General features: G+C 44.0%; 14 protein-coding genes, 2 long non-coding RNA genes and 1 other non-coding gene across 38 annotated transcripts; 10 read left to right on the top strand and 7 right to left on the bottom strand.

Moving 5' to 3' along the window:
* Positions 1-6,399: 6,399 nt before the first annotated feature.
* Positions 6,400-24,100, bottom strand: PITPNB (phosphatidylinositol transfer protein beta). Of its 2 annotated transcripts, XM_048322817.1 has the most exons (12): positions 24,038-24,100; positions 23,028-23,058; positions 22,017-22,162; positions 21,307-21,398; positions 21,173-21,180; positions 19,969-20,043; positions 18,743-18,826; positions 12,316-12,393; positions 11,726-11,836; positions 11,073-11,195; positions 7,903-7,987; positions 6,400-7,063 (listed from the first exon to the last, which is right to left on the bottom strand). In XM_048322817.1, the coding sequence occupies exons 1-11, from the start codon at positions 24,055-24,057 to the stop codon at positions 7,940-7,942; spliced, it is 816 nt and encodes a 271-aa protein (XP_048178774.1). In that variant the 5' UTR covers positions 24,058-24,100; the 3' UTR covers positions 6,400-7,063; positions 7,903-7,939. The 2 variants fall into 2 exon arrangements, with proteins under 2 accessions (XP_048178774.1, XP_048178773.1); XM_048322816.1 differs by lacking the exon at positions 7,903-7,987.
* Positions 24,101-26,691: 2,591 nt separating this feature from the next.
* Positions 26,692-141,448, bottom strand: TTC28 (tetratricopeptide repeat domain 28). 3 transcript variants are annotated; one of them, XM_048322325.1, is made up of 23 exons: positions 141,310-141,448; positions 135,422-135,700; positions 74,800-74,947; positions 73,053-73,325; positions 71,940-72,070; positions 59,488-59,995; positions 55,532-56,873; positions 54,665-55,188; positions 52,858-52,967; positions 52,513-52,642; positions 51,882-52,100; positions 49,779-49,944; positions 46,932-47,072; positions 42,805-42,949; positions 41,725-41,904; positions 39,933-40,653; positions 38,128-38,252; positions 36,848-37,079; positions 36,359-36,435; positions 34,259-34,282; positions 33,318-33,447; positions 32,683-32,790; positions 26,692-32,200 (listed from the first exon to the last, which is right to left on the bottom strand). In XM_048322325.1, the coding sequence occupies exons 1-23, from the start codon at positions 141,391-141,393 to the stop codon at positions 30,579-30,581; spliced, it is 7,419 nt and encodes a 2,472-aa protein (XP_048178282.1). In that variant the 5' UTR covers positions 141,394-141,448; the 3' UTR covers positions 26,692-30,578. The 3 variants fall into 3 exon arrangements, with proteins under 3 accessions (XP_048178282.1, XP_048178283.1, XP_048178284.1); XM_048322326.1 differs by lacking the exon at positions 34,259-34,282; XM_048322327.1 differs by lacking the exons at positions 135,422-135,700; positions 141,310-141,448 and adding an exon at positions 108,110-108,254.
* Positions 141,449-141,625: 177 nt separating this feature from the next.
* On the top strand, positions 141,626-155,053 carry LOC125335383. 2 transcript variants are annotated; one of them, XR_007207434.1, is made up of 4 exons: positions 141,626-141,821; positions 143,721-143,829; positions 144,770-144,808; positions 148,290-155,053. It is a non-coding gene; the product is annotated as an uncharacterized LOC125335383 (long non-coding RNA). The 2 variants fall into 2 exon arrangements; XR_007207433.1 differs by having other exon boundaries at positions 144,770-144,813.
* On the bottom strand, positions 143,567-156,889 carry CHEK2 (checkpoint kinase 2). Of its 3 annotated transcripts, none has more exons than XM_048322950.1 (15): positions 156,833-156,889; positions 155,165-155,419; positions 154,522-154,646; positions 154,110-154,257; positions 153,262-153,352; positions 152,154-152,262; positions 151,056-151,109; positions 150,421-150,482; positions 149,808-149,907; positions 149,236-149,322; positions 148,365-148,528; positions 148,034-148,149; positions 146,618-146,703; positions 144,373-144,453; positions 143,567-143,790 (listed from the first exon to the last, which is right to left on the bottom strand). In XM_048322950.1, the coding sequence occupies exons 2-15, from the start codon at positions 155,412-155,414 to the stop codon at positions 143,695-143,697; spliced, it is 1,569 nt and encodes a 522-aa protein (XP_048178907.1). In that variant the 5' UTR covers positions 155,415-155,419; positions 156,833-156,889; the 3' UTR covers positions 143,567-143,694. The 3 variants fall into 3 exon arrangements, with proteins under 3 accessions (XP_048178907.1, XP_048178909.1, XP_048178910.1); XM_048322952.1 differs by lacking the exon at positions 156,833-156,889 and adding an exon at positions 155,645-156,457; XM_048322953.1 differs by lacking the exons at positions 143,567-143,790; positions 146,618-146,703.
* A 41-nt stretch (positions 156,890-156,930) lies between these two features.
* HSCB (HscB mitochondrial iron-sulfur cluster cochaperone) lies at positions 156,931-160,695 on the top strand. Its single transcript, XM_048322957.1, has 6 exons — positions 156,931-157,145; positions 157,212-157,308; positions 157,705-157,794; positions 158,287-158,431; positions 159,314-159,361; positions 160,533-160,695. The coding sequence occupies exons 1-6, from the start codon at positions 156,946-156,948 to the stop codon at positions 160,622-160,624; spliced, it is 672 nt and encodes a 223-aa protein (XP_048178914.1). The 5' UTR covers positions 156,931-156,945; the 3' UTR covers positions 160,625-160,695.
* A 562-nt stretch (positions 160,696-161,257) lies between these two features.
* Positions 161,258-171,951, bottom strand: LOC125335378 (solute carrier family 2, facilitated glucose transporter member 11-like). Of its 5 annotated transcripts, none has more exons than XM_048322944.1 (13): positions 171,753-171,951; positions 171,367-171,456; positions 169,597-169,695; positions 167,894-168,054; positions 167,063-167,187; positions 166,690-166,819; positions 166,035-166,183; positions 165,013-165,200; positions 164,393-164,503; positions 164,181-164,282; positions 163,570-163,645; positions 163,001-163,128; positions 161,258-162,084 (listed from the first exon to the last, which is right to left on the bottom strand). In XM_048322944.1, exons 1-13 carry the CDS (start codon positions 171,768-171,770, stop codon positions 161,866-161,868), a joined length of 1,596 nt encoding a protein of 531 aa, XP_048178901.1. In that variant the 5' UTR covers positions 171,771-171,951; the 3' UTR covers positions 161,258-161,865. The 5 variants fall into 5 exon arrangements, with proteins under 5 accessions (XP_048178901.1, XP_048178902.1, XP_048178904.1 ...); XM_048322945.1 differs by having other exon boundaries at positions 171,367-171,437; XM_048322947.1 differs by lacking the exon at positions 171,367-171,456.
* A 110-nt stretch (positions 171,952-172,061) lies between these two features.
* On the top strand, positions 172,062-178,901 carry CCDC117 (coiled-coil domain containing 117). Of its 2 annotated transcripts, XM_048322955.1 has the most exons (5): positions 172,062-172,508; positions 173,205-173,255; positions 173,617-173,850; positions 175,245-175,382; positions 175,917-178,901. In XM_048322955.1, the coding sequence occupies exons 1-5, from the start codon at positions 172,216-172,218 to the stop codon at positions 176,167-176,169; spliced, it is 969 nt and encodes a 322-aa protein (XP_048178912.1). In that variant the 5' UTR covers positions 172,062-172,215; the 3' UTR covers positions 176,170-178,901. The 2 variants fall into 2 exon arrangements, with proteins under 2 accessions (XP_048178912.1, XP_048178913.1); XM_048322956.1 differs by lacking the exon at positions 175,245-175,382.
* A 2,858-nt stretch (positions 178,902-181,759) lies between these two features.
* XBP1 (X-box binding protein 1) lies at positions 181,760-184,823 on the bottom strand. Its single transcript, XM_048322954.1, is given in 6 exon segments — positions 181,760-182,771; positions 183,489-183,596; positions 183,599-183,652; positions 184,180-184,317; positions 184,398-184,494; positions 184,567-184,823. Coding segments are annotated over 6 exon segments (1,164 nt in total). The 5' UTR covers positions 184,776-184,823; the 3' UTR covers positions 181,760-182,213.
* A 237-nt stretch (positions 184,824-185,060) lies between these two features.
* LOC125335572 lies at positions 185,061-191,507 on the top strand. The gene is made up of 3 exons (XR_007207486.1): positions 185,061-185,308; positions 186,177-186,388; positions 186,974-191,507. It is a non-coding gene; the product is annotated as an uncharacterized LOC125335572 (long non-coding RNA).
* A 3,252-nt stretch (positions 191,508-194,759) lies between these two features.
* ZNRF3 (zinc and ring finger 3) lies at positions 194,760-264,605 on the top strand. 2 transcript variants are annotated; one of them, XM_048323243.1, is made up of 9 exons: positions 194,760-195,161; positions 234,077-234,202; positions 250,617-250,691; positions 253,985-254,116; positions 255,077-255,187; positions 256,123-256,290; positions 258,140-258,242; positions 258,963-260,708; positions 261,748-264,605. In XM_048323243.1, the coding sequence occupies exons 1-9, from the start codon at positions 194,922-194,924 to the stop codon at positions 261,789-261,791; spliced, it is 2,745 nt and encodes a 914-aa protein (XP_048179200.1). In that variant the 5' UTR covers positions 194,760-194,921; the 3' UTR covers positions 261,792-264,605. The 2 variants fall into 2 exon arrangements, with proteins under 2 accessions (XP_048179200.1, XP_048179201.1); XM_048323244.1 differs by lacking the exon at positions 250,617-250,691.
* On the bottom strand, positions 264,576-296,106 carry KREMEN1 (kringle containing transmembrane protein 1). 2 transcript variants are annotated; one of them, XM_048323247.1, is made up of 9 exons: positions 295,174-296,106; positions 284,898-285,060; positions 281,917-282,008; positions 277,152-277,276; positions 276,557-276,710; positions 274,775-275,107; positions 274,015-274,173; positions 273,048-273,132; positions 264,576-272,317 (listed from the first exon to the last, which is right to left on the bottom strand). In XM_048323247.1, the coding sequence occupies exons 1-9, from the start codon at positions 295,697-295,699 to the stop codon at positions 272,155-272,157; spliced, it is 1,800 nt and encodes a 599-aa protein (XP_048179204.1). In that variant the 5' UTR covers positions 295,700-296,106; the 3' UTR covers positions 264,576-272,154. The 2 variants fall into 2 exon arrangements, with proteins under 2 accessions (XP_048179204.1, XP_048179205.1); XM_048323248.1 differs by having other exon boundaries at positions 294,887-295,263.
* A 547-nt stretch (positions 296,107-296,653) lies between these two features.
* SUSD2 (sushi domain containing 2) lies at positions 296,654-315,785 on the bottom strand. Of its 2 annotated transcripts, none has more exons than XM_048323246.1 (16): positions 315,713-315,785; positions 313,831-315,140; positions 312,351-312,555; positions 310,859-311,010; positions 310,189-310,356; positions 309,769-309,943; positions 308,083-308,284; positions 306,948-307,033; positions 306,472-306,740; positions 305,343-305,486; positions 304,805-304,960; positions 303,648-303,896; positions 302,288-302,560; positions 301,592-301,774; positions 297,252-297,342; positions 296,654-296,944 (listed from the first exon to the last, which is right to left on the bottom strand). In XM_048323246.1, the coding sequence occupies exons 2-16, from the start codon at positions 313,895-313,897 to the stop codon at positions 296,920-296,922; spliced, it is 2,445 nt and encodes an 814-aa protein (XP_048179203.1). In that variant the 5' UTR covers positions 313,898-315,140; positions 315,713-315,785; the 3' UTR covers positions 296,654-296,919. The 2 variants fall into 2 exon arrangements, with proteins under 2 accessions (XP_048179203.1, XP_048179202.1); XM_048323245.1 differs by lacking the exon at positions 315,713-315,785 and adding an exon at positions 315,497-315,692.
* A 16,738-nt stretch (positions 315,786-332,523) lies between these two features.
* On the top strand, positions 332,524-410,703 carry ULK1 (unc-51 like autophagy activating kinase 1). Of its 4 annotated transcripts, none has more exons than XM_048322551.1 (29): positions 332,525-332,943; positions 334,274-334,424; positions 335,244-335,336; positions 335,434-335,475; positions 349,701-349,733; positions 350,537-350,573; positions 357,412-357,585; positions 359,304-359,377; positions 361,529-361,630; positions 368,991-369,049; positions 372,769-372,851; positions 375,751-375,801; positions 382,160-382,248; positions 384,320-384,485; positions 385,725-385,785; positions 386,058-386,147; positions 390,089-390,214; positions 393,624-393,775; positions 394,601-394,684; positions 395,259-395,521; positions 396,095-396,279; positions 397,076-397,191; positions 397,726-397,869; positions 400,411-400,598; positions 403,198-403,376; positions 403,517-403,635; positions 405,208-405,365; positions 405,576-405,711; positions 407,534-410,703. In XM_048322551.1, exons 1-29 carry the CDS (start codon positions 332,834-332,836, stop codon positions 407,587-407,589), a joined length of 3,321 nt encoding a protein of 1,106 aa, XP_048178508.1. In that variant the 5' UTR covers positions 332,525-332,833; the 3' UTR covers positions 407,590-410,703. The 4 variants fall into 4 exon arrangements, with proteins under 4 accessions (XP_048178509.1, XP_048178508.1, XP_048178511.1 ...); XM_048322554.1 differs by lacking the exon at positions 332,525-332,943 and adding an exon at positions 333,712-334,075 and having other exon boundaries at positions 334,215-334,424; XM_048322553.1 differs by lacking the exon at positions 332,525-332,943 and adding an exon at positions 333,713-334,075.
* A 4,636-nt stretch (positions 410,704-415,339) lies between these two features.
* Positions 415,340-422,673, top strand: PUS1 (pseudouridine synthase 1). Of its 4 annotated transcripts, none has more exons than XM_048323140.1 (6): positions 415,340-415,704; positions 416,177-416,401; positions 417,270-417,407; positions 417,677-417,779; positions 418,033-418,730; positions 420,781-422,673. In XM_048323140.1, the coding sequence occupies exons 2-6, from the start codon at positions 416,186-416,188 to the stop codon at positions 420,829-420,831; spliced, it is 1,206 nt and encodes a 401-aa protein (XP_048179097.1). In that variant the 5' UTR covers positions 415,340-415,704; positions 416,177-416,185; the 3' UTR covers positions 420,832-422,673. The 4 variants fall into 4 exon arrangements, with proteins under 4 accessions (XP_048179097.1, XP_048179099.1, XP_048179098.1 ...); XM_048323142.1 differs by lacking the exon at positions 415,340-415,704 and adding an exon at positions 415,732-415,787; XM_048323141.1 differs by lacking the exon at positions 415,340-415,704 and adding an exon at positions 415,784-415,869.
* Positions 422,674-429,631: 6,958 nt separating this feature from the next.
* On the top strand, positions 429,632-429,770 carry LOC125335593. The gene has a single exon (XR_007207494.1). It is a non-coding gene; the product is annotated as a small nucleolar RNA SNORA49 (small nucleolar RNA).
* A 3,453-nt stretch (positions 429,771-433,223) lies between these two features.
* On the top strand, positions 433,224-481,054 carry EP400 (E1A binding protein p400). Of its 2 annotated transcripts, XM_048322400.1 has the most exons (55): positions 433,224-433,329; positions 435,180-436,532; positions 438,647-438,757; positions 442,372-442,462; positions 442,885-442,992; positions 443,691-444,070; positions 444,293-444,598; positions 444,747-444,932; positions 446,284-446,424; positions 446,532-446,610; positions 446,888-446,934; positions 447,966-448,023; positions 448,685-448,774; positions 449,972-450,079; positions 451,031-451,224; positions 451,414-451,591; positions 452,034-452,170; positions 452,527-452,696; positions 453,127-453,301; positions 453,694-453,830; positions 454,445-454,631; positions 455,563-455,729; positions 456,572-456,726; positions 457,247-457,489; positions 458,543-458,707; positions 459,533-459,700; positions 460,888-460,967; positions 461,653-461,951; positions 462,374-462,576; positions 462,676-462,845; positions 463,065-463,261; positions 463,735-463,846; positions 464,347-464,490; positions 464,772-464,930; positions 465,157-465,240; positions 466,237-466,368; positions 466,490-466,534; positions 466,647-466,800; positions 467,221-467,459; positions 467,977-468,150; positions 468,394-468,441; positions 469,450-469,586; positions 470,089-470,145; positions 470,264-470,342; positions 470,924-471,118; positions 472,140-472,185; positions 472,277-472,386; positions 472,982-473,186; positions 473,682-473,845; positions 474,203-474,409; positions 474,709-474,904; positions 475,218-475,348; positions 475,780-475,947; positions 476,695-476,772; positions 478,552-481,054. In XM_048322400.1, exons 2-55 carry the CDS (start codon positions 435,210-435,212, stop codon positions 478,822-478,824), a joined length of 9,390 nt encoding a protein of 3,129 aa, XP_048178357.1. In that variant the 5' UTR covers positions 433,224-433,329; positions 435,180-435,209; the 3' UTR covers positions 478,825-481,054. The 2 variants fall into 2 exon arrangements, with proteins under 2 accessions (XP_048178357.1, XP_048178358.1); XM_048322401.1 differs by lacking the exon at positions 438,647-438,757 and having other exon boundaries at positions 460,876-460,967.
* A 134-nt stretch (positions 481,055-481,188) lies between these two features.
* Positions 481,189-489,064, top strand: NOC4L (nucleolar complex associated 4 homolog). The gene is made up of 15 exons (XM_048323152.1): positions 481,189-481,318; positions 481,415-481,538; positions 481,628-481,734; positions 482,002-482,109; positions 482,247-482,396; positions 482,973-483,072; positions 483,349-483,383; positions 483,485-483,535; positions 484,060-484,171; positions 484,805-484,865; positions 485,396-485,506; positions 486,741-486,904; positions 487,270-487,352; positions 488,084-488,197; positions 488,504-489,064. Exons 1-15 carry the CDS (start codon positions 481,223-481,225, stop codon positions 488,618-488,620), a joined length of 1,533 nt encoding a protein of 510 aa, XP_048179109.1. The 5' UTR covers positions 481,189-481,222; the 3' UTR covers positions 488,621-489,064.
* Positions 489,065-510,520: the final 21,456 nt, after the last annotated feature.

The raw sequence follows: 510,520 nt of genomic DNA, 5'->3' as shown, positions 1-510,520 counted from the left end.
GGAGGGAACCTCAGCTCACTTCTCTGCGGTGTTTGCACTCCCAGCTCTCCAAAGATGCCCTGCCATTAGTGCAGCCTCAGGTACCTTGGTTGGAGTCACTCCCCCTGTCCTCCGTGGTGCCACCAGCGCCTGCTCCATGTCACACAGCAGCCCCCGTGATGGGCCCTGTCCCTGGAGCAGAGGCTCCCAACAGCCACTTTGCAAAAGAGCTGATGGGTTTCTCTTGGCAGGGATTTCTCTTCCTAGCAGGGATATTTGGTGAAAGGAATTGGAATATATTGAAAAATAGGTCTCCCAATCTGGCAGCTGTCATTTTCAGGAAAGTTTTCAGCATTTCTGCCTGGAACAGTTTAGGGAAACTATTACATCTCCTCTCTCACAAACTACAGCGAACGTGGTGGTGGAATGGACGCAGGAGGCAAATGTGTAAAATCATTAGATGAGCTTGTGAGTGCAGGGAACACAGAGCCAGCTCCCAAGGGAAGGCGTCGCTCCACAGGGGATCCTGTCAGTCTGTGTGCATCTGCTTGAGCTCCCGAGAACAGAAAGACTTTTGGGTGTGGAAGGGCTCTGCTCTGGGCAGGTCCCAGAGCCCGGCATGGTTCAGGCTGTGCCCAGAGCAGGCTGAAGGCTGTGGGCAGAGGCTGTGGCACATGGTGCCTCACAGGCTCCCAGGACTTGCTGCCAGCACAGCTGCTGAGCTGGGAGGCACCGGCTAAAAGGCAACATGTAGGGACTTCAAGTGATCCGACCTCTGTCACTCCTTGGCCTTCGCTGCTTGAGTGTCTGCAGGTGACATGGTTAGTAATTGAGATTAAAGACAATTTCATCTGTGAAACCTGATTTGCATTCAGTTTCTGGGAAGTTCACCTTGCCGGTGTAAAGATTTCATGCTTAGTTTTACCAACAATGTGGTTTCTGGAAAGACCGAACCAAATTCCTTCAGACACTTTACTGCTTCCCATTTTTAAAAATGCATAGCTGAATAAACAGAGTTAAAGGACTAAAACCACCTCAGTCGTTTCCCATAGGGATCGAGAGCAATTTCAGAATTTTTCCCTTCACAGGGATTTTCATGTTGGGTTCTTCTACAAGGTTGGTCAGCTGGTTTAGTTCCTTTACATGGCTGCAACCTTAAACTGTGTATTTTTCCTGTTTGGGCTTACAGGTACCTCAGTATGGATCATGATATTTTCACAATATTCGTAGAGTTCTCCATTGCTGCAAACAGCTTTTTTTCACCAATTTAGTATATTGGGACCCATTTATGCCACTTAGGTGAAAACATTTGCAGAACATGGGGCACTTTGGTGTACATATAATGAACACCAAAATACATTTTGGTTGGATGATGAAAAACCAAGATATTGCTAAAATCATACAACACTGAGAGTGTACATTAGTAAAAGCACAGGAATCCTAAAGCAATTTTTCCTCTCCATAGCACAGTCCACTGCTTGGGCTTTTATTTTTCCCCTTCAAATTCCCATCTCTAAATCACACATGTAGAATCAGACATTCCATTGGGAAGGGGATATTAAAAAAAGAGAATTTTTTTTTTTAATATATATATATATATATATATATATATATATATATATATATATACAGCACAACAGAAATAGACAGAAGTAGTGAATTAGTTTGGCTACAGGAACAGTAAAAGTTTTATGTTTCCTAAAATAGCTCAGTGAAACAAATAAAAACTGGCCCCTCTCTGTATGGCTAATGGGTGTTTAACTCTCCTCTGTGTTTTATGGTGGAGTTTGTGTGACCAACTTTGTTCTGCTGTTTTCCTAAACTTGAACCAGGTGGGAATTTATGTAAGCGTGATGGAGCAGGAACAATCTTTGAGCATCTGGAAAGTCTGGCTCACTGTGGGTGATGCCAGAAAACCACCAAAGTTAATTCATTTTTCATCATCTTATAAATTGAATTACTGTGAAAGGAGAGAGCCAGAGGGTGTTTTATAAAGTCCTGATGACTTAATTTCCCCTAAGCATTAGATTCACGGGAGCACTCACCCTGGTGCTTCTTCTCATCCTGCCATCCCCTGGGATGCCACACGCCGCAGTCCTGTCCTCCCCTTGCCTCCCTGTCAGGACAGTGCTGAGCACAGCGGGGCCACTGGATGCGGGTTTGGAGGTCACTGGTTCACAGGATGTCACCCACTGGGCACCAGGTTGGCTTCTCCTGGAGAACCTCCCCCAGGGCTGCGTGTCCGAGCATCCCCCATGTTCCACTGTCCCCTGCTGACCGCTGCCATCCATCCCATTCCGGCCGCCAGGGCTGGGGGACACTCTGGTTCCCTGTGTACAGCCCCTGATCTCCTGGCTCTGCTGCAGAACACACTGCACATCCTGGGGTGACAAGGATGCTCTGTGGGGCCCAGAACTCAAAGCCACCAGGCAAGTAAAGCTGCTCCTGTGTTTATTATTTATCATGTTACTTCATAAGGCTTAACAGCACGACGTGTGTTCCCAGGCCACTGGTGAACCTTGGCTCACAGTCCTGACTTTTCCAATTTAAATCAAGTGCCCCTGCCCACACACTGCAGTGAAGAGGCATCCCAAGGCAGCAAGCACCACGTCCAGCAGCATAAATTCACCTGCCCCACTTAAGGAATTATTTGCTTTCCAGCAGGAATTACTCTGGCACTATTGCCTGCTCCCCACAGCTGCCCCTGCCCCTCGCCGACAGCCTCCCCCAAACCTCCCATCTCCCCGACAGAGGCACAAAGGGTTAACGATCTCCTGCTGCCCATAACCATCGCTCCTCCACCATCACGGCCCCTCAGCATCTGTACAAAGGGCCTGATTTAATCCGGGTTGCAGACGACTCACATTGTACTCGCAGCCTCGGAGTGATGTCGGGTGATCAGGTTTCCAACTCATATCCAAGGCACAGCCCGAGCACTGAGCGGGAACAAAGGCACCTTTGTTACTGAAGAAAAAAATCCCCTGAAGATATTAGCAGTGCAGTAGAGTTCAAACTGTTAAATGATTCAAATATTATTTAATGAATACATTTGAAATGAGGTCTCACAACCCAGAACACTTTTTAGATCATCATTTACAAAGAGCCGCCTCTTCGCTTACTTCTTTATGAAGTTGCTGCTTTCAGATTTCAATTATGGTCATTTTGCTTCCAGCCTTTTTCAGGGACTTCCCATGTTGGTGTAGCTCGGTTCTTTTTATGGTACAGTTTAGCCAGTGACTACTGGGTTTTTCAGAAGTGCTGCTAATCACATTCCCTTAATTTACCTTGGACCGTGTCTCTGTGTGAGAAACAAGGGAGACAGAGCCTTTTGCAAAAGGAGCAAGAGCACTAGGTGTTCTAGAGGGTGCTAAAGCCAAGCTTATAAAGCAGAAATTTGGTAAATTAGCGTATCAAGATTTTAGCTGGGATTGGAGAAGCTCTACAAAGTCCAGATTCAACAAATACCTCGAATTTCTTGTGTGTCTTGGATATGCAATTCTCAACCAGAAAGAATGCGTAGTTTTTGGGAGAAAAATGAAAGAATAAAGGTAGATGGGGTTCAGGACAGAAACACATCTCCAACCTGAGGAAGAAAGTTTTAAAATTAAATTAGGGCTTACTGTGCTTATAGCAATGAGAAATCCAAGGCTCCTCTGAAGCATGGATGGCAGATATTGTCCCTAAAGGGTAACAGCAGCGCATCTGGGGCTGTGCTGGTGCCTGCTGAGAGGGTTTTAAAAAATACAGCATAACTTGCAAAAGTGGGGAAAGAGCACCGGAAGAGAGTGACTACAGGAACAATTCTCAGAACAAGTACCAGCAGAAAAAGGCACAGGGCAGTGGCAGAAATACCTCCAGACTCTGTCATCAGGTGTGCTGCAAAGCAAACCACATCCCCTCACACCAGGCACCCTCCTGGCTTCTACTACCAGGACCTCAAATAGCCACTGAGGAGACAGGGACAGCAACACAGGATTTCACTTAAGTGACATTAAGGGTCCTCATGCAGGAAGCATTCCTCAGGTGGAAGCAGTTGAAAATCTGCCTCCAAAACCTGGGCTTGACACATTATCATTATAATCTTTAAAACTACTCTGCATGCCAGAACTTTGTGGTAGGGTTTGCACGCTGAATTCTGCCCACAGCAGGCAACAAGGAGAAGAGGAGGCTCCCAGGAATAAAATGTCTGCAGCCATCACTCTCTGGATAATCTCTGCTTCCCAACAATTATATGCTGTTGATTAAAATTCCTTTTCCATATCAATTCAAGCAAGTAGAAAGTCTTTCATAAAAAGTTACAAAACTTCGAAGAAAATCTTTTCCTGATGATTCTATTGAGACACAATTCAATGGAGAAGACTCTCAAATTGTATGAACTGAGTAAAAACCACAGCAACAGCCCCGTGCCTCAGACTTTGCCATAAAACCACGGCACTGCACTGCCAAGGATGTGATGTAGCTCCTAAACATGGCTGAGTCGAATGAGGCTTGGAAATGCAGAGTAAGTTGTCTTACGGGACATTTTCAGATTGCTCAGAGAGTATTTAGAAAGACCTGAGGGTGGAAGATCCCAAAAGAGCCAAAATCTCAGCAGATTTTTTTCCTGATGTTTCTCAGTCTACACGTAAAGGCAAAAGACAAGAATCATTCCCCTTTCTCTTCAGTGATTAAAAGTCCTCCAGAAGAAAAAGCAAACTCTTACAAGTCCCCTTTAGAACACACTCGTGTGCAGCCAAGTGATGGATTTCAAAGGTTACTGCTGGAGTATGGCTCACAGCAGTCTATTGCAGTGAGTAACTATCACGTTTACATATCCATTATATCAAAACCACGTTACACTTCCACTGCTTCCTGTTGGTTTGCCATCTGGAAACTAAACAAGCTGGTAGTAAAGACAGAATTCAACTCTGCATTTACCAAAGGAGCTGTACAAGTCTCCATTTGCAGCAGATGATTGCACAACCTGAGCAGGCAGAACCCTGCCCCAGAGCCAGCACTGGGCCCACCCTGAGGGCAACTCATCCATCCAGGAATGGGATCAGCCAGGGAGGGATACCCAGATGCCCCTCAGCATCCCTGGCGCCCCGTGGGAGGCATCTCCCACCTGCAGCCCCCTCCTCCTGCCCTGCCCAGCCCAGCCCCTTACAGTGGGCAGCCACAGCACACGAGTCCTCCTGGCTCAGGAGCATCAAGGTTCCAGGTGCACGTGCTGCTCAGCCTGAAATCCCAAACCAAACCCAGCCCCAGAGCAGCCTTTGGGACCCCAAACACCAGCTCAGGAGCAAAATGTGAGTGCCTGAGATAAGAGACAGAGCTTTTTATGATCAAATTTATTTAATTAAATTTCATTGCCTGCTTTACTGTCAGTCACACCAGAGACTGCCAAAGGAAACTAAACATTGTACATTCACGACAAGATTCTCTCAAATTTTCACAACTAGTCCAAATCCATGGAAGTCACAGGGCCCCTTTCCCTCTGTGTTACAACACATTAACAATGGCAGGACACAAACTCCAGCACAGAGGAGACCTGAGCCCTTGGGTTCCAGGAGTACTTCAATGACCTCTGTGTGCCTGCCACACCTCTGCATTTACCAACCCAACCTCCTGGTGGTACAGGACAAATAACCACTCAACTGCTAACCCAGTGAGGAAACAAAACACATTACTGGTGGGGGGCTGGAGGGTGGGCAGGTGCAATGCACAGGTGAGGCACCAGAGCCAGGCAGGTGTGGCAGTGCCAGCATGCACAGCACCAGGACAACACGCACAGCACACCTGGCCCACGCTGCCAGTGCAGGAATGTTTTGTCACTGATGGTAACAGAAATCAGATCCCTCCTGGGAACTCAGGCAAGGCTTGCCCTGCCAAGGGTGCTGGGAGGAAACCAGGCATTAATAGATCTTTATCTAACTAGTGCTTTTAAAATACTTTCTCTTTGATCTAACAAGCATTAGGATAATATCCCCCTGTTATGTGCTCTGAATAGTTCCTTAAATATGCTGAAGACCTTTTCCCTATGGAGTTTCCTACAGGAGGCATTTGTTATCCCAGGGGCCCTTGCACATCAGCCCCTCACAGACAGCAGGGAAACATGTCAGGGGCTACAACTGAAACTGTCATCATAACTGAAAGTCTACATTTCCCAAAGTGTATTCCCAACATGAAAACAGCTAAAATCACAATTATATTCCATTGCTCTGTGTAAAATCCAGACTGCTTGCATGGGTTCTAAAGAGAAGCTCTGGAAAACAGCCACTGCACTGGCAGGAGTATTCCTGGAGGGAAGGGCTGTCCCTGTCCTCACTGCCCAGCCTAAGATAGACTGGAAAATGCTCTACAGGTACTGTCAGTGTATTTGTCTAAAAAGCAGCTTCTGGAAAATTTCAAGTTGCAAATTACTTTATAAATCACAAGCCATTTTTCCTTTATCTTGCCAATTTTAATGAAGAAAAACGTTAGCATTTCAATGTACAAAAGTCCAATAAAACATGATTTTTTTCTTTTAAATCAGTGAGTGGGTAAAGTTTGGGTTAAACTTATTCAACAGCAAAAGTCTTCCAATTTCCACTAATAGAATTTTTTTTCTGATTTGACTAGAGGATAATGACAATCCAGAAATAAATAGCTATAAATACATTCATTGTTCCTATTCCAAAAACTCATCACATAGGGAGACATAAAACTGAAATTAACTTGTTTGAGTGTCCCTTTACAATGAGAGATGGGCGAGTTAGAGCAGAGTGACTTGGACAGGAGAGAAAACAAGTAGGGCAGAAATTGGTCCAGTATTGACATTCATGAACATACCAGTTAGCAAAATTCATCCTTTAAATGACACTACTCAGTTGATTTTTTTTATTTGCTTGGGGTATACATAATGAAAGCAGTTTCCTTGGAATCTTTGCTAGGACAGGTATAGCACCCAGAGACACTGTAACCACCCCTTCTGTCTGCATGTGTGTGTGTGTAGTTATATACAGTCATGCACCCACACACACATCCAAGATCCGGCATCGGCGTCCGTCCGTCGTCACTCGTCATTGGCAGCACTCGTTCCTCTCACTTGGCCTTGGTTACGCAGCTGTGGAGAGAGGAAGGGCAATTTCTGCATTAGCAGCTTCTTCAGACAGAGCTCCAAACAGGCTGGGAGATTATCTCCAGGGAAAAGCAGGACAGGGACTCAGAACGCCACCGGGACTGAGAGTCACACCAAAGCAATGCCGGCTCCTGAGGGAATCTCAGTGGCAGCTGTCCTTGGGTAGGACCTGCCCCCAGGGGTGGGAGCAGCTCCCTTCACTGGGGAGCCCACACAGATCAGCGGGAAGTGGCACCCTGGGGCTGGGATGTTACAGCAGTCCCTGTGAGGAACAGCAGCACCAAAGTGCTGGGCACAAGCACCAAGAGCCTGTAACTCCTGGAGAATCTGCTCCCGCAGTAAGGGCTCCAACACAGTTTAGTGCCTGTAAAGACCAGGTGGAACTGGATTTCAAGAACTGAAAGTGGAAGGTGACGCTCCACAGTCTCCCTAAGTGACATGGACCAAGTCTACAGATCGCTTTGCCACTGCGTGTGCAGCAGAGCGATGCTGACGCGTCTGACTGGAGTCCAGAAGGGCTGGGCACCAGGGCTCAGTGCCATCGCCACGACAGCAGCACATCCCACACCTCGGGTGTCTGTGCTGGGGAAGCATCAGGCACCAGCAGGAATTCTGCCCCCGGCCCAAGCACCTGCATCAGTGCCCACCTGGTGTGTCCTGGGCACCATGGGTCAGTCCCACCTGCTGATCGCCACACCACTACCGAGCAGGAGGAAGGTAAGGCCCACATGGGTTATGTGGACATTAAGATGATTTCTGCTAGCAATTCCCATCCAAAAGAACATTAATCCCTCTTCTCCTTTTCCATCCAGCAGTTGACTTACACAGCTCGCTTTGCCTCAGAACCTACAGAGAACTCCTCTAGACGTCCGCAGCCAAAGTGCCTCGAACGGAACCCTTCTTACGCATCTGAAGTGAAATAAAAGGTGAGCTCCACACACAGAACCTGCCGCGCTAGAACCGTGTTAGTATGAGAGAAGGAATGACCTACAGGGCCAGGAACTGCTTCTCCCTAGCCAGGGCCAGGACCAGCTAAAGCTCAGGGGGTTTGGACATGGCATGGCATTTCTTTTTGGCAAGGAGACCTGGGAACTGGAGAGTAGCTGTAAAAAATGCTGCTTGGATTTCTACCAAGGCCACGATGCTCCAGCATGGAATCACTGCTCAGGATACCCGTGTGGCATCTCTACCCTCACACAGGCATTAGAGAGGTTGGTCACAGGGCTTTGGCTGGACCAGATGTTTTCCTACTCTGCACTGATGAGCTGATGCATGTTTCATGGAGCAGAGGTGCTTCTCATCTCCAGCAGCCAGAGACAGAACCCACCAAGTGAAACATAAACAGTGAGAAAAAGATGGACTGGGATAGAGGAACTCTGGAAGAACACTGATGAGGATTCAGAGAGTAACAGAAAGTAAAAAAGCAGAGATCCTGACTATAAAAATCGACTGAAGATGAAGCACAGGAGCAACAAAAGAACTGGAATGTGCACAGAATCCAGAGAAGGATCAGCTCAGAGCAGAAGGAAGAAAGGGTGTTCATGAGAAGGGGAAGAGTACCAGGACACTGTGTGGGAAAGAACATGCACTGCCAGCCCTGCTTTGTGCCTGGTTTAGCTCTCAGCATCACAGAACTGCCTAGTGCAGCCCTGTCCATCCCTGACCACTCTGCAGGGACAGGAGCATGGATGTTACCTGTGTCACACTGAGCACCTCATCCCTGAGCACTCACTTCCCAGAGGTCCTGGCCATAAAACACACTTTGTGGTGTACTGGGGATGTAATGGCAGTTACTGGTGAGCACAATGGATGGAGTAGTTGAATATGAAACAAGATGACAAATTACTTTGGATAAAACCAGCATTCATATTATTTGGCAGTGACATTTTTGCCCTTAGGTTGTTCTCCAATAACGCACTGAACCCATTGAAATTACATCATTTACAGGTGTTTGTAGATACCCCTCTTGCAACAATTGAAAAAACCCCAAGATAGTAGGTCCCCACTCCTCTCACATTTCACAGTATCCACAGAAATCTGGGTTAGTGTAACATCAATACATTTATCTTGTGGGGAAAAAAAAAAAACAAAACCAAAACAACCCAACTTTTTCAACAATACACAAATTCCTGACACTAACATCTTGCACAACAAGCTATTTGCAAAAAACTGTTTGCCTTTGCAAAATGAGAAAATATTAAGTAAATACGTTTGATGTTTAAGAATGAGGATAAATGCTACACCCAGAGACATGTGAGCTGGGTTTGGCTTAAGGTAAGAACTAAAAGAGCAGCAAATATTTTGGAAAAAAAAATATTGAAAAGGAGCTACTTACCAGTGAGAAATGTGAAACAAAACATCCACAGTCCACAGAGACACAAAGGGACAATTTCATCAGGCACACAGGTGTGTCAGGTTCTGCTGCCTCTCTCCAGCACACCTCTGGTGTGCAGTCCTCACTGCCACTACCCTTGCTCAGGGAAACTGGATAAAGTCTGTTTCAGTCCAAATGAAGAACTATGAATGTGCAAAAGGGAACCCTTCTGGCAAAAATCAGTCTACAGAGGACAGCTGTTACGCTTCCTCCTTCACAGACACCTGGCAACAGGTGGCTCTAGGAACAGGATTAGGCATAAATCAGAATTCAAGAAGAAACCCCCGTGATTTGAGAGAACAACTGCCAAAAATCCCCAAATGCCCATGAGAGAGCACAAGGTCTGCAAGAGTGAGTGAACACCAACCTCATCCAAAGCACATTCTGGGGCTGCTGACCCAAACCCTTCAGCTTATGGGAAAAGAACATTTGCTGCTACCAGCTCAGCACAGGATCATGAAGAAACACTTCTTCCAAACCCAGGAAACATCCCTACACAACACAGGCTGTTCCACAGCTTGGAAAGTCCCTGGAGGGCACAAGTGGGAAGGGAGGAGCTGCAGCTGGCTTGGTACCAATAGCAAAGATGCACCAGGCACAGACCACGGAATGTGTCACAGGGCCCCTGTCCACAGCTGGTCTGAAGCCTCGGGCAACCAGGTTAGAGGTGTCTGGAATGAGTCAAAGCATACAAACAGCAAGCTGTAGCTGAAGACACTTTGTGTCTTGGAAGAACCAAGACACTGGAACTGTCTGGGTAACCTGACTGGGTTTAGGGCATGAAGCAATTGTCAAAATGGGAAGGAAATACAACTGCAAATCCACAAACTGCAAAAAACCTGCACAATGCCAGCAGGATTTAACATGGGAAAGGTTCATGCCAAAGGTCATGTTCTGGAAAGACTCTACAGAAGACGGCTTCTTTCCCACCCTGTGGTGGTCCTCTACCTCTGAATGGAAAGAGCAGTGACAGTGCCCTGTGTCTGAGCTTTGTCCCAGACATCAGCCCGCGACACGTCAGGCCACACAGATTTGGTCCTCACAGCCACTAAAGCAGGAAAACTGACATGATCTCAGTTGATTTTACTGACTTTCTCTTTGGAAGTAAAACTTTGGTTTGGTGTGCTAATCAGAAGTGGAACAGCTGACACGTGACACAAACTTGCTTGAAAACATGTTTGAAGAGAAAAAGAAGAAGAAAAAAGTAAAAAGTAAAGAGAAAAAGATCTAGTGATGACTAGAAATGAAACAAAGCAAGACACGTGATGGAACAGGACAGTGACAGCTCTGAGCTCCAACCAAGTGACAAAAAAGCCCTGAATGGGACTTTGTGCAATGGGTGTGGTGCCATAAACACAGAGGCAGTCAGGGCAGACATCCTGCATTTAATGAGATCAGAGCTACCTACCTTACAGCCACTTGCAGCTTGACAGCACAGAATGCAGGAGCTTGAAACACATGGGGCTGCACTCAGGGGGCCACAACGCTCATCAGCAGTTGCTCAAACACACACACACACACACACAGGGATGGACACCACACAACCTGCCTCAGTTTCTGAACAGCTAAATCTGCAGGTAGAAGCACACACACCTGAGCCTTAACAAAAAGCGTTCTTACCGCTTCCAGCTCCTTCTGGGTTTCATCCTCCATTCTCCTAATGTCCTCCATAGTCAGCTCAATCCACTTGTCAATCCAACAGAACAGCTGGCGATGGAAGTTGGTAAATATCCTTTTTTCTTGCTTTAAGAAGATAAACAAGCATTAGATCATAGGTAGGACTTGTTAAAGGCTGGAAAGTGATAGCAGCTGCTCAGTTTGAAGAGTTAAAAATCTTCAGGTGAGTGCTGCTTCACACTGCTACAGGTTCAGCCCCTGCCCCACCCCTGGATCCAATTTAAATTCACCCCATTTCTCAAATGCTTTAACATGGAAAAAAAATGAACAAATACCACTATCAAAAAAGAGTTTCAAGAAAGCTCAGCCATTCACATTACTTGAAAATGATGAAGAACATTGTTAAAATCTGTTCCAGCTCCAAGGTGGCAGCAGTCAAACCAGAACAGCCAATTCCTGAACACTGTGCTTTTTTTTGGTAGAGAATTGTTCTGGTACTACCAGTGAAGCCCCACTTGAAGCAAACCAAGACATAAATGGTTTGACTGGCTGAGGAAATGGACAGGAATTGCCTGGCCGTGAGCAACAGGAAACTGCACTGCTGTTCCTGCTCAACCCCCCACATCAACACAGCCCCACAAGGCAGAAGTACTCACCTTTTGTATAAAGTTTTCGACTTTGTTCTGCAGTCCCCACCACTTAAATTTGATGGTCACCAATTTGTAAGCACACATTTTGGGACACTCCTCATCGGTTGCTAGCTCCTTCTGTTTGGGGTAATAGAAAAGAAGTTTTAATACTTTAAAAGTTTAATTATTAGAAATTATAATTCTAATTAGTGTTTTAGGATGATAAATAATATCATTAATTTGCAGTAAAACAATTCAATTTAACTATGTTGTTATGATAATAAAATAGAATTCTAAGTATTATTACAGAAAAACAACATTCTAATCAGTAACTTGGGGCTGTTGCTGAAAGACTCCCTGTGATTCACTTCCAGGGGCTGCTCAGTTCCTGTGGGGATCTCTGGTGTGGCACACACAGCCCATTCCCTCCTGGGATAGATTCTGGTTGGCACAGGGTACTGGCAAGCTTTGCACAGCTGTTGGGGTGCCACACAGGGGATGTGGTGGGCCACAGGAAATTTGTTCCTCACTTGAGTTGAGCCAAGTTCTGAAGGAACCATGAACTTCATTCTTCACTGATAAAGACTTCATCAGGCTGTAACAACAGTTCCTAGTACCTTCCAGTTTGGCCCCAGAGGTCCTCTCTTCGTCTTAACTGACTGGAATAATGCAGGATCTTCATCAGCTTTGTAGTCCTGTAATATAAAACACTCTGAGAGTCAGAAAACATCACCAGATTCAATATCTCACTGTGTTAAGCTTCTGCTCATGGCTGCCAAACCAATTCCTTGAGTGCTGTGGAGCAGGATGGGTGCAGCAGAGCTGCCAGGCTGACTCCATGGCTCCATCACACCTGCTTCCAACACCACAGCTCTCCAGGGCTGCTCCAGGCCAGAGCTGCCCTGTGCTGTGCACACTGTGACATCTGCACTGTCCCACCGGGTCTGTGACCCCTGAGGGGAGGAGAAGGCAGTAATTCAGCAACCAGAGTCTAATGCTTTTCAGGCTGCAACACATGTCCACTGCTGGGGAGGCAGAACAGCAGGGAAAGAGGCAGAACACGAGGGAAGAAGGCAGAAGCAACTCCCTCACACAATGAGAAACTCTGAGATCCCAGCCTGAGCGAGGGGCAGAGCCCACACAGTACTGCCTCACTGTGGACAGCTCTGCTCACCCCCTGTGTATGGGGGGAAAGCCAATGGGTACAGAGCTGAAAGGGACAAATGCTTCCAACAGATGGATTTACTTAATTTACTGATGAGGGGCATGAAAATGGTTATTTGATAAAGATGCTGCCATGGAAACTAGGAAAGGATTAAAAATTCTGGGCTCAGTGAAAACAAGTAAGGTTTATAGTGTATATGAAAAACCTTTATGCAAGATTACCATTACACCCTCACAACCCAACTGTAACAATTTAAGTTGCTTCAAAGCAGAACAAATGCTTGGTAGGTACTACAGAAAAGCCCAAGAAATTTTAGCAAAGTTTAAAGTCTCATTTTTAAATAAAGTTACAGTGAGGACAAAATCTGCAGAACATGGAGTGAAAGAAACACCTCCAAAAGAAGCAGCTCCTGGCTGCTCAAGACCACATCAGTTTTCAGCTCCATATTCTTCCATCAGCACAGAGAAACAAAGGCTACTTCTAGACTAAATTCTGAATCCACAGAGAAAAGCTACACATATTAACAGCTAATGCTTCCACAGACATTCTGACATTTACAAAAACCTACTGCAAGCCAAATGGAGCTGAAAAATCTGGGAAGTCCTCTCAGAGGAATCCGATCTCACTTACAGAACATCAGCTGTCACACTTTCTTCTCCCCAGTTTTCTCTCATTGCTCCCAGTTCTTTTAACATACCTACCTACACTGTATATTAAAACAGACTGAAGAAACCCTAATTTATCTAGGAAGCACTACTAGGTGTTCAGACAAACTTCCATATTGAGGACTCAAACATATATTTTAGGAATTGAGCAGATATTTCCTAGAAGCAGCCAAGTGAGTAAAGACATTTCAATCCCATTGCTAATCAGTGTTTTATGAACTTCCACAAATCAGGAGTCTCCTCTAGTTCTCCCTCTAAGCTGAAACAACATTCCAGTTTGAAGAACCCTCACAAGAGTCAGCCAGTCTCAGCAGGGGCTGCCATGGTGCTCCACAACCCTTCACCTGCCTCAGAGGACAGCCCAAAGAACCAGCACGAGCACTGCACAGAAACACTTAAACATTTAAAGTTTTGAATTATTATAATTGCAGAAAGACTACAAGCCCTATTTGTCACCTGAATTTTAGTAAAACCCACTTATTTATGATTGCACTGTAATAAAGCACATGTCCTTTCCACAGACATCCCAAAGAGCAAATACATAGCAGAACACAATATTCAGGCCTGACTCACTTCCCAGTGCACTGAGCACAGCACTGAGCCAGAGCCACTGGCTGTGTCTGAGACCGACTGCTCCGGAAGCCCTGTGGGGAGCGAGGGAGCCACAGAGCTCACAGGGCTGGCCACCAGCTGCAGACTTCTCATCTCACAAGCTATTTCCAAATACTGTGGGAGAGGACAGCTGCAGCCCACTGGAATCCTCAGGCTCTGCATTGTCCTGGAGGCTCAATGTGATACGCTTCTTAAAAATTATTTTTTAACAATCCTTGCGTGGAAAAAAAAAAGTAATCTTCTTTACATTTAAATCACCTTTAAGATACCTATGCAAATGCTGCAGCAGAATGTTTTTACAGAAATATATTGAATGTTTTAAATTACTGATCATGACTGCCTTCTAAAAATTTCACTCAAGCACTGGATGGAAGACATGGAAGTGGATCAGGCTATAGCAATGGATAAACAATTTTGCTCTATGTCACTAATTGCTGGCAGAACTGCTGCTGGTTTGGGGCAGCCCTGTGCCAAACAGAAACACAAGAATCCCACATCTTAGTGCCACTTGCAAACAAAACCAGGTACTGCATTGAGACAACCCCGAATTTATTTTCACTGTGTGAACATCCTGCCAAGGCAGAGCTCACACTGTGGTGGTGTGGGGCATGAGGCATTTCAACTCAGCTACATGTGCAGCCTTGGTCTGCCTGGTTTATGGAGGGGAATGATTTGTCTGGATACCCCAGGGACACTCAAGTCCACGTGATGCTGTAACCTGTCATCCTACCTCCCACTGCACAGGGACACTGGTAAAAACCAACTGTGCTCTTGCATTTAGGACCCACATACAAATAACCACAGCTGGAAACACTGGGGAAGAAAATGTTATCTATGAGTAAAACGTAGGAGTGAAAACAGAAATTCCAAGAAAATAGATGAGTCATGGTAACGTTTTCTATGCTCGAGGCAGAAGCTTTGAACCAAGACCTTTTAGAACTCAGTTAACCCAAATCTTGTTAAGGACAGGGAAAACCCTTTATAGACTAAAGCCTAGATGGACAGGAGAGCATTGTAGGAACTCTTCTCTACACACAGATCCTACCAGCTTGCAGGGAAGACGACTGGACTAGAGCCAAAGTACAAATAAACAACAGTTCTTTGCAGAGTTTAAGGAAAATATCTGTGCAGCAAGAGCTTAACTCCTGACAACAACAAGTCTTTCTTAGGAAGAAAAACAGGCAGCTGCTGGAGCAAATATTACAGCTCAAACCCCTGAAGCCCTCTGGAAAGGCAGACAGGCAAACATCCGCCGGCAGCAGCATAACAAGACAGAGGAGCAAAACTATTTCAAAGAAATACACAAATATCATTTCACAGGCAGTTTCTGCTCAAATTCTCAATATAACAGGCATGACAGCAATCATCTATTATAAAGAATGATTAAGAGAGACCATGAACCACATACAGTAAAAGTAATATCACAACAAACCCAGAATCTGGGCACTTCTTTTTCATTCTCCTGTCTCATTCTCAGTCTTTAGACATGCTCAGTGTAGTAACAGTGCTCCTGAGAACTCATGGTTCACTATCAAGTAGTATAATTATCCAAGTCTGATGCCTGATCTGCAAATCCATGAAAATGGAACTGGACATGGAGTGGCATCACACTAACTAGATAGGTGGACACAAATTCTGACTTTCCAGCTCAATACTGCATTAGTGTTTTAAACAAGAGAACGTACATAGTACTGGTGTTATTGACCAAAAACTCACATACAGTTCCTGTGGAAGGAAACACCTACCAGCACTTCCCTCCAACATCATCCACAGCTCTGTGAGTGCTCATTCACAGCACAACAGATGATCAAAATCAGGTTTATCCAAGTATGTCATATTCCCAACTCAGTGCATGACTCCCATGGCTTATAACTGAAACAGTCACCAGCACTACTGTACACTGCACTGACACGCAGCCCTGTGTTTTAGGTAGGTTTAGCTAAATGGCTTTTAATAAAAAATGTCTTGCAATCACTCCCATCTCCTGAAGAGTCCTGCAGCTACAGCACAGCTATCAGGGGAGCCATTGCCTGAAATCACCTTTAAAAGAATGCCAAGGTTCAAATGAGAAATGAAATCAGCCTGGCTATCACGGACACACATCACGGTGCCGTGCCCTGAACGAGAAGTTAAAGGTCTCCAGGAAGGAGGCTGGAAGAGATGAATATTTATAAACACCCAGGACAGGATGCAAAAGCCTGACTTAGGGATAGAAAACAAAAAGAGGGGCAAAAAACTAAAAGCACATCGTATTTATACACAGATAGGCTGTTCAATGGGATGTCATTGCACAATGATTCCAAGGTTCAGCACTAATAACGTGGAGCTGTTTAGCTGCCTATCATGTGATAAATTAAGTCTGAAATGGGACAGATCCACCTATCAAGCTCTTTCACTTGAGAATATTTTAACACTTCCTTGCAGACTACAGAAGAGCATTTCCTATATTCCAATATATTTCCTTAAACTGTAGAACAAGGGTTAGCACACAGAAATCCAAACTCTTAAGGCATGTGTAATTTGATTTGTACAAAATCGTAATTTTAGAACTTTCTTTCAAGCAATATAATAAAGATCCACTACGACCTAAACAAAACATTTAATGTCTTCATTAAATACAAAAATAGCTATAAACCTACTTTCAATTTGTTTTCACTACACTCTACTTTTCTACAAATTGTTTCCAAAAACCACAGCCTCTTCTGATGTTAATTGAGTGTTCATTTTTGCTTACACTTTAAAAAGTCTTTCTCTCCTGGGAAGTCACTTCTATATACAAACAACACAGAGTGACACAGTCTGCATGCTGGAGATGATTAAAAGGCGGCAGGGTTAAATGTATATCTCAAGAAAGTCACAGATGTCACCCACATTATTTCTACACATACTTAAATGAGCATGAGCCAGCACATGCATGCCATTAGTAGCTTAAAAAAATTGGTATTTTCATATTTATCCTGATTGTAGCTCTGAAACAAGTTAACTGCTGCACCACAGGAGGGTGGACAAGGTTCATTCACAGAACAAAAGGATACATCTGGAATACATGAAAACTTTTTCAACATTGCTGGATTTTATACCTACATAGTTCTGTTCTATAGTTTATACATATACATAGTTCTATTCTTTCAGTTCTACTGTTACCCAAGGTCATACATTTCAGTTGCTTTTCCAGGTAAAACTATGTTTGAGAAGATAAATGTACAAATAAAACTTTCCTTTGGCAACACTGACTATTCTTTTTCCCTAAAAAATGGAGCAGACAAAAAAACCCCACCCAGCCACTTAGAATGATAATTCTCAAACAAATATCGTAACAAAAAAAACACCCAAAAAACCATACAAAGCACATGATTTCAGACCTCACCCCACAGAGTGAACTGGTTATTGCTTGACTATCACAGAACAAAGATGCAGAAACTGCAGGAAAAGAACATCTGGACAAATAGAACACAAGAAAAACAGATGATGCTTTTTAGGGGACATTTACTTTCCAAGACCAGCAGCCTTCTCTGAAGGCACAAAGCCAGCACATCAGTCTTGGCAATTTTGTTATGATGTAGCTGAACTTCCAAAAAAAAAAAAAAAAAATTCAAGTTCCATTACCTAAACTTGATGAAGATATCAGCATAAATATAAAGTCTCTCCTGAAGTCTTAAGAATTGAAGAGAGAAAAGATAAAGGCCACAAAATGCAGACCTTTATAACAGAAGAGACTCCAAGTGTGGGTGCCAGAGAATTCCTGATGTCTAATCCCAGAAGGAGAAAACAGGTAAACAGCCAGGTATGAATCTGCAGGGAACTCGGAGTTACCAGTGTCTGCTAAGAGTTTAAGCACAAAGCCAGGCTTTGGTTAATGAGTTAGGACTCTGCAAAACTGAGTTTCTGCGAGATAAAAAGGAAATAAAAACTTGAATCACATGGTGAAAATTAATCCCAAGTATTCCTACACAAGAATGGGCTATACTGTGAGTTTGAATCTGAAAATATCTGCTCAAAATATTTGCGAAAAGTGGAAATGGTGCTAGAAGTTAATAAAAAGGAAATAGAAATGCAGAAACATTAGAAGAGACTTAAGACTCTTGATGAGACCACTCTGCACTCAGTTTTGATACTCTGTAGGTCAAATACACAAAAGAAAAAAAAGAGGATAATGTACTGAAAATAGTTCCAAGGAAGTCCTCTCCCCAGAATGGAGGATATCCAAGTATCTACTTTCAAAAAATAACAGTTAAATAGTATAAAGAGTCTCTCCTTGCACACAACCACAACAATCAAATCACACTTATTGTGCAAACACAGTCTCCATATTAGTGCCTACCATCTCCCTACTGTCCAAAAAATATTGCACATCCAACAGTCCAGCTGTTACAATTTAACAAACCAGACAACAGCCCCAGCAGATCCAGGTGTGCAGAAAAAATCAGCAGTAAAAACAAAGAAGTAACGCAGGCACATAAATGAATGATTCTGTTCAAGACACTTTTCATGTCTCTGTTGGGTGAAATCCACACCATTTTAGATTATTCACTATCAACACACAGCTCAAGTGGAATCAGCTGCATGCTACATCCCAATCCCAGTAGCTGAACATTTACTTACTCCTGGTTCTACTTGAGTTCTATCTGCAATGTCAATATGGACAACCTCAACACTCTTCCATGTGTTTGGATCTAAATTGTGAACCTGCAAAAAAACAAAAAGAAATTATTCCCATGCTGGGAATCACCATGTATGTGCCAGGGAGTTTTTCAGGATGCTGTAAAGGCAGCATTCTCCAAACCTACCCTTTCTTCCTCTGCCTCTCTCAAAGAGAATGATCTCCACAATTACAGTTTAATTCACTCGCTAATCAATTTTAAACCAGCACAAAGCCTTCACTTCTTGTGCATTCAGGAAACCTGGATTTAAGATTAAGCTGTATTCATCTGTCACATTTGTTAGCGCCAACGAAATCAAGCTCTGATTAGAACCATTACCCGTTCCACAATCTGCAGGAACTTCTTGAGCTAGAAAGAAGTTGCATAAATTCCAATTGCAAATATGCAGATTCCAATAACCTGAAGGATCTCATAGGCTCCCTGAATCATAGGACTGCCTTGAAGGTGGACCAGGTGTAGTCTGAGGGCGTATCAAGGTCTGAGGACAGAATCAGCTCCACACCTGTGGTCTGTCCAGCACACCTAAACTCAGTTACAGCCAGCAGAGCTGTCCAAGGAACAATCCCCCTCTGTGCAGCACACCGAGGGCTACAGCTTGCCCAAGCACTGGAAACAGACTGACAACTAGTCCTCTCTGGATGGTTTATCAATGTTTGTCACTACAGATCAAAATTTTCCTGAAGTGACACGTGAACCAAACTGACTGTCTGGGGAGGAAAACAAGAATGTTGCCAGCTGGGACAATTTACAGAGGAAGCTTCAACACATAACTGCAGAGTGTACACAGATCAACCCCAATGGTCTTGTGAAACCTGTTGTAAAACCTGCTTTCAAATAAACTTGTCAGGCTAACTATCAGTAGCACATCTAAGGTAAAAGAACATGAAACAAAAAAAAAAGGATTTGCTGAAAAGTTACTTAAATATTTGAATGAGAATCAAGCATCTGTATTGACCTCTAAACATAAAAACCAAACCCCTTCTCCTGTCCCTGGACCTCCTTGGATGAGACAGCTTGACCTGAAAAATGCTTTTCCTGCTTTACTCGCTGGTCAGGCATTGAGATGCCTGATTTTGCAGTAATTATCCAACATTACCAGGTATAAAATACTTTATCTGGACTAATTGTACAACTGCATTAAGGTTTGGTATCCAAACCCCAACTCACATTCTCTGTTGTTCCCAAATCTGGTTTATGCCAGGTCTCAATTTTTATGAAGAAGTCATCTTTCATGTATTCATTCTGTAAGAATTAAAAGCAAAAAGCACAAGTCTGATTACACCTCTCTGCTCTAAGTTTAGATAAATGGTATCTACATACAAGCCCCTACTAATCTCCAACTAGCAACACAATCTACTTAAATTACCAGAGAAACAGACCCCTTACCTACACACAGAAATAGGTACATGATAATCTTAAACTAGAGCAGTGAGTACTAAATTAAAACCAGTCATGTTTAAGAAATCCAGCTCTACCTGTGCACATCAATAGAAATAACCCTGCCATTTGCTGTCCTGCTTCCTCAACCCTGAAGTTCTTTACCTCTATATTCAATGAATTTTCAAATTATTAATCCTGCAGTTAGATGTTACTGTACAGCACAATTACAATCATAAAGCTGGATCATAATGGTCCAGCTGCCACCAAATTGTTCATCTAAACACAATGGCAGAGCCCTGCTGATTCCAGAAGTCAGAGGGCACACACCTGTGAGCACAGGTATCATGATGAGTCAAGCTCAACAGTTCAAACTCACTTGCTACTCCTCGTGTCACATCCACCTAGTAACAATCTAAACCATGTTTGCAAGTGAGCAGATAAAGAAGTTTAACATTTAACTTAGAAGTTTTCATTAAACAGGTCACCAAAACATGTAAAATGGCATTCTTAATGATGTGCCTGTCATGCATCTTAAAAAAACAAACCCAAATCCTGAGCTGTGCTGATCCATTTAAATTTCCAGTTACCCCCTTTTAACTGAGGCAGGAATTCACTTGACAGCAGTGGCATTTCAGACAGGTAAGGACTGATTCCATTTCACTGCTCTTCCTGCATTCAGGAGTGTAGAAGCCTCTGATACGTTGCTTTTCCCCTCCCACTTTTTTTAGCATTATATCTTACCAGGATAGACATTATGCATCTGTAATGGTAATTAAAGGCATAAAAGAAATGAAAATGAAATCATTTCTCTGACAAATTACAGTTCTAATTATAGCCACATGCAGACAAATAAAGTAACAGGGAGGTCTACACCAGGAGTCCTAGCAAGGCCCATATGAAAGGCTGGAGCCAGGCAATTGTAGTGGTAGTAGCAGACAAAACAGATCTCAAAAAACCCCAATATACAACTGGTAGGATTTCAAATACTCACTGTCACAACTGGTGCCGTCAGAAACACGTGCAATGAAAAGGAAAAGAAAACACAGAGCATTATTAGATACAATTGTTTCTGAAAGGTCTCACACGTAACAGCACCAACAACAGAACACACATGGGGAGACTCACTTGTTCTACAGTAGGGATACGCATTCCAGGCCTTCTCATGGAACACCAGGGAGCCTTCTGGAGCAATCATCCTTACAAACCCAGGGACTTTACTGGGAAAACAAATATGGACAACGTGTTTAAAGTTCTGCCAGCTGAAATTCCTCATTGGTTTCTTCCACTCCAATAAGAAAGGCACATTCTAACCAAGCATTTGAGGGGTTATGATGTACGTTGTCACCTGCAGTGAAATACAGAGGAACTTCAAAAACCTTCCTGATCACAACATAATTAAGAAAATAAAGGGAAAGGTAATAATGAGGCAATTGTGAGTGAGCTGTGTGATCATGATGAAAGCTGTGCTATCCTTCCTCTTGCAAAGCAGTAAAGACACCTGCTGAGGAAGAGCAATGCACAGAGCTCTCACCTCCAGCTCCCTGGCAAGCAGCTCCTGACCTGCAGCAGGAACCTTATGTCTCACTCATTTCTGACTCCAGTCTAGAGCAAGCAAACACAATTTGTCCCAGACAAATCTCCCACATACTTAAAATCCACCGCATTTCACATTTTCCCACTCACCAGAGCACTCATGCACAATTCAGCAAATTACAAAGTGGCAGGAAAACACAGGCAAGTGTCCCAGAATAGCAAACAATGCAAGGCTACCTTCACCTTTAAACATTTCTTGGTCAATATCAAGGGATTACAACGTGCATCAAGGCTCTTCTCACCTCTTTAAATGATAGATTTTGTGAGTATATTGTCCCTTCTCGCCATCCTTTTCATAAGGCTCATTTTTTAAGACCTGAATTCCTTCCCCACCTCCTGTTTCGTTTTTGCTGGCTTCTGCCACAGAATAAAGCTGCCCAACTTGATACTGAAAAGGGAAGAGAAGTCAAATGTCAGCATCAAAGTTGGCCAAAATTTCTAACACATAAAAAAAACTAGCTGTTTCCTGTGAAAATTGGGTAGTACAAAAAAGATCATCAACAAAGTAAAATACACCATATAAAAGATATTTAGTAAACTCTGACAACTTTTTGGCAAACACCTCTCTGCAGCTCACAAACACCAGGTCTGCACCCAGGGTGTTCCACAACAACCCAACACTTTGGTGCACACCATAATTGTTATGCTTCATTTTTCCTATCCTAAGAGCAAAGTGTATTTGTCGCTCTCTGCCGCATCAAGAAATATCAATTTCGAGTTTACAGATTTTGAGATGACCGATTTCCAGCTCTGAGCCTTCCCAGTTCACACTTTCAACCAACTAAATACTGCCCTTCCAGGCCCCAGGAAATGCACACTGCAGAGCAAGTGTAATGTTTCCCTCAGAAGTACGTTCGACGCCCTGTCGTGACAGACATCCTATCACGACTCTCGTTTAAATGTACCTCGGTGCCATCTGAATTGCTGGCTTCAGATCTGGGAAGACAATTCCTACACCTGTGGCTTCAGGAAAAGGCTTGGAGTCCCTCAGTGCCAGATCAGCAGTAATGTGCTGCCCCAGGGCACCACTGCATTGCTGGCAGTGGAGGGCTCAGAACACCGCAGGGCTCTGTGCTGCATTTGCTTCCTTGGGAATTCCTTGACCAGAGCAGGGCTCACACCTGTGTCACTGGTCTCTGTCAGGCAGGGTAGCCACAGCACAGGGAACGTTTGGACCCAGGCTGGTCAGATTTCTGACACAAAATCCCCTCCCACCCCTCAGCCTGAATAAAGCAGGGAGGATCAGGACATACCTCTTGCACTGAGCAAGGTAAAACCACTCGGCTGAAAGAGGAAAAGAGAAAATTCAATAAAATTAATCATTAGACTTCACCTGCAGATAACAGATATAACACAGATGTTCAAGAAAGAAGTGTCAAAAGGAGCCAATTCGAGTCTTCTCTTCAGAAATCTCTGTGACAGGGGGGCTTTGGATAAAATGCAACAAACCCAAGTGAAATTCAATGCCAGACACACTACAAAACGAAAAACAAGGGGTGGAAGATGGTAGAAGCTGCACAAAAGAGCCAGGAAATCTGGGTTCTACTTCCAGCTCTGTCACAATAACTTTGTGTTATGCTAAATTTGTTTATAAACTTTTGAACCTACACATTACCTTTACTGCCAGTGAGGCTACAGTTACAGGACTTTGCAGTCATTAGCAGCCAAAAGGTGGGACAGAGAAACAAACCAGCTTGTAGTTTGCGGCAGGAGCCCCCACGGGAAAGATCTACCCAGCGGCGGGGAGCTCCCGGTGTCACCAGAACAGGGAACCGGGAGCGGGGAAGGGCTCCGGCCCCACTCCGGGGCTGTCGCCACTGCCACCCGAGCTGCTTTCTAAGAAAAACGGGGAGGAATCTCCCGTGACCCGTGCGCTCCGCAGGGACCCGCGGGATGGAGTTCGAGGAGCTGCCGGTGCGGGGCCGCGGCTCTCCCGCTCCGGGCAGGGACCGCCCGGCACCGCTCGGGCCGCGTCCCCGCGCTGTCGAACGGCCCTTCCCGTGACGGCGGCCCCGGCGCACGGAGGAGCGGAGCGGCCCCGCGCCCCGGAGGGAGCGGCCACCCCGGGGCCCCACGGCAGGAGCGGCGCGGGCGGGCCCCGGCGGCGGCGGGCGCGGCCGAGGGAGACCCGGCGGGGCGCGGCCCGGGCGGGGCGGCGGCGGTCGCTGTAGCGATGCCGGCGGCCGCGATAGCGGCGGCCCCGGTGCCGGCCGGCCCCGGCGCCCTCCCCCCGCCCCGGGCTGTCCCCGCCGCCCCCACTCACAACTCCTTGATCAGCACCATCTTCCCGCCGCTCCGCGCACGCGCCGCTCCCGAGCCAGGCCCCGCCCCCGCCGCTCGGCCAATCGCGCTCGCGCCTCGCCCGGAGGCGCGCACGCGCTGGAAGCAGCCAATCCGAGGGCGCGCAGCTCCCGCGAGCGCACACCTCACCTGTCAGCGGCCAATCAAAACGCGCCGCCGGTGCGCATCGCCATCTCGTAGTTGCCGGCGTAGTGACGTCATCGCCCGGCGCCGCACGCGGGGGGCCGGCGGGGGGGCCCGGGGCAGCGGGGAGGGAGGGCGGGGCCGGGCTGAGCCGGGCTGGGACGCGCTGCCGGCGGTACCGGGCACCGAGCACCGAGCGCGGCCCTGCACGGCAGCGGGACGGGCCTTACGCACCGCCCAGCGGGCGGGGAACGGCCCGTGCCGGACACCGCAGTTTGCCCCCTCGGCGGTGTCGGGCCCTCACTGACCGGCGCCGCTGCCGAATGGGGTCACCCCAGCGCCTTCCCAGCGTGTGGGAAGTGAGAAGCTGCAGTGCTGATGAATTTCGGGGAGCCCGGGTCCCTGCCTTGGGTCCCGCTGTCCCCCACGGCCTTTCCCCGCTCTCACACCGAGCACCGGGTGCGGCACCGTCGCTGCCATCACCATCGCTCTGCCGGACACCGCCTCTGCCTCTGTCACGCGGGGGGAAGCTAAAATTCCTTTTTGCAATCTGTTGCGAGCAAAATCCTTTACCCGCGGGTCCCTGTTAACTCTGGAGTGCCCCTGTACTGCCACGCAAATGAAACCACACCGAAGCTGTAGCGGACTCGGTTTCCGCGGCCAATGCCGCCCTCTTGTGAGAATTTCTGTTCGCCTCCCTCGCAGTCACAAGAAGGACGACAGGAATAAGTAACGACCACACAAGGTACGGCCGTGCTGGGGCTTCGACCTTCAGCTGGCATTAAAAAATACAAAATGAAAGGAGTCTGCAGGTCTAAAAGCTCAGCAACATTGAAAGAAGACTGAAATCAGCCCCAGGTAGAGCCCTTCCAGGCTGTGAGGAACTTGGAACACCGCTCCTGGAGGAGAGGAATTCCAGCGGTACCTCGGTGCTGGGGCAGTGACACCAGCCAGTTGGCAGGGACAAGTTCTCCCGAGGCTCCTGCTTGAGGGGCAGGAGGATGGGACCACCCAAGGCATGTTCTGTGTGTTGAATTTGGCTTTATCCTGGTTTCCACAGCGATTGAAGTTATCCTGTGGCAAAATGTTGCCCTAAGAACAAAGCAGCCAGGGAACATACTTCCACTTTGAGGTTCTTAAAAATTGTAATTCAGGTAAAACTACAGGATTTACTTAAAATAATGTATTCTAAATATACTGATTTGCTTTCTAGTTCCTGAGCATTCGCTTTCATTTTTTCCCCATTTTCCACAGCCATGCAGACTTTTGCTTTCCCTCTGTTTGAAATGCACATACAAATGCAAAACCAGGTAAACTGCCAAGAAAAAAACAACCACAAGCTCCACACTTGTGTTCCCATGGCACATCCTTTTCCCCAGAGGTGACTTGTGACCCTCTCTGCAGCCCCCTGGCTCCCCTTTCCTGGAGGAGCCATCCCCCGCATTTCCTTTGCCAGGAGCCAGAGCTAATGAGACGTTTACACAAAGGAGAGCAGAAATCCAGATAAAATTCAGTGTTGCCAAACACTCCTCCCCCACACCAATGGCTGTAAGGAAAACCCTCGGCAGGCTCTTCCTATGGACACATATTTCCATGGAAGTCCTTGAACGGTGACTCAGGCCTGTACTGGCTCTGGCCGTGAGGCACAGCAGTGATCAGGGCCGTGCTGGGGCACAGTGGGAGGGGGTTGTAAATCTCTGTTTCCCCAAGCATTCAGGGTTTTCCTTTATTTGGTTTTTTAAAATGCTGGCAGCGTGCAGTCCCTGCTGCTGCTCCTTCCCCATATGGACAACACTTGTCTCGTGTGTGCTCACCCCAAACCCTCTGTCTACAGCTGCATCCTGCCACACACGACACCATCACCGAGTAGCCACATCCCGCTGACTCCAGACCCGGGACACACAAACCACTTGAGCCCAGCTCCACCACAGCCCCACTCGTGGAGGGAATGCTTCCCCAGGAGCTGCTCCTCAGGGCAGGGCTCCAGCCCAGCCTCAGCCTGTGGCAGAACCAGCACTGCCAGTGGCTCCTGGCTGCTCCCAGAGGCTGAGTGTGCCAAGGTCCTGTGGCCCCACTACAGCTTTGTGTGTTTAGTTTCATGTGTCTCCAGCACTTCCCCTAAGTACAAGGGCGCCTTTCACATGGGGGCAGAAGGAAGGTTTAACTCATCAAGTTCCAGCTGGTGTTGGTATGGGGAGAGTGTCTCCTCCCTTTAGCACTGGCTTCTCCCACCGGAGGGAGCTAGGTGAACCTCAGAGCTCCTCCCAGCCCTGCGTGTCCTTTTGCTGCTGACTACGAGAGAGATTCGAGGAAATACTGCTTCTCCCACCACCTGTCAGGAAAAGGAAAAGCAATTTCCAGTGAGCACTAGTAACAGGAAGACTACACTGCACAAGAAGGGGAGGAAAGTTCCAGAGGGAGCTGGGCGTCGGCAGAAAGCGGTGAGCCAACAAACACCCTTCCCCAACATCCTTCCAGATCAAGAGACTGAGGCACTGAGAGAACTCATGCTTTAATAGACACGGAAATCACAAAGAAGAAAGGCCAAATGCCTTAGCAATTTCAATAAAAATATGAAAATCTTTTTACATGGTAAATTTCATAATATAAAAAGTTTAATGCTGTCTGGAAACAGAGTTTTAATTTACAAAGAAAGTCCATAGAGGCCAAACATGGCTAACACTGCACATAGGGAGAGCGAGTGCTGAAGGGCTGCTGCTGGGAAGCCTCTGCTGACCATCCTCTCTGGGTCACTGTCTCCAGCGCTCTTCTGCAGCTGAGGGGACGAGTGTCCACACACCCGTGCAGCCCTGCTGGGCAGCATGGCAATGCAATGAACCCAAAACTGCTCAAACCCTTTATCACCATCCAGCTGAAACTACCAGTGCTTCCTGACAGATTCACAGACACCTCTGTGCCCCTGGATTCTGTTCTGCAACTTGGAAGAGATGTTCACAGAACGAGCTTGCCCTAATGAAAGAAAATATGGCCTAGAGTGATATGCGTGGGTGTAGCACCCCCTCAATGTTTTTTTCCTTGTTTCAGTAAGGTATGATTAAAGAGAAGGAAAACCAATTATCAGGCCAGAGGTACAGGCTAACCAACAAAATCAAATTAAACTAGATTTTGATCACAGGGGTTGTTTACTGTTCCCATTTAGCTGGAGCTAAAGACAGTCAATAAAAAAATCTGAAATCTCACACAGTAAAACGTACAGGGCAAAACCAAAACATTCTATGGCCCTGGGGAATGGTTGCATGTGGCAGGTTTAATGTGAAAGTGGTTAATACCTAATTGTTATTGCTCACTGTATTACGCAGTGTTGTCACTTGTACCATGCACAAATACAACAACGACAAATGCATTAAACCCACAGAAGGAATTCTAATAGCAAATGGAAAATGTGTGATTTTCATTTCCTGAATTTCTCCACATATTGGGCAAACCTGATAAAACTCTTTTCCTCACAAAGGGGTTGTTTCTCATTCAGGAGGTGGAGGAGTGAGGGACAAGGTGTGCAGTGTCTCCCAGCCACGAGTAAGCATGCATTTCATGGCTCCCGGCAAGCCAATGGAAGTGACCTGTGCCAAGTCAACGGAGACCTATTTCCCAAAAGACTTGTTCTAGTGACACTCACCTTCCATATTTATACAACATCAAATTCCCAAATACTGAACTTTCTCTACATCCAAACCCTTCCCTGCTTCTAATGCTCCCCCCTCCTTAAAAACAACAACAGAAGAACCACTTCCCCGCACCCCCCACCCCGATTTAGCTCTGTCTGAAAGCTTTAAGCCAGCATGAAACCTGCTGGAGCACAGAAATGGGTTGTAACAAAATGGCAGCATAGAATTTCTACAGGTTAAAAGATCCTTTAGTTATGGAAGTAAACTACAACGAAGAGGCTTATTTCTGGCATGTTATGCAGCACTACAGGGAGTATTTGCTGTTGCTATAAACAAAAAGCTGCCCACTTCCATCCTGGGTGTTCCTGGGATGTCGTTTCAAGAAGTTTATGCTGGTTAGAAACAGAGCAGGTCACACGTAGTCTCTCAGCAGTCCTGTGACCACAGCAAGTGGCATGATCAACAGCATCACTGTCTCCACAAGGGGCAGATGCTGTGCTGACTCATTTTGGCCCACTAGTCTAATTTTTCCTGCCAAATGACACAAAGGTGATGTTTAGCACCAAACCATCACAGGAAGATGTCATGTACAGACAAATAACTTGCACCATAATGACTTGAACAGATTGACTCAACTGTTCTGCTACATTGTGTATGAGTAGGTAACTACTCTTTCTCTCTGCACTGAAAACTTTGGTGATCCCCCCTCGTTAGCTGGCTGTTAACAACCCAGCCCAATATCCTTTGCCTTTAGTGCTTGTGTTCATTTCTTGCAACAATAAAAAGGAAAACATTCTCCAGAAACCAGCAGATTCCAGAATATTCTCACAGCAAGCATCTGATTATGCTGTGAGCTGAGCCTAAGCAATTTCATGTTTCCGTATCAGAACTGAATTCTCTGCCCTGCTATCATGCTTCTCCTCCAAGATCCCTAAGAAAATCTCCAAGTATCAGATCCGTGTTTGCAACAAGAGCATCCAGCCATGCTAAGTACACAATTCTCTGCATCAGCAACATACCTCTGGTACGTCCACAGAGCCACCTGCACTCTCCATTCAGCTGCAAGGCTGGAAGTTGACTTAAGATCCAGCTAAAACTCAGGGCCTAATGTATTCAGCCTCACAACACCTCTGTGAGGTAGGTAGGTAAGTATTACTATCCCCATTTAGACAGAAAGGGAAGACGAGGCACGGAGAGGTGAAGTGATTAGCCTTCAGTCACTCAGCCAATCCTGGGAGTGCAGAATAGACACCAAAAGCCTTGGTGATCCAGTGCTCTGACTTCATAGCCCATGGCCTGTGAATACCTTGCGTGGATCTGAGCTCACGTGGCGGGGCTGATGCTGCCGCACGCCCACGGCTTCAGCGCATGTAAACGATCACTGGGATCCTGATCACATCACTGCATTGCACAGCCGCTTAGAAACCATCTCCAGCCTGACCCCTAACTCCTAAACCCCACCTAGCCTAGGGAAGCTGACTGTACACATCACCCTGGGGGTGCTCTTGGTCCCCTTTCCTCCACACGTCAGAGGGCACTCGGGTTCTGCATCCAGCCCCTCCGCTTGCTGCCTCGCGTTCTGGCTCCAGCTGCACCAACAGCTGCTTCCACTGGTACACCTGCTCCAAAGGAAACTTGTTTCCACACCTGCTCCGAAGGAAACCTGCCTCCACAGCAGGGAAAAGGTTTGCAGACCTGCCTGCACTGAGCCCTGGCAATGATTTAGCAGGATCAAGGAGGGATTTTTTTGGTCAGGTGATGTCTGAATCACACACACTGATGTCACATTCTTGCCTGTCATGGAACTGCAAAATAACGTTCTGAGCTGCAGCATCTGTGATCCTTTTCTGTGCCCACTGAGCCGACAGAGACTTAAGTACTGCCCAAATACTTTCCAGGATAAAAAGTTCACCTTCACAATGTGGTGTGCCAGAGAGACCAGAGCCCTCAACAAAACCAGAACTTGTCTCTCTGACACACACTCACTACCTCACACTCAGGCTCACCTGGTTTTTTAGGCCCCAAACATTTCCTTTGAGCAGACCAACCAGCAAAATCTCATCTGAGGGGTTTCCATCCAGAAAAGTTACCTGAGATGCATATTTTAGAATGGGGCACCTCTCTCCTCTTGTCTTTGTTTCACCAGCCTCTAAATGATGCAACAGAACTGCCAGATCCTGCTGCTATGGAGTTTTACTGACAGCAGTTTCTGGTTTGGCCAACCTGGCAGAGGTATCTAGAGGCATGTGGTCTTCTCCTCTGTCAGCCTTTGAAAGCAGTCCAGTAAATGGCTCATCTTTCTCCAGGCAGAGACTTGTACATATGTTCTTTGTGGTACACAGGAATGTTCTGCCTCCTCTCCCTTTCCTCTCCAACCCCTGATATGTATAATTTCTGTATAAAAAGCCAGCTGTAAAACTTCTGGTTAAGAAATACAAGGAGGTGGCTTAAAAGCCAGTATTTAATGAACAGACAACCAGATGCTTTGCACCTGCTGCTGCAAATACTGAATACTACAAAGAACCTGTTATAAGGTGAGTCTGGCCAAGGTTCTGATAAGGGAAACAAAAACCCATGTGTGTGAGGCCGTGTGCCCCCACAGTGACAGCAGGCCAGCCTGTCCCATCCCTGGGCACTGCCAGCTGAGGGCATGACCACGGCTGCTTAGCTACTGATTCTGTTTTTGTAAAGGCAAGTGGGCAGAAGCAAATACTTTAACAAGACTGTAAGTCATCAGCTGGTACTTGGGACATTTCAACATTTGGAGGAAGGGAAAAATCTTCCTGGTGACAAAAATTTATACCCATTACCAGCTGGCAGTCTCAGGGGACGCACGGCTCCCAGAGTATTGCCAGGTGAGGAATGAGCTGATGTCATGGCATTTGTGGTTTCAGGGCGTCTGTGTCCATTTGGAGGGATCTTCTGTGGCGAAGCAGCAAGGTGTTGCCCAATAGACAGGTCCTTCAGTTCCAGCTTCTCTGCACTTTCTTCTTTGCTGTGCCGTGGAGATAAATTGAGCAAGCTGAGGACATCTTTCTTAGAAGTCATTGTTCCAGGAGCTCCTCGGAGAATCTTTATTGGGCCAGTGGAGTGGTGGGGAGTGCTTTGCCAGAACATCTTTAAGTTGTGAATCGCTTGCACTTTCTCATCGATGGCAGCCAATTTTAATTTGTCTATGTCTGGGGCATCAGCTGGGCTTGAGCGAGCAGAACCAGCTGAGGAATAAGAAAGAGCAGGAGATGGAGTGCTGCCACCAGGAGACTGATGCCCTGAGCTGGGAGAGATATTTCTGGGTGATTTAGAAATATGAGCACTATAAGGAGAGCTGGGGTACTTGAGTTTAAAGGGAGGCTGCTCAGTTAGCGACCCATGTGAATCACAACCTGGAGATGGCTGCCCACTGTACTGGCCTGTGCCTTCTCTGTTTGACATCTCCGATGTTGTGGGGCTGTTATAGCCAGAGCTCACCTTCTGAAGGGATGAACTCCTCGTTGGAGGCTTTGGTTTAATTGCAAGAGGTGAAGATTGATTCCTGTGGCTGGAGCTGACGGGCCGGCTGAAGGCGCTGGTCTCCGAGGAGCGGAACGCGGACACGCCGGCCGGGCTGGGAGCCCCATCGTCCGAACTGTTGCTCTTGCTGATCTGGCTGCTGCTTCTCTGAAGACGTTCAACAGCAATGAGGTGACTCTGAGTTTCCTCCAGAATTTTTTGGGCCAACTCTTGCGGATCAAGCTTTGGATTACTGTCCTCCTGGGATTTGACGGTGCTGTCAGTCTCAGTGCTAGACTGGTCAGATTCCCCAGTATCAGAACTTGCAAGTTTCCCAACTTTTTGGAAAGGTGAATTTGGGCTGGGGATGAGAGTCATTTTAACAGGAGAATTTGGAGTACTTATGCTCCCTTTGGAGTTGACGGACACTTTAATGCCTCCATTCTGACTAGTTTTGGGCTGTTTGTGATCAGGGGAAAACCCTGGTTTTGTGTTTTCTTGGTAATTGGCCAAAGGCTCATTGCTGATTATAGAGAAACCTTCATACTCTTCCTCATCTTTGCTGGCTGCAGTGGCTTGTGGTGACAGCTGGCTCTGAGCTGCAGACCTGTGTGGATAGATATTCTTGGGCCTCTCATAATCCTGGCGTCCTCTGTGTCCTGCCCCATCCAGCATGTTTTCTGGCTTGGAAACAAAGCTCATGGAAGAAGCAATGGAGCTCAGGCTGTACACAGAAATGGCATCTGAGGCAATGCCTTCTGGACAGGTAGGAGAGAATGGAGGGTTTTGATACTGGGGTACAGGGTTGGAAACAGACTGAGCAGAAGCCAGTGACTCCAGTGATGAGGAACTGTCCAGGCTAAGGCGCTTGGGCAGCTCTGTAGAATCTAAAAAAGAAAAGACAATAGTATGTACAAACATGCCCCGAGATACAACATAAAAATCAAATAAAACCAGGTAATATTCTATCAGAATGAAGAGAAAATGCTACAAAACACGCCCTCAGGCTCTATGCTACCACAGAACAACCAACTACTACTTAGGTAAGGAAAAAGAAGTGCACAGCCCAGGCAAGAACCTCTGTCCATGAATCCTAGATGGAAGTTGTCAGCTCATTATCATTTTATATCTCAAAACCAAGAATGAGTTATATGTCCTCCAGCTGCTGGACTCTAACTCCAGCTTCTGCTCAGACGAGTCTTTCCCATACAAAACCAACATTTGCTCCAGTGTCTGATCACATTTGGTCTGTGTGACACGGGTGCGATGTGTGACCTCTGCAAAGGTGCGAGTGTGAGATTTCAGCAGAAGCCATTCTGATCAAATCATTAGATGACACAAGAGCAAAAACTACTCTAAGCAGCTTTACCAAAAAGTGCCAGCAAGGATTGTAGAGCAAAGTGCATGGTCCTCCTGGTAGCTTGTTTCCCAGTTTTCAGAATGACCTCCTCTTGGCCAACTTCACAAAGGTCAAAACCTGTAGTGGGACATGGAACAGAAAATCACAGCTCACAGGAAGACCCTCTGTCTCAAGTAAAAGCAATCTCATTTATAACACAGAACAGAGAGGTATGACAGCCTGCAGCACCCGTGGAAGGATGACGACACCTCTCAGTGCAGTTTGTTGTCTGTTATTTATTACTGTTTAGCACACCTTCTCCAGGTGTTGGGAGCTTTGTGGTGCTGGACTGGGAACACAGACACTCATTAACAAATCACTCCTGTCAACGCTTCCTTAGCTGCAAATTATCTGGAGTTGTCAGGGAATGATATACCAAAGACATCTCAGGGGACAGGGTTCTACATGCCAAACCATTTACTATTAATTCCACGTTTTCTCACAGAAATGGAGCTGAAGAGCACAGTCCTTGGAATTTGGCAAATGCATGCTGGGCTGCAGGAGGCAGACAAAAGTGAAGCTATGAGTTTCATCACTGCTTCAAGCCCCCACATGAGACACCAACAGTGGGTTTAGAGAGACAACAGGAAGAAGTGTTTTCCTACCTAGAGCTGCCAGAAACTCATGACAGCCAGGCAGCCTCCAGAGCTGGACACTGATGGAGACCTGGATTGGTGCAGAGGGGAAATCTTGCTCCTTCTCGCCTGCCTGAAGTTGAACCAGGACTTGATGCAGCTGAAGACAGCAATACAAACATTAGCCATTCCTTACAACTCACATCACTGCTTCTCTTACAGCCACAGATAAGGCAACGCCATTTCCCTGGACACCCTTTCCCTGGACACCCAGTTCAGCTGCTGCTCCTGAACAGAGCAGTGAGATGGGAAGGTCTGGGAAGAAGGACAGTTCAGGGACAGCAACATCAGACAGACTGGAACAGCAGCAAAGGCAGGGACAGACCAGGGGTGAGGGCTGGGGGGTGGCCAGTGGAAACTGAGCAAGAAGGAAGCACAGCAGGAACATCTGTGAAGGTAAAGAAAAGGAAAGAGATACTGTGGGGCTGCTCACAGTAATATACCAAAGCCCATTCCATGACTGAGCCATACTCCTTATACAAATCCTAAGAAACTCATTAACTGGGCAGAACAAGTCATATGAAACCATGGAAGACTTTCCTAATATCTCCACGGCCTCCAGGAAAGAAGTTTCTCAACTGTGCCCAAGGGACAGGAGTAGCAAAAGCTAGAGAGAAAATGTGTTTATGAAGATCTGACACAAATTAAGATGCCAGGATCCCGTGTAATTCACCAACACAGCCAGGGGAGCGATGATGGAAAGCCATTAATCAGGGGCCAGCTAACCTCAGGACCACCCATCTCTCACAACCCACAAAAGCTTACACAGGCCTTTTTCCACAGTAGCTCTGTGGAGCAAATCCCAGGCCTGAGAGCGGGTGCAGACACGTTGCAGCACAGGGCATGGGTCTGCAGTGACCCCGGCACGTCACCCTGCACCGCAGTGTCATCCCCGTGCACATCATACTCACCATTCCCACCACATTTTTAACAGCCTTCGGGCAGCAGGTAACAAGGAAGGAAAAGAGGAGAAAAGAACATGGGTTACTCTGTGCTGCAAAGTGCCTGTGCTGAGGAACCTTGCAGGGACACATCTGTGTGGGAACCAGCACCCTGACCGCAAGATGCTCTGTCCAGAGAAAGAAGGGAGCAATGGGAACGGCCTGAGCTGTGAATCCAACAGCACGGGAACAGGCAGCTGGAATCTGGGAGTGCCCAGCTCATGACAGCTCAGACACTTAGCAGGCAGACACTCAGGCCAACCCACACTCTGGCAGGAGGCTGAACATAAAACAGCCCTTCTCTTGTTTCCTCTGGGACACAGTACTGGCGCTCAATGCAGTCAGCAATCCCTAACTTTTCCTTGCACATGCAGTAGTCTCAAGTTCTCTCTTTTGTGGCTCCTGCCTTCTCTTTTACACTCAAAATAAGCATTTTCTATCCAGTGCAGCTGCTCAGGCTCCCACCTTGCTGCTTCACTAATGCCAAGTGCACCTGCTCCCCTATGATGCCGGTCACCCACTTGGGAAAACCAACGAGCAGCACCCACTGACCGAAATGTCTGACATCCTGCTTCTGTCTGGAAAAAAGTCTGCTTTCCTCTGGGACAGGCAGAGCCCCAGCTGCTCACACCGTGACTGCCGAGAGGCAGGAGAGGAAAAAAGCAATAACCACAGAGGAGGGGAGAGCTGAGCTGAAAACCAACATGGAACAGGATAGACTGGTGCAAAAGGGAATTCTGCCAGGGGTCCGGGCTATGGAAGAACATCTGCAAACCCAGTGCAATATCCCTGCCAGTATTTACTCTATGGGGCAGTGAGGAAAGGGTGAGCGTGTCTTTTGTTACTTGTGCACAGCCAGCTGAATGTTTTTCCTTGGATAATTTAATTATCTGAGGCAGGGCAGCAATCATGAAGCCACCTCATTAGCACTCCAAGGCATTTTGAGCCATGGGAATGCTGTCCTCTCCTCCTCACACCTCTCAGAGCTGGCCTCCCTTGGGTGGCCATTAGGGAGATAACCCCACAGTTAACCACACACATCTCAGGCACTGATGAGAGCCAAGGCAAGAGGCAAACACTACCAAGGACACTGGTCACCAAGGTCATTGGAAATATCTCATACTCTGCTGCAGATCCTAACAGGATCCTAACAGGAACCCTTTCCTTGGAGCAGACTCATCCTAGCGGGCTGCCAGAGCCACTCAGTGGGTAACAGAGAAGCTGGGGCTCTTGTCTGGCTTTTTGTGCAGACTCCATGTGACCGAAGGAAAGGCAGCCCAACACCACACAGAGCCAGTCCCAGCTCCCCACCACAGTATTGCCTGGAATGCTTCTGCATGGGGAAAGGGGAAAGACAGTGAGATATTGGCCCATTCCCTGTGTGTGTGTCCATGTACTAAAGCAGGCAAGTGATGAAGAGAAACCTCATTACAGGAGCACTCAGGACAGTAAGAATCATGGAATGGAAAGCAGCCAGGCTGGTGGCGCAGAGAAAGGTCAGGTTAGGCCAGGCATGCTCCAGAGACTGGGGAGAGGGAAGAGTGTGAAGGAGGTTGAGGGGAGCAGGGAGAAGTCCCATCACCATAGATAGCACTGCCCTTCTCCTAAAGACCAGAAATCGTTTCTGCAGAGCTGTGAGCACACACAGGAGCAGCACAGGCTCAGTGAGTTTTCTGACAGACCTTGCGTTGTCCAAAGTCAGCCATACCTTGGGACTTCAGTAAATACAGCAGACAAAGAGCAGCCAACGTGGGCCCTAGGCAGCATGGCCAAACAGCAAGTAGGGGCCTGTTACTCAATTTGCCCACACTGCTGTAGGGATCATCCTTTCACTTGTCACTGAACGGGGAGTCCCAGGGCCACGCAGCCCAGTAACCCACCTGCATGTTTTCCTTCTGGACACACACTTTCATTCACACAAACAGGCAAGTTCAGAATTTCAACCTTCAAGTCTCCTAGCAAGCTCTGGGTTGATAAACCAGGGCATCAACCGTTCTGTGTATTTCTGAATTTACTGACCTGGGAAGAGCCATTTGGAACCTGGTACTGGAGGAAAACCTCCCAACTCACCCTGTTGATAAGCTGCTCTCCTGTTTCTGAAGCTGTGATAAGTTTACAAAGTGCCTGAAGTGCAGGGTTAGGCAAACCTGAAAAACATCAGCAGAAACATCTGTATCTGTTTCTTGACTGCAAGAAATGCAACAAACCTGAACAGAACACACACTCGGCTAATTCCTAAAACCTCTCCCCCACATCACTGGACAGCTCTGGAAGCAGCAGCAATTTCCAGAAAGCAAAAGGTCTTCCCACTTTGCATCTGATGACAGGTTTCCTGACTGAGAGCTGGGAGAGAGGAACAGTCACATCATGCTTACTTGACCCAGTAGCAAATGATTCTCATCTGTGACAAAATTTTCAGTTAACATTTACTTTTAGAACTTCTTCCCAGTCCAATACATTGATTTCATTGACGTAAAACATCCCTGTTTCACATGCTGACATCACAGAAAGGTGGGAAAGGCTGATGTCAGGGCCCACAGCTGCCTCCTCTCCTCTCACCTAGGAGGGACTGGATGGTGGTGCTGCACTGCTGCAGCCGGTCCCCAGGGTCTGAGGTTGGGAAGAACACTGCTGCTGGGAGGCCACTGGCAGGCGGGTCCAACCGAAATCCCACCGCCGTGAGGAGCGCCTGCCAGCCTGGAATGCCACCAACTTTATTCTCCACACTCTGCTGGGAGGTGTACATGGAGTTGTGCTGCCCGTTCTGGATTCGCTGCAATGATTTCTCCACCTGTGGGGAAATGACATCACTTATTGTACAAGATATTGTTGCTGACTGCCTCTTTTTACACCAAGAGGCTGGAACAGCGGGCTGGGGTCAGCAAATCCAAGGTTGATCCTGGCCTGTCTCACACAGGAGGACATTAGTGCCTTGAAAACAAAAGCTCCAGTAACTCAGCATCCACAGCTGTAACATCACAGGGATGAGTGTCAGTGCTCTCTGCGACTCTGGGAACAATAATGCCCCAGGGAAACAAAGTAGCAGGTTGTTTGGGATAGTTTCCTGTCAGCCTGGCAGCTGCATTTCTCCCCAAAAGATGACTCACCTTGGGGTTCCAGCCTGCTTATTACCAGACAAAGAACCTGCAGCCACACGGCAAACAGGAAAGAGAGATGAATGTCCACAAACCCAGCAACTGGGAAGACCAGCAACATTCACAGGTTTCCATCATTCTATGGGTACTTCACACTCCTGTGAGACCACAGATGATGCATTGGGAAGAAAAGTATTAGAAGTCATGAGCGATCATTCCAGCCACCTGGCAGTTGGCTCCAGTCCCACTGTTCCCCAAGACAGACTGGTGGCACAGATGGGGACAGAAGGGCCTCTTATCTTCCAGATCTGCAGAGACAGCAGTGACTGTGCTCTGTGTTTCCATGACTGCCATGTTCGTAGCTACTTCCCTGTATAAACAATTAATCCCAATACTTACCTCTTAAGCAGAAACCCAATTCAACAGCTAATGCAAACCAGATGGGTCTGGGGAGGATTCTGTCACAATACAATCTAAGATTTTGCTTACTTCGCCTCTTTTCGCACTGAACACTTCCTTAGGTGTCCCAGTCTTTCCACACCGACCCAGAGCTTTGCAAGAGGCTACATCGTGGCAGGGGAGATGGGATGAAGGCACACATATATTTTTTCAAGTGGGAGTGGCTGCACATCAGGGTGCTGCTGCTCCACTCATGGTTCCACTCATGCCTACAGATGAGGGTGTCTCAGGACTAGATGGGCTGCAGTGCCCCTCATGGCTGTGACAGCGCTTCCTTTCCCTTACCAGATGAAGCAGGACACGCAGAGCATCCCGGGCCCTTTCAGGGTGCTGCAGGATCTCAGTCAGGGCCTGTCCTACCAGCGAAGAAGGGCTGTTCAGCTTCATATCACTCCCAATAAGCATGAAACCTACAGGATTCAGAATGAGAGACAGTCAATCTCCTGTTGTTATGGAAAATGTTCAAACCAGACACAGATGTCCTCTGCCCTCAAGACTAGTGAACGACGGTTCACTGCACCCTGCACGGGGACATTCTCTTCCCAGAGCAGCTGCCCACTCCCTGCCCTGCCCAGTGGCGCAGACTGAACTTCCAGAAAGTTTCTAGATACTTCTTACCGTCCCCTGCTATTAAATCAATCACATCTTCCTGTTCAAGCAAGCAGAAAACCACTGGATTGCAGCTAAACTTGTCCAGGCATGTTCCAGGTCTCTTCTACAGCCACAGAAATCAACACATGCCAACAGTGGTTGTAGAACAGAACTGAGAACATGAAAAGTTTTCGCTGTCCTGGTCAGAAACCTGTCCTGGCTCATGCACCATTCAATGCCAGACTCCCCAGATGTCAGCACAAAGAGCTCTACATTTCCCTTCTCATTCCCACAGCAAGGACGCAGCTGCTCCTGGCTCTGGTGCTCTGTCCAAGACAGTGCCAAGGGTCAGCGGTGGAAGTCAGGGACTGTGTGTGATGAACTTGCACAGTACCATGGAAGGGGCAGTACTGAGACAGCCCGAGCAGCTGAAAGTCTCTGCTTGCTGGCAATGCCAAGCACCATGTCCATACTCATTCTTTTTTGCCTAGGAAGTGGTCACTTCTGGGGCTTTTTAGTGCTCTTTTGAGACAGAAAAATCTTGGAAGGAAAATAAAATCCCAGCTGAACTGTGGACTGTAACCTGAACTCAGCTCACACCTGGTACTACCTGAACCACATCCTAATGCTGGAGTCAACATGCCTGAAATCACTGTCAGCCTGACTCATTTTAACAAGTTCTCACTCCTCCAGCCACGTGCAGTTCACACCAGAGCCATATTCACCACAGTTTCCTGAGCTAAATAACATGGTTCTGCTGCCTGTGCAAAATCAATTTGGGGAACGCCTGCAGCTTTCAAAAACTGGGCCTCGTGCCAGGAAGAAAAACTAGGTTATCTGTACATATCCCTGTAACAGCACTGCTGAACTCCAAGCCTTTGCCATTCCAAATCTCAATGTATAGATCTAATTGAGAGGGAGCAAGCACTAGCACTGCACAGGGAGCTGACACTGCTGAGACATTCCCAATGGAAGCAAGGGAAACCTTTCTCCTAAAAAGAACAAAAGAATAAGCCCTACAAGGTTTATGTCACAGAAATCACAGCTACTTGCTGCTCCTGCTTCTAGCAGCACTACTCCTGCCTCCTGTTGGAAGTGCCACTAAATTCTCCATGGAATTCTCCTGTATGTGTGCTCCAGCTGATTCCATCCCAAGGACACAGGAAGCGTGAGCCTGGAGATTTCAAACATAGAGAATGAGTTGCACTGCACTTCACTTCTTTCCAGTCATGAGACACACTTCACCTCACAACTGCTTCCAATTATACCCAATCCATACCCACCTACTGTGCACAGTGAAATGCCAGTGAGTCCCACAACACTGACATTCAGCCACACTCAGCTGAATCGGGGTCTGAGACACAGGGGCTGAATTCCAGGAAAGCACAGGGCACATGCTGCTCCCAATTACCTGCCAGCACCGCTCCTTGCTTCGCTCATACAGTTTGGCAGTTCCCTAGAAACCACATCTCATTTGTCCAGAAGAAGACTGTTCCTACCTGCCCAGTTGGCTGGATGGGAGAACTGCTTGCTGCTCTGCACGGTTTTCATCGCTTCTCCGAGGGCTGCGCTGGCTTTCATCCCGTTTAACAGAGAGGAATAGAAGGCGTGCACAAACATTTTGGAAGCAGCCACAGGAATGGGCCAGAGTGACACAAGGACACATTGAGCCCCAGCAGCCAGGAATGCTCTTGTCAAGCCAATGACTCCATCAGAAGTGACTTTGCTGTTGGACTCTTGGTAAGAGCCAAGAACCACTAGCTTGACAGGAAGATGCAGATCCAGCACATCAGCTGCTGTAAGCAGGAACTCCTGAAGAGGAGGGCAGTCCGAGATGCTCTCCACATCACTGGCATCATCCTGCATCCTAAGAGATTCTGGGATTGTGTAGGGGTTCCCAAAAGAACTCTTGCTGCTGGCTGGATTGCTGTCAGTGTTGGGTGTCAGGACCAAAGCAGCCAGTTTCCAGGAGACGTGGGTTGCAAAATGGACACATTCTGCCTGAGTGAGGGCACTCATGACTCTCTCTTTTGTTGATGAGCTGCCAACTAGGGGCTGGCAGCCAAGTAACTCAGATACCATATATGCTTCCTCTTCTGCAGAGGGCATAGGTCCCCACAGCCACCTGTCCATAACTGCTGAAGGGAGTTTGGGATTTCCTATAACAGCTGCCATTGAGGTAGAACTGGAGTAAGCAGGAGTATTCTTCCTCACATGGGACTACACAGAGAAAGAGAAAGAGAAAATGGGGTTCAAAGATACAGTTTTTATAGTGCTGGCAATAAAATATCCTGTCCCTTTTGCTCTAAACAGAAGTCTGGTTGTCATAATTACACGAAGACTGCATTTCTTTAGTTTCTTCTGTTTAACTATTCCAAGGAACACCTCCATTTGAGTCTGGTCAAAACTTCTGTCCCCAGATCTTGGGTGAGCAGATGGGTAAGAACAGAAAGCAACAGATATAGCCCAGGTCCCTTTGAGGGCTGCAGCAGAGCTAAAAGCATAAAGAAGATTCCAGGTTCTCACATTACGGGAACACTACCTGCAATCACTCACTAAGTGGCTCCTCGCACCTGTATTTCCAAGATCAGTGTCAGCACTGCCAGCAGAAGGTGCTGCATGCAGCTGATACGGAATGGAATAGCAGTAATGCTGACAAGGTTCAGACCCTTTTGCTGCTCCACTGACTATGTGTAACCCAGGGCAAACCAAGATGTGCAGCAAAACACTGCTCAGCAACAGCAGACGTGACTTGGTGCATTCTCCTGGAGACCTGGGCACTAGAAATGCTGCTGCCAGACCTCAGCATCAAGATACTTCTGATGGATTGACCTATGGGATTTGCTTTCCCTCATAGCTTTGGTGTCCTGAGACATTAGTGGCCTTCCCCACTCAGAACACTAAAATGGAGGTGAACATACCAGCAATGTGACAGGACAGTCAGCTTGGCAAGGAAGCTCAGCACAGATCACAGACACCTACATCTCTGTAGTCTGCCATGTAGTTCCACACCCAGCACATGCAATCCTTTAGAGGAGGATATCCAAATGATCCAATCCCCTTGTCCTTCCTGGCATGCCTGGGGCTGTGATTCTGTGCTGCAGGAACTACATCAGAACCTACTTCAGAGCTGTGGTGCTCAGCGTGCTCCTCAGACCCAGGGTGGCCTGTTTGTGGTTTCTGTTCTCGTGTCTGGCACAGCAGGACAGAACTGCTGCTTTCTGAGCATGTACCAGAACCTGCACCCACAGGAGAGGTTCGGTGAGAGAGGTTTCATAAGCAGTGTCAGACCTTGGAGCTGGGATTCAGTGACTGGATGGACGGCACTGCAATGAGGCTGAAGCGCTCATAGAGGTACTCATTGGAGGAACTGCCCTTCAGGAGAGCAAAAGGAATGAGGTACAGTTCTCCCTCCAGAACCAGGATCAGCTGACGGTGGCGGCCAACAGGCCCACTGGAATGCATCAAACCCTGAAAAGAAAGGAGAATTAGTCTGGACCTTTCACTCCACCAGTGTCCCCACCTGCACTTCCCAAGCATCAGGCTCTAATCTGACCCCACGTCAGGTTTGGAAACATCCACATCAGAACCCCACTCTGTGTGACAGATGAGCACATGTCCTATGCAGCTGGACTGCTGCTCACCTATGCCCAGCCAGCTCCACTGAGAGGAGTGAGCGCTGAGCACACGGACCCTTACGGTCTGGGTCATCATCCTGGCCTCAGCCCATGTGGGGCCCAGCCTCACCCTGGTACTGCAGCTCCTTCCACTCCAGCCTGAAACCTTGGCTAACTCCAACCACCTGTATCTTGTCAGTATTGTCATCACCTTATGTTTTGCCAGAGAATATTCTTTCTGATATTGAACTTCTAAATAGCCATTTCCTCTGAAGGGCGAACAATCTACAGACAGATTGTGTCCATGGCCTGCACTTCCACACACTTGACATAGTCATCAACCCAGAGTCACCAAAAGATCTAAAGCATCTTATGGATGGAGAAGTGAAGCAGAGCTATTAGTCAATAGGGAACATGCAGCTGGACACAAAATGTGGCAACTGCTCCTGGTCTGATGTAACCGTGGAAATTTACTAATCTGGTGTATCATAAAAACAATGTTTTCACCCCAGGAAAGAGTAACTTCAAAGCACTGAAATTTGCTCCAGCTTAAACACTGGAAGCCCACAAAAAAAAAAAAGTATGCAGGACTAGATCCTTGTCTCTAGATTCTCAACTCTAGATGGTCTCTAAGGCCCCTTCAAATCCAGACTGTTCTATGAAAATACCACGCTTCAGAAACCACCCCCAAGCTGGCTGTTCTTGCTTTCCCACACCGAGAGGGTTTTGGTAAGTGTCTGTGCCAAAGGCTTACTCCTTCCATGGGTCCTATCAGCAAGTCGTAGAGAGCACGGAGTGGGGGTTTGGTGAAAGAAGTCTGCCTCCTTGGAAGTGATGATGTTCCATCCTTAACAGGAGACATGGTACTGCTGAACAGGCTGGTCATGCTCTGGCAGCTCCTGTGGACAAAAGCCAAGGGAGAGGTTAGCTGCAGGAATATGAGCTGCCCTCTGGCTGCCCTGACTTCTGACAGTGACATGAGCTGGGCCGTGTCATCCAGGGGACTCTGCTCTGTAAGATGGTTCATGGGAGGACTGTAGTGAACAGTGGCATTAATGGCAGGATGAATCAGCTGCAGACAGCATATGACATTGCTAGGGAGTTTCTCTGAACACTCCAGTGCCTGAAGTGCTGTTCCCAGTTGCTCCTACACACCTGAGAGTTGCAGCTGTGTGCAGGCAGGCATGAGACCCACTGACAACTGACCACAGTCACAGGAGGATTTGCACTTGGGTTGTGCACCAACTGACCCAGTGTGATACCCAAGGAAATGTGACAACAGGCAAACCATGAGATATCAAGATCCTGCCTGCACTTCTGCCACTGCTGGGCAACACCTGGTGCCCATTTCTGATATTCACACAGAGTTCTGCATGCGATCTCCTGGCATCAGCAGCCACAAGTTACTGCCCTGCTGAGGAAATGAAGTTGCCCCATTCCAGGCTCACAAGTCCAGCAGCTGTGCTCCCCAGGAATGTTACCCTTGGCTTGGGGCCATGAACAACCATTTTATGTGGAAAGGGTAACTTTCCAGAAAGTTTTAGCAGGTGGACCTCAAAGAAAAGGTAGGGAGGCCTGGAACATACCTCAACCCTTTGAGACACATACCAACACACAGGCTCAGAAAATTGCATTTTCCCCTCTCTTTCTCTCCTCAGCTGCTGCAATCAGCCTCCTGACCCACCTAAAACCTATAGTTCTCTGAAGAAAAACATGCTCTTACCACCCACAAGGAATTTCCATCTTATGGGCACATAGGAATAACCTCAGAATGTCAACAGAAGCCTGGTGTCTGACTGCCCATGCTCTCTGACCCAGAGATTCCAGTGACAGTACCAGTATGCTGCTGCTTAGAGCTGCTGAAAACTCATCTGGGGGATCTGTGCAACAGGCTTGGCACTGTGTGCTCCCCTCAGACCCATCTGCCTGCCTCACTGCAGCACCCGACTGAGCGACCATGCTTGGCAGGGTTCAGCTCTATGGAGCACAGATTTTAAAATCAGATCAGGAAAGAAAATTTGTGCAGGGATACCCCAGTCCTCCCTCAGGACCTGGTGCCCTGATCTTCCCTGAGCAGCTCGTTGCCAGCAGGCAGCACTTGCCAGCCCCACAGCCCACGTTCAGCGATTGTTACACACTCATTTACTGCAGGGAATAGGGGCTTGATTACTCCAACCAGCAAAGCCCTCCTGCATCTTGGGTTTCCCAGCCAAGCAGCTCTAAATTTATTTCTTCACCACTCTGATTGCTTTTTATGAGAACAAAACCAAGGAAGTACCATAAATCTCTCACATCTCCTGCCTCTGTGTGTGTATACAAAGAGTGAGCAAATCCACAGGAGAGGATGGATAGATCTCTTGTGGCAGGTGGAGGTGACCAGGAGCCCTGGCCAGCCCATCCCTTCCTCCCAAAGAAGCCAACAAAAGGCTCCAGGTGCACTGATGATTTCTCCTTTGCTCTTGCAATGCAGAGGATCCACTGATGTCTGAACAGTGAAATCTCTCATTTGGAAGCCTCTGCTCAGACTCTGCAGTGCTGCTGATTTATAACCCTTTGTACAGGCAGCCTGGCCTGCAGCAAGCAGAGAAACAGCACAAACAGCCGGGCTTAGCTCTGCTCCCTCCCTTTGTCTTGGAGATGCAGGAACAAAGCAAAGCCCCAGAGAACAGGGGAGAAAGCTGTGTTGTGCAAGCCTTGGGTCAGACTGACCTGGCTCACCACCAGCCTCACAGGTGCTGGCTCTGCCTGCTGAGGATGAGTGGCTGGGCCCAGGCAGGAAGGAGGGGTTCATTGCAGAACCAGCACGGAGCTGCTCCTGCCTTGGCACTAATTAGGACTTTGGACAAGTCAAATACTCCCCATGGCCAAGCACAGCCATTGGGAGGGCTGGGAGTCAGGCCTGGTGCTGCAGGGGTCTGACGGCCTCGGGAAGCTGGATACCCATCCAACCTTCCTCAAAGAGACTCCTTCCTGAAAACACAGCCCTAAATCCACATTCAGGGCCTTTGACACACACACACACTGTACAAAGCCGTGGGAAGCTCCAGAGAACAGTCAGATCTGAGCTCCCTGTGGATCTTTTCAAGGATCCACAAGTATCTCCAGAACCCACTAGTGGTTGCAAAAAACCCACAGCCCACCCACAGCACTCTCTGCCAGGGTGGTCTGCATGTCGGCAGCTGCAGCACTGCATCCTGGATGGCAGAGAACCACCACAGGAAGGACTCCCCAGCCCCCCAGGGATGCCCCCACTGAGAAGGTCAGTTGTATGATTCTCCAGGGCAAGCTGTCAGGCCCTGAGGACAGTAAAAGGCTTCAGTGACCCTGACCAGTTTGCCCTGCCTAAGGAGCAGAGAAAATAGAAGCTGCAAGAAGACACGAGCCACTGTGGCTATCTTGGTGGCTGTACCAGTGCCATCCTCAGCTCAGACAGCCTTTGCCCAGTCTTGAGATCACCACAGTGTTCCCTCAGTGCTTCTTTCTCCTCCGAACTCCATTTATTCTCAGAAGTTCCCTAAGTGAACTGCCAACCCTCCAAGTTTGCTTTTCTAAGCAGAACTGCCAAAAAATCATACTATTCTCTGCTTAAAAGCACGTACCCTGAATTCAGGGCTCAGCAAGCCAGCTGCAAACAGATGTGGCAGTCTTAGCTCCATCCCCAGACCCCCACTATACCCCCCTCCACCAGCAAAAGGAGAGGGGCAGGCAGGGAGGCCATCCAGAGGTGTCTCCTCATCTTTTCATCTCAGTGCTCGTGGCAAGAACATCACAGACACGGCTGCTTCTAATGCTCCCCCTGATTCTCTTCTGAGGGTGCTTTTAGTTAAATGCCCAAGATGCCCCATCCCTGGGCTGCTCCTAAGAGCTGCAAACTACTTACTTGACAAGGCACCTGAGCTAAGCTCCTAGGTTTGGATTCAAAGTAATATATGTGGCTCCTGTGAAGCAGAAAGACAGAAATGCTGCATGGTTGGCCACTGCAGTGTTCCTGAGGATTAGCATTCCCTGGAACAGAATCACATCCTATTTGCCCCTGTAATCAGAGGGACAATCTCCTGTCTTTCTAAGCCTGATGAACTAGCAAAATATCTCAGCAATTCTGGGGATCTGCCTGTGTGATCCAAAACTGGCAAGTACTCATAGTCCTTCATCAGTGCAGCAGCTTGAACAGATATGCTTGTGGATTCTGAGAAGAAAACCAGGCCAGTTGCTGGTGCCAGCAGGCAGCTCCCAGTTCCATGGGGATGCTGCAACAGTTCACAAGCTTCAGAGGTGGTTCACAAGACTCCAGGCTGATCACATTTGCTTTTCCAGCTGAGAAAGGCCTAGGGTATCCTGTGCTCATAAACCACAGATCCAGTCAGAAACCCTGGGTTGCATCACGCAGCCACACTGGAAAAATTCTGTCTTCAATTTTCTTTCCAAATGGTTGCCCTAAGCCGTAATCAGCACAGTCATGTGAAAGGCTGAGAACAAGTTCTAAGAGGCAGAAAATGAGTGGAGACTTGCAGCTAAGTACAGTCCTGTACCTCTGGAAATGCAGCATATTCCCAGCTAATTGGGACAGAGATAAACAGAAACATGTATTTCCGTAACAAGTGTGCAGGAGAGAGCTCCAAGTTCCACATCTCACACACAGCAGGGACAAAACAGTGCTCCCCTGCAACTGCTTGGAGTCTCAAAATCAGCACCTAGCCAGGAGAAGAGCAAATTTGGAACAGCTGCTCCTTCGGACAGTCATCAGTTACAACTGGAACCAGTCCTTGCTGGCTCTCCCCTTGAGCACTGGCACTGGCTGCACCTAAACTTGCAATTTAGAGAGAAGCCCATCACCAAGACGTATCCTGCTTGCTGATCCCCACAGCAGTGCTGCATTCTCACCTGTTTAATAGGTTGTTCCTGCTGACCATCCTCAGGAAGCCAGTTGGATCAGTCATGGAGTTCAGCTTGTTGTTCATCTCCTCAAACTGCTGGTCCATGATATCCCCAGCTTCACTCTCTGTCTCACTGCTAGCACAGGCTCTGGGGGGGAATCAGTGAGAAGAAAGGGTCATTGATGCAAGAAAGAGCAACAGCTTGATGACAAATGCTCGGCCAGTTTGAGAAAAAATGTTTTTCAAACAGAAGCTCAACCAAACACTAATGCCAAATCTTCCCCGACTTGCCTTCTGTCAGGCATACAAGACATTACCAGCCCCATCTCCTCCTCTTCTGGGATTCCTCAAGGTTTAGTGAGTGGCACACAAGGGTGGGAGTGTAGGACCCAATTTCTGTGCACTGTAGGCAGGGACTTCTAAAGCTGCAGCACAACACTGAAAAGCTGAGTCTGCAGCAAACACCAACTCAACCCTTATCTGCCTGAGAACACGTGTGAGCACATCCTTTTCAGATCTCCACAGAAACTTCAAGCTCCACATGCTTCCTTCACTGGCAAAGAGTGACATAGCAGAGGGAGCTGTGTTGCCACTCCTATTATACAAAGAGGGAAAGCACAGAATGATTTACTCTGTCAATGCCCCAAGTGCAGCAGCACTACAGAGAAACAGCCCAACAGTTCTAAATTCCCAATCTCCTGACATTAATATCTAAATTTTCTCAGTGCAACTGGGGTGCTCGTGGTGGGCTGGGTGAGGCTCAGTGAGCATTTCGCATGTGAATCGTTCTTTCTGTTTTGTACATTTCCATTATTAATGTTGTTGCTGTTACTGTTTTCTTGTCTCATTGCTATTTCCAGTAAATTGTTCTCATCTCAACCCATGATATTCAGCTTTTATGCCTCCAATTCTCTTCTCCATCCACCAGAAGGAGGAAGAGAGAGGGAGGGAGCAAGCAAACAGCATTGGGGTTTGGAGAATCTCAGTGGGAAAACTAAACTGGGGAGTACCATTCCTAAACCGTAACAATGGAACATCACAAACCTTGGAATTTGTACACTTAGGATAAATATACATCCTACCTGCTGAAGCCTCCTTGCATCTTATTCCTGTTTCCTTTTCGGTTCCTGACAGCTTGGAGCCTCTCCTCAAGGGCATGTTTCCCAATAAAGGGTACAGGAATTAAATGAACACACAACCCATACTTGTGCAGGCAACTAGAGCTGTACCTCTATTGCTGTATGGACCATGGATGTCTTGTTAGTGAATTTCCCAGTCAATGTGATTTATAACCTGGTAAATCCTGACAAAAGCCAATCACTTCATGAACACTGAAATGGGGACAGCTGAACCACAGACAGGGGGATTAAAAAAAAACCCAACAACACAGGGGAAAAAAGGGAAAAGAAAAGGCTGTCAACAGCTTCTCCCTGCACATTTTTCCTCCAGCTGAGGCATGCTCAGCTCTGAGTCCTGGCACAGTTTGAAGTAACACTCATAGCTCCTTAAAGAGGCAAAAATCTTGAGTTCATGAACCCAAGAGGGCAGGTCACATGCTCTCCCTAAAGAGAGCAGAGTCTGTTCCACTCAAGTTCAAGCAGACTTTAAAATCCCTTACACTTTTTTTTTTTTTTGCAAGAATGCATTACTTTGAGGATTAATTAGACCAGCTGAAAGACTAGCAGAACCTGAAGGCTGCAGTGTGGAACTGAGCAGCCTGTGCATCCCTTCCTCTCCAGAAAGCATGCAGACATGCTCTGGAGACACAGCAGTACCTCTAACCCTGCTCACAGCAGCGTGGACAGCACCAACTCTTCAACCTGAACCCCAGAGCACTCCAGCAAGCCAGGGACTGAGCAGTCAAGTTCCCTCACGTGTGCTGTACATATTCACACCCTGCTGCTCTCCAGTGCTGGGCACAGTGCTGGGACTGAGGCTGACAGCTTCTGCTGGGGCCTTGGGGAGCTGGAGAGCAGTGGAATCAGCAGGGCTGGGGGGAAGCACTTGAACCACATGGAGAAGAAGTTTCCAAGTAGAAAGTGATGTTCACCCACATGGAACAGCCAAGATTTGTTTGCTTGATTCCCTGCGCATGATTTTGACATGGGGAACAAATGTCTGCCTATGATCATACCACACTAGTCCAATGATCTTGGAGACAAGCATTAAACCCAGAAGCCTTAACCAAAAACACACCCCCCACCATCACCATGAAGTGAGGAAGAAGCTGACATTCCAGCAAATTAAAAACTCATCCCAGAACATGAAGACTGAAGGACTGCCTTTGCCAGGAGGAGAGTCTGTGGTGACAAATAGTTAATGAAACTAAAAACTGTATCTGCAAAACTGCTGCATGAGGCCTAACTGCAGATTTCAGTTGTGGATCTTGTGTATCTGCATGTCTGCAGGGTAAGACTCAACAATCAACATGTGGGTTCTAAATTATTTACTCAGCTATAGCCACAAGCCATACTGGGGGGGTGGTTAGAATTCCTATGGTATTTGCAGTTTTTCAAAGCAAAACATTGAAAGAGAATTCATTACACTGGAAACTGTAAGCAGAATGAAATCTGTCCATATATAGCCAGACATGGCACCTGCCTCCTCGTCCAATCTACAGATTCACCACACAGCCTGTGGGTTTGGATCTTATTTGTGTGCGCATAGAGTTGTTTGGCAGGAAAATAATCATGGATACAAAAACAAAGCCATTTTTTTGTTGCTGCACTGAAAATTTGCCCCTTCTCTGACTCTCAGTTCTCAGACTTCTCAGCCAATTAGCTCATTCCAAAATGTTACAAATTTAGGTGGGAGAGCAGAGACCATGATGTTAGAGCCCGTGATCCCAACACACCTGGTATAGTAGGAATCCACTCCCAGAGCCTCCCGCACGCTGGAGATGTGCTGCTCCAGTGCTGAGTTTGTCAGTGTCTGCAGGGCCACACTGTTGGCTTCATGGAAGTCCCCAGCATTTTCTGTCAGGCTGTCACCCAGATAATACTCATGGAATTTCAGAATTCCTGCAAGGCACCAGAATCAGGAGGTTATTTCTGCAGGGCTAGAACAGTGCTGCCAGCAGCTGTCTAAGAAAATGGCACAGCCCCATGCATTTGGCATTTCCAGCATAACTGGGGCAAAGTGTTCTGTGCCAGGTCTTCACTGAACCTCCAGCACTTTCAGCCTTGTTTTTAAAATCTGGGTTTGTACTTTGCAGATAATGGCTCAAAGGCACAAAAGCAGAGGAAAGCTTTTACGAGATGCTCAGAATGCCTTTGCTATTGCAGCACTCATATAAATTATAAACCGTATCTTCCATACAAGCCCTTACTAGAGTAATTCACATTTCAGTTGATGCACACAAAAAATACCTATGAATAGCCTCTGAGCAAATTAACTGAATGCACAAGGCTGAACAAGAGTGTTGTTACTACAGCAGAACCTCCTCACATCACACACAGTGAGGAAAGAAGATGGATTAAAGCACAGTGAATTATTAAAAGATAGCATTTCAGAATGGGTAAACCAGATAGGCCACTTCCTGTTTTGCTGAAATTCCACTGCTACTGCAGATAAAACCTTCCTACTTTCAGACTGGTCTATTCTTCCTGATATAATTAATTCTGCAGCCTGTGATAAACAGTAAAAGGCTGCTCTGGATGCCTTAGCAGCATCAATTATTACACCAGTTAGGGAAGAGCGGAGGAACGAAGAATAAAGCAACTCCTCCTGCAGCAACAGCAGCAAAAACAGCAACAGCCAAGAGGTTCTGAGGGTTCCAAATCAGTGGGAAAATGAGGACCCTGGGCTGCCACTGAAGCTGCTCCCTCTGTCAGTGAACAAGAACAGGTCACCATGGCTGTGCCAGGGTCACTGCTGAAGAGCTGCCAGCAAAGCTTCTTGAGCAAACCCCTGAAATACCACAGCTTGTCCCCTTCCTATCACCTGACAGAACCTTCAAAGAGGCAGTCACAAACCCATGGACTCAAACACTGCAACTGCTTTTCTCCAAGACTCACTTTGGGCAAGGAGGAGACTGATCACAAAGACCAGTGGCAAATCCTACACTTGATCCATACAATTTTAATAAGCTCAGCCTGATTGTGGTACTATAGAATTATTGGCATTTTATTGTGCAAACTACAGGCCTGAAGAGCCAATTAGTAACTGGATGCAGGACAATACCATCTTACACTCAGACATGCAACATGGCAAAATGCCCCAAAAGGCATCTCTTCCAACCACTGTCATCCCATCTAAGTCAGGCATGTGTGTTTGCTTCCCTTCCTGAAGCATTTTTCGTGCAATCTAAATAGTGCTTTTTATCTCTTTAGCTTTGTCATGATGAAGGGCTGCAATTATTAAATTATATCCAGAAAGAACTTGTTAAAATTTACAGTCATCACTTTATTAGATAATGAATAACAGCTGTCTGCAAAAAGCAATCCTCTTCAAATTAATCCTCCTTGCTCCTCTGTGATAAGTGTTTCCACATTCATGTGAGGATCAGGCAGTTCAATGGCATATCAGGAAGTGGGGATGCCCTTCTGTTTGCTGCAATCCACTTCAGTGAATAAACGTCAAAAGCTTTTGGAAGAATAAAGCATGGAAATATAATTAAAGTAGGGATTCTTATGCACATAAGATTCTCACAGAGCCAACATACTTGGAATTTCATTACTCTTCTATTCTGCCCTGTGGGAAATATATACAGATTGGAGATTGAAAAATGGAAATACTAAACATGTGAAACATTTCCATCTCCAGGTGAACATCAAAGTCCTGAATGAGCACTTCTGAGTCATGACTGCTGTGGCTGTGTTGTAGCTTTTAGTCTATTCGGCTTTAAGGTACTAGATGGAAATTATTCCCTTCCTACATTCACTCTGGTCCCAAATTCATTCCTATTCTCCCTTTGTAAGGCCTGTTCCCAGGCTCTTGTGTCCAAAAAGGAGCTCACCTGCCCCAGGAGCCAGCAGCCAGCTGTACAGATAACCTGCAGCCAGTGAGTAGTAAAGAACAAGTCCCCTCTGGCCATTCACAGTCTCCAGGACCTGGTCAAGGGTCACGGGAGAATAGGGATCTGAGTCCTGCTGCCCAGTCTGACGTTCCACGAGCAGGTCAGCAAAAGCCCTTGTTCGTCCTCTCTCTGCTACTGCCAGTGCCTCATCATAGTGACCTGAAAAGACAAAGCCATCTCTCAGACCTGACACAAGTGTGGTCTGCAGTGCCATGTTCATGAAACAGGGACAGTTGCCATCCCAATCCCAGTGGAAACCTGGGGAAGCAGTGTCACCTATTTCCCAAAAGAGCAGTCTCTGCGCTGGAACACAGCCCCACAGAACATGTTTGCTGCAGGCAATAGCACAACAAGCCACAGAAAGGCAAATCAACAGAGGAAGCATGGGAAGAACCAAAGGTGCCCAAAACCCAAAGACAGACACCCATATTGCCGTCCAGGAACAGAAATGCTGTTTTATGCTGGACAGCAGTGGAGCAAAGGGCATATCAGGAACTGCCACCCCACAAGTCCAGCTAAACTCCTGGCATGAGCCTGGAGTTCAGCCTCAGTATCTGAAGGCATCTCTTACCCAGACTGACAAGCACTCGCTGCAGGGCCTGATAGGAGGACGTCTGCAGGTCGAAGAGTGACAGCTTGTAATCCGTGCTCAGCTGCACCTCGTGTCGGATGGTTTCAAACAGTGCAGAGGCCCGGTAGAGCTGGGAGGGAAAACAGCCACAGTGACTTCCTCATGGACACTGTATACAGTACAGAGCACTGGCTGGGAAAGCAGGATGATCCAGGGCCAGCATCCCCTCGGGTCTGGCTCAAACCTTCCCTGGGACACACCATACATTTTCTTCCCTGAGAACAGGAATGACCCAGAGGGCTTGGAGGACACAAGCCCCACAGCATGGGGCAGACCATGGTGTACCTGGTGCTGGGACTCCTCCAGGTTCCCACTCGCCCAGAGGGAGAGGCCAAGGCCATGACGGATTTTTGCTTCATCTTCTCTGCGTCCCAGCTGCTCTGCCAGCCTCAGTCCTGAAAAGGAGTCAGAGTGAGAGAGTGCCAGAGGGGAGAAGGGGCCACAGCCCAACCTCTGAAAACAGCCCCAGCTTTCTAATCAAGCCATGTTATTTCTTGTTGGCTCTTCACCCTCTATTTTCTATTTCTCTTTTTGTCTCCTTCAACTTATTTTTCTTATTTGTGGCCTCAGTCCCACAGGGCTCCTGTACAGGCAGAGACAGCTGTGGAGCTGCCAGCACTGGGACAGCAAGTGGGGCAGCGCCAGGGGTGGGATGGTGAGCAGGGCAGGGACAGCACAAGGATGACAAGTGGGGCAGTACCAGTGCAGGGCAGCTGCTGCCAGCCCTCACATCAGCACCAGCATGAAAGGTGACAGACACTTCCATGGACTGAGCCCTGCCTAAGTGAGGTTAAAGAGGCGTCCCCTGAGACGCACTCAGTAAGCCTCTATGAGAAAGTTCAACTTTTAAACCCTAAAAGCCACACAAAGAAAATCACACTGAGCTGTCAAACACTGCCAGAAAAGACACCTCTTGCCACATTACTGGCTTGTTTCCCATCAGCTCTCCCCAGCCTTCTGGCAGGCTCTGCATGGTTTTTGTGCTGAGCCAGAGCAGAGGGCAGGGGCCTGGCCTGAACGATCTGGAGCTCATTTCACTTCCAGCAGCACATTCTGTGTTGTCCCCACTTCCACACACTCCAAACCTCTCGCCTTGGTGACCTCTGCTGACAACAGGGACACCTCCTCTGAGGCACCTCAGGTTTCTGGGCTCTGGCTGAAACCACGAAGCTCAGCAGCAGCTAGCACTCCCAGGCCATGCAGGAATTCTGCAGCACACCAGGAGAAGGAGCTGCGTTTCATTTCTCCCCTTCTAACAGCATACTGGAATCCTGCCAAGGTCAGTTTCATGAAAACAAAACTAACTGATGTAATACATCCTTTGGCCTCCAGCTTCATACATTGCCCATGTGGATGAGCTACACTGCCCATCGCCTGCCTCAGAGCCCATAGCTTCATCAGCTGCTGCCTGCATACTGGAGCCCCTTGCAGCAGCACAGCTCCCAGCCCGTGCTGACCCAGCGCTTAGCAGTGGCAGATGGCTCCTGGACACCTCAGGCTGAATCGCCCTCACCCCTCTATCAAACAGCACTTGTTTTTACTCAGACTTTAGAGACACTCACCCACTTTGTCTCACTCCTAGGTGAACACATTAGAAGACCCAGGTGGCTACCAGCAAGGCATAAATCTCTCCTAACAGACCTCTCAGGATCAGAGAGATTCATCATAATCCCCTGTTGTTTTCCCAGAGCCAGATCCTGGTATGCAATGCCATTTACAGAGAAGGTTTACACCTTCTACGTTCAGGCACAAATGAGCTTTACAAAGAGCCTCTGCTAGGTACAGTCTGGATTCATGCTCTGAGGTACCTAAGATGCCCCCAGGAAGGCACAGATCATGCTTTGTCTAGGGGACACCAGGAAGGCTCCAACTGAGATGGTGTGCTGACCGTAACAGCTCCACAAACAGCTGCTCACACAGATGCTCAGCAGCAGCTACGGATGTTTGCAAGAGCTTCTGCATCAAAGGCCACTGTCAAACACATCCCGTTAGAGCCATGTTTACAGTACCTCACCTCTCCATGCCTTCAGGTCTCCCTTCCACCCTTCTGACCCTACCACTGCATGCTCTGTTATGTAACTCAGCCTCTTACCTTCCTGCAGGTACATCACAGCTTGAGAGTAGTTCTGTAAAGCATGATGAGTCCTCCCCAGGCTGCTGTAAGACACCGTTTTGGCTACAAGGTCGTTCATTTGTGCTGCAATGCTGAGGTGCTGTTCCTGATAAACCACTGCCCTCTCGTAGGTGCCCAAGGACTCGTAGGTAAGGCCCAGGTTGCCGTAGGCCCGGCCCTGGCCGGCGGGGTTGTTGGTCTCCTCGGCGATCTGCAGGTCCAGCTGGTGGTACTGCAGGGCGGTCTCGTATTCGCCCATCTGCTGGTAGACCCCGCCAAGGCCACAGGCAGCATCGCTCTCCAGGGCTCGGTCCTTCATCTCCCGGGCGATGTTCAGCTGCCGCTCCAGGCAGGAGATGGCTTGCTCGTAGTTGCCCAGCTGGCTGTGCAGGCCTCCCAGCTCCCCGTAGGCCTGGGCTTTGTTAAATGCCTCCCCCAGTTCATGTGCCACTACAAGCCTCTTCTCAAAGCACACCAGAGCCTGCTGTAAACTTCCCATAGCCCTACAAGGCAAGAAAACAGCAGTGTTTATTTTGCTGGTGTTTCCCTGAGACGAGGTGTTTTGCCATTTCCCTGGCAGGCCAGCTCAAACCTTCCAGGCAGAGGCTTTCCCCAAAGAGACATCCCCAGCACTTTTGAATCAACCTGCTCCTCTCTGGGCAGTGACATCAGTTTCATAATTTGAGCTGCCAGCATAGTCCTCAGCACCCACAGGACTCTTAACTCGTTCCTGTGTCACATCCCTGTGCATGTGTGCCAAGGCCCCCAAACACACCCCATCGGTACCACACCACATTGACTGTACTTGTACTTCACTGGCATCAGAACACACGTGCAGCTCCTTACCTGTGCCCACTGCCCAAGCCTCGGTAGGCCTTTGCCTGATCTTGCATGCGGTTCAGGCTTTGAGCCACAGACAGGTACTGTTCGTAATACTTTATAGCTTCCTCAAAATCTCCCAGAGCCTCATAACAATCTCCCAGGTTCCCATATGCTCGGCCCCGATCTAACACGGATTCATTCCCACTGAGCTGCTGCAGCATGGCCAGCTGCTGTTCAAAGTAGCCAATCGCTTCCTCCATGACATTCATGTTCATCTTGGTAATGCCCATGTTACCGTAGACCTGGGCTTCGATGCTGGGGTCCTTCAACTTCTGCCCCAGCTCCAGCTGTTCTTCGTAGCACTTGAAGGCCATGGTGTACTTCCCAAGTGACATATACACTGCAGCAAGGTGACCATGTGCTCTGCATTCACCCGACATATCCCCCAGCTCCTGGTACACCTCCAGCTCCTGCGTGTGGTAACCTAAAGCCTTGTCACACTTCTGTACCATCCTGTATGCAGAGCCCAGGGCCGCATAGGCATTGGCTTCCAGTCTCCTGTCTTTAACATGATGGGCTAAGCTCAACTGCTGCTCATAAAATTTTATTGCACCATGTACATCTCTTTTACAGACAAAAATATCCCCCAAGTTCCCCAGAGCTCGGAATTTGGCCTGGGAATTGTTCAGAGACTGTGCCAGGGACAACAGGTACTTTTGACACTCCTCTGCTTTGCTGAAGTCCATCAAGGCTTTGAAGGCCAGGCCCAGGTTGCAATAGGCTTTGGCTTGGCTCAGCTTGTCATGAAGATCCTTTGCTAAGGCAAGATCCTGCTCGTAGTACTTAACAGCTTCCTCATAGTTCCCGAGGCAATAATGGGCATAGCCAAGGTTATGGCAAACTTTCCCCTCCCCTTCCATGTCCTGCAGCTCTGGGGACAAGCGCAGGTACTGCTCATAGTACGGGGCTGCCTGCACGTACTCTCCTCGCGAGCAGTGGAAGTTGCCCAAATTGCTGAGGGCTCGCGCTTCACTCTGGATGTCCCGCAGCTCCCGGGCAATGTTGAGATGATTTTGGTAGTGCTGCAGAGCACGGTCATGGGCACCCAGCGCCTGATAGGCAACTGCCAAGTTCCCGTGTGTGGATGCCTGAGAAGCACGGTCGTTGACTTCCATGGAAATCTGCAGCTCCTGCCGATGGTACTTGACAGCCTGGTCGTACATGCCGAGGGCATTGTAAGCGTTGCCCATGTTGCCGTAGGCCCGGCCTTGGGCCGCGTAATCGCTCAGCTCCTGAGCTATGGACAGGTGTGTCTTGTGCAGCCGCAGCGCAGTGTCGTAGTCACCTTTCATCTGGTGAATGATTCCTGAAAAACAACACGAATGAGCTCAACAAACACACCACCCTGCACCAAGCTTCTGCAGTACCCTGCACACCAGGACTGCCCGCAGCCTGGCCCCTTCCCTGGCTCTTCACACCAGGCAGCCCCATCCCTTCCCCAGAGCACCGTCCCAGCGCGGGGAAGGTTTAGGTTTTATGTTATGCTAAAGCACACATTGACCACAACAACTGGACAGTCTGGCCTTATAAAATTGCTGTTTTTTCCATAAGTAGTACCTGGTGGCTCCAGAGCTCAGAGTCAACACATTGAGTGAGACAGCACTTGCAGCTGCTTTTCAATTTCAGTTGAATCATCTTGCATTTGTTATGAGACATGGGAACAGCAGCTCTGATTCTGCTGATGATACCACCTGCACTTCAATTAAACTCTGTGCTAATAATGCCTGTGGCTACTTTGCAAACACCTGCGAACAAGCCTGGAGGTTTGGAGCCACTGAAGGAGGCCCTGCAAATGTTTTTTGACATTAATTGCAAAAGCTTCAGGAGAAAATATCTGGCATCTTTGGGCAACATGATGAACACATTAAGAGAGGTACAGAAGTTCTCTTGGAGCTGCAAAGAAGCAGCACCGAGAGACTTTAAATTGTGTTCTGTTAATAATGTGAAGTGTCTTCTCTCCATCACAGTGGGAACCCTTAAAAGCTGCAGAGTCTGGATAACCAGGTCTCCACATGGAGCCTGAGTGCTTGGAAATACCAGATGCTTTGCAAAGGTTGAGAATCTAAGACTTCTGGTTAAACTCCACATCTTGTTGTGAAAGGCTGATAGCTTGTGCTTCACCCTCAGTCCATCACCTCCCGCTCAGCTCGTCCCAGAGCACACAGTATCTCCCTGCAGAGCACTGCAGCAGCTGGGCTCTGTTACAGCCCATGTCTGCCCTGCGTAACACTGGATCGTACACTTAAGGGTGCTTTCCATCTGCATCAGGGAAATGCAACAGAAAATGTCTGCTGCTTCAGCAGAGAGGCCAACTCTAACATTCTGGCCTGGAAACACACATTTAGATACATTTTTTTGCCTGTCAGCATGGTTATTTTGATGAGGTTTTGTTTTGCATGTGGATTAGATGAAAGAGACAATTAAAACTTGACTTTTTGATTGGTACTGGATGCATTTTAAACAACAGTAATAGATTGTCTCAACAAGAACTGCATGTTCCCTTTCTCCAGTATAAGTTAACTGTGACAGAGAAGACAAAAATATAGCCAAATAACAGCTGAAACGTGAGACCCTGTGCTCAGACGCTAGGAGAACTAACAAAGTGTGGAGTGGCTGAGTCAGCATACCAACTGAAAGTTATATTTAGGCTAAAATCCAACACTGAAAAACATTCTCTGCTGCAGCAGTCCATCTCTCACATCTCTGCGCCTCTCCAAGACTGGAGCCACAGACTCCCCAAGACAAGGTCCCACACTGGAGCAGAGATGGGGAATGTAGTTTGTGATTTGCTCTTCATGCTCCCATCCCTCCTGCCTGCTGGGTGCTGTCACACTAACAGAAACTTTGTCCATGCTCACTGCTCTCTCATGCTAAGCTGCCCACAAGCACTTTTGCCTCACAAACCTATTTTGCCCCACGGATCTGCCTCAATTTGTGTAAAGGAGGAGATGTGCAACGCTAATTAAAAAGCTGTGACTGTTTTGTTTTCTGCAGTTCCCCTTATCTTCTTTGTTCAGCTCCTGAAGACTCAGCTACTAAAAGAAATTAAGTAATTCATCAAGCTCTTTTCAATTACCTGCTGTTGATAACATCAGAGTACAATTAGCATCTACAAATGAACCAAGTGCCAACTGCCAAGCAGAAACAGGAGCTGATTTACAGCATGGGGCAGCCTGCAAGGGCTGGGATTCAGGGGCTGCCAACAAACACTTATTTTGATATCCCAGCACCAGCCCTGCTTTGCCATTCCCAGCCAGCTGAGAACACATCTCGAACGACAGCTGGAACATTGGCAGCACAACTGCCACAGCCACGGCAGAGATGGAAATGCATCCTTGGTCGTTCCCACATCTGGTGCTGTGAAGCAGCAGGAGAAACAGGCTTCACTTGAATGTAACTCAGTCTCTCCCAGCCTGCCAGCAGCATGCCACTGCTGCTCCTTAGGAGAACATAAGACTCCTCCACCCCAGTATTTCAATGAGTATATTCGGAAAACAAACTTAGTTAGGATTTGACCGATGTGTCTCTCAACTTACAGGACAGCAATATATCAACATACCCTGCTGACAAGCTCCCAAAGAAATGACCAGGTAACAAATCACATTTCTTCTTGCATTAGTGCAAGAATTATATTTATTCCTGACTCCTAAAGAGATCCTCAAATGCATTTTATCTTTTAATTTCCCTTTTGCTATTAGTTTGTGCTTTCTAATGTTTTTCTAAGGAATTTAATAATTGAACATGGAATACATTACAGCAGCACACAATCTGCCAAGGACCTGTTTAATTTATTAAGGCAGTCTGGTGAAACTGGGATTTCACCAGAAGAAGACAGCACACAGCAGATCTTGGGCATCCTGGCAGCAGCTCTGATAGTATCAGCACTCCTTGACAAATTCTACTCCATGTCAGGGCCTTACCTAGATTGGAGGAGGCTCTGCCTTCAGCAGCTCGGTCCTGCAGGCTCTCAGCAATGTGCAACTGTTCTTCATGGTACTGCTTAGCCCTCTCCAGATCTTGCATACATCTAGCTGCGTGGCCCAGGCCAGCGTAAGCTCGCATCTCAATGGACTTCTCAGCCAGCTCCTGGGCCAACTCCAACACATAGTTGTGGTAGGACATGGCTTTGTCGAAGTTCCTGCGGTAATGGTAAGCACTGCCCAGGTTGCTGTAGGCTCGAGCTTCCTCCCGCTTGTTCCCCAGCTCCTTGGCGATCTTCAGGTGTTGTTCGTGGCACTGCACTGCATTTTCAAAATCCCCCATTGCAATGTACACTGCTCCCATGTTGCCCAGCTCCCGCGCCTCGGAGAGCTCATCTTTGGACTGCTTGGCAAGGAGGACACACTGCTTGTGGCTAGCCAGAGCATTTGGGTAGTCCCCGATGGCTGTGTACACGTGGCCCAGACTGCTCAGTGCTGAGGATGCTGCCTGCAGGGGTAAGAGAGACAATGGAAGTACAAGCATTCATGGAAGCAAGTCAGATGGCCCCAATCCTAGAAATCAAAACCATGAGAGGCCATCCTGGAGAAAGAATGTAACTACCAACTAGAAAACCTGCCCTCTGCAGCTCTAAACCCCTCAGGGCAGCTTATGTGGAGGCAGCAGGAATGGATGGGGTTGACTCAGGAGGACATGGGTTGGACTACCTCTTTCTTTGAAGTGTGCAGTGTGTGTTTGTACCTGGCAGAGGGGAAGGACGGCACCACAAAGATGCAGAGACTATTGAGGAGACAGCGAAAGTGATCGCTGCAGTTACCAACATCCTTCCACACCTCTGCTTCACCAAGCACACCATGCTCCAAAGAACACAGTTCTCATTGTGCAGCATCAGGGTCCTGAGCCCCACACAACCTTGGGAATGCAGCAAAGACAACAGCACTTCAGTAGCTGGAGCCTCTGTCCCTTAGGTACATCTCACCTAAATACAGCTCTGCGAAAACCCGAGTTCTTACCACTGAGAAACAGCAGTATTTAATAAGAGAAATTATCTGAGAATCAGATTCTTTTGCCCCCTGCATCTCCCAGGATGCAGACCTGCCTTCTACCTGGCAGAGCCAGAGCATCCAGCCAGTCAGCAGGGCAAGGAGCCAAGGGCAGGGAAGCATTCCACATACGCCTGCTGCCTCAGCAAGGCTGTTCACTCCAGCGTGCTGACCCCGACTCCTCTGCGGTTCCTCCACGTGCATTTCCTTTGCTACCCAGCTGCTGCTGTGACCCAATTCCAAACCTCCCAAAAGGAGTTGTCAGGGTGAGGGCAGCAGCTGGCCATGGGCTGCTGCTCATGGCTCCTGGAGGGCAGTGCAGGGGGTGGCCCCAGCCCCTCCTCAGTGCAGGCCAGACCAGCTGCTCCTGGTGCGGCCACAGGCAGAGCTGGGACTGGGTCCTGCTCCATGCTGGTCAGACTGGCCACAGAATTCGGGTGGTCTGGCCCTGGACAGGCTCTTCAGCTGCACAGTGACATAACTTCTTGGCTGACACCATGAGGGAAAGCTCTTAGAGGGTCTGAGGGGGCCTGTTTGGAGGCTGCTACAAAACCAACACAAAATACATCGCTCTGAATTTTAATCCATTTTTACACAAACCTTCAAGAAGCTTAATATACGCGGAGTATTGAGTCATTTGCAACTTAACTAGGGAAAAAAGGGGACAAAACCAGATACATGCAGCCATCTCACACAAGTCCAGACCAAAATACTGAGTGGGGCCCATTACAGGCCTCAAGATGCATTGGAGCTCCCTTCATCCTGATAGGGAGCAACGTTCCCACTGCTGTGGAAGAAGGCAGCAGCACCCCCCGGGCCAAGTCAAGCCCAGCACAATGCTATGAGAACTGACCCAGCCTGGAAGTTCCAAAGTTCTGTAAGACCGGCCACCACCAGCAACAGAACTTCTGTTCTTACTGGGAAGAGAATAGAAATGTCTTTCTGGAAAACAAGGAGTCAGTGAAATCTGGTGTCTCCTGGGGCTGCTAAAATAAAAAAAAGTGGACATCCATGCGTGCAGATTGCTGAGGAGATGAGCTCTGGCCAAGAGCCATCAGGCAGAGACTCAGATGATGTTAATAGGCTATGGCTGGGGAAAAAAGGCATAAATGGAAAGCAGCAGATCTCAGATTGTCTGTGTACAAGAAAAACTTGACAGAAGCAGGGAATGCTCATCCCTCACATGGGAAGAAATCTTTAGGATGTCTCCTAGAATGGGAAGCAGATGATAAGAATTGAAATCTGTGAGGCTGGAAATGTTTCTTTTCAGGGCTCCTAATCCCTTTGCCCAAGAGCATGCCCAGGCTCACATTTAAGACCTAGAATGAAGGGTACAAGCTTGACAACCATTCTCAGAGCATGCAAAGACACTTGGCTGACATGCCTGAGTACCCAGGGCTGGATCGTCCAAACTAGGATGTGGCAGGAGGACTAGTGAAGCAGATAAGAAAAATAAGTTGAAGGAGACAAAAAGAGAAATAGAAAATAGAGGGTGAAGAACTGACAAGAAATAGCATGACCTGATTAGAAAGCTGGGGCTGTTTTCAGAGGTTGGGCTGTGGATCACCCAGACAGCTAGACTGTGTAGCTAGAGGAAGGCCACCTCTACCCTCTGATGTGCCTGCCCTTCACTCCAATGGTCCTCACATTTTATTCTGCAGCAGCTTCCACTGTTACCTGATCCAAGAACAGCACTTCACAATCCTCTTGGAGCCTGCATGTGCCTGTGGCACTTCTGGCTTCCCCAGGCTGGGGCTGATTCATGCAACAGCAGTCCTCCAGCAAGATAACCATCAGTGCTCTATTTGCTCTGGGGGTAGTCAGGGGAGCTTGCCCTTACAGCAGTGCTTAAGAAAAATTTGGTGATAACATCTGCTGGGTGACTCCAGAGACTCACTTCAGGGGATTAGGAATAGGATTCCAGAAGATAAATTCATCACTGTATGTTTAATAAAATCCTCCACATAACCCACACTGGGAACCCCAAGTGGCTCACACACTGGGCCAAGAGGGATGGGGTGTTCGCACGTCACTGGCAGAAGAGCCCTGTTGTGGCAGGGAGAGCACACGGCTGACACATGGCAAACAGACTCCATCTCTGCTAGCACAAACCTCTGCTTGGTAGCAGGGTGATGGGAGACTACAGCTCCATACCACAAGGGGTTTGTATCAGCAAACAAAGAAAATCAATGTTTTATGTATCTGACAAAGACAAATTTTACAGCGGGGGTTGCTTACACCTCCAATTAAGCAATTTATCACTTTAATAGAAAGCAGATTCTTCTGCCACTGAGCTGAGGCACAGAAGGGAGTTCTGAAAAAGGTTCCTAAGTGCTCTCTTTTTCTCAAAAGCAACAGCCAGCTCAGGTTTTTCAGCTGAGTAAGGCAGTGTCTGATGTTAAGCAGATGTGCATCACAGAATGGCACCTGGCAATTTGGAGAGATGCATTCCTTAGGTATTTCACCCTTGCCGGAGAATGGTCATTTCCCAATCGTTACATTTAAACAAGTCATCACCTGACTGCACAGCCTGCTTAAATAAGAACACTCTATAATCATCCAAAAATGGGTGAGGTGAAAATGCTCTGCCTGGTATCTCACTGTAGGTACCCTTAATCCCTGAACACAGACACTAATTAGGACTGATCAGAGATGGAGCATGCCCCGCTGCATGCTGTTTCTTTCAACTTCCCTTCTCCCTCTGGGCACAGAGTAACAGCAGCCTGATCCTACAGATGTAGTGGAACTGTATGTAGCAGATTAGCCATATATATTCATCACAGCTGTACTGGGGGCAGGCAGCAGCACCTCTGAAAGCCAGTGTACCTCCTCATCCGCATCACCCCCTCACCTGCACCCCTCATCTGCACACCCTCGGTCTTGAATGCAAGCAAAGGTATGCTGGTTCAGTAAGAGTGCTCTGGAGGTACTGAGGAAAGCAGATTGTTCCAGAACAGACACACACACAGAGTTCTGAAAGCACAGGCTAAGTTGTGTGGGTGTCACCATACACAGTAAAATCTCGCTGTGCCCTACAGTGCTGTAACTGCTCCAGGTAGGAAGGACACAGCTTAACTGACACCATTACCCATCCCAGCTCTTTCTGTACAGGAGCTGTTTGCTTCACAGGTAAGGACCAAGTAACGGCTGTGCACACAAGCAGGACAGCACAGTGATGGGGGTACTTTCAGCACCTACTAAAATGATAATTGGCTGTAAATTGTGCTTTATCTCCACTTATATTAAGCTCCTTCATCATTTCCTCAGAACCCACAGATATGCCTCAGTCTGGCTTGGACAACTACTGATTTATGCACTAAGACAAGTCTTGCATCAGAATGGAGCAGGTGCCCCATCAAAATTAAAACTTGTTCTTCTCTCTTCCCTTAAAGGTGAGGCTGATGTGCCAGTACCACATCTAGCTTCTTCCTTTGTGTGCCACGCTTTCAAAAACAGGAAAGGAAGCAGCAGGCAATATCCCTCCCTCTTGTACATGATCAGTACACAGAAAGAAGGAAAGGATTTGCTTTTAGGTAATTATTTCCTGGGGGAAAAATACACTGAAATCAATATCCCTGCCAATCAATATCCCTATTTATTTGTAGAAGGTGTCAGTCTTTTACATAGAAGCTACCAAAGAGCAAACCCCAAAAAAGCCAAAACCATTGAACAGAAGCACTAGTATCTGAAAGCCTGAAAGGAGCTTTTAAACTACTAACTGAAGGGGAACAACCAGGAATTAATGACAGAACAGAAAGGCTGAAAATGCACAGCATAAAGAGATGGTCCCGGCCCCGACTTGATTAATGGGTAAAATCCACAGCTCTGCAAGTGTCACAGAGCTGCTGCTCATGACAGAGGCTGCCATGGACTGTGACAACAATCTGCTCCCAGTCCTCTCTGTTCATACTTGCTCAGGAAATTTGTAGTATTTCAGAGGACTTCTCATTCTCCCTGTTTCATGGCAAAAGCATCACACGAAGTACGTGAATCCAGGCAACATGAGCAGCACCAGAGGCTTGACAGCCAGACCATTCACAGTCAGTCCTCTTCCTCAAACAAAAGGCTTCAAAGGGAATGCTGACTTTCAGCTGCTCATGTGGAGATCAAAATAATGCTGCTCCATTCCAATGGAAAATCCATTGACTCTATCTCCTCCAGTACCATTTAGGTGTCTAGTTCTGCCTAGAACACTTGTTCTAGGCAGAACTGAGCTACACCCTTAACAGAAGAGTTTTGCAAATAGTTTTGACCAAGTTAGCAGGGTTTTGCTGGAAAGCAGAAGCAGCAACTATCCCAGTCCATTTTTTAAGAGTAAGTCTGCCTGTCACTCGTACTGACCAGGCTGTTCCTGTTCACTGTGGGAACTGGTGCAAAACCCCTCACCGTGTGGTGCTGGGGACCTGGAGGAGTGGGCTGCCTTTCTGGGTGGGCTCTGCATCACTCCACTCATTCTGCAAAGAAGTCACACAAAATACACCAGCCCAAGAATGCTACGAAGGAGACCTCATCATTGAGCCTACACACCACTTGGGGTTGATGATTCTTTACCCCAAGCAGCCCAAATTTGGTCGCTTTCTGGACATAGTCTGAAAGGCTCCTTTGTGCAATCACTTTAGGGAGGATGGCTGACTTGACATTTTTAGTGGTGATGTAAGTAGTCCTCATTTAAAACCACAAGCTGCTCCATGGTGGTGACCCTGAGGAGTGACTCATGCCCTGGTTAAAGTCAGTCAGGAAGAATAAGCCAGCAAGTCACAAACTTGGATCTCACAAGTTCAGAGCAGGCAAAGAAAACTCCAACTCCTACAGCAGTGTGCTGACTGTGCCAACCCTTGCTACTCTTGTGCATAAGCTGGACATTGCCTCACTGCAAACTCTTTACAGAGGAGAAAAGCTTTGGCTGAGGTGGGCATCCTGAAAACCCAGAGAGTGCTGCAGCTGCAGCTCTTGCATGAGTTTTCTGCTTCATTTCTTTTACTGCAGCCAGGTCCAGGCCTCAGCAGCATGCTGAGCTTTGCAGACACTGTGAAAGTAAAACCAGAAGACTGCATTTCTTTCAGCTAAAATCCATGTGCTGTGGAGGTCAAATGGGGACATTCAAAGGAGATCCTCAGGAAGTATTACATTTCCCCCTTGAGTCACAAGTCCAAACAAAACAAAGCATATGGCCTTTTAGTGCATTCCCAAATTTCCTGCACCGGTCAGATTTCCCTTCGTTCTGCTTAATCCTATCACTTTTGAACCAGATGAATCTGTATGAATCCTGTCAAGCTGACTCTAAAAAAAACCTGCTAAAGACAGAAAGGTAAAGAATTTATACTCTTGCATAGAAATGCAAATGCAGAAGGTCAGGCACTAAGGCTCATTCACATCACTGAATTCATCCTTTCTGCCATGCAGGTGATTCAGTCCAAGCTGTAATGAAGCACTAGTGGACCCACAATTCTCAAGTAAACTCCAATGGTAAGTGTTCTGCCAGCAGCTGGCACTCAGCCTTCCTCCAGGGTACAAGGCAGTCTGCCCTGGATCCCTAATAAAGCAAGACTGCTGTCTGCACTGAGAGGCTGGAATCATTTCCCCATCACAGCCTGTCTCTGACATCTTAGTCTGTGTTTCCAGGCATGACAAACTGCTTTAGCCTGAAGACTCTTTCCAATTCTCATTTGTGAGGTATTTATATCCTGCCCTCATTTTCCAGATTGTTTGCAAACACAACAAAACAACTGTGGTCATAAGATTTTCAGATTTTTCCTTTCTGAAAAATGTGGCAGCCCCAGGGCCAGACCACCTCTTCGTATGGCTGAGTGCCACACACATCCCACAGGCAGGGACGCTGCCGTGGGCTCCATCGAGCTGCAGCTCATGAATGGACGGGAGTCTCCACATTCCATCTGAGATTGCTGATAAGGAACACATCCCCCTATGAGATCTAACTCAGAAGAACAGAAAAAAACCCCCACTCTGCTGCCCCAAACCAGAATTCATAAAAGTTCAGGGAAAAGGCTGAATCCATACACCCCTGCTATTGACTGAAGATGTGGCTTTACAGACAAAGCAGGGTTGGAGGGACACCTGGAATGCATTTCCCCTTCCCCTCAGGAAAGGGCAGAAAACCTTGGTTTTACAGAATTTACAGATTTCATTAGAAAGGAATGATCTATCTTTCCTTCTGCATCTCCTTTTGGAAACAGGAAGGTGAAATCTGATCTTTGATTTGCACAGCCTGACAGCGAGGAGCTGCAGTTTACCAAATGTGGGAGCTTTATACTGAGTTTCATTGCTTTGAAGGGGACTGGGAAAAGCTACCAAACTGCAAACCCAAATAACCACAGTGGCTGAGCTGCTCACAAAGTATGTTCAGACAGTTGCAGAATCTTCAAAATCCCAACAGAATCCAACCAGGGATTATGTCTGTCCCAGTAACCATATTCCCAAATACTCCTCCTCCAGAGATGCACAGTGGCTGGTGACCCCTCCCAGCCATGGCTCCAGTCACAGCCAGCTCCATGGCAAAGCCCTCTGCAGCAGGAATCAGAGCACCCAGCTGGCTTCTGGAGTCTCTTGGGCTGCAAGCCCATGATTTCTCTATACAGTGGGAATTTCCACATTCTGATGTCTCCCCTGCCACACAAGAACCTTCATAGATATGCCAGAGCAAGGTGACACAGAAAACCTACCAAAGCCTGCTTAATAAACATCTTTCTTCTGGGCTACTTAACTACCCAGTTCTAATTATCATCTTCATCATCCCCATTTTCTGCAAATAGTCAGCCTTTCTGAACAAAATCTGCTGAAGCTGCAAAGATGAACTCTGCCTTACATTCGCAATCATTTTAGGAAGCATCTTGAGACAGCAAAACCTGGCTCATCAGTTACTGAGCACACCCACCTGCTGCAAAGAACTCCCAGAGCCACAGATGCTCCAGGAGATGTCCAGGGGCAGCAGCCAGAGGCTGACATAAAGGGTCAGTAACAAGAGTTCTGCACCTATTCCTTCCACAAAGAGCTGCTTCCACAAGGAGGTGGGGGGAAACCCCTTCAAAACCAGGCCAGGAATGATTGCTGCAAGCTGCTGGTCATCATGAGTCAACCCAGGGGCAAGACAGTATTGACAGAGTCCATCAGTCTGTCCTCAGCTCTTACCCCTTCCCTCAGCCCCACTCCTGAGAAAAGGGGCAGCAGAAAGTGCTCAGCTTCATCCCAGCCCTAGGGAGAACTCAGGGGTGGAGACAATCCTCTTTCTCACCCCACACCTTCTGTTCAACTCCTGTGTGGCGAAGAGAGATGCTGCATCCTAAGGAAAGGCACAGTTCAGCTCGGAGCATGCCTGCCAGACAACATAGACGGGCTGCCAGCACCCAGTGGCTTTCTGGCAGCAGCATCCTTCCCAAGAGCTCCACGCTGGCAGCACAAGCACTCATTTCATGATGGTTAGTTTATGATCTTGCCATACTGCCCTGCTATTTCTGAACAGCAGGGCTGTAATTGAAGGCGTCTGAGGGCCCAGGAGAGAAGGCAGCTATTACACTGCAGAGATCCTGTGGTGTCCGTGGCCTCTGCATGGCAGGATTCAAGCACAGCCTTTATGAGGGTTTGGACACTGGACCCAAGAAGGGGCTCCACAGCTTTCCCTTTCCTGTCCATTTCTGCTTGTCAGTTCCTCACAGCTCCAAAACTCAAGCATTTCTTCTCTAAATCAAAGCTCCTTCCTTTGGAAGGAATGCAGGGTCTTCAAAATGGTCATCAAAAAGGGCCATCCCAACCCATCCCAAGAGATCACGGATCACTGGCTCTACCTTGGCACTCTGGTCTTACAGACTTCCTAGACAGTTCTGAACACCTGAGGAGCAGCTAGCAATGAAAAGGGACACAGGAGACTAGTGTGTTACAAGCATTGAAAGCTTTAACATTTACATTCCATTCTTTCCTCTGATCCTGGCATAGCTCATCAGCTGCATAACCCTTGTCTAAATCACAGCCTGTGACTTGGCATCAACACACCCTACCTATATGAGTTACCTGATGGTTTCCAGAAGATTAGGTTACCTGGTGTTAAAAACAAAGCAATTAATTCAGAAATAGAGTACAGACATAACATTCAGCAACTCCATTATGTGCTGGCATAACTGCAGGCCTTAGTCCACTCTGAGAAGAAACAGGCTGCAAGCTTCCACTATTCATCAGAGGCAGCTTTTGTGACAGGAAAAAGACAACAAGCTAAAATAAAGTGATGCAATCTTCCCTGCTAACATCATCTGCCACTCCTCCTCTGGCACATTCCAGTACCTTGGCTGCTGCTTTAGGGAACCTCTCTTTGTACAACTCCCAGCACTTTCATGAGCAATAAGCAGAGACTGGAAAAAAGAGCAGCAGCCCAAGCTACCAGAATGGGATTTCCTCAGCACATGAACTGCTGGACAGTATGTGCTGACATCTCAGTCACAGAGAGCACGGAACACGTCACAAGAACATGAGGTTGCTGCCACTCTAGGACAGGGCTGCAACTCTTTATCTATCTTCATCAATCAGCAAGGAAGTAAATTTCACTCCACTGCAGCCAGGTCTGCTCAGAGTGGACCCTCTCGTTCCTGTTCAGTGGCACCTACCCCTGCACAGGCAGCAGTTCCTTACTGCAGGACAGGAGTGGGTGAACTCCAACAGCCTGCAGCCAGCTCTGAATGAGCAAGGAAAAGACAAGCCTCTACACAGGGGCCCCACAAGCTCAGGAAAGTTTTATTTCCACCTCTGCATGAACTGAATGGGTCTCAGAGCTAGTGCCAGTAGTGCCCAAAGACCAGCTCCTGAGGTGCACACATGCACTGAGCCAGGGTCCTGCAGCCCCCTGCCCATGTGCTCCCTCTGCGTTCAGACAGGCTGTGCAGCACCCTCCTCACTTAAGAGGGGATGGTTACACTTTGTGCTGCTGCCATGGGGCTACAAGATGACTGATGCCCACCCTGACACCAGGGAGATGGCTGAAGCAGGGACAGCTATATCCACAGAACTAGCTCATTTCAATTTCCTGACCAGCCACTGCAGCTGGTCAAAAAATCCAACCCATTCCTTACCTGAGATGGCTGTTTCATGGTGCCCTTCACAGCATCTCACTAAGAGCCAGTCTTCTCTCTCATCTGCACAGACCAAACCCACACATGTGTTCAACCCCCCAAATTTCAGATACTACAGGTATGCCAAATCCCCGTGACACCTGCCCCATGCTCTCTCTGGACACAAGAGTAACAAAACAGCTCAAACTTCTCCCCACACTGACTGAAAGAGCAAATGGCCTGCCTGGACACACAGCCTGTGCTCGGCACGATACTGAGCTTGTAACAGAACTGCACAGACTCCCTGTGCTAAGGAAGAAAAACATGTAAAATCTTGAGTCCCTGTGAGCAGCTGAAATGCTTCCCCATCCAGCTGACAGCTTCCCTTCTCCAGGCCTGCACGGGGGAGGACAGACCTCAATGCTCCAGACAGACCCTCTGCAACCTCCTCCTCCATTTATGGGTGACACTATCCAGCAGAAGCCCCTGGTACAAACATTTGCTCCAGCAGCCTCAGAACCCAAAAGTCCCTCCAAAGACAGAAGTATCCTGCACAAAGGAGCACTTTCTACCTTTTCTGCCAATTCTCTGTACAGTCAGGGGTAAAACAATTACCTCATTACAGTCACACACCAAATTCCCTTCTGCTGGAATTCACATCAGCCCTACTGCAACTTTATAACATTTGCATTATAAAAATGTCTGCAAAGGAGGCCAAGAAAAACAGCTTTTTGTTCAGAGGAAGCTCTGTGGTCAAGATGATGTCATCAGAAAGCGCCAAATTAATTTCCTGTGGTTACATCCTACAGGAAATCCAAGAAGCTCAGCTTTCTTGCTAAACCAAGTAGTCATTTGTTGTCAATAACTGTTAATTATGTGCCCAGATGTGTCATGAACTAAGGACTATCACGATTAGCCCTCGCTCCCTGGACTCCCCCCAGATGGACCAGTGAGATCTGTTTAAATCAGTGGCCTGAAGACCAGGCAAAATGCTCTGGCCCCACGTCCCAGGACAGCCTGGGGTTCTGGGGCTGCTGTGCTCATGCCAGCACATCAACTCCCCTGCTGCTGCCTCCAGGCCCCACAATGGGGGATGTTGGTGCAGAAACCCCACAGAAGAGCAGCAGCCACACAGGTGTACCCTGTTAGCAGCAATGGGGACCCCGATCAAGAAAACTGTACAAACAATGACAAGTAACAGCTTTTCTCCTCTTCATGAACAGAAACAAGGAAATCAGGAGTGATTCAGGAGGTTTTCCAGCTGGTAAAATAATCAAGGAACTGCCTAGGAAGTCCCTCCCCCAGCCATAGTCCTTCCACAACCTACTGAAAGACGCATTTTTCCAAAGCTTACTTGATATTTAACTTACCAAGTAAGTTAGTAAAGCACTAAAGCACTCAGCAAATTCTAGCAGATCATTTCCACAACTTACCAGTGGGAAACGATCTTCCTCAGTTTTTAGATCTCCCCCAAAACTACTTGTGCTTACATGAATTCTCACCTGCCCTGCGGCCTCCAGCTCCTTCCTGTGCCTGCCATGCAACTACCAGTCTCCATTTTCCCACTCACAGGAGAGGGGAATCCCTGGAGCAGGGGGATAGGTTTTGTATCTGTGCACTTAAATACGATTCTGTCCTTACAGTGAACTTTCAGTAGAAATCCCTTGGGACAGCCTCCTCAGTCCGTGCAGCCCACTTCCCTGCACTGGCAGGGAGCCCAACATAATAGCTCAGGAATTGAATGGTCAAGGCAAAGCAGATCCTGCACAATCTGTTTTCAGGTTTGCATGGGTTCTTTTTGTTTTCACTGGTGTTTAGACTAAGTGTATTTTATGCAAACACTGGGGACACGGATCTTGCCCATTTCTTGTCTGGAAAAGGCACAACTTAAGATGCAGCTTAGGTGAGTCCAGATCAGCAGCACCTGTAACACTGGGAAACAAGCTGAGGACAGCGAGGGCTCAGCTTCAGCAATGTGGTACTGATGCTGACCCAGCAGCAGCTCCTACCCCTGGAGCCCAGAGCCTCTGCGCTGCGGGAACACAGATGGTGAGAGAGAGGGAGGCAAAAGGCCCTGCTCAGAGCCCAGAGACTAGAGATGGGGGAGGCAAATGGACAAACCAAGCACCCTGCCCCTTGCACTCACGTACTGTATCTACCGGTACAAAGACTTTCCTTAACAAAACGAAACAAGCAGACACCAGAGAAGAGAAGTCACAGAGCTTCCAAATTCTTGGGGTAAAATGGGGCAGACAGACAAAGCTTTTTGATATGTTCAGATGTGTCTGGAAAACCATGCAGTGCAGACTACCAGCTTGGACTATTTAATAAGCTTCCTACCTCTCTGTCCTTGAGCTTCATGGCAAGCACCAGCTGATGTCTGTGGTTAGTAAGGGCTTCCCGGTAATTTCCTTTGGAGAAGAATGCAGAGCCCAGATTTCCATGAGCTCGGCATTCTCCCGTCTGGTCACCTGTGTCACATGCAAATAAAACAAAGGTTAGCTAATACAGGCACTGCTGGAAGACTGAAACACAGGGTACAAATGATAATCGGGCGTGAGAATCAGCATTAGAACAAACTCATCTTTATGTTTATTACACAGCCAAACTTTTCTCTTTACTGGCCTTCAGAAACATCTACAATAGCCATCAATCTTATTTTTAGAATTGTTTTACTTTCTTCTGTGGCCTAACACTTGGCAATTTTCCATTCCTCCTTGTTTATTCCTTGCTTGGCACTGTGAAGGTCAGTCAATGGCCAAGGCCTAGAACAAGCACAAAGCATGCCAGCTTTCTCCAGAACACAATTCAGCTCAGATGTACAAAGTACACCTACAGCCATCTTCAAGAGAGCAATCCCTATGCTCTCAGTGAATGCTCCTGGCTCAAGCCCTCAGGCACTGCCTCTCCAACTCTGCACAGTCAGGCCTTTGTCCCACACCTGTCTGCTCTCCTACAGCACCCCAAGAAGCTGAATGCTCTCCCTGTTGTGCAGGGATTTTTGAATTTGTTTATTTTTAAACACTCTTTGTTCATCATTGCCTCACTACTGATTTGTTCCTTCCCTGGTTACTGCCCCAGAATCTCAGACTGAGTACTTTTGTCCATTGAATCTTGGAAAAGCAGATGGCTTCATTTAAGACTCATGTAAGGTTTTGAGCCCAAGTCTACACAGGGAATAAGAGTAGTTCCCACATATGTGACATCAGGAAGTTAGAAGACCCTGTAAAACCTTAGCACATCCATTGACCATCTGCCCCTACACACAGGCAAGCAAACAGGGATGCACAAACCCACAGTCTGCACATTTCAGAAGCTTCAGATTGGATTTAGCAGCTTGTGAAAACCTACAGAAACCTGAGCATTCGAGAGAGATGCTGACCATTAACCTAGCTCTTGATTTGTTCCACCAGTCCCAACCCTGCACTCCAGGAGTCAAAGGAGGATTCTTACCTAAACTCTTGGCTACGTCCAAGTCCTGCTGCATGTATCCAGTGCTTTTCTCTGTGTTCCCAAGGGACCAGTATGCACTGCTCAGTGCAGAGAACACTGATCCCCGCAGCTTCAGGCTGCAAGTGCCAATCTTCAGGGCAGCCTCTAGCACCACCACAGAGGCCCCGTGGTGGCCTGCAGTCAGGAGCTCCTGGCCAATCACAGACACCACAACAAAGGGGCTCTTGTCCAGCTTCATCTTCTGCAGTTGTTGGTAGGTGGGCTCCAGGGACTCTGAAGCACAAAACCAAAGACAGAGGTACTCAACAAACCAAGTTATTTGCATCAGGAATCACCTTCACAACTCGATCTTTTCATAACCAAATGACACATGACTTAAGGGCCACACAGTCCAAATCCAACGACGATTTATTAAGGGAGCTTGGGGCTCAAAGGTACCATCTAAGATCTGGCAAATCAAGACAGATCACCTGGCAAGTTGCTCCTTGCCTTGCAGAAAGCACTTCGGGAAGGCAGCATAAGAATAGAGCTTACAGCAGTCTCCTACATAGCACATAGCAGTTTCATACTGAGCTCTGAAGCCTGGCCTAATGGCAGAAGGAATACAGAAGATACCTGTGGAATTTTGCAGGAAACTGGAAAGGGGCCATCTGCAGTGTCTAAGAGCACTGCAGTTTTTGCTCTTTCAGCACAAACCTTCAAATAAACGTCTGCAAAGTCTGTGCCTGTCCAGATACCCAAGTACATGATGTGTGTCAAGAGAGGTGACCAAAACTGCAGAAAGAAGCTGCTCCTTCTGCAGGAGACAGCGCTGCCGTGCCATGACAGCACTGGGGCTGCCCAACTGCTTCGATTTGTCTAACTGCAGCAGGGAGCACAGCTGATACACAGCTGCAGGGCAATAGGCCAGAGATCATCCTGCCAAACTGGGGATGCGCCCACGGAATACCACATAACCTGCATTCTAAGTAGCAGCCTTAGTACCTTTGGGTAGCAAATGAAATTACATTCACCAGGTTAACTGCTATATAGGACAGAAACTTCCAGATGGATTCATTTTGGAGGATGGAGAAAAACACTGTAAAAAAGGAAACAGCAACAAGGATATTTTTTCATTTCAGTGCTCCTTGGCTCCTAAGCCCTGTGGCCCCCAACACCATCTGCTGAGGATGAGACTTGCCATGTTCCCTCCTGACTAACAGCATTAGGGCATTGCAGCACAAAGCCTGCAAGAGAAACAGCTAAGAGGAGACAACCCTCTTCCTCTTGAGAAAAAAATCCTGGAAACGGGAACATTATGAAAGAGAGGCAGAACACTGCACAGCTCATATGGCTTCAAGGTGCCTGCGATTTCAAACACTGCCTGAACAGAAGCGAATTAGCAGAGCGGCCTTTTTGTCTTCTGGAATTCTGTGTTTGGAGAGACATTAGTACCACAGAAAAGCTGCTGATGTGCTCTTCAGGAAAACACTGGCCTGGAGCATTTCAGATGTGCTGTTCCCAACCAGTGCCCCTCAAGCTGGCTACCACCATCTTGCTGTCCCACTCAACCAGAAGGACAGTTTTTGTTCCTCCTCCAGCTTCAGGCTCCACTCTTGGCATCCTCCTGACTCAGTAGAGAAGCCAAATCTTGAAATCTTTCCCTTCAGGCCTCTGAGTTCTCCTGTCCCCAGATGCTGGGACTGAAACTCCCACCTCTGGCTACCTCAGCAGCAGGTCACACCCCTGAGAAACCCTGTGTGCTTACCTCTCATGGGAGACTTCATGGCGGCCTCGACCATGCCGACCAGAAGCTGAAGGCTCTTGGGATCCTGCGCCAGCCCTGACGCAAACGCGGCCAGCGCATCCGCATGGCGTCCCAGGTACTGCAGGGCCACGCCCTGTCGGAAGTATGCCTGCAGGAACAGAGGCAACAGCAATGCCCATCACTGAACCATCACAAACAGTCACAAATAACACAGCTGACCTCGTGCTGGTGGACAACAGGCCACACCATCGCACTCTGGCTCCTCTGGTCATGCTGGCTACAATCAGTGCCACCCAACACCACAGTCCGGTCTGTGAATGGCACCACTGTGCACTCCCTCACTGTAATCACCTTTTCAGTTTTAGCAAGGCCTTTGAACTGTTTTGGAGACCAGGGTTGGTCACTACTAGTAAGGCAAAGCTTTCCCCTTGGACTTGGCCAAATACTACTTCTTAACTACTTATAAGCAGATGATTTTTCTCAAGACCCTCCTATCCAGTTTCGGCCCACGCAGCACAGAAGCAACCCACTTCATCTCTCATCAGCTCTTGCCAACGAGTCCAATATCAACATCCAGCACTAGCAGGGCCAAAAACGTACTGAAAGCTCAAGCTGCAATGAAACACAACACAAAGATGCAGCCAGGAGCTGAGCCTTCTTTCTCCACGCACATCCACCGATGCAGGCATTGTCCAGCACTGCCCCACTTGCTAGGTGCACTACATATATAACACACACACATACACACATACACATTTATACATAGATCTATACAAGCTTCTTAAACTGAGGCAAGACACTCGTAATTCTGAACCTGTTTACAAGAGCATTTTTCTTCATTTCTTTCTTTCCCAGAAAACCATTTATGGGAACCTGCAATACCTTCGAGTAACTTGTATCTCCTGTCACCATGTATTTCCATTTCTACATCAGCAACATCAATATGCAACAGCAAAGCATTCCCAAACAGAGCTCTCACATCTCCATACATGGCATACCAGGAACCTACACACAAAGCAGGAACTTCAGACACACGTTCTGCTCACACAACGAGCACAGGCAAAGCCTCGGCCCAGAGGGTATCCAGAGCTGCCTGGGAGATACTGGGGAAAAAGACCACAGAAAACACAATCCAATATTTGTCAAAGTACTCAGGTATTTGTAGCATACATATCTGGACACCGTGTTACAAAAAGGTCTTGAATCTTTAAGCACCTCTGATGTCTGTTACTCAGGTTTTATCTTCATGCCCAGCTAATACCTTTCTAATGCAAATTTTGCTGCACTTTGAGTTCATTTAAACCTATTTCAATAGCACATATAAAGAAGATAAAGCATTATTTGTATTTCTTTAAAAGTACTTTAAGAAGCAAAATTGCTCCTTGAGATTGGCTCTCTTGGCTAGGACCTCTTCACTCTCTCTTCTCCCATAATAGCACAGAGACCTGCACTCAGGATACATTAGGTACATGTCTGTGAAAGCCTTTTTACTTAAACAGGAGAAGTCTTTAATTAATTTTTGAACTCATTAGAGCATTCAGGCACTTTTGGACTCCAATCCGGGAAGGCAGAGATTAAGGAAAATCAGAAATTATGTGAGAAATTTAGAGACATGAATATTTAATCTCTTTTCCATTAGTAAGTCTTGATTGTAGAAGCCCTTTTAATGAATTCAATGAAAGCAAAATGCTTTTCATTAACCTTTAGTATAAATGTGTTCTTATTGAACCAAACAAGCCACTGTACTGGAAACCCAATTCAGTGTTAACTAGATTACAAGCATGAAGCTTTAAATCAAAGAAAATACAAAGAACTAACAACATGCAGCAGTCACCAAGCACAAGTCCTCCCAGCAGAGTGTGAGCTGTCGCCTAAATCATGCTGTACACTTTTAAGTCTTGTTTTTGCAGAATTACCATCTAATTACTTTCTTTAACTGCCTGATGACAGAGGGAGTTGGACATAGCACATCTCTGACTGGGACCTTTCCAGCCCACAAGGCTGGTTGGCCCAGGACAGCCGTGCCTGCCTGATTCAGCTCTCCAGAAGGTGGGCAAGGACACGCAGCCGCCAGCACTGTGGCATCACAGCATACACCACTGTGGTGTGTGGGCATCTTCAGCACCTTGTGCTTCACTGGCACATCCTGAATGCTGAGAAATGAGAGTCTCCATCCTCTGAACCCCGCACATGGAGGAGACACACAGGCTCCAGGTGACGGGAAGAGACAAGATGGAGCAAGACCCACGAACATACAGTTCAGTTCCGCACATTCTGAACATCCTTTACGGAAAGGGTTTTTATCCGCTCCCCACATCTATTCCTGGAAGTGCCCCTGGAAACCACTTCATTTGAATACAAACACAACATTCAAAGCCCAAAAGAGAAACCTATTAATCATAACAGAAAGGAAGATTTCGGCCTATTTTTCTCCTGCAAAAAAACCCTTCCTTCCTCTTCCAGTTTCCAGCATACACAAGAATGCTCTCCGCACATTGTGTTGCCCATGGACCTTTAACTAACTAAATAAAAAGCATTCACATCACCTATTTCCTCCCCAAGAGGCATTCACAAGTTAGTTTAGCATTGGAATGAAGACACTGTATCAAGGGGAAAAGTCTGCAAAGAGGAAATGGTGAGAATCACCCTTTGGAAGAGGAGAGGAAAAGGGAAGGCAGGGAGCCAGCAGCTGCAGCTGAAGGAATGAGCCAAGGAGCGACTCCTGGTCCCAACACAGACAGAGCCTTCCCCTGCTGAGTGAGCTTTAAACTTTAAATCACATTATGTGAAGATACTACAGTGCTCACTCTACAGTAACAGCTACATTAATTTTCCAGTGATCCCAAATAAGAAAAAACGATCAATTCCTTTTAAGAAGATTAAAGCAAGGAGAGAGACAATGTTTCACTAAAGACAAGACAGAAACAGCAGGTGTTTTCTAACCTGGCTCTCTGCATCCTCAGTGTAATACAGACAGCTGGAACCATCTCTTTCATTTTTGCAGTCTCTGCGTCACACTTCCCAGGAACAAGGCACTGTGCAATAAGAAAGCCTAATTCTCAGCTGAAATTTGGCACCAGATGCATCTCCCTCAATGGGAACTCTTTTCTCCTGTCCTTGTGTTAGCAGGATGGACACAGCTGTGCTATTCCCACCTCCAGAGTCACAGCATGTCAGGGGCTCCCAGCACCTGCACCCACCCCTTCAGCCTGAGCTCTGCCCAGCACACCCGCTGCCCGTGGAAGGACAGGAATAGCAGGGATGCAGCTCTTGCCAGCAGGAGCCTTTCAGGAAGGGAAGAGGATTAAAGAGTCCAAAGCAGCTCTGTGAAGCAGCCAATCTCACCAAGTCCCCGATACTCTGTTGGAGAGGCTGTTAAGTGAGCATTCCCACACATCTCCAAAAATCAGGCACCAGTGCGGGCTCACGCAGCCAGGTGGGCCCAGCTGCGCTTCCGCCTGGTTACCCAATTTCACGCAGCCAAGAGAAGGAGGGAGGACAAGGAATAGATAGTGCTTTTCATCCATAATACCTTTGAAAGCACTGTTGATATTCTGGAAGCAAAAATAAGTTATTTTAATTAATTAACTGGCAAAATATATCTGGCACTTGAGACTTCCAAGCCATGCAGAACACTGTCCCTGTAACAGAGGTTGCTCACGCTGCTGGCTCCAGGACAGAACCCAGCAAGGTAAAGCAGCATCGCTCCAAGCACAGGACCTACCCAAAGGGAAATAAGTCTTCCCATCTCATTCAGGTTTTGACACCCATTTTTGCAGACTTGCCTCTTTGCCCCATGCATTTCAGAATGCTCCGTGTCTTCACGGCTAGAATAAAGTTTTTTAGTGCTTTTCCCTACCTTCAGCTTAGTTTCACAAAACTTGTATGAACAGGAGAAGAGCACAGAGACAGCCCTGCCCCTCAGCCAGGGCAGTTCTGTGGGGGCAGCTGGTGGCCAGGTCACAGCACAGTCAGCATCTGCCTAGCCAGGCACAGCCCCTCTCTGCAATTCTAAGCACAAGTCCTATGTTTTCTGCTCGATTTACTGACCCGTGTAGTTTCTGTACACACCAGTATTTTCCATCTGTTTATTATAGCCCATTTAATGGAAAGGAGAATTTCTATCTGTCCTATTAGGAGCTGCCACTGGACTGATGGCTGCAGTGTCTAGGCAACACAAATAAACATGCTTATTAGTTTTTTGATCCTCATCATCTAAGATCCCATCTAGGTAACTGTCTAGACCCTGAATATTAGATTTCCCTGTGCAATCTGAAACAGGATTAGAATGCAAATGTCATAACTGAATGGCCAATATCAAGAGGAGTGCTGAAATTTTTATTAAATCTTCTAACATCAATATGCAAGAACTATTTTAGGCAACAGTAATTGGTTTATAATTAACACAAAATATGCAACGAAGATAAAAATACAGTACAAAAAATAGCATGGGACTTTTAAGTTCCCCAAGATTTTGCTGAATAAAACCAAGCCAAGGTCCTGCCCACAAGGAATGCAGCAACAGATTCTACACTGGCTTTGGGATCTTCCCTCCCTGTCCAGGAGCTCCTGTGACTCGCCTGCACCCCCCCTTTCTGCAGGGATCCCACTGCCATCACAGGCCACAGCTGCACTGCCCTCCTGCCACATTGCCCTGCCAGGGCTCACCTGGTCCCTCTGCCACCAAACCTCAGGCCACAGGCTCGTGCACATGGCACAATGCTGGCCAACATTAACTGGATAACGGAGACAGAGGAACAAAACTGGAACAGCATCAGAAGCACTCGGAGCAGAAAATTCCTGTCAAATAAACATGGAAAACTTGAAAAAAAAGCACCTCAGTCTTAGACAAAGGCTGCCATTGTACACAGGGGAGGAAACTCAAACCACCTTCACACTGCTGTCAGCTTCAGACCCTGGACAGCTGGCCATCGGGGCAGGAAAGGCAAACACACAGAAAATGCTTCTTCCATAATGCTCCCTTGGTTTGCCAGATCAGGAGACGATGCCAAAAATAGCAGGAATAATCTATGATGCATTTTATGCCTGCTCTCAGTCTGCAGAATATCTCTTGTGCAGTCAGACCCGCTGCCCCTCATGGCCGCCCACGCCAGCTGCGCCCACGGCTGACCAGCGCTATGCAAGGGACCAACAGAAGGGAGGCAATGTGTGAACAGCTGCCACAGCTTCTCAGGGCCAAGCACCAGGTTGAATCTGTCCTCTCCCCTTGTAACTGTTTTACAGCCAAATTTTAGAGAAAAATATGGACAAATCTCTGCTGTGGGATTTCAGGAATGTGAGGAGAGGGAAGACTGCACTTTAATTCAGAACACATGTAGCACACGCATAAATACTGCTGCTGACCACACGAGCTAAATTCCTGCTTTCCCAAAATTAAGGTTGCACCCCAGGTAACACTTTTCCTTCACAGTCCTACACCTGGCTGACACCTGAACCACAGCTGTCAGCCTGCCCTGGAGAATCAGCACAACAGATTTGTTGACTCTGCTGCTTTGTTTCTTTATCTTCTACCTGTTTCCAAGGTGCCTCTTACAGAACTACACTACTTAGAAATGGAAATTTCCTCTTAGCCCCACTGAGCCTATAGAGAAAAACAAGATGGGGGGGTGTGTGTGTGTAAAATATCTTGCCTTGCTTTACCCAAGAGCATTTAATTGTTCTTATTAATGCTGCTTCCACTGTCTGCTAGTGGGATTCTGTGCACAGCTCACTTGCTCACCTGAAATAAATCAAATTTTATCAGTAAATAAAGAGTCAAACTTTGTTTACTTAGTTGAAGTAAACAGACCAGCTTTTCACAGAGCTTATCCTTGTTGCTCCATTCTCACATGCTTCAGGCTCACTCTAGGAACAGCAGCTACATCCTGGATCCCCTCTTCAGAGGACATCCCTCTCCTTCCCTAACAGCAGGTGCTGACAGACAATCTTCCTGTCTTTATCAGCTACAACTCTTAACCCTCATTTAACAGCAAGAACCAGCCACAAGTGGAGGAAAGTGCTCTAGAGGAATAACAACTAACCTGTCAGTCCCCAAGTACAGCACAAGGGAAACAACCAGCATCCTCTAAGGTGAACAGGCGCAGCAGCGCAGCATCTGCTACGGCTCCTCCGCAAGTCAACAGGGACAGTTTGGCACAATTTTTGGTTAAACAACTTCTTTCAGAAATGGCAGAAGAAAAGACAGGCCACCTTTCATCCTGCTCAGAAGTAACACCAGTCTTCATAAGATTAGAGATTTAACAGATACAGAATTATACAAAACCTAAACTAAATGGATTAGCTGACACCTGTAGGTGGCTCCTCGGGAAGCTTGGGGCAGAGGCAGGGCTGGTTTGAACACCATTATTACCTGGTGCTTAGCTTACTTTCAGCACTGTCCCATGATTTACACTGTAAATTTAATTCTTTTCTCCAATCCAGGTACTGTTCCTCTGCCCCCAGTACTGGGTCCTCTTGGCTTCACACTCCACCGGTAAAATCCCTGTATCTTGCACTTCCCAATCATCCTACCTCCTCCCGGTTTCAGCTGCTGTTTGATTGCTGTGAATCTGAAAAGCATTTAGGGTTGTTTTGGAAATGCTCTTGTCTGCACTGAAGGACACTGAGATACAGCAGAGGCCATTTAACAACCCTTTAGCTACGCTGGCTTACCTTGACAAGGTACTTCATGCAAATGACTCAAAACCTCTGTAACTGCTGAAAGTCAGATAAACTTTGATCAGCATCAGATGCAAATGGTGATTTGCGTGTTACAAGAATAAGTGCGCTGAAATATTTTAAACCAGCATTTCAGGATTTTAACACAGACAGTTTTTCCAACACAGGAAACAGACTCCACAGGAGCAACAGCTCTGCATACAACCAAACACTCATAGAGAGGTGAAACACACTCTGAGAGCCCCCCGAATTACACTGGGCTTTGTGGAAGACAAGCCCCAAAGCCACTTCCTTATCACACATCTCCATGGGTCCATTCTGAAGACTGCCCTGATCTTGACCTACATCCTATCTTACCAGTGAAGTAGAAAAAAAATCTGATCAGTACAATCTCCAGGAGAGCAGAGCAGAGACAAAGGTAAGATGAAATACACAGTAGTTACAGGCAGGATAATGGTGACTGCCACGTGTTCACAGGTGGGTGGCTGCAGTGTACCTGCAGCAGGGAGTTGGTCTGTATCCCCTGAAGAAGCACCTGATGCTCAGCAGGGACTGTGACAGAGAAGCCCAGCACACACCTACTGCAGACACGGGCTCCTGCCTCTTGGCTCACCGTCTCCCTGCCAGCGCCCAGCCAGCACCGCCTGCCAAGGACAAAGCTGATGACAGAGGAAAGGGGAAAAATCAAATTTGCAAAAGTACTAAACATATAAATCTCTTTGGCCCAAGTGAACGTGGGAAAAATTCTTCAGCAGGGGCGTCCCATTTAGCAAGTTTTGCCAGATCATTACTCTCGTAATGCAAAGGGGAGAAACATCAACACCATGTTTCCTTACAATGATTCGCCTCCTTTATCACAGATCTCTGAAGCACCAAGTAATTTAGTAGTTGCTATGGAAACTGCTAGTTTTATGGAACAGCCCTGAAAGGGTCAAGAGGTACCATCAAACTGGCCAATTGTAAATTATTTTCCTGCTAAACATCTGCTTTGTTTTAGTTGCCCTATCACTTCTCTGTTTTGCTGTTAGAACACTATCTGGATGGACTCCAGAATAGGTGTCATTCTTCAGTGGGGCTGCAAGAGCCAAGTCCAAAAATAGCAATTTTCATTTTCTAATTCACTCTAAAATCCTTCACACAAAGGAGCCCTACTGAGGGCAGAATAGCAAAGGACTGGGGACTCTTCCTTCTCACACACATCAGCACCAACTTGAGGCAGTGGTAACCAACAAAAAGAGCTGGTTTTCACCGTGATCCCCGGGGGCTTCACACGGCTGCTTGCACCAGTCACGAGATGAACAACCCATTAGACTGATCCACCTGTGCCTTCAGAAAAGGGACAAAACAGCAGTAGAAGAGCGCCCTGCCCTTCTCAACAAGTACCCAGCTCTTCTCAGCTTTGCAGCCCCAAAAAAGGAGAGTCTCCCTTGCCAGCAAGGTCTGGTCTGTGCTCTAGGAACACAAAACATTGCATCGCCTGTACCAGACTACCAGAAAACAATGTAATCTACCTTCCTTTATTCGTCATACAGAAAATGGCACCAGAGATTCCAAATGCTAGTTAGCAGCTTCCATTCCTACAGGCCAGGAGAACAGCAGGAGTACTGGCTGCATTTCCAACTTTGCTATTGAACTCACTGGACTTGTGTCAGTTCCATAAAAGTGCCAAATTTCTTATTACCCCATTTACTGAATGTGTGACTGTCGTAAACCCAAAAGCACCAGCAGAAACCAGAACACAGGAGCAAGGCTTCCTCTTTGGAGGACATGAGCAGCTCCCCTGTGCAGAGGCACTCTCTATGTCTCTTCCACAGACAGAAAGCTGCCCCAGGCAACATCACCTGGAAGTCCTTATTCCAACATCTTAAGTAACCTTTAAATTTATCTTTAAGTAACCTTTAAGTTACAACTGTACTTAATTCAAATAACTGGAGTGGGCAGGAGAGAGCATTTTATTACAGAACATACCTGAATTTAAGAGGCTGCATGCTTTCTAACGACAACCATGCCTAAGTTCTGTGCCCAGGGCAAGCCAGTAAAGGGCAGGCTCTGTTCCCTCCTCATACATTCTCTCCATTCTTCATCTGGCTGAAATTATTCAAGTGATGACAAAGAAAGCAAAAGCTCTGTCTATATAGACAAGTTCTGGTCTTTCTCACATATCCTGTGAACTCCATTACTTGTGTAAAGTCTTGGCTTGGAAGAAAATATTCTAAGTTCTGAGGTATTTGGCATGCCTTGGTATGGAGACTCCAGCCTTGATTCAGACTTTCCATCCCCAGGAACCCCAGGAGAAATCAAGACATTTTTCTGTACATCCACAGGAAAATTTCTCCTTCGTCAGGCAATGAGTTCATAGTATTAATTTCAGTTCTCTTTTCTAAAATTATCTACCACAGACTAAAATTTCCACACACTGAAACACAGCAGATACCAGAGCACCACTCTGTTGGGATACACTCAGCAGAAGGGCTTCTCACAAGGCCAGGGCTTGCCTGCCTACAGAGCTCAAGTCTGGACTCCTGAGAAAGTTATCAGGACTGTATAGAAACTGCAAATCATGCAGACATAGCTACAGACAGATCAAAACCAAAGAGAAATGTTTGATGTGTCACAGTTCCTTCCAGCTACCAGGAACTCATTACATCTGGACTCTGATGCAGGCAGGTGCCAGGTGGCAGAAGAGCTTCCCTACGTACAAATATGAGGGGACATACTAAGCCAAGAAAGATCTTGCACTTCCAGAGGCATGGTTTGGGAATGCTGGAGGAGAAACCCAAGCAGTGCCCTGCTTGAGGACCATGGCCTGGCCAGCGGACAAGGGAGTCCCAGTTCACTGGAGCTGCTTAGCAGCAGACTCATCTGGTGTGTTAATTCTCTCCTGACTAACAGACACAGCAACTGTCCCCACGAAACCAACACCTTGAGGATTATGGTACTGAGAATCCGTTTGGCATTCTGCAACACAGCACCCCACGGTTACAGCTCTGCTCCAGCCAGGAGCCCCTCGGCACAGGCAGAACCCCGAGCACCAGGCATGCACCACCACCAGCACAGGCCTCCTCTGTTGTGCCCCTGAGGACAAATCCTTCCTTAAGTGCTTCCTGCAACTTCCTCTTCCGCTGGCCTCTCTTTTGGCATTTCCAAGAGGATGTTCTGACGACCAGGTCACTGCTGTCCAGCTGTGGCATTCGTGCAGGATAAATGCAGTCACAGTGAAAACCCTCTAGGGAAGGAGAAAGCTCATAATAATGACAGTTTGCTGAGAAATCTCCAGCAATAGGGATGGCTGTCGTCTCTTCCCTGTCTGTGAACTATTACACATTTGAACTTTGGGTGAGAGGTTTAATACAGTAAGCACCAGGCAAGCCTCCTCCACAAGGTACCAAGAGCAAGCAGGAGAACAAAGAGGATACTAATATGCCTGCTGCTTGCCACTGGCCTGCAGCCCTGTCAGAGTGCTGGGAGGGGAACAAGCAGGCTTAGTGAATAATTGAAGACACAGTGATGAAATCTCAGAATGTCAGAGGCATAATACAGGTTTGTAGGTTTCATCATGAAGCCTTGAATTCCCAAATAAGACACACTGAATAATTTATCTGTGTCAGTACTGGGTCATCAGCTGTTCACCCACAGCATGCTTCAAGACACTTGAATGGGTCTGAACAGACTAAAGAATAGGGTCCAGAGGGAAGAAGTGATGAAAACTCTACCCAGTCACTCTTCCAAACACTAAGCTCAGATAAAAATGTGTAGAGCCCCTCAGTCATGCCCTGTGCATGAGGTCCCACAGGTTCTGCCCAGCTGCTTTAGCACCACTTTGCTCCTCAGCACAAGAGACCAGGGAGCTCTCCTGTGCTGGGCTGGCTTCAGGTTGGCATCATCTCGGGCTCATCCAGCTCAGATCCAGAGGCTCACCTGTCTGTAGCATCTCGAAGCCCCCAGCCACAGCTCTGTGGACCAAATGCCACTCACTCACCAGAGCAGGCAATGAACAGTGCACAGCCTTTGCCCAGACATCATTTGGAACTTGCCAGGTAGCACTGTGCACTCAGATTTTAACAGCTGATTTTATTGGTTTAGTGTTACTTTTTTCACATTTTTAGCATTCATTGCTGGGCAGGTGCCTGAGCAGCAATCCATACCCAGCCTGTTTAATCAATAACTGTACGGGCAGGTAAAAATCCCTGCATTTCCAAGCAGAATTCTACAATTGCCGCACCCAACCACCCATGATGGGATCAGAGAGCACAGCTCAATCTGTCTGGGCAATCTGCTTTCCTAGAAATCTGCTTTAGATAATATGAGCACACAGGCAGGTCACACACAACAAAGCTTGTAGGATTTAAATCAATTCTCAACTATCAAAGACTTTCCCACATACTAATATCCTGAAACGGCCCCCATCAATACTGACTGACCTGGTAGCATGAGTTAATTACCTCCTAGTTCATCCTTTAAACGACAGAGGAATGCTTCCCAGCTGAGCTATTCCCCCGAGCATCTCCCTGGGAAGAAGGAGCAGTATTCAGAAGCAGAGCTGCATGCCTGTAGCTTTCCCTGTGGAAAAGGCAAGCAGTCACCAAGGAATTCCCCTTTCCACCTATGCTGACAGGAGTTTTGTAATGTATCAGATTATATGAGGGGAAAAAAATTAAATGTAATACAACTACACTTGCACATATTCTTTTGGCTTTCACAATAATAAATGTTTTCTATTGTTTCTCTTAAAAATATCAGTTAAGTAAAAAAGTCTAGATTAAATTGCTGTAAATTTCCTGAGGCATTAATTACGTCCATTCATTATTTGTAAGACACAATAAACTTTTCAAAGACTCTTGAATGTCACCACTGACACAGTGGGATTAGTGCACCAGTGATTGTCAGTAACTGGATAGAGAGTCAGAAAACACCTGGGTACTAGAAAGGCAGGAGAAATGTTTCAAAAAGAAATGGAACATGACACTTAAGAGTCTGGAAAGAACTGGTCATTTAAATGACAACGTGCCAGACAAAGGCAAAAGACAAGGAATGAAGAATTCAAATTCATTTAAGTGAGCACGTGTGTGCACTCATGCATATGCAACAGAAAAAAGACAGCCAGCCACAGATCAATCATGCTAACACACCATATGAACATCAGAAAATGCAGCTCTGAGGCAGTGCGTATCCAGTGGGATAGAAACAGAGACATAAGGAAAGGTACAACTGCCACAACTGCACCAGTGTCACCATGTCCCTGCACTGTCCTGCAGCAAATTTTTCTGCGGATCAGTTAAGCAGTCTTTCATTTAATTCTTGCATAATCAAGCGAAAAACCAAGAACATCATCCCTTAGGTCTTTGTTAACACTTCAGTAAATAATTCCAAGCTTTTCTCTTATTATATGACAATCTTTCAAGGCATCTGTTCTTTCTCATCACACATCTCGGAATATACTTCCAATCAGGGTGCCACAGCTCAAGAAGGACAACACCGTGCAAGATGACAACCACCACACCGTGTCTGACAAAAGCTCCTGTAGACCTGCTGGTGATTCTGGCCACAACCAGCCTGGATCCCCTGGGAGGAACAGGACAGGCACGCAGTCCTCAAAGCCCTTCTCCACACTCTCCCTATGTGTGACTCAGTACAACCTGGAAATGAGAACATACCCTACTTTATTCCTTCTGTGTATTTTTAACGCTTTTTGAAGCTATACTGCTTTATGTTTCCTCTGTGGCACAGCTGCCCACACCTGTATGCTACCACAGCTGCTGGATGTGAAGGACATTGCTGCCCAGGAACTCAAGGGAGACTGGCAGCAAGAGCTCCTCCAAGACAAGAGATGTCTCAAACAGAGGCGTAGTGAGATCCAGCCTCTGCAGCTGGAGACATCTCTGTCGCATCAGGCACCTGGATCTCACAACTGGGGACTCAGAGAGCCCAGCCAGTGTAAGCACAAGACATGCCCAGTGATGTGCTCACCAGACAGCAGAGCTGGCTTCACAGACACCCCAGCCAAGTCGCTTCTCTCTGTGCTGCTCAGACCTGCGGAGCACAACACTTCCTTTATTTGCACAGAATGCAAGACCCATGCATGAGGAAATGCTCCAACAGCTGTCAGGCAAGACACAGGAGCTTCATCATAGCCCACAGCTTTGAGTGGGACAGTCCTGCAAAGCTCCATTCTTCAGTTAACCAGACAATGAACAAGTGAAAGTTAAAAACTTCTGAAAAATGAAACAATTAGGAAGTGCCTTTTTCTAGGAACATGCTGCTTTCACGGCAACATGACAGAGGTTATTTTGAACTTATTACTTCCACTGGATTCAGCTGTACGTAATTAAATTTAGTCATAGCAGTCTGATCTATAAATGGAACCTACAGAAGCAATTACCAGAGCTTCCACTGGATCAGGAAGCAATGGCCTGCTCTGTTTGATGTAAACTGAAAAGAACATTATTTATACTGCATGAGAAGTCACAGTAACAAAGTCCCCTTGCAGAGAATTGCTTTGAAAATTACAGTTTTCAGTGAAGAGAGCCACAGGTTATAAATTCCAGCCATGCTCTGCTCCTTCCACTTTAACAATCTCGTGGACAAAAAAGACAATCATATGACACAATTTAAAAGGATTGTTTTGGCTCCTGTTCTATACTCAGAAACCACATGACGGAGGAGTTAATTAAACATGCAAGAGATGGGGTGACTAAGCACCAAGATTTTAAAAGTAATATATTTTGATACCTCGTTTTGGTCTGTTTGGAATCCAGACTATGCAGAATCTGATGGATCTGTGAACCCAGTGGGTCTCTCTCAGCCCAATCCCTGAGCATGCATGTTTCACTCCTCAAACCACAACTGGACTTGATCAGGAAAAGCTTGCAGAATTGTGCATTTCTGAACACAGTGGAGGAAAGGTGCAGCCTGAGAACGTTTGCTGAGGACACCAAACTGAGCGGGGAACTGGAAACTTGGGAAGGGAGAGCCAGCCAGCAGGAAGACCTGGATAGGCTGGAAGAATGGGCAAACAAGAACCTTACAAAGTTCAGCAAGTTCAGTAAGGTCTTGCACCTGGGAAAACAGAATCCAGGAGTGCAGCAAAGGCTGGGATCGACCTGCATGGGGAGCAGCTCTGTGGAAAGGGACCTGGTGGACACCAAGCTCAGTGTGAGTGACCGGTGTGCTGCTGCGGCTGAGAGCCAGTGGGCTGCTGGGCTGCATCAGCAAGGGTCTTGCCGACAGAGAAAGAGAAATCTGCCCTCAACATCTCCTTGACCCCTCCATTTTCTATATTTCTGCACAGGCAAAGACACTGAAATGCAGTGACTTGTGCAGGAGAAACAGCTGAATCCTGCTCTCCCTTGTCAAGAAGATGAAGAGCCTGCGTGATGCTAGAAGTGAGATGTGCCACATGCTCATCGAATTTGAATCCCCATCTGGAGTTGCAACCCAGGTAGCAGAAGGTCATCGCAGTAAACTCCTCTGTGCTCAGACATCAGCACTGCTATCAATATTTCAATGCTCCCCTTCATGGTACAGGCAAGGATAACAACCTACGCTTCATCACAATTTCTTTTACTTCACAGAGGAAAGCAGAAACAATAGTTTGTTAGCAAGTACAGCACAATTAACAGAGTAGTAATGATCAGAACTACTGTACCTTGTAAAATCTTTGCTTGGTTATAAAGAATTCTTTGACTACTAATGGCATTGTGCAATGAGGTCTGCAGCAGCTTGGCAGCCATTAGCAATGATTCACTGCCACAAAGCACTTCTCAACCAACATAGTTAGGAATCACAATTCTGAATGCTTTTCCTGGTCAATCTCTGGGCGTAAAAATATCAGAAAAACAGAGGATCTGTGAGGAATGAACACAGATCCCCAGACACTGAATATAATATAAAGAGTTGTTATAATTATGTTATAGGGCATTATCAGATGCTCTAATTTTTTCTGTAACACAAAAAAATCGATATTTTGATATTTATCATTTGATAAGGAATGTGCTAGGGCCATCCCTTACTGGGACCAAACACACAGATTCTGCACATGTTTATGCTATCGTGTCAAAATTGCAAACACACAGCCAAGCTCTGAAAAACGGCCATGTGAGAGTTCTCGCACAAGGGATTCTACAACCAGAAAATAAGTCAAACATACTTTAGCAGATCAGGAAATCCTCTAGCAGTCTCTTCAGGAAAATTACTCTGAGCCTGAAGCCTCTTAAACCTGACTAGGACAAACCTTTTTGAAGACCATCTTGGTATTTGCATTCTGATATTGTGTTAGAAATCTCTCCATAATAAAAACCAAAAAACCCAACAACAACAATAAAAAAAACCCACACACAAAAAACCCCCAAACAACAACAACAACAACAACAAAAAAACCCAACCAAAAAAACCCCCCAAAAGCACCACCAAACCAAAGCAAAAACCCGCAAACAAAAACTTCTAACAGAAAATGTGAAAAACTTCCTGTCTGGGAAAACCTGCTCCCCATAAGACTGCCTGCTTGTCAGCCCACCACCAGCTGCTGTCCTACACTGACACTGGCAAATACCCCTTAGACACTTGGCACTTCTCACACAAGATCCTTTCTTTGAGGAAAGCAGTTTATAAAAAATGATGCTGACGTGTAAGTCTGCGACTATGCATTTCATATACAGCTGGGAGATTCGATATAGCAATCCAGGGGAAAAGCAGCCAACAGCCACCATATCCCCAACAAGCACATCTGCTCCATGCCCAGCAGACACAGCAGTTCCAACCACAGTCAATTCTCATGCCACATGCAGCACCTCACCCCTGCCACCTCTCATCTCTCATCTATCCTAGGAAGAGATGCAGCAGTTACAGACCTGGGTAGGGGTAAACGTTCCTTCAGTACTACAGTCCCATTTGAAAAAAAAAAGAAAAAGTAATTCAGCAGGGTTTGGAGGTTTCAATTTCAATCATTTCCCCTTTGCCCTTTCACGCGACTGTTCCCAAAGGAAATCCTGCTTCGAGGCATCACTGTTTCATGTACCTGAGTCAATAAGCCTCTGCTCTGAAATACACAATACCAAGAGAATACACTAACCCACTGCCTTTAAAGACACACACCCCTATCCTACACATGAACACTGACCCTCTCTTTTGCACACTCAAGACTCAGTACATCACCTGCCAAGCGTCTCCTCCCATCAGGCACATGCATGACCTGCCTCATCATCCCCCAGCTCCTCCTGGCTCGTGCCAGACCCCGTGTGGCTGAGCACAGGCTCTGAGGGCAGGGACAAAGCTGACCCAGTCGGGCTGGCACAGAAGCACAGGCCACAAAGCATTGCCTCAAACAGGTTTTTTATTATTCCCAGCTAGGCAGGAAAAAATAGAGTACTCTGAGAGTTTATATCGGCAAAGATATGTTAGATAATGTAAAAGATTTGCTTTAAACTAACAACAAGGTAGAAAATGCAGTTAGTGATGATGACAACCCTCCTCCCAGGCCTTGGTATTATAATCAGGCAGGAAAGAACTTTCAAGCCACCACTTCAGTTAAAAAACATTTTTAGCTTGAAGCCAAAGAAAGATGCAGCTGCAACTGAAGTCTGGAATTTCCAAAACATGTTTTGCATTTATTAAGATATTATTAACATCAGTAGAGAAGATAACTAGTCAATTCATACAGCAGCCCAGACTCATTTAAAGGTTGTTAAGAATGCAATTCAGTGGGAGAGGTAGGAATGTAGCTGCCATGAAATGCAGACCACAGACACCTGGCAGAAGGGATGAAAGCAGCATCCTGGAAATATCATCTAAAATATCACTAATTTCTGCAATTGCTGGTTCTGGAAATAAGGTCCTAGATCCCACTTTAAAGTCTAGGCAGTCCAAACTGCTGAACCAAAGCAACACAGCTATTGACTCTGTGAGTATTCATCCTCTGAAATCCCAAGTACCTGCAGCAGGACAGATGCCACAGAGAGGTGACCTCTTGTCAGCCTGATCACATTAATCTGATGGAAAAGCCAGGAAAGGCCTTTTTCTGATGATGCCCCATTCGCTGCTCTGTTCAGTGAGTCCCACCCAGGCTGGATGGAACCTGCAGATGCAGCCACAGAGGCCAAAGGGACATACAACCAGAGAGCCATTGCTGCACCAATATTTGCTTTACACTCCTACCTCTATTTGAAACATTTTATGTGCATTTATCAATAAACTAAAAAGCAATAGCTCAAGTCACTGGATTTACAGCAAGAGACAACGGAATACCCGAACTCATTGTTGGTAAATTTTCCTATTTAACAGCTATTTGCCCCTTTCTACTGTAATTCCATTTCCCCCATCACCCCACATTAAATAATCTCTCCCTGACACATCCCTGTTTATACACATTCCATAATCACAGACTTTTATGTTCCCCACTCAGTCAGTTATCCAAATGATACAAATTCAGCCCCTTTGATCTTTCCTCATACATCAGTCCCTCTAGGCCCCTAATCACTTTTTTCACTCTTCTCTGAACTCCCTCCAGTAATGATGTGATTCTAATCCTCTGAAAGGAGAGGTTTTTGGCTCCAGTTCTTCACACAGATGCGAGCAAACTAATTCAGAGAGACTCCACAAGCTCTGTGTGTAGCACTGTCACCAGCCACCACACATTAGACCGTGACAATGAAACAAAGATGGAATTGTACTGCGAACACCAGAGAGCCAGAAGCTGAAAGGAAACACAATGAAAATTAAAACAGTGAACTGATCAGTGTTTCATAGAGTCACCACAACTTTAGGGCACAGTTTCCTGCCAGATGCTCTGAAGAAGCCAGGGTGACTGTCCCAGGGTTTTACAGAACTACAGGTCCTGTAGCAGCTTCATGATAAATAAATACCTCAGGAAAACGGTGCACAGAGCAAGGCCAGGGCCCTGCCCACAGCCTGAGAGCTGTTTCATAGTTACCACAGGCCACCCTGCAGCAGCTGCAAGCGATATGAACTCTGCTTATACTGATCAAGTGTCTGGCATCCCACCAGAAGAGGAGACACTATTCACACCTCCACCAAAGGCCCTGGCCAGCGTGAGAGCCTCCAGAGGCTACACAGGACCTGTCTGCCATCATTCAGACCAGTTCTGAACAATTCCCAAACTGAACTACAACAAATTGACTCCAATTTGACAGCCAGTAAGTAAATACCCTTTACATTCTGTCCACAGATGTGTTGCCTGATTAGTGTATTCTTTGCTACAGTTCTGGCAAAGGAAGGTACCTTCATCAGAATCAACAGGACTCGCCTGTTGCAGAAAACTTCCCATTTTATGCACGGGGATTACACTGGGTCCCTAATCATACTGGAATTACAGGCACCCCAAGCTGATTGGCTGGATCCCATGGGCACACCACCGCCTCTCCTTTGGGGAAGATACAGATCTCCTTACTTCTTACACATCATGTGAAAGCCAGGGGAAGCCTTATGCAAAAAACAGATGGCAGAAACAGCTCAAAATGCTGCATTTCAATGATTAAAAGGTATCAGAGTAAGAGAGAGACAGCTTGTGTTGGGCCACAAAGCATTGCATCCGAGAATGTATGTCTGGAAGGGCACTGTGCTGTGAGCATGGAGAAGATGGAATTCATCAAAGCAGGATTCAAACCAGAAAAATGCTGATGGAAGCAGGATGATGGGAATTGCAGGCACAGCAGGAGCCGCCATCTCAGCACCACTGTAATGGCCACTGGTGATGCGTCTCCATGGCAGCGGGGGCTGCGGCGGAACCGCTGCAGGAGAAGGGACAGGCCTGATCCCGGGGGACAGGAGGCCAAGCAGGACACACTCCAGTAGTGTGTGACAGGCTCTTTCCCTCACGTGTTCCTAAATGAGAGACTTGAGATAAATGGAAATGAAAACCCTCCTGAAAGTCAGTCCATAACAAAGCCAGTTACTGAGCCTCAGCACCTCAGACTTTCCCCTTCAGATGGAGGCACAGTGGAGAAGAATGAGGCACATGGCTACAATGTGAAAACCCCAGGATTAGAACTCCTGAAACAGGTCCAGGTGGTTAAGTGACAACTGATTTCAATGCAGCTTTAAGTGACCTTTTGCACAAGACAAAAGCATCAGTGCTGTCTGCATTCGAACTGCCTAATGAGACCAGGCTGAACACCTCAACAGATTCAATGCTGGTCAAGTGAGAGCCCGAGATTAGTTCAGTTGGTTAGAGCATGGTGCTAATAATGCCAAGGTCATAGGGTTCATCCCCACATGGGCCATTCACTTAAGAGCTGGACTTGATGATCCTTCTGGGTCCCTTCCAATTCAAGACGATTCTGTGATTCTGTGAAAGATTTTCCAATGAAAATAAGTATCAGGCAAGGAAATGCCTGTGTCCCACTGCGCTGGATTCAATTGGATTCAAATGGATTCCATTGGACACGGCAGGTGAAACAGCAGCAAATACAGAGAGTGGGGATACCTTGTAATACCTCCATTTATTGTAACAAGCCAGACAGACAGGGGGTACAGCTCCACATGAATGAAGATAGTGATCCTTAGGACACTTGGTACAAATGGCATGAGAGACATTCTAGCTCCAAAGGGATGAACCAGTACATCTGTATACATGGCACCATTACCTTGGGGTGGGGTACAGGGTTTCTAGGATTTACTACAGAAGCCACCCATTTTTCATCAAAGTGGATAGTTCAACCACTATCAGGACCATAAGGACTCCAGCAGACTCGCTAATAATGTCTCTGGAAATGCCTGCAAGATCTGAGGTCACTTTTACTGCAATGCAATGCAAGTAAGTACAGATTAATATAGCTAACATTTATAACGGAGTGAATCCTAGCTTCAACTGCTTATTGGAACAAAAACATAAATCAGTCAATGCTGAGATGATTAACAAGATAAGATTAAGGTTAAAACTAGAAAATCTATTAACCTGTTTAAGAAGTAAACGTGGCACCTGGCAGGTCATCAGTCTTTTAAGCCTCGAGGGTGTAGATGCTCTAAGCAAACAGGAGACTGACTGAGGCAGCCAAAAGCTCTGTGTGAAGGCTAATGGATCTGTTACTGCCTTGCCACATCAGAAAGGACTTGACTTCTCCCTAAACTCAGCGGAGTGAGCCACAGACCATCACCTCAGCTTCCACTGCCACAGACACAATGTACCACAACCCCTGGATGGGGTAGGAGCTGGGAAGAAAGTCAGTGCTACTAAGAGGTTCAACATACACAGAGAAGCACAAAGAAAAGAAATCAGCATCTAGAATGGCAGATTCAATTTCATGTCTATATCCTAGCAGCTGTGAATTCAGCTCATAACAAAAGTTTTAGTCAGAAAACTATATTCACCCATTCTGCTTGTCCTAGTCTGCATATATGCTTGTCATTCAACTGTCACACTTACCCATTCAGTGTGTATTGTGAAAATAATTGTAAAGAATTTTAATTATGCCTCAGAAGACACATCTTCTCAAGGAGACAGAAACACATTGCCCACCTGCATCTTTGAGTCTAATTTCCCTTAGGAAAATTTTCCTCTAATGCATTATTTCACAACAGACAGCCTACTACACAGAGGAACTCGCCAGACTGCACTAATTGTTAACAGTTTGGGGTTTATCACGTTCTGCTTTTTAAAGCCATGTACAGAGGCAGGATTGTGAGAGCCCAAAGACAAACTATTCAGAGGGATGCTGAACTACAGAAGTAAGAAAACAAATGCTGAAGATGAGAAAATGAAGACAAAAAACACAGTGATTCAACCTATATCCCAGAGCCTCGACTGTAACTGGGCAGTTCCCACCTCAATGCCATCAAGTCCTCCTCTGAGATCAAACTGAACAGGGTATTTTTGCTGCTAAGACGTTGGTTCTGCAGTAGTGAGAACCTAAATGCATTCCTACTCTCCCAGGACTAATTCTGTGCATTGAAGAAAACTAGGGACAAACTGAAATAACTGTGGCTTTGGGGAAATTTGTATCTCCCTCACTGAGTGCCTGTGCAAATTATTAAATATTTCTCTACATTTCTTTACCCACCAAAACACAGTTCTAGTCATTCTAATCACTGCACAAATTAATATCCAGAACAAAAGACTTCTAGACTTGCATGAGAGGGCATTTCACAGGCAAAAGGCTGCAGAGGACAGTACCCAGGCCACTGGAGCTCCTCCTTACTAATTATCCCAGAGCGTCCATTTGCTATGTAACCAAGGGAGAAGTGTGTCAGACTGTGGCAAAGCTGTCTTCAGCAGCTTATGGAATGTTTCTCTGAGCCCTGATGCAATTAACTGCCAGGAAAGTGCTGAGGCAGGCAGAATTAGGAAGCTATAACAAATCAAGTATATAATCCTACACCATTTACATTTAAAACAGCTGAATTGCTTTTAACTCACAGAGCTATTGCATGTTTACAATTTCATTTCATAGGATCTAGATGTCCTATTCCCCAACTGGGACAAATAAAAAAATCCAGCTTCGAGGCCAAAATGGGAAAAGACTCAAAAAAAATGTACAGCTCTCCAGAGCTCCCTGACCCAGGTGGCAAGACCGGCCATCCTGAACCACCAGCACACCCTCTGAGTCACTGCAAACACTCAGAACCACTAAAAAAATTCATTATTACCCCAGAAGCTCTTATGTAGCTCATAGGAAGTTTGAGTAATGTACAATATGGAGATCACTGGGTCCAGGAAACACTTTCCCATAGAAACAAACATGCACAAACTCCAGTATTATTGCTGCAATATCTAGTTAGCTGCAGAGAGAGCAAAGCAACTGCTGTTAAAGCGTTAAAAAGCTTGGTGGTGGGAGAGGGGGGAGGTATGAGGGGAAACGGACATTTCCATAGATTCTGAAGACTTCTAAGGAGGTCTATTAAAAAAACTCCAATAAACCGCAATCAATCACACACACACAAACCTGCTTCTTAAAAGACAGTAAAAGCAAGGTTTAGCAAGGTCCTAAGCTTAATCTACAGTGTCAGAAAAATAATATATACTCCTCAACACTAATGTCTTCATCAATCCTGGCATAAAAATGGTTGGGCAGACCCAGATCCAACAGCTACTGAGGAAGATGGGAATTTCTCTGCTAACTTAGCTGACTTTTAGTCTGGAGTGCTGGATGAACTTTGCTGCTACTGCTCAGAAGATAATGCCAATTAGAAAGGAAAGCAGCATGGAGAATGCACCAAATGCTTTTAACTTTTGCCAGCTACACAAAGAACAGAATTAATGTCTAAGAAAAACATATAAAAGTCACACCTGTACTCAAACAACTCATCACCATCCAACCAGCTGCATTACAACTGGGACACCCTGTGAGCAAGTGCTGCCATATTTTGCTGATTCCCACAGCTGCCCTTCCCACCTTCCCCAGGACAGGAACACGCAGGATACCCAGGAGCGCTGGCCTTCCTGCCCAGCACTGCACAGCCACTGGCACTGCTTCAGCAGCAGGAATGCTGCAGATTTCAAAGGATCATGTCCTTGTTTAGAGTCACCGAGCTGGAGCACAGCTGGGGCTTATGCCCATATGGCAGATTTCTCTTTTTAATCCAACTTTGATAGCGAGATGTGTTAAATCTTTGATTTTATTGGCAGATACTGACTGTATGTGCCTAACCTCTGAAGCCTGATGATTGACAGTGTTAATGTACTTTTTAATAGATGAAAAGGGAAATGACAGCTTTTGGCTCCCTTTCAAGCACATTTCTTCACTGCAAAATACTCTACAGCTCAACCTGCTTTTCATACAACCTAAGAAATCTATTCTTTATAGTGTTGCTAATAACTGGTGGCATGCTGAAGAAAACTGTAGCTCAATAGAACACTTACTGTGGGAGCTACTTTACTTCCTGAAAGGAAGATGTTTTCTTCCTTTCTTTAATCTCAGCTGCATTGATCTGATCTTAGAAAATCCCAGACAGAAGTTAAACATTACTTCAAAATGATTTCTCAACTCTTTCTACACCAAACAAAGCTTACCCCCAGACTTTTCAAGAGCAGCAGTTATGCTAACAAGAAGCTAGTGGTTCCAGCATCAAAGGTGATCTGTTACAGACTGCCGAGGCTCAGGGACTGCACTCTTCCACATGAAGAAAACTGTTCCTAGAATCACTGGTTCTATGGCTTGGTCTGGAAGGGAGTTAAAGGTCATCCCGTTCCAACCCCTTGCCTTGGGCAGTGACACCTTCCACTATCCCAGGTTGCTCCAAGCCCTGTCCAACCTGGCCTTGGACACATCCAGGGATGGGGCAACCACAGCTTCTCTGAGCAACCTGTGCCAGGGCCTCATCACCTGCACACAGAAGAATTTCTAGTAAGTCAGTGGGGGGGGGAGGAGGAAGCTGTGGTATGCATTCATTACACGTTGTGAGAGACTGGCAAAAGGCATTTCTCTGCCCAGATATCCTTGTCATGAGTCTGCATCTGAGCAAGAGCTAATATTCAGAACCTAGACATTCATAAGAGGGCTCTCCAACCATAACAGAGTAACATTTCTATGGAAAATGGGATGGTGCCAAGTCATAAGAGTCTCTGTAAAGGCCTAATTAACATGAATAACACAGCTGGATATTTTATGTATCACCTAAGTCCCTCCTTCCTGCCACTTAAGAGTAAAAATAGTAGAATGTTTTATGGAGGTTAATTCATGCTTGCTTAGGTGTGATTCCACTCTAAGAGAGGGCAGAAAAGCCTCTTGCAGCCATCTACACAGGAGGCACATGGACAGCCTGTCTAAATAGTGTTTGCTGAAGGAAGTCACAACATAGCAGGTTTGTCAGGGAAACGTGGAGAGTTGCCAGAGTATCAAAGGAATTGCCTTTCCTTCCATTCCAGACTTGGGTTTCAGGGTAGATGAGCTGATATCATCATCTGGCAGGTTACAAGATAATCAGAAAAGAAAAAAGTAATGGCAAAGTACAAAGAAAAATACAAAGACATCTAAAAGAAAAGCATAGTTTACCAGGAGATCAGAGAGTTGGTTTTATCCCTCTGATGGTTGTTTAGTTCAGAATATATTTCGGCACCGTTTTTTACAAATACACAGCATCTCAATTAATCTGAGGCGGCAGCAGCTCCAGACCTGCACAATCCCTTTGGACCCTGCACCAGAGCACTGGCCAAGAGAAGCATCTTGGCCACCGAGCCCTTTGCAGTGTGTTACCCTGGGCTTCATGTCCACCTCTCCTCCACCAAGCCCAGGCTGCAGAACCCACCTCCTCCAGACACCACTAAGCCCAGGCTGCAGAACCTGCCTCTCCCAGGCAGCTCTGAGCCCAGGCTGCAGGACCCACCTCATCTGGGCACCACTGAGCCCAGGCTGCAGGACCCACCTCATCTGGGCACCACTGAGCCCAGGCTGCAGAACCCACCTCATCTGGGCACCACTGAGCCCAGGCTGCAGAACCCGCCTCCTCTGGGCACCACTGAGCCCAGGCTGCAGGACCCACCTCATCTGGGCACCACTGAGCCCAGGCTGCAGAACCCACCTCATCTGGGCACCACTGAGCCCAGGCTGCAGAACCCACCTCATCTGGGCACCACTGAGCCCAGGCTGCAGAACCCACCTCATCTGGGCACCACTGAGCCCAGGCTGCAGAACCCACCTCATCTGGGCACCACTGAGCCCAGGCTGCAGAACCCACCTCATCTGGGCACCACTGAGCCCAGGCTGCAGAACCCACCTCATCTGGGCACCACTGAGCCCAGGCTGCAGAACCCGCCTCCTCTGGGCACCACTGAGCCCAGGCTGCAGGACCCACCTCATCTGGGCACCACTGAGCCCAGGCTGCAGAACCTGCCTCCTCTGGGCACCACACATGCCCAGGTCTGTGGCAGATACAGGCCTCCACTGAGCAGGCCCATGGCCACCCCGCATCTGGCCACTGAGGAACTTTGCCCTTAAGCCTCCCCACAGCACCCCAGCAAAGCCTCTCCCTCTGCACCCGCAGGGTCTGCCCAGGCTCAGTGTCTGAGTGTCTCTGCCTTAATCCCTTCTGCTTTCCAGGGAGATGTAAATATTTTGGGCCCAAGCTGGCACCCAGCCTTCCCTGGCCACAGTGGGGACACTGGCCCAGCTTGGGAGGCATCAGCTCCAGCTCAGCTCGACCCACCACTGTAATACCCAACTGGTCTGCTGCTCCATGGCAGGCCAAACAGCAGCTTGTATCCAGGACAGATTCAATGACTTGTACACTAACCACAAAAAGTGCTTTTACAAACTGTTTTCCATTAAAAGGACAGAAATTATTTGCAACTGAAGCCACTACGCTTAATTCTGATTCCAGAGTTTCAGACTAGCCCATCCCATAAACATTCCCATCTCAGCTGTGCAATTTTGTTTCAATGTAGCACATATCAGGCAAGAAACTAAACAAGCCTGTATCTGGGTTATTCAAATAGCTGAAGGCACTGAATTGTTTGTGCTCCCCTGGAAAGCATATAACCATAGTTTGCAGTAAGTTGTCACGCTTAGGTTCATCTCACAATCCTCATTTACTGCATTAAATGTAGTAAGATACTAAATTATTAAAACAAGAATAAAAGAAACAATCAGTAACTCTGACAGGAAGACCTGTATTTTCATGTAATGGAAAAAACAGGTTTTTTGAAAACACAACTTACTACTCACTATCCAAAAAAAAGAAAAAAAAAAAAATCACATCAGTAACACCAAGGCTCAGAGTGCAGTGAGGTGCCGAGGAGCCAAGCCCCCTGCAATCAAACACTTCCCAAGGGTCACTCCCAAGCAGCACAGCCACTGGATCCACACAGCATCAGTGCCTGCCCCAGGATGAGCGGGGCAGGAGCAGGGAGCAGCTCGGGCCAGGCAGGCAGCCGTGCTTTTGGGGAACAAACCCAAGCTATGCTGACAGCACAATCCATACAGCTTTAATAAATATCCCAGTAGGAATGTTACTGACGCTTTTAACTGTGGCTAACCAAAGAGTAATGGTCTCAGAGATTATTCCAATTCAACTGATAACACAGGCAGGCATTTTATTATTTATAAAGCCCTGGTTTTCTCAGAATAGGAGAAAGCAATCTGAGAACATTTCCCTATTCATTACTCCAAACCTTTTCAAACCAGCATCTCTGCAAAAACCCCACTATGCTGGGCTTCTGCTGTTACGCCACATTAGGCCCAATTATGAACCACTGTGTTTGCCTCACATAGGGAATCCTCTTCCATTCCTCCAGAGGCAAGCTCTCCTTCCCAAACACTCTATGGTTGAACCAGTCCATCTAACCTGTATCAAGGAATTGTACAATTTCATTTTGCCTGTATTTTCTCAGATTTGTATGCTTAACTGCTCCTGTCAAACTAATATTCCAAGTTCCAGTTAAATATACTTAGCAGTACAAGCAGCTGCTGTTCTTACAAATTGACCCAGGAATCCCTTTAACAAGGGTCGATTTACCAGAGCAGGGTACTTCTGCTCAAATAAAGTAACACAGAGGAGAATGTTACAAATAGCTAAAAAGCCCTAATGTCATTTGGCAGCTGAAGACCTCACTTTTTCCACAAAACATTGAGAAGCAACATTGAAACTTATCAGAAAGACTGCAAATCATTAAATTCTTTTCCAGTGTTGAATTCAAATACAGAAGTCTGACAAACATATACAAATACAGCAAGATGATGAGCTGTGCAGAGCAGTGCTTACAAAGCCAACCCGACTCCAGGGTGGCTCTGCACACGAGGACAGACACTGGCTCTCACATAAACAGTAGCTCTGTAACACAGTGCCATGCAAGCACCTCAGCCTTGCCCTGAGGCAATCTGAGCACCTTGATCACATCCCATTGACCCCAGATTTCACATGCAGGCAGAGCAGCTTCACAGTCTCTCCAAGCAGAGGAGGAACATGTTGCACCGTTCTAGGAAAGACTCTCTAATCCTGACCTTTCCTTGTACCATTTGTTTATTTCATCTTGATATTCTCCAGTTTTCCCTGCATGGAAAAGGCTTCCTACACACCCTGCATACAAACCACACTCGGAGGTTTTGCTTAGACTCGATGTCCACAATGACCAGAACATGCAGGTACAACGTGCATATCATGCACCTTTGCTAGAAGGTGTAAGTTCTGACCTAAGCCAACTATCACATCCTCTTCTTTCACCTTCACCTACATCTAACTTCATGCTCATTTTTAACTTCTTTTGTCAGCTCTCGAAGTAACAGACCCAGTTTAAGAGAAGCTTTGTGCATGTCATAGATTTTTCTTCTAAACCAAAATAAGCTCTAGTAGAAATTCAAACACGAGCAGGACCAAAGGGATGATTTTAGGTATATCAGAAGGTTACAATGCCCATACACAGGAATGAAGGAAGACTGCATTAATCTTCTAAAAGGATTCAAATATTGCAAGTAGAGCAATTCCATTTCTGAACAGGAACAAATTCAAACCATTTCCCTTGCAGAAATTTCCATAATTACAAGTAATTATCTTCTACACTGAAGTTCTCCAGCACAGCACTTACCGCAAAGAGTATTCCCATCAAATGCTCTATTTAGGAAATAAAGGAGGAGTATTTGCTTGGTGAATTGTATGTTGCCATCCCATTGATTAACCCACGGTTCTGCTCTGCCAAAATATGCATCTATCTTTGATAATATTAACAAGAAACCACAAACCCTACTTAATGACCCTATCGTTAGGTTATCATGAAAGCCTCAAAGACACAGATTTTTAGAAGTGCATGCAGAGAAGAGGAGGAATAAATCACATCCACAGATTACGTCAAAGGAAGATCAGTTATAACACTGCATTGGACATACAGTTCTTTTCTGCAGAGGGAATCAAAGACTCCAAGACAGCATTTGGATATGCATTCTTCTCGGGCAATAAGGACAAGTATGGCGACAGCTGCTCTAGTATTTGCAAAAACTGTATAAACGCAAACAAAATACCAGAGGTTACAAGAAACTAATATTTGCATTTGTTGCTTTTGTGCATAAGGAAAACGTCTGTCAGCTGTTCTTCTTGTGCATAAGGAAAATGTCTGTCAGGAACATGTAATGTTAGTTATTCACCATTTTTCATAAGGAAATATGTACAATCCCACATCTCTTGTGACCAACTGTGGGAACAGAGTCCACTGGACTGCTGCTGCCCCTGCACATCTCCGTTACCATATAACATCCCAATTTAGCCTTTCAGCAGTACAGCAAAATCGATCCTGCCCCAAGACTGTGGAAAGAGAAGCACAGTGTTCACTGATCTTCTGCAGCACCTGAACCATCAGAGATGGGCCGAGCTTGCTCATAGCACAGCATCTTCCAGGCATTGCAGAACATGAGTTTTCAAAGCAAGCTTCTCAGAGCTCACGACTGACCCAACAGTTAAACAGGATTATCAAAGAGTGTTTAGTGGGTTGAAAGACTCTAAATGGTCACAGACAGGTGGAAGTCAGTCATCCATACAGCAGGAGACCCTGAAGCACAAGTACAAGAGATGACAAAAGGCAACAGCAATTTAATAGTGAGGGACAAAATTACCATGTTTTGGGGGACTGTGCCACCAAAAGTTGCTGGGTCTTTGCTGTACACAGTACAAGAAAAGAGGTTGCAACACCAAGCAGGTGTCACAAATCTTACTATGCCTATAAGACTGGAAGTCTATCAAGAGAAGATGCAGAAACTCTTACCAGATATAAAAAACCTTACATAATGCACTGTAGTTACAAATTGCACATTTCATCACAGAAATCGGTGGGAAATGGGTTAAGACCAATCAGGACCTGGTAGACTTTTATACTAGGTCTGGAAATACCCAAATCAGCCCTACCAGCCCCATTCCCACCCAGTCAGCCTTCCCCTCGAGGAGGTGTCCTCATGCTCTCCCCTCTCTGGAAGAAGCTTTTTGATTTTGGTCAGTGTTAAGAGGAAAGCAGGACAGTGGTCCATCACAGCAGAACGACGGATTACCAGCTCAGATTCGCTATGAATTGAGGCATAACATCATTCCAGAGCCAAGGACTGTATTGCCTTAAATGGAAAAGATCTGCAATATTTAACAGGTCAGGAACACTATCCATTTCTGTTTATTTAAGCACATAAGAGGGTAGATTTAGATTTTTAAAGTGTCTTTAAGAAATATAAAATAGGAAAGCTCATGAGTACTCTTCTGATAACTGCCAGTTATGAAAGTGGGGGAAAGAAGCAAAGGTGAGAAAGGAGGGGAAAAAAAGGAAAGCGAAAAATATTTTTTTTTTTTAAATTGCTTGTTTTCACCTAACATGAGCAGAATTCTGAAAAACAGGTTTGATTTTCCAGCTCAGAAAAATCATGGCATTTGCCACACCAGTAAATCCTCATGCAACCAATCCCAGTGCTGCCTGTCACCTGTCAACCTGCCCAGTGCAGGACACCAAGGTCAGCTAAGCTCATGCTCCTCTGCAGGAATTATCAGCCTTGCAAGCATTTCCCAGTCCTTTTCCACTGCATAACTCATTTCACTCCACAATACAGAGTGAAAAAGTGACTTTTACACCAGAAGCCCACCCGGGAGCCAGCCCATTCCATTCCCTATGGAAAAGAACTCTACAGCCTGTGACATTTTAGCTGCAATACAATACAGATTGCAATCACCGTAGATTCCCCACAGTGCTTCCTTGTAAGAGTCACACAGACATCATTACTGACAAGGTCACAAAAAGGTATTTCATTGTTTCTAGTGAATAACGGAGGTTGCCCCAGGAACCCAAACACTCCCATTCAACCCCACTTCAGCTCCGAATGGCACAGCGAGAAAACAGCTCCTCTCCCATGCAGAACGCGATGTGTGTGCCCAGATTCAGTAGCAGCAGGAACAGATGGAGCCAGGAATGGTGGCACAAAGTTACAGATTAAAAGGAAAAAAGAACAATATCTGAGCTTTTGGATCCTACTATTACACAGTGACCAAGATAAAATGCACTGTTCTAATCTTGAGCACGTACTGAAAATCCGAACAGAGGACTTGGACTTTCCATAATATACAGATTCAAAAAAACCAATACAGATCTCCAAGAGAGTAAGTTATGGCAGAGAGATAATGAGATTTGCATTAATTTACTAAGAGCGTATTTTCTACTCCAGGAAAACTGAAGAAGCTGTTTGCATACAGAGGTGTTACACATGAATGAACTTCTCACTGAAATGCTCTTGGTAAATACGCCTAACTTGTGGGAGTCAGAAACAAAGGGATACTGCAGCTCAGCACTGTGTTGCTATTGATGATTTACTGAACCCTTCATGACATCCACACCCAACACAGTCAGTTCAGGTTTTGTCCAGCATTTAATCACAGAATTGATTAGTAAATGACTCCTATATGCAATTTTGTTTAGTATCTAAACCAGTTGCTGTTATCAGGCTCAAGCAGGCAGAACTTCCCACACTGCTCCAACGTAAAAACAAGGTACATTTCATAAACTTGAAGCACCACTTTATACAACTTGCTAGCTTGAACAGTTCGGAAAGGAGTGCTCTCATCTGAACTCCAGTACCCCATCATGCACTCACAAGTATAATGACTTTCGTTATTATAATTCATAGATTCACTATTCTGCATTAGTTAACATGACCACACCACCATCCACGCCGTTCTTTTCTCCCCTTAGCCCAGAGGCTGCAGCAAATCCTAGTCAACAATGGGTCAGAGCAGCCCGAGGCAAGTCCAGGGCAGTGGGATCCAGCAAAAAATCACCTTTTCACTGATGAAGGAGCTGCCTGAGCCAGTATCCTGAAGGACAGCACACATGGCTCTGCCAGCAAACTGAATCCCAGAGCTGAAGGAAGCTTCAAAAAGAGGATGTGATAAGGGAAAGATTTAGTTCCAGAGAACTACATGACTGTCAGCCTGCCCTCAGTGCCAGAGAAGATCATGGAACAGGTCATCAGAGAAGAGAACAGAGCTGGGAAAGTGTCTGATGAGGAGCAGCTGAAGGAGCTGGGGGAGCTCAGCCTGGAGAACAGGAGGCTCAGAGGGGGATTTTCTCCCTCTCTACAACTCCCTGAAAGGAGGTTGTAACCAGAGGGGGGGGGCTGTTCTCCTGAGTAACAAGTGACAGGACAAGAGGAAATGGCCTCAAGTTGTACCAAGGGAGGTTTAGGTTGGATATTAGGGTAATTTCTTAATGGAAAGAGTTGTCCAGCCCCGGCACAGGCTGCCCAGGGCAGCGGTGGAGTCATCCCTGGAAGTGTTCAATAACGTGTGGATGTAGCACTTGGGTACATGCTTTAGTGGTGAACATGGTGGTGCCTGGACTTGGTGATCTTGTCCAAACATAACAATTCTACGATTCTATGTAATTCCTGCAAACTGAGCCATGAACACACTGGCATGACTGATTTTATGCTTTTCAAAGAATACGATCAATATAACGGATCAGTCATAGCTGCAGCCAGATCCTATATAATTACTGGCTCCTGCGAGACGGTCAGTGCAGTTGTGTTCACCCAAATGCAGGGGATGTCTCATGCTGGAATTCCAGCCTGACTTCCCAAGGCAACAGACACACACACTGCACCGGCAGCCCCCAGCTCCTGGGCCCAGTGCCTGAGTCCCAGGGCATCAGGCCAGCATGGACCTTGCTCTGGCCTAGAAAACAAGGATGCAGGCAGAACCTGGAAGAAAGTGGAACCAAAGGTGAGTCACCAAAGTCCACAGGAAAAGTCTTCATTAGTTCTGATGCTTGTGGGAAAAAATTAGTAAACAACAGTCATTTTTTTAAACTTAAAAACACACATGGTTTATGACAGAACATGAGTATTTCAGGCACAAGCAAATTTGGTTTTTCACTTGCTGAAGGCAAGAGAACCAGTTACACGTTCCAGGCAATAGCTGTATCTGGGAATCACCAGACAAAGGAGCATACTCCAGGGTTACACACAGGACTAATAAACTGTATGAGATTCTATATAGCACAGTTTCACAGCTGTAAAAGCAAGTATCTCTCAATGAGCAAAACACCTTAAACATTTAATAATAAAAACATGGCTAAAGCAAAAGAACACGAGTATAAATAAATCAAAGGAGACTCCTGATTCAGTGAAGCAGCACATGCATTCAACTCTCTTATTTGGGTATTCTAATAGGGACAAGGCATGCAAATGACTTCTCAGAAGCCACTTGAGCAAAGGACCAGCAGTACCGGGGCCTACAGTACCACTCATTGCTGCACTGTCTCATTTTCTGTGCCACTCAGACCTGGGGCAGCAGAACCTCCTGCGTGGGTCTGCACGAGCCCCTTTCCTGAGGCTACTCTGTGCAGCACATGACGGCAGCACTGCAACGGCACCAGGCCAGCAGAAATCCCAGCCGCGCTCACATGAGGCTGCTGGCAGCACGGACTAAATAACCTCTGCTGAGATTCGCTGGGACTACAGCTGAAAACAGAACCTAGGCCGACATGAACATAGTTTGCATCACATCACAGCAGGAATAGGAATTTTTTTTTGCTCAGATGAGTGAGACGTCTGACAGTTCAGAGAAGTTCAGCCATCTCATGTACCCTCTGCACAATCAAATTTGGTTGCCCAAAATCAACTCGATTTGGACACAGACAATAATGCAGAGAAAAAAAAGAACCATCTGACGTGGTGATTTAAGCATAAGCGGGTGAGCCAATACTGCCAAGTGAATCCTGACACTCTGAACAGAATCTTCCAGAGCTGAGGAGTCCAGCCAACAGCCAAGAATAATATTTCAGTGGTTCAGTCAATACAGCTGTAACCATGGCCTGGAGGGGTTTCCACAGCCGTAACCACAGGAGTGACTGCACATTCACTTGAAAATAGTAAAAACAGACATTTAAAAATCTACAGCTTGTAGACATCTTAAAACCAGCTCGAAAGGAGGCACAGAGGGACCTGAAAAATGCATCGACACTCCCACTAAGCTTGACTGTCATCTGTTTATCCTTCTTATGAGACAGTGACTTGAAATAAGAACTCCTCTCACTAGGTACAATCACCTGCTTGAAAAAATCGTGAAGGAACAGCTTCAGACTAGCTGAAAAGAGATGTGGCACCAGTATACAAAGCCTGACTGATCACCCGGAGCTGCAATGGCACAAGGCACGTTCCAACCAGGACGGTCTAACACCGTTTATTCCTGTCTCACACTCACAGCCAGAGACACTCTCATGCCTTTCACATATGATTTCTATTTCTTCCCTGATGTAAGACACAGTATCACACAACATGCTATAGAAGGAGCCCTGCTGGTTCAAGCAGGCTTTCCCAAACGAAAAAAAAAAAAAAAAAACCAACAAAATGGGAAAAAAAAGAAAATAAAAAGTTTAATAGTCCACAGCTGCTAGGAGCAAAGGGTCACTGCCGCAGAGGGGCGGCACAGCACTCGGTTTGCTGGGTTCTCCCTTCAAAGAATACCCATAAAATGCACTGCCAAGCGCCGTGGAAAAGCGTCCTGCGCCGCGTCGAACGCTGCGGCCCCGCACGGACACCGCGCACCGCCCAGCGCGGGGCCCACCGCGGGCACCGGGACCGGCGAGCGCCGCGCCGGCCCCGCAGCCGCGTCGGGGCGCGGCCCGAGCACCGCCCGCATCCCGCCCGCGGAACGGAGCGGCGGCGGCACCTCCCGCGGCAGCCGGGGCGGCCCCGCCGGGGCGAGAGGAGCGGGAGCGGGCCCTCCCGGCACTCACCTTCTTCCGGGGCTGCCATTTCATCATATTTGTAGAGCGGGGACGTGCAGCATCAAGGTGGCGCTGGGGCGGCGGGCGCAGCGGGGCCGAAGCCCGCGGTCATGCTGCCCGGCCCCGCCACCAGGCCCCCGCCGCGTCCCGCGGGACAGCAGCCGGCCCCGCCGCGCGGGCCATGGGCGGGGGCTGTGCCCAGCCGGCGGCTCCGCCCGCACCGGTCACGCCCGGGGCCCGCGGAGCGCGGCCGCTCCCGGGCGCATCGCGGGCGGCGAGACCCGAACCAGGACACGGCCCCGGCCCGGCCCGCCCGGCGCGCGCGGCAGCTCAGGGGCGGCACCGGCCCAGCCCCGCCCCCGCCGCGCGCCCCGACCCCGCCCCCGCCGCGCGCGAGGCCACGGCGGGAGAGACGCGCGAGACATCGGGCCGGCAGGGGGCGCTGCGCGCGGGAGCGGCTCTGGCGCCCCCTGTCGGTGTCACCGGCGGTGCCCCCTGCCCGTGTGTCACCGGCACTGGGACAGCCCCTGTGTGACACCGGCACTGGGACAGCCCGTGTGTCACCGGCACTGGGACAGCCCCTGTGTGACACCGGCACTGGGACAGCCCCTGTGTCACCGGCACTGGGACAGCCCCTGTGTCACCGGCACACAGGGACAGCCCCTGTGTCACCGGCACTGGGACAGCCCGTGTGTCACCGGCACACAGGGACAGCCCGTGTGACACCGGCACACAGGGACAGCCCCTGTGTCACCGGCACACAGGGACAGCCCGTGTGACACCGGCACACAGGGACAGCCCCTGTGTGACACCGGCACTGGGACAGCCCCTGTGTGACACCGGCACTGGGACAGCCCCTGTGTCACCGGCACACAGGGACAGCCCCTGTGTCACCGGCACTGGGACAGCCCGTGTGTCACCGGCACACAGGGACAGCCCCTGTGTCACCGGCACTGGGACAGCCCGTGTGATACCGGCACTGGGACAGCCCGTGTGTCACCGGCACACAGGGACAGCCCCTGTGTGACACCGGCACTGGGACAGCCCCTGTGTCACCGGCACAGGGACAGCCCGTGTGACACCGGCACACAGGGACAGCCCGTGTGACACCGGCACTGGGACAGCCCGTGTGACACCGGCACAGGGACAGCCCGTGTGTCACCGGCACACAGGGACAGCCCGTGCGTCACCGGCACACAGGGACAGCCCGTGTGTCACTGGCACAGGGACAGCCCGTGTGACACCGGCACACAGGGACAGCCCGTGTGACACCGGCACTGGGACAGCCCCTGTGTGACACCGGCACACAGGGACAGCCCCTGTGTGACACCGGCACTGGGACAGCCCGTGTGTCACCGGCACACAGGGACAGCCCCTGTGTGACACCGGCACTGGGACAGCCCCTGTGTCACCCGCACTGGGACAGCCCCTGTGTCACCGGCACACAGGGACAGCCCGTGTGTCACCGGCACACAGGGACAGCCCCTGTGTCACCGGCACACAGGGACAGCCCGTGCGTCACCGGCACACAGGGACAGCCCGTGTGTCACTGGCACAGGGACAGCCCGTGTGACACCGGCACACAGGGACAGCCCGTGTGACACCGGCACTGGGACAGCCCGTGTGACACCGGCACACAGGGACAGCCCATGTGACACAGGCACAGGGACAGCCCGTGTGACACAGGCACACGGGGACAGCCCGTGTGACACCGGCACAGGGACAGCCCCTGTGTCACTGGCACACAGGGACAGCCCCTGTGTGACACCGGCACAGGGACAGCCCCTGTGACACCGGCACACAGGGACAGCCCGTGTGACACCGGCACACAGGGACAGCCCGTGTGTCACCGGCACTGGGACAGCCCCTGTGTCACCGGCACACAGGGACAGCCCCTGTGTCACCGGCACTGGGACAGCCCCTGTGTCACCGGCACACAGGGACAGCCCGTGTGTCACCGGCACACAGGGGCAGCCCGTGTGTCACCGGCACAGGGACAGCCCGTGTGACACCGGCACTGAGACAGCCCGTGTGACACCGGCACACAGGGACAGCCCGTGTGACACCGGCACAAGGAAAGCCCGTGTGTCACCGGCACACAGGGACAGCCCGTGTGACACAGGCACAGGGACAGCCCATGTGTCACCGGCACACAGGGACAGCCCCTGTGTGACACCGGCACAGGGACAGCCCGTGTGACACCGGCACACAGGGACAGCCCCTGTGTGACACCGGCACTGGGACAGCCCCTGTGTCACCGGCACACAGGGACAGCCCGTGTGACACCGGCACATGGGGACAGCCCGTGTATCACCGGCACACGGGGGCAGCCCCAGTGTCACCGGTACACGGGGACAGCCCATGTGTCACCGGCACACAGGGACAGCCACTGTGTTTGAGCACGGGGACACCGCTGTGTCTGGGCACAGGGACAGCCGCTGTGTCACCGGCACACGGGGGCAGCCCCGGTGTCACCGGTACACGGGGACAGCCGCTGTGTCCAGGCACGGGGTGTCCAAGGATGGGGACAGCCGGCCTGTCCTGTGCACACAAGGAGAGTTGCTGTGCCCCAGGTGCAGGGAGAGCCGGTCCTGCAGGTGGAAGGGCTGTGCAGTTCCAGCTTCAATTGTGTGGTTGAAGGCTTTTCCCGTCGAGCTTTTGCTGCCAGTGCTGGGGCTGCAGACCAAAGGCAGAGCTGGGTGCTGTCACACTGTGGCCATCTCCAAGGAGCCAGTTATTCTAACATCACAAAGCTTCAGCTGTTCTGAGACTGTTCTAATAAATAAACATAGGCTCAGGAGAGTTACAAATCCTCAGGGCATGAATGCAACACAATTTAACTCTGGGCTTATATTATAGAAATGGTGCAGAGGTGTCATTTTCTTTGCTGTGAGGAATGACCAACACTGTAGCATCTCAGAGGTAAACAATAAACTTAATGGCAAATGTAATATCAAAACACAGATCAACAAATATTCACTGCCAGGTCCCTTGGAAATACAACAGTTGCTTCTTTCCGTTGCAGTTCCTCAGTCCTGAAGGACACTGTGCCTTGGGTCGCAGGGACGCCGGAGCACTGACAGGGGTGTTTCAGCTCTAGCCTTGATGCTCAGACGTCGCTCCCTCCCACAGTGACTGCGTGTACTCTGCAACGAACACAGAGCTCAGACACCAGCCCCAAAGCTGCCTTCAGCAGGTCCCATCTTGTCCCACACTACCCTCAGACACCAGCTCTGTGTTTCATGTTTCTGTTCCCACACCTTCCCCTGGATTATTGACAATGCATGTGGCAGCACAGAGATACAAGTGACACATAAAGCTTTGAGAAGCAGGTAGGGACTGAAAAGAACAGGTGTGGCTGTGCAGAAAAGGAACTCCTGCTGGTTTTACTCCCCAGAGCTAGTGTCTCACAGAGCTATGCCCTTCTACTACACCAACAGCAGAGTCAGTGGGCCCTGAAACTCAAAGATTTCCATAAATTGAAAAACTGGTATTGACAATTCTGACGAGTTCTGTACATAGCAGTTGGTGCTTGAGTCAAGAAAATAAGTGCTCAGCATCGGACAACGTTCAGCATCAGACAATGCCATTCTCCACATTGCTGTCAGAATGAAGCTTCATCAAATTCACAGACAGATTACAAAATGTGGTGTTTTGACATAATCAACCGGAGGTTTTTGAAATTCTTCCCAAGTAAAGATAATTAACTGGAAGCAACACAGGAGCTCTTGTGAGAGGCTGAAATGTTACAGTTAATGGCTTAAACATTGTTATGAAGGACTTTTTGCCCATTATGGCAAAACGGTATAAAGAAGCTGCGACCACCAAAGTCCACCCCTCCCTGAATCTTCCTCCTGACTTCTTACTCCAGTGATTGGCATTTCTGCTGTATTTACTTTTTTTCCTGCTGCTGTTGATAAAACGAAATAATGTTGGCACTATTTTCAAAGCCATAGAAAATATCCACAATAGGGGCAGTATAAATGTCTGGTGTCTGGGGGAAATGACAAACGCTTTTCATTCTTCCAAAGTCAGGGAGTTACCAGACTTCCATAAGATAGAAGAAAATGCAATATGATTTTTTTGGTTTCATTTTTAAGATCCCAGTTTCTCTTTCCAGATCGAACGCTCTCAGTATGCAGTGATTCAATTACCAGGAAATCCCTAAACCATCCTCTTATGCCAGCAACTTCCAACTCTTCCATCATGAGAACAGAATCCTCATGTCCATTTCAAAAGGAACCAATTCATTCTCTCAAGTAATCAGCAATGCCAAGAAAATTCAGGTGCTAGAGCTTCCTAAAGCTCAGTCTGAACCAGCGGGAAAGCTGTAACTGTTAGAAAGTTGGTATTAAGGTAATATTGGCCCATGGAAGTCAAATGCTCTCAGTTAACTGAAGTGAAATGGCTGAAAGCAGTGCTCAGTCCCCCATTAGCCCCTCTGGCCCAAAATACAGCTTGTGGCTGGAGAGCCCCGTGCCAGCACTGCCCAAAGAGGATTGCACCCCATCCCTAGAGCCTGTCTCAGGGTACTGACACCTCCATTAGAAACAGCCTTATGAATCCATTCTGAACTGGTCAGACTTCAGGACACTGGCAGGAGCTCCCAGGGAACAGAATTTATTTTTCCAAACATATGAATAAACATCTTTTATTCCTTTTACTACTTCGGAGTGAATAATAGTCATAATTTTGGCTGGTTGGCACAAAATCATCCAGCAAAATGACAGGTTACACCAATACCTTTTATTTTTTACTTTCCTTGATTTACTGGTGTTTTTAAAATTTGCATTGTAGGTCTGACAATCCAGTATATGGTCCTCCTTTCCTGCAGTCAGTGAGTAGCCAAGCAAGCTGTGCATTATTAGACATATCTGATAGCTCTCAATCTTAAAACTCAATGGATAAAAAACCTTTTAAAGTGTCTTCCTCAAATTAATCTTCGGCAAGAACCTAGAACTATCTGATGTACTATCACATTTCTTGCATAATCCTTCATTTTCAATAACTTCTAAGTTGGTATCTTTGTTACACCTTGAAATTCCCTCTGCTCAACCCAAGTGAGCTTCACCCAGAAGTAACCACACTCTGCAAGTAGGAAAAGGTCCTGTTGTAGGTAGCTTGTTGATAAGTTTGCTAGTCAGGCTATCCAAGCAGTATGAGAATTCAGTTCATTGTGTTATTCTACTCAGCAGCAGCAAAATTGGACAGTATTCAGCAGGGATGTGAAGACTCAGAGTAACAACTTGCACTTCTTCCACGTACTGTGTACTGCCTGGGCTGGCAGCGTGTGGGATGCCAGCACTTTAATAACACCCACACAGCCAGAGCACTGCACACCAAGCTCCTAATCGCTGAGTCCCTTGGCAAATTCAGGAAGGGTAATAAAATCAAGTCCTTTTATTTCTGAATTTATTAAAGCAGCTTTCAATTCATTACAGTGATTCTGTGTCTGTCATTTGCCTCCCTCCAGCCAGAGCACTGAAGGCAGATACAGGATCTTGCAAGGGTTTACAGATGAGATTCTGCATGAGGGACTGAGCTATGGCAGCTGCTGATCAAGTGTGGCCTGCAAAAGGGAGAAAGGAGTTCAGAAAATTCTGGTCTGGGAGGAGGGAACTCCAAGTGCAGGAATTAGGTATTCTCCTTTAATTAATGGACCAAGCCTTATGATGAAACTCCACTTATTTTGCACCCTTTAGGAAACAGAGGGTCAAACACTCCATCATTATCTATGCCATCCTTTGGAGTTCCAAATGAAAGCCCTACTCCATGCCTTGGGGTAGAGAAGGGAAAATGGGGAAGCAGTGGTGGGAAGAGAGGTGATTATGAGAGAGTGAGAGATAGACAGTGAGAGAGAGAGAGAGAGAACAGCAGTGTCCACAGTGTCCTGTTCCATCGTCCTTCCCTTCAAAGCACAGTGAGAGTCTCTGCTGGCACCTCAGCTGGGACTCTATTACATAAACATGATGTGCCTGTGAAATATCCGCGTGATAGTCCTATGGCAAAACGTATTTCTGTAGTTCAATGGATATGAAACATATCCTAAATTTTAACTGTATCTTACCAAGGAAGGTGTTTGCTTTCAAAATTGTTGAGACTCTGTTATTGGCTTAAGAAGCTTCAGTTCTACCCTTACATGATCCTGAGCAGAAAACCATGTTTGGGACCTGCTTCTAATTATGACTTGCCCCTCCTTTTTTCCATAGGAAGCACAATTACTGCTGCTATGGAGACAAGTGTAATTCAGGCAAGATGTGGGTCAAAGCAATACTTAGGAGGCAAAGGTTCACAGAAAAGTACCCTTTTTGCTATCTGTCCTGGAGAAGGGTCTTCTCCCAGTCTTCTCTTGCCAGCTTCCATCACCATCTGCTGTCTCAGGTAAGAAAGAGCCAAATAACACCTGAAACTTCTCACCAAGAGAGCTGCTCTTCCTCTCTTGCCCCCTCCCCACTACCCAGTGACTCCAGCCATTCACAGGATCTGCCAGCACTCACACCATCAGCATCTCTGTGGGCATAACAGGCTCAAATAAGCTCTTACTAGCCCAAAGTGGGAGACTTTCATTAATTTAATGGAGAAGGATGTATAAATTTTAATTGCTTTTTAGGTATACTCACAATGTTATCAGGTTCCTAAACCAAAACTTTTATTCCCCGAGATCCAGATGAATTCCCTTTGCCTGCTCCTCACAGTACACCTTAAACATATTTGTACGAATTCTTTCCAAAAAACCCAGCTGCAAGCTGTATTATCTTACATGCAGACAGTAGTGAGATTGAAAACAAACTTGCCCTTCCCTGTATGATGCTGCTTAGATTAAAGGCCAGAGATGATCATTTGCTGGAAGAGGCAATTGATTCAAAGGAAAGGTTTGTGTTGAAATGAAGGAATTCTGTGTCTGAATAAGAAATAACATCAAGAAGGAGAGAGGATGGCTGTGGTACCTTTAAAGAAACTCCAGCACTGAGGAAACAGATCCATCAATACACTAGAGGAACCAACAACCTCCTAAACCCTAGCAGCAAACTAAATGTGAAACCTTTCAATCATGGTTTAAAATCACATCCTCACTTAGACACTTCTCCCAAAGAGGTGGACTTCAGACACACCTGACAATGACATGAAGAAACTGAAAGATAAAAAAAATTAGAGTCAAACTGTTCGATTTAACAATTAGCTCTTCTGGAGTTCACAGGTTAGCAGGGAGGGAGTTAGAGTTTGGTGATATACTCTGCACATTAAATTTGTCCTGTTTTTCAGGACACAGAACATACTTTCTAAATTTAAAGAAATCATAGAAGCACATGCAAAGTTTTAATAAAAATTCTTTTTTAGCTTTGTCTGAAAGGGCTACACAACAAAACTATTGTATTATAAAGGATCTGTTTTGTCTATTCAAAATTTCTCTTCCACACACTGGAAACGTAAGTACGTTACACAAGCTATCCTACTCCTGAGCCCTGAGATACTCAACAAAAGATCCCATGACAGTCAGAAACAGCACTTAAAACTCTCTGAGGACTCTTCTCTTACTCATTTAGAATGATAGGCAGTTCACCTGCTGAACTTTCTTGAAAAATGTGTACCAGGAATTTTGTTTGTGTCTGTTTGCATTTTCGGTCAGGACTGTATGAATAAGAGATGTGACACAACTTATCCATATGCAGCACCATTTCTTCCCAAAGCACAGCATGCTGTATCTCACAGCTGCCCTTTTCACTGCTGCAGCAGTAAGAGAACAGAGGAAAGAAATAAACTGAACTCCTCTACAATGACAAAGTGTCTACAGACAGCTAACAAGCTCTCAAAACCAGAATCAGATAAATCTTCTTCAGAAAGATAGATGTTCAAAGAGCAATTCCTTCTGTGGGCTACAGTTATTCTGAAGAATACCTTGTCACTGCCATATCAGAGAGAACCATTTCAAAAGCGGGAAACAACCTCAAGGTGCTGTAAAACTCTACAGTATCCCTGAAATCATTGGCGCAGAGACAATCTGGCCTCTCTGAGAAGCCACATCTAAGATGCTTAGAATAGAATAGTTCCAGTTGGGAGGGACCTAAAACAATCATCTAGTGCAGTTTGCTGAGGAGAAGCATCTCCAGATGGAGGTTTAACTTGCACTGTTCTCATCACTGACACCACTGTCAGCCCAGGTCTATTCCCAACCTGCCCACAGTGAGCAGACACATCCAATCTCACAGGCTGCAGCACTCCCCCAACTCTCATGGAGCCCATTCTCTCCAAAAGGGAGTGTCTCTTATCAGACAAGCAGACACAGATGCAGTCCAGTACAATTCAGCACTACAATGAAGAGTTTCTGATGCAGTTTTAGTTAGCTTCACTATGTCGGACAGTAAAATTAGGAGAGCTGACCAAAATAAGAACTTGAGACCCTGTCAGTGACCAAGGCAACCTCAGTTAGCTTTGTCCTACAACGGTGAAGCCAGCGCACTGCTACATCACACAACTTAGTCAGAACCTGACTTCAGTGGCATTTTACTGCATAAAGTTGTGAGAGCATTTAAGAGTAACTAGGACAGCTGTTGGCTCCAGCCTAAAAATACAGAACACATCTGCTTCATTTACCTTCACGTGCTCAAACATCCAGCACTGAACAAGCGTAAGGCTTAGAGTGGTACTAAAATTTTTCTACATGGAGAAGCAGGAGCCAACCATGCAGCAGTTTCCATTCATCTCTGACAGAAAAGGTGAAGGGTGAGCTATTTGCAAGAACCAAAAATAAAAAAATATTCAACCTGCACCTACATAAAAGTGTTTACTGATGATAAGAGATCGATTTAAAATACTTTTTTGAAGATTATGCAAATGGAAGTTAATTACTACATAGTAATTACTCCATAATGTATTTTTGCAATTAGCATCTTTTCTTACTGAAGTTTTGTTACAAAAGGTGACCCCACAGCAGACCCAAAAGCACAAACCCAGTCTTCAAGAGTCTCCTGTACTCATTTCACCTTTCTTTTTCTCCAGCACAGATTTTTCCACTGTAAAAAGTGAGATTATCATCAGATACCTTAGAAACAGAGGCTTTTTGCACTGGCACAGGGCAAACAGGAAAGAATAACATTATCTGATTCCCCAGAATGTCTCTGCTGACGTGTCTGGAGCCCTCGGAAAAAGGACTCTGGTGACACCCACAGACCCCAATGCCCAGGCCCCACCATGCAGCACAGAAAACACAATTAGAACTGACATGTAATTAAGTAATTATAGCTGGAAAAAAGATTGTGGTAAATATCTTTAACCTGATACACAGTAGCTCTGACAGCAGGTTCTGAATGTGTGTCAGAAATATTAAAAAAGCAAGTGTGGGAAGGAATTACCGGAATGATATAAGCCAAAATAAGAAAACGGAAGAATTAACTAAAAACCTTTCAATTTATTAAGATCTAGGAGAAATGGAAAAGACTCTACAGATCTTGAATTACACTGCTACACACGATGCCTTCTTTATATGCTGCATGTACAAGCAATGACAGACAAAAGAGAGACAAATTAGTTTGATATATTCCCTCTGCCTGGGCACAGACTTTCACTGTTCAACATGACATCGTAGCAGGCTGTCAGAAACACAGTGATTGTCAGGTTTTCACACTGCTACCCAACCACCATTCTATAAGCATCAGAGTTTAGGTAAAATGCTGCCAATAGCCCATATTTACGCTTCAGAGAAGTGTACTGTTATTCTTCTAATTAAGCTGTGTAAAGGCTTAGGCCTAATAACCATTACTTTAATGTCCTAAAACTGAAACAATTTTACAATGGCTTATTCCAAATAATTCCAGGCTCAATGAAAATCAATAAATTAAGAAAATAAAATAAAATAAAATAAAATAAAATAAAATAAAGAATTCTTGTTGCTAGCCTCAGCTGAGGTGCTACACGAACCCGGTATCAGACAGACAAGTTGGTCCCTAAATCTGACAGCCTGGCCTATTAAATCAGTCATTTATCTTCCTGAGCGTCCTGATCATTCTAACAAAACAGACAAAATCTGGGAACATACCTCTTGTAGATCCATCTTCTACAACATGAAGAAGTTAGCAAATGGTACATCTTGTTTACAAGGAAGAAAACTCCTTTCTGATGACACTTGTTAGAAGTTTATGCCTTGGAGTCTGAAGTCTGGGAGCAGCTATCACACCTATCCAAGCACAGGGACACTTACAGGGCTGTGCTCTTCCTTATTAAAATGGCACAGAACACAATTTGCCTCCTGAGTTTTCCAGCTGGAGAATCACCATCACATGCTGAGGACAGGGTCTCGCTGCCAGCACTAGTCCTCACCAGCAGAGCAGAAATGCCTGGGCATTCCAGACAGGAGGAAACAGATCCCTGCTGTGGTACAGTCTCTGAGCTCAGCAGAACTACTCAACAAGTGTATGAGATGAACCTTCTAGCAACTCACAGATCTCGCATTCCTCTGAGGCAAAGATCAGAGTACCCTTAAGCAGATCCCTCAGAACGGCACAGTTCCAAAGATTCCAGAGTGGCAATTTACCTGTTTGACTACTACAGGAGACTTCTTTGTAGTCCTGTACACAGACCAGCAAGAATATAACGCTATTAGTTACCAAGGACCCTTTTAGCAGGAAAAATCATCAGTAAACATAAAAAAATATATAAAACAGAAAAAAAATCTCTCAAGCTTGAAATGTTGTCCCATTTAGATAAAGAATTCCTGACTTTCTGTAGGCGTTCTCCTGTTGCTGCCTTCCAGCATCTCCCCTCCTCCCTTTAATTAGGGCCTGTGCAAAAGGAGGGAGAAGCAAAGCTATATTTAACTCTCTGTACACCAATAACCAGATAATGCATTCTGTACTGAATACAAATATTTCTAGTTGACCTCAAAATCTAGGGGAAAAAAAAATCTAGAAAAAAACCCCAATGTATTTTTACCCTGAAATACAGAAAATCTTAAACCCACCTTTGGCTTTATTGCATGTGAAGCACTGTTGGGTAAGAGATTCAAATAATTCCTGGAGGCCAGTTAATCTGCGGAGAGAGCTGTGCATCAGTAAAGAGAGCAATATCTGGCACCAGAGCCTCTGCTGGAATGTGGAACCACTCTTAATAGGAAGTAAAAGTGAAAACTGGAGTTAATAGATTCCTTTGATTCTCCTCTACTGCAAATAATTCCTATGAAGAAGCCCTCAATATGTTTTCTGGATAAAACAGGAATTTCTCCGAGCTCATCTCTGAACAACAGAAGAACACTGGGAAAGCCATTCTACATGGACTGCTCCCGAGAGCAGAACTTGGGCTCCAGGACTGAGAAACCCCATGGAGCATATTTGTACTCAGCACATACTGTGGCTGAGACCAGGCTCAGCACAGGACATTTCTCAGCATCTTTATAAAGATGGTTTTTCCATTTTTCAGAGTGCGTTCCAGCACACACATCTGGCAGCGCTGCGGCGCAAACAACAGTTCCTGGCTCTCCGTGCATGTGTTCTGCATCCCATGACATCATGCACTCCTCAGCTTGCCAAAGCGCAGTCTCTACTGTACAGACCACCAAAACAGAGCCCCAGCATCCCTGTGGGGAACAGGGCTAACTTCCAGACCCAAAAGTTTTCCCCTCGCAAAATCTTGTTCGATGTTTCATCTGTTGTGCTGTGTTCTCTCCCACTCACACCCATTACTCAAAAACAGTTTTCAAATCATTCCTAAATTGCTCATATTCTACCCTGCCTGTAAAGATCTTTTCTTTGCACAAGGCTGTAACTACTCAGTTACTTCCCAGCAGAACAACCCTTTTTCCTTTTATTCACAGTGGGCTTTTAACTCTTTAACAGCCTGAAAACTCGGAAATCTGTATTTCCCAAAGAAGCGTACGCTTGTTTTTCTTTGCTATGGGTAATAGTAGGCAGCACTGCACAGATTGATTGTTCTCTGGAGCTGAGGTTAATGTCTCATCTTGTGTCATACTCATTACTTAACACTGCCTCAGCAGCAAGGAAGCTCTCTGGCACATTTAAGAAAATAGGTTCTACATTGTAGGGCAAATCAGAAGAAAAATAATTCTATTATCTGAAAAATGTTCATGTTCAAAATCCTGCAAAACCTTTTAAAGAAAGGCAGACAAATGCCAGGACCAAAGGCCCATGACTTACACACTCACTGGGGGAGAGCTCTGGAGTCAAGAACTGCTGCAGGATTAGACCCTGGAATTTACCAAAACTGGCCCTCTGCTCCATCTTGTTTTATCCATCCCAAACTAATCAGCCAGAAGGAAATAGATGTACAGATACTGCAACAGATAACAAAGTCACGATGAGAGATAAGGCTGTAAGATTTCCCTGCAATAATTTCTCTAACAGAGGTAAAAAACAAGCTTTCCAGGCCTGATTCCACTCAAAGAGGGCTTAACTGTCAAAAGGTGGAGAAAAATTGCAACAGATTGATATTTCAAAATAAAAATTTCATGCAAAGTGGTCTTGTGCAAAAGAGCCAACTCACTCATGAGGCAAGGGTCACCCAGAGGTAATCCACAGAAACAGGACAAAGCCAGAAGCCAGGTCTATCACAAATTACCAGGCACATTGGCTCGAGGCAGAGGCAGCCCATACATCCGTTTCTCCCACGACGGTATTTGCATTTCTAGATAAAGTGATTCCACTGACATCTCCTTTGCTAGCCACCAGAGCATTTCCAGATATCACTCTAATGTTCCAGAAGAAAAAAACGAGGGCATTCGTGTGATTTCAAGTCACTGCACTCCCAAATGGAAAAGCGATTTTTTCCTACTGCCTGCCCCCCTGCCTGAAGGCTCCCAAGCCCAACTGCTGGGTTTGGCATCAGGCAACTGCACTCAGTAATTGTGGCTACTGCCACTCACTGCACAGCACTCTTGGAAAGGTCACTACAGAGATCCAGTTAATGCCCTTGAGTTCCGTTTCATCCAGTATTATTATTAAAAAATAATGATTATTTTAGTATTTTTTTCCAGTGATGACCAGTGTTTAAACTAAGTAATTTGCTTTATATTAGTAGGGATTAAAACATGCTATATACACATAATTCCGTAGTGTTTCCCACACTGAAATGTACATGTTTTCTTTATGCTACCTCTTCCACTGGAAAAATCTCAGATTAATTAACTGCCACATATGATACTCCAGGGATAATGTATTTTCCTATTTACTTTTGGAAGGGAAATATGTGATACAAAGAGAATCCCAACTGCAGATAAAGTAAAAGACCTTAGAAATATCAGATTTAAAAGACACTGAAACAAGGAAGAGTCAACCTGGCACTCCTAGTCTGACTGTTACAGGGTGGTTTGTTTTAACTCAGGGAGTTCTGAATATTTCTGGTCCTTCCTCAGTTGTAACAGCAATGCAAGGAAATTTATGTTCTTGAATTTCAGTTCTGTATCATGGCAAGTTACTCCTGATGGAGTCCTTATAGAAGCTTTAAAGAAAAGTTATCCTGTGATCATAGAGATGGAGCACTAATGAGTTTAATTAGAATGCAGTGCATCAACCCTAGATTGAGACATAGCCCTACATGATTAATTACCCTCTTGGAATGGCTACAGCAAAATAGAGGGGGCTATCAAGGCTGTGCCCTAATAGCTGTGTCCACCCACCTTCTCCACCTGCCTGAAGAGGTGTTCTCCTTTCCTGCATGCTTGGCTACCACTGTGACAGCTGTGGGTGGTGCCAGTACCAGCTCAACAGACAATAATCTTAATTCATCATCTTCTCTACCAGCAATTACCCTTGCTCATTTCGAAATCAAGGTCAGTTTTATTTAGCGTATTTATCTTTCAGAAAAGTGTCAGTGTTCCAAGTAGCATGAGTTATTCAGCATCAACTACTATTCAGTTATGTAAAAACTGGAATCCTATTTCCCAGCTAAGCTTATAATCATGTCCAATCAAACTAACTCAAAAATTATCTCAATTAATCCTTTAAAATGCATCAGCCAGTTCCCCAGTTCACACAGTTATAACAGCATCAAAAAATGAGTTGAAAATGTATTTACTCGATTTTTTTCTTTTCAGAACATCTTGAAAAGACATTTGACTACAAAGACAACTGAAACCTATTTGGAAAGCAGACTGCAGGTAAACCTACAGCTGCTTAAAGTTTATTTGCATTATTTTGAAAGCTGTCACTTTCTGTAATTCTAAGATGCCCCCAATGAGGGTTTAGCCATGAAATATTAAGCACCTGAACACACTGGCCATGTGCTCCTCAAACATTACAGCCAGCAAACTGCATGCTGAAGGAACAGGTCTCAGCACATGTCCCAGGCAGGCACCAAAATTTAAGTTTTTCAGTTACAAAATCTCCTCCACATCTTGTTGTTCCACAGCTTATTCCACCTCCTAGAGATGCACATTTGCTTTAAAGACATTTAGACTTGATGGTCTTTAAAGATCCTGTCCCACCCAAGCCATTTCATGGGAATTCGATGCTACAATAAGCACAGAATATGGACTTGAAGTTCCCAAAGGACCGAGTCTTGCACTGGTATGAACAACAGAAATTTCACAATAGTCTTCCAAGGGTTTCCACTATTGAACATGCCTGTGATGTGTGGCAGAGGCCTCCTCAGCAGCTGCTGACCTTGCTCTGTGTGTGGCACAGGCATTGCTGGGATGCAAATCATGCTCACACATTCTGTTACTTCTGATACCAGCATCTCCATGCCACTTACGATTCTTGGCTCTGAGGGTGCTGAGGCCCTGGCACAGGCTGCCACAGAAGCTGTGGCTGCCCCATCCCTGGGAGTGTCCCAAGGCCACGTTGGATGGGGCTTGGAGCAACCTGGGATAGTGGAAGGTGTCCCTGCCCATGGTGGGGGGGAGTGGAACAAACAGACTTTAAGTTTGCTTCCAACCCAAATCATTCTGTGATTCTAGGAAAAGTACTACTAAACATTACTGTGTCTCTCAGCAGCTGCCAAAAAGCTGCAAGCCATACCAGCCCCATTTCAGCTCTTCCATTTGTAACACTTCTAATGAGCAGATGGTTAATTTTTCTGAGCAGGGAATAAAAAACAAAACAACTTTTGTTGGTGCAAGTGTCTGGGAGTCCTTTAGGTTACAAAAACCAGTTGTTTTGGACATCTGCTTAAATTTTTGACTGCAAATTAACCTTCTCTATACGACTAGACAAATATTCATATCCTCCATTTGTTTTCAGGTAAAATAAAAACCTGCCAGCTATTGTTCAAGGGTTTTTTTAGCTATTTAGAAGTCGAGAAAATTTCAAGAGTAAAAAAATTTTATTGTATCTGCCTCCTGTGTATTCCCAGCAATAAAATTTTGGCACCTCCAGATCACAAACAGTATGTGTTTCTCCACCTTTAGTACTGCCACCCCACTAAAAAACAGTAGAAGAGGTTCCCACACAACTGTGAGTACCTCATGTTGAGAGCCAATTCCTCCAATACAGTCTCAGGCTGAACCTGAAGGCTACACAATATTGAAAGTGTAAATATTTGAACAATGCTACTGCTCACTTCAGAGGCCAAGGGACTGGGGCAACCCCAAAGTAAGGGAAATAACTAGGTAACAAGCTTTCTTTATGTTGTACTGTTAGAATTTGGGGGGGCTGTAGCAATATAGAGAGATTCGCATAGATACCTAAAGCAAAACGTAAACACTACCTTCTTTACCACGATAGAAAGCAAAAAATTCAGTTAAATGTATATAAGAGCCCTTCAGAGGCCTCAGCATTTGAAAGACCAGTGAGCTCACTACATTTACCTTCCTGGCAAAACTATCTTCAACTCAGATTAACAGAATAGAGCATTGTAGATCTGCTACATTCAAGTTGCTTCTTTCTGTTCTACAGAGTGATTTTATGAAGCATGAATTCACAGAAGCTACAGTAAATTTTTAATTAGTGAAATACAGATGGTTATTTTCATACAAATTTTAAATTTTCCTGTTTTTATTAAGCACCAACCAAACCCAACACAATGTGCACTGCATTTACAAATGCATAAAAATATTTATAGTTCCAGATATGATTTATCACTGTACTTACCAGTACTGAGCACTCTAAATTACAAACAATAAAAATTACATTTCTGTGATTTTTTTTTTTTTGTCTAGTATAAACACAATTTTGTGTGGGGACACAGAAGAAAAAAGAAGAAAAGCACTGGTATTTGGGAGGGGAAATTGTGTGAGAGCACGAGAGACAATGGATGTGTCTGAGCCAGGAGTGAGTTGCTGGTTTGGATCATTAACTAAGAGCTCAATGCTCGCTGCTGCTCCCTCTGCAGACTCCAGGATCAGGATCCTTGCTCAGTGCAGCCTACGTGTGAGATCAAGCAGAACAAATGTGGGAGGGCACAAAATCATACAGGCAACTGATTTCTTTTTTATTCGTTGGAACACTAATTTAGGCTCTTTAAAAAGCTACATTTACTATACACACTCCTCTTATTCACATTCCTTTTCTGCTGCATTCCCTATTCTGTTACAGCTTTCCAAAGCCTCAGTAACTGTACCTTGCAATACCAAACACTTCCATCTGAGCTAAGTGCACATATTTTCTGCTTTAAGCCTAGGAGGGCTCAGTGCAGTAGCTGTCCTTTCCCAAACAGTCAAAGAACCATTATTTCTAGGCACACTTTTAGAGTGCAACCAAATCCAAGAAGCTGACATTTTTTATTTAGTACCCATGGGCTATAACCATGAAAAATTTACTCCCTGAAATACAGTTGCATGCATTTCCTATCCACCCTACTCATGATAAAAAGTAATTTCCTTGCACAGCCTGGTAACAATGGCAACTGAATGAGATGTATCACCATAAAATAAACATGAGCACATCACACAGCTGAATTCTCTGGAATGAGACTACTACTTTGTGTTCCCAGCGAAGATTTAAATGAATAAGAGGCCTTGAAGCTTGACATGTATCTCTAAAGGCACGGGAGAGGATTCAGGGCAACTGCCATTAAAATTAATCACGATTAGTGATTACAAACCTCCAGTAACACTGTGGCTCGCTGCAGGGGAGCTATCAGGGCCAAAACAAGATGTCTAAGCAATGAAAACTAAAAGCTAATCAAGATTCTTACAGATATTCCTGTGTGATAACTGAGGGGGGTTAAGGGTTACACTTACAACAAAATCTGATATTAGATTGTTTTCCAGTTCCTACTCACCTGGTAAAGGAAAAGCAAAGGACAACCATTATTTTGTATTTTGGACCAATGAAGAATGAATTACGGTGCAAGAAAAAATAGAAAGAAAATAAAAATAAGAAAATACGTCCAGAATTCCTATCCTGAGTTATCACAAAAGTCCAACAGCGTGAGGCAGGACCCAACCATGCTCTGCCCAACTCACGGGGGAGCTGTCCAGCAAACACAGAACTGAATGTTACCATGGTAACAGAAAAAAAACCACGTTTTACCAGCTTTTTCACACATTTAGAAAAATTATGAAACTGAATTCTACTAGATGGTATGGTTTCATAGGACAAATGGACTCAGAAATTCAGTTCCTGAGAAGTCCATCAATGATAATGAAGATCCAACAGTTCAGCTGTAACCCTGACAGAAAGCCCCGGAATCTCTGACAGCTGTCTGACATGTTTGCTAGGAAAACAGTCCCCACAGATCCTGTTTCCTTAAACATCTCATACCCACCAGAGTTTAAACTCCAGAGTGTGGCCCTTCAGTCTCAGCACAGCAATTCTCACGGAGGAAGAGCCGACACTTTCTATCAGCTGAAGGGAACAAAGCTCTCAAAGAGACAGAAGATGGCTATGTATGATTCTATGGTTCTGTGATACATGGCTCCTAGAGCTTGTGAGGATGTGGGTTTATAAAATCACCTTTAATTAGGTAAATTATTAATTATTAAATTATCATTAAATTATTTAATTATTTGTTTTGTATCATTCACATTCCCCTTTCTGCTGTCTTGCACTGCTTTTTGTGCCTTATTTGTGAAGGACAAAAGCCTGCAAGCAGATAGCCACAAGGAGTAAAATACAGACCACCTAACCCATGGCAAAAATCAAACCTTCTTTTTCACCCTGAAAAAGGTTGGAAAATCATGCCTGAAGTACCCATTTAATACAGTGTTTCAAGAAAGTTTCTTTCCACTTCCCATATGAGACGAGCTTCTATTAACAAATGTTTCATCAAAGTACATTCTCCCTTTGTTAGCATCCAGAATATCAAGGGCTTGGTACACATCTTTGAAGAAGTTCATTAAAAATGAATCATAAAACCATTAATTTAACACTTGTCTAAATAAAAAATTAATTTTCTGCTAGGGAAAGTGAGCACTGTATTAGTTCTAGCGCAAGAAAAACTAAAGGAATAGTTTTCAGTTACAGACCTACCAAGCACATGGAACAGAACTTTGAGCAAGGCCCCTGACAAGACTAAAAAAAGCCATCAGATACACTGCCTAGGGAGAATAGTCTCAAATACTGGACACTAAGAAAAATGCCTTTATTATATCCTTTTTATATACATCCATATTCATATGATCTATTTTTTCTATGAGCTGGCTCCTCAAATGTTTTAGAATGAAAAAAGCAATAGAGGAATTTGCATACCACTGCCAGCTTCTGGTAATGTCATCAGAAATTACAGAAATAACTGCATTGAAGAGCATAAAAATTTTGTGTCTATAATCAACTTCTAAAAACTTCTAGAGAAATTCAGTTATTTGACTTCCAGGACAGAAATTTGACATTCCTGAGTCAAGGGAAGAAAGGAAGAGTTCAAAACTAACTTAAATCCAGAAAATAAAATTGAAACTAGAGTGTCTATTCACTATATCATAGAAATCACAGTATTGTTCAACCTTTCTCTTAAATTTCAGGGGTAAATTCTCTGTCAGTGGATAATAGCCAAACTATCAGTCATTTATTTCTATTGTTCCATATAATACAAAGGGCTTTATATTTTCCCTTTTGGAGCCAAAGAGAAACCACGTACAAAGATGCTTGCGGCAAGAGGGAAATGTCACCTGCTCTGTCCAGCAGTTCACACCTCAGTGCCCTCAGACACAAATGGAGCAGTGACTCAGAGAATGTGGTTATAGAAATAAAAATAATTGCCACAAATCTCTTCCCCGTTTGCATTAGTCTGAACTGTCATCATGTTCTTGTCTCAGAAAATGCCTCTGCTTAATGCAGCAATTATCCCTGTGCTGCATTTCCTGCTTGTACATGATCACAGACACTTCACATGCGACTTGGCTGCAGGGAGTGAGATGGAATGACCTGAACAAACCCCTGTTGGCACTATAAGGCCAGGAAGATGGAATGTTAAGCCCTGGATGTATTTTCAGCTGTCAGGGAGCTCTGAGCAAGGCCCCTGCTAATTGCTTGGGTTTTTTTGCCCTTGGCACAGTGCAGCACACTGTGTAAATGGTATCCTTGAGTGCTTCCTACTGACTTGCTAGTCAAGGCAATTTCCAGCTTTCTCCATTTTTAGTATTTTCTCCTGTCTACTTGCTCTCACAAACTCTCCATTTAACTTAATTTCCTCAGAGACTGGTTGAGATTACAGGTCTGTGATGAGGATCCAGCATGTCCAGAAATGCCATGATGTATTGACCTGTATAACCAAACAAGAAATGCAGGTCTATAAAAGAATTATTATCTATTACAGAGAAACCAGGCCCAGCATCCTTGAATCCCCTCAAATCCCCTCCTGTTCTTTATTGTCACTCAGCCACTGACGGGCAGCTCTCAAAGGAGAGGAAGACTTGATGCACTCCTCATAATTCACAATCTCTTAGGCAGTGCTGGTTAAATTCTAGTCCTTGGCCAACCAGAACTACAGCATAAATTCAGAGAGCTGGGACGAACCCAGGATGGCAAATCCTAATGAAAACAGGACTATTTGCTGCAGAACAAACCCAAAACCATCTGAGACATGGTTGTTGGTGATTTGATTAATTCAAGCAGTAAATAATGTAATTGCAGCAAAAGGAAAAATAGATGGGGATAAGGGGCTTACAGACACTAGGGTAACAAAATCAGAGCAAACAATTAAAATGCAAAGAAACCCAAATGTGTACAGATAACATGAGTGTAGAGCAAACCACTCCAGAAAGCAGAGCACAGAACAGCTGCTCTCCTCCTGCTGCCGAGCATCAGTGACACTGCAGCCTCAGGAGCCGGATCTGCCAGCACTGCCACGCCAGCCATTCCTGCCTGATGTCAAACAAACACAAAGGGCAGCATGAACAGCACCGACTGTGGAAAGAAATTAACGAAATTCCACTTAAAAGTATCCGAAAAATGTGAATATGTGCATAGAGCTGAAATGAGATCCCAGGCCCTGCTGAACGCCTGAGCACAGAGCGCCCTCTCATGTGCTTCACTCATTTCTCCGTGCATCACTCCATTTCTCCACACATCACTCCAACCCTCCACAATTCCAGAACTTCAGAATGAGTCACCACTATGGTAATATTAGCAAAGAAATTAATCTCCAAGATGAGGAAACTCAATCATTGTATGCTGATTAGAAACAAGGAATATATGTCTCATTCTTAAGAATAACAAAATTGAAGGAACAAACCACTGAAGAACTAAGAGTAGAAAAATCACCTGGCAACTAACTCCTCAAGGTTTGGGTAGGTGAGAAAAAGAGGTAACAACACATGCTAAGGTTTTAGTCTAAAACTATGGGGTATAAAATCCAGTACTATGTAAATAAATAAACACAGTCCAAATGTCTTAAAATGCTCTCCAGTGGTAATGCGCTTGAATCTCAATGAGCAGGTAACAAGATACTTCTTCTTAATTACCACTCTTGCAGATCAATCTTCACTTCTGCATTTCAGAATTATTTCTTCATTTGTGCTTTGGATACTCAGATACATGAGGAATAAAAACCACTATACCATTCCCCCCTAGTAATATAACTAGTTCCAGTGGCAAGAGAACTGTGGGGTAAAAAATTAGCACCTTCCAGGAGAGAAATTTACATTACAGCATTTCGACTAAGTAGAATAACTGCCATCAATTCCATGAAAGAAAATTTTAAGTTGCTTTATTCAATATACAAAAGGGTTCCAGAAAACCAAAGAAGGAATAATGAAACACTACAGTAAATGCTTGGAAATTTTGTGTTGATTTGTTGCATGCTGGGACTGAAGTACCTCTTCTTTTCCAATTCTAAGGCAGAAGCTGATTTCTTAGAAAGGAGCAATTTTTCCTGTGTATTTGCCTAAGACAACCATTACATGTATGTATTACATATATACATACATACAAAAAAAAATACATATGTATTTTTTTTTAGGATGACATAATTATAGTGTCATCCATCCACCATGTCCCCATCTCCCACGCTCATGTTGCACTGCTACTGCTCTGTAATTTTAAGAATTTAGGGAAAGGAGAACCTATACAACTTATCTGCACAGCAGTTTTTCCCCAGCAACGCCATAACCATCACTTCTGGTGCAGAGAATACCTCTTCAGTGAACTTGACTGTTGGGAAAAACATTAACTCCATAAATCTGTCAAAATACTACATGATGCTCATTATTTATATATCTAATTGGAAAAAAAAAAAGGGACGAAGCAGAAAACTTTTTGGTGAGGGTGGTCAAACACAGAAACATGTTGCCCAGAGAGGCTGTGGAGTTTCCACCCTTGGAGATATTCAAAACCCAACTAGACAGTATCATGGACAACCTGCTCCAGCTGACCCTGCATTCATCTCCAGGGGTCCCAGCCAACTTCAACCATGCTGCAATTTTGCAACACGAAAAGACAGAAAGAAATGCACAAATCTAACGATAACGTAACACAGCAAGTTCTAGCAAAGTGAAAAAAGTCTGTTAAATGGTTTTATGTCTGAAAAACTGGAATGCAACTTTCTGCAAATTAAAGACAGATTGTAAGCTGAAGGACAGGACTGGAAAGTTCCTTGCTCATCAAATTAAAAACAAGAGGTCTATTCATGAAAAAAGTTATGTGGTCAAGTCACATTCTTTGCTCAGAAGTTTTACATGCAACCCACGGTCGGTACTCTACTCGCCACTCATGGAGAAGCTCTGAGGTCGTTAGGGATTCCTAGAGCACGTGAAGATACGTTTCTAAAGGTGGGCAAGCAGTCAGGAGAAGTGCAAGAGGACATGCAAGTGTCCCTTTTTCTTGTAAAAGTCCTAGTCACATCACCGACAGCTGGAGTCACTTAATAAAATACCAGTGCAAGCTATTCTGCCAAATTCCCCTAGAGTGAGATGACAGCACCTAAACCCCTCTTGCACTGCAAACATCCAAAGGCTTCACGGCCCACAATGCCCCTTTCTTTCTGTTCTTTCATAGTTCTTCTCCACTGCAGATGCAAAGCCACATTTTTAAATTGAGACAATTAATTTTAAATTAGGAAAGACAAAGACCATAAGAGAAACGTGTGCCTGATGAAAAGTGCTGTAATTCTTCCTAGTTACTTCTGGATTACATGTGCACAGGGCATTCCTTTTGCATCAACGACATTCTCCAGACTGTTCAATTTTTCTCCAAAAGGTGTTTCAGCTCTAAAAAAGATTCATACAATAAGGTGGTCCTGTTTTAAGAAGTAACATTTTTCCCTGCCTAGTGGCTTGAACAGCTGCAATAATCAGAGATCAGTACTGAACCCTGATCTTCAAATCTGTAACCCACTGTGCTTTTCAGGGAATGCTGCTCCTCAAACACCAGTCCTGGGGGCTTCAAACAGCACACTGTCACTAAATGGTACAGTCAGCACCCTTCTACTCACACAGGACAAAGAAATCAAATAAAATCAAGGTACCCCTCAGAGTGCTGAAAACATCCATCTTTGTGATTCTTGCTTTCATTTATCTTAGGCTGTGAATGTTCCTGTTAGCCAAATGTATTCAAGTCTGACAGTCATTTCATCTCCTGTTAATGAACAACTTTTCTGCTGAGAAATTAAGAGAATAAATCAATGCCAAAACCCAGTTAATTGTTCAGTAGCAGGAGGCTGCTTGTACATTTTGTTAGCTGTTGCAGCACTGAGCCAGCACTCAACTGGTAGTGAAATCTATATTTTAGCATAGAATGAAGTCAAAATTCAAATCATTTAAGCCACAGCATATTTTTCCTATAATGTGAGGATTTAAAAATATCTCAAAATCAGCAAGAACTAAGGAGAGACTGTTCAGGTGTCAGAGTCACATAATATATATACCTCCATTTTCATGTACCATGCCTAAGGCTGCACAGCTGTGAAGAGAAATAGAATAAAAATTTTCTAGAGCATGATCAACAGCAAAACAAAGAAAACTTCACTGAGAAAACAAAGAACAAAATGAGCCTGATCTGATTTGCCTCTTGGATATTACCAAAATGCAGTTTAATTCCTGAAATATCCTGTTATCTTTGCGTTTCTCAGTGATATGTACACAAAATATTTTTCAAGTAGCAGAACTCACAAGGCAGCCCTCTCAGACGAAGCCCATGAACAGGTTTATGTGCTGTTGTAATAAACATGTTTCAGCTACACACAATAAGTTATCCCCGTCTGTAAGAGATCTGATGTTTCTCTCTGCGACCACTTTCCCATTGTTCATGCCTTGAGCTGCACAGATAAGCATATGCATTTGTATAAACATACTTGTTCATTACCCCACATTAATTAATGCTGTAAAGAAAGATTTTGGGGTGGGGATGTTAAGAGCATGACTTTCAGCCACAGATTGTATTGAACGGATGTTAACAAGCATTAAGTGGAGTAGAGTAGGAGCACAAAATAAGAATTAACAAACTGCACACCCAAGAAATGTAGTTTGTACCCAAAGAAGGAAAAGAAATATAGACATTTACATTTAATAGTTCAAATCTCAAAAAAAACTGCACTGAAATTAATTTTTCAACTTCCTAAGTGAAAGGAAGTCAGGTTCCCTATTTAAAACTCGGGCCTTTCAAACCAAATACCAGTTGTCCCTGCTAAGCTCCCTCTCCTGGCTAATTAATAAACTCACTTAGATTTTGTATGCAGAAACTTCAATCTTCCTATTCTGTTCTATCAATAAATATTTTTTTTTTAATTGGTAAAGAAACTTTGATATTGAAATATACAACTTAAGTTTTCAACTTCAGACAGAGCCCTCCTGTTGTCTCAGGCTGACAAGTTACACACACACACACACAAGGAAATAAACATCCCTGTACTGCGTAAGGACAGTCTGCAAACTGAGCCTCACTGACACTCCACCATCTGCACCTCTTTTAAGCTTCTAAACACCACTGCCTATTTTCTGGTATCAGACACTCTTGAAATACCTGTGCTCAAAACATACCAGACTAGTTAATTAGTTCCCCAAAGTACACCTTTCCTTGTTCTAGCTAAAATTAGGATTAAATATGTAATAAAAATACAAATACACCTCTTAGAAATTGTAAATGTTGAAAATGAGGAAAACTGAATCACAGAATCACAGAATAAACTAGGTTGGAAAAAACTTTTGAGATCATTAAGTCCAACCTGTGACCTAACATTACCTTGCCAGCCAAACCACGGCACTGAGTGCCCGATCAAGTCTTTTTTTGAATACCTCCAGGGACAGTGACTCAACCACCTCCCTGGGCAGCCCATTCCAACACTGAACCACTCTTTTTGTGAAGAATTTTATTCTACTATCTAGCCTAAACTAGAAGCAACCAGTCCTCACCAAACTAACACAAACTCAGGACACAGAACGAAGACATAGTGGCAGTGAATGGCCTCAGTGTCCCAAGCCAACAGCCACCCTCATCGTGGAGCTGACAAATCAGTAACAGAGTCTGGTAAAATTTTTCATTCTCTTCTAAAATCCAAGTCATTGCAGATGATTTGTGGAAACAAGAATTCAAAGTGAAAGGGAAGCACTATGTAGAAGGATGTGAAAATCACAGCTCCACTGAAATGAACATGCAGAGGATAAAAAAATAATTCATTCAGCTGTGGGTTTTCATTATCTCAGTTACTGTAGTAGCACCATGGCTTCTTTCTAAAAGCCAAGCCATGCTCCCAACCAAGCCATTTTTATGAGACTTCCATCACAACTGTGCCAATGAAGGCAGGCAGCACAGTCAAACTCCAAACTCTACAAATTATTTCTGCTCAACACCTTTTTGACCTTCAATCCAGATAATGAAAGGCCTTGGAGGGAAATTCATTTCATGTTTGTATTTGCTACTGTACCTTCAGCCCAAGTGAAATCAAAAATCTGTTTCTACATACAAAGTCTTAAAAGAACCATGACAACAAAAGATGGCCCAGACACAGCCTCTGAAGCAAAATGCTGAGGGATGATCTGACAAAAAAATCAGCACTGAATCTTTAAAGTTAAAAAACAGAGACAAGGTTCCAAATGGGATTATGAGGGTTTGGGAGAAAAGAGGGAAGTGTGTGGTACACTGACAAACTAAAGATACCACTGTGAAAAGATAAAAGGGAAGATACAACCAGTGACTGTGGTTGAGCTTTATTCAGGACAGGATGCCTGCAAACCTACGTTGACTCTTCCACTGCCAACTGATAGTAACTTTTGAAGTATATAAACATTTTGTATCATACAGAAAGATATCCTTTACACACTGACAGAATAAAACAAGAACAGATGCTATGTCATCACAGCAACATCACTGAAGACTTCCAGTACTTTTTCCACCAATGAGACTCAAAATGTTCTCTAGAAGTGGCTCCTGACTTTTTGTAAAACAAGAATAAACAAAGAAACAGAGTTCGCTCAAGGTCAGGTGGACATGTAATAGCAGAACTAGAATTGAACCAGACTTACATCATGTTTTTAAATTCATTGATACAGTCTACCTGAAAAAGTCTCTTTTTTTTATTACTAAGAATGTTTTGGGGTTTTTTTAATATTTCACCCGAGTACTGCATCAATACATAAGTCTATTATCTCTGTATTTAACTGACTGTTAGTAATGTCTTCATTTAACACAGATAACGTTTTTAAGCTCATAAATCTTTTCCATCTTATCTTCTATTTTGATCCCTAAGTCTTTTCCACTGATCATTTCAAAGGTAGTTATACTTCTGCGACTGGCATTTTGAAAGTATTCTTTTATGAAACCTTTTCACAAGTTTTCATCTAAGTCAGCTCTGTAGTAAATCTCTACCAGATTTCTTAGAACCAGGATACAAAAGTGAGCACAGGCACCCTGGCTTTTACAGTCCTCAGCTGCCTGCAGCCAACCAACCTGCATAGCTAAAGTTAATTGACAGTAATGAAATTTTCTACTTTTAAACAGAGTCCTTGATACAAAATCTTTTATGACATCAGTAACACAAACCAGTTCATGACCAAAGAAACACCCACAAAAATCCCTACGCAACAACACCACAACTTAGAAGTTTACAAATCATCTCCCTGACAAAGCAGGAGTTTCTCTAATGTGGACTACTGCAAGTCTTAAGGACGCATATGAAAAAGCTTTTCTAGAGGTTAATAAACAACTGCAAGTCAAAATACAAGACCTTGAGTGATCTGCTTTGAAATAAAAGAAAACTTAATTTCAATAGTTTGGAGCCCAGCTGGGCAGAGCACCATGCTTGCCACCTGCTCTAATTTCTGAGGAGAGGAACCTGGGTGATGAGTCTGCTCTTAAACTGCACCTTTAGCTAAAATGGCTCATAGGGATGCATGAGGGATTGACAGGAGAAATGGAATATGGGGCAGATGCTGTTAAAACCAATTAGCATGCAAAGGGCTGGCCCCGGACTAGCCAAGGCAAGGCAGCTACTGGAGCAATCAATGGCAGCTGGTGGGAAGCAAGCCCAGGAGGAAGAGGCAACCAACATAATTTACTCTTTACAAATATTTCCTTACGTAGTCAGATCTTACTGAGAATGCCAAGATACACATTTCTTCAAATGTTTGTCCAAAATATACTACACACAAACACTCTTTGAACACTATTTTGAAAGGCCTTATCGCTCTAATATACTAGCAAGAATCTCTATGCTACCTCTCAAACTTTTGGAGCCACATGTTCCTGGATGCTGATGAATGCTGACTACATTATACATTAAAACAGATGTCTGGTCTTCACAACCCAGGAACCACGCTGTGTTAAAACAGTAAAATAGTAGCCTACTCCCATTGGGGAACAGTATGCTTACACAGAAAACTGTTTAATACCCAACAGGTAATTCAAGTCAAACAACTTTTAAACAGAAAATATATTATTATCTGGAGCTTTTAGCAAAACCAGACTTTAGTACAGAAATATATGCACTCGTTTACACTGGGTGTTACACATGTGACCAATAATCCCCCAGGGAGTTACTCCTTCCCCAGAAGAAAATACACGTCCTTACCTTCGGCCACTTGGGATTGAGGAGCCGTGCTTTGATGGCATCATCCAAGGCCTTGTCATACTGGTGGATTTTCATGTAGGCTGCAGAGCGGTTGCTGTAGAGAATGCAGTTCTGAGGGTCGACCCCCAAGGCCTCGTTGTACAGCACGATTGCAGTGTGGAAATCGCCGTCATGGCAAGCCTGGTTGCTCTGGCGAACCTTCTCAACAAATTCAGCTTTGCTCAACATGGGACTGTCAGGACTTTTTCTTCTGAAAGATTTTGATCCACAGAAAGAAATCTGGGAAGGAGAAAGGGAGAAATTATATGTTAGTGTTAAGAAATGCTACTCAAAAAAGGAAGAAAAGACATCAAACTATTAGAAACTCTACAGCAGAAACTAAAGCCACCAGCATCGTTGCAGAACAAATTATGAATTCAGAACCAGATTCTTTAAAAAGTAAATTGTTTATCTATTGATTCCCTCTTTGAGGGTAACAGAAAGAGTCTTGCAAAACATATCATTCCCTATGAATGATGTCTTCTAGACACAAGAGCAGTTGCAGTCTGTTTACATATGCTGCACTCCACCCACTTAGAAATGTTTTCCTCCTCAGCCACACTATTTGATTCTACAGCACTAAGCAGAGTTACCAGGTTGAGAACAGGTGGCAGCTGTGAATATGAAGATGATGCTGGTACATCTGAAGTTTGATATGCAGATCACACAGAAGCACAGGCATACATGGACAATGGAAAAACGTGTAAGATCTGTTCAAACAAAAGAACCTGCACCACAACCTCTGCTCACAAACCTCTACATCCAGCTACATGCAGCTGCAAATTGTTCATAGCTGGGAAGAGAAGCATGAGTCTTTAGAACCACGTACACTCACAGAAATAAGTGGGACATACAATTCATCTTAACAACAGAACAGTCATCCTTGGCAGAGCCACCCTCCCACATCAACAACTTCAGGTAATACAAAATAACAAAAAAAAAAGATTTAAGCCTTCTAATTGTAAGGCATTATTTAAAGTGAGCCTAGCTCCATTGACTCTGGAACCTTCTCCTTATTTAACTTTCTACACTGCACATTTTCCACAACCAGTCCTTTGTAGTCAGTAACTGTTTCTGTCATGCAAACCCTACTCTCTCCCAAGGATACTCAAGAACTCAGCAGGAACATCTTAGTCCAGCTCTGATCACAAGGCAGTTGGGAATTGTGCAGTAATAGTATTTGGCAACAGGCAACACAATACATATGGTAACATAAAAAGTACTTGAAAATATTCATTAAAGGTTTAGACTACTATAATTAAGACTGGTGTCATCTAGTTTTAGTCCTGCAGACTGAAAAAGTTTAAGAATATCACATATTGTTACCACAACACAACAACCACAGGGCTTAAATACATTACCAGAGCCAGCTGAGGCATATTTTTAAAGGTGGAAAGGGAAGCAAGCTGCAAACTGACATCCTGTCACAAGAATCAATTGGTCTATAGACTTTTCTTTTTTTTTCTTCCTTAAGTCAAACAACAACAATAGAAAAGCATCAAGTTAGAAACTACTGATTTCTTATTTTTCTTATTATATCCATTTTTTTCTGACAGTGTTTGGTGTTTGTCCAAACTTTTCCTAAACTTCTCTACTGAAGGAGATTCCATGCTTTACTCAGGCAATCTCCTTACACTGCTTCAGGATTTTCATCATTAAAATATTTTCCCTAATATCCAAATCTCCTTTGTGTCAGTAAATGTACTGTTTCTTGTCCTGTAGTAGACTAAGCTATAGTCAATTGCAGACTGAACCAAAACCTTTTTTCCTTCCATCTGTGTCGTTGCTTTTTCTATAGTATTCTTGCTAATCCTACCACTGAACACGTTGCTTCATTCGAGCAGTGCAATAAGTCACACATCTGTGAGCATCCAACAATAAACTTCATTACATGGACCCTTTGTTGTGACCTGAGGGCAAGAACTGAATACGAAGATTCAGCAGCTATTGCATGGGCACGTGTTCAAACACAAAGATGAGGAAACCCTGAGAAAGGTAATTAGTCACCAGAAGGCGTGAAGGTACTGCAGGAAACGGGGCTGGTGAGTGTGCAGGTGCCAGGGGCAGCACTTTCTTCATGTGTCTTTAAAGGTGGCTGCTGTCTCCCTCCCTGTGTATTTCCTGGTCACTGACCTGCATCAGGGACAAGGAAAAATACCAAATGTCGTATAGTTCCCATGCTTTTATCACATTCAGAGTGAATGACTGCAGCTTCCACAAGCAGTACCACAACTAGCCATGAACTTAAGTTATTCAGAAGACAAATATTTTGAGAAATAGATTCCTCACCAGCTGTGGCAGGGTGGCAGGGGCAGCAGTGGCATCTCACCCACCCCCTCTGCCTGACCACAGGGACTGTGCTGCTCAGCCTCACTGGAGCTGCTTGCCCAGGACCACCACGAGCTGTTGAGCCCTCAGAAGTGGGGCCTCTGCAAGGGCACAACACACCCAGCACAACCTCAAGGAGCACCAGCGAGACAAGTCCAACAACAGCTGTCTTTTCTGGCAGTTTATTATGCACAAACAAATGAACACACAAAGCTGTTAACGATCCTTCCAGAATCATACTGTGAGTCTGTAACAACAAGGAGAATCCATGAGGAGACATCCTCTCGGTCCAAGTGAAGTGGTTTCTGCCTCTAATATCCTGTGACGCTAAATAATCTCATGAAAAAAAAGGAAACTATGATGGAAATTTGTGGAATATGTTACTATTTAATTCCTGCTATCATGAGAACTACGTAAGGCAGTAAAACATCATGAGGTAAAAGAAAAAACCCTAGAACAGTAAAACTGAGTCACTCTGGCACTCAAACCACAAATAAAAAAAGATTATGATTATGGTACCAACTCACAAAAAGTACTCATTAGAAAGTCATCCCCACTTTCCAGTGACCACTGCTCTTCTCCTGTTAATACAATGGAAGGTGATGGCAATGCACATATTTGGGCTAACATTTTATTATAGAAGGTGCCTGCATGTACCAAACCAACACTAAAGGAGGAGTTTCTTAGTGCAGCAGAACAAAAAAGGTTCTAATGAAGTGCAGAAGAGAATCTAGTGAGAAAGTCTGAGTTAGAAGCTCAAGTATTTCTAATAAAGTAGAAGATGGCATGAGCTTCTCAATGTTACTTCTCCAAACCAGCGTAAGACAGCAGAAATCAGCTCCTACTACAGAGGTCACGTCAGACAGAAGCTTCCACAATATCTGCTTCAGATCAGACTCAGCGAAGAATTTCCTCCACTGGTGAAAAAAGCCTCCTCTGGCAGAAGGTGCTCAGGATTCAACCCAGCTGACCATGCAAGTGCAGTGTTAAAACACACACAACCTTCTTTGGTCTTTTTCTTTTCAAGAAGAAATGAACTCCCAACTGCCCCCAAAGCAAACAGGAACTTGAACACACACTAAAACTTACAACAACTTTTGTCTTCACAGATCAAGCTTGTTAAACTTAGTCCTCTCTACAGAACAGTCATCAAATAAAAGAAGTGCCCGCACACACTGAAAGATGTGTCTGAACAGCACACTGCTATCCAGAAAGCCATAGGGAACAGATTCCCAGTAAGTTCCAGTAAGATGAGTGAGAAGAGAGAACAGCAAATGCAGATTCTGCTCCAAGAGGACTAAAGTAAGAAATGTGGTACAAAAGTGAATTTTTTATCAAAACACTAATGTTACACCTCAGAGCTTCTTGGTTTGTGCGTAATTCCTCTTATTTAATGCTACATAATGCAAATAAATATGCCTTATGCAGATGATGTCTTGGGTGGCAAGTCCATAGTTAAGACACCATTTTAAAAGGATTCTTTATAAAAAAGATACAGTAAGTGTGATATGCAGCATTTTCATCTTTTAAATTATCTAAATAGTTCAAGATACTTATTGAAGCACCAGGAAGAGGGAAAAAACAAAAAGAGGCAAGCAGAAAAACTGGCATTCCTAATGGATTCTGGAAAGAGTGACAGCAATTTATGCTAAATACAAGTTTCCAAAATCAGCTTATATCTGTAACTGAGCTTCCCTTTCTATGAAAACTTCTATACAACTTCTTATATTTTAATCTTTAGAGTTGTTTTATGTTTTCTCTCCATATTCTGGGGTATTACTGTTTTTCTGCAATAGAAATTGGCTTCGACAAGAGTCCAAGAACATATAAAGCACATGAAGTCTGTCTCTGAAGCCTCCCAGCAGCCAGCACTTCAGCCAGGCTGTACCAAACTTCTGAACAGATATGAAACCTTGCCAACCACATGCAACCTTCCCCTAAACAGAGCAGAATTTCAAAAGAAATAATGTGGAAAGAAATGAAAGGCCACCAAAACTGGAGGTTTAAGCCACCACAGGATGATATGAACTTATCAACAGGAAAGAAACAGATTGTTTTTCTTAACTGGAGCTTATACTAAATTTTCTATAGAAAACGTTTTTCCTAAAGGATTTTTTAAAAATGAGAAGGAATTGTGAGCTTCCAAGACTGAGCTTGGAGAGATCTGCACTTGTGACAGTAGTTAGATCCACCCTGATTTAAGCTATGCTACGTGTTGCTAAAAATTGTAGTAAGAGCTATGCAATCCATAGTTAAACTTAAACAGTACTTTTTGGTTAATACATAGTTTTTAAAGCTAGTTATTGTTAATAGTAATTACATATATTATTAAATTACAAACTATCAATGAAGAAACAGACCTTTCCCTCTGATCTGTTAGTGAGCCATAGGGAGACAGAGACAGCAACGAGGGAGTGATGAACCAGTAATCCAGCAAAAGCCAGGCATGAACAGCAACCTCATTCGAGGAACACCTGTTAGGGCAACATTCAAGGCACATCCACTCATCCATTTAGGAATTTATCCATTCGCCACATATGCATTTCAAAGAGTCTATAAAGGGTTCCTTTAGCACCTGAAGAGCTCTTGTTTCACACCAGAAGAAAGCACATAAGAGATATTATCTAAGATTGTGAAAACCTCCAAGGAAAAGGAAAGACACTAAAACGATGAACAACTCCAAGAAAAGAAGAGGAAGAAGGACAAGAAGGCACAGGCACCCAGCTCTCTGGATTTCAACTTTCTGTTCACTGGTAACAACCAGGGACATGCCTATGGCTGCAACATCAAACTACAGGAGCGCAGGCTGCTGCCCGGGGTAATCCCGCGCATCGTTGATCCCCAATCTGTGTTCAGAGCACGGGCAGAGCCACATTCGGGACATCTGCTGTCATCCACGGCGCACTGACTGAATCCAAGCTCCAGGTTCTAAGTTCCGTCAGTAACAAAGCCCTTATAAGCAAGTTCAGAACAACTTTTTGTACCTCTGAAGCAGGGTAAAGGAGCACTGCAGTGCTGCCAAGTACACCTGACACGCCTACCTTCAAACTTTGCAGATTTTAACGATATTCGGGTTTGTTTACGGGGGCGCCAGAGCGAGCACAATGCCCATGCCGACATCCGAGCTCTCTGCTCGCGAGGGTCCCGCTCCAGCTAGCGGCGGCCGAGCACATTCGGGGCACACAACACCCGCTCCGGGGACAGGCCCGGGCCCTCCGCCGCTCCGCACCGCCCCAGCCCGCGCAGGACCACGGCCGGGACTCCGGCGGGACCCCCGCCCGGCCCGTTCCGCCGGGCCCGGGGCTCCCGGGAAGCGGGGTCGCTGCCCCAGCGCCGCCCGGCCCCTCACGGCGCCTCGGGCCACCGGGCCTGCGCCCCCACCGAACTCGCTGCCGCTCCGTGCCGGGACAGCCGCCCGCCCGCGCCCCGCAACTTCCCCCGCCGCCCGCGTCCGGCCCGGCCCGGCGGCTCCTTCCCGCCTCCCCGACCGCTCCAGCACTGCCAGTTCGGCGTCAACTCACCCGGGGAGGCTCCGCGTCCTGCTCCCGCCGAGCCCGGCCCACCGCCACGGCCCCCGGCGGGGGCGGCAGCGCCTGTTGCTCCATCGCGCTCCTCCTCCTCCTCCTTCTCCTTCGGGGGCCGGGGCCGCCGCCGCCCCCGCCAGGCCGATGCCGATCCCGCTCCGGCCCCCGGCGCCACGTTCCGGGCCCAGCTGAGTGGGACCCGCACTGCCCCGGCCCCGCCCCGGGGCTGGGCTCCGCCCGGACCCCGGGCACCCCCGCCCGACGGCACCGGGCCCGCGCCGGACGTCCTGCGGCTGCTGCCCGAGCTCTCCCAGCCGCGGCGGCTCCGGGCCGGGGCGGCTGCTCGGCCGCCCCTCTGCCGGGCTCCGGCAAGAGCAGCGCTCTGGTCCGCCGCCTCTCCGCGAATACGGACGAGCTCCGTCCTCTCGGAGGATACAGCTCCAGCGTCGCTCTGTCGCCAGACGGGTGGGGGACCGTCGCCCAAAGGCAGCGGCAGCCTGAGCTCGAGAGTAAGCGGGGCCCACATCGGACCGCAGGTGGTGATGCTGGTCACTAATGACACCGCACTGGCCAGGCACAGCAAGCCTCAGCACTTTGGTTAACCGAAGCCTTCCAAGTGCTGTGACCCATCCTGCCTCTTGAAATGAACAGGCAAAATGGATTATGAAGGCTGAAGGCTCTTGTGCTGCGGATAATACACGATAAAGAAATAATTTCTTAAGTGAAAATTGGATGCCACTTCACCTAGTGAAACTTACTCTTCCATAGAAAAAAATGAGTCTGAAACTTCAGAAAACTTCCTGTGATCGAATGATGAACACATGACCAGCAAACCAAAGTTTAGCCATCAAATAAGCAAGATCAAACTTAGGACATCATTAGAAAACAGGTCTTAAGTCAGGAACCAGGGAAAGGACCCAAGCAAAGCAGTTACTGATTATCTAACCACCATGGGCAGTAAAAAAAGATGAAGGAATAAATTATAGAATATTCCTATTTCTATCTGAAGACAAATTGACAGTATAAGTAGGAGCTAAGGAATTACTTTCTCATTGGCAATGATGCAGGTCTTTTTAAAGTAACTGGTAACCAAAGCCCAAAGGTATCAGCTTTTGCAGGACCTGGCCCAAACACACCACATCCTTTGATTCTTTGGTGTAGCAAATGGCAGCTGAGTGTTCCCTTCTATTTCAAGAGCAACCAGAACTCCTTGAGGATGCACCAGTCACAGATTTGTACCAAAAGGACATGTCCTCAAGGACAGACACACCTTCGTTCTATCACACTTTGTGTATCTGGAGTGGACTGGAACCAGTGGTGTTGTTTCCATCCAGATGCTCATGGATGTTCCTCCATCCAATCCATTAAGAAAGGTATCAGTGTACAAAAATTAGCATTTTATCATTAACGTTGGTTATAAATATATCGAAACACACAAGGTCTCTGCAATAGGAAATGTGACTCATGAGTATCTTCATTCCTACCTAACATGGGTTTATTCCATAACACATTAGGTTTTATTCTTTACAAATCAACTTACAGTAGATGCCTTTAACCAGAAGATGCATGCTGGAGAACAGTTACTAAACTGTTCTTTCAGTCAATAAAGAAATATCCTTTAGTAAGAGGCACACAGTTCAAAATTTTCACCTAAACAGGCAAGCAAGTTTTTTGCCCTCAGTTCAATTCCTAGTTCTTCCCCAACAGGAATTTATACATCTTCATTTCATCACTTGTTATCACGTTTTCTCTTACTCATCCCTCCTCTGGGAAATAAACACAGGACACACATGTTAGAAACACCATGCATCTGGTAACTGTTGCTTTGGAAGCCAATCAGCCCCTTCCCAGAGCTCAATGCTGTGAGTCTGCCAGTCCAGCATTTACTGTGGAGCTTTACCTGAAGCCCAGAGGGCCTCAAGCTCCATCAGAAGTTTTACATCTGAACTGAATAGTCTAAGTGTCCTCAGAAGTCTGTGGGCAGCATTGTGTCAGGTAATGCTCTGTCTCAGGCAAAAGCTCAGCAAGCTTAGTATTCCTTCTTCATCTGTTCGCACTAGCATTATTTCCATGCCTAACCTGGAAACTGGAAAAGAACAAATAGAGAATGTAGGTGGGGATGAAGCTAGCCTAAAAATTTGTTAGTAACTTAGTTTAGGAGTTTTTCTGATACTTCCCTTGAGTCAGACAGCTGGATGGACTAGAACATGACTAATTGTGCAGATTCTCATGCATACACAGCAGCCACTTCAGTCTTACGAAGATTTTTTTATTTGGAAATTGTATCTTCAACCATTATTTCATTATTAAGATTTTTCTTAGTAAAAAATTCTGCTTTCCATAAAAAAAGTTGTCATTAACGAAGTTGTTTCCTCTTGCTTTTCACCTGATTTTCTGAAATGACGTAGAAGGAACAGCACGCTTAGAGGAGCCATATTCTTCCTCATTTTCATGGAGACGCTTTCTCATTGTGGTTGGCTGGAAAAAAGACACAGTAGGATGGCTCCAGGAAACCAGGTAAGGCAGAAACTGTTCTGCTTGTTCCAGAACTACAGGTATTGGACAATGTGACCAAAAAAGCAGCATGACTAACCCATGTTTCTCTACCAAGATCCATCTAATTATATTTGATGGTTCTCATACAAGACATTGCTCCCAGCTTGAAACAGCTACTGTTCACAATTTTCCTAATTAGCATCTGGTGATGAATGGAACAATGCCATCCTAACCTTGCACCAGCATGAGAATTTCTACTTTAATACTAAACATAAGTGATTTGAATCCATTAAAAAAAACATAGATTCAACAGTGTTATTCTAAATATATGAATAATCCTTTAAAGCCTAGGAGAGTATTTCTATACATTTAAACCAAGTGTTGACAAAGCACATTAGTCCACTGCTGCTCTTCAGGAAGCAACCAGCAGGCTGCCACATACAGCCCCCCAAGGGTATATTTCTCTAAAGTCTCAACATTAACTGATTTTCTTATTAAAGATTACTTCAAAATCTAGTTTCTCTGTGCATCATACAGTCATCTCCACACATCTATTGCACATACCATTTTTGATGTTTCTGGTGGATTCATATTGGCACGTGTCTGAGCAAGGAGCTGTTGAAATGTAGCCTTCATATATTCATCCTGCAAAAAAACCCCAGCATCTAAGTAGTCTATAGAACACTTAAGGGAAAAGCAAAGATTGGGAAACTCAAAGAGAAGTGAATGGGACATTCACCACTAGAGACAATTAGAAATAAAGACCACTGAGCTCCTAAGGATTTCAGCTGTTTTAACTGAGTTTTTTAGGTGAAAGCAGTGGAGAGATTCCTTTTCCTAAGCAATGGAGTATTGCAGTATCACCTTTTTTTATTTAACTATTCTTAAGTAGTACAAAAAGGCCTTGACCTGAATATCCATTTAATTTTATATAGAATTTTGACTTGTTTTTATTTTCCAGTGTCACCTGATTTGATTGTGGCTACATTTGAATTGATAGGTAAGGTAAGATAAACATTTTTCCATTTATGTAACAAAAACCTGAGTTTTTTCTTCAGCATGCAACCAAATCTTGTGCCATTCAAAAGACTTGAGTGAAGATTTCAGAGGCAGAAACAGAAATTAATTGTTTATATGCCTTTCAGAAATGTTTTATTAAGTATCTGGTAAATACAGGTAAGACATTTCCACTGAGTAGTACTTAGGTTTACTCAGCTCAACAAGTTTTAAAGTTGTAGATTTAAGCAAAGAAGGGAGTAAACAACACATGTTTTGAAACCACTGATTTGAAAGCAGTACTACTTTAAATAAATCTGCAGAACATGCTTACTTCTAGTATCTGAAAAATTCCCTAGTGTCCCCAAAATCATCACAGCGGTATCAGGCATCAGCTGGTCAGATAGAGAATGTGGTTTTCCCTGCTGACTTGTAAAGTCAATACTTCCAGACAACACAAGAGGGAGAGAGGAGCCAGTAACTCCTCACTACTCATAGGAACAGGACTCGGGAGCTCTTTTGGTGGCAGTATTCGACGTGTGTGATATCTAGAACTGAGCATGCTGGATGCTGGCCTTCCAACCAGGCAGTATACATCACCTATGAACACCTGACACTCTTAGTAACAGCCCCTGAAGGGAAACAGTTTGAAGAACAGCAGCTGAATGCTGGATGACATCTGGATTTGTGGCTATGATGTTTTCTGGAACCTTCTGTCCTGTCTTCAAAATTAAACTTAACAGTAAGAGATGTCCCTATATGGAATATATAATCAAGTTAATAACACCTTAAGTTTATATACTGAAATATCTCAAATTCTTAACTTGTCTAAATCAGTCATCTATTTCCCCTTCCCCCTTATGCATACCAGCAATTTTTAAAATCAGTGTCGCATGGTTTCTGAATAACTTTCTCTGATCAGAATTATAATTTAAATATAAGAATCTATATCTGATTAACTCACTGTAGATGTTACACGCAAAACTACAGTAAGTAAAAGCCATGAATGCCAGGAAATGTTTCCTGATGCCCAGGAGCACAATCAAGACAAGTTAATCACTTAAAGAGAGTCATCCACACATGTTTTTTGTCTCAGAACACTGTCAGCTGTTAAGCACTGAGGGATACTCCCTTGTTTCCTCCCTGTTTCTTATGCTCTTGACCAAAGCATCTGAAATTCTCCTGTTCCCAGCAGAGGAACAGGAACAGCATTGTGCTTGGTGTGAATAAACCGAACCTGTTGCATGGGTCAGACGTGCACTGGGTGACTTTTCAGCCTCTTCAAGCAAATATATTCAAGAAAGCTCATAGGTCCAGTGGGCACCTCTGGAGTACCAAAATTAAGAAAAGACCACTTACAGACTATCCCTCTCAAACCTAACTAGACTGTAACAGGAGGCAAGGAAACCATCACCTCCTCCTCAGAGGGTTCCCAAACCAGGGATACTTACTCCTACTCAGCGGAGTAAAAACATAGTAGTATTGGATGCTTGCCAGAAACAAACTCTGCACTGCATGCCCACACAAACATCCGAGGCAGTGGGGCTCTGTTACAGTGCTCAAAGGAAGAGGACCATCCTACCAGAACCACAGGGACACTTGGGCTCTAAAACACAAATCCTGATCCTCACACGTGAAAGAGTTCTGGGAAGAGGTGTCTCAGAAAGGATGCAGAAGCTGCTTATTGTATTGAAAGTAGACAACTCCATGCTACTTTTGCAGTCTCTCTACAGGGACTAAATCTTTGAAAGCACAATACATCAACAAGTTATTCCCCAAACAACCCAGCTTTCAGTTAAAACTCAATTCCTACCTGAAGCCAAGGATGCTCTAAGGCTTCCTCTGTGGTAAGACGTTTGCTTGGATCCACTACTAACAGCTTCTTCACAAGATCCAGAGCTAAGGTATTAAAATGAGCTGGTTGGCATGCAATCAATACATTAATTACCTGAAATATGCCTCCACCAAAGCTGTGTGTGACAATGTACCTTATACCCCTTCAGAACAGTGCACAGAAGTACAGGCTGGGCAGATCACTTCTCTTTTTTCTATGCATAGGAAGGGCTGCAGACTGCAACCGTCTTTCCTTCACATGCACACAACTCAACACTTTTCGGTATACCAGAATTATCCGTAGATTTATTTAGCATGTACACAATTTATATTCTGAGCGTGCACAGGAGGCTCAGCATTTTCCTAAAGGCTTCAGTATTACTGTGGAAAAGCAAAGACAGCTTAATTTATCCTGGTTTACAGTGTCTTGGAAAGCAGATTATCCATCTGGGAAGGTGGGAAAGAAGAGGCAGGACATACAGATGTATACTCAACATAATCTCAAACTTTCATCTTCCTAGGAAGCTGCTTAGTAGACACTGTAAAAATATAGCATTTGTGTCATTTTATTACTCCAAATCTCCTCTAAAGGAATTTTGGCAAGATTTACTTTTCATTTGATCAGATTATTCTGAATACATACCAGTAGGACTAGGGAAATTATGTTAAGGTTGTACATTCTCATGAATTTCTGACTTATTATTGAATAAGCTTCAAACTATTCAGGAACGAGTTATATTTGATAAGTTTATTAGACAAAGGATGACCACATCATATATTAGAAACTCCTCTGCACATACAAAGAAGTGTCCAAGGTAAATATTACAATTACTTTGTGCATACAAAATGTCCTGAAAAACTAAAAGCACACAGACAGTAATTATCATTTTAGTTTTCTATGCAAAAATTGTTTCACAGACCACTTACAGTGGGCCAAACACAATTGATGATTCCACAAGTGTGACTGACACTTTCAGCTCAAAGACTAGCAGTATGAAAGGACTCTTGTGGAACATTTGGTTTTTTGGAATTCTAACTCATGTTCCTTAAATTCCTGGCGTTTTTGGTTCAACACTTGAAGAATCTTTAGGTAAAGTCTGTAGACCAGCTTGATGAAGTCAGAAGAAAAAGTGAAAAGAGGAGAAATAGATGTATGTGCCTACAAACTCTATACTTGTGTGGTCAGTTATGCTAAATACTACTAAGAAATCTCTTCAATAAAAAAAGTATGTGCCCTAATGCTTTAACTATGAACGTAAATAATTTTAATGCATTAGTTTAAAAAACAAAACATATTAACACAGAATGTGCCATGCAGCTGAAAGGAGGATAAAGGAAAACAAGAAGTACTAGAAAAGAGGTAGATCTTTTACTACCCACTGTGTTGGAGTCATACCCATGTCTGACACATGCTTCCATTCTTTTGCGATGAACGTGTATTTTCCACGAGTGATTTGATCTTTCAGAGAGAGTTGAGTATTTTGCTCATTGAATGGTGGATATCCACACAAGCTGTATAAAAGAAAACAAGTGAAATAACACAGATTTTGTCACAGCAGATGAAACACTGAAATCCCACATTTTAAGGCATCTGCTATCGTAGTGTTTTTATATGTGTAGAGTTTTAAACACACTTTCGCTTCCTCATACAGATACTGAAGTTGCCAAGTCTCAAGCCATGTATGTCAAAGACTGTCCAGTGAAGGTACATCTACACAATATCTTACCATACAAAAAGAATAACTCCTAAACTCCAGCAGTCCACAGCTCGGCTGTATCCAGCAGTCCCAAGTGAATTTAGAACCTCAGGAGCAAGATACATGGGAGTACCACATAATGTTTTCATAAGAGAAGCTTCTCCAAGAATCTTGGATTGTCCAAAATCTGTAATCTTGTATTTAAAAATGGTAACACCACATTACATATTAGGATGGACTGTACTAGAACACATCATATTGTAGACATACATCAGGAGGTAGCATTAAGTTTCTTTCTTCCAAGCCACTTCCAGTACATGACTATGAACAAAAGTCACCCCAAACATTATTAAGTGAGAATGGGAGAGGTGGAAGAGGGAGAAATATGACAAAGGATCACACTTTACACAAGAAAAAAAGTACTCTCAGATTTGGATGTAAATGGACAACCACAGAATAGAGGCATTGTAGCCTATTAGAAGAGTTTACTTGAAAAAGCAGCATTTTAGCGTGCAAATCTATTCAATGCTTTCTCTGGGGGGAAAAAAAAACCAACACAAAAGAAAATCCACAACCCTAATTCCCACCCAAAAAACGCAAAAAATCCCTGTCACCATACAGCCTGGACATTTGTGGGAATGCTGTCTGTAATTCAAGAATTTAGGTTTTATTGGGGAAAAAAACCACTGACATTTGAAATTACATATGCAGTGTATGGGTTGAAATATCCATAAAAGTAAAATTACAATTATGAAAAAAACAACCCTCTATGTTTTAAGTTACTTCATGGTTTGTATGACTAATTCCGTATCTTTTTGGCTATGTTTAATGAAATATGAAGAATGTGAAGGAACATTCCCAAATTTCCCCATTAACAAGAAATGTAATTACGTTTCCTTACCTTTATAAGACATGTCTCTTCAGAAGATGAAAGTAGCACATTTTCTGGCTTTAGATCTCGGTGTATAATTCCATTGTCATGAAGATACTAAATACATACAGATGGGCAATTAAGGAAAAACAGACTATTAACTAGTTTTAAAATGTCAGCTTTCCATTTTTTCTCATGGCAATGGCAGAATAACTGGAAATGGCTGTGCAAGAGGCAGGCATGCATTTAAAGCTCCCTAACTTATGACTCTCCCTTAAAAAAACAAAGCAAAACAAAAACAAAACAAAATGAAACAAACAAAAAAAACCCACACCAAAACACCATCACAAACAAAGGAAAAAAACCACCTTAGAAATCATTATGCTTCAAATGTCACATCTCAATGCAAGCACAGTGTGCAGATGCAAATTCTGTGTCACCTTTGCAGGAATTCTGGTTTTCTGCCTCTCTTAACTTCAGTAAGTTGTTAAACCAACTTATTGAGAACACTGTGCTGGTTGCTTGCATGGGTTTCAGCAATGACAAATGTCAGAAGAACTCATCTTACTACATTTTTTTTGGTAGAATTCATGATTATGTACCTTTACTGCCAGAAGCATCTGATAAAAATACAACTTGCAGGTATCTTCTTTCATCTTGATTGGCCTTGACACTCTGTCATACAATTCTCCTCCTTCCATCCTAAAATAAATGCAGGTTAACAAGCTAACATACGACTTCCTAAAGATTCATCTCCTTAGACAAGACTAAGAGACCAAAACATTTGGCTATTCTGGCTACAGAGAAAGAACGTATTTCTGAAAAGGAAAGAGCAACATCCTAAACACAGCACGTGCATGGCTGAGTTAGGGTCAATCTCCTGAGTCTTCACTGGGAGTTGTTACATGATTATTGACCAGCCCCCTCTTAGAAGCTCAAAAACTAAAAAAAAAAGAAAAAAAAAAATCCAGCAATCCACAACAGCAGCAGAGCAAACAATATCCAGGCACTGAGTGCCCACAAAGCAGAGAAGGATGATTTCTCCTGGTTATCCCAGCTCCTAATCTTACAAAGGTTTCAAAAAACAGTGGAGGCCAGCAAAAGAAAAACAAAATAAAACAAGCAAAACCTCCACAGTTCAGAAGTACATACATTCATTGTGGCTATGAAAAAAACATTTCATTTTATGCATTTACTTTCAAACAGGTTACTTACAGTTCCAAAACAATGTAGTAATCCTCTGCTTCAAAGAAGTTTTTGATCTTGATTAAGCAAGGCTAACAGAAAAGGGAACACAAACGGAGACACACAAAAAAGTAGAATAATTTGTAAAAATTAATCCTAAAGTTTTTATTTCAGTATTTCAAAACATGTCACTTAAACTAACACTTAAAACAAGTGACTAGTGAGCACCCCAAATTTTTTCCAGTTGTCAGTTACCATACTCTCAATATTTTATTTATTTCACATGCAGAGGAAAGAGGGAATACAAATTCAAGAAACTGCCAGTGAAAACTAGTCTTTATATTTAGTTATTTCACAGCATTTACAAAAAACTTGCATCAAGGAAAAGTTTCTGCAGCAGTGGCTCAGGTTAAAACTTCTCCTGTGATGATGTTTCTTCTCAAATTCACATCTCAGTTATCCAAAGTTTTAAAATCTCAAATCTGCTAGGATATAATATATTTAAAAGAGGAAAAAAACCCCATTCAATAATTTACAAGAAAAATTATATGCCTCCTTTAACACATTTCTAAATGGATAAAATTGCTCTTTAGTTACTACACTAGGGTCAGTAAACTACACAAGTACATATGGTAGGGAGCAAAAAATAATAAAAATGTACTCACGTGATCTATTTTCTTCAAAATTTCAATTTCTGTATTGATATTAAAAGCTGGGTTCTATTAAAAGAATCAAATACCATATTGGGTAAGACAGTGCTGTTCTGGAATAAGACATATGAGAAATAAGAGACAGTACCAGAAAAGCCTTCATTTCATGCCTTTTGCTACTGTGACTGTAACATACAACTTTTTCTATAAAATGATCAGGTGCCTTTGGTGAATTAAATAAACAGTGTGCTGTCACTATCTGGAGCAAGATACTGCTCCAGACATGTAATTTCACTGCAGGTTAGAAATCCCCAACTAATTTCCAGATTAAAAAAAAAAAAAAAAAAATTCTTTTTACCTATATACCTGTATTGTCCTTTGAACAGCTTTTCTCCCTCCAAGATGCTTCACAGATGGGCCAACCTAAAATTACATGCTACTCTCTCCTATTTTGCAAGATAACATAACCAGATCCTTTTAATCTGTGGCTTAGGCTCAACTCTCAAAATCAACTCAGCAGGGATTTTCTTTTTTGCTCTTCTTCCAATCCAAATCAATCATCTTTGAACACACGACATTCCAGATATACTCCTGTCTCTGTTTTGTACAATAGCATATATTAGTAATCCTAATTCACAACAGCATCTTAAGCCAGTGTTCTTTGTTCTTCTCCAAATCCTGGCTTCTGCCATGAAAAGCCCTTCCCAAAAGGCTTCATACAATTTTCTTAAAAAGCATTATGATGGAGCATTCAACAAAATTAGCTTAGTTGGTACATTTTTGGTCAAGACTCTGCTGGTTATGATGTGTCTACCTGATGCATTTCAGGACATAAACCAGACCCTACAAGACTCTGCACCAGCCTTTGTACACATCCCATTAATAGTCCTAACTGATGAACCTGATGGAATGTGGTCAAGGAACGAAAGGAAGCATTTCCTACGGAATTCTGTACATCATACAAGATCAAAAGACATTTTGAAATTAAATACAGAAGACATTAAGTAAGAAAATCCTCTTTAGTTGAAGATAGCTGAGAAGTCAGAGAAGTTACCAAATATTCCATGGCCACTGCAAGATGGCCAATACAGACAAACAAACCAAAATACTTACTGTCTCTCTCAAGCCACTTGCCACAAACTTCCGTTTATTGATGATTTTCACTGCTACTTTGTTACAGGTGCTCTTCTCAAATGCCAGTTTGACTTCTCCACAGGCACCACTAAAACCAGAGCACAGCTCTTGTCAGTGCTTACAAACACTTGTCAAAAATCTGTGTAACAAGTGCAGGCAAATGAAAGCATAATTTGGTGCTGCTGCTTTCTAACTTTCTGAATATGGCACGTTGCCTCTTCTCAGGAAGTATTCAACTGTTAGAAAGTCTACAGTACTCAGGAAACATTCAAGAGTTAGAAAGTCCATTTAAAGAGCAAGTGTTATCAAGGACCATTCATTCAAAACTGCAGGAGTAAATATGCAGAGCAGCTACTCTATTTGTACCAAAAGTACTGGCAGATATGAAGGACAAGCTCTGTCAGCATTTCCTTCATGCAAAGGCATTTAAGAGAAGAGAACTTAGGAAGGGTTCTCTTAACACTGGACTGCACAAATCTGAGGAACAGGAATTACAACACTTGTATTTTTACTAAATAGCCATTCTATTACAGAAAGAAATTCTTGTATTTTCCACTCTGATTTTTTTCTACTTAATTATTCACCTCCAAATTGTTCACTGACCGTTTCAAGAGAGAAAAAAATAGCCCCCATTTAAAATAGCCTCTCTCTCCTTTTTCCTGGACAGTTCTTTCCCTTTTTGTCTGAAGGCCTCAATAGTGATATTGTAGGAAGCTGTATTCTGACATAAAGCTCTTCCTTCCACTTCCAATACCTGAGTAAATTAATATATAAGCTTTAAAAACTCATTAAGAATTTACAGACTTCATTCTCTTCTACAGAAAAAAAACCCCACCAACCAAAACAAAACAAAAGCTGGATTTTTGCAATTGGTGGTAGGTTATTAACCCCAAACCAATTAGAGAGACAAAGCCAAAATTCCTGTTTAAATTACTGTTTAAGCATGTAAAGAACATGTTTACTCACGCTATCACACTTTTTTTTTTCCTTTTTTTCTTTTAAAACAGCAGCTCAGTTAATACCAGCACAGTGTACTGACAGTGATAAAAGAGTTAATCCTTTTTACTGAGGGAAGAAGGATGCTTACCTTCCCAAAGTCTTTGACATGATGTATTTCTCTCTGAATTCTTTAGGAAACATCATCTGATCATCCACCGTAAGATCAGAAAATACAAACACTGAGAAGACAAGTTGAGATAATTTTCCTATTGTTAAATTTAAAATTTTTGTTATAACAAACAGCTATGTTTTGTGAGCTTTTATAGTCAACCATATAACTGAGAAAATAATGCCTGCTAGAGTCAAAACTAAACATATGCTATAAATTACACCAGCTATGGGTTAGCAAGGTGATCTTATTGCTGAAAAATTACATTTTGGTGTTAAATTCGCAACAGCCTTTAACTAATTAACTACATTTAAGGACAAAATGAGCGCTAATTTCAATGCCCCAGCAGAGATCAAAGATAAGTAATAATCAAGAAGACAGCATCTTAGTGGAAAAACAAAGACAAAGAAACAAAAGCCCAGCCCTGCTAATTTTTAAGAGGATTTTCTATTTATTATACACCATCTGATTAAGTATCTGGGGGGAGGGGGGGTGTGTGCAACTTTTCTTGAATAGTCTGTTTCCCCTGTTCCCACCATCATATGCACAGCCATTGAAGCCCAAAAGTGTTTCAAAAATAGGAAAACAGCTATCAAAGATTATACTCTAGTAAGGTGCTATCTGATGCAGATTTTTTAAAGGGTTTTTTTCTATTTTTTTCCTAGGGTTGACAGGGACATGGATAATTTTTATGTCAGTATTAATACACCTATTAATGAGCTGTGCTCATGAAGCACCTCAGCTCCCAAGAAATATATTCAAATCAATGCAGAGAAAACCTCTCGGTCAATACATGAAAAATCTACTTAAGTTAAAGCACATTTTACCCTTATTGGTCTGTATAGACAGTGCAATTTCAGAGTTGTGTGTCAGTGGAAGCCTCCTTCCTTTTCCAATGAGCTCTCTATTAACAAATGTCCCATTTGCACTATGGTCTTCAATGTAGGCAACAAAGGAATTTTTTGGACCCATTTCCTGAAAGAGAAAAAAAATGGGAAAGATGACAGTAAAGGACAAGTGACTTTACAGTAAAGACATGACAGACTAGAAATTTACTATTGTTGACTCAAGAAACGAGACTGTGAGTTTATTTCATAAACCACGTGAATGGGGCATTGCCAGGAGTCTTGTTAAAGGAGTCAACCCTGAAGATACTTTGATTTCTTTAGGATTTCTGCCCCAAAGTCTCTTTTTGAATTATGCCAAAATAGACAGAGAGTTAATGTTTTTAGCACTTACCCTGAAAATTCGGAAGTGCTTCTTGCTATAGTTTTGGTAGAAGCCAGTCTCAGACAATCCTAGCTTGGAAAAACTGTAATCACAGCTTTTGTCTCTCCCAAACCAGTATTCCTCATTCACACAGTCTGCAGAGGAGAGGAAAGTACAGCAGAGAGAGAACACAATGTTGCAGGAAGTTTCTAACTATGGCACTACAGAACAATGCCAAATGATAATGAATAGGATAACAAAGACAAGATTCTTCCCATAGAATCAAGTCTGTCTTAACTCATACAAAGCACCACACCTTGTCAAATCCTTTAATAATTTTACCCTCTTTAGCAGTGGTAGTTTTCAGTTCACCTTCAGCAATATAAAGACATATAACTAAACACAATCAATTAAAAAATGTAAAAAAAATGAAGCATGTAACAAAGAACATGAACACCCCAGAAATTCTGTAAGTCTATGGAAGCTGTGTATCCAAGTACTCAGTGTAAACACTGGGATGTAGTATGGAATAAAATATTATTGCAAAAGTTGCATACCTAAATTTGCTTGTACTTAATTTGAAAATGAAAAGACACTGCTCTTCACCAAGCTGCTCAGAACTTTTCTGAGATCCTACAAAGAAACCAAGAGGTTTATTACAGTACGCACATACCACAATTGCTGAAACCTTTTCCAAGTGCAAAGAGTCGACCCCAAGGCTGAGGAACCAGCTCTTCAGATGCCTGGTCCTCAGGGATCGATGAAAGCTCCTGAGTGGGAAGAGTGTCCAAAGAACTGAGAGTCCCAGAACTTAAGGAAGACTGACTAGTGCTCTGTGAACCACTGGAAGAGGAACTGGTACCACACTGTGACTGCTGGGCACTTTGAGACTGCTGTGCTTCACTTCCAGTCTCTCGAGACATGTTGGCTTCAAAGAGAACGTTAAAAAACCACAATTACTACAGCAAAGTAAAACTGGCAAACACTCACACACTGTACTATTAAATGTCCAAGTCCATTCTCAGTAAAACTTCCAACCAAAGCGTACATGTCTGGGTTATACGTAAATTCCCCGTAACTTTGCAAACTAGGACGGTTTTCCTTTTAAAATACAACGTGGAGCGGCCTCTGCTGGTTCCAGAACAAAACTAACCCTTATTCCCGGATTGCTTCCGTGAACTTCAGCGCTCACACTCAGTCACACAGGCATGGATTGTGCTCTCACAGAGCATCCCCGCACGGAGCAAGGGAACACGGCTGGTCCCCCCAAAACAAAGAGAAAAACTGAAAAGAGTAAGAACTGTAAAACGACATACATTTTCCTGAAAGTGCGCGAGGGATTTATCACACCTGTACTCAATGAATGTACAAAACTCTGCCAGATTCAGACACCCACCACAGCCCCGGCAGCTGTCGGCACGTGGCGAGAAACAGCGTCTCCCTGCCGCGTTACAGCCCGGAAATTCATAGCGTGTCGTGCCTCCCTCTCCACTTAATAAATGCTCCACCAGCCAGCCCATCCCTACAGCCAGCCTTCTCCAACACACCAGGGCTCACCGGGACTCCTGGATCGTCCATGTGCCTGCCAATCTTACCGCCTCTATAGCGGGTTTTTAGCTTGCCATACAGTGTAATGTATAATTCTCCTTATCGGTTCGCTACATTTCATTACGAGCCATAAAAACACAACAGCTCCCAAGAACCCTCCCACGTCCCGTTTGTTACGGGTGTTTACAAACACAGGCGGTGCTGGTGCAGCCGCCCGCAAACCGAACAGAATCACGGAACCACGCGGGCTGGAAAAGACAGAGGCCATCGAGCCCAGCTTCCTCGGCAATGCCAATGCCACCACTGACCCTGTCCCCTGGTTCCACATCCAGACGGCTGTGGAACCCCGCTAGAGATGGTGACCCCACCTCTGACCTAGGCAGCCCTTGCCATAAAGAATTTTCCCTCGTATCCAACCTAAACCTCCCTCTAAACGCCCAGACGGCGGGGCCGGGCCGCCAGCGGCCGCCTCGCACCGTGCGGAGCGGCGCAGCCGGGCCCCCGGGGCGGCACTGCCGGGCCCCCGGGGCGGCACTGCCGGGCACCCGTGCACTCAGCGCCCGGCCCGGCCCGGCCCTGCCCGCCAGGACACTGCTGCCCCGCGACCGACACCGGCACCAGCGGCCACGCCGTCCCGATTGAGCGTTGCGGCCCCGTCCCCAGCGGCACCGCGCGAGCATCCCGGGAGAAGCAGCAGGGAGCAGCCTGCGGCGGCCTCGGGGCGGGAGGGGAGGGCAGGGGAGGGCAGGGGAGGGGAGCGGCGGGGAAGGGCCGGAGCGGGACCCGAACTCACGGCTCGCGGGGCTCGCGCTGTCGGACCGGGGCCGCCGTGCGCGCTGTGCGCGCGCCCCGAGCGCAGCCAATGAGCGAGCGGCGCCGCGCGGGGGCCGCCGGGAGCGGTGCGCGATGCGGGCGGCGCTGCGGGCGCGGCTCGGGTGGGCGCGCCGGGCGCTCCGCGGGGCCGCGCCGGGCCGCGCCCTGGGGCCGCCGTGCTGGAGCTGCGGCATTGCGCTCCCCGGCAGTGATGGGCCGCCGCGCTTCTGCCCCGGCTGCCAGGCTCTGCAGCCGCCGGCGCCGCGGCCCGACCTCTTCCGCCTGATGGACTGGTGAGTGTGGGCGGGGCGGCCGCGGGCCCGGCCGGCCGCGGGTCTCACCCGCCCTGTGTCCTGCAGTGACCGCTCCTTCCGCATCGACGCTCAGCAGCTGCAGCGGCGGTTTCGGAGCCTGCAGCGCGCCGTCCACCCCGACCGCTTCGGCCAGAGGCCGCCGGTGAGCCCCGGGCCGGGCGGGAGCCCCGGGCGGGGGAGCCGGGCCGGGAGGGCCCCGCGGGGCTCGGTGACCGCCGGAGGAACCCGCCTTTGGCTGCGTGGCGGGGTCACAGCGTCGAGTCCCCGCCGCTCTCCCGCTCGGGGAGTGAGGGGATTCGCCCGTGTTTGTCTTTCGGTGCTCAGAAGAGACTCTGCCATGGATTTGCGGTGGAGGTGGACCGTGAGGGGCCGCTGCGGTTCGTCAGGCCTTAGTTGAGTGCAATGACACAGTTCCCAGGTCCGCAGAGCCTTTTCAGTTTCACACACGGACTGGTGTGGGGACGCTGTTTATCCGCGTGTAGCAAAGTGTATTTTGCCACTTGTTGTTAGATTCCAATTATTTGCCCTCCGTTTGCAGAAGGAACAGTACTACTCTGAGCAACACTCTTCCCTGATCAACAAGGCCTACCAGACCCTGCTGAACCCTCTGAGCCGAGGCCTCTATCTAGTAAGGTCTCCGTTAGGTATTACAGAGTTCCTATAACTAACCGCGGGGGCTGGTGGTGCTGTTAGGGATCGCACCTTCGATTCAGTCCTTAATGTGCTAATTTGGATTCCTCTGAAGACGATCAGCAGACGCTGAAGGGAGACCAGAACTAAGTTTGTTCAAAAATTAATCAGCTTACCATCTCATTTGCTACTCATCTTACACTAATTTGTTTTTCACATCACACGTTTGATTTGGCTGTGGCTGCTCATTCAGAATTTCAGTCTGGCCCGTGGCAGCCTTTTTTATGTTTTTTTGGATTTGGGTAACTGCTGATTTTTATGGTCAGCCTGTGTATGGAGTTAACTTTCAGACTGACTCTGTTTATGCCCTGGAGGTTTATCGGATATGAACCTGAGTGTGCCCCACTAAAAATCTTCATATTAAAGAAAATTATTCCCATTGAAATAGATCTAAGAATATTTATTTTCAAATTCCCATTTCCTCTGCCAGCTGGAGCTGAGTGGAGTGGAGCCAGCACAAGAGACAGACTGTGATGCAGACTCAGCGTTCCTTATGGAAATCATGGAAATTAATGAGAAATTAGCAGAGCCCAAAAATGAGGATATCCTTGCAGAAATTGAAACTTTAATTAAAGGTAGGTTATGATTTGAGGAGTTTGTACGGCACGAATACCCTGAATCTTGTGTAATGTAAGAGTCTGAAAGCTTTTAACTGTTTTGGAATATTTCTTGTCATGTCTTCAATTTGTGTTAGTCTGGAATGGACTCACTGCAAGAGCTTCTGCCCTGTCCCCCCCCCCCCTTCCCAATGTTGTCTTTACCCATTTATGCACTTAAACGTTACATCTGTCTTGAGAACATTTGTATAACAGAATCTATTCTGATGTCAAAATAAGCATATATAGACAATAAAAAAGAATTTACTCAGCCTTCATCAGGTGAGGGCTAGTCAATTGTTCCAAAGAAAAAACCTGTCAGAAGGAAGTTGAATAAAATGCTTGTCTGACCACAGTAAATAATGTTATTTATGTAGACATTGTAGTTCTTTCACCTCCTTCATCTGGCAGCCATTCTAGTAAGTGGTTATTCTCCTTACACAAGCAACTTTCTTTTTATATTGTTGGTGATACCAAAACATTTGGTTTATTGATGTATTTAATTCTTTACAATAACAGCCTTGTGCCAAAAGCAATTAGAATAACTAGAATAAAAACTGAGTAGTGCAGGAGAAAATTAACTATAGCAGGGTAAACTGAAACACCAAAAATAAGTTAGATTGCTGGGAAATTAGTGACTGTTGATGTGCATTGGAATTGCTGTCAGTAAATCTCTTTAAACAAAGACATAAATGTTTGAAATGATAATTTAAAAAACATTGACAGCAGTATTATGAAAAACTCGCTTGGCTCCCAAAGGCTGAGACTAGTAGTGAACTTTCCCACCACAGGCAGTCAGAATGCAGTGGTATAAGATATCCTAAGAATAGCAAAAAGTAAATTAAATAATTTGTTTTGCAGTTAAACAAGAAGAACTGACCAGAGAGGTGACTGCAGCTTTTGAAAGAGGTACCTGTTTTTATTAAGTTTTTAGCTGCCATACATACCTGCCAAATGCTTAAAGCTCCACATTCTCTGACTGGCAAATATTTCCTGAGCTATGGAACAGAAATACTGCATTAACAAGGGTTTTTTGTTTGGTATTAAGACTAAGTACTTCTAAACTGACATTCCTGCTGATTTGGGAAATTCAGGACCTCACATTAACAACAAAGTCCAGTACAAAAGTTCCATTCATCTTGCATCTAAATAATCGCTTTGAGTGGGAATGTAAATGCTAAGGAACTGTTAGTGTGTTTCCCAGAATACTGGGAAGGACAGACTTCATCTTAGACATATTCTGAGGTTTCACACTTGAATTTGGGAGATGATGTTATGCAGTCCTGGAGCTGCAGCGGAGCAGTGGGTGCTGTTCTTTGTAGTGAAAGACACACAAGCTGTGTGGCAAGTAAAAGCCTGTTCAGCCTAAGATTTTGGGGAGTTCCTGTGCAATAATCAACAGAACTTTATTCTGCAATGGATAGGCACAAACTTGAACCATTCCTGAGCTTCTGAAGCCGGGAAGGAACCTTTGTAGTTCTGTGCCCGGATGTTTGTCAGCGGTGGGTGTGTGTAACTGAGAACATCAAAGTAGCGCTGGCTGGGAGTGCCGGTGAGGAGTTACATTCTGGTACTCTGTGCCATGAGAAGGACTGTGTTGCATGTGCCTTTGTCAGTAGGTCATAAACCACCCTCCCCCTCCAGTTGTTTAACTGAGGAGATATTGTTTCAATATCAGTTTTGGAATTGGCACTATCCAGACCAGACTCCTCCTCATTTGCATTTTTCAGTTATGTCAGTTGGTCTATTTATACATGTTTAAAACAAACAAAAACATTTGTCTTGCCTAGTGGGTACATCAATACTCCAGCCAGTTTACAGAAGTCATTAAACGGTATCCATTCATATTTCTTTTCCAAATTGTTCATTGTTACATGTTTAGTGGAACATTTGATTTGAGGTGTTCCCAAACCATCAGAGATTAAAACAATAGGCAGCGTGGTTTTAATAGTGTCTGAGTCCTTGCAGCTCACAGCTTTAAGTACTGAAGCAGGTGCTGTCACTAAAATCTTGAGATTCATTTTGAAAATGTAAATTAACTTCTCTCTCTGTAAAGCAGTAATGTTTTATTTCATTTCAGATGATCTTCAAGAAGCTAAGAAGCTTCTAGCAAAAATGAAGTATTTTGCAAACTTAGAGGATAAACTAAAGGCCAAGAAGATCCCTTCCTGATGTTGCCTCCTTTGCTATTAAGAGTCAGTGTTACTTTCAATTAAACAGATGGTTTAGTTATCAAAATCGGACCAATGGTGTTTGTTTCCTATAATTCCATTAAAAGCTTTAATTCTTAGAGGAGGAAAATAAATGTAAAATAAATCCAGTGCTTGCTGCAGCACTTCATTAATAGATGGAATTTGGAAATGCTTACAACCAGGAAAAGTTGTACTGGATAAGGTGGGCCACTGTCCTGGCAGCCACAGGTATGGAAACAAGTGTCAGAGGCACTCAAACACCAGATGTGAGATTTCTTACTTCCTAACACATGAAGAATTTATTTTAAGTTGAGAAAGAGCCCAGGAAAAAATGCTGGAGATGGGGCAGAAGGCTCATTCAGTATGTCCTACAGGCTCTCTGTAGTCTCCTTGTCTGTGTTTTCTCAGGCCATCTTTAAAATGCTTTAAAGGTGAAAAGTATTTAATTCCTGCCCTCTGTCCTCTCCGCTACTTCATACGTTTTGGTATCCAGATCTCAGTCTGATGGGAACTAACCTTCAAAACTAGAAGTTTTACCCTTTTGCTTATTTTAAACTGTTAAGATGCTAGGTTAGGGAAAAAAAAAATAAATCCAAATTAAAACCCCAAGAACTCTTTTATCAGGATACAAGCCTTTATTACAAATACCAGTAGTTCAGAGAGGTGCTGAACTGTTGTCATACAGTACAGTAGTAGGACTGGATGAGGAATATCTTGAAGGCTTTCAAAGTTACATAACTGAAAAACAGAAACTAAATACCCCTATTTCTACATAAACAGGAGTATTTCAAATATCAGTTCTCAGTAGGTCAGTTCTTGTGTGGGTTTTAACAAGAACACAGAATGTTACACTCAACAAAGCATTTGGATGTGCCCGATGACCCAAACTGAAGGCAGGACTTTGAAAGGCAAGAAGAGTCACTGAACTATCTGCAGAAATCTCCCAGAGGGGTTCATTGAACATCCTCCCTGGCATTTCTGCGTCCATTTAGCACCAGGTTACAGCTAAACATCAAGTCTTCTATGGCTAAGATAATATGTTGTTAATAGTATTTCAGCAATACACATTTTAACAGCATTTCTGCCCTATTTAACTTGCCTTTAGTTACACTTCCTCTAAATACACAGGAGGATTTAATAAGCCACTTGATCATGTATTACACTCCTAATTTAGAATACTACGTTCATAATTCTCACTGAAGTTCTGTTACATTTGTGAAATTATGCAGAAATCTTTAAAAATTCATCTTGAAGTTGTGTTCTTTCATGAAGCTCCGTTTCCTTTTTTCTGGCATTTCTTCCAAAATTAAGCTTGTGAAATTCCTTTTTGATTTCCAGAAAAGATTTGTTTTTTGTCTCAGGAATTATGAGGAAGATGAAAGCAGCAACAAAGAAGCACTCCAGTAAGAACACCACAAAACAATACTGCTGCAGTCCATTCTGAAAATAAATGTGATTGCAACATATTTCAAGTGTAATAGTAGGTTTGAGAAAATAAGCTTTTTGTTTCCACTTACACTTAACATTGCTGCTCAGATATTTTTTAAAAAGAGTCATTCAACCTATTCTTTACCTGTAACTTTTTTAAATTTTGGTTTTTAGATAAAAAACTGTCAAGTGCTGTGCAATTACTGGGTAGACTTTTATTTTAAAAATAAGATAAACCATTTAAGCACTAAAAAATCCACAATCTAAAGAGAAGTCAACATTTGATACTTAGCTGTCACATATTTTAAGATTATATAATTTAAGTTTTTATTAATGTTATTCAAAAATTGTCTTACTGACAGAGCAGAGCTGAACCATGAAGAAAGGACAGGCATATCCAGATACCCTGATGCATGCTGTTCCTGTGGGTTTTGCTGTCAAGAATATGTGCTAAAACTAAAAGTACAAAGCTGGAGATGAAAGCCTATCTTGCCTTTCCTAATAATCTTCTGTTTACAGAACTCTGTCAGTTCTCAGAGGTGTGACACACTGGCCACAGGTACTACCTCAACTTTACTTTGCTATAAAAGCAGAAGGCACTATTAAGAAATGTTTTATCTAGATCTCGGTATCTGATTAAATTTTTCTGGTTTTGATACTTTCTCTCTTTTTTTAATCTGAACATGAACATTGCCCCCCAGTGCATTCCTTTCACTTTTCATTTATCATGTTATACTGGGGTTTGTGCTATGTAAAAAATATGTTTAAGAGGGACTGGATGTAGTTAAACTCATTTGAGGGGCAATGTGCATCCTGGTCAGGTGTCAGTAATGTATAAAGTGTATATAATACAATATAAGCAATGGCAACCTGGGAGCAGATGAAATGGGTGGTGAGACCATTAGGAAATTGTGCTGTGCATACTTACCACTATGAAGGGAAAGAGCATTCCAATTGTGAAGAAACTAATCCAGCTCACAGTCCCTGCAATCATCTGGGCAGCAGGACGTGAGGACTGTACAAATAACTCAGCTGTCAGGGTGTTTGTTATGCCACCTGCGGATGGTTCAAAAACAGAACAGAGAATTGTGCTAAAAGTCCATTTGAGGTATTTCCAATACTAGAAAAAATTGACTTGTTTTTGAATATGCCATTAGCTGATCTATTATGATTCCTAACAGCACAGTTCTTAGACTACTACCCTTGCAGGAAGTGTCCCACTAAAACACAGCCCCATTTCAGCAGCACTGATCAGGCAGCAGGCCCCTTCTGATAAGTGTACACCCCCTCTGCTCTGAAGGGCAGAACTAAGCCCTCCTTCTCATGTAGCTGCCCCAGAAGTGTGCATGGTAAGCCTCAGCTGCAGGCTACAGCATGGCCTCACCTGGGTTCCTCATCCAGAGCAGCAGCAGCTGTGCTGCAAAGGCTTCCTGCCTGTGTGACACCCCCACCCCTCCCAGACCTTCCAGCACTCGCACGCGCGTTCCTGTGCAATACCTGGTCCCAACCCAAAGCTCAAGATGAAGGCAAACACACACGTCATGCTCATGTAAGGCACCCAGGAGTACAGCTCCTGAAACAGAAGACAATGAGAAGGTTTAGTTCAGATTTTGATAATCCGGTTTTAAAGTCTGGCTTAACAGTTGTATTTCCTTTTGTATTTTATTGCAACTAAGACCAGCAGTCTTTCATTACTCTTTTACAACTAATTTATGTAACAGTACTGCTTCAGAGAAATTAAATAGTGTTCATTCAATAATTTTTACTAAATTGTATCATAGAGTTATGTAATTGTAGTGTGGTCTGGGTTGGAGGGGACTTTAAAGCTCATCCCATTCCACCCCCTGCCAAGGGCAGGGACATCTTCAACTACCCCAGGTTGCTCCAAGCCCTGTCCAGCCTGGCCTTGGACACTTCAAGGATGGGGCAGCCACAGCTTCTCTGGGCACCCTGTGCGAGGGCCTCCACACCCTCACAGAGAAGAATTTCTTCCTGATACCTAATCTAACCCTACTCTCTTTCAGTTTAAACCCATTCCCCCATATCGTGTCACTACGTGCCCTTTTCACTCCTTAGTCATATCATGTAATAGGAACGAGTCCTTTAACCTGGTAAGTCAGAGAGAAGGTCAGAACAGTGCACCAGAGCGTCATGAGGACATAACCCCCAATGATAAGGCATCTTCTTCCCACATGGTCTATCAGTAAACCCTGTGGACAAGATACAATCTTCTGTTAATATACTGATCTAATTTTTACCAATATCCTTCAAGAAGAATCATTACTCTTTATACTGGGAGGTAGAACAAATTGCTCCTTACACAAGAGAGGGCTGTGAGACATTCACAAATTCCAGTGCCGAGTGTTACATATGGGATTTTTTCTGCCAAGATCCCAGCTTGTTCAAAAACGTAAGTTGCATAGAAATAAATCTACAACAGAAAAAAAACCAAAACAACCAAACAATGAGGTTTTTCTGGTATTTAAAACATTGTCTGGAAACAAAGTCATGTTCATACTAAACATACAGATCAATATATTTTATATTGTGAGTTACTAATTCAACATAAGCAGCAATAACAATCTGTTAAATTCATGTCTAAGTAAACATATTGATATCATAAAAGCAAATAGGATTATTCAACTTCCTGAACATGCTTTATATTCTTAAACCAGACACACTGGGATAAGCTGATCCACCTTTAATTACTTTTTCAGAAGAATGTAAAGACAATTATCAAGTCATTTTTTTAAAAAGTTTGCATACTAGAAACACAGAAATGAGAAAAAATGAAAAAAAAAAAAATAATGCAAGGATATTCTTTCCCACCTATCCCATTTCTCTGAGCTTCTCTATGTGGATCCTTTGTGTTAATAAATGGTTGAAAAACAGGTGGAACTTAAATAATTATTTAAGCTCTTTGTTCATATGAAATCTTACAGCATTAATGCCACTGAGCTGCTGGCCCATTGTCATCACAATGACAGTGATGAGCTGCCATCTCACACCACGGTCAGTGAATAATTGCCAGGGTTTCTTGGGTTTCTCCCCATCTAAGGCAAAACATTCTTGCTGGATGTCTTCCATCTCCCTTCGATACTCTGAAGAACCATGAAATCGCTTCAAAGCTAAAACCAGAAAAAAAAAAATTTATGTTTACCTATTAACCACAACTCCTGGGAAATCATCCTTCCATAATAACCTGGCTTTTGCTAGGATATGAAAACTTTGCTTTGTGACTTGTTTGCTCCTTGCTGATTTTTCAACATTTTTTGCTGTGGTGGATTTGGAGAATTCTGTGGCATTTCTTTGCTTCTTTTTAGAGGAATATCTGACCTTGAAATATTCACCAAGCAAAATATTTTGTATCTGAACCTCAGACTTTCAAATAGTCTTCTCCTTAAAGGACACTCTTACCAGTTTGAAATGTTTTGCTTAAATTCTAGGTAGATACTGAGTCCTTTGTTATGGCCCTGACTTTAATGTTGCCAGTGGGATGCAGCTAGTGAGCAAAGACAATAAATCCTTCTCCTAAGGCAAATAGAAGTCATTTGGATCCCAAACTACAATCTTTACAAATGGTCCTAAAACTTAAGAGAGTATACAGCATCAGTTCCTTTAAAATCTTCATGATTAAATATATTTCAAGTGACAATTTGTCTTCCTAAGGCCAACAGTAGGACTTTTGATGATCCTGATAGCTAAGTTTCCACTAAGAGTAACCAGCTTGAAGCTCCAGTCAATGAACTTATATTCAAAACAGAATAATAAAGTTTTGTTCATAACCCATTATAGGCTCCTGAGTTCCACAATCCCTTTTTCCATATAAGCTCATTGGAGGAAAAACATGAGCCAAAAAGATGATATAACTGCTGTGTGGATAAAGATAAAAGGAGAATCTGGAACCCAGTATACCCACTGTACCCTTCTGAAGAACAGAAAGTATAGATGCTGGATATTACCTTTGGCACAGCTCAGCTCATCACCTCTGTCAATAAGAAGGTATCTGGGACTTTCAGGAAACCATGGAAGGAATAAAAGCTGGGCAAATGCTGGAACACAGCTGCTGGATAGCAACAGAGGCAAATGCTTTTCTCCACCTAATAATTCTCTGTGAGAAATGTGGAAAAAGAAGGCAAAGAAAAGTAATAATTAGCTATTGGTTACTATGTACTGCAGTCTCTGTTCTTGGAACTTCTAAGTTCCAGCTGGATGAAGGCCCTAGCAACTCCCTGTGATCACACAGGGAACAAAAACAGTGGCGGTGCTATGATACTGAAACACGAATCCTTTGCTCTCAAGTCCTGTCTTGCCAACATCCACTGTCTCCAGCAAGAAATTGGCAGAAAACATGAACTCAGCACAAATGTACATGCTTTACTGATGCTCTTCTGGTGACCCATCTAAACTGAGACTACTTCCCTGAGGAGACAGCACTGATGGCTGGCAGTTGTAGGAATGAGGTGACCCAAGCAGGATTTTCTTCTTCCAGGGGAACCTTGTGTGAATTCTAATGCTACAATGGCACAAGGAATGTTCTGCAATGAGTGGTAGGAAATTGGAGTTCTTTACATGGGAGTAACACAAAACAGGAAATAAAAAAAAAGCATTTCTTGCCTCAAACCAATTATTTGTCCTGTCAGAATTCCCCCAGTCAGAAAGATGGAAGTCCCCATGGCCAAGCCACCTCTTAGATGTTTTGGGGCAAACTCCCCAATATAAAGAGGCTGCACACAGAACCCAATACCTGCAAGTAAATGGAAAAACATTTTCCTATCAATCAAAATTGCTTTGCAAAGAGTTGCTAAACCAAAACACATAGGAAATGGGACTTAATTAATTTCCTATTAATTGAGCTGTCTTCAGATTCCAAGCTAAACTACAGAACATTTTCATCATTAACACGTGTCATAAAACCTAAAGGATCAGAAGTAACAATAATTTATCATTCACCATAGTTTATTGATAGTAGGAATAAGAAGTCATTCACCTGAATTTATGCCAATCAAAAACCTTCCAGCAATCAGTAACTCAAACAATCCTGTAGGAAAACTGATCCCCATTAAAATGGAGGCTAGTATTGCTATAACATTATTCATCAAAAGAGCTCCTTTCCTAAAGAGGAGGAGGAACAAAATAATAATAATAATAATAATAATAATAATAATAATAATAATAATAATAATATACAACCACAGAACAAATAAACAAAAAACTATTAAAACAAAAAACCCCCCAAAACAAAAAACAGCACACTCTAACCAGACATTAAGGAAATCTGCAATAACGTGGTTTTTTAAACAGTTTTCCTTTCTGATAATGTGGGGAAAAAATGGGCTTTATACTGAAGAAACATGCTATTTCCTGGAAACCCAGATATCTGATACAACTGCTCATGTTTTTTAAAATGTTTAAACATAAGAATAATGTCTGACCAGGTAGGAATGGGGTCTGTTCATTTAAACACACGAAGTGCAACAGATGAAGCAGCATGTCCTTACTGGCACAAGGGCTGCAAATGTGTCGGCGGGGGGGGGGATCTCATGTTTTCACCACACTCTGTGTGCATTCTCCTACTCAGATTGCAGTAAATGTAATGCAAAGACTAAAGTCAAAGGTCATAATTCAGGGCTCATCCTTGAAAGTCACATTGGAATAAACTGTAAAATTCTACTAGAAAACTCAGTTTTAAAGTGAAAAAATATGTATGGGCACCCAAGGTACTCTTTTCTCCCACTCTTTTTCCATTTATTGACTTTCCATTTCTGGGGGAAGGTAGGAAAAGCAAATATGTTTCTATATGCCTGCTGCTGCAACTGACCTGCCCAGCCGGATTGCCATGCTGCCTCCAATCAGGGCTCCACACAGGCCTCCAAGGGAAAAGACAGAAGCAATGACAGACCAAAGAAAGGTCAGCAAATTTGGATTTAGTTCCTTGTGATAACGACTACTCCAGGTCTCATTTAAGAACTTGTGTATATGCTGCAGTAGAAAAGAGTGATGAATGTGTAGCATTTTATACAGCCCTACAGCACAGCAATACAAATAACTTGCATCCCAATCCTGAGAACCAGTTCTGGGAGTTAACAAGAGGTATCATCTGACTGGCAGAATCTTCCTTGACCACAAGGAAGACCTTGTGTTTCCTACTCCCCACACACCTCAAAGGCCGCTGAGCAGCTTTGCTTTGTGCTCTGCCTCAGGTACTGCACCAGCAGAAAAACACCACCCTGACACGCACTGCCACGAGAGAGCGCTGAGGTCTTTCTGAACAAGGAGGGGAACAGGGTGGATGGTTGGCCCTACCGTTTTCAGAAACATCTCAGAGCACAGAGGCCTTGCAACCTAATAAATTTTACCGTCAGGGGACTCATTCTGACACTTGATCTAAATCTCCCTGCCTTAGTGTAATCCAAGAAGTCATAGTAAAATCCCTTTTTCAACTCTAATAATACTCCACCTTTTTTATAGTATTCAGGTGCCAGAACTTTTAAGCTGTTATTCCACATGCTTGGTTTTCTAAAATTTGCCTTTAGAAACTCTTGAACTGACGTATCTGTAATCAGAGGCTCCTGTTCTTCACCTGCAAATGAAGACTACAGAAGAACAAACTCCTTGGACTCTCCCTCTGTTCCCAGCATATGACATGTTCTTTCACAAACAGCTTCTTTTAAGCTTTGTAAAAAGCATACAGTATTGTAGCAAATTTCGTGTTCACAGTTTCCCAAGCAAATAAATCAGCTGGTGGCAAAAAATTACACCCATTACTTTCACAAGATCATTTGCTCATATCCTTGAGTCATCTGCAAAATATGCAGAATCCTGGAGGCCATAGCAAAGAATGCACAAGTAAGAAGCGAAAATACCTACGAGTTACTCAGCCACTACAGATGCAACTGTTTATCTCTCTAAGATCGTTTTCAGTAACCTGTCTTGTGATGGACAACTGTTAACTGTCCTTTCTCCCTGTTACCCAGTGATAGAAAGAATGGGAATGGCTCAAAGCTGTGTCAGGGAGGTTTAAACTTGACATTTGGAGAAACAGTGGGGATACCCTACAGAAAGGGTGGTCAAAGAGAGGAACAGGCTTCCTAGACAAGTGGTCAATGCTCCAAGGGCATTTGGACAATGCCATTCGTAACATGCTTTAACTTTTGGTCAGCCCTGAAGCGGGCAGCTGAACTAGATGGTCATTGTAGGTCTCTTCCAGCTGAAAATGTTCTGTTCTACCCATAATGTTCTGGGCTATTTTAATAACTGAAAAACGTAATACTTATTCAGTTAGTCCTTCTAATAATAAAGGTATTTACGTGGCCTATTTGGCACTTTTGTCTGACACAGAATACCTCTGATGGGAGGTACTCACAAACAAATTCACATGAAACCACGTGGGAAATTAACAAGATTCCTTCATATGAGAGGAAGACTGCTTTAGTTCCCACTGCGATCACAACAAAAGCACATTTGGCCTCTTGGCCGAGTTCAGAGAGGAAACAGGCCCGTGAAGAAAAGATAAGCTTTTACCTGCGTGGGTGCATTGATAATAGAGACATTGTACCCATACTGAAAGGTCCCTCCAATTCCAACAGCACAAACAGCCAGGAACAAGGTCCAGCTGGGGAGCTAGGGAACAAAAGAAAGTCATGGGCATGAAAAGAGATAGGACCTTGAGCCCACAAAGGTGTAATATCTAAAAGAAAATTATGGTGAAATACATCATGTATTTAGTTTTGAGCAGTGAAAGTATTTGTTTAAAAAACTGCATGAATTCCCAAGCACCTGCAGCAGGAGAAGCATTTCAGGCTGGCTTTGGCCATGATCATTAACAGCCTTTAGAAATACCACAATTACAAGTCTCCAGATTAAGTGTATGCAACAAAACCATTACAACTTTTATTGGAAACTGAGTAAATGCTTTTTACATAAACCACACTGCTCACAGTGTCTGTTTTTAATGAAAGAATGCTACGACTGTTTATGTTTGGTGTTAGAGACATAACGACTCAGTATAAGAATTAACCAAATCCCAATTTTTGTGAGTCTCATTTTAACCAGGATGTGAGAAGTAACAATATTTTATTTCCCTTGAAACAATATTTTAAGTCCCTAAAATGATCACTCAATGTCTGCAAGTTGGCAGGTGCAAAGCCTCAGTACCTCAATCACAATAATTTGTTCACTGACAATAATATTCAATTTAAAGTTTATTGACACATTGGCATATATTTTTTAAATTTTTCAATATCTATGACCTAGTTACATTCTCAAATCAGTATTTACAAACTAAAATTCATAGATTCACAGATTCACAATGTCTCCTATATTAAAGGCACTTCACAGTGATCAAATTTCCCCTTCCTTCATATATAAAGACTGCACATATTTCTTTCGATAAACCTGTACTCCCTGAATTTCTCATTGTAAGGTATGTAGGCTAATTCTTCATCATTCTCATTCTTGGTCCAGTTCCCAGAAATGCTGAGTTATTCCAGATACGGTACTGTATTCTGACAGAGCTGTCTCCTTCCTAAAGATAATTCATCAAAACTTACTTCCTTCCTTCATGACTGAAATTTGCAAGTTGAAATGGATCTTTATTAAAGTAAAATCCAAGTGACATTTCCTTCCGGTTTCCAAGTATAAAAAGTTGTTCTCTGAATGTCAACCAAAGCAATGAATTGAGAGTAGTAAGTAAGGGCTGCAGTGAGTATGGTAGAAAAAAATAAAACTTGATGTGATAAAATACTGCACAGTCAGACCCTTTATTAACCAAGTACTGTAAACCTATTTTGTGTGTCTTATGGCTCTAGCCTGGAATCTAGAAGAGACAGAAAATAAACAAACAAACAACCCAAAATCATTAACATCTATCACATAACTTAGGTTTTGTTATGACAGATCTTTTGTTCTTCCTGCTCAAATCAGCTGGGCTCGTGACACTGGCATGCTGTCTCACACTGGAGCTTGGAGAGAGCACAGATAACAGCCTCACATGTTCTGTCAGCTATTGAACTCCTGACAGTTTAGAAGTGTGTTCTCCTCAGAAACACGACACAAAATTCAATTTGTATTCAATGTAAAACATGAGAATCAAGAAACTGCTTTTATAGCTTCCAATTTCTAACACAGCTAGGTGTCTAAGGAAAGCACAAAACTTCATGAATCTAATTATGTAATATATTTCTATTCGAAAGCTAACACGAAATACCCGCACATTTCACATTTGTACATCATTGCTAAAACGACAAACTCCCTGCAGGATCCACCTTCAGAGGCCAGGATGGTTCTGCTTACCTTGCAGGGTGAGCTAGACCCTCTGAGCAGGGGCTGGTGCTCCATTCTGAGCATGGGTTGATTTAGATTTCCTTTGCAAAATTTAGTAAACTACGTTACAGAAAAAAAAAGGTGCCAAAGAACTTAAGTTACTAATGTATTAGGACACAGCTTTACTTCTATGTTGGTTTCTGGGTGGTTGTTTTTTTTTCCCCCGCCCATTGAGACTCTCCTCAACAGTTCAGAACTTTTTTGTGACACGGATGTCCAACTTCGGTAAAGCCTCACAGCAGCCACAGGGAGCTTTCCCACCTCTTAACACTGTGTACATGCATTGTCCTTCTCTAACTTCGCGCAGAACCCGCATCCGCAGCCTCCCGCAACTAAACACAAGGACGGGCGGTTACCGTGTGCCTGGGTGCCATCCCTCCCTCCTGCCGACCGGAGCTCAGCTCCGCTCGCCACCTCCCCGAGGCCGCCTGAGCTCCTCAGCTGACCGGGATTTGCCTGCCGGGCCGGGCCCGCCCCGCTGCGGGGATTAGGCCGGACCACGGAGAAGAGCGGGGCTGTCCCGGCCCCCTCACGGCCATGGCGGGGATCCCGCTCCGACTGCACCTCCCACAGCACCCGGGACTACAACTCCCAGAGGTCCCGGGGTGCCCGGGACTACAGCTCCCACAGTGCTCGCGGGTCCTTATCCGATCGCGGCGAAAGGCCTGGAAGGAGCTGGGCTGTAGCGGCGGCTGCAGCCGCGGGCCCGGCTCGGCCCGGCTTTCGTGCGTGGCTCCTGCGGGAGCTCTCGGGCAGGGCCGGCGCGTGGCGCAGCGCGGATTACGGCGTTGATGTGCGCTTTCTGCCCCGCGGCAGGAAATGGCAGCGCTAGGCAGATCCTGCCACGGTATCCCGGCGGGCTCGGCCGTGGAGCTCCCCGCGGCTCCGGCCGCTGCCCCGGACCGCCACGGCCCGCAGCCCTTAGTCGGCAGCCACGGCCGTCTGCAGCCGCCCGGGATGGTCATGGCAGGGATCGGAAACGACGGCGCCGATGGATCCTCCGGTCTCTGTCTGCAGAGCAGCTTCGACCTGGCCTCCCTGGCCGCGCTCGGGAGCCACAGCGAGGGGCTTACGGTGGCCCCGGTGAGCTCCTTCAGCAGGAGCCGCAGCCAGTAAGTGCCGGAGCCGTTCCCGCAGGGCCGCGGCCGGAGCACCGGCAGCGGGAAACCGCGGCGGGCGCTTTGCGAGGCGGCTGGAATTTGTTTCCTTGTAGCAGTGTTGCACTGGTGGGAGGTTAGAATTGTGCTCGTCTTAGGACCTTGAAGCTGGCTGGTGGGGGATAAAGGAGCCTTTTAAAAGGCAAGAACGGTGATCGAGTGTACTAGCATCTTCGCACACTTTCAAACTCATGTATTTTTTTTCTTTTTGTTTTTTTTTGTAAATTTTAATCTTTCTTATATGTGAGCACAAAAATCTTAAATTATTCTATAAGACGTTGAGTTTTGATCACATTTGAGTATGTCCCTGTGATGCAGTGTATTACGAGACTCGAGCTGGATCATGTGTTGTTTCTTGAAGCATTTGAATTTTAGCAACAATTGGTCTTGCCCCTTGTGGAAAAATAAATAACATAAAGGAGAAGAAATTAGCATGGAAGAAGTTCAGAGAACTGAGCAATTACAGCCGCCTTTGACTTCCTTTGGAACAAAGTGGTCATTTATTGTTCCAAACTTTTACTCCCTTCAGAGCTGGTGACATACTGTGACTGTTGATCTTAGCTGAAATTTTTAAAGGGAGGAAAATATTTGAAAATATCAGTGTAATCAGAAGATACAATTTGAAGCTAAGTAACTGTTTTTCTTTTGTAGTGTCTCTGTGCGATGTGGAAAGAAGCATAAGCTAGAAGAAGAGGCAGAAGGGTAAATTAATTTGTCTTTTATAGCCTGAAAAATCCTGATTTGCTTTTTGTTTTGTAAAAGATTTGAGCACATCTCACCTACAGTACAAACAGGAAGGAAATCTATCATTGTTTCCATTTGGAACTCTTCCCTTGAATTGCACACGAGCCCGAATGCATTTCTGTTACCTAATTAATTGTGTGGCACTGATTCTCCTGAGTAGGTACTCACATTTTACTAAGAGCAATGTACATTTATTTTCTTTGTTGAGGTTGCATTGCCATAGTGTGTCAAAGCTGCTGAAACACGTTTTGTATAACATTTGTTCCTGTAGAATGCCACATTTCTTTTTTGACAATTGTAAACTTACTTTGTTTCCTAGCTGTCCTGTGCGGAAGAAGAGACTGACAGGAGCCAAAAATTGCCCTTTGAATCCCAACACTGAAGAATGGATTCTTTGTGCAGGTCAGCAGGCAGCTGGGGAGGTAGCAAGTCAGTATGGTGGCAGCGGTCCTGAAACTGCCATGTTAGAAATTCCCTGTGAAGAAATGGATCAGACAATGGGGGAACAGCAATGCGAGGTTGCTCGCAGGAAACTTCAGGAAATTGAGGACAGGTAAATGCAGGGATTGAGTAGCCTGGCTTTGCTGAGCTTTCCCTTTTTTGGTGGGCATTTAGGGGTAAATCTAGCCCTTAGCAGTGTGATAACACTGCTGTAAATCTCAGGTGAACCTGCTGTTCAAATGATTTCGTTTTAGGCTGCCTATGGTCCTGTGAGTCTTTAGGCTGATAATGTGAAATGAAATTGAGGGTGCTAGAGCAGGAGATGCTGAGTAAATAGCACCCTGCTCACAATCATTGTGCAGCTTTAATACACCATAATGGGGTTTAGTGCTCTTCTGTGAGCATCCAGAGCTCAAATTCCAACAGTTACCTGCTCAGACTTGAGCTCATTTTTTTTCAATCAACCGCAGCTTGTTCTGTGATTAATACTTAAAATAGATGTGAATTTGTCAGTGTAGAGAGTAGCATGAACCAGAGAGGTCTCTCTGCACATATGCAGTAAGGCTGAGATTCTTCTTGCTGGTGGTGTGATGTGGGGTAATGGGGTGGCTATAGACAGTCTACTGTAGTCATTTAATAAATTTCCTATGCATTCTGGCCCTTGAAAGATTTCTGGGAATGGCATGTGTATGTATCAGTTGATTGCAGTTGAGCTGGTATTCCAAAATATCTAAAATGACCACTGCAGATGATAAGAAAAGCCAAAAGTTACAGGAATTGAAAAACAAGATTGTTTTGTAGATTATTCCATAGATGATGCATGAGGAGAAGCAAGGTGCTGTTAGACTGTTATTTTTTTCATGGATAAATCAGAGTAGTGAAGTGTGTCTCTATTATCTGTTTATGTCTGCCTTGGGCCCCTTGGAGGATTGTTCCCTGTTCCCAGCTACTCTGCTAAATTTTCTATAAAAGGTTTACCAAAACCAAAGGAGATGCTTCCATTTGTTCTAAACGCTTCAACAACTTGTGCCAATTTAATCTCAGAAACTGGTGCAATGTTGTGAAAAGTGAAGCACTGTTTTCAGTACCTTGGCAATCATTCTCAAAGCCCAGTTATGGGGAATTGAGAAGGTAAAGCTACTGCATAGCTGAGACTCACCTGTGTAATGTGACTGAATGGTACAGTTTGCCCTGGAGGGAATTTGTTTATTTTCTCTCAGTGTATGTCTGCACTGACAGGGCTGGGATAACACAGAGATAACCAAGCTAGCTCAGGTACCAGAAGTGGCATTGCTGCTCCAGTGGCTTCTGTGGTAAGAGTCCTTCTCAGGGTATTTTGGCCCAAGAGAGGCTCGTGTTAACATGGCCCTGCTGCTTCTGGTACCCAGCCTAGGTCAGAGATCTGCACAGAGCAGAGCACGTAGATGTGACTATAGTCTGCAGTGGATGTGCCTGATAACAGTATGCTCAATAGTGTTTATCTCCCTCTTCCCCCTCCATTCCTAGGATAATTGATGAAGATGAGGAAGTTCATGCTGATGGAAATGTTAGCAATCTGCCCACTCTTATCCTGTCAGATACCCTTAAAAAAGGGATGAAGAGGGATTTTGGTGAAGTCCTGACAAAGAAAATAATAGAATCTATGTAAGTTTTGGAGGAAATCATGGTGCTATGTAGCTAACATGTGCAAATGAAAAGAGAGACCTCGTTTCATGTTTATGGAGATGTCCTTAATTACTGCATGATGCAGCCAGCACTGTATAACAGACCATTCACCTGGTTAAAAATGGGAAAAACTGTCCTAATGTAACAAAAGAAACAAGTGTAACTGTAGTGGTCATCAAGTGTCTGTTTTGTACTCCTCATTTCTACAGATTGAAATTTGTTGAGTGAACCATTATAAGTTTTGTTTTTATGTATATGAATTTTCAAAATGAGAAGGTCCTGAAGTGTGACCAACAGTGGTCAAGTTTGGTGCAAAAAAGAGAGAAAATACAGGGTTAGAACTAGAAATAATGGAACTGGTTAGGGAAGAGGAAATTTAATAGGGGGGAAAAAAAGGCTTATATTTTCTGGAATGCAGTTCCAAGCTAGCTCAAAAGATGACGATACAAGTCTTCTGCATTTAATAGATGTGCTTTGAGAACTTAAATTTTACTGAACCTCCATCCTTTCTAGGAGCCGTCCTTCTATGGAGCTGGTGCTTTGGAAACCTCTTCCTGAATTTATGACAGATAAACTGAAGTCTGTTTCTGTTAAAAACTTCAAGCAGCAAAGTACAGAAGGGTGTCAAGCTAAGCAGCCATCCCCAAGAGCTCCTTTTGACCCACAGACTGAAACGTTCCCTGGATCGCAACAGACTGCCATGTCTCCAGATCCATATGCTAGTTTGGGAATATCTGGGTGTGCAGAAGAAGAAATGGAGTTGTAGATGCCAGATTTTAGACTGGAAGTGGTGAGCTTCTGATGCTTATTGTTGGTGGTTTTTTATTTTTTTTTTCTGGTTTGATGTGTGAATCTGAAGTTATATTATTTGGTTTTTGTTTTCTTACTAACCATCATAAGGACATGGTTTGGCCAGGAAACACTCTTAAGATTTCTGTGTTCCAATCTGTTAAATATTCTTACTTTTACTGAAAAGGTAATTTAGAGGCCTTTGGAACAGGGAAGTAGCTTTCCATCTTGCTTAATGGTGAAATACCCTCTTAATTGCCCTTGGTAAAGTATAAAATCCAAATACTGAATGTAACTGTGGCTTAAGCCACACCTTTCTCTTACTGAGCCATTAAGACCGGTGCACATACTATGCTTGGCCATTTGGTTTAATTTGAATTACAAAAGGGTATGTAAAGGAAGAAATACCTAGTAATCTAGTATTGGATAGAAGAGCAATTCCTCTGGTAGTACAGCTTTTCACACCATCTTATGTTTGGACTTGACGTAAACTCAAATGTAGAAATTGTACAATCTGTGGGGTGGTAGGGAAGGAATGTTACAGCTGAGCATTAGTCTTTGCTTTTTAGAAAGTAAAGCCGGTGCTTATAACTTGCAGGATACCTGCTCACTTCAGTCATCTTTGGTTCATTGGCTTCTAAATTTTATTTGTGGGTTTTTAATGTCCTCCCCAAACAATGCAAAGTCTGGAGAAAAGTGGTTCTCAGCAAAGAGATTCACATTTTACATTGTGCTGAGATTCTTTTGATGCACTGAGTCGGAAAGTCAGTTGAAGACAGTGTAGCTTTTGATGAAATGAATGGCATCCTTTAATTTGGATAAACATGGTAAATAAATCAGATACCAGGGAGCTGCTTGCTGCCATAAAGAGGGTCAAATGCTTGATTATTGTCTGTAACCGAGTCCCAGCCTTTGAGACTGCTGGCATTGGTGGTGAAGTAAAGGAGATGCCTGTCTTCTTTCTGAGAGAATCTAGACTTAAAATTTAAGCCACAGTATGTGCCAATAATGTAGTGTCACATTTTTTTATACAGATGTATGCCAAAAGAGTTTTCTACCCTGAGCAGGGTGCCAAGAAAAGGAATCCACAATTGCTTGTACCTTTTCTCAATGCACAGCAGTTCCTTATGCTTGAGGTTCTTTGACTTGTTGAAGCATTTTATCTTTTGTTCATAAGTCCTTGAGCTTTCTCAGAGGTACCTGAATTGAGGCTTTTCCTAAGAAATTCCTTTCCAAGTAATAGGTTCTGTTCAGAGTCCTACATCCCAATCTGGTTTTGACATCTTGCTAACATGAAGGAGCAAGTACACAGTAATGCAGCTGCTCACATAAGAAAATCTACTCTTCCTTTGCACAGCTGAGATAATCTTTGTGATGATACTCCTTACTGTTGAATAACCCATAGCTGAAAGTTTAAAATCAAGCTTCTCTTTTTGCAGTCATCCTTTATTTCCTTTTGGTTGTTCAGAAGATATCCCTGTTTGTTAAACCCTGTTTATCTTGCTGCTTTTGTTGAAGGTTGTCTGAAATTTCCTGTCTCTTGATAAAACATTTCAGAGCTTCACTAAAAACACTCCAACATTTCATTAGGTATTACTCTGGAAACCAGTATGCACCTGTACTTATTCTAGAAGGTTTATTAAGTTGAAGAACATGTGCAGTGTATCTTGTTATAATGTCTAATTTCATTTCAGGGTCTGCTATAAATCTCTTGCATGAACTGTGCAGAATTTCTTATGTATTATTAAGCTGCTGAATGTGCTTAAAACCTACAGCCTTTGACTCACTCCAGTGTCTGAGTAGAGTGTAAAGCAACACAGTTTGGAGAAGGCTGTAGTCACTGCAGGTAGAAAACGTGGTGCCTCCAAGTAAGTAACTGGTTTTCAGCTTGCTGGATTATAGTAAAAGTTCAAGGTTGGAAGTATTTTAGGTGAAAGCTCTGAATCCTAAGTAAACTGAAAAGAAAGAAGGAAAATTTCAAAAATGTGATGACACCATCTCAGTGACACTAAAATTGCAACAGAAGATGTAAAAAATTGTAGGAGGCCTAAATACATCAAATGATGCAGTTGTTTTCCTCTTAAAACCACCAGATTGCATATCAGATTTGCAGAATAAGAAATTGTTGTAGATGGCTTTTAAGCACACGTTTTTTCCTGCTAGGTTTGTACCAAAGGTTGTCCTTCCTCTTAATTCAGTGTCGATAGGGCATCACTGACCTGTTACCTGCTATCTAAAACAAGAATATAGTGGTGCACTATTGACAAAGACCATGAGATGGAGAAAAATTGTCTTAAGAATTTTGCTTTGACAGAAAACATTTGCTTTCATTTTTTCACAACGCATTTCTGCCCTTGTGAAAGGAGACAGTGGGGTTGATTAAACTGATGGAAGAGTGGGCTAGAGTGGGAACCAACTGTCAGGAGCACTGAGCACGGTCCTCACTACAGCAATCACTTGCAGAGGGTGATTGGATGAGAGATCAAGCTGTGGGCATTTACAGACTTCTGTATTTGTGAGTTTCATTTGTTGTTGTCTTCATTAAAAGACTTTTATTAATGCTGTTCACAAACGGGATGGCAGATGCGATGCAGTATTAGGAGAAACCTTATTTTGAAATACAGAAGATGCAATTCTGGTCTGTCTTCTCTTGGGACCAAATCACCCTTTGTATGTCAGTTTTCAATAAATTTTCTAAAATATTTTTTAGATGGCTGTTTCATTCCTGGTAAGAGTGAAAAAACCTTGGGAGCCTATGTCCAGTCCTTCAGCTGGACAGTAAAGTACTCTTCCGGCTTAAGGAGATTGAATTTAACTATGTCATCTCAAAGGCATGTCCCTTTTTTCCTTCACAGTATTCAGCAGGACAAGGGAAGGCAACAGCTGGGTAGAATAAACCTGAAGCTGCCAGAAAGGAAGAGTTGTTTTAATTCTGTCACAACCCAAAGGCCTCTGGCAAAGCAGTAGGGGTACCAAGAAGTGCTGCTGTAGTTTGTGCTTTCAGATCTTTCATTTTACTTCAGAATAAAATTATTCAGAACTAAGTAAGCTAGGTATTATTAAATTGTAAAAAAACTTGAGAGTTTTAAAACAAATTCAGATTTTAATAATTTTGTTGGAGTATAACACTTTGCTTTTCTGTTTACCATCTTCTGTTCAAGAGTTTTTGAAACAGCTGAAGGAAAAAAGGTTGGCGTGGTAGACCAGTATTGCCTTTGCTTTTAGGACAGAAAAATAGCACTTCCAATTTGTATTAAAAAAAACCAAAAACAAACCAGTCTTTTCTAGGCAGGGCCAAACATTGACTTACTTATATTGTCCCTTGGGCAATGGTGCTTCAGTGCAGAGGAAAGGAACGGTGTGAAAGCCAGCCCATGTAAGATTGTGTAAGGTTCTCCTGGCTGGCAGTTGTGAGGGGGGTGTGGCTGGGAGGTCATAAGGACTGGAGGAGTATCCCAGTTATGGGGCCAACCCTGTGGTGAGGTACAGAATTTATTTTGGTATGGGCTTGGAACTGGACTTTTAGTTATTCCAGGCCCTGTGTCTTGTATCAGTTAGCTAGAGCAGATGTATGGCTTCTGTCATGGATCATTTATGTGAACCACAGCGTCTGGATCCCTGTGTCTGAGCCAAGTAGGACTCCAGGAGACTGAGCAACTGGAAAGCAGTAGCCTGCAGGAAACATGCTGCAATGATGAAAGCTGCTGCCCTCTGCTACCCTTCCCCTGCTGCCCCAGCTTTGCCTGGCTTTAGTTTAACTTGGCATCTCTCATCTACAGGAAGAGCTCAGATTACAGATCCACAGTTCAGAGTTTAGATTCTCACACTTTAATCTGGGGAAGTTCACGGTAGTGCATTTATTTAAAAACCCCCCTCAGTCTGCCTTGGTAGCACTTAGTGGACATGATTCTAGTAGAAAATACTAGTGCTTCTTGGAATTCAGAATGGTATTAGGCTTCTAGATGCCAAACAAGAACTAGTTCTGTGCTTTTAGTGGAAGAGATCTCAAATATTAACAGCTTGTCTTGGGCCCCAGTGCTCGTAGTAAGTCAGGACAAAGCATGCCAGGATATAACTGTTAAGTTGAAAAAGGGGAAGCAAAACAGTGTAAAGACCATGTTCTTGAGCATTTGTCTCCTGTGCTTAACAAGGTTGAAATGGTAACACAGCCCATGTTCTAGTGTGATGGAAAGGACACTAACTTCTTAATAACACACACACTTCTTAATAACAACACACTTGGATTTTTTTAGCCGTTGAAAATCGCTTGCTCGTAGTTGCCACGAGGGGCTGGGGCCCCGTGGAAGGTGGGCAGGGGCTGTGGGTGGGGCCGCTGCTGGCAGGCTGGCCCTGCTCGGGAGCCACGGGGAACAGACCCTGCCGGGAATCATCTGCTTCACCCCTGGCACTGCCCTCACACTCCACCCCGGACACGGTCACTGTGAAGTGCCTGGGGAGAAGCCAGGAACAGGCTGTACCTGCAGAGACTCAGTCCCAAACATCAAATTCTCAGGAACACACACACTTCCTGCAAGTACTGCAGTACCAAACAGAGCCACTTCCATCAATTACTATGTTTACTCACGTATTGCACTACTTAAGAAGGGAATTTAATGTCATACAAAGTTCCAATAATGCTAACAAAAAGTAATGCAAAACTACAGATCAAATCCTCTCTTCTATTTGTTTTCTGGACTCGCAACAATTTATTTGATAGTCTTACAGCCATCCCTGTTCCCCACCTTGAAAGTAAAGCAACTTATTCTCTAACTGCTTGGATTTTCAATCTAAATTTGTTTTACTATACACCTGTAATCTTTACTTCTATCTACTATTCCGATAGAATCCTTCATTACAAACTAGGTTACCCAAGCTTGTAATCCAAAGCAGTCCTATCACCTTTAATATTAGTGACTGAAACACCTCTGGTTTTCTTTCCTTTCCTGCCCCAAGTTATTTTTGCCAAAATTGAATGCAAAACATGAAATAGTACTGAAACCAAGAACAGCTGCACCAACACCTGCAACAGCTCCCTTAATTTCAATATAAAATTTCAGTTTCTTCTGCCTCTCCAAGTCATTTTAATATTGTAATACTGGAGCAAATGGACGTGGACAATGAGGAGTTGTGCTGTGGTATTTGAAATTAGCTCCTGACAAGTTCATTTGATGCTTCAGGATTTCCAGTGGTAACACAGAATCTGCAACCTTTTTCACACTATGCCTGTCTCGTACCCACCTCCCTTCGGACTGAGCATTTTGGACAGCATTGCTGGCCACCACGGTGCCACCACTGCCATGACTTCTGAATACTCAAAACTTGAAGCTCATGCCACCTGCCTGCCTTATAGAGGCTGAAGGTCTTGCTCTAGTGGCTCTGGCCTTCACACAAACCTCTCTATCACATCCAGTGCCCCCAAAAGGAAACTGAAGCATCCAGCTGCAGACACCATATGAGCACTGCTCATCAATGCATTGTGGCAGGATGAGACACCGAGAGACCTGAACTTAAATTCTCCAAGGCCCAGATACTGTCCCCTCCCCACTGAGTTCTGAGGCACAAAAAGGTCAGTGAGCTGCACTGCATTTTAATTGCAACAATACAGTTAAATATTAAATGGAGAAAGCAACTCTACATAGCAAATGGAAAAGAAGCATTTAGTGAAGCTGTAAGACTTAGAGATTATTAAGGTTCAGCCCAGTTGTCAATACATGAATATCCCACTTAAGTTTTTGGTGTTAAAATTTTAACCTAAAACCAAAACATTTTCGGGTTCATACAGAGTTAGCAAGTTACTGAGAAATAAACCTGCCTCTCTCCTAAGCCAACACTGATTGGGGGGAAGCCAGGGCAGGACAGAACACCCCAGGCTTTTTCATACCATCACGCCATCTACTAGCATGGGTAAAAATTAGCAACACTTTTCTGAATGGACTTGATTTTCCCCACACACACCCCTCAAAGGGGCATATGCTGGTATCTTGCCAGGACAGTTATCCAAGGGGAGTTAACACTACCAGGTTAGACACTGATGAGCTGGGGAAAGAGTTCCTTGGCAAAACTATCCTCCCACGCATGGTCAGTGCCAAGCGGAGACGATGTATCACTGAAGGGCGACAGGGATCCTTCATACCCAGAGTCACTACAGCCATCCAACAAGTAGCTTGAGGCTTCAAGATTATGACAGGAAGAAAGCAGATGAGAAATGCCCAGTTCAGGCATGAAGCTGTCTACAGGTTCCTTCTTCACAGACACTGGGACCTCAGGGATAGCCTTGTCGTCAGATGAAGAGAGATTTTCTTTCTCAATTTTCACTAGCATATTGGTTTGGTTGCCCATTTCAACAGGAATCTCCACTACCAGGGGTTTTGTATACACGTGATCAAACCTTATGAGTTCATTAATGGCTTCCAGCTTAGCTGATGGGGACCCCAAAGAGGGAGACAGGGCAGTTGGTATGGAATTTGTTTCTCCAGAGATCTCTTCCTCCAGCTTTTCCAGGCACGTTGACTCTGAATCAGCATATCTGAGAAACATCTCTGGGTCCAGACTGTCCAGAAAGCCCAATAGGAGATCAGACTGCAAAATGAAATACTATTTTAGAGGGACAGTTTATTACTGTTACAGCCAAACACCAAACAAGGCATCTATTAAACCCCATGTGGAAGTTAAAATACACTAATGCAATTACAGTTGCTTTCCCAAGAACAATGGTTAATGCAATTACTTATCTTGCAGAAATTCACAGAATCTGCCAGGTCAGAAGTGACCACACTAGATCACATCTGGTCCAACTTCCCTGCTCAAGCAGTCATCCTAGAGCACATGGCACAGTATTGCACCCAGACGGTTCTTGACTATGTCCAGTGAGGGAGACTCCACACCCTCCTGGGCAGTCTGTTCCAGAGCACACTCATTCTTTGTCCATCATACACGCATTTGAGATTCACAGCCACTATTAGAAGCTCCTTGAGATCTTGTACCCATCAAGTACAAACACCACTGTGCCTGCCAGCTACACAAAGCATAGACCAAAACCTGGCTTAGGCAGACCTGCACATGACCAAAGCTATGGGGGCTGGGTTTTTTCATGTGGGTGTTGTTGAACTCCTGTACTCACTGGATACAGCCTAACAGCTGTTCTGAGCCACAGGTATGACATTCCAAAACTTGGAAAACAAACCAACTATAAATGGAAATCATCAAATGATTTAACATCAGGAAGTTATAACACTAGTCTTAAACCTACAGTGGTTCCAAATTTCATGGACAGTTTGTATAGGACTTGATGCTCACCTCAGAGTCTGAAGAGTCACTGCCACCAGAATCCATGTGGAAACTATCAGAAATGGTGACTGCTGGGCCTGCACCTGCTGCAGAGGAACACGTAGTCTGAGTGCTGCGGACTCAGCGGACCCGGTCACCAATCTAATCTCATCCACCTGGGATTCCTTCACAACCTGTACCAAGACAAAAAAACTCAAGTCACTGCGAATGTTCTTGCAGGCAGTACAGGACATAATCTTGAAGATCATGATTTTTCTGCAAAGGTTTCCTTCATTAAATTCTCTATTTACTTGTTCTGTAGAAACCTGAAGGTAAGACCATTTCCAAAGTTAACTGAACCTACCATATACTTGCGTATTTCTTTTATTTGCCACTTTGAAATGAGAGCCTCACCCTCCCCACCACAACTCCTGTTCTCATGAGACACGCCTATATAACAGCTTCTACTTCACTTCTATAACGAGACACAGAAAAACAGATAAAACTGTCTTAAACCAGCTTGGAACTAGTCAGCTTTCTACCTCCCACACTACGAGTGGCACCCATTTCGACTTGGCAGCTGCTGAGTTTCAGGAGAGCCTCCATTTGGAGGACAAAGGTATTTCCGGCATATCCGTGCCGACAGCACCGAGGTTACCCCGGGAGGGAGCGGGCCAGCTCTGCCCAAGCAGGGGGCGGACACAGCAGCAGCGCGGCTCACCTGGAACTTGTCACCCTCCTCCTCCTCCTCCGTCTTCAGAGCATCTAAACCCAGGCGGCAGCGGAGCTCCTGGTTCTCCCGCACGAGGTTACACGTCCTTTCCCGCAAGAGCTGGTTTTCCCGCAGCAGCTTCTGGTTCTGCAAAGAGCCGTGAGGCAGGGAGACCGCTCATTACCACGTCCTCCTCCTCCAACCCCTTACCTCCCCCAGCCCCTTACCTCCTCCTCCAGCTCCACCACCTGCTGCTCCAGCTCTGTCATCCGCGCCTTCTTCCTGTCGCGGGCACTCTGGGCCGCCACGCGGTTCTTCAGCTTCCTGCGGGGCAGAGCGGCCATCAGCGCGACGGGAAAGCCGGAGCCTGCCCACTCACCGCTGCCCCCCACTCACCTGCGCAGCGCCTTCTCCTCCGGGCTCAGATGCGTGAGCCGCTGCCGCTTGCGGGCCGGCTGCGTGGTCTCCATGCCCGGGAGGCCGGCGTCGGCTCCTGCCGGCAGGACAACAGAGAGATGCCGGGCAGCCGCGGGGCCGGGAGCCTCGGCCGCTTTGCTGGGGATGAGGAGCAGCCGCGGGGCCGCGGCACCGGGCAGCGCGGCCATAGCGGAACGGGAGGACGGCGCACACGCTGCCCGACGTCACCAGCGCGGCCGGCTGCGCCCCGCCCGCATTTCTACCATCGTGGCTCTCGCTCATTGGCTGGGAGTCGTGACGTCACGGGAGGCAGAGCCCGTGATTGGCCCGAGGCCGAGAGCAAGGGGGGAAGCGAATTGCATCAGACAAGGGGGCGCTCGGTGGGGCGCTGGCACGCGGCGGGGGGCGGGGCTAGCGGGGGGCGGGGCTTGCGGAGGCCGTGGCTTGCGGAGGCCGTGGCTTGCGGAGGCCGTGAGGGGCCGCCCTGGCTGCCCGGGCCGTGCTCGCCCGCGGTGGCGGTCGCCAAAGTTGAGCAGTGCCGTGAGGAGGCGGTGAACCGGGCCTGGCATGGCGATGTAGCTGAAATCTCTCTCTGGTCTCCTTTCCGGAGCCGGTCTGTCACAAGCAGTCCTAAGCAGAACACAAGTGCCGAGAGTGGAGCTGTAGCAGATGCCATGAGAATGGGCTAAAAACGGGCTAAGAAGACCGTAAAAGCAGTGAGGTTAGTGATTGATGAGCGGAAGTTGCAGGAGATTGGGCAGAAATCCCTCAGGGGTGTCACACCGCTGCCCCCAGCCTGTTCCCGAGGAGCAGCAGTGCTGTGTAAGGAGTGAAGTGAGCATTTCTGTGGTGTCTGACGAAGAAAATCACCCTGCCGCGATGGGTTGGTGTCAGATCTGATAGATCGTGGGTTCAGACAAATAAAAGTTTTGTAGGTAGAAAGCCTCGAAATACTGTGCCCATGGGGGAATGCAGGTGTTCAGCAAGCTCCCAACAGCAGCGCACAGCCATGCAGGGCAGCGAGGGTGTTTGAGCTGCCGACAGCTCCGTGCCTGAAGCTTTCCAAGTTTCCACTTGTGACAGTTGCCAACGACCTGAATAGTTATGAAATGTCGAGACTTTGGCTGCTCACAATTGTTTCTGAAAGCCGTTTGTACATTGATTTTAAATTAGTTGAGATGTTAAACACTAAAGGAAAAACATGAGCTTTAGAAGATCAAAGACACTGGTGTGCTGGTTTGGCATTACTCCAGCGTTGGAGTTCTGCCAGGCTTTCATGATACAGAGAACAAACTGCATTTGTAAGCTTGTGTTTGTTCTTTTCTTATGCACTGCAGCATGACATTGAGCTAAGGCTGAAAGTTCATCTTTCTACTTTGACACCTTTGTGAAAAATATGGCAATTTTTCGATAAGCCTTTTAATCAAAGTGCAAAAAATTGTTTGTTCTGGTCCTGCTAAGCCCCTTAGATGCTGGCCATTGAAAACTATCTGCTTCTCTTTTGTGTGTCTCTTCTGGATTTGGACTCATGTTTCTTCTGTAATTCTAATTCCCAATTTAAAGTGTTACTGTTTTCTACCCAAATGTAGGTTCAGTATTAATAACTGCTTCAGATTTCAGACATCCATTTCAAGTTGCCCTTACCTGCAAGAAAACTGTTGAACAGCTGCCTTGCATTGCTGATTTGTAATATTTACAGCTATACTGGTGAGATCTGATTTATCATGCTACGTTTTGTCATAAAGATCTCCAGATGTCTTGGTATTTTGACTGAAGAAAAACCCTAACTTTCTGTCTGCAGGTGATTTAATTTTCCTATTCAATTTTATATCGAACCAGAGCCCATGTAAAGCACGTTTCCTTTTGCAACAAACACTTGTGATCATGAATAAACCACAGAAGTGCAGGGACATACATGCTAGTAGTGGTGCCTGAGCTGCTTCGCAGCGATGTGTAACCAGACACAGAAGTGGAAGCTGCCCTTGGCACCGGTGGTGCCCATTGTTACTGAACAGAATAAGGACATCCATTAGCATGTCTGGTGTTGGCAGTAGTAGCTAGCAAAAGAAGGGCATGACACCCTGCATTCTAGTCCTGTTGAATAGTTTTAGTAGTACTAAGACTAGCTCTGGTGCCGTTGCTGAGAATATATTTAGGCTCACAAATATTACGTTACTACCATTAGGATACATAAAGAGTTTTATTAAATATATGCTTGAGTCACTGGGTAAAAGAGTGCCAACGAAAAGGCCCATAAAGCTGGTGTTGCACTGTGACACCCTTCCAGAGAGTTTTAATGAAAAGGCTTCAAGTTTAATTCTTATTTCCACTTTTTTTCCCCTTCACTGTTTACACATTCCGGTCTTTGTATTTTTCTTTTTTTCAGTCATTGGATTTAATCCTGTGATCCGTGTGACTCAAGAATGCTTCTCACCCTGCCTTTCACCCCGCTGGGGAGTTCAGCACTACCACCTAGGATGTGCCAATGAGGATACTCTTGGCTGTCCTGCCAGAAACAACATTAGTTCCTGCTAAAATAACTTTATATTCCAGGTGGCCCACCCATCAGAGGAAATAATTTTGTTTAACGAAGGTGGAGAGGCTTTGCTCTTGTGTAATATCAGATACAGAGAAAGAAATGTGTGTTGAATGTTATCTACATATGAAAAAAAGGAGGGAGGTAAAATAGAAGAAGGGGGTGTAGAGAAAAGATTAACTGACAATCATAATCTGAGAGAGAGATTGCTTTGCCAAATGTATGTCTGAAAATACTTGGAAAGTGGCCCGGGCCCCCAAGTTCTTGACAGCAGCTGGAGTGTTCCCATACCTGTATCAATAGCTGATTAAATGAGAAGAGAACCTGTTTTGCACCCTAAAGGTTATTCAAAACCTGTAAAGTATACTCATTTTGCTTATTCTTAAATTTTGTCATTACACACTGGGATTCAGGAGTGCATCTTTCAGAGTTTTAGTGCTCTCAGTCTCAGGGCATATGCAGAATCTGTATCCTCTGGCTACTGCATGGAACTGCCACCCTGCCTGAAGCTCACCTTGGAACTTTTTTGGACAGTTCAGTTCCATTGCCCACATTCAAAGAGGTTGTGCCCTATTCCAGGTTTAATGGTAGCTTAGTAGCAATAAATTTCAATGCAGTACCTCGGAAAAAGGGAGATGGGAATCACACTGCCCGAAGGCCAGTTGTAGATGCATGTGTAGCAACTGATTAACTTGATTTTTAGACAGTGTGAACCTGCATTGTGGCCTTCCTCTGTAGTGACCCCTTTGCATCACAGATTTTTTGGCAACAAAATCATCTCATGTTTCACAGCTTCTAACATTTTGTGTCTGTCATTCCTTTTTTTATTGTTACAGAATACAAGATGGGAGATTTTTCTTAAAATGATAATGATATATTGTCTTTTAAAGAGTGATAACAGTAAATTTGAGATCAAGCAATCTCTATAAAAGGCTCAGAACGTTCCTTGCATCTCCATAGTATCTTTTTTCCTCTGAATTTCACTTGCATTGTAATTCCAATCTGCTTCATTTTTAGACTCCTCTGAAACTCGAGAATTCATTGGTCTCAGGCAAGACCAGAAATTAACAAATGTCTATAATTTTGTAGCAGTTGCAATTTTTTGCCAATTTACTAATTTTTTCAGAAAACTGACATGCTTGTTAAGCAGCAGAGGTGCCAGAGTAGGGACAGCTTCCTAATCCCCCTCACACTGTCACGGAATGCTGATATAAAGGGAAAATCTACCTGCTTACAAGGACATGGCAGTATTTTGAGATAAAGATCTTTTGATTTCATTCGTTCTGTCAGACAGAGAAGCAAATTTCTCTTGCACATTCAGAGCTTGGAGCAAACCACTCATGGGAATTTAAAAGAAGACAAGATATCCACACCACAGTAAACAGAAAGGCTGGCAACCCTGTGCTACCAGTTCTGTAAAAGTGAAATGTTACTGGAAAACTCTGCAAACATTAGTCACGTAAACAGATCTTTATACATAGCCACCGGATGCCCTTGGGAAGGTTTATGCCATCTGCCAGTCCTTGAGAGACTCCAGCTGGGAATCAAACAGTATTGGTCACTTGGCCAGGAAAATGGGCTCAGGCCAGGTAATCTGTTTGATGGGCACCCCTGATGTCTGCAGGAATCTCGCAGGTCAAGAGGAGGTTGTGGGTGTTAGTTGTCATTTGGGCATTGCTTAGTTGTTCTGGCTTCTGCTTCCAAACACCTTGGCCTATCCCCTTCCCACACCATTCCTCAATTCCACTATTGATTCTACTTCCATTGCATGGATTCCCTTTCCCTTTAAAAGGCCTAGCTGCTGGTACCTCTGGTGCTTGGTTGTGGTTTGTCTGACTGTAATGCCTATTTCCATGCGTAGTCCTACTTCAGCTCTTTGGCTTTTCTCTTTCTAGCTTGGTCCCAAGCACAGTGTTCCCCTGCAAAGTTCTCTCATCCTGCTGGCAGAAAAATGTGGACCAGAGAGTTATGCAGATTATGCAGAATTTGGAGGTTCTGGGAGATGCCACAGGAGTTGTGCACAGAGAGGTGTTTGCTCACCTGTGTACACTGATGCATGATGATACATTAGAGGGGTAGTCACAAGCAAAAGAAAAAAGGTAAAGGTCCTACCCTTACTTGAGATGATGCAGCAAGTGCATTGTTGGGGGCAATGCTGCAGAATGTGCTTGGGCAGTACAGGAGAGACTGAACTTGCTGCTGTGCTGTCCCAGGGAACTGACAAGGCAGTTCCCGGTTTTGTGCCAGTGTCTCACATGTTGAGCAAGCGCTCTGAGGAAAACACTTAACTTGAAATCTCACATGCCTACAAGCTCCTGTTCCAGTAAGTTTTTCTGTTTGCACATCCTGGTTCAGCACTGGAACCTCTTCTTGGAAAATACCCAGGGAGGTAAACAACCATGCTTAGGAAAACTTGATGGCTACTTCCTGTTGGCAGAAGCTAGCTCTTCTTTGGAGCAGTGCCAGCGTTTGAAAGGAAAAACCTTTTCTTATTTCTTTGGCATTCCCTAGGCTTTGAAATTCTTTTAGAAGTCCAGAGCCCCTGAGAGTCCTGGAAAGAGTCCTTTCTCATTTTGTAATTTTGAATTCGTTTCCTTATCTTCTTCCATTTGGGTGCCCTTTTGTATGCAGAACCCTGTCTCCAGCTGTCATGTGACCCTGTGTGAAAAGAGGAAATTATCAGGAAATGTCAAGTTAGGAATCAGTTCTGTCTCAGAATAGGTTCAGCACGACCTAAAATGTGTGTGTGGGGGGGAGGGGGGTGTAGTCAGAATCATCCATCTCTTGCTTCCTACATTTTTGGTTTGCTGACTCCTCAGAGGGCACAGGCTAGCAGCTGGTGTTCAGAGAGGGACAAGTCTATTATGCTTTCTTTCTGGTAGCCTCACTGATTTGCTCTGTTAGTGCTGACTTTAATGATAACTCTTATGTAAACAGACAGGGACAGCTAAAGCCCTTTACCTACTAATTAAATAGATCCTATACTAGTAGTTGAATGTGGAAAATGAGTGTTTTAAGGTGATAAATTAAAAGTGCCAGTCAGATCTTGTTACTTAGGTGAGTCCTTAATACAACAGATAACCCAAGATGGAATAGAGTAAATAGTTGCTTAACTCACCATCGCATGAACGAATCCATTGTTAATATAGGAATTCCTTCATTTTAGCCAGTAACATTTTAAGAATGTTTTTTGCTTTTGCTAGTCACAGATGGTGAAATCTGTTTTCTGGCTTTAGCATAGAGTTCTTCCTATTGCAATTAGTATTAGCAGCTGATACATCATACACTTTAACCACGTGCTTCAAATATATTCTGTGATGTTTATATATTGTTCATTTTGTACTATTGCTTGAAGTAGAGCTTCATGAACAGCAACTTTTACCCTATATTTACTCCAGAAACACTAATAACTATGTTGAATTAAATATAGAAGTGTCAATATCTAGGTTGTATATAAATATGATTCTGTAAAATATGCAGAGTGTGTTATTTAGGTATTATTTACATTGGCTGCTTATTCAATATCATGAGTGAAGAAACTGCTAAGCACTGACATTATGAACACATGAAATTAACAGTAATCTAGGATTTAGTGCGACTCTAACTGAAAGTGAGTAGATGTGATACAGAGAAATCTCAGGAACACAAGAGCACAGTGAAAGACATTTCTATGGATGCATTTGAGTGTCTTTCTTGCAGAATGGATACTGAGAATTGTGGAAAATATGGCTCCAAATTTTTTCCAAATCCATTCTGTTCCTGTCAGCCCTTGCAGAGATTTTAGTCGATCAAAAGGCATATATCAATAATTTCCTAAGTTTGTTTCTTAGAATTCTTTTTTCTTCTTTTAGTAACATGATCTGCTGTGCCTGCCTGGTGAGGGCCCTGAAGGAAAGCATCAAGCGTGGCTTGCAACTGTCTTGCAACTCTTATTTGAGCTTATACTGTATATTGGGCAATAGTTTGCAAAAAGAAAAGGCTGCAGTTATCTAAATAAGTGTATTTTCAGTACAATTTACATAATTCAGTTTTACAGACCTGATTCATTATTATTTTTTCCCTTCAGTAGACAATTACATGTACAGAGAGGTGAAGGATTCCCAAATTACTATGTTTCCCCTTCTTACAGATTTAAAAGACTACATATTGTTTAAAACACTGGAAATCCTAACTATTCGAACATTAACTAAAAATTTTGTTCGCAAAAATTTTTTATAATTAAAGTTGTTGTGTCTAGTCAGTTGGTTAAGTTGCTTTGCTTCGATGCTGGTTTACTTGGATGAATTGTGTTTCCAAACCTTAAATATCAAGAGGCAAAGCCACAGTTGCACGACATTTTTTTCTTACTAAAAATATCCACTGACTTCTCTTTTTGGTCTTTAATTAAGCCAACAAGTTACAATGGTTTGTTACTTTAATTTAGAATAATTGACGATAATGACGAAAGCATCATTTTCATAAATATTAAAAAAAAAAAAAAAAAAAAGTTGTCCATTACAACTTTCTGTTATAACTGCAACGGCAAAGTTTGCCTGCGTGAAGATGCAGGGCTGTGGGAGATAGCTGTAAGGCATCTCCTGATGGCAGGGATGTCAGAGACATCTCCAGCCCAGCTCCGGCTCCGCAGGCGCCCCGGACGCGCCCTGCAGCCCCGGGCGGGCCTCGGGGGACACCTGCTGGTGGCCGTGCCGCAGTGCAGCCGGCCCCTCCCCGGCCAGCCTCCGGCCGCCCCTTGGACCGGCGTGAGGAGCTGCTGGTGCTCCTTCAGAGTGAGAACTCGTCAAGCACTCGGGTGTGTCCGAGTAATGCTTTAAGTCAGTCCTAAAACAGAATTGCTGTGCAATTCTGTCTCAGAGAAAAAGGGCAGGCATGTACATGTCCTTGAATTTACTGGAAAAAGGACAGCACTTGTTCCTATTGCTTATTAAGAGGTACACCAATATCATTTACTTATGAAATAAGCTCTGCAGAGCACGGTGTTAAAACATGTAGGGAATGTGGGCAGTAGTCCGAGTTATCAGTTCCTGAAAACACCTGGACAGGCATATGTGGGTATGTGAATGAGACAACCAACTCTCTTTATCCTTCCTGTAGACAGCTGCTCTGAGGAGATTGTTTTGGGCTTTTTCTATAATGTTCATCACAGTATTATGTGCGTACTTCACTAACTTTGTTTTCTCTTGAGCAGAGGGAGAAGGGTTCTATAATAGCCATTTCTTTGCAAGGGGAATGAGATGTAGGAAGTTCAGTGTCAAAAGCATCCTCTAGTGTTGATTGCCTGCTTCTGAGATAGAATTACAGAATTGTTTATGTTGGAAAAGATCTGTAAGACAATTGACTCCAACCATTCCCCCAGCATTGCTAAACCACTAAACCATGTCCCGAAGTGCCACATTCACACATCTTTTAAATCCCCCAGGGGGTGGTGACTCCACCTCTATCCATGGCAGCCTGTTCCAATGCTTGACAACCCTTTCCCTGCAGAAATTCTCCCTAATATCCAATCTAAGCCTCCCCTGGTGAAACCTGAGGTTTTTTCCTCTGGTTCTGTCACTTGTTAACTTGAAAGAAGAGACTGAGTGCCTAGAGAATGCTTTCTCAGACCATTTGGCATTGCACATAATTTAGTTAGGCTCAAATCACAGCTCTCACTGTCCTCAGCTGTAGTTATAAATGCTCGAGACTTCTGTATTCAGACCCTGGGCCTCAGTTTGTTATTCAGGGGGAAAAAAAAGAAAACATATCTGAAGTATTATGGCATAACTGAATTGTGAACTGTATGCTGCCAGCTGGGCAGGATGCCAATTAGAAATATTTGATGCTTTAATGATAGACAGTCCATTCTCTTCCTGTAACTTCCTGCTTGGATTTCTGCCCAAGTCGAGGGAACTTGGTGACCTGAGACCTAGTGCCTCATGTCGCTCTCAGTATTTGACTGTGAGGCTGCTTCAAGGCAATTTTGTTGTGTTTGTAGTCCAAGTGGAGTGGATCAGATCTTCAGCAACTCTTATTTTAGGCGTAGGATGCTGTCCACTTGGTATATAGAGCCCCATTTACATATTTTTCCAGAGGTAGTTTCCAGACAGTTTAAGCTGTTCCTATGTTGATTGTGATGTAGGAGACCATGTGTTGACTAAGCATCAGCCATTTGCCTCATAGGTGAAGGAAAATCAAGTAGAGGTAGTTTGCACTAAGGGATTAAAATGCTTCTGTTTAGGACACTAGATGCCATGCATTTCTGAAATCATACTGAAACATACCTAAAATCTAAAATTTCCACATGTTAACCACATCTAAGTTTGCATAGTGCACCACAGTGATGTCCCTTCCAGCTCCCTTTCTAAGCATGCAATAGTTTTGTGGCCTTTGCTCCACTGTACCATAGTCTTAGGTGGGTATTTTGTGTCTTACTGTAAGAGCCCAGAGTGTATGGTCCTGTGATCCCTTCTTGACCCTTTGCCACTGAAGAAATCTTTCATGATTTGATATGCTAACATTGCTCACTGTGTCATGCTCAGGATACCACTACCTGGTCTTCCCCTATAACAAAGTATATTTAAGAAAAGATCTGGCCATTTGTAGACTATGGTACTATTTCTTGTCAGTGAGTTAGGGCTGGGCTTTGTTTCCAAACATTGTGTTTCATAGCCAACAAGGGATCTTGGATCAGTTTGTCTCAATCCTCCTTGTCACTGGGTTATACTTTTAGGCTGCGTAACATCATGTATGTATTAATGAGTTCCATGACTTGGCTGTACATACTTCTGACGGGAAAATGTGTAATTGGCTGACATCCAGTACTTCTGCGAGACTGAAACAAAAATCATTACCAACAAATTTTCCCCCCATCATTGATGGAGGTTTTGTAGACTTGCACTTGCACCCAAGCCAAAGAGCCCAGGTAACTCAGCCTCCCCTAACTGAATTTCAGGAGACTGGAATCAGGGGGCCGATTAGCCAGTCCTGCCCTAGACACAAACGAGAATCCCGCTGGCTGCCGGCTGCAAATAGTTGGCACATCCGTCCCTCGGCGCAGCGGTGCCTCTCCAGAGGATAGGTGCCCGTGGTACGTGTGTTGACAGAGCACTGCTCCGCCCGCCGGGGCACGTCCACCCGGTCTGTGCCACCGGCGGGGCTGCACCGCGCAGCCACCGCACTCGGGATCCGTCCCTAACCCACCCGAGCATGGCCGGCGGCCCCGAGCCGCGGTAGTGCCGGGAAGCGGCCCGGCCGACCCGCTACAGACCCCGGCCCGCAGCCCGCGGCTGGGCAACGCGGGAGCCCCGGCACCGGCGGGCAGCAGCCTGGCGGACGCGGGCCCGGGCGCTTGCCACAGGTCGCCGGGGCTGCCCTTCGCCTCCCGGCCCTGCAGGCCCGGCCGCGTGGGAAGCTGATCCCGGCAGGGCCTTCCCGAGTGCCGCTCGCTCTCAGACCCATGCGGGGCCGGGTGGGTCCGGGCCGGACCGCCGGCAGCCACGGGAACCGCTCGGCTCGGCCGGGCCCGGCGGGGCTGCGGGTGGTGTGTGCACGGCGGGAGGGACTGAGCGGGTCAGCGCGGCGCGGAGGGCGGGGATAACCCCGTGGTGGCCGTCACGTGGAGCAGATGAAAGGGAAGCGGCTTGGCAGGGCGGAGAGGAGCCGGGGCGAGGGAAGGGGAGCGCGGCAGCGAGGAGCGGGGCGCAGCGCGGCGGGAGGGCCGCTGCCATGGGACGCTGACCGGCCCGGGACCCCGGCCCCGGAGCTGGAGCCGCTCGGGAGAGATGCGCGGCGGCGGGGCGCCGCTTCCTCCCGCCGCGCGATGAGGGGCTGCGGGGCCGGCGCGGGGCTGCCCGTGCCGCCGCTGCCGCCGCCTCTGTTGCTGCTCGGGGTGCTGCTGGCCGCGGCGCCGGGCGCGGCGCTGGGCAAGGAGACGGCGTTTGTGGAGGTGGTGCTCTTCGAGTCCAGCCCCAGCGGCGACTACACCACCTACACCACGGGGCTGCAGGGCCGCTTCTCCCGCGCGGGGGCCACGCTGAGCGCCGAAGGCGAGATCGTGCAGGTGAGCGCGGCCGGGGGGCGCCGCCTGCCCCAAGATGGCTCCGCGGGCCCGGCACCTGCGGCACAAAGCGGGGCCGGGCCCCGCCGCCCCACGTGCGCCGCGCGGCCCGGGGACGCGGTGACAGATGCGCGCCCGCGCACAAAGGCCCAGCGCCGGCCTCACCTCGCCGGGCCGCCTCGTTTTGACAGCCGGGCGCGCGGCGCGGTCTCTGCGCGGCGGCAGCGGGCGGAGCCGAGGGCCGCCTCACACGCGCGGCGGGCTCCGCTCCGCTCCGCTCCGCTCCGCTCTGCTCGCCCCTCCGCTGGGCGCGGGGCCGGCGGGCGGGCGGGCGGGCGGAGGCGGGGCCCCGCCGGGCGGCCCCTGCCGGTCCCGGAGCTGCCGGCGGTGCGCGGCCGGAGCTGTGCGGGGCTGCTCCGCTTTGGGGGCGGCCGGGCCCGCACTGAAAGTGCCGCGGCAGCAGTGGGTGCTGCGCCCTCGGGCTGTGCCGGTCGCTGCCCGCTCCGCGCCCGGCGGCGCACGGAGCTGCGCGGAGCTGGACCCGATAGTGCTGCGCTTGGGGCTCCCCCGGAGCCGGGCTTCCACCGCGTCACATTTCGTACAGAGCTATGCTTGACTTTCTCACCAGAGTAATGGTTCTTGTCTTTGACCGAACGCTACTATCCTTTACTCTTATTGGAACTCTTGAAGTGCTCATCTAATTCCTTTGTAGTCGCTTGTAATTGCCGTCTTTATTTTTTTCCCCCCTTTGGCTAAGTAGAGAAAAATTACTTGAATGATGTTCTAGTAAGTTTGACTGTTAAGCAAGTGCCAATAGCAATCTTTATTTCTCTTTAACAGCTGTGGGGTTTGTTTGCGTTCCATATATGTACACATACACACACACACAAATATACATATAAAATTTAAAAGAAACTAAGCAATTAAGTTCTAAAAACAACTGTTAAAGCTCTACAAACGCAAATACATTACTATCAAAATAACTTTTTTTTTTACAGTAGAGAATACTGATTATGAATGCTTAATATTTCACAACAGTTTCAGCTGGGAGGATTTCTTATAAAAGTTCTTTTGAAGGTAGAAGAGTTGTGAGGACAAATTGCTGATGTAAGGTAATTTTTCAGAGAAAAGAGGGATGGACCAATGAAGTTATAATTATGACATTTAGAAGAGGTGGTGCTAGTAGGGGCTGGAACAGACATGGACATCTTTTAACCTTCTAGTGCTTTTTCGTTTTAAGACTTAATAGTGTCTTTGGGGCCAGCAGGAGACTTTAAAGGTTCCTTTTGTGTCACGTGTTAGTATTAAAAACAGAATATAGGCCATTTACTGAGGTCATACTTTCTTGGTGACTGTAAGTAAAAGCAGAGAAAAAATAAACTGTTCTGTTAAGACTCAGATTTGCACAACTTGAAACAAGTTGTATTAAACAGACTTTTTCAGGCCTTATTGTTTGTAACATCACCTGTCTGCTTCCTCTTTGTGCCTGAACAGACAGCACCCCAGATAGCAAAGAATACTGTGAGAACCACGTGATGTGGCAAATCTGTTACAGTCATTTGTCACTCAAAAATTGATTTGCTTATTCATCTGGATGCATGCTAGATAACATACATCATGGACAGGTTTGGGGTTGTTTTTTTTTTTGCTGTTTCATGAGCTGTGTGCTGCTGTTTTTTTCAAAGGAGAGAACCTGGCAGATACTGTTCCAGAGCATCTAGACTGAATGCTATCAGTTGTGTTTTCACTGTCAAGGTTTTAGATTGCATATAACATCCCTTGTCAGTGCCCTGCTTCCTCTATCTCATCCTGAAAGTGAGTTTATCAGAGCCAAAATTGATAAAGATTTTTCACAGTATTGTCTTGCCTCCCTTTTTTCAGCTAGGCTGTGTTTTTGTAGAACATTATGAATCTGCTGTTCTGGATCATTGTTTAAAGTTCACTGTGAGGCTTAGAAAACTCTCATGAAGCTGTTGCCACTCAGAACCTTTCAGCAGCAGCTAGTTGTACATCAGTCACAGTACATCTTGGCCCCAGCCCCTTTGTCAGTGCACACAGCTCTTTCAAGAATAAGATGCATTTTTCTTTAAAATGAAATATTAGAAATTCTTGAAAATCAGGCACACATTAAAGAATGGATCAAAGGAATTGTGGTTTTGGGACTACACAAAGACTTACTTTTGTTTATGTTAATAGCATCAATTACTCATTGGTCTTGAAAGTCTGAACAAAAAAACCCCAACCTTAAGAAACAATGCACTTTCAGCTTTTGATAGGTCATACATCCACTCCTAAACTGGTTATTGGTCAGATTCCTATCCACTAGTGGTGTGCTATTACATTGTTTCTCATGTTATTGTGAATGAATCTTATTAGGGTCAAGTGTCTACCCAGAATAACTCTTCAGAGAGATGAAATGTTCATATGTCTTCTTTCATGTGGCCACAGTTTGTATTCAGCAAACTCATCCTTATGTTGCTGTGTCAGCTGGTCCTTAAACTGCTCGAAAGTCTAACCATTTTGGTGGTATCTGGCATACTGGAATATTCCATGTTTCTGGGGGCAGTATACTGGCCATTGATATGGTCTAGAGATTGGAAGTTGCAGATGTTTGGTTTGAGAGTGACTGTGAAAACCAGACTTTGTTGAAACCTCTAAAATGATATATTGCTTTAAAACAAATTATGACTGGAGAACTCCTCATGGTTGAAACTTCTCGTACCACTCAGGGCAAAAGTTCAGATGTAGTCTTGTCTCAAACTCAGTCTTACATGGCCACAGACTGACAGTGCTCGGACAGTAAAAATCCCTGATTTGACTAGCAGTGGCTTTATTGCTCAGAGTGAGATTATGTGTCTCAATTCTACTTGAAACTGGCAAGATCCTGTCCCTGTTGTGTTCAGCTTGATAGCTAAGGTGTGGAGCATCTAATGTCGTGTTTCTTATAAATTTGTGGTTGTAATGGAACTGCTCAGGTGAGGTGCTTGGGAAAGAGGATCGAATTTAATGCTTGCCTTAGATTGCATTAAAAACAGTGATGTATCAAAAAATTTTATATGATACGCATTCATCATTGTCAGTTTTCTCTCCGTCTTTCTTTTTTTCGTACTCCTTCCTTAAATGTACTGCTGAATACAGTAATGTGGGTGTATATAGATACAATTTTGGAGAGAAGCAGCGTGGAGGAGAGATTTGAGAATATTATGCATGGTTTTTCTTGTGCAACATAAGTTTGTGTTTTGGTTGGTTTGTTTCTGCTTGAAAGCCTCAGCAGGGAAATGATGAACTTTATGTAGCCATTGAACTGGAGCAGTTTGTAGATGATGTAATAATCTCCACTTGCATGTATTTTTTGTGCTTAAAAGGTAACAGTCTGGGGAGAACAAGCATAACTCAGTGCTTTAAACTCCAGGAAGAAAACAAGTGGGACACTTCCCAACTTCTTGCATGACACTTCCTAGTAGCAAATTATTGCCCATCCTTCTCTTGTAGAAGGTGGGGAGGCTTCACACTGGAGTGCAAGACAGTGTCTTGTGTGTTCCTTCTTTCTGTCTCCTTCCCACCCCTTATTTACTTCAACGGCTTGGAATCTTTCCTCTGTTTTCTCAAAATGCAAAAGTTAACTAAAGGTTGCAAACTGCACTCTGAAGCATTGGCAGACTTTTTAATGGTGTTGAAAGGAGTGGCTCGAAATAACTGTGCAGATACATAGATGTCTAGCCATGATCAGAGGAGGCGAGTCAAGAGAATGTTTGCGTCCTTTGAGAGTGGAAAACAAAAATACGTATTTTTGGGGTTTTTTTTTGGTTGTTGTTTTGTGATCATGCAGGTTAAGTTTCTTCTTGCTGAGTGCCTGAAGGCCATTCAAAATGAGGAAGTGGAATTATTTGTGGCTTTGAGTCACTGTCTTATTGAATGTTTTCTTTGCTAGTTATCCTCTTAAAATATGAAGACGCCTGGGATTGGGTTTGCGTTAGTTTCCGTACCTTAACTGTAAATCTGTGGCGTGCAGTAATGATCCTGAGGACATCAGGCACAATACATTTATCTGGGCTTCAGGTTTGCTTTGTCCTCGTGTCCTTAAAGGAAGCATAATTTGCTTTCAAAATAAGAGATGACTTAGTCAAAGACTTGCATAGTTGTTCTACCTGGACAGCCTTTGTAGAGTATAAGGCACAGGCAGCTTTGCTCGCAGCAGAGGTCTTGTCTTGGGCTTGATCTCAGGACAGATTAGTCGAGCTGTTTCATAGTTTTATCCCTCCCTCTGTCCTTTTTTAAAAAAAAAGTTTCAATCATGCTTTATCCTGTTGTGTCCTGTGATGTGTGGGGAGGTACCCGGCGGGAGTTGAAAACAGCCCATTAAGGTGTTCTGTTTAAGCCTTTATCCTCTTGCACTGTTTCTTGTTGACACTGAATGCTGTCCTCACACCCTGAGCTCCAGCCCAGTCACATCATTGCTGGCTTATTTCACAAGGAGTTGCCTGTTCTTACTGGCTTCTAGCTGCAAGGTTGTAAATAAGGATGCTTGGTTTTTATTAATTCTTCAACATGGCAATATCCAAGATATCTCTTAGAATGGTGGTGAAAAGACATGGGAGGGGGCTAATCCAAAGATGAGGTACAAAATTCAGTGACGAGTTACTGGTTCTGGAGGAAGCTCCAGTGTCTGTGGTATTTGCACACAGCTGCAGCAATACCAGAATCCTTCTACCAGAACCTTGTTGCAAGACTAAGGCAGTCCCTTGAGGAACAGGTGGGAGGCACAGTGTAAGAAAATGAGGTAAAAGATATTAAAATATGGAGAAGGTACAGTGGAAAGAGCAAAAAATGCTAATGTGACCCATTTAGAGGAAGAAGACTAAAGTAGGTTAAGTAAGTAAATAAAAGCAGAAAGCTCACAACACTGGCTCAATATGCAGACCAACCAGTGCAATTTCTGTACTTCCAAGTAAAGGTAGGGAATCAGGTGGGTAAAATAGTTTGTGGGAGTTCAGGTAACTTTTCTGCATATGTCCATATGTTTAGTTAGACTTCCTCACAGACGCTGAAGGTCCGTACTGTTGAAAACTTTGCCTTTGGTGGCAAGATGCTGACAACTTCCTTTTCCATGTGCTCCTCTTGCTTCTTTGGGGGGTGGAAGTAGGAAAAAATCCCAGAGAGGAGTGGTGCTTAAAAATTGTTAAACACGGATCCATTTGGAGAATTTTTTTCATTTATATATATTTATTTATGTTTAGACTGGATCTATGTGACTACAGTGGTTTATATATAATTACAGCCTACTTCACAGTGTTACCAGCAGTTGTGGCCAGCCATGCCCCAAGGGTGGAACTGGCATACACTCCCCCTGAGCACCTCGCTGGTCCTCTTACTGGACAGGACAGCTTTTTCTTCAGTGCTTTGCCTAGTGCAGGGCTTCTGAAATGGCACCAGGGTGAAGTGTGTAGAGGACATAATTCAGTGTGACAAACGTTAAAGGGGAAGAACCTCGGGCAGCTCTGCTGCAAGCAGATCTTATAGGAAAGTCTTGAGTAGTTGTATAAAACCATTGATTAGCATACATAGTAATTTTCTTCCAGTTTATACCGTCTTGTGGTGGAGTGTGTATTTAAAAAGGCTCCCTTTTTTTATTACAGTCTTCTAGTTCTTGTTTTGGAATTGCAAAGTGAGGCCCTTCTGAACCAAAATAACTTTCAGAAACAGTTTTTCAAAGTATGAATGCTTTCAGGAGGCCAGCATTGGATTGGTTAAGGAAAGATAAGGTCTGGATGCAGTAATCTGCTCTATGTTCTACCCAGTTATGTAAGTGGTACATGTATTTGCATTAATACACTTACTACATTGGAAGTGCTCAATTTAGGAGGTATTAACTGGTACATACTATCTCTTGTTTTGGGCATCTGCCCTTCAGTGTTCGAATATGTTCAAACCAGAGTGTGTGCCTACACATGAAAACAGAATGAATGCACGTTGAGTGCTTAGCCTTATTCCTCGTTTCCTGGCTTAAAAGGAGGGCCCTTCACACTCACAGAGATCAGCAAAGGAAAAATAGATGGTTTTTAAACAAAGACGTGGTTTGAAGCTGTTAAAACAGCAACAGAAGATGCATGTTAAGGAAAAAAGTAATTCTGTTTTCCACAGTTTTCTCAACTGCTTGGCACAAACCACAGGTGACCAGGGAGGTGTGATCTTGCGGATACCCAATAGAGACTCCCAAAAATTGCACTTCACTGCACTCATCCCATTGGTGAAGCTGTGCTTACAGTAGGTTTGAGTAGTAGTGCTCAGGAAAACAGGCCTCTGGTGACTTAGGGTGTCCTCTTCACAGTGGCAGACTGCTTTCATTCATTTTTTTGAATTTCCTTTTCATGCTGCTTAGAGACTTTCGTTGTTGCACTTGGCTTTAAGATGAAGAGCCAGTTTACAAAGGTTGATTAGGTGCCTGTTATGTTCCAGACACAAGTACAACCCTAAATATGCAGCTTAATATATGCAGACTCTCTAGGCTTCCCAGACACATGTTACTCTGTGCATTAATGTGAGGATTTTAGTTGTTTTCTAAAGCTGATGGCCAGCTTAAGCTTTCTGTTGGTTTCCTTGAGCTTAAGCTGCTTCATTATTTTGCATAATTTTCAGTAGTAAAGCAAATGGAAGAATCAGTGAGGAGGTGACTGGCCTGAGAAGAACTAAGGGGCATATTTTAGAGTCTGCAGTCATGGTTTGAGTACAACTGTTCAATTAGCTGTACAGGCATGCATGTTGCAAGTATGTGCCTCCTACTGTGAATTTATTGCATGTGCTTGGTAAGCAACTTTCAAATACTTCTGATTGTAGTGTTTGAAAAATTGCTTTTAATTCAGAAAAGAGCCTACTTTGTGCCAAGATCTGTTTTCCTACTTTGAGGCTTTTGATGCTTGCCTGCTTTAAAAAAATGCAGACAATAAAAAGTGTTTTAAGTGTGGCTGCGAAAAATCCTTCTCTACTTCTCGGTTTATCCATTCTGCTCTGCCTCTCCTCCCCCAAGCAGAAGAGGCTCAAACCAAACTTGCTGTTGAGTTCACCTTTGGAACTGCAGGTTTTGAGCTTTTAAACTGTCCACTTTGATGACACATTAAGAAATGTACATGTGAAAGACTGAGTTGGAAATGCAGAGGGTATTCTGTTTGGTTTTTTAACAGTGATGGGTCAGTTTCACAATTCTGTAGTTTATGGACAAGAACCTCTTTTAAAGGCTGTGGAGTTCTTTAAATTTTATTTTCTTTTACTCACAGATACTGCCCTTGAAGATTTATAGACTTCTTGTTTGGGCCTGGCTAAATGGTGGCCCTCGCAATTGATTGAGCCTTGATTGGTTTTATGCTAATAACAACAGCAACAATAATAATACCTGTATCTCATAGATAAAGCATCAATATTATATATGCAGCATGTCAGTTGTGTGCACTAGTGCTTTCTGTCCCTGTTGCATGAGGTTTTACCTATCCTTGCTAGCTTTGGTGGTAAGGATGGAGGTTAGGATATGCAATGTAGCAGTTGCTGTCCTTTTCTTAGGTGCACTGGGTTTTCTCCTTTTTTCCTAAAGGGTGTGTGTGATATAACAGGGAAAGGTATTGGTTATCATTGCAGTATTGTATTTTAATAGAGTCCAGCATACTTTGTCATACCCAATTGGTATTTATTTAGAAGCCTTTTAGAGCAGATGTTGTCTTGTCTGCTGTGAGGATGAAGAGTAGATGAACACTTTAGGTCTGGATGCCAAGCTGGCAGATATCCTGGATGATGTGTAGCAGGGCTGGGAGCAAGAAATGTACTCTTGAAACAGTGCCAAGAGATGCTGCTGAGTTCAGTATTTAAGAGGAGCCAAAGTCTGGAGACCTCTTTTTGCTCAGAGACAAGGTATCCCCAGTCTGGTAGCCAGCAGTGTTTTGCCTCCTTAAAAGATACTATCTATAAGATACTATAGTATCCCAAAACTGTATCTGAAGAAAAGACTATGTGGACTAATTAATGCAAAAGAACTTCCAAGGTAGGATCATATTTTGGTTTTCCACTGTTTTATTTGAGAAAGCTACTCTGCCAGAGTTCCCCCTGCCCCCATTCATAACTGTCAGGGATAATCTTTTTGGGTTTGGATACTGGGAACTGACAGTTTTTTCTACAGTGAAGTAACGGTTGTAGTTGCAAATTGGGATAAGTTTCTCACACCAGAGTTAAATCTCCTCAAATAACAAAAGCCAAATGAAGTGGTCTGCTCTCCTGTTGTCTACCACCCTTGGTTATCTTCAGGCAGCTGTGAGAAGGTGATTTGAAATCTTTCTGGACAGCTTTAGTATTAAACATAGATCCCTGATGTGGAATAGTCAGCCAAAATGTATGCACACATCTATGTGTGAGGTATGCAGTATGAGCAGAATCTCTCTTTCCGAAGTCTGTGTTAAGTGATTGTTTCAGGGGCTTGGATAGGAACGTTCCTGGAGTCCAGAGACATCCCAGCCTTGGAAGTTGTATGGAAAGAAGCTACTGTCCTTTTCAGTGAAAGGGCTGATGTGTCCTGAAAGAGTTAAGCTCTACTTAGCTCACTCGTAAGGTATTTAATACCCTTATTAAACTCAACTGCTGGTTCTCTTTTTTTTCCTCTTCTTATGTTGAATAAAATTTCTTGAAGAGCTGAGCCTCTGCGTCTCAGATCAGAGGCTCACATGTTGAAGCTGGCAGTGCTAGAGGCTAGTTCCTATCTGTGTGACAGCATTTTTAATTTAACAGGACCGGCTTTGATGTTCTTGAATATTTATAGGCAGCTTCAGATCACTCTAGTATGTATTCTTTTTAACTGGAGCAGAAGTTCTTCTTCACACAACAATTTCTTTCCCTCTGTTTACTCTTCGGTCTCTTTTGGATTTGTAGCCATCAGAGTGGTTTTATGTTACAGAAATATTGCTTAAATACTTACAGGAGGAGCCACTTGATTTCCTTTCTAGCTCCTGCAGCTTGGGGGTAGTCCAGTAACTGGATCTTAGCTCTTTGTTTGAGCCTTGCTACAGACACATAGTAAAAAAGATAGATGCAGTAAAACAGAATTTGAGCAAAACCCAGTTACGGTGAATCCTTCTCCAATATCTCTGTAAACTCAGGTGGTCTGCAGTGGGTCCTCAAGCGCCCTCAGGAATCACAGAAGTGTTTGTCATAGACCTTAAGGAAGGAGCAGGTTGTGGTTTGAAGAGGAACTGAAAACTTAGGATTTGGCTGCAGTAGGAGCTGATCAGAAATTATGGAAAAAAGTTTTAGAAGGAAATTGCCACTTGGATTGTTGAACTTGAGTGGAACTTTGACCAGACTTGGGCAGGAGTCTTAAAAAACATACCTGATGGGTGAACTATCAGTCAAGTTTTAACCCATCTCAGGCTTCTTTGCCTCAGAGACTTCCCTGCTCCACTGGCCCCCAGGCAGTGGGCTGCTCAGGGCTGGCACTGTACTTTTAGAAACAGAGGTGTGGGGGTTTTGGCACTTAAAATGCCACTGGCTTTGGTGTCTTAGGCCTCATTGTGATTTGAACCTTTACCTTGATTTTGCCACAGGAGGCAGCATGTACATCATAAGAAAGAGTTCCCTCAGCTTTTGCTGTGGGCTTCTCTTTTCCTCCTTCTTCTGCCTTGTTTCCCTTCTGCTTTATCCTCTCAGCCCTGTGTTGTGGATGTCCTGTGGACTCCCCTATTACTGATGTCCTGACCCACAGAAACTGCTGTGGCCAGCTGGGACAGCAAAGCAATGGCATTTTTTCCTGGAACTTCTCTGTGTGGGTGCTGGTAGTTCAGGCAGATTCCTGTATCCTGCTCTGCTGCACTTGCTGTTTCTTGTGAAGTTCTGTACACTTTGTGTTGCAGGATGATCTCCTAACTAAACTTGGAACACCGTTATTGAAGTAGCAGATTTTTCGTGTATTATTTCGAAGGGTTTCACTTTGTAAAAAACTTTGGGTGATGATAATTTGTTTTAATGCACAGCCTACAGAGGAAAAGGTTTGTGGGTTTAGACATTTCTGCTGTAGATGCACTTCTCTGTTGGTACAGCCTTTTGTAGTTCAGCAAGTGAAATCAATATCACTGCCTAGGTAGATAAATAGCACTGGAAATCAGCCATAGGAGAAAGTGTTTGCTTGTCTATTTGACATAAGTAGTTTGCTCAAAGAATGAGGCTTCTCTTACTCTAGAAATTCAGCAGGGAAATAGAGACCTGTAACTTACTAATGTAGCAGTGAGACTTTCTAAAATACACCAATAAACAGAACTTTATAGTGTACCAAACTAGAGAAAGAACTTGATACTGCTTTTTGCAGAAGGGGAAAAAATCTGCCTGTGGCATCTAAACATCGGATTTTCACAGTTAATTTTAGGGGAAGACCTATTTAGAAAGTGAAGCAGCTGTGTGGTATCTTCAGGAGTTGTGTGTTCATGTACCTCCTGTTAATGCTGATGGGACATCATTGCCTGAACTCTATGGCTGCTGGAGTGCCATTTCGGTGTTTGTGTCTAGGGACGGGTGGATGTAATGGTGACTTCATTTTTCTTTAGTTCCGTCCTCCAAACTGTTGTTAACAAAGGTAGTTTTCCTTCTCCCTACATACCCTGAAATATCCTTGTGAGACAGGAAAATTTATCAAGTGTGGAAATACTCAGTGCTTCTGTCTCTGGGAAGGATTTCTCCAACAATCACAAGTTGTGCTAGGGGAGGTTTAGATTAGATACTAAGAAAAAAATTTTCACACAGAGCATTGGAAGAGACTGCCCAGTGAAAATGGTGGCGTCACTGTCTCTGGAAGTGGATGGGGCCTTCAAGGACATGGTTTAGTGATGAACATGGGGGTTTGGGTCAGCAGTTGGACTTGATCTTAATAATAATTCTGTGATTCCCTCTATCATTGTGCTGTTGTCTTAGTAGGAGCTAATAGACAGTAGCATATATCTAGTTAAATGTTATTGCAGTGAGAATCTTTGCAAATCAAATTATTTTGCCATCTTTAAGTTGCACTTGGTGTCTTGGAAGTCAAATTGGTGAAGCTGGGAAAATATTTGCTTCCTATTGTGTAAGCACTAAAACTTGCTGGGTGGTAAGGATATTGCTAGTGAATAACCTCATAGATAAAGATACTTGTCAGGCTAGGTAGCACTGCTTGGGAAGCCGAATTGTACATATATTTTTTTAGCGGTTGTACTATCGAAGTACTGCTGAATGTTGAAATCTTGTCATAAACATATTCCACATAAAATGGGCTATGCAGTCTTCAGAACAGAATACACAAACTGGTGCAATCTGTTCTTAAGACAGCAGAATTCTGACCTAGGTTAGGACTAGTTCAGGTAGGAATGACTGAGAAAAGTAATAGGAATCCTGAGTATCTGTCAAGGGAAAGTTGTGGGGCAGGGAACTTGACTTTTTTATAGCATTCCTGCCAGAAAAAATGCCTGGAACAACAAACAAAAGAGATGCTAAGAAGAACAAGAGAGAAGTTGAACAAGCCTTAAAAGAAAGCCATCCTAAAGCAGTTGCTGGGGTATAGCAAACTGTAAACACTGCCCAGCTGGGGAATATCCTCTAACACTTTCTCTGCCTTCAGAGGCGTGGTGGTTATGGCTACTCTACTTTAAGGAATGGTTCATGAACTGTGTGATAGAGGAATTTAATCTTTGTCTCAGTATGATAATGTGGCATATCCGTACCCAACTGCAGGGCTCAGTTTCTCAGCACAGAATAGCATTTCTTAGTCTGAAAGAGAATCTCTAAGTGAATTCACAGATTTCTGCTGTTCGTGTTTTAAGGTATTAACATTACAAACTGCCTCTGGAAGGAGGAGTTGGTTTTATTTACCTTTTCAAGCTGAGACAGCTGCTAGAAGAATACAAATTTTAAAAAAAAGTATTTAGAGATAAGGAAACTTACATTTACATTAAAAATACATTTATTTTTTTAGAGTAATTGCAGGCATTTTCAGTGCTTCTCCTTCAGCTTACTTCTTAAGGATACAGAGTACCTTTATAAGTGTGCAGTAATTTTCAAAGCAATTAAGAATGTGCTGTTCAACTGGGACTTTAGGGGTACCTGTGTTTTTTGTTTTGTTTTGGTTTTTTTACTGTCCATTTAGAAACCTGTCGGTGAATGTCCTTGCAGATGCTGAGGGATGACTGCTAACAGTGAATGAAGCAAATTACTGCAAGCATGAACAAAATGGGTTAGAACAAAACATATGCTCTGCTTTGCAACAGGTGAGCATATGCTGCCTAACTGAAATGCTAGAAAAGATTGCTTTGAAGTCATGCATGTTTTAGGAAAATACTTCTGTCTTCTGATGTTGGCCTGTTCCTGCCTCTCGTTAGCTGGTGGGGAATTGATCTCTAGTGTTAAGACTCTAGGATCATATTTCTAGTACTGAGGCAGGTACTAGATTATTCAGTGGGTGAATAAACTTCATTCATGGTGTTTAAAATTTGGCAGCTAATCCTGGCAGAGCAGCAGCCCTCCCCTGCTGTCCTACAGGTTGCTTTTCCAAACCCACGTTGTTGCTCTCTGGGGTGGATGGAGAGGAGGTGGGGAGCAGCTTTCTGAAAGGGCTCTGTTGCTGGTTAGAGCCTGAGATGTGTTGTTTCTGGGGCTGGCAGCATGGTTACAGGAGCCCTGCTGGACAAGTAGTTACTGATCTTAAATCTGGATGGGTGAACAAAGGAGAAAAAAAATTAGGTTTGACCTCTGATTTCTTTCCTGATTGCCTTTTTCTTTCCTTTGAATTCTCACTTTCTGATTCCTTCTAGTTCCTGTGTGAATTCTCACGGCACTGCCAGGGACACACACAACTGTTTCTGAACTTCAAGGTGGAAATGATCTGCAAGAAAATTAATAAAAGTTCACGATCCTAACGTTTCAACCCCACACTTCTATAATAATTAAGACAGGAAAAAATTATAATAACCTCTAACTAATTCAGAATTAATCTTTATGTAGCTGAATTTCTCGTCTCATTTATCTTTGAGGGTAGAGAAGGAAGATTTGGTTTGTTTTGAAATGTGATTGTTGTAGTCCTGCAGTTGGAGGTATTTGATAAAAGCTCTTTGCCTTTGTTATATCTAGCCACAAATGTGCAGTAAAAGAAAATTAAATTAACAAAGAGAGAATTTCTTACATGTGATGCTCCTTAAATATTACTTTTAGTATGCCTTATCTCTGGTCGTGGACCAGGTCTCCAAGGACACCGAAGGGAAATGCCAAGGTGGTGTAGAATCTTGGAATGCCCAGCCCTGCAGGGTCTGTTAAAATAATCACTAGTGCCTGAGTCATGGTTATCCTTCAGGACAATTTTATAGGTGGCACTATTTCTGTCATGTTCTGATATTTCATGATGAAATTATTTACAGATGGTTTGCAGGCCGAGAAACTAGGGTTGGTATTTTTTATCTCAAGAGACCTTACCTTTCTTGAATAAAGCTAATTAGTAGTGCTTTGGAAATCAGTTCTTTACCCTTCTTAGGGTCAAAATTAGGGATTCAACAGAGAGGATTAAAGTGCAAATGAGCAGATCCAAAAGTTGGCTATTCAGACACGTCTCAAAGTTCCAGCAGGATTTACTCTTTTTTTGCTCTAATATTGACCAAAAGATGGGTCATGCATAAATAGTTGCATCAGTGTGCTAGTCTGTTAGGTTAATATACTACTTTTGTAGTCCATATAACAGCAAATTTGTCATCAGCTTTATTTTATAGTACATTTTGTGATAAGAAGTATTTGCCAACCACCTTTCCCCGGCCTGCCTGCCCAAAGTTTCTGAAACTGTAGTGTGAGATTTTAAGCTGCTGGCTGCATTGATTGAAGATGTTTCTAGACTGAAAATGAGAAAGGCAGGGCTTCATTTTCCCTCAAATATTAGAACAATCATTTAACTTTCAAAATATGATTTAATGGCTTTTTTGGGCCTGACACATCCCCTTGCATCAATCACTTGTGCAAAAATGTTAATATAAAGTTAATACTGCTTCCAGGTAATGGTGATCTGTTATCAAATATTTTGGATTCTGTCCAGTCTGCCAGTTCAGCACTAGTAAGGACTGGGCATGACAATTGATCTTGAGCACTGTATTGGACATTCAGCCAATATTCAAGCACTGCTGCATGACATCCAAATTCCCTGTGACACACTTTCCCTTGTAGCTGTCAATTGCAGCCCCAAAGTTCTGCAAACAGACACAGCTGTGTTTTCATGGTACAGCTCAACTGAGTTCTCTGGTTTATCTGTATGGGAAACCTGCTGTTGTGATTTGCCCAAGCTGTTTCCATAGTATTTGGAAAAAAGAATGAAATTTTGGGTCTCCTGTCTATAGTGTTTGTGCTGACTCTTCAGGCTCTGCTGGTGAGTGAGTGGTGCAGCTGTTGCAAAGATTAGCCAGTAGTAGTGAAGTAATGCAGCACCTAGAACATGGAATATTTTGAGTGGGAATTCAAAAACCTGAATAATGTAGAACTGGCTGTTATTTCTGTATATTGTGGTGTGAGTTGCTTACCCACGTTCTGTAGAGACGTTCACTGAAGGAGCTATTCAGGCAGCCATATGAATCATATATATTAGGGATGCTTTTTAGCCAGTTTCAGGTTTGCACAGAATTGTTTGACAGGTAACTTTTCAACTTGCATTCAAATAAGAAGTTCTTATAGGTGGTAACCTCTCTAATTTTTTAGCCCTCACTCTGTCTGTCCATCTTGTGTACTGAGAGAGATCTTGCAGAAAACTGTCATCATGAAATTAACAACTTTGTCACATTAAATGCTCACAGAGAGTCATAATTTTACAGGTTCTCTTCAGTTCTGACTATTCTTAACTTTGAAACCACTGTTTTGATACCATAGAGAGGTCGGAAGAGGCAGCTCATGGGCTGCATGTTAAAGATTCCTAAGAGTTTCAGGAGAAGAACTCGAGACTGTTCCTCCATTCAGCAAAATCAAGTGAGGCAAAAGCACTTGGCTGTACTTCATTGCCTTGCACATCCAAAGTATGTGTGTTTAACACACACACACCCCCACCAGTTTTACCGCTTGTGTTTTCCACATGCGCACCCCTGACTTTCGTAATGGTAGTTCTGTCCTGCTCTCAGAGCTTTGGGACCACCTTGAAATAAGTGAGACTGCTGAAAAGAAGGGAGAAGAAAAGAGAAATTTTAATGCCACCAGGCAGAAGGCAGTGTGGGAATGCAGCTATTTACTGTGTCAAATTCCAAATCCTTGTTACTAAAACTGTCATAATACATTCTGAATAAATAGCATTCAGTCTGGAGAATGATAAGAAATGAAGACTCGTGGTGGTGCTGCTGTGGCAGTGCTGCAGCAGACACTGTTCATTTTATCCTTAAGAGGAAGGGACTTACCTTTATATACCTGCAGCACTCCAAATGAACCCCTTCTCCATTCTGCAGATACAGGATAACATCTGACAAAGCAAGGAGGAGTTGAATGTATCCGAGCTTTCATTCTCTGTGTTGGTAACAGAGGTGCAGTTATTTGAAGTATCAGCTAGCTGTATGAGAGAAAAAAAATATTTCAGAACTAAAATGTCCAAACTAAGAATGCAGCAATATCTTATCCTGTGTTATAATCTGGATGAAGGTTTTGGCAGCATATCTACCAGGTTTTGAGTGTTTTGAATACAGATGTGCCTTAGTAAAGAAGATGCAGCTTAAGTTTGAGTGTAGCCTTGTACAAATACAAGTCAGACAAGCTCCAATATAAAAAATAAAGTGTAGAATAAAAGCATAACTAGAAAAATGACATGGACAGCCTCACTGTAAGCAAGAGTCTTGTGTTTAATTAGTAGGCAACCTCTGTTGTTTAATACCCAAGTAAAAAGAAGCTTGTATACAGTAAATCCCAATGGGTTTTGCAGATTCTGTAATTGAAATATATGAGTACATATGCTTGAGTATATATGCTGATGTCAGACAAAATGAAGTGGTTTCTTTGAGATCAAAGTTCACCCATCTTCTGTTAATGTAAAGATGAGTACCTTTCCCTGGATCTCTGTGTTGGTTAAAGGTGGGTTACAAGTGTTTGTATACAACTGTGAACCATCTGGGCCTGAAAAAAAATTGGGACCCCGGGAAACAGGAGGGGAATGGTGGGCAGTGGTCCACTCATGTACTCCAAGTGGTAGGGAGACAGCTGCTGAGCGTGGAAACTCAAACTTCATGAGGAACTTTGGAACAAAAGTAATTAAATTGGTCCTGTTTTTAGTTTAAGAACAGCATCATTTAGTGTCTACCTTTACAGTTGTCTCTCAGCATAAAGACAGCCAGGCTATTTTCATATTTTCTGCAAAGATTTATTTGAGGTTTCTTTTGTGAGGAAGCCTGTGCTCCAGCTTGTCACTACTGTGAGAATGAGTGGGAGGCCAAGGGAAGCATTTAGTTTACTGGAGCTTGCTGGATTTGTGGGATCCTTTGGCCTGACTTCAGAAGGTATTTAGGTAGTTATAGCTGACTTGACGTATTGAAGAGAAATCATGTCTTCTAGCTGTTTAAACAAAATTGTAATGTGTTATGGAAAGTATCTGTGTGATATGATGAAAAAAATCTTTACTTTGAGGCTAGTGAGGCACTGGTACAGGTTGCCCAGAGAAGCTGTGGGTGCCCCATCCAGGTTGGAGCAACCTGGTCTAGTGGAGGGTGTCCTGACCATGGCAGGGGATTGGAATGAGATGAGCTTTAAATTCCCTTCCAAGCCAAACCATTCAGTGATTCTATGGCTCTCACAAATTCATTTTAGTTCTAAGTTTTCTGACCTCTTCCTCCCCTCCAAAACAAGAGGGAGGGGAAATGGGAGGATGACTATTGGCATGTCACTTTTTAGTTAAGTCATGAACACAACAGACTAAATGTTTAGGCTCCTGGTAAATTTTTTTTCCTTACACAGACATCCCTTGCTGAGGGCAGAGGATATTGGGTACTTAAGAGTTAAATAATCTTGCTTTGGAAGCAGCTGAACAGTTTACACTCCTTGCTGGGCTGTACAAAAATACTTTTCCTTTGAAGTACTAGGAGGAGCGGCTGAGGGTAAAACCTGGAATGGGGTTGTAGCTAGCAGTTAGCAGTGGGCTTAGCTTGGAGCACGCAGCTGCCTGCAAATGCAGTGTGAGATGGCAGAGAAGGTCAGCGTTTCTTTCAGTCTTGCCATCACTGTCTCAGTGTGAAGGCTTTCTTTCTGAAGTTCTTCAAATGCTATCTAGTTCTTATAAATTTTTGCATTAGGACAGATTGCAAGAAATACAGATTAAAAATATCCTTTCCCATAAAAGCGTGAGAAATATAGGGGTCCAGTGTTGGAAGTTCCTCGCCTTCTTCTGATGTGATGTGGTAGTGAAGTACACACTGCTGCTGTCTGGGATGAGAAAGAGTCACCTCTGCCGAGTGGTGTAAAGCAGGTCGAACTCTTGTCTGGCAAGCGCTTTTGGAAGTTGGCTGGAACCTCAGGCCTGAAATCTCAGGCCTGGTTGTTACACCTTAGCCAACCTGAGCTCGAAGTGTAGCAAGAGCTGACAGGAGAACGACAGTAGTGGCACTTGCCCCAAATGGAGGAAACCAAACCATGATGTTTGTAAGAAAAGCCACTGGGTTAATAGTGCTGTACAGTGGGAAACTGTGTGTATCCTCTGCTGTGTGCAGAGTGCTGCAGAACTGTGCGCGGCACTGCTGGATGCTGCTTCTGGAGAGCAAACCTTGCCATGGGCAAAACCTGATGCAGACTGGGTCTGATACACGTGGTGTCTCCTGCCAGGACCAGCAGTGGAACTAGACAGACTGAAGTTGCTCCCTGATTTTCTAGGGTAACACTTTGTCTCTTGGATTAATAATTTCTTGTCAATATTTGCACGATTTTTTGGGAGATGCCATTATATGAAACTGAGGAAAACAAATTTCCTTCTAGCCATGCCACTAAAGGGACAATCCAAAACAATTCACCCATTAGCTAATGAGGGGTCACATTAAAATACCTGGCTGTATCTGTTGAAGAGACGATGATAGTAGTGCTGTAGGTCAGATCTCCAAATTTCAAGTTAGAGTTATCTTTAATAAGAAGGAGAAGAAGAAGAAGCAGTATGTCCTTTCATCTTTACTCATTTAAGAATCTGACACTTGGCTGTTGGTAGGATCTGTGTTTCTTTCCTCGCTGCTCTGCCATCAGTCTTTAGCTTTCTACCTCTGACTTTTTTTTTCTTTTTTTAACCAAAAATGTGTCAAGAATTTAGTTGCTAAAATAGGCAGTGTTTTCCTCTAGGGTTTCTGCTTGTTCCTTTGCATGGCTGAAACACTAACCATCAGTTGTCACGGCCATCTATTCTTTAAGAGGAGTGAAAATGCAGCCGCTAACAGGAGGGCACAGGCAGCCTGCCCACATGTTGTTCCAGTGGCGTGTGTGCAGACTGTGTTTTGTGTGTCTGCTGCTCTGGGATCACAGGGCACACATGCCGGCTCAGTGTGTTCACAAAGCTGCTCTTGGACAGGAATGGGTGCTGCTGCCTTTTCCAAAACTGTGGAGGCAAAGCAGATATTATCAGGGCTGGCCCTGGGGCATAAAATAGAAAGATCAAAGGAAGTGGCAGCAGCACACAGAGGCTCTTCAAAGCCTGAGTAAGGGAGGATTGATAGAGAAAAGGAGAATGCTCTTGCTGATGTAATCACAGCCTGTGAGACAGGTTGGTTTTTTCTTTTTTTTTCTTTTTCTTAATTTAAACAAAAGCACAAAGACAGTCCTTGTTTGTTTAGAGAGGTGAAGCATGTGCCACAGAGATAGAGCAGGGACACCTCAGTATATAGAAGGTTTTCATGAACAGCATGGAGCTCAAACATTTTGAAGTGACTGCAAAGTTGCAGTTTTTCTTATTTTACTTCGCACAACTTCTGCATGTGGTATTCTCTCACTTGTGGTGTCCATGTGGAATGAAGTAGGAAAATGGCAAAGGAAGGAATGCTTGTTTTCAGGCTGCCTTCCTTATTAAAATGGAAGCTTATTTTGTTTTCTCTTGAGAATGCTGGTTAAAAATTTCTGGGATTTGTATGAAAAGAAGTTAAGCACAGGCAAGGTAGAGTTGGAGGGGAGGTGATAAGCCAGATCCATTGTCAAGAAGCGAAGGCTTGTTCAGGCACAAGCTGTGAATGGGAAAGAAACAGTTGTTCTCCCCCTTTATCTATGTGGAGAGGGGGAAGAAGAGGTGTGACTTTTCTGGAACAGATGTGCAGGGGTGGAGGGAGTTTTCAATCCTTTTTGTTACAGACCTCACTTTTCTTTATATGCTACAGCTGCAGAAGTGTGTTTCTGAACCTTCATTTTGCTTATAAAGGTCCCACCTTTATAATTCAAAGGGAACATTGTGAAGTTGTGAGATAAGCTGGACTACCATGCTCTTCCACCCAAATGTGTGTGTTTATGGTGTACGGTCAATGACCTGAGCTAGCACAGTCTGATACCCAAAAGTTACATGTGGGCATGACTCAAAGCCTGAATGAGTAAGTACTACCAGAAAGGCACTGTGTATCAATTAACAGAGTTGCATTGATTTTACACATTTGGAGCTCAGGCAGGGCCAGCTCTTCAGCTTAGATGGTGAGCAAATCCTGCATGCATCTCTTGGTATACACTGGAGGTCCTTGGGAGGGAGAGTCCCTCCGTAAGTCTTTGGGGAGCTGTTAACTCCAAAACTTAAAACCAACTTCACCGTTTTGCATTGTTTCACTTATTTTTTACCTAATGGGATTATCTCAGTCCCAAAATGTATTCCAGGATGTCAGAGATCAAAGTGGTTATTTCTGCTGGCAAAATCTACAGCTTTCCTTCCCATGTAGGACTGAGACCATTTGTAGGGCAGTTCAGATTAGTATATAAAATCGTGGCACTCTGAAGTCTGAAAATCTATCATGAGGGAAAGGTGGCTGCCTATATTAACTTTAATGCTTTCTTCTGGGGTCAAAGCTACATTTGTAGTCTGCTGAATCAGTTTATTACCTCAATAAGGCAAGCCGTAAAGTCCCTGCTGAAAAAGGGATTCATCCTCTTTGTTGTGGAGTATGTGGGATGATACTGGCATTCTTGTGTTGCCTCAAGTGGAAATTTCTAAATTTTGCTGGTCAGCATCAGACCTTTTTCTCTTCACCCTCCTGCGCCTCTCTTCTGCCATGCTGCTTCTACAGATGTGTGATTTGATACTTGACACTAATAGAAAGTGCTTCAATACACTTAAAATACTCTGATTTTGGTTTCTACTTACCAAGCTTCAGGCACCAGGAAATTTGCACATCTTACAGAGCTGAGATGGGCTCTGACTTGTACTTGTGTTACTGCTGCAAGCACTTTCCCCTCACCATACACAGAGGCTAGAGAAAAATTCTGGGATGGGAATCCTAGCAGTTACCATGGCTTTCTGCTTTAAAATACATTCTTTTTGGAAATCCCATCCGCATATGTGAAGGACAGACTGTTCCAGTCTGTTGTAGAAGACAGCAGTTGATAAAGCAGAGGTTTCTCTGCCCATAGAACAGGATAAATTGGTGAGTTCTGCCATCAGTATGGCATCCCCATTCTTTGCTCCTAGTGAGCAACAGAATGAAAAAAATGCGGTTTCAGCTGATTTCTTGTATGCTCTTCTGAGTTTGTGCAGCCACTTCTGCCAGCAGTATCTGTGGCCTTTCGATTAATGCAACCAAGTGAATTAACACAACTGCCATGCTGAGTTAACCAAAAAAGTTCCTGTGCTCCAGTGACTCTCTGGCAGAAACCAGTAGCAGATACTTGTGAAGGAATGTAAGATTAGAGCAAGCAGATGGTGAGAATTCTGCAGTACATGCTTCCAGACTCTGCCAGTTTGTGGCTTAGGTCTTCCCGTAAGGATAAAGTTCTAAAGGAGAGCCCTTGATGGATTTTTCTGTCATATTTTTTTCCAGTCCATTATTTCATGTGTAGCTTTCTTGTCTAAATTTCAGAGAGCACAGGGAAGATCTGTTTTGGTTTTGGGGGTTGCTGCATACTGTGACATTGTACTTTATTGTTGAAGAGCAGTGGAGTCCTTGTTGCTGCATGTAGTGCAGGAGATGTAGAACAGCAGTTTTATTGGCATGCCTGACAGGTACCTACTTAAATTGCTCACTAACAGGATTGGAGGGAAGACAACTAAATCTCCAGAATTTCTGTCGTTCTCTTACTGTTCAGTGTAAATTCTGTAGAGTGTTTTTGAGCTGGAGAGGAAAAAAAACGTTTCCAGGAAGTAATTGTTCTTTCTGTCTCTTCCTAATTCTGTGCAGCAGCTGCCTTGTCTTTAGCTGCTATTAATGGTCAGAGCTTTGTGAACAAAGGAGCGTCAGGCTGATGTAACTTCTTCCTCTGTCAGACATTCCCTCTGAAGCCATCTTTTGTCTTGATGGCCCTATTGTAACCATTCATATACTGATGAATGAACAGGAAGCTGATGATGATAGTGAGCAGATGAGTTTGATCATGAGCAGGTTTTACTCAGACTCCAGCCTGAGGGAATATATATAGGAACAGAGCTGTAGCACTGTCAACTACAATTTGTTTGTTCAGATTTTCTTTTGTTTAAGAAACTAGAAAAGGTTATTAATCTAGGAGAAAAAGTGCTAACTTTTTTTATCAAACAACAGTATTACAGGTACAAGTTCGGTAAGTTGTGTCTGCGGCCTCATCATACAAAGACAAGTTTACTTGAATGGCTGTATTTTTATTTTTGGGATTGTGAGTTCTGTTATGTTTAATTAGAGGTGATAGTCTGTCATTTGTTGTCCTGTTTGTGATGAACCAGGTTCAAACCCATCCTAAGGGTTCTGGGGAAGATCAGCACCTCAGGTAGCAGCGATTGGTGGGGAGAGAGGGAAGACTTCTTCTCCCCAGCTCTTCCTCCACACAGATGTTTTAAAACATCTCCAGTAGGCTGATGACAAAATGTGTCCCTAAAGCCTAACAAGAACAGCATTAGATGGGGCCTTTTTCTTCTGAACTGGGAGAGGATAGCAAGAAGAGCTTATCAGATGAAGGACCAACAAGTGTGTGTCCAGACTAGTTTATGAAGTCAGCTACTGAAAGGTGATATGATCTTTCATAGAAAACTTCTGTTAATCTGGGTGACTGTATTAAATCAGCTACTATTACTAAAACAATGTATTCCCATGATGATTTGAGGTACTCTGAAAAAAAAAAAAAAAAGACAGTGCTATCTTGTGTTATTAGGTACTAGAAGTAAGCCAATATATGGTGCAGAATTCTTGAGCTAGAATGACTGTCTCAAGACTGATGGTGAATACTTTGCTGTGTGCTGCTAGCTGCCTGACAGAGGCTGCATACTGTATGACAGTCAATGAAGCATCCTAACCATGGCTTTTCCAGCACAGATACTTCTCTCGTGTGGACTTTGGTGATTGTGATATATACTAAACTTCTATAGACAGGTAACCTACTCCCAAAATGCCTCATGGAATGGACTCTTACATGTATTTTTAAAAATGAACACCAATAGTTATTTAAATAGTACAGACAAAGTTAACAGTTCCCCAGCAGCGGAGGGCAAAGATGTGCTTGTGAGTGTGGTTGTTCTTTTCATAGTGCCTAGCCTTTCCTGTTTATTCTTGTGATTCAGCACAGATTCCATTGACTTTGTTTTTATTTTTGTGTCTTATCACGTTTTCTGCAGACCGTTCTCTTTGTTTATATCTGGTTGAATGTGCCTTCTAAGGACCTTGGTTAAAGGGATTCTCCCAATCACAGCTGTATGTACAGCAGGCTATCAGTGCTGATCTTGGTTAATGTTGGGGTCCCCCACTGCAACAGGTTAATTGTAATACAAGCTGGAGGCATGCACCAGGAAGAACAAAGAAGCATCATAAAGTGCTTCTCCAAATTGTGGCTAAGATTTCTTTTCCTTCTTAAGAATAAAGTGTGTTGTGAAAACCTTACCCTAGTGTAAGTGACACTGAAAATTTCATGGGATGTTGCAATTAGTAGGAAAGGTAAGAGACAGATTATCAGAGAGCAAAGCAGAAGGCTTGGTGAGCACTGTTGGGCTCCAGGAGCTCGAATGCTGCATGCACTGCATCATAAAACTGGAAGGGGAGATCAGATAAAGGAACAGGCTGATCACAAGCTCTGGATCAGCTGAGTCATGTAACAGTGACATTCACTGAAAAAGACCTGAATTTTATCAGCCTCTTGGAAAAGAGGCTGTTGACAAGAGACTTTGAGTAAAGTCTGATGTAGAGACAGTTATTAAGGAGCAATTATTGGTTACTCCTTGCAAATTTGTTATCAGAACATTCTCAGTGAAATTCACAAAACAGCTTTACAGTCAAGCAAAAGAATGACATTTTGAAAACAGTAGGTTGTGTTTCTTGCTGTAGGATGGTGTAAAAGCCATAAGTATGTGTGTCATCCCAAAGGAATTAGGTAAAAACATGGAACATAGATGCAATGCTTAAACACAGTATTCTGAGTGAAATCTCAGCTCTGGAAATCTTAATCACTGATAACCATAATTAAGAGGCTGTATCTAAAGGATAACCATTCCATATTTTTTCTGCTTTTCATATTCTTCAAATTTCTGCAGTTAGCAACTGTTGGAGATAGGATACTGTGCTGGTCGGATTTTTGGTCACACCCTGCATGGCTGTTTTTATGACTTGCCCAACATTGCATAGGAATCCTGTGGCAGAGGAAGCAATCCCGTCTGTTGGGAAGCATTCAGCTGCTTTAACCACAACACTGTATTTTCTTTTCTCATAGTATCTTACCTCATTCACTGCACTGTCTGAACTTCCTGACATGTGAGGGAAATGTCCTGCAGACAGCACTCATTCACCCCACACTGCTGTGTTTTTGGAGTACAGTTTACACCATTAATTTCCCAATCAGTGAGGCATACCTCCGTGTTGAGGTGTGCCAGCAGGACACGCAGCACTAAACCCAAGCCAATAGGCTTTACTGGGCTTATTGTCATGGGCTGTATGCCAGGGCTGGAGTAGTTGGATGAGAAAAAAGGGGGCAGGATGGGGTGGAAGAGAAGTACTGAAGGGCTAGTTTGGAAGAGAGGAGAAATGAGGCAATAGATTAGTGGCCATAGGAAGGAGGAATCATCCGGAAAGAGATGGGAAAAGGAGGAAGAACTTTTGACGTTATCCTGAAATACAGCACAAGAATCTGAAATTTAAGGCTGAACTGGGCTCATGATTTTAATTATTTTAATTATGGTAAAAATTAAGCATTAGAAACTTCTGGTACCTGTTTTTTTTCCACCCATATATAGGGTGCTGTAATATGATAAGTATGTGCATTAATATGGTGTCAGAAAAAGCTGAGAAAACCTGTTTTGGTTTACTGTTCTGTAAAACAGTTCTCTTTTGTAGTTCTTTATTCAAAGTGGAATTGAATTTTGCTCTTAGGTCAGGAGTAACTTCCTTCTAATGAAAGGGGAGCGCATCAGGTCTCCAGAATTTCAGAAACTTCCATTACTGTTAGTTTGACTTTAAATAACACTAATTGAATCCTTCAGGCACCAAGTGCTAAGTTCCTGCAAGTGCCTTTGATAAATGAAAAAGAGCGAAGAAGTGATAATTAGTTGAGTGCAGAATAGTTCTGACTCTGGTTCAAGATGTCAAATCATAGGCTGTGAGCAGCGAGTGAAACTGGCCATCAAGTCAGCTTTTGATGCTGACCAAATGTTATGAGTTGTGCACTGGACTGAGTTGTGGAGCCCGTGTTACATCTAAGCTGGCTATTTCCTGTGCAAAATAAAACAAATCAGAGCTGAAAGAGGGAGGATAAATTTCACAGTGTGTGAAATGGGAATGTTTGCAGAGACTAGTTCAGCAATATGCTACGTTAGAATTAAGCACAGCTTTTTATTTTCAAGTCATTCTCTCTACTACAGAGCATTCTTCAGTGGTGACTCAGGGTAGAGCTAATCTCACTCAAAATGGTTGCCAGTTGCCACTTGGAACAATAGGACCGAAGCCACAGGCTGCCATCAGGTGGTAGTTTTTAAGAAGGGCGTTTTTTCCCCAGTGGATTTGAGTGCTTTCTGTCTGGTAACATGAAAGATTGTGATGGGTAGTGAATTCTTGTAATAGAAAATGTTGAAACATTGCGTTACTCGTTGCTTTACCTGAAATGGAGAACCCAGTGCACCAGGGTATTCTTCTTTTATGGAAAAACCCAAATGTTAAACCTTAATGTGTTTTCAGGAACAATTCTTTGCACCTGATTTACATGCCCTAATACTGGCCTGTACTTCTTTTAAAGTACTCAGTTCCTCTCTGGGCAGGGGCATCTTTTCCCTGTGCTGTGAATGAGGAAGTTTAAGCAGAGGGAGAAAGATTTCCATCCTGCCACCTTCCTCCTTCATTTGTGTAAGGATCTGGCACTTAGGCTGCTCTGTTCCCCACAGGACATGATGCAGCAAGGTAACACAAGTCTGCCTGTGTGCTGCTGAGTGAACTCAGGCTCATGAAGCAGGAGGCTGGACCTAACAGAGGATGGCTGCTGTCTCCTTAAGAGACACCTTACTTGCACCAGTAAGATCAGAAGTGGTGTGAGTAGCTTTGAGAGAATTCTGGACCTGTGGGCTGGGGGGATGTCAGAGGAAACAGCGAAATGCATCTCAATTTTGCTGGGACAAGCTAAGGTACAGTGAAAAAGTCATCTCACCTTCCAGTAAAGGAGATCACGTTCTGTTGTACATCCTGTTCTAGAGCCTCGTCTTGTGTAGTTGCAGAGACTTTGGCTTCACCTGTATTTCCATATAGGCCAGAGAGATTGTGCTGATTGGAGCTGACAAAGAAGTGCATGTTAAACTAGGTGTGATGTTTGGACTTAGCCAGAAAATGTGCAAAGCAGGGGCAGAGCATGAAGGATGCTGAGGAAGTAATTTCTTGAGAACCTTGATGCTGGAGAAAGAGGAGACAGTTTGGAAGCAAATAGAAGGCTGTACCTATTTGGAGACCTCTGCATTCCCTTTTGGCTCCTTTCCCTCTAAAAGTTACCTAGCACCGTAATACGTTTTCACATGGGCAGAAACCATAAGTTGAGTACAAATCCATTGAAGTATATGAGGTTATCAGATAAAAGGACGGTCAAATGCTAAGTTTTGGAGAGGAAGGTTTGGAGCACAGGGATATGAGAAGGCATGTGGCAGCTGGAGTTGGAAATATAACTTCTGTAAATTTTACTGGTTTGTGTATTGGTTCAGGATGGCTTATAGAAGGTTGACAAGAATCTGACCAAAAGGCAAACTTTGAAAAACAATTTAAGATGAACACTACCTTCTGATAGTAAAAAAAGTCACAGGGATTTTCTTGGAACATTTTTTGGTTGTTGCAGTGTAAGCTGAAGTTAACCGTAGAGAACAGGAGAGTGCTTTGTAATTTATGATAAAATTCAGTACAAGAATATGATAGTTATCCTCAAGTCAACTCTTTATAAATTTAGAAATCTTCAAGGTTAAGCTTTAGAGAAATGCGTGCAAAGGTAAGAAGTAAGGGGAGGTGTCCAAAATAGTCTAACTCTGTAGCAGCATAACAAAGAAGTAATGAAAACCCATAATACCCATAGCTGATTTCAATATTTTTCTTCCTATAATGTCTTAAGAGAGATGTATGAAGGGATTTGCGGTAGTCAGAACTGATCTATGGCAGAGGAATAAGGAAAGACTGAACAGAGTATGCAGTGCAGGTACTTTCATTTCAAGACACAGGAATAAATAATATTCCTTAGAAATAATGCAGTGTAGGAGGAGCAACTGAGGGAGAGTGTGGAGAAGACAGGGTTCTGGAAAGTCTAGTCTGGGCAGTGAGAGCAGGCAGTGCTGGAATCCCACCTCTGTTGGACCTGTGCCTCAGGGGCGTGCTGTGAGCTCTGGGAACTGAGAAATCATTACTCCACCGCTGAGCTGAGAGCACATCTGAGGCACAGTCTCAGAAATGGTGGTTTGATGGTCTCCATCACATCACTCTGAAAGACACAAAATCAGTGTTCTCTTTTAGGCTGTTTAATTTTCATAATATTCAGAAACTTTGGAGAGTATCTTGTGCAGCACAGGCTGAAGGAACTTTTCTATTGGCCAGAGATCATGAACCATCATAGAATCTTGAAAGAGTGTGTATGTAAATATTCAAAGATTAGTTCACATACTAACCTGAGAAACAGAGTACATCTTTAGGCTATGAACTATTATGTTTCAGCCTTGAAAAACATTTTTTTCTTGCTGACTAAAGCTGACTGTATCACTGATGTCTTTTCACCCCTGATGGTACTTCCAGATTTACTTGCAGTCAAGGTAGCGATCAAGAATTTTCTAAACATTAAAACCTTTTTTGCTGATGGCTTTTTTGTATTGCAACCCAGGGAATTTGTTCAAACCATGTAACTTCGGTGCCATTTGAATTAGCACTCAAGCTGCCACTGTGCTGACAGCAACTGAAACTTCATGCTCCAAAACACACGCTCAAGAAGTGTGTCTGTTCATCCTTAGCAGATGCCAGCTGCTTCCCTTCTTTGTGTGTTTTGGGGAAGATACTGGGCATGAGGTGGGAGGTAAATATAATGAAATTATTTCTATCCTACCATGACTTGATAATTCAACAACTGAATTTTTATGTTCTGTAGGCTAATTAAGTCACTTAATAGAATCAGTACTTTGTTATTATCAGGGAAGGATGACGTAAGTAGAGCAGCTCCTAGCTTCTGAGAACTACAAAGTTAAAATTTTAATTTTTAATTATTTCTTGATTTTTTTTTTGTTTTGTTTTTGTTTTTGTTGTTTTTTTTTTTCATGGTAGAGCAATTTTGGTTCCTCTTTGCATTCAGATTTTACTTAATCTGTTGGATTTCACTGCTTGCATTTGCAGCTTCTATTTCTGTATTTGAGGACTAGGGGCATAATTTTTATGTTTGGTCATCATGTGCATTATTAATAAAAGTGCCTCAAAAAGTTATGAGAATTATAAGAAGCAGAGTCTGGGATTGTTCTCATGTTGGCTTCTAATTTTTATGCAAATGTTGCAGGTAGCCAGGAGTCTGTGTTATTTATTATTCCACAGTTTCTCCAAGAAAAATAACACATATTTTGTTGGGTAGTGTGTGGAGGCAGGGTTTTTTGTGTGACTGTCTCCCAGGCTCCAACTGTGAAGATGTATTTATGTTTTCTGTGAGAACGAAACTACAGCTGGCTGTGCATTATCTGCTGTACCTTTTCCATCCCTCTTCTAGGCGTAGTCACTGAGATGAAATTTTAATTTTGAACTGAGCAGAAAGTTGATCCTTGCTGCTGCCTTCTGCCTGCTGCAGCATATTCTACAGGATGTATCTTGATGAGTTTAAACAGTAGTTCAAGTATCTCAAGTGCAAAAATGGGTAGAGAGAAGGATTAAAATATCCTAACCCTTCTCTTTTGTGCTTCTCCTGAAGCAAAGTGCAAAGCTGCCCACTTGATATTGCCAGCTCCAGCTTTATCCTCCATCTCTGAATTTCACTGCAGCCCCAGGGGAAGCTGCACCTCTGTGGCTCTCCCACAGCTGCTGGACTTTGATGAGGACATGCCTTCGCTCTTTCCACTGGCCTCCCTTGGCAACCAGCCCTTTGAAGATGACCTCTTGCTGTTTGCCTGTTGTCTCTCTTGTGTTGGATTATAGATGAGAGGTTGGAGTGAGGGGAAGGGGGATGGAATGGAGTGTTGTGCATTTTAAGCCTCATTTCTTTCTGCATTCTCACCTTTTTTTTTTTTTCCTCTGTGGCTTTTACCTCTCTATATAGATAAAATGTTGTCATGCACATGGAAAATGGTTTCTGGCAGAAATACAGAGTTCCTGCTTGGCATGTGTATATAGGACAAAGGAAGTTTGATTAGTATTGTGGTAAGGACTTTGCATTCTTCTGTAACAATCTGCTCACATTAGTTCCCTTCCCCCATCCCTCTTTTTAAGTACAATATTGTTCTTAGTTATAGTGCAGCCTTTCTCTATGTGCATGTTCTCTGTTCCTCTTCCTACCCTCTCACCCCAGTGAATGCTTCCTCTTGGAGACAGGACAATATAATCACCTTGTTAATGAAGGCTGTGGTGTGAAATGGAAAGGGATGCACTAGAGCTCTGTGGCTGGGTCACATTTTGCACGGACACTGACTACTTTTGGAAATCCAAACAATGGGACTTTTGCTAAATACTGAGAATATCCTTCATGAGAGTCTTATAAGGACAGTAGCTGTAGGGTAAGAAGTACAGTATTACAGGGGATCAAAGAAAGCGTAGGAATACACATCCGATTTTCACTATGGTGAGAGGTGAACAGGTGAGGTCATCTAGGACAGAGCATTGTAAGTAACAGTGTTTACACACTTTTACAAATTTTACCATGTCTTTTCTCCGATTTTTTCAGTGGTGAAATTAATCTTCATCAAAGTGTGGCATGTAGAGCAAAATGGTAGTTGAAATTGCTGTTGAATATTGATGAATAAGGGCAGGAGTAATATATGTTTGAGGGTATTTTCCAGCAAACATGAGGAAAATAATCTGGATGTACCTGTGTGTGCAGCTGGAATGCCTCAGTGCAGCATACCACTCAAAATTAGAAGAATAGGGTGTGGGGGGTATCTGTGATCTCCAGATGTAATTAGCTTCTGCCTATCTGTAATACTGCTGTTTAATTGGATCTTCTAGTAATATCTTCTCTTTGTAACCCAAAGGATGCCTCAGAAATAATTTGTGTTATTTTTAACTCTTCTTTCTCTCCTTCTCTACCCTTCTCTGTTTGTCTAGCAAAGTTCCCCACAAATCTGAATGCAAGCAAACCAGCTCTTCTTGTTAGTAGCTTATTGCAAAATACACAGAATAATATCTCCTCTTGTCACAGGTCCTAGAGGACTCTGCAGAAGCAAGTCAGCTCTTACTACATCCAGGACTGCCTGGAAAGCCAGGATCTAGACCAGTTCAGGTGTCAGAAAAATGAACTGTAGTGAGTTTGGATGTCTCAGAGCAGTGTACACATGCAAAGGACAGTCACTACTCGTCTGGAGTCTTACAGTACTGTGAAATTTTGGGTCAGCATCAGATCTGTCAATCTGTTTGTTAAACTTCCTTGCTAAAATACAACCTGCAAATGAGTAATTCTGAGACTTTTCAGAGCTGTGTGCTTTTGTAAAATAAAATACTACCTTCTCTGGTACACGCACATGTGTGTGTTGTCTTGTGATTCCCTCCTAACAGTCTTGGAATTTTCATCACAGCCAAATTTTCTAAGTGTGCATTGTGTATGCTTCTGGCAAGGGAATGCAAATGGAAATTTCTTTTAGGGTTCCTTATATGAACAGCTTCAATCAACTGGGTTTGGTAGTTTGTTTGGGGTTTAGTGTTGTTTTGTTCGGTTTTGTTGTTGTTTGTTTGGGTTTTGGTGTTGTTGAAGAGTTGTATTCATTCTTTCTGGGCCCCAAACACTCCCTAAGGTTGAACAAATGGAACCCATTATGTTGTACAGTCTTTGTCAGGGTGTCTTCATACTTCCTACTCCATTTTCTGCTACAAAACTTAGTTGCAAAATATTGGTAACTCCGTATCAGGCATTAAGCCAAGGCGATTATATGGCAGTGACCTGATACATTCACCTGATACATAGCACTGCTTGTACTATGCAGTATTTGCTTGTACAAATGCAGTTTTTCATGAGATACAAGACAATCCTTATTTTCCCAGTCAGTTATGATTATGTCTAAAGTTTTGGTAATTAGTGCATTCTAGAGGTCCATCTTGCTCCTTACAGAGCAAGAACTCTTTTGTTTTATTGTGTAGCAACTGGCCTTCTTCTGCTAAAAGAAATTTATGAAGGTATCATTTTACTCCAGATTTTCTCTCTAGTTTCTCCCATTCTTAGTGACATTATGCCTGCATCTTTTGCCAGCATCTTTCCACCAGTTTAAAGAGGGGGGAAAAAGCCCCACAGTTGTAAACATGACTTTGTTCTCCTTTGTACTGTGGTAGGAAAATGCGGTGTAATCAAAGCACTTCAATTCCTGAGAGAAGACATCTTCCTTCAAGCTGTCTGCAGTATGTACATCTTTTCATGGAAGTTTTGCTTTCTGAGATGCTTTAAAGGAAGGAGACACCAGTTTTCTGTTTGAATGGACCAGGAGCTTCCTTTGCAAAGTGTTTGGAATAATTAGTGTCCAGCTGCTTTGTTGCAATAGATTGCTTGGCTGCATAGCTTGGGCGGTACAGTCGCTGCTTGTGCAGCAAATCCGGTGCAAACGTGCTGAGTTTGGGTTTGTATGTGTCTGTTACTGTGCCCATGCTGTGGGTGTCTGTAGTGTCTCTGAGCTGGGACAGTCCTAGCAGGAGGATGCCTGGGAATACGCTGCTGCTGCCAGCTATGTCTTTTCAGCTGGCAGTTCTCCTCCTCTCCTGAGGGATTTGAAGCTGGACCCATGGCACAGGTGAATTGAGTTTGCTGATGAACTAGATCAGTGCAAAGATCTGGTTCCCTAGTTAACAAAACCTCCTCTGGCTGCTCTTCAAAACTTACTATTCCTTTTCACAGGATCTGGTGGCCTTTGTGTAGTATTGGCCAGTCTGCATTGTAGAATTTGCCTGGCCTCTTCTGCATGGTGGATATGTTCAACTGAGTATCTCTGGTTTTACATTTAATTGCAGCATAGACTGGCTTTCTCATCATCCCTTTTGGCGTACTTCCTGGAGTAAGTGGACTGTGAGAGGATTTCAGGAATGCCTGATGCTCTTGCTGTAGAGAAAGTTTAGTGGAAGCCACTTGTGGGTTCAATGCTAACCGCTGGGTTGGACAGCGTGGTCACAACTGATAGCCAAGAAAAGCTCACTGCTGAAATGCTCAGGTCCTATAATGTTACGTTTTGTGGCAGTTTGGTTTTTTGCAGGATGTACTTCCTTAAAACAGAAAAAATATGCCTGAAAGGGAAAAAAACCCATATTTTAATGGAGTTTTCTACTTATGCTGAGGAATAAATGTTCTTCTCTTCATGGCAAAGCTGCAGAGTGATGGGGAAATGCTTCTGGCTTTCACCTTTCCTAAAAAGGCTGCTATGTTCCAGCTGCAGCCAGCATAAAAACCCTCGTGCTTTATCATGAGGCTGCAGAAACAATAGGAATGCCTAACTTTTTTAAAAAAAACGCCTGCTCTTTAGTTCTTAAAAAATCCCTCCCCCCATTTGTACAGTTGTGGATTGCTCCTCTGTAATGGCACATTCTGCTGATGCCTTTTTCAAACAGCATGACACAGTGGAGTTAAGGCCTGATTCTTTTCTTTCTGGTGAGGTTTTAGTAATGCTGGGTTGGAATATTGCAGTCAAGAACCTTGAATCACTTTTTGGTAACAGGTTGCTGTGCCAATGCAGAAGAGTAAATGGAGATGGAAAAGTTAGTTCTTCATTCTGCTGTATTTGTAGGTAGTAGGAACAAATAGTCTTGTGGTGACACTTTCTGTTGAAGATCAAAATCGCAGTGGTGGTGACAATTAGTGGTAAATCTTGATCAAGTAGGATGACTCGCCTGTCTTGGAGAATGAGTACAAAGTAATTTTTTTAATTCTTAAAAAGTAGTTTCTCTTTTCATAGGTAAGGAACTTAAATTTCAGAGGAAATGCAAAAAATGAGTGTTAACATGTAGCTTGACTGGTTTTCAGCCTTCTTGGTCTCATATTGGTTATTTTAATAATCGTTTAAGCTTTTTGTGTACCTGCTCACTGGTGGCGCATGGGAAACTGAAAAGTCTTTGATGAAGAGTAAACACTTCTTAGCAACAACTAAAACATCAATGTGTTATCAATATTATTCTCACACTAAATATGAAGCACAGCATGGTACCAGCTACTGAGAAGAAAATTAAAACAGGACACTAATCCATATCTTGGCAGTTTGTCAGCAAGGATGTTGAAGGAGAGCTCAAATGCTTCACTGAAGTCAAGATAGATGACATCCTCAACCATGGAGCAAGTTGCTTTGTCAGAAAAGATACTGAGATTGGTCAAGCATGATTTATACTTAGTAAATCCAAATTGGCATTTTCAGCTGCCATCTTGTTTTTTATGTACCTGGAAATAGCTGTCATAAGGATCTGTTCCATAATTTCCTCAGATACTGAAGAGAGGCTGATTGCACTGGGGTTTCCCAGATTTGTCGTCTCGGATTTTGCGGACAAGTGTGGCACTCTTTTCCTGGCATCAGGGGCCTTCCCCCAGTCTCGATGACCTGTGAAAAATAATAGAGCCTGACGTTGCAATTACAGCAGCCAGCTCTAATAAGACACCTGGAGGCATCCTCTCAGCTTCCTCGGGCACCTGTATGTCTGGTTTGCATAGATGGTTCCTAACTCGACCCTCCTTACAGCTTTGGTTGCTTACTTTGTTACTGCTCTGTGCCAACCCCATTCAATAGCAGACGTTTATTGTTTGCAATTTTTCTTGCTGTTAATATACTTCTTAGTCTTAACATCTGTTGCCAGTTTGAGCTCCTAATGCTTTACTAATTCTCTGCATCTCCAAGGAGTATTTCTGTATTTGTCTTCGTGAGTGTGCCCCTTTTTCCATATCTCTGTTCCAGCCGACTTCTGGCGAGTCTAGCACCAAAATACTGGAGTGTCTGTGAATCAGACATTCTGCATCCTCTAGTACATTTTGGTGAATGAAGTTGTTATTTGTTAAAAATCTGTTTGGTGACTTACTGCATTTTGAAAAAAGCATGTATGCTCCATCTACTTCTTGTGTTTAGTAAGGCTGGTTTGACAGGGGGGATACTTACTACAGAACTCCCAGCAGAAGCATACTAATGTTTTTTCTGCTCCCTGTAAAACACTGATGTTGTTTGGTTGCCTTATTTCATTTGAGCCTTCATACCCTTCAGACTTTGGATCCTTCCTTTACAAGAAGCTTCCCTGGGAGATGGGATTGGAGGAAGGAAACAAGACTTTGAGCTTGGAAAGTGGTAAAAGGACACCGAGGGGCTGGGTAACTAAAAGTATATGTAGTCTGAACTGAGTTATCAGGCTCTGCTTCCATACACCTGGGGTAAGGCAGGAAAGGAACTCTTCCTTTCAGTTACCAGAGGCTACACCTGGTTTAGGAGAAAGCTTTCCCTGATGACGGAGTTGCCATTCAGGTTGACTCATTTCTTATGCTTTCTTTTGAGCACTACAGAACCTCGTAAATTTTATTTCAAAAGCCTGCCTGGGGAAGGAATGTGAATTCATGCGGACAGAGATGAATCCATGCCAAGTGCATTCCAGGTGGGAAAGCTATATGGAGTGTCTGTTGTTTCAGGCCGTACAGCAATAAAGCGTTCAAGTCTTCACAAAAAGACTGAATAGTTCTGCTCCTTTTTAGAGGCTTGTGCACTGTAGTGTTTGGAATTTGCTTTTTACTGTCACTGTTGGAAACTACTGATAATTTTCCGCCTCACAGAAAATAATTAGTTTTATTGTTGCCATTGTAGTTTGTCCATCATCTCTTTTGTTTAGTGTGTTTAAAGTGAAACATGTCTGTGATCCAGAAACACCCTGGATCCTCCCTGGGCCTGATAGATATTTTCATTTAGGCTTACTTTTTGTGTCCTGTGATTCTGTGATTAATTCGCTTGTATTGTGACAAGAAACCATGAGAAGATGACAGACACTTGTACTGGATGAGTCCTGCCATAAGCACCATCAGCCCCAGTGGATGGTGTTTCACTACATCTGGGCAGCTAATCAGTAGAAGTAACACCAGTGCTTCTGGCTCGAATTCTTAAATTCACATGCTCGTGTTGCACTTTTAGTTGATATCCCTGGTTTGGAAAATTACAGTATATTTTATCTGTCATGATCTACAGGGATCACTACAATGTAAGCTTGTGGTATCCAAGCAGAATCTACCAACTACTTGTGGCTTGGAGTGGTGGAGTGCTTTTCTGGACAGAAAGTTTTCTGTCAATGAAGCCCATGTCTTACTGGCCTTGGTGCTGATTCTGGGGTTTTTTGTGTCTTCAATACATGTTTTTTAGAACTGTGTTACTGGGTTGACACTTCTGATCCGCACCTTGAACATAACAGTTTTTTATTTGAGAACGCAGACAAAAACCTGCCGTGCCTGCCTTCTTATCCTCTCTTTTGTGGTCTTCTGTGGGACATGGGTAGGTCCCCAGAGCCCTTCTATGTTACTTCGTGGTCTTAGGTGGTCTAGAATTTGTATTAACTTTCCCACTACAGAAGTATATTTCACTCTTCTCTGCTCCTGTCATAGATCTGTGAGCCTTTTTTTGAATCTCTTAGTGCTTGATACTTGCTTCTTGATACATATACCTCAGATGATACCAGCCAGTATTGTCATCTGTATTTTGTTCAAGGCAGCTGTAAACACATGGCACTCTTTGAATACTTCCGAATGCGTGCAGGTTATCAGTCTTACTTCTTGGCTGATTTGGTAAAGTGAGATGAGAGTATTTTCTTCCAAGATTTTCCTCTAGTTTTTGGACAACATACGTGTCTGCTGGAAGGGAGAATGTCCTGTATGCTGTCTGTTCTTACCTTCTTAATTCTGACTGGAAGGTAGAAGCTCTGCAAAGCTGCACTATAGGAGTGACCATCCTTTATGATAAATCTTGGAAGCTGCTTATCAATTTTTTCATACAGTAGGGCACAGAGTCCTGCAGGTCTGTCTTGGAGAACCATAGAGACAGGGAATGTGGTTAGTGGTTTGTCAGAAGGAGATGAGTGCCTGTTTAGGTGTCTCATTGTTCCGTTGGGGTTTAAGATATGTATCATTTTGACTCTTAATTTCAGCCTTGGCAGCTTCTGCTGGTTTATGGTCTGCTGGAGGCAGGAAACAAATGATGTGGAAGCTTCCATTTAAGCAAAACTTTGCTCCTGGTGTGTGATATGGACCTGGAATGAGACTTACAGGACCCATAGTCTGGTTGGTACCTTACTGTGTCCCTGATTGCTCCATGCATAGAATCACATAATCATAGCATGGTTTGGGTTGGAAGAGACCTTAAAGATCATCCAGTTCCACCCCCTGCCACGTGCAAGGACATTCCACTAGCCCAGGTTGCTCCAAGCCCCATCCAGCCTGGCCTTGGACACTTCCAGGGATGGGGCAGCCGCAGCTTCTCTGGGCAACCTGTGCCAGGGCCTCACCACCCCCTCAGGAAGAATTCCTAGTCTAATCCCCTCCTTCGTTCTGCTGGTCACACTTCTTTTGGTGCAGCCCAGGATGTGACAGGCTTTCTGGGCTGGGAGCTCCTGTTGCTGGGTCATGTCCAGTTTTTAATCTGCTAGTACCCCCAAGTTTTCCTCCACAGAGCTGCTCTCAATCTGATCATCACTCAGGCTTTGTAAAAGGAAGAGAAGAAGCTCTTTCAGCTTTAGGTTTATACTGATTTCCAGGGACATAACTGCAGAATGCGCTTGATGACTCTGCTCCAGAGGGTCATTCTTGCTTGGAAGCTGTTACGGAATAACAGTATTCTGGAGGAAAGTGGCAGTGGAAAGAATTTTCTGTTCCTTTTGGCCTTCTTCCTTCTTTAGTCCTTTTTCTCTGGACTGAAGTGGGTAGAGCTGTTATTTATTGTATGGTTGGGAAAAAAAGACCAAAGCTTTTCTATACGCGAGACAGTGCGTAGAAAGATCCTGAGCTGTTTGTATGGCATTTTGTAAAACTATAATGCCTTATCCTGGCAGACATAAAAAAAGGGCAAAAGGGTGAATAGTTTTCTTTTAATCATCAGGACGTTTTAGGTGATAGAGTTACAGAGCAAAGTATTCTTCATCTGTTGGTTTAATGTTTGTCTGTCCTGTAACACTAACCCACATAAAATCGGTGCCGCTCTTTATAAAGTTATTTTAGACCTTCAGCAATGTATACAGATTTTGTAACCTTGGATAAAAGCACCTGAATTGTGGTTTCAGCTTTACCCTTTTAGGCATGTGCAAAGTGCCCCAGCATATTTCAAGGATTTTGAACTAGAAACTTCTTAGATATGGGTTATGGTTTCAAAGCTAAATTGATACAGCCTATGTCAAGGGAATTACATCAAGGGAACGGTTCTCTGTTTCTTTAGATACTTAATATCGATTGAAGCTTTGTGTTTGCTTAAAGGATCCCATGGACTCTTTGTGGGGTTAATTATGTTGGTGTATATGCCCTGGCAGTTTTGGAGAGAGCACTCTGCCTGACTCCATCCTCTGTTTTTATGTCTGTGCTGAAGAGTTTGTCCATCAGGTACTGAGTTTATGGAGTGGTTCATCTTCCAGTGATAGTACCTGCCCCAAGCTTTTAGCACTAAGTTAAATTGCTCATCCATGTGAGACTCTAGACAGCTCAGCAGTGTGTGATAGTAACTCATTTAGGAAAAAAGAAAAGGAGACAGGCTGAATTAAAGAGTCAGGCAGTGATTCTACTCTGTCTACCTAGTACAGTGTGGCTTGTTTTTTTTTCTTAGAATAGATTGGTGATGAATCGTGAAAAATAATGAGTGGTAGGAAAATCCCTGCATTGTGTCAGTTCACTGTCATGTTTCCCATATTTTACAGTAATCACTCAAGTTATTCGGAAAGTTAGGGCCCCACAAGATAATATAAATAGCACTTCATGTATTGTATCACTTGCAAAATGGATGTCAGGGTACAAGACATGGGAGAAAAGGAGAAAAGGACAAAACGACAAGCTGGTGATGCAGAAGTGATGGTAGGATTAGGGGCCATTACATGGTGCTACTTTGCATGGATTAGTGAGGGGTGTATATATATGTAAATTATTGAGCAGTATAATCTCCTCCTATTATAATCAGCTACCAGAAAGCAAAGTTGTTATAGTGTTGATATCAGTTTGTGGTTTTCTTCAGCTAGTTTGATAAAGTTGAGATTTAAGGAAAGGCACGAAACTGGGTGAAGTATAGACTTGTTTTTCAAAGACCTCTGCATATGTGTTAAAGCCTGGGAAACAGGCCAGAGTCTGTGAAAAATCTAAGGGAAAAAGAGAACAAGGAGAAGACAGTATACAGTGTAAGAAATTAGATGTATGACACTCCAGTTTATACAAAAAGATATTATCCTAGTGAAGGACAGCAAATTTGGAAAAGACAAAGAAGGTTAAAAAAATCGATGTGTAGGAAGCTCCTTGCCACAATAAAATTAGAGTAACTACTCTAGAGTAACTACACTAAGTGTTGGAAGGAGGAGGAACTGATTAAATATCTGAAATTAAAGACATATTGTTGTCTAGTGTAAGAAACACAAATGTCTAAAAGCAGACTGAAGTTTCTCACTTCGTGATGGCCTTCCCCCCTGCATCATTTGGGTTCAGAAAACAATAGAGAGTGCTTCACAATGGTTAGGAAGTTTCTTGTACCTTACTTTGGCTTACAGGATAGGCTTGTTTCAAAGGATGACAGCCTGTTAATACTGTGCAATTATTTAAAAAAAAAGGTGATAATGGCTCTGAAACATGGGGTCTGGATCTTAATGATGTGTAAAGCTTTTGTGAGTGACTCTGCCAAGCAGTTAGTATTATTTCTGTCGGTTTGCAAGGAAAGGTGGTTTGCAGTACCAAGGAGGGGCTTTGTAGTTAAGTATTTTATATCTGAGCAAAGGATTTAAAATCACATTTAGTTGTTAGCCTTAAATGATTTTTCATAAGCAAGATGACAGCTTACATAAAATTGCAAAGATTTTGTACTCATAGCATGCTTAAGAAACATACTGAATTCTTCACACATGCAGCCTTACATTTCAGTTTTTCTGGTGTACCTTCATAAATGAAAGTCTATTTGTTTAAAGTTAAGGTATTCAAAAGCAATATGTATGTATGTTTTTGAATTCTAATGATTGGCTAAAGGTTTCTTTCTGATTCTATTTCAGATGCATCCACTTGGACTGTGTAATAGCAATGATGAGGAAGACCTGTATGAATATGGCTGGGTAGGAGTGGTGAAATTGGAACAGCCGGAGTTGGAGCCTAAGCCATGCCTCACTGTCTTAGGAAAGGTAAGGGGATAGTTTGGGGCTGCATGTAACTGTTTCTTGGAAGGATTAGTTCCTTTCTGAGAAAAATCAGCAAGAAATAAACCAAGGGAAAACTCCCTTTACTCCACAAAATATTCCTGTTTTGCCCATTTTCACACTAGGTACTTCAGGGAAAGATGCTGTCATAACTCAGTTGATAGAGATGGTGATGGGGAGCTGAGTACTCCCTCTTTTGAGCTCTGTAGGAACCCAACAAAGATGAAAGCAAAAATGGCTGTTTAGCAGAAGCAGTATTGGAGCAGAAAGGGTGAACTGCAACTGTGATTGTGACTTGGTCAAAGCAGTCAAAACAAAAGCATCTTACTGGTTTTCCTTAGGTGCGATTTTCTGAGAAGACATACATTAATTTCTTCTTTTTGGGGAAAGAGAAGTTTTCAAACCTAGGAAGATTTCTTCACTTTCATTGCAGGGTTGATACCTCTAAAAGGTGAATCTTGCTGTACTGGTCAAAGAAATAAAAATTTTCATCTTCCTGGAATTTTGCCATGGAATGGGGCCTCTGGAATGTAAATTAATTGCAAAACTTTCCCCTTTGTTTTATGGAGTGAAGTCACTAAGATGCCATTACTGCTCCCAGATACATTAAAAGAGAAAGCAGAAGGGTGTTGTTTTTTGTTCACACCTTAGAATTTTTGAGTAGTGAGGTTATTACATGTTGACATTTGAAGTCTAGAGGAGTTGAAAGTGTGTGAAAGAGCATAGGTCACAAGTTCTACCAGTAACTGAGTAGCTGAAAACTACTACACAACAGGGGTTCATCCTAAAATCCAGCTGCCTAAATTTGGTAGGATTGTGTTGGTGACTTCAGGTTAGCCGTGTATCAGGCAGAAAATAAAATGGTAGGTTGACATTTTTTAGGTAAGACTTGTCGCTGTAAATTTATAAACAAAACTTGTAAAAACTTGACCTTTCCAAGGAAGTGGGAAACCATCTGCTTGTGTAAAAGTTGCTGTAGGTTTAACTTGTGGTACATGGTGGAAAACATCTCTTTAGGAAGTGACTTCCCTTTCTATTGAATTTCAGTGTAATACAACTTTTTTTTTTTTCCAGCTGGAAATACTGTTTGTGTTGTATAGAAATTCTAGCTGTTATTCTTTGTTCTTAGAAAGATAAAATCTGAGGATGAGGTCTTGTAAGGATGGGAATTAGAGAAGATTCAGTCCTGAAAGATGCATTCTAATCCATAAGTAAACTCCAGGAGCTAGTTTTGCCTTGAAGCAAGCCATTTCAGGAAGGAGTCTGTTCAGTCCCATCTGTCAGGCTCTTGAAAATTATGTGAGGGAATAGATGTGCAAAATGGATAAAGAAAGCTGAACCATAGGTACACGGCACAAAAAAATGTTAATAATATGTACCTGACCCACTGCCATGTGCCCAAATCCCACCGTGTCCTCTATACTCCCAATGTCCCCGAAGGCACACCAATCTCCAGAGTAAGTTCAGCTCAGTATCTGCTGAAGTTAGCTTCCTAAAGCTTGGCCTGCTGAGCAGCAGACTCTGGCTTTGCTTCAGGAGCTCTGTAGCATCAACTTTGATGCATAACGACGGTGATTTGACATAGGGTGTGTCCAGAGAGTTTGGGCATAGAGTTCCATGTGTGTCAGTTTATATGTAGCAATTTCAACAGGTGAAAAAAGACTGGCCAGGATTCTAGTCAATACTGCCCTGCATTTCATTGTTCTGTATTTTCTCTATTTAGTCTTCTCTTCCTGAAATATTTCTTCCCTATTTCATGCTCTCTGCTTTAGTTTCTCCTCTCCATCTTTTGTCTGCAACCCTTCTGCTCTCTCACTATGCTCAAGTTATGTCCTGATTTAGAAGGACTTCTCAGAATTCTTGAAATACTGTTGAGTGCAGATAGCAGCAGGAGCATCAGTCTTGAGCTTCTTTCAGGTCTGTCAATTCAGTCAGCCTGGTTATCTTACCAGTGAGGACAAATTGTGTTGCAGTTTTCTGGGTCTCTGAGAAGTTCAGTTTCTGTGCAATTTGGTACAAATTGCTATGTGAAGATTCAGTGTGGCCTGTAAACTATTTTGTCTGGGTAAATATCAAACCTGCTGCATGTGTATATGTGTCTTCTTCTGGTTATTTTTAGGATTTGGCAGCTGACTTAAAAGAAAATGTAAAGGGGAGAGGAATGGGAGAGGGAGAGGAAGGGAAAGGAGGGAGGGAGAGAGAGGAAAAGTAGAAGGAAAAAAAAAAGGAAAGGAGTGGGGAAAGGAAAGGAAAGGAAAGTGGGGGAGGGCTGGTCTTGAACAGGGAAAGGAAATGCAACTTTTTCCATTAGAAAAGGAGGAAGATAACAAGGAATGCAAACCTACTGTTTCTTCCTCATTAAGTTTGATTTAACCTGCCCCCCAAGTTGGGGCATCGTAGAGGTGATATTGTTGAAAGTTTGGAATATGGTGAAGCAGAATGTAGACTACTTAAAAGCTGTTTGTAGCGGTAAATTCCGTGACATGTGAATCTGGTAAAAAGTTGTATAGTTTTACTCTTATTGTTGGTTTTAGTTGTTGAGGTCTTTTTTGATTTAGGGGTGGTGTTTTTGTTTGCTTGTTTGGATTTTTTGGGTTTTGTTTTTAGAAAAACTCTGGTCTGTGTTTTTAGAAGTTCTACTTGTTTATTCATGGGTAGCGATACAGAATTTAATGTGTCCATTTTCATATTGATTTTGTGATTTTCATATTGATTTTGTTATTGCTCATCCTTCTTAGTCATTGCTCATCGTTCTTTATATGATGTAATGGAAATGAAAGTGTTTAAAAAAATGTGTCTGCTGTTAAGAGTGCCCCTGAAAACTGGGCCTTGGTTGAGGCAAGGAGTGTGTGTGGCAGCTGTGTTTTACCATTACCTTTGATCACAGTGCAGCCCTGTTTGAGGCCATGCTGCATGCAGGCAAAGCAAAGGCCTGGGTTTTACTGATCTTATGAGCTCCTGAATAGGGCTAGAAGGGGAATGACAGAGGAAGAAGAAAGCTTTTGGAAATGAAAAGGAAACCCCGTGAACCCGACCAGCATTATTGGCTGGATTTGCCTACCAGGGAGCCGCTCAGTTTCTGCCAGGCTAATTTTGCTTCAGCTTCTCTCCCCCACACCCCCCGACCCCACCTCCCCCTCTCTGCTTCTTTCAGACTTTTTTTGTTTTTGAGGCATGGCTGTAGTAACTTGGTTCTCAGGCTGGGAACCCACTGAGCTGTTGCCATGGTCACTGGGAAGCTCTTCGTGCCATGTGCTTCAAAGGGAACCTTTCCCCTCCTGGAATTCCTGCCTTCTCTCTGCATACAGCACAATGAGACTCCTTCACTGCTCCAGCAGTGTGACTGTGCTGGAGGAAGGCAAAAGCAGGGTTGCCTACAATACTGATTGCCTGCCTGCATCCTGGCAGGGCGGGGCAGTGGAAACTGGGTGTTCTTTAAGGTCCCTTCCAACCCAGACCACTCTGGGATTCTGTGATCCGCTGTACTGTGATGGGAGCATTACCTGCATGTGTCCTGCACGTTCCAATATGCAGACCCCTGTTCTTCCCCCACCCCAATAATTTTTAAAGCAAATTACATCTGTCAAGACTGTGAAATACAATTCAGTAATACCATTGGTTTTTATTTCAGTACAGGATAGTAAGAAAATGCTGAAGATTTATTTAAAAGTAGCACTTCTTCCCTTTCTGCAGGATTGAAAGTCCATGAGAAAGGATTTTATTCTTCTTTCTCTTCCAGGGACTGTTCTTCTTCTATATTAATAGGACATATGTATTTGAGGATGTGCATCTGAATATAACTTAACAAAGAGAGGATGTCCCTGCTACTACAGCTTCCTGTTTTCTTCAGATGAAAGAAATCTGTAATATGAGGAAATTCCTAGCAGTTCTTCCAATATCCATTCACTTATTCTCCCTCTGTTAAGAGCTTATTTACAAAAATTACACAAATACTAACTAGAATAATCTCTTGTTTTGCCATGTCATCATTATTATGGTACTAGTTAGGCTGGGGCCAAAATCACCATGACTTGGAAGTGCAGTAAACAGTTGAACTGTGATTCATAACATTTTGGCTAATAATTTAGGTTAAAAATTCTTACAAGGTAGTCACACGAGAATTTATGGGCCTATGTTGGTAGCTTAGTTCCTGAATAAAGAGGGATCTGTTCTAAGACTTGAGGAACAAGAAAGCCTGTGAGGAGTCCATTTTAATATTTTTATTTCAGATTTACTAAAACTAATAAAAAAGGCAAATTAAACAAAATCCACTTGCACCTTTATATTAATAGCCTAAATTAAGCAATCAGTTATATGTTCAAATTGGAATTGCTGACAGTATAAGTATACCTCTTGTTTCTTTATAACATTAATAGTTTATATACAGTTTGGATAATTTCCTGTAGAAATGGATTCAGTTCAGTTGTAGAAATGCATACTGAATTTAAGCAAATGCTCTTCCATGCTAAACTTGTTCAGAAATCAGGACTGAACTATGCCATAGATTAAGATCTAAAATTAATGAGAGACATTTCTAAAACCATTGGTCAATGTTTGCCAAACTTTGCTTGTTCAGATACTTTCACCTGGTAGTGACAGCTGCAGTAAGGCACCCTGTGATGAGTCTTGTGCTGCATGCAGAAGGAAATACTGTCACTTCAGGAAAACTTCTTATATCCATTGAAGTAGTTGACGTTCCACTGATGGTATCTATTCCACAGTTTGGGGACCTTTTCTACCTTCTGTTTGTTAGCCTATGTTTCCTCTTTGCAAACAGCATCCAAAAAGCATTTGTAATTCTTTCTGAGGCAGTAGTCTCGAAAATTAATGGCAAAATTTAATCAGTCTGGTTGCAAAGTAACAGCATGAGTAATTTTTAAGCTGGTTGGTTTGTTTGTTTCACTGTGTGGCTACCTGAAGTTTTGTGTTGACAGTGTAGTGTCCAGTGGAGGTAGGAACAAGTAAGAGGAGGTAGGGTCTACTTTTTGTGATGGCAGTGCTGGCATAAATGTATGTCAGACTACAGACTGAGAAAGGTTTCTCAGCAGTATAAACTTACTATCAGTTGTTTTAAACTCCCAGACATTCTGTGTTAAGAAGGAAGTTGTTATGAAGTAGAAGAAGGCTTCTTGAATGAGACTAGACTCCTTTGGCTGTGGACCAGTTCATAGATCTCTATTGCAAAGTCAAACATGCCAGGACTCTGATAAAAACAAAAACTGGGGTTTTTATCAACCTAATTGTTTTGTAATGAAAAATGAATGTGAGTTTTAATGGGGAAAAACAGCATCCTGGCTAGTGTTAAAGATTCAGACCTTCTAAATCAGTCATGTTCTTTAAGAGTCTTCTTTAACGTTGCACTAAACTTTTTTATTTCCAAGTTTTGTCGTCTTAGCACTACCTAAAATTACGGTTTACTTTGAAAAAATGTAGTATATATAATTGTAATCCCTGCCATGTTTGTGTTTGTCTTTACTGTCTTTCTTCTAAAGAATACATTGAGAAAGAGAAAATGGTAATTTTCCCGAAGCACCAAAGAACATCTTAAGTTCTGTAATATCATAATGATTGTTTCTTGTTATTCCCCACTTCATCATCATTTATAATATCCAGGACACCTAAAATGTTAACATCCATTTTAAACAACCATAAAACATCTTCAAAAATTATATCTGAAGTGATACTGTCACTTGTGCAAGTACTTTTGATGTCATTTATGTTTTGACATTAATTTTTCTTACTTCCCCAGTGCTAGCTCTGTGATCAGACCTCTGCACCATATAGGCACAATGATTTCTAGAGTTCTAACAAAATTACATAGATGAGGTCAGAAGAGGGGATCATACATGTGTTTTTCAGGAAGAAGATGGCTTTTCCTAATGGCAGACAGAAAAAGACAAGGAACAAGCGTGTATTTTTGAAGGAAAAAAAACCACACAGAACAAAATGCTTCTGCCAAAAGCTCAGTGTATTTCTGCTTCCCATCTCCTTGCCTCTTCATCCCCCACAGACCATACCCTAACAAGCCTATTTAACAGATGAAGAAGGGGATTTGAATGGGAAAGAAAAAAGGTGGAAAGGCTGCATCCAAGAGTGTTAGAACATGTGGCCACTGCATGAAACAGCAGTGTCATCATTATAACCGAAGTCTTGAGTTTTCAAGTACCTTTCTCATGCACTCCCTCTTTAAATCCTCTCATTCCATCACTACTTTCCACTGTAATTTCTGCAGTCCCTTTGAGGAGAGAAGGGAGAGGTTGAGCACGGGAAAGAGCACTGACAAGCAAGCCAGTTGAAATGTGGAGAGAGGAAAGGTTTGTGTATGGATCATATGGTGAAAGATGCAGAAGGAAAGAAAAGAGCTGGATCAAAGCCAAAGAGGGGAGAGCTCAAAGGAATGGACAAACAAGGGCTGAACCAGGTTATGCAGTTCAGAAGAAGCAGCTCTGTCAGGTTTTCATTCATGAGTGGTGGTGAGCTCTTTCCATTGGTAACTAGTGCCAGCAATCTGCTGCTGTATTATTTTCCTAACTTTCTTTCCATGTTCCCTGCACAGTTATGAAAAGCATCAGCTATTCATGAACAAAGGCTCTCTCTTAGGTTTCTCTCTCTGGGCACTCCTTAGATTTGCCATTGCTGGATTAATTACTTTAAATAAATGTCCACTTTTAGAGTTGAGTCCTTAGCAGTCCCCACCACCATCTTCACTCCTTTCTAACCAACTGTGGAACACAGCTGCTTCTCCCTTAAGCTAAAGAAGCAGCTGTTGCTGCACTACATGTGTTACTGGAGTTCAGCTCAGTCAGATCTCCCAGGGAAATTAATGGAAGTCAAGGCTAGACTAAGGAACAATTATTTAAGGCATGCCACATAAGAAGAAGAAGTAAATGCTTCATGTCTCTTACGTTTTTGGACCCTCATTATTCTATGTGCCTTGTAAGCCTTTTGACCATTGAGAGTTGTTTTACATGCAGAATCTACCTGTTTCTCTAACAGGAGAAATGCATAGTGGCAAACGTTGGAAAAACTGTAGAAATGGAGTTTGAAACAGAAAAGTGAGAGAGCAAGTAAGTGCTGCTGCGTTGGAGTATAGAAATGAGCACAAAAGGAGGCTGGCAAGCAGAATCAGATAAATGGACCAGAAAGTGAAGAAAATAAGGAGCAGATATGGAGGCAGGGAATGGAATTATTTAGGACTTCACAGATGAGTGACATGCCTAATTTTGGTGCACTAGGAGACAGAAGGCTTTGAAAGAAATTGGAGAACTTCGGAATGTAACCAGAGCTGCATCGGAGGGACTCCAATATTCAGAATAAAAGTTGGGCAGATTCAATCGACAGTGGTAAAAAACTGGATCCTAAGAAATTACAGACATAAAGTGGGAATGTTTTGCAATGATTTTCACAGGACTGAAAGGAAGGAAAGAAAAAATATTACACAAATTGTGCTTCATATCCTACTGCTTTGAGATAATTTGCCAGAACATGTTTTTCTGCTCTAAACATTTTATCTTTTTGATGATCAGGTGATATCCAGAGGTGCGGTTTTGGATAACATGATGATTTAACATTTGTACTGAGTTCAAGGAAATGACTCCAAATGAATCAAGTGATCGTACTGTGAACTCAAAATGAGTAGGAAGTGCTTTTTAGTCAGTGTAGGGAGTACTGACCGAGCTATTTGCAATACCAGCAGGTTAGTTTTTGAACATTAGAGCTGGACGTATGTGTAACATGAATTAGGTAATACAGATTAATTATGTATTATTAGTATTTGCATTGCTGTGGCCTTAGAATTGTTCAGTAGGGATATGAAACTTGGACAGAAACTATTAAAAGTATCAAAAGAATGTAGGTATTCTAGTGCATTAATGTCTCAATTCTTGGCCCATTGGTGTTTTGTTCAATTGGTAAACCAAGAGAATATATCATGGACATGTAATTTTTCAACATGCTCAAATAACTTGGTCCCTTGGGATAGGAAGAAAGATGGGCCTTAGCCCTGAGGATCCAAATAGTGAGCTTTTAAGTGGGTGTGCAGGGGAGGAGGCATTTGTAAAGAGCACAGAATCCATAGACTTCAGGTCCATGAACAGTGTTGAAACTCCCAGAGGGTCGCTTCAGCTGAGTGTAAGGGACTAATGAGCCAGTCTGACTGTTTATGGGCTGTGGTTAACCTCTTGCAAGTTAGGATTTCCTGTCGCCAGCAATGAGCTGTGACCGCCAGCACCACAGTGTTAATGATGAGGTAGGGGCTGATGAATGGCTGGACTCCAGACAGCAGCCTTCACTGGCAAAGAATCAAGTGGCTAGAGGGAGAAAAACATTGAAGTCTACAAGGGAAATAATGCAATCTCCAGAACCTATAATTCCCATGTTTAAAAAAAGAAAGGGATAAAGAAACTGGCGACAAATTCAAAACAAGTGAAGCTTTTATCTCTGCATTCTGAATAGAAGATTGTTCTTCAGCAAAACTGGCTGTAAAAGCCAGGCCAGTTAAAACAATATGCAGGCTGCTTGCCTCCAAGTAACCAGAAATTGTTGGCTCAGAGTAGCCTGTTCTGAGGAGCCAACCTGCTGGGAGACGTTATCCAAGCAACGGCTTGAATGTAATTCCTCCCGCTGTGGAATGGCTCTTTGGCAAATGAAGACCCTAATTAGAGATGGAAGGGTTTCTATTTTGTTTTTCTTTAATCCTTGCCCCGAGGCCTCTGCAATACAGCCATGTCTCTGCTTGCGTGGAGAGAAGTTTCCAGTTTCCCTTTGTAACAAATATCCTCCACCTTTTTAATTTTTGTTTTCCCTTTCTTTTTATCTTTTTCCTTTTTTAATTTTTTTTTTTTTTTCAGAGTCAACAAACTAACAACAAGGGCCCACCACAGTTTGGGACCTTGATACTAAACTAATCGAAAACCAAGGATAACTGTTTGGAAGAAGGGCTATATCATCCTGTATTAGCCAGCCATGAACATGGAAAGTTGCTAGCTAAACTGGAATACTGGCCTACCATGCAGATTTTTACTGTTGAGCTTATTACCCAAGCTGATTCTAGTAGTAGAGAGGGAGGATCTCAGAGAATCAGCAGTATCCTACTGGATTCCAAGGGAATCCTAACATGCTTCATTCAGAAAGATTGAAGTCCCCTTACTAGGGGTTACATGCATTTCTTTAGTCTTGGATGCAGATGGCTCATCCCTGACAAAGAGGACAGAACCTCCAGGGCAATGTACTGCAACACTTTGATATGTGTAGATGGCTTTTTATAGTGGTCTGCATTGATAGTTTCTTTAATTTACAACTCCTCCAATGCTTTCTTGTATCTCTGGTTTTTATTAACGTCTCTCAGCACCACAACATGCTTGCATGTATGTTTACACAATTATCTTAGGTCTAGCTTGTTGTTTCTGTTCATCTGCTTTCAGTACACCCTCAATGCAAAGGTTAAGAATTATCTGGGTGGGTTGTAGTGGTATTTTATAGCATGTGAAACACTACATGTTTAGTACATAATTTCTAAAATACATTCACATCATGACCATTAAATTTCAAAGGTAACTGTAGATTGAAGTTCTGGGAAAAGCTGGAAGGGTTATAAGATGTAGCTGCATTTCTGCTTAACCATCAATTGTTGTGAATGCAGCCACCCAGTTCTTGCTGAGTGTGCTAGGTTCTCTGTGAATATGTAATCTAGTTCAAGACCCCAGTCCCTTCCTTTGATCTCTTCCAGTGCTCACCCTTCTCTCTGTGACTGTGCCTTGTCATAGCAACAAGACTGCTGGCCTGCAAAATAGTCTGTGATAGCAGAGGTCAGGGGCTTGGGAGTGGAGTCCCATGACTCTGAAATGTATCTTAAGAGGTGTGCAACCCGCAGGCTTTGCTGTGTTCAGGATTAAATTAGTGTATTTTTCTTACTGTTTTTACTTGGTTTAGACTCAGAATTGGTAACAGTGTTTCTCCCTAACCCCAGAAAAGAGAGAATTCAGTTTTCTTGTTCCTCATTTTAACCATCTGAGAGCCTCTCAGTACTGAGTAGTATGAATCACATTGGTGTGTATATATTGTTGATGTGATTATACATTGCATGAGGTGATAAGTTTTCCTAAAACTACAAGTACATATCTTTTTAAGGTTTTGGTTTGGTTTTTTTTACAGAAAGGTATGTTGTTTTTAAATTGTGATTATGCTTTTGAATTTAAAAATGCTGCTTCACGCTTTATATACTTCTTAACTGGTAAGCAGCTATTGTAATGTTATGTACTGCAGAATCTATAGGGCATGTGTATAAAGCATATCCCAAAGGGCCAGAGAAGTTGAGTATTCCAGTCAGGAAGGGGTTTTATGCTGGTGTGATGCATGGGGATTTGACTGTCTCGTTTTGATATTCTGCCTTTGTTTTCAGACAGAAATCTAAAAGTTCCTTTTTTGTTATCTCAGAAAAGGTTTGAAATGGCATCCTGTTTATGCTTGGCTTAATTGAGTTTCTGGAATTACTGGGGAATTGTACATTAACAGGTCTGAAGCATCAGTTGGTTAATTTGTAACTTCTGCTGTTTGCAAAGTAGATGGCCGTCCTTTTCTCCTTCCTCCTCTGCCCTGCAGAACTGGCCTGTGGCCTGGCTTACTAGCTCGTGTTGGTTCAAAGGACATGGTATATTTTGTGATTGATTGAGCCTGATAGCAGTGTGGGGGGAGACAAGAAAGAGGTGGTGCCTGTATTGTTCAGATGTTGTCTGTATTCTGTGTAGCTCTGAGAGAGAGGTTTTTGCATTTTCACCGTTGTAAAGAAAAGGTGTATTTGACACAATGCTGTGGGTTTTATGTAAGGTTCTTAATGATGAGCAGGTTTGGATTTTATTTCCTAGTTCATGTGATACCTTTTCTGCCATACTGAAAATCTAATGCTGCCATCCATAGAATGGGGGTGCAGTTCATACCCACTGCTTGTTTTAATAGGGTTGTTTAAGGTATTCCTCTCTCCTGAAGAAGTTTAGGACTTTGAGAGCATCAGGGTCAGAATACCATTCAGCTGACTGAAATGGCAAACTGGCAGTGGCAACATCTCCTTGTCCCAACCTGCAGATTCATCATGCATTTATGTAAGAATCAGTGCTCTCTTTCTCATCATTAGAACTTCCTGGGTTTGTCCATACTTAACTGAGGATTTCTCAAAACTGCAGAAAGCTAAACCCTGATAAGGTAGGCTCCTAATGCTTATTTCAGCATCAAAGTTGTCCTCTGCTAATATAAAAAAAAAATCAAATGAAGACAAGTCTGCAGAAGTGTCATTCTTTAACCACACAACTACAGCAAACCTGTACTAGAAAAGCCAATATTCTAGAACCTGGTTCTGCGTATTCTGTATCATACCTCAGTGGTATTGTCTACATCTTTGTGGTCTCACTTGATATGGAGAAAACAGGTGCAGATCAATTGATTTGTGACCACTAAAAGATACTGGAACAGACTTTGTTACTTTTTAGTCTGCTCAAAAGAAGACCCAGACTGCTGAATTGCTATATTCATCATTTATTTTGGTGAGATATTGCAGATGGAAATTCCTTCAGCTGTATTCCCTAGCAGTCAAGATTGTTGAAATCCTTGAACTGCTTTTCCAGAGCAATAAAGCAAGATACTACCCCTTTTCAATGAAAATCTTGTTCCTTGGAGTCACAGAGTATGCAAGTTGCATGTCACTGAGTGTTGCTTATATGTTACCAGTTTGCTATGTGAGAGGCTGACATCTCTTATTTCAAAGGACCAGGAGACAGCTGATGATAGAATCAGCTATGAAAAACATTCCACTTAACACCACTTGCATAATCCCACTCTTCTGTCAGATTAATGACCACTGACTCCACAGTGTAGAGCTATATGACATAGACTATTGGATCTGATGGGCTGGGAATATCCAGAAAATATGCCTCAAGTTCAATAGTTGTTAGTTCATAGAGAAACTGAGGGGGAAAAAACCCTCAACTGACAGAGGAAATTCATCAGGCTGGCTCAATTCTCAGCTAAATAAGGACGTACAAACGAATTTTATTGACTACTCTGTTCAACAATCTCTGCACTGATTTAGAGTAATACCATATTTTCTGCCCCAAAACCCGAGATGTACTGCAAAAAGGAATGGCAGGATGAAGAAGACTTTGTTATACCTTTTGGAGCTGTGCTGTTTCCCTTAGTTCTGACTGAAAGTGTTTTGCTTTTAGGATCCATATGACTGTCTTCTGTGTACTGTGTCCTTACTCTTGTGCTTCCCATCTTGATCACTTTGGAGGACCGGCTAATAACTCTGACACATGATGGAATAGTTTGCTAGAAGGAGTTTACTGGCATCTGTACTGGGTGTTCCTTAAACCATTGCCCAACCTCCTCTTCCCCATCTTTATGATTTTCTTAACCCAGGGGATAAATCAACTTGCTCATGTAGCACATACCATAATTATAATTAATATTTGTTGACTAGAGTGTACTAAGTTCCAAGAAGATAATACCTAGAGTTGGGTGAACAATTCAACAAATCCAGGAAGACAGATAGGTAGTTTTTAATGTAAAAACATTTGTGAGAACATAATTTTAGAACAGCAGGATATATCTTACACAGAACTTTTAAAGCATCTTTTTCTGCCTTTAGTCCAAGAGTATTATCTAGGATGCTAACTTTAAAAAAGTTTATTTGTAAGTAGTAATCTGGGTCTGCCAATAGCCATTTTCAACAAAAGGTACTCTCTTAAAAAGATGTGTAATGCATTACTATGTTGATGTAAATGGCAGAGCTTACAGTGCTTAATGAACTTTGATCTCCCCACCTATGGTTCAAGCCTCGGTCTTTCTCTAATCTGTAATTTATTCACTCTCTGCATTAGATTAGAGTGTCATGTCCTCAGGTGCAAATATTACTGAATATTATCAGGAAATTCTAACTCTGGCAAAGAAGTAAATGTAATGAATAAAGGCTAATGTTGTTGGTATGATTTTTCTCTTGAAGGGGAACCTTGTTAAGCAGCTTTTCTTATGATGATTTCTCTACTGTTTCACACTAACTGAAATATTGGAATGAGATCATCCTAGAAAGCAGAGGAGGAGATGCTTGCCATGTTCATATATGCAAGCATGTAAGGTCCTTCAAGATGTCAGGGAGTAGCTGAACTTGTTACTGTTTTGATTGTTGCTGTCCTACCTTGAATGAATAAGAGGAACAGTGCACCTGTTTAATAATTATCTGGTCCCTTGGGATGAAAGTTTGCCTCATCAAGGAAGTTGTTACTTCCTTATTATATTTGTCTGGCCCACAGGAAGGGTGTGCAGAGCTCTTAAAATCTTTCTGGTGTTCTTCGAGGCAGTAACTTAAAATTCCTCAGGCCTGGAGATGTGGAGAGATATTTTCCTTGCACTTCTGTCACGTGCATTTGCTCTTATCTTACCTAGATTAAAAGGCCTAGTGAATTCTGACAGATCTTAATCTGAGACAGTATTTAATGTGCATTTTATTGGTAATGTCCGTTGCTCTGTAGTAGCATAAGCTGTAGACTCGGAACGCAGAGATGGAGTGGGAAGTTGTTGTCACTATGAACAAAGTGATCACTTGAATTACAAGTGCAATTACCTTTGTTTGTTTGTTTGTTTGTTTTCTATTACTCTTTACAAAAGAGGAAGAATACTGATACGTAGTGCTAGTCATTTGTTTTAAGCCACAGAAGACAATCACAGAAAGCAATAGGCCTGGCAAATGCATGGAATTTGAATTGTGGAAATGTCTGTTTGCCACAAGTACTGTAAATGTAGCAGTGAAGCATGTACTGTATCAGCTTCTTCCCCCCCCCCCCCCCCCCCCCCCAACTTGTGTTTATTTTTGATGTAGGTTTGGTCACTTTGCTTAGAAAAATGATTTGAGGGAGTCTTTAAAAGCTGGCTAGCCCAGAAAGAAAAAATCACGTGCCTATTACAGACTGGCATTATTTTAAGTGGGACTTAACATTGCTGTGTTATTTTGAGCTGTCCTGATTACTGAGTAGTGGGCAGGGTATTTTCAAAGACGTTTTGACTTTCATTATCCTGAGGTATTTTTGGGGATGCGGAAGGAGGGCGGCAGTGGCCGGCAGGTGTTTCAAGTTGCCCTGGAGCCCCAGTCACAGGTGCGCTCCGGGCCCGCCGGCTGCCACCTCGAACTGAAGGGAAGGAGGGGAATGCCCAGCGACCAAGCGTGCTCTGCTCCCGCTCCCGCCTGCTCGCCCTTACAGTGCTCCCTTCACAGCGCCCGGCTTTAAGGCCGAGCTGGAGGCGGGGGGACGCTGCGCTCCGGTCTCTGGCCGGCGGAACCCGGCCGCTCGATCGGGCCGCCGCCAAGCCGGAGCCTCGACCCCGCTGGAGAGGGCTGGCGCCCATTTCCCCGTGCGGGCCGTGGCTCCCGGGCTGTGCCCTGGAGTGCTCGGGGCGGCGGGAGCGCCTCGGCACCCGAGCACCGACATGGCTGTTGAGGACCTGGCGCCTTGCGCAGGGAGGGCCGGGCTCCCCAGTGCCTCTGGCAGAGCTCGGGAAGTTTCGCAGGAGCGAATGCACCGCCTTTTCCTGGGGATCGGGATTTAAACCCCTGCAAGGAATAAAAGCTCCGCATTTCCCCGCGACCGCCGCCCCTTCCTCTCCCCCTCCGTGGCCGGGGACAGGCGGCGCTTCCGGCGCGGGGCGGGGCGGGCGCTGCGGCCGCAGGGGGGGCGCTGTGCGCGGCCGCCGGTCCCTCAGAGCCGCGCGTGGGGCGGGCGGGGCGGGCGGGAGCTGCGGGGGGAGGGCGGCCGGAGCCTCGCAGGGCTCGGGCTGCGAGCTGCGCTTGGCCACAGGGGAACCGCAATTGACAGAACGGCCAGACGGGTCACCCCCGTTTGCTGTTACCCGCTGCAGCACGATTTTTTGGCTCGGTGCTTTTCATCTCTTAACACCTGGTGGTGGAAACTTGCTGCTCGTTCAGTATATTCACGCAATTAAGGAGTTTTTATCAGCACTGATCTGTAAAATCTCTTTAAAAATCTCTTCAGAGATCAAGGGGCCTTGCTTGTTGACTGATCATCCTGAAAAAACAATCTAAATAGCCTGAACAGTTCCATAAGCAGAGTGTGTCTGTAAGGGGTGCGTTCTTGGGAAACCTGGATGAGCCCTCACCTCAGGGCTACTGCAGCAGAGTGATGGGTGGTAGATTCCTTTTAACTCTTCCTCCCCAACAGTTCTTAGTCATTAACCAGGTGTGCTGACTTCAAAGGGGACAAATACCTGGTGGGCTGAGAAAAAGCTCCCATTTGGGAGTTGGTTTCCCTCATGTGCGGTCTGATGGGCCTTGTTGATTAAAAATAAAAACAAAATATGAGAATAGAGCAAAGAAAGTGACCTGTCCATATTCAAACCAACTTCTCTGCGTTGGCCAGCATTTTTCCTGGAAAATGCTGAGTAATATTTCATAATTTATTACTTTCATTGGTTTGTCTTATATTTCAATGTAAGTTCAGGTTCTGCTAGTCTCTGTGGAGGGCCAGTGCCTTCTTGTTTAGTACTGTGATGGTGATAGCTGTCATTGCTTGGAGAAATAGTTTCTTGCATTCTGTGTCCATAAAGGCAATAGGATTTTGAAAAGTTACTGGGAATGTCTGCTTTGTGGAGTCGTTGAGCAACATTTGAACAGTACATACAGAGGCACAGTGGCAGAAACGGGTTAAAAACCCCTGCGTTAGCCTTGGTGGTTAAAATACTGTCTTCTCTACTCAGGGGATTTTAATATATTCTAATACCTTCTCTGTGCAGTTGGTAATGCCAGGTTTGGACTGTATTTGATGAAAACCTGTGCACTTACATAGGTCAGATCTTATCAGCGTTAAGAAGCGTATGCAACAGTTCTGACCTCTGATGGTCAGAAAAAGCAGTATTCTCTGAGGCACATTTTGCAAAGATTGTGATATCCTAGTTTGTGAAAATGACACTGAAAAAGTACAAAGAACCTGGTCCACCTTAATTTTCTACACTAGTGAGCTTATCTCCACCCTAAGTCATAGGGAAGATTGTTTTTAATGGCACTTCTAAGTAACATGGAGGGAAAAGAACATAATTTTTTTAAAAATTCTTGTATTTAAAATCTTTAGAAGGTCTAAATCTCATTTGAATCCCTTTAAAAGGTTTTTGAAAGAGGAGTTTGAGAAGGAAGGAGCAGAGACACTGTAGAAGCTTTAGTGAAGTTTAACTACATTCCATACTGGTTCAGGAACTCCTGTGTTTGTAATTATTCTGTCATTTGTTTTAACTACACAGAAACAGAAAATGTTAAGTTTTCTCTCTGGAGATGAGGAGAGGGAGTAATTTTTGAGTTAAGAAGTTACCTTTTGGGGTGGGACTGAGGATGCTGTCTTTCTTATTGCAGGCAAAACGAGCAGTACAGCGAGGAGCCACAGCGGTCATCTTTGATGTTTCTGAAAACCCAGATGCCATTGATCAGGTACGAAGCAATGCCAGGCAGGAAGCAATGTAGGTGTTGGGAACCTGGTAGAAAGGGAAAACTTCGGGGAGTTAGATTTTTCTTCTAGCTTTTGCTAGAATCCAGAATCCAGGCCTGGGATTAAGGTTTTGAAAGAGGATGGAGGCAAATTTTTTGTGGCCCATTATCTAATCAAGGAGGTTTTCTTTGCCCAGCTCTGTGTACAAAACACAGGATGTTTGGCCCTATCCAGCCTGTGATCAATAGTGTTGTTGAACAGCTGCTATTTTTGAGATTGTGAAATTACTTTCAAACCTGATTCTAAACAAGTTTCTTTTTAAAATTTATAACCATTTCTTTCTCATTTACAGCTGATGATTTCTGCCTATGTATTTTGTGGACAAGCAGGGTTTTTCTTCTTTTTCCGACTCTTGTTATAACTTCCATCTTTTTATTTGAAGTGGGTGAGGTAATAGCCCTATGAAAGGTTTCGACTTACTTCAGCCAATTCTGAGTTATTTCAGTGAAGAAACGTAAGCACAAAAATAGTCTGCATTTGGTTTAGTTCTGTTTGGTCTTGAAACAAAACTGCTGTTTCTGTTACAGCAGGAACAAGCAGAGCTGAAGGTTTTTAAGTGCAGCCTGTATTTCTTGGGGGAAAAGAGAGATCATCAATGTTTACATTAAAAAAGCTGGCTTTAATTCTGAAATGAGCATCTGTTGGACAGAGGAATTCAGAAGACCCTGTGCAATGGATGCTTTGAGTACTGTTGTCTGCATGGGCATCAACATTGCAGCCTTGATCTTGAAAACGTTCACAGGGATATTTTTCCCCCTCTTCTACACAGGAAAAGTATCTTCACGAAGATGTGATCTGTCTTTTTCCATTTTTTAACTCTGTGTTACAGCTTCTGGTTACTTTCAGCCGCTCTACTCTGGGCTTGGGAAGCTGAGTTACTGTCTCTTGCTCTTTTTCCTCTAACAACGACAGCTTTCCTTGCTTGTTTATAAATAATAAACTGGGTGCATCTGTCCCCAAGAGCTGGGAAATGAATCTAGTGGATGTTTGAATGTTTTGGGTGTACCAATAAAATGGAAGAAGGTTAGTGGCTTAGAGCCTTAGCTGACAAAGTAGGCTCTGTTAGATGAAAGAGCAGTAGCCTGTGGAAACACTGGCAAACAGAAGAGGAATGACTGGATGTAGCTTTCATACTCTAAAAGTAACAGTTACTGGATTGGCTCTGTTCTCATGCTGCTCTGGATGCTTGTTTTCAATGGATTTTGATTCTCATCTAAAGTCTTCAGAACCCTTGAGATCAGGGGTGCTACATAATTTATCTTTAAAATAAGTACTGTTTTGGCACTCATAATGGAATTGTGGAAAACAGTGACAGCAGTGGAGGAAGAACTGACACAAGTTAATCTGGAGTATCTTCGGTTCAAATGGAAATATCCTAAGACACTAACGGGAGCTGTTTAGGAAGTTTTCTCAGGTATGCTTGTTACCAAGCACTAGAACAAATAAGGGAGATTGCTTTGAAAGGGAGGAGTGGAATACTGTGAAGGGAAATCCTTCCTGCCAGTCAATGACCAGAAATTGGAGGCAGGCCTGACCAGAAGAATTGTCCCTGGGTAATTTGGTAGATGCCAAATGAAAGGACTTTGCCTATAGATTATGTGGGGTTTATTCCCGTTGATCTGAGTATATTCTGCTGTAAATTAAGAATTAAACTTCTGGTTTTAGAAATGCTCTCTGAAGTCTGACTTGTTCCTTAGTTTTACTTTTGCATATTTGAAGAGGAGTAACAGCACCCAGAGCATCATGTTTAGCAAGAGTCCGACAATGTGCAAAAGTAACTGAGGAATTGGGTGGATTCTTTCTTAGACAAGAAATCATTAGAGAGAGTATGCGTCTGGGAGTGGAAGGACAGTGATTTGATTTGGCCCTAGGCCAGCAAGGCGTGTAGACACATAGGATCCCTGGATACTTCAGCTAGTTTTTAGCTCATCACAAGACACCTGCCTTAAAAGTAGTTTGATCAGTGTTCTCAGAAAATCCATCGAATACTAGGAAGAATCAGTTTTAAAAAGCCTCAGTGAAATCTGTTATCATCTGGTCAGTGTAAGTAGAGTCATCATCCTTTAATCAGGATGATAGACCAATCAGCTGGTAATTTCTACATGGTTTAGCCAGAACTAACAGGTAGCTATTAACAATGCAGATTTATTAATCTCAGCCATAAGATACTATTATTCTATTTGCTCACATTCCTGTAATTTCATTCCTTTCCCCTGTACCATTTCCATCTGCTTGTCAGTGCATTGCTTGTTTTGTATCAACCAGCCTCTATACTAGTATTTTTCTTGTAAGTCAGAATAAGCTATATGAATTTATTGTGTTGGTGACATTTTGTGACAGAACAACTCTCTTGTCTAGTTATTACCCTCTCTGGTATATAATTTAGCAGATCGTTGGTCTGGATTTGTTGGCCGGAGAAGTTGCACGTTCTCCACACTTGAAGGTTTTCAACATCTGACTGAATAAAGCCCTAAGCAGCCTGGTTTGATGTCATAGTTGACCCTGCCTTGACCAGGAGGTTGGGCTCACGACATGCCTTCCCACACACATTATTTTCTGAGTCTTTCTATGATTTGGCCTTTCTTACAAAACGTAGCTGGACCTGAAAGGAAGTTTCAGGGTGAATTATGTAGTCTACTCATATGCTTTAGTCTTTGAGTCCCCCCATCCTGCAGTCAAGAGGTCTAGTGGTTGCTAGAACTCAAGTAATTTTGAATGAGTTTGTCGAGTTAAACAGCAGAAATTACTAACTTAACTTGTTTAGGTACAAAGAGCCTGAAAGACAGGACTCTATGGGATTGTTCAGAAAGCTGAAGAAATTTCTATGTGAATAATGTAACTACAAAGTTGAAATTGAAAAATTGATGAAATGTAGCAAGGACAAGGTTTCTGGAATGTGCAGATTTTTATTCTTCTTCATTGTGAGGTTTAATGTTACAGTATTAATATATGCACTGGTACATAATGCAGCTAAGTTAAAGCTGCTATTCAGAAATAGCATTTCCTTATCCTTAATCTTAGTTTTGGTCCATAAAAAAAAAAAAAAGAACATAAGTCAAAAGTTTAATTCAGGTTTAATTCTGTGGAATACTTAAAGGTCTGTGCTAGAAGAGAACAATCAGTGCTTGAAATCAATTCCACGTTCATATTCCTTTACCATTCTCTGTGTTGTTCAGAAGAAAAGTGGTTTTCCTGAAACATGCCTTTTGAGCAGATTTTTTTTTTTTTTTCCTAGCTGAACCAGGGCTCAGAGGACCCTCTGAAGAGACCAGTGGTGTATGTGAAAGGTGCTGATGCTGTCAAGCTAATGAACATAGTTAACAAGCAGAAAGTGGCACGAGCCAGGATTCAGCATCGCCCCCCACGGGTGAGACTTTCAGATCCTTTCTCTGGATATCACAGTGCTGTTGTTACTGCAGGCAGGGCTTGCTCACTGCAAGGGTGAAGATGTTTTGATGCCCCTTATGTGCATTAATACACGTGAAATTCTGTTGACTGAAATAAACTGAATAACTGCACTGTGGACAAGCAGCTGCACCTGGTATAAGTTTAGAATCCACAGTGTGGCATCCGCTCTGTTTCAGAAGGATACTTTTGAGTATAGAAACGGCTAAAAAATTCACAGAGAAGTTTTCCTTTTTCTTGATTAAGTAACTTAGTTATTGCACACTCCTGCTGGTTCCGTTTTGTAAGGTGGTCTGCCCTGTGTTAACGAATAATTCTGTGTAGTATTTTAAACATGGATTAATGATGAGATTATCCGATTAATTATGAGATTATCTGATATTTGTAATTGTAATATAAAATACTTTTCCTAGACTTTTTTTTCCCCTAACACTCTCTAACATACAGTTTACAGAAGAAGAGCAAAGCTAGAAGGTCATCCATGTCCTAGTTACCGGTTTGGTTTGGGGTTTTTTTTAATGGAATCGTTCTGTTAAGAAATGTATTTAAGAAGTGGGCCATTTTTTAATAATTCAGATGTTGATTTTCAGTCACTTACATGCATAAGCAACCCAATAAGCTATAAAAATTTGTGTTGGTGTGATTCACTCAGTTAAAAAACCTGGATTTATGCAGTTCAGAGACAGTAAATCTGACATCTCATGACTGGCATTTTGTGTATTCTGTTCACTTGCAGCGGCACTTGAAACCCAGGTTTTGTCTCATGGAATCACAGATAATGAACACAACGGTCTGTACTTTGACTTCTGCCATTCTGACTGTGTACATTTGGCAAAGGCCCCTGAGAAATAAAAAGAGAAAGAAACAAAATTGAGTGTGATCTAAAGGAAGGAAAAATAATACTTTTGTTTTAATTTTTAAGCAACCCACTGAGTACTTCGATATGGGAATTTTCCTGGCCTTCTTTGTGGTTGTGTCTCTTGTTTGCCTTATTCTTCTCGTCAAGATCAAACTGAAACAGCGACATAGTCAGGTAAGACCAGTAATGGGATATTCACAAAATGCTGAAAGTTAGCTTCTCTTACTTTGTCCTAAAACGTGCTTTCTACTTTTGGAAATTCAGGATGCTGACTTACAGTAGCCATCTTGGTGGCTCTGTGGTTTTATCCATGCATGTAGGCCTTTGGAAGTACTTGGAAGTGTCTTTAAAGGAGATTTACATTGACCCATGATGTTCAGTCAGTTAAATCCTGAAATGAAAATGGTACAGAAGCAGTCCACTTAGCCATTGGGAAGAAAGAACATCTCTGGTTGCTCACAGGTTACCAGTAGCACTGGTATACTTCTGAATAAGTCCAGACTCTTACTGCTGTATTGTGGAGAGGATATCAGGATCGAAAATAAGTCACAAATCTTTCCAATAGGATAACATCTGTTGAAATGGGAGAGGTTTTCAAAGTAAAAAGTTTGGTTAGGAGAAATTCCAGGTGACATACTTTGAGTTTGTCCTGGAGGAAATGATACAGCTGATTTTTAACATTTCATTTTAATCTCTTTCTCAAGTATTGCTCCAGATAACATGGTGGTAACAGCATATTGGGGCATTACAATCAATCCTGACATTTAAATAAAAGTTCCTGGCCAAGCTTTGTATGTTGGCTTGAATAGTTGCTACCTATCAGTTGAGCAGTTGCAGTGTATCCCATTTGTCAGCACCTTCACCCAGTTCTAATTCAGAGTAGTTTATCATTCTCACTTCTGCATGTGGCATACATTCTTTTCATGAGGCTTCTGGTCTGAATTCTAATTAGCCTTCTCTGTTTAATGTAAGAAATTATACATCACTTGGGCCTGACATGATCTGTAAGATATGTTATGGTGGTGTTTCTCTGCTACTACACTCTAGTCCCTTACACAGCAGCATTGGTTTTTTTTTTTTCTTTTTTTTTTTTCTTTCTTCTCATGTAGAATTCCATGAACAGGCTTGCAGTGCAAGCACTGGAGAAAATGGAGACCAGGAAGTTTAAGTCCAAAAGTAAGGGACACCGAGAAAGTAACTGTGGAGCACTGGATACACTCAGTAGCAGCTCCACCTCTGACTGTGCCATCTGCTTGGAGAAGTACATTGATGGGGAGGTAAAGTATGAAAGGTTTCTTCACCATGGGCTGGGAATGTAGGTGCTTTTAGCACTGTAGTACATGGCTGGCTGTTGGGTACGTTGTATACCTGAGGTGGTTCTGCTTGTCAGTCTGATCACACTGAGCAGCCAACTCAGCTTCAGCTGCATCCTGCAGCTCCAAATTACCCATGCTGCAAAGTGAGAGGTGAGGGATCCCATTTGCAAATCGCTACCTCCAGTGTTCTTGCATTTCTGAAGAACAAGTCACAAAGAAGTCAGCAGTTGGTTCTCTGGGTATTTTTGACAAGTCATGCACTAAGGTGATTCTCTGTTGGAGGCAAGGGATACCCTTAGTGTTTTGCTTGATGGCACCCTGTCTTAAAAATGTCAAGTACACAGCACTGCTGGGAAACCAGAGGAGGAGAAGGAAGAGATGTCAGAACTTTCAGGAGCAGTTTTTTGGCTCGCCAGGGCTTGCTGTCCATGACAGTTCTACCCAGAGGAAGCAATGAAAAGGGTGAAATAGAAAATGGGCTCCTTAAAATAAATAAAGGCAGTCAATATTCACAGCTGTAAGCATCCATTAGAAAGATTATGAGGACATTTTATTTTGAAATGGTTCATAAAAGAATCATAATTTTTAAGGCAATAGAAAATACCAGATGCATGTTTGAGTGCTGCAAGGTGCAAATAGAAAGTTAATGAAGTTAGTTGATGGGAAATTATTCAGAGTAGCAAGGATGAAGGTAGGCAAGAACTTCAAAAGGGCTGTACAAAATGACTGGAGAGGAAATTCAGGCATGAGCTTGAGCATGAACTGATAGACATAGGGAATAGCTCCATGTATATCAGGGATGGGTTGGGAGCTGAGCATTGCTATTCAGGAAGAAGATTTTGATGCTTTAGAGAGCTTTGTGAAAGCAAATGGATGCTTTGTGGCAATTAAAAAGGCAAATCAGATACTAGAAATGAGCTGGGAAAGTCTAGAGAACTGAACAGAAAATAAAATTACACCACAGTGTAAGTTTAGTCATGTTCTCACTTTGAGTACTGTGTACTTCTGACCTCGTTTCACAAAAGATATGGAATGGAAATGACGGTGCTTCAGAAAAGGATAGTCATAAAATGATCAAGTATTTTGAATGGTTTCTGGGGGGGAAAAAAAAAAAGATTGAGTGGGCAAGGACTCTAGACCTAGATTTCTTGGGGACAGAGGGAAGACAAAGTCAAGTGGTGTTTCTCCACCAGGAGGTAGTAGCCCTGTGGAACTTCGTGGCAAAGCAAGTTAGAAGTTGAAAACCTAAGCTCATGGGAAGACATGAGCAGTACTTGGAAGAAAGATTCTTTGCAGGTTTCTGAACTGGTAGATATCCATCAGGCTCAGGAAATCCTGTAAACAGATCATAGCTGAAAGATGAAGAATCCTGGGCAAGGGAAAAAGTATCATATACACTGTTGATTTTGCTTTTCCCTGAGTGTTTTCCATTGCAAATAATTGTAGAAAAGGTACATCATTACTCTTGATTTTTTTTTTTTTTTTAAGTTTATTTAATATATTAAGGAAAACTTTAGTGATGGCCTTCTTCAAGTTGTTGGGTCATAGGGACATACAGGAAAAAGTGTCCTAAAGAAGTGTCCTGTATCTGCGTGGAGTTCTAAGGTGCCTGCAGACTATTCTTTTAGACACAGCTGATCACTAGCTGTTGTGCTCTTGGTTATCTTGATGCCATTTTTTTCCTCCCTAGCACTTCTAGGCTAGGAATTGCTCCATTTAGTAGATGGGTTGAAAAAACTAGGAACAAGCTGTGAAAAATTCACTTGTTAGGAGGAAGTACTTTTTCATGGTCCTTCATCTGTTCCTGTAGGAACTGCGGGTCATTCCTTGCACTCACCGATTCCACAAGAAATGTGTGGATCCTTGGCTGCTGCAGCATCACACCTGCCCTCACTGCCGCCATAACATCATAGGTAAGTGCTGCAGAGTGGATGCTCTGGTGTGTTCATTTCAGACAGCTTACAAGATGAAATAAAAAGTGCGCCTTTTTGTGAGTCTCCGTGGAGCTCTCAGTTCTTATTGTAACACAGCCCTAGAAATACAGTTAGCCCTAAACTCTTTTGAGAACAGCTGAGTGCCCCTGGCATAACCTTGGGGTGGGGATGATGCCCAGCTGAGGGCAGTGTTGTGCAGCCCTGAGTGCAAGGACACATGGAGAAGAGGGATGTTTTTCCTTGGGAATTATAAAGAAGACAATGTACGGGCTTTTATTTTTCCATGGTGTTGTAACTTGGAACCTGGTTTCCCTCAGTTGCCCTCTTCCTGCTTTCATTTCCTATGTGTTAAGAAAGTTTTCTGGCACTGCACATTTGTGTAAAAATGTGTAAAGTGAAAATTTGAGCAATGACTTCCAGCCTCTCTCAGCCTCTGCAAGATGTAAGCAGAAGATTTTGTATATATGAGAACAGTATCTGAAATAAATTCACTACTTTTGCTTTTTAAGCAAATACATTTGAGTGTTTCAAGGTCTTCTAGATTCTTTTGACTTTTGTTTTGTTCTTATTTCCTTCTGTGTAAAAATTGGTGCATAATGTAATTACATGGAAAACAAAATATCCTTCTTTCTTACATAAAGTATATTCCCTTTTATTCCCTGCTAGTTCTACTTCTCCATTCTTATTTCTCTCATGCAGAACAGAAGAAGGGAAATGCAGCTCCAATCTGCCTGGAATCCATCAACCCAGCACGCAGCCGGCAGCAGAGGGTGATTCTGCCTGTCCATTACCCGGGCCGAGTGCACAGAGCAAACCAGATAACAGCGTATCCCACTCGGACAAGCATGGACCCTCACGGGAACCCCATCACGTTACTGACAGTTGAGCGACACGGTGAACAGAGCCTCTACCAAGCCCCGTCCCCAGCCTATATTCGCAGTTATCAGCCCATTCATTTGGACCATGCTCTAAACACGCATCACTGTAGCCTGGAGCACAGGGCTTACTCTCCAGCTCACAACTTCAGACGACCCAAGTTTGGCGGACGCAACTTTTCCAAAGCAGCGTGCTTTTCCCGATACGAGACCATGTATCAGCACTACTACTTCCAAGGCCTTAGTTACCCTGAGCAAGATGGACAGCTTCCAGCTGGCATTTCCTCAAAGGGTCCTTCCCGTGCCTTTCAGCCTGGTAGCAGCATGCTTTTCCCTCCTGTGGTACATGTAATGCCCTCGTCCCGCTTGGAGAGTGGCAGTACCTCCAGCTTTAGCTGCTATCATGGTCATCGTTCAGTGTGCAGTGGATATTTGGCTGACTGCCCTGGGAGTGACAGCAGCAGCAGCAGTTCTGGTCAGTGCCACTGCTCCTCCAGTGATTCCATGGTTGACTGCACAGAGGTCAGTAACCAGGGGGTTTACGGGAGCTGCTCCACCTTCCGCAGCTCTTTGAGCAGTGACTATGACCCATATGTGTACCGCAGTAGGAGCCCTTGCCGAGTGGGTGAGGTTGGTGGTGCAAACAGGGGTGCAATTGTTCTCTTGGAGGGCCCCCACCAGGACGAGCTTCCAGCTCACAGTCACAGTATGGTGGGTGCTGACTGCCGGCCTATGCCAGCTTCTTCCTCAGGGGACCAACTGTCTAACTGCAGCATGGATATGAACTATAGCAGTAATTCCTCACTAGAGCACAGGGATCCAAATGGCACTACCTCAGAGGGAGGACCTGAGGCCACTCCTGGTGCTGCCTTGGATGTTAAAAGGAACTGGAAGAATCCAGAGCTAGCAGGGTCGATTTCGGAGCAAGCGTGTGCATGCTGCTTTGAATTCCAGCACTCTGCCCTGGAGCCAAGCAATGGGACAGCTGACTGTAGTGCACTCTTCCTTAGCTCTCCACTGTGGGGGACATGTGGCCAAGGAATTGAACCACAGTCAGGGAACACCCCAGGCTTGTACAGTATTAACTCAGACCACTTACATAGGACAGATGGGGTAAAATATGAGGGGTTGCCCTGCTGCTTCTATGAAGAGAAGCAGGTAGCCTGTAGTAGCAACAGTGGCAGTGGAGGTGGTGGCTGCTATACAGAAGACTATGCAGTGAATGTGCAGTACACGCTTCCTGATGAGACCTTGCCAAACTGTTGTAAGGGTGTATGTGATCTGGGTCAACGCATTCCCATAATTCCTGAAGACAGAGACTGTGAGCTGATTCTACCGACAGAGCACCAAGGGACCCACATAGGAGGCTGTAGCTCCTGGGATGGAACACCTGAGCTAGACACTTACCTGCACTGTCAAGGTATTGGAGAGGTACAGGTCGAGAGGGAGGTGTGCTATGAGGCAACATCATTCCTACGGCAGAACTACTCTCAGGAGGAGGAAACTGGAATGCCCTTTCCCAGTCCCACTCTGAAGTCCCAGAAGCTTATGACGACCACAAAGGCCACAGGTAATATATGTGCTTTTTTTGATTACTTGCTACCTTTCTGTCTCAGTGTAGGAAATGCTGCCGGCTGTCTAGGTACCTGCAGCCATAAAGGTTACTCCGTCCTTTGCATAAGAGCAGTTACTGACTAACCATTCACCCCAAAGTATTATTCTCTGGTTACCTGTGCTCATTTGGTCATAACTAGAGGAGGAGAAGATGATTGTTTACTATCTAACCCTATAAAAGCTTGCATGCTCATCCTTTGTGGGGAGGGGTCCCCATTAGAGTTCCCACAGCAAGGGACACTGCTGGTCATGGCAGCTGTGGTGAGTTGCCTAGGAAGGCAAGGCTACCCTGAGAGACGACAGACAAGTTGAAGGGTGTTTTTAAAAAAAAAGTGAAAACCTTTGAATTGCCTTAGAAGAATATGTGGGAAAGTCTCTGCTGTGGACATAGACAAGGGGGAAAAAATAACTACTCACAGAAAGAAGGGTATATTTCTTACCTGCCTTGCCAGGGTTATTTTAAGGGGTGTCCATAGAATCACAAGGTACCCTAGGTTGGAAGGGACCTCAGGCCATCATCTAGTTCAACCCCCTGCTCAAAGCAGAGCCAGCTCTGAGACCAGACCATGTTTGACAGATTACACCAAGTTTATCCAGTCAGGCTGGATAAACCTTCAGGGACACAGAGTGCAGTCCCTTTCTGGACTTCTCTGCCTGTGCCTGACTGCCAGTATGGTCAAAAGATTTTCTTTATATCCAGTCTGAAGATCTTATACTTCAACTTAACTTCTCACCTCTTGTTCAGAATGCATGTCTGTGAAGACTGTGGTTCCATCACTGGGACAACCTCTATGTAGGTATTGCAAAGCTGCTAGGGATGCCCTTACGGCAGGCTGAACAACCCAAATCCCTCAGCCTCTTCACACAAAGTGCTCCAGCCCTCTGAGCATCTTGGCTCTCTGCTAAACTCCAGTCAGTGGGTGTCTTACTCTGGGGGCGCAAAACTGTGTGCAATATTCTAGATGCAATGTTCCTTAGTTTTGTTTATCTTTCAGGTGCTGGATCTCATCCCTTGGAAAGAAGCCAAATCAGTGACTAGACCTGTCCAGAAGATCCCAGATGGAGAAGCGGAGCTTATCAGAGACTCCAAATTCTCATGGACATAATTTTTTTTAAGCTTTGACAAACACGCAAAAGTGGTAATGTGGAGAAGTCCCTCCCCTATTTCCTCTGTGTTCACATCAGTTTGATTGTCTCCTTTGTCCCTCCTGCCTGAAGACTTCAGGCCTTGATTTGTGTGCAAAGCCCATGTGGGGACATGGTGTGGAGCATTTCTGAGCTCTAGTGCCATTTCTGTATTAATGACAAAGTGTTATTTATATTTTCTTTTTAGAAGTGACCTCTTGCTGAGAGGTAACACAGTGTGTTAAATAAGCCAGGCTATGTGTAGATGCTGTTATCTCCTACTTGAAGGAGTCCAGCCTTTGATAAGCTCAGGGCTACACCTGCCTTAGAAACCAGATAGCACCTTGAAATATAGTAGTCCAGAGGGATACAGCTGCTGAATGGATGCTCAGATACTGACTAATCCCAGTAGCAAATCCTAGCAGCCAGCAAGTTATGCGAGTGATTTTGAGGGAGGTGAAGCATTGGACTGTCTCCTTTCTCCTCTTCCCTTCTCCCCCCTTTCATGCTGCTCTGATGGTTTGGCTAGGAAGGTGTCCTGCCATTATGATTAGTTTCAACAGAGTGGGGGTAAGGAAACTGATAGCTCAGAATGTTCTCATCCTCACTTCTTTGAACCGTGGACCTCATTGTATCTTCTGACCAGTGAAGAATGCTGGGGACCTCTCCCTCAAGCAGATGCTAGAACAAAGTGCTTAGAAAGGCTATTACCTTTGTAGGTAATGAACTTTTCCTTCCATAGGAAGTTTTTCAGGCACCTGTAGCCCCTGTTACGGCTGTGAGGAATGCTGGCATGTACAGGGAAACAGCTTGCAGTGTGCTTGCAGCTTTGCTGGCTCATTTTGGAAACAGGTCATAGGGTTTCTTGTTTCCTTACAGGCTGCAAGCATGCCTACGGGAAGCAGTGCTTGTCACCTCTTGCACATGTGGGAAAGTGAGGGACTTGGTTTAATCATTGTTTTCTTCTTCGCTGTGCTTAATGTAGCTTCCATAGATTGATCTGTTTTAAAGGTTTCTTGGGCCCAGCCAGTTGTGCTTCATTTTTGTCTTGTGTACAGAGTGCTCTCTGTACCCCATTAGCCTGGGCACATACTTTTGTTCTTGTTCTTGTCCTAGTGGGGATGTTTGTTATCATGAGATAATTTATGTTGTCACTTCTGATAGCAATTGTTTCCTGTGGAAACAGCAGCTTCTGAGTAAGAGGCTACCATAGCATGGGTTAAATTGCCTGTCATGCTGCATGTGCCTGAGGACACAGTGTCATCCTGTGGTGTATTCACAGCAGGAATTCTTCTAAAGGGAAACTAAGTATTTAATGCCCACAGTGCCAGTCTTCTGAAAAGATTTGTCCTAAGTTCAGTACACTTTGGAGATACTTCAAAGACATGAAATAGAGATGTACACTTCATATTCTGCCAAAGCAATGTCCTTGACAGCACTGGGCTGGTTGTGAGACCCAGCAAAGCTAACTTGTATTCTCTGTAGTCCCAAATGAACTATTTTAAAAGAAGGAAACATCTAAGAAATAACAAATATATTTGTCTATTTCTTTTTGCTTTTGTACCCAGAAAGTTAGGAAAAAAAGTTCCATCTAAAGGAATTCACATTACATCTTTTCAATCAACAAGCACCAAAATTCAGCTGTTCAGAGAATTAATACAAGGCAGTATCTGGGTATAAGATTAAAAGAAAAACTTCAATAAACACATTTTGTGTGTATAAAGCTTATTAAAAACTTATTCATTCTCTGAATGACTGAAGTAAGTGGTATGTGTTGGGAGAATAAACTCTAAAGGTTTGTGATTTTTGGAATTTAAAAAAAAAAATTTAAGTCTTACCCTCCCCTTCCTCCACTAAAAAAGAAATGCATTTTAGAAGCTATGGTGTATTAGCTTGGTTATTCTGCTTGGTGTTTTGTGAGGCACTGTAAAGGCCACCTAAGATACATTGTACTCTGTAACTATACAGCACGTTGTGGTAAAACGTGGTTCTTAAAGAGATTTGAATATTCTGGCTCATGGTGATCCCAGATGTACTGGTCCCATACACACTGGGGAAATCTGTGCTGGTACAAATCTCTGCAGCCCACACCACAGACACCCTACACCTGCTTTCTGTGTTGGGTTTGATATTTAACATAAAACTCTATGTCCAGTGCAGACTTACAGGCTAGCTGGCCATGATAGATGGTTTTTATAACAAAATGCCTTTCTACTACTTACATGAACAGTTGTCATTGTGTTTGGCTCACGAGGCACTATTTAAAATGTTTTTAATTAAAATTGTCTTATAGCACTTAAAATTGTTTTGTATAAAATTTGCTGTAAAGATTTGTAATATGGTCAAAGGGCTCTTTCTCCTTCATTACCATTTTTAAAAATGTTTTAAAAGCTAGAAAGCATCTTGTATATATTCTGTATATGTATAGCAGCACATTTCATGTATGGAAATATGTTCTCAGAATATTTATTTACTAATATATTTATCTTAAGCCATGTCTTATGTTGAGAGTGTGTGACATTATTGTAATAATCATTGAAAATCACTAACACGAGGCCCTGTAAATACATGATAATTGCACACAAAGATTTTACAGTACTTGCCGACCAAAAATGATTTAAGAGAAGTGTAGTTACTTGCAGTTTTGTAAGAAAGTGTACAAATGTCTGTATTAAAAGAAAAAAAAAAAAGGCAAAACCACACAAAAAATACAGTTTTATTGCATATACATGTGGGAGTTGTCCTTCTTGTTTTGGGGGAAAGGATATAGATAGCTATTCTCAAAGTATAGTCCTAGATATACTGAGATGAGCTCTAATAAACAACATTTCTTCCTTTTTTTTGAAAATAACAGGTGGATATGTATATGCCTTCACACAGCACGCAGGTTATTGGGGGGGACCCGGGGGGCACTTGTCACACAGGCCCCTGAACCCTTCAAGCACACGAGAAGTACCACATCTGCTAAAAGAGATCCTCATTTATGTTTGGAACCTGCCTGTTCCTTGTGGCAGGGGAACTTAACTCTGGTGTAATTTCAGGTAAAAGTAATTTATTGTCCTGAAATAAAATCGCTTTGGGACAGCATGATACATGTGGACACAGCTGGGTCAGTCATAGCTTGAATAGTTACACTAGATCCAGGTCCTTGCCCTGCATCATGGAATCACTGGTCCAGCTTAAGTGAAAATCAATACTGTGGTACTCATTTTGTCAGCAGAGAGCACAATTTGATCAGAGATATTTATGCAGACACCAGAAGACGGGAGCCTGGGGGCGTGTGGCTCTGTGCATGTATGTACATGTATATTTATGTATGCTATTTCATGTATTATTTATTTCCCATCCAGTGATACACACAGAGTGTTTTCCAGGATTCTCCAGTTTCTTCCTTTTCCCAAAGATTTTTACCTTGTAATCCCCTGGACTTTCCCCATCTCCCATCCATGTTCAAATGCACTGTAATTCAATCACCTCAGGATTCAGCCAAGAAATGAGCCTTACTTCTCTCCACCCCTCGTTTCATATGTGAAAACTCCATTTGGGATGACAGATTGTTGAGGAGTGTCATTTTATAGGGGAGCCTTTGTGGCATGAGGACCAGTTACCATCCTGATCGCAGGTACGATGGAAAAGCCTGGCCTGTGTGCAAAGACAGGCACAGAAACGGAAGAGCAAAAGGAGCAAGTGCTTCCCAATGAAAGTACGTGCCCCTTTTTTTGCTCAGTGAACAGAATCTTGGCAACTGCCAGTGATTACAGATATGCCTTTTAGATGTGCCTTTTATCTGCAAATCAGTTCATCCAACAACTGCTTTTACAAATAGCATAAACCCCGCCGTACATGGATGGCTGCTAATGCGTACGTTGATGGGTCACACCTGAGTCTCCCTTCCCTTCCCTCCCTCCATCCCCCGTTTGCTATTGCTGCTGGGGTTCTGTTTTCTTGTGCCCTGTTCTGAAGAAAACTGTTCAGTGATTGTGCTTTGAAGAACAGCACAGACCACCACCATCGGTGTCCCACAGAATAATCAGTGAGCCCATATTCTGTCTCTGAGAAAGGCAGCAGTGGGCTGCTGGCTGAACTTGTATGTGGTGCTTAGCTGTGTGTGAGATTGTCTTTGTTGTGGCTTTTAAAAAATGACTAAATATTTTCTATCCAAAATGAACATTTTGATACTTGGTGGGTGGGGGGGGGGGAGGTTCTTTTTACTTTCCAGGTTCGATGTTTAAGGAACAGATTTGTGACAAAATTGGGAGTCCTGTGGGGCACCACAGACCTCCACAGAACCTCGATACGGTAAAAAAAGTCAAGCAGGAGCAGACTATTCCAAATGGACTGTACATTATCGTAACACTTGGTGTTTCTGTAACACTATCTGCAATATCATGTGCATCTGTCAAATCTATGACAGCTGTTAGGTAATGTTTGTTGTTACTTGGGTAGTGTGAAAAGAAAAATGCCCTTAAAAGGATGGCCGTGTTCATACCCTGTGGAGCCAGCCTGGCCTAATTCTCTGGCCAGGGAGACAATAGCATACCTGAAACCAGATATTTTACCTTGCAGTGAAAGCGCTGTGCTGCTGTGACTTAAATGCTTCATAGAAAAGTGTCTCTTTCAGAATAAAGAACACGTTTCTCTCATGGGGAATGAAACTGCTGCTTAGGAAACAACCAGGAAAAAAGAAGGGAACGGTTCCCAGAAAGAACAAAAGTGCAGGAGTCTCATAACCGGAATGGCAAGAAAGGAGAGCAGAGTAACCTCCTCTGTGTAAGGGGAGGTCGGTCCCCTGTAACACTTGTGTTTCTAGAAGAAAAATGAGTCTTCACATGAAAAGCTGGAGACAGTTTTGGTATTTGTCACTGGTTTTCTGGTGTTTGCATAAAAGGTTGCTGAAGGTTTCTTAAACTGCAGCATTATTTTGGCCAGGAGGAATTAATTAGAGAGAAAAGATGAATCTTGCAAGAAAGTGGAAACAGCATTACATATTGCAGCAATTTGTAAAGCAAACAGTGAAAGAACTGTTACAGTTCTTTCTAAAAGTTTGAAAACACGTAAACTGAAAACTTTCAGTTTGCTGTTACCTCTGAACTTGTGTCTCAGAGCAATATCATACTTTATGTAAGTAATCATTCTCAGCTCTAATACTTTCTTCTAACTTGTATAGCAAGCAGTGCTCTTGTAACCTGCTGGTGAACTGCAGCAGTTTCTGCCTCCTTTACTCCATGTTTGTATACACTTCAGCCATCCTAACTGAACTCCTCCTGCACAAATACACTGTATTTATTTTTTCATAATTATTATTTACAACCACTTGCTGAATACAGGGTGAACAGTTATAAACACAGTGCATACTTCAGCAGTGAGTCATCTCAAGTTTGATTTATTCTGGTTTCTTGACAGCCTTATGTGGTTCATGTGATAGCTTTTGGATTTGTAGCAAAATGTCTTGAGACTGAAGTTCACAATGCCAAATTTCATCCCAAAGCACAGGTGCTCAGTAAATTTGAGGAAGTATGAGTGGCATGAAATGTATGTGTATTGGGGATGTGTTGTTACAGAAAAAATGGTATGGTCTGAAGGCAATACTATTTTTCACTCTCAAGGTAGCAGAATTGTTCATAAATGTCTAGAACAATATTCAGGTGAAACTACCAGTGAACTGTATTTCATTGGAAGATTGTGAAATACTACTGCAAGGTAGTAAGAACTAGTTGGACAAGTTTTTGTCAGGAGTTGTTTTTGTAGTTCACTCTTCCTTTAGGCAAAGTGGTGCACTAGAAAAATCTGTTCCTTCCCACTGCCTGAGAAGGCTTGTTAAGCAGAAGATGAAAGTGGAATAGCTACTTATGCTCATTCAGTGGCAGCAGTGTGTCTGCTCATGTGTTTGGCCTGCAGTCATCCAGGCTGCAGATTCAGTACAGTTTCCAGGACTATCTGTAAAAATCTCCTATTTATACTATTGCCAGGGGGAGTTGGAATATGTAGACTTCAATTCTGCAATCCCACTGGATTGTCTGCCTGAGCAATGGGATAAACTTCCTCAGCATTGTCCTGGCTGTAGAAAATCTGGCAGAAACAAGTCCTAAAAAAGATTATGTAAATGCTTGATTGAAAAAGCAGATTACATGTTTGATGGTAAAAATTGTCCAGAGAATATATGCACACGAATTTGCAGAATTTGATGAACAGTCTAATACAATTACTAGGCTAGAAATGAGATTCAAAGGAGTAAAGTGTTTCTTACAGCAATTGTTTTATCAGCATCTATTCTGTCACAAAGCTGAGTTTGAGTTACCCTATTCTCAATGTCCTTCTATCATATATACCAAAGAAGTATCTTTGGTTTTTTTCCCTATGGTTACAGTGTATAGAAAATTTATTTTTCCCAGAGTGTAAACTAACATCTTTTTTTCCTATAAAATGTTAGCAAAATCCAAGCATAATATGCTGTATTAAATAATGCATTTCCTATACATATACAAATATATATTACTATGATAACACATCACACATTTTTACATAACACAGTCTCTGTTTTCCCACAACATAACAATATTAAGACAAAAATACATATAAAATCATGTAGTCAACAAACTAAACTAGTTTTAAATGTAGATTCTGAATGAGGGAAGGCACTTGTCCAGCTGGCCCCTTTCCACCTGAGGTCCACATGCAGTGCAGGCTGCTGGAACTGGGGTGCTGTGTGAAGGCAGCAGGCTCACAAATCGCTGCTCTGGCAGTTCCAGCAGAAGTACTCACTGCCCCAGCTTCTGGGGCACACATCTGTCCTTGTCCTACGGCTTCTTGTCTGTCTGCTTAGCTGTGGACTCGGTGAGCTCTTAGCTCATCTCTCTGTGCAACCACCCAATGAGCAAGATCAAAGAGCTCAGCTCTGTAAAAAGTAACTCAGGGAAGAAAAAGCCATGGCAATTTTTAACCTGATCAGTTTATTGCACCACTACACAGCTGGTCACACCAACACAAGACTGAGGAGGGGACCAGAGCAGGAGCTGAAATCCATGTATATGAGGAGGCAGCCCCTCACGATGATCTGCTTGTCAAAGCAGTTGCTTTGGACATTGTCGCCAGTGTCACATTTGCAGCCTGTCCAGGCTCTTGAGGGGACTGCTAGGCAGGAGGTCAGAAGGCCATTCAGATACAATCCCAAACCAATTCTTCTGCAGTTATTTTCAATTTGTTGAAGAAAATGCTGCAAACACCAACAGCCTGAGGTGTCCCTGCTCTCCAGCTGCCAGCTCTCAGCTGGCTGTGTAGTAGGGGCATTTCTTTTGTGGCATTACAACAGTTGTGCATGTCACACTTTTTGCTTCTTTCTCCCTCAAACCCTTACAGCAAAGATCAAAACATGCTATGTTAATGGATACCACATATCTTGGCCGTAAATCACCACACTGAAGTGTCTGTACCAGACCACATTTGGAAAAAATCCACACCAGAGATCTACCTGCTCTTCATGGTCTCAGCCCTGTAAAGTAGTAAGTGCTATTTAAGGGACCCTGTCTATGAATTTCCATCTATTGGTCTGTTTGCTAGCTCTAGAAGTATCTAGCATCGGAAAATCTGAATGATTTGGTGGGAGGGAACATAATTTCTTCAATGCTTTTATCAGTGTATTACCCATGCACTGTCTAATATCTTATGCATAGGCATGTTTATTGTTGCCATGACCATTTAATCTGCTGTAAGTGCTAATTTTATGGGTCTTTTGTGCAGAAATTTGATAAGTGTTCCTCATGAAAGTCTCATTAAATATAATTTTATTTAAAAAATAGTTGAGGAGCTAAGGGACCGATGCAAAAACTTCACTTCCTAAATTCTCTAGATTTTGCATTAGTAGTATCCATCTTTGTTGTTGTTTGTAATGAGATTTTCTCTAATATTATAGTAAAATTAAATTCTTTACTAAGGAAGAGAAGCGTAACAGTTCTGTGTATTTTCCTTCTGCAGAAGGTGTCAATCAGTCACTGGGTGTTCCTGATGTTACCTCAGTTTGTCACCATTAACTGCTTTGTGAATGTCTCTCTGACAAAATGTTTAACTTGCATTTGATGAGGCAAGCAAACAAAGCTTCATCACTTTGTGGTAAGCACTGTGTGCTTGTAACAGCTCCTAAGGATCTGGCACCACACTGATTCTCTCTGCCTGGTTTCCTATTAGTGCATCAAATTAAGGATGTTTAGGAACCAACCTACTTCGTTTTGCTGTGAATCTCTGAGGTGAACTCTTTGTCTACACAGCATGATGCAAAACCTTACTTTCAAAAAAGGCAATTTCAGAACTTTTCTTGGGTCTGAAACAGACAATGGTTTTTGGTCCAACATGATGACACGTTTTGCAACTTGTCCTGTCTTCATTTTAGCTAATACTGTAATTATATTTTCCTGTATTCTTTCCAGCAGCTCATGCAAGAAAGTACTAGATGTTCTCATGCTATTCCATTTTTTATATAAACAATTCCATAACTGCTGGCTTAGTAAAATCTGGTTTCTTTTAAGCACGCATTGTGATACTGTTCAGCTGTCTCTAGCACTCAGCTGTGGTACATAAATGGAGCTGGACTGAATTCAGTTCAGGTAAGAGACCAGATCTGCAATGAGAAGTAAGGCACAATATTTCAGTGCTTAATTCTTCAATGCCCTGTTTTTTCAAGGAAATCTGTAGCCCTCATGAAGGGGAGGGAGTTATATGTTTAAAAACATAAGGGCAGATACAAGAATGAATTTAAACTCAGTGATGATTTTCTTACTTTTCTAGTACCCTTTGCAGAGGCACTTAATAGATGTTCTCTGACTGCACATCTGGTATATGCAGACCATTGGTATATGTTCAAACTTAACCAGAATTACTGTAGTTTATTGGTTGTCAGTGAATCTCCTCTGAGTTTGAGGAGCTGCCTACTGTAAACTTTGCCAGTCAATATATCTGACCTTCTGCAATGACAGTTTTTCTTAAGTATCTTGCTGGTCTGAAATTGCTGAGGCTGAAAGACTCACTGCTGATCCCTTGGAATCACTTGTTTCCCACTTGTGGTGGGATGAGAAATCTGAGTATTGTGTATGGACACTCAGTCTACCAAAGAGAAGAAATAGTTAATGCTGTCTGTTGCAGTCAAAGAGAAAATAGTTCACAGATCAGATGTTTTAGTTCTGTGACAATTAAGGCAATTACCTTAAAAATTCAGTCCAGTTTTAATGTTGCAGGCAAGGAGACACTTCTCACAGGTAAGTATCAAGGCAACTGTTCCATGTGTGTCCAGCTGCACAGCCTGGCACAGCTGAGTTGGTGATAGCAGCCTAAAACTTTGGAAATAGTTTGGGCTGCTGAGATTAATACATGTGGCTTCAGAGTAAAAATCTGTTAGTTAGCCTCACTGTTAAAAATTCAGTGGATTACAGTATCTTTGGACAATCCTTTAAGAAGCCCATAGCTTATACCCAGGATGAATGCTGGATGTCAGGCTGGAGCACAATAGTTTTTTAAAGGATCACCGTGAATATGAACAAAATTATCATAAACATCAGTGAATGGTGAGTCAGACACAGTCATTTAAAAGGCTTCAATGCTCATGCAGGCCTGGAGCTGGTGAGCATTAGTCAATCAAAATGCCCATTTGCAGCCAAATCTTACTTTAGGGGCCTCCTGAATTTGATTTATGTGTGCATCTCTGCTTGTAGACACAGAAACAGAAAATGCAGAAAGAGCACAGCACTGAGCAACCAGGCTGACAGCTTTTCTGGTCTTTGATTCCCTTTTACTGTATAGTACCATTTAGATGTGTTTACATCAAGGCAAGCAAGTTCTGTTTGCTGTGGTAGCCAAGCAGGCTATCAGTACCCACCTCTTTCTTCAGCCTTGAGAACAGAAGGACTAAAGGAGCCTGATATAAGAGTGGTAGAGGCAAGTAGGACACAAGAAGTCCTCAACCTGTAGATACCCCTTCAGTTACCTTTGGCAGGGGTAGAGAACATTTTGAATTTTATGAGTTTTTACATCTATTTTAAGTGCAATGGTTTAAAGGCAGTAATTAACAGCACTACAGACTTGAGGAGCACCAGATAGTTCAAAATTATTGCTGCAGTTAAATCCGTTGTCACTAGTATACCCAAGAGAACAGCAGATAGGCAAAGTCACTCAAAGGCCTTTGGAAATGGACTTTTTGGAAAACAAGTATGAGATTGGAAGGAAAAAAAGGAAGATTAATCTCAAGTCACCTGGATTTTAAGAAGATCAATTCTTGCAAAATAAAAGACACTTCAGTTTCCCACTAGTGGGTTGCAATCGTCTTGTTGATTTCGAAGCTTTTTCTTGAAGATGGATATGGATGTGGATGGCTGGTAAAATATACTCCAGATCTCACCAGCAGTAGTAACGTCACTGCAGTCTTCTGTTTCAGCTGCAGCTGGAATCTGATGTGACCTAGGAAACAAGAGGTAATTCACTCTTGTGTTAACATGCTAGGGAGGATAATGTTATATCTGCAGTACTTCTACACTGGGAATGCTCACAGCTTCCACTAATTTGTGACACTTTTTCTTTGTACCTGCTGCAAAATGTGGGGTTTTGGAATGTTTCTTGTCTTGACCAAATGAGAAGTTAGGTATTCTATTGCCACCCTAATGACAGCAGTGACATTAGGCTAAGAGGGCTCTACAGACTGTAGTTGGTTTTGTTATTATAGTTGCTATTAATACAAATTAATTTCCTTGTAAATTGTTTGTGCTATGTAAATACAATATTCAGCATTTTGATTTGCTGATAATTCACCATCATTTCATTCAATGAGTGTCCATCTAGAGGACACAAAATTTATTTGGTATGAGTGTAGAGGTCTTCATTTTTTCCCTGCAAAGTATTATCATAATTTGACCTCACCAAATCTGGATGTCTGATAACATTTTCCTCTTTCCTTCTTCTTCCTAAAGTACAAATCTTGTCAAATCAAGAGTAGAAGAGATATTCTAGCAGCAGATGCTATCCTAACTGACTGGAAAGTTAACAAATGTGCTTATTTAGGATCTTTTATGAGGATACAAATATGTAATAACTGACTTGGTTTTGAATACAGCCAGTTGGACTATCAGGAGGCCCAGGTTTGGTTCAGAGCTGAGATCTTGGTTCTCTGTGGTTGGTTTTGCTCCACACTCACCTCATGGTAATGTGCAGAAGTATCTTTGCTATTATGGCTGTAACACTTAGGATGAGCAGTGCTGTCAGACTATATATTGTCCACTCTGCAAAAGAGAAGAGGAGAAGCTCTCAGTACATTCATTTATTTACAGTTTTTACAGTAAGAATATTGCACAAAAGAAACAAACAGCCTCCTGATGCTTTATTCAGATCTGTAATTCGATCATGCTCTAAACCTACGAGTATTTTGTGCAGACTGGCAGAAACTGTACAACTTTTAGAACTGTTTTTTTCCCTTGCAGGACACCTCCCTAAAAAGACAGCTTCAGGACTGTGGCCATGTCCACAGTGGCATGGAGGCCCAGCTTCAATGATACATAGAAGCAGATGCCCAGGGTGGTTTAACAATAGGCGAGACTAACCGTGATATTCACCAAGAGTGCATTTCCAGCCTTCAATTATTTACAGCTCAGTAATTGCCTGAATTAAGTGATGTCCTGAAGGTGAGTTCTAGACACATGACAGTGCTCAGTGACACCTCCCCTGCACCCATTAACTTGTCTAGTCCTCTTTGTATTATTGATGAAGATTTTGTTAATTGGGCCAACAGGGATGCATCCAGCATTCAAGCTATTCTAGACTCCACAAAAGTTTGCTCTTTTTTCAGCAACTTGTGCCCTTCTGTGGTATGCAGTGGTCACTGAAGCTGATTTCAGTAAGGAGGCTGCTCTGACTTACATTTTTTGATGTACTTTCATTCTCAAGAACTCACCATCCTCACACTATTTCTGACTTAGGCTGACAGGTGTTTTGAAATGTAATGAGAGAATCCCAGTCAGTGCTAATTAGACTACATGAAAATTCATCTGCTAGTAAGATGCACAGTGGATCTGCTAATGTGGAGAAGGCAGCAAAGGAAATAGTGACTCCAGATTTTCCTTTGGCAAATTGTTTTTTCCTGTTTCCACATTTTATTGTATCATTACCAGGCATGGAGCTAGTTGGATGGCTTGGGCTGGTTGTGATGACATAGAGTATCTTTGATGACCGGGCTGCATTGATGCTGAGATTTGCTTGTTCATTTATCCTCTCTGAAAGGGTGTGATTCACTGGGATCTTGTTTTGATGCACATTGTCCTTCACAGCTGAAAACATGAGAGTATGATTACAGTAACAATTTCTTAGCAGGTCTAATTGGACTTTTTTTTGTGCTTGTAAACAGACATGCTGCTCTCTGGTTTACTTAAGAGAACTCAAATAATCAAATTATATATGATTCCAGGAAAAGCCTGTACTTCACCAGGTTGGGGTCCTCAGAATTTTTCTGGAAGCTGATTGTTCATCATAACAGTAGGTACAACTCAAGGACCAGAACATTTTCTCTTGATGACTTTAGATTGGAGAGGAATAGACGGTTGGAAGCAGCCAAGATGAACCAACATGCAGATGGATTACTGGTTTTCTGTTTTGTTTCCCTTTGTCATTTTCCAATCTGTTTTAACAGGAAGGTATAGAACTGAATTTTTGAAAATCTGTATTTTGCTGTTTATGGCGTAGCTGACTGGAGCGTTCTAAACTGAGGGAAATTTTGGCAAAGCTTTCACCCACTGAGTAGTGGCAACAAGAGAAATGAAACACCTGTTAGATCAGAGCTAAAATATTTGCTCTTTAGTTGCCACTTCAGAAATCTCCAGTGTAAACTAAGTGCTTCACTGAAAGGTAGAATCAGCAAAGGTAGCCTCTTACCTCTATATCTGATAGCAAATCCCTGGGCTTGATTGATGTCATCTGAGAAAAAGTACAAAATGACAAAATCCAAAGAGATGTTAAAGGTGTGGGGAGGCCGGTTCTTGCCATTAAAACGAGCTAGAACATGATAGGTGTAACCATCCAGCAATTCCACCATATCTGTAGCATCTTTGATTTCAAAAAGGACAAAGCTGAAGTGAATTTGAGATGCTCCTGGAACTTGTATGGTCCAATAACAGACTTTGCCTGTGCCATATGTGTCAGGAAAATCTGGAGAATAGATCACAGCTGTAGCAGAAGTGTAATTCCCTCCACAGGCACCAATAAGGGCTGTGAAAACAAGAGGAAAGGGAGAAAAACGGAAAGAAAGAAAAAAAAAAAGAGGCAATACATTAGTTTTGCAAAGTTTTAGCACCCTGTAGATTCTAATACTTAAATGTGACTTAAAGGTACAGACTTGCTAGGCCAGCAGGATGCATTGTCTCTGCAGCTGCTCTTTCCCTCCCACAGCACTGGGAGCACAGCCTTTGATGCCTTTGCTTGGAATACTCTCCTTATGCCTCATTACTCTGACACCTATGCATCCATCTTGCACACTGCAGCTATCCCTTGTCCTTGTGTGTAACCATGTCCCCTTTTGTGCATCCCTGCAGAAATGGGATCAAAGATAAATCACTGATTCAGGGTCTTCTGCTCCATCCCTGTAAGGCAGGCAGGCAGGCAAGTGGATTAGTGACCATTAACTCTCACTGCTTAATTACTGACATTCCTTCACAGCTGTATGAAATTGAAAAAACAAATCTTCACAGAGCAGGTGAAGTTGAAAGGAACCCTGAAGATTGTCTAGTGAAATCCCTCTTCTGAAAGTAGGAGACAGTATCTGTTGTGTTTTGAATCTCCAAGGATGGAGACTCTTCAGCCTCTCTGGGCAATCTCTTCCAGTGTCACCCTCACCATAAAAAAAAAAAAAATTCTGTATGTTTAAATGGATTTTCCTGTATTTGTTTGTGCCTGTTGCCTCTTGTCTGTTCACTAGGTAGCACTGAGAAGAGGATGGCTTCATTTTTACACTCTCCCATCAATCAGCTTTACAAACTGAAAAGGTTCCTCCCTAGACCTTCTTTTATCAAGGCTAAACAATCCAAGATCTCTCAGTCTCTCCTGTAATACCTTAGTCACCTCTGTGGCCATATAGATGTGCTTTCCAAGCATCCTGTCTTTTGATCTTGCCCAAGTAATATTTGACCTTACCTTCGCTAAGTAACTTGAAAAAGATACTTTTACAAAGTCTGAAGAAAAGATTTGTTGCTACTTTTTGTGTAAGAAACAATTTACATGCAAGTGAATTGTTGTATTCCTTGGTAACTGTCCAGATTCCCAGTGCAAACTTAAATACAGTGAATCCAGAGAGCCACTCAAATGCCACCAACTGACAATGCATATCCAGACATGCACATACAGTTTTTTACTCTCTAGTAAGATCAATTCTTAGGGAGTCTTTCTGTGAGATGCTGCTTCTGATAGCTGACTTAGTACCACTTGTGAGGAAAGTGAGAGAACCTCTGGAGCACGAGCAAGCGTCATTTCTTGGAAGAGCTATTTCACATTATTAATGGATGAGAATTTAATGCAGAAATGGAAAGCAGCTTTATTTTATACTGAATTGAGGTGTTTTGCTGTTTTGTGTGCAGCAGTTCTCATTGTTTTTGAGTCTTCCCTAATTTGCTGAACATGTGAGGCCTCTCCTTTGGGAAAAACTGAGCCTGCTTCAATACTTACTGTCAAAAAGAATGACTCTGCCATCCCCACCGCAAGGCTGAGTATGGTCTCCAAAGCAAACACTGTTGCATTCCGTACTGGCTGCCTCCCCGTATCTCCAGTAGTCAGGATTATTTCCACAAAAACAAGCATAACCTGATTCCATGCCTGCAAACTTTGACAACAAAGATGCATAAGGAAGGGAGGAATAGTATTTGAAGGAGTGACAGCGAGAGGTTGTTTGAGCAAGAAAGCTGGCAGAAGATTACGTGTGTTTTGGAGAAGTATGGTTAGTCAGAGGAACCACCACAGGCTATTTTTGTTTGGGCTGTTAGGATGCTACTTAAGACTAGGGAGAAAGATGGAATGGAGGGCACCCTGACACTCACAACTGCAGTAAGCAACCGTATTTTCTCCTGGCATTATTCATTAGTCATTTGTCCAGATTCCTCTGGATGCAGAGACAAGGCTGGATCTCTCGGAGTGGAAGTGCAACCTTAGCCCTCCCAAAGGTTAAAAAAAAAGTGGGGAAGAGGAGAAATATGATAGAGAGCTTTAGGCATGTTGCCATTTTTGTCTTTGAAAACATTTTGTAAAGGTACATCAAAGAAATCACCTTAAATTGTTGGCTTCGGCAGGAGCTGATGCATGTTTGGATCGTCAGTTTATTGGAGGTCTCGCTGGTGCCAGTCAAAGGTGGTGGCTCTCCATGGTCCTTGTAACACCCCAGATTTCCTGGCACTGGCAAGAGTAACACACAACAGTCATTCTAAAGGTGTGCCTGTAAACATCCAAGACACAGGCCCTTTATGCACTACCTGATTACTAAGCAGCTCTCTCTATGTTCTGGTCTGGATTTTGCAGTATGGGAAGCGTTACTCTTTGTTATTCATTCTCTGTATGATTCTTGTCAGATTTTCCAAACACACCCAGGGATGGGTGATGGGGCAAAAGAGTATTGTATGTTCTCAGCAATATTCCTGTAAGACTCTCTAGCTGCTTTCAGTAAGCTGCAGTAAAATAAGTGAGATAAATACCTTGTTCATTTCTCCAGACAGAGGCAATTAAAAAACCCCAAGGCATTAAGTGGGTTCAGGGGGGATTGGTTGGTTTTTTTTTTTTTACTATTGGCATGCATATTCTGAAAATGTAAATTAAACAATGTGATTTCTGATCTTCCACACAATGACATTCTGGAAGTTTTCAAACCAGGATATTCGAAGAAGGGAACCTAAACTGTTTTAGGATGGAGTTTGGCAAGTTTTATGGGAGGGACTATATACTTACATAAGGGAATTTCCTAATATTTAAAACTTGAATTCTGACATGAATCTGAAGTATCTTACAAAGAGATTAAAAATGAGCAGTATTACTTTCACACCCCCCCCAATCTATTTACATTAACATGATGTTTCAAGGCTCCTTGGTCACTATGGGAGATCAGAGTTTTCCCCCTTCAGTGCATAATTTGTCCTCTGCTTTGTTTTTTTTTTGGTTTTGCACTTTTCTTCAAAGCACTGGAATTTAGCCATGACCACCCCATGGAGAGGATGTGGAGTACAATACAGTGCTGTGGTAATGGCATAAAATTATCCCTTGGCCACTTGTCATATCTGCTCACATACTTGAAATTAAATCTGTTACTAGCTCTATGTTAAGATAAGTTTTATCCCTGTGCTAGATTGACAAGGATTCTTTTTGTCCACCTAACTGCCACAGCTCTGTATGACATGATGTGGTCAGAGACCTGTATGAGTGTTTTATTTATGCAGTCATTGGTTATTACAGTACTCAGTAAACTTATTATAAATAATGACATAACGTTGCTTCAAATATTGTTCATAAATTAATTTTGTTTTCTAAGAATACAATTTCAATTATAAATACTTGCATGGAGTTATGGCTTTGATATGCCCTGCAGCAACATTCATGTAAGTACTGAGACTTCAAGTTACAGCCTGATTTAACATACCTTTGGAAATCCCCATTTGCAGCCCCACCCCAGCTGAGTACAGCTGGGCAGATAACTCTGAGAGAGCTCATTCTTTTTTGTATTGTGCATGATTTCGCTGCCCTGAAAAAGCTTCCTACTTATCCAACCTAGCTCATTTTCCTAAGAGACCTGGGATTTTGATTTTTTTTTTTTAAAGGAGCTTTATTAGTGAGACCTTTCAACCTTGGCTCCAGAGGATTAGTACTTCAGTATGTTCTATGCTAAGAAACCTGACTGAGTAATTTGAAAACTTCTTTAATTTTGTAACTAAATCAAGCGTACATCCTAAGACTAATTAGTCTCTTTGGTGTCCCAGCAATATTTTAACCTTCTTTGCTCTTAATATTTAGCCTGCTAAGGAAACTTGGCAAAAAACGAGGTAGTCAATGTTCTGCAATTACTGTTCATGCTCACCAGTGATGTTTTACACTTTCTTCACCCATTTGTATCTATTTGTCCTCTTGGCTTAAAAGGTCATCTCTTTTGCACAAGCATATTATTTTTCTTTTAAGCAGCATCTGACTAAATGAGGGCCTGGCAAACACCATAGCTTCCGCATTTTACACGTTAAGGCACATATTAAATGTATTAAAATATGGAATTAATCATTTTGAGCTCAAAACCATGTTCCAGCTATGCTCATCTAGCTGTCTTTGAAGAGCCTCCTAGCCTTTTGCAATGGCAGTATGCACAAATTGTTTGAGCTGTCCTTGTTCCTCTGTTCCATACAGCTCTGTGTAACTTACCTAGCCCTGCCATTTAACACTTCATCGATATTTCAGTCAAATTTACTACATTACACACATGCACACTGGAAATACGATTCCAGTAATGAAATCTGTTTATGGGGAGAGAGTCATGTGAGTCATAAACATGAAGATGTAATTAAGTGGTATAGCAAGCCTTTCTTTCTTTCACATTTTGGGAGTGTAAGTTGTTACTTCCTTTGAACTTCAACCTAAACTCATTAACAGGGAGACCAAAAAAGTCAGGAATCGCTGCAACATTGCAAACAAACCATCTGAAGCATTCAGTTCTGAATCCTCCATGTGAGACACACATGTTCTCTCAGGACTCGGAGCTGCTGTTTTGCCTTTTATTTTGTTTATGTCCATTCCAGTCTGCTTGGCAGACACTAAGAAGAAGAGAGGAAGAAAAGGGAAGACTAAGCTCCTCCTGGAGTAACTACCACTGTCTTCTGTGATTCTGCTCACACACCTTCATCTAACACTGCTAAATTCTGTCCAGCCTGTTTACATAGGCAGAATGTCAGAACACATTTCTGACTGAAGCATGTAGTGTTATGTATAAACATTAGGGAATGAGACACATGATACAATCATGTCAATTCATCACCATAATGAAAAATCCTTAACTGTAGATTCTTAATTATTGTTACGATGAATCATTGCATGCAAATCTCTCTAGGCAATCAAGATGCTGCATGTTCTTGGCATTGCCATGGTATTATGTGGGCATAGTTAATAGGTAACTTATGCTCCAGATACTTTTCTAGCAGTAAATATCATTAAGGAAAAGAAGCTTATTTAGGAAATTTTTTCTCTGAAAATTTTCAAGTAGGATTTTTTTACACAATTGCTTTCTTGTTCCATCACGAAACTCAAGTTTTTTATTGTGCACTTCACAAGATAGTTTTGATGGTCTTATGACTTAGCATCATGCTTACTGAAAACAGAAAGTCTGGTGAAGAATAAAAGATTTTTTTACTTACAGAGTTTCATAAACCATGAGGTTTGTATTAAGATTTGGATGGGCTTGCAATGTACAGTTTGCTCTAAATTGCTGCAATTCCTTTTTCTAGTATCAAGTTTCAGTGCAATGCTTGAAGCAGCTGCTACTGGTCAAAAGGACATTTTGTAAATGTAAGTCTGGATTATCTGTGCAAGTAAGTGTCCAAGTTTAAATCCTCTGCTCCCCACCACAGAGAAAACGAGCAAGGCTGGTTTTAAAAGGATCCTTTGTGTAGAACAAATGGAGTGGAGAGAATTTGCCTTTCAGCTTTTTTCCTGGTGCCATATCCAGATAATTTGTTAACATCTGTGGTCTTTATAAAGAAAATGCAAATTCTTTCATTTTAGACCAAGTTAAATTTCTTAATTAGGAGGGTCAGGTTTCTTAAATCGTGCCTGGTATATCAGAAAACTAAGAGTAAGATGTCCTCTGAACAATGAATATCAGAGTGTTGAATGATTTTGTGTTCATTAAATTAGACCTCTTAATCTGTATTTAAGTCTAGGTAAAAGGCATCTGTCTTACGGTCACGCTTATGTATTTGTTTGCCTAGCTTGAACATGGGAATCACATTCAAAAAAAAACCACCAAGCAACAAAACTTTGAACAAAGTAAAAAAAAAAAAATCACTTTAGATCCATTTTTATTGTCTGGTTTGGTTTTCTTAACTTCAAGTAAGAAATATACTTCTTCCAATAGAATGTGTGCCTATGCATGGACACCTGCTCTGGTGCTTAGCAGTGAAGACCTAAGTTATGCCTTAGAAACAGAGGGTAATTGCACAGAAGAAGTTAGGAAAGCAAGTGAAGACATTAATGATTAGACTTACTAAAATGTGTAGCTACAGTTGCTTGTTAGCATGCAAAACTAGAATTTCTTAATATTTAGGTGTACTTTAAAGAATGTGATTCGGGAAAGAAAATTTTGGAACATACTGACACAAATCATGACATTGTGGACACAGTAAAAAATAGAATACATTAAAAGTATTAAATTCTGGAAAGAAGCTTCATGTGAGTAGCTTGTGAATTATGTGATTTTAAAAAAATCAGTCCAGGTTGTGGTTTCACAGCAATGCTAAGTATCTGCACCTGCCAGAGACAGAATTCTAGCCCAGAGTTCCCATATACCACAGAGACACCTCTTCCCTATGTCCTCTCATATTGTCTTTTGTTTCCTCCAAGCAATTCTCTGTATGATGCACTATATACACTAAACTAATGTAATTCATTTTACGAGCTAATTGCAATGGATGGACATGTTTATACCTCATAAAAACGTTCCTTTTCTTTTTTGTCCTCTAGATTTAAATAAATTAATGATATATCTCTATGGATTCAAAGAACTAGCAGTACTTCCTAAGTTTTGTGTGATTCCCTGTCACACAGTATGATTTGTAAATAATATAATCCAGTAATTCTGAGGTAAGATGAAAAGGATAGCAGTGGAGGACCAATTCAGTAAGCTTGTCATTAGCTCTAAAAAACCTGTGTAAAATATAGCTTAGTCTGCAACTGAAAATAAGCTGTTTTGCCTTATCCTGGCTTCTGTTTGGAAATCACTATCCACTGTTGTATAACTGCCAATCTCTGTTCAACTGAGACACAGGCCTAAAAAAATTGCATGGTGCTCTTACTTCGGCAGGATGGAATCTCACAGTATTTCCAATATATTCCATCTTCATGTTCTGCAATATAGCACCATGGGCTGACATCCCCATCAGGGTTTCTGAAAGAGAAAATCAGTGAGCAAAATTCAATCTTTTTTCAAAAACCACACAAAAAAAATCAATCTTATAAACCTTCAACAGCATCACTATTTTTGCTCTAATACCTCCCATTGACTATTTACCAAGAAAAAGGCAAAGTTTTGTGTTATCAGGAAGTTCAGATAGCTTTGGTTATGACACTATTCATCAAGCATAAGATGCTAGTACTGTCTAAAATGTAGCTTTTTTTTATTCTAAGTTTAAAAGGTGCAGAGCTATTTCTGGTCAGTATTGACAGGGAGGAAGATTTTCTGTCCCACATCCTGTGTACGGGTTCCATAGACTCATAAACTCAATTTTTTGCCTTGGTACAAAATAGTCCAGACTCCAACTTTCTGTTATATGTGGTGATAAAAACAGTGAGCTGATAAAGTCTTCTGGGAAAGAGTTATTTTCTTTCCCTTCAATAAAACTGACTAAATCCATTCCAGTGATTTCTCTATATTGATGGTTAATTCCTTATGTGTCCATGATAATGATGATCACTATTTTTATAGTTATTTGCTGTTGAACAGCATCACTTAAAAATGCACACCTAATTAGTCATTAAGTTATTTAAAGATTTTTCTGTGTACACTTTGAAAAGCTATTCATGTTGTAAAGATCTATTTAAGAGAATAAATTGTTCGATTGGACAGTCAGGGTGAAATATGACCTTTTCTTTTAACTAGGACCAGTTACAATCTTTTTATCACATACTTTGGCATGAATTCTATTAATGACACAGCCCTACTGAAGTGTCAGTTCAGCTGCATGTTGTCATTTACACGTATTAACAACTCTTTTGTGGGAGATCCAATTTTAGAAATTCTGTGGATGGTTTTTTGGTCAAATAACAGACTGCTGAAAATAACTGGTGAGTTGAGTTCAGTTTAGATTACTAAAATGTTGCTAGTTAGGTTTTCAGACAGATTAGTAGAGGTAGTGGACAGTGAAAGTCTAAGACTAGCTATGCTAGGAATTTAGGTGTAATGCAAGAGCTTCCAGTAGCTAAAAAAAGTAGAAGACTAAAACCAAGTAAAGCTTGTACTTGAACTAACCCATTTTCCCTTGTTTCCAGAGTTACAGGAATTTTTGCGTTTACATCTTCATGACAGAAACCGTATGTCTGGAATTGAATCATGATAATGGCACTCTACACATAAATGCCTTAAAAATGCGAGGAAATTGTAGAGAAACACGATGAATGTCTTCAGGAATCTTTGTCTTGAACCTCAGAAGCACACACAGTTAGAAAACAACTCTCTGTCTTTCAGAATCTCCAAAAATTTCAGTCTTCATAATTTTGTTATGGTTGAAATGAGTGGAACGTTATGAGGCATTTCCATCGTAACAGGGTGTCTTGAAGTAAACAAAGTATTCCAAGTAAGGACCACCCATGGAGAGGTAGCATGCTTCTGATTAATACTTCAAGTGTAAAATTAGATTATTCAAATGCTGTTCCTAAAATCAAATCTCAAAGCAATGTATTATGCCTTAAAAAAGCCTTGTGAGGTATGTGCTGCCTGAGAGAAGGGAAGATCAAGTTGTCCATTGTCATCAAACAGATGAATGTCAGAGAAAGAGCTAAAACAGCTGTATCACAGGCCTCGACAACATTTGCATGCTAAAGATATACTCTGGCACTGTTAGTCACTTTCCAAGCTTTCTTTCAAGAGAATGTGAAGTTAAAAGTCATCCATTACTTAGGACTGTCATTCCATACACCTGTCAGAATATTCCTAGGCCAAGTGATACAGCGTAAGGAAGAAAATGCCTAACCTTCCAGTCAAACTCAGCCTCAACGAGGATAATCCAACACCTAGCAGAATGAGGTAAAAAAGCTCTATTTGGTAATCAAGTAATTTCTCATGTTTACATATCAGATTACAGGTTTCTTGCTCCTTGTAACACCAAGTTCTCATTTGCTAGGTAAAGCAAGTCTCAAGTGTTTTTTGAGTATCTGGATAAACATTCAGTTTTTTATACGTTTTTGCACAGCTTGAACACATTTTGCTTTATACTAACCAAAATATTAGCCGAAATGACTTCCAAAAGTAAGATCCTGTATATACAGTCTGTCTAAAATATTGCCACACAGCAACAATCAAAATTACATTCTTAATTCTGCTATTTGTATCAGAGAGAATTCAGTGGCCACTGTATTTTAAATAGCTCTGTATCAGTATGCCTACTGAGACACGGAGCTGAAAAAAAGCCTGCAGAGCCCAGACATCTCTGAACTTAAGTTCTGATTTGGCTCCTAAATTGTGAAGTTCTTATTTAAGTTTTGTTCTGAGTTCTATCCATAGTTATAGAGGACTTCTCTAGAAGGCAAGGAAACAGAAGTGCATCTGCTGTGGTTTAATCTGGTATTGTAACCCCTGACAGATGAGCTTCTGAATTCAAATAACTACTCTAACTCACTTAGAATTTTTAGTGACTACAGAACTTTCATTAGAACAAAACTTGGAAACAGAGTGTGTAACAGAACCAGGCTTGTGTGGGAGGATAAAAATCATAAAGAGACTCCTCCAGACACTTGCTGCACTGCTGTACTTCTGATTTGGATCATTTTTTTATCTCCACCTTTTCATTTAAGTAATCTATAGTCTTTCTCTGTCATGCCAACTTCCAGATTGGACATATTATAAGGGACAGTGCTGAAAAAGTGTGGGAGCTGGGTTGAAAAAGTTATTCTACTAATGGTGCTCATAGATCCAGGGTACTAATTCCAGGATAAACCAAAAAGCGTTAGACACAGTTCTGACATTCTTCACTGCATGACAGGAGGTTTCATGATTTTCTTCCAACTGCTTAAAGTAACACTGAGTATACAGGCAATGTTAAAGCAATGTGGTATTTCTTACCTGCAGTAGTTATGCTCTCCAAGCCCTCCCTCCCCATTGGGATATTTCACAGTATTATAAGGATGCTCAAAGGTCTCATTCCAAAAAAGACAAGGTTTCCCTGCATATTGGGAGGTCTGGTTCTGAGTGCCACGATAGTCGGCCCCGTTTGCTGTATAGCATTCTGGGAAGAAAGAGAAATGAAAAAAAGAAAGAGTATATGTAGGTTTAGTGTTTGTTCTTCCCTCACCCTCTACCCCATCTCCAATAGACCATGTTCCCTGCATTGTTTAGGCAGCTAAAGATGCTGGCTAGGATTTAAGATTTCTCTCAGTCAAACCTCTATTCAAGAGATTATGATGTCATTACTTTAATAAACAATGTATGAGACAGGTCTGAAGAGAGGTTTACACAATTAACATGCATTTTCTGAATAAGCATAATACTTTTTTTACTGTTTTTCCTATGTTTTACTCATTAGCACAACTCTGTAACTTGTTAATTTTCCAAAAATGAAATTATATGATATTACCAGTCTGCTACTTATCAGCATATTAAACAAAATCTCATGCTACTTCAGCTAAAGTTCTGACTTGATAAAGTGAAAGACTTCATAGGCACAGATCTTACCAACATTTACATTCTGATTTAGAAAAATTCTTAGGGATTGAATTGCCTTAGAAAGGGACCTCCTTCAGTAGAGTATAGTCATGATTTGCTACTAAAGCATTTATGCTTTCAAATTAAAAAGTCTGTATCAGTATTCTTCTGCCTCACTCACATTTTATCCCACTTATGTTTGTTTTCTTAGCTTCCTAATACTCAGCAAGTTAGAAATCAAAGTAGAGAATGATTTCTCTAGTTACTAAATACATTAGTCCCTTCTCTGCTGAACTACAAATTTCATGCTGCCTGGTTTTGCTGGGTCTTGTTAATCATAGAATCATAGAATGGTCTGGGCTGAAAGGGACCTGAAGGATCATCTGGTTCCGACCGCCCTGCCATGGGCATGGACACGTTCACTGGACATCTTCTGATCAAATAAATATTCAAATGCATGAACAATTTTCCTTTTGCTGAAATTGCAAAACAGTTTTGATTAAATTATGCAATGTGAGTGTGACAAAGCATGGGAACATGTTGCCCAGCAAGGCTGTAGAATCTCCATCCTTGGAGATATTCAAAAGCCACCTGGGCACGGTTCTGGACAACCTGCTTTAGGTGACCGTGCCTGAGCACAGCAGTTGGACAAGATGACCTCCAGAGGTCACTTTGATCTCAACCATTCTGTGATTATCTTCCAGAAACAGTCATTATAATTAGTGTACCATAAATAAGTCCATCCTGTTTATAATTGATACTTGCTAACATTTATCATCCTTGCATTTATTTAAGAATAGGGTTAAAATATAACAGTCTGTGACAGAATTAAACTCGCTGTGTTACGCTGCTGTAAACATTTATTTGTACTGGACAGCGTTACTGAGGAAATTCACAAATGCTTTCTGCTAACTACAGGCTGTGAAACCTCCTGTTTCATCTGATAGCATTCTCTGTAGAAACCATGTTAGAGCTGCAGAGACGTTCTACTGCCCTGAGGGAGTGGGAGAGTGCTCTGAAGTATGTGCTGATCTCAGGTGTCCCTCATGAGATCTACCTTACAAAACAAGTCTAGAAAGACCTGTGTGGCTGCAGCTGGAAGAGGAAAAAAAAAAACCCACCCACATCTTAATCCTGATATTCAGAGTACACCGTTTTTGTATTTAGAACTACTGTAGAAGAAGGAAAAATGTATTATTAAAGCCATGCCTCTGAAATTAGTTTAGTCTGGGCTCCCAAATATCAGAATGGTACAATTATAATAATTATTTCAGAGTTCTGTTACACAGCAGATGAAAGACAATGGTTTTGTGCTTTCACTGTGCATTTTCATGCCTAGGCAAGTTTGGATTTCTATTAAATGAAATTTTGTTGCTGAAGGCACACAGAAGAGGTGTCTGCACAGCCACTAATGTATTCTGCTATCATCCCTGGACAGAAAGCTATATAATTTAACCAAAACAAGCTTCAGGTCAATACTCCTCCTTACTGTAATTTACCTGACTGCCTTAGCAATACAGATGGGCTGCATACATTTGCTTAAAAATGCAAATCTGAGTTTCCAGTATTCAGGCCACCACAGATATTTGTGTAAACATGAAAAAAAAACCACTTTAAGGTCACGACTGTGTTGCAACTTTCTTCAATACCTCTTTTGCTTTGCAGTTAACATAAAAGCTTTTGTAGGTTATAGCTGAAAATATAAGCTGATGAATTTAGCAGAAAAGGGAGAAAAATGTAATCAAAATAGATAAACAAAATAATATGCAGTATAAAGAATTTGTGAGAAGTGATAAACACATCCAGAAAAGATATCTACATTAGCTTTGTGCTACTACTTTTTTTTTTGCTTCTCACTCCTAAATGAGAAGCAATATATACTTCTATCTACTCAGAAATGCAAGGAATGCTACAATACCTGAATTTAGTCTGGCACACAAACTAAACTGAAGTTAACTTCAGTCCATTTTAGGATCAGCTAAGACTGGCCCATGCTTTAACTTGCAGTAGCAACTGACTTACATTTTCATGTCAGCTTTTTTTAACTGATTTTCTTCAAACTTCACTGCACTTTAAGAACAAAAGGAAGAGTCAGATGTCTCTTCATTCCTCTTAGCTGCAGCTTTTTGCTCCCAAGACAATAGGTAGCTGTATCACTGCCTCCTGTGTTCCTTTACACTATCAAGAGATTTGGTGGAAATGTGCCAGCTGAGTTGTAACAAAGCTCCCCTGGCTTAGATGTGGATGTGGAAAGGGGAGGCAGTGAGATACCAAGCAAAATCATTGATTATCCCTGAAACACTGAAGTGAAAACTTTTAAGTCATGGAATTTAGCAGCTGTTATCAAATGAAATACAAAACCTTTTGTGCTACAGGGAATGTGGATTTTGTTAAGGATTAGTAATAGTTTTGCCATAGCATGGGAGTGCAATCTTTTCAAATAAATATTGGCATTTTATAAAATCAGGTCAGTTGTCCTTGCTACGCTCCCTCCTGGCTTCTTGTGCACCTGCTCACTGGCTAAGCATGGGAAACTGAGAAGTCCTTGATTTAGAGTAAGCCCTACTTGGCAACAACTAAAAAATCAGTGTGTTATCAACATTATTCTCACACTAAATACAAAACACAGCACTGTACCAGGTACTAAGAAGAAAATTATACCAGCTGAAACCAGGACGCAACCCTACAGTCTTTGACCTTGAACAGTCAGCGCTGGGATCTGCTGAGATATATTTTGTACAGTTTTCTGTAAAATTCCTAGCAGCATAGTTACAGATGTCAGCATATTCAGTATCTTGGCAGTAAACAACTCAATTCTTCCGTTTATCACAGGCAGTGATTTCATCATATTTTGCTGCATGACAGCCAAGACACTACCTTAGTGATTTCACCATTAAATTAATACTCCCAATGTGCTGAAGGTGCATGTTTCATCTGCAGAAAGGCCACTGTCCTCTCTATTTTAAATGCAAGTCCTAAGAGATTCTGGAGAACAGGAGGTTAGAACTTCCACCCTACTTTTCATCTTACACCACTAGTGCAATAATTCTGTGAAAAGACGAGCTTAAAAAAAAGGTCACCTAGATTTGTCTGCACAAAACTAATTCATATTGAGGTCACCTAAATTAAACAGTCAGAACAGACTGGACTGAACACTATCGGTAAAACTCTTTGGTTTACTCAAATCACCTGATTTCTCTTTGGTAGCTTACGTAGAAGGGAGGGGGAAAAGAGTAAATCAACCAGCAACAACCACCTCCCTACGTTGTGGCACCCACTGGATCCAACTGCCTTGTGCTGACTGATACTTCTACGATACTTTAGGCTATGAAGCCCTTCACTTGGAGTGTAAAATCAGAACAGTGACTCAAGAAAATTAATACCAGTTCTATGAATTTCAGCAAGCCTTATTCCTTAAAGTTTTGTAAGACTATGGTAAACTATGACAGAACTCACACTGTATCCAGGTCCTCTCCCAGTGGCAAAGACAGCAAGGGAAGAACAGACACCTTGTGGACACTACAGCTGACAGCCTCCAAAAAGGCATCAGGATGCCACTGTGCTTGGCAGATGTGCCACGTGGTTTTTGTTCATGCACGCAAGGCTCAAACTATCCTGTCAGCCATAAACCTCTATTAAAACACTGGGGTTTCAGAGAGAACATGAAGAAAGAAAGCTGTGACCACTCATATCTACAAGTGTGTGACCTCATAGTTCTAAGATCTTAGTCAGCTGGGTTTCAGACATAGTCTGATGTAGAGGCTTATGTCAAATCTGTGATTAGAATCAGTGTCCATGATGATTTCACTCAATTAACTGCTTAATGACCCTGCTGCTTCTACTGTTTCACGGGGATATCTGTAAACAGAATTAACCAGAGATAATTAATCAGAGAACCTTTGCAGTGGTTCTAGTACGAAAGGTTCCAACAGGTGCTGTTCAGGCTAATGTTTATGAGCCTTCGTGAGAAAACATGGACAGCAGTTTGTTGTCAGGGCTGCTTTGTTTTCAACACATCAGGTGCCATGGTTGATGAAAAGTAACTTTTCAAAATGAATGCTGAGACTACATAAGTATGTATTGAGTGACAACTGCCAGAACAAAAAAGCAGAAAACAAGACTAGGGATGTTGTCCCCTATAAGCGAATACTCAGTGTGTGATACAGGTTCACAATTAGTTTTATTAGAGCCAGATCAACATTTGGAAGATCAAACAGCAGCTGTTGTAGGAATTCTTTCCATCTGTGTCGGTTTCTTCTTCAATGTAGGGACCTTACAGTGATCATTTTCCTTTGTTACTTTGGGACTGCATGGCTGCCTGCACTCCACATGGGCGCCACTTTAGGATCATTTGAAAAATTAAGGTAGTGCAGACTGTAATAGCCTGACTTTTTTACTTATGATAAATCACTGACATTTGAGTCTGCACTGGCTTCCAATGATTTTCTCAAAGACATCTATCTAGAGACACTACAAATTGCAGACTGAAGGGATGGAGGTTTCAGGGTGTTTTAAATGACTTAGAGGACTTTCCAAGTTTGAGGCCTGTACACAGCTTTTGAGACTGAAAATTCAGAATGACAAACTTCTTCCTATTCCACTGGAGAGAAAAAAAAAAAGAAACCACTTTGTTTGCTTAATGTTTTGGAAGCTACTTGGAGCATTGAGTAGTGTCCAGAGAGACTGACAACAATTATCAACCTGAAACTAGCCTACCCAAGCCAGAAATTATCCTACCACCTACTGCCCAACAAAAAGCAAGGTTTTCTTTTAAAGATCTGTAGATTAATGAAAGATAAATGAAAGTGGCTGCTATTTAAATCTTGGGTTTCATTACAGCAGTGTAATTAAATGTTCTGTAAGGTTGGACCAAAAATTAAAGGTTCCTTGAATTTACATGGTATAACCGCCTGCTCAGTTTTCATTTGTTTTTCCTACAGCCTTTTAGAAAAGTCAGGAAAATGCTTAAGCAGAATATAAGGGTATGAAACCAAGGGTGCCAGGTCCGATAATGACTCAGTGTGGGTTGCTTGATGCATGTGCTTGCACAGTATTCTAAGAATAGTTTTAAGTCATTTCCATTCTACCTAAACTGTTCTAGTTCTTGCTGGAGATTGTAATTTAAGCACTCCTCCTTAAATGAAAGCACTGTATCTAGGTGCAGATGGCAACAGTTACAGGCACTAACCAGATGCTGCAGTCTCTAATTTGATTGAAAGGGTATAATTAGACAGCAGAAACACTTCAATGAGAAAGTAACGCACAGAGGAAAGGACAGAAACCACTGAACTGATGCCAAGATACCCCGGCAGTAACAGAGGCAGGGGCCCACGGATGGAAGGGGCAAAACACCACATCACCTTCTTCAAATGAGAACATTTTTGTTTCCCTAGAGATGTGAATAGGGATTCTATTATCATAGGTTGCCACAGTTCTTCATGTGGGAACACTGATTAAAACCAGAAGAAGCTTCAGGAGATGAAAGACACAAATATGGCTTCTGTGGTCATTATTAAAAATATTTTTAGCATTGCAATGGTTTTCTTTGAAGATGCAGTTTTATCGACTGAACCAAAAGTTAATTTGCATACTATCATACGAGTGGGCAGGAAAAAAAATCTCATTCTGTATTATGTTATGATGCAAAATAAATGCTTTTGGGAAGTATAAGGCTGATTTAGATCTACCCAAGTAAAAAAGTAGTGTACTATTTTTACATTTCAATACTTTTCTATTCCAATTCATACTAATACAATACAAGCACTCATCAAAACTATCAGGCTTCTGTGCCTGTGCTGTGTAACAGTAAAACCCCCCCACAACAGAACAGTTGATACAAGCCAAAGAAAAGCCATCACAAAAGAATTATCTTTGTTCAAAATTGCAATTTTCAAAATTGCCAGAAAACAACTCCCCATTTGTTAAATCAGACAGTTATGTTTTGATGCGATGCTATGTGAGAGCACTTGGTTAGCTGATCATTCTTCCTTTACAATGCAGGGGAACTCCACATGCTTAAAATTTGTATCTTGCTCATTCTACATATCCATGCAAACGCACACTCAGACATATAATTTCTGAAAGTCCTCAAATGCAATCATTTTTGCTGGTCAGAATTAGAGACTTAATTAGCATTGGTCCAAGCCAGAGAGTAGCCACAGTGAATATTTGATTATATTTGATTTATGCCACCTGAGATTTGATCAAACCTTGACTGAACCATCTGTCTGTCTTGTAAAAATGTACATTCCTGGAAATGTACAGACATGCAGAGTTGATACTTGTGTTCCCTGGCAGTGTGTGAGCTGTCATATATGTGAACTTGCTACCCTTGTGAAATTCTGACTCTCATTGTCCAGCTAATCACTTTTCATTACTTTTTTTTTTTTTAAAATCTGACTGGCCAGACCTTTTCTGGAATATGTTGGAAGCAGGCAAGTTAGGTTATGAGCACAAGAGGCAGTTCCCATTATTTCTAAATCCTTTAAAGTATTCATTCTATCCCTTTTTTCTTTTTATTTGTACAATACAAACATGCTATATTAGCCAGAGTTTTGCAGCTGCTGGCTGGTCCTCAGCCACAAGATGCAAACACACTTGCTTGTCTTGTGATTCTTTATCACTGGAAGTAAGAATGTGTGATGTGGCCCCATAAGAATTTCTGTTCCTTAATACACCCATTTGTTTTCTTTCTTTGTGAAGTTTTAAAACTGTTGTTCCCTTGTCAAGTGTGGCAGACTGAATCCCTTTGGCAATTTTATCAGGATGCCCCATAGCCACTGTGTGGATGAAGGGAGTGGTCAATTGCACAACCATTATGGTGTGATATGACAAAACTGAAAATTTTGCAGCTGGCAGCATGTAATCCCTGCCTCCCTCCCACTTCTTTGGCTCCATCCTACTTAAATACATTCACATAACTCTGGATTTTGAGTTATGCTCTATGCATGTACAAGCATGATATGCTGAAATGTCTGACTATTTCATCCCCTATCTGCCTAGTTAGAAAGAAGAAAAAAAAAATTGCTTTTTCAAAAGTATTTCCATGACGCTTGCTTATGGCATATCAAGTAGAACTGCTTCTCTGAATCACCAAGGCACAGGCAGAATAAGATGATAAGAGATACAAGGTTTGTAAGAGAAGGCTGGAATAACAGCTCAGAGGAAAGACTCAGCTGGGAAAAAAAACAAGGACATGGTGACTCAGTATTGCTAAATGGAAAGAAAACAGAGAAAGGAAAAAGATTGATAATCATATACATTTCTGATGAGGCAATTAAATGAATGCTATAAATACAGAAACTAGAAATTATAACTTTTTGCACTGAGTATATAAAACAACATTTGTTCACCAAAACTAACATTTGCTGAAGGCATTTCCATTTCTTTGGCCTTGTAACACAAAACTCACCAAATTCAATCAGTCTTTTAATGGTAGGTAATCTATTCACAGATCTCTTACTTCTGATTCACTTGAGAAATTATGTATGGCTGAATGTTTGAATGCACAAATGTCAAGGTCTGAATGCAGAAATGTCAGTGTTTGAATTAACAGAAACTGTTAGACGTCACATGGTGAAGCAGAATCATTCTGTGAAAAGTAGCATAGTAGTATGTGCAAAAATGGTTAATTCACTTTCATTTCTGACAACTGGAGTAATTTTTCATATTGTAATTCCAGAAGTTTCTCTCCTATCTTAGCAAATGATGGTGACGCAGTCTTTATTTCGACTGCACTTCACAAAAAGCTTATTAAGACATACATTAGAAAAACAAAATAGGAATAGGCATTAAAAACATACCATATGACAAAATGCCTTCCAAAAACAGTAGTAATGTTTGTCATTTCACAATTCTGCTAGTTTCAAGTGCAACCTGACACAGCTGATGCCATTTAAATTCTGTGGCATTAAGGGTCAAGATGAAGATCCCGATGTATACCTTGTGCAGATTAGGAACTCTGCAGATCCTGTACATGCCATACAAAGAACAGGTTGTTGTTGAAATGCAGATTTGCACTGTTTCCAGGTTCTTTAGCAGAAGACACATAGGTGGCAGTACTTTCTAGATCCATTCTCCTTTGCTACACCTTCATTCAGGGGCAATATATATTTGTCTCTATAATCCACTCCCTTCTTCCCCTGCCCCAGCTGCTTGTGCTCAGGCATTTCTGTCCCCTTTAACAGCCAAACATTCACACTGGGCCACATCCTCCACTTGCTGTCACGCAGCCTCTCTGTGAGAGATACGGTTACACATGGAGTGTTCTTTCCACAGTTCTGCTCTGAAACCTTACAAGCAAACATTCTTCAACCTAAGCACAGCAAGGAGTATCCACTGTGTGCACCAAACACGTCCTAATGGTACTGGGAACAGACTGTTAGACATGGTCCCTCTCTAGGCAGCTCTCTAAATGCTTATCTGAAAATACTCTCAAGTTTTACTTCTGAGAAGTAAAGTCTGCCAGAACTTTTCCTTGTAAAAGGTTTTTTATTCCCTGAAAAAGTCTATGTAAGTCTTTTCCATATCTAATTAGGTACATCTACAAAAACTTGATGAGCAAGTATGTGTTCAAAAAGAAGTGGAGCAAATTCTACTTGGTAAGAAGTAACAGCAATTAAGAATACACAAAACGTATCCAAAAGGACCACACATCTGATGGCTGTGACACTGTGATCATCTGGAACTGCCACTTCAGACCTTGCAAAGTATGGCCAATGTTTACCAGAGGAGAACCATAGTACTTGAAATCATTAGTAACAACTAAAATGAGGACAAAAGCGTGCAGAGAAATTTTAAGTGAAAAATCACCTTAGGAAGTGAAGCTTCAGGCTTCCCAGACTCTTTGGCTGAACGAGAACCTAAATGGTCAGAGGAGTCCAGGCTTGGCTGAGAGCTGGAGCAGCCCACTGCGGCCAGGCAGGATGGCCACCCTTCAAGCTCTGGCTCTGCTGCCAGAGTTTTCTTTCCCAGTGACACAAACAATCGCACGCCCCTCTCCCTTTACAAGCCTCCATTCCACAGATCTAGCTATCGAACCACTTTTATAGAGAAACGTGCTGCTCTTCTTTCTCTTACATCATGCTTTCATACAGTTTCCGAGCTCCCAGTTCAGCAAGCACAGAGAGAGCCTCAAATGCCCACGAACTCCACGCAAAAACACCCGCAGCGTGTTTGCACGAGCAGCTTCGAGCCCGGCACCGCTCTGGCGAGCAGGAAGGGATGTCGTCGCGACCTCGAAGAGGCGCTGCCGGGCGGCAGAGCCCTTCCGCGGGAGGCTGCGCGCCAGCTGCGGCTCTGCGGAGCTCGGGGAGAGGCTGCCCGGCTCCCTCGCCGCTCAGCCCTGCGAGGAGCCCGAGGAGCAGCCCCAGACGCGCCCCCCTCCCGGCTCCCCGCGGAGCGTCACTCACCGGAGAGAACGGGCTCGCGGCAGCAGCTCAGCGCCAGCCCGGAGAAGGCCAGGACGGCGGCGAGGGCGGGAGGCTCCATAGGCAGCGGCCGCCGGGCCGCACCGCGCTCGCAGGCGGCAGCCCCGGCGCTCCGGGGGTGGCAGACGGCCGGGAAGAGCGCAAAGTGCGGGAAGCGGAGGCCCTACAGCATGTGTCCTGTAAGTGCGCCCCGGCGAGGTGCCGAGTGGCAGATGAGGGATCCTATTACCAGCCATGTGACAGGAAAGGATAGAGACCGACATCCCAACCTGCTGCAGCGCGGGACCGCAGAACTGCCGCTTCCACTTCTGACACCGACAGGTTCGGGCTGACGGCGTTCGCCCCGGGGCAGCGCTTCGGCCCCGCGGAGCCCTCCTCGCAGGCCGGGACGCCTCGCCACACACACACACACACATACACACACAAACACACACAAACACACACAAACTCCTCCATCGCAGCAGCGACCCACGTCTCGCTCTCGTCACTCCCCTCGTACCCAGTGTCCCGCTGCGGGCGCGGAAGAGGTCGGGCGAGAGCCCTCCAGCCCGGTGGCCTAGCGCGGCCGGCCGCTGCCCCTGCCCCGCGCACGCCCTCCGCCCGCTGGGTTCCCCTGGGGTGCCAGAGCCGATGGGAGTGCGCAGGTGCAGCTCGGCTCTCCCGTTCTGCCGCCGCGAAGGCACGGACGGACACGGCAGGGGAAGAGAACGCTGCGGACTTTCTGAGGGACGCGGGCATGAGCGGCTCCGCGGGCGGCGAGGTGCCAGCGCCGCACGGTGCGATTTGGGGCGTCATTCTGAAAGTGAAAAGGCACTTTCCAGTGACAGAAGTGACCGGGCGGTGCAGCCATGCCGAGGGAGCGCTGACAGAAAGCAGCGCGGGCGCTGAACCCCTCGTGTCCCCCGTAGGCCGCGTCCCGAGGCGGGCGGAGCTGCGGCCGCTGCCCCGGCCCCGGGTCGCAGGGACAGGCACGGAGACCGGCACGGAGACAGGCACAGAGGCACAGAGACAGGCACAGAGACACGGAGACAGGCACAAAGACAGGCACACAGCGCCCACCCTTCCCAGAGACCCGAGACATTCGCGGGCGGGCACGGACACGGGGACGTGAGGGACACCCCCGCACACACACACCCAGCGCGACAAACACAAACACAGCAGCCAGGAACACAAACACAGGCTCCGGAACCGAAAGAGAAGGAGCAGCGTTGCTTTCTGAGAACGCACGTGCAGAAAGATAGGGTTTCTGGTTTGTTTTGGTTTTGGTTGTGGGTTTGTTTGTTTTTTTTTCATCTACCTGAAGATGGACAAAGTGTCAAGGTGGTGATGTCAAGCTATTGTCTAAACTTCTACAAAGTCTTATTACCTGGCCTGTGAGACGTTTTAGCAATGGCAGTACAGCTTTGCTATGCACAAACTAACAGCGAAAAACCCCCACGCTAACAGCAAAATACATAGAGAAAGTTGCTGTGTCGAGAACAGAAAGAGACAAAGGTCCTTGTAGCCCCTTTACACCATTGCTGTGTAATCAAATAGCAACTCATACAGGGAGAGAACAATTTGCTATTCTGAAAGGGGAAGAAACAAAATACAGTTTGTAGGCCTTAACTATTGTATCAATACACAGTATGAATGCATCTCACTTTTAGCATACAGAAACCTCCCATCATATAAAGCTGTAAGGTTGATTTTGAGGAGGAAAATATGCTTATGTTTGGCATTTGTGACACAAATAAAAAGGACTCCATATAGTAGCATGGCTTTACACATAAATTTTAATATCACAGCATAATATGCCACATTCTTCTTTCTTTGAGCTGAATTCCTAGTGAATGTAGCATCTTTAAGCTGATGAAATACTGAAAAACAATAGCGGTGTTCTGTTAGCTTGGTGGTGTGCTCTTTTTTTTAATGATAAGTTCAGCAGTATTTAGTTCTTCCTCACACATACAGTCTTCTTTCCAAGGACTGTAACCCCATTGTGTTTCCATTCACTCAATTTCCATTCCATTTTATCAGGCATTCTGTTCCTTGCGGACACTGGAACAGAGAAGGCGTAAAACTTTGTAACATTTGATAACAAAGTTCAGAAAATCAACCATATCTCCATTTCAATCTGCCAATTCCTAGGCCAGAACCATTTTCATTTGCTATGCTGCCCTCTTTCTCCACCAGTCAGTTGCACACACAGTTGATAAGTGTGTATAGATCAGTTGCACTTTGTTTTACCTGTAGCACACTGGCAGTTTGTTGCCAGTGGTCATTATTAAATTATTATTAAAAAGGTCATAACAGTTGCTATTTCTTTAGGAGGTTCATTTGTGTTTTCAGTTCAATTAAGGCTTACCTCTCTTTTCTGCATAAATAAGCCAGACGTGTCAGGACTGCAAGACCGACTACTCCAAATACACTGCCAATAAGAATTACTTGTTTGATATCTGAAAAACAGAGACCAAGCACAAAAAAAACCCATGAAGACTTTGATATACATTTCTTCATATCTGTTTGAATGCAGTCTCGTGACGATTTTTGAAATTGTACTTATAGTGTTAATTTTTCTGTTCTCTTTATTTGTGGAACAAACTGCCTCCCTTGGCAGGGGGATAGGACTAAATGATGTCCTGGGGTACCTTCCAACCCTTTACCCTTTCAGATTCTCTGAAACTGGTAAAGATTAGGAACTCCTAGAATTCTTACGTTTGACTGTTAGAGCAGGTGGCTGCAAAAGCTTTGTAACACCAAGGGTGGCTGGTGGTTAATATGTAGTCAACATTGTGAATGTGCAGTATTGATGTAGAACTGTCAATCCCAACAACTGAATTTTTTTTCAATCCTTATTCCATATAGTTTGATTACTTTAAAAATTACCCCTATTTTGGCATTAAATTGTGAAACCACCTTTGCTGCTTAATAATCTAGATAAAAGAGAGCAGAAGTGACTGTCCTGATGTGGGTACACTGAACTGCATCAAAGAGTTTGAACACACCAAAACATGAAAAGTGTCAACTTGATTCTGTGACTGCCTAATAAGGACACCTGAGAGGGAGAAAGAAACCAGATATGAAACAAATTTTGAATTAATATTCTCATTTTGTTTTCTTATTCAACTAAACAGTTGCAGATTACCATGACACATGACAATATTCATAGAAGTTAGGAGATGCAGCATCTGGAATGAACTGTCTGGGAGAAACAATGATTCCTGCATTTTGTATTTGAGCCTTAATACATCGGGGCTCATTTTTACCAGCCCTTCCTTCCATCGCTTTGTCACACCTGCAGTAAGAGCTGCCCAAACCGCAGCCTAGCACACAGTGATGGCAGAGTGACATAACAGACACTTCTGTGATCCTAGAACAGATTATTCAGCTGTTAAGTTGGTTTATAGTGAAGTTTAAGGAAAGAAATAAACTGTTTCACAAGCATTGGTCTGTCGTCCAGTAATTTCTAAACAAGGCCTAATGTTCAGCTTACACATCCTTCACAGGGAGGTACCCAGTCTCTGCCAGGTGATGAGAACCCACCATTCTGGGTGGGTTAAGTAGTTAGTCCAGCAGTGATTTGCCTCTCTTGTGAAATCTTTGTGTTTAGAAAAAGCACAGAAGACTAATGAGATTTCTGACAGCTTTTCAAAATGAACTGTATTTACACAGAGCCTGGGCCTGGAAAAGGAAATCTAAAAGGAGGTGGGGGGCGGGGGGGAGAGAAAATAACCCAAAAGACAAACAAAACTAGATTGCCCTTAATATCACCAAATTATTGTCTGTCTCAAAAAGACAGAAAAAGACTGTATATATATATATATTGCTAATATCTTATGATTTTTAGCTGGATGTTACATCTGATTTTACTAGATTCTCCTTTTTGCTTTTGCTGGATGGCTTCTTTGTTCTTCTTCTTTGTGATATTCTGTGAAGAGAGGTTGCTGTGGTACTGGAAAGACTTGCAGTGGGATTGTAATTAGAAGCATAGCAAAATAATTATTAGCAGAGGATTTCCATGGAAACTTTAGTCCAAGGAAGCAAAATTCAAAAACTACAATATGCAGGCGCAACAACATAATTTGAAGTTTCAAAATACTGAAATGGATTTTGTAAAATAACTGGCATTACATTTTCTTGTTTCCATCTCTTTTCCTATCCAATTTTCCTAGTTCTCATGCCTTTTTTTTAGCTGTTCTATCTCTTGAAAAATGGAAGCATATAGCAGCTAAAAAACCTTGGTGATTTGCAAGGCAGAGATTGAATCTGATGTGCCACAGAACTGCAGCCAGTGTAATGAACACAGCACTGTAGAGAAGTACACCTGTAAGCTTAGAATAACAGAGGGCTGGGCCCTGTGCTCTTGACCAGCATGAAAGAAATAATTTGAGAAAGTGTGTGTTTAATACTTCACTCTCAAAGCAAAAATGTGACTGCTGATCACAGTGGCTGTGTCAGTGGTCACCCATTCAGGCACCCAGAAACTGGGAAGGGCTGTCCATTAATTTTGTAAGCATTTTCCTGGTGTCAAGAAGGTCTTTGTCATAGGACTTGATAAAATGGGTGTTGGTGAAACAGCAGTATGCTGCTGTGTAAAGAGAAAAACAATAAAGAAAACTGACCTCAGGAACAACAGATTTTGACAACACAAGGACCTTTTCTGTACTGGAGAAGAGAAGGCTTGGGGGTTGGAGAATAGAGAAAACAGCCAAATAGAGAAATAACAGAAAACTGGCACTGGAATTCAACTATATCTTGGACCAGAGGCAGAAATGTATTTAGTGGAAAGCAAGTACTAGCTGTCCATGCTATAAAAGTATGAGAAGTTTAGATATAAGTGAAAGAAACTTTGAATGGTATTGCCTCTCTTCTCTGTAGAGACCTGGGCCTGTCAATAAAACAGCCTTCTCACACAAACACTGATATCTAGCAGAATACCTTATGGAAGAAGGAGAGACAAGGATAGATATAAATGCCATTATTGGGGCATAGCAGTAAGAAAAAAAGAATGGAGAAACTTGTATTTTGTATTATGTCGATCAGTTGTTGGTATTGTCAGTATCCTGCTGCTATGGACAGCACTGCCATACTCCAACTTCCTGAGGCTAATAAAAACCATCATTTTTGGTTCACATTGCAAATTAACTAGAACCCCAAATATCAAATAGTAAGGAGGGGAAGGTCTTTGTTAGATAAAAAAAAATTCTTTCCCACCTTGTTTTTCTTTGTCATCTTTCAGGAAAGCATTGGGAAACATTGTGGGCTTTGTTTGCTTATTCACAAAGCTGTGTCATGTCTCCATCATTCTGAATGCAATCAATCACTGCATATCTTCCAGCTCCTTTCCTCTGATCTCACAGGGCTGCCTTTCTGTCCCCCTTTTGCTAGTGTAAATGTCAGCATCTGTTTTGCTTATTGAGACTGACTGGCTCTTATCCAGTATGTATGTGGTTGATGGCAGCAATGGAAAAATATTCTTAGCTTTCAGCTTGGCACAATGTTTTGCCACTGCCTTTTAAAGATCTGGCCTTTGCAAATTTGTCTGCTGCCCAAACTCACTGCAGTTCATCTTACAAATATCACTAAATGTTCAGAACTGTGTTGGAAGTGTACAAGCAATTGGTACAGGCCAGCAGAGGCTGATGAAATGTGTCAGCATGACAGGAATTCATTGCTGATGTGAAGTGCACTTTCCACATTTCTTTGGAAGGGTCTTATAATGGAGAATCTGTTAGTATGAATTATTTCATGAGTGCTTTTGGGAACTATTAACTCTGCATTAAAAGTGCTTCAGCATGCCATCTGGCCTTGCATCACCCTGGTGCTTTGAAATATTGCCATCTTGAGGACATTTGGAGTGTATGTGGTGAATGAATAAAAAGAAAATTTGGGGCCATTTTCTGTAAATCATAGAGGCAGCCTAACTGCTACTAAATCCATCAATCCCAGGCTAATTGATAATCTATTAGTAGTAACACAAGAGGGGTAATAAATTTATATTATTTATACTAAATACTATTGCATCATTCACAATACATTTACTGCTATAGAATAATAGAATTATGTTTTGAGATTACAAAATCTTTTAGAAAAAAAGAGTAAAAGTGTTCAACAACTGTGGGGTGTGTCTGCTCTTGAATCACAGAATCGTGGAACAGCTGAGGTGGGATGGGCCCTCTGGAGGTCATTTTGTCCAACTCTCCTGTTCAAGCAGGACCACCCAGAGTCAGTTGCCCAGGACCATGACCTGACAACTTTTGAATATCTCCAGGAAGGGAGACTCTGTAACTTCTCTGGGAAAGCTGTGCCAGTGCTCAATCATAATCACAGTAAAAAAGGGTTTTCTGATGTTCAGAGGGAAGCTTCTGTGTTTCAGAGCATGCAGAGGCCACTCTGCTCTTGTCCCTGGGAACCACTGAAAAAAGCCTGGCTCCATCCTCTTTTTACCCACCCTTCAGGTACCTGTACCCATTGATAAAACAAAAACTTTTAAACCCCCATCAAAATGCACACAAACACCATGAGTCACCTGTTATTTAGATTTGAATAATAGTCTTTCTAGAAATTCAGACATCTCATGTCCGATGTTTTCCTGAGTAAGAGAAGCTGCTTTTGTCAAGGGCCATTATGGTATACTGAGATTGCCTTGTCCTTGATAATGACTTTTTAGTGACAATATGTCATACTGTCTAAAAGGCAACAGACCTGTTTCTGGCCTGCAGTGGGGTGGATCTCCTGACCAGGCTCCTGACACTTGGCAAGTTCTTTGCTGTGACCCAGTGAGTTCATAGCCCGGATTGCAGGTGAAATTGATGGTTGAGCCCAGCAGGTAGTTAGTTCCATTCTTGCTTCCATTGGTTGGATGATCCAGCCAGCCACAAGAAATCACTAATAAAAGAGACATATCTGGTTAGAGTATTTAGGATTTGGACCAGCAAATCTCCATTACAATGCTTCAAATGGTATTTTAGTGGCAACTCATGGAAAACCAAAGATTTTTAGGCTATCTGAAAGACAATACTTCCTGCTACTTTTAAAAATTATTTTTAAGTCCAAGGAAAACAGATTAAGCATATAAAATGAAGATAAAGTTCTATGCTGTGGTGTTGTAGTGGAAGAAGTGGAAAGAAATTTGAGTTTGCCTAAGTATTCCGTCAGTACAGAGTTTTCCTGGTACAAGGATGATTCCCCACTATTAGAGTATTTATAGGTGCATGAACCTACAGTTAAGCAAAGCCTCCTCAAACGGTGTTAACTCTTTAGATGCCCTGTAGAAATAACCATAGTGGTGCTCCTTATGGGCTGTTCACTTAAGAGTTGCACTTGATGATCCCAGTGGTTCCCTTCCAACTCAGAATATCCTGTGAGCCTGTAATGATATTTCCTGGAATGTTGTATCACCTGGCTCTAGATGTTCTACCAGCAGCTTGTGATTCTGATGGGAAAGTCTTGTGGAATTTCCCACTTGAAGGCTTCTTGTTGTCAGGACATCGAATCTGCAGAATGGGTCAGAGTCACAGAGTGAGACCATCTCTTCTACCAGGGGATCAGTAGGGTCTTCATAAGGGGAAAACACGGGCAGAAAGGAAGCATTGTGCTTTTCCCCATAAAAGAAACTGTTCAGTAAGAACTCTGTGTCATAAGTAAAGAGAGAAGTTCCATTTTCAATAGCCCCTTGGGAGACAGAGAAAGAAAGAGAGATTCATGTGTAACATTGCCAACATATACCACCTTCTGCTACTAATCCAAGTGTTTGTTTACAGAAATGTAGCCAGAGCTGGAAGAGATATAGGAAGCCCTACAGCATCCTTCCAGCTCAAGATTATTTTCCTTTTCATATGCAACATCTTAACTTAGCACCAAAGTTGGTATTCATTTAATCTGCTGTTTCACCATTTTCTTAAAATTAGATCCATATAATTGTGTAGCTATGATTTTCCATAAACATGGTTTTATATGCCTCCTAGCAAAATGGTGACAACAGACAGAGCTACCTGAAGCATCCATTTCAAACAACACAGATCCTGAGACTAAGTGTCCCTAAATTCATCATATCTACCATGGTCCTGCTCTTTGTTTTCATTCTGTTATATCAGAAACTTCCTGAGGCTGAAGCAGTGAGACTTTTCTGATGATCTGAACCCTGGAGTATGGTTACACTGTGCTCAATACAGAGATCATCTGGTAGCCAGAGGGTATTTTGCATTATGTTTCTGGCCCATCTCCTAACCTGGTGCCAGAAGGAATGCTGACCAATCTAATGCTGCAGATAAGATAGAGCAGCCCAATCACACGTTAAACGATAGGAGACATTCTTTTACACACATCCCCCCCCACCCCCTACTGTAAAGGGACAATTACTAAATTGTGATTTCATAAATGAGTTTTTAAATTGTCAGCATGGTACATGATGAAAGCATAGCTAATATTCTGGGAAAAGATAGCTGGCCCTGGCTTTTGCTGTATTTCTGTAACACTGTAGTCTGCTGATGCTGTGTTCAGCTGACCATAGTAGATGGCATTCTGAAAGTGTAGCCTGGGAAATACGAGGTCTGACTCCTGATGGAGCAAAGTGCTGAACACTCCATCATGGTTCTGTTTTCACTCCCCACTTGAATAGAGGAGGGCATATTTCTCTTACTCCCTTTCTCTTCCCCCCAGTACTGGTTGCTTGGCACAGACTTCATTTCCTAGTCTTTAAATCACAAACTGTTTTGAATCTGTAAAGAAAATATAATAATAGACCAGAGAAATGACTTACAGTTAGCTCCAAACTCAAACACCTGCTGGGGACTTGCATGAACTGACATGGTGGTTTTATTCTTGAAGGTGTAGTCATCCTCTGGATTGCCATTCATTACCCCAAAGAGACCCTGAGTGTGATTCATAAACTTCTCTGGGAGCAGAACTGTCAGGGTCAGAAATCCTCCACTTCCCCTTATTTCCACTCCAGACCCAGAAGAGAACATCACAGTGATGTTCTGATCAGGTGTAGAATAGAGAAAGAGACCTATAGCAATGAGAGGAAGAGGACAAAATAGCTAATTATCCATAGTGAAACATTCATTGTGTTTTAGCATCAGGTAAAATCATCATCAGTTTTAACTACTTTTCATAAACTTTTCCTCCCTTCCACTCTGAACCGCACTCTGAGAAGCATTTCAAGGGAAGCCACACTGGAAGCACCACTCTCAGTGGTCACAGTTTTCCTCTCCTTCTCCCTTGTCTTGTCAACACCTCCCTAATATGGCTTCTTCTCCAGGCCCCATCAATGTCCCTTCCATTTTTTTTCCCTCCCTGCATCTCTCTGCTTCTGCAGCTCCTTGTCAATGTAGCCCTCCACTTGCTCTTCAGCCATTTGAGGAATACTAATTACTAGCCACAGAAATCTTCCTCTTCTGAATAGGGGGATTATTGTTAAAATTCAAGTGATATATGATGATTATTTGTCAAATTATCATAAAGACTAATCAAGTGATCACGGCCCTGTTGGACAAAAAGCCAACTTTTAGTAGTTTTTTCGGCAGAATAAGAGAGGAAAAATATCTGACCTACTGAGAGAGCTCCCAATAGGTAAACGTGAAATTCAGTTATATTTTAGTATATGGTATGGTTGTATTTCACTGTATTTCATTTTATTTGCTAGGCTTCATTCATTAGAGGCAGTAAGCTCAAAGCAGAATGTAGAGTACAGAGTTTTTAATTCCATTCATTGTCCACAGGGTGAGAAGGAAAACCATTGCTCTACAAACCAGTGAAAGAGGACGTAGAAGACATGGACACTGAAGTCACCTGTTAAAACACTTCACAAAGGGATGCTGAGAAGAGAGTTGAAATGCATGCATCTAGAGATATTTTTAACTATACATGGGCTCCATCAGAATATAATTGCTTACAAGGCTGATATGTGTAACTAACCTTTCAAGTCCATCCAACTTTGTTCAGAGAAGCTGAGAACCCTCTGGTTCAAGAGGACCTCCAGATTCAAATCCTCAGAGTAGCGTACTTCAATCACATCAGAGCTGTTCTCCTGCATGGCCACCGCAGACAAGCCGGTCCCCTGAGCCCCAGTTCCTTCCAAAGAAAAAAACCAACAATGCTATCAAAATGCACCAGCTGGCAGCTGTGCCTACTGAGTGATTTCTAGAACTGGCCTTATGTTTCCTTATTGATGAGAATGGGCATGGAGAGAAATAAGATTTTTTTTTTGAGCCCTTAAACACAGCAGAAAACCTTACACTTCTGTTGCTCACACCCAATAAAACTAGCAATTAAACTTTGATTGGGAAGTTTTTCCTGAAGATGTTGTCTGCTTTCTGATTATCTTCAGAATGGTGACTGTTCACAAATGGCCAAAAATGAAGACTACAGATGATAGGAGGATTGCTGCAAAATGCAAATCAAGCAAGCTCAGAAGCTATTTTTTGTTATCACTCTTCCTCTCTTACCGACTTACCATTGGGAAGGTGTGCCTGCTGTGTCCTCCCCTGCACTCTAAGGGATGTGAGATTAGATTCTACCAATGTGTATTCTCCTAGGCCGTTGAAGGTGAAGTTCAGACCATCAAATGTGAGGAAATGAGGATCCCCAAAAGCAGATGCTATTTTTAAAAGCGAAAAGAGAATTAAGAACAAGCAAAAATCACAACCTATTACTCCTCAAGTTCACGAGACAGGAAAGAGGCTAGAAGACTGTACCACATGCAATATATGTGGAGATTTAGACATAAATACAGGCCTATTGCCTTATCTTTGCATCCATATCCTTTGCACCCTTATCCCCTTTTGCATTTCCAACTTCCATGTAAATCACTCCAAATTGCTTCTAATTTATCTTCTTTTGTGTGCTTTAATCTGTGTAGTAACGAATACAATGCACCTTGCCATCCAACTCCGTGAAGCTGTATTTTCACAAATTCATATTAAACTCTGCTTCTGCCAATACTTTTGATGAGGTTTCTTTAAGCAGCCAAGCCGCTCATTTATGACCCCCAACTACCTAATGCAATGGCCTCTACAGTTTTCTCCTTTTTTTCCTGATGCAAACTGCTGCCTCTTTGCACTCCTTTATGGGAAGCCAAGTCCTGCTGGACACCTCAGCACCTCAGCAGCATAGAAGGCAAAACATGTGGTAGCAACAGAGATATGGCAAGACTTGAAGACTGAGTTAAAAGCAAGTGGGAGAAAAACAGACACACTGTAAACTGTAAATCCTTCTTGTTTGATATTAGTATCTCTCATCATGGTAGCTTTTTCTAGCTACTTCCTAGCTGTCATTAACCACCTCTAACCACCTTTTTTTTCTGAAAAAGTGCACACTGATGATACAAAGTCGTGGAGGTTGACTACTATGCTTTGGCTATTTAGCTTCTAGGGTGAATGAGATGCTCAACAGCAGAAAATCTTGCAGCACAACTAAAAAACCTATATAGATTTTGTAAGTGATAGATCAATAGAAACCTTCCATGGAATTTTTCCTCCGGACGTTGTATCCTCCCCAACACATATGTGTACATATACAAATATTCTAAAAGCCAACGCTGTATCAAAAATCTACTCTCCGTAAGGAAATTCTGAAGCCCTTACCAGCTCGGGGCGGGCGGTACGTCCTGCAGTCACTAGAGGGCCGCCTTTTCATATAGAAGTCACAATTATCAGACCACAGGCAGCAGTAATAGAAGCTGATAACATCATAAAGCCAATGGGAAAAGCCAGGTATCCGGGGAGGCTTCAGGAATGGTGGTGACCCCCAGTCATGTCCTCGATCAGGTGTGCTGCCTCCGGTGGAGTCGTGCGTGAGGATTTGGGTTCCCGTGGAGTCGTAGCAGCACTGCTGTCCAGCCCCGTACTGGGGACTGATTGAGAAAAGCAGCAAGAAAGTCATCATTTAGCTCCACCTCTGTTTAGGGATTACTTATTGCCTTTTCATGGATACAGCTAAATATTTTGGTTACCGAGTCTTATCTGATGTCCAGTTAGACTTCACCCCTGACTTCTGTGATGCTGCTGTCTCTGAGGTGAAAGGATTAATCAAAAAATGCAGTTTTAAAAATTTTCTTTACCTGGCTTGAATGGCTCTTATGCAATGCACAGCACCAGGATGATAAGTACACACACTCCCCTTTTCAATGTCACAGCCATAATCTGTCTGAAAAAGATCAATGTTCACACTTGATGGGGTTCTTTCGTCATTGTCCTTTCTATTCTTACGTTCTGTCCCCATCCTTTGTATCTGACATGTGTCAAGTTGACAGGAACTGGTTGAGTTTCTGTGTTGAATTTAATACCAAAGTGTCTGGAGCAACATGTCTAACCTGAGCATTTTGCAGTCTGTTACACCAGACCTTGAACAACAAATGCAGCTAGATGGGGATTCAATTACAAGTGTACAACAAACACAGACACAACAGAGTAAATGTTTGTCCTATGTTCTTAGACAGAGTGAGTAGATCTACTTTTTTTCTTCACAAGCTTTTAACTGTACACATCATGTTTGGAGCTTCATAACCAGAATAGTAACAAGGTTTACTTAACTTTTTTTTTCTTTTAAAATAAAATATGCATAAACACACTGCCACCATTTGGTATCATAAATAGGAGATGAAGTCACTCTCATATGGTCCTCAGATTAGCAGTGTAAGTGAAAGTGTAGACTAAATGGCCATTGATTTTTTAGCTTTTGTCAGTTCCTTGATAACAGTGAAGCTGAGGAGGAAGGAAGCTGAATAAAGGAAATAATGGATTACAGCTATGGACTTGAGGTCTGAAGTACAAAGCAGAAGGGTTTGCAGCAAAGTATGATTTACTAGGCAGAAATGTGGCCTGTTTGTTACAGCATGGGATATCACCTATAAACACAGACTGTTTTCTTGTAGGATCTCAAAGAAGTCGTCCCTGCTCCCAGCTCCACAGAGCTCACTGTCCTCTCTGAGTGTTTTCAGTCTACCTTTGGAACTACTGTCTTAATTCCCTGTTTGAATGTAATTTCCATCTCCTATCCTATAGGCACTTTTACTCATACTACCTGGATAAGCTTTATTTACCTCTGCCATTTGATATGCTACTTGTGCAAATATAAATATAACTTAATGTCCTTGTAATAATGTTTAGAGAGGGAACACGTGTGTGTGGAGTTTGGCACTGCTTAAGCTTCTACTTGGAATTGTAATAAGCCAGAGGGATCAATTAATAACTTACATGGAACCTGCCAGTGTCAGCTCTTGCCTGTGCCAAAGTGCAAGGGCAGTCTATAATTTCTTTCATGAAGTTTGGAAGCAACTCTTCCTTTTTGTCCCATTCTATACATTTTGCAGTTGCCCATGCATTTGAGTCATTTCTGAAGTCTTTCTCAAGGTGCCAAGCCAGTGCATGCTCTGAGCTCCAGATTGATGCAATGTTGCTGGAAAAAAAAAAAAGAAACAAAAAATAGATCTGGTAGCTGAACAAACACTATTTTGACAGTAACACTGACTTAATTGCTGATTATGACTAAGAAACACTTTTTGACTTGCAAGTTATTTCATTGCAAAGCCCACTGCTTTCTTTTTCCCTCAAAAAGTTACAGCAAATCAAAATTTTCCAAATTCAGGAGGTGATAGGACAACATGCAGCAAGTATGCAATAATCCAAATACATTTTAGTAATTGTGATCCTGGCTTACATGGATCATTTTAGAGGCAGGTTTTCTGTTCACACCTTTTGACTTTGGAGTTTCCTTTAGGCCAGAATGAAGAATATCTGGATTCTTAAACAAAACATAACACTGCACCCCAGTACTATCAGGGCTAATGGCAAAAGATGGGGACAAACCATTCAGAATCCTTGAAATGTTCCAAAGCCACTCTGGTTTTCCCTCATGAAGAAATATCACATACAAAGTGCAATAAAAAACCCTCTAGAAGGAGAAAAGGTTACCCTTCTCTGGGTAGCAACTCCTAAATGCTAAAAAGGGTTCTGACATATTAGCAATATGTTGTAACACCGAAGAGGTGGCATTTATATGTTCAGAGAGTCTACACCATCTACATCAAAAACTGCACTCGTGGAAGAATTATAAAGGAATATCTAAGGGGAATTAGGTAGTTCACCAAAAATCATGGGGAAATATGCAATGAAATAAAAGGAAATGGGCATAAAACTTCTAGTAATGCAAAAGCTTACATACCTACGAAAAATAGAAAAACAGTTAAATACAGGGGAAGGCCTGTGGCTGCAGTGACAGAAGTTCTGCAGTTAGAGGCTCCTCCACAGCTGTGACAAAACAAAAGAATCAGCAGATCCTAGTCTGGTGAGAATACTGGGTTTGGCTGGGGTAATTTTCTTCATAGCAGCCTGTTTGGTGCCAAGTTTTAGATTTGTGACCAAAGCAGTGCTGATAACACACCAGTGTTTTAACAACTGCTGAGCAGTGCTGGTATGGTGCCAAGGTCTTCTCTGGTTCTCATGCTGGCCCCCAGGGAGAAGGACACAGCCATGACAGCCAACCCAAACTGACCAAAGGGATATTCCATGCCCTAGACCATCATGTTCATTAATAAAACTGTGGGGGTGTTTTTCCAAAGCAGCCCCGGCTGAATAACTGGGTGAATAACTGTGCATCAGACTGCTTGTGGCAGACTGTGATTCTTCCTCCATGCTCCTCTTTACTTTAGAGAGTAAGTTCAGTCCTTTACAGACTGAACTGTCTTTATGTCAACCCATTAGTTTTTCTCACTTTTGACCTTCCAGTTTTCTCCCCGTTTTTTTACATGAAATGGAGCCTGAGTCTCAGTTTTAAATGCCAAAGGAGACAATAGCTTATAAGGTAGCTATTATTATTATTATTATTATTATTATTATTATTATTATTATTATGAAGAAGAATGAATGTTGTGATGCACTTGCCTCTGCCCATCAAAATAGTTGCTGGGTATAATCCTCAAAAGTCCAAAGTCCCATGTATTGTAATTTCCTGTAGCAGGTACAGGAATGAAAGAAAATTGCCCTGTATTGGGGATTTCTCTTTCCAAAGTATAAAGATATTTCCATTCAGCCATCCAGTTTTCCGAGTAACTGTCACCTGTCAGACAGAGGAAGAAAATGGTTTTGGATGCTGGAAAGAACAATTGCCACAAGATTGAAATTGGATGTCTTCACCCATATGTAAATGAAGAGGAAAAGCTGACATTTTTGCCATGAGTTCTTTATACTTGCAGGTCTCTTCTCGAGGCCTCAGTGAAAGCGATCACAAGCTGTGCAGAGCTCTGCACATAAGGTACATGTGTGATAAATGCTTGTGCACAGGTAGGAAGAAGGTCACTTTACCTGTTTCCTGGTATCCCCAGACTTCTATGTTGACATGGGTTGCTGCAAGTGTCTGGTGTGTCCAGGTAAGAGTTAAGTTTCCACCAGTGTTGGGGGTGCCATAGTATTGCCATTTTGTCTCATTTACCAATGTGCATTTTTCTCCATCTGAAACTTTGCTGTGATGCACTGCATTGCAGAGGAGAAAAAGAGGGCTAATGACATTTTTGCTTTGCATAGTCCTGAAAAAGTGCTACTATATTACTTAAGATTCAGCAGTATTTCCCCTGGGTATGTTTTACACAGCACAGGATGCATGACATGAAAAGAATAAGCTGAAGCTGAGAGAATGCAACCCTTACTAATGTCGGCAGTCCTTAGATTGCAACACCACAATGCAGTTACTTGAAGAGGGGACAAAAAGTGACAGAAGTACAGACAAAGTGGGAATTGTTTTGGTCAACCTCATTTTTAAGCAGGACTTTTCATGAGTTAATGCTGCTGGTGCTACTCAATTGCTGTGAAAGTTCATCTCTGAAAAGATGAATTAGCACAAGGCCAGCAAGACTTACTTTTCTGAGGCCTGTTATGGAAGAAGAAAACTGATCAAAAGGGAAAGGCTTATACAATCCTGCATCCATGGAGGAAGAATATAGGAAGAAGAGGGGTGCTGTAGATATAAGTAAATAACCTGATAACCAAGTTCCAGAGTAGGGAAATGTCAACCCATTATCTGTAGAAACTTCAAAAGGGATGAAACCAGTCTCATAAAGCAACGGGGAGATGCAGTGGGCTTTTCCATCCTTGGCAACATAGCCACTGGTTATGATTTGCTGCTTGAACCTGTAGATGTTGAAAACACTTTTCAGTGACACCATAGAGAGAAGGAAAATTCTGAATGTGTTTCATCAAACAACCTTGTGTCATGAGTGGATCATTTCAAGTCTGGGGCTGTTTTGCTTGCAGCAGGGAATATAAACTGGAAAAATCTGTGCTTATTACATCAATGTGGATTCTGCTGTGAACTGCACAAATATACAGCAATCCACAAACCTTCAATTTACTATTTAATTACTGGGGGAGGGAGACATGATAAATTAGCAACAAAGGGACAGCAGGAAGAGGAAGATAATGTTACAGCATTAGTAGGATTACAGGGTGGCTAACACTGACCATGATGCACAGTTATTGCAAATTTCTGATTTGGTTTTTTTTTCCTGGTAAGTCCTATGAAGGCAACGAAAGTAATTTCATGCTGTTCTAGAACTTCTGTTGCAAAGGTTAACTCAGAACTCATTGCTTGTTATTTAACCATTTGGTTCCAGTTAGGGCTCTTGCCCAGTGTCCTAGGGTATAACTCCACCTGTGACTCTTCAAGACTGATACGTGGGCACTGCATATCTACTCCAAGTATCAGAGGGAGCTGGGGCTTGCCAGAAACTGGTACCTTTTCTCGTCTGCACTGAAATTTGCCTTGGCTGTAATAATGTAACTATGGAGGTAATTCAAAGTACACAGTTGTGTCCTACAGAACGAATGCCTTGGTCAAAGGTTTTCCAAATAAAGAATTGAGAACCTTTTCAGGTACTGCTATCCATATGGGAAGGACTCCAAAATCTCACTCAGAACCTTCTGTGGAAATAGTAGCAGGACATCAGGGTCATCAAAATTCAGTGTACTGTATGTATTGCACGTGCACGTGCACCTGAGTGCAATACAGGCTGACACATTTAGGATCCACCGTTTTCTCTTCCAGGATAAACATGAGGTGTCCTACCTACATTTCTTTCTTGCTGTTTTCTCATCCGGATTAAGAAATAAATGATTCTTTCCCACAAAGGAAAATGCTAAAGAAATATTGACAACCAAGTGCTCTGAAAGGAAATTCTTTTAGAAAAGTCAGAGTTTTAACATGTTAAGGGAAGAATGAGCAGAGTAATGACTGTGCCACACAATAACTTGACCTAAAAGAAACGACCCTGTGTAGAAATACAGTCAACAGGTATCCTTGAGGGTGAGGGTCAGCAGAACTTTTCAAACCTACATGTCAGGATTCTAACAACTTTACAAAGTCTTCACTCCCATATAGACTGGTCTTGTTTTGTGGTAATTGCCCGTTGTTGGAGAGTGAGATTATAAAGTTTCACCTCCCTTTGGCAGAGGAATATAAAATCGTGGCCCACCTGCATTTTACCACAGAAGAGGCATTAAAAGCTGTGTTGTTAATCAAAAAGTCTTTGCCTCCCATGAGAGATCCCGAGTATGGAGAAATCTGAAGACAAAATTCTTTATAATCAGGACAGCATATCCCCAAAGACTGGCATGTCACCTGGCAAGAACAGGTACCAAGCAGCTCCCCACATCGGTTTGCGCAAGAGTCTTGAGCTCCTTGTTAAAGGAAGAAAAAAACAGTCAGGAATGTTATTGAACTCTTTGAGATGTTCTCTGAGGCAGAAGTTCATCACCCAAAGGACTACAGCAAGTAAATAAAATAGGCTGGTTATGTTAGTTTAGGAATGTATTTAGGCGAAGGTTGTAATCACCTAGGTATGAAGGTTGCTCCATTTTGAGTAGCAAAAGACACTTATTTACCTCCCAGCCACTACCTCATTTCATCAATTCCATGGGTATTTCTACATGTGATAGACAGATATATCTCCAGAGCAGCCCCTCAGTGAGTGTCACTAATTACATTTATTTTTGAGAGTAAGTCTTAAACATACCAGAACGGGGGTCCCCCACCATCAACCCTACACGGAAATCAGTAAGAACAGGCAGCCAGTGCTCTTGGAAAGTTAACATCAGCAATGAAGTGGGCTCCAACACAAGTTTATTAAGAGCTCCTGAAATGTCTTTGTTTTGTGCATTTCATTTGAGTCTGGCCTTAAAAAGGTAGGTGTTATGAGTCCTGGGTACACAGGTGAGTAGGCTCTTGGCTTAGGTCTGGCTGAAGTCTGGCTGAACAGAATGAGTAATTACTGGACATCACAAGGAAAACTACTCAGCAAATGAAACGGGGAAGAAGACAGACATTACAGTAACACTGTCAAGAATAGCTGGGTTTCACAAACAGTTAAGGGGGAGTTAAGTGAGATGGATGTGCTGCACAGACACTGGGAGCACTGAGGACCTCTTGGGAAGTGGAATCTTGCAAGTGCAACACTGGGAACTGTATCAATAGTATCATGCAATGCTGAAATGACCTCGGTAAGTATCAGAAATTCTAAATTTGGACATGGGTCTTGCAAAATTGGAACCAATTACGAAAAACTAACTGAGGGAGGATTGATTATTTGTGAGGACACAAGCAAAAAGAAAGGCAGGCATCAAGGTGGGTGGTGAAGAACAAGCATGGGAAAATGCAAAGAAGGGAAGTAAAAATGCTTGTTCAATATGGGAAGCTAGAAAGTTTTTCTCTGTCTTTAAGTATATTTACTGCATTCTCCAGATTGTCTGTTTACTTACAGAACAGATCCACTGACCTGATGGAAATTATAGGGGAAGGGATTGAAAATGACACCGTGCAGGTAAAAGCTGGCCTGAGTGTCTATGCTTTAGCTTGTACCGATTTATCAGCAATTTCTTACCAAGGTGTGTATTCTGAAGCAGAGAAGTCAAAAAAGTTTGCAGTTAAAAGCAGCAAAATGTTTGAAAATCACTTACCTGCGTTCCGAAGAGCAGTGAGGGTGGTGAGAATGAAGAAAGAAAAATCTAAGCCAATGAGTTTCATATTTTGTCCAGATGATTTGGGATGGCTGATTGTGGTAGTCTTCGTGCTAGTCTGGGAAAAGCCTTTAATGGAAACAGGTGTCCAGAAATAAACAAGATTCTCACTGTTCAAAGGTTTGTTGTAAATTACTGAAGCAAAACAAATTGAACTAAATGCTCCATTCCATTCCAGAGGTCATCTCCAATCCAGGAAAAGATAGAAAGGGAGATAGTCACTGCAACTCCTTCACATTAATAGTCAAGTTTTTCTGAAAGAGGGGTAGATGTTTATTGTTTTACAAGCATTTCTGCTTCAAAGTTCAAGATCACAGGATCACTGGCACAAGTTCTATGCTTTAATTTTGCTGGAGGAACTAAACCCTGTTATCACTTAGAAGAATGATAAAGAATACATGCTGACAGTACAGTTTTGTTCAGAAAATAGTGAGATATTGAGGAAGCATGTTTACTGCACAGTCTGTGACAGCATGAGGGTTGATTTAAGTGAAGGTAGACCCCTCCTTTTCCCTCATTTTAAGGGGTTAAACTGAAAGAAATTCACCCTTTTTTATCATTTTAAGGGCTTAAATCAGGTGATTCCCCTCCATTTCAGGGCACTTCTACCTGTGCCCCAGCACCACCTCTCTTGCCTGGGAGTAACCCTTGGATACATGCAATTTTGGAGGTGGAGTCGAAATTCCGGCGGTGGGATCTAGAAAGAGAACGACAGCTCTTTTCCACAGGAAGGAAAACACGCAGCCCCAGTGCTCCAGGTGCAGGCGACAGGCTGTCCTGGGGAGGTGGAGGCCCGCAGCTCCTCTCTGTCCTGGCAGCTTTAGTCCGGGAGCGATCTTTGGCTGTGTCGGATTTTGTGTCACAGAGCAGTGACTGCAGTGGCTCGCTGGCGTCCCCTGGTGAGCGGCAGCGCTGCTGCCAAGCAGAAATGAGCCCGTGTGCGGCGCTCGCAGGGGACACGCGAGCTCAGGAGCACAAACCAGCACGGTGGAACAAGAAACTGGAGGCTGGAGCTGGGCTCTGAAAGCAAGGAAGCTGAAACTGTTCCTTTGGATAAAGCCGTGTGTAGAAATTCGTTTTTTGTCTCATCCGTCTGGGTCCGTGAGACTGAATCTTTGCAATCAAGAGTCACTAGAGTTGTTGTTAAAACTGTCAAATGTTGTTATCTCTCAGAGAACTGGGCCAGCACTGAGCTAGTCTCGTGTGCCTGGAGTGCTGTAGGGAGGGGAAAGACGGTGTCCCACTTCTGTCTGGAAAAATTGGAGGAAAATAAAAAGTAATTTCCCTTCTCTCTCTCTGACCCATAACCAAAGCAGTTCTGTAGAACAACATGGACATCACTGCCCCCCCCCCCCCCCCCCCCCCCCAATTTGGGTGAAATATTCATATACTTTATAAATAATCACCTTCCCTGCTCCTCAGTCCTTCACTGCACAGAGAGCAGATTTGCTCCATCCTTTGTTCCTAACAACACCTTTCCAGCCCAGATCCCAGTTCTCACAGACACAAACTAAACAGACCTAAGGCACTGGTTCGATCATCACCTGGAATCCCCAGCTCTCCCTGTTTCCTAGGTTGCTCATCCAAACACTCACAGCAGTCTCACCTCAGCCCAGAGACTGTCCTCAGACCAAGCCATCACCAGTGGTGGTGGTCCGGATCAGAAAGGAGTAGAAGCTGCAATGTTGGGGCCCTGCTGGAATTGCCTTGGCATGGCTTTTCCAGAGCCCCAGTGTCCCTGGAGCTCCAGGCTCTTTGACTCTCTCAACTCTAACCCTAACATAACCCTAACCCTAGCCTGCCCTTAACCCAAACCCCGTACCATGGGTTTTCCAGCTCAGAAAGATGTAGAAGCAGCAATGTTGGGCCCCTGCCGGGGTGGCCTTGGCACGCCTTTTCCAGCACCAGTGTTCCTGGAGCTCTAGGCTCTTTGAGTCTCTCAAGCCTAAGCCTAGCCCTAATCCTCACAAAAAATAATGCCTTGTGTAGGCTGGTGAGTCCTCTACTGGAAGAGAGGGAGAAGCTCATCAGGAATGCCCTTCCTTCATCTCTCTTGGCTCTGGAAGGCTTTCATTATCATGCACAACCAGGATAAACAAGTGAGACTAGAAACCCTCTAAGCAAAATCCATGCTCGGGCGAGTAGAGCTTTGCAGAACCCATGCTAATCCTGCTCTACAAAGCACATTCCAAACATTTGGCACCTCCTGCATTTATAGGAACGAGGGAAGTCATGTCCCTACTGGCCTCCACCTCCTTCAGGGGTATAGATGGGCCCTACTTCTCAAAGCTTTTTGCCCAGTGAGCCTGCCAGGGAAGCAAGCTCATGGCTGCCCTTGGAACCTGTCTCTAAATAGTTTCATTCTGGCAGGATGACGTAGTGGAGCCTGGCTGTTATTCCTACCCCCTGGGTCACACAAGGTAGCAGTGACATGATGGAAGAACTTGGGCTCTGTCACAGCAGCTCATCTGTCACTGCCCCTCTGAGACCTGCAGCAGAGCTGGTGTCATTCTGTTTGGTGCAGAGGGGGATGGTCCCAGTGCTGCTCCACTGCCCACAGCAGGAGCTGTTTCTCATTAGGAAAGTGAAATGCTTTTTTCCACACTGCCAAAGGCCATCTGTCTATTTATTTGTTGTTGTCCACCCTGCTGGGAGCCAGTGCAGGTGTCCGTCCCTCCACGTTACTGTAAGCAGAGCTTTGTGCTTTGCCCTCTGCTACCAGTGCCTTTGGCATGGGCAGGACGTGGTGGCTGCAGCTGTGTGAGCTGGCACCTCTGCAGATCCTGAGCAAAGCCATTCGGGTAATGTCTCTTCTTCCATGAAGACTGCTACAGGCTGACTTGGGAAGTGCTTGTCAAGATACGCTGATCCTTCAGCAATTCCTGTTTTCTTTGGTCCCAACAGGAGGCTGCCAAGAGAAATGGACTTGACCAACACCTGAAGGGGCTGCTTTACCAGCTCTGAAGAAGTATCCCCCCTGCTGTGCTCCCAAAGCATGGGAAGGACTCTAATGCTATTCTGAGCCTTGCAAACACAGGTGTTGAGTTTTACTTCCACTCTGCTCCCTACTTGCTGGTCCATGTCTCTATGGGTGAGCAAGCAAAGAGCTGCCAGCAGACTGCACTGACAGGCAGAGCTGTGTGCATTCCTGCCCATGCTATTTCAGGTTTGTTTGGGCTGGGCCAGGTAGGTGTGCCCAGGGGAGCTCCGGGGCTGTACCCGAGTGGCAGATTGCAGAGAGAAAGTGCTGCATTGTTCTCTGCCTGGAGTCACCTTGCCTGAACCCGGCTCTGAAGCTGGCAGAGGGGGATGTGAAGAGCTATGGTAAATGTTAAGGAATAATTCTAACATGTATCAGGGAATGTCCAACATAGCACTGAACTTCTGAAGATGGATATTTTGGCTTGTTGTTCCCAGCAGTGCAGAAGAGCAGTTTGCATAGCTGCTGTGTCTGGTTGAGCCCATTGCTGTGGGCAGAGCAGCAAAGAGAGGGTTGCTATTGGACTTCTTCCTTCACTTCTTACTTCTTGAAGCCATGATTGCAGAGCAGATTCAATTTTTTTTTAATGTCAGAAGAAAGGCCTAAAGGCACTAGTTAGTACTGTTTAGTATTTGGCAAACCATGCTGGATTAGGGCAGGGTGAACAGTAGGAGAAATATTAGAAGTGAATTCTAATCTTGCCTTTTATATGGATTACAAGTTCTGTCACTACAGACTCATATTCCAAACTGGAGACAAGCAGCCCCTTGTGATTGCTGGTGAAATCCAGCACCAGGAGGGAGAATGGAGCAGCAGTCAGCTGGGGAGACAGTGCCTTCACAGGAGCTCCTCAGCTCAGTCCTGGTGCAAGTATAGGTCCCTGGTCACAAATCTCTGTGGTGGGCGTTTGACTCAAGGCCTGTCTTCTGAAACCTCTCCTCAGTGCTCCCAAGCTTCCCTCCTTGGCCATGAGCCAAGGAATTGGGCAAATCAACCGACAGAGCGTTTGTTTTTCCACCGGCTGTGTAAATTGTGCTGGTGTTATCAGTGAAACCAGGTCTGCTCATGGCCTCCTGCTCTGCAGGCAGTGGAGGGCTCTGATGTCCTGCTCCTGAGCTTTTTGAGGGTGGGGGAATGCCTTGCACAAGCTTCCAGAGCACCAAACACAAGGTGAGCACTCTGTGACTGCTTCCAAAGACAAGCTGGCCCTACCACAGCTGTGTATTTGGACTTGTAGCAGATGTGAAAGTGGTGGGACGTTATAACTTTGTGGTGGTGCAGCCAGAACTGCTGAGCTTTCCAGTGGTCCTGGCCTTGCTCTGAAATAAGGACAGGAAAATGCTGTTGTTTTGAAGGTGCTGTTTATCTGGTTAAAGTTTTGCTCTGGTCAAGTGGGATGTAACAAGGCTGGAGCAGTTTTGAAGAAGGTCCAGGTCTGGATTTTTGCTCAGATCTGGAGCAAAAGATCTATATCTTTTGATGGTTGGTTTAGTTCTGCTCATAGCCCCATAGAGGATTTACCCGTGGGAGATTCTGCCCTGTGCTGTTCTTCATAATCAACAACCATCCTTGATGTACACCCTGATAAGGCTCCAGGAATCCACTCACTCTGCTGTGATAAAACTACCTGTGCTGGTGCTCCAGCCCTGCACACCTGGGCACAGCCCTGGGAGCATGCTCTGCCTCTCTTGTGTGCTGGATTTGGCTCACACCCAGCTCTGTCTCTCTTTTGCTTCTCCCATCCTCACAAAACCAAACGCAATCTGCTCGTGTGTGTGCTTCAAGAGCCCTGCCAGGAACAAAGAGAAGTCCAAATATTTGTGTTGGGCTGTTACTCTTTCCATTCAGGTGATAAATGAGAGACTGCAGCAGAGTCTTTTTGTGCTCTATGGGATTTCCACTGTACTGGCTCCAGCTTCACAACCTCACTAAGATGAAACACCTACAATCAACAGCTGGGTTTTAACTTGAAGGAAAATGACTGAGTGTGATTGAAATATGGCCTTTAAAAAAAACCCCACCAAAACCCCAAACAAAAACCCACAAACAAACCAACCACAAAAAAAAACTGAGAAAAATCATCAGAGCTTCCCTGTGTCAGATGAGAAGTGCCTGGTCTCTGTGTGCAGATTCTTGCAGAACAGCATTTTCACTCTGAACTCTGGAGCTTGGTTGGTGATTTCTGTCCCAGTGCCTGGGACACAAGCTGTCAGTCTGCACGCAAATATTTCAGAGCTGCCTTCCTCTGCAAAGTTCCAAGCTTAAAGCCATGTGGAGCCCTGAATTTCCTTGGGACTGAACCTCCTTGGCTGAGATGACCAAAGGGATGAAGATGTTTGCTAACAAATCCTGAACTTCAGACCTCTGCTTCTGGGAAGCTGCTGGGCTTCAGTGCTTGGTAAACCCAGGAAGAGAATGGTGAGACAGCTCCAGGTGTGAGCTAGCTCAGGACACAAGCTGGTCTGGTGTCACTGGGCCTGTTAAAAACTCAGGATGAAGGAAGGAAAGGCACAGTCCAGCCTTGTGGGATTTCACATACCAACATGCCAGACAAATTCTGTTTGCCTTCTCAAGCAAATTTGGTGTTCTCTGCTAGTGCCACCATGAGTTTTCTCACTCAGAAGTTTCTTACCAGGAATTCATTAGCCCTGAAACTTTAAGGGTTGACTCTTCAAACATAAATACTCCCTATAATTACCTTCTCTTTGTGCTGTACTTTGGATGATATCTTTAGTGTTTCATTTTACACAGCAGACAGTACTAATATTATAACATCAAGTTAAATCTCATCTACTTTGGGCAACTGAAAAGCTATCAAAAGTGACAGGAGCTTCAGAAAAAAAAACTAATTTCAGAAAAAAACTAATGTCAGAAATCTTTCTGGCTTCATTTTTTTATCCTATTTGTTACACACAGCAGAGACAAGAAACACTGTTTGAGTCTGCTTCAGCTGCTGTTTCCAGGAAGGATCCATTTTGGCAGACTCTTTAAGCTCCTTCCTTCTTACTTAGCTCACTTCTGAGATCATGTAAGAGCCGAGGAACCTCCTAGTAGCCTGTTTCTCTAAGTGCTCTGTCCTGTTTTGCTTCTGGACTCAGGCTGGCACTTGACAGTTATGCCTACCTGGGCTGTAATAAAGTATGTATTAAACTGTAGATGTTCCAGGCAGAGAGTAGAAGGTGGATAGAATCTATATTGTCCACATAGATCTGCCTCAATTCAATTTATTACCACAGCCTGACCCTAACCTTCACTGACTGACACCTTTGAGGAGTGGGTAGCAAAGAGATAAATCCTTTGCTGCCCTTGAGTCTTCATCACTGGCAGCTGGGAGAGTTCAAGGGTACAAGGAGAGACCTTTGCTAAACATATTTATTTTTTTAGATAAATGAAATATAGGTCTCAAACCCTTTGCCAAGGCTATGTGTGCATCACTGTTTAAAAACTGTTGATTGATAACAGTTCTTGAAATCAGCACAAGGAATTCTGTTGGAAATTTTCTGGAAAATACATGTACAGAGCAAACCTGTTACAGCCAAGTGCATGATAAGAGGTATTACTCTTTAATGAAATTAGAGGGTAAACAGCAAAGAGGCCTTGACTTTTTTTTTTTAGGGGGGGGGTAACAGGGGAAAAAAAAAAGCAGATGGAGTGCAAGCCAGCAATGTATAAGATGGTCACTTTATGTAGTTACAGAATAGGTTTAATACTGCCTTAAATCATTCCTCATTGTGAATGTGAAACCTGTTCTCATTACTTATGTTCTCCTGAAACTTTTCATCTCTCCTCCCCTGCTATAAGCAATCAGGCAGGGATTCTGGCATCCTTGTCCACCAGCCCAGTGGTTCTTCATTCCCACTTGCAACCCGTGGCACTCCAGTGAGGAGGCATTTGTATGGAAACAGCCTAACACTGACAGATCTGTTCTGAACGGCTGAGGGAGCTTTGCTACAGAAAAGCAATGGGTGACAAGCCGAAATCTGGGATGTGGGGTGCTGCTCAGGAGCTGTCAGCTGGGATGCTCAGTAACTCATGCTGTGATGCAGTGATGCCCTCACATGGCCCATGCCAAGCTGCTGGCCAGGGCCAGGCAGGACATTTCCTGTGTGATGCAGACAGCTGTGCCTCCTGGGTCATGGGGAACTGGCCAAACGATGACATGGGGGACACTTGATTTGCCATGTAACAGCAGACCCTCTGTGATTCAGATAAGAGCACACTTATGCTGTTAAAATGATACAATTTGCTCCAGGACCTATTTGTGCATAGTCTTTCTACAGGAATCCAACCACAAGAATTTCTCTGATTAAATTAGGCAGGTTGGCTCGATGTAGGTGGGTCTGTGGGTGGCAGTTCTCATCCTCAGTGACAGAGCTGACTTGCAGTGCCTGGCAATGTTTGTGTTTCCATTGTTTCTGCTGTATTTTCTCTTTTAATATATATATTTCTTTAAGTGCTCTTGGGGCATCCTGTTTAAATGTGGGAGACCTTCCTCTGAAGATCACTGTCAGAAAAAACGAAACCTCCCATCTCCAAAGGCCTGTTCCTCCCCGCTCTCCCTCACCTGGGAGGATCAGAATGAACAAGCAGGCATGACAGGGAATGAGTGTGCACCTTGCTATGGCTGTTCCTACCCATGTCCATTGGCTTTTCTCTGTGTCAGAGTCACAGGGGACAGCTCTTCTGTGCCTTACACACAGGCTGTGCTCACCCAGGTATCAGCAGATTTCTTCCTTATCATGGCCTCAATTTCATGTCCTGTGACACATTAAATTGATGTCACAATGCTTACACATGTCTTTCAAGTTGATTCTCCTCCTAAGCATGTTGGCTGGCATTAGCCAGCTCCTCTGCTGTCAAGTCAGTGTAATTAGAATTGTTTCATCTGGCTGAGGGAGGCCCCAAGCTCCTAAATGGGTGCTACAGTGAATTGAGAATGGTTGAGTAAGGTCTGGAAACATACAGCCTGAGGATGATGAAGCACTTGGAGTTTTTCATGAAAGATATTATATTAATTTAAAAGATTAAGACTGTTGACAGAAAAACCTGATTCTCAATGTAAAATCTGAAATCTAAAGCAAGTTGTGCCAAGCACAAATCCTAGTCTTGCAAACCACAGGATAATGTCAATAAAAATAAACACGTTTTCTTAAAACAAGTAGTTCCAGTGTTCCTCTCTTTCCCCTAGCTGCCATTTAAACTCTATTCTTTTGCCTTTTGATTTCCCCTCTTTATCCATCATATATAGCTTCTGAAGGAGAAAATCTTAAACATACAATCAGTATTGCTGGAATGATACAATATGTTATTTAAACCAAAGAGACTGTGATGTTTTGAATGCAAAATGTACTACATTGCTCCCCAGGCTTAGGTCTGTAGTATTATGTCTGCACAAGAGAACTCAAGCAGGCCTTTAGGGTCCTGGATATGGGAAGGGTCAGGCTGAGACTGAATGCCAAATTAAAATTATGGGGCATTATCTATCTCCTGTAAGTCCCACAGTGGACAAGCTTTCCAAGATCAATTCTTTTGTGTTCCTCAGGAATTTAAATGTTTAACTAGCACAGTCCCAGGCTTTCCTATGGTCTCTGTTAATGCAGTTGATCACTGGCCCCACAATATTTAATGTATTTCATCTTCTCTACTCTGCAATTCCACTCACCCTATTTTACAGAGGGACAGAGGTGTGGAGGGGTTAGAGAAGTCTGTGCTTGACTTAATTTTGATTATGTTGTTGCTGATGAAGAGGTGCCCAGAGTTTCCCAGGAAATTAATTGCAAAGCAGGGAGAACAAATGCACCCAGGACTTTGGAAATGTGTGTTCAAACTCCCCTTCCATGCCCTGTCCATGGGGTCAGACTATTCTTTTTATAGTGTTAAGCAATTTCATAACCTTTTGGCAGAAGGGGAGACAGATAACCTTGTTTACTGTATTTTATCTCATGGTTCATTTGTGGCTCCATTCTGGTTTCCATGTATTTGTCTGATTTTGTTTATCTGCACTAGAATGGAAGGGAACTGCAATTAAATACAAGTGGTATTAATAGCTTGTTGCATGTGGTTCTGCTTTCTGTAACTGGATTATACTAATGTTGCTATTCAAGCCTCGAAGCTGCAAAAAATGTCCCATCCTAATTACATAACCCCAGCTGAGGTCTCTTGGTAATAGGTGAGTGCATAAAACTCTTCCTGACGAGTTTCTCACGAGTCAGAGGATGTTGGTATCCTGCTTATTATGCCATGTTAATTTTAAAAGCTCTTGTCAACCAATAACCCAATAACTTTTCTTCCCTCTGGGTTTTGTTAGGTTAATCCATGAGTCATGGAATATTTGACGATGAATTTGTGACTCATGGGAAAGCACCACAGCCATCACAGTCCTGGATGATCTTGCTGCCCAGTACTGCCAGGTCAAGTGTCTTCCCAATGCTTGGATGTACATCACAAATGCATCTTGAAACATTTCAGAGTATCAATAAACCCCAAATCCTCTACTGGGAAATATTAGTGTTAACCTGGCCTATTAGCAGAACAATTCTTGTGGCCTGTACCCAGCCCTGGGGAGAGCATTGGTGATGGGCAGAGAATTCAAAGAACCAGGGTCAGCCTTTTTTCTCTTGCTTTTATTCAGATATTTGCTTTTATTAGTGATGGTATCTTGTTGCATTTGACAAGGGACGAATGACAAATGCTGAGCCGTGTACATTTCTGATCTTTAATTAGGCATAGCCATCACTGAATTAGTTGCTACCAAAATCAAAGTAGTACAGAAATAATGATGAGAAATTAGGTCTTCAAAGGCCTTGTCATTTACACAGATGAGGGAAAGGGAGAGATAGCAGTCTAGGGGACTGAAATTCCAAAATACTTCTCAGAAATGCATCTCTGATTTGTCAGGCAAGAACTCAACAGCTAGAGATCTTCAGTCCCAGGCAAGTGCTTCACCTAAAGTGCATTTCTGGGAAATTGCTCTGTGAATTTGTGGAGATGACAAGAGCTCAGGTGTGCCAAAAAAATAAAAATAAAAATTAAAACCGAGTTATTTATTATCACCTTGCCCTTAGGTCTTCCTCTTTGCTTTGGGGTTGTAAGTGCTGGAGTATAGATATGGGTGGGTGGGTCTGATGTCTTAGCAGAGCAGTTGTTTATATATATATATATTTTTTTTTTTTTTAAATGATTTTGAAAGCACTAAACACCCAAGAAACCTTTCTGATGCTCGACTGAGAACTTTTCTTGCATGCCACTAATTGTTGCAGGCTTTCATGTTGCAGTGGGGATCCTGCAACACGCATATATCAAACCAGGAGTCCCGTGGAAAGGAAATATATACGGACAGACAGATTCTTGCTAGCTGTTTCAGAGATGTTTATTTCTCCAGCCGCATGGCCGGGGCTCTGCCGAGGAACTGTTCCAGTCACGGGACCAAGGGTCCTTCTGCCCGCGCAGGGAACACAAACCAACCAATGGGAACGAGGCTGAGCAGGGGCAGGAAACCCCGTGTCTGTGCCCTCAGGGCCCCTCTCCCAGGGCTACACGGCAGGGGAGGGACCCCAACACCTCACCCGTTTTATTTTAATAAAAGGAGAATGAAAACAACTGGATAAACATAACAAGAACAGTTTCAAAACAAAACAAGCCACCCTCCTGAGTCTTTAAATGTCCAAACAGATTCTGTGGAACATCTTAGGGCTGACAGAAGGGAGACAGAATTCTCTGAGCATGCTTTGTGGGGAAACTGAGGCAGGAGAGGGTTTAACTTCTTCCCTCCCCCTTTTCATCCCCCACTCGGCATTGGAAAGGGATTTTTGGGGAAACAATTGGCAAAAGCATGGTTTTGTGAGGGAAACCATGGATGAAAAAACGGATTGGGAATACACTGGGGGTAACAGGACATAGGGTAAAAGGGAAAGGTGGGATTAGGAAAGGGAAACTGTAGGGGGGGCTTACAATGGAGATATTGTCTAACATGACTACGATTTTTTGCATATATACTGCCTTTTACAGGAACACCATCAGGCCCAGTGACCTGCGATGCTTGTAACCCTTTTCTACCTAGTACAATATTAAATTCCACCACCTCTCCATCTCCCAAGCTTGGGATCCATTTTTCAGGGTTATTCTTTTTAATAGCAGTTCTATGCACGAATATGTCTTGCTGGTTGTCACACCTTGTTATAAAACCATAATTTTGCTTAACATTATACCATTTTACTATCCCTAAGGTCTTAGTTGCTATGATCTTTTCCTTTTTCCGAGTGGCTGCTGTTTTCTGTCTCGCTGCGTCTTTGCTGTCTCTTTCGGTCGCTCCCGTGTTGGAATTGTCGGGGCTGCTGGTGCCTGCGCGCTCTTCCCGGGGTCGCGTTCGGGGCTGCGCGGGCCGGGCCGGGCCACGCCGCTCAGTTCTCCGTGCGTCGCCTCCTCTGGTCGCAGCTTCGCTTCCGCTGCCGGGCGCTGCACCCACGTCTCGGCCGGGCCCCCGAGCGACGACCCCCCCGCGCCCTGCTCCAGCGCGCGTCTCGGCTGGGCGCGGCTCCGTTCCACCGCCACCGCCGCCAGCCGCCGCCCGCGCGCCGCCCCTCTCGGTCGGGCGTTCCCGGGGCTCGCTCCACCACGCGCTGCACAGGACCGGGCGGGCACTGCCGGGTCCCGCCGCTCCCCGCTCCGCCACCGACACTGCGGCTCGCGTGGCTCCGCCCGCGCGCGGGAACTGCCTCGCTGCTGCTCGCAGAGCGCTCGGTGCACGTGGCCTGGGCCGCACGGTCCCTGCGCCAGGCTTCCCTTCGCCAGGACACAGCTGACATTGCTCAACAGTCTCGGTAACTAAATAATATTCACGAAAATATTCTTCCATCGGCATATATTTTGACTCCAGTATTAACTGTGTCCAAACGGTTTTCCAAAAGCCCTTGGTAAGAATTAAATCCCAAGAAACATAGAAAAAGTTCTTAAACAACCATGCCAGGAAGTGTTTCAGTTCTTTTTGAGCTTGAATCAAGCTAAAATTTACAAATCGTTGTTCAAGAATCATTTTAAGTTTAAGATAAATGTCCATATGCGGCTCTGAGAGCCAAGAGTCTTCCCACGGTTCCTCCATAGTTTAGATATGGAATAGCAAAGCAAAACCAAGAAGAGGAATCCAAAGTTTCCAGGGTTTACTCACACAAATCAGTCGCTTAGGGATCGGGGATCGTTCTGCTCACAAATCTCCACCATTTGTTGCAGTGGGGATCCTGCAACACGCATATATCAAACCAGGAGTCCCGTGGAAAGGAAATATATACGGACAGACAGATTCTTGCTAGCTGTTTCAGAGATGTTTATTTCTCCAGCCGCATGGCCGGGGCTCTGCCGAGGAACTGTTCCAGTCACGGGCCCAAGGGTCCTTCTGCCCGCGCAGGGAACACAAACCAACCAATGGGAACGAGGCTGAGCAGGGACAGGGTAGCCCCGTGTCTGTGCCCTCAGGGCCCCTCTCCCAGGGCTACACGGCAGGGGAGGGACCCCAACACTTTCATGTGGGAGAATTGTCTCTCCAGTTTTCTAGAAATACACAAAGACAAGGAATCATTGCTTTGGAGCGTTTGCAACACGGGGACAGATCCCAGCTGCTGCACCCAGCAGTCGCCAGGCTCACTACAGGGAGCTTCTGTGCTGCCTTTCATGTTCCTGTGAGCAGCCTGTCCTTGTCAGTTGAGAAAACTGGTAACAGGTCCAGAGGAAGAGCCTGCATTTTTCTTTTTTCAAGTGATTTTTCTTTGTATCCATAGGAGTGGTACTAGGATGATAACTTTCAAGGCCTGTTTTTGGAGTAACTCCTCATCTCGGGCTTTTAGGGAAACTTTCAGCCTCTGCCCGAAACCAAAACACTGAAAACAAACCACAGAACGGGGGAGAGAGCTGGGCATGACACAATTTGCTTGTCCAAGGACACAGTTTGTCCTCAACTGTGTCATTCCTGCCAGATGTTTGCCCAACCTGCCCCAGGAAGGCTCTAGCAGTGATCTGGGCAGCCCACTCCCCTCCTGAGCCCATCAGCAGGGGGAGAGATCTCCTTCATGACTAGCGAAGGTTCTTATGCCTCGTCCTATCTCCTGTGGCCATTCCTCGCTGTTATTTACACGTCTGTAAATAAAGGAAGCTATCATTTCTGCCCAGGCTTTACACTGGATGAGTAAGGCCTTGGCTGGAACAATGCCTACCTAAAATTGTATGTGCTACTGGTCTGCTTGAAAACAGAGACACCTCCGAGCCAGTTAGTCATAAAGAGGAAAGTTTATTAACAGTCCCTTCCCAAGGCAAAGCTGGAAGCTTGCTGGAAGCAGTTAGGAATCCCAAATGAGCTGGTCCCAGGAGTGAGGTGCTCCTGGCCATGCCTCCCTTCTCCTGGGGCAGCAGTGCTGATGCACCAAACCCCAGAAAGAGCCCAGCTGCAAATAAAGTGCCTGAGAATCCTACTTTTAAACTGGTGCATGTCCTGGACCTCCCAGGTTCATGACAGAGAGGAAGAAATAAGCAGCTTCTATAAGCCTGCATTCTTCTGTGGCTCTTTGCCATAATCCAGCAGTGAAATGGGGTTAAACCTGCTCTTAAATGGGCACCTCTTAGAGAAGGAAAAACAACAAGGCCTCTGATTCATAACAGGACAGATACAGGTTTCTCTGGGAAGTCACTGCAGACTTGTAATATTTTAGATTTCATTGGTGATTTTTGTCTCAAGGCTGCTTTTGAGAAGGACAGAGGCACCTGAGGTGACAAATGTGAATTCGCTGTCCACCTGGATTGCTTTGGAAAGACTTTATTGCGCTGAAAGGTTCTTTCTGACCATGAATTTCAGCTCTCTCCTGGAGAAGGAGATGGTCCTTAAACCTGGAGGCTTCCCCTGTATTAATCATGCAGAGGCCACCAAAGCAAGGGCTAGAGCTGGAGCGTGTTGGAGCTGTTCCAGAGGATCCTGTTGACTTGAATGGACATTGGAGGGGATCCCAGAGCACAGGCTAAAGTGAGGCCCATGTCCCTCCCTGAACAAACCTTGCCTTCACCAGGACTGACATGAGGGACCCTATGGATGGCACACACCAAAGTGTGTGGGTAGCTGTGGAGGGAAGCTGAGAGTGGTGAGAGTGGGTCTGTTCCCAAGCAGGACAGAGACAACATCTTGTAAAGAACTGCACGATGAAACCTGCTGATTTATGGACAAGCAGTACTTGTTCTGGCAAAAAATAGCTTCCAATTAGCCTGAAAACAGACTGCTCTGGGTAGATTTGCAGACTCTTATTTATTGGCAAACTTCATTTTAATATAATCAGCCGCTTGACAGGCAGGTTAGGTAATGATCCTTGATGTGAGCACTAACAGATTTGAACACTGAGCACAGCCTTTAGTGCCCAGAGCCCTCTGCCAGTACCTGAAATGCATTTGATATTAAAATGCCATGGGAACCCAGGAAGCCCCTTGCCAGAGCACCTTGCTGAGTACATTAAAACGCCACCTTCAATAATTCATAATGTCTGCTCAGTAAGCTGGTGTGTATGTGCGGGGAGGGGGGTAATAAAACATCTCAGACCTGGCCTGCCAGGAAAATTCAGTGGCTAGTTAAATCTCTCAGCACTATTAATCAATAAAGTGGCTCACAGCATAAATGAATCCAGCATGTAATATGACAGGGCTGTGGAAGCCCATGGAAAGCAACTCTTCCTCTCCTGTGTGTGGTGCTAAGTGCCATACTGCTCCAGCAGTTATTTGAATAACCTCAATGCTCTAATACTTCAAATATTCAGACCTTCCATCTGTGTTATCTCATGTTTGAATGTCACCTAAATGTTTTAAACTCTGCTCTGTGTGGGATGCAGGGAGCTGGCTGTGAAAGTTAGAGAGCAGATTGCAGACTTCATCACTTAATTGGGTGTCTCGTTTCACTGATCAAGAGCTGATGTTTTGAGTGGAGGACCACTCCTTTCCTAAGACAAAAGCATTTTACCAGAGCTGGACTGCTCTTTCTGCAGATCCCTGGTGAGGTAGGAACAAATACTCTTGACACAACTTCTACTGCTGCTGTAAATCTGCAGGTGTTTTCCGGGCTCCAAATTAATCTACTCCTTCAGCCTCTGCAGGAATGCAGCACAACAAAGCAGTGTTCAAAACTCGCTTATCCTGGTGGATTTGGGGCAATTGTACTGTAATCTCTGTCTTATCCTTACTGTAACTGAGCCAGAATCCAGCCTACTAGCAGACATCAGAAACCTGTATGATTAAACAACATGATTTTAATTTTCCATTAAACTCAGCCTGTAGCTTCCCTTCTATTCATTAATGCCAGGCTAATATTTACTTTTACGATTTACAGATATTTGTAGACCTTCCACATATTTCTTCCACCAAACTGATCTTCAGCCAAGCACTGAATATTCTGTACCTTCACTCCTTCCTGATGAATCTGGCAAAAATTCCAGCTTTCAGGTTAGTGTTGGCTCTGCCCAGATAGTGGCGATTGTGCTCAGCTATTAGGATGTTTGTGGAAAGCGGATGTGTAGCTGCCTTAACATGCCTGAATTTGCATAAGATTTTGAATCCACATGAATACAGTGTCTGCTTTTCATCCAGATGTACTCTGAAACTCAAACTCTGATCTTTCCTTCTGTGCTACTCTGTCCATCTTCTTTGGCTGTGAAGTATCCAGAATAAGTTTCAAGCACACATTTCTGTGAAGAAAATAATTACCGAGCAGCAGCACTACCTACAACTGAGCTACAGCACATGTTAAAGCTCATCTTCAGGCTTCAGCGCTCATTTCACACAAAGAGGAGATGTGGGACCAATTATAAGGCTCAGCCCATGTGCAGTAACATGTTCAGTCACATCTTGCTCATGCACCCAGGCTTCATAGTCCAGCACTTCCTCCAGAAATATTGATTTGCTGTCCTGGCCCTTAGTGCTTGTGTCCCTGGGGCAGTCGCTGTAATGAAAAGATTACACGGGAAGGCCTTGGAGATTCCCTCTGCATCGAGCAGAACTTTGATCTCAAAACAGAGACACACAGCAAGGGAAAGAACTTGTTCTTTGTGATTGTATCTGGGCAAGGATTCCCCCACGCCTTTCAGACACAGTGGTTCAATGGGTGGCTGCTGGAAGGCTTCCGATCTCTCACTGGGCAGTGTGGGGAACACCTGGCTGGAGCTGCTGAACTAGAAAAGCAAAGACAGCATCTTGGGAAAAGCTGTCTGGTCCACAGCAGATGCTTATATTAAGAAGCTGGAACTGTCTACAGAGGCATCATAAAAAGATAGAAATTTCCTACTGGAAATCTTTATTCTGTCTTTATTATAAATTGATACTCTTGAGTTTGCTTATGTAATTCCCTCACACTTCTGTAGCTTTAACCAATTCCCCAGCTCAGAGACAATTACATTGTGCCTCTGCAGCCAAGAGCTAAGGATGGCTCTCTTGGATTACAGGAGGTAGAAACAGCCATATTTATGACTCCTGATTAAAACATGGTATTGGAAACGAGTATTACTTGAGGATATCAGGATATCATTTGACCATCGTTTTTCTTTACATTTAAATTAGAAAAAAGAATAAAGTTGCATTAAATTAAAAAGAGAATTTCAAGACAATATTCCAAGGCTTCCCACAGTGGGTGTATTGTATGCTTATATTATTCTCCACCCATTGTAAATCTCAGCAGTAGATCTTCCCCTACTGATGTTTTGCATTAGTAAATTGAACTCTCTACTCTGTCCCCTCAAAGATTAATGCCTCCATCTGAAGAAGTAATTGAATACGTGCTGGCAGTAGTGCTTTCATGATTAGCAAATGGGAGGCTGCGGGAGGAGAACAGAATTTGCATGTGTTGGATGTTGGCCTAAACATACTCTCACTGAATTCTGGACATCAGGGAAGAATTGATAGAGCACAAGCTTTTAATCAGCAAACCACGGGGAAAAAAAAAATTGAAGAATCCTACATTTGATTAAAAAGCTTTTCAGCCCTCTTTGTTCCAAAATGCATAAATGTGTCTCCAAACATCTCAAACCCATATTTGCTGTCAAGGGGCATTACATTTTATTAGTGGTCCTGGGGGAAGCTTCTAAATTTTTGTAGAAGTCTGAAATACTTTCACCAACTTCGTTTTTTTTGAAGATATACACTTGAAAGACGTTTAACTGCTACAAATGTTAAACTGATAGTTCAAAGTGAATGTGATGCCTCATGTGCCCATGGCATCCGGTACAACTTGGTCCTGATCCTTGTACAGACCTTTCTTCTGCTACCTTGAAGTTCCTTTTACTCACTAGAAAGCTACCCAGTGAGCCTGCTTAAAAACAAAACAAATTTGCCTACAACAAAACCAAAATGTCAGCAGAGAGGAGGCTGACTTTGCCACCTGGCTCTGTAAACAGCTGCATGCAAAGAGCTACCTTAGGACCCACGTTTAGTCAAATCTAACTTACGTTTAACTTTTTTTTTTTCCACAACCAACAGCATGTGAAGAAACAAATAAGCACACTCAGTACAGAACAAAGGACATTCATCACTGGGATATTTTGGCCTCTAATTGAACAACAGTCATATCAACTTCCTCCTTCACCCAGCACCAGGACTGTGTATCTTTGCTGTGCTGGAGAAGGCAGAAACACCTGTGGGCACTGGAGATTTTACCACAGTTCTTGCAAGAGTGCACTTGCTAACCAGAGTGCTCTGGCTGCTTTCCAGCCAAGGCAGAGACAAGATTTTGCCTGCCTAGAAATCGTCTAAGTAGTTTCAAAACATTTTCTTCACTTCCTGCCTTAAACTTTTGCAACTATTACCTTCTGCATTAGAGACAGTGGCTTTTAACAACTGGTGAAATTAATTCCTGTGTCTGTCATTTGCCAAGTACCTTTTTTTTTGTTTTGAAAGTTTGATGATGTTTGACATTTTTACTGGTTTCAGTGTTACTATTTTAATTAACCCCCTATGATCACTGACAAAAGCCTGAAATTGTGGATGTGTGGATGACACAGAAGTGTGAAAGAAAACAAGTGGCTAAGTATATTGTTTGCTTTTTTAAAGCAGTTTTAAAATTAACTTCTGCTGAAATCACGACGGTGCTCTAGTCTTGTTTTGATTTAAAGGCTACTTCAAGAGAGGCAATTTTCAGATTCCCTCTGATCCTTGTCATGTTCACAGTTCCCAAAAAGCACTAAACTGCTGGAATCTGAGATGCCAATCACTACCAGTCAGGCGCTGCTACTTTTATATTGGCATTTAGTACACACCGTCATTTTGCCACTAAAATTTTAAGTGGAGGAAGGTACCTGAACACCAGTTATGAAGGAACCAAGGACAACAGACTACAGGCCAGATATCATATCAGTCAGCTACTGCCTTTGTGTAGATAACACGTCCTGACGCTATGAAGTGCTGCTTGTGCCTAACTTCTGCCGAGAATGGTGATAACTTCAGCCACCCAGCGTCACGACACCGAGCACGCTCTGTGCTGGGTGTCTGCGGAGCCGCTGGCATCACCCAGGCAGCGCGTGTTTGGAATTGCAGTGCTGGCACAGGTCGATACACAGGTCGATACCGTGCAGTTGTGTAAAAACCAAATTTCAGACTGAGCGCGTGAGCGGCAGTGCTGCCCACGAGGCACGTTGTTTTCTCTGCAATTGGAATATGACGTCGTGATAAGTTTACAAACAGGAGCGACTGCGCAAGTGGTGTGGACGCTACCAGGGCTGGTGGGTTTGGGCAGCCTGGAGCAGAGGATGGGGCAAATGTGCGAGAGGTGCCTGCCACGGAGGGAATGACCTGTGAGCCCACACCCACGGGGCAGAGCTTGTGGGTCACTGTGCAGCAAGAGACTGGGGATGGACAAACTGCTCACCAGGCTCAAGCCAGGAAAGGTTTCTTATCGCAACATTGATTCCATGCCCAGCTTTGGAGCCGGACATTGAGAAGTGTGCATCAGAGGAGAGCTCCATGGAGGCACCCTCAGGGACTTCTGGAGGCCCAGTTGGCTCCCCACAGAGGAGCCGTGGTCCGCTGGCACAGAAGCGTGTGGAGAAGGGCCAGAGCCTGTGGAGGAGGAGGTGGGCTATGCTGGGGGAGAGGAAGGGGGGCTGGAGGTGCTGGGACCAGGTCCACTTGGACACTTTGGAGCTCCTGGGGTGAACTTGACCTGAACAGACCCATTTGTTTAGTTGCTGGAAACATCACTTGGTCTGTTCAGCCGGGAGGAGATGGACAGGAGACCTTATCGTGGTGTACAAGTTTGGGGTTGTGAAGGGAAATGAAAGGGCAGGCACTGATCTCTGCTCTGTGGTGACCAGTGACAGAACCCCAGGGGATGGCCTAAAGCTGTGTCAGGGGAGTTCAGATTGGATATTAGGACAATGTTCTTTCCTAGAGGGTGGCTGGGCACTGGAACAGGCTGTCCAGAGAAGTGGTGACAACCGAGCCTGACAGAGTTCAAGAAGCATTTGGACAATGCTCTCAGGCATGTGCTGGGATTCCTGGGGCTGTGCTGTGCAGGGCCAGGAGCCGCACTTCGATATCGTTGTGTGTCCCTTCCAACTCAGAACATCCCATGATTCTGTGACTTCCCAAAGGCTCGGGCGGGTGGTTGGCAGGAGCCCTCCCGGCCCAGCCTCGGCCAGCGGCGCGGGGGCAGCGGGAGCGCGGCGCTGACTCAGGCGGGCGGCAGGCGGCGCCTTTAAATGTGCCGGGCCCGGCCGCTCCGCCTCAGGTACCGTCGCCGCCGCCGCCGCCGCTCTGCCTGCCCGCCTGCCGCCTCCCCCGCCGCGCACCGCGCCTGCGCCGCCCGGCGCGCCCGCTCCGCTCCGCACAGCTTTGTCCGGGCCCGGCCGAGCGAGCGGCGGCTCCCGCGGCGCGACCCCGGCCCCGCCAGCGCACACAGCCGGGGGCGCGGGCAGCCCTTAAGGTGGATCTCGGTTAAGGTGGAGCGCTGCCGTGAGGCGGACCGGGCGTTAAGGTGGATCGCGCTTAAGGTGGACTCTCGGCGAAGCCGCGCCTGCCGGCGGGGGGGGCCGGGGTTCGGCATGGGGAGCCCCGCCTGAAGCGGGGCCCGAGGAGCCGCGCCGGCCCGGCCGGAGGAGGAGATGGGGGAGGCCCGCTACTGAGGAGCCAGCTTCGCCCCGGCCGCTGACAATGCCCGGCTCCCGGCCGCTCGGCAGGAAGAGGCAGCCCATGGACGAGGGCGAGGTGGGCAGCGCAGCCCGGCATGGAGCTGCCGGGGCCGGCGGGAGCGGGGCTGCTCTGGCTCCCGACCGCTCGGGGGGGGGCGGTGGCGGGGGTTGTCCCCGTCGTGTTTGGATTGGGAGAGGTTTAATTTTCTTTAAAGGCAGCTCCTTCATCACCGCCATCCTCCTCCTCCTCCTCCTCCTCCTCGTCCCTTTGCAGCTCTGAAGCCGTCCCGGCCGCAGCCTCCCCGCCGGCCCCCGGGACCCCCCGGCGCAGCGCCATGGAGACGGTGGGAAAGTTTGAGTTCAGTAGGAAGGACCTGATCGGGCACGGAGCCTTCGCCGTCGTCTTCAAAGGCAGGCACAAAGAGGTGAGAATCCCTGCTTCCCCCCCCCCCCCCCCCCCCCCCCGGGCCGCTTCTGATTTTCATTTATTTATTTATTTCCTGGTTTGGGCCGAGCTGGGGGCAGCGCGCCCCGGTCACTGCATCCCCGCCGGTTGCGGCGGCTGTTGCCAGCCTGGGCATCGCCTCGGGCTCGGGGTGCTTATTGTTATTTATTATTGTTCTCCTTGGAGTTTCTTCGGGAGCAGGCGTGTGTCCCGGCAGGAGCCGGGCAGGTGGCTTCACCTTGGGGCTGGGAGGCCGTCAGCTGCCTGTGGGGTGCCCACAGATCCACCCAAAACCCGTCCTCACCTCCAAAACAAGGGAGAAAAAAATCCACACGCTGTCTATGAAAGGAGCTCTTTAGTTTGGTTGGGATTTTTTTTTTTTGGTGTGTGTCTGTGAAGTCTTCTCCACCTAATTTTTCCAGGAGGAGGAGAAATCTCTTACTGATAAATAAAAGGAAACCAATTCGGCAGTGGATTTTCCATCATTAGTGCTTGGGATAAGCCACGGCTCCCACAGTGCATTTATTTCTAGTGATTAAATAAGAGGATAATCATTGTATAAAGTAGTAACAAAAACCCAAACCTTGGGCTTTTCTCCTTGGCCTGACAGGCATAATTCAGGAAAGGGCAAGTCTGAACAAGTAAGGGGAAGGCATTAGGATGTGAAGTGAGAGGCCTTTACCGGTGCTGCAAGACACTTCTTTCAGTAGTATTTGTAATCTGTTAAGAGGCGGCTTATCCTAATGTGAATGAATAGTGAAATTTACATTTATTTTGTATTACATATGCACTGTTTCAGAAACCTGAGCTGGAAGTAGCTGTGAAATGTATTAACAAGAAGAACCTTGCAAAGTCACAAACTCTGCTGGGCAAGGAAATAAAAATTCTTAAGGTAAAGGCAGACTGACTCGTTTTCTTCAGTCTTTGTTCTATATGCCCTTTGTTGTTCCTATCTTATGGTGGTTTTTTTTTTTTTTTACTTGTTCTAGGAATTGAAACATGAAAACATTGTTGCCTTGTATGACTTCCAGGTAATTACATTCAATTATCTCAAAGCATTCTAAATTTGGAAAAGGTTAAATGGAGTTTGTGAAATTTCAGTTTTTAACAAATGTTTGTATTCAGATGTGAACTCTGGGGGGAAAAAAAGTCTTCTGATAAGTTAGGGAAAGATAAACAAACACAGCAGATCATGTGTTAGTTGTTGGCTGGACCACACAACTCATGTGCAGTTGGGAGTTGGGGTGGGAGTTTCTCTTCCAGGATGTTACACAGTGAAATGCAGGGTGGTGAATATGTCTATGCTGGAAGCTCTTAAGTTCTCAAAATGTTAGAAATAAAATGAATAGTAGTTATTTTTGGCGTGCCCACCTTTTTCTTTTCTTTTTCTGGTCTGGATACCCTCCCTGAGAAAATTTCTTTTTCCTAGGCCGTGTAAAAATAGTGTGAGCATGACTTTGTAGCATATGATTGTCTTCAGCTCCAGAGGATTTTAATTTGCATTTTTCTGTTGTCCTTGTGGCCGTCACTAAGTGTTAAAAATTGCAGCAGACATTTTCAGATTACTGTGGTTTCCCACAGTTGCTTTTTCCTTCAAAGTCAGCGCTGAAGATCTAGAGGGGCTTGTGAAACGCAAATTATCCAACGAGTGTTTCTTTGGGGTTTTTTTTGCTTTGATTATTTAGTTAAATCCTGCTGGGTAACGGGGCAAGTTTTCTTTGCCATTCGTGATGCTTTTTAAAAAATAACGCCGCAGGATGCAAAGCCCAGGATGGAACGCCTGTGCTGGGGGATGAGGGGCTGTGGTCCAGCCCGTGCCACGCGCAGGGCGAGTGACCGCTGCGTGATCGCTGCGTGACCGCGGCGCGGCCGGACCCTCGGCTGGCCCTGGCGTGGCTTATCGGGAGTGTCCTGCCCTGTCGCTGATATCACGCGTCCCGCAGGCCACCGTGTTTGTTGACATTTCCTCCTTCTCCCGTGGATTGGCTCCGGTGGCCTCCACGTCACCCCCGCAGTGAGTCCCAGCCCTGGTAGCGCGGTGCCTGTCAGCGGTGCCTGCTGGGTGCTGTAGTCTGCCGGTGTCACCCTGTGTTCCGCAGTCCCCTGCCCTGGCACACCCCTGGGTCCCTTCCTGCCGGACCAGGGGACTCTGGAGAGGTGCCTTGGAGAGTGTTTAATGCCTGGCGTTGTTTTGGCAAGAGGGGGATGTCGGGCTGCTCTGGCGGGGAGCAGGATTGCTGCTTGGGAATATCCTCTGGATAGCTGTGCATTGCTGCTGAGCCAGCCTTCAGTGCTGATCGGGCAAAGCAGTAGCTACCTTTGGGCTGATGAGTGTTGCAGAGTGATGGGAAAGCTTCCTATGGGCACAGGCCACTTGGGGCATTACATTTCATGGTTTGGTTTTTTTTTCATTCTCTGTACCTTCTAAATTTACTTAATAACTTTTCACTTGAGAGAGTGAGTGGCTGCTCCTGTGCTTTATAGTTTGCATTTGTATGAAGCATTTATGCTGCTGGGTTTACTTACTGAGATCTTTCAAAACTTGTGTTAGATTCCTCTCCCTGCTTCAAATTACTGCTGAGTAGGAGGCAACTCAAAGACATTTCTGCAAAAGGAGCAATTTCATCACTGTTACAATTACAGCAATATGTTTTTCTCTTTTTGTGATGAGCTTTATTAAATTCTGTGTTTAGCAGTTTGGTGAGATTTTAGCTAGAAGCTGTGTAAGATACTACAAAGCAGGAACCTGAGATGGTCCTGGGCTCAAGGCATGCCCCGGTTTATATTTAGTTACTAGCTTTGTCACAGAGTCCTTGTATAACCTGGGTAATTTGATTTCTCAGAGAAAATGAGGTTATTTAGGAGGCATTGGGTGTGGACTCTCCGCTGGTGTGAGGTGATCTGTCACCAGACAGTCTGATGTCTGAATGTTTGGCCTTGCTCTGTGTCTGCTTAGGAGTTGTGTGAGAGTAAATTATCTGCAAAGGTAAAAGTGCAGGTCTGTGGAAGGCTGGCTTCTGTCCACCTTTCCTTACTTTGTGGAAAAGACTACTACTTACTCACATTGCTGCCCTGATACCAGATCAGTAGCTTCATTCATAGCTGCATGTGTATTTATCTTCAAAAATACCTTATTTGCAGTTACTTGAACCCTTACTTGTGGGCTTTCTAAAACAGAAGATGTTTATTCTTGTATTACAGCATAGAGCAAAAGGAAAAAAATACTTCCTGTAAAAGCCCTGTAGCTTTGTCTGTCATTGCATTTTGTGTCCTGCCTTCCTCTGCACTGCCTGTCAACAGTGACTCTAACTTTTACTCGTGTGCTTCTTACACACAAGGAAATGGTTACCAAAACCACAGTGGCTGTAAGCAAATGATTACACCCAATGATGCTTTCATTTGCCTTTTCCTGGTTAAAAACTCATGTTAGCCAGACCTCTCACAACATGAGATTTTTGATGCAAGGCTAGATTTGCTCCAGACAAACACTTTTGCAGTACTGATGTTTAGTGCTGACAAGGAGCTCTCACCCTGGCACCCTTAATTTACCCTTCAAATCCAGGAAAATTGCTGTGTTCCTTCTCATTTCACAGATCTTTGTGATATTGGTTCATAAATAATGACAAAATAAGAAGCTTCCTAGGAATAAATGATTCTAGTGAATGTTTGATGCATAAAAGTGCAGTGGCTGGACTTTTATAGATCCCCTTGCTGGAGTCCTAAGAACAGCAAGGGTATGAGAATGGCTCACAAAATGAAATATGCATATGCCCATTATTATGTGCTCACATATTAATGAGAGGTGCTGTTAATAGTTTAGGAGCCTAATGCAAGAACCCCTGCTCAAAAAGAGGATAAATCTTACTGTATCACATTTCTAAAAGTGCTGTCTATTTAGTGTCTGTATGGAGTTGTGATGTGGGTTTTTCCTAGGCACAGGAGATGTTTGGCAGACAGTAAAAGCTGTATTCCACCATGTGTGGGGTGTATTAGTTGCTACTGAGCACTACCTGACCCCCTCAGCTGGCTTGCAGAGGGGCTGGAACTGGGGTCCCCAGTCTGCAGCAGTCGAGGGGAGTATAGCACTCCAGAGGGACTTCTAGGTACTCTGAAAACAGCCAAATGAGCTCTTGTTCCTTAAGGTGGAAATTAATAACAACAAATCATGGTTTCTGCCAAAGGAGGACTTGGTATGGAAATGAGGTTTCTTGGAAAACGGGTCTCCATGAGTCTGAGGATCAGCTCAGCTCTTCATGCTCATTGATAAGGAAAGCTTAGCACATGTGGTCTGGTGTAGGGGGCTTGCTTTGGTTTCCTTTGTGTCTCAGGACATTAAATCTGTGATCAGAGACCACTTGATTATGTGAGGAGATTCAGTGGTAGGAAGGGAACCCTTGAATTTGTCAGATCCTGGGAGCACTGTGTGCCAGAAAACTTCTTCCAGCACTAGGAAGAAGTTCCTACAAATGTAGCTAAGGTCTTTGGGCAGTGGGAGATTCTGGGTGTCTTTCCCTGCCTGTTCTGTGCCAGCTGCCCCAGGCTGAATAGGTGTCAGCTGAAGATCTCATATGTGGCTGTGTTGGTGCTAGGGCAGAAAAATCTGTTAAATCTGGACTATCATGCTTTGAATATTAGAAAGCATTTTCCTGCATGAAATAGGAAGAAGGATTATTTTACTGACACGTTTTCCCTAGCTGTGTGCTGTGAGCTGAACTTACTTCTTAAAGCAGCCTGGCTATGATTTGATAGGCTTGAGTGGATATCAGGTGGCTTTTGTGTTGGAATTTTTTTCCCCCCAATTTCTGCATGGGTGGGATGGACTGGTTGCAGCAACACAGCTGTTAAGGTCACACAAGGCACTGTGCTGTGACGTTTCTGGCTCAGCCTATGTTACCTGAGGGTAACAGTTTCTACAGTTTGGTGACAAGTTGGCCTGTTATACTCACCAGTTTGGGATGAGCTGAGACAAATGCTTAACTCAGTCATGTAGTACAGACTCACCAAAAATATTTCTGCAGTGATGACTGTATCACCTGGAGACAAAGAACACAGAGTCCTTGCAGTGCAGTTTTTCTTGTGCGTATGGATTAAGGCATGGGTGGCAGAACAAACGCTTCTCAGCTTAGTGATCAGTCAGTCACCCTGGGCTGGTCTTGAGAGCCAGGTAATAACAGCCTTGTTGTGTTGCTGCTGTGTAGAAAGTCCTTGTGATCAATAGAGCTGTGGCTGCTGGGCTGTGATGTTGTGCTGTGCTGGCTGCACCATCACCCTTTATCTGACACAGAGCCCTTAGATGCTACTCTGCATCTTGTGTACGTGCCTCCCGCTGTCTCCCAGGACCCCTGGAGCTCCATGGACAGCAGTGTCCTTCCGTGTGCCCTCCAGCACCGCTCACCTCTCCAGCACTGCACTGATGAGCGTGATGCTGGATGAATCAGTGCTGCTGCAGGGTCACCTCATGCCTTGCCACCTCTCGTGCCACCTCATGCAGGATCTTCTGTTCCTCAGGCACTGCTGTTTACATGCCCTGTCTCGGGAGACAGGGCTCCACTGAGGCACTTGGAATGACTAAAGAGGCACTCTGTGTCTGGGAGATCGCTCTCCTGAGGTCAGGCTGCCTGCTTAAATTCTGTTTTAATTCCATCCCCAAGCGAAGCTGGCAGGTTGCCTGGTGAGTGGGTGTAAAGTGCAGCTCTCTGAACTGCCAAGCAATCCTCTTTCTGTTTGTGCTGCGGACAAGAATGGGATGTCTGCTATCCTGCTCCGTCAGCATCCTCACATCTGTTGAAGGGAATCACTCTTACTGAAGATTGGATCTGGCTTAATTTAGAGCTAGAAGGGGAAAGGATGAAAACCCAGCCACCCTCTGCCAGTAGTTTTGTAGGGTAATGCTTGAGAGTTTACTGGACCAGCATGGCCATAGTTGTGGAGAGTTGAAAGTTCTGTAGTGTCAAACTTTTATTTAATGCTGGCTTCCCCAGCCAAGTATCCCACTGTGCAGGTCACAGAAACATCCAGCAAATGTTGACCACTAAATATAGACCTCAGTCATGGGCTTTTTTTAGAGGGAGTTGTCTTGCTGCATTTCTGAAGTTCTGGTCACTGTTTTACTCATGCTGTGTGTAAAGCACATACCTGTGTTCCTCTCACATGATTAAGGTGTCATGGAAGAGCCGGCGATGTGGTGGTTAATGGCCACCAAAGCTCCTGTGGAAGGCAGCATTACTCAGACTGTAATGACAGATTAAGGAATGTTTCCCAGGAGTAATTGGAAACTGGAAGGCTGTTGTGTTCGCAGTTTGATAGCAAAGCTCTGGTAGCTGCTGTTTGTGCTGCTGCTCTTGAAGCTGCACCAGTGTTTCCACCATGACAATTTCCACCGTGTAAATCTTTGTGATGACTGAACACATTTGGAGTGAGCAAAGCAAGGGAGGTGAAGATTTGGATGATGGATGGGAAGAGGTGTGTCCTAATCAGTGGCTGAGTGGGATTGAATTTGGTGGAAAACCACTGTTTGAATTTATTTAAAATACTTATAGGCTCAAACCAGAGCCTAATTAAAATATTTAATTTTGTGGCTGGATGGAAGTTGCCCCTGAACTGTGAAACTGCAATAAAGCTGTGTGTCTCAAAAGCTCATCTTAGTGCTCAAGCTTGTGTAGAGAATTGAGGGTACAGTTCACTTTTGTGTGTCTTTCCTTTTCCTCTGGCATAAAAGTCACCTGCCTTCCCACCTGTTGATACCAACTGAAAAGCTTTGCACAGCAGGCAGACTGGCAAGCAGAGGGTTGGTGCTGGTGCTAGGAATCCAAGCTGGATGGCTCTGGTTTGCTTTGACAAAACACCTGGAGAAGCTGGTCTTTGGAAGGGGATGTGGGTCTTCCATGAGGCAAACTGCCTCCATCCCAGAAGTGAGATACAGTGGGAATGAGAAGCACAGGGGTGGTCAGCAGAGGTGTTGGTCTTTGCAAAGGCAAGGAGAGGTTTTTGGTTTGGTTTTGTTTTCAGGATAAGTATATATGGTTTTGCTTGATGTTTTTTTGTTGGCTGGGTGGTGTTTTGGTTTTTTTTTTTTCCTGCTGTTACTTATGGAATAGCAAATGGCAAACTTGGTGGAAAATGAACATGAATGATGTGGTCTTCCAAGGCAGAGTTTCTCAGGTGCAGACCTAAGCATTCTTTGCTTAAGAGAAAGCATCTTAATTGTCTTCAGATGTTACATTTCCTGTCTGAGAAATGTAATAACAAATGTTCACAGCAGAATCCAAGGACAAACCCTGCCCATAGATAGCTTTGGAACCTTGCTGTGATTAGTATATAGCAAAGAGGCACTTTAATTGTGCATTGTCTCCTGCTCTATAACGTGCAGACCTTTAATACTACCATAAACGTAGAGATGCTGTCAAAATGCAAAGTGAGGATCTCAGAGCTGCATTTGTTTACTAAGCAAGGTTGTTTCAAGGGGGGCTGATAGAAATGAATCAAATTGTGCATCACTGGTTGCTTAGGGCAATAATGTTCAGTCTGGCTGCAGGAGCACCTGGCTTGTCTCCTAGCATCAGAATAACAGGAGGAATTAGGTCAGCTGAGCTGGCATAGTAGGGATCAACCAGACAGTGTGGTTCTGGTGGGGGGAATGAAAGATGCATAATTTTAAGTCATTAGAGATCCCATTTAGCAAAGCATCTTACACATCTTCGGGAAGGGGGAGCCTCCCAGCCAGTTCTGTGTGGGTGGGAGGCATTGGTGGCCTGGGGTGTGAGAGCTGCTGGTGTGATGGGGACCCCAGGGACCGCAGGGAGTGGTGCCAGGCAGGGCTGGGAGGCAGCCCAGGGGCTGTCAGGTGGGCTCTGCATGTCCCCGTGGGTGCTGTGTCACCTCATGTCCCTGTGGGTGCTGTGTCACCTCGCCTGCATGCACCCCAGCCGTCGGGAGACTCTCTTCATTTGCATTCGATGCTCTTTTCATTTGGTTGGCAATTGTAGCCAGCATACTAAATATGTTAAAAAGGGCTCATTTCTCTGTTGTTTAAATACTGCAGATTCGAGCTCATGTTTCTCTGGCTTCCAGTTACTGGATTTTTTCCCTTCTTAAATTAAGACTGTTTTTAGTTGAAAGAAAACTCATGCTTTTTTTTCTTTATACTCCTTGTTTCCGCACCTTTGTGGTAACAAGTGTGTTTGTTTTCTTAAATCTGGTGAATGAAGTATGAAATAAATAGATGGAAAAGAAGACTTGCAAAGGCCAGTCACTCAGGCAGCTGCCATAGAAAACGCCGGGGAGGTTGGACCTCTAATTTTCAGAGTTGCTTAAAAAAAGAAAAAGCCACAAAAAACCCCAAACCAAAACAACTCTTGCAGAGTATCAGATTTTGTTTGGTATATACCATTAAAAAACAAGCAATTCCCAACTTTATCAGTGGGAGTACATTAATCGAACTAAAATCAAGCCTCAGGACTTAGTCACTTTGCTTGTATTTGCACATATCTCAATAAATTAATGTGTCTCAATGAGTGTGATTAAAACTGAAATATCCACCTCAACCCACAGCTCTCCCCTCACTACCCCTGCTCATTGGGCAGGCTCATAAAATGCAGCTTTTATGTATTCCAGTACATGTGACTGAGCTTAAGGTAATGGGGAATTCAACCTTAAATGTTCAGTTTATAGTATGGCTGTGATACAGGAAGGAGATGAGGAATAAATACAAAAAAGCAAATCTGATCTTGATTATTTTTATCATCGTTGTTAGAATTCTGAAGTTTCCTCTCTTGATAGCATTAACGTAATGCATTGCCATTTGCACAGGAGCTTGCTTTTGTTTGAAAAAGCTTCTAGATATTAATCTGCCTGTTGGCAAAGGGGTAACTACTTCCTTCCACCCCATGTCAGAAAGCCCAAACTCTTCAGGATTCTGCTGCTCTTTTATCTTCTACATTCTCTTATCCTTGCTGCAGCTGCTGCAGACAGATGTGGCCTGCATTCTGTGGTCTTGGGGCAGTGGTGTCTCTCCAGGAGCTGGCTGGGGGGGCCCAGATGCTGTAGGGAGGTGCAGTGTTACCCCCAGAGCAACGTGACTGCTGTAAGAAGGGATTGCTTCTCAGTGTTCCAGCAGCACAAGTCTTAATTTGCTCTGATGTGCATGTTTTTGGTCTTGCCTCAAAGCTCTGTGACCTGTGAAACCCAGCACTTTGTTTCTGTACCCCATTAGGACATGAATCCCATACTTTGGTTTCTGTGGTTAGGCTCGGTGGCGGCTCCAGCTGTGACCTGCTGTAGTGTGCTGCTCTGCAGAGGCCCCATCTGCCTGTGAAGGAGAGTCAGGTTTTTTCTATCTGAGCTCTCTGCAAGTGCTGTAGCCATCAGTCATCCAGCAAGTGCATTGGGTCTCAGGGCTTTGGTCGAGGCCAGCAGTGCGCTTTGTGAAGCCCAGCAGCAGGGCTGTGACCAGCACCACCACTGCCCCTGCCTGGGGGGATGGCTGGGGCTGGGCTGAAGGAACCTGCTGGAAGCTCATGTCCAGTGGAAGGGATGGTGAAGTTTCTTCAGATCATTGGAAGGCTGAGCTGCCTCACCAGCCGTGCTCCTGTCTGGCTGTGGTGGTATGAGCTGCCTGGCAAAGAGCAGCTCCATGGACATGACGTTGTCCTGTTTATTTTCGAATGTCATGGAGGCAGACTTTAGAACTGTTGCCAGGGGGATGGGAAATACTCTCCCTCCCTTCCTGAAGCCTGTGTGGTACCAGGGAATGGTTTTCCTGCTGTTTTTAATCTGCCCTGAAGTACAACCTGTCCTGAAACAACTCATCCGTTTTACAACGGAGAGTACGGTAGTGCCTGGAATGTGGCGATGCTGACCCTTGGCATCACTGTTCTTCCAGTTCTACAAAAATCTGCCTGCTGCATGGCCACCCATAAACCATTTTTGTGCTGCAGGGCCTCCTGCTTGCTCCACATCCTAGAGCAAGCTGGCAGGTCAGAAGGAAGCAGAAAGCAGTCAAGGGCCAATGCAGAAGTTTGTGGGCCTCGCCAGGTCTTGTTTCTGATGCTTACTCCATGGGATCTACATTAAGAAATTAGAAGCCCTCATTATTTTGGAAAGTCACAGATGTGCTGACTGTGGAAATAATGCTTTCCAGTCAGTAGCAGCAGGTTTTACCATTCTTCATCTGAGTTAATTGTTGTTTCCTAAATTGGAAGCCTGCTCAAAATGTTCTTGAGTTCCTTGTTGAGGAGGTTCAGGAGGAGTGAGGAGGATAACCAGGGCCAGAGAACAGAAACACAGGAGGCTCTGAGACCTGTTTTTCTTTTCACTTGGGGTCAAAAGGCATGTGAATATCTTCTAGCTATTTGCTTTAGATTGGTTTTCCAAAGGGTGAGCAGTGATAGGTTTTCCCACACTTCTGATTGATGTTGCTATTGTCCCTTATCTTGCTTCCGTTCCAATAGTTGCATCAGAAGATAATTCTTGCACAGCATGACAGTTTTCCTTTCCCTCTTCAGAGCCTGCTCAAGCCAAGGTGTGGCCCACAGTGAAACAGTACTAAGAGATTTTACTTTTTAGAAAGCTTTTTCCCCTCTCCTGAGAACGGCAGGTTTTTTTCCAAACCCAGTTGGCTTGGGAGCCCCTGCCTGAGCTAGGGACCTTCCAGGTGCCATTGGCCTAAGAACTGGCTTCTGTAAAGCAAAGTTGTGTTTGTTATGGACTGTGTTCATGACTCCAGTGCCACTGTCAGAAAGCAGTGACTGGAGACCATAGGTCAGAAGGGCATTGGCTCCATGAGATCCTGCTGGTAAAACAGGAAGATGTGGTGTGCAGTGGTTCTGCTGCAGTGAGTGGGGGAAGTAGCAAAGAAAAAAGAAATGGAAAAGCTTAGCTTTCAGTTGGTGTTGAGTTATCTTCCACTGTCAGACCCTCAGCTTTATGTTATGCTTCTGTTGTGTTGATGCAGTTGGTTAAGTCCTGGCCCTGCTTGGAGAGATCCATGTGCAGCAAATTATCTTTGCTTGGCAGCATCTCTGGGTGCTGTTGGAGAGGTAGTGTTGAGCAGCTCGTGGGAGATATCTCCTGAGAGGCACAAACCAGGAACCTCTGCCATCACAGGGATGGCAGCAAACATCCAGGAGAGTAATAGAAGTAGTTTTGAGACCTGAGTGCATATGGTTCCTCTACGGTAGGCAACAGGAGCCTTGTCAGGCCCACAGTGCTCAGCACATGGGAGTAACCCTGGAGCTACCGTCATCTTCAGTGTTCCTCCTGCATCCCCCAGTTGCCCTAGAAAAGAGGCCTTGTGTGAGGTGGAAGTCATTCTTTGCTGGTTTTACCCCAGAGTCCTACACAGATTGGTGAGAACACTGCACTGCTGAGAGAATCTGGGGAGTGTTGTGTAATCACATTTCCAGTTTTTTCCGTTCTTGAGCACCTTTTTAAACTTGGTGGCAGGCTGAGTGCAGGGGTAGAGTGCAGAGGAGGATTTTTCTAAGGAAAATTCCTCTCTGAGACTTTTTAAGCTGTGGTAGGAGGATGACTAACTGTGGGTACACCCAGACATTTCCCTTTGGACACACCTAAACACACTCTTTCCAAGAAGAGGATCATGCCACCTTCCAGTATGGGTGGAGAGAAAATTTAAAGGGGGACAGGACTGTTGGGTATTAATGTCCATAATGCCATGTCTCCTGGTGTCACAGTGAGGAATTTTAACAGAGAAGAGTCTTGGGGTGATTTATGGTGTATTGCCAAATGAGGTTTCTTCATTTCTTTGTCCTCCATCAGCAGATGTGTGTTATTTGTAGACAGCAGTGGCTGTTGCCTATTTTTACACTCAATTAAATTGTAACTTCATCACTGGGGCCTCTGCTGCAAGAACAAGTCAGGCAATGATCCAGACTGATTAATTATCAGCGTAATGCCTTTGGCAGGGGTGTTTTGCTGCTATTGTGGGGCATGGTCAGGGTACTGCTGCCCTTTGTGATGACAGGAAAAGTTAGGGGGCTGTGTCTGTTGCTGTTCCCTTCATTGAGTTTGTTTAATGACAGGATTAGGCTTGGCTGCACAGACTGGCACATGTGAATAAGAGGTCCAAAGGAAATTATTGGTAGCACTTCTTGAACATAATCCTCTGCAGAAATACAGCAAACTGTAATACTTTTCTGGATGTGAAAACGAGTGGGTTGGGTATTTTGCTCTGGTTTTCAGAGAAACTGGTAGCTTGCAAAATTTGGCTTGCAGTATTTTTTCCTTGTTTTGTTAATGAACAAACCATAGTGGAAGGATAAAAATGGACAAGAAGTAGTTTCTGCTGCTGAATCAGCTTGGAGAAGTCCATCAGCCTGTTTGAGAAACCAGAAGTGTCTTTAGACAGCTGAATCTATTTTAACCACAGTAAGCTCTACTGGCTTTTTCCAAACGAGAGCTTGTTTCTGGGACCCTTCTTGAAATAAATGTTTTGTTTTGTTGGAAAAATTTTACAAATCTCTTTCTCGTAAGTGGGTTTTGAAATGCTGAAACTGCAAACGTGTAAGTTTGTTCTCCCGGCTACAGGCATCCGTGGTCTGAAAATACCCTTGCTAGATGTTCCTCTGCTGCTGTGGGTGCAGTAGGGAGGCCAGTTCTGCCTGGTGAGGCTGAATTTTCAGAGGGTGCTGTTGCCAGTGATGGCTGGGGGAGCCAGACTTCTCTCCTAGAAGCCTTTCAGGCATTGCCCTCTTATCACACCAACACAGAGTGGAGAGAGAAAATCACCAACCACCAAGGTCATGTTGTTGTTGGGAAAGTCAAGCAGAGCATCTCCCTTGCCTGTGCAGGTCCTTGTTTAACCTTGGTCACTGCACACACTGGCTGCCAAAAATCAATGAGTTCCTCAATGATGTTTGTTTGCAGAGTCTTTAAATAATGTAGAGTGGAAAAACAACCAAACTGCACAGTGTACATTAGCTGTTGGCTAATAAATTATTACAAATATCTGCTGGACTTGGTTTGTGTAAGCTCTGGTTCCTCTTCGTTTTCTCTGTATGTAAAAATACACTGAGTTTCCCCAAACCCTGCTGGCACTATACATATTAAAGTGCAGAGTTACTGAGCTGCAATGATCACAGCACGTTTAGCCAAGAAGTGTCCATGAAAACTGCTTCTGTGGCAGTGATCAACTTGGTCTGGGCTGCAAAAACCACTTCAGACACTTCCTGTGTGCCCAGCAGTTGCCCTGTGATGGGTTCCCTGAGCAGCTGCACTGCACTTCTGGTGTATCTTGTATCTTCTGGTACATCTGGGGCTGGAGTTGCTGGCGAAGTGAAAGTCCTGGGTGTCTTTTATCAACCTTGGCTTTTTGCTGTTCCTCCTTAGGACAGCAGGAGCTGGTGGGCTTTGAATGCTCCTGAGAATCCTCCCTTAGTGCTTTGTCATGTGCAAAGCTTGTGATGATGCTTGGGGTTTTCTTCTTGCACTGCTTCCCTGGGCTGGTGCTTTTAACCACAGACTGGTTTCCCATTTCATCCCAAGTGTGTATGAAATTGATTGACTTAATGCGTGCTGCTTTCAAATGCAGAGGCTGAAAAACAAAGCCTGTTTAAAGAAGTGTTTGTCATGCAAGGAAGTGCAAGAAACACTTTCTTGAAATATCATAGAAAATTTCTTTTTGAACAAACAAGGGGACTTCAAAAGGCTCAGCTGGACTTGGCAGTGAGAACAGCTGTAAGAATCGAGGGTGGCCTCGGGCTCTGGTGGACACTGGAGCCCTCCAGGGAGGGTGGCCACTTCCCCTGCAGCTGTGGCTGAGTCTCTCAAGTCACAGGTAATTCAGCTTCCTCCTCTCTTCCTCCAACCAGTCTTCAGCAAACATCTGGAAACCCAGATTTCACATCGTGAGGTTAAAAGAGAGTGGAAGAGAAAGCGAGAGGTGCTGAGGACTCCAGGCATTGACAAAGGCAGGGAATTTGGTACAGGCTTGATGGGAAGCAGAGTCCTGTGGGCAGACCAGGGTGAAAGGGCAGGGAGCAGACAGTGCAGACTGCTTGGAAACTTTACAGCTGGTAGGGTGGATGCTGGGGGTTTTGAAATGGTTTGGGTCAGAAGAGGAATCAGGTGCTCAGGTATCTACACAGCCTGTGAGTAAAGTGATGCTGCCCTGGAGCCCTGGAAATGGAATCTCTTGCTCTGCCTCTGCTTTCAGGACTTCTCCACTCACCCAGGCAGTTGCTTCATGTGAGTGTCCCCAGCTGGGCCTTTGAGTTTAGGAGTGACTTCTAGCTTACAGGTTTTATGTAGTAGGTCTGCTTCTGGCTGACTTCTGTTTCAACAACAGGATTTAGTCCTTTGGCCTCCTGGGCCTACCCAGGGTTGAAATATTTGGCTGTTTTCCTGTCTGTTCTCTGGCACTGGTTTGGTGGCTCTGCTAGACATGTGCCAGGCAGCCAGTGGTGTCACCACGTGCTGCACAGCCGCCAAGGTTCCTACTGTGGCTCTGTGGTGCCGTATTTTTGTGGGACACATCTCTGCACTATCCTGTGGCTTGTACCGTGGATATGTGCACGTTTCCCAAGGGCTGGGGAAGAGGGTCAGCTAAGGCAGGAGGTGAACTCCCAAGATGGTAAGAGCATCACAGTTTAGCACCTGTAGTGAACTTAGGAAGATGAGCATTTGGCCTGGACTTCGCTGGTGTTGACCCCTGTTAGAATCCAGAAAGCTTTAGCCACCTGATAATGGCACTGTTAAGGCATGTAGAAAACTTGGTTGGCAAGTGTTACGTTTTTTGTCTGAGATCTTTCCTTTTTGCCCTCCAATGGAAGGTGAGTCTCTTGGGCACTTTTCAGCTGCGGGGTTGAATTGCAAGTCCTGAAGTTGTGCTGCTCTTGCTCTTATCTTTCTGTTCAGCCTAGTGCTGCTCATGTGGGCACTGCTATAAAGGGCCAAGTTAAATGTGGAAATGATTAAGGCTCTAAGATAGCAGTGTGGCAGCATCTGTGTTGCGTGCCACTGTTAATCCCTGGAGCCCAAAAGGACATGGAGACCCAAGGCACAATACAGGAGATCAGCTTGGTTAAACAGATGCACACTCACAAACCAATAACATGCTTAAATACCTGGCATTTTCAAAGTAAGCAGTCTTCCAGGAATTAACCTAATAATGTTTTTACCCTTTCTTCAGTCTGACTCATAGCAGAGAACAGATGATCTGTTTAAAAGGTAATACAGCAATTAAATGTCTGAAATATTTCAGTGCATAAATCCCTTATTTTTCCATTTTCTATTTCCCCAGGAACTGGCAAACTCTGTCTACTTGGTTATGGAGGTGAGTGTGTCTTTTTCTTTCTTTTTTTTTTTTTTACCTCCTTTCCCTCCCTCTTTATCTTTTTAAATTTTTTTCAACTTGTTTTAAGCAGATGAGCGTGTTTCACAAGTGGTGCTTTCTGCTGGCAGTCTCACCTGTGAGGCTTTACTAATCTAATCTGCAGCTCTGGCCTTGGAGAGTGTGGGTGCAGAGAGCAGCCAGGGGATTTTCCGTCTTGCTGCTCTCAGAAGGTTGTGCAGGCACAGGCCTAAGCAGTCAGACACTGAACCTCAGGCGTCAAAGGGGTGCCAGGGGGGGGGAGTGTGTGTTACAGACATACACCAGAGAGAATGTTCTGGACACAGCTTACCTGCAAAGCCTCTGAATGTTTCACTTCCTCTGCAGTTTTCACTCTGAGGTCTTGTTGACTTTTCTTAATGATGTGGAACATTGATGTGAGGAGTTTCAGTTTTCAGCTGTGTCCACTCCCAGGCTTTCCTCAGCCAGCTTTCCGAGGTCTCCAGTGGTGACCCCTCTGCTTTGTTCTGATTTTACCTTTCTCTCTGATGTGCTTGAACATGGTTGTGCACAAAAGCTGCTTAATGCTGGTGTATCATCGTGCAACATGACATTTAGGAGAAATAGGACAGGAGAGAAACCCACAGGAATGGAGTTTTCCCTGCTAACTTTTGAATATGTATTTTGACGTGTGATAATTTATGTTTAAATACTGTGATAAGCCTGCCATCCTACTGAGGTTTACTGGTTCTCTTTTTAATCTTTGATTTGCCCTGTATTAACTGAGCTTTCTGTTGTGTTTGCAGTACTGTAATGGCGGTGACCTTGCAGACTATCTTCACAGTAAGTACAACAGCATGGAGAATATCCTCTGTGAGGTTCACCCTCTGTAATCATTGGAAAACTGAGAATCCATGACAATAAAAGCTGGTCTTGTAGTCCTTTCTATGTAGGTCAGTAGTGACTGTTGTCAGTAGTTACATATTTTAGTTACAATGGCCTTATAGGTTAAACATATTTCAACACTGCTAGGGACATGGTTTGTCTTTTTTTGGTCACTGGCAAAAAGCTATTTATACTGAAGCCTTGCAGTTCTGTAGTGTTGGATTAAAATAAGATCCCAAGAGTATATTCTCCAAGTTTACCCCTAAGGTGTTCCCACATCTAGGGCAGAACATATTTCCTATTTCAGCACATTGAGGATGGCTGTGGTGTAGTCAGCAGTGCTGGGAGGGTGTCGAAACCCACTAACTTTAGGGTCTTCTGGAGGATATAGCACAGGTATCTGGGACTGTGGTGCCCTGAAGAACCTTTTGGTGAGACTCAGGGGTGTCTTTGCCTTCAAGGCAAATGAAATATGCTTTGCAGGTCATCCAGCTGTATTGCTAGGACTCAGGCAGTCCCCCAGGGTGTCTTTCAGTGCAGCACAGGACCTTGGCCTTTGTGAAAATCACCTTGCACCTCAGTACCTAGAACAGGTAGGGGGATAACATGTTTAACAGTATACTTAGCTGCACTCAGACACAGCCCTTATTTTTAATTTTTTTTTCCCCCTGACTGAATTTTGTCCTTTCAAGTAGTTTTCTGGTTGTTTTGCATGTTAACTAGAAGATTACTAAATGTGAAGAGACAATCTTATTTCATGTGTGGCTCTGGGTCATGGTTAAACAAAGTTTGTTCAAATTAAAAGCTAGTCAGCTGAATAATACTTCAGGCTCCTTATTGAGGTATGTGATGCCTAGAAATGGCAAAAATTGAGGGATTAAAAGATAAATTTACATTTGCCCTACAGCTAGTGTTGGTGTCCCTAGAATGATAATTTGGGGCTTGATGCTACCATGTCACACTCTTCCTACAGGGTAATGAATTATATTCGTGGACTTTAATTTTCAGAAAGGGTTTAGTACTTGAAGGAAAAAGAAAGAATATTCTGCCTTTCATGTGTTCTGTTTGTTTAAAGTGTGGGTGAGATAGAAGTGACAGGCATTTGTTTTTTAAAATCCAGGTTTAGTGTGCTTTGTCTTAGATAAGTGTTTTGCTTATGCTGTGCTCTAAAAGGAGCATCTTTGGTGCTGGCAGAATGCTCTTACGAGCACCAGGGGAGGGTGGTTTTGTATTTGGTACCTTCTTTTTTTTTTTTTTTTAATGTGAATGCAAATTTTATAAATTAAATGCTTTTAAAAAATAGTGAAACTTCGGTTTTACCAGTGCATGGGCTTTGAAAGCTACACTTTTTTTAGCTTTCATGCACATGAAGTGAACCTTGATCTTAAAGCAGTGGGCTGTGCACTTTCATTGGCAAGGCTGTGTGTCTAATTAAGAAATTATAGAAACAAATGACATAAACAAGGATTTATAGAAAATATTTTGGTCTGTACTACTACTTCTGTGTGTACATTGTTGTCTTTTTCCTTCTGCATCTGCCCCCCCCCCAAAAAAAAAAAAAAACCTAAAACACACCTCAAGTAAAAAAATTGAAGCATGCAATTAGTTAGGCTGTTAATACAGCTCACTTCCTGGTTTATCACTTGGAATTACTCAGGAAGTTGGTGGCTAGTTTGAGAAAGTGATGATGAGTTGCATTTTCCAAATAAAATTCAGTTTTACCCCAGTTTTGTTTGTTTGAGTGTTACCTGGTGCAAGACTTGATCTTCTTTGCCTGAGTTCATTTAAGAAAGTTAACCTTTTGCTCTGTTTTTACCAATAAAATATTTTGGTTTGGCAACTGTAAAGATTATTGTGACTGGGAAGTTGGTGCTTAGTTTTATTTTAACTCTAAACACTTGTGTGCTGGTTGCCAGTGAAGAGAAACCAGCAGGCACTGATTTCTGGAGGGAGGAGTCAGTAAGGGACTACAGCAAGAAGGTTTAGTTACTCCCATCACTGCCAGAGATCAGGGTCTTCCAGATCCCAAAGCCTAAATAAGAGTGTCAGCTTTCTGCATCCCACCACATGCTCCTCTTCCAGCTTCTGCAGGTGTCCAGGGTGCTTTTGACAGGAATGATTTTTCTCTGAAAACTCATCTTGGAAAGTTTTGATTTCTTCAGTATTTGACTGGTACTCAGGAGGCTTATCTCTGTTAAGCAGTTATTGTGCTGCTTCAGTTATTTTGATAATTGTGTGATGGTGTTTAATTGCAACATCTTTCCCACTGACTCCTTGGACCTTTGTGCTGGTAGTTCCTGTAACACTTAAGCAAGCAGCGCATGCAAATCCCCTGGTTCTCACTGAATGAGTTGCTTGTAAGCTTCCAGATCCATTCTGCCCTCTAATTACAAGCATTAGGCAATATGGTAATTCCATGTTGAATCCAAAGGCACTCTAATTCTCCTTGTCTTCATGACTGGAGGACGTGCATAGGTGCACGTTGCAGTGCACTGTGTGTTTGGCTGGGTTATGGTGCTGGGCAGCCCCATCCCTGTGATACAGCCCAAAGCTGTGTGTGTTTGGCTGGGTTATGGTGCTGGGCAGCCCCATCCCTGTGATACAGCCCAAAGCTGTGTGTGTTTGGCTGGGTTATGGTGTTGGGCAGCCCCATCCCTGTGATACAACCCAGGGCTGCGTGTGTTCTGCTCAGCACAGCTGCTGTGGTGGTGTTGTCCTTTAGTGGTATAATGCAGTTTCCCTTCTGGGAGATCTCTGGATGTTGCTTTCACTGGAGGCCATCGTGTATTGAGCTGAGAGTGGCAGATCTCTGCTCTGCGTGGTAGAGCTGTGGGAAGTGTTACAGAAGTGACTGGCCTCTGTACAGGAATAACTGGAATTCTGTGTCCTTGGGTACTCAGAAGGTCAGAGCAGGCAGGTCTGAAATTCCTTCTTAAATTCTGTGAGTTGTCATTGGCTCAGGCTGTTATGGACACTTTTTAAGAGCATATTTGTGACCTTTCTTAAAGCTGTTGCTTTCGTATCATAACAGGGCATTTCTTGGTTTGACCATGACACATGCAGGGAGCTTGGATCTTTCTAGTCTATCCCAAGTGGTGCAGGGACCCTGTTGCAAACCAAGGGTGTGAAGCATTGCTCTGTAGCTTTTCTCCGTCTACAGCCAGGTAATTAAGGTCTAGTCCTATCACAGATGTATCTGCATTAAGTCTTCTGACTTGTACAGAAGATTCTCAGGAGTGTCACTGACCATGCTCTGCATGGGTAGCAGTGGGGTAGGTACAAGCCAGGCCCCAAACAAGTCAGCTTGGTCTCAGACTTCAGTGTGACTTGGATTGGGCCCATGTTAGAGATACTTGTGACACCTGTGGGTAAGAGGAGATGTTCTTTTTCCTAAATAACTTTTCCAAAATGGTGTTGTAATATAACGTCAGTGGGTGTACTCCAGTACGTCTACTCTTGGATCAGCTGACAAGGGCTGTTTACTGCAGTTTACCTGGCAGCCTCCTGCAGGTTGAACTTCTCAGAACAAGCTGACCAGGGCACTTCTTAGGTGCTTCATCCTTTTTCTCTGCCTTAAGAGCTCACAGCATGTGGGCCCCACACTGACCCAGAGCAAATATTTGCTCTGATCTACTGACCTGAGCAGCCCAAGGCAGTAAGCAGAGTGCCTCATCACTGAAGTGGAGCCCATGAAAATAAACACAGGGATATTATTGCTTCTCAGTAATGGCAAAGTAGGGCTTGTGAAACAGCATCCTCTGCAAGAATGTGTTGCTCACCACAGACATCCACAGGGATGCCCAGACTTTAATGCAGGTTTAGTATTTTGCCAGCAGTTTTCTGGTGAAGATGAGAATATCCTCTTTTGACAGGGACTAGACTTACAAGATCCCTGTTTGGGATGCAGCAAGGGAGGAGCATTGTTTTGTTCTCCACTTGTTTGGGTTTTCTTTGGGTTTTTTGATGGCCCCTAAATTCTGGATCTTCTCATTCCTCTGCTGTTGGTAGCTGGTCTGGGAGAACTTTTGCAGACCAATGTCCTGAAGTCATTGAAAATGTCAGTTATATTTATGTTCCTGTCCTTCAGTTGCAGATTGCTGCTGTCACACAGCAGACTGATGGGCTGAGTGTGAGAGATAAGGAGTTTTGTTTTCCAGTGTTACAGCCTGCTTGTTAATGGAGGGAGGTAAAAGGGTATTGCCCCTACCCTCCCCAAGGAACTGACTACCCCTTCTCTGTTCCTGAGGGCAGAGCCTCAGTTTCCCTGTCCTGCCTTCCTACCTGGATTTGTGAGATTTAATGCTTCCAGAGGATCCAGCAGACTTCTCTGTCTGATTTTGCTGCACTGCAGCATGGTAGCTCCACTCTGCTACTGCAGTTGCCCTGGGCAAATATGTCTGCAGGCCCAAGACACCAGTTCAGATTCTCTGTGCCAGGAAAACAGTTCTTCTGCAGGGCTGAGAACTTTGTACAGACTTCTGTGAAGTAGAAAAGCTTAAAGTCTGCAGAAACAGGTAGTTTAGAAGCCCTATTTTCTATGGATGAATGGATTTTTCTGATCTTGGTAGCAATGTTGTTGTTTTCAATATTATAAAGAGTTAGAATTCACATTAGGGAGGCTCAGCTGGTTTGCTGAGGGCTGATGGCTAGTGCTGTGTTAGCCTTATAGCCACCAAATTATCTAAAGGAGAGGGTAATGCCTTAGAGCCATGGCATGCTCTTGGGACTGCAGGTCAGGACAAGGCTCTCCACAGTTCCTCTGCTAGAGGCAGAGTGTGTTTAGCCAGGAGCTGGTAATTGCCTTCTGCCTTAATAATAAGAATTACCGAGTCTCAAGTCTTGCTTGATGTTTGAGGGAGGGTGATCAGCCTGTCCTTTCCTGGGCCTGAGCTGAATTGGGGAAACAAAACCTTTTGAATTTCTGCTGTTTTGTTTAAAGGTGGTGTTTTAACCATTCCTGAATAGATTTCCTTGAGTATAAATTGCAGAAATACTGCAGAGCCCTTTTGTTGGAGAGAATATTGAGCACAGCTAAGAGATGCTGGACTTTTAATAGACAGAAAATGGTATGGGACCGAGTACATTGAGATATTTCAGCAGGAGGTTGGGGAAAGCTTTGTTAAAGATGAGGCAGTGCTTTCTTCAGAAGATGCAAGTCCATTTTGAAGACTTGCATCTGAGCTGCCTCTTAATATCCTTAAAATCCCTTCACAGAATCTCCCCTTTTTGGAGAGGAGTCTCGTGAACTCCAGCTGAGAGCCAGTTCATGAGGAAAAAGGCTCAGTGAGGGGAGAGAAACTCTATATACATGTGCATTGCTCTCACGTGTTATGAGTCCAGGACCACCTGATAGCCATGGTGACACTTTAGCTGTGCTTGTACCTCCTAGAACAGTGAGGCTTGGGAGTGGTGGGAGTTTAGTTTCTATTCTAAGCACTGCTTAACTTATCTGTGTCCCTTGCTGCTTCCCATCCATGTATTTTAAAAGTTAGATTTTTAATTTCCTGTGTTGTGTTAAAGCTGTGTGCAACCTCAGCTGTGTTTTCATAAGGATTCCTCCCTTCTAGCTGACTGAGTAGAGTGGTGTTTTGAAGCTCCTGCCAGCCTGTTTTAATGTCTTACTAGAGAACAGCTGGGAAAACTCTAATGAAGTCCCAAGTAATTTACAGGGACCTTTTACAAAAGAAATTATTTTATTCAAGTGGAATGGTGCTTGCTTGAAGCCTGACTTGCTCAGTGACTGACAAGGAGGCAGGCTGGTAGCACTGTTGATCCTGGGGTATGTTCAGCAAGCTGTTCCCAGCTTTGGCAAGAGTTTCATATGTATAGCTCTTAAAATAACGAGAGCTGATGTCGCGTTGCTCTCATTAGAAGAGCCAGCTGAAAATGATTTTAATCCCTTCAATATTTATTTTCACACTACGGTCCCTGGGAAGCCTGTATCTCAGGAGAGGCCACTTCAGAGCTTCTATATTGGCAGATTTTGATCACTAATGTATTCTTTTAAAAAACTTGACTTGTGAAAGCATTTTGAAACATTCTTGTTGTATCTGTGGATGTAGTGTGGAGGGTGTCAGGTGATGGTTTGCAGGGGTCATTTGGTAGGGTCTGTTGTTAAGTATTGGACCATGGTTCACCTAAAGACCGGTTTTGGGATTAGAATTCTGGTTTGGTGGTGATGCACAAGGGTTAGGCCTAGACTTGGATTCATACCCCAAAGGTACAGATCCCTGCTGGATGTATGCCCTAACCTACTGTGAATTTAACCTATCAACCCTTCCCAGGTCCCACATGAGCCTTAATGACTCTTGCAGGCGTAAATCCTAATCCTAATTGCCTTTCCTCTTAGCTCCACCTTTAGGCCTAGTCTTTGTGATAAAGCTCTGACCTTGGGTATCCAGCTGCTGTTGACCATAGCTCACAGGCAGCCACAGCCATGCCTGGTGCTTGCCTGGATCTGCCTGGCAGCTCTTGCTGAGGGAAGCCCTAAACCTCAGCAGATGCCACTTTTGGACACAGTTAATAACCCAGATTCAGCACCTGGTGTTGCCCTGAGTTCACCTTGAGAGACTCAAGGCTTACAACAGCCCTGACCACAGAATAAGCTGGGAATGCAAATGCTCTCTCTTGTTGCCTGTAGGAATCATTCAGAAATGGTGTGTGGGGAAAAGACATCGTATGTGGGAATAAAATGACAAATTACAGCTAATTGCTGTGAAACTCTGCCCTCTGGGCTCCTCAGAGAACTGGCATTGTAAGTTTTTCATCTGTGGTTGTTTTTTTCCCTCCTCCTCAGCTATGCGGACACTTAGTGAAGACACCATCAGGCTCTTTCTCCAGCAGATTGCAGGTGCCATGAAAATGCTGCACAGCAAGGGCATCATCCATCGGGACTTGAAGCCACAGAATATCCTTCTTTCCTATGCTGGAGGCAGGAAATCAAATCCCAACAACATTCGCATAAAGATCGGTAAGACCCTGCTCCAAACGTCACCCGAAGCACTCAGGAGTTTGGTAATGGATAAGTGGCAAACCTCAATCTTTCTTTGGGGAACTGTCTAGGAGGAGAAAAGCATTGCTCCACTTATTTTAAAAACACTCCAATGTTTTTCATCCTTAGTTCCTCTGCTAAATGTAGCCTTCAGCTGCCTCCAAGCAGTAGGAGCAAAAGCTTTCTGCTCTGCCAGGACACAGATTTAACACAGAGGAACTGGGCAGGCCTTGCTCCACTCCCAGTTGAATGGTGCCTCCCTCAGTAAAAACAAAACACCAGCCTGCCCTAATTGGCTTGTAATCTCCAGGCATACCAAGAAATAAGCAGAAGTTGTGACTTTAGTCTTCAGCTTTTAACAGTGATGAGGTTAAATATTGTTGTCCGAAGACCTGACTAGTCGCTCTCCTGGCTGGCCTCAGAGAGTGCAGTGGGTTGTCAGGCAGACCCAAAAGTGGGAGTTTTCCCAGTCTGAACCAGACAGGCTTCTCAGTTGCATCTTGAAGAAATTCACATTCTGCACATCAGGCAAGTGGGACCAGTAGTTGGGACAAGTGCTCCAGAAATCCAGTTACAGAGCACACATATTCCCTGCAGTCCCTCAAAAATAAGATGATATCACCCTCACACGTGAGCTTTTTGGTTACGTTACAACTCAGAGCTGAAGCTGACACCAATTAGGTAAAACTGTTCCTCACTGTAACCTTGTGCTTTCCTTCAGCTGGGAAATGAGGCCCAGTGGAAAAGCTTGAAATGTTGCTGCTTGTTTGACTGAAGCATTTTGATGTGTTCTTTGTTTTGGTTTGGGTTTTTTTTTGTCAAGTGCAGAGTAATTATCTGTGAGGAAGAGATTGGGAGCTGTAAACACAGGCAGGAGGGCTGTGGGCACAACTGCTCTTGGGTGTGATGTAACCTGCAACCCTCCTTCTGCTCCCTGAGGAGTACATGGTCCAGGGAGAATCTGGCTGTACCAGTTCATTAGTGACAGATGACAGTGTAAACAGCTGTGTCAGTGTCCTAGCCTGAAATATCTGGTAACCTTGAGAGAACATCTCAGTATCATACGATCAGATGCTGAGTAACCTGCAGAGGTAATTCGTCTTAGTATTCCTTGTTCCTGGCCCTTCTACTTGCTAAGTGACTGTGGCTCAGTTTTCTGTCCTAGTGCTGGTATTGGCACTGTTGGTACCCTTCTGAAGGAACAGAACAAGACTCATTTTGGTAGGGCAGGTCTAGAAATGTGGGTAGTGGTGAGGAGTGGTTCCTCCTGGATGTGTTTCACATTACAGCCTTTTCAATGGAGGGGAGTTTTCAGTTCCCCAAATGAAAGGCTGAGATCCCAGCAGATGAACTGGCTGGTTATGAACTGGCACATTCTCACTGAAGTCAAGAGAGCTTTCCCAGCTGACATCTCAGAGTGCAGGCAAATGGGTACTGATCCCTGAAAAAGGGATGGGAGTTTGTTCATCTGAGTACTGTGGGGGCTTGGTCTGTGCTTCCTGGTGTCTGTACTATGCTTTAATAATTAGCACAAGGATGCTGCTGCTCAAGAAGAGCTGTCAAAGTCTTGCTAAGGTGGGATAGAGGCTGCAGGATGGATGAGAAATGAAGGTAAAGTAAGAAGAATCAACTGGAGAAAGGTGCAGGCTCTCTAGAACTGGTGTCTGCTCCTGACCTACCTCTTTTTCTCTTTGTAGCTGATTTTGGGTTTGCCCGGTACCTGCAGAACAATATGATGGCAGCAACATTGTGTGGTTCACCCATGTACATGGTAAGTGTGATTTGCCTACAGGTTTTTCTGTGTTGTTCTTGCTTTGCCCCCCAAAAGGACGGCTTTGTTTTTCTCTAGTCTTTCCCCCAGAGGTGAAATTTTATTTACTTGTCAGAAACCAGCTGTTGCACAGGGAGATTGCTGAAGTTCTGGCTGCTGCTAATGTCGGACAGCAGGTGCCTGTGTTGCTATGTAACTTCCAGGTGAGATGTGGATAAACCATGCTTCCAGGATGACTGCTTAGACTGTGAAACTGATGTGTATAAGAAACCAAACTGATCCCTTTTGCCTTCTTTGTACTTCCCACTCTGGGATCGGGTTGTGATGAGGTGATCTCTTATTTGTGCTCATGGCAGCAGTCAAGGTCTCGGTGTCACATCAAGTCAGTAAAAGGAAAAATGACAAAACTAGACAGAAATAAAAATGTCAAAGCCAGACATGTTCCTGGGGACGTGGGTGTCTGAGCTCAAAGTAAAAAGGTGATGTGAGTCAATTTCAGTTGAAGTTTTTACAGGTGTCCTGGGGCAGGAGGCACCTCATTTCAGACACAGTCTAATCCACTCTCAAGTTTTTTTGTCTGTAGTCTTGGGGCAGAGTTAGGCTGGACTGTGCTGCACTGCACAGGCATAGTGCATTTGGTAGTTCCACAGTACTGACTCAAGCAAAACACACTTCCTCTCTCTTTCCTTTTTTATAAAGCCTGATGTTTATTTGAACTATGCTATATGTGAAGATGATGTAACTCTCCTCTCCTGTGAGAGTTTCCTGAATTGTCTATTTTTAGTGATACTTTTTCTTTCAGAGTCTCTTGTGAAAGTAATTGAAAACACCCAGCTTATTTTTTGAAAGGGCTGGAGGAAACTAGTGATGATATTTTTTCTATTTGTTTTTTATTTTTATTTTAAACAACACTGGATGTTACAAGAAATTCCAATGTTTCATATTGTTCTCTGTTTATTGGTGGATTTGAAGGAAGATGGGAAGGGAGGGTTCAATTGGGATTTAAGGAGTGTTCTGAATTCTGTCCCTACTGCTATTGTTGGTCTTGTGCAGGAGCCCTGGGAACATCTGCTGGCAAGGCAGGACTTTATTCCCTGCTTTAGCTCACAGCCTATTGCTGCTTTGTTTTATTTTGCTCTTTTAAAAAAACAAAGGTGTTTTACCCCTACCAGAAGGAGCTTTCTGTCTGAACCCCAGTATGATCCATGCCATGGCAAGACTTGAAATCTCCATGTGCAATTCTTGTCCTACTTCCTTGGCTTTGTTTGGTGTCATGCCTGCTTCCCTTGGGGACAGACTGAGCTCCTGTCCACAACTTGTTTGTTGCCTTTTTTTTTTTCCATTACGTGTGGCCTTTACTTCTAACAGAGCTGAAAAATTGATCCTGTTCCATGCTGGCAGCACTGCAATGAAATCTGTAGTTATAAACACGTGGGATTATCCAGCCTGCCCTCCTGTCCCTCCTCTGCTGCTGCTCCTGAGGCTCTGCCTGCTGAGCCAGGGGCTTTGGGGGCTTGCACTGTCTCCAGCTTCTGGAACAAGCCTGGGAGGGAGCAGCTGAGGGCACAATGTGGGATTAGAAACCAGAGTCTGAGGCACAGCAGGGCTCAAGCTGTTGGACTGGAACACTGCCTTTGAACCCAAACTGTGACCTTGGCACCAGGCCCTGGAGCTTAATTAATGTGCTGCCATCTTGGGCTAAATGAGGGAAGTGCCCAAGTGGTGCAGCTCAGGATAGAGGCTGGAATTTACCTGTGCTGTGGGAGCCTTTGCTGCTCCTGGTGCTGTTTGTTGCTTTGGTTGAGAAGATCTGTTTATGGTTTCAGTGGGGCTTCTTCTGGTGGATTCAGCAGAAAGTGGTATACTGGGAGAAGGGAAAGTACTGGGTTTGCCCAAAATACACAATATATGCAAGGACATATTTTTGTCTTCTGAATGAAAGTGTCTGCTTCCCCCACTTAAATAGGGAAGTGGCCCTTTCAATGTAGTGTTAACAGTCTTACTGGGAGTAAATCTTTCACAGTTATTGAGGAATCTAGCTCAAGAGATTTTAAAGCATAATAGTGACTTCTCTTTCTTGGAGTTGCTTAAAAAAACCCAAACCAAACTACTTCTTTTTATAAAAGAAGTTTCCCTTCTCTCCCCCAAAAGGCACCAGAAGTCATTATGTCACAACACTATGATGCCAAAGCTGACCTCTGGAGTATAGGAACCATCATTTATCAGTGTCTAACAGGAAAGGCTCCTTTTCAGGTGAGTTGCTTAGATTTGATGTTTATGACTCTCTTGCTTTATCTCTTTTTTTCCCTTTTAATCCAGTTACTCTAAGGCTTCTGTCATCTCTAATATCAGCTCACACAGATCCAGCCTCATGAAGGTCTGGCTGCCCAACACCTCAACAGTGTTGTGTTTTATATGTTGTAATGCTGGATGTGTTACTAGAATATGACTTTTCTCTGGGCTGTATTTTATTGAAATGCATTTCCCAGTTATAAGAGCCAAGGGAAGGGTCTCTTACTGAGAAAATTACCATGAATCAGTTAAAGTAGTGGGGTTTTTTTTAGGCCTACACTTAGAAAATCAGTTTCTATTTACAACTGTAACCAGTGTATAATTTATAATTGTAATTCTTTTGCATATAGAAGGAGTGTAAGATTGCAATTACTATTACAATATTATACAATTACAATAATATTCAGGATGATTTGGTGGTAAGTAGTGTATTGCAGCTAAATCAACTTGGTTTTCAGAGCAGTTAAGTAGGATCTTTCATCTCACAGCAATCTCTTCCAGCCTGAAATGTTTATGTTCATCAGATCCAAACCCCTCCAAATATAACACAGCCCTGTAAAGCTCCACCCTGTACTTAATGCCATAACTTCTGGATGAGCTACAGCATATCCTTTGTGAACAGCATTCTCTGATTTTAGGTTTTTGAATGGTGGAGAATTCACCACGGCCTTATGCCTGTTGCTTCAGAATTACTTCACATATTTTTCATCATCCATAGCTGGAATTCATCTAGACTCAGTGTATTTTTCTCATTCCCAATCATTAGCCACACTGTGTGTTACTTTAGTTCTTCCATCTCTGAATGAGATCAGCACTCTCCCTTGAAATTACTATTTTAAGGTACTGTATTTATCAGATTTTTTTTTCCCCTTGCTTTTTCTGGTCCTCTCTTCTTATGTCCTGACATCTCTTTATCCTGATTCCCTAACAAAACAAAATGGAAAAAATCCCCAACAAACTCCAAAAATGAATAAAAAGGAAACAAAACCAAATAGCACAAAAGAAAGTCAGTTGGAGGGAGATCTATGCTCAGGTAATCAGGCAGATTTTATGAAGTGAAGGACTTTATGAGCTTTAGTTCCACAGCTCTTTAGGATTTCACACAAGACCTGGAATGTTTATGCAGTTACATCATCAGGGAGGATAAAGCGAGTTCTGAATCTGTTGCAGGCAAGAGTGGGCAAATACAAGAGTAAATGAATGGTATGTTTTGGTTTTGTCTAGAGCCAAGAACACTTTTTTCCTTCAGGGTAATTCTTCCCTGCTGCTATAAGAATCTTCCATTCCAGTGCTTTATATTCTGTCCACCAGCTTCCTCTGTACTTAGAACAAGACTTCATTTCCTTTGCATGTTTCTTTTTTCTAAACCCCTACAAAATGCACTGAAACTTCTGAATGACTTCTGTTTACTGGCTGCATCCACTTGTTGTCAGTGCTGGTATCTTTGTTTGAGAGGAGAAAATGACTGTTAGGATGAAAGAAAACAAATATTTGTGTGTTAAGAAGAAAATGGGGGAGGAGAAAGCAAGCTTTGACTGCATGCATAGGGGAGCCTGGCATGAATTCTCCATTATGTTTTGGTGCCTTTTAGTCTCTAAAGGTGCCTTGATACCTACTCATTCAAATTATTTCACTACTGTTTAATGTGGTGACTTTATCATAGGGGTTCTTTGATTGAAGCATGGGAATACCCTGCCTTGGAGTGGGCAGTGAAGGGACACTTCAGTCCTTACCCAGCATTTCCTGACCCATGCTTTGTGCTTGCCTCACTAAATGGCTCTTTCCCAAATACTTCTGTTGGGCTGGGAATGGGGGTTATTGGTTTCTCTGTTTCAGTTTTCCCCACACCCTTTCTTCTTTTGGAGGTCGTATTTGGAAGCAAAATGCCCGGCCCTGTTTGTGCCTGCAGTAGCAGCTGTGGATGTGTTTGATCAGGGAGAGAGAGGAGCTCAGCCCAGATGGTTCTTTGTGCCCCATCTATTTGTTTTGCCATTAGTGTCACAAATTGCCTTCCAGCTTGAGATCCAGGTGAAAGAAGCCTGTCTAGGGGAAGCTGGTTAAAGATTAACTGGCTTTCTGTCTTTGTTGGCATGACTGTGTTGTAAGAATTTGCTAATGGTCACTGAGCAGCAAGAAGCTGTTGTTTACAGGGCTTTTAGGAGAAAAGAGGAGTAGTGAACAGAGGTGATTGGGACACCATGAATAGGAATGAGTGCTTTTGGGAGGGATGTCTCCGAATAGGTGGGAAGGAAACAGCAGACCCAGTTGTACAGGGAAGCCAGGAACTGGATTTCTGAGTGAACCTCTTCGGGCTAAATCCTCACCATGCCTTCCCTCCCAGGCTGGCAAAGACAGCCCCTCATCTCTGTCTAGCTGAGATTCCCATGGGAATCTGGAGCTTGGTGACATGAAATATGCTGTGTTTGGGTGCTGTAGCTGTCACTGCCTGAGCCAAGGAGGCACCTTCAAGTGCAAGCAAAAAGGACTCCAGTGTTATCTGCAGTGAGGAGGAATGAGCTGCCTAAAAATAAAATAGGGCTTCGGGGAAATGGGTTAGATGGAAAAAAGATCAAATGTGTGGAAAGGCTGAGGCAGCTGTCAATCCTGAAAGTGCTTGTAAATCAAGACAGAGATGTGTGTATGTGTGTGAATGTGATTTCTGGCTGTCTAGAGTTAAAATTAACTATAGCTGGGTCACCCAAGGCAATTTCCCAGAGCTACTCCTGTCCCTTCCCTGCCTCACTGCACACAGACAAGAAAGAAGCTGCTGATGCTCAGATGTGAACAGTTGGTAGGATGGCTGGTGAAGCTTTCTTAAGGAGCTTTTTGTATTAAACATGCCCATAAACGAAACAGTGAGACTGCCATAGGGATGAGATTAATGGGATTCATAATCCCTATAAACAGATTTGCTGAGCGCTGTATTAATGTGGAATTGTTAATTTGCCTTGCCTAATAAGTGGTCTGCACTCACATCTCTGCATTTCTGTCGCTGAGGACAGGACATGAGCAGTGCATTTCCTGCTCCTGCTGACCAGAACTGGGAAGTGCCTTGGGAATGTAGTGGTTTGCTCTTGTCCTTACCTGAGCTGAAAAGACTGGGACCCCATGCCCACCATGAGGTGGTGCTGGCTGTGTAAACAAGTGACAACCAGAAGCAAAACTGGAGGCAAGAGAAGAAAGATTTACACAAGGTCTAAAACAATCCAAAACCAATCTAGTACTTGTCAGATGGTGTTCTAAATATGATTAGTTAAATGACCTCAATTTTCTTTTTTTTTTTTTTTTTTTCTGTGTGGGAGGACTCACACTGATATTTCTGCTGGCTTCTGTTGTGTGACCCCTTTTAAATCTGGGCAGCTCTTGGTAAGCAGACACCCCACTGAGCACGAGCAGGTTGTGTCAGAGCTGGCTCTGGCAGTGGGACATCAGATCCTGCTAAATACATGAAACCTGTTTGTCTGCTGTCTGAACCTTTGCATGAATCTTCCAGCTTTTGGTGACCACAGTGCCCTGTATCTGGGGGAGAGTGAGCCAGGGAATTGACAAGAGAATAAGTAAGTTTTTCTGCCTGGTCTGGCAGCTCTGAAAGAGTTAACCTGCCTGTTTATGTTCTCATCCCAGCTAGCTGTTAGGTGAAAAATTAATTTCTAAGTCTGGTGTACCAAGTTCACTGTTTTAATTCTGAGTTAATTCTGTCTGCATAAATACTAGGATTGTGTATCACTTACAGCAAGTGCTGTGTTGTGAAATGGGCCTTGAGGAGCACCAGGAAAGGGCAGATTTTATGCCAAGAATTTGAACCCCTGGTTTATTTGTTAGGCAGCCTGCTCTTCGTTTCCCAGACCTGTTCCTCTGGAGTGCCCTGTGTGCATGGGGACAGGAATTCCTGGCACTGGTGGGTTATTCTGCTGAGACTGGGTGCAGTGACTGACTTGTTGCTGTAGTCAATGAACCACTGGCTTTTGGACCAGTGTTTGTTGGTCTTATGGTGCTCTGTTGGTGGTAGAGAGAAATCCATAGACAGCAAAAGAAAAAGGTTCAGGGGGTGGGCTTTTTGTTTGCTTGTTTCTGGTTCTTGGGCTTTCAGGTCCTCTGAATGCCAGCCACTTAGTTGAGGGAGCCTGAAAATACCAGAAAGTATTTTCATCAGGTTTTCAAGCTTTTCCCTAGAGCTGTGGAGCTAGAAACAACATTACTTACTTATTATTTCTGACATATCCGAATCCCCTTTCTGCACCTCTAAATCCCCAAGGAAAGGATTCAAAGAACAGGGCAGATACCATACACCTGCTATGGAGTGTTGAGTAGACAGGGCTGTTTAGGGAAGGTGTGAATGTCTCTGGCCTTCTGTCTGAATGTTGGACTTTTGCATCCAGCCGTTTCCCAAGCATGACAAATCCACTGCTGAGTGCTTTTGGAAACACCACCCTGCCTGCTTTTCACATGCAATTCACTTCCAGGCAGCCAGCACTGAAGGGGATTTGGCAGGGTTCTGCTGAATGCCTTTGTTGGCTCAACATATTTCCACTGCTGCTCAGGACGAAGTAACAGAGTGGCAAGATTGAATTTGTCCAATTGCCTCTATATATAGAAAGGGTAGACAAAACCAAAATGCAGCTGCTGCATACTGACATGAGAGGGGGACTGAGGGTGTGAACTGACCTGCTGGTGTGCCTCCCGGCCTTAGGGAAAGCTGAACTGTCCATTCTGCATCCCTGGTTCTGGCAGATGGGTACTGTCCCACAGATAGAAGTTGGCTCTGTGAACCTTGAATGGTCTGGTTGTTACATGCCTAAAGTGTGCTTTTTCTGGTGGTTTTCTTGGGCAGGGTGTATCTGCCTGGAAGGCAGATTGCAAGTTAAGTTCTTAGCTTCCTGGAAGAGGGAATTCAAGTGACATTTTTACTGTATTGCAAACATTTCTGGTTTGGGTTTTTTTTTCCATGATTCTTAGAGAAGCACTATTTATTGAAAGGAGAGGTGAGCAAAGTGGCTGAGGGTCCTAGTGCTTTATGAATTGTATGATAACAAGAGAGCAGTGGACAGGTTACTTGGAGCAGAACTGTGTGACTCAGTCAATTAATAATGAAGTTACATGAAGATGCAGTTGGTTTTGCTAAATTAGTGGTGATCCATGGCTGTCTATGCTGGACACTCACTAGAATGACTCTGTTCCCCTGGTATCTGTACTGGAGACCAGCCTTGAATCACAGACTCTTGGGGACAGCCCAAATGAGGGAGTGTGGTCTGGGTGGGGAGGAGCCTGACAGCCTGGTATGGTCCGTGCACGACAAGTAGGGGTTGTACTGACACAGCAGAATGTGGAGGAACAGCATCCCTGCAGGGACATCTCTTGAATTTGTACAAAGAGGAGGGAAAGTTCATTGAGAATTTTGTTTCTGTCCGAGCCAGAGCTTAGAAACCTCTAATGAACTGGGCTTCATACATGTGCTGCTTTGAATATACTCTGTCTTTATTGCCAGGAAAATTTCTGACAAAACAGTGTTTGAAGTAGATCAGAGCTTCATTGTGTTTGTGAAACAATTGAGCTGTTGCAACAGGAAATGACCAGAGCAAACAACCAAGGCTTGTATCTCTCTGAAGTGAATGAGCCCTTCCCTTCCCGTTCTGGAGTTCTGCCCCTCCTTGTACATTGTGTCTGTCAGGAATATTTGTCTTCACTCTGGGCAATGTGGCCAGGCCATTTGGTGAAGGGTGTATGCTTGCCTCCCTAAAGTTTGCCAAATATTAATTTAATTACATTCCAAGATCTGCAAGGGGAAGGTGTAAAATGGGGTTTTCCTGAATCAAATTAAGTGGCAGCAATTGGAAATGGATGCAGCTTGGCATCTGTGTAACAAGGTGCTCTGCATTAATTTTGATGTTTTGTGCCTTCTCTTTGGGTGCCTGCTGTGTCTGTGAATGGCAGAGGGTGTATTATTACAGAAGAGACAACCAGGATGTCTTTATTTCCTTCCTTCAGGAATCCAGTAGCATTTATTAGTACAAATCAACAGGAGAGCTGTGCAGCTTGTGTTGGTACGGCTGTATAAAGAATACTGCCCTGATGAGTGCTGCACAAGTGTGTTGATACTATCAGCTTTTGAGGCTCTCCCTTTGGTTTCTCTTGAGGTTTTTTTACTGAGCTGTTAGTTATCCTTAATTTTCATCTTCAGCCAGAGTAAGTAGGTGATGTTGAAACAGCATCTTATGTGGCTGCTTTTCCAGCCATACTGTGTTAGTGGTATTTTGATGGCCATCTGCAGATTGGCCTGTCTGATTTGCCCTTTTAAGCATCTTAATTCACCTTAAATGCTTCTAATTTAGAAATAGAGGTAGGTGGAAAGCTCGAGGGGTTTTTGAGCCTGCCCTGAACATCAGGAGAAGCTGCCTGTTGCCTCCTCATCCACGCTTTCCTACATACTCTGCTGCACTAATAATTGATTGCAGATGAATCCCTCTGATCTTCCTGCCCTGTTTCTGTGCCTTCATGTCTTGTGTCGTGCCAGCCAGCCTGCTCTGCCTTTAGTAAAGAGACTTTGCCTAAGCAGAAAAGCTTGAGACACTAGGGCTAATTTACTGGCCTGTATTATTCATGGCATGAAAACAAATGGAGAATTTATGTTAGGGGATTTTTACATGTCTGCGCTTCTCTACTGGTGATTTTATTTTTAACCTCAGCTGTAAACCTCTTGTGCCTAGCCCCCACCTTTTTTTTTTAATCCCATCTCTCAGAATTTGGAATCTTGTCATCAACATCCCCCGCAGTTGTGTATATTACTGCACAAATAAAATAGGAGCTGCGGCTTGAGATCATCTGGCTTCCTGGAATTAAAGTAGAAAATCCTAATTCAGTTGCTGTTTCTCCATGTTCCTAGCCTCTTCACAGATCCCTTGCCCATCAGCAGGCTCCCTGCCCTTTTCTAAATGCCCTGCAGCATTAATCTGTGTTCTCAGCAGGATCTGCCATTCATCATTTGGGACTCCTCACGTCTACAATTATTTAGTCTCCTGGGTGAGGCTATTAGGCCAGCTCAAACCTGAGCATCAGAGCCCACTGCAGTGAAGCTCAGCCCATGGAAGGGCAGAGCAGGACAAAACCAGGTCAGGGACAAAATGGCAGCAGGTTAAAATACTGTATATTTACTGTGGCACAGGGCTGGCTTTTCAATGTAAAGCAAACTGCAGGTTCTCATTGTCTGTGCTGGTCCAGCAATTAAAAAGTGCCTCTGTTCTTCAGAGCTACTGTGAAATAGAAATGCTAATCCCTTTCCTTCATTGTCAACTGCTTCATGGACTGGTTTCTTTCTCCCCTACAGGCCAGCAGCCCACAGGATCTCCGCCTCTTCTATGAGAAAAACAAGATGCTGATGCCTAAGTAAGCATTTTTCCAGTGTCAATGTTTGTAGGCACTTGTTTACTCTGTGTTTACAACTGTCCTTGCATGCTCCTGGCTTGTCACTTGGGGAGGTGACTAAAATATTTGGCCACCTGCCTTTCCCCATTCCTTAAACCAGCAGTGACGTGGCCCGGAGAAAGTCCGACGGCACCAGATAGCCAGGGTTGGGGTGTTCTGTCTCTCTGCAGACACTGTTGTTCTCCTACATTGCAAAAATTCAGGAGTGTTAGTGGTTCCAAGAGCCAGCTAGAGGTCCTGTTCCACACGTGGCTCCCCTGAGGCTGAGAGCCTCGGGCAGAACTCACGGCAATTCTGGGATTGTTTGAGCAGCCGAGCTGCAGCCTCTCCTTAACCTGCCATACCTGACTGCAGATCACATTCCCATTTCTCACGTGTCAGGGCAGCAACTGCTTGTGTCCATCCTGCTATTAGGGGGAAATACTATAACCTCCCTGGAAATGGACACTACTGCAGTTTCCAAGGAGAAGAGAACTGCTCTCGTCCCAACAGGGTGTATGTTACCTCTGCTCAGTGCTGTGATTTGTCAGGGTATTTTGGTTTTGTTGCTGTGGTCTTTCCTTTTGATCTCAGAGCTCTTAAAGCAGAAGCTCATGCCTGCTCTGAAAACCTCAGCCTGGTACAGAGACAGGACTGAAGTTCCAGATTATATATGTGGCCTTTTTTAACCAGAAAGTTAGCTCCCAGTTGGCAGAGCTGCTAATGCAGCCACATATGCAGGAAGTTCATTGGGTTGCTGTATATGGATTTTTCTTTTCCCTTGTAAGTTCAGACAGCTCCAAGAGATAACTGGAAGGAACCATCAAGAAGCTGGAGTTCTTACCAATGACTTGTGATATGCAGTTAATTTCCCTTAAAGTACTTCTTCTTTTTGATTTGAGGAAAAGGCAGAAATTTCTATCAGGATTATCTCTGGGGCACCTGGCTTGAACTGGAGGGTGTGATGGAGTAAAGCACCCAAGAAGAAACAATTTAAAGCAAAACTAGGACTGCATAGTTGGAGCCAGTCTGTGTGAGCAGAAAGTAGAGCTTCTGTTTTTCCTACACAGCCCAAAACGTGGCTGCTCACCTTTGAGGTAGTCCTTCTTACTAAATGAGAAATCAATCCATAAAACGAGTAAGTTTTCTGGTGTCAATCCTGCCGCCCTGCTGTTGTTTGGTTCATGGTGCAGGCGAGGGGAGAAATGAAACTCAGCTGTAAGAGGAGAGCATGTCTGTTCTTGTAGGGATTAGTTCTCCTCTGAGTCCTTCACACACCCTGCATTTGCCATTTTCACTTATCTGCATTTTTGAACTACCAAACTCCTCCAAAATTCAGACCCGAGCCGATTGTTTCTGTCACTGTGGAAGTCAGATCTGAACTGGCCTTTGTGTAAATGGCAGTTCCCTCTTTCCAAAGTCAGTTTGTCTCTAACATGGGCTGCAATCTGTGCAATTCCTGAGTAAACATGAATAAACTGCTTGAGAGCCCTGCTTGCACAGGATGAAACACAAAACTACTCCAGAGACCTCCTTCTCAGACTGCAGCAGTGCCACGATTTGGTTTCATTTTCCTTGGGGCTGTGCAAGCTGGCACACACTTCCCTGCCATGGCCAGGGAAAGTGTTTTGGCTTGGGAATGGGGTGGGGAAGCCATCCCTGCCTGCACTGCCGCTGCTGGCAGCGGTGGAGATGCTGTTCTGAGCATTCTGGGGAGCCCATGGCAGGAGAAGCCCAAAGGCACCACAATTTTAATAGTGCTGATCTAAATCATTAACATTAATTGTGCTGGTTTGCATGGTGAAGTACATCCCAGGTCATGGGGGCAAGGAGGCAGATTTGTTGCTTATGTTCAAAAAGATGGCCTTAGAAAATAATACTGAAGAGTAGCAAAGCTTGATGCTTCAGGCTTGGGAGGTAAGAGGGGACAAACAGGCTGTTAATCTGCACCCTCTGCATCCTGTGCTGTGCCTCTGAAGTTCGTGACTATTTCTTGGTTTTAAAACCATACCAAGGTCAAAGTCATAGGTGGGAAATGGGCTCATTTTGGATGAGAGCTTTATGTGTCACAGATAAATAAATGATGATGATAACATTGCAGGGCTGCAGGACTCCAGCACTAATGCATTTTTCAGGAGGCTGCTCACTGTGGTATCTTTGGGTTATTCCATTACACAGTGTGCTTCCAAGGGATGCCTCTTTTGATGGAAAGCTCAACCTGAGTCTCAATGTAACTGCATTCCTTCCACAGTCCTGGTGGCCTCCTCCTGTGTCAACCTGAGAAGGTGCACAAAACCATTCTAGCACCAGGGATGGAAAAGAAACTCCTCCAGAATAAACAAGGATGAGGGATGCTTGCCATCACTCTCTATTTTAGGAATTGCTGGGTTCAAATTCTTGCCCCAGCAAGGCCTAGGGCTTCACAGAAAAATAACTGGGTCGTACTGAAATGTGTAAACACATACCTTGCCTCCCATCTCCTGTTTCACTGAACAGGAGTCTGGTAGTGCTAGCCTAGCACCTTTTTTTCCACCCACTATTTTTGGGCTAGCTTCTGTTTTACCCCTGTCTGTGGCAGGGTGTCTTGGTGGAGATGGTGTAGGAAGGGCTTTTTCTCCCAGTGTTGGTCAGGCTTGGCCTCAGGGGGGTGAGTGATGCCAGAGCCACGTGCAGAGCCACTGAGAGCTAAAATTACTGTGCTGGGCACACATGTCATTACCTCAGCTGACCCAGCATGGGGAGAGGGGAAAGCCTGGCAGAGCATGAGGGCCATGCTGGGAACAGCCATGATAAACAGAGTTAATACCGAGAGGAGCTGCAGCCACCCACGCTTCACTGGGAGAGCTCTGCCCCAGCCCAAAGCCCCCCAGCAGCACTTCTGGGGATGGAGGGAAGTCAGTAGAGCTGAATCCACTTATGCAAGAGCTGAACTCTGCTTTCCCTGCCTTAATCCATTAATTTCTTCCCTGCATTTTTCAATCTGCAGGGGTTATGAAGAGCTGCCTTGGCCTCTCCCCCTTCTGCTTGTGGGGCGAGGGAGAGCCCAGTGCTTTACCAGCTCTTTTGTGTTGTAAAGGTTGTTGAAAAGAATATTTTCTTCCTAACTATGCTGAAAAGTGGAGTAATAACTGCTTGCTGAGGTGGCAGTTGCTCACATCTTAGTGGCCTTTGATTAATATATGCTGTATATCAAGGAAGCAAATAGACAAAGGTTATTTGCTAGTCTTACAGAAGCTGCACTGAAAAATAAATGCCTTAATAAAATGGTAGTAATTGGCAATATATTTCACCACCAGCATCCTAATTGGAAGGTTCCCCCTGGAAACTGCTTTGTTCTAGTGATCTTGTTCCCATTAGAGTAAGAAGGAGTGATTTTATTTATTAAGTGTGAAATACTGCAAGTGGAATGGGCTTAGCTTAGAACCAGAGGGATGGCACTGTGAAGGGAAGGGTCTGCAGGTGCTCATGGGAGAGGCCACTAAAGCAAAATTAGCTTTAGCCTGAACAATGGCAGTGAGGACTGAAAGCCAGAGATGCAAAATAGAGACATTTCTGATCAGCCTCCCTCCAGTGAGCTCCTGGTGTTCCTGGCCCAGCAGGCACAGAGTGAGTTTGCATTTGCCAGTTACCTTCCTGAATATGTAAAAGCAGTTTAAGTAGACTGCAAGCCTCTCTTACTTTGCTTTTGTTTTCAATCCTAGCATCCCCAGGGAAACATCAAGCCACCTGAGGCAGCTCCTTCTGGGCCTTCTGCAGCGTAATCATAAGGACCGCATGGACTTTGGTAAGGCCTCCTTCCAGTTTGAGTTCTGCTCTCTGTCTCTGTGTCTTTTGGCTGTGCACAAGCCTCTCTACTTTTGGCTGGTGCTAGGAGAAGCATCCAGACACCTGGATTTCACCTGTGCCTGGAGGGTTGCATAATCTCAGGGGTTTTAGTTTATGTGCTGGAAAGGTCAGTGCTGATTTCAGTACAGTTTTGTAAACTAAGGAGGCTTGGCACACCTTCAGCATATGTTTTTTACTTGCATTCCCTGTCCTGGCTTCTGTTTTTATAATCTCTCTGAACTGTGGTTAAGTGTGCTGCTAGGTAAAATGTGTCTTGTGAATCTGTCTTTTTTGTCACAGCTTTTCTGTCACAGTTCCTTTCCAGAGCTGCAAGCTGCATTGATTTCCTGAATAATCTGGTCACTACCCTCTGTTTCTCAGGGTTTGCTGTGATAATCTGAGCCCAGGAGATGTAGCTGCCTGCAATCCCTTCCCTCCTCCAGTTTCTGTGGAGGGAAGCCTTCTCAGGGCTCAAGCTGGCAATCTCCAAGCCTTTGTCTCAGTCTCCTGACTTGGCTGACACAAGGATTTCCTTTTTTGTCTTAATTCCTTCTAAACTGAGATCAATCATTGTGAGCCCAGTGATTCTGACTTGGCAGCATCTTACAGATGTGTTTTAGCTGAGCTCAAAGGTCTGAAGAACCTCCTAGGAAAGCCATGCCCTGGAGGAAAGCAGACTGAGGTGGAGACTTTCCTTGAGTCCCTGAAAGGACCAGATCATCTAAAGGCAAACACCTCCTGTGTGTTTTCAGGATGTTGCTTTTGAGTGAGACTTGGGGTAAAATAGTTTGATATTTCTGGGGTTTGAGGGTTGGTTTTCTGTTGGGTTTTTGTTTGCTTATCTGCTCAGGTGGGTTGTTTCCTGCTGGGCAGCACATGCTAGCTGATGAAGGGAAATTGTTTTGCATCCTCTGTTATTCTTTTGGATTAGAGATACCAGGAAAGCCTTTCTGGGGATGGTTAGCTGGGTAAGCAGCTGTGGATTAACTGAGGCTGATCACAGTTACCAGTGATGAATGCAAAGGACTGGTTACTGGGGTGTGGAAGTGAGAGGATGGGCCTTTTGGAAAAAGTGAACTGTTGAAGCTCCTGACAGACTGACTTGGATAGAATCACCTGGCAGGGTTATTCCCTGCAGATCTTGTACCTTGGCTGTGGATCTCTACCTCTCCTATCATGCTGCTGTGCATTTCAAAAGAAGGTATCTTTGAGGTTCTTGATTCCCCGCTGTCAGAAATTGTCTGGCAAACCTTTTTAGCCCACATAAGCTGTTTTTGTACTGCTTGGGAGTAGGCTGCATGAGTCCATGTCTAACACTTGGAAATTCGAGGTAGTAGATTTTGATATCACTCTGGACAACAGTTACAGCACATGTTGCAGTATTGAGATTATTCTTGCCCTTAATCATGGGCAATAAATTGGCATGTCCCCAGAGGAGAGGGTTTCCTGCTGCTCTTTGTTCCCTGAGACCTTCTGCCTGGAGATGTCACAGTGACCTCCACAGAGCTCCCCCAGAGCTTAGTTGAGTCATACAACAGCAACCATCAGCTTGAAATTTCATTTACTTGTTGTGTATCTCAGCTGCTTTTCTGCCAGGAACTGATGCTCTCTGCAATCTCAAGATTATCTAGAGGAAAACCAGGAGGGTTTCAAGTTGCAAGTTTCCTGCTGATGATTACAAGCTGGGTTGTTTAAATTTTGCTTTGCAAGCACAGCTAATAAGCAGTTTGGAGCGGGGAGGGAGAAAAGTGAAAGAAATCATCATTTCCACCCCCTCAGTTGAGTCAGCTTGGCTGAGGGATGGTACCCTCCTCTAGTGCAGCAGGCTGAAAAAGAAGCAGGAAACCCCAGCAGCTGAGCAGCTCCCACAGGATGGGGATGTTCTCCATCCACAGCAGATCTAATCTGTGAGATGCCAGCTTTCCCTGCCAAAGATTTCCATTCCTTGTCTTGGGCTAAGCTCCAGACCACTCCACTCTGGCTGCAGGACCCTGGCATGGCAGTGGCAAGGAGAGGCTGGGAAGACAGGGATTATTTGAAGTTAAAAAGCAGACAAACAAAAAACCCAGTTACTACTTTCTGGAAAGCTCAGTCGCCAAAGAGGAGCTTTTTACAGAAGAAGAAGTTTGTAAACCTTGGGTGTTGCAACAGGAAATCCATTCTGGGAAAGAAGCTGAAGCACAGTAATCAGTGTTGATCCATGGCTGACGCTCCCAAAAGGCTGAATTGCTGATTGTGATAGGAGAGGGCTCTGGCACAGAGCTGCAATGAATCAGAGAGGAAGGAGTTGGAAGAAGTGGCTATTTGTGAGGACATGCAAACATGTAGAGAGTCTTCAGCAAGCCAGGACAGAAGCTTTTCTTGGCCTGGATCTGTAGAATGAATTCCCATAATGAGGGGAGGAAGCAGCAGTTGTGTTTGATGTGAAAGGGAGGCAGTTCTGGGCTGTGGTTCTGGGGTGGCCCATTAAAAAATGCATTTCTGCCCTCAGTGCATGATGGGTTTGAGTCTGTGTGTCATGGAAGATCACTCAGTGGAAGTTTTTTTGTCCATCATTCCTCTTCTGTGGAGTGAGTGGCAGTGCGGTGTGATAAATACAGCTTTCCTGGATCCCTACAGTTAGGGTGATTCACCATCCTGATCAGCCAGGCATCCAGTTAATTTCCCATCCTTTTTTCATGAGCAGGTCCTACATCCAGTCTCCAGCCTGTATTCTTGACCACTTCTGTATTCAACCACAGTCAGCCGGCTTCTATGGTTGCATGGAAAAATCACTGTATGGCACTGTAACTTCCTGTGCTTTAGCTGCTTTGTAAATTTCTTACAGTCACTGAGTCATTGTTCTTGATTTTTTTCAGATGAATTTTTCCATCACCCATTCTTGGATGCAAGTGCCTCTATGAAAAAATGTAAGTATTGCATTTTTGATTAGAACTCTTTCTGAGCCATGGCCTGACTTCCTTTGCTGCTAGTTCAAACAGAAAGAAAAAGACTGCTTTATGTTTCCTTAGTTATTTAGGCAGGGATTCAGTGTTTGTTTCTGTGTCACGTCCAGATTTTGCCATCAAAATGTACTTAATTTTACTGGATTATCTTCAAAGGGATGATTAGGGGGTTATTTAGGAACCTAAAGTAGAAGCAAATGTAGCTTTGAAATGTTTTCAGCTGCTTTGTGTGAAGTGCTTGTAGGTACACAGGATTATGCATCATGGTCTTGCTTTTCATCCTCATCTGTAGGACCATTCAGGACAGTGAATGGTGGAAATTGGCACTCTTGGCCCTGCTTGCCACATTGGCTATGCAAAAGCCAAATTTTGTGGTTACCAAATCTTGTTGCATCATTTACCTCAAAGTTCTTGATAAATCTTGTTTTAGAAGGGTTATATTTGGTACTCTGTGGGAGCTGACCAAAACAAAGACAGATTTCCATTGAAAGTTCTCCCTTCCTCCTTTTGGTTCAAAACTTTTGAAAAGCTGCAGCCACACGTATTATGGTTCAGAGGTTTGTTTTCAGTGGAAAACAACTGAGAATTGCTTCTAGTGTTTGAGGCATCATAGTTCTCTGGCCAGGAAACTTGGGTTAGTGGAATTATGCATGGTTGTCTTCTCTGGAGGGATTCTCCTGGACCTTTAATCTCTTGAGTAAATGACAGTGCCAAGAACCTTCATCAGTGACTAATTAGGGGTGTCCAGTGCAAGGTCTTGGAGGAAACATGTCCAGCACAAACCCAGTTTCCCTCTTGGACATGTGCCATGGGTGGACACTCCTGGTCTGATATCCACATCACTCCTGACACTCTCTTGCTTTCCCACTGCTGGAGTGGGATGTCTCAGTTGTCCCTGATGAGATTTTACCTGTGCACTCAGGTGATCGTCCTGCGGGCAAGAAAAGACGCTTCTGGTTTAGGGGCGCTTTCAAAGCAGCCAGGGCCCTAAACCCACCTGTGCCAGCGGGATGTGGGGCCAGCCCTGGAACACAGGGCAGGAAAGGGCTGTGCCCATACAGGGCTGCTCCTAAGCCAGCCCAGCTCCTGGCACCCCCTGTCCTGCGGCTGTGTGGGAAAAGCCCTTCGGAGTCTGATCCCCCTGTGGGCAGAAGATCTCCCCCTCAGGATGTTCTTGTATGCCCACCAACTCATCTCCTACCTCCAGCCATCCCGCTGCTTCACTGGCCAGGGGAGCAGAAAACCCCGGAAAAACAGGAGAGGGTTCTCCTGACTTGGCCCCAGTTCCCAACTTGTGCACACCTGCTGTGCAGGAACCAGAGGTGCCATTATGAGCAGGAGACTGTAGCTCAGCCTTTGCCCCCAGCTGCACCAAGGTTAATGGTGTGGGGTCAAGGACCAAGAAGAAAAGCACCTTTACAGGCGGGTAAGGCCTGTACAAACTCCAGACCTCTCTGTCGCCCCGCTGATCCTCACCTCCGGACGTACGTACACAGCCTGGAGTCCTCTCCAGGCAGGAGAGACTACTGCTGGCTTTGAAGACATGGGAGAAATACCTCCCCATTGCTGGAGATGTTCAAGTTGTGGTGCACAGAAATCTGCTAGTGGAGGAGAGAGTTCTTGTAGTCTGCTGTGAGGTCTCTGCTACTGCCAGACGCCAGTGATGGATTAGAGCCTCTGGGAGGTGTGGTGAAGAGCCTGGAGGAGAAAGGCTGCCTGTGGTCTTTCTGATTTCTGAATAGGAGAGAGAAGAGCCAGTGTGTCAGCAAAGGTTGGGTTATGGTGATCTCCATAAGAAAAACTCACCTGAGGTGCATGGAATGCTGCCTAGCATGGCACGGTGCCTGACCCTTGCTCAGCTGTAGCTGAAGTATGTCTTGGCAAGGCTGCAGTTCTCAGGGGGTGACTCTCCTGACTCCGTATGCAGAGCTAGCATGAGTCCAAAACCTTACTGTGCTTCTTCATCTCAGCGTGTGGCTCAGCATCATGAGTGTAGGAAATACCAAAGAGAAGAAGAGCTGCATCTGAACCATGGTGGTTGTGCTCAGACTGAATTAGAGCCCTCAGGCCTACAGTGGAGAACTGGGGAAGGAACAGTGTGCCTTGTCTTCTTGCTCTCCTTGAGAGCTTAAATAATAACCACTGACTAAGTCATTCACATCTGAGTTTTTTTAATATTATGTAACTTTGGAATTCTGAAAAACTGGTGAGTCCTCAGAAGTAGATCATTCTCCAGGTGGATAATTTTGAAGCTGCTAAGGCAGGGGGATCCCCTTTATTGAAGTACATCTGCATGTTTTTCGACATGCTTCAGCAAAATCAACATTTCTTTCAAAAATCTTTCAATGAGACATTTCTGACAAGCACCTCTTCACTGCTGTCTCAAGGGATGGTTGTTCTTATGTCCCTCCTCTCATCTCCCTCCCTGGAGAGTGTGTTCAGGGCACTTGGGCTTTGTTAACTAAGATGGTGTACTTTATTTTTTTTTTTTTTTGTTTATTTATAATTTATTTTATATTGTGGGTTTTGTACCTGTGACTAAGCATGTACTTCAGATGTGTAAAAATTAATTAATAAAGTCTTTAAAATGCTGTGTCTAGTCAGACTGTTGTCTGTCTGTAGCCAGGTCTGATCAGCATATGGTATGGGGCTGTGTGTTACAGTAATAACACACAAGAAGGCATAATTAGATGCTTGTGCAAGTCTTCTCTCAGTAAACACATTGTAATTGGTACCCCTGCAGAATATTTTGGAGGTTTTTCTGCTCCTCCTTTAATGAATGGGGAGCTGCTGCCTCCTTGACTCTGAGTTAAGAGAGCATGAAAGGTGAGCAGTTATGGTTCAGAAGTGCACAGGTGGTTCAGTGTCTGAAATACCTGTCAGGCTTAGCTTGACTTTTGCCATCTTTATAATCTTACTGTACATTAAATAGGTTAAAATTAGGTTAAAATATGTTAAAAATTAGCAAAAGATCCCCATGATTTCTGCATATAAAATATTTTAATGCTGCAGACTTTTAAACTCTAGAAAGCAGCTTATTTAGGCAAGTCCTTTCAGAGTTTGCACTCAAACTTTATTGCCTTGTCAGAGATTGCAATTAAAAAGCTTTTTGATTAGTGGTTTTGATTGAATCCAGATAATCAGAAAAGTGCATCTCTCTAGTGCATGTAGAACTCAGATTCCAAATAAAACTTCTGTAAAACTTGAGGGTTAGATATTTTTAGGACAACTGAGCCCCCAGTAGGATGATGTGTCAGAAGTTATTTTTACAAGTATAGGATCCAGTATCAGGATCCACACAGCTGGAGCACAGGCTTGCCTTTATGGCTCCCAGCTCTCCCATTTTGAAACCAGTTGGCATTGGTTACACAACGTGCAGGATGACTGTTTTGTTGCTGGAGCAAGTTGGAGAGGACAATTATGAAAACAGACTTATTTACATTACAATTACAATCCAGCAATTTCTGGATTTGGGTGGGGGCCTACAATTCATGTTAACATTCCCCACATTCAGACTCAACTGAAAACATGATGAGCCAAGTGTTTGCACCCTTTTTAATTTTGAGCTGGGAGTGCTTGGGTGTGTGGAGGAGATGGAAGCAGGCATCTTGCTTTCAAGCTGGCCTACATGGCTGACACTGAAAACTGCCCCAACAGGGATGTGGAGGTCAGAGAGGGTTTGTCAGAGCCAAACCTCATGGTTCTACGTGCATCAAAGTCTGTTTGGAGTGTCAGGACCTTCTGAGTTGGAGCTCACAGCATTACAGTATGAATTTGGGAGTTCAAAGGGATTTAAATAAGAACAGTGATTAATAGAGGCTGTATCTAAAGGAGTGCTTCATGCAGCTGAGGTTGAGTTTCAGATGATAATGGCAAAGTTTGCCAGCTTGTCTTCCCTCTTGATTAATGAAAAGCTGTCTGAAGCAAATAGTCAAAAATAGAAAAGTCTCAATTCTAGCCAGGTTTAAATCAATAATCACAGAACCAAAATAGACTGGAGGGGACCTTGTGAGAGAACTGGAATGACTCTAACAAAAATACTAGTTCCAGGAAAAATGAATGGTGATGCAAGTCTTGCAGCAGGCATGTGTGTGGATCCAGTAGAGAATTCACTTACCTTTTTTTAAAAGCACCCTTCCATAACAGGAAGGTCTGTCTGTACATGGGTGAATCGTTCTGCAGCAGCTGGCAGGATAAATAAGGGGGGGAGACCTTTCTTTCCCTCCTTTCTAGTATTAAATCTATAGGGAAGGTCCTAGGGATTGCTCTGCGGGCTCTGTGGGAGGACTGTGGAGATCAAAAGCAGTGTGTGATAGAGGCAGGACAGAGCTCTCCATTTTACAGGCAAGTTCTCAGGCCTCTGTGTGTGTTCCCTGAGCATGGGGAGGGGAAGCAACTGTGCTGGCTGTGGGCAGAGTAGCTCTCCATGCAAAGCCCCTGACCAACCTCCCAGAACACCCATCCTCGGGATCCCTTCATCCCCTGCTCCTCACTGGAGCCGGGGCAGTGTGTTACAACAGCACAGCCCATCAAGGGCACTAAATCTAGTGCAGAATAGATGCAGAAGCTAGAAAGTGTGTCCAGCCCCCTGCAGCCATCCTGCTGTGGATTCCTACTTGTTAATGTTGCCAAAGGCTGGAGGAGATCACTGTGACCCTGCTTAAACTGTTAAAGTGGTCAGTTACTTACATTAAAATATGTCTTTCAAGTCTACGCTGCTTTGGCTTCTTGTTCCTGTTGCTGGATCTTGTTACATCTCTCTCAGCTCGAGGAATTCAGTGTCTCAGTGACTGTTCTCTTTGTGATAAAAGGCTCTGGTCCAGTCATCCTTTAACCTTCTTTGATAGGCTGCATGGAAAGACTTCCTAAAGCCTTTTATTAAAAGGCATGTTTTCCCATTCTTTTATCATTAGAACACTGTTTCAACAGTTAATTGCAGAGAGATGGACTTCCATTCTTCTAGCCTGTTGAATAGAGTAAATACTTTGTAGTATGTATTGGGATTAATGACAGAAGTAGTTTTACTTCAGACAGAAGCATTCTTCTTCTAGGTGTTATTAATCTCCCTTGTATTTGGTATGGAGTCATTAGTACAGGTAGTGTAAATGTAGAAATTTGATAGAAGGTGCTAGTTCTCTGCCAGCAAAATGGAAGAGCAGCAAAGTGTTCTCTCCTCAACTAAGCATTGTCTCTGATCCCTATCTTAAGTCATTCAAATAGCAGAATGGTTCCAGTGTAAAATCTGACTTCAGGCTGCCTTGAAGTGGGGATTTTGGGCTCTTCTGCGCTGTTCAGTCTTATGCAGGTGGACTGGGGAATTTGAACCACTGACTACTTCAAAGTCCTTTGAAGAGCCATTGTTACCTTTGACTGTCTCTCTGCTTGGCTGAGCTGAGCTCTTCTGTTATTTACTGAACCTCACTTGCATAAGTCATTGGAGTTAAATATTCTTTTCTCCTGTGATGCCTTAATCATCTTTTCTGCCTGAAGGTCAGTGCTAACCAGGCCTTTCAATGTAAGCTTTAGGCCTCTGTGAGGGTTACAAAGGCCAGTGCAACAATGAAGTGAATAAAATTGGCAGTTCCTATACTGAACAATAAAACATAAAAAGAAGGGACGCACGAATGGCCTGTGCCGTGGAAACAATTTCTGTACAAAGATATTAAATGACCAAAACACGTTTAACTTGCAGAAGTGACCAAGTTGAGCTAGAGGAAGCAATGCACTATTTCCTTGAGGAAACCCCCTTGAGGGTTTTTTGTTAGGTTTTGGGGTTTTGCTAGGAGTGTGTGGCCTGGGATGCCCCAGTGGCTGTTTGGACAGCAAATACATAGAGTTTGAGTAGGCATGTGTTTAACTTGGCACAGACCTCCCGGTATTTGATGTATGTGTGCCAAGGCACGAGGTCTCACGAAGAGGAATCTGTCAGGGTATGGTCTAGCTCCTGAATTCTGCTCCAGACATGAGCAACTCAGTTCACTTTTCTGTTTCTCTTTCCCTGCATTTGCAAAGATGCTTTGGAGGCTCTTTAGGACAAAAACCATCTTGCTGCCTGGGTAGGTCAGCTGTTGAGTGGGCGTCAGACTTTGGTCAGGAGTTCTGAGACCTGTGAGAGTGTGCACAGAGGAATGGATGGATGTGAATCACATAACTGAAGAGAATGCTGATTTTCTTTTGTTCTCCTTTAATTGACCACATATGATACATGAGCTACATGATGGTGCATGAGATAAACCTGATGGGAAAAGCTGAAGAAGGCTTTTTATTATTGCTTGATCTTGGTTTAACCACTTCTTTTGGTTTTGTGTCTTGCTGGTTTTAGCTGCTTCCGTGCCAATGCCTTCTTACCCCAGTTCTGGCTCCGGTAGCTCCTCCAGCAGCTCTTCCACTTCCCACCTGGCATCACCTCCTGTAAGTACAGCTCAGAGGATGCACTGTTTGTGTTAATGGTTTCCCTGCTTGAGTCTTTGAAATGAGGTTTCTGCTTTTGCTCTCTTCTGGTGTAAGTCATTGAACACTGTAATTCTGGTTGGGTTTGGTGCAGTGTTCTCTCCAGTTTAGAGTTTGGATCCTGAAGGTTGGCTTGCGTTTCCCCAAGATGTATTTCAGTGTGCCATTGCCTGTTGGATGAAAAGCCTTTATGAAGGAAGTTGGTATACACCACTAGCTTGTCTTGGCAGAGATGGGAAGCTCCTTGGAACCCAAACCAGTTGCTAATTCAGGGTATAGCTCTGCTTCCTTGGCTGCAGGTTCTGTGTTTTCAAGCAGTCGCTGCAGCCTGAGAGTATATCCAGCTTCCTTCTGACCAGCATGCCCAGGCACCACAGAGGGACATTCAGCAAAGCTGTTTTTGCTCAGACCAGACCTGCCACAGTCCAGTGGTCTCATGAAAGATGATCTGAACTGGTGGGTTTTCTCTCTGGTTACCTGAAATGATGAAAACCTTTCTGGAGGGTCACTATATTAACTGACCAGTGAAGTGACATTCCTCCAGCTTGCTGAACTGAAAGCTTGTTTTTGAAGGCTCTTGGTGAAAGCTGCCTTTGACTTTGAACTCAGGAATGCTGGTGGTGTGACCAGTAAGGGAAGGGAGAAGGATGGGATTTTTTCATCCCTGGCATGACTGCTTTTTTACTGTGTTCTCTGAGTTTCCCTGGGCCAGAGTATCTCAATTTGGTGTGGAAAAGGCTGAGAGGCTCCAGCAGAAGTTGATGTAGGTGCTCATGGTGTGAGCTGGACAGAGAGGACAGGTCTTCTCCCTTCTGAATGTTTCATAGCTGTGTCCCTGAGAGCTTCCTCCCTGCAGCCTGAAGTAGAGGGTGGTTGGCTGAGGCCCTCCTGGCCATAAGACTTCAGGAATGAGCAGATAGTGTGAAAAGCAGACTCACTCTCCTGAGCTTTCCTGGTCTGGGAAGCTTAAGGATGGTACAGAATCACTGCCAGACTGGGAGGGGGTCCCATGTTAGAGGTTTACTGCACCTCTCCTGCTCTGCCTTTGGAGGTTTTGCTGATGGAGGTGTGCTGGCTCAGTCTGGGAAAAATGCCATGTCTGCAGGGCAGAGTTCGCAGATTGGGTGGAAAAGAGACAACTTTGACAGCTGAAAAATTCCTTCTGCCTGTGTGAACTGCGTGTGCAGCGAGAGGGAGTCCCCACTGGTGCAGCAGGAGAGTCTCTGGAGGGTGAACAAGGTCTTAATGAGGCCCAAGTGAAAGCTGCTTCAAGTCTTTCTCAGCCTGGAAATGCATTAGGATAAAGATTATGATCTGCTCTGTGGGCAGTTCAGCTGCCTTAAAGCTTTCTTAAACCATCCGGCCTCCTCCATCTGTCTGCAACTCAAGGGGATTTGTGGGGCTATTCATCATTTAGCTGAAGGAAGCAGGAAAACTGGACTTTTTAGGGGCTGTCCTGCCTCTGACAGCTGTGAGCTGTTTATCTGCTGAAAGTTTAGTCTCCTTTGGGCCTTTCTTTAGCTCCTTAGCAGCAGTACAGCAAAACAGGGTGGTCTTGAAAGTTCAGGAACACTTATCTCCAAGTTACCAAGTGCTGCAAAAGCACAAATAGAGACCAGATGGTTCTATGTTTAGGAACAAAACAGAAAAAACATAACCCTAAAGAACAACCAAAAAGTATCTTTGAAAGCTCCTCCTGGATTTCCAGCCATAGTAAAGTGAGTTGGTAGAAAATGCGTGGTTGATGCAGAAAGCCTCAGCAGAGGGATGCAGTACCTCAAGTGAATTTTTCTTATCTGTGGAGCATCAGACACACTGGAAGTATGTTCTGTGTAACAAAAGATGCGCTGTTCTGACAGCGACATAAAAGGCTGTTCCTTTTCAGTAAACTAAACAGCTGCTTCTGGCAAACCATCAGCCCTGGTTTATCAGCAAAATGTTGTTTGTAGCCTTGTACAGCTCAGTTTAAAGGATGGAGCAGAATGATGAAGTAGCTGTGCTGAAGCCAGTGTTTGTTTTCTCCTTGAATTAGCAGTCCCTTGGAGAGATGCAGCAGCAGCTGCAGGAGAAGGCGCTGGCATCTCCTACCCAGGATTCTCCCGGGTTTCTGCATGGATCCAAGGACTCTGCGGGAAGCAGCAGCAAGAATTCCTCCTGTGACACAGATGACTTTGTCATGGTCCCAGCACAGTTCTCAAGTAAGGTGGTTTCTGAAAATGCTGGTGTTCTGAGCAGAGGGGGATGTGGATGTTAAGAACAGGTGTTGGAAGGTTGAAAGAGTGATTAAAACTTTCTGTTTTGACTGAATAGCAGGAATGGTTTTGTTCTCAAGCTGGCAGAGACATCTGGCTCACTGGCTAGTTTCATAGGATATTTTGTAATTACCTTTAAAGACAGGATTTGAGAGTAAAGATTACTTGAAGACCTCGATAAGAGATTGAACCTGGAAATCCAACTGGAAAAGGAGATAAATAGGCTCACAGGGAAAAGTCTTTCTCTCACAGAAGCTTTTACCATGTTATCCTGTCTTCAGTTTCACTCAGCATCACAGTCCAAGGCAAGATTTCAGCCAGCAAGCTGGATTTTACACTTGAAAAAATCCCTGAGAGAAGCTAAAATATGTTGTTTTTTTCTTCAAACACTCTAAATTTCATCTTAGCACCTTTATGTGTTTATACTTTGATAGGACTTGCTTGAAAATACAGATGTACATAGAACCAGGGCCTCAGTTGAGTCACATGCCTAAGTATGTTCATGCACAAGTCCTTACTTAACCAGCAGAAGTACTTTGTTCAACCTTGCCCATGTGTGTGATGCTTTGCTGAGTTGGAACTTGGTGATAAAAGCTGTGATTCCTCCTTTCACAGTTGCACCACTTGTATTAAAACAGGAATTTGGAGGGATAGAACTGTAATCTCTGAAAGATCTCTGCAGTCCTTATGATAAGGAAGAGCTTGTGTTTCCCTGGAATCAGTGGTGGGGCCAGTATGCACTTGCCTGGTGCTGGTCATGTTCCCAGTGTTCAGATGTTTGTTGTGTATCCAGGTGCCAGCTCATTTGGCTGCCCTGGATTTTTGCCATGGAGGACAGGGATGTCCCAAAGCCCTACAAGCAGCATGTACCACTTCTACACAGCAGCCAGTGACTTGCACCAAGTGGACATGGACCTGTTGCCACAAATAATTCTGTCAGGTTTTGGCCCCTTTTCAAGACTTGCTTTCAGCCTAAATTTTCCAAAACTTCAGGGTGTAAGGGTCAGTAGCATGCACCATGAGCTTCAGCTTCAGCCCACGTGTTGCAAAACACTGACTTCAGGAACAAGCAGGGCTTGGGGGAGCAGGAAATTCTACACAAAATCTCAATTGCTATGAATGTATAAAGATTTTTAAGAATATTATCTTGAATTAATATTTTTTCTGCACTTCCTTGTCCCTCAGGTGATTTAACTGCTGAGGCTGCAGGAGGGAAACCAATCCAGGACAGCCTGATGTACAGTGGGTAAGACCACCAAGGCACCTGAAATGGTCCAGCCACTGGAGCCTACTGGGTGTTTGGGACTGTGGGGTTCTGGTGGATGGGAGGGAAGATGTCCCTGAGTTAGCCTTTTTTTCAGGGCTGTCACCTGCCTAGTTCTGACCATTTTCAGTTTCCTGTGGTGGGGGCAGCATGACAGTCTCCAGAGCTCCCACAGCTCTGTTGCTGTGTTTTGTAGGAGGGAAACAGGGTTGGTTCCCAGGCTCTGACAGCTGGGTTCTTTCTGTTTTCCTCAGGAGTTCCCTGGTGACTTCAGCAGGCTTGGAAAGCCAGGGAAGGACACCATCCCCATCACCCCCATACAGCAGTTCTCCAAGCCCATCCGGGTAAGAAAAACTGTTTGGTGGTGTGTGTGCAACACTGAATAATTGAACACCCATTGACTTCCAGGGGGGATTTTACTGCTGTTGGTGTGCTGGGCAAGATGTACATCTCTCCTCTTAATTAAAGGGTAACAGGAAACACCCAGGAGAAACTCCCCAGCCTTGGGCACTGATCAGTCCCAACTACTGAGCCTGTCTCTCCTTCTTCTGGCTCTCAGGAGGGGCTAGGAGAGAATGCAGGAGAGCTGGAATTAACTCTGTTCCCTGAGGGGGCAGGATTGTTCTCAAGCAGAAGGTAAATGTACTCCTCTGGCACACGTGTGCTGCTCATCCCCCCAGTGCTCAGCCCTCAGAGGAGGGGGGTATTCCAGCTAAGGACCCTTGTTTCTAATTCATGCAGTGAATTAGAGCACAACACTTCATCCAAGGCTGAAGTTATGATGGACTTGAGTTACTGGACAAATGTGGGGGAGTGTTGCTCATATTCCTTTGCTGTTGAAGGACAGATGAGGGCCTGCTTAGTTGTTTGTGGTTTGTTGGAAAGCTTCTTGCACTGTGTCTCTAAAGTAATGATGATACTGGACCTTGTTTACTAACGGGGGACGCAGTAGGAGGAACATGTGCAAACAGGCGTGGTCGTGGGTTTAATTCCGACTAAACCAGTTGCTCTAAACTCTGTTTTGGCCTTTAGAAACGTTGTAGGTGACAGCTGCCCACATGTAACAGCACCAGCTGCCCAGTGGGGCCAGACACTTTTGTGCTCTGAAGGTGTTAATGGTCTGTGGAAGGTGATCCCCTTGACTCTGGGCCCTGAAGCTTTAGGGTAGGTGCTTAGCTTGCAGGGAACTGGTGGTGTTGCTTCCCATCTTGTTCTTGCCTGCTAGGGAAGCAGGACAGCTTTCATCTTCTGTTCTGTCAATATGGCACCTGTCGGGGGAGGACAGTTGAAGGGGATTTCATACTGGGAGATGGATGACCCTAAAATCTTTTTTAACAAGAAAATATAGTCCCAGGCTGTGTGTTGAACACATTTGTCATGTGAACAGAGCCCAGAAAATGACAAAACATAGCCTCAAAGCATACAAATTTAACAGAGAATAATATAGCTCAGAGCCTCGCTGACGTGATCAGATTAATTGGCAAGCGTGTACCACAGTGTGGAGTTTAATTGCATGAGGCTTCTCATGCCATCGCCTGCTAAGCTTTTTAACAGCTTATTCCTTAACTGATTCCTTTGCATTCTGGAGATCAGTCTCTATTAAAGGATTTGGCCTTGCTTCTGGGCAGCAGTGAGGGGAAATTCATGGAAGCTGAGTACAAATGCTGCCCACTTCTCACTGTGCACCAAACTGGCCTCATCGTCTTCTATGGAATCCCAAGGTGGCCAGTCAATGCCAGAGGCTTTGGTCTAAACACATTTCTACTCTCACTGTCTTTCCTGCTCATTCCCAGCAGCTTCTGTGGAGCAGATTCCAAACCCTCTAGTGCTACTTCCCACTTTTATATCTGCACTGAAGAAACACTGAAAAGTTCCTTTCTGTGCTGTCCAGGATGGGGAATAAGACATCACTAATGAAAGATTAGAGCAGTTACTGTGAGTCCAGTGCTCTTTTATCTGTCCCCTGAAAATGCTCGGAACTGGTGCCACCCAGGAGTGCCCTCACTGGGTTTCAGTGCCCTTCCCTGTAGATGGCACGAGACCTGTTGGTTCAGGACTTGGCTCCACTAGTGCAGAGGACTCCTGGTTTTCCCTCTGCCTGCTCACTTGGAAGCAGCAGTTCTCCCTTTTGTGTGTGGCTCCAGGCTAGCAAGCAGTGCTGGCTGCACTCCAACTGGGACATAAAGCAAGGGCTGTTTCAGAGTGGCCAGCAGTGGGTTTTCCACAGGATGTCATGGTACACTCTAGGACAACTCTCCTTGCTCTTAATTAAGAGATTAAGGACTGGGCAGAATTAAAATACGCTGATAGTTGATCCTTTTTTAAATTTTTTTTTTAAACACTTCCTTGAAGATGCTTAGTAAATCTAATGAAAGGTAATTTCTTGGATGTACCCCACAGCAGTAGATTTAATACCGTTTTCAAAGAACTTTTAATTACTGCCAAGTAATTAAACTCCTTGTCCCAGCTTTATCTCTTGGATTTTGCAGATTTATGGTCAATTGCATTCTTTAGGGCTTGAGGCCAGTTAGCAGGTTTAGTGTATGTCACCTCATTTGGATCATTGCAATTTGCACCATGTGAAGGAAATAGCTCTTGGGGAGAGGGAGGATCCTTTTACCCAAGAACTTCTGTTCTGATAAAGAATTTTGATCAGATGGAAAAAATAGCATTTGAAATATATGTTCAAAGTGAGTCCAAGGCTTCACATGAGCCTTGTTGGTTAAAGCTTTGCTTGATTTATGTCTATCACAACACCATGTTTTATACTCATGGAAGGCAGAGACACCAAAGCCTCACCTTTTTGCTGAGCCACTGGAAACCTTGAATACCTTTATTTTATTATGTGTCAGTGAAGAATCAAGGCATCCATGCTGCCTTTTGGAGACAAGGCAGGAAATTAGGAGTCTGTTTTCTTGGTGGAAGAAATAAGAGCACACAAGGAAGAATATATGGAACTTTAAAAAGTTGAGAGAGGAATGAAAAGATTGGAATCATTTGATCATTCAGCCTTGATGAAAGATCTCTTCCAATTATTAAGCTCTCCTGTGATGGAGGAGTGTCTTCACATGCCCTGTGTGGAGATCTGCAGACACTTTCCTGCAGGTCAGCTTTGTTCCGTGCTGTCACCATAAACCACAGAATGCTACGATCTTCCTCAAAACAGAAATCCTGGAAATGGGATGCTTTGACCTGCCAAATAAAACACAAACTCTTCTTTCTTCCCAAGTACACATGTGTGTTCTGGCTGAATTAAATATATCCTTTCATCTCATGTAAAATATTTCCATTCCAAGTGTTAGACCCGAAGGAGTGATGCTTCCAGCTTGTCAGGGGCAGACCAAGGTGTGTGTCCTCAACTGACAGTGAGGGAGACTGCAGAAGCCTTCATTACCAATAAGATCTTCCTGTAACTGTTCAACATCCCTGCAATTGGTATTGGCAGTTGCAAGTAGCATTGCCATGGCAATTAATCCGAGAATTCTGGGGCCTTTGGGAAAAGACTTTAGGTGCCTACTTAGTTAAATGTGGTATTTGCATGGGTTTTGTACAGCGTGGTTCGTGTGTAGCCTGGTGGACAGGCCAGGAGTAACCTGGGGGAGCAGGTATTGACATGAGCCAATTAACCTGCTTGGATGGAAGGAGCCTGAAATTTGCAGAATGGACTTGTCCCATTTTGTGTGTGATGTTCTGTTTTGCCTTTGATGGGTACGTGGATACCAGCTCCTGTTCCTCAAATTTATTTTCTCCTGAGTTGCCTTCTCCACCCTGTAGCTGACTTGCCAATACTCTGATCTACGCCACTACATTCCCTCCGTGGTGTGAGACTTCCATGGAGATGCCGTGGCTGCACCAGTGCCTCTGCATGAGTCAGTCACAAGCAGCTCTTGTCAGCAAAGTCTGTGCCGGTGTCCTTTGTGAGCCACGTATGTTTAGCCCCTGCTCAGTGCTGTCTGCTTGGCTGTGGATCTGAGCTGGTGGAAACTAGGCCAGCCATGGCCTGAAATAGCAGGGCTCCAGCTTTCCTGCAGGGAGGGGTGTACGTTTTAACATCAGGCTGGGGGTGGGAATGGTGCTGGAGGAAAGGTGCCTGTTTCCAGGAGATGTGTGGTGCCACTTGCCTTTGATACGACTTTGAACCACCTCCCGGTGCAAACCCACAGCCCCAGAGCAGCCCAGGGGACGCTCCCTGCGTGCAGTTGCTTCATGAAGATAAAATCTCCAATTACCTGGTTGAAGGCCCAGCCCTTACAGGAGGTTGTCTCTGTGTGTCTCCTTTCCACAGCCGGCCAGGGCAGTTTTCCAGCAGCAAGTACGGGCACTCCGTGCCCATCCCGGTCCCCACGCAAATCCACAACTACCGTCGGATCGAGCAGAACCTGCAGTCTCCCAATCCATACTCCTCTCCCCGGTAAGTGCTGGGGCTGGGACGAGGGGAACTGTAAATAAACTGCTTTATACTTTGCTCTCTATACCTGTATAAATTTCCCTGTGTGTTGGGTTCTCCCCCTTGCTGTAGGGAGCCAGGGTGGTGTGTTTTGGGGTGTTTTTGTGGTGGTGGTGAGATTTATTTGTTAGCACTGTAAATTTTGCCTGTGTGTTTTATGTGAGAAAGCTCCTGTCAGCTCAGAGAGAAGGCTGAGCTACTTTGAGTCTGACAGCTTTTCCCATGCCAGCTATGGATTGGGTGTCCAAGTGTCCAAGCAGAGGGAACCATCCATCTGGCAGATGCCTTTATAAAAGGAAAATTTGAGATAAACAACTAAAATGGATGGGGCTACAGAACCTACCTGACTTTACCTTAATTGGTTCCGGTATCCAGTCATGCCGTAGATGATGTGTTGTGCACGAGCTGCATATTAATGTGGTTATGCAGCCAGGACTGAGTAAATCATGAGCAATTTATGCCCATGAGGGAGAGCATGTTTTCTGAAGGCTGTCAGGAAGACCCTGATGCCAAGTCTGCCGCAGACAGCTGACCTTCTGAGTTCAGAGGTGATGCCTGCTACATCCAAGACATGTAGGGCTTCTATCTCTTCTCACACATGATTTCTGGTTGGCAGCAGCAGCCCAGGTCACAGACTGATGGGAAGGAGATCAGTACAGGATCTTAAAGAGCTTGTGCAGCAGAAGCACTCAAATAGAAGTGTCTGGGATGTGTCATGTCTTTTTTTGGATGAGTTGTGTTGGTATCTGGATTAGTTAAAGTTTAGATTTTGAAAGTAGGGTAATACCTACATCAGCCTAAGTTTGGGCTTCAGCCAGCCTAATTCAGGATAAGGCTTATTTGAAGTGGACCCAGAAGCAGAGACATGATATGCTGATATATCAGGGACAGGGATTAGCAGAAGGATTGGTTTGTGCCACTTACTTCAATACTGTTTTATGTTCACTTCCTTGAGCGTGTGGCAGGTTTTGTGGTAAGCTCTGTCCTGTTTCCTTCGTGCCTTGTGTTTTTGACAGCAAAACTTGTGGATGCCATTGGTTTTAGACCTCACAAGAGACCTGGTTATCCCTGTGAGAAGGTGTTGTGCCAGGCCCAGACCTGGTGATGGGCTGCTGAGCTGAGGCTCACAGCCCACAGCTACAGTCAGGGAGCAAACTGCCATGTTTTGCTGCTTTTAGTCACCACTGTGTAATGCTGAGATTGGCATGTCCCTGCACAGGAACTCGAGGAATGGGCCCAATCAGGGTGACTCACAGGCTGCTTTTAGCATCTTCCCAGCATTTCTGGCGTCATGTTTTTTCTGCCCCAGGAAGCCATACTTATCTCTGGCCATCACTTCCTCTAATCAGCAGGTTCAGTAGACACCCTTCAGGAATGGCAGGAGAAAACTCCACCAGGCATTTAGTGTGTGACTCCACTTTTCCATCAGGTGTATCAAACAGGCCATTGCTGCCAAGTGCCCAGTCATGTTTGCTGAGTCATTTGATTGCAAACCTTGACGTGCACTCTGGTGTCTGAGAAATGTCCCCCTGTCACCTGACTGGCTGCTGTGTGCCTGTGTAACATGGTGTGGTTGTGGACAGATGTGTGGCTTGGGGAGGTGCTAATTAGGTGTATGTACCTCTGGCCACATCACCTGTCCTGCTCGTCTGCTGGCTTACCCCGGGTCTTGTAGGGTGACATTTGGCATTCCACATCTTCCAGCAGCAGCAGTCACCTGGCAGCTTTCTTCTGCAAGTTCCTGATAGATAAAATTCAGCCTTCTGCATGGCTCGTGGTCTGGAGAATTAAAAACATGGCAGGGCAATACTTTCTGCCACTGAAAATCTATGTATCTTCTCACCTTTCTCTTTGGAAATTCATTTTGCTTTAGGGCCAGGCACTTGATGAGCATTAGCCTCTGAATCTGGAGCAACCTGAAGAGAAGTGATTTTTAGGTTAAAATTTTCAACTATTTCCTTTTTTTCCAAGCATGTGATTATAGCATGGATTTACTTGGCTGTGGAATGTGGTAACACACTGAATAGGGGCAGGGAGGGTGGCAGATCAACTACCTCAAGTATCTCAACTGCTGAAATAGATTTTTTCCAAAATTTATTTATTTTTCTGAAATATGACATAAAGTGAAATACACACCTAGAGGTGTTGCTGAGTAGTTCTGCTGACAGTTCATCAGGATGATTCTTCCATTCCTGGCACTGCTGAAACCCATATCCTATGTTCCTTCTGTTCAGGTACATGAGGACAGCTAAATGCAGCATCCCTGGCAGAGGAGGCAGGATACCTTAGTGACAGCATCTTTCAGTGGCTCAAACATGGAGGGGGTTTTTTCAGCATAATCATTGATTCCTGTCCAGAAAACCACCTACTGGTTGAGACTAATGTTCTTTTAACAAGAGAAAAATGTTTCCAAATTGTGAATAGAATTAAGGACTTGATGAAAAGACTGTGTTCTCATATAGAGGAGTGTAATGGGAATCTTGGTGAAGGAGCCTGCAGAGGCAGAATGGCATGGCAGTTTAGTTTGTGTTCTTAATGATGGTGAAAAGAGTAACATATTGAGAAATAATTAATATGCAATAATCCTGTCTCTCTCCAGACTGATGGTGTGGATGTACTCACTTTCCCACTAGTTTCCTCTTCTGTTTCATTTTAGCACTGAGTAATACTCAAGGTTCCTGCATGTGTGGGCTTTACAAATTTATTTTAACTCCCTGAGTTGAGGCTTCACAAGGAATCGAAGGCATTTAGACAGGCAATTCTGACTGTCCAGCCCAAAGACCCAAATTCCTCTGGGTAGTTGTGAAGTGTTTCAGATCTGACAGCCACTCACTGTTGGGTTTTGCTGTTTTGCCCTGTAGCTCCTGATTTGAGTCCAAGCTCTGTTGCAGAGCAGTGCCGTGGCACACTTCACCTCAGCACTGAGCACAGAGCTTTCTGCCTAAAGGCTGCTCTGACTGAAGGGCAAGTGGCTCAGCACAGGAGGCACACTTGAATAAAGCCCTCTCAGGGCATTCTAGAGACACTGCCTACAATAAACATCTTGGACATGGCAAGATAGGAAACTGTGTCTTGTTCAGGATTGATGTAGATACCTGAAAGCATCTAAAGTTTCTCTGAAAAATGACTCTGCTGCTTACAGCTAAGCTAACCTTGATTGTTCTTTTTATTTGAATTGAAACTCTTGAGAACAAGGATTATCACCTTAATCTGTATTGGTGGAGTCCCAGAACAGTGGGATTTTGATCCAGGATGAACAGTCATGAAGCTGTGCTTTTGTGGGAGTAGCTCTGTGTGTGTTGGGTGATGCTGTTCTCCTTCCTCTTTGTACTGGCTCTTGAGTAACCTCTGTGCTGCTCTTGTTTCCTGTAAGGTCTGCTGCGGTCCGGAGGTCCAGCAGTACAAGTCCTCTTGGTTTTCCCAAAACTGGTGCTTCCCCTCCTTATCCTGGAGAGCATGGATCTGTGCCCAGCACTAAAAAGCTCTCCTTTGGTGGTGCCAAGCCGTTCATGCCATCACCACAAGGTAAGATGTCAGCTGGCACATTGCTGTCCTAACAAAATCACTTGCCTCTTTCCTGTAAAGAGAGGGGTTTGACCAGCTGTAGCTTCCAGGTAGGGGAGAGTTCAGGTTGTTGTGTTCCCCTGTGGTTCTTCTCCACAGATTATTTGACAAGTGTTTTGGCCTCAGTAAAATGGAGAGAAAAATACCTGTTAGCCCCAGGAGAGGCAAGCTTTGCTTTGGTGCCTGCATCAAACATTTTGCTGCCCTCAGAAGAGGGCTTCTGTAAGTGCAAAGTATCTTTTTACTGGCTTGGGTTGGGGTTAGAACAAACGTAAGCCAATTATCATCAAAGCAAAATTCTTTGAAAGGGCTTTGAAAGGGCTTGAACTTCCAGACTGAAAAGTTTTGACTAAATATCTGGTAGCCTGATCTAGATGCTAAGAAGCAATTCAAGTGGAAAGAGACAAGAGAAAACCCAGTGTGCAGTGGATGCAGTTTGCTGTTTTCAGTAAAAGAACAGACAGATAGAATGAGCTGTTCTGTATCCCTGGTGTCTCCAATCCTGTATTTGTTAGTCTCTGCTGTTGGCTAAATACAGAATATTCATATTCTATTCCTCTGAACTAATACCATTGCAAAGTCGGACTAAAACTTGCTAAACTAATACCAGGCAGAGTTTTCATTACCTCCTTTTACAGGAGTTGAGGATCTTCTCACGACACAGCTAGGGCTGAGAAGATGGAAGAGATAACTGGCATCTTGCTATAAACAGGTGGTGCATAGTGCTGTTCTTGCCTATGGAAACTTAATACTGAATGAACTTCTTTTTGTTGCATTCCCTCACAGTTGGAACAATCCCAGAGCAGCCCAGCCAGACTGTTACCCCATCTTCTCTTGGAGCAGAAGTGAGAAGCCGTGTTCCTGTTGCTGGTGCGTTGGTCCTTACCTTCCTTCATTATTCCTGTAGATAAAGCCAGAACTGTAGTCTCAGGGCATTCTAGGTTGGGTTGGTTGCTCCAGCAGCTTCTCTGGATGCTTGGCCAGCCAGGATCTCTGTGTGCTGGTGAGAGTTGGGGTTGATCAATTCAAATCCTGTCAGCCAGCATCTTCAGTGCTGACAGACCCTGTGCCGCAAAACCTCAAATTTGGGACTTTGACGCCAATGGATGGAATGGAGGAAAAGCATCTCCAGCACCCTCTCTGCTAAGCGGCCTCTTTGATGTGTAGTTTCCTTGCTGCTGAGCTCTCACAGTCATGGTCTGTGTCCCTGAAAGGGCAGCAATGAAGGAAAGAAGCTGCCCTTTTATTTCCCTGTTGTTCATATCTCATCCTCCCACAGACTCAAAACCTGACCAGGCCTGGCAGTGCTGTGGCTCTGCTCAGTGCCATCCTTAGCCATAGAAGGTTTTGATCTGCAGCTGTTTGAGCTGTGGATCCTGGGATCAGGCTGTCTCTCTCTCTTAGAACCAGACAGTGATGTGGTTTGTCACTCTGTGCCCTCCAGGTTCCTCGGCGCCCGAACAGTCTTCTCGAGGGATGGGCTCCCGGCTCCACAGTGCTCCCAACCTGTCGGATTTGCATTCCTGCAGGCAGAAGATAACCAAGCAGCACTCTGATCCTCTTGTTGCTCACTTTGGTCATACCCCAGTCAGCCAGCCTCTGCAGATTCATGGCCTGCAGCACTGCCGGCAGCTCCGATCCTCACCAAAGCTCTCCGAGTTCATGCAGAGAAGCCCTTTGCCAACGATAATGGGCTCCCCTACAAAGGTATACCTAGGAGTCTGCTTCTGGGCCTCTCACACTGTGATCTTCTGGGTGATGTGGGGATGAGCTGCTGCATGAGCAGATAACTCTGACCTGGATTTATCAGCACTTGCTTCTATCCTGTGAAGGCTGAGCAGTGATCTGTGTGAAATGGGGTGGTGTCCTACTTACCGTGGGCAGCTCTGCCCTGGCAGCAGCGCTCAGCAGCTGAGCAGAGCCTGGGCTTGGGAGCAGGCAGGGGAAGGAGCTGCCCCGATGGCCGGTGGGGACACGGTGCCCCAGCTGTGACACAGGCATGTGTCCAGCAGGAATCCCCAGCAGAGCCAGTGACAGCCCTGTGCCTCATGGAGAGCAGGCACTGGGACAGCATTTGCTCTGCTTGCAAAAGTCTCAGCAGTTTGTTGTCCTTTCCTTTTAGCCTTTCTGGGATTAGGGACAAATAACTGTTCAGGGTGATTTCTACCTTTATTTCAGGTAGGTTGTTAAATAGTTTAATTTTGATAAACAAATAGGGACCAAGAGGAACCTTCCCCCTTAATTTTAAAGACAGATCTCTGTTCTTTCTGTTCTTCTTAGGCTGTGTCCCCATTTGAGTTCCCCAAAACCCCAAGTTCCCAGAATCTCCTCACCCTCTTGGCCCATCAGGGGGTCATGATGACTCCAACACGGAACAAGACCTTGCCAGATCTGAAGGAGATGGGTCATTTCCACTGCCAGCAAACTGGGTTGGGATTGAGGCCTGTGGAAGAGATCAAGGGCAGGTGAGCTGGAGTCTGCTTCATACAGTGATGCTTCACTCCTCAATACAGGACAGATGGGGAAAATTTCAAACCCCAGCTAATGCTGAAGTTGTGAGGCATCTGTAAACATTGTGTAGTTATCTGCTAGCCTTTGGATTGCAACCAGCTATGGTGCAGATTTTAAAAGTCTTCCTCTAGAGGGGCAGGCCATGGCCTGTATTTTTAAAAATGAAATATTATCTGCAGCTTCACACCATGTTTAGTGTGCAGAGTTTCATCAAGTGGGGATGCAGGATTTTGTTGCCAGACAAGCAGTCACTCAGATGCTTGGCTTCCTCTCTGTGGGGTCTGTCATGGAGGAGAGGCTGTTCTGGGTGTTCCTCCTACATCAAACAGTGGGCACAGGTCTTCAGAAGAGAGATCTGTTGGAAGGCCACATGCTGGCTGTCATGAGCACTGCAGGATAGAAAGTCACAGCTGCTGCTAAGTTTTTCTTACGTGCCTCTCTGCGCACTGCAGCTTTCCCCAGTGTTCTGGAGGAGTCCTCTGATACTAAATTTCATACCTTTCAACAAAAACAAATTGTGTTGTATTAATGTAGTGAGGCCTTGCATTACTGCAGTTAGTCGTGATAGTTTTGTGCTTTCTACAAGTAGCTGAAGGTGCTCCAGATGCTCTGTTGAAAGAGTGGTTTTTTCAGCTCCAGACTGTTTACTGTGTTAAGTGGCTGTGGACCAGGAATGGCACAAAGAAATGAAGTTAGCTGACACCTTGCACCTATTGACTTTCAGCATGATGTTGTATGTACTCTTTTTAGATCTCTGAGCACAGGCAGGCTCACTGACCTGCTTCTGAAGGCAGCTTTTGGGGCACAGATCTCGGAAGCTGGCAGCAGCGACAGCCTGAACAATGAGAAGCCAATGGAAATTGCAGGTAAGTGGGGAGGCCAGGCAGATCTGGCAGGATGTTCTGGGTTGGGGTTTGCATACCCCCCTCCTGCAGATGGGAGGCTGCTTTGCTGGTGGCTCTTGGCACAGGAAGCGAGTGCCGTGTGTGAGGAGTGCAGTGGTGTTTGCTTTCCCCTGCTCTGTGGGCTGTGTGTGCTGTGTAACTGCTGGATAGTGATGTGATTTTTGTAGGCAGGGCTTCCTCTTCTGGCTCGTTCTGAGTGCGATAACCTGTGGAAGTGGTGACGTGGTGCCAGGCGGCTCGAGTGTGAATGGCTCTGCAGGGGTGGGCGTTCTGGGCGTGCAGGTCAGGCAGCGAGGAGGGAGAGCAGCTGCAGCAGTGGCTGGTGCTGCCCAGGCTCTGTGCTGTGGCCTGTGTTGCTGGGGATGCTTCACTGGCCTGTGCTGGTACCCACTGTGTCCCAGGAGAGTCTGCAGGAACACACCCGCTGGGCAAGGCACCCGTGCTCTGAGTAACCTTCCTGTAATGCCGGTCTGCACCTTTCAACTGTCTCCCCAGCTCCCTCAGGTGCTTACGGAGGGACCCTGCACTCTGGTGCCCGGGCTGGGGGCTCTGCCAGCCCATCCCCAGTGATTTTTACTGTCGGATCCCCTCCCAGTGGAACAACCCCCCCACAGACCACGAGGACCAGGATGTTTTCAGGTAAAGGGCCGATACCTGCCTGTTCCAGTGGGAATGCCTGGGGGCAGAGAGATGTGTTGCATTCCTTGCTGCTGGGCACTGGTGATGGCAGAAGGCTGCTCAGAGCAATCTGTAGAGCTCAGCTGGTCTCAGCACCTTTGAGGTTCTTGTGCTGGCTCCTGCCAACCCCAGTTATTGCTGCTAACTGTTTGCACTGGCATTAGTGCCAGAGAGTGGTTTCCCAGTTCTGTAAGAGACAGACAAACTTCTACTTTATTGCTGTCTGCTTCAGGAATAGTGCTGCAGCTGTTCACAGAACCACTGTTGCTGAGAGGTCAACAAATGTAAAGATTGTGTTGTGTTCTGATTGTTCTCCCCATGGATTTTGGATGAGCTATAAAAGATGAGTGTGACTATCCATGCCCAACAATTTCAGTGCACAAGGACTGCTGCGAAAGGGCCAGGATGGCTCTGTGTGCAAAACTATTAGTGGTGTTACCTATGCTCTGAGCTGCTTAGGTAGGAGATGGGGAAATGCACTCCTGCTTGACAGATACTCCTTGTAAGACACCCACCAGTGCTCTGGCCTCGTCAGCCAGCAGTTGAGGCTGTGGTAATTGGCCCTTTTGGGATACAGTGGCTGGGAGTTGGAGTCTATGTTCAGTTTAAGAAAATATTTGGACACATTTTGATTTGCATATTTGGCTTGTTTGGTTTTTTGTCTTGGCTGTTCCTCATCTCAATGCACTTGACTCTATTGTTCTCAATTACTGCAGGGAAAGTTTGGATGTGACCATGAATAAGATGCTTGACTGGGATGGGGGGACATGTGGGCTCAGTTCCTGTGTATAACTTGCATTTCCATCCTAACTAAAACCACTCATGTCTTTGATTGTCTGGCAGGTTGGAACCACAGTTCTTTCTTTGTCTCGTTTATTTGGAAGGGGAGCTTTAAGACTCTTAAAAAGCGTGTGAGGGGCCTGTCGCACCGTGGGGTTACTGTCCTGGCTACAGCCTCCAGCTTCTCCTGCAATGTGATGGACAGAGGATTCAGGCTTCCTGTATTGCTTTTGCAGGAATAATGGCAATCTGGAAGCATATCCAGGCACCAGATTTTAGCAAGCTGATACTTGGGTGCTCAAGGGTCTGCCCAACAGTCAGGATGTCAGATGGGAGGCCTGGAATAGGAGGCTGTTGAAAGTGAACCTACAACAGACACACAGCGTTAGATCAAGGTGACCAAAGCAGTGCTGTAGGACAAGCTTTGTTTATTAGGCCTGTGAGGAACTCCTCATGTTATAATTAATGCATAAAGTTAATGGTGGAAAGGGGAGATTTGCAAGCTGAAGCTTTTCACCCCCAACTGATTGGACAAGCCATGAGTAAGGACAGTTCTAAAGGCAGAGCCTTTCTGTGAGGCATCATAACAGTTTCTGCAAACAGTCTCTTGGAATTACAGGGCATCCAGAATGAAATGTTGTTAGGTCCTCTCCTCTTTCCTGTCTCTGAGAGAACTGGAAATACTCTGCCTGTCTTTGATGATCCACTTAGCTTTGAAGCATTGCTGCCAACATGGAGAAAGCTTTGGGAAGAAAGGAGGCTGTGCCTTTCTACAGATCAGTTGTGCATTATTATATTGCTGAACCTTTTGAAAGCAGGGTAGGGCAGTAAAATTAAACTTGTGGTTAAAAGAGAAACATCTTTCTCCAAAGGACCAGTGACAGTGGAGAATACCACCTGGGTAGAATTAGCAGAGTGTTGGAGCTGGTATTGTCATCCCCCACAGACAGAGTGTTTCCCTCTGTGGCAGTGTGCCAGGGGTAGGAAGCCCTCTGGATGTGGTGAATGTCCTGTGAATACTCTGAGACAAAAACTCCTTTGTGCTCCTAGGGCAGATTCAGTGGTCAAGAAGGGGAAAAACTGATGGTGAGGGAATTGTCTGATGGACACCACACCTACAGGGTCTCCAGAATCCTGGGATTAGGGTCTTGACTCAGCTGGTCACTCATTCTCTGCCCAGCCTCTTATTTATAAAGAGGGGAAAGCAGAAGAGCAAGGATGTAATGGAAAGCTCTCCTGGCTTGCATGCAGGATGTTCTAGAACCATCACTTATCAGAGTGCTCATTCAGTGACAGTGACAGCAAACAGGCAGGGAGCCAGGGTTCAAACTGTGCTGTTCCTTGGTGGGGGAGTTGGCTATGACAGTGTATGATAAAGATCAGCCCAAGATGTTGTGGCAGGATTCAGAAAGGGTTTAGCCAAAAAAAAAGGGAAAATAATTTCTTCTGAATTGTCTCCATAAACGATCATCATTCTGGAAGGTGCTTTAAATCTGCCTGAGCTTGTAAGCTGGTTTGCCTGACCAGCTAAGGAGTTTATGGTGGGGAATGATTATTCTGCATCCAGAGTCCTTGCATCTTCCTCCAAAGTACCTCTTGCTGGCTTCTGTCCGACCCAGGATCCTGAATCCTACAGAATTGTCCTCTCTCCTGTGTGAGGAATGTCTACCTGTCCTGCCTTTAATACCTCCAGTTAATTCCTTTGTCTGTTTTTCTTCACAGTGGGGTCTTCCAGCTCTCTCAGTTCTGGAGGCTCCTTCAGCGGGAGGCACTTGGCGGTGGGAGCTGCTGCGGAGGCTCTGGAGGGCCCCTCGAGTCTCCGGTACACTTTTGCTGATCCCATCACTGCCAACCTGGAAGGTGCTGTTACATTTGAGGCACCAGAGCTGCCTGAAGAGACACTCATGGAGGTGGGTATATCCCAGGGGAAAAGCACAGGGGAATAAAAGTAAAGCAAATCCAGACAGCTCCATGCTTGTAGTCAACAGAGTTGCTTCCGAAGGTGGAGTAAACTGTTTCCAACAGAGCAAGGCCAATGCAGTGCTCAGAAAGCCCAGGGCATATTTAGCACCAAGCCCTTTAGTCCATGAGACAGCCCATGACTGAGGTTAAAATTCCCCATTTCCAAAGCTGACCTTGCAGGTTGGAAGATCAGTTATCCAATGCATTCTGTATTAAGGGCTTCTGAAGCAAACCTGCCTGCTTTGGGCCTCTCCCTTTTTAAAGGCTCAGCTTTAGTACTGGCTGACCTGAGAGCATAAGTAGCTCAGTGTGTCAGGTGCCTGCCTGCTGCACTTGCGGAGTCGGCAGTGATATGGTCTCTGCTGAAAGGACCTGAAAACAAAGTAAACCTGACACTTCTGTTCCTACTGGGGGTGGGGGGACGCCGTGTTCTGCACCAGAACAGCTGAACCAGATTGTGAAACTGAAAGGCTGCCAGGCTCCCCTTCTCTGCAGGCTGAAGCAGAGCAAATGCTGTTATAGCTAGATATATTTGAAATGTAGGTCAGGCTGCCCATTTGCAGTGGAGGTGGGAGGCAGATCCAGTCACGCTTTTGGCTCTGATTGTGATACCTCCTTGGGCTGTCTGGGACTGGAGAAGACTCTTTGTGTCTGATACTTGCTGGTGCTGCTGAAAAGCCCAAGATACCAACAGAGATGTGCATACTTTGTTTTAAGGATGTGCGTTTGCTCTTCTACTTCAGATTTTGTTGAGCTCATTTTTTCTGTCAGTTCTGCATTGGATTGCATTTATTGGCTTCATTACCTGTAAAGCCACAGGGCAAGGGCTTCCAGCAATGACGTGATCACAATAGCAGTCGGTTTAACTGAGCATCCTACCTGTGTGAGGTGACAGAAGTTTGGGGCCCCGCCAGGTGCCACCACTTCAGACACTGGTCTGCAGAGGAGTGTCCTAAGGAAGTATCAGTTGATCTTGGAATAGCACTCAGCTTTTCTGTCTGTAATGAGTCATTTGGCTTCAGTCCATCGTTTCTGTTGAGCACAGTAATCCATTTGCATGTCACAAAACCTTTACAGCAGATTTCAAGACCTGTTTGTGCTCTGTGGAGTTGGCCAGAATGCAAACCTGGCAGGTTTTCTGATTTCTGCTCATCTTTCAGGGCACTGAAGTCGTACTGTTTAAGTGCCCTTGTTTATCTTGAGCAGCGCTGTTGTGTTCAGATGGGTGGTTCTTCCATCTTTTGTAAAAGTTTCTTTAGGTGCAGATGAGGCACACTGGAGGCTGGGGTTTAGTTTCTTTTGCAGTGCTCTAAATACAGAGATGGCTGTGGAAGATTTGTGATGGCAAATGAGGCCATAAATGCCAGCACAGTTAACAGAAGCTGCCTGTAGGCAGAGGAAGGACTGCCTGTTGGTTAGAGATAGGAGGCTGAGACCTGCAAGATCTCAGCAGTTTCCTGCTCTGCCACAAACTTCTTGTATGACTTGGTAATTACTTAATCTCCAAGTTCCTCCTCTGCTTTTAAAGAAAATTGAGGAGGATGGAGATAACACTTCCTCACCGTACTGGACTGTCCAGGTAGCTAGGTAGTGGGAGGAGAGATTCATATTCCAGATAGTCAAAGCTGCCTGAGCAGCCAAGTGCCTGAGCCAGTAAAAGAAAGAAAGAAGCTCTCAGATCTTGAGCATGGGGGTTCTGTTAAATTCATGTAGAAAACATCCTTACCAGCCCCCTTTCAGAGAACTGAGCCTGTGAATCTTTGAAGACCAAGCAGGTTACCCACTTCTCAACAGAGTACAAACAATGGAGTTAGCATCTGATTCAGGCAGCAATTCACTTTGCAGACCCACAAGCATTCAGTTTTTCCACAAATACTAACTTCCCAGAACTGGTTGCATTGACTTAAGCAATGCAGCTTCCCAGAAATGGGATAATCCCCTTTGATCTGTAATAGAAGAGGAAAAACTACTCTGAAATGACTGCAGCACTTGGTGTGAGCACTTCCCTCACCAGCTGGACAGGAATTGCAGAGAAAAGGTTGTCCTAGCTCTCTTCTCAGAGAACCCCACTCAGGGCTCACTGCACTGAACTGGGAGGGGATGAAGACTGGGATGTAGGGTGGGAGACACTTTGTTGGCAGTTTTCTATGGTGTAGGAGGTTGTCGCTCTCATGAAATCCACACTGGCATTGCTGTAGTGGGAACAAGAGCTGTGCCTGTGGTGCAGATGGTCTCTCCTCCTTCCTGCTGATTTCTGAAAGAATCCCACAGAGCTGGGATCCTTCTTGGGAAGGGAGCTTGTAATTTTAGAGTAAGTCTCACCAGGTTCTCCAGGGAGCTGTCTAGAAATTTCTGGCCTGGGGCTGTAGCTGGCTGCTGTTACTGTGGAAGAGGAACCAGTGCAGGCTCCAGGCTGAGTTTGGCCCAAAGCAGAGGTGTAGCAGGGTCTGGGGGTGAGGTGTTGTTTCTGTGAGATGGGGGTGGGTTGCTGGCACAGCTCAGGTGAGCAGCTTTCCCTGTAACCCCCCCTTGGCATCCCTTCAACAGCAAGAGCACACGGACATCCTGCGCAGCCTGCGCTTCACGCTGGCCTTCGTGCACTACGTGATGGAAATCGCTGCTCTGAAGGGCAGCTCCAGTGACATGAGCAGCTCAGTGACATCTGAGTACCAGCTCCAGGAGAGCGTGGTGGCCGACCAGATCAGCCTCCTGAGCCGGGAGTGGAGGTAAGGACGGGCAGAGCTGCCCAGCTCCCAGGGCTTCTGTCGCTCCCTCCCACCCCACACGTCCTTATGTACCCGCAGTCCTTGGGGGCACGGAGCTGCTGTCACACTGATCTGTCTGCACTGCACTGCTTTCTTTGCAGCTATGCAGAGCAGCTTGTGTTGTACCTGAAAGTGGCGGAGCTTCTGTCCTCGGGGCTGCAGATGGCCATAGAGCAGATCAAAGCTGGCAAGCTGTGCCTCTCCTCCACCGTCAAGCAAGGTAAGAGGCTGCTGCACTCAGGGGGCAAAGGACTCACCTGGAATGGAAGTATTAAAAGTGTCACAGAGGGTATGGAGTGAGTGTGAACCCCACTGGGGTGGTGGGAGCTCATTTGTGATTGTCCCCTTGTGCAGCCAGATCTTTATTCACACTGAGAACGTTCCCCTCTTCACCTTGACTTTATGTCTCAGAGCTATTGTCGTGCTCCTGTGAGACTCTTCACTAATTGTGAGGGGGGGATGTATCTTATCCGATTCCTTGTATATCTCTGTCTCAGGTGCTTATTTGTACTTGATGTAAGCCCAGCTTAATTACACAGTGCATGTCCTAGGAAGTGCTTACTTGGCAAAAGAGACTTGTCCTGGCAGCGATGATTTTTCAAGTGAAACAAAAACACAGGAAGTGAAGTACTGGTAATGCCAGAGTCACTTCTTTGCTGGTGTTACAGCCTTACATTTGCATCTGGCTGGCTGTGGTGAGAGCTGGCTGTGAGTCAGTGATCAGAAAAAATAATTTTAAAACTCCCATTGTAATATTACTGAGGGAGCTTTTTGAAGCACTTGAAATACTTGACCCACCAGCCACCTGGTGAGATTTGTCTTTGCAAGTATTTGTGCTGCCTTGGGATGGGGTGTAAAAAAATGGATGTTAAATATGATGAGCACACATACGTTGTAGCAGGCAGTGTGGAGCAAAATACACCAGATTTAGCTACACATCTTCCACAAGTTCAGGCTAACAGGAAAGTTGTCATAACCCAAATAAATCACTCATTTTCAGAGCAGATTGCAGCTTCTAGATTTGTAGTGTCATTTGTCCTTCAGTGTGTGGGAATTGGGCAAGGCTGGCTTGTCTTGTCTCATGCAGCGTGGGGATTTTCAAATGTGCGTGTAGGAGTTAGTACTCATCAGATGTTGGTGGGAGTTTGTGTTCAGTACTCTGCGTAGATCATGCCATGTAGCTAGGGAGACTCAGCCGTGGCATCCCTTGCAGTTTTGGATTGTTATTTAATTGCTCAGAGTCATATTTGATTCCTGATTCTCTATTCCGTAACCTTCCCGTGCGAGCTGCCGTGGTCCGGGAAAGGAGTGGCCTTTCACGGGCATCCATGTCTTTTCTCAGTGGGACAGCAGAGTCCCAGGAGAGATTCCCTTGCTTAGTCAGTGCTGCTGATCCACACTCCAAGAGCTCCCACGTGTGAGCCAAGCACTCCTTCACAGCACATCATCACCCATCAAGCAGCAGAAGCTCTGTATCTGCTGCTGGTGGTGTGTGAGACATCCTGTACAGAGCAAACTGCTCCTGCCTTGTGACAGCTGAGGGAAACAAAAATAGGCCTGGCCTCAGGTGAACCAGAGGTGTGTAGGAGTTGCCATGTGCAGGCTTATAACTGGTGAAGGTGACAGAGGAAAGGGAAAAAACCCTCTTGGTGCAGGGCTTTCCTGCCAGTCCCTTGGTTTTAACATAACCCTGTTGTCTCCAGGTTAATCCTTCAGGGTCCTGCACGTGGAGATGGGGAGGCACGGGGAGAGCTGGAAGTAGTGCCTAAAGCATTTCTTTCTTTTACTGTAGTTGTGAAGAAGCTGAATGAGCTTTACAAATCCAGTGTATCCTCCTGCCACTGCCTCAACATGAGGCTGCAGAGATTCTTCTTGGACAAACAGAAGCTCATGGATCGGATCAACAGCATCACTGCAGAGAAGCTCATCTTCAGCTACGCTGTGCAAATGGTAAAAATCTCACAGTGCCTGGGACTGGGGTTAGCACAGAGCAGTGTTGGGCATTAATGGTTCCTGCTGGTGGCCTTAGCAGGTGGTTTCCCTCATGATGCTCCCCTCTGGAGGCTGGGCAAGTGGGCTGTCCACGCAGCTGAGGGGCCGTGCTGGGAAAGCTGGATATGCTCTGGCAATAAGCTCTTGGCATTGGGTTGTTGCCCTCAGGTGCAGTCTGCAGCCCTGGATGAGATGTTCCACCACAGAGAGGACTGTGCACAGAGGTACCACAAGGCTCTGCTGCTCATGGAGGGGCTCCTGAACATCATCACTGAACAGGGGGACATAGAAAACATCAGTAAATGTGAGTATTTGGTGACTTTCTGGTTTTTTCCCCGAGAACGTGTGGGATTTTTAGCTGCATGATCAGAAACTTCAGGTCCCAGCACCATTTTTTTCCTTTGGCTACATCTTGGTGGACACAGCAGAGACCTCTCAGCTTGTTACAGCTCCTCACAGCCTGGCCTCCTGCTTTTCCAACAGAAAAACTTAGGAATGCAGGTCCCTGTTTCGAGCCACATTTTGAGAGCTTCCCATGCAGAGCAGTTGCCAGCACTTTGTTGGAACTTTTGATGTGTGAAAGAACTCTCTGAAGGAAGTGGTTTGGCAGCAGCCGAGGCCTGGGGTTGGTTTCCAGCTGGAACCATCCCTTTGAACAGAGCACTTGGGAACATGAACCTGCAGTGGCTGCAGGGCAGAGATGGCTGGTCAGCACAGCAAGGGCTCCTTCCAGCACATGTCTGAACCAGGACTGCTCACCTGCCTGGCTCCCCAGCCCCGAGCCTGGCTGGGAAGGCAGCAGACACAAACTCTTCTCATCAGCAAGTGCTTGCTGTAGCCGCGAAAGCTGAGCTCTGACCTGTGTGCTGTCGTTGGGCCTCCTCTCCCAGGGACTCTGCTACTCTGAGCTGTCCCCTCCCATACTCTCCCTGTCCCCTGAGGGGTGCTACTCTCCATCTGGAGGGGAAAGGACTGACTGCTCTGAGCGTGCTTTCCCTGCACTTACGGCTGGGGTTCAGTCACCTCTGTCGCCTCTCCCAGTGGACGGTGGGAAGAGGGGATGGAGAATGACCATCATCTATAGGGGCAGCTTGGCTTGGCCTGGGCTCTGCTGCACCACAGCTGTCCCAGCAGTGTCCCTGTGGCCACAGGGGGGGCCACAGCTGGCAGACCATGTGCCTGTCCCCTCTGCTGGCCACCCACTGCCTGCCTCGGGCCAGCATCCAGAGCACTGGACGGCTCTAGTTGTCTGTGGAGGCAGAGCTCTTGGATAGGTAATGAGGGAAGAGATCTCTGGCTCCCAGGCAATCAGTCAGTTAATCATCAGCAACTTTCACAGCTGACAGGAGGCTCACTGAAGGAGAGCAAAGGGAAATGGGGAGGTGGTGTGTGGTACTGGAGGGCTAACTGAACGAGGAATACTAAGTAGTTTCTCTTGTGCTGTTTCTTACCAAACCTAGATCCATCTTTTGATCCAGAGATACAGTTGATGCATGTAATAGATTGCTTTTCCCAGTTGTTATCCTGGTATTGCAAGTTCCAGCTTCCTGATTGAGCTGTTCTCTGATAGGCAGTAGTGGGTGTGTTTCATTTTAGATCTCAGGTCAATGATTACATATTTCTGAAAAGTAAAATGATGAACCTAGAAGTACAGCAAGTGTTCCTATGAGAGGTGTGAATTCCACCAAACATTTTGCTTTGAAAGATTCTTGGGCTCAGGTGAGGAGAACGTGGCACTGATGATGCTGGGTGGGCTATGTCCCAGTGTAAGCCAAGGCATATGACACTGGAGGCCCTGAGTCATTTTACCTACTGGCAAAAGCTGCTCCAATAACTGGAAGTGAATAAATTCTTCCTGATGATACCTCTGTTAGAACTGCTGCCTCCCAGCTTTCACTGTCAGATCTCTGACTGTTCAACCTTTTGACCTGTCCCTTCCCAGCAGGGTGTTCCTGGTCAGGTCATCACTGGCCTGATTGGTACCTGGTAATGACTCTCGAAGTGCTGCTTAGATTTGTTGAAATTCTACTGTCTGTTTTTCCTTCTTTGTTCAATCTCCAGTCATGATCTTTATACTGCCAGGAAAAAAAGAGAAGCTGATTGCTTGTGCTGTTTTTTTTCCTCAGGTAAGCTGTGCATCGAGCGCAGGCTGTCAGCTCTGCTGTCGGGGTTCTGTGCCTGATCTCAGTGGTGTTGTCCTTCACACACCTCGCCCCAGCTGATGGTTTTATTCCTGACAGCCTGTGCTGTGGTGGAAAATGATTCTGGCAGTAGGACACCTGGAGGATGAACTGCTCACTGTTCTGTACTTGGACGTTTTGGGAAGTTGTTCCACAGACTCAGATTCCTTTGTGGGGACATGCGACTGCAGCAAGCACAAATACTTCCCTGCCCGAAGGCCTGAGCGAAGACATAGCTGATGTGGAAAGGTCTCCCTCGTTGTCAGAGGGGGTGAAGGATAGAAGTCTGCTTCTTCCCAGCACTTTGAAGGATAAGACTGCTGCCTATCCCTCTTGCTTAAGAACAGGGTATTCCAGTGCTGTGTCCATTGCAGGCAATGGATGTGCTGAAACTGCTGGCTTCAGTTGATGTCCGAGTGTGTCAGACATAAAGGCCAGTTTGTGTACTTTCCCCTTCCCAGCTGAGAGCCAGGCATCTTCAAGCTCCCTGGCAACTGGAGGCTCCTCTCCACTCTCTCCTTTGTCCTTTCTCCTTGTGTTTATGCCTTGGAGTGCTTGGAGAGGAGGGAGTTGGCATTGTGAAGTAGCTCCCACCTCTACAGACTTGCTGAGTGATGCAGAGGACATGCAGCTGCTGGGAAGCTTGGAAATCCCATGGCTGCTGTGTGGGCTCCCTGTCTGCCTGCCTGGATGGGCAAACAACACAGGGAAAGGGACTGTGCAGGAAAACAGGAGGACAACAGAAAGTGTCACACTCCTGTGTTCATAAGAAGCCAAAATGAATCTGTTCCTCCCTTGGTCCCCAGGCTCAGTGGGATCAATGTGAAAGACTCCTGGCTGTTGGGCTCGGCCTGTCAGCACGTACCTACCTGGAGGAAGCATTAGCGCTGTCCTGCTTTCAGCTGTTGGCTCAATAACCCCTTTCCTGGAGCCCCCCAAACTGAAAACACTAGCTTTGTGAATCAAAGGAGCACTTTACACACTATGGGAACTTTGAGAAGTTGACTTTGCATCACACAACAACCCAGGAACATCACGACTGTTAGGAATGCTGTTCTTTTTATTCCTTTCCTTGCTTCCTGGTTGTTTTATTGCACTACGTGTGTGCGTATATTAATATGTATTCCTAAGAGTGAATATATATTGATATTGATATGGTTTGTGTGTAACTGTACGTATTTAACTGTACTGTATCTCGTGAGTGTGAGGCAAAGAGCACTGCAGAGTCTGTGCTGTTCCTCCTCCACACCAGGCAAAGCTGACTTGCAGTCTGGCAGTACCAAGATTTGTTTTTTATTTAAATGTTCTTTTAAGGACAGTCATTACAAAGCTCCGTGCTTTTTAAGAGCTGAAGAACAGGTGTTAGGATCCCACACACTTGGAGATGCATTTTGTAAGAAGTTTTATTTGCTGCTTTGTTTTTGTTTGTTGGGGTTTTTTTTTTATAAAGATATCTCGTCGCGTTCAGTTTTATGTTCAGCATTTCTTTCAAGGAGACTCTGTAGCCAAATGTGACTGCGGGTGTGAGTGGCTGGAGTTCTGGGTGAGGCTTCGGGTGCTGTGAGCATGTGTGTGAGAGGGGAGCTGCCTGCCTTCCATCTGTCTGTGAGAGCATGAGTGTGACGTTCCAGAGTTGTGGCAGTATTGTGGTAGCGCTGGGCAGAAAAGCATCTTTGAAAGCAACTCGAAACCTCAGGCTTAGTTTTTGGGGATCTAAAACTATTTTGCACATGGTGGTTAAGTCCTCATTGCTTTTTTTTTCCTCTCAAGATTGGCACGTTCAGTGTGATATTTTACAAGGGTTTCAGGAGCAACTTCATGGGCTTTGGAGCTGGCACCGCGTTTGGCACCATGGGTGTTTCTGTTCACAGAGCAGAAATGCCAATAAAGAAATATAAAAATATTTCCAATTGCCCTGACCAGGGAAGCTTAAGTGTAGCTTTCACAAATGCTTCAGTATTTGGCTCACAGTCTGCTGCTTCTGTGGCCGTTTGTGCTTGTGCCTGGGAAAAAAAAAGGAAAAATAAAGAAGACAGAAACAACCAACCCCCCGCAGCCTGTTGTGGACAGAAATGCTGAGGAGACCCAGACTGCTTCTGAAAGGCTTTGGCCAGCTGTGCAAAGGGCTACGCTGCAGGCGGGAGCACTGGGAGGCAGCACGGAAGCACCAAGCCAGGACTGACTCTGCAATACCAACCCCTGCACCCCAGAGCCTCCCGGCACAGCCCCCAGGGGCTCCTGGCCAGGAGAGGCCCAGCCCGGGATCCACGTCTCTGCCCTAGTGAGCCATGTGTGTGGCAAGCTCAGCACTAACCTTCCAGCTGTACTTAATTACTTGAATGTATCAAAATCGTCCACATTCAATGTATACAAATATATATTGCTCCAAAAAAAAAAAATAATTGTGGTTTACAGACCTACAACCAGTATATATGTATGTGTTTGTGTATATACATGCAAGGCTGTGTGTGTGTATGTGTGTGCATGGGTAGAGATACACACACAAACACAAACGTGTATATATATGTTTTTTCTCTCAATACTTGAAACTTAGCCACTGTGCTTGAATTAAAAAAAAAAAAGAAAAACTAAAAAACCATCAAAAAACCAACAAAAAACCCACACAAAATAACCCCAAAAATAGGGGAATTAAAAAAAAAAAGAAAAACAAAGAAAAATCTGACAGGTGATTTATTTTGCCATCACTTTGGTGACTTTCTTTTTTATCTAACTGCATGTAGCGTGAAACCAACTTTTTTGGTGAAAAATATTTATTGCTTTGTAGACAATAAGGTATGCAAAAAAAAGGAAAAAAAAAAGAAAACACCCCAAAAACCAACCCCCAACCATTGCTGAAGTTGCTAGTGTAGTCCACCTGCTATTGTCATGGCTTTGTTGCTGTTGCAGCGTTTGTGTCTGGCGTCTTTAATAGATTTCAAGAAACCTCAGTCTAATTACACGTACCTTCAGGTTTGTGAGAGCGTATGATGATGTTCTTTATAAGGTAATGCTTGATACTTTGTCAACATTTTTTATTTGTGTTTTGTGTGACTTTTTTTTTGGCTTTAAATTGTACAACACCAATTTAAGACAATAAAATTGATTTGAAATTGTTAGTGGCCTGTTTTCAGTCCTTCATTCCAGTTCATGTGGCATCTGAGTTAGGTCTTTATAATGCCTACCAGCCTCGACTTTTGGGGCAAAAAAGGGCTGTTGCCCCCTTATCACAGCAGGTGAAGCTTGGGACAGAAAAGCCACCTTGCCTGAATCCACATGAAACCTGTGAATTTGGGAAAAGTTGAAGCCAATTGCTGGGTGAGAGCTGTAATTGCTGGTTTCTCTGTCCATATTACCTGTCCTCTCCTCCTGCAGTGGTTAGGAACTGTCACAAGTTGATTGCAGACCCCTCCCCAGCCAGTTGGATGCTTAAATTCCATCCATATTTCAGTATTTGCGGGATCATACTGTCCGAGTCGGCAGGCTTGTTGCTGAACAAGAAAGGGACTTGAAGTGTGATATCATCATGTGTTTGTACTCACTGCAGTTTTGTTTTTTGAACAGAGCAGGCTCATGGCTTAGAATTCTCTTGCCCACGTAGCTTTGCAAAAAGTCACTGAACATGGCAAAAGGGACAGTGAGGATGCTGAGAGTGTTGGTCCTGTGAAGGACGGGCCCCTGCTCTGTCTGGATTGGAATGCTCTAGGAGGAAAAGCTAAGCCCTGCATCTGGGGCTGGGGAGAGGTGCTGAATTTACCAGTCCAGTCCTTCCATTCTTGCAGAAATTTCAGCAACACAGCTGCAAACTTTCATGAGCCAAATACTGTAATTGCACCCAACATTTCCCAAAACTTGCTGAACTCTGTGTGTTACTGTTGCCCGTGAGCATCACTGGGGAAAGTCCTGCCCACCAGCCCCTGTGTGATGCAGCATCACCCCACAGTTACTGCACAGTGTTGTGGTTTTGTGAGAAAAAATCTTCTTTCAAAATCACCATTTACCAAGAGCTGGAATTGTTTGGTTTTTTTCTTGCTCTGCCCTGTTTATAATGTCTGTTTCCTGCCCCTGCCTTTCCCACACCAGGGAATTGCTCTGTGAGAACAGTCCTGCCTGGAAATGCTGGGCTCTTTTTGATGCTGACTCACATGCAGGGACAGTCAGTCCCTTCTCCCTGCGGAGCTGCAGCACCATCAGTGCTGGGGACAACTCTGAGAAACTGGAGCTCTGTGTGGTGAAAATGCGGTGGTACAACCTGGGCAAGAACCCACGGCAGCCCTTGGAAAGCTGGTCAGAGCTAAATAATTAAAAATGCTGCTGTTGCTTAAAGTTTGACAGCTCAGCACACTTGGGTCTTTTTTGAGGGTTTGGGGAGTTTTCTTTGTTGTTTTTTTTTTTTTTTAACATTTTTTCCGTTTTGTGGAAAACCCTCATGTATATTTGTTCCCTGCAGCATGGGATAGCAGTAGAATATATAAATGTAAAAGTTTCTGATGCTGAGGGTGAGGGAGGGGGTTTCTTTTGAAGCTGCCCATGAAGAATTTCAAAGGTTCAGGTGTAAACACTGTAGCCAAACAAAAGAGGGACCACTGTGTGTCACATGCCTGTGTGGATAGAGACATCTCTGCTGAATGCATGGGACTCTCACAGGCAGCAGAGCAGAGGGGGAAAGTGCTAGCAGGGAAAACTTCAACAACAGAAATACACAGTCTCTTCTAAAAGCACTGCACCATGGGACCTGGATAGTTCAAAAGCACCAGTGGAAATTGCACAACTTTCTAGATGTCGCCTGTGACGTCATGCTGCTGTTGATTCTAGGAGAAAACAAACCTGAGCAATTCTTCCAGGGCGTTTGGCTTTGTTCCCGCATTTTATATTTAGTTGTTGGTAAGTACGTCAGCAAAAACACGCTCATTCAACTCTGAAAGACCAGAGGTGACAGTGACATCAAGGAAGCAGAAACGGGTGGGTGTGTGTTGAACCAGGGCGATACAAAGATCAGTTATTCCGCTTCCAGCTCTTTTAAAGCTTTATTTCACGAGGAGTTAACTCCTTCACAGCACATTTCAGCATTCTGGTGTTTAACTCGACGTTGGCTTCTCTGCAGTGGCCCACTGTGCCTGGTCACCTCACACTCCAGGGAGGGTTTTTGCTGAAGGAGGGGAAGGGTTGTGTGCAGGGAGACAATACCCTGGCGTCGCTCTGCAGGGCAGGAGCTAATGCTCTCCAGAGAAATGCTAGCAGTTGGATTTATTTAGATTTATTGCCATAAATGTAGCACTGAGCATGGGTGCCATTCCCTGGGTGAGGAATAGCACGTAGTGCAGAGATACAGACTTCCCTGGGACATTTCTTTCTAAAAACAGCCGTTTTAGGGACAATAGAGTCAGAACCACCCCCCCTCCTGGGAGCTGGAACCTGGCAAGGGATTTGAATGCTTTCAGAAAACACGTTAAATAGTGTATTTCTAAGAAGGAGCTGAAGCAAATGTCAAACACAGGTTTCCCCTTACCATGGACAGAAGATAACTGAGTTCCCAAATGTGCACAATTTTTCTTCATGTTTCCAGCTAATGCCCAATACACAACTGCCGGGGAGGAGCAGGATAAGGTGCTCTTTGTCCCTTGAGTTCAGCATGTCACCAGTTCCCAACATGGATGTAAATGGCTTTTAACCACAACGTTTGGCATCTCCTGAACTTCTAGTGCTATGCAGCAAAGCCCTTAACTCACTAAAGATCAGTTTAGCAGTTTTTTCTCCCCTTTAACAGAAAAAAATTGGAAAAAAGTGTCTTTCAAAACACAGTGTTTCCTTGGAGCCTTTTTCATTGATTTAAAAGGAATTTTCTCTGTGAATTGAAAGCAAATCCTCTTGAAGTAAATCTCTCCTTTTTCAAAGCAGGCCTTGGGGAGGAAGATGAGGAAGTTGCTGGGGTGACATTGCCACAGCAGAGCAGGAACAGGCTGCTCAGGGAGGGGACAGCCCGCTGCAGTGGGGCCATGGGCCCTGCTCTGCCAGCCGGAGGCGACAGCCCGCAGTATCCCCAGGCTGGGAGGAGTGGGAGCTGCGTGCCAGAGGTGCCTGGCAGGGGACAGCTGTGGAGCCAGGGCTGTGCGTGTTCCCAGGACAGGCAGGGAGGTGCCGGTTCGCGTTGCCAGAGCCCCATCTGCAGGCGGCCGCCGCCCGGGCACCCCGCGCAATTTGGGGTGAAGAGTGACACTGACATCGTTACGAGAATTAAATTAACTGCCTCAAAAAACATGCCAACCCCCCGTCCTGCAGCCATGCTGCTCCCCGCTCGACAAAGGTCACTTGTCTGTGAGGCCCTAGATGGTTGGTACGTAGAGAGTTTTGACGATGCTGATTTTAGTGCCGAGCGAACTCGAGACCTCCTTGAGCGTCTGCCTTCCCATCCTTGAGAGTCTGACTCCCCCAGAACGCACCAGCAGCAGCAACTCTGACAAGTCACTTCGGTTTCTCCTTGCTTTTGGTAGCAAGATAAAATAGATAAATCTTATATAGGTCTTTCAAGATAAAATAGATAAGTCTGAAAAGGGAAGAGCCAGTATGTGCTGTGGCAGGTTAAGAGCACAGCTTGTGCTGCCTGCTTTGAAGCTTCTTGGCTGCTCGTAGAATGGGTAAGGAACTGGGATACCAAAGCTTTTTCCCTCATGGGATATCCATGCAAGTCTTTCTCCTATCCCATCACTGTTTTCCATATTGCCTTCTTCCCTCTCTCAAATTTACTGAAATGAGCCAAACTCAGAAATCAGGGCAGGGAAGGAGGAGGAAGGGATGTGGTGGACAGACAGTGCAATTGCATAAGCTCCACTTCCTAAGGAAATGAGGCAAAAAAAGATTCAGACACCCTGGTTGCACTGATAGAGAAATTTGTATTCCTGTTTCTTTTGGCAGCAGCACTGCACTGTGACGGGCCATCTTTTATCACTTCTCTAAACAAAGTGCAGCTGGGACCCTGTGATAAATCTTCCCATTGCTCTATCCCGCTCCTGAAATAACTCAGAAGTGTCAGTTCAAAAAAGGACGTGCTGCATTTCTTCCCCTTATTAGCTGAAATAACAGGTCTGCGATAATCTGGCCAGCTTGGAAGTGTCAACCCTTCCATATTCCATCTGAATGGGTAAATGGAGCTCTCCTACACTAATCTCGCAGCGTGCCAGGGAACCCACATCCTCACTGGATAGCTCCATCCTACAGAGCACTGGAGAAAAAACTATTCCAGGTGCATTTGGCTTTTTGGGAGGTACGTGCTGTGGCTTGGTAAGGGCTCCTGTTGTGCTCAGCTTCCCCATGAAGTGCATCACTACAGATAAAACTTGCCGCACAAAACATGAGCACGAGGACTGCGTGAGCAAGCTGGCTGGAGGAAAAACTGAGGGGAAGTGGGAATAGAGAGGCCCATGCTCGACACTGGCATGAACAGAAGGTGTGTGGAAAAGGGATCCAATGTGAGATCCCTCTGGGAAGGGAACCGTGAGCTTTTTCTGCAGACCTGTGTACCCTGTGAACTGTTCCCTCCCCCTTGTCCTCCCCTCACCGGGACTGTAGTGCTGTCAGTGCCTGTTTGCCCACGGATAAGGAAAAACGGGCTGCTTTACTTACACAGCCACCATGTACCACCGGAATGTATTTGTTCGTTTGCCTTTTCCCCTGCTCTTCCTTGATTTAACAATCTGCCAGACTTTTTGCGTGAAAGCCCGTGTGCGGGAGGCGGGGCTGAGCAGGGCAATACCTCACCCTGGTCACTGCCAGCACTGGAGCAGGGCGAGCTCTCCCGGCTGGGAATCCCGGAGCAGACCTGGCTCTACACGCCATCCCTTTTTAGCCTCAGAGGGAGATCCGGGAAGGGCTCGGTTTGCTGTACGGAGCCCTCACGGCGCTGCCCTCACGGCGCTGCCCTTTTTAGCCTCAGAGGGAGATCCGGGAAGGGCTCGGTTTGCTGTACGGAGCCGTCACGGCGCTGCCCCTCACGGCGCTGCCCCTCACGGCGCTGCCCCTCACGGCGCTGCGCTGCCTTCGCCCTTCCCGCCGTGTCCCCGCGCGGCCGCCGTACCCGGCGCACGTGTGTGTCCCGCGCGGCGGCGTCGCTCCGCAGCGCCCGTGTAAGTGGCGGCGGCGGCGGGCGCGGGGCTGAGGGCGGCGGCCGCGGCCTCTCCCGCCCGGCGGATCCGGGGACGATGCTGCGGTGGGGGCTCAGGGTCGTGAGCTGCGGCCTCTCCGTCCCGGGGAGCGCGGCGTGCGCCGGGCCGTGGCGGCGGCAGCGCAGCGTGGGTACCGCTGGGCCCTGCCGCACCCCGCCCTGCTCTGGGAACGGACCGGGCCGGGTGGGCCCATCGCCACTCGCCCTGCCGGCCTTCCCAGCCGGCCCGCCGGGTGTCCAGGCAGCGCAGGCCCTGCCTTCCTTCTCCAGGGAATGGTGACACGGTCTAGGGGGAGGGACAGTGGTGCTCGCCCTTCCTGCCTCCGACTTGTTCATGTGCTGTCCCTTTCTGGGCCCCGAGGGATGGAGCTGTCGCTTTCTGCCCGAGTTTCATGCCATTCGTGCTCATCCCATCTGTGGTTGTTTTCCTGCAGGTTCTTAAAATGGCTGAGGACTTAAGAGCAACGGTTTCCAGCCAGACAAAGAGACTCAACAGCAGCAGCGAGGTGATTCAAAGGCTGGAAGAAAACGGGCATCAAAACAAAAGGTTGAAGGGTAATGCGGATGAGGAAGATGCAGAGGATCAGAATAAGAAGTCACCCAAAAGGAAGATTGTGCTCTTGATGGCATATTCTGGGAAAGGCTACCATGGGATGCAAGTATGTAGTTTGGCAAAGCAACATATCCAGCTTATTTTTTGTTTTGGAGTCTGTTAGGTTTATAACTGCAGTCACAGTGCCTGGGTAGGGAAACAGTTGAGCATTTGCAGTGTGAAAAGCTGGGGCAGGAACAGTGTATGGATGGATTCAAATGGCTCGGTAGTAACTTAATTTTAAAAAGTCAATGGTGCATCTCTGATGATTGTAGGGACTGTGCTTTGTCATAGCACCAGACCTGCCCGTGCAGGGTGCTCTGTGACACAGAGCTGGCAGCGAGGGTGATCCTGCTCCATCTGCTGCTCCTCTCCACGTACTGCAAGCTCCATACACTTAAGGAATACTTCAGAAGCTCCAAGGAATGACTGACAATCTTGCACACAGACAGGGAAGGGAGCCTTTTCTGTTTGTACATCAAAGGAGTTTTGTTCACCAGCAGTAAAACCTCATGCTTACAGGCACATCAGGTGAACTGAGCAGAAGAACCCAATCTAATTTCTAGAAGCAGAATTTGCAAAGGCTGGGTTTGGAGCAGCAGCTGTTAACTTGCAGGCACTGAGACAGTATTTCATTGGTGCTCTTTCATGCAGTTGAAGGAATTGTCAAAAAACTCCAGAAGTGTTGCACAGTGAAATCAGAAATGAGCCTTTATTTGCCGTAACAGTAACAGCTAAATAAGGATGATGTTTTATTAACACTCCCTTGTAAAATACAGTTAGTTTTGTTAGAGAATGGCAGTGCTCTTTAGGCTGTGAAGGGAAGTCTTTTAAAGAATTTCACAACAATGTGTGATTAACAAATTTGCTGTCTTCAGTTATCCAATTACTACTATTTGTTCTATTCCTTATTTTTGCTACATATTTCCTCTTAGAGAAATGTGGGATCTTCACAGTTCAAGACAATTGAAGATGACTTAGTCTCTGCCCTTGTTCAGTCAGGATGCATCCCAGAAAACCACGGGGAAGATATGAAGAAGATGTCTTTCCAGCGGTGTGCTCGAACAGATAAGGTACATTGGGTAGGGGCTGTGCTCTCCTAAACTCTGGGGTTTGCACACCACTGCTACTGGGATGGACTGGTAAAGCATTGTCCAGAGGGAGATCCAGCAGCAAGTGCTACTCACAGTGAATGTGGCTTGAAACTTCTCCTTTTGTCCACTGTTAAACTAAAGTACAAGCAAATAAACTTGTTATTCAGCTATTTCAATTCTGCAGGTGCTATCCCAGAGCTTCCAAAGTACGTAATTATGTGGGGTTTTGTGTTTTATGGTTTTTACAGGGTGTGTCTGCAGCTGGGCAGATTGTATCACTGAAGGTCAGGCTAAGAGATGACATCTTAGAAAAGATCAATAATCATCTTCCTTCTCACATCAGAATTCTGGGTAAGAGTACTGAAATGGGCAGAGAAAATGTTTTCAAGAGAAGCTTTCTCCTGCAGAAGGTCTCTCCCTTACCATTATAATTTTACTTACAAGTGGTTTAGTTTAACATGCTTCTGTTAGCTTAAAATTGGTGTTCTCTTAAATCTATTTTTTGTTTGTGTTTTACTTAAAAAATATTCCTGTTGGTAGGAGTGAGATCACAATCAATCTGTAACCTACTGATTGAAAAACCTAATGTCACTTTTAAATCCAGGCCTGAAGAGAGTCACTGGGGGATTCAATTCCAAGAACAAATGTGATGCCAGAACCTACTCCTACATGCTGCCAACATTTGCCTTTGCCCATAAGGACCATGTTGTGCAGGAAGAGCTTTATCGGCTGGACACAGAGACCCTTGAAAGGGTCAATAAACTGCTGGCCTGCTACAAAGGGACACACAACTTCCACAACTTCACGTCCCAGAAGGGCCCCAGGGACCCCAGTGCCAAGCGGTACATCATGGAGATGTACTGTGGAGAGCCCTTTGTCAGGGAAAATATGGAATTTGCGGTGATCAAAGTGAAAGGTCAGAGTTTCATGATGCACCAGATCAGGAAGATGATTGGGCTGGTGATAGCAATTGTGAAAGGTTATGCTGCTGAGTCCATCATGGAACGCAGCTGGGGAGAGGAGAAGGTCGACGTCCCCAAAGCCCCAGGACTTGGGCTGGTTTTGGAGAAAGTACACTTTGAAAAATACAACAGGCGTTTTGGGAATGATGGGCTGCATGAGCCACTGGAGTGGACACAGGAGGAGGAGAAGATTGCTATTTTCAAAGAGCAGTACATCTATCCTACCATTATCAACACGGAAAGGGAGGAGAAATCCATGGCAAACTGGCTAAATACCCTCCCCATTCACGACTTCAACTCGTCTGCTGTTGAGATGCAAACCAGCAACAAAAACTCAAAGGTAATGACTGAAGCCATTATTTTACAAATGGAAGCTGTCAAGTTGAAGAAATGTCTCTTCCCTTTGTAACGTTCTTGTTTTCCATGAATGTGCTGCGGAAGATGACAGTCATCTGGAGTGTGAAATGTGTATAATCTTTTCTGTCTTTGTGCACTTGATGAACTTGATGAGCAGTGGAATGAACTGTACAAAGAAGTGTTCTCACAGGGTTTTACTGGGAGCAGTTGATGAGGGAGGAAGGAAAGCTTTAAGCACAAGCAATTTGCATAATCATAAACTGGCAACAAATTATGGACACATTGCGAGCCTTTGGGGGTCTAGGTTTCAGGATTCCTTTAAATACCTGATGGCTTTTTGTATTCTCTGATTTTGGGCTAATTCTCATTTTGTGTAATTCCCTGTTACCAGATAAGGTTTGGGATTAGGGAAATTTAGGACCAGTTCTTTTAAATAAATCTGCCATGAGCTCGTAATAGGGCCATTAGATCAGCTACTGAATAACTGGGATATTGTGGAATTGGATTTGTGGCAACAGCAGCTCCTGTGAGCTGTAAGGTGCGATACAACAAAGGTGTAGAATACACTTTCAGCAAAATGGAAATTTCAGTTAAAGGCTGGCATGTCCTTGAGGGATGAATGATGGGCAGGGCTAAAACTTCTTTGCAGTTGAACTCAGAAGAGAATAGTGACCTTTTTTCATATAACAGAGTCCTTAAAATTAGCTTTATTTTGTGTAGCAGGTGGAGAATATTAGGTTTAATGATGTCTCTGCCTTTTTTTTTTTGCTTGAGTTCAAGAGTTTCAACACATAACATAAAACTTACAGCCTTGTTGAATAGCACAAGCAGGATACCATAAATTTCTCAGGATTATTTTTTCTGAGTTCTGGAGCAGTGGGAGGGGTGTTTGTGACAGGAGGTCACGGCAAAAGCCACGTTAGCTTGGTTAAATGAGACCCAAAGAGACCTTGTGGCTCGGAGTCCTTCACCTGGTGATGTTGGCAGCACTTGGTGCTGCCAGGTTCCCAATCTCTGACATGTTCCTGGCAGGATGCAGGTTCTGCTCCCTGCAGATAGACCTGACCAAGTTTGGGTTTGGCTTCACAGTTAGCACAAGCTGTGTGGGAAGGATAAATAAGGCATGATATGACAGACTCTGCTGAGATTTTGCAGGCTGTTTGCACTTCAGTGAGCTGTGCTTGCTGGTATGAAGTCAGCTGTGTGAGTGTCTTGGAATTTGTTTTGTAGTAAGATATTAAACTGCCAGTGTTAAATTTGTGGGATTTGGTGTTTTCAGCAAGTGGTGGTGAGGGAAAGAAAAAGGAGTAACTAAAGACATGTGGTCTGTAGACATATACCATGCTAGCTTCTCTTTATAAAAATACTTCGATAGCAGTCATATCAGTTAAAATACTTACTTAAAAAAATACATAAACTCCCCAAATTAATTGCACCATATTGACCTACTCCTGAAGGAGTGGCTCGCAGAGAAGATCTCTGACTTCCAACTTCCTTGTAAGTTTCTAAGTTTGTAGTTTTTCTTTAGTACTACTTTGTGCAAGTGACTTCACTTTTAAACAAGTGTTAGTGAGCCCTGGCATATCTGCAATACAGGTTGGACATAAATTCTCTGCAGCAGACAAAATTCTCAAATCTGGCTTTAGACAATGTAAAAAAAGTTGCTTTTGAGGGACTTGCATAAAAAAACAGTTAACTTGTCTCACCTGCATTTATTTTAAATATCAGCATTTCATGTTGCTATCTCACTTTTATGTTTCCCACATACTGCAGGTTGTAATTATGGAGTTGTAAATTTAAGTGAGAAGAAATTTCCTCTGCTGGCAATTGTAATCCAATGTGCTTTTTTTGCTACAAGAAAGCATCATTTGCCACCAGAAATTTACTACAATAGATGGGTCTAAGACATGAAGTTGGGATCCAGGACTATTTTCTTATACTTTTTGAGAGGTTTAAAGCCAGTATCTTTGGTTTAGGTTGGTCTGTGGATGTAAATGCAGTACTGATAAACCATTTCCCATTTTTCTTTGCAGAAGAGCAGCGATCCCGAAGGCAGTGATGGTTGTGGCGATGATTCTGACTGAGCCAGCAAGTGGCTGGACGTGGGACCCTTGCTGCTTGCACTTCCCTTTGTCTACAAAAAAGTGGCCTTTCTAAATCCAAGAATCCAGTGAAGCAGGAGTTTGGGTGCTTGCAGAACGAGAACTGGGTGCCCAGGAGAAATTGGGTGGGGAAGACAGTGCAGCAGAAAAACCAGAAGCTTTTTATACCACTGATCGATTCACCTGACTGATATACTTGAAAACAGTGTAGTGAGAAAGCAGCTTCCTAAAAGAATCTTGAAATGCAGGATATCTTAACTGCTATTTGAATAATGTTTTAATTATGTTTACTTGGAAAATAGTATTTTAAATATGTATCATCTCTACATAAAGGTGGGGCAAATCATTTTAATATACTCTTTTATTATTAAGTTACGACTTCATGAGCTTTTGGGGTTTTTTTAATCATTTATCTTTACTTAAACTGAATCTCTAAGCACCATTAAGCTTATTTTCTATGTTATCCATGGTTTTCCTATGGAATAACATAAATGACCCTGAGATTAACTCAGTTAGTTAAGAGTGTGGTGCAAAAAATGCCAGGGTTGTGGATTCAATCCCTTTATGGGCCATTCTCTTAGGAGTTGGACTCAGTGATTCTTGTGGGTCCCTTCCAACTCAGAATACTCTGTGATTTAGACACGATGGGTTAGGAGCTCATTATTGTGCTGACTGCTGTGAACTCTTTTGGTATTGAAACAAATTTCTGTGTTTTCTAGAGCTTTTCAGGTCGAAAAGATAAATGATTCCCTACTCAGTGAGAGGGCTTCAGTTTGGAATGGGCTGAACCATCCATTCCAAGATGAGACCTTTTCTGTGGAAGGTGTCATCCTCCCAGCATTGCCCTCGTGCTTGGGCAGGTTCAAGGATATAAATCCACAGCTCCATGTGTAGTTGGGCCTTCTCTGCCTGAGGTGTAACCCGGAAATCCTCTTGAGCCATCTGCAGGATCCAGAGTTGAATCGGCTTGGCATGTGTGAAAGAAATGGTGCTGAATTCTTCTGGGCTTTAATCAAGCCTGGATGTGTGAACTCTTCAATCCCATCAAGCTGCTCAGAATGAGGAACGTGTGCAATGATATGGGAAGCACATGTCTGAGCACTGCCATCCTCTGGGAATCGATTTTAATTTTCTGTGTTTCCAGGAATTGTGTACTCTGGAGTTCATGCTCCTTTTTTCCATCAGTGGTTTAACTTCTAGTTCTTATTTCCAACTCGCCGTGGAGGTGGCGGAAGAAATGACACCCTCCTGCCTCACCAGCCTGCAGAACACTACTGAAGGGTTGGAACAAGGCTCCAAGCATTTGGATATTGGCACAAAGGCTTGATACACTTCCCTAGCCGAGTCTGTGTGGAGACTTGCTTTGTAATATGGGACTTACTGAAAATGAGGAGCCAACTCTTCATTCTCACATTTAGTGGTATTTGGCCAAAGCCTTTAATTTTATGGTTCCTTCTGGAATTATTCTTTTGGTTTTGCAGGGGTTTTTTTTGGGTTGGTGAGGATTTTGGGGGATTTATTTGGGGCACAGCTGTCCTTTAAAAAAGGATTCCCATGTTCATTTTATCTGCATTTTCTTTAGAGCTTTATATTTTATCATGAAGGTGTTGCTCGATTTTATGAGAGCAAGTGTGTAGAAGTGCTCTGGAGAGGGTCTCTGCCTGGATTTTTATTTATATCCCTTGCTGGTCCATAATATTGACCCACCCTGCATTATCTTCTATCCAAAGCTCCATCTTTCTATGCCTTTCAATCTGAAAAAATATTACCTTTATCTGCTTATAATAAAGGCACCAAAGCTGTGATATGCACCACAGTTGGAAACCAAGGAGAAAATTTATTTGGAGAGAGAAAAACCATTAACAACAATAGTAATAATAACTACTTAAAGGTCGCGGCTCCCCCCTCTGTGCGGGTGGGGAGTGCTCCCCCCCCTTCCCGGTGAGAGGCGAATGGTATCGCCGAGCGCCCGGAGGGGCGGGGCCGCCCGAGGGCGGGGCGAGGGGCGGCCGTGAGGGGGCGCTGCGGCGGAGCGCGGCGGGGCCGGGGCGTGAGGGGAGCGCGGGGGCGGGCCCGGGGATCAGGGGGTGGCACGGGGGGTGCGGGTGGTACGGGGCGGCACAGGGTGTGCAGGCATGGTAGGGGTGTGCGGAGCGGGCCTGGGTGTGCAGAGCGGGTCAGAGCGTGCGGGGGTGGCACAGGGTGTGCGGGGATGGTAGGGGTGTGCAGAGCGGGTCAGAGCGTGCGGGGGTGGCACAGGGTGTGCGGGGATGGTAGGGGTGTGCAGAGCGGGTCAGAGCGTGCGGGGGTGGTGCGGGGACACTATGGGGGTGGTACATGGTGTGCGGAGCAGCTCAGCGTGTGCGGGGGTGGCACGGGGGAGTGCGGAGCGGGGACAGGGGACATCCGTCGGTGGCGGAAGGTTCGTGCCGGTGCGGAGAAACGCGACACGAAGCGATGAGAGGGGCCAGGGCACCGCGCTCCCGGTGCTGGCCGCGCTGCCGAGCCCCGCGTTAGCGCCTGCTCTGTGCCGAGACAGCGCTGATAGCTCGCGTACCGGGCTGTAATGTCCTTTACAGCATGGAGCATCCCGCCCCTCTGCGTTATGAAACGGGAGCTCTGGACCTGGGAGGAGTGACACCAGACATCACCCTCCTGTCACAGCTTCCGTCATCTCCCGTGCGTGTGACAGAACCGGCCTCTCTCCGTGACTGCAGCCCATGAGTCCGTGGGATGGAGAAAGCCTAAAGCTTGACCATCCTGCATCTTCTTCAAAGTACAAACATGCCCAGTCCAGATTCAGGATGTGCTGCAGGAACTCTCCGTGTCTGACTGCTAGAGATAAAGCAACTGGAAAAATCTGTTGGGATGATAAAGAATTCAAGTGGTTAATTTGGGTTAAAAGGTCAGTCAACTCCCTTTATAGTTGTGCAGGAAGCAAATCTGCAACCATAAAACCCATTCCATAGGAAAATAAAGTGAATGTAAAATTTAAATCAGAGGTAAGAGTGGATAGAGCTTGGGAAGTGGTAGTCCAATGCACCGTTTTATTGATAACGAGATACTTTATTAGGTTAACTTTATTTCAGTTCCAAAATAGTACTTCACAAAGAGACTCATAATTAGTTCTGACAGCAATTAAAAAAAAAAGTCACAAACTTTAAAATAATGCTGATACGTCTAGTGCATATATTAATGACTTATGATTAAGTGTAAGTTTTAAGCTTTGTAATTAAAGATAATTGCTTTAATGAGCTTTTCTGTAATTGTAGCCTTATATCTAATACCAATTGTTACATGTTTTAAAAACCCTCTGGAGAAACTCTTAGAGATCCTAGTAAGTGCTGCACATCTCATTTTCCATGCATTGGGTTTAAATTTGTACCCTCTGAGCCTAATTTGTTGCTTTCCTTAATTAATGTTGTTGCATGCAATTTTTCCCTTTTGGTCATTTGATACCCTGATAGAGATTGGTTGTGTAGTTGTCAACTTTCTGCAGGATGTTGTTAGCAAAGATCTTGTCAGGTTGAAGAGTGGATAAGTACATCCTAGACTGGCATGCTGATTGAGTCACATCTTCAGAGCTTTCAGACAGGTGTATTGGGGTGTGGTGCAAAGTTGATTTCACGAGCTATATAATAGGCTGTATTTCCACTTTCTTTGGTTCTCTCTGTCATTTCACTATTTTCTTTACTGAAATTGCAATTTTTAAAAGTCTCTCTGCAGGTGGAATGCCTCCTGTCCTTCAAGTGGCTCAGCAGATTAGCTAGGAGGAAAACCAACAGCAAAATGGACCAAATTTGTCAAGTTTGCTTAATTCCTTACCCAGTCCACACAGCAGGAACCCAGCTCTGCCTCAGCAGGTACAACCAGCAGGCTGGGATAAGAACCATGTTCGTGTGGTCCCAGTTCCAGTTCCCTCACCACAACAGGTATCACATTTGTATATTAGCTTGCATGGGGAGTGTTGACCTTTGTGTTTTGTGTGGAGACTTTGTGGAGGGCAGAAACTTTTACTTCAACCTGGGGAGAAAGGAGCAAATAATTCCAGTAGTTCTTGCAGATGACTTTGCCAAGCCTGATAATTTGCTCAGCTGGGTATGAATCTTTCTTTACAATAAAACTTTGTGTTCATTTAAATTTAGAATGCTCTGTGGATACCTGTGTCTCTCCTTTGGTTTTAATTAGTGCTGCACACATACATGATTTTTCTTGAAGAAAGGAAAGGGGTGAGAAGGAATCAGATACATTCTCTAGGGAAGTAGCACTTGTTCTTGTAATGAAATCCTAGAAGGAGATTTAATTAAACAGAATCCATTATTTTAAATTTTTATGGGCCATTTTAGAATAAGGGGGGAGGGGGGAATGACAATGAAAATTTGTGCTGCTTGTGCTGACTTGCCAGCAGTTGCAGGGTGCTTACATGTGTTAATAAAAATGCCAGAAACTAAATGTATTTTTATATGAACTTTTTAGAGAATTTTGGCCATCTGCCATCATCATATTTAAATTCTGTGAAATTTCTCACTGAACCAGCCCTGCACTTCTGATGAGATCTAGGGGTGCTATATTTTAGGAGAAAAAACAAAAGTTCTCAGGATTGAGTACCACTGCATCCCAAGCTTCTCTACTGATTTTTCCTATTACTGCTGCCTCACAAAGTCCTCAGAGACTTTACATAAAGCTGCACAAAATGCATTATTCATTATCTTTTAATAAGGTGCAACTTCAAACACCGTGGAATGTTTCCAAGGACTGAATAATCATTTCTATTGATCATCCATGTAACCTTTTAACATTTTTCACAGTGTCTTGGTTTTGTCTTGTGCAGTAGGAAACATGTTTAATTATGTTTACTTAAAGGAAAATTAAATTCTTCAGTGAATATCAGCACTGAGGAAAGAAGGTTTATGGTCTCTGAAACAAACTCCATGTGGTCCCACAGCACAAATCACACCATGATTATCTTTTTGGAAGGAATGCAGTGCATGGCAACTGATTTTTTTTCAAGAAAGAAGATGAAAGATGGTAACTGCCAAGAGAGTAATGTGAAATTGATATTTTCAACCAGAAAAGGATGGGCAGCACTTTCATGGTTAGGATATGATCACTGAGAATCTGAGAGTTTGGGGTTGCCTCTGCACTGTTTATAAACTTAAACAGTACTCCTAAAGGGATTGTAATTATTTTCTTTCTTTAGAAATATGCTTTTTAGATAGAATTGAGTAAAACCTTAAAATAATTTTATGGTTTGATTTTAGGGTTAGTGTGTCAAGGTGAAAATAGATGGGTCTGGAATGCCAGTTCTACAAAGGCAAATGTTTTAATCAGAAGCATTGAATTATCTGCAGAGCTTGTCGTTTGAGGGTGCTGCCCTGTTCGTGACTCCTGGTAACATGAGCATAATGCTCTATTTCCATGGTGTGGGTTGTTGGAACCTTTTAAAGTAACGACAGCTGCTCTCTGCAAAGTCACATGACACCTGGCTCTTCCACGTTCCACTTTAATTCTGCCATCAGCTGTGAGCTTTTTAAACATTCTCAGATACTGTGGTATTATTACCATTATTTTTTTTTAACTGCAGCTGAATAGTAATAAAATATTTCTTTACTTTGTGGTGTTTTTTTTTTTTCTTTTACTATAACTTAAGCACACAGACTGGTCTCTCTTTGATGTGATTGGAATGGAAAACCAAATTACTTGCTACGAAGCACAAATGCTGCCAAAACTGAAGCTAACCGGAAAGTTTATTGAAGAGATCTACTGCTCCCCTTGATCATCCAGACTTAAGCCAGGGAAGCTCAAACTAAATAGGTATGTAGTGTTCAGGTGATTGATTTATTTTTTATTAATTTGTTTTTTTTGAGTAACAGGTGAAAACAGGTCATATTTGTGAGGACTGAGAGGATTCGTTCAGAATTATTTGTTTCTCTTGTTATCCCTTTTTTCCAAACTGATCACTGCCAAAGACTGTATGCCAGTCTTCTGAGGGAAAGAGGAGGGCTTCTTATTCCTTAATAGTTGTTTTCATTTATGAAGGCTCAGTTTTGATCTTTCCTGCCACGCTTAAGAATTGAAGTCACTTGTGGTTTTGATCAAACACTGAAAATTGCTTCTGGAGTAGAGTTTCCTAAGCAGAATAATTAAATCTTCTCCTTCTAGTTAATTTTAAGTTTAAGATGTACTTGCAAAACACTTAAAGAAGATTTTTGGGGGGCAGAGGGGAGGGCAGGGGGAGGAAAAGATGTTAAATTTTGAGCTTGTTTGTTTTTTGCTCTTGAGTCTTCCCTCAGAAGAGAAGTTGGGAGGGTCCAGTTTTGAGTCTTGGAGCAAACGTAATTCTGCTGTAGAGCAATGTAGAGTTAAATCTTACAATAAATCAGCCTGATGTAAGCAGAGTATGGTTAATGAAGCCCAAGACAGATTGTGTGACACGTGGCTGTGACAGGTGACAAGGAGGATGTCCTGCACTAGTGTTATTAGGTTCTTCTGCCAGAAGGGAGCGTAATTAATGTAATTAAGGAATTTAAAGTGATAGCTGAAGTATATATGTAAAACAGAAAAAGAACTCATCCTTTCGCTGTTTAGACATCTTTGGGTTCCTGGAAATGATGCACACAAAATAGTTATTGTGAAGTCAGCTCTTACAACTGCAGTGGTTTTGAAACCATACCCATAAATAAGGCTTTGCTCCGTTAAGAAGTTTGACCCTTATTAGCATCTTTTGGGGAGTTCTCTTGCTGTCTCCAGGCTCCAAAGATGATTAAGGGATATGGGAGTTCTGTTACGCCCCTTCCATGTAATCCTTCAGAGATGACTGGAGCATCAGAGCATTTGGTGTACTTGAATTTTACAGTATAGCGTGTTTCTTCTGCATGTTGAGAGAAGCAGAATCCCTCCTGCCATATGCTCTTCAGCTGGGTACCTCTTTCAGCTCAGATTACTCACTAAAAATAATATTTTTGCCAGTAGGCATAGAGTAGGAAAGCAGATTTATTTTTCATCACAATACCAAAGCTAACATTTGTCCTTGTATCGCAAGTGTCAGCTTTTCTCCTGCTCTCTTCTCTTTTCATAGTCATTCATAGAATTCTTGCATGAATTAAATTATCCTTATTTTCAACTTTGTTTTTTGCATAAGCTTTATCTGGTCACAATAGATTCAGAAAAGAATTTTGAATTTAAAGGATATCCCAGAAGAAAAAAAGACAGCTAAAGGAACACCTGGACAAACTGTACTTCTGGAATGAGCGTCGTTGTTCCAGAACCCCCCTGTATGGCAGAGACCTGTTGGAAACTTGCTCTTGGATCAGTGAAAGAAAAATCTCTCAGCATTGTTCTGCCAGGATTAACAAGTGGTGCTGGACTGGCTTTGCAAATTGCCTTCCATGTTCCAGCACTTCAGAGGTTCTAAGGATCCATTGCAGGAGCTCATTTTGACACTGAAGCAGCAACAGATTGCCCTGAAGGATGTTATGACCAGGTAATTGAGACAAATCCATGTGCAGTCTTTGCATGGATTTGATGGGTGTGTGGTACCCTCCTAACAGGGTATTTAAGTGAACAACTGTAAAATGCTAAATGCTAGATAAGCTGTTTTGTTTTATCCTTTTTGCAGGCTACATTCCTTTATGCTGAACCTATTTGCATCTCAGATGTATAATTTTGGATCATTCTAGGATCTGAAACTCTCAGTAGTTCCATGGCAACTGTTATTAGTTATGTAACAATTCTACTTTATTTTGACATATCTTGTATTTGTTGTGTTAATACTGACAAAAAAAAGTACGAAGTGTAGTAAGCTTATCTTGGTAACTTTAGGGATAGTGGCAATTTCCTCTTCAGTGTTTTTGCATTTACTTGATGTCAACATAAAACTTCATGTCCTGATTTACTTTTTACATTTAGCCAGGTGCTTTGTGCTGCTTTGCAAATATTACTGGTTTTGAATAGTTAATAGCCCAAGCAGTTAAAACTTAGTATAATGAAGTTTTGATTTGTTTTGCAGAGATCTGTGTGTGTTTCCAGCTGTAGCTGTTGCTCCTCTATGTTTGCATGGAGAAAATCCTCCTTACACATGTACCCATGGAATGAAACTCTTGCAGTTCAGTCTCAAAGAACAGAGATGGTGCAGCATGACTCAGGTATTAAACACCCACCACTGGTTACACCTGTGTGCAGGGGCTTTCTCTAATTGTGTGACCGGCAGAACCTTCAGGTTCTCCTTTTTTAACTAGGCAAGCTGGAAACTCTGGCTGGCCTACTTTGGAAGCTGAAAGTGGAGGGAGAGCAGGTACTGATTTTGACACAGGTGATTGCAATGCTCGACATCCTGGAGCTTTTCCTGAACTTCCATCTCCTCATGTGAGTGAGAGTTAGTGAGTGGTGCTCACAGCTGGCATTATCTGGTAAGAGGATCTCTTACTCAAGCTAGGAGTGAAGAGATGCTCATAGTGGGAGGGAAAATGCTAAAGGAAAGTCTAATACATTTGCAAGATTCATTTGCATAATTTCTTTACTTATTGAAGCAAATTATGTATGTAGCTGCAGCACAAATATGTAATTATATATGAAATATGTCGGTCATATTACTATTTGATGAGGCATCTAAGGTGTTTCCAAGGAGTATGCCACTAGTTATCCTACATTTATGAGCAATTTGTGCTTCAAATGCAGATGTTTTATTTCACAATAGCCATTTGATTAATTGTTTTTGCTTTCATTATCTGTAGCTATTTACATTGTTAGTACTTTAAGTGTGGTTGGTGTTTTTATCTTGGCAGTTCCTCAGCCTTACTCCAGGGGCTTCTGTTTTTCATGGAGTGCCCTGGCATTGCCTGAGGATAAATTGAAAGTATGCTCCTTTCCCTCCCCAGTAAGATTCTCTATATCCTCTGGGGCCTACAATTTGAGCAAACATTGACAATATAGTTAAGTTTTTCTTACTTTTTGCTCCAAATTGCATTGTTATGCTTTCTGTCAGATGCAGTATAAAACACAAAAGAATACTTTGCCTTAAAGCAACACAAGGCAGCACAACAGAAGGAATTTGATTAGACAACAGACAAGAAAAATGATGGAGCGCTACAGGAATAACAACTCAGGTGTGCTTAGTCATAGGACATGATGTGATTACTGTAATAGATCTCTAGATTTTTATCTAGCTGACTGCTCCATAAATTAATAGCTTTAATTGTAGACAGATTAATTATGAATTGTGTAGATCTGTAATGTGGGCAGTCAGATAACTTAAAATGTTTGCATGCTTAATGTAGGTTGGGGAAGTAACAAGAAAGCAATTTTTCCAACCTTCTCACTCTGTTAAGAAAAAGTTTATTTAGAGATGTATCCTTTATTAATGAATTTGTACCTAAGTTGCTTGTTTCCCCATTTTAGGAATTCATTAAAAACTTCAACCAAGGCAAGTGAGTCTTCTGTGCTGTCCTTTCTTCCCACATTCCTTCCACAGGTGTCAGTCACACAGATGTGATTATTGTTGTCTTCTGTGACATTGATTTAGATCTGCTGATGGACACAAAGACTAAGGGATGGTGTGACAAAATTGCAACAGGCAGAGATACCCACATATACAGGTGACTTTCATGCTAAGAAATAGTTACTGGTGTATTAAAATCAAAAATAGAGAGAAGATGGTTTGGGGTGAAACTAGGATTTTGGGTTGAGGTCATCCTTCTAGTTTAAGTAGCTTGGTCTTTTAAGATCCCTTCAAAGATTATATAATATTTCTTCCCTTCAGACTAGAGGGAAAATGAAAATCATGTCCTTTCCACACTGCCTCTTCTGTTCGTGTCTTTCCCTCCCACTTCCATCTAAGAAACCATCTGGACTTCTGTGTTAGGACAGCCAAAATAAACGTGGGTGTTTTCAGCTCTTGGTAAACAAGAAATGTCATTCTTGATTATCACTGGATTTCAGATCCACCAGTGATGAGATGCTGTTTGTGTAGTTCTAAGATGTACTTGAAAGCTTCTCCTGAGTGACTGTTTCTTTTCTTGGAAGGATGTCCTGAGAGCAGAAGGAATGTAATGGGTTTCTTTGTCTTGCAGGCTTGTAAGTGGTAATTCTGTTGAAGAGAGGCTGTTGAAAAAGAGTATTGAACATCTGATTCAAGAACTGGCTGCTCACTGAGGTGATTGTTCCACAGACTTTTTGTCTCAGGTACTGTAACATTAAGAATGTGAGCAGTTGTTATTTAATGATACATAAAAAATAAGTGTTTTACTTGATCTGAGTCAGAATTTTGAACAAGTAGTGGTGTATTTGTTTCTAGGCTTGTTTGGGAACCAGTGATATATGTTCACAGTTAAATTCAGTAGAAATCCTGAACTGTCAGCTCATATAGAAAATCAGAAGGTAACAATATCTAGTAATAAAACTTTGCTTGTTCCAATGATAAAGTTACCCTTTAATGACATTGTTTTAATCAATCAGAAGCAACATCTCCTGCAGCAAAAGCTGTCAAATACATCTGCAATCTGACTTTTCTAAACTTGATTTTAGGATGACTAAAATTTTTTTGACATCATGTCTTATCTTATTGAATACTTCAAAACATGTTTCCATAAGGTTCTTTGCTTTGCATATGGAAAAGAGGATTCTGTGAGAGACTGTCTGAGCTAAGAAATGCTGTAGATGGAGAGTTGTATGACACAGGAAACACCATGGCTCCTACTCAGTCAGAACAGCTGGCCAGCTTGGTGGACCAGGTATGGGGATTTCTCTGTTTTTATGTAAACCTTTAGAAAAATTTGGTATTTACTTTCCTGTACATCAAGTGGCTTCTGTAAAGTACCTTGTTTCCGATCCATTTACATCAAACAGTTCTGTGCAAATTTAAATACTGAAACACTCATGGCAGGTAATTTGAGCTTGTCGATAGATCTGTTCTTGTTCTGAAACATTTAAGTTACCAAATGCTCTCTTGAGGGTTGTGAAGTGCTTTGAACCAAATTGTATCTTGTGTTGTAAAACTGTTTCACAGTCCTGTGCTTTGCCAGGTATTTGCATTTTTTTCTTAAAGGTCTTGGATCATGTCAGAGATGTGGTTAACTCTTGTAACTATGTTTATCACTCTCCAAAGCAAAATCGTTACATAAAAACCATTGCAGGTCCGGAGGGAAAGATGAGTTGAAGTTGAAACATGCTTGCATTGTGAGGACTTGGGGGCTTCTGGGGTCTTTTATTTATTAATTTTTTAAATTCCTCATTGCTTTACAGTACTACACGAGTGTTTCTAAGCAGAAACATAACCATATTTTAGAATTTTGAATAGCTTGCTATACAAGCAAATGTTAGTAAATACCTTTTCCTGACAGTATGACTAATATAGCTTTTATTTATTACATTTCCATACGCTTAGGAATATAAATTTCCCCAATGTTATGACAATATTACCTTGGATGTATCATTTTGCACTACCAGAATGTTAAAAGTAAGGGAGGGGAGCTGTTTATTTTAAGTGGCAGGATATGAATTGTCTTCAGTCAAGACTATTGATAACTATGAATTTTGAGACAGGGCATTTTTGATTATGTAATTTTGGTACCTAAGCCTTCACTTTGTATTTATTCCAGAACACAGGTGGTCATCCTCTTCGTGTTAGACAAGCCTATGCTAAAGACCAGAATTCTGAGCATACTCAAATCTATATGAATCACTTTGAGTTGATGACAATGACTACTAGAAAAAGAAGTTCCTCAAATAGGTTTCTGTAGGTTTAATTCTACTGTCAATAATTTTTCCCAGATTTAATAGTAAATCACTTTGGTGGCCTGATTGGTGAATTTTTTTTCTCTTAAGCGTGAATATATTTCGTGGGGGCCTTTCTCTTGTCAAAGGCTCTGTGATGACCTTTAGCCTTAAGGTAAAATAGTGTGTTTACTATCCAAGAATCAGATCCGTGCTCGTGCTGATGTAAAGAAAAGCTTTAAGATGTCCGTGCTCTGAGCCTCCCTGCAGGCACTGACAGACCCCATGGTCCCCTCTCAGCTGCCTCTTCTCGAGGCAGAATAGCCCCAGCTCCTTCAGCCTTTCCCCGTAAGAGAGATGCTCCAGCCCCTTCATCACCTTTGTTTCCCTCGGCTGGCCCCGCTCCAGGCGCTCCCAGTCTCTCCTGTCCTGAGGAGTACAAGCCCCGCGAGCTGCAAGTGTGGATTTTTACACCGTGTCTTGAAGAGAAGCGTCAGCCCCGCTCCCTGCGCGGACATAAACTACCCTTCACTCGGTCCTTGCCCTCCCTTGCCTCACTACAACAAATATAACTTAGCACCCGTTCCTATCGCGACAGGACCCGCGGGCAGCCTCCCCGCTGTGCGCAGGCGCGGCGCTGGCGCAGGCGCGGCGCGGCCGGTGGGTGTTGGCGCAGGCGCGGCGGGACGCGGTTTGTCTCCTGCCGGCGCTGGTAGCGGCGCCCCCGCCCGCGCTTCCTGCCCGCAGCGAATGGAACCCGCGGCGCCCGCGGTAAGTGCGGCCCGCGGGGCCCGCCCGGGCCCGGCTGCGCGCCCCGCTCCGCCCCGCGCGGCCCCCGGCAGCCCCGCCGCCGCACCGGGGGCGGCCGCGGAGGGAAGGGCCCGCCCGGCGCGAGGCGGGGGACGCGGGACGGGCAGGGCAGGGCCGGGCCGGGGGAGCGCGGCCCCGACGGGGGGAGCCCCGGGCGGGGGGAGTCCTCGCGGAGCGGCGGCGGAGAGGCCGGGGTTCGCCCCTGGCCCGGGCGGGCCCACCGCCCTGCTCGCACACAAAAGGCGATCCCTTGCTTCGGGACCTCCCTTATCGGCCTGTAATTAATTAAGTGTTTTCACTGGAGCCGTAAGTGTTAGTGAGGTGCGAGTAATTAAAATAATAAGACCTTGTTGCTGGTGGTATCGTTTGAATCTTAATTATTTGGTATCGGCGCTGTGAAATAACCACAATACCTCGAAGAATTGCAGTATTGTTAAATCTTTTGGAAAAGGGGCCTGTAAGGAGTGCAGTTTTTTCCCCTTCCCGCTCTGCTCAGGGAGCTCGCTTAGGTTTGAGCTCCCGGCAGTGGGAGAGGCGAGCCCCGCCGGGATGAGCCCCAGGGCAGGAGAGGCGGAACCGGCCCGGCGGGGTCGTTGTGCCGGCTGCGCTCCCAGGACCCCCGGCACGGCAGCTCCCGGGCTTTCGGCCCCCTGTCGTTGCTGGCACGTGTGTGACAGCGCTGCTTTGCTCCACCTTCCCGGACAGTCGCCTCTTTCCCGGTGCAAGGAAGGGAAAATCTCCATCCCCAGGGCTTGGGCGGATTGCTGCAGATAGCGCAGGACAGGGCAGCGGAGGGTTGTGATGTGTTCCCTGCCTGGGCAGCGGAGGAGCGGGAGAGCCGGCAGCACCCGCTGCATCCCGAGCTTCCCAGTAGTGCTGCCGTGCCGGTGTGCTGCTGCCTGTTGCCACTTGCGACCAACTTGGAGTTAGGAACGCAAAGGAGTGGCAGCATGTTTGTGTATGTTTGGCCTGAAATGCTAAAAATGAAAGTGTTGTTTTCAAAATAGGAGAGATTTTGGAAGGAGCAAAACCCCATCAGGTTTCGTTTTCTCTTGCTGCTGTTTCTGTGTGAATCCCAGCCCTGAATCTACCTGTCAGTGCATGTCATTGGAATTTTTGTTTGTCTGTGATTGAAATACAAAACCAGAACGTTTTTGGATTTCTGGGTAGCTTGACTCAATAAGCAGCATTTTAAATAAAATGCAGATTTAGTTAATTTTCATCTCTTTATGTGTTCTGAAGCAAGGAGAAGGGAAAGTTAAGCATCAAGTACAGTAGTTTTACATACATTTAGATGATTTGGCCTTCAGTAGCTAGAACAATAAAGTTGAATAGTCTGTCCATATTCATGTTTTTGGTTACTGCTGAAACAATGGACTATATGTTTTAAGCTCTTATGTTTGCAAGAACTTTGTATTAAGAGTTAAAGACACCAAAGTGCTGGGAATAATGAACCCAAAAAAAAGAGTAGATGTCTTTTATACTGGAGACTGTCATTTCTTGAAGTTCTACGGCAAGGGAAAAAGTCCTGTTTGGATTTTTTTATTCTTTGAAGTCATTCTACCTAGCTAAGGGGAGCATAGCATTTATAAAACTATTCAGTAGTGTTATTAACTAGAGAAATTTATGAGGGTTGAAGTGAGCCTTTGTTGTGCTGAGGGTTTTGGATAATTTGAATCATTTTAAGTAACTGCAAAACCAGGATAACAGAGTTCTTACAATAAGGTAATCTTTCTAGTTGTAACTAAATAGTTTCAGTTGCAGAAGAGTTTTTACCTTCCCTGAATTTCTGTTTTTATGTATTTCTTTAGAGCATACTGTAAAACCTTAGATCAGTGAGAATGCACCATGGCAATGGTCCTCAGAATGCCCAGCGCCAGCTCCAGAGATCCAGGTCCTTCACAGGCAGCGAGGGAGAAGAACAACAGGCAAATTTACCCCAGTCCCCCGCAGCCTCTTTTGCGCCTTCTGCAAGTCCCTCTGCGCCGCAGTCCCCCAGTTACCAAATCCAGCAGTTTATCATGAGCCGGAGCCCGGTGGCCGGGCAGAATGTGAACATCACCCTGCAGAACGTGGGCCCGGTGGCCTCGGGCAACCAGCAGATAACGCTCACCCCACTGCCACTTCCAAACCCGACGTCTCCGAGCTTTCAGTTCAGCCCCCAGCAGAGGCGCTTTGAGCATGGATCCCCCTCGTACATCCAAGTCACCTCCCCACTGCCTCAGCAAGTGCAGTCCCAGAGCCCCACCCAGCCTAACCCGGTGCCGGTGCAGACGCTGCCCAACGTCCGGGCGGGCACTCCCGGGCCTGGCCTGGGGATGTGCAGCCAGAGCCCGACCAGAGGATTTGTGGATGCGAGCGTGCTCGTGAGACAGATCAGCCTGAGTCCTTCCAACGGCGGGCACTTTGTGTACCAGGAAGGACCGGGAATTGCACAAATTGCTCAAGGAGCTGCTGCACAAGTGCAGCTTCCATCGTCTGGGACGCCTGCCACGGTGAGGGAGCGCAGGCTTTCGCAGCCTCACTCGCAGTCTGGGGGCACCATCCACCACCTCGGGCCTCAGAGCCCCGTGGCCAGCGGGGCAAATATGCAATCTTTGACTAGCCCGGGCCACATCACAACAACGAGCTTGCCACCCCAAATCAGCAATATTATCCAGGGGCAACTTATGCAACAGCAGCAGCAAGTGCTTCAAGGGCAGCAGCTGAGTAGACCCATTGGATTTGACAGGACTTCTGGTGGATTGATAGCAGGAGTTGGAGGACCGAGTGCGTTTGGAATGACATCACCTCCTCCTCCCACAAGTCCTTCACGGGCCACTGTGCCACAGGGGCTGTCGAGTCTTCCTCTCACTCCTGCAGCTAACACAGCAGTGAAAAAACAACCTAAAAAGTTGGAGGAGATTCCTCCTGCCAACCAAGAAACTGCTCAAATGAGAAAACTCTGTTTGGATCATCACCACAAGCAGATGGAAATTCTTAAGGAAACTTTTAAAGAATGTTTGATTGAACTGTTTTTCCTGCAACATCTTCAAGGGAATATGATGGACTTTTTAGCTTTTAAGAAGAAACATTGTGTTCCTCTGCAAGCATACCTGAGGCAAAATGACTTGGATCTCGAGGAGGAAGAAGAGGAAGAGCAATCTGAGGTCATCAATGATGAGGTAAGAAACTTTTTTGGAATAAAATCGTAGATGAAGTTGTAGCACTGGGATTGTGGAGTATTAAAAAATGTGATAGCACATGAAAAATAATTTCTTCTTGATGAAGTATGGCAGTTTTGCATAAAATAGTTGGCCTGAGAGAATGAACTTCTGCTGGGTAGTGTGATTTGATGGGTCAGTTTGAGTGTGCTGTTAGACTTAGGGATTTAAAATAAAAGAATAAGAAGTGAAAGGAGCTTTCACTGTCCTAGTTGCACACAAAGATGGTATTAGTGTGGAAATGGTTTTAAGCTCTTGGAATGGTTATAACTAGGAATTATAGTTTCAATTTCACTTAACTAGACTTGGACAAACAAAAAAGAATGAGCAAAAGCATTACAAGAGGTTAGCCTGACTCATTTGACTTCTAACCATAGATGTTACTGAAGTTCAGTGTTGCTGCAGCCAACAGAAGGTGTGAATTAGTCTAATTAGTGAGAGAGAACATGTGTAAAGGTCCACAGACACGCTTTAGGTTATTTAGGCTGCCCTGGAGCTCTGTGTATGCGTTGCTGTCTAAAGGATTAACAGCCAGCACTTAACAGACTGGACATTGACAAGTTCACTTTGTTCCTTATGCAAAGGTTTAAATTACTAACTAGCTTGAATTCACTGTTTATTAATGGCAAAGAACTTGAAAGAAGCTTGCCACAAACAGGTGCTGTGCAGCTTTTCCTGCACATTTGTACCCATCCGTGGGTGCTGGAGCACTGGCCTGGTGCAGAGCCTGCCCACAAGCCAACATGGCAAGTGGTTGCAGCAGGGTAGATAGAACTTCAGCCCCTGCACCACTTGGCACTCATAAATATCCTCTAAAATTTGTGAAAATATCTATGGATATGTAGTTGCCAGTTTGTAGAAGAACCAATACTATGTAAAGAACCTTGTGTTGCTTTGAATATCTTTTGGAAATGAGTGCCTTCGGTGAAATTTGATGACTCTTAGGTATGAATCACTAGCAATCATCTTAAACCCCAATTCAGTTGGAATTTGTGGGAAATTTTAACGCAATAATGGCTGAAGTTTATTTTATTCATTGCTTTGTTGTCTAAACTTCTTAGTTAGGAAAGATTTATTTCTGCTTGTGACAGTTATTGACAATTTTGAAGGAATAATTTCTTTATATAGTAACATAAAAGCTAGCCTGTTACTGTAATTTATTGACAATGGATATTCAGTATTTTTGTTTCACCTAGTTTGTGTTTTGTCAAATTGTTTAGGTGTTCTTGTTGGGTTGCGTGTTTGTCAGCTGAAATAACCAGGTATTTGTAACTACCATCTGCACACTTGGAGGGATCTTTAGTGGGTGTAAATTGTACAGGTTCATTGAAGTCAGTGGTGCTGCTACACTTTAAATGAGTTGAGGCTCTACCCCTCTGTGTTTCGGGTTGAGAATTTGCTGTACTTCGCTGCCTTCTCGTGGTGGATCCTCTTTTGTTTGTGGAAGCTGCTTGTCCCTGTAACTGCTGGAGAATTTTGCAGAGTGCAACAGCAAAAGCCTTAATGTGTTTTCAAGTGATGAATTCTTCTGAAAGATTAAGACATCTTTTGAGTATGTTCTTTGTATTTTTTTGTCGTCTTCTGTTTTATTTCCCCCTCCCCCTCTTTATCACTTTCTGCTAAAGCAACATGCTTCATCTCTTGCCTGGAAGGTTGATCTCTTTGGGAATTCAAGGGGAGAGTGAATGGTGGCTGTGCTCATTGCTTAAGTAAATGTTGAAGCTCTCTTACGTTCAAACTGTCTGTCATGCTAATTTGTTGTCCGTTAGCAGCAGCAATCATTAAATTTAAAACACACTTTTATGTTAACTGGATTTAAGAAAACATTTCCAGTGATGAGAAGTCACAATAAACAGTCAAGGCTGTGCTCTGTTCTGCTATAAAAAGTAAGACAGAACTCTAAAAATGGGCTGTGCTCGAAGCAAGCTGCACTGATGGTGGTTTAGTTATTATCCCCTCTTCAGTGAGGTGCCATCAGTACCAAAGGAGTGTGTTGAACAGTTAAAAAAAAAGAAAAACTTTTAAAAAGAAAATGATTCTCCCTTCTTTTTTTTTTCCCAAAATATTTCTCTCAGGTAAAGGTTGTGACAGGAAAGGATGGGCAGACTGGTACTCCTGTCGCTATAGCAACCCAGCTTCCTCCAAATGTTTCTGCTGCTTTTTCATCCCAGCAGCAACCATTTCAGGTACTTTTCAATGGTTCTAAAATGTAGTTTCATCCCAGATTTTTTTTCTTCATTCAGATTTGATATTTCTTAGATGAATTAGAATTTTCCCAAAAGCCCATCCCTTATCATCTAAACAAAACCAAAAAACCTTTGCAGTCTTCAAATGCATCAGTATAACTGAAGCCTTGAGGAAGTTAAAGCTTTGTCTCCAGGTTGCTGGCTTATTGCATTAACTTTCAGCTTGAATGTTTTCACTTTGGTTTGTTTGTCTTTTGTATCCCTAATGCATTTGGTTCATTTGTGCATTCTGCGTAGTGATAATATGGATTCTTTGTCTGTGGCATTGTAATTGTGGATTTCTTCTAAAATTCTTTTCTTTTTTTTTTTTTTCCCCTTATGTATTAAAGGTTTTAAATGTGGCTACAGAAGGTTTTGGATTTGCCTTCCCTGAAATGTGTTAAACAACACTACTAATCCTCTGACAGAATTTGTTTTAAATAATTGACTGCTTTCCATTAGCTCTGCTGTAAATGTTGGGAAGAAGAAACAGAAGTGCTTATTTTTATTATAAAGGTCCTTTTTAACAGTTTTTTTCTTTTTTCATGAGGAATGCTGAAGAAAGTCAAGAAATAAATGTGATCATCAGTTAAAATTTTTGTGTATCAGTGATAATGCAACTTTTTGGTTCAGTGTGGTTTTATGCAGCTGCCTTCAACTCTGACATCACCGCATACATGCCCTGAGAAGTAATACACCCTAATTCCATCTGCAACTAAAATATTTACCTTTTAGCTCAATGACATGCTCAGCAGGTGTTGTGAATTACTCTGCTGTACCACAGCAGCTGTACAGTCTGTGCTGCCTTCATCTAGCTTTGGAAATGGGAAGTTAAATGAAATACAAGCTGGGTTGTGTTCCTGTGTGTAACAAATGGGATGTTCCCTGTGATACTGTACAAAGGAGTTGTGTAGTGAAGGGGATTGCACTGAGAGTTCTTCCTTATGGCCAGTACTGGCGTGTCTTGGAAGTCTCCTTAGGTAGTCAGGCTTTATTTAAGCTGTTTAAAATAGCTAATGTTCTATCAGGTTATTTATTGTAGCGATTAGGGTTATCATCAAGCTGTAGCTGCAGCAGTGATGATACTTTTGAAGGTGTTGTACCATTTCAGACCATTTTCAGAGAAATTGGTTCATGCTAAACATGTACAAAACTCTGTGTGACACTGACATTTTAGCACAAACTGCTAACAGAAAGTGGCGTTTCTTTCCATCAGTCTTGCTTTTTGCAACTGTTTATGGAGAAATAATGTGTCCCAATCAGCATCACCATTCAAATCCCAGTGCATAAACGCAGCACTCAGAGTGATTATTGTGTGCATGCTGCATAATCATGACCTCAGGAGAGCTACATTATTTTAATTAAAGTTGGGGCAGTTTTAGTCTAATATTAGTGGTATGTGACTGCAATTTATAAAGACATAACATGTCTGCTCTCTGAAGAGTCTGACCTAAATTACACGGTGATAATGCGGACAGCTAGGAGGCACGTTCTTAAGAAAATGTCAGTCAAAAATCCTAAAGTAGAGATACAGCCTGAAACTGTGAGTATGCAGTCATCCAGAGGGAGAGTGCAGGTGAAATAAATGGCATTTAATGTGGAGTTTGAGGAATGTACTTTCTTAAACTGATGTCCCAGAAGCATCTGATGCAAATGGGACATAAACTGAATTTGTTAGTCAATTCAGTAGCGTTTACAAAATCAGTTCTTGTGGTTTATTTTGAAAATTCTGTAAATGCCCAGGTCTGTGGTGCTCTGCCAGACACTGGCTGTTGGACCTGAAATACGCTGCATGTCTGCCTCGTGAGAAGACAAATATTTGAAAACTTAATCCCTATTGAGTGTGAAATGGCAGTGAACCATGAATATGAGTCAGAGATTCTTAAACCCCAAATTTACATCTTAAAGCTGTAGATGTATTGCTGAAGTGGCCACAAATGCCCTCAGAGCAGCAAAGAGATTAAGTGTTATTAATTCATAGCTATTGATTGAGTCTGAGGGGCATGAGATATATTCAGGTCAAAAAGGAGCATTTGAAACCCAGTCATTGTAGGTGATGTTGGCTGTGATTATTAATACCATGCAGTGAAGCACTGAAGATGCAGGATGTCACTGCTGTGATTTAACTCAATATAGGCTGGTGTTTACCTCCATGGATTTAATTTACATTGGTAAAATTTCAGTTAAAATCAGAAAAGAAAATACCTGTGAATAAAGTAAAAGATTCTTATGGGAAATTATTGTCTTTGTATGTTGTCCTAAAAATTTTTCGCATTTGCAAACCCATACTGTACCTCAACATGTTTAAGGCTCTCACCTTCAGAAAATTACACTTTGAGAACTAGAGTGCTAAATGAATTCATTTCCTAGGATGCAGAGACTGCCTTACATAAAGTCTGTGTTTGTATTTTCTGATGGAATCTTTTAAGACGTTTTTTTGGGATAGTCCTTATTTTTCTCATGTTAAGTTTCATAGTAGAATATTTGATACAACATGGCCAAATACTGAGGAGAATTTAAAAATGACTTGGAAACTCAGTGAAAGGAATTGGACTTGCACAGACACTGATGGACATTAATAAGTACTTGCCAGTATGCTGAGGCCCAAAGAGCATGAAAATTGTCATGTACACAAATTTGTTTGCTTCAGTAATCCTGTACATGAGACTGTCACCTGTGTTTGATGCTGAAAGGATTTTCTGGGATATGTTCTTGCCATCATTGCCAGTATTAAATGTAGTGATTTAAAAATAAAAGTTTGAATGTGCTGTGTAATCTTACTGAAGCTAAATTCCAACTTGCTGAATCAGAGCCCAGTGATTCCTTTTGCATCTCAGTATCAAAAATGCTCTTCCAGGCTTCTTAATTCATAGTTTGTGTGCTGTTTATCCTCAGACACAATGGATAGTAATTTCTGATGAGCTCTTATGTCACCTTAGCCTTATGGCAATATTGTTTCTCCTCACTGAGTTTATTAATGAAACTCATTTTGCCAGCTGTGCAAACAGGTACAAGTCCAGCTTCTGGAAACCTGTAACTGGAACTTGTGTAACTTGGCTGAGGTTATTTATTCCATCTTCCCAGCTTTCTCCTGAAATATTTCAACAGTAACTCTCACAAAGCTCTATCCTGAGAGTGAAAGTGGTGGAGACTCAAAAAAGCTTAAACTGTTTTCAGGATGAGGATGAATTTGTGTGTTACTGATGTTCCACACAGATGCACTACACTAATGAAAATTTCCATTAATTAAAAAAAAAATTAGCAAAAAATACTGGGCAGGTTTATTTTTTGCATATCCCATTTTCCTGAGTTTGGTATCACTTAACAAAATGTAGGTGTGCATTATATATAACCAACTTCATCACTGTAAAATTTAAACACAACGAAGAGTATCTGTGCATTGTGGACAACTAAAACTTCATAGCAGATATTGAATGAGTCTTGTTTCCTTTGTTGTACAGCTGTTCTGAAGGACTCGTTCTGTGCTGGCCTCCTTAGATCCCTATGTAAATTCTGTCCTGGTGTTAGACCATCTGCAGATTGAACTTCTGTGATTTGTTTTCTTTTCCCTGTAGCAAACGCATACAGGGACTCCAGGGACGGGGACTGTGAGCACCATAGAGATTGAAGCTTTTAAGAGACAGCAGCAGGCCCTTGCACCAGCAGGTATGTTCCACAGGCACAATTCCACTTCAGTTCTCTTTTCTTTCCTTTCCAAACAGTGATTGGAGCCCACTGTTCTGTAACTGTTGAAATACATTTTTGCCTCACCTTGGGAATCGCCAGATCCTTAGGACTATCTACTGTGACTGGTGCTGTGAGAAGAGTGCACTCCACTCCCAGTAGATAGGCCTGGATTTGTCAGGCATGGAGACATTGTTAGGTTGATTGTTCTGGCTGAGAAGATTGGAGATGGCCACCTTGAAGTCAGAGGGACTCTGCCCCTGGAACATGTTCTTCATAAATGCTACACATGTACAGTAGTCGTAGCTTTCGGAGCTGATGTTGGAATCATGTGTAGTAGTTTGCTTTGTGAAATTGAACCCATTCCATTATACCATGCCATAAATGGAATTTGAATATCACAGATTCGTCTAAGAGACCACGAATTGAAGTGGGCCGTCATGGGATGGTTTTTCAGCACCCGGGTGTGGCTTCAGGAGTTCCTCTTCAACAGCTAATGCCAACGGCACAAGGTACTGTGTCACCACATGCCAGTTGCACATTAATTTAACAAGGAGATGTTGGTGATGGGACTAGAAACTTGGGCTTCCGGCCTGCCAAGATCCTAGTCCCACCACACACTTCTCCATGTAAATTAATACTTGGTATGCAATGCCTGGTTTGTTTAAGGAGCTGAGTGACGGGCTCCAAAGGTGCATGTGGGCATGGAAATACGTCACAGGTGCTGATGCAAAATGGCCAATCTGAGAATTCTGGAACTGAGCCAATGATTTATGAAAAGGAAACCACCTAATTGGAACATCGTGACAAATTTTTATTCATTAGTCATGCCAAGCTTTAGAGTACGTGTTAGAGTGAATGTGTTAAGAACCAAGTAGTATTTAGCCTTGATGCTGTTTTTTTAGGTTAAATTCCATTAGCTCACCAGTCCTTTTTTTTGAGTATACAACATTTAGAAGACCTATAATGACATGCTCTTTTATAGTTGCTGTGCTCCAAATTTTAGTTACAGTCCTGTGCATGAGCTACTTTGTTGTTTATTGTAATGGTGATTTATTTTGTGATTGTGATGTGGTATTTTCAAGTGATGGTGTCTTGTGGCAAAGTAAGTAACAAAACCACTCTATTCGCAGTTGATTTCCTCCTTAAATCAACAGAGAGCATTGGACATTTTAATCTCATCTGTGCCGTGTCTCCTCTTGCCCTGCAGGTGGAATGCCTCCCACTCCCCAGACGGTGCAGCTGACGGGGCAGAAGCAGAGCCAGCAGCAGTACGACCCCTCCAAGGGCCCTCCGGTGCAGAACGCGGCCAGCCTGCACACGCCGCCGCCGCAGCTGCCAGCGCGCCTGCAGCCCGCCAACGTCCCCATGGCGTCGCTCCCGGCCACCCTGCAGCTCCCCCAGCAGCAGCCACAGCTCGTGGAGCCTCCAGCCCAGCCACAGATCCAGGTGAAGATCCAGCCCCAAAGTGTGCCCCTGACGGCCGCTCCGCTTCCAGCACCGCTCCAGCAGCAGGTGCCACCAGCAATCCACGTGCAAGGACAGACGCCCAGCCAAGTGTCGCAGCCTCAAGCTACGATACAGCAACAGGTATGGGAGTGTTAGTGGGGTGGCAATGTGTTTGTTTCCATGGCCGGTAAAATCTAAGAACGCTGTCTTCATTTTTTAATTCCACTGGACACTTAAATCTTTTCCTTGTAGAAATGCAGGTGTACGTTTGTTATTAAATTAAAGTCTCTATTATGTTCTGCTGTAGTGTAGACTAAGTATTGAATCCTCAACTCATCAGTAACCAGTGTGTTTCTTGGGCAGACTGTGACTCTGACACGACCACCTGCGGATCCTGCTCAGAGTTCTCAGCGTCTTGCGGCAAATCCACTGCCACCTACCTCATCCATTGCTCCAGCAGCGATCCCAGGCACAACACCGCCTTCTCCATACCCAGTGCAAACGAACAGGACCTCTCCAGCAACCAACAAGTCCCTGTCTCCCATTGCATCCAAGCCTCCTGGCTTAGCAGTAGCAGCAGCAGCACCTAAAACACAAAGTCCAGCTCAGAATGCAGCAGTGTTGCCACAGGAAAACTCTCAAGACAAGCTGGCTGAGCAAGTAAAGCTGGTAAGACGTTTTCTGTGTCCTGCTTTTACACCTTTTCTTTTCCTGTCAGTTAGTTTAATAAAGTAGGAGCAGTTACTGTTTTCCTATGATTCTACAACTTCACATGCGTTCTGCAGCTTCATTGTCATTCTCTGTACTTCTTTTCAAGGAAAATCAAATCCATCAGCGGATAGCAGAACTGAGAAAGGAAGGTTTATGGTCCCCCAGGCGACTGCCTAAACTCCAAGAGGCTCCAAGACCAAAATCCCACTGGGATTATTTGCTGGAAGAAATGCAATGGATGGCAACTGATTTTGCCCAGGAGAGAAAGTGGAAGATGGCAACTGCTAAGAAGGTACTTGAAAAACATTTTTTTAGCTCAGAACAATCAATGTTGATGTGACTCTCTGGCAGCAAAGCTATTGAGATATCTTTTGCTACAGATAGAAGTGATGGAAAGATGAGGTGCTAACTTTTACCTTTAAGAAATCATGTTGTCAGTTTTGGATATGGCATCTGAGACAGACTGGATAATTGTACAGATTGTGGATGCAAATAACAGTTTGTGGATTTTATTCCTCTGGAAATCAAATAGCTTGTTTAGGGACCCACTCAATATGTTGACTGGGTTATATTTAAATAAAAGATAGAGTTATCATGCCTGTCTCACAAATGAGTTATTTCCTCTCAATGAAGAGTAAATGTAGAATTTTGTAAATAACTTCCATTGGGTGTGGTTGTCTGTCTAGTTCTTTTTTCTTAATCTCAGAGAGAAATAAGAGTAAAGAGAGCAGTAAGAACATGGTAGAGAACTTTTTCCATAAGGAAAGAGAGCAGCACAGCAGGAATACAGTAGTGGAATGAAAATTCGTATGGTGTGAGATGAAATATATAAAATCTGTTAATTTACAATGAGCAAGGGTTTTCTATGGATACCAGCAATGTTGCATCTTTTTTTGATACATTTATGACCAGTTTAGGATAATGAAGAAGCAACTGAAGGACATTAGTTTAAATTGCCATGTTGTTTTTTACTGTATGTTCTGAAATGATGGAAACTCAGCAGCAAAGTATTTAAATAAGTGTATTGTTGTGTGCAACAAACATCTGCATTTTGAATATAATTTAAATCTGGATTTCCATTTGTGGCCAATGGTAGGTTTTTAAGAATAGGAGAAACAGGAAGGGCAAATGTGAAATGATCCTTCCCCTGGCACTATGCTTCAAACTTCTGGAAGTCAATGTTTTAGGGACCTCCTGAGCTAAAGGTTGCAATCAAGTCAGTCTTAACAGCCATTGACTGATCTTTCACTCATGTATGTACACTCTTTTTGAACTCATTTTAGCTTTGGTCTCTGACATTTTGTGGTGTGATTTCTGTGACTTCATATGTGCTGTCTGAAAAAGAAGTTTTCTTTTGTGTGTTTGCTGCTAATTTCAGTGGAATTTTTTCTAATTTTTGTATTCAGAGAGTGAATTAAGAGTTTCCTACTTGATTGCTTGGTTATAGTTGTTGTATTTTTTTTTTTTCTTTGAGTTTCATGTCTGTTGCTTTACTGGCATGGTAAGAATTAGAAATATTGGAGGTAAGTGCTATGTGTGTAAAGCTATGGTCGACATCTGGCTGCTGATAACCACTATAATGTTAACAAATGCAGTGATATGTATTTTGAAGTAACCTAATCCAGTATTTCATGGCATTTTAGATGGTAAGAACTGTGGCTCGTTATCATGAAGAAAAGAAACTTAATGAAGAGCGAGCTAAAAGGGAAGAACAGAACAAACTGAGGAGGATTGCAGCATCCATTGCTAGAGAAATAGAGTATTTCTGGTCTAACATTGAGCAGGTGAAGTACCCACTCACTAAGACTTGTGTAATTTGTGCTGGTTTTCTCATCTTCACTAGTTTATTTGTAAAATAAAAGTGCTTTACTAGACTTGCTTTACATTTCAGGTTGTTGAAATTAAACTGCAAATTGAATTTCAAGAGAAAAGGAAAAAAGCTTTGAATTTAAAGAGATTTTCAAGGAAAGGTAATTGTATTCCATTTCATAAGAAATACAGTCTGAATTCTGATGTTATTGTTTTATATAATTTCACTCAGTGCAGGCTAATCTCATTGGCAATAAAATTGTGAGTTGCTGATAGGTTGTGAATAGATCTGAGTGATGAGTTACGGGGTTTTTATGTTTTTGTGCTAGATTTTGTTTATAATTCTTGTGTTTTGCTTTGAATACAGTTAGAAGTTCATGTAAGAAATGTAAAATTGCTAAGTGATGAATGCATGCATCAAGTGTAATAATTTTCCAGGTAAGGATACAAGAGAAGACCTTTATTTGGAAAAAGAAAGTGAAATGGTAAGCCTTTCTGTTTTTTGAAAAACCCATCAGATAAGTTTAAAAGTGACTACATATGTGAAAAAGTTTTGGTAAAGGTGAATTTTTTTTAAGTACATGGTGATGATAAGTAGATTTCACTGTAGTTACTGGCAACTGAATGTTCAGTCACAAGCACAAGCATAGGTTTTTTTTCTGGTCAGGAAGGGAAGTGGATTATGGTCGATACATGGCTTTAGTGGCTGTGAATCGTTCATTTTGAGTTTGAAGACCAAAAAGCTGTACAAATTAATTGCCAGACCTGGGCAGGAGTTTCATCTGCAGTAGCCAGGGCTAGACTTTGTGGGGCATGAAGCATGTTTTCAGGTGTTCAGCAGAGATTTATCTGCTGAGAGATGAAGGTGTATGTTACAGAATGGATCAAACTGAATGAAGCTTGGATATCTTTTTCCCTGGATGAAATGTGTGCTAGGAATCCTTGGCTGTGTTTGTGCAAATGGAAAAAAATGGACAAGGGATCTGAGGCCCTGAGCCATCTGTTGTGGCACAGCTGATGCCCATGTGCTGAAATACTCCCCCTCCACCAAGCAGAATGCCTACATCTGAATTTCCTGCTAGGAACAAGCCTTAGCATGTGTTATCAGCCAAACTGTGGCCCAGCACTGGCTGTGAGAGTTAATTGGCACAGGCTAAACAATTCTACAGAGTGCACTGGACAGCTGAGACAATTGTAGGCCTGTGCCATATCCCTGTTTTATTGACTAGTGAAAAAATTTAGTCCTTGAGCCAGCCTAAGTAAAAGTTTTGTATCACAGCTGGACCTGAATGGTTTGACCCATGAGCACTGGAAATGGCTGATTGCACACTCCCATCAATTCAGAAGCAGAGTTTCTGTTTCTCCATGACCAGGGAAGTGCTAATAGGTGTTAACTGTCTATCAGCAAATGCTTTTGGGACTGCAAGGCATGTTTTGTTGTCTTTAAGAACTAACCAAAGCCCCCTGCTTATCTTTGTTTTCTATGATTTTAAATATTATAATTATTTAATGCTAGGGGGGTTCATCATCTGGAAGGAAAAGAAAGGCAAGCACGTCTTTGACTGATGAGGAAGGTAAGTCACTTCTCAAAATTTTGCATCCATAGCATAGTACATGAGTTGAATAGTAAACCCACAGGTTTTCAGTCTGTTACTTTCTGGGGGCAGTGCTTTTCACAAACCAAATACCAACCTTCATCTATTTCTTAGAAAGATTAGATAGTCAATTAAATAGTAAATTATCCCTAAAAGAGCTTCAGTGAAAATTTGAAAACAACATTTTCCTTGAAATTATACGGCCATTATTATTGGTGGATTTTAATTCTTTCTGTCCTCATTCCTTTGTTTATCAAGCCTTACTAATGGTCTTGAAGTTCTTTTGAAGATTTTAGACTGAAGTACCCATCTGCTTTGGGTCCTTTCTTGTGATAACAACTCCATCATGTTTCTGACAAAGGAACTCCCCTGTTTAAAGCTACAGAACAACATGTGGTGAACATCGTCAATCACCACTTAACTGCCTTTTGTCCTGAGGCAGAAATGCTTCTCTCCTTATCACTTAAGTACTACATATAGTTGCTTTCAGATTATCTTATTTTCCATACATGTTTAATTCTTTTTAAGTCTTGCAGACATAAAATATTCTCTGCTAGTTCACTTCAGGGCTATATAATTACAAGCCTCCTGAATTATTATACAATTTGAATTCCAAGATGTGCATTTGTTTTTCTTGTAGTTGAAGATGAAGAAGAAACAATTGAAGAACAAGAAGCTAAAGAAGGAAACATAAACCATCAAACTGAATTGTCTAATCTAGCCAAAGAAGGTAGGCATGTGGCTTGGTTCTTTTCTGGGCTGGGCTCTGAAACAACAGCTGGAAACACCCAGCAGTTGTATTTGTAGAGGATTGGAGGTGGGAAATTGAGTGTATCCAGATGTTCAGTCCTGTGTAGTCTGTACTTAGTTTTTTCTGTTTGGAAAGCTGCAGCAGTTTATGGGATGATGATGGGCATCTGTACTTTATAAAGCAGTCCTAGTAATCACACAAGGTCGCTTGAGAAAAAGCAGTTCTCTAGTGAAGCACTGCGTTAAAACCTTACACCAAGACTCTCAACCTGAGTTCTGGGAGTGCATGATAAGCACTTAAAACCAGGGTTGTATCAGATTGAACAGGGACATTTTATCATTTACTGTCTTGAGTATCTCAGAAGGGTTTTGTGACCGACTTGGTAGGTCCGAAAGAGCCCTTAAGTGCTAGTCTTGAAGGGGGGGGTATAAATATTTGAAGATAAGGGGCTTTTAGGGACAGTGCTCTGGCTAGCAGCTCTCTCTCATTAGCAATGTAATTGCTGTGCTGAGCTTGATGTGTGCAAAGTACCCCATAGAGATGTGTCACTTACCCTGGTAAAAGCAGATTTTTAGAGGCAGGCTGCCCATTAGGCTGAGCCTGCCTGGCAATTAACATGCGGTTTCCAAATCTGTTTGGTTGGTCTGTTTGGCAGCTTAGTGGCTGCAGTGAACTGGCCAGTTGGAGGGATTATAACCCTTGGCCAGTCAGCCAAGTTCCTAATGAGAATGTTTGCTGATTGATTGGCCACTGCCAGCATGCACATTCCTAGTTTACCAGCTCAGACAAGGGATCCTGGAGTTGCTGGTTAGAGGAGCTGAGGTACAACTCAGTTTTGAAACTTTTGAAGTCTTGAATTGTCTTCCAACCACTCAGCTGGATTTGATGCCCGTACCTTCCCAACTGGGGGTTTTCTGAGGGTTGTAGGGTGTGTTTGTAATACAGTAAAAAGCAAGGTGTGAGAGCAAACTGCTTGGTGTAATGCCAAATATTCTCTGTAATCGAGGTTATTAAATAAATACTGCCATCATTCACCTAATAATTACCTCTGAAGTTAACTTCTGATTAGAGAACTGGCTTTATGCAATTGTGAAGAATGTAATGAGATGAAGATTAATAGTATCTATTGTTTCAAGTTTTGGTATTTTAAGACTTAAATCCTTTAATAACCTTCAGCTGAATTGCCTCTGGAAGATCTGATAAAGATGTATGAAGGTGCCTTTGCAGAAAATTTTCACTGGCCCCAGCCGAAGCCTGACAGTGAAGAGGAGAGCAGTGAGGAAGGTAAATTACTCTTTGTTTAGAAGAAGTTGTGCTGATTTACAAGGTGAAATAAGTTCCTTGGCTCTTCAGGACTCTGTGAAAAGACATTTTGTTCTAGGGGAAAACACATATTGAGTGAATCACATCGAAAATTTCTCAGTTTGTGAAAAGAGGGCAGTGTTTGCCTGTCTAAAAGTGAAGATGTGTGAGATTTTCAAGAACAATACTGAGCCTTAGAAGAGCCTCTCTACACTGAATTAAACAGCACACTTCATAGGTAGCTTTAATTACACCTCTGTTCTGTACTAATGTGATGATAGGTCTACATACTTGAAGACAGGTTTTAAGTAGTATGATAGGACCTCCCTAGAAGCTGTGGAAAAGCTAATGGTCATGTTAGCCTAGCTATTATCGCAGGCCTGGGCCCTAGGGTATATCACTGTGTCCCGCAGCCATAGGGAGGAGGAGGAGAGAAGATCCAGCAGGCAGGAATTGTGCAGCAAGATTGATTTATTTAATTATTTTACAAACTCTTTTATAGACTTTTTTTCTTCATAGTCTAATTGGACAAAGGACCAGCCACCCCTTGGGGTGATTGGCTAAAATCCTAAAACACCCATTGTCAAAATATTTTTCTACTGTACCATAAACAAGACTTTTCAAGGTTGCAGGTGGCTTGGTTGTTTACATTCCCTGCTACCTCTTCTGTGAGAGAGAAAAGTCTCTCACGGACTTAGAAAATAGCAAGAAAATCCTTGCTAGCAGCATTCTACTGTGAATGTCCAGAATGTGTGCATGAACCTCAGCTTAGGCTATCTGCATTTTACTTGAACTAGCTTGAAAATCATAGAATTCTTTTTAAAAGTTAGCTGCCTCCTTTAGACCATGTCTGAATCCTGGTTATTTCAGTTCCTTTGTGTAACTGCTACTGAACCATGTTAGACGCCACTGTAATTTTCCTCTCTCTCCTAGAAATGGAAGACCATATGTCTGATAGGGAAAGTCCCCAGAAGGAAGTTGTCCTCATAGACTCCCTTCTCAGCATTGACCAGTACAAGGGCATGGACAGGTCGAGTCCTCCCAAGAAGCACATGCGAGACATAGCGGAAGTCGCTGCTGCAGCAGAGATGTTGTTACCTAAAGGGAGCTCCAGGATAACAACAGCAGTAAGAGTCCCTATTTTCTGCTACTCTGTGTGCTGATGTTTACATAAAGAATGATTCATTTCTTCATTATTTTGTAGCTTTTAGCAAGAAACTGCGTTTTTTTTTTTTTCAAGTTACCTATAGTTTATGCTTTATGCCATGCTCTGTGAATTTAACTCAGGAAAAAATATCATATTATTCACATTACAGGTAAAATACAACACTCCATCACTGTTGTATGGGTCTCTCAGAGAATATCAGAAGATTGGGCTGGATTGGCTGGCAAAGCTATACAGAAAGAATCTCAATGGCATCCTGGCAGATGAGGCTGGGCTTGGAAAAACAGTGCAAATTATTGCCTTTTTTGCCCATTTGGCCTGTAATGAAGGTAAGTTCATTTGGCTAACAGTTTTAGACAGGTACTGGGCCAGCATTATCTTTGTGAATTGTAGCCTAGGGTCACTTTTTTTCCCCTGCTGAACCATATCAGGCTTTAGTTAATGATGGGAGTAAGATTATGTCAGAATAACTTTCTCATACTTTGTGACATAGGGGTGCCATCTAGTCAAGTATAGTGTCTGATCAATCTGTTACCCCCTAGAGATTCTTCTGAATACTTGTGAATTCTTATTAGAATAGAAAAAGCCTTACAAATTCTTTAATGACCAGGAGCAGATTAGTCATTAGAATACCCCTGTTTGTTGTTATTGGATCTCATTTTCAATGATTAATTTAGTGCTATGCACTTCAAAAATCAAGGGAGAATATAAGGCACATGCATTGTAAAGAGTCTCTTTCCAGTGTTAACTGCTGTGTTTCCCCTTCTGTAGGGAACTGGGGCCCTCACCTTGTTGTTGTCCGGAGCTGTAACATATTGAAATGGGAACTGGAATTGAAACGCTGGTGCCCGGGGTTGAAAATACTTCTCTACTTTGGGAGCCAAAGAGAACTTAGGGCAAAAAGACAGGTGCTGTGTTCTGCAACTCTTACGCTGTTGCCTAAGACCTTTAGCCTGTATTTATCTCTATGTTCCTTCCATGGTGATGTGATATGAGGAGTTTTAACACACTTCATGTTGGTTTACAAAGAGATTCACACCTAATGGTTCTAGATTTTCAAAGGCATTTTTTGAACCCTTTAGCATTGAGCAATACTTGCAATACTTCACCTGCTTTCTGAACTGACAAAAATTCAAAGACCAAGACTTACTTTTAGAATGTGTTGGGTCATAGTGTCTTTTTTAATGAAGAAGTAGCTGGTTGTAAGATATTTGAGAGTTTTGCCTTAACTTTTCTGTCTCATCCTTTCTTTCCTTTTCCATAGGAATGGATGGAACCCAACAGCTTCAATGTGTGTATCACTTCCTACAAGCAGCTGTTCAAAGGCCACACAGCATTTATGAAAATGCGATGGAAATACTTAATAGTAGATGAGATGCAACAAATAAAGAATATGACTGAGAAGCACTGGGAGGCACTTTTCAGTCTTCGCAGGTACAGAGCAGAGAATTGATTTCCTGCTGGGAGTGGGTTTTTCTCTTCTCATGTGACACAGTTCCCTTCTTAAAAGAAAACTGATTTAAAAAAACCTCTTTTGACTTGGCCTGCCCAAATTCCTGAGTAACGTGCACCTATAGAGAGATAACTTTGTTTGAAATCTTCAGGATTCAGAGAAATGCTTGAGTTCTTTTTGTTTCCGCTATCATAACACTGTAATTCTTCTTTGCTGGTATTCTGTGCTCCCAAACAGATCCCCTGATGTTCTGATATTCTGTGATGAAGCAGCTAGTTTGGTGGTATATTCAAGGTTGAAAAGATAATTTATCCTAGGTTTAATTTAAGTATATCTACATGATTCTTCTGTGTATCTGACAAACATAAAGGCGTAGTAATCAGTCAATTAAAAGTCCTCTTTTGTTCACAGCCAGCATCGGTTGCTTCTGATAGACACTCCTTTGCATAACACATTGATGGAGCTGTGGACCATGGTACATTTTTTGATTCCGGGAATCTCCAGACCTTACCTGGATTTTCCAGTAAAAGCACCTAATGAGGAGAACCAGGATTATTGCCATAAACTGGTCATCAGGTTGCACAGAGTATGTTGTCATTTTTTCTCATGTGTCCTACTGCAGAAGTAATGCTGTTGAGGAGAGGGGGAATAAAAATATGTGGTTCAGATCAGAATTTGTGTCCTTTCTTAACACTTTGTTCAGTTTAGACAGAAAATTCCTGCTGAAAGCAGGGGGTTCTGCTACCAGAAGAGTCAGGAGATTTTTTTAAAAAATAATATAGGGCTCAGATTTTGAAGCATGATATGCAGAAATTAAAGAACAAATTAATGTCTATACAACTGTGTGCATAGCAGTATGATTATATATAGCATATGCAGTTTATCACATCAAATCTGTTCGGTGTGAATAGGTTTAGCTTCCTGTTGTAAACTCTTTGAAGTGAGAATTCTTTTCCTCTCAATTCTGAAACGTTTCAGATGATTCAACCGTTTATTTTGCGGAGATCAAAGAGAGATGTTGAAAAGCAGCTCACAAAGAAATACGAGCACGTGCTGAAGTGCCGTCTGTCTAGTCGACAAAAAGCCATGTATGAGGATGTCATATTACAACCAGGGTAAGGGCTTAAAACAGTAAATGTAAAATGCTGTCACTTTTAGTGCTTAGGCAAGTAAATAAATGATTGTCATGGTGGGAAGTGTTTTAGTGTTTCTCTGAAATTTTCCATTATGGCCCATGAATAGAATGTGATTGCCTTATAGACTAGAATTACAGCAGGTGATGCTGTGGCCTTGTGGAAAACATGCATTTACCTCTGGAACCTAAGAATTGAGTTATGATGGTCAGGTCTGCTGCTGCACTGTTTTAACATTTGTCTCTAATGAGTAGTTCTTCATTTTTTTAAAACCCAGAGTTTTTCCTCACCATCCCTCTGTCAGTGGTAATTGACAGGTGCAGGGGTGAAACAGAAACAAAGGAGGGAGAGGACAAGGGAGCTGGATAGGCTGTATTTGATTGTAAGGCAGACCTGGGTCTTTAAGTTCCACTTTTCCAAATTTACTTTTGGTACAGTGCTGCTTAAAATACTGCAGAAGCCCTTGGTGAAATCTAAACTTGTTTTAAGACTTTTGCATAACATACTGCATTGCTCATTCTCACCTTGCTGATTTAGGGACATTTCCATATAAGCTGCACATAAATCAGCTTCTTTCTGTATAATTTATTTGGTAGAACCCAGGAAGCCCTCAAAAGTGGACACTTCATCAGTGTCCTGCACGTCCTGATGCAGCTGCAGCGGATTTGTAACCACCCTGATCTGATAAACCCCCGGCTTTCAAGCTCCTCTTACGTATCAGAAACACTGGAATACAGAACAGCCTCTCTGGTGCTGCGAGCCCTGGAAAGGGATATTTGGAAGGTTGGTAGAAAATGTTTTTTTCCTCTCTTAGTGCCCTGACAGAATTTCAGTACTTACTATGGTTTTCTTACATGTCGTAAGTCTACCTGAAGTTTATAAATAGAAGGAATTCCCTCTTCCATAACTGTGCCTACCAAGTGTGTTCTTGCTGCATCTCTTTCTTTTTTTTGTCATAGTGGTTTGAACTTTTCAAGTGGTTTGTAAACAGTAATTTTTCATGAACTACTTGGTCAAAGGGAAATTAGCTTTGCTTTCATCATGCTCATGTTTTCAGGAATTTTCCAACACTGAAGTCACTCTGGGTAGCGCTGTGCTTATTTATGGCATTCTGCAATTTTCTTTTTGCTTTCAGTAGCTGAAGGAAAGCAAGATTTACTCTTTTTCACCTAAGAGTGAACATTCTGTTACAGTGACTAATTAGTACCCTTCTGTCAATCCATTTGAAGTACCATTATTTCTGTTATTGTTAAACAAGCGATCGCACTCCTTGAGATGATTAAAAAATATAATTAAAAGGAGTATGAGTAATGGAGCAGCTGAAGTTTTTGTTTCATTTTATTTCCATCCTTTATATTTTTCTACTCCTAAATTACAATTTGGCATTTAAGCTTGATAGTTAACCTTCAAATAGTTCTATTTAATTGTTTGGAAACTACGATATATGAAGAATTGTTAAGTGTGCCTTGCTTTGATTTCCATAAGTGGCTAGTGATGTCAGCTCTTTTTCTTCTAATGCTTAAAATGGGACTGTCAGTTTAAGATTTATTTCCAACTTTTCTAGACAGTTTTGACTAATAATTAATAGTTTATTTCTTAAACTATTTCAAGTTAAAAAGTAAATATATATCAATTTAATTCAACATTGAACATAAAGAGGACTTAACTGTTTGGGTCATCACATAAAACAAACTTAATTTTCTGAAATCCCTAGGAATCGGACCTGTCTCTTTTTGATCTCATTGGAATGGAAGACAAAATGACTCATTATGAAGCACAAATGTTGCCAAAACAAAAAGTTACTAGAAAGTTGATTGAAGAAATCTACAGCTCCCCTCCACCACCGGCGAGGCCCAACCCAGTGAAGCTCAAACCAAGCAGGTATGTGCACCTGCACTCCTTAGCTAGAATTACAGCAGCAAAACGTGGTTCTCTTGCAATCTTTACTGAGTTCTCTCTGCATCTCTGCTAATGTGATTTACACAAAAGCTCAGGCTTACCTTTGCATTTAATTATTCTCTTGCTTTCTTGTTTACCTCTGAAAACAAGAATTTTTGTTTTTTGAGGCATGGAGTTCCATTTGAAGTTTGTTAATGGATTTCCCATAGTCCTTACTGCACCAGCAGATGAGCTTTGTTCTTGGATCTTGTTTATGGCAATGGAGTGTTGTTTTGCAAAATTAACATGAGGATAATTCAAGACTTAGTTGGGCCTACAGTGTCAGCTGTGGTCTCACTGTTATGTAAGAGACATACGAAGTTTTATAGCAGTAAATTTTTTCAAAGTATTTCTCTCCTAGTGAAGTAGTGTTCTCAAAGTAATGTGGAACTGTTTATCTAATGCAAGAGAGCTGCCTGATGACCTGCAGCATATTGATGTCTCTCTGGAGATTATATGGGAGCCCTTTTTTTCAGATATCTTCAGTATCTTTTTCCAGATACTGACCTAGCCTCTTTAAGGTGTTTGCTGTAATCGTGAAGCATCCTGCATTAAACTGGGTGTATGGCAATGAAAGTTTTCTTTCTTGGATTTAGCAAAATCATTTTCTACAATGTTTACTCAGGAAGTTTGTGAAGTGATGAGTCTTGCCAGCTTCAGCCATCTGCAAGAAAGAGATTAGCATCTGACATGATCAGTTTATATGTTCCTCGGGTGACAGAGGTTGTTTCTAAAGGCCAAGCTATGATCTTCCTATAGCCTTTGACTTTTCCTGTTCTTGTCAGGTTGTTCCAGCCCGTTCAGTATGGTCAGAAGCCCGAGGGCAGGACTGTAGTTTTCCCAAGCACTCAAGTCCAACGAACGGTGACCACGGCGACGGTGACTCAGCAGGGACAAGTGCGAGGCAGGTCCCCCATAGCTACGGTGTCTTCAAATCAAGGTAAGGGACTCAGTGCCACCTTGGTCACCTGCACCTCTGCATAGACAGATACAAATTAGTCTGTTTAATAGCACTCCTTTTCCCTCTAGCTTAATGGTCTAGAATACTAATGGCTTAAAAATACCAACAGACTAATTGCCAGTAAAATTCCCCACTAGTTTCTACAGTATGATCTGCCAGTGTAATGCAAAACTAAACTTTGTGTAACCTGTTAGCATATGGAGTAAATATGCCACAGTTGGTATTTAAATCCTGAAGACGTGTAATGTTCTGTCAAAGATGGGATTGTACAGTGCTTCTCTGTATTTATTTAGCCTTTAAACAATGCTTTCCAAGTAGATAATGTTGTAAAAATAGGATGGAGTAAGAGGTGTGGCTAGCAATCCCAGTCTGTAAGGACAAAGCCGTTCTTGTAGCCATTTGATTATCCTGTTGGAAGGTTTCTTTTTAATGCAGGTTGTTTAAAAGAGCGGAGTTAAAACCTCTAACAGCTTGCACAAACAACCCTTATTGATTGCAGCTGCAGCAGCACAGTTTCAGACAACTCAGGCTTCCACCAGTGCTCCAAGACACCAGCCCGCAGTGACCTTCACCACAGCAACTAGCGCAGCCAACCCTGTGAAACCGCGGGGCCAGACCTCTGCGCCGGCCCCGCAGCCGGGCCAGCCCCAGCCACAGCCACAGCCCCCCCCGCACACCATCCAACAGAGTGTGCTGCCTCAGAGGCTCGTACTGACCTCTCAGGCCCAGGCACGGTTGCCTAGTAAGTGGCCTCCCCTTTCAAGGTTTCTCCCACCTTTGTACTACAATGAGGTTAAGTTACTAGGCACCCTAAAATGTGTACAGAATCGTTGTTTTTTTTTCACTCTTCTGATTAGCCTTGCTCAGTATGTTGCTTATGACCAAGGAAAATCGAAAATTGGATAAGAAACAATAGAATTGCTGTGGACATACATTAGCGGTGTCAACTTAATCTCCTATTTCTGCATGTTTCTTCTGCTGGCAAGACTTCCTTCAGACCAAATGTTTTAGCTCTCTCCTAATTATTCCTTTCATGTTAAACACTAATCCATCTGCTAAAGGCCTCTCTGGCAGAGAGGAGTGTCGCCACTGTTAGGCAGAGAAAAGCGATGAGGCTTTGCTTTAAGGTTGTATGTGCACTGCCTATTAGCATGTGTAGAGAGTACTGAGCACTGATGTATTAATTTTATCTCTGGGGTAATGCACTGCCTTTACAAAAGCTGAATTTTGACCAATATTTTTTCAGTATCGTAAAACTTAATGCTGAAATGCCTCTAACCTTTCTGCATTTAAATCACAAAAAGCTTGGTGCTTGCCACTTTGAAGCTTTTTGGTTTGTCTAAATGCAGATTGCTTGATATAAATCATGTTTCATCAGCAAATTTCAGATGTGTATTGACTGTGCCACACATACAAATATTTTAATTTCTTCCTTGAAGCTTCCTTCATGCTCTTGAAAAGGCAGTGAAAATCACTTTAATGTCTATACTTGTTCTGTTACAAAGTGTCACATGAGTTTTCAGGTAGCTCTTAACTTTTTTGCTAATGAAAGTGGTAATTTCTAAAATGTTGATGTTCTTACCCTTTAAACAATCAGCTTCTTTCCAGTTTGTCCAACAAATATAGAAAGCAATACCTGCTTAACTTTTATATGACACTTTTGATGCACTAAGTATAATTATGCATGGAAGGCGCTTCAGCACCAGTTTACTAACCAAAATGTAGAATTGTGAATACTGAAAAACTTGCCTACCACTTTGATTTTTTTTTTAATGCCTGTTTCCCTCCTTAACAGGTGGTGAGGTAGTAAAAATAGCCCAGCTGGCTTCTATAGCAGGAGCACAAGGCAGGATCGCTCAGCCAGAGACCCCAGTGACTTTGCAGTTCCAAGGGAACAAGTTCACTTTATCACACAGTCAACTCCGCCAGCTCACTGCAGGGCAGCCCCTGCAGCTACAAGGTACTTATTTCAACACAGGCAGTTTGCCATTATTCAGAATGCTCATGTTTTGATATGGGCACCACGTTCCTTGTTGCTGTATGTTGTGGAGATTATTCCAGCTCCAGTGGTTATACTGCCCTGCTCTTCCTATTTTCTGCGTGAGACAGGGGTGTCAAGGTAGCTCTGGTTTGAAAGATAAATGCCTATCAAATGAAAGACATGGTTACTTCCTTTTTCTGTATTGTATTTCAAAAATGTTACTATTTGATCTGTTTTCACACCCATGCAGTACAGCTAAAGTAAGGTGAGGCATTATTTGATATGAACTCCCTGCTGAGCAGAAACAGACAAAACTGAGAACATTCTTGGTTTGTTCTGAAATTGTGTAAATAATACTTAAAGTTTGGCGTGCTTCTGAATTTTGACCCAACTGTTGCCCTGAGCTGAATGCTCTACCAACAATATATTTTGTTCTCAAATCTTCCTTGCTGGTGGTGTGTATTGCCAAATTTAGGAGAATCTGCATATCTTGATTCTCTGTGGCCAACAACATAAATAGAGGGACTGTTAAGTGAAGATTTTTTGTTTGATTGGATTTTGTCCAAATTCTGTATAAATACCTAGATTAGAATGATACCCCTATGACATGAAACTCCTCTTCAGCTGTGAGTACTTGGGTGTTTCCCTCCTTTTTAGCAGATTGGTGTAATGAACGTGTCTGGTAAACTTTAACGTAGTTTGAAGTAGTAATGATCTGTTTGCAATGGTAATAGATTCTGCTAGAAAACATGAATTCTTTCCCACTCTCTCCACCCTAATGTGGTTTAAAATCCTCCACTGCAGGAAGTGTCCTTCAGATTGTGTCAGCCCCTGGGCAGCAGTACCTGAGGCCTCAGGGCCCCGTGGTCATGCAGACGGTTTCCCAAGCAGGAACTGTGCAGAACGCCCTGAATGCTTTAGGAAACCAGCACCAGGCAGGTGTCCCAACTTCCACTGCAGTCGCACAGCAAGGTGGGTTTTCCAGCCTGAAGAAATGTCTCTGTCTAAATATTCAATTGCTAAAATCACATTCATATATAACTCAGAATTCTGTAACTTGAGTTCAGAAGTGGGTAAACTATGAGGCAAATTCTTCCAGTTTGTACTCAATGTGTGCTAAAATTTTAAGAAAATTTTTAGTACAAACTTGGGAGAGCATGTAACTTAATTATAGGGGGATTTTTTGCTAGTTTCGCCTTTGGTCAAATTTTTGTGGGAAGAAGTAAATTTGAAATACTTCGTTAATTTTTGCAAGGAAAAATCAAGGGTGATTATTTTTTATACTGGCAGAGAATGTCCAGTAATGCTCTCCATTTTCCCACTCTGATTTTATCTAATTTCTTTCACTTCTCCAGCTGATCAAGCTACAGTTTTCCATTTCTCTCTGTGAATGTTGCTTGGGTATTTGGTGCCTTGCTGTAAATGTGGTCAGTTCCTTGCTTAAAAACACAACCAAGATATTGATCAAAAATAATAGAAAAATTAATGCATTTACAACAAAACAGCAGATTATTAAATGAAGGTAAATATAACACTTGGAGTTCATTCCCTGAAAATGGCCATCTGCTGTAATTTTCTTGGGATATAAACCATTCCTTCAAAATGGTGTGATGTTCTTACAGTGTAGTTAACTGTCTGGGAAAATACCTGCTAACAGTTGAATTCACAAGAATGCTACTGAGATTCCATCATATGATTTCACCAATTTGTAGATAACACTGAATTGATGTGTTTTCTGAAAAATCTGAGATGATTTGCATAAGATAAGTTAAAACAATCTTTTCCTGAATTGGAACGTTTTCTATTTTCTGTTGTGCTCATATTAACATTTTCTAAATGTTAACATGTATTGCACTGTACATGGAATTTTGAATAAAGTACAAATGCAGCACAGCACTTTGCTTTGTACAAAGCAAAGTAAAATTCCTTTGATCTATCTTGGATTTTTGTGAGAACAGTTAGTGTAAATATCTGTCAGAGATGTGGTGTATAACAAAGTACAAATTTACAATACCTAATGGACATTCAGACTAAAAATTTGTCTGCAACAGTGATGTGTTACAGCTATGAAATGTCTACTTATTGAAAATAATAAATGAGAGCAATTTTCAGAAGAATAAATATATAAACACAAGGTTTATCCTCAGTTTGTATTCCAGGTAGAGCTACAGTGACTAACTTGCCATCTGGTGACATGGGAGCAGTGTTAAAACCAGCACCTTTGCATGGACAGTCACAGGTACTCAATTTTTATTTTCTTGTGAGAGCACAACCTTTCCGAATCAATTGTAAGTCCACGTCATAGTTGGAAGCTATAATTTGCAAAGCTGGAATCAATTAAAAACTTTGATGATTACAGAAGAGGTAAATAGCCCAACTTCTGTCCATGTTTCAGGTTGACAGAGCTGATGCATTTATCCATAGATAAAATAAATTCTGGTGTATAAAAGCAGCTGACAGCTTTCTTGTGCTGTGATAGACAGGTTCTTGTAACTGTTACATATTTTAATTGTGTAGTGATGCATAAATAAAGAAATCATAAGTTCTTTTTTGTGTTTTGAACACAATGGCAAATTGGGCAAATTTCTATAGATTTCTAATCTTAACAAGTTTTTAGAAAAGATACTCAAGCAACTTACAAAGCATAGGGAAACATCAAGAATATATCAAAAGCTATGAAAATGTAGTTTTAAAAAGCAAGAAGATACTAAACTAAGGTAGAATTGACTCTTCAATCTGAATTGAATTCAGCTGTAGTCTTTAGATTTTATCTGAAATTTACGCCTTTAGTAATTGGCCTAAGTAGCAGTTCTACTTGAGGATCTATACTCTGATCCTGATAGTTCCATTCTAAAGAACCTCGAACTCCTCATTTATTGTGATGAGCAGCAAATGTGGTTTTTATTCACCTTTTCTTGGCAAAGGAGACATACGAGGAGAAGAACCGGCTCTTGAAGGAGCGCCTGGACAGGATCTTCTCCGGCAACGAGCGCCGCTGCTGGCGGGCCCCGATGTACGGCCGGGACGTGCTGAGTGTTTGCTCTCTGGCTGGAGACAGGAAGGCCTCCCAGCTGCCTTCCAGTGAAGGCAACAGCTGGAGGTGGGCTGGCTTTGTCAACTGCTGCCTTTCCTCAAGTGCCTCTGGAGGCCCAAGTAACCCCTTGCGGGAAATGATCCTGGGTTTGGTTCAGCAACAGGAGTCTGTAAAGGATCTTGTTAACAGGTAATGTGTGACTCTGCCTAGCATCTGGTTATTTCTAGAACACCTTTCAAAAAGGCTTAAGTTTCTCTTGATGAGCTTATTTGGTTTAGACTGGTTTATTTAGCAGTAAACGACATGCAGCATGAAAGTAAAAAAGAAGCCACTTCTGTTTCCTTTTCGTCTTTATAAGAAGTGTTTTCAGGGTCTCTTTCCTAATTTCAAGCCCAAATTCAGCTGACCATACTTAGGCTTACATTTTTATGCTTTGGATTTACTTGAATAGGTACCTCTTGGACCCAGCTAACAAGAGTTAAGACCCAGAGATACAGAGAGAAGCTAGTTTTGTAGCCAAGACTGACTTTTATTGCTATGCCTATGATTATTGATAATCAATTTATGTGTTGCTTTTAAATTGGAATTCCTTGTTTTGATGCTTTTCACAGGGCTCTCTTTGTGTTGCCAGCTGCAGTTGCTGCTCCCCCATGTTTGTATGTAGCAAATCCTCCCCCTTCATACAGTCACAGACTGAAACTCCTTAAGCAAAGCCTAAGGCAGAAGGCAGCTCCACACTTGCATCAGTTGCAACAGCTGACAACTCCTCACTTGCTGCAGTTCCCTGACCTCCGGCTGGTGCAGTATGACTCAGGTAAAGGACATTTGCTGACAATATTTCTGTAATTTCCTGTGTCACATGAATGGAATTTCTGTATAAAACTCTTTATTGGTTTTTCTGTTTGAATTACAGGAAAATTAGAAGCTCTTGCTGTCTTGCTTCAGAAGTTGAAATCTGAAGGGCGCCGTGTGCTGATTTTGTCACAGATGATTCTGATGCTGGACATACTGGAGTTGTTCCTGAATTTCCATTTCCTCACATTTGTGAGGATTGATGAATATGCCAACCAGGAACAACGGCAGGTAAGTGTGCCCTACCAGCTGCCCACTGGTATAGCAGTATGTGCTGCCAAGGCTTTTATACACTACAACAGGGAAAGGAAATTTGCCTTGTTTTGTACTCAGTTTGAAACACTTGACTTGTTTTTATCTGGGTTTTTTTATTAGGCTGTGGTGAATTTGGTTTGGCATTTTATTTTGGTGTGTGGTTTATTTAGTCCTTGCTTTATTCTGTTCATGTAGGAGCTGATGAAAATTTTCAACAGAGACAAGCGCATTTTCTGTGCCATCCTTTCCTCTCACAGCCGTTCCACGGGAGTCAATCTTGTCGAGGCAGACACTGTTGTGTTCTATGACAATGATCTGAACCCAGTGATGGATGCAAAAGCTCAGGAATGGTGTGACAGAATTGGGAGATGTAAAGATATCCATATATACAGGTGATGGTGACAGTCAGTGTCTGCTCTTTAACATGTTTTAATGTAAGGTTATTTCAGACAGTGCTGCCCTGTATGACCTGGAATAAAGTGGAAACAGTGCTGAAAATCACCTCCCTTCAATAAAAAAAATTTGCCAGGATATCCTGTGAAAAAGTGGGGGGGGTTTAACACCAAGTGTAATGAATGAATCATACCTGCATGGGTTTTGTCTGTTAGCCTACATGGAATTTTATAACTTTTCCTTTATGTTGTTGATTTTTTTTTTAATTAACATAAATTATTAAAAGAAAGCCCTACAGTAGCGGTGGTAGTGTGTTGTTTTTCTGGGCCTGCACCATAACTAAAAAAACTCCCAGAAATTATCACATTTTAAGAGTATAGTGTTATTCTCTACGGACAATTTATCTTTTTGTTTCTGAAAGCTGTTTTGGAAATGACTTACCAGATTTCTCTTTTTTTTTCGTTTTTTTTAGGCTTGTCAGTGGTAATTCTGTAGAAGAGAAACTTTTGAAAAATGGCACAAAGGACTTGATCAGAGAAGTAGCTGCTCAGGGAAATGACTATTCAATGGCCTTTTTAACACAGGTAAGTTAATATTCAGAATGCATTGAAACATTCATGTCTCAATGTTTAATAAATTCAAGCATCTGTGTTGGAGTGTTTAGAAGCAGTTTAGTAGAAGTCTGTCTGGGCTAGAATTAATAAGGAAACATATTGGATTTCATGATTGCTTGAACTCTCAGTGTTGGGGCCACATTCTCTAAAATACCATCCATCTGTTTTGTTCTGTTATTTGCATAGTGATGCACAGATATCACCCATGACTTAAGATATTGTGATTTCTTCACCCTGCTGCAAAATTTTGCAGTGTTTGCAAGGATGAAGGTCTCAATAGCTTTAAAAATGTGAAATAAGAAGTTTGTGTATTTAGAGAGAGAGGCTCTCAATTGCTGCTCTGAAGACGCACGAGGCAGTGACTCCACTGGTGAAGCCAGACCATCCCAGCTGGCACTCCCAATATAGAAAAAAAGTAGAATGCTCCCAGTAACTGAATGTATTTCTCTTTTTTCCTTCTATTTAACAAGCAAACAATTCAGGAATTGTTTGAGGTTCATTCTCCTATGGAGGATTCTGGATTTAGAGTGAAAGCAGAAGAATTTGTGGTACTTTCTCAAGAGCCGTCTCCAGCAGAAAATATTTCACCTAAAGTTGCAAGACCATTCATAGAGGTAATGATTAACACATACATTAAAAATACAGCTGTGCAACGTTAGTATTAAACAACTGACTGATCTTGTTTTATTTGGGTAAATTCTGTCTCTTTTTCTGATAGTTTTATGCTCTTTTGTCAGAGCCCAAAAGCCCAAAGCTGATACTTTCTGGGACTATTTCTCTTGCTGCAGCAGAGTCTTAGTCCAGACATTTGTGTGGCATTTCAGTGAACTCCTTATGGAGTTTCTTTCCATATTTTTGAATTCTTAATTATTTTTAAAATGTATCTTTCTGAAAGGCCCTCAACAGCATTGAACGAGAGGATGAGGAGTCAAATGATCACATTCAAGAAATAGGATCTGAGTCAAGCATTGAACCTTTAATCTCAGAGCTCTGCGAGACAAAATACAATGAAGAGCCCTCACAGCTGCAGGAGCTAGTTGCTGTCGTGGATCAGGTACCACATCTTTCCTTGAATATCTGGCTAAAAAGTAATGTTTAGTTCAAATGTTTCAATTTCTTTGCAGTTAAAGCAACTTTGTTGTCTGTTCCATTAAATGGACAGGAGATCTCCCCCTGATTTAAGATGTTAAGATGAGTCTTAAGGACAGCTTTGATACTTCATGTAACACTTGTTTTATTATTCTTAAAGTAACCTTTTTTCACTTTGATACTGCCCTCAGCTGACTCCAATTGAGAAGTATGCTTTGAATTATCTGGAGCTCTTCCACGGTTCATTTGATGACAATGAGCCACGGTTGAGTGAGGTAAAACAAATCTTTCTTTTCCATGTTATTCTGTCACAGAACAACTTTTATTATATTTTCAATATGAAATGGAAGTTTCTCCAGTGATGTGGAATATATTGTAGGCACTTCTGTGATCTTTTCTTGCTATACCTTGTGAACAGCATAATGTCTTACAGAGAGCTTATTATTTTGGGATTCTCTGGTTTAAGCAGGTGTCAGTTCTTAATTTCTTTTTTTATAAAATGGGAATTACTTTCAGCCCAGCTCAGCAAATATTTGTTGTACTCCATTGATAGCGAGGGAAAAAATTTCATTAATTTCGGTGAGCTTGTGTTCTGGTTGTCTTCATTGTTTTTATGCCATGAAGATTTTTTGCCTTTTCTTTTATACCCCTGTTATACCTTTTTACAACTTCTGTATTCTTAGTGCTTTTTGCCTACATCCTTGGACTTGTTTGTTCAGCTAGGGGACTAAACATTTTAGAAGCTTTGTAGTTAAGGGTTAGTGTGCCCCAGACCCTAAGGTCCTCTCCAGAACACATTCTGTAAACCAAGATAGAACCATCCAGGGGAAGAAGGTTCCTTGGGGAGGGGGGCTCATTCAAGGCTCTCATTGGGGAATTTTTGATACATATGCTAATTAGTAAAACCTATAATGTTATACCAGATCATTTGGGGGTTGTGCATTGTGGTGTGCATAGAGGTGCATTTGACCTGGACGTGTGCACCTAAAGATCCTTAAAATAAATACCAAGGTAAAATCCCTTTTTCCCTTCTAACCATGTTTGACTCTTGATTTTAAGACCAGGAAAAGGCATCAGTTTAACTGAAATTCTTGGATTGCTTTATATTGATGGTTTAAAAACCCTCAACAAAGGCCAAGAAATATCTTCTAAATGATTGTGAAAGTATCTGTTAAGAAATTGCTATAAGATTCCCGTGCCTGAAAATGACAAAGTTCAAGGCATTTATATGTTACTGTGTAAAGTTTCTAAGGAGTCTGACTTTCATCTAGATGGAACTGAAAACTGCAAAGAAAGCCTGGGAAGTCCAGCATATGAAGGAGTTAAAGGAAAGAGAGCAAAAAATGCTTTGGGAGGATGAAGAGGAACTTCTAACCTACACTCGGGAGGATGCGTACAACAAAGTAATTGCTGATTAGTCTTGTTTTTCTTAACAGTGTATTTCTTAACAGTTACTCTGAGAATACCTGTTCCTTTCAGACTTCAGCTGGATCATTTGAATTGTGTTCTCTTTTTGCTGTGTAGGAGTATGTCTATGAAGGTCCAGATGGACAAACTGAAATTATGCCAGTAAGTAAAAGTAGCACCAGGCAGCCTAAACAGGCTTTTTATTTTATGAAACCTAAAATAAAGATCAGTGGAGAGTTAACGTTGCAGTAATCACAAATTTTGTTCTGTGCAGCTCTGGACTCCTCCTACTCCACCTCAGGATGACAATGATATCTACATAGATTCTGTTATGTGCCTGATGTACGATACCACCCCTATTCCAGAGTCTAAATTGCCTCCAGTGTACGTCAGGAAGGAGCGTAAACGACACAAAACAGATCCGTCTGGTGAGTGTTTCTTCAAAACTGTTCTGAGATTTATTGCTGATAGTTTAAAAAAATTGGAGGTTTTCATACCTTCTACATGTCTGGTCCAGTAAAGATGGGATTGGCAGATTTGAAGAGATGAAAATTTTTGTCTCACCATGGCCTTGAAGCAGTGGAGTTGCTGCAAGGCCCACTTCTTAGGGTGTGTCTTCTTTTTAGACATAAAAGTGTTCTTAAAAGGACAGTTTTAGAAAACAGGCGTTCCATTTTGTGAGTTAGGACAGGACTGGTCTTACTTTATAACAGGCTCTGTGTAGTTCCTGACCGTGCTTTTCAGAGGCAGGGGGGAGTACTCTGTAAGCGCAGGAGCATTTTGCAGCTGAGGAATCAAAGAATGGTAGTATCTGTCCACCAATAATGCTTTATTTTTTGTCTTGGCAGCAGGTAGAAAGAAGAAGCAACGTCATGGGGAGACAGTTATCCCACCTCGTTCTCTCTTTGATCGAGCAACCCCAGGAATGTTGAAAATGCGCCGAGAGGGCAAAGAGCAAAAGAAGAACATCTTGTTGAAACAACAGACACAGTTTGCAAAGCCTTTGCCAACTCTTGTCAAACCAGCCACTGAAGCTGGACAGGATAATCCAGAGTGGTTGATCAGCGAAGACTGGGCACTTCTGCAGGTCAGATGATAGCTGCAGCTTCTGCTGTCATTGTGTTTTTATTCCTGCACTTTATCTCTTCAAGGTTATTTCTAATTCATAGTGGCATTTTGATGACATAACTTGGAACAGATTGCCTGTCATTTGTGCTCCTCTAAGGAGAAATTAAAGGCTAAACTACAAGATGTACGATTAAGTCCAACTGTTGTTTTAGAAACCACTTACTATTACTCAGAGTAGTTGTGCTGGCTAGACACTGGATAATGCAGCTAAGGTTCTTCCCACCTTTGAGAGGAGAGCAGCACTTGAATAGCAGCTCTCTGTCCCTCTCATACCAATCTCCAAGTGTTTCCCTGCACATCAATCTGCATAATGGCACCTTCTGCTTGTTTATTCTCTGTGACTGTAGGTGAACACAGAGCCTTAGCCCTGAGCTGTCCTACTGTAGTAATGGTGTGTGGGCACATGCAGGTAAGGGAAGGTTCGGAAGATGGCAACGATTTGTCACCTGAAGCTTTTGTACCTTTCTCTGTTGCAGGCAGTGAAGCAGCTGCTGGAGCTTCCTTTAAACCTTGCTGTTGTGTCACCAGCACACACTCCCAACTGGGACCTGGTTAGTGACGTTGTTAACTCCTGCAGCAGAGTCTATCGCTCGCCCAAGCAGTGCCGCAACAGATATGAGAATGTCATAATCCCAAGGGAAGAAGGAAAGGTGAGTTCATGTAGAATGATGCGTCTTGTTTTTACCTTAAGTTGTAGAGTTTTTTTTCCTTATCTCCATAAACACTTGTTTTTTGTTAAACGTTTCAACAGTGTAAATAAATAACTTTTAAAAGACTTTTTAAATTATTCTCATCAGGATTTCCACTTATTTTATGTGATTTCTTTGAAAAGAAAAAGCACCTGAACAAAATCTTCCACAAAAGATCATCTAACTTTCCTTCTTATTTTACAGCTAATGTACGAAGCTAATCCTAAAAAGAAGACAAAAAGTATTTATAAGGTGTGCATTGGTATTCTTTCAAAATCAAATCTAGACACTGTGGTATTTAGCAGCAATGGAGGTGGGCAGATAATTCATATGAGATCCATGTTGAGTGTTACTTGAGTTCTGAAACATCAATTAAAATTCCAAATTTATTTTTCCTTTCTTTGTTGATACAGTGGATTGACACCAGACTTCAGCTTTTGGATTTGATAGATAAATTTTAGATCATGCAAGAAGTTTGTGATTTCACTTAAACTGTAGTTGGCATTTTTCCACCAAACAACCACCATGTATCTTATCCTGATGGTACATAAGATCTGTAAGAATGAACTTCATGCTAGAGTCTAAGTGGATTACAAATATATAGTGAAATTGATGCCTGAAACACCTTTTAGTAAATGAGGATGATAGGATGCTACAGAAACAAAAACAAATTCCATGACTGTGAACGCCTTCTTCCAAACCACACAGCAATTTAGTGACAGAGTTGGGTGGAGAATCCAGACCTTCTGGCTGTAGTCCCATTCTCTGACTGCTAAGGAGGTTTGCCCCTGACTGGCAGTTTCTGCTTAGGAGAAGCCAAATGTTAGAGTGGCATGGTGTGTGGATGTTAACCTAGCTTTGTTGGGAGAGCAGTGCAGTGATGGTTTTATTATCTTACGTGTGCGCTACGCATAACTGTAAACTAATGGGCTCTTGGTTTGGGTACTGAATTAAACTTGCAAAATCTAAACTAAAGCAAAGATTCTTTTTCAAATTAGAGTTTGCCATTTTGTACGTCCCCAAGTGCTGATGCCAGTGTGACCGTGAGAACTGCTCCTTATTTTGCTCTTTCTTTATATATTTCCCATAGAGTTTTGTGTGACAGTAAGTTATCAGTGACACGAGGCAGGAACCAGTCTGTGATAGATATGTTGGAGTATGTTTTTAAATAATCTACGAGCGCGCCTTGTGTTTAAACATAGACAAAATGCCCTTTTGGGTGTGTTTGCAATTGAAAGTTGGTTTGTTTTCTTTTTTTAGACTAAAAACAGTCGCCCGCTTCGTACCAATCAGATCTATGCTCAAGATGAGGGTGCAACCCACACACAGCTTTATACTAATCATTTTGAGATGATGAAAATGATTGCAGGGAAAAGAAGTCCACCTATCAAACCTCTGTAAGTTTACCTGGGATCGTTTGATCTCCCTGTCACCACGGATCTCCTGGAAACTGTGTTCTGAATGGCTCTCAAAACCCAGAATTATTCCACACTCTGTTTCTCTGTTCTTGATCTCTCTCTGTGTGTTGTGTTATTGCAAACACCTCTGTATTTTGTGCATTTGGGTCTCACTGCAGGAATTTGCTCTTTGTCATTAAGAGCAGAACAGCACTCGGGCTTTTTTTTTAATCTACTTTATATTCATTTGCCTGAATTGTAAACAATTTGGTGTCTGCTGTTTAGTAGTACATTCTTTTCTATGTATCTTCCTGCAGTTTTTCTGTATTTACTTAATATTTACTCTCTTTCTTAAATGTCTGTCTGTGTGCAGGCTCCAGTACTGATGGGAATATCATGAAAACTTCACCAAAACTGTAGTGTTATATGCTAAAAGATGTGAAATTAAATACTGGTTTTAAGGTTTTTCTGTCTCCAGTAATACAGTTTTGCTCAATTTCAGACTTGGCATGAATCCTTTCCAGAAGAATCCAAAGCATGCATCGGTGCTTGCAGAAAGGTGAGCACTCCTCATCTTGAAGGATATATAAATTGCATAAAAGTGAACTTTTTTTCCCCTTTCTTTAGGTTTCAGTTATTTTTAAATATTGTGTGTTTTGTCTTCTTACTGTTTCTAGTGGAATCAACTATGATAAGCCCCTCCCTCCGATTCAAGTCGCGTCCCTCCGAGCAGAACGCATTGCCAAAGAGAAGAAGGTATGGTCCCATCTCTGCTGCACAAATGACTGCAGTAATTCCAAAATTAGGCAACAGATGAGGTATGAGCAAAACTGCCTCCTGGGAGCAGTTTGGCAGTACAGTAGGTGTTATGAGCAGCTGCACATGGTTCATGTACAGGGGTTTAGATAGCCAAGGCCCAAAGTGGGACCTTGCCTTGGGTCTGTTGTAACGCTCAAACCCGTTAAACACTGAGGAGCATCTTTTTGCAGAAGATACTAAAACATGTAAAAATCTTGTTTTATTCTTGACCATTCTGTAGCCTCATTTCTTATGTTATTCGGAAAGAGCTACTTATCCTTGTTTGTGGATGGTAAGTTGCTTGTTGTGCTATGCCCTGAGCCATAAAACCATGACTGAAGCTTGTAGTTTGAAATGAGTCAGGTTGTGTAACGTGGACTTGGAGAGTGAAGGTGGCTTTGTGGGCTGTCTCTGGTTAGAATTTAAGGGGTTTTGTGGTCAGAATTAAAGAGGTTTTGTCTGTTGCTTTAATTTGCTTTAAAAAACCCACATCTTGCTTGTTCCATGCTTGAAGACTGAAGGTGTTCCTTGCCTTGCAGGCGCTGGCGGAGCAGCAGAGGGCCCAGCAGCAGACGGGCCCGCAGCCCCAGCAGCCCCAGGCGGGCCAGCAGCCCCCCCAGCAGCCCCCCGTGCAGCAGGCCCAGCCACAGCCACAGCCACAGGCACAGGTAGTTCAGCAGCCACAGGCAGTGGTGCAGACTGCAGTCACTACTGTGGCCAACACAGCAGTATTGGTAAGAAAGGGAGAGCTCAGTGCCTCTGATGTAGTAACTTCAGTTCTTCTGTGTGTGCTGTATTTGTGTCGTGCTTCGTCTGGAAAGTGAGAATTTTAGGTCAGTATAGTGAGATAAAAGGTATTTTTTTCTTGTTTTCTTTCCCTGGTTATGCTATATCCTGGTTTCCTGATTTATTAAGACTGTTTGCACCATTGTAGCAACAGGTCTTGGCAATCTGAGGTGGAGAAACACCATGCAAAGATGATTTTTCCTTTTTCACTTGAGACTTTAGTGAAGTCTGAGTGAATAGATTCACACAGTCAATGAGAAGTGTTTTATAGAGAACTTGCAGAATACAGAGAATAAAAGAGAATGTAGCTGTAAGAACTACGCAGAGCTTAAAAACCGAAGATTTGTTAACCTTTGCAAGGCAAATGAATCGATGCGTCCTACAGGAAATACTGTGGTGGTTTTACTGCAAATTTGTGCAAATTTTTCATATCTTCCTTTAATCTAGAGTCTGTTTGAATGAATCTGATGACTGGTATGAGGCTTTTGTATTTAGAGCCAAGCCAGTTTGCATAGTGATGTGTGAAGGCAGTGGTGGTTTTCCTTTGCTTGATGAAGGGCAAGAGAACAACAGCTTTTGCAGAAAGACACAGAGGATGTGTTCTGACCCACCAGCATTGCTGTGTATGAAGTGCTCAGGGATGTTCCTGTGTGAGTGGTTGTCTGTGGTGTGCCAGAGTAAGATATTGCTCCCTTCTTCTGCTGACAGGGATGTCCAGTGACCTGTGTTTACCACACACTTGGCTGGTCTACAATTGCTCGTTACTGAGGCAGAATGTTGATGCACACATTAGTTGTTGTGATCTGTAGAGTCAATGAACAACTGCAGAAATCTGTGTGTTCCACTGCATTTTTCCTATTTTGTCACTTCTGGAATACAGCATTGTGTTAAACAGCATGGTAGAGTAAACAATGCTCAGTTTCCTTTTATTGTTTTTCTGAACTGTTACCTTAATTGTCTTCTAATTAGGCGGGCACCATTAAAACAGCAGTGACGGGGACGAGCATCCAGACTGGTAAGGAGACTTTATAATTGGGCATTGGAGGTGATGGGACATTGGGATTTTCACTTTCAGAATCTCCCATTTAATTCTGTCTTGCTTTCAGCTACAGTGAGTGGAAATGTCATTGTGAACACTGTTGCTGGGGTCCCTGCTGCCACCTTCCAGCCCATCAATAAACGTCTGGCCTCACCTGTTATACCTGGGACGCTGACTGTGAGTAGATCCTGTCACTAGTTGTGTTCCTGGGTTGATCTGGGTTGCATGTTTTAGCAGCATATCTGTTTTCTTCTTCAGCTTTCCATGTTGTCAGAAATTCTGCTTCTTGCAGATTTCATGTGCATCATGGGGTTCTTCATCAAACCCCTCTCTCTTACCAAAACATCAGAACACACTGGAATCGTTTATCAGAAAAAAATGCTTGATATTGTTAAAAATGGTTTATAGGCAAGTGCTGCTAAAAGCAATGTATTGTCATTAACATTTTCAGCCTGTAACTGTTTAGTGCTTTATTAATTATGATCTTTATTATTATGTTAATGGTTTAAGACTATGGACGATAAAGCAAAATATTGAAAGGCACTAAAACCAAATGTCTCTAATGGAGTGAAGGATTTGGTAATCAGCCTGTTGGAAAAAGATTTAACCGCATACTGATTTTAAGATGCATCCAAATGGACGTGTTAGACAGATTTGGGCCTTTTTGCATTTTTTCTGTTTGTTTATAAAATTGCTTAGTCCATTGCTAGAAGGTTCCATAGCTGTGTATAAAGCACGGGAATGGAACAGTAAAGGCTGTGTTCTCTTGCAGACTTCGGGAGGCACCGCCACTGCCCAGGTGGTTCACAGCCAGCCCCGAGCGGCCGCAGCGCCGGCGGCCTCCACCGAGCTGGTGACCATCGCCTCCACCCAGGGTGTCCGTGCTGTGACATCGGTGACAGCTTCAGCTGTGGTCACCACCAACCTAACGCCTGTGCAGACCCAGACAAGGTCTTTGGTGACCCAGGTTACACCGGGTAATGATCCTGTGTTTAGGGACTTTTTCTGGTAGTGCATGAAGGGCCCCAGAATTCCTGTAGGTTGTTTGACCACCGCAGCCCCACAGTACTGGAAGTCTGGAACACAGTTAAACGGGGCTATGATTTTTAACTTGCTTTATTGTTGGTGCTCAGATTACGTTTTTCTCCTGTATTTCTGGATGAAGTGTTGCAATAGAGAGCTTGGCCCGTAGGCATTGCAATTTAAAAATATCATTAACAATCTAGCAGTAAAATATTAGAATTGACTGTCTTGACTAAAAACCATTGTGAAGAAAGGCCTGTGTATTTTATGATCTACTCTGCTTTTACATCATGCTCATGATAATGTGTTCCTATATGTAGTAAATTCACAAAGTGTGCTGAAGCAGAAAAATAAGCATTTAACAGCTCAACTTCTCAGGTGAAATTAATGAACTAAACTGAATGTTGAAAAGTTTTCTTCTGAGCATTTTGTCTTTTCTTTATTCATAGCTACACCAACAGTCCAGCTGTCAGGCAAAACCATCACCCCTGCTCACTTCCAGCTTCTGAGGCAACAGCAGCAGCAGGCTGCTCAGGTGCAGGTCCCACAGATCCAGGCTCAGGCACAAGCCCAATCTCCGGCTCAAATAAAAACTGTAGGGAAATTGTCACAGGTGAGGCAATGCTCATGAAGTAATGTGGCATGTTGCTGTCATTGTTACTGTAAGCTTCTTTAGCAGTGTGTGTTGTGTCCTGTTTTCTTGGGCTAGAGTGAGATGTATTTCTCTCTTAAATTTCATCCTACTAAAATGTCATGCAGGCAGTGAGTCTGACAGCACTTTCAATAGTAGAGTAGGGCAGGATGGAAAGCACTTACTGTTACACACTGTAAGCCATTGTGTAAGAAAGTTACATTTTAGTTTCTTAATCTTAGCTCTAGTCTGGTACAGAATGTTTCTCCTTTTAAGCGTCTCCATTTTTCTCCTGTAATGTAACTGGTTGGAAACAATGGAAGTGTGTGATTTTTGCAGGAGCAGCTGATCAAGTTGCAGAAGCAGAAGCTGCAGCTCCCCCAGCAGCAGGCAGCACAGCAGACACAGCAAGGGGCACAGCAGCAGACAGCACAAGTGCAAGTGCAGCAGCAGCAGCAAACTCAACAGCTCACTGCTGTGACAGCCCCTCGTCCTGGCGCAGTCCTCACGGGCACTACGGTGACCAACCTGCAAGTGGCTCGCCTGGTGAGTTGGCTTTGACTGGGCAAAAACGGTCTCAAACATTTCTTGGCTGGTTTAAGTGAACTGGGCTCTGATCATTCACACTCACGAGTGTCCTTTGCATTGCTTAGGCAGTTCAGAAGGAGCAGCTGTAACATAAACAGCTTTCCATTGCATTTACCAGTTGATACCATCTCTGAATTGTGTCACTGTACAGGAGCCATTACATTTAGAAATATTTACAGCTATCACTTTATAATCACGTGTTATATGCAGCAAATCTCTCTGTGCTGGTACAATAATCTTCATTCCTTACTGCTTAGACTCGTGTTCCTGCTTCCCAGCTCCAAGCACAAGGACAGATCCAGGCCCAAGCCCCACAAGCAGCACAGGTTGCTCTGGCAAAGCCTCCAGTGGTGTCTGTTCCAGCTGCTGTTGTGTCATCTGCAGGAGTCACCACACTGCCCGTGACTGTTGCAGGCATTAGTGTTGCCATTGGGCAGCCACAGAAAGCAGCAGGTATGTGAATGCAAGTTGGAAATAGGAAGAATTGTATTTCAAAGCAGTCCCCTATAGTACAGAAAGATTTTTTTTTTTTCCCCCTGTAGGAAGATTATTGTTGGAACACAAAGCTAGCTTACTCATGCCCTTTGGTAACAAATTTTCTCCACTGAAAAATCATAGATCTTAAAATCTGTGGGTTGTTAGTGGTCAAAGCTGTGCAGATGTGTAAGTCTATAAAAAGCAGAATCTGTGTTTACAAACTCTAAGTCCGGGGACAAAGCAATAAACTGAAGACTCTTACAGTTGTAATTACTTCTGTAATTTTCAGGAGGCCAGACAGTAGTTGCACAGCCACTGCATGTCCAGCAGCTGCTAAAACTCAAGCACCACCAAGCAGCACAGCAGCAGAAAGCCATCCAGCCCCAGGTTGCACAGGGACAAGCTACTGTGCAGCAAAAGGTACTGTTGTCTGCTCTCCCATTCAGTTATGCAGTGCTTCTGTGGCTGTAAAGCTTTGACTCTGGATTACCAGGACACTCCTAGAGAGTCAGTCAGGATTTTTAGGGGTGAATCTTAAGTATATCTAGAGAGAACAGGTTCTCAGGTGTTTCATTTTTTCTGTAAAGCAGTTGGTTGGTTGGTAGTTTTTAGTAAGTGCATTGTTGTGTGAGTGTTGTGTGTAAGAGAGAACTTTTTCATTAAATACTTTAATTCTCAATACTTGTGTAAATGCATGAAAGCTTTCACCTAGTGCTCATTTAGTTATTGCTAATTCTGGGAGAATTTTTTTTTTCAATAATTAAATGTAATTAAACTTGCTATCTACATACATATTCTTTAAAATACAGGTATTTTTTATAGTCATTGATGCCTTTTTTTCTTTTCTGCAGATAAATGCTCAACAGGTTACAGTCCAGACCCAACAGCAGACTTCACAGCAGCAAAAAGTAACTTATGCTACACAGCCTGCCATTAAAACACAGTTCTTAACGACTCCAATTTCCCAAACCCAGAAACCAGGTGGAACCCAGCAAGTACAGGCCCAGATTCAGGTACAGGTAACGCAGGTTTACACCTTTAAACTGTACTGGCACTGGAGAATTGCAAAGATGACAGGTGAGGTAGAATTCAGCACCCACTCATTTTAATTCTAGTCACACATTCGTTTAAATTGACTTTTTAATAAAATTCGTTGGTGCGGAATATGCAGTCTTACAGCAGGTCAGAGGAACTATGAGCTGTAAGTTCACCTTTCCTCTTTGAAATAAAATAATTGAGTCACTCCTTTTTGTTAGGCAAGGGATTCCATACTGTGTTTACTAAGGAAAATTCAGCCAGAGATTTTCCTGTTTCTGGTGCTGCCTCACAGCCTAATTTCTGGCAGCCAAGAGTAGGTGACAACTCACATATTTTCTTTTCTGTGTAACTGCGTCAGTCTAACCAAGGAAAAAGAAGGGGGTTAGGAGTTGGAAGCCTTACTCTTTCAAAAGTATATGCCAGATAATTTAACCCATTGGAACTTGTGTGCTTTTCTTCAATTTTATAGGTAGTTAGGAGGAAATGAGTATGTTGCAGTTAAAATTGAGAATATGTCTTCTCTTCTTCCCCTAGTTAAGTTCTTCAGTTCACGAATCTAAAATGTTTCCCAAACATTCAGCTTCACTGAAAGTGCCAGGCTGCAACTTACCATGAGCAGGCCTTTGGAAAGGTTTTCCCTTGGTAGAAGTTTTGCTAGGTGTGGTGTTTTGCTGCTATCAGCAGCTTTTTATTTTGATCCAATCTTTCTTTATTTCATGTCACTGCAGGTTGCAAAACTCCCACAAGTGGTCCAGCAACAGGCTACTGTTGCCAACATTCAGCAGATGGTTTCAGTTTCCCAACAGGTAGGTTTTGCTTTTGTCAAATACGTCACTAGAAACATGACCCTTAAAGCAGCTCATTTTTTTGAATGTGTGTATTTTTCACTTTATGTGTGGCATAGGTAGTATTTTTAAAGGATATAACAAGTGCCTTTCTATAAAAATAAGTCTTGAATACTGAATCAGTTGAGGTATATTTTCTAGTCTAAAACTTTGGTAGATGCAGCAATGCTTGTTCATCACTGTAGATAAGCTGAAAAACAGATTTAAAAAAGTGTTTTCTAGAGCTGAAAGGATTTTTAAAAATTGGTTTCTGGTGATGTATAGTCAATATAGCAAATAATTGAATTAATGAGCACCGTCTGAGCTTTTTCTACAAAAACTAGGACAAATTAAAGGTTACAAGTTGTTCTGTTTCAGTTCATAGAGCTGTGCCAAGTGCTCTGTAAAAGTCAGAACAGTGAGGTAGCTTTTCCAAATGTGTGCTGGTAACAGGGCTTAGGCAGGAGAAGGTCAGATGGTTTGATTCCCCTCCCCTAATGACCAAACAGTTTAATTAACACTGTTTAGAACAATGTTGTCCAGATCATTAGCAACAGGCGTAACTTAGGCAGTTGATTAGCAGGAATGATTTAACTTTGGAGGGTGGATGAAGTTCTTGCCTTTGGTGCACAAAATTCTGGGCCTTTTGACTCTTAATCTGCCACAGTTTACAGTGCAGTGTTTTAGTGCAGAGTAAAATCTGTGAGCGTTTATCTTAAAGTGGTGATAAAGTGGTGTAAGCTGTCTGATAATCACCTCAGATGTCAATGCTTCAAGGGCAAAGTAGACAGCAGGGAGTAGAAACCTCATCAGCCAACACAAGTTGAGTTGCCCTCTGTAGTCAGGAAGAGCTCCTAGATCATTTTCAGAAGTCATCAGTGGTGGCATAACTCTAGGACTGTTGAAGTCTGTGGCAAAAAGACAAATAGTTTTCCTCCCATCTACACCAGTGACTTCAGTGGCAGCAGGTTTAGGCCATGATAAATATTTTTAAAACTGGTCTTTATGTGTGTATATGGCTTTCTTTTTACCTGCATTTTTAGTGCTTCCCAGTGGATTCCTTTTGGATCATTCAAGAGTTAATTTTTCCCCTGGAGAAGCCCTTGTAGCTTTGTTTGGCTTCTGCATTGGACAAAGTCAGCTGAAGCTGCTTGGATTTCATTACCTTGTTCTCTGAACAAGGAGACATTGGTTTTTTTTCTCCCTTGCTCTGGGTAGAGCTATGAAAATTAGAGTTCTGAATGGAGTTCAAACTATTCTACCCTAAACTGGCAATAGAGACTGGCAGCTGTACTCTGAAAGAGTAATGGCAGAGACTGGTGGGAAGCCTCAGTGGCTGTATTTATTGTCACAGTATGGGTGCATTTTAACCTTCTTGGTCCTCTGGCTGCCCCTCTGTTCTTTTCTCTGTTCCTTCACTTCTGCAGTACAGGAATTTTTCTGTATATCTAGTTGGGTTTCTATACCTTTCATCTGCCTTCTGGATGTATCTGAGAATATGTCCTTGGATTTGCACTGCAGAGACCTGAGTTACAGGCATCTTGGCTCTTAGTTCTGATTTATAAGGCTCTAGAAAATGTGACAGAATGGTGTTTCTCAATGAAACCACAGAGCCTGTGTTCTCAGAATCTTTGTCTGAGACGTTTGTCAGTAGCAAATACCTAAATAAGTAGGATTCCTTCTGTAGAGCAGACATGTAATGAATGCTCAGTTTAATGCCAAACTATTCTTTTGTAACTGCCTTTTCATCCTGATGTCTAGGTACAAGCTCAGCCCCAGACTGTGACCCTTTCTCAGACGACAGCAGGTCAACAGCAGGTTCAGGTGATCCCTGCAACCACTGCTACTGCTCAGGTCGTGCAGCAGAAACTGATACAGCAGCAGGTGGTGACCACAGCATCTCCCCAGGTTCAGGCTCCAGGTGTACAGAACCCAGCCCAGACACCAGCAACACCTGAAGCCCAGAGTCAGCAAGCAAAAGTACAAATGAGGACACCAACTGTCAGATTAAAGGCACCTACTAAACCAAGTTGAACTGTTGCAATAACAGGGAAACACAGTATTTTGTGTTTGCTGAGACAAGTGAGAAGCTACTCCAAACATCCAAATGAAGACAAAATGCCTCTATTTTTTTTTTTTTTTTTTGTAGCAGAAGGTTTCTTGCTGGTGAACATTTAAACATGGAAACTCACATGTAACTTCAGTGTATTAGCAACTGTTCAGCACTCAAACTCTGTACAAGATGCATTCTGCCTGTGTTCTCTGTGCTCATTCAAACCAGATAAAGCAAGCATTACTTAGGTTTAAATTCTGCCCAGCTTCTCAAAAGTGGAATGGTGATCTGCCATAAATGTCAGTAAAATCCACCTGTGTTGGAATGCCACACCTGCCTGTGGGAATATGCAGCTCCTTGCTGTAGTTCAGTGTGTGCTCAGTACCCACAGTGAAGCCACACAAAGAACCAGGTGTGGCTGATACAGCACGGTATTTTCCATCTGTACAAAAGCTCTGTGTTGTTCTTCCCTGTGGTAAATACTCCTGGAAGATCTAACACAGACTTGAAGTGCTCCCTGCAAAGTTTAGCCAGTAAATGTGAAAACCTGTAAGTATATGTAATTAAAAACGAAAAAAAAGTTTCATTCTCCATTTTTGTAAGTCTTTTAAAATGTTTGTTAGTAGTTTTTGTGTACAGTTTACTGAATCACCCAACCTGTGTGCTCATTCTCATACTTCACTTTAAAATATGGATATTTTAGGCATGAGCTGAGTAAATACTGTGTTGATAGTAGATGTGTATTAAAGTGTAGCCCATTTTTTTTTGTAAAAGAGTTGTTCAGTAGATACAGCTAAACAGATGATCCATAGCTGTTTCTCATGGGACTTCTGTCACAAAAATTCTCCAGCTGATAAAATCGAATCTCTCAGTTTCATTCTGCTCTTGCAACATGTTTAAATGTTCAGTACTTTTTACACGGCTTTCAGCTTGGGGGGTGGGGGGCTGGGGGAAGGGGAGAATAGTGAAATTAAATCTAAGACTTAATTCTTCAACTGTGTAAAGAGTAAGATCTAACTTTTGTACTATTCTTTTACTAAAGCTAACGATGAATGTATCTTCAGGTGGGTATTTTGGATGTGAATAGAGCGTGGCCTCTTCCTCCAAATCAGTTTGCCTTATTGTTACGGAGAAAAAAAAAGCAAAAAGCTGCATAGAACTGTGGGGGGTTTCTTTACTTTTCTTGCATACAATGAATAACAGACTTTGCAAACAGCACTGACTGAGGAATCAAAAAGCCCATGGTGGCTGGAAGGGATTTATTTTACTTTGGCCATAAAACTGCACAACATGTAAAATCCAGACAAAATTACAACATTCCTTTTCTGAAATGGTTTTAAAGTTATTTTTCCATTCTGTGATCTTTTTACTCTTTTACGAGGGGAGCCTCTTTAAGGGCAAGAAAAGCATATATTTAGTTTTTACTTCTGTATGTCCACACTTGGTACTTGGCAATACACATGGCTTAAACAAGAAAGAATTCTCAGCCAGCTCCTCTGCCTTAGTTGTGATAGGTACAGCCCATTCTGTTCAGATCACAAATGTAAACATTGGCTCAGGCAGCGTTCCTGGTTTGTTTTTTTTTTTTTATTTTATACCTCTGTTGTCCTGCATCCTTTTATTCTCTGTCAACAAATACAAGGGCATTTTGATTTTTTTTTAAGCTGTTTTTGCATGCAGTAGTATTCCCCTGACCCTGCTAACCACTGGCATGTGCCATCCCCTAAACTTTACGGCCAGCCAGGGAGCTGGCATTGCTGGCAGCGGAGTAGTTTAAAATGCAAAGCAAATGCAGTGGTAATGGATAGTGACACTGTGTACAGTATAGCCTTGCTCATCCAAAAATATTGCTTAGTTAGCCCCAGTTTTACTTTTAAGTGTTTAGCTTTTATGATGTGCATGAAAGTCGGGGTGGGGGGGAACAGATCCAGCAGTGGGAGAGCTGTTGGCTGCATCGTTGTACTGGTCTGATTTGGTGTCTAAAGAGGCGATTGTTTCTTGTTTAGGTCAGTTGATGAAGATAAAAAGTCACCTTTTTTTTTTTTTTTTCTTCTAATTATTTTTTTTTTCCTTTCGATGTGTCTTTCTCCCAGGAGTGTGTTAGGAAGTCAACCTGTACATAAGTGATGAGCATTTGTACTCGACCCAGTAGGATGATAAGGAATAGTGCTGTATCCTACCTGAAGGTGTAATAAAGTGTACATTTTTATACCGCCGCCTCGTCCTGCCTTCTGTCCCGGGGGAGAAGGGCGGGTTGGGCCGGGTTACCCCGCGGGACGGGCGGTGGTGGGTGGGAGGACGGACCCATCCCGGCCCCGGTCCCGCCTGCGGGCGGAGCGGCCGCGGCTCCTCCTCTCTCCTCTCGCCGCCCGCCTCAGCATGGCGCGGGAGGCCGCGCTCGCCGCCTGCCTGGAGGCCGTGCTGGGCAGCCGCTCCAGCGCCAACCGCGTCTTCGAGCTCCTGGAGCCGCTGGCGGTGCGGGCCGGGCCGGGCCGGGCCGGGCCGGGCGAGGGGAGCGCGCTGAGGGAGGGCAGCGGGGCCGGGCCGCCGCTCTGACACGCTGTTCCCCAGGGCCAGGAGGAGCCGGAGGACATCGTGAGCGCCGCCAGGACCTGCAGCCGGCTGTTCGGGGCGCTGCTGGAGCGGCGGGAGCTGTTCGTGGGGCCGCTGCCGGACCAGGACGCCTCTCTGGCCGGTGAGCACGGAGCGGGGCCCCGCGGCGCTGCCCGGGACAGGCGCGGCCCTGGCCGAGCCCAGCCTGTCGGTGTGTGTCTGTCCTCACAGAGAACTACAGCGCCGAGGACAAGTACAGGATATGGATGAGGCACCGCTACAGGGACTGCGTGGGCTGCCTGGGGGAGCTCATGGGGCACGACGCATTCCAGGTCAAGGTAGGTCCTGAGCCCGCTGCTGACCCACGGCTTCACGGCGGGGGCGGTTCCTTGAGGTTATCGCCCCATATTTCAGTGTGGGTGGACGGGCAGTGCTGTAAGACAGCCCTGGTTCTCTGGCTCACCAGCTGCCAGCCTGCAGCTTTCTCAGGGAATAATATCTTAGTTCATTCTTCCTCTTTTTGAAAGTTGCCTCCTTTGGGTCTGCCCCCTGGTGTCCTTGTTTAGGTGGGTTTTTTTGGTGATGTTGCTTTTTTTTTTTTAAAGGAGTTGGCACTCTGCACGCTCATGAAGTTTGTCGAGTTGGAGGCACAATATCCATTGATCAAAATAGAGTGGAAGGGAACTTTAACTTTTCCTTGTGACCTTCTTAAGGTAAGCTGCAGAACTGAAAAGTGCCTTCTGTCAGTGACCTGATGGCACATGAACTCATGTCCCCTCAACCATCTCACTCTCTGCTCCAGTGGGGTAAGAGACTGACTTGTTGCTTTCCTTTCCAAATCCTTTGTTAGGTAGTTGTTGATGGTTTGCTTCCCATCCACGAGGACGCCTCACTCCTGATCTCCCGCTTTCAGGAGTACATGGAGTACGACGATGTGCGGTACTTTGTCATGAAGGCTGTCACTGCCAGCATTGGGCAAGTCATGCAAAAGACAAAGGAGGTAACGAATTGGTACTGGTCAGGTGGCTCTGGATGAGCTGCTCTGGGTTGTGTATCCTGTGGGTGAAGCAAGGTGGGATTAGTGGTATATGAAAATATTTGGAAGCCAGAGAAAGGAATGTGCCCATTGAAGGCGTTGATTTTTCTTCTTGTGTGTGTCAGTATGCCAAGACTGGCTTTACTCTGAAACTAAAAGTATTTCAAGACACATACTGTTGTTCTTTCTGGTCTAAGCTGTAGCTTCTGTTTTACCCAAATCTCTACAGTTTGGGTGACACACAGAGAACTTTTAATTCTCTTTACTCTGGTGCAGAGGAACAATCTGTTTCCTTTACTGGATCCACCAGTTTTGTCAAACCAGAATTAGTACAGAGACAAGTTTTGTGTTGAAGAAACAAGTAATACTGAGTTAAATGCAGCAATAGAGAATATACCAGCATGTAGTTCAGTCATCAACACTTTCCCTTTCTCTTTCCTAAATATATCCAGTACTTGGAAACAGGGCAATATTGAAGTCCAGCATCCTGCTGTCTGTTGTGGAACTTGCTTCATGTTTGTTAATATGCTTTTTTCTCAGAGGCCGCTGCCTTTTTACCAGCAGAATGTATTTTCCCTCATCTCACCCATTAACATGCCAAACAAAGAGTCTGAGATGGTCAAATTTATGGTCAAGCAAGGTTAGTAAACTCTGCATGATGAACTGTGTGTGAAAAGGAAAATCAGGTTTAAGATTTTTAGTGTGTAAATTTATTATTGTTTGCTGATGAAGACTATCTGCTTCTTTGATCACTTGATTCTAAACAGTGTTAAAAATCCACATTACTCAGTCTACAGAGGGGTCTGTCATGTAAAAAGATAAGTACTTCAGCCGAAACTTTTAGCATAAATAAAGGTCATCTTAATTTTTTAAACATCCATTTCAAGTTCAACATCTGTTTTCCCTTTCTTCTTAGATAACCGTGAGGAGTTGAAACTTTCAAAGCTGCAGGTAACTGTTCCTTTGGTGCATTAGAAGTGAAATTTTATCTGCTTGAAATAGAGCTTTGTCTACAGCAGTGTGTTTAACTGTGTTTGCAATTCTGTTTTAAGGCACACAGGCAGGTGTTTGAAAGAATGTGGCTGACTTTTTTGAAGCACAAGGTGAGTGTTACTTCTGCCACTGATCTGCATCACTCTTTAAGGATTGCTGCTCCCTAGCAATTGTGTCCAGCCTTGCGCGGAGCTGCTGGCAGGACCCCAGTTTTGAATGTTGGATGAGAACATCCCAGTGATCATTTCACTCTGCCAAGAAACACGACCTCATATTTGGCCTGTTTCTTTCCTTACTCTCATCCTTTTTTCCCCACCTTTAGCATGTGTGCCCATAAGGGTGATCTGCAGCATAACAATGTCTGCTCACAAGCTGAAGCTTCCCCAGCCTTTCTCCTGGTGATTTTCCCCATCTGAGTGATGACACTGTTACTTGTGAGCACCTGCTTCTTGAATGAACTTAAGTTGGTGTCACTTGTAAACTCTCCCATTTGGGAACTGCTGCTGCAAGCTGTTCTGTATTGTCCTGGCATGTTCCCTTCTGCTTGTGCATTGTCTTTTTAGCCACAGGTTGCTGCTGCTCTCCGAGTTCTCCCTGCAGTGCTTGTTTCACTGTGTGGCTTTGTCCTTCACAGCTGCCCACTGGCCTTTACAAAAAGGTTCTTGTCATTCTGCACGACTCTGTCCTGCCTTACATGAACGAGCCCACTCTCATGATGGACTTCCTGACAGTGGCTTATGGCATAGGTGAGTGAGAACAGCCTTTTATCCTTTGTGGTACCTGCAGAATGGGACAGATGGACTTGGAAGCTCTGCTGGATGCAGCACCACGGCCTGGATGATGGAATACGTGTACTTTGGGCTGGGATGGAGCTAAGGAACTAGGGTGAACTCCATTGTCTCTGAAAGTGAGATGATTTTACCTGTGTTTGTCAATGTGATTGCTCCTTGTGTATAAGGAAAATCATATTTAAGGCTTTGGGAAGAGTAGAATACTGGAGTGATTTATTTTAAATATAGGGTTCAGCCAGTGCTGCTGATACCTGGGCTGCATCCACAGGTTCCTACAGAAATGTCCTTTCTGGGCAGACCTTTGCCTCCCCAGTGTGGCTTTGTTGAGGAATTAAAACAGCACATTCATGTGTCTCAGTCATTGAACATTTGTTCTGCCAAGCTACAGCTTAATCTTTGTAAGAAACTTGAGAGCCTCTGTAAGGGTGTAGATAGAATTGTTTCACCTTCCAGCCATCACACTGGCTCTAATTTCAGGTGCTCAGTTTTGTGTTCCTTCTGGTAAGATTTTATTATATAAAAAACTTGAGGATGATTTTTTTTTTCTAATTATTTTTATTGTGTTGATATCTGCCTGCTTTCTTACAGGTGGAGCAATCAGTCTTCTAGCCCTAAATGGGTTATTTATTCTGATTCATCAGCATAATCTGTAAGTAAAAAGAGCATTTTGTTTAAAGCAACATGGGTTTATGTCTTTATGTAAGAGGAACTGAAATGGATTCACCACACCTTCAGGCTTTGAAATTCCCCCGTGAGAAAGCCAAACTGCACAAGAGGCTCAGCTGTTTGGATGCTGAGCTTTTTTGGCTGTGTGATTTCTTTTACAACTGAACCTAAATATCCTCTTCTCTAGACTGTGGTTGCTCAGCACTTAAAAATCGATTTCCGTTGATCTGATTACAGAGTGAAGCCATAGTCTTTGGTGTCCCTTTCATTGCATCCTGTACCACTTGTGGTCGGTGGACATGGCTTCACCCCCTGAAGATGGCTGGGCACTGCAAGAGCCATAAATTCACCTTGCAGTTTGTTTTCAAGTGGTGACTGTAGAGCGAAGCCTAAGAGAGCTAAACAGGGCACAGCAGTGGGCTGGGATGGGCTTAATGAAAGCACAAAAACATTGAGACACAGTTCCTCTGTACATCACTAATGGATGTTGTATTTTTCCTTTTTTTTCAACAGGGAGTATCCTGACTTTTACAAAAAGCTGTACAGTCTGTTAGACCCTTCCATCTATCACGTGAAGTACCGAGCTCGCTTTTTCCACCTGACCGATCTGTTTTTGTCTTCATCGTAAGTAGCATCTTTATTATGTATGCTCACATATTTTCCTCCTGCTTTTCTGTTCTTGAACAGTCTCCCACATGTCTGGGTATAATGTATTCAGTGTGCCTGCTGCATTAGATACATTTTTACAGAGAAAACCGAATCCAAGAGTGTTACTTAGTGGCGTGTAATTTTTCATGTGCTATTTTTGAAGATTTGCCTCACAGCCATAGATTTTCAGAAAGGAAGAATTGCAGTTAGTTATCAGAGTTTGAGCTGCAAGGGCTTATGGATGTGTTTTTGATCTCTGTTCCACTTTGGCTGGAAGTTACGAATTTGCTGTCTTGTCTTTGTAAATATGGAAAAGTAAAATTTGCAGGCTTTTTATAGATTACAAAGCTGTTGATAAATGGATGACTTTTTGCAGACGTAAAGCACTGAAGTGTTTGACAGCCTGTCTTGATGCTGTCAGTTCATTGTACACAGGGAAGAAACTGGGTAGTCAGCTGTTCATACAGTTGCCATCATATGTTATAAAATAAGCCAACAATAACACAGCACTAGGCACTTAATATCCAACCCCTTGTATTCCTGGTGTCCTTTGGAGAGTGACAAGACCTGTGGGGTGACTTTGTTGAACCTTGCAGGTGTAGTGAAGTCTGAGTGACTGAAAATTGTCGTCTTTTGTCCTGACTCTTCTGACGTGAAGAAGGTGCCTAAATGAGCTGATTGCTGTTAGAAATTTGCATTTTTACCATGGGGGGGGGGGGAAAGAATTATGCTGCACATTTACACTACACAGCAGCTTTATGTTTCCATTAACAGCTGCAGTGCTTGGAAGCGTTATGTAAATTTAACACCATGGCCTGTATATTAATTAAACTCACAAAACAATGGCGGAAGAATATAACTAAGGTTGCCTGGCCAAGCACTCAGAAGTTTATAAAAGGACCGAATAAAGTTTGCCATGAGAATGGACTGTGCTTGGCACAATGGTACCACATGTCAGGATTGAATCTCACAGTGATCTGAGATTATTCATGCATTGAATGTAAATTCCCCCAAAAATTTGTTCCAGAGAGCACACAAGACCCTATACCGCTGCTTGAAAGCAAGATTCCTAAAGCTTCTCTTTAGTCCATAGCAAAAAAAGTCTGAAGAGCCCCCTGATCTGTAAGCTGACATGCTGTTAGGGTGGCTGAGGCTGCTGGCTCCCTGCCAGGACTTTAACAGGCTGCTCCCTCCTGTGCCTTGTCCCCAGCCACTTGCCAGCGTACCTGGTGGCGGCGTTCATCAAGCGGCTGGCCCGGCTGGCCCTCACGGCCCCTCCCGAGGCTCTCCTCATGATCATCCCCTTCATCTGTAACCTCTTCCGGAGGCACCCCGCCTGCAGGGTGCTGGTGCACAGACCAGGAGGGCCAGCAGGTAAGAGGGGAGTTGTGTTATGCCTTTAGACAGCATAAAGAGCAGCATTCCTGTGGAGGAAGAGAAGAGATCCCAATTCTGAGGTTTGGAAGGATCCCTCTGTCCTGTCCCTTGAGTTTGTGGAAGCTCCTGCTGTAAGTTCAAGGCTATTCCAAATGCCCTACTTCCTATGCTCCTTAAAAGTAACATGGTTCCGTAGTGCTGCCAGCAGTGACTCTTGGGTCGTGCTGGGATGTGTCAGCTTGTTCCTGGACCATAAAAGACTTGGGAAGGAGCAGCTCTGACTGCAGCACTGGTCCTCTGTTCCCTTTGGGTTTACATTCATCACACAGGAGGTATTAGCGCTGTATCTCCTATTTCCTTAGATATGTCAGAAGATCCATATGTTATGGAGGAGGAGGAGCCGTCTCAAAGCAGGGCTTTGGAGAGCTCTCTCTGGGAGATTCAGGTATGTCGTCCCAAAATGAGCATCTGGGTCTGGTATGGGTCTCTTCCACTCTTGCTGCTTCCTTGACACGTGTTGGCAGTGGGCAGCCCCTCTCATAAGAACCTGCTTGACATATGTCTTGCAAATGAGATGAGTTCTTTTACTGTGCATCCTTTTCTGTCCTAGCAAAGGATTCCGTACACTGGAGAAATTGTACGTGCTAATTAGTGGGGGGCTTGTGAGCACACATTTGAGCTTGCAGTTCGCAGCTGAAACAGACTAAATAGCTGTAGATGCACCAGGCTTCTCATTTGCTTGGGAAGGGAGAGAGGAACTTGCTAAGCACTGATGGAAGTAGAGCCAGGTTATCCTGTAGAAATGGATCAGGGGGGTGCGTAGGGGGCTGAAGCAGCAACAAGAATGATTGCAGGAGCTGGAATCCTGGGGAGCTGGAGCTTGGATGTGGCACGTGAGGTAGCAGAATTGGGTTACGCAGTGTAGGCATGCCCTGTGGATGAATTTGTCTTGAGCTGCATGTGACCATGTGAGAGGAGCCTTTGACATATTTGAAAGATGCCTGAAATGAGGATTTCTTGAAGCTCTGTACTAGCACATTGCAGCGAACTTGGCTCTGATGGAATTTGGTGTTCACCAAAGATCTGACCAACAAGGGGCAGACACCTGTGTGGGAATGCAGATGGGTGTGTGTTACCCTGCACTTAGATTATCTCCTGTTTGTCTTGCTTCCTCAGTCTCTCCAGAACCATTATCACCCAGATGTGGCCAAGGCAGCTGCTGTCCTGAACCAGTCCCTGTCGGAAATGGAGGATGACATATCAGGGCTCCTGGAGCTCTCAGCTTATGAGGTAATGCTGCTGTGCCTTTGTGAATGACTGGAACCAGAGAAAAGGAGATTCTGGAGGCAGCAGCCACGTCCTGTTCATCTGCCTTGCTGCTGGGGAGGGAGCTACACTGATGTGGTTACCCAGAACCAGGGCAAACCAGGAAAATGATCTGTTAAATAATATAGCATGAGCAACAGTGGTGATAGGGCTGGCTTTTATTTGAAGGGTTTGTTTGCTGGATGTTTTTAGACTTTAGAGTAAGCAGTCTTACTAGGGTGAAGAGCTTGTACTGAGTTTTGACAATATTTTCTGGTTTTTATTTTGTAGCTTTTTGATAAAGAAGTAAAGAAAAACGCTGTTGATGTGCCTCTGGAGTTTGAACAAGTACGAGGTTTGTTTGGGAAGAAAAATGATATTTTTGCAGAGCACTTCAGTTTAGACTGATGCCATATCTTATCAGAACACATCTGTCAGCAGTCGGATCTTAGGGACATGCACAAAGCTCCCATGTGCTCAGCAGCCCTTCCCTGTGAGGAGAGCTGGACTGCCTGGCAGAGCTGCAGCTGTCTTCAGTGACCCTTGCCACTGCCCCTGGATGGACTTTGCTGTGTTTCTCACACTTGCATACTGCCACCTGGTATTTGGGAGGGATTTTTCCTCAGAGCAGGGGTTTATGGACTTGTTCCTGACTGGGATCCCAGCCCTTCCCCCAGAACTGCTGGTGCTGGCTCTGACCATCAACAGACTGCATCAACAGACATCTCACTGCTGTTCCATGGGACTGAGGGAAATTGCAGTCTCTGACTGCTCTTATTTTTCAGATGTGTTACTCTTACATGAGAGCTGACAGCCTTTTTGTAATAAATGTCTTCAATACATAAGTGTAAACACCTGATGTATTATAATTATATTTTTATATGCATTTTTAAGCTCATCTTTAGAGGGATGTTTATCTTCCTTTTACTCAGCACTCCCACGTTCAAGGCATTGAAACTGGTTTGTCTAACAACTCAGGGATGCTCAGTAAATCCAGCTATGAAATGCTGCTGGTGTTCCTTCATGTACATCCGTCTCATGCTCTAAGGTTGCTGGATTCCAAAAGCTCGTGAGCTTTGGAAGTGAACATAATCCTGGTGCCTGCTGTAGCCAGGGAGGCCAGCTGATGTGCAGTGGGAGGCTAATCCTTGAGTTTTGCTTCAGAATGATAAGCAGCTTGGTGTGGTTTTGCTTGCAGCCTGCACATGTTTTAGGAGCTCTGGCCAGAGTGTATCCAGGGGCTAATGACTTTTTAACTCCACTGCTACTGGATGCTTTTGTTAATTCAGATTTTTCATGCACTCCAGAAGTCATGCAAAAATTCCATTTGATTGGGTTCCCCCCAAGGTTTTAAGTTTGGGATAAACTCATTGTTAACAACACAGACAAACTCATTTTCAAAAACTTAATGTTACCTCTTTAGATTTAAACTCTGCTTGCATAATTTGAAATCTTACTTTGTGGAAGAGTAAATTACAGTCAAGAAAGCGGAGGCCAAGAAATCCAATTTCTGGCAGCCAAGTCTGGTTAAGTCAAGGAGCACTGCAGCTGTCTTGGAGACACTGAAGTGTTACATTTTCTTCATCCAGTTTTTTTCATGCTTTCCAAACAGTGGACGTGTCCTCACAGTGTAGAGCTCTACATCTTTTTTTTTTTTTTTCCTTTCTGATGCTTTTGAATTCAAGTAAGGTGTTTCTGGGGATTGATATTTTTCCTCTTTATCTTTGGAAGTCTCTTTCTTTGTTCTCTGGTGAAAAGGCAATGCTGCCTCCTCCCTGGCCAGCCTGCTTTTCTTCTTTCTTCGACTTCTGGTATCTGAGGTAGAAAGGCAGAGTGGTTGAAATGTAACTTTCAACTTGAGAGACCTCAGTCAGGTTCTCCCAAGCCTTGTATTTCAGCTCTTAAGATGTATCTCCTTGTGTCATGGGGTGTTGTCTGTATGTGTTTGGTAAACATCTTGAAGTGCTCTGCAGTAGCAATGAGGACCACATGGCTCACTTTGACACAAGTCAGTGTATCATCTTTCAGATGAAATGAATCAATATATTTAAAAGAATGCATGCCTATGTTGAATGGCTTTCTTGGCATATTTTTGTTTTATTCAGGTTGGCCTGGGTTTTATCTGTCTGTAATTGCTGGTGAGCAGTGTCATTCACATCTGTCATGATTTTGACACTCAGGGGTATTGAGTTATTTTTGAAAGCACAGGTATTAAACCACTTGGGCATGGGGCAAGTCCAGGTCTCATGGTGCTGAGAATGAGGGATTTTGGTTGGGTTCTTCTATGTGGACAGAGGGTAAAGAGAGTATCAACAAGGGCTGTGTGACCTGTGTGCCTGTTTGTCCCTCTGAGGTCTCCTGGCACCAAACAGGGACACCCTGCATGTGGGGCAGATGGAGCTGGTGGGGAATATTGGAAAGCAGCCGCTCCTGCATTGTGGTGTGGCCCTCTGCTGCCTGTGGGCAGAGCCTTGTATGTGAGACCAAATACCACAGACTGTAGCATTATCCAAGCACCAGGAAAAGGGATGCCACTGGAAAGGGGTGTTTTTCGGGAGGAGGACTGCAAAGGCACCACCAGTGTTGCACCAGCCATGGATCTCAAGTACCACACTGCAATGAGCAGTGACTGGACTGGAGCAAGATGCAATTTATGTTTTCCAGAGCATTCCCAGTGCCCCGTGTGCTGCCCATGGCAGCTCCTGCTGACACCGAGGCGGAGGCTCAGGCTGACACAGGGTGTTTTCAGATTCCTCAGCACATTGCAGTGCTGAGCTGGAAATGCTGCTGTTAGTGCTTTACTTGAAGTATGTGCAGCTGACCTGGAGTGACTTAATTATTTTGTGATGATGCCTGGCAGTCTCAGCACAGTCCCACTGTGCTTGGTGCAGACAAGTGAACCACAGACAGCTCAGAGGAGCTTACAGCTGAAAGCCTGGGTGCACTTCAGACAAGCCTCGAAGGTCTTCCAGAGACTTCATTCCCCAGCACTTACCTGAGCAGCATTTTTAAATCAGCTCTTAGGTGGAGATAGCTTTAAGCCCCTACCTGTCCTTGGAAAAACATTCCACCTGGTCTTTCATCAAGCTTTTATCTTTCAACTTTCACCCCTTTCCCCTCAATAGGAGGCATCAGGAAAAAAAATCAGCAGTTATAAATATTAAAAGTTTCATCTGCACAGAGCGAACAACCCTTATCAGGCTGCGCACCTGCTGCTGCTCCTGCTCTACAGGTCTCCACAGACTGTAGATTATAGATGCTTTGATCATGGGGTGTATTAACTGGAAGGCCAGATTGAAGTACCAGGCAGAGAGTGCATAAGTCACTCCTGTTATTATTTGATTTTTATCAGATGTGGGGAGGAGGGAGAGGGCTATTCTGGGGTTTTTTGTTCTTCTTGTTGGGCTATTTCAGTGAGCATAAAAGATAGTTTTATGAAAACATTGACATAACCCTGCAGCTTCCCCACCCATCACTCCCTTGGTTCCCCAGCGGAGGGTAATGGTAAGATCTCTATTTCAATGGACTGCCCTTGGTTTATTTTCCTGAGCTTCCATTCAAAGTCATCCCAGCCTGGCTGCAAAATAGAGCTGCTCATCAAGAGCATGATGTGATTTATCTGGGGAGTCAAAGGTTGAGGTGGCCACGGTGTTTGTTAATCAGCTTAGATTCTTACTTTTAAGATATTCATTGGGAGATAGAGGGAAGTGCAAATTTACATCTGTAAATGACTGCTGCTATTAGCATTGAGGTGGTTTCATATCCCTGAGATAGGGAGAGCTACAGTGCAGCAATAACCTCTGGGTTTTCCACTACCTAATTTTGAAAAACGAGCTCTCAGTTAATTTACAGCCCTGCTCAGGTAAAAAGGGCTACAGGATCTCAGTTCAACTGACACCAGCCTTTTCCAGCACTATCATAATCAATATTCATTAACTGAAGCCTATTGGATTTGGAGATTTACTGCTATTAATAAGCCAAGAGTCTATCTTTGTGTAGTTTATGAAGGAAGTTTGAGACTTGTTAATAAAAAGAGTTGCTTTTCTGCAGTTTCTTTGCCCTGTCCCTGGGCCCTACTTGCACCTCTAAAAAGAGAGTTCTGGAGCGTGTGAATTGAGCCAAAAGAGATAAAAACAGAGTGAAACTGCCTTCCTCTTCCAGAGAAATAAATCCCAGCAGACAGGATGCTCTGGTTGATGGTGCATGCAGAGATGTGAACGTCATCTCTGTCCTAACAGAGTTAAAAGCTGCAGACTCCATGTCCTGCTGGTTATCCCCATTTTGTTGATAAATGCACAGAGTGTGAACCTTATCAAAACGAGCAAGCTGCAGGCCTGCTAATGGAGCTGTGCTTGTGCTGAAGATAATTGATGCCTCAATAATGCCACACGTTATCCGGGGAGCGGCTGGAGCGGTGTGTGAGGAGAAGCATCAATCACAGGTGCTCGTGTTTAACTTTTATCAAATATTTAGGTGGGTGGCAAGGTGCATTCTTGGGCTGCTCTTGGGGAAAGAGTGTTGGGCTCTGAGATACAAAGTGAGTGAATCATCACATCCCTTTTCCTACATCAGTTTCCTGCAGACTGGGAGAGTGAGGATTTACATTTTAGTCATCTCGGTTGGAGATACCACGTGCTGAAGTGTTGGAAGCGGAGGTTTGATGGCCAAGAGCTGCAGTTCCCAAGCGGGAGACAGTCTTGCTGGTGATCGATGTGACGGCTGCAGTGTCGTTCTCGCAAGGATGACAGTCCCATCTCACCTGGATGGGGGAGGCGGAGGGGGAACCGCGCTGCAGTGCGGGCACAGCGCCATGGATGAAGGGGGCTGCCCCGGCTCTGCCCGCTCCCCCTGCCCTGTGGCCAGTGAAGCGGGGCCGGTGGCCACTAGAGGACGGTGCAGACCGGGCGGCGGTGCCCGCTGTGCTGCCGCGGCTCCGCGGGGTTCTCTGCCAGTGCCGGAGTCTGCTTCCTCACACTTTCCCTAAATCGACCTCTTCCTGCAGCTCCGCTGGGAATGCCGGTGCCCCCCGGGCTGCAGCATCGCCCTCGGGGATGTGTGACCACGCAGGAGAGCAAATCCCGCAGCAATTCAAGGCGCCGTGCGGGTTAGGTGCACCTGCGGTGGCCCTGCCCAAGGAACTGATCCCGCAGCGCCATGGGGATGGTGGCTTTGCAGGGCTGAGGATGATGGAAAGAGCGAAAACCAGAAACCCCAGAGCAGCCGGCTGCGGTGGGGAGTGAGGGGACTGCGGGGAGGTCAGTGGGGGTGACCGCTGTCCCCTCGCTGGGGCTGCCTGGCTGTGTCCCAGCAGGTGCTGTGAAGTGGCGGCAGGAGATGACCACACTCTTTTTGGAAGGACAGTGCCAATCCTTCCTCCCAGCCCTGCCCTGGCAGGCTGTGGCCGGGCGGACTCCAGGCGTCCCTCGGCGCTGGTGCCCCGTGAGTCACCGGTGGCAATGTCTGAGCCCCTGCAGTGCTGGCTGACACTGCTCTGCTGGGGGAGCAGCCTGACAGCCCTCCCCTGCTTCTGCCCGAAGCAGCCACACACGGCCTTTCATCCCCTTATGTTTTCAAGCATGTCCTAAACGTTTTCAGTCCCAGTTTAGAAAAATATTCTGATTCAGGATAGCATTTAGGTATTTATATGCTTTAAACGTCTTGGCAGATGAAATGTAAATTTGTGCTTTAGAGCACTTGACTGTCTTTAGCACTCCCCTGAACTTCTCACTGAGGAACTCGGCTGCAAAGCGCCCACGAGAGAATGTCTGAGCAACACCCTAACAGGGCGAAGACTGCAGCCCCAAGCACCAGGCTTGTTCTCAGAGCTCCCTTCAACCTACACAGCAATTCCACCTCCAAAAACCTTATGGCAGGACAGAGGACTCAGTGCAATCATGCAGGAAACCTGCTGGAGAGGCTCTGTCCCCAGTGCTGCTGGTTGCGTAGGAACCCCTTTATCCCTCTGTAATGCATCATAAAGGCTCTCTTGATATATTTTTTACTGCATATAGCAAAGCAGATTTGGATTCTGTTTCTGTTTCAGCTGGTTCTAACACCATTCATCATTGCTGTACCTTAACAGGATCTTACTTTGATAATAGGACTCCAAGCAGTGATGAAATAAAGTGAGATTAAAATAACTACATAATAAAGTTCCAGTTTAATCTGAAACTATGGTAAATCTTTCAGGGCTGAAGAAAGGCAATAGCTAAGCTGCACAGACTCAGTGTTCAGTGAATGACTGTGATAAAATGTGTTGATCCACATTATAGTTTTATGTCTGTTTAGGTATAATAACCATAACTATAGTTCAGCTGCAGTTTGACACCTAAAAAAAAAACCTCCTTTGAATTTGTAACTTGTTACATGTCTTTTGTTTGGCTTTTAAAGTCTTCAAACAGTAAAAAAAAAAAAAATTATAGGTGATGGGTATTGACTCAGCACAGGAGCTGCTAAGAAAATGGGAAGGACAGATTCCTCTCCCCTGTTAGGAGCTCTTTGCTTGTCTTGAATGCAATGCTGATTTCAGAGTGTAGCTGTAAAACAGAGGGAGGTGGGGGATCACAGGGCTCTGCTGGTGCCAAATCTGAGGCTGCTGAGTCCCCTTCGCCCCGTCTCCCACACAGAGCTGGGTATCCCAGGTTTTACAGCCACGCAGCTGGGCTCTTGTCCCTTCATGGCAATCTAATGGCCCAATCAGCCTTCTGGCCACTGATCCCATGAGGTGACCCTTGGCTTTTGGTTGAGGGCTTGTCATGGCTCCATCAAGAGTGGATTGAGGCCAGGGAAGGTGAACACAGCGTTGGGAACCAGGGGCTGCCCGGGCCCTGGGCTCAGCTTGGGCTGCCTGTGCTCAGCCTTACACAAGAGCTGCAGTTCTGAATCCCTGCAGCAGCAATCCGGGCTGCAGCTCCTTCTCAGGCACAGCATTTGGTTCAGGAGGAGAGAGGCCTCCTGCTCTCATCCTGCTGAGTTCACAGCACAGGCTTGCAAACCTGGGAACTGAATTGCTTGCTGAACAAATTGCAGATCATGTTGCTTTATAGAACCAATGGTATTTTTGTATTCTTTGGATTTACTGTTCCTTCTTTCAGTTCAGATCAGTGATCCGGCACCTGGCTCTGTTAGTGTATTGATTAGTCCAGAATCCCATCTGCCACTTCACTGCAAGATATTGTAAAGCTATCAGGAAGCCCCGAAACATTTCCGAAGGAGTATCAGAGCCTCGTGCTTTCTGTGCGAGTAGAAGGTAGAAGAGGAGGAAGGTTGCTGGGGCAGGCTTTTAAAAGGAAGAGTAGAAAATATTTAGCAGGCTGATCCAGCCAGGAATCCCCCTCAGCTTGGGTCACATCAGCCCTCTTGTTGCTGGAGTTTTGCTCAATGAGATGAAGCCTCTGCAATGGCAGAGTGGCACAGCACGTGCTGGGCTCTCCTGTTTGCAGGATGTCTATTGTGCTAAGCCCATCCCTTTCCCATTCCATGGCTCTGGCATACAGCAGCTCTAGAGCAGGGACCTGTGTGTTCCTTGAGGCCCAGCATGGAAACCTGAGCATTGCCAAAAAACCCCAGGAGCCTTGTACAGGCCTTGAGCAGGGATGGAAGGGAGGATCAGACTGCAGAGCTGGCTCACAAAGGGGTTTTTCTCCACCCAGGCAGGAGTGGGAGGATGTGCCACAAGAAAGGGCACAGCAGACACGTCACATGCAGAGCTTTGAATAGCTTGAGTGACATTAATAGAGAGGACTTTTGTTCCACCTGCTTTGCACTGCTGCAGAGCACTGACTCTTATCCTCTGGGACGGACCTGATGGGCATTGAGGCTGCTCCTAAGAGCCCAAACATCAGGGATGGACAGACTGATGGACAGGGCTGTCATCAGTCTCCCACTCAGGCATGTGGGGGTAAGGCACAGTGGTCAAATCCTTCTCCCCCAGTGGAACATCCCTCTCCAAGGACCCCCTTTCTCTCCAGCCTCAGAGCTGCATTTCAACCCTTCTGAACCAGCTGATGTTAGAGAAGGAGACTTTGAATTTTGAACATGCAAGAAATTGCCCCTGTAGGCTTGAATTACTTATAGAGTATAAATGATGCCTGAATGTTAATGCACGTTCCAGCACACGCATTCCAGAGGGGATGATAACTTCACTAAGTGCAGCCACGCTGCACCAGAGATGAATTCAGCCTGGGGTGTTTGCTGGCAAACACACCACTATCCATCCCTGCTTATTCGCCCCAAACCCTCAAGTTTGTGTCGACTTGTGAGCCAGGAGGACTCCAGAAGAGAGGCAGGGAGTAGGAAATAACAAAGATATGTCTGTACATCAGAAAGGTAAATTGCTCCCTCGGAAAAAAGTGATCCTGAGGGTTGGCAAGTCCCTGGTAAGCAGAGCAGCAGGCTGGAGCTGGAGGAAGTCGCTGGTAGATGAGAGGATCAAGTCTGGAAGGCTGCTATCAGACAGACTGGCAGGACCAGGGTCTCCAGTGATCCGGGACTAATCCTGACCCTGTCTGCCACAGGCCGGAGCAGCAGTGGGTACAGCGTGGCTGGGAAGGGAAGGTTGATTTGCCTGGCAGAATGTGCATTTTAATTGCTCATTTTCTTGCCTTTTATATGTGATTTGATTGTGAATTATGTTTTCTGCATTTGTAATTAGAGGGTAGAGCAGATGGCGAGGTTTTGTCTGAAGTGATGTAGCCGTTGCAGTAACTCATACTCCTGGCTGACAATTTCCTAGGAAGGGAGTGTTGTGACATGAAGATACCCTGGGATTTGCTCTAAGAGAGATCCACTTTCCAAATAGTCTGGGACAGAGCTTCAAATTATAGAAACCAGCACTGTTCCACTGGAATCAGCATCCAGGCTGGTTTACACCACCTGTGGAACTGATCACGGGGGAGAAACTAGTTTTCCCTTACACCAAGAGGTGCCTGCTCTCAGACTGTGCCTGCAGTGAACTGTGCTGTATTTATTTACCTGTGACACATGCCACAGCCAGCCCACAAAGTGTCAGTGGGGTTTGCTTGTGAATCTGAAAGGAATTGGATGGTGAAAGCTGCTCAGTGCTTGACAGAGACTGTGAGCACTGGATTTTCCAGGAGGCAGAGGAGGAGGAGGATGGTGAGCTGGATCTCGGAGCTTTCCAGCCTTTCCAGCTTCACCCTCCGAGGCTTTGGCTGCCCACACCCTGCCACAGCCACTCACTCTGCCACGGCCTGCTGGGGCACACGGTTCAGGCAGAGCATTCTGCACAGCCAACCCTTCCATGGGGGACAGATCTTCACAGCCTTGGGAGATGCCCAGCTCTGCCTTGTCCTCACATCCTGCACTGGGAGGCAGTGTTTTGTAATTCAAAACTTCCCAAAATTACAAAGTTGAACTTTGGGAAAGAAAACTTGGAAAGTTGTGGGAGTTCCCTGAAGGGTGACATCACTTTGTGACTCTCTCTGTCAACCAGACACTTCACTCATCAGCTTCCCACTTGGTTGGTGATTTGCAGGCTAGAGCCTCAAAACAGAGTGGATCCTGACTATGTTTTCAAAAAAGAGAGAAAATCCTTCCTAGAAAGTTGCTTAAATATACTTTAGCCTTTCATCCATGTCTTCTTTTATCAGACACAAGCTTTCAGTGAAATGCCAGTAGGCAGAGCTGAGAGCTCAGCTAACAAACAGCTCCCAAAATAAGCTGTTCTGCCACCTTCTAGCCTCCCACCTTGGAAAGATAAGGTGTTTCCCATCCCACTGCTGTTCTCCACGCAGTCAGACCTTCTGCTTCCCTTTAGAAATCCTTGGCACAGTGTGAGTCTGGCTAATGAGGCTCAGGAAATGCTGACACTCAGTTCCTTTCTGAAGGACAGTTGTTTATGACACTCATTTATGATACATGGAAGACATATGGAGTGTCACCCACGCTGGCTCTGGGGAGCACACACTGAAATGCAGGTGGGTGAGCGTCTCACAGCCCTGGCCTGCCTGTCCCACTTTCTAGGAATGCTGCTCCTTGGGCAGTGCCACCCCTGTGTGGGCTGGCACAGGGCAGTGCAGTTTAAGGTGAACTCCAGGCTCTGACTACATAAATCCCTGAGGATCTGGGTTACTCCACAGAAGCATCAGAACCATCTTGGTGTATCCTGACCTCCCTGCACACCCTTAGCTCTAACCTGGCACCTGCCCCTCGCTCTGGAGGCAGCGCTGATGCACGAAGGAGCACTGAGAAGGTCCCTTAACAAATCAAACCTACCTATAGGGATGTGTGCCTGCTCTGACAGGGATCTGGGAGGAGGGATGGGAGGTTTCCAAAGGGAGTTTGCTGGCTCTGGTGGCTGCAGTCAAATGGTTTGATAGCATCCTTCATCTTCTGGAGGGGTGCAGTTTCTTACCTGTTCTCTCTGGCTGGTGCTTGTAAACACTCACAGATTTTTATTTTACTCCTTAATACAGCAACACTGTGAACTCTTCCATTTGTAAAATCTATCTGAAGAGAAAAAAAGGAAATATATTTTCAAATGCACTCGCAGGCACACACATATCATTTAAGACAACAAATAACTAGGAAAGAAGGGGCAGTAGTAATTCACTCTTGGTTTTCCTCTGATGTTTTTAAACGCCTCAAGTTTTCCTCTTATGGTTTATGATGTTATCATGCTCCTGTCTAAACTACCACCTTAAAATACATTCTACATGGTTATTTTCTCCATAAAATCCTGACAATAATAATTTCCCCTGTACTCCTACTTGCACTGTAATTTTGGATCTGCCAAGCCATCCACACCTGTTTGATGGCCAGCAAATTGCAGCCTTGCAGGAATCTGCTATCCCCGACCATCACTCGTGGGTCACATTGCTCCACTCCGGTGACGAATTCCTGGAGCTGGAGCTGGCAGAGGTGGGCTTGGATCACCTCGGATCACCAGCAAGGACTGGAGGATGTCAAGAGGTTCATTTAATGAATTGTGTCCTTTCAATATCAAGGGTGCTGCCCTGGGCCAGCTCATGCTGGTGACCTCAGACAGGGCCTCGCTAACGCTGGTGGGATGGCACATGCCAGCTGTCCCAGCTGATCCCACGTGTCCCTTGGGGTGTTTTGCAGCCCACATGGCTGCCAAATGTGTCATGCTGGAGCTGGAGCAGCAGCTTATGCCCAGCCAGGCTGGTTCTTGCCCTGCTCCCTCCTCCAGCTGTCACTGCACTGATCCCTGGGCAGGGATTTGGGCCAGGAGCTGCCCTGACCAGAGCTGTGCTGGGGCTGCCTTTCAGCTGAAAAAGAAACCATTTAATGCAACAGTGCTTTTCTGAGAGCCTTCTGCCTGAGCTCCCAATGAGTGCCCAGGAAGTGCAGCCCTCTCTGAGCAGCAGCTCCTGCCCATCCCAGGTGGACCAGAGGATGGAATGTAGACCTTGAGGAGGAGCAGGTCAGTACCCAAAGTCTTGTAATCTGTGCTTAGTAAAACCAGAGGTTTCTTGGAGAAAAATTCATCGTGTACAGTAACCTGGTGGGTGTCTCTTCTCATAACTTTGGAAAGCATTGCCACATTAACCCTGCCCTGGTTAGATTTGAAGCAAAGGCTTTGCTCTCAATTACTGCTCTTGCCAACTCATTTGTAGCAAGGTAAGAAACCCCGGGAGTATTGCCAAACCATGAGAACATCCTCACAGAGCCTGACACTGCTACTGCATGATATCCTTTCTCCTCTAGGTTGTTCCAGCTCATCTGAGATAAGGGCAAGATTACTTTTTAAGTTTTTTGTTTGTTTGTTTAGGTTTCAGTTTGATTTTTATTTTGAACTTTCAGCTTACTGCATGGAACATTTTTGGATCATCTGAGGTGCTATCTGGTCTTATCTCCAAAGCACACTGCTGAAAACCATCAGGGAGTGGGTCTGGCTTAAGCAGGAATTAAGTGGCTCTCTGGATTTTGAGATAGAAAAAGAGTGACATCCTGCTGCTTGTGTATATCACTTGCTTTGTCCAAAAGTTGCTTCAGTCTAGTCCGGTGCAAACAGAAATTCATCTGCTTAGTTCAAAAGTTCTCCATGTAGCCAATTTGCTGTGTGCAGTGACACTGCATCCATGCACTAATGCCTTGCCCAGCAGTTAGTATGGTTAATAATAATAATAATAATGATGATTATGGTTGTGCCAGCCTTTACAGAAGAAGGGAGGGTAAGTAGGGGAAATGCAGACACTGGTTTGCCCAGGTCTGAGACCCTCACTTCTCCTTGCACTTCGGTGGAAATCAGGAGTGGTTGATATTGCTCCTCCCTTGCTGCCTCATGGCTGAGGTGGTTATTCCTGTGCAAGCAGAAGAGGAGGAAGAAGAGAAATAGGAGGGCAGAAGCCCTGTTTGCCCCAGTGCTGAGGATTTTAACAGCAAATCAGCCCCTACTTGCAGAGGAGCTCAGGGAAGAGGGGCTGCCGGGTTCAAACCTGCTCTGTTCCAAAGCCATTTGTTTGTTTGCTGGGTTAGGTGACAGAGGGGAAGGTGCCTGGGTGGGTGTAAAGCAGCTCATCGGCGCAGGAGAAGGGGCAAGGGCATCCATTGAGGAGGAAAATGGACTGTTTGGAGCACAGTGTGGGGATCTGTGTGTTAAAGCTCCTGCTTTGTCTCAGATTAACTTCACTTGAGCTTGCACAACTGAACTGAGCGAGGTTTTCTCCCTCATTTTGCCCTTGAAATGCTGATCCAAGGAGAAAACCTGTCTGCTACACACTTTGGGCCATGCTCTCTCTTGGAGGTTCCTCATTCCTGTTCTTTCTGGGACAAGCTGTCCATCACCCCACAGGACCCTTCCACTTTCTCCCTTTCTTTCCATCCTTCTGTTTGTTTTCAGAAAGAAGTATTCCAGTAATAGCTAAATCACACACTGGTGAAGTTTATCAGTAGTTTAGAACAGATATTAGCAACATATTTGCTACAGAGTCAGTGAGGGGAAGTATATTAGCTCATGGATGAAAATGCGTATTTTTTTCCCTTTGCTGCCTAGTTAGCTCTTAAATTTCTCTTAAAATTAAGTTGACATGGAACAGCAGAGACACTCAGTTTCTTTCTCTTTTTTTTGCTCTTTCTCTTTATTATATATATTAAATTTATTTATAATATATACATATACATATTTACAATATATACATATACAGTAGATATAGAATATGTAGTATTTATATATAACAATACATAGGCAATATTTATATAGAGATATAATGTCTATAATAATGTAATACAATAAAACAATATAAAAATAAAGTATTAATATAATATATAAACAATAATATAATATTAATTAGGAATAAGACCAAAACTATCATCTTACTCTAATCAAAGATCATTTTCAAAGGAAATGCTGCAGTTTTGTCTTAGGAGTGTAAGTCCAAAGACCAGCACAGAAGCAGAGGTTACAGAAAAATGAGACACAGCAGGTCGGGGTTTTGCTGGTTTTTAAATTTTTTTTTTTAGCATGGCAGTAGCATTTGCATTTAATTTTTCTGCTGTGAACATTTGTACTTGTCACTATTTAACAGGCATATTAGCAATGAAAAATGTGAATAAAAAAGAAATACAGTGCAACCACATCGCAATTATCCCATTCTCTCTATAATGATACGTCTTGAGGAGTTCCCCATGCAGTGCTCATTTCAAAAACTAATTATAGCAACTGCATTATAAACTGCACTGTTGGTGTCTGCTGCCTCCACATGCAGCAGATGAGTGTAATTGTTCCATCCTGGAACTGACCTGGAAGAGAGTGCTGCATTAATGGGGGAGAGGAGCAGTCACACAGAGCCAGTGAGGGTTGGTCCTATGGCAGATATTTTTCAAGAGTATTGTCATGACAACTGAGTCAAGGAATTCCTTTCCCTGCCTTTTTTACAGCTGTTGTTAGGTGAGGATTGAATTGTGCCATTCAATTTATGTTTAATTTCTGTCCATGCTGTGGATATGCTCCATTTCATGCCTTGCACTTGATACAGGAGCTGTCAATGTGAACACTTGGCATGTCACTGTATCTGAGCAGGTTCCTCCCAACAGTTTGGAGGAAAGAGTCAGTGTGGTTTGCCTGTTGTTGTTTTATTTTTGATGGGTTTTTTACCCTCCCGATGGAGGTGTCCTGGCACAGCTTTGGCCACAGTGTGGGATGGGAGGGACTGTGGTGAGGATGGTGCTGGCAGCAGTGTGGATGCTGCAGGAGCAGGTCACACTGTCGGGGGCTGTGCCGGAGCCAGGGATAAATACAGACTGTACCTGTCGCTTAAAAGGGCCAGTGAAGCACCATGGAGCCAGTGCAAAGTAACCCTGTAGCTGGAAAGGGGATGTCCAAACTGATTTGAAAGGTGGGAAGGAAGGGCAAAGACACAGCTTTTATTTGTGCCAACACGCCCATGTGTCATCACTCTGTAGCATCATCCTTGCCCACAGGCAACCTCTGTACTCTGTCTCCTTTTTAAAGTGTTTGCTTAATTATTTATTTAAATTTTGCCTGATGCTTCATTCTGATCAGCTGGCAGGGCAGGGCAGTGCTGCCTTTGCTTCCCTGTCAGCTTGCTGACGTGGGCTGGGGCTATTCTTGGCTCACAAGCATCCAAGTGACCACAACAACCACCGGAGCATCTGGAGTGCCAGCTGCACCACCAGCTCTGCATGGCACTGAGATGGCTGCCTGGCAGCTCTGCACGTCACTGTGCAATAAGAAAGCGTCATTTCCAGAAAGGGAGTTTGTTTACAAAGGAATAAAATAAGGCGGAGGTAATAGTTTGTGCCAATCCCACCCAAGCTTGGAATTCAGAAATCAGGAGCAGGATGTGTTTGCATCTCATGTTGCTTTAGTCATCAGGGAGGCACTTCTTCAGATCTCTGCTCCTTGCTAGGATATCAGGATCCTTTTTTCACCAGGTGTATTGAGGCTCTGGAGAGTTTGTTTGCACTGAGAACTTTGCTCCCACCTACAGAGGGATCAGGAACTTTGAATCTCTGCAGGGACTGCCAATGCTCAGCACTGTGCTGCATAAAGCCTTGAAAAGGCAAGGAAAAATGAGGCAGAAAATGTCTTTGTTAGCCTGGGAAAAATGTTTGGATTACTGAAAGGGTAGAGCATAAGCCCCAGACACGAAGCAGAGGCACGACAGAGGAGGAGCAGCCTGTGCACGTGGGGTTGCTGTCAGGGTGATGTGTCCTGGGAGCACGTCTGATCCAGCAGCCAGCCCTGAGCCAAACACCCCCAAAGGCACCACGGCATCCTTAGTTTTGGAGAAGATTTGTCAAAACTAACGTGTACAGCCAGATTAAGGGTAAACCCAAAGAAGCAGGGGACAGAGGCACAGAGCAGCAGCTCCTGCACTTGGTGGGGTGTTCTTCAGGGTGTGCTGCTTTCATCCTGCTGTCACTGCTGTAAATAACCTCGAGCTCCTTCCAGGCTGCGGCTCACCTCTGGCAACATCCTCCCGGGAAAATCCAGAATTACTGCAGCTCCTCTTTCCATTAAATGTATCCATGCTCCCAGTCTGATACACAATGGTCTGTTTTTCCTCTTTTAAAACTTATTTTCTTTGTTTTCAAAATAAAAATTAACTTGCTGCTCATCTTTCATTTCCTTTTCATGCTCTGAGCAGTGAGTAATTAGAGCTGCATCACACTGGACAAATTACAACAATATGATGTTTCTACAGTTAAATCTGCATAAGTATAATATCTTTGAAAAATAACAAGCTGCTCTAGGAGAAATTAATTATCCCATCGGGACGGTCATTATGCTGAAACAAAAGCTCTCAGTTTTCTTTGCCCACTTGCATTTTGGGCATTTCTTTCATTTTAAGTATTGGCCACATATTCCATCCCTTTTCACTGTGGCTAGAACATAAATAATAATGTTTTAAGCAGTGTAAAGTCTGTCTTGGAACCTATTACAGATATGACAGGAATATTAAGCAACTTTAAAATTAAGTCAAAGTGCATTTTACAAATCTGTGTTGGTGGCTATATATCATTACTGTTCATCAAGCCAGTTCAGCCTCATTTTCCCTGTTTTGGTTTTTTTTTTTTGGTGAGTTGCTGCCTCTTTGAGGAACATGGCTGCATTTATCACAATAAGCATTTATTATCACCATATTCTCTACCCATGCACAAGAATTGTATTTGAGATTTTTTTTCCCCAAAGGGGATGGTACTGCTGTACCTGGTGGATCCCTGTTTTTGAGAAACCCCCTCTCCCCAACACCCAAAATCTATCATCAAGTCTTGCATGTGACTGCAATAGCTTTTGCAGTCAAGGTGAATTACAAGGATTCTTGCTGAATCCCTGACAGATACAAATACCTGGTTATCCTTGGCTTTCCTGCTGAACCTAATCAAAGGTATTGTTTATTAAAATCCTATTGTCTCTGCAGTGAGGAACAAGGACAAGTTGCTCTGGAGTGATTTAATACTTCCAGCAGTTCTGTGTAAAGATTTATTATGGCCCAGAGGAAGAACAAACACAAAATACCTGAGTTGCTACTTTTAATTTGCCACTTCTTTAAAAATATGCATACACAAGGCTAAAACCTTCTCTACAGTTCAGTGTGATCCCTTATCAGCCAGGGGAACAAACCAAAGCATAAACCCTCACCCTTTCCTTCAAACAGAGGGAGGACATGAAGATTTAGCCTTGGATTTAAAGGCAGACCACCATGTCTCTGCTTAGCCTAGTGGTTTTTAGAGTTTTGAGACTAGAAACTGTAAAAAAAGAAGAAGTTATTAGTTTTGATGATTAAAATTATCAGTTCAAATTATCCATTTGTACCTGTGATTCTCTCAGAGGTGATCCAGAGGAGATAGTGCTGCCCACAGAGGGGCTCAGCCCTGCAGTCAGGTCTGAAGCTTTGCCCCACGCCTGGGTCACAGCAAGAGCCCTTTGTGCAGGGCCACGGAAACTGAACTCATTCAAAGTGGGAATGTACATTTTTTCCCAAGTAATGAGCTTTTCTTTGTGATTCAATTTCATTAAGGTTTCAGGGACTGTATCATAAGTAAAGCACAAAGATAAATGAGTGAGCATAATTAATAAATGCTACTATTCAGCTCTCTGAGCTCTTAAACTGCTTATCTAATCATACGTAATCTTTAGTCACAGTGTTAAAACCACCACATTACAACAGTTGTAATCAATTAGGCTTTAATGGTTTAAGGAAGGTAAAAGGCAACGTGTGCTTTTCCAGACTGCCTGTGCTCAGGTGAGGGGAGCTCTGGCTTAGCAGCTCTGCTGAGGACCAGCACTAAGTATGAAAGATGATCTGTGAAGGAAAGCTGCTGCCTTCCCTCCCCTGTGATATGGGAGCCCAAATCCAGGAGAGAGATGGGAGAAGAGAGCACCAACATGCTATTCCACAATAATCCAATGGGATTTCACTATCTTCCATGGCTACTTTTTCTGCAGCCTGTTAAATCACAGCAGTCAGACACTCAACCCAAAATCATCCTTAATTATCCCACAAGTCCTAGTCGGAACAGCTTCTTATTATGTGAAAGGAGTTTTATCTCTGACATTTTAATATTTCTAGTATTTTTGTTCCCAGTTCCTTTCTTTCTCACTGCTAAAGCCATGAAATTTACATTTTAAAAAAAAGCCAACCACATAATCAGACATGTCTTGGCAGGTTTGGTTGTAGGCTCCACACTCTGCTGAGTGCCAGGGAAGGACAATATTGATCTGAAGGAAGTTCCAAGCCTGCCCTCACAGCAGGAGCCTGGCAGTCCTGGGACTGCACCAGGGAATCCAACCATTCCTGATGGTGCCTCTTGACTTGGAGCCTGAAATGCCCTCTTTTCACTATCTTTTAATTTGCACATAACTCTTGTGGTGAGATACCTTTGGTTTAGGTTTCATGTGTCTGCTTATTGGATTTAACAGTGTTTCCCCAAGTAATTTTCACCAGCAAGCTGTAGAGGGCTGCCTTCTGCCTGACTTATTCCCAGCTGCCATTCCCCTACTCCAGGCCTCCTGCACAGGGAGTAAAAATGAAAGCAACAGCCCTAAAGCCCACATCTTCTCTGCCTTCCTGCTGCTGCTTCTTCATTTAACAACTCACAGATTTCTCTGAGCACATGGATATTTATTTGCCCCAGGCTTTCAGCTGCAAGAGAAGCTTTCTCTTATTGTTGGAAAAACAAAAAGACAGGTCTAAATAAATAAAAAAACCCCCTCTAAGTGTAACAAACAATGCATTCACTCTCCCAATGTGCATCTCTCCTCCCCATAGGTGAGGAGCCTGGAGCTGTCACAGGTGGCTGATGAGTGATGCTCTGCCTGGTCCAAGGGGCTGCCTCTCCTTCAATCCTTCTAAAGGCTGAAATTTTACATGGTTTTTCAGGTAAAAGAAAAGGAAAGTTGTTGCTTTGATTATGTTTTATCTTTTTGTCCTGAAAAGTTGCTTTGAAAGCAGCTTGCAAGCTGGTCTATGGACACCTTTCTCCTGTAATTCCGCTGTGACCTTTTCACCACCCTTCCACAGGTAACTGAAAAAAAAAAAGAAAAAACCCCAAAGCCAAACAAAAGGATTATAAACAGATATTTTCTTTTTTCTACCTTCAGAGAGTGTGGGGTTTTTTCCTCACAAAACATGTCCTTGCTTTACAGGCTTCAAATCTGATGGAATCAGAACAAATGGTCAGAGCCATGGCAGCAGAAAGCTTTGGGCTGAGCACCAGAGAGGTGCAGTCTCAAACCAGTTTGCACTAATGAGCAATAAATTTTTTACCTGTGCAAAAGGTCACACTTGAATTTCTATTTGGTGTTAAGACACCCTGGAGAAGTGACAGATATCTGTTGGGACAGGAGTCAAAGGGATAATATGAATATGAAGAGGAAAAATGAAAAAAACCCCAAACAATCCAACCCTGAAAATGAAGTGGAATTTTTGGCCAAATAGAAATGCATTAAAATCTTCACTACTGATGAAATTTTGAACACAAGCTTAAAAGGAGTTCAGGGGCACTTTCCAGATGTGACTGAAGTATATAATGTCTTTTTGGTCAGATCTGGAAGCTTTGAAAAATCTTGGAAAAGGAGAGCTTGTGAATGGTATTTCATTCTCCTAAAAAATTGAAAAAGTTGTGTAATAAAAGCTTCCTAGTATCAACTGCTTTTGTAAGAGCACTTTTTTCCCTCACAGGGTGTATTTTCACATGCTGTGTAAGGTTTCTATATTTTTGCACAAATACACACCTGACCTGTGTTCCATGCTTTCTAAAAGTTCACTGTCCCAAATCTATTATGTGCCTGAAGCCAAGCTCCAAGCTCTGGAGATGACACAGTCACTGGTATGGATAATTTGGCTCCTAAATGTTTGCTTTGTGCTTTGAAAAAAACATCTTTGAGCAGTTTCTTAAATGTCATTCCTTGCAGTACACAGAGCAGGCAATAAACAATAAAATTATTCACCTTGAAGAAACCATCTGCAGTCTTTAAGGACATCACCAGTTTTTTCGTTGCTCTGAATGGTCCTCTGGGATGCTGTAAGTGTCATTTCAGCACTGTGTTTCCCATCATCTCCGTGCCAGCCTCATTTTGCTTTAGAAACAAAAGTGATGATGGGCAAATTAAGAGGAAATTCCACTCTCTATTAGTTCCTAAATTTCATTTATTTTTGTAAATGTCTAATGTAACGCTTGGCACTTGGAATTCTTATTTGGAGGCAGGATCAGGACGATTTATGCCTGGAAGGAGCTGTGCTGTGGGTGCAGCAGGGTGACCCAATTGCAGGCTCTGCTGCCCGTGGTGATCCTGCCTCGTTCCACGTGGAATTGCTCACCTGTGTGATGTGCTCAGCACAGCAGCCTGTGATGCTCAGCTGCAGCAGAGCGAGGTTCCACTTAGTCCAGGCACATCTGGCACCATTTTTCTCCCTTTTTTCTCATGGATGGAGCAGATGTTGCCATTTTCAATGGAAGCTCAGCTCCCTTCGCCCTCCTCTTCCAGGTGACACCTCTGACAGCAGCAGTGTATTCCTGTGCATGGGGACATCCACCACAGCCTAAAGAGGACTGATCTCTGGCTTGCTCAGACAGCCATCCTTAGGGAAAGGCAGGTAGAGCTGCTCCCCTTGGCCTCTTTCCTGCTCCACACAAAGTCTTAGTTCTTTTACTGAGTTTTAAACAAAAAGCTCACTAGTGCCCCTTAAAACTCCATCCCCACTTCAGAGGAAGAACCTGAGGCTAGAGATAGAAGTTATGGAAAACACTGAAGGAATGTCCATCTCAAAAAAGGCTCTCACTGTCCAGGACATCAGATTATGGGTGATGAAACCCATCTGCATCTACCCCCAGAATGAACCTGCTCCTAGCACAGTCCTTGGCATGGACAGGCTCCAGACAGGGTGATGCTGCTGGGCTGGGGGATGGAGCCCAATTAAAACTCGAATAAGAGCCTGTTTTACAGAGAACAAAGGTTGAGAGATGCATTTGGAATGGGCTGGGAGAAATAATGTTTTTTTTTAAAATAAGGCTCCATTGTTTTAAATGCTGTATTGTTCAGGATGTGCCAGCTTCCCCCTAATGAAAGCCTGCAAGAGCCAATCCCTGATGCAATGGTCTCTGCCTTGCAGGGTTCAGCCTTAGTTTCAAGGTTGTGAGGTTTATTTCTGGAGGCTAAATTTACTGTATAAAATCTTTCCAAAACCTAGCTAATGTAATGAAAAAGAAAACAAACTTTAAGAAAGAGCCACTGCAACTGAGACAACCCACCATTATTAATCCAGCTAAAACCAAAGGCTAAGGTCTGTCAGCCTTAAAATGAAATTAATTCCTTCTTAGCTCTACAGCCTTTAATTATTTTTACCAATCGATGTGTTATAAAAATATAAAGAAAAAATTTCAAGCTAAACCAGAGCTCCTTTTAAAATGAAATGAAATGAAATAAAAGCACAGTGAAACAGCCTGAGTTTGGAGTGACACTGGTTTTGCTGTTGTGGTTTCTGATGTCAGAGCACTGTGTGATGGGATTATTTCTCCATGCCTCACGATCCATCTATTACTGTACCCATATTGTAGACTTCATGTCACAGTCAACAATAAAAAAACACCCTTGGCAACATCCATTACCTCCTGCAGTTAGTTTGTGTTCTCACAAAGTGCTTTTATTTACTATGAGTGATAATCATAAATATGCATGAGACCCTAAGTGAGGGAGAATGTGCTTAGGAGCTAATACAGCGGGAGGTTTGCCTAGAAGAGATGTCAAAATCAGTTCACTTTTGTTATATATGAGTAATTTAATTTCCTCTACAGTGTTATTAGGGCAAGAAAGAAGTAACATTCTTTAGTGTAATTGAAGCAAATCCTGGCAAGACAAGAGGATAACAAAGCTTTTCCATCTCATCATGTCAAACTCTTACCTTCTATTCAGTGCACACAGACGGGTTCTTTGTGCTGAATTAAATTATCCAGTTGAGTTTATTAACTTCTGATGTCCCATGACCTTCAGCATATTTACTGCTGGATCTTAAAACTGTGTCTTTCATTTACTCCTTCACAACCGACCTCGTTTTTGTGTCAGATCAGAAACACTGGTGGCACTCAATCCTTTCTCAGGTCTTGATTTTCAGCAGCATCCCTTGTTAAACCCTGGAGCATGGAGCATTTCCACTGCTCCCTAACAGATTATAAACCAAGCATCCAAGGAGTCCTGGGACTGGGAAGGAGACGTGGGAAGTCAGTTCTTTCCTCTCCCCACATTCCCTGACGTAGCTGAGCGATGCTCAAAGGCATCGAGTTTGTAGCCCAGGGAGCCAGGGAGACCAAAGCCCCTGAGAGCTGTGGAACAAACCTGCTGCTGGTGCCTCTCAGGGGTGGGTGACTTAAGCAAAATGTAATTGATTTCAAGCTGTAGTATTCTCCAAAGCATAAACTGGACCTTTTTCAAAAGAACACGTGAATCACAGGAAAATCAGTTATCTGTAGGTGAGGTGGGCCATGATGGCTGAGCCCCTTGATATTTTTTCAGTATTTCCAACCCTGCATTGCAACTCAGAGCAAATCCTTTGACTCCAGAGCGTGGTGGCCATGTACCAGGGGCTGGGTTTGCCAGCCCTGCACTGCAGGCACTGACTGATGGCCACCCAGCAAAGTTTCCCAGTTTCCCAAGTGCCCTCGTGAATCTCACAGACCCAGCCTTGCTTGGGGGCATCTCAACATCACATATAGTTCTGAATTACCCATATTTGGCCTAAATGGGAACTGGAGTTGTCCAGCTCACACCTGAGCCCAAAAAAGGTAAATTTTGTGTACAAACAGCAATTCCATCTGGGGATGTGGGACAGATGAGTGCTTGTGTCCATCCCCCTGCTCTTT

This window comes from Corvus hawaiiensis, chromosome 18 (assembly GCF_020740725.1).
Source record: "Corvus hawaiiensis isolate bCorHaw1 chromosome 18, bCorHaw1.pri.cur, whole genome shotgun sequence".
Taxonomy (NCBI): Eukaryota; Metazoa; Chordata; class Aves; order Passeriformes; family Corvidae; genus Corvus; species Corvus hawaiiensis.
This window is presented reverse-complemented; position numbering and strand designations above follow the sequence as displayed.

What these genes read in the sequence shown, in the direction of transcription:
- HSCB (XM_048322957.1), top strand. Translation starts at nt 156,946, where the DNA reads ATGCGGGCGGCGCTGCGGGCGCGGCTCGGGTGGGCGCGCCGGGCGCTC. An exon ending in CTCTTCCGCCTGATGGACTG is followed by an intron (nt 157,146 to 157,211) that starts GTGAGTGTGGGC and finishes TGTGTCCTGCAG; the next exon opens with TGACCGCTCCTTCCGCATCG. An exon ending in TGAGCCGAGGCCTCTATCTA is followed by an intron (nt 157,795 to 158,286) that starts GTAAGGTCTCCG and finishes TTCCTCTGCCAG; the next exon opens with CTGGAGCTGAGTGGAGTGGA.
- LOC125335378 (XM_048322944.1), bottom strand. An exon ending in ATGGCAATCCGGCTGGGCAG is followed by an intron (nt 167,188 to 167,893) that starts GTCAGTTGCAGC and finishes CCTCCTCTTTAG; the next exon opens with GAAAGGAGCTCTTTTGATGA. An exon ending in TTTGATTGGCATAAATTCAG is followed by an intron (nt 166,820 to 167,062) that starts GTGAATGACTTC and finishes ATTTACTTGCAG; the next exon opens with GTATTGGGTTCTGTGTGCAG.
- PITPNB (XM_048322816.1), bottom strand. Translation starts at nt 24,057, where the DNA reads ATGGTGCTGATCAAGGAGTT. An exon ending in TCGAAAACTTTATACAAAAG is followed by an intron (nt 11,196 to 11,725) that starts GTGAGTACTTCT and finishes ATCTTCTTAAAG; the next exon opens with CAAGAAAAAAGGATATTTAC. An exon ending in CCCAGAAGGAGCTGGAAGCG is followed by an intron (nt 7,064 to 11,072) that starts GTAAGAACGCTT and finishes CTCTCTCCACAG; the next exon opens with CTGCGTAACCAAGGCCAAGT.
- ZNRF3 (XM_048323243.1), top strand. Translation starts at nt 194,922, where the DNA reads ATGAGGGGCTGCGGGGCCGGCGCGGGGCTGCCCGTGCCGCCGCTGCCG. An exon ending in GCCTCACTGTCTTAGGAAAG is followed by an intron (nt 234,203 to 250,616) that starts GTAAGGGGATAG and finishes TTCTTATTGCAG; the next exon opens with GCAAAACGAGCAGTACAGCG. An exon ending in CTGCCGCCATAACATCATAG is followed by an intron (nt 258,243 to 258,962) that starts GTAAGTGCTGCA and finishes TCTCTCATGCAG; the next exon opens with AACAGAAGAAGGGAAATGCA.
- PUS1 (XM_048323139.1), top strand. Translation starts at nt 416,135, where the DNA reads ATGCCATTCGTGCTCATCCCATCTGTGGTTGTTTTCCTGCAGGTTCTT. An exon ending in AAGGCTACCATGGGATGCAA is followed by an intron (nt 416,402 to 417,269) that starts GTATGTAGTTTG and finishes ATTTCCTCTTAG; the next exon opens with AGAAATGTGGGATCTTCACA. An exon ending in CCAGCAACAAAAACTCAAAG is followed by an intron (nt 418,731 to 420,780) that starts GTAATGACTGAA and finishes TTTTCTTTGCAG; the next exon opens with AAGAGCAGCGATCCCGAAGG.
- NOC4L (XM_048323152.1), top strand. Translation starts at nt 481,223, where the DNA reads ATGGCGCGGGAGGCCGCGCTCGCCGCCTGCCTGGAGGCCGTGCTGGGC. An exon ending in CCAGGACGCCTCTCTGGCCG is followed by an intron (nt 481,539 to 481,627) that starts GTGAGCACGGAG and finishes CTGTCCTCACAG; the next exon opens with AGAACTACAGCGCCGAGGAC. An exon ending in CAGACCAGGAGGGCCAGCAG is followed by an intron (nt 486,905 to 487,269) that starts GTAAGAGGGGAG and finishes CTATTTCCTTAG; the next exon opens with ATATGTCAGAAGATCCATAT.
- EP400 (XM_048322400.1), top strand. Translation starts at nt 435,210, where the DNA reads ATGCACCATGGCAATGGTCCTCAGAATGCCCAGCGCCAGCTCCAGAGA. An exon ending in TGGTCATCAGGTTGCACAGA is followed by an intron (nt 453,302 to 453,693) that starts GTATGTTGTCAT and finishes GAAACGTTTCAG; the next exon opens with ATGATTCAACCGTTTATTTT. An exon ending in TGGAAAGGGATATTTGGAAG is followed by an intron (nt 454,632 to 455,562) that starts GTTGGTAGAAAA and finishes TGAAATCCCTAG; the next exon opens with GAATCGGACCTGTCTCTTTT.
- ULK1 (XM_048322554.1), top strand. Translation starts at nt 334,022, where the DNA reads ATGCCCGGCTCCCGGCCGCTCGGCAGGAAGAGGCAGCCCATGGACGAG. An exon ending in CAACATTCGCATAAAGATCG is followed by an intron (nt 357,586 to 359,303) that starts GTAAGACCCTGC and finishes TTCTCTTTGTAG; the next exon opens with CTGATTTTGGGTTTGCCCGG. An exon ending in GAAGCCAATGGAAATTGCAG is followed by an intron (nt 397,192 to 397,725) that starts GTAAGTGGGGAG and finishes CTGTCTCCCCAG; the next exon opens with CTCCCTCAGGTGCTTACGGA.
- SUSD2 (XM_048323246.1), bottom strand. Translation starts at nt 313,897, where the DNA reads ATGAAACTCATTGGCTTAGATTTTTCTTTCTTCATTCTCACCACCCTC. An exon ending in AAGTTGGATGGACTTGAAAG is followed by an intron (nt 303,897 to 304,804) that starts GTTAGTTACACA and finishes TCATTGCTATAG; the next exon opens with GTCTCTTTCTCTATTCTACA. An exon ending in GTTTGAGTTTGGAGCTAACT is followed by an intron (nt 302,561 to 303,647) that starts GTAAGTCATTTC and finishes CTGTCTCCCAAG; the next exon opens with GGGCTATTGAAAATGGAACT.
- CHEK2 (XM_048322950.1), bottom strand. Translation starts at nt 155,414, where the DNA reads ATGTCTCGAGAGACTGGAAGTGAAGCACAGCAGTCTCAAAGTGCCCAG. An exon ending in ATGTCAAAGACTTTGGGAAG is followed by an intron (nt 152,263 to 153,261) that starts GTAAGCATCCTT and finishes CTCTGGTTTTAG; the next exon opens with TGGTGCCTGTGGAGAAGTCA. An exon ending in AAGAGACATGTCTTATAAAG is followed by an intron (nt 148,529 to 149,235) that starts GTAAGGAAACGT and finishes TTTAAATACAAG; the next exon opens with ATTACAGATTTTGGACAATC.
- CCDC117 (XM_048322955.1), top strand. Translation starts at nt 172,216, where the DNA reads ATGGCAGCGCTAGGCAGATCCTGCCACGGTATCCCGGCGGGCTCGGCC. An exon ending in TTCAGCAGGAGCCGCAGCCA is followed by an intron (nt 172,509 to 173,204) that starts GTAAGTGCCGGA and finishes TTTCTTTTGTAG; the next exon opens with TGTCTCTGTGCGATGTGGAA. An exon ending in CTTCAGGAAATTGAGGACAG is followed by an intron (nt 173,851 to 175,244) that starts GTAAATGCAGGG and finishes CTCCATTCCTAG; the next exon opens with GATAATTGATGAAGATGAGG.
- TTC28 (XM_048322325.1), bottom strand. Translation starts at nt 141,393, where the DNA reads ATGGAGCAACAGGCGCTGCCGCCCCCGCCGGGGGCCGTGGCGGTGGGC. An exon ending in AGGACGCGGAGCCTCCCCGG is followed by an intron (nt 135,701 to 141,309) that starts GTGAGTTGACGC and finishes TCTCCTTCCCAG; the next exon opens with ATTTCTTTCTGTGGATCAAA. An exon ending in CATGAAGTCTCCCATGAGAG is followed by an intron (nt 73,326 to 74,799) that starts GTAAGCACACAG and finishes TTTGTGCTTCAG; the next exon opens with AGTCCCTGGAGCCCACCTAC.
- KREMEN1 (XM_048323247.1), bottom strand. Translation starts at nt 295,699, where the DNA reads ATGACGCCCCAAATCGCACCGTGCGGCGCTGGCACCTCGCCGCCCGCG. An exon ending in CAGAGTCATTCTTTTTGACA is followed by an intron (nt 275,108 to 276,556) that starts GTAAGTATTGAA and finishes TTGTTTTCACAG; the next exon opens with CCCTTATTGGTGCCTGTGGA. An exon ending in CTTCTGCACATTACCATGAG is followed by an intron (nt 272,318 to 273,047) that starts GTGAGTGTGGAG and finishes CTTGTTTCCTAG; the next exon opens with GTCACATCAGATTCCAGCTG.